The 530,334-nt window shown below is 35.2% G+C and overlaps 8 protein-coding genes across 18 annotated transcripts in view; 4 read left to right on the forward strand and 4 right to left on the reverse strand.

Moving 5' to 3' along the window:
- The first annotated feature begins 8,212 nt into the window (after positions 1 to 8,212).
- Positions 8,213 to 182,262, forward strand: Oseg1 (intraflagellar transport protein Oseg1). The gene is made up of 26 exons (XM_081765339.1): positions 8,213 to 8,571; positions 18,887 to 18,996; positions 24,411 to 24,531; positions 26,463 to 26,673; positions 30,746 to 30,825; positions 33,288 to 33,363; positions 34,667 to 34,858; positions 36,725 to 36,813; positions 43,880 to 43,988; positions 46,048 to 46,191; positions 47,947 to 48,084; positions 56,434 to 56,598; positions 65,655 to 65,774; positions 66,758 to 66,876; positions 68,910 to 69,063; positions 71,081 to 71,242; positions 76,096 to 76,262; positions 77,105 to 77,379; positions 85,870 to 86,014; positions 104,257 to 104,350; positions 122,233 to 122,333; positions 124,927 to 125,035; positions 130,713 to 130,881; positions 157,490 to 157,695; positions 161,492 to 161,656; positions 181,953 to 182,262. Exons 1-26 carry the CDS (start codon positions 8,513 to 8,515, stop codon positions 182,067 to 182,069), a joined length of 3,597 nt encoding a protein of 1,198 aa, XP_081621465.1. The 5' UTR covers positions 8,213 to 8,512; the 3' UTR covers positions 182,070 to 182,262.
- Positions 182,263 to 184,575: 2,313 nt separating this feature from the next.
- On the reverse strand, positions 184,576 to 188,313 carry LOC145690448 (uncharacterized). Its single transcript, XM_081765345.1, has 2 exons — positions 185,581 to 188,313; positions 184,576 to 185,190 (listed from the first exon to the last, which is right to left on the reverse strand). The coding sequence occupies exon 1, from the start codon at positions 187,693 to 187,695 to the stop codon at positions 187,219 to 187,221; it is 477 nt and encodes a 158-aa protein (XP_081621471.1). The 5' UTR covers positions 187,696 to 188,313; the 3' UTR covers positions 184,576 to 185,190; positions 185,581 to 187,218.
- Positions 188,314 to 189,453: 1,140 nt separating this feature from the next.
- On the reverse strand, positions 189,454 to 283,978 carry LOC145690447 (DENN domain-containing protein 1B). Of its 5 annotated transcripts, XM_081765343.1 has the most exons (13): positions 283,564 to 283,858; positions 253,524 to 253,682; positions 247,099 to 247,236; positions 244,059 to 244,194; positions 240,693 to 240,746; positions 236,616 to 236,873; positions 230,025 to 230,126; positions 224,693 to 224,920; positions 210,676 to 210,852; positions 205,737 to 205,769; positions 199,353 to 199,633; positions 195,758 to 195,953; positions 189,454 to 191,587 (listed from the first exon to the last, which is right to left on the reverse strand). In XM_081765343.1, the coding sequence occupies exons 1-13, from the start codon at positions 283,578 to 283,580 to the stop codon at positions 190,904 to 190,906; spliced, it is 2,463 nt and encodes an 820-aa protein (XP_081621469.1). In that variant the 5' UTR covers positions 283,581 to 283,858; the 3' UTR covers positions 189,454 to 190,903. The 5 variants fall into 5 exon arrangements, with proteins under 5 accessions (XP_081621469.1, XP_081621470.1, XP_081621467.1 ...); XM_081765344.1 differs by lacking the exon at positions 205,737 to 205,769; XM_081765341.1 differs by lacking the exons at positions 189,454 to 191,587; positions 195,758 to 195,953; positions 199,353 to 199,633; ... (7 more) ...; positions 247,099 to 247,236; positions 253,524 to 253,682 and adding exons at positions 263,736 to 268,102; positions 269,270 to 269,510; positions 270,761 to 271,286 and having other exon boundaries at positions 283,564 to 283,978.
- Positions 283,979 to 312,010: 28,032 nt separating this feature from the next.
- pins (G-protein-signaling modulator pins) lies at positions 312,011 to 426,949 on the forward strand. Of its 3 annotated transcripts, none has more exons than XM_081765347.1 (14): positions 312,011 to 312,103; positions 324,874 to 324,975; positions 327,693 to 327,922; positions 330,681 to 330,816; positions 332,135 to 332,277; positions 343,175 to 343,298; positions 350,097 to 350,212; positions 350,929 to 351,095; positions 361,869 to 361,966; positions 364,269 to 364,454; positions 369,258 to 369,377; positions 396,005 to 396,245; positions 409,694 to 409,902; positions 416,374 to 426,949. In XM_081765347.1, the coding sequence occupies exons 2-14, from the start codon at positions 324,919 to 324,921 to the stop codon at positions 416,605 to 416,607; spliced, it is 2,061 nt and encodes a 686-aa protein (XP_081621473.1). In that variant the 5' UTR covers positions 312,011 to 312,103; positions 324,874 to 324,918; the 3' UTR covers positions 416,608 to 426,949. The 3 variants fall into 3 exon arrangements, with proteins under 3 accessions (XP_081621473.1, XP_081621472.1, XP_081621474.1); XM_081765346.1 differs by having other exon boundaries at positions 312,022 to 312,255; XM_081765348.1 differs by having other exon boundaries at positions 312,022 to 312,255; positions 364,269 to 364,415.
- A 6,602-nt stretch (positions 426,950 to 433,551) lies between these two features.
- On the reverse strand, positions 433,552 to 468,485 carry Surf1 (surfeit locus protein 1). Of its 3 annotated transcripts, none has more exons than XM_081765351.1 (8): positions 468,330 to 468,485; positions 464,941 to 465,096; positions 463,738 to 463,869; positions 458,026 to 458,147; positions 445,613 to 445,810; positions 443,247 to 443,420; positions 441,964 to 442,101; positions 433,552 to 433,777 (listed from the first exon to the last, which is right to left on the reverse strand). In XM_081765351.1, the coding sequence occupies exons 2-8, from the start codon at positions 465,022 to 465,024 to the stop codon at positions 433,708 to 433,710; spliced, it is 918 nt and encodes a 305-aa protein (XP_081621477.1). In that variant the 5' UTR covers positions 465,025 to 465,096; positions 468,330 to 468,485; the 3' UTR covers positions 433,552 to 433,707. The 3 variants fall into 3 exon arrangements, with proteins under 3 accessions (XP_081621477.1, XP_081621476.1, XP_081621478.1); XM_081765350.1 differs by lacking the exon at positions 468,330 to 468,485 and adding an exon at positions 468,042 to 468,270; XM_081765352.1 differs by lacking the exons at positions 433,552 to 433,777; positions 468,330 to 468,485 and adding exons at positions 433,785 to 440,153; positions 468,042 to 468,273.
- A 22,572-nt stretch (positions 468,486 to 491,057) lies between these two features.
- Coq4 (Coenzyme Q4) lies at positions 491,058 to 519,461 on the forward strand. 3 transcript variants are annotated; one of them, XM_081765355.1, is made up of 7 exons: positions 491,058 to 491,232; positions 494,410 to 494,607; positions 499,987 to 500,083; positions 501,395 to 501,497; positions 501,993 to 502,122; positions 512,830 to 512,923; positions 519,231 to 519,461. In XM_081765355.1, the coding sequence occupies exons 2-7, from the start codon at positions 494,433 to 494,435 to the stop codon at positions 519,415 to 519,417; spliced, it is 786 nt and encodes a 261-aa protein (XP_081621481.1). In that variant the 5' UTR covers positions 491,058 to 491,232; positions 494,410 to 494,432; the 3' UTR covers positions 519,418 to 519,461. The 3 variants fall into 3 exon arrangements, with proteins under 3 accessions (XP_081621481.1, XP_081621480.1, XP_081621482.1); XM_081765354.1 differs by lacking the exon at positions 491,058 to 491,232 and adding an exon at positions 491,243 to 491,424; XM_081765356.1 differs by lacking the exon at positions 491,058 to 491,232 and adding an exon at positions 491,460 to 491,507.
- Positions 502,129 to 512,823, forward strand: LOC145690452 (uncharacterized). Its single transcript, XM_081765353.1, has 2 exons — positions 502,129 to 505,898; positions 505,932 to 512,823. Exons 1-2 carry the CDS (start codon positions 505,482 to 505,484, stop codon positions 507,942 to 507,944), a joined length of 2,430 nt encoding a protein of 809 aa, XP_081621479.1. The 5' UTR covers positions 502,129 to 505,481; the 3' UTR covers positions 507,945 to 512,823.
- A 9,081-nt stretch (positions 519,462 to 528,542) lies between the features above and the next one.
- LOC145690454 (prefoldin subunit 6-like) overlaps positions 528,543 to 530,334 on the reverse strand; it is a 21,507-nt gene continuing 19,715 nt past the window's right edge. Inside the window, exon 4 of the mRNA XM_081765357.1 lies at positions 528,543 to 529,124. Within this exon, the coding sequence (XP_081621483.1) occupies positions 529,004 to 529,124 (121 nt within the window). The 3' untranslated portion in view covers positions 528,543 to 529,003. The remainder of the gene's footprint in view (positions 529,125 to 530,334) is intronic.

Below are 530,334 nucleotides of genomic sequence, written 5' to 3' on the forward strand. Positions count from 1 at the left end.
AACAATATTTGGGCCATGTATAGAACCTGGTCCCCCAAAATGGCCTCATACGCCTTAGCATTCATCATTCCATGCAGGGCTATGATGGGACCTGCAGAAAACCACGATATCACTGCCCATTACTGTAACAGAACCACCCCATGCTTTACAGTTGGGAGCAGACAGTCTGTATCATAGGCCTGTAATGATGTTCTCCATACGTAACACGACCGGTTGTTGGAAACAAGGTGAAGGTCGATTCATCGGACCACATTACGTGTTCCACTGCTCATGAGTCCACGCCTTGTGGACCTTGCACCACTGGATACGCCTCTTCGCATTTACTGCTGTGACCAGGGGTTTGGTGATATCGGCCCTGCCATGAATTTTCATTTTATGAAGTTCCCGACGCACTGTTTTCGATAAAACCGAGTTCTGTAGGCCGGAATTGAGTTCAGACGTAATTTTCATTGCAGTGGTCTTTGTTTAGCTGCTACAATCCGTTTTAATGCCCTCCGGTCCCTATCTGACAGGATTGTCTTTTGACCACTATTGTGCTTTGCAAATGTCGTTGGCCTATGAATTGTTTATGCCCTCGTGACATTAGACACAATGGGCCTTATGCAGAGTCGTTTTGAAGCGCGATTAGTGCCATACTAAAGAGTTCGACTAACATAAGTCTCCTGCAGTAGTCAGTGTTTTAGTATAATGCTAATCATACTTCGAAACGTCTGCATAAGGCGGAGTGTCTTTCGATTCCCCCACAATGTTTGCTACTGTGTTGCCACTGTAGCTCCAACCAGACGGGCACCAACGATCGTGCCTCTTTGGAAGTCTGCCAGGTTGCCCATTTTACCGCAACACTTTCATACCATGACATTCACAGTTGAACTGGTTACTGCTGAAGAAAAGAGGAAGGTCCACATGACACATTGAAAACAACAACAAAAATAGGATCGGCAACCGCAACACGCGTTGTACAGTGGAGGGCCAAACTTACATGTCCTGTATGAAGTGTTTTTAGATTTTTCTTCCACCCCTGTGTATATATATATACACCATATGCCCTAAAAGGGTTAACGGGCATATAACTTCGTTGCACATTCCTTTTCCCCGTTAGAACACGAAAGAATATTTAACTGCTGGATTCTGAAGAGAATGGAAAAATTCAAGAACCAAAGAAAGTCGATCATTCGAAAGGACAGAAAAAAATCGGAGGTTGCATTCTAGTTCCAACAAATTGTTTAGAGTAATTTCATGGGTTTAGGGGAGGGGCAGTTGGCTCCCCACTTTTTTGAAGTGACCCATTTAATGTATATAGTTTCATTTGGAAGTGTAAAATTTTTGTATGTATTACTGGTTAATAGAAAAAATAGTGCCATATAATATTTGCCGTTGCGTGAGTACGTATTGGTTATCTTCCTGTGGAGTTAAGAAAGCTACAGGAATTACGTTTTAATTGCCACGGAAAGTGGTCCAAAAATTAACCTATTGGAGCGCAATAATCCTGGCTTACTTATCATTTCTTCTTACAAGGGCTCGATATGTTTTGATGTGTTCCAAGAAACTAATTGAGAGAACATTTCGCAGAAAAGAAGTCTTTCACAAGTTTGCACAAAAATCGACATTTCCTAAAATTTCTTCTTTCTAATAGTAAGGAATATTGATTAAAAAGAGAGTAATAAGAAACAGCTTATACGTTTTCATTGTTTTGTAGTGTAATATACGAGTGAAGTGGTGTGTTTAGGGGTGTACAAGTGTATAGACAATTAAATTTAGTGAATTTGACAATTCTAGGTTCTAGGATTATTTTGTATAACTGGAGTGTGGAATAATTCTAAGTAGTGTTGTGTTTTGATGTTCCAAGAAAGTGAAAACTGCAGCTAATGGCAACGAACATGTTTCGGGAAGCTGCAAAAGAAACTTTAAATGTAGCATATGCTTGTAGTACTTCAATGGCATAACATATGCTTGTTTTTTGTTCATTAATCCCCAGTTTCAACATAACTTTTGGAAAACAAGCCTCATTATTCATTAGTAAGATTAATATTATCTTTTCTATTTATTTGTTTTGCACAGGACCCCGCTCAGAGCTTATGAAAATCTGGTTGCCGTTAAATTGCCTGGTATTGCAGTATGTTGTGTATTTAGATGCCCTGATAAAAAGTCTCAATGGGCATGAAGTCCTAAAGCCCACGTTTTTTGAGATATCCGTTGATTATTATTGTCACTTAAAGGCATACGCTTCCTCGTAAACTGAAAATAATAATTAGGTTGACATTTTATCTGAAGTATGGCGAGTCTCACTAGGGTATACTAGGGTTTTTGGGGTCGTTGATTACGAATCCGAGGTCGGTTAACCTCCATCACATCAAGTTCAAGGTCGTTTGAAGGTCAAGTAGATATGAGACGTTGCAAAACTGAACAAAATGTACGTAAATGATTTTTGACTTGCTGGATCCGACTATGTCATTTTCTTGACACGACAAGGTCATTTCAAGGCCATTGCAGGATCATTTCGAGGTCAAACTTGAAAAACTGTCGGAAAAATTCTGGGGAAAAATCATAGTCACGTTTTTAGGGTAGCTGATTCCGAGTCCGTTATCTGTGTTAATCGAATGTACCAATGATATTGTCCATTTATTTTTCCAATCAGTCATTTATTGCAGTGTCGTCTTCTCCAATAAAGAATTATTCTGCATCTCACTTCTCATCAGTCTTAAACTTCCACCTCCAGTATTTCAGTTTCATTTCCAACGTTGTTCACATTACGATTACTAGCATCTTGTATGTAGGCTATTCCAGTAGAGCTTCGACTAGGCAATTTGATTTGTTATTGATGTCAAGCCCATCCTAAAAGCCATAGGACACTGGCTATATGCGCATACCAACTTAATGTCCTAGAACCAGACTTAAAAGTGCAGTAATACCCTAATATTGGACCATCCACTTCCATGGCCGGTAATTTATCATCATTTACTGCACAGCGTATCCAAAGTTGATATCGAGAAGCGTTTCTAAACCTTCAAAAGATTTTGAAACGTAAGAATCCTAGCTCAAACTTATTTCTATCTAATTGAAAAATATCAGTACTTTTGTCGTCTAAATAAAGGTTTTTCCAGCTACCCTGAAACCGTATCTATGATTTTACAGATTTTTCTGGCGGTGTTTCAAATTTGACCTTGAAATGACCTTATCGTGTCAAAAAAATGACATAATGGAATGCAGAGGGTCAGAAAACATTTACGTACTTTTTGTACAGAGTTTTGCAACGTCCCTAATCTATTTGACCATCAAATGACCTTGAACCTAACGTGACGGAGGTTAACCGAGCTCGGATTCGTAATCAGCGATCCCAAAAACCCTAGTATACCCTAGTGAGACTCGCCCATACTTCAGATAAAATGTCAACCTAATTATTATTTTCAGTTTACGAGTAAGCGTATGACTTTAGGGGTTTTTAGGACTTCATGCCCATTGAGACTTTTAATCAGGGAACCAAAATACACAACATACTGCAATATCAGCCAGATTTCCATAAGCTCTGAGCGGGGTTCTTTGTTATTAAATAGTTTATCACACAATTTTCCAAACAGAATTTTAAGATGTTCATGAACAAGGAATCAAATCTCTTCTTACATCTTCGTTGTTTAAGAGTACAAAGGGCTAGTACCTACTTGCGATGCTCTTGTTAATTTACTTAATACAATATGAAATATGATATATGGTATTTTAACTGAAAAAGATACTATACTATTTGTTATACAACCTTTCGTCAAAGTGTTAGAAACAACCAGGGAAACTAACACTGTTATACAAATATTCATATCTTGTCCCCACCCCATTTTTAACGCCCAATTGCCGCCACTGAGTGTTTTCATCAACGTTCAACGAAAAAGTGCTTTTACTAAAAAGTTTAGTAGTGTTAAAGTAAAGCCGGTTATAGACGAACAAATATTCCATCATATATTGCATCAAATATTTCATCAAAGTGGAATTTGAACATGTATGATACCAAGTTGTATACAACTTTTGCGTTGGTTACAACATTTGATACAACTGCTCTAAATTAGAACTTGTTCTATTTCTATCCAACATTGTATCAAAGAAAACAAACGAAAATCGCTATGCGGTGGCACTAAAATCGAGTATGTGGACACGGAAAGCAGTTGACATTCGTTTGATGCATACTAGCAGTAATCTGTTTTGTATAACTATAAAACTAAAGAATATTAGGGCTAAGTACCACAGGCGACTTCCCAAAATTGGCGTAGATTGAGAATATTCCATGATTTTTTTTTAAAAAAAAGCAAATATTTTCTTGCACTTTTCTTGATTTAAATGATTTCTTAAGACGGTCTGGCATGTTATTACTTTGGCGCATGCTCAGATTATTGCGCACAGATTGACAATATGCCTGTATATGATGTGTCTGGAATGATCATGTGCTATCTTATTATATGTAGTTATTTCTTCACGAAATTAATTCGTAATGCCTTAAAAATTGTTTCTCAGGGTAGGAGTTGCATTCATGAGTGCAGATTCACTTTACTAGGACTTTCTTTACGGGTCTTCACTTCAGCGAAATTAAACTATCGTTAATTTTTAGTTTTTCTGTAATATCTTCAAAACTAATAAAAATGTTCGAAAAGCAGAAACGTAGTGAACTAGACAATACAATTCTGCATGTGATACTTTTACTACAATTCGCCCATCTGCTTTTCGTATGCCGCTATTTACAGAACAAGCAAAATCTGTTAAATCCATCTACAGTTGCAAATCGAACGCAGATAGATGAGTTGTGATAACGGTATAACACGTAAAATCGTATTGTTTAATTCACTACGTTTCTGCTTTTCGGATATTTTTATTTCTTTTGAGGATATTACAGAAAAACTCTAAAATTAGCGGTAGTTTAATTACGCAGTAGTGTAGACCTTTAAGGTATAAATACGCATCGAACGAATATCATTTAAAAAGAGACTGCAGGAAAAGCAACTTACGATAGGTAGCCACTAAAGGCGAGGATGATATTTAACCGATTCAGGGCAGGAGCACAGCATGGGACCCACAAGTTAGCACAGGGTTTTGTTCGCAAGAGGCAGAGGCATCAATGACTGAAGGAGAGAGCCAGAATGAGGATAGTGCGAAAAACACTTGGTGTTGCATAAAATTAAAATAGGTTAGAGTGCGTATTATTTTCGCATTTCTAAATATAAATTAGTAGTTTTCTACACTGAAAAATTCCTCCGGAATTTAATATCCTACAGAACTCTCTTTAATATGTACACTCTCATTTTAACTGTAAAACCTACCATTTGGTAACTCTTTAGTAATGGGGGGCCAACACTAACGAAGACAGAAAACAACGTGCCCTGCGAGACTCTAACCCGCCTTCACTCGCTAACGCTCGCTCCGCAATACTGTTTGAATTAAATGGTATTAACCTAATCTAACCGAATGTCAATAGAAAATCGCAAAAAAGTCAATTAAAAAACTGGCCCCCCCAAAGCTAAACAATAGCCTAACATTTTTATGACGGACTATTTATTCTTAATCAGTGCCCCAAAGTTACAAAAGTCACTCGAAAATTAACTGAATTAGACGAAATTTAAGCATCGGACCAATACATAGAATATAGATTGTATTTATTGAACAAGAAAGGAACCATGAAAATAATATTTATTTGGGAATAGCAATAAAGGAGGGAAATGAGTCAGAAGTAACTGTGAATAGTCATTCCATTCATTTCTACAAACTTATTCATTATAGTTACGCCAGCAGGTACCACCATAAAACTCACATATACGTTAATGTAACCTAACAAATGAATCAAGAAATATAAACAATTGAGCAATGATATTCACCTTTATATTTGATCGTTTATAATGGGTGCGAAAGTTTTACCCAATTTATTTGACCAAATTACCGTCAAAGAAAAGTTTGATACAATATTTGATGGAAAAGTTTGACGATGTATAATCGGCTTAACTGTTATAAAAATGTACAAGATTTTTTGGAACAAAATTATCATGTAAAATGTACCAATAAGCTATTATAACTATGTATAAAATTTATTGAGGCCGTGGAAGTTCGAGGAAAAGAACATTTGAAATGCTATCCTCAAATTTCTTATTTCAAAAGTTTTGAGATGAAATAACAGTAAAGAAAGAAGGAAATTTAAATAATTTTGTTAAACTATAAATGCAACCAAGAAAGTTGCCAAAAATAGTACCCATCAGCATCGACGCCTTTCTGCCAACATTCTGGAAGGCCATATAATCTATCGCGGTAAAACTTGGATTTGCCGTGAAGCGAAGAAGTTATCAAGTGCATTTTATATCTCTACTAGGGTTTTAAACTGGCGTCCTCTAAGGTGATTGTCTAAAGAATGGAACACGTGATAATCGGATGGTGCAATGTCCGGGGAGTATGCTGGATGCAACAATGTTTCCCATACAATTGTAGGATGGTGTCCCGGATCATCCTAGCTACATAATACTCAGCGTTGTCCTGTAACACCTTTGGATTCAGAAGTGCAGGCTCCAGAATTTTGAGTTTTTCTTGAACACGGCTCAACTGCTCAGAGTGCACAGTTGCATTGATGCTCTAACCAGCTGGTAGCAGTTCCCGATGCACGATACCGCGAACAGTCCACCAAATACACGGGAAGACCAGGTGCACTGCTGGTTACGGCTGTTTTGGGACCGGTGCATGGGAGCCTAACCAATGATGACGGCGCCGTGGAGCTTCATACAGGACCCACTTCTCATCACATGTCAACACCCTGTCCAGAAATGGCTCCTTCCTCAGACGAGACAGCCAAGACACATATGTGTCTGCTCGCGTTGCCTTCTGGCTCAGAGTCAAATCGTGTGGGGCCCATCAACCGAACTTGTAGTGTTTCCCAAGTTCATTGAGGTGCTGCCGAACCGATTCTCCACTCACACTGAATTGTAGCCCCAGTTAATTGTAACCCCTTAACTTGGCTGGACGACGGCAATTCTGTACCAGTTTTCTGGTGACCCTCCTACTGTTTCCACCGAACATTCGGAGTAACCTAACCCCAGTCCTCTAGTCTGCTATGGAATTTCACATATCCTATCTCCTGGCTTAGCCTGCTACGGGGCTCTGTCTGGGAACCCTAACCTCAGCCACTTAGACTGCTACGGGCCACTTAGACTGCTACGAAGCATTGGATCCTTAACTCCACTCTGCTTAGCCTGCTAGGGTTCTCTGTAGAGATCCTGTCTGCGACCTTACGGTCAAAGACTACCTATAACTAACTTTTCATACTAGAGAGATTACTTGTACAGGATTTTGTAAAAATACTTTTATGGTAAAAAAGAAAATTATAATAAAAACCGGTAGTGGGAGTCGATTCCGGATACTCTTTTTATTAACGCTCTACCTATACCTATATGGAACAAAGTTTTACAATATCATATTTACAATTTAACATTAAGTATCTTTCCAATACAATGCACCTAACATCATCAGATTGGAAAAAGGGTTCATTAGCCCGTATACTAGTAGTAGCAGCAGCATTTAAAATTTTGCTTCTATAGTGAGAAGATTTCCGATTTCGATAAAATTTTCAACTTCTTCATTATTATTATCATGCTGAATAAAATTTGTATAAATGTAGCCCGAACTCAGGGGAAATTGTAATAACCTGAAACTCTGACTCCCCTAATGGTAGCTTCTTCACGAATGTAATAGGCCCACCTCATGCAAGAAAACATCATTTGAGCAGTTAGAACGTGTAGTGAATTAATAGAACTTAATTAATATAAAGAGTATCAGGCCCGTATCCAAGGGGGTCTAGGGGGTCGGACCCTCTCCTAAAGTTTTCTGCCCCCCTAAAATTTTCACGGTAGGCTTACAAATGAACTATAATATGGTTGGATCGGGCCCCCCTACATTTTTGGGCTGGCTCCCGGCCTGAAGAGTATTGAAAGGAGATAATGAAACAAAACGTGGTCAAATGAAGTCTTTGAATGTACTGGCATTTGGTAACAAGCAGACTCAGGTTGCATTCAGTACCAGCTGAGGTAGCGCAACACGAAACTTACAAAAATCAACAGTAATCCTAATAATAGCAAACTAAAATGCAAATTTTTCGTTGCGATGACGCAAACCAGTAGGGAATGTGGTCAAAAATTTAATCACTGTGAAATAAGGTCTGGATAGAACTGTACATAGAACCATTTGGAATTTATAAAAGATTTTGGTGTATTCTAGGGCACAGAAATTTAAACAATTCGTTGTTTTCTGCTTGGTGGATTATCTGTGCTGCCATCTATTACCAAAAACCTTAAATAAATGAAAAAGTAGTAGCAGCCGCGGCGTAAGGGAATGTTTTTGATTTTCACACATGCCGTGGGAATTGTGTTACAGAACAGTACTTAGATTATAGTCATTTGTGAAAGAAGCTCTGTTACAAGTTATCAAATTAGTAAAAACTTTCTTCTGGCGTGGTAATCTGTGATCAAGAATGATTGTATAGTTGTGTTTATATTGTGTAACTACAATGAGAGCTGTACCGACATGGGTAGACAAAGTTCATGATCGTGATAAAATTGAACAATGGTATGTGTTGTATAAGGTACACATTAGTTGTAATTACTATAGCTTATGTCAGTTCTAATCCTCTAGTTCAACAATAATACTTTTTTTTTTTTGGTAATAGTTAAGAACAGCTACTTCTCATCTCCCGTGCACGAGGATACATCTTACTGTTGCACTACCTAAACACCCTAAGTACAAGGGCAAGAACTCAGTCTATTACCTACTTTTTAACATCCTAGATAGTCAATGAATAATTCCTGAAAGTATGGCGTTTCTCGTCCTTCCCTAAATGGGAAGTACGGCTCCTTAACTATAACCTTTTTTTTTTTTGCAAAATGCAAAGGTATATTAGCTAGTATTTATTCCTTGCACTTCATTTTAATTTCAATTTATTAAGGACTGAGTTAAGGCTTGTGCCTTACCGGTCTAATACGTAGTTACATTGTCAACAATAACAAATAAAAACATACAGATAAAATTACAAAAAAAAAAAAAAAAAGTGATAGTTCACTAAACCTTTTGTAGGCTAAGTAAGTCCAAGGTGTTAAATTAGATTAGCTTAGTTTAGGTTAGATGACGGTTTCATATTTCTGGACCTACGTATTTAGACGGAGAACATAGAAAGGGCTATGTTAAGATGAATGGGACCAAAGGTCGGTAAAAAATAATAATAAAAAAAAAAATACAAGATTTACAAGAGTAGAGGCGGAATGATGTATGTCTCTTAAGAATGGGAGCTCTTCCGTGGCTGAGTGATTAGCGTACGCGCCTTTGGCGTGGGAGGCCCGAGTTCGATTCTAGGCGGGAGTTCATGTTCGGATTCCACATTAATCACTAGGTGCACGTCTCATATAGCCTCGCTGCTGAAAGGGACGTTAAATTAAAAACTCATTTAAGAATGGAATCGAAGTTCATTTTGTAGAAATGAGTGCTGTAGAGACTGTACATACTTACCGGAAGTGCACAGAAGGGAATATGAATACTATTGTGTGAGTAGTTAATAGTATGGTGTTGACCTAATATTAACAGAAATGAGCGAAATCATGACTTTTTTTTTCGAAAAAAATAGATGGCCTCCTTCAACTAAAAATTGGTCCTGGCTTGCACAAACTACTTTAGAAGAGATTAATATGTTATTCACACTTCTGTTCATTACGCGCATAACCACCGTCGTTTTCCGTCTGCTCCCTACGAACACGCTAGAGCGCATGCCTACCATCTCATCCTGCGCTGAACCAGAAGATATATAGAAGTCTTGTCTGTAGTGATTATCTAGCACAAGTTGGTGTGTCTTTATCTCAGAAAGGGTAAAGTTTACAATGCCCGGTCCTATGGTGATCCTTACAACGACACTGGAAATTACACTCGATTAATTTTAATAAACTTGGTCCACTTAATTTTAAGCTAACCCCACGTCACCCTATGTACCTTTTTAAGGTGATCATTCTTATCAATCCGCAGCTGAAGCATGTATTGTAAAGATTATCCCTCTGGAGTAAACATTTTAATGGCATATAAAGTTCCAAGTAAATTCTCTATAGCTGTAACTGCATATGCAGGCAGGCGCGATAAAAATAAAGAGAGACGCATTGGAAAACAATCTATAAAAGAATTGTTTTGTTTAAATATGCTGATGGCTTGTTTTTTCGTGAAAAACGAAAAGAAAGGTACGAAATTCAAAAGTATAGGCCTTATTGTTTTGTACGTATCGTTTAAGCAAAAGACTCTTATCGAGATTATCGAAGCATTTTCAGAAAACTAAACGTATAGTATAAGATTTTAATGTCTTACGACCGACTAAAAGAGTTATTGAAAGGAATGTTGTTGAAGCATTTTCATTAAGCTTGAAATCCAAAAAGCGAATTCGGATAGAGAATGCAACACCATTATCTCGAGTTACATCAGCAAATATTATCAATAGAATTTTGAATCACATATCCTTATTGTTTTGAATTTATGGTAAATATATAAATTTAACAATCTACTATATTACCAATTTCTTGATTACGGTACATCGAAATTTCTGTAGGCTTAATCGAGAACAATTCAAGACGGCAAAGAAAAAAATTTACTTCGATAATCTTAGAAAGGCTTACGACTCGGTTAGGAGAGAAGCATTATACAACGTTCTTACAGAGCTTGGAATACCGAGAAAGCTAATTAAATTAATTAAGATATGTTTAAGTGAATCCCAAAGTAAAGTCCGGGTAGGAAAATTTTTGTCCACGAGCTTCCACGTCGAAAATGGCCTGAAACAAGGAGATGCGTTGTCGCCATTATTATTTAACTTTGTGCTGGAATACGCCATAAGTAAAATCAAAGATAGCAACCAGGGCCTAGAGTTGAACGGCATTCACCAGGTTATGGCATATGCTGATGATGTAAATTTAATAGGGGATGATAGGAGAACAGTAGAAATAAATGCAGAGATCTTATTAAACGCTTGCAGGGACATGAGTTTAGAAGTAAATGCAGAGAAAACTAAATACATGGAAGTGCGTCGGGACCGTAATACGGCAAATTGTGGAGGCGTTAAAATATTAAATAATACTTTTGATAAAGTGGATACTTTCTAATATTTAGGATCAATATTAACAGACGAAAATCATATTCACGAATAAATTAAATGTCGACTAAAAGCAGGGAATTCGTGTTACTATTCGGTTCAAAATCTCTTGTCGTCGCGAATTCTGTCGAGGAATTTGAAGCTTAAAATATATAAAACGATAATCATGCCTGTTGTTCTGTATGGTTGCGAAACATGGTCGCTTACTCTGAGGGAAGAACATAGACTGAAAGTATTTGAGAACAGGATCCTGAGAAGAATATTCGGACCCAAGAGGAACGAGAATGGGGAATGGCGGAAGCTTCATAACGAGGAACTACATAGTTTATACGGTTTACCCAACATTGTTAGGGTCGTCAAGTCTAGGAGGCTTAGGTGGGCAGGTCATGTAGCTAGAATGGAAGAAAGTAGAAACGCTTTCAAAGTCTTGACTGGTAGACCCATAGGAAAACGACCATTAGGAAGACCTAGGCGCAGATGGGAGGATAATATTAAGATGGATCTCGCAGAGATAGGAATACAAAGTAGAAACTGGATCCAATTAGCTAAGGATAGAAGTCAGTGGAGAGCTTTTGTGAACGCGGCACTGAACCTCCGGGTTCCATAGGCCATAGAGTTAGTTAGTTAGTTAGTTTAATCTTAAATACAACAAATGTTAAAATTCAGGACAAATTGAGAAACTCACTTTTTTTATTTTTGTTTTGTTTTGTTTTGTTAGAAAAATATATTGCCCCGAGCTACAGGGCGACATTTCTTTCGCGTGAATTTCGGTAAAATATGCTCTATCGCTGGAATGATTCAAGGTATTTTCTTATTCTCACTTTATTTAAAAGATTACTGATTGAAGTTATATCCTCCGTTTGGAAATATGCGTTCAAGTTTACGTGCTGTTGTCTTCTGATTTTTTTTCTGTATTTTTTGTTTTATTTATTTGTTGAAAGTTCTTCAAAATTGTTAATCCAAAAATTTTGATTTTGTGACTTTTGATCAATGTCATACTGTCCTTCTTTTTAGGATATGTAGTACCCTGAGAAGTACAACTGCTTTAAAATTCCAAGAATTTTTAGGATAGATGTTTCTGAGAGAGAGAAAACAAACTGCAAAAAACACAGTTTTGTTACGAAAGATAAAATATTTACATTGTTTATAAAATATTTAAACACAAAAGTGTAAGTTCTCCTTTTCAGGAAATGTAGATCAACAATAAAATAAAAGTTTTTTAGGATTAGTGTTTATTTTGTTTTATTTATTTATTTATTTAATTCTTTAAAATAAAATTCAGAAGCCTACAGCACGAAAACTTAGACACACATTTCATAACGGAAGATATCATTCGAATCAGTAAATTACTATAGTTCAACTAAAACAAAAAGCAACTAAGTATTTTAAACCGTTCCAGAGATAGGGCAGTTTAATATTTTGCCGAAAACCGCACCGAAGGCACCGGCTTTGAAAACCTATATCTTAAACCAGTTTTTTTTTTTTTTTTTTTTTTTTTTGTTTGGAGGGGGGACAAATAAAAAAGTTCTTCTTTTAACAAGTGAGACTACGAAGGTAACCCCCTGCCAGAATTCATATGGACTGCTCCTGTAGATAGGTTTGTGCGAATTTTGACAAAATATAGGATATGGGGGCATTACACGTCGATTGAATTCCATAGTGCATGTATGTGAGAAACTGAAGATACTTTGAAATGGTGATAAAATGTTCATAGTTTCCTACAAAAAATAACAAATTGAAGTAGGTGAGATTCTGTAGAGTACACTTGGTTACAAAAAAGGGAAATGTATACACAGTGCAATACATATACTAAGATACAACACATCATTAGTTTAAAATACGTTATTTTTTAGAAAGCAAATTGAAGATTTCCACTGAAGTTAAAGCTTTTAACCATATAAAAACCCTGTTACTGCATATTTAAACTACTGGTGGGCACAAAAACCGAAACCGGTTTTTTTTTTGGAAATTTTCAAAAACCGGTAATGTTTTCTCTAAAACCGGTTTGGTTTTCACTGAAACCGGTTATCGGTTTTCTTCAAACTCGGTTCGGTTTTCACCAGATCCGTTTTTTTCAAAACCGGTTCCGGTTTTTCCAAAATTTGTTCTATTTCTGATGAGAATAGTGTTTCGTTGTTCTTCGGGAACCGATTCTGTTTCCACAGAAATAGTTTATGTGTTTTCCAAAAGTTTCCACCGAAACCAGTATCGGTGAAAACCGAACCGGCTTCGGTTTTTCTAGAAACCGGTTTCTGGTTTTTATAAAAGCCTGTTTTCCCCATCCCTAATTTAAACCTCTATAGTTCTTGACAATCGGTACTTGATAAAGTATCTGTCATATCGGATATTATTCTTTTAGGAATATAGAAAAAAGTTAGTACAAGGGGAGGTAGGAATGATAAGAGATAAAAAAAATTGTAGCACTTACATTGATTTCCTGAGGAACTAGAAAAAAAACTTATGTGATTGTGCTAAATAATGAAACCTGCTTATGTATTGACACATTTTTTTCAGTTACTTTTTCATGCCAAAAAATATTATGAAAAATTTTGTTGAAGTTAGTGTCTCTTATTACCGCTAAGGGGTAATAACGGGATAGGGTTCTCACTGCTCATACAAATAGAATAGAAAATGAGTAAGGGTTTAAAAAAGCATGTTGAGACAATTCTGAATAATTTACTTTTTTCAGATCTGAAATATGTACATATGTTCCCGAAATATCAAGATTTAAAAAATGAAATTCAGTAGTTCGTTCTGAAAATTTATTTCCCTGAGTATTAAATAAAAAAACTATTGAAACAAAGTATAGCCCAGTTGAGTTTTATGGAATCTAGATATTCCATGGATAAAACTAACACTACCAAATAAAAAGGAATACTGACAAGAAATTTTGTGGAGAATGTCGAGAATAAACTTAAAAGTGCCTAAAATCCCAATGAAGAAAGAACACCTAATTTGAAAAATATTTTTAGCTAACTTAAATGGACTGAAACAGTTATTAAATTGTAATCATACAAGGAGGGAACATTGAAAAATATTGTAAATCTATTGACCAAATTTTGTGTGAAATGTAAAACTTCATTTTCGAAGAAACATGTAAGATTAATATTTAACCTTTTAGGTGTACAGTCGAACGAACATATGAATGTAGAAAAGCATTTGGGAATGTGATGCTAGCTTATGTAAACTTCAAGTTAACATTTAAAAAACTCATAAATGTAATTTAAACTTTAGTGTCACATAATTAAAGCAGGTAGGCCCTATTAATTATCTTAAGGTGGGCCACTTAAACAAACATAGGAAAAATGTATAGGCCAGAAAACACTGTTGGCATATAAGCAGAGTTTAACAAATATTAAGAATAGTCCTACAAACACATAGACCTACCAAAAGAACAACAGTCATATTTAATCTTTCTGTTTTAGTTTCAAAAGTCTCTTTTTCTCCTTGCTGTAAACATAACAATTTTTTTTGATCTGCCCTCTGGAAATCTGAAATGGCCCATTTCCCTCCAGTTTGATAGGTCCATAAAACACAAATCTGGATGGCACAGTTGAATGTCATCATAGGCAGATCAATTGAAACCACTTACTTACTTTTTCAAAAATTTAACCTTGTATAGTCCTTCAAAAGCAATAATCTGACAAAGCAATAAACATCCCAACATACAGTCAAGATCGTAGTACACAGCGTAATGGATTTCTAAGCAAGATTCTGCTCTGATTGGTTCAATTTTTTCTGGCAAACTTTCATCGAATGATGATAAAATTAGTTGATCCAAAGCATATTCCTTACTGTCATTATCTATGCACAGACTGACTGGATTGCCAAGTAGGAATTTTCTTTTTTACCTTCTGTATACAAAAAAATAGCAGGTTACACTCGTCACATGCGCTAAATAAACATAAATTTGAACTGAAACAATAAGAGACAGCTGTCCCATACCCCTTCAAAATTTCTAAAAGAAGTAATAAGAAACATGCCCTCACTTGACTTGAAATGCAATGTTTCAGCAATTTTGAAAATTTTATATCAATCTTCATAATCTTAGTCACAGAGTTTCATAGCAGTCGTTTCCACATTTCAAATTGACTTTTCAAATAAAAACTTCCGCTGTAAGCTCAAACTGAAGATATTTTTTCATAATGTGACAACAATATAAAAACTCATATTAGTTCATAAGTGGGGTAGGAAAGTAAAGGTATTGTTTTTATTTTATTTTATTTTATTTTATTTTATTATTTTTTTTTTTTTTAATAATTTTGATTTGATATTTAGGATACTTTTGGCCGTGTCTCTTATTACCCTGGTCTCCGCTATTTTATTTTTAGGAATATAGAAAAGTTAGTACTGTTTTATTTACTATTACTTCCCGTCTGGTTAAAGGAAATTGTGGTTAATTTTGACAAATTGTTTCAAAGGGTCATTTGAAGAGAACTTTATTGGGCTGGTATATTTTTGTGAAGCTGACTATATATTCCTTCAATCTCTCCAACGGCCAAAAAGCAGTGAAACCAATGTTTGTTAAAACCTGTTTAAATAAATGTTTTTTTTTCCCGAGTTTTTCCCATATTTTCTTGTTTCTTTGAAGCAGAAATGTTCAAATATGATTTATTTATGAAAGTAACACCATTGCCATAATTAACAACCATTTTCTGTTCACATATGATAAAGATCTCCAAATTTTCCATTCTGTTCTAGTGGTTGAATTCACTGCGTGTCTGGTGTTTAGTGTTTGTTTGTCGATGGCTGCTTACATCAAAGGCGCGCTAGCCATCAGATCGACGGGAAGGGCTATTTAACGTTTGTGTATGGTTTAAGGGTAAAAATATTTCAGAAACGATAAAAAACAGTAAAGCTGTTTCCTTTTGACAATGTAGTGAAACTTATGTTAGCCGCCATCGGTTTCATTAAAAACTGACAACTTCCGGGAAAAAAAGTGTTTTTCATTGTAAATCGTAACATATGTATATCTAACTTATTTTTACCTGCGTACCAGTTTGTATTTTGTAAATAATATATCAGAATTCCCTCGTGGATATTTGGTGAGCGTTCGCAACTTAGGCACGGGAGACCCAGGCTTGATTTCCAGTAGGGGCTTGTGTGGTTCTGGTTCCACATCCGAACCAACCAACCAAATAACACAATATAAAAATTATTTTTGCAATATAAAAGCATTACATGTAATAAATATCTGGGTTTGCCATTTGCACTCTATGATTTGAGTGTTGTAATTTCAACACACTAATTACGTACAAAGCTCTATAGCACAATTTTTTTATTCTTCTCTTCCTTACACCTATGACAGTTGTAGATAAGTTTGTCTGTTCCAGCAAAAGCCAGAACTTCAGGTGTACTATTGACTCTTAGTTCTAGATTCACAAACAAATTCATCCTACTACAGGGTTTTGACCACCAGGGAGTGGGATTGAGCTGTGTTTGTGTATGTTTTCCTTACACTTTGTAGCATAAACCCGATCGCCATTTAATATAAATTTCCAGGTTGAAACCTGTAAATACCTAACGAAAGCAAATCGAATAAGTTCATCTTTTGTAATGATGTTCATTTTCTTTTGGGGGGGGGGTGGGGGGGTGTTAACATTTTTGACTCGTACTAACACGAACATATACCAACCATCACGAAGGTCTACCCTTAGACTAAGAATGTTCAAAATCGGTCGAGCAATTTTTGCATGATTACAGTTGAATCTAAATTTTAAGCCGCTTCATTCACTTGCTGCTTTTATTTCTCACGTTGAAATAACACGTAATGTATATTATATAATTTGAAATTTGCTACACATTTTTTTTTTCTGCCTCCCAGTCAGAATCAATAGAATAAATTTTCCAAGGTTGAAGACTAAACCGTGGGGGAAAATGACCCAAATTAGTCAGGCAGTTATGCTGGTTCTAAGTTCGAATTTCGAGCTGCTTCCACAGCGTATTCCCTATTGTTCACCATGCCAAAAGTACAGTATGCCACAATAAATATGCACCATAAAGAAATATTTCCAGGTATAGCATATGCCAAGAGTGATCCAAATCGATAATTTCTACGTACATTCTAGGCAGTTTTGGTCTCGAAATTTTGTTAATGTCTTTTTCTTTATAGATTTTTTTATTGTAAAATTGCTTATTTTTAATTCATACATTGATCTGTTCTTTATCGGAATTTTTTTTTCTTTCTTTTTTACTTTCATTCATTTGTTTATTCAGTACGTTCAGAATTTCCCGATTAGTCGTAAAATAGTCATAATATTTAATAATTGTTCTATGCAGTATATCATGTTAAACTGTTAATTCGCCCAATAGAACCCTAAAATTTAGTTTTTAAGAAACGCAGTATGATATATCTTGGTTGTGCTAATAATATACTAAAAACTCAAAAACCCAGTTTGAGTTTTCAAGTGGGTTTTATCAGTTCGGTTTAACCCCGGAAAAAAAAATCTCCTTTCTTTAGCTGCTTGAACAAACTGTGCAAGAAACTTTTGAAGATCACTCTCAGTTCCTTTTTGTTTGTTTGTTTTGTTTCTTTCAATTCCGCGAGAAAATATAAGAGATGTAACTGTCAATCTAGCTCTGATCACATAATCTTCGTCGCATGTGAGATCTCTCGCCACAAATGAGCCAAAATACATTTTTGTTTATTATTATAGAGGCACATTTTATATTTATCTGAACTCACCTCGCATCCAGTATCTTCTTGTTTTTTTATGTGATTTTATGTGATCGTTATTAGCGATATTTGGGCTTTCTTTAAATCCCTGAACTCGAGAAAATTTGCTACTGACCGGACAAAATTAATTTAACATCTTGAAATGGTATGTTGTCCTGTAGAAGTTATATATTGCATGAAAAAAAATTGCATGAAAAGATGAGGCTTTGGATGCAAGATAGATTCATATTTTTTATGTTCTTGTCCATTTCTTGAGCCACTTATTCACTACAACAGAGCTTAAAGTATAGGGATTGGCAAGCATTTTGAATCAGCTTTGAACGTGTTGTTACAACTAGATACTAAACAAACCAAGAGTTACGAAAAAAATATATAAATTGCTGTGTATTCAGAGTTGTAGCAAGTTGTCCTGATTAAACAGTTGTAATTATTAAGAACACTATTAGTTTGTGTTTGTGTTTATCTGAACTATTCACTAAGTTTACATCCGTCTATCGGGCCAAACTGTTGGATACGGGTTTATCGGATGATTGACCGATATTCGTATATGCTATCGGGTGATTGCATATGAATTGAAACGCAATAGCGATCTAACGGGCGGGTAAGCTGAAGATATTCGAAAACAGTAAAATGTGGAGAAGTTTCGGAACCACAAAAGATTAACAAACTGGTGAATGGAAAAAGTTGCATGGAATTCCACAGTACTTATATTCATCATCACCGAATATTACTTGAGTTGGTAGATCGCTATGATTAAAATGGGTGAGATACATTTCTCTGGAAAATTTCCAGCGGGAGAGCCAAAAGGTAAGAGATCTCTGGATAGGTGCGAGGGAAGATAGTATATAAAAAAAGACCTTCAGGAAGTACGATTTCCAATCATGAATTTGATGGTTTTGCACGGGATAGACTCATTGGCGTTCTGTTGTATCTGTGGCGATGAGTTTTGGGGTTTGAAGAAAGTTTATTTAAATAATCATAATTTAAGTATAGCACATTGATGACAAGATTAATTTTATTATTTGTATTATGAAAGTAAATTTAAATTTGTGCTTGGCCTATTTTAATAACAATTAGTCTTTTGTTCATTACAGCATTTATGACCTATGCTTTAAACCAGATGGCACTCAACTTGTGGTAGCTGCAGGGCAAAGAGTGTTGGTATATGACACAAGCGATGGATCGCTTATACAGCCTTTGAAAGGTAAATGTAATCGAGGAATTATAGTGAGATAGATTTTCTCTGTTTACCAGTTTTAATCGAGACGTACAAGTCAGTTAATTACGTTTTCAGTTAATAATCACAAATTATATTGTGTTAATCTTAAAATAAAATTTAAGTACAGATGATCATTTGCCTTTTTAAAGCTTTCTCTACACAGGATATATATCGGTCACGAAAGTCACGCAGGTCATGAAAAAGTCACGAAATTAAGCTTTTTTTTCTTTCTTTCTTTACAAATATAAGTACACACTGGAAAATTTTGTTCTATAAAACGTTAAAATTCACCACTGACAATGTCTATGGTCGGTTTTAGATGCTACTAAATCGCAAGCAAAGCACGCTTCTATTGCATGCATGGAAATTCGGGCTAATTTGCACCCAAATTCGCTCTTGAGAATGTTACGAAATTTTATTGTTTGGTTAAAAAAAAACACGAAATTTCATTTTAGAATTTTAGTAGACATCCAGCTATAGTTTCATACTAGGGATTGTAAATCAACTTGGGCACTGTATTTGTAATAGCAGAGAAATTACCAGATTTGAAGAAAAATCATGTAACACTTGAAATTTTGTGTACATTATTTATTTATTTATTTAGTTTTATTATGTTATATTATGACATGTTGAATTAAATCGCTGGTGACTATTGATACATGTAAAGTAATTATTTAGACTGGGGACAACACATTTAAGAACACCCACTAAGAATATATGGATCTCGGCCAAAATTGGGACACAAAAACAAGGGTATGATAGGTAGAAATAATTTCAACTTGACTCCCATGGGACAGCTCGAATATATTATCAAGTTGTTCAGAAACGTCTGCAGTACTTAATAAAATAACATTTACCAATAATCCATATGAAACAACAATCTAGGAAATGATATCTGAAAGGTGTTTGGATAATCATCTGAATTACTGACATTGACCCAAGGATTATAATCCGATACAATTACTGTAGGCTTCTGGCGCTCATAAAATCCCAATATGGAACTTCAAGTGATTTTGGGCTTCGCTAAAGTACGTTATTGCAGGTTTAACCAGAACTTTGAACTTTAAAAAAAGAAAAAAAAAAAAAAAAGGAATTCATTCCATTTTTTAATTATCAAAAGCATAAAGTTCAAAGTATCTACACAGTTGATACAAATATAATTTCCTCTAATATGCCTGAGCATTGAATTTCGATGTAAATTTGTGCTCTCATCTAACAGAATTTCATCAGCTAAATTTTTACATCGGATGAAAATAGTTTTCTTACGAAGCAATTAGTAAATCCAGCGACCTGTTAAATGAGAATTTAACGCAATGCTAATAGTACCAATAATAATAGATTTGCGAACGTTAGATTCAAACGAACTAGTTGAACGACACTTTCTGCGAAAAGAGTTTCTTTTTTATATAATCCTGTAAATTGATACATACGTAATTGTTATTAATATTTGAAAAATGAAAAAATGAAATGAAATCTTTGAGTTTTACGTCCCACGGTTATGCCGGTTAGGCTAAAGGAGACGGTGATTATGAGAAATGAATGAAATGGTGGAATGAAGAAAGTGGGAGGAAACGGGAGAACCCCGAGAAAAACCACGCACACGGTGTTTGTCCACCACAAAGTTCACTTGGCGGGGGCTGGGATCGAACCCGGACCCCAAGCACCAGAGGTGAACGCTCTACCACTGAGCCACCGCGGCCCCCTTATTAATATTTATTAATAGGAAAGGAATTATACAGAAAGCGGAAAAAAATACTTACATAATGAAAATATTTATTAAATGTTGTAAAACTAACTATTATCGACAAGAATAATTGATTTTTAATTTTTGTTTTACCTCGTTTTAACTGTTGTTACCTTATCATGATCGTAGAATTCGACTAGTATTCTGCCATTAGCCTTTCTCTTTCTTTCTTTCTTTCTCTCTCTCTCTCTCTCTCATTCACTGTCTCTCTCTCCCACACATAAATCTTATTTCTGGATTAAAAGATATTCGTATCGAACGTAAAATTTCATTTTCAGTACTCACAAATAATTTTCAGTTCTTTCTTGAGAAGTATAGGATTCCATTACTTATCTAGTAGTATCACAAATTTCATGCACATTCTAAAGACTAACCTTGTCATAACTTACTTTTCTTATATGATTGATGTATGTAATTATAAATTTAGTTCTTCAAAACATCTACCGTTGACCTTAATGCAGGCCACTACCTCATCAGTCGTATTATGTACGGTTGCCACAGGAAAGGTTGCTCCTGCCTATGTCAATGTATGCTTAAGTCTGGCAATACTGCTGTACATGGTACTTTAACCCATGTTCTTAGGTGAAGACCGATCTACTGGAGATACGAAGTCAAATTCGTGCAGAAGGAATCATACTTAAATACATTGCCTTATATCCTTGTGCAGAATTTTGTTGGAAGATGTTCTTTTGCCCTTTGAACAAATTGTCAAATTACTGCTTGACTTCAAAATCCAAATCGGCTCTCTGGTAGACCTCGGCAGTAACTTTTTTTTTTCTTTCTTCACAGAAATAAAATTCATTGTTCTCGTTAGAGGATACCTCTCTCAAACCGTGGAAGAGACAGATTGATTGCTCCTTAGAATCATTAGTGGTTTTTCTGGAGTTTGTAACATAAATCCCTGTCGTTTTTCTTAGTTGAAGGACTCTTTAATGGTCTCATCAGTGAAAAGAATCTTTGTGTATCGATCGTACTCGTGATACTGAAACAGAGGCTTTACTTTCATCTTTACCTCGTGCGCAAGCTGTTAGGTAGGAAAACGATCTGTGGTCTGTCGCTAAACTCACCTCTAAGCAGGGTGGATTGATTTAAATCAGTCTGATTTAAATCAAGATTTAAATCACTTGATTTTTTAAATAAAAATCGCTGATTTAAATCAAATTCCGAAATAAAATAATTTAAAGTGAAAATAAGTAAAATCCCGTTTCTGGTGTATTATTTCGGTTACGGAAGTTAATAATTATAATACAATGAGACTCAAATGTACAGTATGTACAGCATAGTATAAAAACAAGTGTCATGCACAGGATGATTAGGGAAAATCCCGTTTTGAACGGGTAACGGAGCAATACTGCTTTCTTTTCTCCGTAACAATGAGTTTGGGTTTTTAAATCGTTAACTATTCCAACGGGACAATCACCATCGACATTTGAGACGAAAATTCTTTCGCGTACGCGTCTGCTTGTTTATTCCCAGATAATAGGGCGTATATAGAGGGGTCCTATCCCGTCTCCGATTTTTTTTAAAGATTTATAACTTTAGGTGAAATTAATGTATTTCTTGCCTCAAGCTAGTTCTAATTTTTTTAAAATATGCCCCTACCAAATATCAGTAACTTTTGTGAAAAAAAGTGACATTTTGATAAATGTTGCTATACTTTTTCCTTAATGCTTAACCTTTTAAATTATATTTCCTATTTTTATCCTATTAAAAATCGAATCTTCATTATTCGATTAAAAAAGTACCAATGAACATTTTTACTTCGTTTTCTTTTCCAAGACTGAAGGCACTGTAGAATATGTTACATATGCTTTCACGCCTTTCTGCGTCGAGACATAGTGTGTGATGACATCATAAATTTTAAAAAAAAAAATATTTTTTTAATGCCTATTATTATTTTTCGGCAGGCTTACATTTTGCATTCAAAAGACTGAAATTTTGCACACTCGTTCAGTGCACCACTTAGTATTTTTCAGATGTTTTTAGATCTCTGCGTGAAAACAGGGAGGTCCAAAGAAAAAATGTAAAAAAAAAAAAAAAAAAAAAACAAAAAAAAAAAAAAAAACGCGATTCAGATGGAGACATATGAATGGTACCATTTGAAACGCTGTTCTATTCAGAAGAGAATGACGTACAAACCATGATCCTAGGATAAATAAGAATGTTTCAGGGAACTGTTGCCTGAGATCCTGTTTTATAAGGGAATCTGTGGATGTGGAGGATATTTTTCGCGGGCTTACTTTTGCACTTAGCAGATTGAAATTTTGCACATTTATTCAATGCACCTTTTAGTACTTTTTAGTGTTTCAGATCTCTACCTTAAAACAGGGGGTTGGTCCAGAGGGTTAAAAAGTAAAAAAGGATATTTTTTTAACAGAAAATCTCTTTTTTCTTGATTTTTCCGCCCCAGATACATGATGGAGATATTTGAATGATACGATTGAAAATCTTCTTTATTCTGAAGAAAATAATATACAAAACACGACCCTAGGATAAATAGAGATGTCTGAGAAAATTTCTATATTACATGCGTGTTATCTGGGGCATTGTGGGGATGTTCTTAGCTCATTGTTAAATATTTTCCCCGTCCTTACTATTCAAGATAGCTTGAAATTTTATACACACATTTAGTACACCCCTTAGTGTTTCCCAGTTGATTTTGAGGAATGTGCGTTAACACAAGGGAGTTCAGAGGGGATCAAAATTTGAGAAAAAAAAGTCAGAAAAAAAAACATTTTCTCTCAAAATTTCCCGCTTCAGGGGCATGATAGGGAAATCTGAATGTTACCGTTTCAAAAGCTGTTCTATTCTGAAGAGAATGAGGTATGAACCATGATCCTAGGATAAATAGGGATGATGTAGCATCTTGACTGAAAGTCTATAATTTTCCTTTTAAAAAAAGCCATAATTTAAAAGGGTTAAAAAAACAATGATTGGGATTAACAGAGGTTAACAATTGGCGATTAATTCAAAATTCAATCCTAATACTTTCACTTAAATGGCATAATTAGCATTTAATACTAATTCCTAATGCTTTTTCTTGAGTTCGCGACTTGTAATTTACGAGGAGAAAGATTTGATTTAAATCAAAAAAATCGATTTAAATCAAAAAAATCAACAAAAATGATTTTTTTAAAAAAAATCATGATTTTTTTCCACCCTGCCTCTAAGTCATTCTGAGCACGCAAGGTATCACTACCGTTTAAATGTTCAACACATGAATCTTCGGTGATGCTTCTTGACAGGATTTCTCCGAATTCGAGTTTCCTTGTTCCTTACCGGGTAATACACTCTTACTATGCATGCCTGACCTTTACTTCGACGGGGTTATCGTCAGTTCTACTTTCACTGAACTTTTTGGTTGTTGATAAATAATCATTCATGAAAAAATTGACAACTTAATTACATTTCTAAATTTCATAATTGTTTTAATTATATTGAAACAATGTACAAGTAGTTAGTTGCACTTAAATATTTGCTACGTATAATTGGACATAATGTATTCTATAGAAAGTTAATGTGTTCATAGCAGTTCTAGTGACACCACAAATGAGATAAATAGATCAAACAGAAACTTTCTGCAGCAAATATACATCGAAATAGCAATGTTGCCTTTTCTCATTTACTTGTGTATAATTATTTAATTGGCTTTCAGGTCATAAAGAGACAGTGTATTGTGTTTGTTATGCAAAAGATGGAAAAAGATTTGCATCTGGCAGTGCTGACAAGAGTGTAATCATATGGACCTCTAAGCTGGAAGGAATCTTGAAATATTCGTGAGTATTGCATATTTGTTGTAGTTGAATTTAGAAAGTGAAATTTATGATAGAAAAGCGTTGTTGCTATATCAATGAATATTAGTAAGGTCACGCAATAACAATAGCATTGCAAGTTGCAATGTGATTTAATCATAAGTGAAACAGAAAGACAAATAAGACTTACTATAGGATCGTCACTATAGTTGAAGTTTCTGCGAATAGCTTTAGTTTCTCAGCAATATGCAGAAATAATATGTCCAAAAGAAGATTGAACTGTTACCCGCCTTAGTTATTGTGGATTCAGTATTATAATCCTGACCCTATTATGAATGAAATATTAGAATCTTAAATTCACAAATAGAATTTTAAGACTTCTATTTATTTATTTTATACAGTAATAATTACGGACACTGCAAAACATTTTTTATTTTTTATTTACTTATTATTTCTTATTTCCTTTCATTTTTTAAATTTTATTTTTATTTTATTTAATTTATTTGTTTATTTATTTTTGAAGTGAAGGTTTTATTAAATCAACTCAGTACGTTTTTGATTAAAGAAAGTCAGATACATACGTAAAAGTACCACTCGTTAAAGAGTTTTTTTTCCTTCCTTGTTTCTGTCTTTTAACTATAGTATTCATTATATTTTAAGTTCTATAAATTCGTGTAAGTTAAGTTTTGTTTGTATGTAATTTATTTTCATGCTACGTATTTCGTACATATTTTAACGATGTATATGATAGAGACATTCCATATAAGGCGTTCCGGATGGTAAGGACGAATTGTAGTAATACCAAACTGCTGTATGGCATCAAGTTTTCGTGCCTGCTGTATGGCATCAAGTAAACTATATGTATAGTTTATGAAAGTAATTTGTCGTTCCCTTAGAAAGTGTAATTTCAAAATAAATTAAGATTCTTTAGACCTTTCAGAGTGCAATCTCGTTAAATAAAATTCAGCGAATTGGGAAAAGTAAAACACTTCTGACCACCAACAAATTTGGTTAAATATTGTTTTACAGTTTATTCTAGATACCTACAGAATGCACTCTGTATAATTATTTTCATATACAATTATGTATTTTAGATTATCCCGGATCTTTTCCAAATAGAATTCTGTTTATCTCAGGAAGCAAAGTTTGAATGGATTTTTATTGGAGAAACTGAAACATTTTAGAAACAAATATTTGAAATGGCAAGTTTTAAAATTATAAAATATTTATATATTTATCCTATGCTTCGGTTTCTTGTAATTGTTTTCACTCCGTACAGCAGATGACGTCCAAATTTTCATTGGTGGAGCGGAATACTCCACATATTTTGACTCACCAGGCAACCATACATTATCATTAAATGATCTTTTGTTGTTAAATAGCTCATGTGGCATTAACGTGATCTGCTGGATGAAGAATGATACTATTCCGAAAAAATGAAGGCACATGCATATGCTCTGTTCTCTTTTTAGTTCTTCATTCGATTGTTCAGGTTCTTACTTTTATTACGTTGTTAGTATATTTCAAATTTAATGCATTTGGTACACTTACATACATAAGACGCAACATTAAACATGGATTTTTTCTTTTTACAAGAGGAAATGAATAAATAAATATTTTCATTATACATTAGAGTTCTCCTTTTCTCTTAGGGCCTAATGTTTACGTTAAATGTAGAAGTGAATACTAACGAACTTAGTAAGGCCTTTGAGTACCATTAAGCGTACACAAAATATCTGATATTGTGTGTTAAACGTTGTTGTTCAGAAAGAAATGATTCGCGATAAATAAAAAAAATAATTTAAAAGCTTGTAGCAGATATATGTTCCTCAGTGCACAGTCTGAGACGACCTTTCCATAATATTTTTCTTTCGTTCATGTAAGGGTAACTAGAAATCAATCAAGTAGTATTTTTATAACTTATATGCGTTTAACTTGGCTTTTCCTTACTCTAGACATAATGATGCAATTCAATGTTTGGCATATAATCCGGTCTCACATCAGTTGGCTAGTTGTGCAATCAGTGATTTTGGATTGTGGTCTCCGGAGCAGAAGTCTGTCCAAAAGCACAAATCAAGCTCTCGTATTAATGCATGTGCTTGGACGAATGATGGACAATTCCTAGCTCTTGGACTAGCAAACGGATGGGTTTCCATTCGAAATAAGGTATGATTTCTACATTTATATACTAGGGTAGCACTTGTATTCAAATCTATTTGCTTGATGATTGAGTAGTATAGAATAGTCTGACCAGTTTACAGGTATATTATGAATCCTGATCTCCCGTTTTTCAGTCGGGAGTCCTATCAATTGAGCTCCCAGAAAGAATATTTTTAGCGTGTAGCATATACATTATCTAAATTTCGTAGTTGGGATTAATTGATATAGCTGTGAAAACACGAAAAGGCAAGAGAGTGACTGATAGTTAAATTGGTAAAATAATCATAATAATAAATAAATAACATCTGCATGATAAATTGCAGTGAAAAAGCTAAGTATTTCAATAGTGGATATTTAAAAAAAAAAAAAAAAAGTTCAATGAAATTTCAAATTTAAGAATTTAAAGATAATTGCAGTTCTGTGTGGAACAAGAGAACAGTTAAAGTTACATGACAGTGTGTAAAATTTAACAGTTTCGTAATCAGTGCTCACTCTGGATCAGAGAATTCACCATCTACTTCAACTGAAACTTTCCTACTCCCAACACGATTTTGAATTCTAAAAGGTCGTGTCTGACAAGTAAATATTAGAGGTAATCAAGCAACCTCCTCAGAGGATGCAGATGAAGAGTGAGAATGATATTATATAAATTACTAAATGAACTAATATGATGCAAATCTATTAATGAAATACTGAATTAATATTGAACACCACTTAAGTGCCTGTATTATTAATTTATTCGTAGATGTTTCGATGACTGCTTGTTATCACCATCAGTACTTTTCGCGATAATTAAGGAATTGATTCGTTGACTGCCATAATGTTAAATTGCGGGCATGGTGACTCAGTGGTAGAGCGCTTACCTGTGGTGCGTGAGGTCCCTGGTTCACTGCCCGGCCAAGTAAGGATCACATCGTGTCCGTGGGTTTTCTCGTAGTACTCTCGTTTCGTACCACATTCTCATTCCACCAATTCTTCTATCATCTGTCTCCCTTAGCTTAAAGGGCGTAATAGTGGGACGTTAAATTAAAAGATATAATGCTGAATATTCAGTCCTTAGGATCAATTTCGTTATCATCAAAACATAGCTAAAATTTTTACTCCAGTAAGTCACTTGAAGGATTGATGGAATTCCGTGTCACACAATTACTTTCTCTTTGTTATGTCTTTGGTTAAATAATTCGTGGATGGGGAACTCGGCTATTGTAACTCTGCTATCATAATATGGATGCTGGTGTGTAGTTCAAGGTTAGTATTCCATTAACTAGACTGTTACTAACTATTGGTTTGTTATTATTATTGTGTGTACTTTTATAACTGTATACTATCTTGCAAACTTATTTTAGTGTCACAAAGCTTTCAATTTAAAATACTGATAAACAGCATTTAATTTCAGTTTGTTCGTATATATATATATATATATATATATATATATAAAAACTGTGATGTACCAGATATTAATAAATAGACAGAAGATAAGATATTTCGAGTAATATTTATATTCTATTATTTTTTAAAGACAGATTTTAAAATAAAGCATAACTATTAAAAAATAAGACGTAATATGGGTTGCTCTAATGATTAAGTTATTATAGTTGCTTATCGTTGCATGAGGTAACGTAAGTTACTTGGTAAAATTTAAGACAAAACATGTAAGTGCCAGTTCCTAACTTTTCGTAACTGACACCGGCTGTGTGGGAGATAATGCGGAGTCCAATATTAGGCTTGTTATGCATAAATAATTGCACAATTGTCAAGATATTTGCTGATTTGTAATCACGAGGGAGCAGTTTACTACAGCAAGAGTTCAGTGAAGTTATCGTTGTGTAGTTTCTTGATAAATAGTCAAAGGTAAAAAAAAAAAAAAAAAAAAAAAAAAAAAATCTCTTTCCCCAGAGATGGCTCTAGCGACACATGTCAATATTTATATAATCATACCTTCAGCTGTAGTCTAGCAGTTGTTTTCGACGCAGTTTCTAAAAGTATTACATCTTAACACTAGTAGCTATGGAAGGATATAGTTTCAGGAAGAATCATTTACTAAATTAGTTCTAATTATACGATTATCTAGGTTTTTACTGATTTGTTATGAGAATGAATCAAAGTGTACTACGATAACAATTTGATGTAGTTATGTGATCTAGTTCATAGAAAATTGGACAAAGTTAGAGCAAAACTAAACTGAATTAAATTCGCAGGAGGGCTCTGACGACGCACCTGCGATCGATTGGAACATTGTGACCCTGTAAACAATAGCTAAGAGACCTTTTTTCTTTTCCAGCCTCCGTTAAGCCACCAGAGGAAAACCATGTGAGATGACGAAACGAGGATAAGACAAAGCTGTCCATTGAACATCGCTTGTTCTTCACATCGATAGGCAGACTCCGCCGTTCAATTATTGTGGGTGGAGTAGCGGGCTTAAAACAACATATTGAGTACAATCAAAGTGCCTACCTAGTATGAACTACGTGATGTAATGTTATTTCTTCAGACGGAAGTGCGTAATACAGCTACAATTCATGGTCAAATGAGTAAGGATACTGCAGGAACTTTACAAGTGCTAGCTATGTGCACGAGTGCTGCAGAGAGTGCAATGAAGGATTTACCGACGTGCACGAGGAGAGTAATCAAGAGTGGAAAACTTCGGCGGGAATCGATCATCATGTGGTTCGTAAAAGACGTAGGTTCTGATTTGTGAAGTGTCTGATCTGAAAATTTCAGCGGACTTAGGAGCCACATCACGAAGTTCACACTTGGCAGCCGTTTCAATTGCACTCAATATGTTTTCAAGCTCGCTGTCTCTCGATGATAAATGGCAGAATCTGTCGATCGGTGTAGTACACCTGCAAAGTCCAATGCATAGCTTTGTCGTATCTCCTTTCGTCATCTCATGTGGTTGTCTTCAGGTGACTTAACGGCAGGAGATTAAAAAAAAAAAAAAGTCATACTATTATACTGCAGTTTCTCTAAGGTCACAAAATAGAACTCATCTTGCACTCGCTGCTATGCATTTTGTTTAAGAATTCATGTGAAGGCTGGGTGCATGGACACGACCACTCCGTCCGTAAATCTCAAGGCAATATGGTAAATAAATTTGTTTGTTGAATTTTAGTCCTGTAACAAAAGAAAAGACACGAAGGATTGCAAAAGGCACTAATATATGTTTTATTACGTGATTCTGGAATTATGTCCATTTACTTCTAAGAATTTGAGATGATCTTAAGGAGATGAATTTTCTTTCTTCCTTTTTAACACTGTTACTCTAATGTTTTCTATGCACATAAACCTCTTGTTCTCTCTGTCTAATTTCAATACTCTTTTTCAGGCTACTTTCAGTGAATACTTTTTCAGTTTAGATCTTTATTTTTATGTTCAAGATAGAAGAAATGCGTTCAATACTCTTCAAATGATATCTTTTGTACTGTAAACGCAGATTAGGGAAACTGACTCTATCACTATGTGAACACATGCATTCATTGAAACTACGGTGTATTCAGTAAATAAATATCGTACTTGATTTATTCCTTCCGTTCTAGAGTACGTGTGAACTTTATTCTTGTGTTCTGTCAGTATTCCAGAATATTTTCTTTTCGAAGAAGACCTTTGTGTTCAATGTATAAAAGGAGCCTTTAGGAGAAAGAGTACGTAAAGATGGAATCTTGGCACCGATAACAAAACTTCATATTCAAAAGTTGAAAGAACAGCCCATCAGATGCAAACAAAATTTATTTCCTTTATTTTGAATGAAATCATATGTACAGAATAACCAAAGATATAGTATAAAGTGCAAGAACTTGAAATTTTACAATGAGTGCAGAGAAATATAAATACAGTGTCTGCTTTGTTTCATACAATGAAATCTGTTTTAATTTGAATTGTGCCGTGATATCTCTTGTTTTTATTGTTACACAGCTTTATGAATAATGCAGCGTATTACGAAAGCACACATTGTTCGCGGATCGGTATTGTTATTTTAAATGCGTATTTAAACACAGCTTTGCTGTAACAAGCTTTCAGTAAACACACCTTTTCTGTAACTAGTTTCATAAACTCAATTTATTACATTTTCTGTTCTTAGGCTGGAGAGGAGAAGGGACGGATAGAGAGGCCAGGCGGAAGCCAGTCTCCAATATGGGCTCTCTCATGGAATCCTTCCAAGTAAGTTTTTTTTTTTTTTTTTGTGTGTGTGTGTGTGTGTGTTTATGCTCAATATAATTATTATTATGTAGAAGAAAATTCCTATATTTTTAATTAAGTTGTATTGCAAGGTAATTGTTCTTAAATTCCTGTATGCCATTTCAATAATAGGTAATTTGCTGAAAAATTTACAAGTTAACTTCCTAGATTTTTTTGTAATTTTGTGTAGAGTTTAAACTACGAAGTCTTACCAGTTTGAAGGGAATAGTAAATTATGAAATATCTATTTTGAAAATTATTGTCTTCATTTACACAAATTGTTTTTTAATCAGCAACTAGTTGAATTGTTAAATACTTATTGTTTACATTTCACTTTACATATCTTCTCTCCTCTTATTTATTTTTAATTACTGGCGTGTATAATGCTTGATTTTTAATTTCATCTCATTAGGCATTGTCTGTGAGATAAAGATTTAAAAAAAAAGTCCTGCGTAAATATAGCTTTACTCGGCTGGTGTCACCGACTAGTGAATAATACTTTAGTGTGTAAATGGTAATACTATTTATCACTCTTCACTTCTAAAGATAAGAATCATACCCGAGTTATTTGTTTAATATCCATTTGCTTAGATTTGTTGAATAGTTTCACGACAATTTTGTGAATACATTTATTTAATAAAGCAACCCTTTTTTTAAGGGGAAATGTACGTCCTGTTTATTTTATTTATATTTGTGTGTGATCTTTACTAATTAATTGAGCTGAGCGAAGCGAAGCTCTTATACTCGGGTTAGCCGTTTGGTTGTCCGCGAACTCCTCCTAGACCGTTTGGCCGATCTCAACCAAACTTAGCACGCTGATAGAGTATGTCGTGCTGAGTGACAACATAGGTCGAAATCAAAAATCCGATGTACCATCGAGGAATAATTACCGAAAAACGCTTACTCCTAGACCGTTTGGCCGATCTCAACCAAACTTAGCACACTGATAGAGTATGTCGTGCTGAGTGACAACATAGGTCGAAATCAAAAATCCGATGTACCATCGAGGAATAATCACCGAAAAACGCTTACTCCTAGACCGTTTGGCCGATCTCAACCAAACTTAGCACGCTGATAGAGTATGTTGTGCTGAGTGACAACATAGGTCGAAATCAAAGATCCGATGTACCATCGAGGAATAATCACCGAAAAACGCTTCCTGATTACGTAGTTTAAGCTCGCTCAGCTCATTTCATTGCAATCGGGTATATCCATTGCATTCCTAGTATAAGGGAAAATTATATGCCCTCTTTCCTCTTGCCGATACACCCAGCATCCGAACAAAAACATGGAGACCGAGAATTGATCTCGATTCTGAGAATCGAATCCGGAGCAACACATACCAAAATGCTTATATGTTAGGACACACAACGGTAAAAAAACGCTCATTTGTGTTGCGTATGTAGCTGGCCATGTAAATTTGTCATGGACATCGTGCCTTTTGGTTTGCTCAGGATTCTCCGTTCCGTCCTATTCTCTTCATTACACTATTACTTACTTGCCTTTATCATTTGTCTGATTTATCTAGCTGAGTATAATAAGGATCGTTAAGCTACGTTTCTAATTAATTAAAGAACGTAAAAAACATTTACTTATGGTCGCTATAGAATATATATATATATATATATATATATATATATATATATATATATATATATATATATTAAATAATTGAATGAAATATTGTTTCCTCAGTATCTGTTTAAAATTGAAAAGGTGTTAAATCATTTTTATATTCTCAGATGTCTTCATCAGTAACGAATCGCCTAGTTACAAAAGACACCTTGAAAAAGCCTTTTTAGTGAGAGAATGTACTAGAATTGTTCAAAGAACCTGAATCAATAGGAAATAATAAGTATACACAAAATTCCAGAAAACTTAATGCTCCCTTTTTACACTTAAGCACATTCTTCTATTTCTTTGAAGATCAATCCGCACATGAATCACTCAATTTGAGAGTTGTGACAGCTTATTTTGCGTAATAGTGTTTTATATGAGATATTGTGAAAGGATGTAGTTGACTTTTCACAAAAAATGTCAGACTGAGTTTTAATCACTAGAATTTATGAATCACATTTCACCACAGTTCCTTTTCTTCTTGAGTAGAATATGTATAAGAATATACTAATGCTAAGCTGATGATCCTTTCCTACTAACTTTAAAACTGTTGTGGTTGAAACAGTATCAGAATTTTACTCCAGTGACAAAAATAGATGTTTGAATGAGCCATGAGAATAGCTCGTAACATCGACTGTTTTGCTTTCCCAGCTTTCAGTTTAAAACGGAACTGAGGTAAGAATATTTTACGCAAACATAAGTAACTTATATCCACGTTCCCTTTCCTCCGAGAAGATAGAGGTGAATGTTAAAAATATAACTAGGTTTTCTTTCTTTTTCTCTTTCCGTGATTCAACATTTACTTATAAAATTATATCTCGTTTCAGGGAGGAAGTTCATGATATTTTATGTGTCGCAGATTGGGGACAGTCGCTTTCATTTTATACAGCAGCTGGAAAAATGGTAAGCATTATAATAGTTTCAGAGTTGCTTACTTGAATAAACAGACAATAAATTAATAAATAAAACAAAAGATCGAAAAATGCCCTCTGTTAATTACGAATAGCATTATGTATAACATTTTTAACACTAGAGTTCCGTGATAGATATTTCACAGGATTATATAATAGATATCGTATTTAGTAGTTTCAGCACTCGTGTAAGTTTAAAAAAAAATGGTGAAATATGTGTACAACTTGGTCTCACAAAAAATAAATTAATTAATTAAAAAAAAAAAAACTTAAGAAACCTGATTAGTTCGGTTTTAGCGTGAAATTTAATCAATAAAGTTAGAAATTTTAACCACATATGGAAAGGATTGTAAAATATAAGTGAGAAATTTGAACCATGTGAAAAGGATTGTAAAATATAAGTCTGAAGTTTTAAAGTAGAATAATGAAATAGTATCATTGTAACACATAAGTTCATACTACTGCTATCTTGTGGCTAAATGTTTAGCGTTCAAGTTTTTGATGCAGGACACTCAAATTCAATTTCCGGTGGTTCCATGCATTGAAACGACCCTGTATGTACAGTTTGATGGTTTTTTTTTCCTGTGACGTTAATAAAATTAGGCACAGTGAGAATAGGCTAAACGTACTCTCTTCGTCTGTATCTTGAAACTTCATCTGATCTTTCTTGTCTGATGTACTCTCATGTCCAAAATGGTTGTCGCATATCTATAACTGTCTTCTTGTAAGAATATAATTTGATAATATTTTTGCAGGATACTTTAAATACTGATACTATGTGTATAATCGGGAAATGTATACCTGTGGTAAATTTCATAGAAAAAGAATTATAATACGAAAATTAGAATGAGTAAAACAAAATGTTGCTAAATGGATAAGAAAGTTTTATTTTCGTTTTATTGTCTTATTTATTGTTTTTTTAACTTGAAATTTACCACATACATGTCTTTACCGATTATACACATACTAACATAGTAAGAAATATCGGGCGAATTCGTTATCAAATTATATTTTCACAACAACATATTTATAAACATGCGACAATAATCTTGAATATGAGTGTACATATACATGTTTGTGTATGTTTCCCTAGTTCCACCAGCTATTTCACGGAATCTAATTTCTTCAGTTATTTTGTGGTGACTAAGGTACGCTGCCCAGTACAGTTGAAACTTACGAAACTTTAAGATCTCATTATTTCATAAATACATAGTGAGTTTTAGTATACTTAAGTACTACTTAAAAATAGATTCAGTACGATGTAATTTATATTTATTAGTGTGTATTCCTTGTAGGTTGGTAAAGAGAGAAATCTAGGATTTGATCCACTATGTGTTAACTACTTCAGCAAAGGAGAATATTTGCTGGTTGGTGGTTCCAATCGAGCGTGTCTCTTAATGACAAGAGACGGAATCAAACTAGGAGTTGTTGGAGAGCAGCAATCGTGGGTTTGGTGCTGTGCTGCGAGGCCAGATTCTAGCTTTGTTGTAAGTGATAACTATAATTTTGTAGTAAATTTAGTCTTCAATGAACAGTTATCTTGAAGAAACAATTCATAACATAGTTAACATATTATTTTTCTTCTTTTCTCAGAAATTCTGAAGAATCCTTAGTAAGAGAATCAAACCAAATTTATGAAAGTCATCATTATGTTAATTGCCTGAACATAGAATTGTATTGAAATATTAATAGAACTAAACGTCTGAATCATCCACAAAGAAAGTTTAAGGGGGAATATTTGGGCCCTAAAGAAAATATCCTACACAGGACGATTCCGATGTTATAAGGATAAATTTCGTTAGGCTAATTTTGGAGTTTTCATTATATTGAGCTTGCAAGATATTAACGAAAGATATCAGGTCGTGCAAATTTTGTGGGAAACCACATGTCTGTTAAGTTATTTAAATATATATATATATATTATAATAATATGTGTGTGTGTTGTTTTGTTAACGAAAATTCCTTACACTACAAAACCAGGATTTAATATTAACCCACTTTAAAAAAAAAGCGCTACGAAGAAGAAAATAATTCTAAAAAGCGCGAAAAAATAGAAAGTATTTTTTTTAATAGTGCTAAGAAAAGTTCCTTTTATCAGTAAAAACATTTTTGAAGACTGCCAAACCGAACAAATTAATGCATAATAAAATTACCATTGAAACTATATTTTTACAGACATTAAGTTGTTTGGCTTTGCACAGACTTCAAATGTTTTTACTGACAATAGTGGCTTTTTAGAAATTTTTAAAATTGTTTTGGTGTTTAGTTCTCTATTTTTTTTTTTTTTTTTAATCGGTTGAAATCACTAATTCAACGCCACGTGCGAAGAAAAAGCAGAACCCTTTTCAAATCAACAGATTGTAAATTTTACGATAGTATGGTATCGAAACAATAATTCCCATTCAATTCATCTTTATCCAGAAAGAGACGAACGAACGAATGATTTAGAATACCAAATACGGAATTCTACAATAGTTACAAGTCACCAAATATGATATAGACAATACAAGAAGCCGTCTAAGGTGGGCATGACAGGTTGCGAGCATGGGGAATAGGAGTTGTTGGTTAATATTAAATCCATGATTGGTTAATATTAATTATGCACTGGGTGCATAGATTCGTAGTCGGGAAACCTGAGGGAACCAGCGTATTGGAAGGACAATTTAAACTAGATTTTAGAGGAGCGAATAATAATTCAAACTGGATTGGCAGGACAGGGGTAGCACCAGTGTGTAAGTTATGTTTCTTATCTATAATGAGAAAGTGAACGCTACAGTTCTCACCGAGGGGTAGTACGGATTTGGAGAAGAATGGATAAAGATTAACTTTTTGAACGGAAAATCAATCAGGAAGTTTAAGTGAAGTAGGGAGTAAAAGAACAGTTTTAAATGTAATTAAATTGGTTGGGGTGTTAGTTGTGAACATGAGGAACGTGTTAGAAGTTACAGAGGGAGGAGACAAGATTCTATAGCTGATTAACAATATTAAAACAGAAAATTACTATGTGAATGTGAAGTCATAGAATACGATAAGTTGAAAGTTATAGTGAATGGAAGCTTCTCAGTTTGCGGGAAGTGATCTGCTAGTAGTGCCAAAATATCTGTGGTGATGATGAGTACTTAACGTTCATGTTATTGAGGACCAATAGACAGTTTTTATTACTGATCTGTAATGCCAGTTATATAGTGCAATGAAGGATTTGGGAAGATTCTAGGTTGATTACTTTGTTTTTCATAAGTCTGAAAGGTTTTTCTATATAGTAGCCACACAGTTTGCTCCAAATATGACTTAATGTTTTTTTTTTCTTTTCTTGTAATAAATTCATACTTCTCATTTCTTTTATTTTATAACAGGCCGTTGGATGTCAGGATGGAACTATTGCTTATTATCAGCTGATTTTCAGTACAGTACATGGTCTGTATAGGGAAAGATACGCATTTAGGTAAAGTTAAATTTTATTTTCAACCAAACTGAAGCAATTGCTGCAATCTGTAAATCGAATGTACCCATTAAGTAGTATCTGACCATGTAGTCAGGACATAACGTTTCAAACTAGGATCATTTTTAGACTGGTGTATATACTAACCAGCATGAGTACCCTCACTTCCAAAATTGCCTACATCATCAAAACAAGCCTTTTCTATTTTGAGGCTGGATATTTGAGTAATTTTTTACTTTTAAGTTTAACGTCTCACGATTATGCCCTTTAGTTTAAGGGGAAGGATCATTAATGAAAGTGAATTATTAAGAAATTAAATTTTGTATGTTCTATCAGGAATCGAACCTGAGATCATACATACCGCAGGCACACGCGCTAGCCACTAGACCAGCGGGCAGGGATATATTTTAAGTAACATTTATCAATATTGGATATCTCGATAGACAATTAAAACTAAGTATATTATTTGACTAACACTTGAATTGTGTTGATTGTGCTTTCTTCTAAATTATTCAACTGTATATTTCCACTTATTCTAAGTTTTTAAAGATCATTATTATTATGAGTAAAGCTTGGAATTAATGGCTAAATAAAAGCTCGAAAATGGCTGACAAAATTGCAAAATAAACACCCAAAAATGGCAAAATAAAATAAACAAGCATTCACAAACTTTGGGGAAAAAATAGATACTAAAATATGTAAAAGCTATAATAGGCTATAAATCGTTTACTAATCGAATAAAATGTTTCATTTTGCACTTTGTACTTACCACTTAAAATTCTGGAAACTTGTGCAACCCGTGAAGGGACGACATCGAACAATTCATTCGCCATTCTTCAGTAGTAACAATGAAACAATAACTTGAAAACACTCACACATTTTGTTCACACGCGGTTACATTAACACAAACATTCAAAGCACAAGAAATACTAAGTTGAAGTCATTTTACACTACACTAGCAGTTTATTTTCACTTGCGAAAGATTTTTCATATTTTTGTTCTCTGAAATTATTAACATCTTTTAAGATTTTCAAAATAAAGACTTTGTCTTCTGTCAGAAAGAATTCGCTTTACATGTGAAAATGATCTTTCCACATCTACAGATGTCACTAGAGCATACTTGAAACATGTAATTTGAGAACCTTCCATAACACTAGCGATGTCCTTCAATTTTCCCAAATCTGGATTAGCAGTTACAACACGATCACACTTACACCGAATGTACTTGCCTTTGTCACCAGGTACAACAATCAGATCGTTGAGAGTATCATTGAAGATTTTCAGAGAACTAGCGAGAGACCCTTTTTCTTCTTCTTCTTTTCTTTCTTCAAGCTTGACAATAGCATCTGGTAACTTTGCAAAATGTGTTACAATAAAGACTAAGTCCTTTTTCAAGGAATTCTTCTTAAGCAAACTTTGAGCAACCTTAATTGAAGATGCATCATCCTCATCAAAAGTGTCAATGATTCTTTTGATGGGTTCAAAGTTGTTAGCATAATAGAGAACAGCTGTAATCCATGTGCCCCATCTCGTCAAGACAGGCTGTGGTGAAAGCGGAAGTTCAGGGGCTAATTTGCGAAACGCACTTGTTCGCGAGGGAGCTCTCAGAAATACCTTTTTCACATTTGACACAAGAAGGTCAACGTCAGGAAAATGAGGACGAACTTCCTCTGCAATTCTATGTAGCGCGTGTGCCAGACAGGTGACATGCAGCATACGTGGGAATAGAACCGTAAGGGCTTTTGCTGCACTTTTCATGTATGCAGCTCCGTCTGTGACAAAAAGAAGGACCTTATCGTATTTTACACATTCTGGCCACAGAATACTCAGTGATTTTGTAAAAACCTGTGCAATTGCCTGCCATTTAATTTTTCCAGAACTTCTGATGCAATAAAAATGTTTGTTTGCCTTCTTCCACTCCCAAAGTTCCAATTACAACGTTGGCAATGGAACGTCCTAGAATATCGCAAGTGTCATCAACTGAAATCCATATATTTTTGTCAGTAACACTTTACGGATATTGTCAATAGTTCTGCTGTACGCGCTATCAACGTAAGTCTGTCTGAAAGATGATTCACTTGGAACTTTTTGTTTTGTGTATTTCGCGAGAAAGTTTCTAAAGGAAACATTTTCTAACTTCCATAAAGGAATGTCCGCGTTAATTAGAGCTTCACACATATCATTCGCAAAACTGTTAGTACGCGAAGCAGGATTCGTGACTGTTCGAAGATGATTTTGAACCTTCTCACCAGCTGATTTGCGTGTCCTTGCAGTGCTTATATGGTGTGTTACAAAATAACGCTTTTCAGCGGAAACCACAGTTTCACATAACTTACAAAACAGTACAGAACCGTCTGTTGAAAACACAGTACCCCCGAACTCACTCACAAATTTTTCCAACTTCTGTTACCTAGAAATACTGAAGCGCACATAAATACCAGTTCAGTATCATGCACGCCTAAGATTCACAATAACTGCCCACCTGGCTATTTCTTGAAAGTAAGCATCGTTTGTCATTCCAAGAACCGAACACTGCTTCAAAATTCCAAGAACTTAATACGCACTAGCATCCCCGCCCCTCCACTTGTCACATTCCAATGGGAATAGACCAGTTATTATCAGACACCGAGATCGCTTGGCCAGATAAGAGCGACTCAGATCTGTGGTATGCTGTCATTCATGAGTAAATAAAGAGTAGTGGAAGAGAAAACCTGTGACAATGTCAACAAATTGCTTCTAAATTGTGAAATCGCACTTTTCCTGAACATATCATGAAAATTGCAATAATGGCACTTACTGGCATTTTGCCATTAATTCCGGGCTTTAATTATGATATTATGATTTCACACTACTTGATATTATGATTTCTTGTACTTGCTCTTTCTTCCACTAATTTTGATTGATAATCTTTATTATTATTATTATTATTATTATTATTATTATTATTATTATTATTATTATTATTATTATTATTATTATTATTATTTGTGCAGCGTATGTGAGAAAACAGTTGAAAGATTTATCAAGATGCCAGAGCTGGTAGTTACTCGACCTTGTTTAACAAATGTTAGATATTTTATCAAGTTTTGAATGAAACATTTGAATACGCTTAGGAATATTATCCATCATATTACTTACAATTCTGATTCCTGAGTAATCCTTGCACTTTCAGACTTCCATCTCATCTGTGAAGCTTTGTTCACGGATGATAAAAGTAGGAAAAATAATATTATCAAGAAAATTTGAAGAAATGCACTCACCGGAGAACAGTGAAAATAAATTTTCACCAATTTATTCCTGCGATTTAGTTGTCAAGATACGAAAAGTACTTGAATGTTGTATACAACATTTTTGCTTTTGAGGACAATGTATTTCATCAAGTGAAGAAATTAGCCTTATCTCCGTTTTAGGCGGATAACACAGTTCTTCGTGTTTTTGAAAGTAAAATTTTTAACGCACAAGAATTAGGTGCTGCGCCTTACTATAGATATGTAGATGACGTATTGTTTCTATATGAAGAAAATTCACAATTAGTTTTTAATCAGTAAATTAAATTAGATTCATCCTAGCTTAAACTTACCGTGAAAGTGAAACGGACTTACTGTTTAGACCATAATATTGAGAGACACAGTATCAAATTTGTCATTGCTTTTCATCATGAGCACTCTGTGAGTTCACAGTATGTTCGGTTATTTATTTATTTATTGAAGTTGAACGTGCTTTTTCAGCACCGAGGCTATATGAAACGTGGAGCTACGATTTGAATGAAGTCTGAACCAGCGAAATGCGTTCATATTTCATTTCTCACATCAGGAGTCGAATCTGGGTTCGCGTGCACCAAAAGCGCGCAGGCGATAGCCAGTAGGCTTATTACACTCATTATAGACCCGTACGTTCATCAGATAACAAAACAAATAAGTTGAATACCTGCAAAATATAAGGTTTGCGTTAGAATCAAATTTAAAGAATTTGGTTATTTGTTGAGGATTGGTAGTTTAAATAGTTATACTCGTTTTATTCAACTGGTAAATCAGGATGAAAGGAATTTAAGATTCAAGAGACTTGGAACCGAGGCCGTTCTTATGTAGTAGGTTGAAATGACGTGTGTTCCGCAGATTAACAGCTACATTGAATAGGATTTTGTTTGTTTGTTTACAATACAGTTTTCGAGTAGAATTAAAACCCCATAAAAATTTACTATTACACGAATTCCGATTTTACAAAATCAAGAGTCTATGAGACGAAATATAGTTGCCTTGGAAGGCTTTATAGGTATAACTAAAAAAGAAATTAATAGTGTGTGTCAACGAACATCTAAACATGGTGAGCAGAACATCCCGTTTTAGGTCGTTTGAAACTTTTAAAAGAAACAGTGCAATGTTGTACTCGCAGAAACTGTATTTGGAGCCAAAAATGGAACCCAAATTCTGTTTTGGAAAAAGCTGTTTATTATTTAAAGAGTTACCAAAATTTATCATAGATGACTGTTAGTGAAATAATAACTAGAAAACTGTTTAAAATATTCCATTGAGTACTGGCACAACAACGCTAATAAGATCAACGTAAGTTGACAACTTTCTCAGCAACAAATCAACCTTAACATATCATAGTGAACCGCACCATCACTTAACTAGTAATCGCAGCAATGGATTTGAAAAGGCGTATCTTCACTGCTTTTTCCGGTGAATCCTTCTCTTTATATATATATTTCTCTTATTCCTATTTTTATCCTCCGCGAAAGCTCCAAGGAAGAGCTGAATACCTGAAAGGATTGTACAGGAATCAAAATTTTAGGAAGGTGAGATGATGGTGAGCTAGTTTCTTAAATTTATTATTTGGAAGAAAATGTAACTTTTTCTTCATTTTGAGAATTCTTGATTCTACGTCTCATGTACACTAAATGAATAAAATGTATTGCAGGTGTAATAATCTAACAACGTGGATCCAATTAAAATTGAGTCTAATGATTTCGTCCCAAGACTACATATGATTCTGCTTTAGGAGCCAGTAGATCTCTGACATTAAGAGAAGAAATTATCACATTGAATTACTTGTGTTGTAAAAATATATTTAGCTTAAATTCCGGCTCAGTGGTCTTAAAAGCTTTTAGAAAGTCGACAGAATGGAAACTAGCAAGAAATATTAAATTTCCACTGAAGATATGCAACTAGCAAGAGCTTGAACTCAGGTATCCGGCTTACCATTTTGGTCTTCAACCATTACATTTTGTAGTTCTTTCCCAGACTAGGTACATACACTCATAAATTTGAAGTGGAGTTCAGCCGTTTTAAATCATTGAATTGAAGACGTCGGTGCAAGAAGGGGACAACTCCAATTTAGGAATTGATTCACAATTGACAATTAATAATAATAATAATAATAAAACTGTTAAAACGCAATTTATTTTCATTTAGTTTCCAAACATTTTGTAAAGAAATGTCATATAGGGATAAAACTTTTTTTTTTTCAAAAAGTTTGAAGGCTAAAGTAGAGTAAATAGGTTTCTAAAAATATTTTTTTCGATTCTGAACCGAATGTAAAATTGGAGCTGTCCCCTACTTACACCGAATTCTTCAATTGTAACATAACTTACTTATGTTAGCTCTCCCCGCTGGCCTGCGTGAGTCTTTGCTACCCGGCTTTGATTTCTGAAGGAGGAACCTTGGAATTTGAACACATTATAGTGGTTCGAATTCCATTTTAAATTGTAAAATCACGTCACATAACCTCAATACTGAAAAAGAACTAAACTCCAACCAATCAATCAACTTAATTATGTTGTGTTTGGATAATCCATTGATTATGTTTATTAATGAAAATCTATGACAGTAAGGCGGAAACCCTAGATTCATCCAGGTATAGTTGCATATTTTCAGTGTTCAAATTTAATTGAGTCTTATAGCATTCGTTGATTCTTTTAGTTTCTATATACATATAAGAAAGATATAGCTTATAGACTTGTTCATAAATAAGAGAGAAAAGCATTTCTTCCCTAGAAATAGTAAAGATATAATATCAAGAAGAGAGCAATAACTGGTAGGTTATGAATCGATTTTGTTTTCAAATGGTATCTAAATAGTGCAGTGATTAGTCAAAAATCAAAATTCAAAGTAAGTGTGATAGTATCTTTGTAACTCAAAAGTACTTTTGAGAACATTATTACTAATCATTTTCAAAATATTGGTGATGTAATATTAGTAACGCTCATATGAAGTGTTACTTTGAAGATATATTTATATATAAAACTAGGCACCCGTGGGTATGATTGTTCATAGCCGCTTCAGAAAGTTTCTTTGGGAGTATGAGTAAATTTCATTATTTCATTTCATTGTAAAAGATTTTCTGTTTTACATCTCGTGTGATTCAGCATAAATAATTTTTTATATTGTCAAAGTTATCTATCTTGCTGCTTGAATGGTAGCGTGGAAAAGGATAAAGGATAGTGACAAGTGGCATAGAGGGTGCGTACGAAAAGTTCCACTTACAGGATATTGATTGGCGCATTTTCTTGAATAATTTCACTTTCAACTCAGCCAAAATCCTTTTGTACGTCATACCATATGTTAACCATACATTGTAATAAATCTAATGAATGTCTTGCAATATTCTTTAGGACACATTTTCTTCTTATAATTCTCTGAGAAATTCCCCAGGCTGGTTGTTGTAGAATATAGAGAACGTCATTGAGTTATATAATTCATGAGCTATAGGCTATAAGTTGTAAGAGGGTCTTTATCAATCATTTACACCAGTAATGTGATTCGTACGATATTTTCTCATGCGAAATATCCTAATGATTAGCCACAACCACCGACTTTTGATACCGCTTAAGTATGACGTATGAAAACTAACTAACAACCAGCACGATGTCAAAGATTCTTCAGATGTGTATGTTTCATTTTTCGACAAAAGTCGATACAAGGATAGTTGTGGGTAATAATCATACTAATTGAAATTTTAGGCATTAACATTTATACAAGTATTGTTCTTTCTCAATGCAGTTGAAAACTACAGAACACAGCTTGAGTTTATTAAAGCTTATTTTTAATTTAAACATCCTATTTTTCAGAGAAAATATGACAGACGTTATAATTCAACATTTGTTGACTGATCAGAAAGTTCGTATTAAATGCAGAGACCTTGTAAAGAAGATAGCAATTTATAAACACAGATTAGCTGTAAGTATATGTCATACACGTTATTGATCTAACACAGTAATATTAATTATACATGTACGAGTACATTTACATGGTATTTCATCATCACGAAATTCGTAACAGGGTCCTAACGCAGCTTCTAGTGCACAGAAATCTCTGAAACAAACAATGCTAATACCAAATCATGTGCCGAATCACGTGCTGACGCTTTTGAAATAAGAAGCGTCTCGGAAATACCTCTACGAGGGGAAGCTTCAAAATTTTAAATTAAAACAGGGGTTGGCTTTACCCCTGTTGAAACAGACGCTAAATTTTGAGAGGAAACAGTGTCATCTCTCACATCGTGTGACAGCAACACGAGCTTATTAATAGGTCAATGCGAGGGTTTCCGCGCGTAGCAACTCAAAAGGAATAATAAATAATTGTTCGAAACTAAAGTGAAGTACAAAAGCGCATATGCGGAAACAAACAGTGCAATGTTCGAAACCAGTGGCGTCTAGGAAATATTTCTATTGGAGAGCAGCCAGCTTGAAAATGTTAAATAGAAGATCGCAAGACAAGATTGCTCTCCTTGTTTTTCTCTCATTGAGACCAAGCAGTTGCTGGGATGGTAGCTGCGAAAATTATGCCCTAAACGCTTGCGTCCCTCATCCCTAACTTCGTTATTTAAAAGTTCTCTGCTTCATCCACAAACGCGACGTTCTGTGCATTTCTTCTCCATTTCATAACATCCTGTCAACGTTTAGCAGCCGACGCTATCTCCGAATTCACTTTTGTCATGCATTTATTCAAGTTCTATTTGCCATGTTTCTCGACGTCAACAAGAGGTGCTGATGCACACCACAGTAACTGTTTTTTTCCTTTGGGCCAATTATCTCTCATCCTTTTTCCTAAAACCCAGCTGCTACAGCAGCTATACGGTACCAACTCATATAAACTAGTGCCGTGAACGTGTTTCAAGATTTAGTGCTTCTTTCAAGGCAAGCAAACTCGACCCCTGTTTCTGTTGGATATTTTGAAGTTGGCCGCTCTCCAATAGAGGTATTCCCGAGACTGTTTTCGAACTTGCGCCGTTTGTTACCACATATGTACTTTTGTATTTCGCTTTAGTTTTAAACAATTATTTACTATTCCTTTTGAGTTTCAGTGTGCGGAAACGCTCGCATTGACCTGTTCATGAGCTCGTGTAGCTGCCAAACGGTGACAGAGATGGCAAACTGTTTCCTCTCAAAGTTGTTCAAAATTTAGAGATTGTTTCAATGGGAGCAAAATCAACTCCCTGTTTTTGTTTAAAATTTTGAAGTTGCCCCCCTATAGAGATACTCGCGAAACGCCCTTATTTCAGAAGGATTACCACATGATTTAGCGCACACACTTTGGTATTGACATTTTTTATTTCAAAGATATTTTTGTGTACTAGGACATAAAAAAAATACATAAAGCCGTAGCGTTCACATCATTACTTGCCTAAGTCTACGGAGTGATGCTCGTTCGTTCCTTACTTATTCCCACATTTTTCAGCTTCCGAAAATTATAATTTCTCAGTGCCGAAAATATTTTATACCAGGTGATAAAGAGTATTACATAGGAGTTTTCTATATTGTCGAGTCTTGAAACATAGATTATTTATATATTTTGTTCTATCTATATAGAAAAGATTTTCTGTAGGTTCATAATGATGGATGTTTGTCAAGAATTAAGCCCGGACTCATTAAGGTACTCATCATTTAACTATTATTCGTAGTTGTATTATTTTCTTATTTTTAAATTAAATATTAGATATGTCTTTAAACAAATAGGACATTTTCTTTGGGTTAGTTTATAAGGACGAATAATAATTATTGTAGAGAGTTCTATTTTTGAATCTCAAATTTCAAGCAGAAGAAGGAAATAGGATATATATATATATATATATATATATATATATATATATATATATATATATATATATATATATATATAGTTAAATACATTGTTGCTCTATTCCATTTGTCGATTTATTTGTGTTCTAATTTAGATTTTTTTTTTAAATATATACATTATGCACGACAATTGACATGTTGAATATTTCTTGTTTCAGGTACAGTTACCAGAACGTGTAGTTATCTACGAATTGTACTCGGGTGATACTTCAGGGATGCATTACAGAGTAAAAGAGAAAATAAACCAAAAATTGGAATGTAATTTGTTGGTTGTATGTACAAATCATCTTGTGTTATGCCAGGTAAGTAAAGTTCTTTTTCTCTCTGTTTATCAATCTAGACTTTAAAATTCCAGAGTTAGATGTTGGATTTGATGATAAGATTTTTCAATTTTACACACACACACACACACACATATATATATATATATATATATATATATATATATATATATATATATATATATATATATATATATGTTAAAGTTCTGAGTTAGTGTACGATGTTGCCACATAGTAAAATTTTGATTCTCTATAGCGGCTCAAAGGAGCCCATGGAGGGTATGCCACCATATAGAATTTTCGCTTTATTTTGACCTGAAGAATAGCACTCTGTTGTTCGTGGGCGCCATTTTTAGAACACCCGATATATATATATATATATATATATATATATATATATATATATTATATTATATTATATGTGTATGAATGTGTGCGTATGAAATAATTGTAAACGTAGTGTCTTTGTATCCTTTTTCCGTGTGAAACATAAGTTTTATGTCATATATTCAGTACTCACTTACATTTACATTTGGAAATTTTGGAAGGAAACGAATGGCCAATAAAAATTGTTTAAATAAATGTCTTTCTAGAAAGTAATGCTTCTTGGGTGGAAACTTGAATTGAAGTTTAAAACGTGGTAAGCAGTGTTGCTAGGTTACGTGACCTGTTTGATCCACAATATTAATTTTATTGATATGAGGTTTTTTTTGTTGATCACCTTTTAAATAATAATATTAATATTATTATTATTATTATTAATAATAATAATAATAATAATAATAATAATAATAATAATACTGTAACTGTTATTAAAAAACATTTTCGCGATGCAGTGAACATTCCATCCTACATCTCTTTCAGATCGTTCTAAATACAGTTCTAAAAGTCCTGCAAAAAAGTAAAAAGCTGTAACTTTGTAACCATTTATTGTATTCGTACAAAATTTTTAGTGGACCTGTAAGAAAGTCTGAAATTTCATTTCCAAGCATTTTTTCAACGCCAAACCTCCAGCTGAGCACCATTTACGTCCAAACATTGCTGAAGTCTTTTCGGGAATCCAAGAATGGCATTTTATCCGTAATACTTCCAGTCACATCACGTATCTTCTTCCGGAGGTCCTGAACATCTTTCGGTTTTTGCTTGTAAACTTCTGTATCATTTTCTTACGAACGATATTGTGTAGCGTTGTCATTGGCACTAGCAGCTCCAAGGATCTGCGTTTCAACGGTTTCTTTGGACTTCGCAACACACTTTCCTGCACGGGAATCACATCAACACTGATTGTTGGCCTTCCTCTACGAGGCAAGTCCAAGACACTTCCGGTAGCTAGGAACTTATCGTACCATCTCTTGATACTTGAACCTGCAGGTGGTTGTTTCTGATATTTTTGTCGGAATTTTCTTCTCACCAAAACACTAGATTTTAACTCACAAAACCACGCCATACACTACGCTTTCTCTTGAGTAGACTCCATCTTTGTCACGTGATTTGCTGTTATGACGTCAACGTTTAAATCCGCTCATTGTTGCCAACAAAAATTTTAACATTTCCACTAAACATTACAAACAAAATTCAAAATTGTAAGTAGTACTTTCAAAGTTACAGCTTTTTACTTTTTTTTTTTGCAGGACTTTGGAAGACTCTGTAGATGTTTAAAATGAAACATCATATAAAACATATCAAACTTTTTTACATTAATTAATAAGTTCAGTTCTAAATAATCAGCTTCGAAGTTTATATATTATATTTGACTTTGTCGTTTTCATGTTCCAGGAGAAGAGATTGCAATGCTTGTCTTTTCAAGGTGTTAAAGAAAGAGAGTGGGTGATGGAGTCACTTATTCGTTACATAAAAGTTGTTGGTGGACCTGCAGGACGAGAGGGATTGTTATTAGGTCTCAAGAATGGTCAAGTAAGTTAAATAATAATTTCGAAAAAATTATTTAAATATATATATAAAAGAATATTTACTATTGTAATTTCTCGAAGTCATTACTTTCGCGAGAACGGTAAGTCTAAATACTATAAAAGACTTCTGGAAGTAAATTGAAACTAGAAACTTACCGAAAATACAATTGAAGTTCATTTTTTTATTTCATGTTGAATAAGTATGGTTTAGCTATTCAAATTTAACGTCTTTGTATCATATTAAACGTATATTCTATATTCATTTTAAACGATGTTCACAAGTAAATAAATTTTTAGCTTGTTGGCTTGTTAAAGGTATAATAGTAATTTCATATATATAAATCATGTATTTTTTGAACCGATGTCAGCTATAAAATAAAGCTCTTATTTGCGGTTATTTATCATTATTATCTCCTCAGCTATGTTTCATCACTTTTAGGTTATACTTCAATTGGGCGAATTACTTCAGAGCACACTGTTAAAGTTTTATTAAATATTGTCACTTTAAAATTTCCGGCACACATATTTGTAATAACAATTGTAATAACAAAAAAGTATTGTATTTATCGAACATATCATCAAATGCACCCTTGTTAAACAGACCATATGCGTGAAAGTGATCAGTTGTGTAAATACACAAATAAGTAATGTTTCTGGGAAGAAGATTGTTATTATTATTTACTGAATATGATTATTTTCTAGTTTTAATAGTTGCAATTCAAGGAAACACTGCAATCAATAACAGCTTCCTTCGTGAAAGAAAAGGAGTAGGATTAAGCCCATTATTAAAATAGTACATTTATCTTTTTCATCACATTGCACAAATCAATTCGAGTAAAGAAGTTCTGAAACTGTTTAACTTCCCTTATCATCAAAATTAGATACAGTGACTACATATAATGACACGTAGTGTCAGTCTTCATAGCTAGGAGTTAGGAGGAAGAGATTCCCATAAATAGAATAGGGATCCGCAACCGCATTCACACCTGCATTTCTGTTGCATACGCAAGTAATAAGAACTTACTTGTTCTCTAACAATTATTATTTTGAAAATAGCGTCTGCATGACTGTAAATACCTTCATTGCGGTTTTCTGAATTCGGTATGATATCAATAACATTCAAGCTTAATATTAAATAGAACCCCTCCGATTGTAGGTCAACTATGCTAAGTAAAATGCAATAAAACTCATGTCAAGAACTACGAAATAAACAAAAAAAGAAAAGAAATACGTATATACCTCATTTTGTTTTGAGCAGTATCGCATCGTAGTGTGCTATACAAAAGCATGTAATTGCGATGCAAATGAAAAAAATCTAGTGCAAAATGCGATGCATCTATCATCGTTAATTTATTACCGGAATTAGCTTCTTCTTCTTTTTCTTTTTTCTACGAAAAGAAAATAGCATAATATAATTTTTCCTTCATGATAGAAGAGTCCTGTTTTGATCTCATATAGTTAAGATAAATCTCCATTCCAAAACTCGACTTTTTCTTTTAGGTGCCTCTTTGGTTCTCAGTAATACATACCAATCTGATATGGGCTAAACACCATATTACTGGAGAGCTGGCCTAGAACTGATAACAAAGAGTCTATGTGCACTTCGACATTTTATACCACATCGAAAAAAAAAATGCCTTAATGGGCTCTCGTAATGCAAGACGTCGCCTCAATTTTCGGAAATTAGATAATTGGCTAAAACACGGTACTCCCTTTTCTGTATTACTATTATTTCTGTCTGGAGTAAACAATAGTGACACATATGCTAGTTATTTCATAGCACTGACCCAAAAATATTCTGCTACGTTCTCTTGATTTTCATTGAAATGGCAAAAGAAGTGTTCGATGTACAATTTAAAAAATGGAAAAACAAACTGGATCCGGGCATTATTTGGCTATAATTTAAGTTAGGGATTAACAGTTGGTACGGAAATAAGTTTTTGTGCTTTTGTAATAAAAGTATAGGTTGGGAGGTTCACTTCGTGGGTTGCATAATTCCAATTTTTTGCTTCTTGACGGCATTGCTCTATGTGAACACATTCGGAACCAGATAACATTTTGGGCAATCTCTAGAAAGTTAGTACTGTAATTTATTTTGCTCTATTTTGTTTTTCATTATTAGGGGCAGGAGTTTTTCGCAATTTGAAATTAAATATTTTGCATTTGAAATTAAAAACTTCGTATTTTGTCGCATTTTGAGATATAAAATTTCTCATTTTGTCGCTAAGTAAATTGTTTTACAAACTCTAATATAAATTATACAAATTCTAATGTAAGCCCAATTTAAGTAATAAACAATAAATCAATAATGTTACTTAGGATAATGAAGTTATTCTTTATGCAGTTACTAACAACAAATTACTTCTTTCTTCTTTTACAAGTCCAAAAACTTAAAATACACTAGCACAATATCATCACGATTGCCATCACAAAACAGCATACATTGTATTAGCTATATACCGAAAACATATATAAATGTAAAAATACATATATACAATACATTAGTGCAGTACCTTCTAGTATATCTCGTTTGCAAATTATTATTCTGATGAAAAGTGCAGCATGTTGCATGTTTCAACATTTTCTTATTTCATTTGTAGCTTTCTATCATTGATTACCAAGCTCTAGTTGCTAACACTCTCGCTTTCGGTGCGAGTGGTCCCGGGTTTGATTCCCGGTGGGAGCAGTCGGTCGAAAAAGTGTAAAAAGCATTTTCAGGCCAGCCATCCTGAATGAGGCTTTCTGGGTTTTCCTCATTCACACCAGGCAAATGCCGGGGTGGTATGGGCAACCAGGGCAAGAGTGAACACTTTTTGTAAATCAAAGAATTGCGGTAGAATGGTGACAGAGAAAAACGCAATATGTTCTCTATGTGAAAGCCTGTTATCTCTAATAACATATACAGTTTAATTGCGGTAAATCAAGCAGAGGGTATAGAGGAATAACATAGTTTTGACAAAGGAAAGATTTTGTACTCTTGCCCCATATGGTGGGGTAAGAGTAAACAACGGTTGGGGCAACGGTGTACAGTCGAATCAAAACTTAGAAACGTAGACATAAACACCAAAAAGTCCATTAAATCATATATATATATATATATATATATATATATATATATATATACTGGTTACATGGAACTAAGGAAGTTATAAAATACCAAACAGATTAGTGTCAAATGGAATTGCCAACAAATGTTACAGTATTGTATATCATACATGTCATAATTTCAAAATATAAAAATAGGAGAAATCAGTTCAACATTCATCACGAAGCACAAAAATGTTACTTGCGGTGCACACAGCGGTCACACACGAACACAGACTTCCTTTGATTAAGATTGGAACATTATTCGTGAGACCACTCGCATGTGATACAGGAAATCCTCATTTTACCGTTTGGTGTATCTGAAAACAATTCCCCATTGAATTGGCTGGGCGTACCCATGAGTGTGGATGACTTTGATGCGAATTTTTAGCTTCTTTTCTGTTCCCGTGCGACATGACATATGCTCAACAACTCGGGCTGCGAAATTCTAAACGATAATGCAAACGTTTTGTTAGTAGTCTATAGCCGCCAACTTCTGTCTTACCTCTGCAAATGTTTTTCACTCAATGTTACATGTTGGCTCCTACATTTTCTTTACCTAACTTTAAAACAAGCGGCAAGTGTGGACGTTCACACTTGCCCCGTACACTCTTGCCCCGCTTCAGGTATCTTCCAATAATTGCCTGCCATCTCCCGCCAGAGCACTTTTCCCTTTTGCGTACCACTGATAAGAAATACGAACTTATACAGCTTTTCCAGGAAATATTTCCAGTCCTGCACCTTCAGCTGAAACTATATTATAAACTGTGACACTTACTTACGAATCTCTTACCTGTTTCCTTTTGCAACAAACATTCTACTCTGCTGCTCTTCACACTGCACACACACGGCTCCCCTTCTTTTCCGTTCTGACATGTAACATGCCGAACTAATTTTCAACATGCGTTTGTTTATCAACGTTGCCACTTCTTCAATAGCATTTTCACTCTTGCCCTGGTTACCCTTACCTAACATATAGGTCCCAGGCCGCTTCCTTCCTCCCCTTTCCCCGGATAGTGTGATCGTCGAGGAACGTCATTCCTCATACGTGACGGGCTAACATGGCCATAGATGTCGAAAGCCCAGAGATCTAAATTCTAAATCCTAATCCTCGTTCTTCGCACGGGAAAAATATGTTCATCGAAATAATTTTAACCTATTTATTTCTTGGGATGCAGCACAATGAAGAAAGAAAGAAAAAAAAAACGTAATGTCATACCTGTACACCCTCACCCCTTCCCTACTTGGTCGTAAATGGCATCAAAAGTGTCACAATGCACCTCAGTAACCTTGAAAAATATTGATTGCACGCAAATATCAGTCGTTTTCTATAATTTTTGTAAGTCTCCATCTCTCACTTCCATAGCGTTGGAGATGAATTTGAACTTAAATGGTTTTGGGAGTATTATTATTCATCTGAGTAACCCTGAAATTATGGATTGGACACTAATATCGATCGTTTTCGATTATTTTTATTTGTCAGCCCCTCCCCGCCATCTGTTACACCCCCATGCCTAAGAGAGATGAATGTGGATTTGAACGGCTTCGAGATTGCCATTAGTCATCTCAGCGACCTCGAAAACTGGATTGAACAAAATACTGGTCGTTTTCGATTACTTTTGCATGTCACCCAATTGCCCCAACACCTTACTTCTCACTTCAAGCCATAAAGCCATAAAAACCTAATGTAGGTTGTGCTTGAAAAATCATCAAATTCTATGTAGCAGCCTAGAAAAGTTTGCCGCCAAACATCGTTACATTGAGTTTTATTTATATGGAAAATGCATCGCTTAAAACGGAAATTTTCAACAACGTTAGGCCATGTGTCCTCTTATTTTTAATGATGAATTTATATACAGGGTTTCATCTTTCTAACTTGATCGGATCATGAGATACTGTATTTTTGACACACTTTCTTAAACCCCATCTACCCCTTTAGGATAAACTAATGTGATAAAAACCTATAAAAAAACATGTGAGACCATGGTTAACTCATGCTCGAAAAATCATCAAAATAGGTCCAGCGGTCTAGAAGTTAGCCTTCAGACATTTCACATTTCATTTTAGGAGGAAATAACCGATTTTATGTTACACAAATTCTGTTATAGGTGCAAATTCAATAGAAAAGAAAGGGGAAAAACGTAGAAATGGATTAAGAATCGAACCTGGGTCTCAAGCTTTCTAAGACGATGCATTATCCACTATACTACCCAATCCGTTCTCTGGACAACCATATTCTATCATCTGCCGGCGATCTGATTCCGATTCTCATCCAGTTATACTTTTTTTTTACTACTATCTATATCGTTAATGTTATCGTATGTGTCAAATAAAATACAGATGCTTCTTAAATTCATAATTTTAAAGCATGAGCGTCTTTGTTCAGAACGCAATGATAATTAAAGATAAAGGTCCTTGAGAAAGAAGAAGAAACTATCTTAAATGAAATTGCTAAGCACATAAGTAAAACACTTCCTTCTTTGCTTGCTCAGCTTCAGCCAATTATTTTGTGCCCTTGTTCACCAGGTTATGTCATGTACATGAAGATTAGATCACTTTGTAAACACATTTTCGACTTCCAGTACAAGATTTCTGATACTGAAATAAGACCTCCTCCTAAACTGGTTGTTCATGTAGAAAAAATGGCGATTCCTTTATAAAAGAACTGCATTTTCAATAATTCTTCCGTATATATTAACAACCTCAGAGTCCTGTAACAATGTGAGAGTCTTCCTTATTCTCTGCTTCTTCTCGTGTTGTAACTTAGACACTTTACTTAAAAGATCAGTGCAAAAATTAAGTTATAATTAGTGATTTAAGAAATTATTGAGTATGTAACCATTGTAATAAACTAAAACTTAAATTTGATGACATTTAGTGTTTAAACTCGTTATGTGTTTAAACCCGTGAACTGCATAAAACATTGTTTCGTCAGATCACTTCATTATGTTGTATTTGTAATAGGGCTGTAAAAGCAAAGGAAATTCCAACAAATTACAATGTTGCTCTGGAGGTTATTTGTCCCGGAAGGGTAATCATAATAGGTAAAAGAAGTAATAGTTAGTAGTGCTTCCAAGAATAAATACGCACGCGCGCGCGAGAGAGAGAACTGTTTCTCCGTAGAAAACTAAGTTTCTCCGCCTCGTAAGATCTGCTATGTGCTTATGCTGGAAATGCCATATTTTTTAGTACGCATTGCGCAACCAAATGTTTCAAACAAACTTTTACGGAATTCTTTTTAGCGGATTGTTAGCTGTTGCCGCCAAGTAATATCGCTTAGTTCACATTATGCTAATAAAGTCAGTAATACCTATAATAAACATCAGCTTGCTCTGTACTAACAATACGTCATATTTCATGTTACGAGTCAAAAATTATCTACACTTTTGTCATAACTTTTCTTACATTGCGCACTTTGTCTTCTGTCCTCGCATATTTTATTGTTATACTGTTCTGGTAATGCTGTGAAAGTGAGATCTTAATTCCTCCATTTTTCTTCCTTCTGTTGCAAATATATCATGACTGCTCCATTAGATGTTTGCGCCAAAGAGGAACAACGAGCAGTGATCCGATTCCTCTGGTCGGAAGGTGTCAAAGGGTCAAACATTCATTGCAGACTATCATCGCAATATGGGAGAAGTGCACTGTCACGTAAAACTGTGTTTTTGTGGCTCAAGAAGTTTAAAAGTGGCGAACAAGTGTAACGCATGAAGATGCAGCGTTACGGCCATCAACCTCCACTACAGATGACAACATCCAACAAGTTTGAAAGATAGTTCTGGCTCATAGGTGAATTACTATCGATGAGGTAGCATTTGCTTTGAACATTAGTCATGGCTCGGCCCATCAAATCATCCACGATGAGCTCGGTTTTCATAAAGTCTATGCACGGTGGGTACAAAGAAAGCTTACTGCAGAACACAAGGTCACTCGTGTTAGGGTCTGTCAACGCTTACTCACTCGCTTCAACAATAAAGGCGATGTATTTTTAAGCAGAATAGTCACCGGCGATGAAACATGGGTTCATCACTATGAGCCAGAATCAAAGCGCCAGAGTATGCAGTGGAAACACCCTGGATCTCCGACGTAGAAAATATTCAAGACTGAGCCATCCGCAGGAAAGGTTATTTTAACTGTGTTTTGGGACACACAGGGGCTCATAATGGCAGAGTTCATAGAAAAGGGAAAGACGATCAACAGTGCGAGTTATAGTGAAATGTTCGAAAAGATCCTGAAGCCGGCAGTTCGCAACAAACACCGAGGTTTGTTCTCGAAGAAAGTTTTGTTCTTGCATGACAATGCACGGCCAAACACGGCTCATCACACTATTGAAACCATCAACAAGATGAAATTTGAGTTATTGGAACACCCTCCCTACATCCCAGACCTAGCTCCATCTGGGTTTCACTTGTTTGGGCCACTCAAGGATGCTTTGCGTGGTCGCCGATTTGCCTCAAATTTAGACGTGCAAAATGCGATGCAAAAGTGGCTTCACGATCAACCCAGAAACTTTTATTTGGAAGGAATACGTAAGCTCGTTGACCGTTGAGCCAAGTGCATTAATAAGGAGGGAGATTACGTAGAAAAATGACGTGCATAGTATAACCCTAGCTTCATGTAAATAAACTGTAAAGTGAAAAGTGTAGATAATTTTTGACTTGCCCTCGTATTATACATTGGCTGACAATTGGTTTCCCTACAGCAGAAGTTCAGTAAAGTTCAGTTCTAATTATCTATTCCGGAATATAACACTATTTTGTATAAAAATGTCGTTCCTGGTTTTAATGAACAAATACATAAATAAATAATATAATTAGAAACATTTATATAGATATGTATGTATAATGCAATTGATATACTGCATTTCCCTTCAAAAATGAGGAAAGAGGTGCACATTATAAGAGAACACCCCCTACTTAATCTGTAAGTGTAAAGGACAAACAATTTTCATGCTGTTCATTCTTAAGATTGTTAATTCTCTGAGACCACCAAATTTAACATATTGTGCATTACACAAATTAACGTCAGTGAATACATTAATCTTACTTCGCACCGTCTACTATTATTTCTTTACACCTTCTTCAACATGGAATAAGGAATTTTGTTTTTAATAGTGTTTTTTTATTTGGTAATTTAAGCTTCTTCAAATGATAACAATTTTATGTTCGTGATTTATTTTAAGAATATATCCATACATTTTAAGAGATCTATTATGTTACTAGTAATTTCTTTACGTTTGTCTCGCTTTTTTTAATGTAAAATTTTCTAGGTTCTGAAGATCTACCTGGATAATCCATTCCCAGTTAATTTACTTAAAGTTCCTGCAGCCATTCGTTGTTTGGATTTAAGTGCTTCACGACGAAAACTAGCAATTGTTGATGAGCATAGTCAGTGCCTTGTATACGATGTACAGACAAAGGAACTGCTTTTTCAGGTATTTCATAGTGTAGATATGGAAGATAATGTTTCTATAAAGTAACTATGTGCGTATTTTAGTTACCTTTACTTTTAACAGCTATTTCAGTTGATGTGTATCTATCATGACCAAGTGCTAAGTTAGATATCAGTATGCATAACTCATTTTCGTATTCATTTATCTATATACAAAGATATTGACTATTGGTCTGTTCTTATAAGGAATAATTTATCAGTGAATAACACGGAATCAGCACCCAGTTAAAATGTTGTGAAGAGTAAATATTTTCTGTATGTTAATATTGCTACCAAGAAACAATACAATTTCTACTCAACACAGAGGTTCATAAGATAAATTCGAAAAACAACAGCACAAAATAAATTTTACCAACACTCAACTGAATTAGCATTCATTCATAATTGCAGCTCATATTATCATTATTGTTCAGTTCCATCTTCTTACTGTATCCTATTTCAAGTTCAACTACAAAACAGTGTAACACATCTTCCTTGCATACTACATTATAAGTGACGATATAGCAACCTTTTAACTACAGACTCAATGAAGGCTTTTAGAGGCCGCGGTGGCTCAGTGGTAGAGCGTTCACCTCGGGTGCTTGAAGTCCCGGGTTCGATCCCAGCCCCCGCCAAGTGAACTTTGTGGTGGACAAACACCGTGTGCGTGGGTTTTCTCGGGGTTCTCCCGTTTCCTCCCACTTTATTCATTCCACTATTTCATTCATTACTCACCATCACCGTCTCCTTTAGCCTAATCGGCATAACCGTGGGACGTAAAACTCAAAGATTTCATTTCATTTTTTTTCAATGAAGGCTTGCTCTATTCATACAAAACACTTTTTATTCAGATCTACTTCCTTCAGAATATACATTCTGTTAGAAAGATACTAGTTAACGACGATGGTGTTTTGACAAAAAGAACAAAGTTTGAAAGCTCGTGGATACATTTGTGTTTTCTATTAAGACTGTTAGTTATTTAAATGTTATTAATATATCCGAAATTGAGAATGGTAGCGTAAACTCTGGAGAGGTTATGAGCTTCATAATCATAGTCACCAATAACAGAAAAAGCGCGTTATTCAGTCAAGGAAAGAGGCAATGGAAATCGGTACGAATGATGCTCAAACCATTTTCGTTTAAACCTAAAAGAGGGCTATTGTTAAATTGTATATTATTGAATTTTATTACATTTGCTAAGATTTTAAGTTTTCTTATACCTTCTCCAAGTACAATTTCAACAACAAGTGTGGTTCCAAAACACATATACACAAAAAAGTGCCTTAAATTATTTACTTTGCAATGGTTTAAAGTTGCAATTATTATTTATTAATATATTAAGTCCCACAATGCTTGTATAAGAACACACAATAACTTAACGTTTCTGTCTATAATAATAATAATAATAATAATAATAATAATAATAATAATAATAATAATAATAACAAAAAATCAGAAATCAAAAATAGAAAATTTAATTTTAGGTATTTGAGAGGATACCTGAATTGTATTTCCTCGTAATATTGATTCGTGGCTTGGAGGATGCGTTCCTTTCAGCACCGAAACTTTATCAGACGGAATTCAAACCACTGTAATGCGTTCAAATTTAAATGCGCTCTCACCTTAATCAAACCCAGGATCACATGAACAAAAGGCAATGCGTGCTATCACAATAACGGGAGTACCTCCCTCTTAGTATGATAAAGTGAAAATTTCTCTGGGAGGTCTGTGTATTTGTAAAATATAACATTGTGTCAAAAGTGTCCCAAATTACCGCTTATATATGAAATGAGATAAATATAACAAATAAATATAACAACCTTGTTTTAGAGCAGGTATTCATAGGTTTTAGCGAATTCCTTAGCGTACAGTGTAAACTGCAGTGAACTCGTTTTGCAAGCAAGCTATGGCCTACTGAACCCGGAGGTTCAATGCTGCATTCACAGAAGCTCTTATTGACTTCTACCCGTAGCCAACTGGATCACTCAATCTTATATTCCTACTTCTGCGAGTTCCATCTTGACATCGTCCGCCCGTCTGCGTCTGTCTTCCTAATTGTCTTTTTCTGATTCGGTTTCCACTTAAAATTTTAAAAGCGTTTCTACTTTTATCCATTCTGGCTACATGACCTTTCCACTTAATGACCCTGACAGTGTTAGATAAACGGTATAAATTGTGCAATTCCTCGTTATGAACGTTCCGCCATTCCCCAATCTCGTTCCCCTTAAGTCCGAATATTTGCCTCACGATTTTATTCTCGTTCTTTCAGTCTGCGTTCTTTTTTCAAAGTAAGTGACCATGTTTCGCAAGCATAGAGAACAGGCATAATTATTGTTTTTTTATATTTTAACCTCTTCGCTCCCCAGGTCCACATATGTAGACCTGAGTTCTGAAACGTTATGCTCCTACACATTGGTAATTCTTGGGTATCTGTGCGCGGAAATCTCATTACTGGGTTCTCTAGTTGAAAAATTTGTCACATTCTGGCACATTTGTTGATTGTTTTTCCACGTATTTTGTTTTGTTTCTATGAATGCTGAGTCAAGATGGCTTCGGTGGAGAGGTCGGAAAATAGCCAAATATTTTTTCTATTATTTTCAATATTTTGAACTTTTTTTTTTTTAAAGATATATGCATAATACTTCTAGAAGTAGTAGCAATTTTATATTTTTTGATCTGCGTAGTAGTATTTCGGCTACACGTGTGTTTAGTGTAGGTCCACAAATGTGGACCTCAGGTCTACAATACAAATTCTTAGGGAAGTATCACCCATTTCGTGATATACAATAAAAATGCTAATGAAAGGTATAAGGTTATACAAAACAAACCAAAAGCATATACGACATATTTTATCATCGCATATATGTACAGATGTTTTCCATTTGGGCGATGATATGGCTGGGCATAGGGGGTATTGGACCCCGAACTTCAAATGTCAATAGGTATTTTTTTTATTATACACGTAACATTTAATTATTTAAATTTTCCAAATTTATGTCTCTGGTGTCCGCATTATTGAATGTTTACATTACTGGTTAAGTCAAGTTCAGTATTCAAAGTTGGAGGATTAAAAGGACGGGGGAAAGGGGGGCAAGACCAGAAAGTATTTCCCTAATTTTCAAAAAAATGGACGCCAGGTACTAAATTATTATTTTGATTCTATGTACACTTAAATAAGTGTTAATCCATTTTGCCTGATTCATATCTAATACTTGTGTGAACTTCAAGTTAGGATAGGAAGGAAAGGTACCTACAAATTGATCATTGGGGTCATATTGTGCTATATTTCAGTTTAGAATTTTTGTATTATATCGTCGCTTAAACATGTTGCATTAGACTAAATCATGGAATTTCTATCTTAATTGATCACTTCGATTTCTGAGTTGTGTGTAATTTCCAACAATGGCAGATTTATTTATTATTTTTGGAAGGGTCTTTGCGTAGAAATACTTCCTTTTTCTCAGAAATTCCGGAATTTTTGAAACGGAGTGCTTGGGGTTTATCATGATAGTCATGACTATATTAAGTTTTTTTTTTTTTTTTTTTATTTATTTATTTTATTTAAGAAATACCGTAAATTTGAGGACTTCAGCCCGAACACCCCTTGCCTCGTAAATCCGCTACTGGTGGTCAGTTTTGCAATAACAATGATTAGTATTTCTTCCTAGTTATACAGGGTGGCTCAAAAGTAGGTATACACCCCTGCATTGATAAAGTATAACATTCTAGCTTATAGATGCATTTGCTTCGGCTGTTCCGAACTTAAGATATAAGTAAACAGACATTAAGAACAACTAATAAAGAAACTAATTCTACCTGATGGATAACAATAGGAAATGATATAAGAAGCAATGATTTGATCAGTACGGGACTTTGTACCTACTTTTGGGCCACCCTGTATGAATAAATTCTATTGTTTCTTATTTCAGTTGTGAAGCTGTTCGATGATCGTGAAATAAAGAACCTTCTGAAAGTATAAACAGTGACCTAATCGGTTTTACGTCAAATGCAAAAGAGTTTTCCAGTACTAAAGATAATCTTCATGTATGTACAGTAGTCACTTTAAATCAACAGTATATGATCTGGGCCCCAAGTAATAGGTAATCATAGTTTTAGAACCCCCGATGTACTTTTATTTTACTGAAATAACAGTTATTTCAGTAAAAGTACATTGTGTATTTATCGTGTTAAATGGAAACATAATAAATTAAACATATAATATCACATAAGCAGGTTTTAATACTATTTAAGAACCAAGGTCCCCGTATGTGGACCATCACCCAATGACGTCATCAAACGCAAAAATTTATATTCTTGTTATGTTCACCACCTCATAGACCTTCAAAAAAGTGCAATGAAAAATTCTTGTTGTGCTTTCCAAAAGACCGAAGAGGTTAAGCTCCAAATTCTTCAACAGAATTCGTGAAGACAAAATAGTTCAGACTGAATGTTAACACGAATTCTTTGCTTTCAGTCGATATATAATTTCTTCGTGTATATAGTTTTGGTTTATTACTATTGATCCTAAATATTAGAAAGTATCCACTTTGTCGAAAGTATTTTTTGGTATTTTAATGTATCCATAATTTGCAGTGACGGTCACTGTGAGTTTCCATGTATTTAACCAGTGAATACATGAAGGCACCAACGTGCGACGTGAAGGTACCGGTCGACCACGACAGATCACAACAAAGGAAGACGTCTGTGCCTGCCATCCGGACACAAATAATGGGTTCTCTACTACATCCCTTACCGTGTCCCAACATTTAGAAATAGCTAGATTGCGGATGCATCGTCCCCTGCGTAGGTTGCCATTAACATTAGTGCGAAACCACAGTGCGTGAAATGGTGTCGCATTCTGGTAGCATTGAATCCTCACGAATCGCAACGGATCATATTCAATGATGAGTCTCGATTCTGCATTACGATAAATGACCATGGTGTTCATATGTGGTGTCACCGGGAGAAAGGTCACATCTAGCCAATATCGTGGAACAGCGATCTGACGTTTGTTCCTGCCATTATGGTATGGGAAACCATCGCGTATAACTTCCGGTCATCTCTCGTAGTGATTCACGGAACCTAGATGGCACAGCTATACGTGGGCGAGATTCTGTGAGAACATAGTACAATTTCTCAACAAGACAACGCTCGGTCACACGCAGGATGTTTGTTTGTGAACTGTCTACATAATATTGATGTTCTTCCCTGACCGACAAGGCTACCAAATGAACACGTTTGGAACCAACTCGGGCGCGAATTTCGCGAACTGCCAAACTGCAAGATCTCGAGGCGCAGTTATAGCTGCCATGGACTGACTGCCTCAGGCAGCCGTATGACGACTTTGCGACTGACTTCCAAGCCACATCAGCGCATGTATCCGTGCCCAAGTGAGTGCTACAGCTTCCAGATACGCACGTACAACCAAATTCGTTGGCAGATTGATCTGATATTGTAATCATTACAATAAAGTTGTATGGCCTTGCATCCCGCATTTCATTCTTTGCATTCTCTCTGGGTGCTTTGTTTGGTATGTAAGCACCCAGAAAAAATAGAGAATAAAATGAAACTTCGTAGGGCTTCAAGGTAATGCAATATATATATATATATATATATATATACAGGGTGGCCCATTTTAATCTTTCCACGGAAATATCTCAAAAACGGTTGAACATAAATGAACTAAACAAAAACTCAAATAGAAAATACCATGGGACAAATCGAATGGTGATGGGGGCGCAGTGGCTCAGTGGTAGAGCGTTCACCTCCGGTGCTTGGGGTCCCTGGTTCGATCCCAGCACGCGCCGTGTGGACTTTGTGGTGGACAAACACCGTGTTCGTGGGTTTTCTAGGGATTCTCCCGTTTCCTCCCACTTTCTTCATTCCACCATTTCACTCACCTCTAAAATCACCGTCTCCTTTAGCCTAACCGGCATAACCGTGGGACGTAAAACTTAGGTTTCATTTCATTTTCATTTCGAATGGTGATGTCGCGGTGCCCCCATTCGAATATCGAACGAGGTGTCACTCGCCCCATGTTTCCATTTAAAATTTTAAAAGTTTGGCCCCGGGCCCCTTTGAAAGGCGGCCCTGGGGGCACCGTGACAACATCATTCGATTTGTCCCATGGCTTTCCTATTTCGGTTTTTGTTTGGTTCATTTATATTCAACCGTTTTCATATTAGTGCTACTGAACGTTTATCTGATACAGGCAACATATCTTGGCGGCCATTTTGAATACGGTGACCGATATGAAAAATCTTTTGCCACATCACTTTTTAGTTTATAAATATCTATCGAACGAGGTGTTATCGCCCCATGTTTCCATTTAAAATTTTGAAGTTGGGCCCCGGGCTTCCTTGAAGAGCGGCCCTAGGGGGCACCGCAACATTACCATTCGATTTGTCCCATGGTATTTCCTATTTGAGTTTTTGTTCAGTTCATTTATATTCAACCGTTTTCGAGATATTTCCGTGGAAAGATTAAAATGGCCCACCCTGTATAACTGTCCTTTATACCGTCATACTTCTGTTAGGGCATGGACATTTAGAAAATATAATATTGCACCATCAACCCTTAAGAGTAATGTGATTTTTGTTTCATTCCCATAAAAAATCCAGCCTGCAACACACTTTTTCTTTCCCATCTATCTTCCTGAACTCCACTCGTTACGGATTTTTAAAGACTTCTTATATTACATGTTCCAAATATAGTGTCCATTTTACTTTGCTGAAATCGTAAAAAAATATTAGCCATAGTCGGAGAACAAGTAGTTTTTTTAAAAAATTATTATTTTTATTTTTATTATTATTATTATTATTATTATTATTATTATTATTATTATTATTTAGAGAATGAGGTTAACCTAACGCCAAACATCCAGCCTGAGGACCAGCCCGTGTTGTCTGCCTGAGACTCTTATTCAATGTAGTCGCAGCTAACCTCTATATCTAAGCATAATGATTCACAACATGAGGATACACTATGCGATGCTGAAGGGGACCCACATTACTAAGATATATATGTACAGGATTAGTTTTTTGCTTGAGACTGCAACATATCTGGGAAGGAATAAGCATCGGACGAAAAAATGTCCGAAATAAAAAAGTTAATATTTTGGAGAGGGGAATTCACCCGTGATAAAATTAGCCCCCCTCGCCTTTCTCCTGCGAGTGGGGTGAAGAGCGACTTCGAAAACTGGAATGGGACCCGCATTGTTAAATTGCAGATTCGGATTCTACGGGAAAAATAAGTTGTATGTGTGAAGGTTTTCTGACAAGGACGAGTCGTATGTCAGAAAAAAGTGGCAGATATTTTTCTTAAGAAACAGGAAACTTATTGTGATTGGTATACAAGTACATATCTTGGCTATTTTTCGACGTAGTTACCATGAACCTCCAGATTTTTCTGGTACCGTGACACAAGCTTCCGTATATCCTCTGTGAAAAAATCTGCCGCCTGAGTGTAGCCAGCCCAGAAGTGATGTCTTGAGCACTTCATGTCTTTAAAATACTTCGATGCAAGCAGCTTTTTCAAATGAGGAAAAAGAAACTACTGGGGGCATTGTCATGGGTCGGAAGCATTCTGAAGCGTAACATTCCTTTCCGCCGATTTTGGAATTGCACGCCGCAGATTATTCAGTATTTGGTAATATACTTTTGTTGTAATTGTTCGTCCTGGTTCCAAGAATTACACAAGAATCACACTCTTTTGGTCCCAAAACGGGTGTCATGATTGGTGGTGTTTGCTTGACTGTGGTGTTTTGTGGACTGGTGGTGTTTGCTTGAATTCGTTCACATTAAGAGAACCAAACTTCCGCCATTGCATTGTTGCTACTTCTATTCACCAGTGGCGTACAATATCCAGGTTTCATCCCCCGCCACTATATCAGAAAAGAGGTCATCTTCATTCTCCTCCCAGTGGACCAGAAAACCACATGCAGCTCTTTGCTCTTTTTGAGCATCTGTCAGCATTTCTGGCACCCTACTCTGACACAAACCCAGTTTCTCAGACGAGTTTACTTATTGTGAACCTGCGATTCGATCACACGTTCTCGTTAACGCGTTCCACCAGATTGTCGTCTGAACACTAGGTCTTCCATCATGGACATTTGAACTCCCTTCCCGAAACTCTGCACTATTGCCTGACCTTCCCATCTCTCATTACTGTTGGCAGTGACACACAATTTCTGATTTGTGTCAACTGTATTATGTCCTTTGGCGTTCAGAAATCGTATGACAGATTTCACTTCACATTTGGCGGGATTTTGTATTACGGAAGTCATTTCACCTTACAGCTACTCACACATACGCAACTCCACTCGGACAATTCTTTCTTTGTTGCAGGCACAAAATACTACCATCTTCCTTAGCCTCAGTGCATAATGCATTTTTCTCAATATATGAGTATAATAATCATTTTGTGTAATTGAAATCACTGTTTCATTACAGTCAAACAGTGGCACTGTATAGTCAGTAAAATGTAAATTCTAAGCAATAATCAAATCCGTGCCGTCGGAAATTAATTGTTTAAGGTTTGCTTTCGTGATCAGTGTCCATGTTGCAAATGTTGAGAGTATATTGCGTATGCAGGTTATGATTAGAATTCCAGTAAGATGCACATCCTATCAAAGGAGCCCTCGAAATTGCAAAGTTTTTAAGAATCGCTGTTTCATGTCAGCCGGTTGTTTTCATATTTGTCCATAATCAATTATGTTCTTATTCTCTCACGTACCTGTTACCAACTCGTTAAATCCGTCTCTGTCACGTTAAATTTACACTCAAAGTATAGATTAGTTGTATTTATAATTCATTTTAAATAGACTTGAAAATCTATTCAAGGTCTTGTCAAGCTCTAATTCCTTCTTTCACACATGTGACTAGTTTACTATTGATGGAATATTCCTATCCTGACCCAACTCTGTCCTGTAAGATATAAGTCAAGATGAGTAATTTTGCTTCGCGGTTCTCTAGCTCGTATTTTGTCTGCAAATTTGGTATATGTAGAACTCAGTTGTAAGTTTTCAATGTTAAATGCTTAATTAAGATTGTTGCTTTACAGGAACCAAATGCAAATAGTGTAGCTTGGAATTCAAATTGTGAAGATATGTTGTGTTTCTCCGGAAATAACCTTCTGAGCATTAAAGCTGGAAATTTTCCTGCACATCAGCAAAAATTAATGGTAATAATCGCTTTGTTTATTAATAAGAATTTACTGCTAATTATTGTGATTCATTTGCAACAGCTTTCATTTAATCTAAGTAGTGATCATATAGTAGAGGGGAAAAGTAAAGTATAATGGTTTTTGTACTTTTGCACTCTAAAAGCATATCTTGCCGTTCGAATGCAACATGATCAATGAAGAAAAGCAACAATTTAGAATGTAACTAAAAAGAATGATGCATCATATCTAAGTGTTCAGGTTTTCTCTTTAGAGATCACATAAAGCTTTTTTCTTCCTTTTTTCTATTATTTTATTCAGCATTTAGAGAATTTATTTTTTTTTTTTTTAATTATTTGTAAAACTTTGCATCTTGTTGGTAACTCGAGCAGTTTCATATGTAGACATATGACAAAAATTTGAAATAACTAAAGAACTAAAACGGCGTATCACCCAGTGTAATATACAACTATTGGATATAACTCTCAGGAGAAAGATAAGTGGTTTCTTCAGCTTGGACCAAGTAGGTTAACTTTGGTTCACTATACTATAGAACTCAGTAAATGGTTATGTTACACATTTTGGAAAGAAATGTTCATTGGTTAGTGGTATATTAATTTTTACTCTAGTTTTCGAAGTATGCATATTTCTTGACAATACATACGTACCGTAAGTCTTATTTCAAAAATTAGAGTTCTATTAGTTAAATACAAAACACGTCCTTGAACTAAATCTTATCAATTTCTAAAAATATTTCACATTCAAAACCAATCGGATATGTCTCGATTATATACCCGATATTATGCTTAGTTGTATATGCCTAATCTTCATATTTTTGTTTTTAAAAAATATTTATTTTGTCATGCAGTCGATATAAAAACAAGATTAATAAATATCGTTTTGCTTGAAAAGTAAGCTAATAAAAAATAGTTTCTGTTAAAAAATAAAATGAATTTTTTGTGTGTTTAGTTTCTAATATAAAATTATTGTTTTTGTTTTTAAAGGGTTTTGTCGTAGGATTATGTGGATCGAAAATATTTTGCCTTCACATTTCAAGTATGTCGACAATAGAAGTACCTTTATCTGCACCAATGTATCAGTACCTGGATAAAAAAATGTTCAAGTAAGTAGTTGTTGAAATCCATTGTTTAATTTATCAGTAGATATTTTTCGAATAAATTCGACGTTCTATGTTGTTTTTTGAACGATCTATAAGATTTTAGAGAAGCAAAAATGAGTACCTTTGAATTTATTTATGTAAAATTAAGTTAAATAATTATATATGTAAGATATATATATATACTGGATATATGATTATAGAATGGCAAATTCGTTGTTTTTCCTGTAATATTTGTGCCTTGCAGGATTTAAAGAATGCATTCACGCCGAGAGGTGATTTGGTAGAGAAGATGATGGGTGTGCAAAACCGCCTTCGCCGCGATTGCCGATGTGATATGTTTCTTATAAAACTGTGGAGCCGCTACTGCTTAGAACTATCCTATGAAACCGTCGTAACACACAATCTGACCTTACTCAATAAAATAATAATAATAATAATAATAATAATCCTTCGGGTCCCCAATCCACCGGCATTGGAGGCCCTAACATTACACATTACACATTACACAACTACGATTAGGCACACATAATCTGGTTCATGAAAAATTTACAAAGATTTCAGTAATTCTTTCTGTAGTAAATAATTTAAGATCCTTTACGTTAATTTTCAAGTTCCTTGGAATGTGCAAGAATATTTAGAAGAAACAGTAAAATGTTAGCTGGATTTAAACTGTGCCCTTGTACCAAGTACTTTCAGCTAGTGAGAAGTCTTTAAAAGCGTAGGCGCATCGCGTTCAAGCAATTTTCTTCTGTTGTATCGAGATGTGCCGTATGTAGCTTGTTTAGATTATGGAAATGTAATTTTTCTTCCTTACGTTTCAGAAATGAAGTAATTTATAAATTTGACAATGGTATTGCTTTTAGCCAGCATTTTCATACAATTTAGTGTAAAATGTTTATTGATCCTCATTATTAAGATATTACGTAAACCATGTCCTCTTAATTTGATAGGGTGGGCAGTTTCTCAGTATCGTTAGGACTCTAAGCTGTTTTTTGTTAATCAAAATGTTAGAACTTAATCGTTTTGTCTTGAAGAAAAATCTAGGGGTTCCGAAATATACTTAAAAAAAAAGAAAAGAAAGCAAAAAGCAAAAGAAACACCATATTAGAAGCACATATTTACGGGAAATACTCAGAAAAGCCTTTTCCTAATTTTCGAAACAACCACATCTTTCCATAGTAAGTCCTTGCTGTTTGCATAGTTCAGAACTAAAGTGTTTTATTATTATTTTCTTTCTTTCGTTTGTTATACATTCAAATGCTAAAGATAACAGCTGGAAATGTATTCTTGATAAATTGGTGTAAATATATTCCAGTGTAATGTGCCATTCATTAGTGAAAAACAGACATCGAGCCATTGTAGTCTTACCTATACGTATGTTATCTTACAGATGTACACTCATGTCCAAAATGATTGTCGCATATCTATAACTGTCTTCTTGTAAAAATATAATTTGAAAATGATTTTACAGGGTACTTTTAATACTGATCTATGTGTATAATCGGGAAATGTATATTTGTAGTAAATTTCATAGGAAAAGAATTATAAATACGAAAATTAGAATAAGTAAAATAAAATATTGCTAAATGGACAAGAAGTTTTTATTTTCGTTGTATTGTTCTTATTTACTGCTCTTTTGACATGAAATTTTCCACATACATGTGTTGGCCGATTATACACATACTAACATTATAAGAATTAGCGGGCGAATTAGTTATCAAATTATATTCCTACAAAAACATATTCATAGATATGCGACAATAATTTTGGACATGAGTGTACATTTGGCAATTGATCTGCAAAAAATTTGTTCACTGACCTTGATAAACACAGAATGTAAACAACATATATGATTTATTTATTTATTTATTTATTGGAAATGCAGGTTTTTGTATGAAACTATCAACTGCCAGATAAAGCTCAAATATAGTGAAATATATTAAGGTGAAATGAGAATAGGATTTGTTGTATAATTTAATGCACCAATTTTTAATTTAATTTGTATTAAGAATTATTCTTTGTTTCATATATCTCAGGGAAGCGTACACAGTTGCGTGTTTGGGAGTAACCGATGGTGATTGGGAATCATTAGCTCATACGGCATTGGAAGGCCTCGATTTTGAAGTAGCTCAGCAAGCATTTATTAGAATCAAAGATTTGCGATATTTGGAGCTAATCCAGGATTTTCAGGTAAAATATTTGTCTTGTTAGTATCGTTTAACGTTAAACATTAGGTTTGTGTCTCTTTTCTGGTCGTTTTGAGAACTAAACTTTATATTGTATTTTCAAAACAATTAACGTGATTTAAATTGTGCAGTGGCTAACTATAAAGTTCCCCTCCTATATATATAAGGAAATTTTGAATCAGGGAACCAGGATAAATATATATATATATATATATATATATATATATATATATATATATATATATATATATATATATATATATATATAACCGGCTATTTTTAATTCTCTTACAAAAGGCACTTTTCATTCAAAATTTCAAAATAATTTTACTATATATTAGGTAAACATTCTGAGTTGGGAAATATTGTTTCAGACGACTCTCTTTTAATAACGTTCGATGTATCAAGAAAGCATTAGAACTTCCTCGTGATATATGTAGTTAGCGTACGTACCTTCGGCGCAGGAGACCTAAATTTAACTCCTGGTGGGAACTCGTGTACTTCGGTTTCCACGTTAACTTGTAGATCCATGTCTAATATGATCTCGTGCTGAAAGGATCACTAAACTCTAGTCCTGCTACCAACCAACAAAGAAAGCATTGTGTAGTCATTGGAGGTGGTGAAAAAGTAACTATCAGTTCCCATTATGATTAAATACATAGAAATCCTATGAAAATGAAGTGAATTTCAGGCTGACCTTTCTCTCAGTCCATTTCCTTACAACACTTTATAGGCTGTGATTTAAAATAAAATAAAATAAAATAAAAAAGTGATGCAAAAGTTTGTAAAACAAGAAGCTTTTAGTTTTTCTAGTTCATGACACGAATTGATGTGAAAAGGAAAGAAAATCCTCTTTGAAAAACGTTAACATTGGGTTTGGTAGACGTGGTGCCATTAAGAAATGTCAATCAATAACGGATTTGGACATTCTGAATTTTCGCTGAAATTGCAAAGTGTCTAGAGAAATTTGTTCTTTAACTTCTGTAGAAGTCAGCTTTAAAACATAAATTGACAGAGCTCTTCCGTGTTTGGATCCTAATGTTTCTGCAGAATCTGACGTTAGGTTGAATCACATGAAGTTCTTTTTTCTTCCTAAACTAGTTGAAAAATTGATTAGATGCCAATAGGGCTGATAGAGTTGTGAGGAAGTTGAAACATTTTTGTTCGAATCCTCGAATCCACTTGTAAAACAATTATGAGTGAGTATTCTAGAACTCGTTAGCCTTTGGATTACTTTTGGCCAAAGAATTTGGACACTTCAGAGTACAATGATCTAAGGGATGTGTGGTCGTAATTTTCTCTCATGGAAATTCAAATCTAGAAAGAGAATTTTCAATCAATGTGGAACGTGTAGCAGATAATTTAAAGTACAAACTTTATTAAGATGCCCTTGAGAACTATCCAGAAGCAAATCCATGATTCATCATACACGAAATGCTCATACTCGTGTTGGAGAAGAAACAAAACAAATCAACGACAAGAGGAAGAGGAAATGAAATAAAACGTTGCTGAAGACAGTAAAATGAAGATAATTCTAAATGAGCTTGAAAGTAAAAAGACTAGAATAGTGGAAGATGTGTGCAAAATTGATGAGAAAGTAAAGTGTTTGAAGAAGTGAAATAAACTAGATAATGCTGTTGATTTTTTTCCTAAAGATATATCGTTCATATACCACAGCCAATTTTACGTATATTCACCCAGCCTTTTTCAGTGAATGTATCGCGGGACATTTTCCCATCTTATGTGATGAAACTTACATCACGTGACTAAAGTTGCAGTTTCATGTTTCAGGGAGGATGTTTAATTTCTTGCTTTGTGCAGGAATTATCACTAGGTAAGTCTTCTATAATTCCATAATAAAATTCGTTCTATTTGTTTTTATATTATTCAGTATTCTAGGTGATTAGGTAAAAATATATCATTTATTTATATCGTTGTTGTGTTTTCTTGGTTTTATTTTAAAAATAAAGAGACATAAGCACTTAACTAAATATTTTTGTTCATTTCTTTTCTTACTTAAGGAAAGGAAGCGAAGAGGGGAAAGTGATCCTAATTCTTTTGTTGCTGATATATTAGCATTCCAATGTAAGTTCAAGGAGGCAGCTCGTTTGTACCAAAAAGCAGCACAAGATCAAAAGGCTCTCAACATGTATACAGATCTCAGAATGTTTGATTTAGCCCAGGTATGCCCAATATTTGATACCTTTTAAGTGTTTCAATATATATACTTGCAATGTCAGTTAATAATAACATTAATGAAAAATGTTGGCTGTACTCCGTATTTAGTTGGGGATTTACTTGCGTCGTAGCAAAAACAATATTTAAATTTAAGTTTATAGTTAGCTAAGTAAGCAAATACAAGTAAAATGGGTAAACTTGTAAACACAGTTGTGACATACGATAACTACAATTGCATTTTTCCCTAGATAGAAATTTACAGAATTTTATTATGGTCAGTAAAATCTATTTAAATGTTTAAGTTAGGAAATAGTGGAAAACTAGAAAAGTAACTAAACCGGTAAATAAAATAGTAAAGAAAACCTGTGGATCTTATACTTCTATACATATAGTATTAGTAAATGTAATTTCGAGGCTAAGTAATATTTTCTTCTTTATCGCTGAAAACTTGTGTTCGATCATTGGTGGATCACATAGAGTCCGGATTTCAGGATAAGCTGTGGATTCACTTGCAATATACTGAAGTGCTGAAAAGCGACGTTAGCCTGCAGCCAAGTGAAAAATAAACTTTGCCAAATACTAAATATCATCCAGATGTATAATATTTACATTACTTACAATATTTTCAAAATCTGACTTTTCAGAGGAAATAACATGTTTGATTTCAACCGTAGAAATAATATTTCATTCATGTGCCATTACATTATCTGTGAGTAATCAATTCTGTAGTATGCTCCTTGTTTACAGGAAAGCAGGTTGATTTGATATATGCATTTAGTGACTGAAGTATAAATAAGAAATATAAATCAAAATGAGATATTTGTATTGAATAACTTCATCCAACAGTTATATAGGGAATGCAGATAATTACGAGACAAAATTACCTCGGAAATTTATTGACTTGCGTGCAGATGTACATAGTTGTTAACACTACAGTGAGCGTTTACACAGAGAGGAATCAAAAAGTATCGACTTAATAAGAGACGTAAATGACTAACCTGCAAGCGTCGCTAAGTGTGCCTATGTGTATAAGAGAGAGGAATAGGGTTCAAATTATGTGGCTCCGTCTAAATCATAAGGAAATATACTACCTATCATGCGTGTGGATTTCAAGTAGATGTGGATTGAAACGAAGGCTCGGAAGTTGTAACAACACTTTGAAAATAAAAATCGAGACTGCATGCAAAATTGTACCTTCACTTAACAACAACTTTTTGTTCTAATTTGCAAGTCAATCACTTCAGAGAAAATCTGTGTTCTGGCAGTATATATATAAACGCGTGTAGCTCTCAGAACACGAGCTAGAACACAGATACGATTACAGAAAGCCGGAAAGAAACGAAATAAATATATTTAGTGAGAAGTCATTAAATGGAATAGTGAAATAATAGAAGATAATGTTATTCATGTAGTGCCAATTTGAACTGTTTGACAAAAGCATGACAAATTCAAAGACTCTAGTAACCCAGATGACTCGTGTATTTATCTCTAATATGCTTCATATCAAATCGATATCCAAAGGAAATGCACTTCCCTTCAAGCTACAATAAAAAAATAAATATATAAAAGAGAAATGTGAGTTCAGCGGCTATTAGTGTTTCTTTCTTCAAATGAGAAAAGCATTGTTTTAAAAGCTCCATGAGAAATGTGTTTCTATATGCTTAATATTTTATTTTAAGAATTATATAAATTTGATTGAAAAAACTCTTTATCACTTGACATTTTTACGGTCTTTTGTTAGACCAATTAGTATTTGAAAAATACAGGTTAGTGTAGTTATATTCAACAATAGTTCGTAAAGTTTTCACAAAATCCCATAAGAAGACCTTTCTATTTTGTTAGCTTTTATTAGGTTTCTGCTCTTTAACATACTGAACCGTTCCTAGTTAATAGTGACAAGATAGTCAGACAATAAAAACATTAAAAATAGGCACTAAAATCTAACTCGAAACAACGAAACTAGACATCTAATTACGTACAAAAAACTGAAATTAAGCCAATAAAATAATATAGAAATATACTTGATTGTTGTTTGTAGAGAATCATTAATTGCGATTCCTCCACATGGTAGCGAAGTATTTTTCAAGTTATCAGTTGATAATTATGCCGTTGATCGTATAACATCTCTTTAAAATCTTAGCCCTTAAGTACTCGCACGGAGTGTACAAAGACCCCCAAACAGGTAAATTCTGTGTTGCTAGCCAGAAGTCCTGATGAAAGAATATAAGAAAATGTCTCAAAACAAGCACAAAAATCTAATTGCAGCAAATACTTTTAAAAACATGTCTAGAGTTATGCTTCATTGTCTTAATTATAAAAAATAGCTTTTATTGTAAAAAAAATATCAACTTGGGGGTGTATTGGACCCCCGCGCGAGTATTACTGTCACAAAAAAGGGCTCGAGTACTTTCGGGTTAAACAATCTTCCTACTATATCATGGATGTGATGGGTATATTTAAAACACCGAAGAACATTGATTGGTACACTTTACCTTTGTGCAGTTGTCCAGGTCCTTATTAGCCGCAATAATTCTTGTGACATTCTTTCCATATATCAGATGGGACTTGGCCTTGATCTGAACAAAATTTCGAAGCGTCAGAAATGTTTATTGAACAAGAGATCTATGTTCTTATCCCAATGTAGTTCAGATTTTTAAGAAATCCAAAATTGGCAATATTAGGCATTTAACGAATAATTTAAGTAATACAGAGCGAAATAGATAGAAGAAGTTTGGCTGAAACCGAACCATAACCCAACAAAAGTGATCTTAGAACGTTCATTTTTATTATCTCAAACATTAGCAAATAGGCATTTTACTTAACATCTGGTCTTTAGTGACCATCTAAACTCAGAACTTTAAGAGTCAGTTCTTACCATCTATAGTGTTTATATCAACAACGTATAACGAGTACATTTTATAATTAAACAGTCTCTGCACAATGTTAATTGCTAAGTTCTACTGTTGAATAATAACAATACGAAAGTTTATACAGACCACTTAAGCTTAATGGCAGAGTACTCACCTCGAGCGTATGAGGTCTCTGGTTCGATCCTCGCTCCCGCCAAGTGGACCTTGTGGTAGACAAACAACATATATATGAATTGTCTTGGGGCTATCCCGTGTCCTTCTATTTGGTCTAGGAATTAATTCGTGCGGTTGGTACGCACACATTGAAGCTGTAGTACAAACACAAAATACATAAATACCTTAAGAAAAATATTGTCCATCGCTAGCCACCACTTTCGCCCATCTGTCAGGCAATGTACGGATTCCGTGGCGAAAGAAGTCCTCATCCTTGGAAGCGATCCAGTCAGAGACCCATGTTTCGATATCTTCTGAAGAAGTAAACCGCTGTCCAATCAAATCGTTGTTCATGCAATCGAACAAGTAGTAGTCCGAAGGAGCAACGTCTGGTGAATACGGCGGGTGGGGTAAAACTTCCCATCCGACATTTTCTAAATAGGTTTTGACCGGTTTTGCGACATGTGGGCGAGCGTTATCACGTTGAACAATAAGTTTATCAAGTCTGTTCTCCCATTCTGGTCGTGTTCTGGCCAGAGCTTGCTTCAAACGCATTAATTGTCGTCGATAACATTCTCCATTCATAGTTTCACCCGGTTGCAGCAGCTCATAGTACACCACACCTTTCATATCCCACCATATGCACAGCATAACCTTTGCACAGTGAATATCTCGTTTTGGTTGTGATGGACCTGGTTCACCTGGTTTCACCCAGGCCTTTTTTCGTTTAGGGTTCTCGTAATGGATCCACTTCTCATCACCCGTAATAATTCGATGCAGAAACCCCTTTCTGCTCTGTCGTTGAAGCAGCAATTCGCAAATGGTTTTTCGTCTTTCAATGTCTCTGTCTTTCAATTCATGTGGAACCCAATGTGACATCTTTTGAATCATTCCCATGGCTTTCAAGCGTTTGGAGACTGTTGTTTGATCAACGCCTAATGCTGCTGCAAGTTGTTCCTGCGTTTGACACGAATCCCACTCGAGCAATGCTGTCAATTCTTCGTCTTGAAATTTTTTTGGCTGTCCAGCTCGCTCTTGGTCTGCCAAGCCGAAATCACCACTTCTAAACCGTGCAAACCACTTCTGACACGTTCGCTCAGCTAGAGCATGGTCACCATACACTTCCACCAAAATACGATGACTTTCAGTCGCACTTTTCTGCATGTTAAAGTAATGCAGCAGGACACCCCGCAAAAACACTTTATCAGGCACAAATTGCGCCATGTTCACTTAACTACAAACTGGTGTTGTTGACGCTTTAATCCACTGCCCTATACTACGAACGATACGCGATGACAGGGGTTTGCAACACATGTGTGGATACACGGAACTGTGGGACGCTCCGTTCGTTGCGCCATCTCTTGTCCACCCGCACGAATTAATTCCTGGACCAAATATTTTCGTCATTCCACTACTATCGTTGATGTCATTACAGTCTCCCGTAGTCTTGGTGCACAATCGTGAGACTTTAATCTGAATATATATACACATATACAAATTAGTGAGAGTTTATGTAAACTAGGAAGAGGAAGGTAGAATACTGGGAACAGCATATTAAAATGCAGATTTTATAACTATGAAAATTATTTTAAGCAGTTATGCAGTTAGAATTTTATCGTTGATTATGTCAAAAAGTGAACGTATTCGCATATTATAATAGATACATTTCAAACAGCTTCTTTTGATATTCAGTCTTACATTGTCAGTGCTTTTCAGATGCTAAATAAATCTTAATTACGCCATTCTTTGTGCAATAAATTAGGGAATAATTTCGATGTTTTAACATCATTACTAGCATAAACTGCCATTTAGATCATTTTCTTTCTAATTACCAGGAATTTCTAGGTTCTGGAGACAGCACTGACAGGAAGATGTTGATTCGTAAGAAAGCCGATTGGGCTTGCAATATTAATGAACCTCGTGCTGCAGCAGATATGTATTTATCAGCTGGGGAGCCGCTACGGGCTATTGAAATAATCGGTGAACATGGATGGATAGACATGTAAGCTGTTCGATTTCTTCTTCCATTGTTTTGAAAACACACTGTCTTATTAATAATAAAAAGTAGTTGCGTACGAGCTCTTTTTCATTCTTTACTCCCTAAGCTTCTGTCTATTGTCCTACTTTCTGCTATGTGTATGATACTAATGAATTTTTTTTTTTTTTTAAATTACAATACCAGTTATAATTGTTGTGGTTTGCCCTAGTAGTTATGTGTTCAGTGTTATTTTGTGTTTTGGAATACGTAAGAACTTCGTCAATTGGGACTGTGCAACAAAGAATTTGAGCAGAATTCCAGAAAACACCGCCTGTTTACAATAATATCAAAAAATTGTATGCGAAAGGGATAAAGAGTGCTGTGCATATCCAGGGCGGAGCGAATAAACTGTGAATCGTAGAAGAGAAGCTTACCTGCTTAGTGCCCGCAAGTCTAAAATTTGACCTTTGGTATTTTAGTGTTACCGATTCTCAGTAAGAGGCTAAATTGTAAATTTTGTAGGCTTCATGTGTATCAGAGTATTAGCGAAGGACAATGTTCTTGCATATTACAAAACACAGAATGATTGCTAATGTTTTCTGAATGCCATATTTACTGTAAGATTTTCAGTCTCGAAAGCGTAAGAGTAATTCTAATGGGTTGCATAGTTTATTTGTTGTGTTTTTTTAAAAAGTTGCTCGTATTTTTGAACACAATTATATGTAAATCTATGTTTTTTAATGCAAACATGTGATTTCTTTTCTTTCTTTCCTTTCAATACAATTTTCTCAACTTAGAAACTTTGTCTGTAGTATTAATTTTTTCTTGTTTTACCCAAAAATGATGATGAAAGTGTTATATTGTAGGCTAGTAGATGTCGGACGTCGCCTTGACAAAGCTGAAAGTGAAAGTATTAACCTCGTTGCCCAACACCTGCGAAGACTTAATCAATTGGGTTACGCTGCAGAGATGTTCCGGAAGCTTGGTGATGAACAAAGTGTGGTGCAACTTCATGTTGAAGCTCATGACTGGAAAGAAGCGTTTGTTTTAGCTGAAAAGCACCCGGAGTTTCGTGATCTGGTGTATGTACCTTACGCACAGTGGCTAGCAGAGAGTGATAAATTTGTTGAGGCTCAGAAAGGTAAGCATGGAAATAAGTTAAACAGCTTATTGCTTTGTGTGTGTTCCCTCATAGTAATTTTACTTCTTAGATCTTTTAAAGAAGTTACTGCTTTTGAACAAAGTGCAACTCCCACCATATCCATTTTAACAACCAGAAATATATGATTGTAGCACCATATAAGATAAATAATCCACGTTTCAACTGATAAAGGAGAACTACAACCTGTTCTTAAATAATGAGCTTATTTAAGTGTTAACTCGGTTAGAAAATCAAGCAGTCAAAATTGCGAAGGATAGATAAAGGGTAGGATTCTCGTTAAGTCATACAAAAGGTCCCCTTAATACTTCAGATTTTTATAAGCTCTTTTAATTTAATACTGAAGAGAAAACAGAAACTCGTCCTGGCTATGTGGTTAGCGCAGCGCGCGACAGATCCAGGGTCGGTTCCTACTGGGAGCTCATGTGGTTCAAAACCCGTATTAAGTTGTAAGTCAACGTCTCATATAGCCTTGATGCTGAGAGGAAGGTCCAATCCAACCAATGAAAGGAAAATAGCCTAATTCATGGTAATAAATTAGAAATTTTTCTCATACAGAGCAATGTGGCAATAAAATAAAGAATATACTGGACAAACCTAAATCTACATTTACAAAATTCTTAGTAGCGGTGGCTGGTACTATATGTTGCATGGTTGTGCAACCGGATATTTTTTAATTCTAAAGATATCTTTAAGTATTAAAGTAGTGTATCAGTAAAAATAAACCTTTTCTCTTGAGCGCAAAACAGTACTGATGCATTTCTAAAAAATTCAATTAAAAAAAACTGAAAGAAAGAGAGAGATTTACCTTTCCAGTTGCATCAACCGTTGCAACTGGAAGCAGTAACATTGAGCATATGGCAGCGAGCTCCTATCTCTAAACATGGGGAAGTGGATTTATTCTTGCATCGATGCTATCTTCCCGCATAGTTCTCTTCCAGTTGCGCCTCACTCTGCAACTGGTATATAGTCAGCTTCTGTAATAGTTACGAATTCCTCCGCTTGGCAGCGCTTGACTCAATTGATAGGATGACTAAGAAACAGACGCTTGGAAGAAAGTAGTTAATCACAAAACACAAACTCGCAAAGAACAAATATGCGTCTATTGGTAGCAAGGGCGGATCCAGGCTAAATGTTTGGTTTGGGGGAGGAGGGAGCGGTCGTTCGAAGTCAATAAGTTTTATTTTACATCCATAGTACAAAAGTGAAAATTCTTGCGATAGGTTTTATTTTTAAAATAAAAAGTATCCTGTTCTGGGGGAGCCGATCGAGTCACGAAGAAGAAAATGTCTTACCACTGGTGTAATTCCTTGCTCTGTATCTTTCGTGCACATGATCCCGTGTTCGATTTCCGGCGGAGATCATAAAAAGTTAATCTCAAATCATTCACTTTCAATACTCATCTGTCTTCTTTAGTCTAAATTGCTGGAATGGTAAATAATAATAATAATAATAATAATAATAATAATAATAATAATAATAATAATAATAATAATAATAATAATAATAATAATAATAATAATAATTATTATTATTATTATTATTATTATTATTATTATTATTATTATTATTATTATTATTATTATTATTATTATTATTATTAATTTTCGGAGGAAAAAATCTTAGATTTCATGCTTCTTTATAGTAGAACAGCAGACAAAAATAAGTGGTTACTGAAAATGGACTTTTTGTCCCTTATATTCATACAAAGAAATGCTAACAAAATGCATATTGCCGGAGGAGAGAGGTGTTTCTGTACCCTAATGAAAACAAAGCGGAAAATATTTGCTGTAAGGATGCTTTTTATTCAAAAAAAAACTTGGCGAGCAGCATTTCAGATTTCACTGAAGTCAGAAAAATTTGAAGCTCGAAAAAAACGAAGAAAGACCTAACATTTTAAAATAATGCCTACTTAATTAAATAATTTTGTTTAACTGCGTGCATGAATATATGCAGTTTTCGTGCTTTTTTCTTCTCTTTGGGTTAACGATATCATTCATGGCTTAGACCTACAGCATATATTCGATTTATCTCTTGTTCAATAACATGAGTGTAGAAGTTTTTATATAAATAGTGTATAAACGTACATTGATAGTGGTTTGAAAAAAAAGGCAATAGCGTATATATTAAATCAATATTAGAGAATACACTTTAATCAATAAATATACAAATAGAGCTTAAAAGGACTTTCTTCTTCATATTTCCTGATGTTTTTTTTTGGGGGGGGGGGGGATAAGACTCAAGAATGCTGGGGAGGGGACTATTTGCGCGTACTTACATACCTTTGATATTGCAACATTGCAACCGGTGCTTCTAGAGACCATGAACCGCTACTGATTCTTAGTAAACGGAACTAAACGGAAAAGCTGATGTGTTAGATTAATTGCATAATTCGAAATAAATACAATGTTAGTTCTTGTACATAAATATACTAGTCCAACAACAAGTTTAAAATTTAAACATTAAAAAAACATTCATGTTTCCGAAGATATCAATATTTTTAAATGATTTTAGAGAAGTCTTGGAATAAAATATGGGAACAGTCAGTATACAAAGAACAAATATGAAACCAACATAATTTAAAATTGAGTGTCTGTTTTTAATTAAGCATACACGTCTGCATATGTCGAATTTCATTGCAATAAGTGAAGTATTGCAAATTAGCTGAAATATGCTAACTCAATATATACATTTTTAATTTTTTTTTCTCAACAATTTAAATTGTTTATTATTTTTTACATACTAATAAAATCAATAATTATTTAAAAATTTAAAATTACAGAAACAAATAGAAATTTGAATGTAACGTTTTTACAATAATTAATTTTCCGACATTCTTAGATGAAAACCTCGGCTGAATATATGATTGTTTACAAATATTTAAAATAATAATATTGATTCAAACGGAGGTCGATGCATTTGACCTACTGTGCTCTCTGCTGAGAAAGGGAAAACCAGAATTAGTTTTCTTCTGGTTAACATAGCTCTGTATAATGCATTGACCGGCGCTTTAACTCCCAGAAGACTCGGGGCTCAAATGCATTCTAGATCCCTCCAACTTTATTTCCAAATTTCAGTGCTCCTAGTGTACTAAGCGCCGTCAAAAATTATAAAAGAAAAATCTCTTCTAATTCTTTACCAGTGGGTAACGTGCCCATAATAGCGGCCACGTTCCCTCGCTGAACGGCAATGCTTATGCGCTGAACCAGAAAACACCTAGCTTGAGTGTCTCCCGATTTAATGGATATACGCTTGCCAATTTCGTTAATAAATTTTGCGCCCTCTTGATCCCAGGATCCACTAGATTCAATTGCTATTGCAATAAACCAATACTTACCTAGGAGATTAACGTATTTATTTCTTTTTTCTTTTGCTTTTCGTGCAGCGATAAGTCCTGCTTTGGTCGATGAAAATTGCAGATTGGAGGGCGCATAAGTGTCTGAGCAAGTGAAATCCCAAATCAACGACTTTCCTTGCTTCCAGGGCACTAAAGTCATACCATCCGGCCTTTTTCCGTCTGAACGGCTGCACCCAGTTGGTTCTCTCACTGCTGGCACCCCTGCGGATGTTAAGGCTCTCAAAATGATGTCATTCACATTCGAATGGCGTGAATGTCTGCCGGCACTGCTTTTGCATGACAGACCGTGTAAACCTCTTTTATCTACGAGAGCGTTGCATCTTGGGCAGTGGTGGTGTTCGCATATATTTGCTCCTAGTCGAAGGGCGACGGACACACGGAAGCTTTCGTTGTCTAGGTGTAGGCCAAGAGAAGGTGAAGGTAGCGCTTGAAGCCATGCTCCGTTTTCAGGGGACATGACAGCAAGTAATCTGGCCTTATCTTCGATGTTATTAGAAGTCTGCAATAATGAATCCAAACGGTAATTCACGATAGGCTCGTCCCAGACCTACTGAATATTTGCTGACCCAACTAAATTTGACCATCTGGCTATGCAGTCCTGCACATCCGGGTTAGTGACTTCATCTTCTCTCTGAAGGAGGGTTCCAATCAGTTGTCTTGAACTATAGAAAGAGGCCAGAAAAGACGGTATAGCCAGATCCGTGGCGCGACGTATTCCAAGACCTCCATTTCTGACTGGTAGTGATGCTTGTAGCATTGCTTCATCACTGAGGGTACAATTAAGAATATTCTCCAATCCTGTTTTAAGAGCATAGTCAAATTTCTCAAGTAGATTATCGTCCCTCCAGGAGGGGGAACAACGTAGGAAATACAACAATCTTGGGATCGAGAAAGATGCTCTGAGGAGATAAAATGCTGAATGTGCAGAAAGTTTGGAAAGGCGTGAAAGTAGATGATCTAAAGATGAAATCTTTTCCAGTAATATCTTGCTCCTTGTGTCTGGTGTAAGAGCCGCTCCTAGCAGTTCGGCGTTAGAAGATGTTAATAATTTAATTCCAGGTGCCGCCTCGTTGAATCTGTCATATAGATTTTGAGTTTCAGCATTTGTTACTCCTAGAAAGCCAATTTCGCATTTCGAGTAATTGAGAGACAATCCGATCGATGTTGCTTGTGTGCGTATATGATCTAAAGTATGTAATACTGACTCAGTGTTTCCGGCTATAGTGCCATCATCTAAATACCAAATGTTGAGCTCAGTATTAATATCTCTAATTATAGGGTGAAGAGTTAATGCGAATAGAGCAGGATCTAGTGGATCTCCCTGTTGAACTCCACGTTGTGAAAGGATAATATTATCTCCTATAAAAAGGTAGCTAGGTTGTGAGTAGCTCTGGTATATATATGGAAAGAAAGAAGGGAAGTGGCTTTTAACTGAAGATAGCATTGAATCTCGGTTAATTTCATTGAAAGCGTTTTTGAAATCTATTTTAAGTAGAGCTTTAGGTTGAGGATGTTGAGAGGAATAATACATTCGTGTAGCATGGACTGCAGTTTCAGCTCCGTAGGGCACGCAGACTCCTAGCTGGTGTGGGGATAATATATCAATTAATGATTCTCGCATTCTGGAGCATATAATTTTAGCTGTGAGTCGCCTCCACACATTTCTCACTGCTACTGGTCGAATGCCACCACTTTTCTTCTTTAGCGCGAAGAGTGAAGCGCCGAAAAAAATCGGATTTATTACGGCTGGTAATTTTCCTAAAATTACCAGATTTAATAATTCGCAGATTGAGTTGATTAAGCGCTCTTTCGTCTCGGAATCTTGAATCATAATAAGATCTTTTAGAATCGCTGGACGGAGATTATCCATTCCACCTGCTGAACCCCGGGAACGATTTAAGAGCTTTGGTGAATTCTAATGCTGATACTTTAGTAAGAGTAAAGGATGTCTCGGGAGGTTCAGGAAAGTTCAATGAATGAGAGTGAGCAGGATGTTTTTCTCTAAGGGACTCCAGCACTGATTTATCCGGAGTAGTTAAAATATCTTCGGAAGATAATAATCTCACTGCTCCTCGTACGTCTCCCTCTGCCAATTTCTGTTCGATGGTCTTGATATTAAATGAGTTGGATGTTGGCGATTGACGAGGTTTGTATGTATGCATAAAGGGTGCTGATAGAGCATCCCTATGCAATTCTGACCAAGTCCTGACTCTGTGCTTTACCCACGATGTGAGATTGGTGACTTTTTCGGAATGTGGTGGAATATAGAGTATTGCATATGGGTATAGGAAAAGCTCTGTCCAAGACTCAAGATTGTTAGTTCTCATTACCTTTTGTATTATGTCTTGAAGAGATTCTGCTACGGCCAGTCTAGCTCCTCGAGGGACTCGGCGAAGAACTGGAATGTTGGCTTTGAGATGAGCGAGTACACCACCAAAGTGAGATATAGAGTCTTCAGAATTGAAATCTATGCCATCAAGAACTATTTTACTGGATGATAGTGTGTTATTAGAAAGTTTATGATGGCATCTGCCTTTGTGAATCGCTAAACCTCTCTGGCTGAAAAAATGTCTGTTGCAGTGAGAGCATGATATACTATTTGGAACATCTGAACTATCGCCTGTATTTGTACTTTGGATTAGCGTGAAAGCTTTGTGCTGTGTAGCGTTGGTAGAGTCAAAATTTGTAATATTGGTCAGATTTTCATTATATAATGCTGCATCGCATAGCCTCATTAGTGGGTTGTCACTTTTGTCAAACTTGTCCATATTATTTTGGCTAGTAATGTTCGTTTACTTAAATGGAATTCATTGTTGAAATCTTTGCTGAATGGATATATTTCGAAATTGAGTTAAAGGATAAAGAACTCGTAGTCTGTTTATGCAATTTGGCAGATTTCAAGGTTCCATTTTAAATTTCTTCAATGAATTGGTGACCATTCAACTTGTATCTATTTGGATTTGAAAAATAACTGGAAAGTTTCCGTTGAACTAGCACTCATTGTTGGAAGATCTCGAAATTATAAACAACACCAACCGTTATTTCTGTTTTTTACTTGTAGTACTGTTACCACTGCACTGATTTCAGAACGGTTTTCACTAAAACTGTCTTCAAAACACAATTAACACCCTTGCATCAAATCCGCTCTCTAAGATGAACCACTCTACCAAGAAAGACCTCTCTCACAGGAGAAAACATTTTCATGCATCTATATTAGACAACAAATTATCTTGTAATACAAAATGGTAACACATGACTTTAATTACAGCTACAAAATGTAACATTGGTCTAGTACAGTGAGCTTCTACAGGTTATAAAAGAGAACGTAAAGGTCTAAGAGAAGTACCTGACTTGATGGCTTAAGAAGGCCGAAGGTTCATCGCCGTAGCAATAAAAGCCTATCCAATTCAATATATTGAGCTGAGGTGAGTTTGACTTTAACGTCCGTTTCAGCAGCGAAACTATATGAGACGGGACCTACTGATTAACGTGGAATCCGAATCAGATGAGCTCCCTCCGGGAATCGAACCCGGGTCTCCCATGCAAAGGCACGTTCAATATATTCAGTATTATGCCAATCCAATATTATATATATATAATATAGATAGATTGATAAATAGATAATTACTCACCTCTTAAAGACCCTACTTTGTATTATTCTCCTCTATGCCTATTGAAAGGCCTCTTTACAAGATCTCTAGTGGCTAAATATTAAAATTTCCATTTTTGGTTTCCAGGAGACCGAGATTCGATTTCGGCTGGCAATCAGTTGAGTTCTACGTCCCACTGTTAAGCTCTATATCGAAGTCTAGATACTGGGAAGGAGTGTTTGAACTCAAAACAAGGAAATGAATTATTATCTTCGGAGCTAGAATTGTATATACTTTCTTGCAGTTTTTTTTTTTTTTTTTTTTTTTTTTTTTTTTTTTTTTTTTTTTTTTAATGCGAAAAACGTGTATTGCCCAGCCATCGCAGACTTATTTTATGTCTGCGTCGTGTAATTTCTCTTTTTATTCCTTGTTTTTGCCTAGTTGAAACGTTGTACAGCAGCACCAGATGTGCTAACACTAACCATTCAGCCCCAGCAGCGCTCGATTCCTGGTAAGGATACGGGGCTTTCGATATTGATATAATATCGTGAGGCAATTAGGAAGCTATTTGTATTACATGGTATTGAACTCCAGTCTAGAAACCCACAATCAATAAGTTGAACAAGAGGTTGAACGTGTATATGTCTGACTATAGTTCACGGGCTCCATCACTAGGATGTTTCCATGTGGTTGATATATATCTGTTTAAATAATAGTTAACAAACACTGTTTTTATAATAATTATGAACTACCTGTTTAATTTTTTTAAAAAGATAATCAGTCTAGATTTAAAGAATGCTTTCATGTTAATATGTACAATTATTTTATAATGCGTTAGTATGTTTGCTACATCGTTTCTTGTTTCTTGCTTGTTTCCTATCCATTTTTATCGTCCTTATTCTCTGAGAGCCAGATAACAATTCCAGGCGCACATGAGTGCATGTCCTATAAATTAATTTGTTCATATCGAATTTGTTAGTAGATGTTATTATTTCTATCTTGTTCCATGCGCCTTCAAAGTACTCATAGATTCATTTAATATAAACGCGGTATTTGATGTAAACGTTCTGTGCATTGATTTAATTCCGTTGCTTCTACAACTTTCTTAAAACAGTTGCAATGTTCATGCATACTCAAAAAACTATAATGAATATGGTGTAGTACATAAGGATATATTACAAGATATAATATATTTTGTAACTTTACAAAAGACAGACATTTTTCAAGTAAATGAATATTGCATCTGTTTGATCCATGACCATATCATCAAATTAGGATTTTTGTTCGTGTATTCACTGTCAGTGTTTCTTTCAGAAACTATGTTCCGGGGGGCTACTACTGGTACTATTCTGTTTATTATTATATTATAGACGTATTATTTTGGTCTCCTCTGGGGGGGGGGGGGGCAGTGCCCTCCTAAAAACATGTCTGGAAGAAACACTGTTCAGTGCACATTAAAAGTTGTAATTAGAAATATTAATATATGGAAGATAAATAACTGTTTAATAATTGCTTTTGTTTTAGCATTCCACAAAGCTGGGAGACCAGAAGAGGCCTTCCATGTGCTTCATCAATTGACTTTAAATGCTGTCAATGAATCAAGATTTCAGGACGCTGGCTACTACTACTGGGTATTAGCAATGCAATGTCTAGATATAGCAAATCAACAGTAAGTAATCTATATATTAAAATGCTGCGTTTATAAGTTTGTCCCCAATGCTTTCGAAAATGAGATCTCGTAAACTACACGTGCTAGAAACGTACCATTTTCGCTGGTCGATTCCAAATTTTGTGTAGATTGTCCAGTTCTCATTCAAATTTTCAAAAACCGTGTTGTTATTGTTCTATTCAACATTTTAGGAACCGTTTTGAGCCCATAAGATTAACATTGTTGCAGGCCGAAACTACGGTGTTAGGCAACCACTAGAGAAGTTACATATGGCGGGTTGACGGACATTGCAGGCGCTTTGATTAAATCTGAATGGCAAAACCTGCCGCATGCTGGCAACTTCAAATGAGGCGTACTCGGATGGACATGGATTTATTAAAAAAAAGTCCACTTGATATCGTGTTACTTCTACAAATTTGCTACAAACTCACTCCAACATCTATATATAGCAGTTCACTTCCTTTGTGAGTCTCCTATCTTTTACTTGTGTGAGTAAGGAGACATGCACAGTGGGAAGGAGATTCATGGTCATAACAGAATGATGCGCTGAATAGACAGCGCAGGTTCAGCTAGTACTTGATTAAAATATTAACTCTGAAATTTCTAAGGTGGTGTTTTGTAATTTGTGTTTCATTATATTGTTTAGTGTTTATTCTTTTCATTTATTCATATACTAATATACACTGCCTAAACTTAAGATTAACTTCATTTCGAGGGGGACATGATGGTAGAGCGTTTACCTCTCGTGCATGGGGCCCCTATCTCGATTCTCGGCCAAATAGGTTTGTGGTGGACAAATCGTGTTCGTGGGTTTTCTCGGGGTACTCCCGTTTCCTCCTACTTTCTCATTCCATCATCATTCACTTGCCTTAATCATCCTCTCTCTTAACCTAAAGGGCTAAATTGTGGGACGTTAAACTGAAAGATTTCATTTCATTTCATTTTCACTTCATTTCGAATGTTAAGTTTCGTGACTGTGCTATTGTGTAATTAAGAATTGATTTCAATTCCAAATAAATACGCAGTAACTCTTAATTCTCTCAGTCTTCTCTCCTTTTATCGATTTGTGATGTATTCCTAAATATATAAAGGTAACCAAGAAAATTTGTCGCTTTTTTGTGGAGGTCTGTGTCAGTTGGTCTTCACACTGAGAGTTGAATGCGAATGGAGATAAGGCGAAGGTCAGTTGTTGGTGTGGGCATATCCAACATACTACCTGGTTGCGGCAATTTAGTTACACCGTGAACTTGCGTAAGGACAGAGTGAACATGGGATCTCCACAGAGAGCCATAAGGGCGTGTATGCTGTACGAGCTCAAACTGCTTCAGCGGGGCGGAAGGTATGCCAGGCCTTTGGTGAGGGTGTCGTGACTACGCGGACAGTGCAACGTTGGTTTAACAAGTTTAAGGATAGTGACGAAACACTCGAACACGCACCACAAAAGATCAACATATGTACAAAATGAACATCTTCAGGCAGCAATTGAGGCGAACAGTGGCCAGACATGTGAGGAACTGGAACTACAATTTAGTGTGAGTGGAGAAACCATTCGGCACCATCTACATCAACTTGGAAATCACAACAAATTAAGTCGATGGATCCCACATGATTTGACTCCAGGCCAGAAAATAACGCAAGCAGACACCTGTGTTTCTTTGCTGTCTCGTCTGGGAAAGGAGCCAAGGACAGGGTGTTGACATGTGATGAGAAGTGGGTCCTGTACGAAGCTCTACGGCGCCGTCATCATTATTTAGCATTTCATGAACCGGTTCTGAAAAAGTCAAAACCAGCACTGCATCAGAAGGACATCCTCCTGTGTGTTTGGAGGACTGCTCCCGGCATCGTGCATCTGGGACTGCTACCAGCTGGTCAGAGCATGAATGCAACTGTGTACTTTCAGCAGTTGAGTCGTGTTCAAGAAAAACTCAAAACTGTGGGGCGAGCACTTCTGAATCGCAAATTAGTCCTCCTGTTACAGGAAGCGCTGAGCCCTACGTGGCTAGGGTTACCCGGGACACCATTCTATCCCTTGGATGGGAAACACTATTGCATCCGCCATACTCCTCGGACACTGCACAATCCGATTATCACTTGTTTCATTCCTTGGAAAATCACCTTAGAGGACTCCAGTTCAAATCCCTAGTAGAGGTTCAAAATTCACTTGATACCTTCTTTGCTTCACGGCCCACCAAGTTCTACAGCGATGGAATCCATGGCCTTCCAGAACGTTGGCAGAAGATCGTCGATACAGCTGGTTGATCTTCCTGGTGCGTCTTAGGTGACATATCGATGTTCGAAGTTGGTGGGTGAAAAAGCGACAGAACTTTCATGGTTACCTTTGGTGTCTCGGGGAGGAATTTTTGGTAAATTTTGAAAACTCTCAAAACGCTCAAATAACTCTTTAATACTATATATTCGTTGATTGTAAGAATTTTGATTTCCATGAAAGTTATTTTTTTTTTTTCCTTGTCAACATTTCTGCTTGAGTGAGAACTTGTATGTTTTTTCTTATTCTTTAGAATGCGAAAAATGATCCTTCCTGGTTTCTTAAATTGCTTCGTAGTGCTGAACCAAATTTCTCTCCTATATCAACCTTTGTTAATTTTGGAAGGAAGAAAATACTTTCTTGACAACCTGAAGACCACTCAGATTTTTCTTGCAATGAGTCATGGTAGTCGACGGTATCATTAGGAGATTAAGCTCCAGTCTCGATAACTATCGATTCTTGAGCACGTTTTTCCTTTACATCTTAAAATCAACCACTCATGAATATAATCCAACTATCAGACTGAGTTAATAAGTCAGTCTTCTTCAAGCACTTCAAGCACTTAACTTTCCATCCACTAACTGGCTAAGTTGTACCATTCCAGAGATTAGGGCTGCACCACATCATAGCTCTTCAAACTAACGAGCTGGACACTTCTAAACGCCTTTCAAGCACCTTTATTTTACTGTCGTCACAAATTGTTCCTTGTAGTCATTCTTCACTCTTCTGGAGTTTTAGATGTTGGATTTTTATTGCCACGTTGTCTTCAGAGGTATCATACGATGTTGTTCTTATTCCATAACTTTCAAACAAGTAATATTTCTTCTATTTAGCACAGGTCTGTTCTATATTTTGCTCGTATCTTTCACGAGTAAAGATCTTTAAAATATCTCTGGACATCTGTTCTCCTGCAAAGTAAAGAACAAGATATTATTTTTCATCCAAAGCAAAGTAGAAAGGTTGGTGCAGGCAGATGTTGGTTGAAAGCCCAACAACCTCGTCAAGGTCTCTATCTCTGTGAGGGCCTACTTTTGACTGGAGAGGAACGTAAGATCATATGTACCATACGATCTTACGCCGGAGAACCAGATTCTAGCAAATTCCTTGATATTTCACTTAGCAAACCCTTTGGAATTTCTTTAATGCCAAAGGTTTTGCTGCGATACTTTATCAAGTAACTTGCTAGTGGATGATGATGAGATGAAGGGTGGGGAAATTCTAACAAATTCTTTGGTATTTCACGACGCAAACCCTTTGGTATTCTTTCAGTCGCAAAGATTTTGCTGCGATACTTTACCAAAGAATTTGTTACCAGAAAAAAAGGACAGAGAATAATGAAGTAGTAGGATGCTAATGAGTGTGTGTGTGTAGAGGATTGTTGAAGATGAGAAAATAAGGAAATTTGAAAGAAAGTGTTAGTGTAAGCAATGAGGGAATATGAAAATAATATGCTGCTATGGTAATAAAGGAACATTATTGCATTTTTTATTTTATTTTTTGCTCTTAAATCGACAGTTTTTTAATTATTGTTTCATCAATATTGTTGTTAATTTATTCAACGTTTAGAGTAATAAAAATTTGTTGGTTCTTCTCGCGTGTTTTCACGTAAAAATGCACATTCTTACGAGGCTTCTGATTGATCTCTTTCAGTGCTACTAGTATTTCTGAGATAAATTTTGCAACAACGAAACAAAATTTTCCCTTTTCAAGTTAAATCTCACGTAGGTTGTAAATGATGGTATTTCTGCATTTATGACAACTAGTTTACGCGTATTTATAAAGAAATGCATTTCTATTGTATTTGTACAATGACATATTCACTAAAACACTATATCAGGTAGTCTAAAATGTATTGGGCCTTTTGCACACGAAATGGCACCTGTGTAGAAAATCTCAGAGTATATTAGTCGCAGCAGGTCAAATCCAGGCTTGCCAACCGTATGATAATTTATCGAGATATACGGTCATTTAAGCCTTAATGATATATACGATAATGCCCTTACGATAATAGGTGAATATACGATAATTTTAGAACGCACACGTTTTTGCAGTCTTTGAATGAGCAAATAAATTGCAGTTGTGCAATAAATAATAATAAAAAAACACACTAAGGTTTTTAACAGTCATTTCCCATCAAATAAATCGACAACGATTTGCAAATTGGCAAATTACAACGCTGCATCAATTCTTTAAATTCAACTATGTTTAGGGAAGGATGGAAATATTGTGGTACTTCAAAGTGTTAATAAGGATCAAAAAAAGAAAAAAAAAATAGGACAGTGAAGCCCATTTGGAGTTAGAAACTGAAGATTACTAAATAAGTTTATTATATATTATTAGTAATGTTATACTTGTTTCTACAATTATCATGTGCACAACGAATATACGATTTTTTTGTAATATACAATAATTTTAGAAACGAAAATTGATAATTTTGTTCTCTGAGATTGGCAACTCTGGCCAGACGTAGTCATTTGCCAGCTGCTAGTCTATATATTAAAATGTTAGGTTTATATGTTTCTCTCCAATTCGACAATGAGATCTCGAAAAGCACACGTGCTAGAAACGTGCTGTTTTAGCTGGTCGATTCCAAATTTTGTGTAGATTGTCTAGGTCTAATTCAAATTTTCAAAAACCGTGTCGTTATTGTTCTATTCAACATTTTAGGAGCCGTTTTGAGCCCATAAGATTAACATTGCAGGCCGAAACTACGGTTTTTAGGCAACCAGCAGAGTTACGTATGGCGGGTTGACGGACATTGCAGGTGCTTTGCTTAAATCTGAATGGCAAAACCTATTGCATGCTGGCAACTTCAAAGGCTTCAAGAGACGCAGTGAGGCGTATCGGACGGATATGGATTTATTTTTAAAAAATATTTCTACTTGATATCGTGTTAGTTCTACAAATTTGCTACAAACTCACTCCAACATCTATACATAGCAATCCACTTCCTTTGTAAGTCTCCTATCCTTTACTTTTTAAGTAAGAAGACATACACAGTGGGAAGGAGATTCATGGTCATAATAGAATGATGCGTTGAGTAGACAGCGCAGGTTTAGTTAGTGTGTATATCAGGGACGGCACTAAGGGTGGGCGGGGGTGGCCGACCGCCCACCCAATGAACGGCCTTGCCCACCCATCCGCCCACCCCAACAGAAGTAGAATAATGAAGGTGACATCCTGTACTTCAAAAGCAATCGGTATTACTATTGATTGTAATGTAATAGGTTCTAGGACCCTGTTTAACTCTGCAATGAACAGTGATTTTATTTACAAACATAATTCCAGATACAGCTGAACGACAATTTGCACTGGAATAAGCAGTCTTCACTATAAAAGTGAAAATTTCCTCTCATTTGAGAAAATTGAACCACTTGCACGTCATTATGGATGTGATGTCGATAGTGTAGAGTAGTGATGAGCGCAAGAGTCTTGGTCTTGCAGTTTTTACAAGAGTCTTGCATGCAAGACCAAGGCCAAGACCAGGAATCCCAATGCAAGACCAAGACCAAAACCAATACTATACCTGCAAGACCAAGACCAAGATCAAGACTCTTGTTCAAGTCTTGCACAAGTACCAGTACTACTTTACTTTTTTTATAGAATGTAAAAAAGAAGGGGGAAATCATTACATCTTCCACTTGAATTTCTTGGCTTCAGTAAAAATGCCGCTGGAGTGAATGTGCTCCCAGTAGTTGATGCAAGCCGGGATACGGACAAAATCTCGCGGCCGAAACATCGCCGGCCAAAACCTCGCGGGACAATATCTCGCCGGGCCAAAACCTCGCGGCAAAAACCTCGCGGGACAAAATCTCGCCGGGCCAAAACCTCGCCACCCAAAACATCGCGTGGCCAAAACCTCGCCGCGAATGAAACTTTTCTTTAAAATGTATCCAATGAGTTTCTTAATATGCAATTCCACATTACAAATAATAATAATAATAATAATAAGATACAAAACATCGTGTGCGTGGGCTTTCTCGGGTTATTCCCGTTTCCTCCCACTTTCTTTATTCGATCATTTCCTTCATCCTGGTCATCTACGTCTCCTTTAACCTACAGGACATAATCAAGGGACGTCGTAAAAACTCATATATTATTTCATACTTTCATAAATATTATTAGATTTTTGTTAAAATTTTAAGTTTTTGGATGTTCCAAAGTTCACGAAACTAACCCCGTTAGTTGTCATTACTTTCCTTATGCAGACTTTCTTTCCCTATAACCAGTTTAAAAACATCCTGTCGCCCTACCTTCACATTGAAATCCTCTAATACAGAAATAAAATTTCCATATGGTATCGCGGAACTTGGTCAAATACCCGTGATACTTCTTCTGAAACAGCGTCTTTTATACCGTCATCCTTATCATCTGTTGGAACATTTACATTTTGGTCAGGCGAGATTTTGGGTATGGCGATATTTTGGGGCGCGAGGTTTTGGCGAGGCGAGGTTTCGACCTGGCGAGATTTTGGGCCACGAGGTTTTGGGAGGCGAGGTTTTGGTCAGGCGAGGTTTTGGCCCCGCGACGTTTTGGGCGGCGAGGTTTTGGCCAGGCGGGGTTTTGTCCCGCGAGGTTCTGGCCGCGAGGTTTTGTACCCAAACCACAGTCTCCTTCGCTCTCTCCCTCTCTTTTCTTCCACCATACCTTCTAGCACGTCCCTCATAATATAGTTCCTCCTCATCCAATATCCCAACCAGTTCCTCTTCCTCCTCTAAACAATATCTAAAATTCTTCTTTCTTCCCCTACTGCTAATATTTCTAACACCTCATTCGCTTTCCGTTCAACCCAGCTAATTCTCTCCTTTTTTCTACATGCCCACGTTTCGAAAGCCTGCAATTTTTTAATCGCTTTTGCGTAATGCCAATGTTTCTGCCCCATAGAGTACATATTGGAATCAGTAAAACAAAATCTCTATATTTAAATGGAAGTTTGCTTAATACAAAGATTAGCTAATCGTGGCTGAAAAGAAAAACTCTGACACCTTTAGAGTGCAAAAATAATTTTGCAATTCATGGTATTTCAATAATCTGTGGCGTCTTGATTTTCTTTCATGCTCTCTAGTTTGGGAACCAGTGGAGTATTAGATCTGTTAAAAAATAAAAAGATTACGAAACGTTGTAATTTATCTTATAAGTAGTGAAGCATGGGGACCCATTGAAAAAAATAAAGGTTATCGCCTATGTTGTACACTATCATCATACTTACACGAAGGTAAACTATATTATATTTAGAAATATACATTGTATTTTTGTTACTATTGGCGTATTGTAGAATTTATCCAGAGTAAAATTTACCTATGAAAAGCATAAGATTTGTAAGACTTGTAAGACTTGCAGCAAGACCAAGACCAAGACCAAGGGTTCTAGCGCAAGACCAAGACTAAGACTGGATATGCAAGACCAAGACCAAGATCACCCCGATCTTGGTCTTGGTCTTGCATTTGCTCATCACTAGTGTAGAGGTGGAAATGAAACTTCTTCCGAAAGTTTTGAAACGTTATGAGGAGGAAAAGCAATGCAAAATTACCTCCGTTTCTCAGTTTACTGAAGTGATGGATCGTTTCAAAATTGCTTTTCATGAAATTCACAAATTAGCCGTAATTGCTGTCACCATTCCTGTATCTAATTCACCATGTGAACGTTCTTTCTCGTGTCTTAGAAGGGTTAAAACATATCTAAGAAATCGAATGGCAAACTGTCGCCTAAGCGATCTTTGTTTCCTTTCAGTACAAAGAAAGCTTGTAATGAATATTGCTGTAGAGAATGTGGTAAAATTATTCGATGTTGGACATAACAATCAACGCTATGTACTCCATTAAAGTGCAGGTATAAAAGTTTATTTTAAGCTTGTTCGTACCAGCCCTTCATAGTTTAAAATACATTGTTGTTTCTGTGGATCATGATGAAGTTTTGTTAATTGCTATTTACTTCTTTATCCAATTTATAATTGTTTTATTATTTTTCAACTTGAGTTTCAATTTCAAAGATTTCTGTGTAAGGTATGATTAAACAATTATGCTGTCGAATTTCCCTATTCTTTTAGTAACATAGATCTTTGCTGTTGCATATAGAGATCACGTCAAAAAAATCTAATGTGCACAAATTAAGGATATAGAGAGAAAATATAAATGATTTATACTTTTTTGTCTCTTGCTTTTTTGTAATAAATGCTTCAAAGATAAACATGTTTGCAATAGCCTATTTTATTCTTGTTTTACTTTACTTACTTATTGTGTATTTTATGATATTAACGAAAGGTCCTATTATCTATTAGTCTGTGTTGTTTGAACCTTCTTTTATTTCTATGCATTCATGTGCATTCTTGGAGGGAGAAAAAGTAAAGCTATTTAGAACTTCATCGACCACACAGTACACACCGTTATTATTGTTTTAAAAAACTGGAAGTAGAGGTATTGTGTCTGCCACGCGGAAATCGGTAGGTCGAGAGTATAGCCACGAACTCCCGCAGCCCATCCTAAGTCCTGCATTTCTTCAGACCCACCAGGCGAACAACAGAATTGTACCTTCAAGACAACTGTTTTCCACATCCTTGTCCCTCCCCTATTTCGGTCTGAGTCTTACGAAGGAACCTATCCAAGTGTAACTCTGACTTCGAGTCGAGACTATGGCCGTTGGATACCTTGTCCCAAAACAACATAACACGAAAAGGGATACATCCTCGATCGCAACCGTTGCGAAGATATAAGCGTGAAAAGTTAGAAATTGAGCTTCACACTATACATTACAAAGTCATATTCCGGGGCAGATTTTTCGGAAACCATCGAGTAAGGAAACTCAGCGAATACATATCAAATTAGTGTGAGGAGCACAACATCTTTTGAATGAAAAATGTGTGTTCCCGGGGCACTCGCAGGGTCCCAGGTGGGGTCCAACTCAAAATTTGCAAATGGAACCGGGGGTCAAGTAGCATATTGTATGAAAGCTATTGTTAAATAAAAGAAGATAGAACAAATCTGAACTATCTACGATAACCCTGTGCAAACGGGCAAGTGGTCAAAATGTCAGTACAACCTACATCAGAAAATCTATGGCCACGCTTCTAAATCCGTTAAGTTGCGACAATATCAAAACAGAAAAACATGTTTGAAAGTGCAAGGTATTGAAGTAAAGCAAATTGCTGCAGTCTCTCACAGAGTCGCACAACGGACCTTATCCAATTATAAATGTGACTTCGAATGACCAATGGATCATAGAATAACCATGACCATTGGATTTCGTGTCCTAGAAGAGAAAGGATACATTGTCAATCGCAATCGTAGTGGAGGGTGAGAAGGTCAAAAGGCAACGGTATATGCTTCGCGCATCGGGACCCCAAATTCACAGATTGCACTGTGAAATTTCTATCGGGGGATTTGCTGAACGAGAAACATGATGGTAAAGACGAAAAGGAGTAACCTTGAAACTGTGAGGCAACTTGGAGAGGAATGGGGTTGGAGAAAGCTGGAATAATGGTGCAGAAATAAAATATATCGGAGGGTGCTTTTAAGAGAGAGACTCTGCAGCAATTTGCTTTACTTCAATACCTTGCACTTTCAAACATGTTTTTCTGTTTTGTTATTATCGCAACTTAACGGATTTAGAAGCGTGGCCATAGATTTTCTGATGTAGGTTGTATTGACATTTTGACCAGTTGCCCGTTTGCACAGGGTTATCGTATAGAGTTGAGATTTGTTCTAACTTCTTTTATTTCACAATAGCTTTCATACAATATACTACTTGACCCCCCGGTTCCATTTGCAAATTTTGAGATGAGCCCCGCCTGGGACCCTGCGAGTGCCCCGGGTACACAAATTTTTTTACTTAAAAGGTGCTTTTCTCCCCACGCTAATTTGATATGTATTCGCTGAGTTTCCGTACTCGACCGTTTCCAAAAAATTTGCCCCGGAATATGACTTTGTAATGTATAGTATGGAGCTCAATTTCTAACTTTTCACGCTTATATCTCCGCAACGGTTGCGATCGAGGATGTATCCCTTTTCGTGTTATATTCTTTTGGGACAAGGTATCCAACGGCCATAGTTTCGACTCGAAGTCAGAGTTATACTTGAATAGGTTCCCTCGTTAGTTAACTAAAGAGTTTAAAGATTGAAAATTATTGTCCAAAAAATGTATACATTGCCCAGTTCTTATTTTCATTGTCCGCCCACCCGGCAACTAGGTCCGTCTCTTTCCGCCCACCCCATTAAACGTTTCTGGCGCCGTCCCTGGTGTATATTAAAATGCTAGGTTTATATGTTTGTTCCCTATCTTTTCAACAGTAAGATCTCGGAAACCGCAAGTGCTAGAAACGTGTGCCGTTTTCACTGGTCGATTCCAAATTTTGTGTAGGTTGTCCAGTTTTTAATTGAATATTAAAAAAAAAAAAAAAAAAAACATGGCCGTTATTACATTTTCAGGGGTACATTGGAAGCGTTGCGGAAAAGTAAAGCATCATATCCTACGAGTTATACATTTCAACACCACATCGTTGTATATAGGAGTTGTATATCTCTCAGGTGTTAGTTCCATGGCCAAATGATAAGGAAAAACGAAGGATAACCAATTTTCCAGTCTAATAAGGGACATCACCCAAGTGCCCAGCTCCGATTTCAATGATTTTTTTTTCTGATAAAGGGCATGTATGTATTATTTGTGATGATAGAAATTTTTGCTATGGTGCATGTTTTCTATTTCTTTATAATTTTGAAGAGTGGTTATTAGGGATTACTGCAGAAGTCCCTTACTACTGTTTGTAAACGGAGTGTTAATGATAAAAGTGAAGAACAACCATGTGGATACATATAAGGCCCAGTGGGAAGTCGAATGGTAGTTATAACCATGACGACAGCCATTATGAATTTTTTGTTAAATGGGAATAGTTGAATATGATATATAATTTCGGACTAGATTTTAATCAGGAAAACAATGATGAAGTTGGTTTTAAGATGCGCATACTTGGGAAAAAGTTACAGGCATATTAATTGTTTATACTTACTATGTGCGTAAATCCCTTACCTCCGCTTCTAGCCCGCGTATTAATGATAATAAGTGGATAAAAGCTTCGGTAATCCATATTAGGGCTTGAGGGAAGTGGTATGGTAAGGATAACCTTGACGGCAGCCACCTTCAAATCCACCATTTTGAATGAAAGTGAAGTTTTACAATTGCGATTGTTGTCGAAGGTTCATATTTGTAAGATTTATAACCAGTTTTGATCAGGAACTCGATCAAGTTACACCTCTTTATAAACAAGTTGCCTGTTTTCATATTATGGTTATGGTGCAAACAGCGTGTTGGGAACAGTCATATTATGCCTCTTTGATATTTTCTGTCATTGCTGCTGTTCCTTTAAAGTTGTATTTATTAAAAATATTTTATTATTTATTATTTGCACATTTGTCCTGATAATTTTGTGTTCATTTAACAACAATTTGTTATAATTTCATTTATATTTCTTTACATCGCATAGGTCCGTAGGGTTCTCATGTATTCTGGTTTGAAATAAATAGTTACATTGCAAGTCTTCAAAATTCAGAAAGATTGCTGGATGATTATCCCAGCACTATTCATGAACTGACAAATCGTAACTCTTAAAAAATGTATTAAATTTAGAAAACATGAGCCATGGCAACAATTACAAAGTGCCATTTGGAATCTTAAAACACGTGGTTAAAATTAGGAGTGTTGCCAGTTTGAAAGATCGAATAATGGACGTTTGGTGCACATTAGAAGCAGTCCTAAATTCATACTGGTTAACTGTAGAGCAACAATAAACATACCGTTGGCTTGTTGGGAAAATTTACTATTAAAATGAGGTGTTACATGCTATGGTTTTCAATTTTCAAAACTTCACTTTCATTCAAAATGGCGGATTTCAAGATGGCTGCTGTCAAGGTCATACCTACCATACGACTTCCCCCTAGGTCTTATATGTATCCACACTTTTTTTCTTCACTTTTTTTCATTAACACACCGTTTACAAACGGTAGTAAGAGACTTTTGCAGTAATCGCTAATAACAACTCTTAGCAATTATATAACAACTCTTAGCAATTATATATATATATTATATATATATATATGTAAAGAAAACATGCACCATGGCAAAATTTCTGTCATCACAAATAACGCATACATGCCCTCTGTCAGAAAAAAAATTTCATTGAAATCGGAGCCGGACACATGGGTGATGTCCCTTGTAAGATGAATCCTTATTGTTTGGAGTGTTTTGCTCAATGAACACCATATATCACTGACATTATAATTAATTGTGTATGTAATGTTTTTGCTTGTTCAGAAATATTCACAAAAGCCTCGGACAAAGACTGATAACTTGGCACGACCTCAGCAAAAGAAAATGGACATGAGATTTGGAACATGGAATATTAGGAGTCTTTATAGGGCAGGCGCGTTAAAATCCGTAACGAGGGAGTTAGAGAAATACAGGATGTACGTAGTAGGAGTTCAGGAAGTTAGGTGGGAAGGAAATGGATCTGAGAATTTCGGAAATTTTACGTTCTTTTACGGGGAAGGAAATAAAAATCACCAGTTAGGAACAGGGTTCTTCGTTCATAAACGTATATTACCAGCAATTAAACGGGTTGAATTTGTTACTGACAGACTTTCTTTTATTACTCTTAAGGGACGGTGGTGTGATACTATTGTTTTAAATGTACATGCCCCAACAGAAGATAAGGATGACGATATAAAAGACAGTTTTTACGAAGAAGTGGAACGGATATTTGACCAACTCCCGCGATACCATATGAAAATTCTATTAGGGGATTTCAATGCGAAGGTAGGACGAGAGGATATTTTCAAACCGATTATAGGGAACGAAAGTCTGCATAAGGAAAGTAATGACAACGGTGTTAGACTCGTGAACTTTGCAACATCCAAAAACCTAATCGTGAAGAGTACAAAATTCCCACATCGCGACGTTCATAAATACACTTGGACATCACCAGACGGGAAAACACATAATCAAATTGATCACGTTTTAGTAGATAGAAGAAGGCAATCTAGCATAATTGATGTCCGGTCGGTTAGAGGGGCTGATTGCGACACTGACCACTACCTGGTAGCAGCGATAATACGAGAGAGGTTATCGTTGAATAAAGGTAATATTCATTGTCCGAAAACGGAGAGATTCAATTTAAAGAAATTAGAAGAGAACCAGGTAAGAGAGGAATACCAGATTTGAAGTTTCGAATAGATTTTCGGCTTTAGAAGATTCGGAGTGCACTAGTGTTGAGGATACCTGAATTGAAATTAGAGATAGCATTAAAATTTCAGCAAAAGAAAAATTGGGGCACGCGGAAATACGTAGGAACAAACCATGGTTCGATCAGGAATGCATAAAACTAGCAGAGAAGAGAAAACAGGCAAATTTACGCTGGCTACAAAATCCGAATGAAATGACTACACAAAATTTCGCAGATATGAGGCGGGAAACTTCCAAAACTTTTAGAACAAAGAAACGCGATTTTCTGAAAGCTAAAATTAAGAAACTTTAAGATAATAGTAAAAATAAAAACATACGGGACATGTATAAGGGAATCAACGAATTTAAGAAAGGCTATCAACCTCGTGCTTATATATTAAAGAAATCTGACGGTACAGTTCTCACTGACACGGATAGCATCTTAAATAGATGGAAAGATTTCTTTGACGATTTGCTTAACACGCAACCAAAAACTAGTGTTCGTGGAGAAAAGGAGATACACACCGCAGAACCGTGTATTCCAGAACCCAACCGAATAGAAGTAGAAACCGCTATAAAGAATTTAAAGAAACACAAATCTCCGGGTGTAGATGAAATTCCGGCTGAGTTAATTTTAGCCGGAGGCGAAAAATTGTGGAACAAGATACACAAACTCATTCTCCTTATCTGGAACAAGGAAGAATTGCCACAAGAGTGGAAAGAATCAATCATTGTTCCAATCCACAAGAAAGGCGACAAAACTGACTGTAATAATTATCGAGGCATTTCTCTTCTGTCAACATCCTATAAAATCCTTTCAAATATTCTGTTAGCAAGACTGACCCCATACGCAGATGAAATTATTGGAGATTATCAGTGCGGATTTAGACGAAATCGATCAACTATCGACCAAATATTTACCATTCGCCAAATACTCGAAAAAAAGTGGGAATACAATACCCCGGTACATCAACTATTTATTGATTTTAGAAAGGCGTACGACTCGGTTAGGAGAGAAACATTATACAACGTTCTTGCAGAACTTGGAATACCGAGAAAGCTAATTAGATTAATTAAGATATGTTTAAATGAATCCCAAAGTAAAGTCCGGGTAGGAAAATTTTTGTCCACGAGCTTTCACGTCGAAAATGGCCTGAAACAAGGAGATGCGTTGTCGCCATTATTATTTAACTTCGTTTTGGAATACGCTATAAAGAAAATCAAAGATAGCAACCAGGGCTTACAGTTGAACGGTATTCACCAGGTTATGGCATATGCTGATGATGTAAATTTAATAGGAGATGATAGGAGAACAATAGAAAGAAATGCAGAGATCTTATTAAACGCTTGCAGGGACATGGGTTTAGAAGTAAATGCAGAGAAAACTAAATACATGGAAGTGCGTCGGGACCGGAATACAGCAAATTATGAATGCGTTAAAATACTAAATAATACTTTTGATAAAGTGGATACTTTCAAATATCTAGGATCAACATTAACAGAGGAAAATCATATTCACGGAGAAATTAAATGTCGACTAAAAGCAGGGAATTCGTGTTACTATTCGGTTCAAAATCTCTTGTCGTCGCGAATTCTGTCGAGGAATTTGAAACTTAAAATATACAAAATGATAATCATGCCTATTGTTCTCTATGGCTGCGAAACATGGTCACTTACTCTGAGGGAAGAACATAGACTGAAAGTATTTGAGAACAAGATCCTGAGACGAATATTCGGACCCAAGAGGAACGGGAATGGGGAATGGCGGAAACTTCATAACAAGGAACTACATAATTTATATGGTTTACCCAACATTGTTAGGGTCGTGAAGTCTAGGAGGCTTAGATGGGCGGGTCATGTAGCTAGAATGGAAGAAAGTAGAGACGCTTTCAAAGTCTTGACTGAAAGATCAATCGGAAAACGACCATTAGGAAGACCTAGGTGCAGATGGGAGGACAATATTAAGATGGATCTCGCAGAGATTGGAATACAGAGTAGAAACTGGATGCAGTTAGCTAAGGATAGAAGTCAGTGGAGAGCTTTTGTGAACGCGGCATTGAACCTCCGGGTTCCATAGGCCATAGAGTTAGTTAGTTAGTTAATGTTTTTGCTTATTACATACTGCATGCAAGAAGAAAGAAAACACTGATCATACATGAATTAGAAACTCCAACCGGAAGTAGGCTCAGTCTTGCAAATGGTGTAAGATATTGAAAAAATAATCAAGAAAATTTCCCCTTTATGGTACCCCTTACCGATTTTTATGAAGACGTCCTTCACTTGTGTCTGTAAAGTGACATATTCAGATGTGAGGAATAGCAAGGAAATTAATGCTCATATGTGAATGATGCGCTGTGTAGAGAGCGCAGGTTCAGCTAGTTTTATGAATATTCAGATGATCACACAGTATACGAGATGTTCAACAACTATTGTCCCTGATGTAGACGGGAATTTATTTGCCCATAAAGCCATTCGTTACAGAAATGCACTTCGTCCATCAGTGTTCTAGAACTGTTATACCTTAAAAAAAATAATAAATAAATAAATAAATAAAAAACTGTTGGTCAGCAAGCCGTTGTTCCACAGTATGTGTAACAGCCACATCTTTTTCAGACATCTCTGAAATATGCTATTTAAACTTAGGAGGAAAAAATGGAAATCACTGGGAGCGGGATCTGGGGAGTAGGCAGGATGTACAAGTAATTGAATCCTTGCAGCCTTAATTGCTGCCATTGTGTGGTAACTTCTGTGGACGAGGGAATTATCCTGATACAAGAGGACTCGATAGCGTGCCCTGTTCAAGATAATCAATGAAGAGATCAATGAAAACACTGTATCCATAACTTTACGAGCAGATTATATTAAGTTTTGAATTTACAGGAAGGGGGAGATCCGTGGTACCGCCAGTACTTATCTTCAGGTGGTGTACCATGTCTCATCTACGGTTATGTATCTAGCAATAAAGTGCTAAGAACTCCGTTTGAATACGGATGCACGCACTCTTTCGCGCGTTTGATGTACAGTTAACGTTCTTGGGACCCATCTGGCAGTTTTTTCAACCCTAAATTTTCATGCAAAATTCTTTCTATTGAACCGGTGGATATACCCGTGGTCTCACCTACTTTGCGTATTGTTATTCTTCTGTTATTCATTATAGATAATGCTCAGCATTCATGTTCTCTTGCGTGCAGACTGTTGTTGAAGGACCAGCACCATTTGCATGTTCACACATGAATGTGCTGAGTAGGAAAAGAGAAAACTATTTATTGGAGTAGGTAACATCTTTCAGTAATAATCTTGACTTATTTGAACCTTTGATGTGAATTTAAAATCAAGGATGTTCAAAAATTATATTAGAACAAATAATTGTACTGAAGTTCAGTTATTGAGAATGTCTATGAGCTAAAAAGCTTCTTGCTGATTAATAAATATTTTTGGTAAAATCATGTCATATATATAGTACGCGTTGTGATACTTGCCTTGTAATTGAGGATCTATAGTACGGAAGATATAACGTCGTTTGCTTCCCGTGAAAAGTTGTAGTGACGTTTATTGGGAGTTGCTAGCTTGGCTACTTGTGGCTCGCTGAGCACGGTGATTGACCAGTGGTGATTGGCTATCCTCTTACCATACACCCAGTGACGAGCAGGTACAAGCGCGGGAAGCCAACGACGTTATATCTTGTGGACTTTAGGATTCGCTGTTCAGTGGTAGCTATTCTGACTCTGAATTGCTGTGGTTCTTAATTTTTCTCTCTCTGTCCAAATCATAATTAATATAGTAATTCCAATGTCATCTGTATAAAGAAACGATAACAGTCCGGTATCTGCTTAGGTTGATTATTATGTGTAAAAGTATGCTCATGACCCTATATAAATCAGATTTGTATATTACAGTTACCCAATATCTGTTGGTAATTAAGAGACTAACTGTACTAAAACAAATGGGTAGACTATTAGGCCTTCCCTCTCACTGTCTCCTTGTAAAGACGGATTACCTCACAAGAACTCATTTGTTGTTTCCAATTTGCCTTGAACTCTCATGTGTTGAATCTCTCACTTTCCATATTAGTAACTGATTTTGAGTCACGGAATAGTTATTAATCTCTCTCCAAAAATACGAAACAATATATTCAAAATCAAATAGCTCTCCAAGCCTCTTTAATCTCTATAACTTAACACTGTTCATCTATAACCTATTGAAATATAATGGTGTTCTCAATATCTATGAAGCTTTTTTATGTATTTCCAACGATCAAGATTTACTACTGCAACTTCGCCTTTGCTTTTACATCCTAACAGTTGAGTAATTCTAATTGCTCTTGTAAATAATCTGAAGTATAATTGCTTATGGATCGTAAGGAACATATACTTGCATCATATTCTAATTTAGTGCCAAGCACCATGTTCCTCTAATTAGCATAAATTCTTGATTAACTAAATATTTCGAATAGATTAGCGTCTATTCTTCCTCAGTAGTGTGCAAGCTTATTCCATCTTATGAAGAAAGTTGATATTCATATGATGAAATAAGCTTGCGTTGAACTCAGGTCTCACGAGGGAACTCATTAACATTAAGCTTAAAGCTAATACGGCTAATCACTGTAAGTAAAGGTGTTGCAACAGTAATAATTTGAATCAGAGCTGAAATTATTTTCGAGTTTCAATTTTCTTTTGTTTTGTAAAATGCCATTTAAATAATCACGTTTTTACTCTTAATGTATGATTAAAAAAATAGAACATTATGAGTATTATTTTTTTAATTATTTCAGCCCAGAACAAAAAGAAGAAATGGTTACAAGATTCCGTGAACATCAGAAGTACGCTTCTATTTATTATGCATATCATACAATTCAGAGATATACGGTAAGTGGCGTTCTGCAGGTCATGTACATAACAAATTACCTGTTTGGAACCAGGTGCGAAAGAATACACAGTACAACAGAAATAATAGGTAACTAGACGTGTAGATAATTGAATGAACACAATTATTCTCATTTTTTAAATATTCAGAGCATTTATTACATTGTGCATAATTTCCTTTTAAATTTAGTGAGTTGTCAAAGTGCATAAATACCATTGCCAGGTTCAGTTAAGTGGATTCTAATCATTCGTTTTCCGAGCCCTCCGAGTATTGTGATTGCATCTTCTATCATAAGTTTATATTTTCAATTAAATATCCTATTCCCATAGTGTTTAAACCAATTACACAACAAATTCGTAGTTATTCTAGTCTATTTATGTAGAAGATTGTTCCGGATGCGAACAGGTTTTGACACAGTATTACTCTAACAAATGCCGTGTCTCCATCAGCACTGTAGTTTGATTGGAGTACTAACATTATGAAAGTGCTTTTCTTATACGGGACTGCTCTGAAGAATGGACATAAATATATTCTTCCACTTCTCTTTGCAAATTTTCTACAGACAACGAATAATTTGGAAACAGCGGTATTTGAGACGTCATTTTAAGAATCTGAAGACACAAAAAGTCCATCGACCTGGCGTCAGGGCTCTTCACTGGAATGCGAAACAATACCTGTTTCCTGCTATCCGATTGATGTAGAGAGAACTTCGAGCAACGTGGCCTTATCTATGTAAATTCGCGCAGTTGGGGTGCCATGCCGGTACAAACTTAAATATCTGTGCTGAAAATGAAGGTAAAGATGATTGATTGAAAGTATATGGCAGTCACCTGTACATTTTCTTTAACTTTAAGGATCACAAACTTCCCAGCATACCCAAATGCCACAACAATCATAAATTCCTTTGGAAAATTTGGCCTGCAGTAACGCACAAAGTTACTCATCTCTTTCATCGGAAGGTGATAGGTATTGGTTCGTATGTAACTACTGTAGGATAGGTATAGGTATATATGTTCCTCATATAGCGTGACCACATACTTTCACTTGTCACCTGACACACAGATTCCTCATATAGCGTGACTACGTACTTTCACTTGTCACCTGACACACAGATTCTCCTATCATCTCCCTTCGTGGGGCTGTTTTCTTGGAAGGGCATCCGATGTATACATTTAACACTTAATTCGTATACACTGCAGTCCTCTTGCGGATTCATATTGTAGACTTATGCTACATCACGGGCTTTTGTTGGACGTGTTAAACCCCTGTCTTCACTCAGTCGAATAGATGTAACTTTTTTTCAGACCAGTCATCTTGAGTGAGGTTCTTCCTGGGTTTTCTTAATTCGCACTAGGCAAATGCCGGAATGGTACCTGACATGTAGGTCTTATACCACTTCCTTTCTTTCCCACTCCTTTATTCCTCCCTTCTCCTTCCCTGGATAATGTACTCGCCAAGGGATGTCATTCCTCATATGTGACGAACTTAAGGCGATTAATGCTCGTAGTGCCCAAAAATGTGTATAAGTAAATAAATAAAAACCACTGTCTTGAAGCTGTTTCACAGTCTCGTCATAGATAAACTTCACTGAAAAAAAAACATGATGATGTTCAGTTTTGGCAGAATTGCACTAATACACGAATTTTATTCCAGATCCTGATAAAGAAAGCGATTAACTAATGAGCAGGTAGTAGCCCATTAAACTTGTTCGCATGTGTTACCCGGTACAACCTTTTACAATATATAGTCTAAAAAAATAATCCTGTAAAGGTAATATTGATTATGTTCAGATGCAATTGCTGGATCAGAATACTGTGAAAGTTAGTTGGTTGGTTTGGAGTTAAGTATCGTCTACCGAAGGTATATGATACATGAACTTACAGCTTTACGTGGCATCCAAACTTCTGACCCTCCACAGGGAATCAAATCTAAGTCTACGACCCGGAGGTTCGTACGCTAATCAGTTGGTTACGAGCGAGTTCAGAATACTATAAAAGTAAACAAAACTTTGTGAAGATTCCCGGTAGGGACATACTATCGAAAAAGTGTAACAGCTTTTTCAGACCAGCCACCTCGAGTGAGGTTTTTCCTCATTCACACCAGGCAAATGTCAGGATGGTACCTAACATGCAGGTCCCAGGTCGCTTCCTTCCTTCCCCCTTACCCAGATAGTGTGTTTGTTGAGGGACGCCATCCCTCATACGTGATGAGCTTAAGGCCATAGATGCCGGTAATGCTCAGAAATATATATATATATATATATATATATATATATATATATATATATATATATATATATAAGTAGAGAGGGAATGGGGATTCTGCAGACAAATTTATTATTAGCTCATTTTAACAATATGTCACCCTATCATCTCTAATAACTTCTAATCTACCCCCTAATAATTTCTAGCGCACTCCCTATCCCAAATAACTTCTATCACATCTCAAATAATTTCTATCTTACTCATAATAACTTCTAATGCATTCTATCACTAAATCTAGTTATAAAAATCATTAAATCTAGTTACAAAAAAATCACTAAATCTAGTTACAAAAAAAATCACTAAATCTAGTTACAAAAATCTGGTTATAACCGGTTTTGATTTCAAAAATCACTAAATTTGGTTACAAAAATCTGGTTATAACCGGTTTTGACTTCAAAAATCACTAAATCTGGTTAAAAATCACTAAATCTAGTTACAAAAACAAAAAAATCACTAAATCTAGTTACAAAATCTGGTTATAACCGGTTTTGACTTTAAAAATCACTAAATCTGGTTACAAAAAATCATTAAATCTAGTTATAAAAACAAAAAATCACTAAATCTAACAACATTTAACAAGAATTAACAATTGCATTTTAAACTCTGATATATACTCTTTTAAATGCCGTTTGAATTATCAAAATCGGATAAAAAATAACGAATTTTGGCATTTTGCCGCCTGTATTTATACAACCCAACACAGAAGGTTTGTGCACACACACACACATTTACAATTCAGTTTGCTTGAGAGAAGCATGATCATATATGTACATGAGATTTATAGTCTCTTTCTTTTTCCTTCTCCTAACACCAACAGAACTTTTTAGCTAGCACTCGTGAGATGCATATATATCGTTTCCTTCTCTCTTTCTTCTGAGTATGTAATAATAACAACACCAAAACTGTCCATCCTGGCTGTCTGTCCTAGCTGTCACGGCTTGTTGTCTGTCCCGCTTTTTTCGATTCAAGATCATCACTTGGAAGAAAATCCTTGATGCAAAATCTGTCCGCAAATCTCTAGCTTTTATAATTCTGAAACATGCCGCATGCAACATCATCTATTGAGTAAGTGAGTAACTGCTTGAATATGGTCACCTAACCGACAAATTTAGTTAAAACATCAATGTTCAAAAAAGAAAAAATCAGTGTCTCCAACTCAATATTTTTTTCGGAACGTTCCAGGATTTTAATTTTTCAAGATATCGCTTTAAAACATATAGGGATGAATTCACCCCATTACTAATAAATATGATAATTGTTAAAAATGAGTTGGCAACACTGACAGTTTTACCCCCAAATAACGTTATTATTTAATACCTCGGTCCCTAATTAACCGATTTCAAAAATTCAAACGGTAAATGAATACTAATAACATAACCAATTTTTTTAAATGCATAAATGGTTGCATAACCCACAGGATATGTTTCCCTTTTTCAATATCTCTACAAAATTTCAACAAATCGAAAAAATAAAAATACTACCATAATTCAAATAAAATTTTAAGACTTTTTTAAAGAATAACATTTTCCCGAAAACTCAAAAATAAACCCGTAAAAAATCCCGAAATTTTGAACTTGTTATAATTTCGTCAAATATTAATTGATTTTCAAAATTCAAACGGTAAATGGTTTCTATTTTCTTATAATTTTTTCTAACGCGTTACTGGTTGTCTATGTCTAAGGATAAAATTATAAAAAATCAAAAATCTTCACTATGTAAGAATGTATTAAAGAAATGTAAACAGGACATAAATACTAGACTACAAAACAATTATTTTCATGCATTACTGGTTGCCTATGTCTAAGGATAAAATACAAAAAAAAACTTTTATAACTTAAAAAAATAAATTTTACCTAAACTAAACTATACATAAAAGTTAATTAAATATGACTTAAAACTAAACTACACTACACATAAAAGTTAATTAAATTTTACCTAAACTAAACTATACATAAAAGTTAATTAAATATGACCTAAAACTAAACTACACCACACATAAAAGTTAATTAAATTTTACCTAAACTAAACTATACATAAAAGTTAATTAAAAATGACCTAAAACTAAACTACACATTAATACATTTTAACTATATCTTATAATGCCCCCAAGCTAATGTACTTATACCACCCTCTAGTATATATCTTTTGTCATCATTCGAATCTAATGCTAACTTATTTACAGCTATAGTATATACAGCATGCTTACAACTTCGAATTAGGTTTATATTTTTGTATGTTTTCACATCATTGAATAGGGTTTGCTTATAATGATCAAATTGTAACTCTTTTGCTACTACACATTTTGTTATTCCTTTTGCTTTTTTCTTCTCTTTATTTTCAACTTTAAAGGCATACATCTTTGATCTTAACCCAATAAATTCTGTCATTATTTTACCATTGTTTTCATCCTTCATCTTTCCTAATATTTTTTTTTTGTTTACTAATGGTATTCCATATTGATTATCCTTTCCATATTCACTTGTATCAAATAAATCAACCATTTCTTTTAAGTCTTTGTAGAAGTCATCTGTCTCAATTTCATATATAAAACTATCAGTATCCATATAACATAACCCTATATCAATATCATATTTAGGTTTCATAATGTTGTAATGGAAGTCATACATTAATAGTTTTGACAAATCTAGCACACTCATACCAACATATATAGGTTTGTTGAAGGTCAGTTTTTCTTTTTTCATATGTATCGCACACAAATCTTCAGTAAATATTGTTCTGTAATCAAAGTTCGGTTTCGCTATTAACTTTTCCACCCTCATTCGATCACATTCTAAGGTAATAGATGGCCTCTTTCTAATGTTTTCCATTGTTTTACCAAATACACTATTGTTCATTAACTTGTAAAAATCTTTCTCGAAATCATTCTTAGCTTTTGTTCTCATATTTGTATTTAGATCAATATATTCCTTTAACCAGTTTGATTGCTTGAACTCTAATACTCTATGAATTTTCTTCAATATCATCCCAAGTGACATATACAATTTTAAGTTTCTGTAGTGAATAACATATCTTTCTTTATTGTAAAGCGTTGTTAATAATTTTGAATGTTTCGATCCTGGTGGACACATATTTTCTGGAGCTAATGGTAGATCTGTAGGTTTATCATGTAAGTATTCTGGATATTCTAAATCAACTTCTAATATGTAGCCAGTTTCTGAATCATCTGGAATATTCATTATGTTCATGTAAGGTTGAACCCATTTAAAGTCTTTGTAAGGCATGTATTGACTCATAGCCCATCCATATAAATTATTTGCATCTAGATAAGCTAAACACTTTGAAGGTTCGTCTTTGTTATAATTTTTCATATACTTATTATTTGTTTTTACATATCTCTTACTACATTGTGAAATTCCACCTCTTATACCTTTTTCTATCATTAATATTTTGTCATAGTCAGTTAACATTTCTAGTTTAATCTTAGTCATCTTTAACATTGAATCCCACGATAAACCAGGAGCAGTGAAATACCAAGCAGGATCTAAACCATATGCTTTTAAACACACATCTCTAAAACTTTCAAATACATCAGCTAATATTAATACATCTGTCTTGTTATAAAGTTCTGTATATTCACCTAGATTTTTAATATTGAATGACTTCCAAACATTTTTCGCATGCTCATAATCTTCATCACTGATGTGGGTTTTAGTAAGTTTATTAAAGAACATTTCTTTTGAAGGTAGTTTTGTTTCTTCTAATCTTTCAATTGAGTCAATATAATCATATGGGTACACACCTTTTTTAATTACTAAATCTAACAAATCATTAAGGAAGTACTTTGACGTTTCTCTATATTGTTCTTGTGTAAGGTTATTTGCTAGTTCTGCTAAACTCCTTGGCATAAACCTAAATGAATCTAGAAATCGTAAATTAATTCCATTCTTTTTATCAACCTTCACATATTTTGAGTGTTATATATTTTTCCTCATTATTTGCAATTAGTTTTATTTCATTCTTATCATAAGCAAGTTCTTTAACAAACAGGTGAGTATCATAACCATTTAAGTTGTGAATAAATACTGGAATAAAATTAGGATTTCGATAGCTTAAGTTACAATAACTGTGAGCTGCACCTCTAAACTTCCCAGTTAAATGATCATGATCTCTTACTTTTGCTTTATTTTTATTTATATCCTTTAAACATTTTCCTAATTCATGTTTCCATTCTTCTAACTTTTCAATCATGCTATCATTATCTTTAGCGAATTGTATTTTCTTATTTAACATATTTATTTGTTTTTCAATTGCTGGTGGTAAATCATTCAAGTTTCTCTCACATATATGACAACTATTGGAATTATTATATATCTCGTTCTCATCTTTAGTTAGGTTATTCATTTCAACTTTTTTGTTATATATTTTCTTTATTTCTATTGCTTTTTGTTTTAACTTCTCCACAAACACCTTTGCAGCATTTAAACCAATATAACTAACAGGACTTTTATACACACCATTTGAGTATTTAATATAATAACAGAAACTCATTGGTAAATGCTTTTGATACTTCACAGTTTTAGAACAATTATGCTCTACTTCCATTTTAGATAACATACATTCAAAATCGGCATATATCGCAAATGGTACTCTAAATGATCTATTATAATTTTGGAACTGTATTTGATTGTCATATGGTTTTGGAAGTTCTATTCTAACGGATTCATGCTCCTTACAATATAGCTCATGTTGTTGTAATTGCATCTCATTTCTAAAATGTCTTACCAAACATCTATCACAAAAGTACAATTTCTCCTTATGTTTTGTTACTTGACTTCTTATTAATCTCGATAAATCCTTTATCCAACAAAAATGACTATTATTTTCATCTTTTACATATAATAAATTGACGTGTTTGTCCTGCTTATTTTTTGTGATTTGAAGTGGGTATATATTATATTCATCATCATAACTATATACGTTAATGGATATGTTACTTCTCTTTTCAAACTTTACTATATCTTTTAATTGTACAGGAAATTCAATACCATTACAATATTTATCTTGTAACTCATTCACAATTTCTGTATAGTGTGAAGGTCGTTGATATTGAGAACATCTATCAATAGGTTTTAAATAACTTGCAATTGAATATAAGAAACATTTATTATCTTGATTTTTAATATTGATTACTGCTTTCTTATCTTTAATTGGTTTAGGAAGGTCAATATAGGAAGAAGCTCGTAATGGTACATATTTATTTAGTCTGATTTCTAAATGTTTAATTTGATGTAATGTCCATCCTGATCCTCTACCTTGAAATTCCTCCATCTCTCTACATAGTTTTTGTTTAGCATGGGTTATATATTCATCTAAGTTAGTTGATTGTAATATTCTTTCATTCATAGTTTTAAAATTGCGTTCTTGTACTTCTTTATCTTTAATATAATCACAAATGAATACAAGGTTGACTTTTAATGGGTGGTGCTTTAATTCTTCCTTGATTTTGTTAATAACTACTTTCCCACTTATATTTAAAAACTTCACCGGATCTTTATATCCTCCTATGTTTTCAATTGTGATAGTTTGTAATCGTTTCTGTATTGCTGTTTCCTTTGTTTCTACTTTAATTGGTATTCGTTGTGGTTTCGATTCTTCAAAAACATCTTGTTTAAATGGAAATATGTTTCTAATTTGTGATCTGTTTTGTTCATCTTCATATTTTTTAATACGGTCAATAAGTTCAGCCTTTCTTAATTTAGAATAACCTTTTATTCCTTTCCTTTTACAATGGTTTTTTAATTCATCAACTTTCATTGTGTATATAACTTTCAATTCATCTGGTTCATTTTGATATTGTTCGATTTTTTTGATTAATTCACTCTTATTTAAAGAACTATAGTTACGGATTTTCTTGACTTTACATATTAGTTTTAGTTTTGTAATCGACATCTCCTTCATCTCACCAGTAAAATTAACATTATTTATATTCATCTTATTTGAAAAAGTACTGTATCGTTTTTTAATATTTACCAAATTTTTTAGTTCATTTTCATAATATTTTTTCATGTTATATATACCAACATTAGCATACTTATTTTTCCTAACACAACTGCTAATACTTGTACACTCCTGCCATTGTCTACATATATTAGTGTGTTGTGTTAGTATAGGGCTTTTATGGGATCACCCCATCAAAGTCATTATTAATATGATAAAAACTGAATCATTTTCATAAACTCACTCATCATCATATTTATCATTCACCTTCTTATCCTATTTACCTTTAATGAAATAACTATAAAAGATAACATTTATAATATTATATTACTTTTATTTATTTAATTACTATGCAAATTATTAAACCCTAACCATTTAATAAACCCTAATTATTTAACAAACACTTTATTACTTTTATGAAATAACATTTATAATATTATATTACTTTTATTTATTTAATTACTATGCAAATTATTAAACCCTAACCATTTAATAAACACTTTATTACCTTTTATGAAAATATTCATAAAAAGTTAAACACATTAAATTTACACTACAACATTTTCCTTATCAAACTATTATGTGAATTATTAAACCATAAAATATAACATTTATAATATTATATTACTTTTATTCTATTTAATTATTATGTGAATTATTAAACCATAAAATATAACATTTATAATATTACATTACTCTTATCTATCCAACTATTATGTGAATCATCAAACCCTAACCATTTAACAAACACTTTATTACCTTTCTTTCTCAATATTTTTTCAACCAAATACTCATCCTTATATTTAGTTTTTAATAATTCTGGTTCATAAAATCTTCCTCTAACTTCTTCATTGTTTATATCTTTAATTTTATATGTTGGTGGATTAGATGGTATAACCTCATTAATAACAAATACTTCTGCTGACCAATTTGGTGTATAACCTTTTTCAAACAAACCTTTAATTTTACTTATACGAACATAATCACCAATCTTATACTTTAACTTAACAGGTTCATATTCCTTCTTATACACTTTTTTCAATATCACATGCTCATTATTCTTATTCACTTCTACAGGTTTCACACCAATTATTCTATGTATTTTGTTATTATATTCATCAACCAAACCTTGCAATATTTTTAACCACTTATAATTACCTTGAACAATAAATTTCTTCCACATATTTTGTTTAAGTGTTCTATTAAATCTTTCAGCAACAGAAGCTTTTTTACCACTATATGTTGAGTAATGATTGATATTGTTTTTTCCCATCAAATCTTCAAATTCTTTATTGTAAAACTCTTTCCCTTGATCAGTTTGTAAGTTACTAGGTTTTCTTACTTTTAACACTGATTCAAATGCTTCTGTAACATTCTTACCACTCTTATCTTTAACAGGAACAGCAAATGCATATTTTGAAAACACATCTATAATGGTTAGCAAATACTTATAACCTTTATTTAATTTTGAAACACCTTTTAACACACCACTATCCATTTCTACAAGATCAGCTTGCCATAAATCATCTATACCTTTAACAATAACACTTAACCTAGGATAATTTTTTCTAGATGGTTTATGAATTTCTTCTATAATGTCTTCTCTAATACCTTCGCCTTCATATAGTCAATCGGGCTTTTTAATGAATTGGGATTTATTAGTACCACATACAACACATATACCTTTCTTAACATATCTTCCATTCTTTGTCTGTCCTACTCTAATGTTATCTATTTTTGTATCTGTTGATTTCTTACACTTAACACAATACATCATTATTTATTAAAAGAAAATAATTAAGGTTCTCTTTCTATATACATAACTTCCAATAATTTTCCTTCTTCCATAGCTGAATTTTTTTGTGCTTGAAACATAATTTTATCACCCTTTTTAATGTTTAAAGGAAGATTTACCACTAAAGTATTGTTCAAAAATATATCTAAAAAGTATCTATCCAAACTTAATTCCATATGCATTATTTTTCCATTGTAGAGAAACTCATAATCATTAGATAAATTAAATATTCTGAAGATTGGATTTGGAACATTTCTAGTTCTCAATCGACATAATAAATTTATAGTTTCTTTTTGCATAATTAGATTAAAAGTTTCCTTCATCATTTGAAAATCTTGTTTTGTTGTAAGTGTATTTAATTGGGATGATATTTCTGACTTATATTGATTAAATTCTGAAACAGGAACTTTTGCTTTAAATAGAATAGTAACATTATTATTGGTCTTTTTAAATTCTTCCATATATTCACCTTTTAAAACCTCAATATCATCTTTCTTTATATGTGTGTCTTGTAATGATTTTAATACATCTTCAAATTTGTTTCTGTCACTTTCTAATTGGTTGTTAATATCGCTTTTCACTGACTCGAGCTGGTTTAACGTAATAGCATCTTGTTGATCAATACCATTAGTTATATTAACTAATCTTTTTTGTGTAAAACCAATCCATGATCTATAATTTGTTGTGAAAATTTTATTTAGTTCAGATTTAAAATTTGTACGACTCATTAAATTTTGATGTGTGTAATAATTTTCTCCTTTATATTTTTCAAATTCTTCATTCTTAACAACATTATCTAAATTCCTTAACTGTTTCAGCTGCTCTTCACTAATATCACTTACCTTACTTTTAACATTACCAAAAATATCCATATTTATTATATAATAATTTGAGTTATTTAACAGCAAGTAAAACAGTTATACGAGCTCCACCAAAATCAATCAAATCACCATTCTCATCTTTAATTGAAACTTTCAAATTATTAAATTTATTGTGATGTATTGGGAAAAATATCTTTTCATTAGGTTCATATATAATTGGTTCTCTAAACTCTGCATTTGTTCTAAATGTTGCAATTAAGTCTGTTTCGTTGTGTGTTGTATCATTGTGTTTTAAAATCATACCTTCTGCTAAATCACAGTGAACATTTATAGTATCAAACGGATGAAATCTTGGTGGCTTATCTCCAACATGTTCTATATTTTCAGTCAAGTTCTTTTCACTAAAACCTAATACAGTATTAATGGTATCTAAGGTTATATCACATTGCTGGCTAAATATTTTAACTCTATTTTTCCTTCTATCCTCAGTAAATTGAATATTTTTAAAAGGATCGTTGGTATATGGAAGGTTTGATTTAATATATTCTTCTAATTCTTGTAAACTATATTGACCAGGCTGAATTATGAGTTGTTTTGTAAATTTTAAGTTACTATTACAAAATGTTAATTTGTTGTTCTTTTCTGTAATGTTTGGAGTTAAGTATGTTGTGTAAAATCCTGCAACAGCTACTTCTAAATCGTTTTCAAATGGGTAATGCAATGACATGTTTAATACAGATGAATAACCATTTAAATTAAATACTTTCATTTATTATATAATAAATAACTAATATGGATAATTGGGATATTAAAGTAAGGTTAACAGAAGAAACGGCGAAGAGAAAGAGGAATGGTGAGTTGTTACCTGATGATATAAGATGTTTAATAGTTGGGCCTAGTGGTTGTGGTAAAACGACGTTAATGATTGATAATTTTTTGTTGGCACCTAAATGGTTAAAATATGCAAATGTTTATATCTATTCTAAAAGTCTAAATCAATCTAAATACCAACACTTAATACAACTTTTTCGAGATATAGAACGTAATATTAAAGATACAGTAGCAATAATAAAAGGAAACAATGAAGAGATTATTCCATTAGATGAACGTGAGGACTATTCTGTGGTAGTATTTGATGATTTCATATTAGAAGAACAAAATCACGTTAGAGAATATTTTACTCGAGGTCGTCATAAGGGTTTGAACTGTTTCTATCTTGGACAAACATATTCTAAAGTACCAAAACAATTAATTAGGGACAACTTAAACTTTATTTGTATATTTAGACAGGACAATGTAAATTTAAAACATATATATGATGAATTTGTTGCATCTGATATGTCGTTTGAAAAATTACAATTATTATGTAGCAAGTGTTGGAGTGAAGAACATGGTTTCTTAACAATAGAGATGACTAGAAAGATGAATAATGGTAAATATAGAAATAAAATTAAAGAATTTCTAAAAGTGTAAACTAAACGTATATGAATGCAGGTGAACGTATATGTTATGTTATGTTATGTTATGTTTTTATTTTTTCTTTATATAATAAATGGATGTTAATAAAGCTAAGAAGTATATTAAGTTAAAAGAAGAACTTATTAAAAGATTTAAGGAAATTAAACAAAGTAATCGAAATAAGTATGAGAAATTTAAAGAACAAGATGAGCCTGTTATTGATGCAATTAAAGATTTAGGGCAAGATATATCAAAAGTAGCAGAAGAAAATAAAAATCTAATTCAAGAGTTAGTTCCAGTTGTGTATAAAAGTGCGAGAGTGGATTCAAGCTTATTAGAAACACCACCTATGTATGATAGTCCTATAAATGAAAGTGATACGCCTATAACAGAAGAAATAAAACACATGAAAAAACAAATTAAATATAAAGTAGAAGGAATAGAATCTTTAGCAACAACTCATTTTGGTAAGATTGCCTCAAGATATTATGCAACTAGAGATGATAAAAGTTTTGGAATACAACCATATGATGAAGATGGGAAAATTATACATATGATAGGAAATGCAGAAGTAAAAATTCATGGTGATGATTTAGTTATTAATAATCGACATTATACAGGAACAGAAGGTTTATGGGAATTATTGACAAAACATAATCCAACAAATTATAATGATGATGATCTAGAAAAATATAAACAAATAGTAATTGATTCTAGTGTTGCATTTCATAATAATGATCCAATTACAAGAAAACAAAAATCTAGTAAAGGTAAAAAATATAAAGAAATTATCAAACCTATTTGGGATGAATATATAAAACCAACAACACCTTCAAAAAAGACACCAAAATCTGGAGAAGGAATAAAGGTATATAACGAATTATCAAAAGAATACATATGGATGGATGATGTGAGAAAACTGATTGATCGCTTGATTGTTATTGATGGGGAAGAAAAATCTGGAAATGATAACTTTTATAATGAGAAAGTAGGTATTATGGATATGATTAATTCTAAACTCATACAATTTATACCTAATGATCCAAAAGGTATAGGTTATTTGATAAAGATATTGAATACACTACCACCAAAATTTTGGAATAGTGAAAAGTATGGAAAAGGATTAGTAAATGATTTGATTAATAAACTTCCATTTGAGTTGCATATTCCAGGATTTCAATATTGTGGTCCGGGTACAAAACTTCAAGAAAGATTAGAAAGAGGTGATAAAGGTATTAACCCATTAGATGAGGCTTGTAAAGAACATGATATATACTATAGGGATAATAAAGATACAGAATCAGGACATATTGCAGATAAGGAATTAGAAAATAAAGCTTGGGAAAGAGTTTTTGCTAAAGATGCTAATTTAATAACTGAAAAACTACCTGCTCTTGGAACTGCTTTAGTGATGAATACAAAAGTAAGATTTGGTTTAGGTTTAGGTTTATATGTACTTTTTAGATTTAGGTTTATATGTACTTTTTATGGAAATTTTTCATAAAAAGCTTTTAATTATATAATAAATATGCAGTTAAAAGGTTTTACATTTACGATTCCTAATCAGGAACTTAAACAATTAAATATAGATCACATTTTAACTAACAAACAACTCAAACAAAAGGAAGCAAAACTAAGTAAAGGACAATGTATGTCTCTATCTCTTTCTATACCACAACTTAAGAAAATAAACAAAGAAATGAAGGCAAATGATAATAAAGTTCATTATGGTGGTTTTATATTTACTATTCCAACAATTTTAGCTTTAATAGGTGCTCTAGGTTCTGTTGCTGGAGGTGCGGCTGCTATTGCTAAGACTGTAGATGATGCAAAAAAGAATAAAATGGAATTAGAGGAACAAAAGTGACATAACTTAGCAATGGAAGAAAAACAAGGTGGTAAGCTTTCAAAAAACGTAAACTCCAAAACAGTAAAGAAAAAGAAGAAATTAAACCTTTAAGTAATTTAGACCTAATACAACTTGTTAAAAAACTTAAGATAAGAAACTTTAGAGGTGTATTTATGAGTGATGAATTGCCTAAACAACCAAGGAAGAATGAGTGTGGTATTGTTAATTTTGATACGTCTAAAAATATAGGAACGCATTGGATTTGTTATTGGAAAAAAGGAAATAAAAAGTATGTGTTTGATTCATTTGGAGGTAATCCGCCAAAAACACTCGTAAAATATCTTGGTCATAATATAGAGTACAATAGCAGCCGTATACAACATTTTAACGAGGTAATTTGTGGACATTTATGCATTACAGTGTTAAAAATGTTTACAGATGGGTATAGTTTTTCAGAAATTATTAGTCAGGTGAATAGGAATAAGGATATTTGGAGAAGTTATATTTAAGTTTTTATGGGTTTATTTTATGGACTTAATTCATAAAACGATTACAAATATTTTTTTTATAATAAATATGGATAAGATAGAATCATATGAATTACAATCCTTTAAACCTAATCAAAAAACAATCGAGAATTTAAATAAGCCAAACAGGTCTATTGAATTTGATATTGACGTGGGTGATGGCTTCATACATCCTTATTATGCTGATATTTATGTAACTTTTGAAATTAGAGGTAGAGACGCTGATGGAGAATATACTACTGGTCAAAATATTAGACTTATTAATAATTTCTTCCCACATTTGTTTTCTCAAATTCAAGTTAGTAAGCATGGACAGATATTAGATATTATAGATTATCCTGGTTTAACTTCAACAGCTGTAAATACATGTACGATTTCAAAACCAGAGGCAAATCACTATGATGAATGTGGATGGGAAGGAATTACATGGGCAAGAACAGATGAAGAAATAGTGTTTTTGCTAAGACTTTTACCAGGATTTTGTTCAGATTTTAAAGATATTATGTGGAAAGGAGGTTTGAAATATACATTTAAAAGAAGTGGTTCTGATGATAACGCATTTGCTATTTGGAAAACAAAAAAGCAGGATGGAACATATGAGAATGATCAACCACATCCAGGTAAAATTAAGATTACAAATATGGAGTTAAGAATGCCTATTGTTAATTATGAACCTAACTATGCCACCTTGTTAAGATCTAATATGTTAAAAGAAGGTAAGATTCCTATTTCATTCAACACATATCAATGTTTACAGAAATCAGTTAGTGGCAAATATTTAGAATTCGATTTAACCACACAATTTAACTCAAGTGAATTTGATATGCCTAATTTCGTGATTGCCTTTTTCCAGACAAATAGGAATGATAATCAAGAAAGAGATTCAAGCTATTTTGATCATTGTAAAGTTCAGAATATCCATTTTCGTAATTCTACAAATGAATCTTTCCCATTAGAATCTTTAAACTTAGATTTTGCAAAACATAAGTATTTGAAAGTTTATGAAATGTATACGGTATATAAGCGAGCTACAATTGGAAATACTGAGATGTTTTATTATCCTAAAGAGTTTTTAGAAAATAGGCCGATGTTCGTAATTAACACAAGCAAGCATAAATCAGTAACTGTAAGTGATAGAACTAATTTGAAACTGACTGTTAATTTTGAAAGCGATGTATCAGATAAAACAATTTGCTATGTTGTTATGATTGGTAAGAAAAATTTAGAGTATGATGTTGAGAAAGAAAAAATAATTGAGAAGATATAAATCAATTATATGTTTATTAGATTTGTTTAGTTTGTAAGTGCTTTTATGATGTTATCATAAAAACTTATTTAATAAAATGACTATTCCAGATAACATTCCACGTGAGAATTTAATTGTGTTAATTGAAGATACTATATTAAATCTTGAGAAGTTATTAATGAAAAACAAAAGGAAGTTCAAGAGAATAAAATGTGTTTATACTACTCTTATTACGTTATCAATTCTGTTATCAGCTTCTACAGGGTTCATCAATGTATTTATTCCTGTTACAGTGTATTCAATTATTACAACTGCATTTGCTTCGGCTTCTGCTGTTATCACTGGTCTATCAACACGGTTTAATATAGCTTCAAAGAAAGAATATTATAAAAATATGGTGAATCGAATTGGGTTGTTTAAAGATGAGCTTAATGTAATTAAGCTCATGATTGGTGAATTAACAGATGAAAATGTAAGAGATATTGTTAACAGAATCAATGACATACTTAATGAAATTCGAGACTATTAGAAACTGATTTTTAAAAAGTTTAATATAATAAATACGATGGCGAGTCATATTGAACTTTTAAATAAACTTGGAAGTCTTGAACAAAAACAGGTTATTGGATTAAGAGAATTAGAATTAAATACAGAATATAAGATTGTGAAAATGGAAAAGATTAAAACTAAGTTTGGAAAGAGTATTTTAGTTGAATGTGAAGAGTTTAAGGTATTTCTTCCACCTAGATTTACAAAACACTTAACAGATAAAATGATTGATGAGATCGTTAAAGATGGAATAAAAATCAAATACACTGGTTTAAAAGATAATTATCCAACTGTTGAGTTCTGTATGTGAATCCAAAGAATAATAAAAATGATCAAAAATATGTCGTCAGAAGTAAAAAATGGAGTGAATAGAATGGATCCTCAAAAGAAATTTATACTTACTAATAATTTCAATGTAATTGTGAAAAATGTGCAGACCGAAGTTCAAGTAGTTTTTGATATTAACGGCTGTCTATTCAGCTTGAATTATGATCAGTGGACAGAGTTTAAGAAGTCATTGTTTTCTATTGAGAATGAAGTTAGCAGAAGATTTCACTATCAATATCCTAATTTGTAACTATCAATATACTAATTTGTAACTATTATGTAATTATGTAGAATTTAGTTAACTTTTATGGTAAAATCATAAAAGTGTTTTAGTAATTTTGTTTTTACTAAATTTAGTGATTTTTGTAACTAGATTTAGTGATTTTTAACCAGATTTAGTGATTTTTTGAAGTCAAAACCGGTTATAACCAGATTTTTGTAACCAAATTTAGTGATTTTTGAAATCAAAACCGGTTATAACCAGATTTTTGTAACTAGATTTAGTGATTTTTTGTTTTTGTAACTAGATTTTAGTGATTTTTTTGTAACCAGATTTAATGATTTTTATAACTAGATTTAGTGATAGAATGCATTAGAAGTTATTATGAGTAAGATAGAAATTATTTGAGATGTGATAAAAGCTATTTGGGATAGGGAGTGCGCTAGAAATTATTAGGGGGTAGATTAGAAGTTATTAGAGATGATAGGGTGACATATAGTTAAAATGAGCTAATAATAAATTTGTCTGCAGAATCCCCATTCCCTCTCTACTTATATATATATATAAAAAAACTAAATAGAGACTGGAAATGAAGTGTTTTGCTTATAAATGTCAAAAGTTTATGCCGTATGTGGATGTCTAGCGTGAAATATTGCACAGGTTTTATAACTTTTCAATGTATAATGTTTCCTTTTTATAGAATATGATGCATATTTATGAAGCTACTGATCTTTGAAGTTTTTTGAAAAGATGAAGAAACTAGAGCATTTTTATTTTTTTATTATTTTCCAAAGATTAGTGGTCAAGACGAACAACTCTTCATTGCTTCCTATAAATTAGAAGTTATTTATTATCGCATTTTTCTTGCAGGATGAGCCATTTACCTCGTACATGCCTGAAGCTTTATTCAATATCGCCCGATTTTTATTACATGAGATAAAAGAAGTGCAACCCAAAGGAGTGTCGAAATTGTATCCTTGGTAATATTTTGCGTGTCTCAACAGGAATAAGAAAGTATTTATTTAAATTTGGTGTTCAACTAAGGTTGTATAAAGTAATATAAGGAAGTTTCTGGAATGGCGTTTGTAGAACCCGTATAGCTGAAGTAGGCACATAATTGTGTTGATTACTATTGAAGTACTTTCTTTTCGGAACATGTACACATTTTCACCAACATATCGTGACACAAAAATGTTCTTAGATACACTTTGTTACGTGGTTCAGTGTTCTATGTCTTCTCTAAAGATTACTAAACTAGACCTGGAAAGCCTAGTTTTATCTTTGGTACCATCTAACATTCTAGGATACAAATGTAGATAAGAATAATGTTTATATATATATATATATATATATATATTAAAAATTTCCAATTATCTGGCAAACATGTACAGACCTATATTGGTGTTTTGCCGAAACTACACAGCAGAACAAAACTGAACTTCGTGTAGGCACTCAGTAATCATCTACCTTTATACTTCAAAACGGACGCAGAATGAACCGGCAAGGGATTCGGAATTTTGTGACAGACATTGGTTTAAAAAATTACATAAAAATTGGAGTTTCTCAAAGAAAATATATGTCATTGAGGGGGAAAAAAATGGAAGAAAACGTTGAGTGGCCATTCCTACAAGTTACAGATAATTGAAGATTGAGTTAAGAAATTCACTGTAGGAGAATAAACACTGGAGAGGGTCGCGGAGATATTCACAACGTTGACAGCATAGGGCTGAAAAAATTGACCAAAGAGAGGAAAAATTTCATCAATTAAGAGTTTGGAGTGCAAGTGAATGTAAACTCCAAAGAGTACAATTTATAGACACTGAAGAAATGATTGGGGATGAGGCAAGTGCTTTCCAAACCGATCCTTCATGAACTTACAGGAGAGGAAATGCAACTCCTAAAAGAGGTATAACGTAACTATCTCCATTATCACAATCATCCTCGACTGTTATCCTACAGAAGTTGGCTCTTGAGAGTTGAGTGAGTCTGTACATTTAACTAAACAAGCCAATGCCAAATTTTAGTGTGCTATAAGTGAAATATCGCCTGCAATTATGCGTGAGAACATTCGCTCGAATAAAGGTATGTTGATCATGATCATGAGCATCGACGATATCGCATTCTAAGAATTTTGTGATGAAAGCTAAACTGGAGTGCAAAGGTGTATCTGCCGTTTGTTGAACGAAATATCTGTAACTGTGAAATATCGGTAACTTACCAAAGTTAATTGTTACCCATGACAATGTGAGGTTTCATATAGCGCGCATTGTTTAGTAGTGGATGAGCATGATAGTATGATGTCGAGACGTGGATTTAGCCCCTTCACCTGATTTCTAACCGTGAGACTCCGATTGCTCTGATTTTCTGAAACATCAGTTAAGTGCAAGAGGTACGCTAACGTTGTGCTAGAAGCTACTATCAACGCACCTGTGAAGACGGGGTTATCATTGGCCTCTTTTAGCATCTTCCTCAGCAGTTGCAGCATGTTAGCGACAGGGACTTTAGACATACAAACATTTCAAATTCCTAGATTCCCTGTTTATTATATAGGGTGTTCATTTATTATGTAGCCAAAATCCTCTGCTGAAATCCTCACACCTAAACAATAAAAAAAAAGTCCATGTAAACATAGGGCGAAAAACGCGTTGTTTCAAAGTTACGAGATGCTGAAATCGAGAAAATTGTAACTTTAGGGTTGCCTAGCTCGAAAACTATGAGAGATATCAAAGGCGGTTAAAGAAATATTAAAAGAACTAGTACACTGTCTATCTAAATACCTATGTTTCAGAGTTGTATTGTACCGGCGCACATGATTTTAGAGAGAGAGAGAGAGGTGGAAGAGCGGAACCTATACCGCAGCTCCCTCTATAAAATCCGTTGCGCCGATGCCTCCCAACTCTGAAACATGGTTATTTAGATAGACAGTGTACTAGTTCTTCTAATATTTCTTTAACCGCCTTTGATATCTCTCATAGTTTTCGAGCTAGGCAGCCTCAAAGTTACAATTTTCTTGATTTCAGCATCTCGTAACTTTGAAACAACGCGTTTTTCTCTCTATGGTCATATGGACTTCTTTTATTGTTTAGATGGGAGGATTTTACCAGTGGAGTTTGGCCACATAATAAATAAACACTTTGTATATTAAATATAGCGCTGACGCATGTTTGACTCGTACAACCTAATATTTACAGTATTTGTAACTTCATTAAAGCGTGCCTTGTACTATTTTAAATTAAAATAAAATTGTGATTTGATATATTCACTTGCATTCAGAATTATAGTCACAGTCAGGAAAATATTTGTAACGATCATTCTCAAGTTTGCAACAAAGTGCTTGCTTCGACAGTTATGGAAATAATAAGAAAATCAAAATTGTTTCTTGATATAAAGAATTATATTAATTGTGTAAGTTGGAAAGTGTAAACACGAATTTCGGAATTTTGTTTAAGTCATTATTTAAAAATTGTCGAAATTACGTTACACAAGTAATTTTACGTCAATAATAGATATGCCGAACATATCAGCTTCCGAGTATTGTAGATATAACTCCTTAATTTTACTTAGTTCCATCCTTTATGCCTTGGCGAAACAAGCACGGAACCTTGGAGCATACAAGTTGGCTCGGCAAGTTTTGGACAGGATACAGAATTTGAAAATCCCGCCACGTTTTCAGGTAAGTTAGTTTCAAAATAAACTTGAATTTAAAGTTTGAAATGTTAGCATATTATGTTATACAAACTGTTACGTTTCTCTTCCTTACTTCTTTAAAAGTAGTTTGTAAGCAATGTTTTTTTTTCGACATTAAAAAACGTTATTTCACTAGTAATTTTTGTATTTATGGAATTAATTTTTCAATTTAAATTGATTTGAAGACTAGAACAACAACATATTATATGCATTTAAAAGGTAATATTACTATCAACAGCGTGCAGTACTTGCTAACGTCTTCCACTTGTTCAGATTTTGACGCTCCTGCACAGAATCCGATGCCAAAAGTACAAGGGCTGAATAAGAAATAATGACAACATTGTTATAATTCGTACGTGTTTTATGCACAGAAGAAAACCTGTTACGTTCCTTCAATGAAATCACCTCCATCTCTGTCACCCTCTGTCGCATATGTGAAAAGCCTTACCTCAATCTTCGTCATTGTCCCGCAAGGATCACCATGTGGTACAGATAATGGCTTCTCTTGTGTCGTAATGCTTCCCCCGAAGTGATTCTTTCACTTTGCAAAAGATCGCCACGAAATCCCTGAAAACTGTACACTGTGGCCTCGTCCCACTTCAGTTGTGATCTACATGCTGCTCGTCTTTCCGAAATATATTGTTATAGTGCTTCTACTTTCCTCCAATATTTATGACACTGCTGTGTTTGACTGTATAGTACACATTCGTTACTATTCGCCATACTTCATCGACAAATTACCTCATCAGCTACGGAATTTTCATAGTCTCACACAGCCCTCTAACAGTCTTGCCACTACTTTTTACCCAACCTGTGTAGTACGTGGTTTTCAGGAACAGAAAATCCTGGACTTGCTATTTTTTCTAAAGTACACGTTGCCCACAGTTGTAGTAACCTTCAGCGAAAGTGAAATGGGTTTTCTCAGATGAACCTTACTGTAACTTCATCTAGGTCACTTCTGGTTGTATGGGCAAATTATACATTGATGTTTATGAGAATCGTAGGACCGTCTGTGCCACAGCAATATATAGACTCACAGCAGCTACGATACCGTCATTCTGAGGTCAAAAAAATGTGACGCATGGTTTTCACAGGCCTCTTCTGAAACCAACTTAACATCATTCAGGGAGTTCCGCAAAAACCGAAACGAATGATAGTCTGACGGTTCCAGGTCCGAGTTATACTTGGGTGCATTACAACCTCTCAGACAAGTTCCCTTAATATCTGACAGGTCGTTAAAGATTTATGCGGTCTCATGTTGTCAATGTCGTTTTTGTTGATCAGTTCTGACCGTTTCTTTTGACTTGCTAGATGTACTCACACTAATTTTAGACAGTACAGGTCCTAGTCTATTGTTTTGCTCCGGCAGCAGCAGCTGGTGATCACGATGCCCTTCCAATCTCATAAAATGCACAGCTTCTTGGGCGTCAGTATGGGCCTTGTCACAGACTGTGGAGCGTCTGCTCGCTTTGACCACGATCTAAAAAAGATTGCGTGCTATCCACTTTTCATCACTTATGTTCAACCGCTTCAGAAATAGCTCGAATTCGTTACGTTTTAATAGAAATACTCTCGAGTAATTTTTGAGTGTGAACATGAGGCGCTCAAATGTCGAGCTTATTTCTGTAGCCAGCTTTCTCCAATGCTTTAACATTATTTGTTTAGGTAATTTGCGATGTTATGCTTGATTGCATGCCGGTCGTGTTCGATTTTTCTAGAATATCAACTTGTGGTTGGTCACCCACTTTGAAAAGCATCTTGGACGTCGAAATTTCCAGAATGAAAGGGACTGAACCATCTTTTAACTGTTGCTTTTGATAACGTATCTTGCCTATAAATAGCACAAATTTCTTCACGGGTCTGTGCGGCATTTGCACCTTTATAGAAATAAAATTGTAAAACATAGCACAGGTTTGCGAAAAGTTCACTCATCCTCAGAGCGCAATACCTTATGTCTGATATTATAAGAATTCCAGCATGTTTTGGACATCTACTAGCTTGCACTGTCAGCTGCCAAATTACGTTAGGCCTAACACGCTGCGACTCATTTGTCCTGAGATTTGGGATACTAACGCATCTCATGAGCAAAAGGCTCAATGCTTTTTAGACTACTTGATATTCAACTTGTTATAATTAAATAATCACTTGCGAGGTTACCATTTTTGAAACATTTTTTTAGTTCTTCCATCTATATGCACAGCAGCTTGTCGGGTAGACGATGCATTAATCATATTCAGTACTGTTTTTTCAGTAACGTAACATTAATATAACAACGTTACGATAAGCATTTTGTTTTCTTCTTCTTAATGCCTAGTGCACAATCTAAGCATCGTTCACAGACTAGATTACATATAGAACTAGATTATATGTTATTCGGTTGACTACTTATATTGTATAACCTATCTCCGGCGCTTAGATAGTCGAGAATAGATTGGTTAACATCCTTCTTGATTGGTTGATTGAATTGCAATATAGCATACTTTTGAGCACTGAGGCTTTTAAGATCAAACACGGAACTCCATGTGCCAAAGATGCGCACGCTAGCCAGTAAATCAGCACGAGTGCCTTAAATCATTCTGTCTATCATATCGCTTCGTTGCTCAAGATAATTTATTCACTCCTACCCTTCACCTAGATTATCCAAGCCTCTTTCTAACCAAGGATCCACACACTACAATCGTGACCCTTTAGAAAGGAGAGTTATAAGTCTTGTTATATTTCCACAATCCGAACAGCAGCGCATTTATACACCATAATTGACCGTAAGTATAGGATCAAACTGGTCCAAGAGGTAGTGTGGCAAGCGAACTATTTAATACGGAGACCACCACTTCGTCAGTATTTTAGTCAGTGTTTAACGGTAGTGATGTTGAGTGTTCAACTTCTTATATATAAACTGTCATTGTGAGTTCGAAACCGGGAATAACGCCTCGACAGCAATCCAAAACATTTGTTATACGAAAGGGGAAAGTGCAGTAAACAGGAACACGGCAACTCGTTGGTTCCAGAAATTTCGTGCCGTTTGTAAAAATGTCGGAAGATCAGCCAAGGTCCGTCCACCCCAGGAGATCATATGACACGCCATTGAGAAAAATCCATTCATTAGCGTACGACGATTGTCAAACCAACTCACCATGTCCCATTCCACTGTAGTTCGTAGTTCGTCACCTTTACGAACTCGGGACAACCATCAGGAGCTGTCACATTGTGCCACATAAGTTAACCCCAGCTCAGGCCCAGAAGAGAGTAGATGTGTGCCAAATTTATCATTTTGGTCCAGTTTCATCAAGCCGTTTCCGAGAAATAAAAAGTTCACTGTCTCACACATAACGCAAATGCCACACACTAATCACTGATGTTATAGTCTATGGGCCAATATAGGTAAGGTGAGTATAATTTGGGGGTACCAGATTTCCTTCAAACCACAATTGTATTAGTACCTGAGGACCACGAAAAACTATGATGGCCGTCTCGGAACAGTAGCTTTTCAAGATGACGTCGAATCAAAGATGGTGCCTGAGTCGATTTATAAAACTGGCAATATCTCGGCTCCTAATTATCGAATTTTAACGCTCTTTCTTTTAAACGATAGCTCATTATATTTGCAACAAGTATCGTTCTCATCATTTTGCCGTATCTTGAACAATATATGAGGAAAATAATAAAAAAAAAATGAATTTCGAAGCGCTGTTAAGTTTTATTTAATCTATATTAATCGTGACAACAGAAGATTTTATGAAAAAATACTTTGGTCAAGATACGGCTAAGACAAGAGAAAAGAGACATTTGTTAGCTTTCGTTTGATGTATTTGTGAACATTCTATCAATAATACAGCAGGAAATATCAAGATTTGAATGTTCAAAGATGTGCGCGGCAGCACTGCAATTCAATGTAAACAATGAATATTGAGGCGGAATGTTTCCATAAACTCACCGAGTTAATGACATTATAATCCAGAAATTATCAGACTCATGTTTACCTGTGAGACCTGTATTTAATGATGATAAGAAGAAGAGATAGATGGTAATTCATGATTCATCTTTACCAGAATATATTGCAAGTAAAAAGATCGAGCCTCCTAACATTACAACAGCGAATTCCTGTTTGCTTTAGCCTGTTTTCGGAATCTAAGCGGAAAAATTTACTTTGGGTTCTAAGTCGGCATTGCAACTCTGGAAATTAAATAGTTAGCTCTTGGACAAGATTTAATATACTAGTCAGGAACAATATTAAGCAAATACAATAGCTTATTTGCCTTCCATAAGTCACTCAGCAACTGGTAAATCAACAGTTTATGAAATATTGACTGAATGCAACCGAATAAAGTCAAGGCTAAATTTAGAAAATGTTTAGATTAGGCCATTTTTCAAAAGCAACAGAAATTAAGTACATACATCTCTATGAATTTGACAGTATTTTCATAATGATGGGATCTTCCACATAGTGTGTAACCTACTTTCTAATATTGAGAATTTATTTGGTAAGCTGGACTTTTAAACACTTAGCAGTAGAATTAGAAAGAATTGCAATTTGCTTTATTTATCAAGTTTTAGACGGAAAGCAATACAACCGTGCTGTAAGGCTCCATGAATGCGTCTACGAAGCCTTAATGAGAATCATTTGGAATGAGTTCTAGATCATATTGAAGTCAGCTTCCTTTTACAGTTACAGAATTAAAATAGTTATTTTCATTTGCCGAAAACATATCTCAAAACAGTTTTGAAACGTTGCACGGAGACGACAAAATCAAAGAAATTTTTATTCTTTTCGGTGTATGAATCATTTGTGGCATGGGAATGGAGTACTTTGGTCTTTCTGGAAGTTTTACATAGATTTAGTGAGTTCTGTGGGCTTGATTCGAGCTCATAGGGGTAATTGGTTATTCTACCTTTCGTGTTTATAAGAAATGATCCCATGGTGTTTTCTTTAGATATAATGAATTATGCCAGGTATTTATCAATTCAACTGGCTGAATTATCCCAATTGAATATATATATATAAAGACTATTTCGAATCTCCGTCAATACTTTTGTCTACACAGGAGAGTGAAGATCAAGCAAATCATTATTCTGAAAGAAAACTCAGCTTTCTTCATTTTTCATTCTGGAATGTTCAGTCTTATATATATATGAAGAAAGCTGAGTTTTCTTTCAGAATAATGATTTGCTTGATCTTCACTTTCCTGTGTAGACAAAAGTATTGACGGAGATTCGAAATAGTCTTATTAGTTACGCAGCTTAAAAGATACACATTAGTATCAATTGGATTTCAGTTACACTTAACTCTTTGCACTTAAGTGTTTACTGTGAGCTGACACTGTGCTTTTCCATCCGATGCTTATCATATCTGACTTGTTTTTATTCTCATAGTTCTTTGTTGTCACAATAACTGACAAGAGTGGCTACACTTGTTAGCACTTGGAATATTTTGTAGTCAAAGTTTCCAAAAATAATGGTATGAAAAGGGAGTGCAATGCGATAAAATAAAAGCATGTGTTTGCCTTTATCGTCACTTGATTTTATAACTACTTGACATACATGCAATTTATTTCATAGCCTATAACAGTGACAGACACTTTATTTGTGCTAAAAATGCTTGATAAAATTAGAAACATGACTGAAATTTTTATTTTGTTATTTCTTACGACTGAAAATAATTTCAGGAGAATGTTGATTTGGCTGCTCTTGTGGTTCGTGCTAAACCCTACCACGACAGTGAAGAGTTACAACCTATGTGTTATCGCTGTTCGACATATAATCCTCTTTTTAATAACATGGGTAATTGTTGTATTAACTGTCGCCAGCCTTTTGTTCATTCATTCATTTCTTTTGGTAAGTAGTTAGTTGAAAATGTGTTCATAATTTACGATACAATACATTAATCATTAACATAAAATTATTTATAGTGTGTAATATTTGATTATTATGTTTCCTGATTCATAGTGAGTTTGTCCTTTGTCACTAATGCTAAATTTAATTAATCTGATGATTAGTGAGATTACACGTTGTGCTTCCCCATCATGTAGCGAATCGTCTTCGTCGGGAAGGGGGTGGGGCTTCATTTATCATGCATATATCATTCTTCACTCATTCTTCTTGCTTGCCCTCTCAACCGCGGGTACCGCCACCGTACTCGCGGGTGGTAGTTGAAAGACTTAATACGGTATACGTAGACCGTAATAATGGACGGTAGACATCTTCCTCTGACAGAGGTGGTGCACCATTTAGTTCTAGGAATTGTATAAGTCCAGTGTTTTGTATATGATGATATAAAATCTTTTAAAAAATGTATAAAAATATAAAACGTTAAAAAATTCGCACCCTTTATTTGTTACTTGTTTTGAAAATGAAATGAAATGAAATTTTTGAGTTTTACGTCCCACGGTTATGCCGGTTAGGCTAAAGGAGACGGTGATGATAAGAGATGAATGAAATGGTGGAATGAAGAAAGTGGGAGGAAACGGGAGAACCCCGAGAAAACCCACGCACACAGTGTTGTCCACCACAAAGTACTTGTTTTGAGTTTTTAAGTGTTGTGCTTGGTTAATTCATGTTTTTATTGTTTTTGTGTCGTTATTATTTCGGGGCCATGTGTTTTGTGAACAAACATAGTGGTTTGGTGCACCTTTCCTTATTTTCTTGATACTTGGTTCTACGCTAATCTGCTAGTGAGGGTGTGCCCAAGGGATTGCTAGGGAAGTAGCGTAACTTCTCACTGTAAGCGCCCCGGTGTTAAGTTGCGGCGTTCACAAACTGATTTTATTTATAAATTTTTATTATCAATTACATTTATGGGAAAAGAGTCATTAAGTACGTATCTGGACTCACCTTCTCGTTGGAAATCCAAACCAAGCGAGAATAAGATAAATTACACCCTGTTTCAAAAAGAATATACGTATTACGAATAATTATTTTGTCCAAACTATCGATCGCTGCGCTCCGGCTCGGCTATTGGAGAAACGAATACATAGTGTAGTTTATATTAATAGCCGCTAGATGTTAGTTGTCGTCTTTTTAGCTTGGTAACCGTCATATGTTTAAAATGGCTACTCCGCAGCAGAAATCATTTTGTGTTCTCGAGTTTGCGAAGAGCAATTCCGTGATTACAGTGCAAGGACGTTTCAGGTAGAGGTACCAAATAGATCCTCCGAATGGGTGGAACATTCGCAGATGGCATCGACAGTTTGTAGATACCGGATGTGTATGTAAAGGAAAGAGTCCTGGCCGCCCTCGTGTTCCTGAAGAAAATGTTTCACGAATTCAAACTGCTTTCCAACGTAGTCCTTCAAAATCAACTCGTCGTGCCAGTCGGGAGTTACAAGTGCCGACAACAACAATTTGGTGTGTTTTGAGACGTCGGTTGGTTATGAAGCCGTACAAGTTACAGCTGTTACAACCTCTGTGTCCTGATGACAAACGCAAATGTATGGCATTTAGTAACGAGATTCTAGATGCTATTGACAATGATAACACTTTTGCATAACGCATCGTGTTTAGTGATGAAGCGACTTTCCGTGTTAGTGGTCAGGTAAACAAACAAAATGTTCGAATTTGGGACCTACAGAACCCACATGCAGTCATTGAACATGTACGAGATTCGCCCAAAGTCAATGTGTTTTGTGCGATATCCCGATATCTGTTTACGGCCCACTCTTCTTTAATGGAAACTCAGTTAACAGTCAGCAGTATCTCGCTATGCTACAAAACTGGTTGTTTCCGAGGCTGCACGAAGATAACTTCATTTATCAACAAGATGGGGCACCCCTCACTGGAATCGCCAAGTGCGTGAATATTTGAATGAAACTCTGCTGAACCGTTGGATTGGTCGTCAAGGAGCTGGCGACTTAACATGTCTCAGCTGGCCTCCACGGTCATCGGATTTGACACCCTCTGACTTCTTCCTGTGGGGTTTCGTTAAAGACAACGTTTATGTACCACCACTCCCACAGAACCTGGAAGAGTTGAAGAACCGGATCCGTACTGCCATAACATCAGTGACGCGGGACATGCTTGCTTGAGTATGGGAGGAATTTGAGTATCGATGTAATATTGTTCGTGTCGCTGATGGAGGACATATTGAACATCTGTAATTTGAACTTTAAACTGTAATTTGAACCTGAATATATGTGTAAAATTTCATATTCGTATGTCTTAAAGTTTAGTAAATATATGCATTCGAAATACATATATTCTTTTTGAAACAGGGTGTACTTCTCAAGTAGAGAATGTGGAAATATCAAGGATGACGGTTCTTATAGTCCGTTATCTTGTAATAGAAGACAAAGGTGTTGCCAATGCAGAAGCTTCCCGTCGAAGTAATATTAAAGGCTTGCCCCTTTCGTTATTAATAAAGTTATTACCTATAACGCCAGAGAGAGATTAAAGACAATAAAAAACTAGGGCATGTCACTTTGTTAGTAGAAACGGTAGATGATAATCAAACTGCGAGGTACTTAAATTGGATAACATTGGACTACTTCTCCTATCAATATAACCTCATCGCCTACTGAATGTCAATCAGAAATTTGATTTCATTTTGGAATCTCTTGAATGTCACTGAAGAGGAGATTAAGCTTGAACTGGCAGACAAACATGTCGTATAAGTAGCTTGAATTAAAGGTAAGATATCAAGTTAACTGCTTCCAACTCAGTCACTGATTCTCATTATCAGTTTGCTTACATTCCCGGAATTCGTGAAAGCTGGACATTATCGACTGAAAGTACGACCTTACATTCGTAGTCCTATTGTTTTAAATGTCAGCATTTCGGGCAAACGAACACGTCTTGTAATGCGGTGACTGCGACCAACCTTCTTTTGTCAACTATGAGGGCGATTATTCTGCTTGGGCTAGGAATTGCCCAACTTTTCAAAGAGAAATGCGTATCTGAGAGCTTATGGTTGTTGAAGAGATTTCTGCAACCAATACAAAACATCTAAAAGAGAGCATTTCAATCTCACTTCCTGTTTTGTTTGCCTCTGCTGCAGCTATTGTTCGGAAATCTGACTACTCAAACATCCACGTAAACTGAGCTCTTTTCAGCTAATAACACTGAATAGAGATCGAAAGCTCCAGCCATCGCGTTATCTCCTGCAACATCCAAAACGTGTTCGTAAGGTCTAAACCCAATGCCATCGCTTCGTCACTCACCATGTAGCTGGCGTGAAGTTAAGTCATCATATTCGGCGTCGTCGTAATAACCCTATCCTCTTACCGAGGAAACCAAAATCCTCAACATTTCACTGAAATCGGATATGGTGGAGGACGAACTGATGAATGATAATTGGCTCACAAACAAAAGTTCGTCTTAAATGTTTCTCTTTCCAACTATAGCGCTTCTACAGTGGAATCTTAACGGCTTCGGTGGTCATCTTGAGGAATTGAAACAACTGATATCTGACCATTCACTGGCTGTTATTTACTTTCAGGAAACTCATTCAAAGCGTACTCAGTGATCTGTTTTATCTTGTTACACGATTTACAAGTGTGATACACTTAGTGATGGTCGCATTTACTGTACTCTGTGACTTTCATTCTCAGTCTATTAACTTAAACTCCCGGGTGCAAGTAGTTGCGATGGATGCGTTCTTTCCTCGCCCGATTACCATCTGTTAACTGTGTATTCCTCGTATAGAAGCCTTTTTGGTAGCCGATTTGATTCAATTTTACAAATCAATTTGAGCCGCCGCCTGTGTTGATTGTCGGAGATCTGAATTCATACAATTGCTTATGAGGCTTTATTCAAACTGACACTCGTGGCCGTCTGTAAAAAAGTGGGATAGTTGTTCTTAATGATGGTAATCTTACTCACTTTTCTACTGAATCCGGTACCTGCTCATGCATTGACCTATCCCTGTATAGTGTTTCCTTAGCGGGTTCCTTCACGTGGAGTACATCGTGTTCTCTGTTCTCTGTGGCAGTAATCACAGAAGGTCTTCCTATTATTAATTCATATACCATCTTCGACGCTTCAACATCAAGTGTGCTGATTGGTCAACATTTCGCGAGCTCAGTGAGTTTCACCTTCGTAAAGGCAGTCGTATGTACAGCTGTAGACCTATTTGAGCAGACTGTGATCGACGCCGCTCCGCACGATTCATACCAGAATGCAGAGGCGATGGCCCATAACGACTAGTTCCTTAGTGATCTGGGAATATCCGTGAGGCTATGCTGACTCGTCGACGTGCTTTAGCCACTTTTAGTCGACATCCAACTGACGAGGATCTTCAATAATTTCTCGTTCTTCTTACCCGTCCTAGATACCTGATAAAATCTGCGAAGCGCCGAAGTTGGAGGGGTTACATAACATCTCTCAGTAGTCGAACTCCTGTGACTACTGTTTGGTGTCGATTTCACTGCATAAACGGCCACTGTTTTCTCTTTAATGTGTCCGCTGTGCCAGTAAACCGGGTTCTGGAGGCTAACTCCATAGAGAGAGCCAACATATCGGGCTGACATTTTTCTTTTATCTCTGAATCCGCACACTATTAAGTCGAGTTTAATCGATTTTGCACCTGCACAAAGAAGAATCTTTAACCATACTGAAGATAGTAATTTGTTATCCATCACGGCTTACAAATTCAACACTGCTCCTGGAATTGATCGTACATCTTACATATGTTGCGCAACATCTCTATAGATTCACAGCTTCCATTGTTGCAGATGTATAATCGCATCTGGTTGGAGAATACGTTGCCACCTGGGTGACGTGAGACTCTGGTGCTTCCAATTTTGAAACCAGAAAAAGCCGCAACAACATTCACGAGCTACAGACCCATTGTTCTTACGAGTTGTGTCTGTGAGCTTCTTGAGCGCATGGTAAATAAGCATCTCGTTTGGTATTTAGAATCAAATTCTCTGTTGTGCAAATTTCAGTGTAGCCTTCGATCCACTACAATCAATCTTACCTCGGAAGTCAGATTCAAAAGGTCTTCTTCCATCGTCAGCACCTCATTGCTATATTTTTTGATTTGGAACAGGCTTATGACACAACTTAGAGCTACGGAATTTTGAAACATCTATATGACTAGGGTATTCGTGATCACATGACACCATTTATAAACAACTCCCTGGATGAACATTACTTCAAGGTGCGTGTGGTCACTAGTCTCTCAGAGCGATTTCAACAGTGTTCTCCAAGGCAACTCAATGTTCTCAATGTCACATTGTTTGCTGTCTCCATCAACAGTGTTCTACCTTAGATCCAATCTCCTGTGTCTTGGCGTGCTCTATGTTAACGATGTAGTTATTTGTTGTCGTTCCAGATATCTTCGTGATATTACACGACAGCTTCAAGTTACTTTAAACCGTCTTGTTCCCTGGTCGAATGAGACAAGATTTCGGATTTCTGGCCGAAAAACTCAGTGTTTGCACTTCTGCCGCCAGCGAACTTGCTTTGTTAATCCAAATTTGTATCTCAATGGCACTCGTCTCATTTTTTGACACGGTTTGATGCGTCTGATTGTAGCCTTGATGTGGGCACCATACATCTGAAATCTTTAAGTACTCTTGTCTCCGAGCTATGAACTTGCTTCGAGTGCTGTCCCACCGCACTTGGGATGCTTATCGTATAGTTTATTGCGATTGTATTTTAGTCTAATTCAATCCAAGTTAAACCGTGGTTGTATTGCTTATTCATTTGCATGTTCCTTTCCGCTTGAACAATTTGACACTTTCAGTACATGGGGATTTATTTGGCCAGCTACAAATACTTTCCATACTAGTCCTGTTAGTCTTTATGCAGAAACAAATTAACTACTGTTAGGCTATCGTCGTAAGAGACTTCTCAAAAATTGTGAAGCCCGTGTGCGTTGTATTTCTGACTACTCATGCATCTTTCCGTTGTGTGGTGGCCAAATATACGACCAGTATGTAGAATGTCCTCGACTACACGCATATGGTAGTTCGAACTTACGAGAGTCTCATCGAAATTGGGTGGCCGTGTCTTTGTTTGCAACGTGTTAGTGCTGTGCCGCAATGCCAGTAGACTTCACCAAACTTGATCTTCGATTGTCATCACATACCAAACGGCACACATGTTTTCATCAATTCCAGCAAGAGTTTGGAACGTTGCAGAACTCCGATTTTAATGCGTTTTATATGAGCAGTTTGAAAAGTGAGAATTCTGTTGGCTGTGCCTTCGTCGTAGACGAGGACAACTCAGAATTTAGCCTACCGCCTGTGTTTAGTATTTACTGCTGAACTAACAGCAATTAAGCTTCTCTCAACCATGTTCTTCAACTTTCACTATGTCTTGTGCTTATTTGACCTGATGCACAAAGCGCTATTATAAGCCTACAGATTGTCTTTGGTAAACATTCCCTATTGCAAGATAATCTTCAACAACAGGGCTGTGTTGTTTTTAGCTGAGTGCAGGATCATGTCGGCATCCGGAAAAACAAGCGTACCGACATAGCAACCAAAGACATCACTTCGGCAGATATTGCACTTGAACACTTAGTAGCTATTTCTCCAAAGGATGCACTATCACTGGTAAGCAGAGTGGAACCAGGGCAAGAAATTATACATTCAGTTAAACCTGTTTTGGGCAATTGGCAGACAGCGTTGCGCACTAGTCGCCGAGATAAAGTGATCCTGACACGCTTGCGTATTGGATATTCACATTCTATGGATTCCTATTTAGTGTGACGCTACCGTTCGTATTGCGAAGACTGTATCGTCTCACTGAGTATTCGACATATTCTTGTGGATACTCAGACCTCAGAGAACGCTTAGGAATGCCTAAAAATCGTAGTCAGATGAAAGATTCTGAAATATAATGTAGTTTTTAGTGACCGCAATCTGATTTTGTTTGTGAAATTGAGATAGCTAACGCGCTCTGAGATTTCTTTATTAAATTTTTCTTATTATTTATTAATATTGCTTCATTTTGAATTATTTTCTTGTTATATATTTTGTATTGTGTTCTTCCAGTATTTTTACGACCTTTGTTATAATTTTTATAGTTTTTTTTTTTCCGTTCTAGTATCTAGTACCTTTATTTGAGCTTTACTTAAAAAAAAAATTAATGTGCAGCTTTGTAGCCCATTTGCCTTATCGTAAAGGCAACAAATAGCCTTGCTGCTGAAGCCCCACTTAGTCATAATATTTCATTCATTCACTTTGGCTCGATTTTACAAGTTTTGCTTTGAGAGTCACTTAGGCCAGGTAGATAAGATCATAGAATATATACTCAAGATTGATTCAATTATTGCTTGAAATAAACTTGGGTTTTTTAAAATATAATTACTGATGGATGCTCTAGAGTACATGTTTAGTACAAAACTGAATTTCTCTTGCATCCACTGCTATTGCGTTTCGTTCAATAATTAATAATCTTCTATATTTCATCCCGCGCTGGGGCCTTGTACACCATCACTCCCTCCGTAAAGTAAAAGGCACTAAGTGGACTTTTTCTTTCTTTTGCAACAAAAGGAAAAAACATCCAAGTATTCTACAAAAACATTGATATACATTATAACACTAGAAGGTAGAAATTGTGTCCAATCACTTAAAAAAAAAAATCTCAATAGTATGATTTGTTCGTGTTACGTAACAATTAACTTCTCACTAAACACTTTGTCACTAAAGGTTCTTTCAATATTGGCTGTTATAATTATTATAATATTTCATCTATTTCTGTTATAGAAACAGTCACTGTGCGAACTGTGGATATTGAATGTGTGTTCAGGTCATTATTGACAATAGTGCAATCGGTTTTTGAAAAAAAAAAACGAAAACGTTTTTTGAAAAAAGTGAAATTTCATAAAACCGAAATGTCGGTTTTAAAAACCGCATTTGCGGTTTCGGTTTTGAAATCCGCTTTTGCGGTTTCGCTTTTGAAAACCACTTTTGTGGTTTCGGTTTTGAAAAGAGCTTTTGCGGTTTCGGTTTTCAAAACAGCTTTTGCGGTTTCGGCTTCGAAAACCGCATTTGCGGTTTCGGTCTTGAAAACCGCGTTTGCGGTTTTCGGTTTTCTCAAAAACCGAAAATCTCAAAAATTCGACAGCACTAATATCAAGTAACGACGAGAAAACAGCAAAGAATCTTTCCCCACTTCGACTCACACTTGCCAGATGGAGGGAAATTTCGGTTGGCTTAGGGAATAAATGCTAAAAATTTGCAGAGGGGAAAGAAGGTATTTTTTCTTAAAATGTCTTAAAGTGTAGGGAAATTCTTGTTGAGTATACTTTTACAATTGGCAGAATAAAAAAAAAAAGTTGCAATTTCTCACAAAGAGGCACGGCTATCTATTGGGAAGTAAAAAGATATAGAATAAAACATGATCGGTGATTCCTTCACGTATAAACTATTGCAGGGTCTGGGACTTGCAATAAGAAACCAGTCAACACATGCAAAACCACAACATTCACATTTATCGGAGTGGCAACAAATCAACAATAAAATTATATATTGCGATCTAGATTTTCTTTCTTTCTTTTTTTTTAAAAAAAAGAAATGGAGGTGGTGCTTTTTTGTTAACAAAAGAAAGAGTGGCAGTGCTATTTTTAAAAACAAGGGGAAAGAGTAAGAATAATATAAAAGATCTCAGTCTAAGTGGATGAGATTTCAAATTGAATTTCATGAGTTGCATGTGTAATAAGCAAAAAGGACTCCAACTGATTTTTATATATTTTGTAAACTAGACCACGAGGAACACGAATCTGAAGGAATTTTGACATTCCGAATTTCGGAACTGGAGATATTAAAACTTAAAGTGTAATATAGACGCTATGTATCTATATGAAAAAAACAATATTCTCTATACGAAACATATTATGTCCTGTGAGATATATAAAGGTAACCAAGAAAGTTCTGTCGCTTTTTGTGGAGGTCTGTTTTTAATTGGCCCTCACACCATGAGTTGAATGAGAATGGAGATAAGGCGAAAGTCAGTTGTTGGTGTGGGTATACATTCTACCTGGTTGTAGCAGTTCAGTTACAACGTGAACTTGTGTAAGGACGGAGTGAATATGGAACCTCCACAGAGCGTCATAAGGGCGTGTATGCTGTACGAGTTCAAATATGGGCGGAAGATATCTCAGACCTTTCGTGAGGGTGTCGTGATTACGCAGACAGTGCAAGGGTGGTTTAGCAAGTTTAAGGACGGTCACGAAACACTCACGAAAGACGCACCACGTGCCGGAAGACCAACACATGTACAAAATGAAGATCTTCAGGTAGGAATTGAGGTGAACAGTGGAAAGACATGTGAGGAACTGGGGCTAACATTCAATGTGAGTGGAGAAACCATTCGGCAGCACCTCCATCAACTTGGGAAGCACTACAAGTTGTGTCTATGGGTTCCATATGATTTGTCTCCGGGCCAGAAAGCTATGCGAGCAGACACCTGTGTTTTTTTGCTGTCTCGTCTGAGGAAGGAGCCATTTCTGGACAGGATGTTGACATGTGATAAGAAGTGGGTCCTGTACGAAGCTCCACGGCGTCGTCATCATTGGTTAAAATCCCATGAGCCGGATCCAAAACAGCTGAAACCAGCAATGTAGCAGAAAGTCCTCCTGTGTGTTTGGTGGACTGCTCGCGATATCGTGCATCGGGAACTGCTACCGGCTGGTCAGAGCAGAACATCAATGCAACTGTCTACTGTCAGCAGTTGAGCCGTGTTCAAGAAAAACTCAAAACCCTGGAGTCAGCACTTGTCAATCGCTAAGGGGTTCTCCCGTTACAGAACAACGCTATGCCCTACATGACTAGAATGACCCGGGACACCATCCTACGCCTTAGATGGGAAACACTATTACATCCACCATACTCCCCGGACATTGCACCGTCCGATTATCACTTGTTCCATTCCTTGGACACTCACCTTAGAGGACTCCAGTTCAACTCTGTAGTAGAGTTGCAAAATGCACTTGATAACTTCTTCCGCGAAGGAATCCATGCCCATCCCGAACGTTGGCAGAAGGTCGTTGATACTGATGGGTACTATTTTCGATCTTCCAGGTACGTCTTAGGTGATATATCGATACTCTAAGTTGATGGTTCAAAAAGCGACAGAACTTTCTTCGTTACTTTTATGCATACTACCTAGGTATATAAAACTACTGTATCAGTTCTAGTATCTCGAGTTCGGGAAGTCGGAATGTCAAAATTCCTTCAGATTATTGCTCATTTTCGTCTAGTTTACAAAATATATAAAAATCAAATGGGGTCCTTTTTGCTTCCCTGGTCACTCGAATATCTCGATTCCCGAAATTCGGAATGTCAAAATTCCTTCAGATTCGTGTTCCTCGTGGTCTAGTTTACAAAATATATAAAAATCAGTTGGGGTCCAGTTTGCTTCCGTGGTCACTTTATGTTCGAATGTCTCGAGTTCCGAAATTCGGAATGTCAAAATTCCTTCAGATTCGTGTTCCTTGTAGTCTAATTTACAAAATATATGAAAATCAGGTGGGGTCCAGTTTGCTTCCCTGCAGCCGAAAAGTACATTGGAAGTGTCATCAAAGAAATAACTATTAAAAAAAAAAATGATAACAAGGGACATCACCCAATTGTGTGGCTCCGATTTCAATGAAATTTTTCTAGCTGATAGAGGACATATATGTATTATTTGTGATGACAGAATTTTTGCCATGGTGCATGTTTTCTATTTTTTTAAAATAATTTTTAAGAGTTGTGATGTGGTTATTAGAGATTACTGCAGAAGTCCCTTACTAACCTTTGTAACCGTAGCGTTAATGAAAGAACAACCATGTAGATACATATAAGGCCTAGGGAGAAGTTGTAGGTATGACCTTGACGGCAGCCATCTTGAAATCCGCCATTTTGAATTAAGATCAAGTTTTTTAAATGGGAATAGAGTAATATGATACACAATTTCAGGCTAGAATTTAATCAGAAAGACAATGGTGAAGCTAGTTTTTAGATACACTTATTTGGGGAAAAGTTACAGGCATTAAATTGTTCACTTACTACGTGCGAAAGTCCCTTACTTCCGCTTCTAACCCGCGTATTAATGGTAATAAGTGGATAAAAGCTTCGGTAATACATATTATGCCTAGAGGAAAGTGATACGGTAAGGGTATCCTTGATGGCAGCCATCTTGAAATCCGCCATTTTGAATTAAAGTGAAGTTTGAAAAATGAAAACCATAGAATGTGACACCTCATTTTAATAGCAAATTTTCCCAAAAAGCCAATGGTATGCTTATTTTTGTTCTATAATTAACCTGTGTGAATTTAGGACTGTTTCTAATGTGTACCAAACGTCCATTATTCGATCTTTCAAATTGGCAACACTCCTAATTTTCACCACATGTTTTAACATTCCAACTTGCACTTTGCAGTTCTTGCCATGGCTTGTGTTTTCTCAATTTATTACATTTTTTAAGAGTTGCGATTTGTCACTTTATGAATAGTGTTGGGATAAGCATCCAGAAATCTTTCTAAATTTTGAAGACTTGCCATGTAATTATTTGTTTCCTATACCTGCCCTTCAAAAACTCGTTTACTGACATGAATCATCGCCCAACGAAACAACTCGAACTTTGCATCCAGGTAATACCGAAGACGTAGCTTGTGATGAGACGAAAAATCAAATGAAAATTCACTTCAAAAAGGAAAACCGAAATATGATTGTTGTGTAAATCAAGGGTCTTTTGTTTCGTTTTATATTTATTACTTTATTGTATTGGTAATTTTTAGCTAGTCAGACAAAAAAGTCATTCGTTTTCTAGCGATTGTTGTCTATGATTCATAATTGTAAAATTTATAATCAGCATTGATCGGGCACTCAATTAAGTTACACCTCTTTATAAACAAGTTACCTGTTTTAATATTATGTTCATGGTACAAACAATGTTGTGGGAACAGTCATATAATGCCTCTTTGATATTTTCTAGCATTGCTGCTGTTTCTTAAATGTTGAATTTATTAAAAATATTTTATTGTTCGCCATTTGTGCAACATGTAGGCTGCATTTCCTGATAATTTTGTGTTCGTATAACACCAATTTGTTATAATTTCGTTTGTATTTCTTTACGTCACATAGATCCATAGGTTCTTCATGTATTCTCGTGTAAAGTAAATAATTACATTGCAAGTCTTCAAAATTCAGAAAGATTGCTGGATGCTTATCCCAACACTATTCACGAACTGACAAATCGCAATTCTTAATAAAATGTAATAAATTTAGAAAACATGAACCATGGCAACAATTGCAGAGTGCCAGTTGGAATCTTAAAGCATGCGGTGAAAATTAGGAGTGTTGCCAGTTTGAAAGATCGAATAACGGACGTTTGGTGCACATTAGAAGCAGTCCTAAATTCACACTGGTTAATTATAGAACAAAAATAAGCATATCATAGGGTTTTTGGGAAAATTTGCTATTAAAATGAGATCTCACATTCTATGGTTTTCATTTTCAAACTTCACTTTAATTCAAAATGGAGGATTTCAAGATGGCTGCCATCAAGGATACCCTTACCGTATCACTTCTCTCTAGGCATAATATGTATTACCGAAGCTTTTATCCACTTACTATCATTAATAAGCGGGTTAGAAGCGGAGGTAAGGGACTTTCGCACGTAGTAAGTGAACAATTAAATGCCTGTAACTTTTCCCCAAATAAGTGTATCTCAAAACTAGCTTCACCATTGTCTTCTTGATTAAATTCTAGCCCTAAATTATGTATCATATTATCCTATTCCCATTTAAAAATTGACCTTAATTCAAAATGGCGGATTTCAAGATGGCTGCCGTCAAGGCCATACCTACCATACAACTTTCCCCTAGGCCTTATATGTATCTACACGGTTGTTCTTTCATTAATGCTACGTTTACAAAGGTTAGTAAGGGACTTCTGCAGTAATCTCTAATAACCACATCACAACTCTTAAAAATTATTTTAAAAAAATAGAAAACATGCACCATGGCAAAAATTCTGTCATCACAAATAATACATATATATTCTCTATCAGCTAGAAAAATTTCATTGAAATCGGAGCCGACAATTGGGTGATGTCCCTTGTAAGGATACCAGATCAGTATTTGTAACACACAAGTTCACATCAGTAGTTACGGTTTAGAATCCCTCACTTTTCTGATTTTAAAATATGGCAACCCTAATTTAGCTGTGACTTGTACAACCATCGAACTATCCCTTTCGCACAGTGCTGCACATATTACCATAATAATCTTGGAGAAAATAAAAAAAAGTTAAAACACACATATAAATCAATACAGTTGCCTCGGTTGATAGATGCTTTCGCAATTGTTAAAAGGCGTAATTAAAAACAGCAAACATTGTTTCTGGTTTGAAAAGGACAAACATGGTTTTGCTTATAAAACCGCAAACACGGTTTTGGTCGGCTTTCGCTTTCGAAAAGAGCTTTTGGGGTTTCAGTTTGAAAATCCGCTTTTGCGGTTTCGGTGTCGAAAACCGCTTTTACGGTTTCCGTTTTGAAAATCGCATTTATTGTTTCGGTTTTGAAAACCGGTTTTCTCGGAAAAAAACCGAAAACCGCAAGTGTCACAAAAATTCGACAGCACTAATTGACAACATATAGTGTTAAAAGACTTCATCCAAACTTCATACACTAAACACTGACTGTTAATATGTACAAACTGTAGAATAAAATTATGTCTTTTGTTCTAAAATTAGTCTTCTATTTGGTTATTAATTGTACAGTCTCACCTGTGATCTAAAGGATCAGGGTCCATAAGGGGGTTTTTTGGCTCTGAAAATCTCTAAAAAAATGAAATGAGTACTACAACAATTCTAATTACCAGCGTTAAATATAGAACATACTTACGTAACAACGTAATAAATATTTGTTGCACGCTATCCTTGTTTATGTTTATTTTAGAGTCCCAAACATAAGTGGTTAGAGGATTTTTGCGAAAAATCGCTGATTATTCATTAATCTCGTGCTTGTTAAACTATGAGCGCAACGTTGATACACTTTCTTACTTAAGTAACAAAGTGTATCACGATTGCGCTCATAGTTTAAAAGAAAAAAAAATCAGTAGGTAGATGGTGCATTGACGTCATGTAGCAGAAAGTTGTCTGTGTAGACCAAACGAAACCGGATTTGATCGCACGGAGTTTGCATTTGTGAGAAAAAGAAGGTCCATGCAGTGATTATAGAACATATTACACTGTAATAAAGGGGGCCGCGGTGCCTCAGTGGTAGAGCGTTCACCTCTGGTGCATGGGGTCGCGGGTTCAAACCCTGCTCCTGTCAAGTGTACTTGGTGGTGGACAAACACCGTGTGCGTGGGTTTTCTCGGGGTTCTCCCGTTTCCTCCCACTTTCTTCATTCCACCATTTCATTCATTCCTCATAATCACCGTCTCCTTTAGCCTAACCGGCATAACCGTGGGACGTAAAAATAAAAAATTTCATTTCATTTTCATTCATACTGTAGTAACGTAGTAACGTCGTGCGAAGTTGTAGAGATGTATCTGTGGTGCAAAATATTGAGGAGTCAAAAGAGACTTATTCGAAGAATGTTACATTTCTCACAAAGCAAGAAACAACATAGCACAAATGAATCGAATGAGTCACGACTAGTTGCATGTATTAGGTGGGTAAACGAAGCTATCTACGGTTTAACCAAATGATGGAAAGCTCAAGGACATGTAATTCCGAACACACAGATACCCATGAGTGGGGAGTTTGTTCGAATTATGTGTGCTGTGAGCAATACTTTTCGACCTTCTCGTATCTCAAGTGATACAGAAAACGAGATCATCGCCGAACACATGCTAACCGTGATGAACCAACCTAATCATTTACAAATATTAGTAGAATTCGAAAACTGAAGAAAGAAAGAAAGAAAAAAAAAAACTACTTGGCACAAAATGTTCGCTGACACTTCAATGGACTTTCCAAGATTGACCATTCAGGATTTACGCGATACGACGTGACGCTTGGGTTGTATCAAATTAAGCAAGCCAAGTCTTATACAGAAAAGCATTTGAGTGAATTGGGTTTTATGAACTATTTGTTCACCAAGAGCGCGATGATATTGTTCGTGTCCAACTACAATCACGTTACACATCTTCCAAGATATACAACGCATGGATTCAATACTACAATGGTGTTTCACCGCTAATTCGTGGCTGGTATTACGAATGCAAGGTTGATGCACGGGTGGTGGGGTGTTGTGCACGTATAGCCGTTGTATTGTGGTATTTGGGTTATCAAAGTTATTTACAAGCATCAGGTCTTTCTTTACTTCATGCGCGTCCTATATCATGAATGCTGACGTTTCTCATTGATCTGAAAGTACAGAAAGCTGTGACGACGGTTCGAACTAATTAGTGCGTAAGTTTCCACATAGTTTATTTGATTATTGTACAAGCCAAGCAATGGTTTTGTTGCACTAAGAATATTTTGGTGTATTCAGCTAGGTTATTATAAATTTGTAGCTTAATTTGTGTATGTTTTTTTATACTAACGATCCTACTTTATAAATACATAACTCATAATATTTTACTCCTTAGAGACAAATCCTCCCCCCCCCCCCGCACTTAAGGACCCTCATCTTTTCTGCTGTCCAAATTGAGTGTGAATTTTTGGTCCGAATAGAGAAAGATTCAAACACATTCCTTTCCGTGTTATTGGAGCCCGAATGTAGTACGATAATTTGATCAATGTTGTATGCTGATGTAAATGCCTTGATTGAACTGACACGGAAGGTTCATTTCCTCTTGCGTACCTAATTTGTTCTTTCACCCTTTTTTGTCATTCCTTTATAGAATTCAGTGCAGAAATAAGCCGCGGACTAAATTAGAGGTAACAACAATTTTTCCTTGTAGTACTTTGTGTTATCAGATAGGGAATTTTCAAAACTTGTTCCTGATTTCACTGAAAATTTGATTCTAAAAGAATTGCCAACTTTTTATTTTATTTTATTTATTTATTTATTTATTTTTTTTTTATCCGAAACTCCTGGATAAAGGGGTAACGAAACCCACTTGTTCAATTTTGCCTTATTGACTTGTCTGATGTAATATTTCCAAGCCAATTTGTCTTAGTTTTTAAGTATTTAGGTATCGAATTCATTCTTCTTTTGTAGAAAGTATATTTTCGAATATGATTCTGGGGATCTTTTCTTCCGTAGTGCATCTAAATACCCTAAGTATAATAAATAAATAAATCTTACACATCTGTACCAGAAAAGAAATAGCCTTCGAAATATATGTTCATAAAAATTCAGTACATTCTCATCTCATGTAAGGTAATATTTGGAATAACTGTTGGAGGGCATTCAGACACATAGAAGAAAAGGATCTCCGGAATCACATTCAAAAATTATACTTTCTAGGAAAGAAGAACGGACATGATTACTACAACCTTAAAAAATGGAAAAAATTTACTTGGGAATATTAGCTGTCAATAAAGTTAAAATGGCCAAGTGGATTTCGTTACCCCTTTACCTGGGAGTTTCAGCTAGAATAAGAAAAGTTGGCAACTATTTTAAAATTAAATTTTAAATGAAATCAAGAATACGTTTTGAAATTTCCCTATGTGGATACAAAACTTATTACAGAGAAAAATTATCATCTGGAGTTTATTCCGCGTCATGTCTACATAGGAATGACAAAAAGAATATCTCGACGAAGATGAAAGGCACATTAGGGACGCTAGAGGAGAGGAACCTTCGAAGTCAGACCTATCTAAGCATTTACGTAAATCAGCACCTAATATTGATCGAGTTGGTGCTACACTCGTGCCCCAATAACACAGAAAGGAATATGTTTGAATCTTTCTTTATTAGGGCCAAAAATCCGGAGTTAATTTAGACAACGAGAGTTTAGATCACAGGTAGGACTGTGTAATTAATAACCAAAGAAAAAATTAATGTTAGAACAAACGACATAATTTTATTCTTCAATTTGTACATATTCAAAGGTAGCGTCTTCTTAATTCGAACTTGTAGAAAGTCTTGACTATCTTCTGTCAAGAATGACTGTTTCTGTAACGGAAATACATGAAATATTACTTCTGTTAATCACAAATAAGATTTTGCACTTAAGGATGGTCTAAAGCCACAAAAAGTTTGTTTCTGTGATAAGAGATGGCGTTACTATCGCCCTATCTTTTCAATGTTAATTAATATTCACAAAAATGTCTAATAACTTTTACAAATACTGAACTATGTTCTTCACTGTCAGTCTGTTTGAAGATAATGACTATACGCAGCAATTGTTCCGTGCAGATTTTCGAATTGTTGACTCGTTCATTGTTGAGTTCAACTAATTGTTGCAGAGAAATTCAATGCCTCTCCCCTTACCATTTGTTCTAGGACTCTGGAATTTTGGTATTTAGTACAGCATGATGTAGTCTATAGGTTCCAAGGTGACAATTTTTCGACATTTTGTTCTTTCCATTGTTGCAAGCTTTTAATTGTTGCAGAGAAATCCTTTATTTCTCCCGTTATCATTTGTTCTACGACACTGAAATTCTGGCATTTAGTATAGCGTGATGTAATGTATGAATCACAAGTTGACATTTTTTTTAAATTTTGTTCTTTCCATTGTTGTAAACTTTTAATTGTTGGAGAGTAATCCAATGCTTCTCGAGTTACTGCTTGTTCTAGGACTTTGAAATTCTGGCATTTAGCAAAGAATGTAGTAATGTATGAATATGAAGGCGAAAATTTTATTATGTATTTTCGTTCCCATTGTTGTAACCTTTTAATTGTTGTGGAGAAATCTGATCCCTTTCCCGTTATTGTTTGCACAAGGACAATGAAATTCTGTCACTGAGTACACAATGAAGTAATATATGAACCTCAAGGCGAAAATTTTACAGCATTTTGTTCTTTCCATTGTTGTAAGCTTTTGATTGTTGAAGGAATCCAATGCTTTTCCCGTTATCGTTTATTCTAAGATTCTAAAATTTCGGCATTTGTTATATCGTAATGTAGTGTATGATTCATAAGGTAATCATTTTTCGATATTTTGTTCTTTCCATTGTTGTAAGCTTTTAATTGTTGTAGAGGAATTAGATACCTCTCGCGTCATCGGTTGTTCTAAGTCTCTGAAATTCTGTCATTTAGTACAGGACCAAGTGTTCTATGAGTTTTTAAATGGAAATTTTACTACAATTTATTCTTTTCATTGTTGTAAGTTTGTAAACCAACCATTGTTGTGAACCAACTTAATTTATGCAAAATGTTTTGTTTATTCTGGCTATTATAATAATGGACATATTCAGTTTAACCGAACCCACAGTTTTCCCCCGCTTTCTTTCACATCTGTTTTCTTTCCAAGTGTCCAATTTCGTTTCTCCCTCCAATTCGTTTCACTGTCCTTGAGGGGAGGGATAACATCCTTCTGAAGACACTGGACACGACCGTCTTGTGAGTTTCTCTCTAAACACCAAACACACACACACACACACACACACACACACACACACACACACACACACACACACACACACACACACACACACACACACACACACACACACACACACACACACACACACACACACACACACACACACACACACACACACACACACACACACACACACACACACACACACACACACACACACACACACACACACACACACACACACACACACACACACACACACACACACACACACACACACACACACACACACACACACACACACTGTAACTAACTATACAATCACACACATCTTTCTGTTACACATTATATGCGGAAACAAATACCAACCACTCAAAGGTTTCTCAGGAACATTTATGAACAATTTAGAATAATTATGTAACTCTGAAACTGCGATTAGAAAACTTTAGTTTCAAATTTGATAAATACAATCAATACGGTTTTCAAGCGAGCAAATGCAGCTACATGCTATGACAACTCGCCGCGTGTTATTGAGGGGAAACAATATTGTTTCAATGTCTTATTACTGCATCCATAAAACTCATGTAAATGGACTGGATTAGATTGGATAAACCGCTCACCGCTGACAGCAAAAAAACCTTAGAGTTATTTTGTCTTTACACCACTATACTGATCTTATGAAATTATGTAAAAATATTTAACTAAATAAATACATAAAACTAAACCAAGGATTGTTTACACTTGCTTGTTATCTTTAATTAAAAAAGTTATTAATTATATTTCTGAAATTTCCTCAAACACGATTATTTGTATTCAAAAGCCTCATCAGTTAATTTATTAATCTTCCCAAGATTACTCGCAATTAACAATGAATGAAATGCATTTATTTCTCGAAGTGCACTTAGCCTCATCAACTTTTTTTTTTTTTTTTTTTAATCGGCTCTTTTTATCGTAGTCCCTTTGTGCGCTGTATGTGCTCGTTTGAGGACACATGACAAATTTGTGCATTTACTATCAAAAGACAAACTAAAATAAATGTTTTACTCTTCTCCCCTTTTGAATTTCCAAGCCCTTTCTTTGTTCGAGTATTGTTCGTATAAGAATCTGTACACTTTCCCAGCTATATAGACGCTTAGAGACTGAGATCATAAAATTTTAATAAGATAAGTAATCACCTCCAATTTCAATCAATCTTTGTCGCTTGGAGGACGATACGATGGGTCACTGGTAGAGCGCTCACCTCTAGTGTCAGGCATCCCTGGTTTGATCCCGCCAACGCAAATTTGTGGTGGAAAACACTGTAGCCGCATTTTTCTCGGGGCTTTTCCATTTCCAAAAGCATTCTCATTCCGCCAATTCTATCATGATCATTTACTTCCATTACAGTCACCATGTTTTCTTCTCTTATCGTTACTGGAAAGTAAAAATTATCCAGAAAGCAACCAAACGTTGAATTAAAGCATTACTGAGAAATCGGACTGTTCGATTATGCATATAGCAGTGATGGAATGGGACATGGGCCACTTGGGTCTCGACTTTTGTCTGAGTCGTCCGGGTTCGCTTCTCAGACTCGGTCTGATTCGGTGACTGAACGAACCCGGAGACCCAATCATGTCCGGAAACTCGGATACACCTGGTGACTGAGAATCAACCGAAATAGCTCTGCAGAATTACTGCAAAAATTTTATTTATACTTCATTAATGATGTTCACCGCCTGGGCTAGAACATTCATTTGCCCGATTCTTGATATGTCATTTCTTAATCAATATACCATGTTTTGAATATTTCAAATATAATTTCATGTTTATTCGTCTTTAAGCATGTGGTTTTTGATTATAGCCTATACAAAAAAAAAAAAAAAAAAAAAAAAAAAAAAATTAACAAAAACTGATTAACCTCAGCGGTATTTTTTATGTTCTAAACAAGAAGCTTTACAGGTCGATTAATCATTAACGATCTCTCATAAGAGAAACATGTGACTTTTCTTTGCGATTTACAATGTTGGTACCCTTATAAGCATTGTAGTTATCTTTCAGTGCAACGCTTGACACAAGGAAGCAAACAAGCGAAAAATAAAATTATATTTAGTGAAAAGGCGATAAGAGAGGAGAGAATCAGATTTGTTAGAACTGCATCAGTAGCCTCACACACACTTCTCATGTATATGACAACGTTCCATCTCTGGGTTCTATCGAATCATCGGGTCACTCCGGATGATTGGTTGTGGTTTCTCAGTCATGGGTCTTTCTGGGTCTGATTGCAGTGTGTCTTCCGAGTCATGTTACACGAAATTCGTGACCTATTCCATCAGTGGTAGACTATCTATATGGCAACATCAAACATGTTATAAGAAAAACGAAAAACAGAAATATGGAAAGATATTGAAATATCAAAAAAAAAAAAAAAAAAAAATCGAAAACATTGAATATTGAAAATATGAAATACCGAAAACATCGATTCGTAAATATTTCGGTATTGATGTTTAGATATTCGAAAATATCTTATGGATGGATCAATATATCGAAATATCGCACAGCCCTAGTTAGGATGCAGATAAGCATGTAGCTACACGTCTCATACAGACTCGTTCTCACATTTCCCAAACTAACTACAGTGAAACCTGTCAACTTGGCCACCTGCTTATCTTGGCCTAGTTCGTCTTGAACCTGCATTTTCTCATAAGATATTCGTTACTTACTACTCTATAAGTTGGCCACCTGTCTATCTTGGAAGTTGGCCACACTGAACCAATGTTTACCCTATGATGATAATGATAAATTTACCTGCGTATCTTGGCCACGAAAAATACACTTTTGTTATTTTTCTTAACTCTTTCGAATTCCAGAGCTCCCTCGTGGTTAAGCGGTTAGCGTACGCGCCTTTGGCGTGGGAGACCCGGGTTCGATTCCCGGCGGGAGCTCATGTGGTTCGGATTCCACGTTCGGTCCACGTCTCATAGCCTCGCTGCTGAAAGGGACGCTAAACTAAAATCAACTCAACTCTTTCGAATTCCCATATGAGAGGCAGATGTTCTGTATTTGTTGGGTAATGGAATACACTGTGAGGATCGATCTTTCATGTTGATCTATGCACTAGCCCAGAATCTCAAACTTTCCGATAACGCGGACCCCCTTGCAATGCTAATTTGAAATTTCACATGCTATTAAAAATATACTAATTAGAATTATTACTGACAAGAAAAAGATCAAGAAAAATAATGCAATAAGTAATTTATTCTAAAGATACAAGATTGTTTCCTAGTGAAGGAAATTTCAATTGAAAATACAGTAACTTTCAAGACTAAAAATCATTTTTAAAAAAAAGGGAATTCACTTGATAAACAACGTTCTCAAATCTTTGGGGTCACTAATGTGAGAAATGAAATTCTTTGTTTTTTTTTTTTTTTTTTTTTTTCGTAATTGCATTGAAATGTGAAATCAGTGATAAATTTTCCGATTCATAAAAACATACTCCACTTATTCCTACATCGTTGTTTAGCCGTGATGTGAGATGGAAATTTTTCTTCTATATTTTTCCGGAAAATTTTCCGTTCTTAACAAATGTCAGTGATCAAGTAACAATTCCTCAGTATTTATTGAATTCATGTATAGAAATGTTAAAAAGCGAAAGATTGTTTAAAGAATCTGATAATTTTTATGGCTCAGACAATTTTCAGTACTATGTAGGAACAAGTGAAAATTTTTCATGAATCGAAATATTTTTTGTCTTGTATGGAAAAATTGAAGAACTTTTTATGAGTCAGAAAATTTTCATAATTTTGAAGCAAAAAGTAAAATAACTTTTTGTGAATCGGAAGGTTTTATTGTTCTGTAGAAACAAGTGAAAAAACTTTTCATAATCGGGACAATTTTGGATATTATGTAAGTGATGTTTGGTGGAAAATTTTCCACTATATCGCTTTTAGAACGCAGCACTAATAGTGCAGCTTTTCATGTTTCTTTTATTATTTTATTGGAAGAACATCTACACAAATCAGCTTCCTTATTAGTTATATTTCACTTTCTGTTCTGAATGAATATATGAATAAATAAATGTTTATTTCCAGAAAATGGTCAGTATTTGCTTTCATGAGTTACTTATACTCGAATTTCGGTAGTCAAAAATTTACAATAGGCACTTTATATTATTTCTACTTATTTCTAAATGTTGCAGTATGTAGATCTATAACAGTAGTAAAGCTATGAGAATACCGTCTTATGGGTATTAAACTGACGAAATCTAATATTGTAAGATCAAAGGTGGATTTGGAGGGAAGAACGCATTGAAGTTTTTGAAACATTCTTGAAATGAAAAATCGTTAGATTTTCACTTTATGAAACTTTTTAAGACAATATTTATTACTAATAAATTTTACGGCTAAACAACGAAGTAGGAATAAGTGCAGTATATTTTTATGAATCGGAAAATATTTATGACTTTTAATAAATTGGAATTTTAAATAATAAAATGGGATATATGTACTCTACGAACTCGATGTATGTTCTCTGCACTTCGCACACACACACACACACACACACACTCACACATATACACACACACACACACACAAAGAGAGAGAGAGAGAGAGAGAGAGAGGAGTTGAATTGAGTTGATTTTGAGTTTAACGTCCCTTTCAGCAGGGAGACTATATAAGACGAGACCAACTGACTAACGTAGAATACGAACTACATGAGCTCCCGCTGGGAATCGAAGCCAGATCTTCCATGCCAAAGCCGTGTATGCTAAACGAATTAGCTCGCAGAGGAAGAGAGAGAGAGAGAGAGAGAAACAGTGTGTAAAATTTTACTTCCAACTTGAAATATTAGCAAATTTTCCGGTTCCCAAAAGCTAATTTTAAAATTATAATTTGTTGCTGACTACCTTTCCTCTACAGAAATTCAATTTTGTAGCTCTATGTGCAGTTAAATATAGTGGAAAGTTTTCCACCTAACATCACTATACATAATATCCAAAATTGTCTGGGTTAAGAAAAGTTTTTTCCACTTGTTTCTACATCGTGATGAAAATTTTCCGATCTATGAAAATTCCTTTCACTTGTTTCTACAGAGCAATAAAACTTTCCGATTGACAAAAAGTTGTTTTACTTTTTGCTTCAAAATGATGAAAATTTTCCGACATAAAAAGTTCTTCAATTTTTCAATATAAGACAGAAAATATTTCGATTCATGAAAAATTGTTTCACTTGTTCCTACATAGTACTGAAAATTGTCTGAGCCATGAAAATTTTCAAATTCTTTAAAGGATCTTTCACTTTTCAACGTTTCTATACATGAATTCAACCAATTTTATGATTGCTGAGGAATTGTTACTTGGTACTGATTTTTTTTCAAACGGCAAATTTTCCGGAAAAATATAGCAGAAAATTTTCCACCTCACATCACTATGTGGAATGATTTTTGTCACCACCAATCTTAGGTCCGATTCCACATTAAAACGATTTCGCTTTAAAGTTTTAATACTGCAAATAAGTTAAAAGGTCTGCTTGCGTAAGTAAGTGTTAGGGAAAGGCATCAAAGGTTGCAATGCCTTTTCAGACAACTCTTCATACTGACAGCACACACACAAACCAATTTGAGTCAAAAGTTACTCGCAGTGGCGGACGTAGGAACATATTTTGGGAGAGGTTTCTCGTAGTTTTTTTTTAATACCTGAATTGGGGGAGGATTGATGTTTATAAGCATAGAAATGACTAACATTTACTTTGCGAGCTTTCTGCCACTTGAAGATGAAATCCATGAAATTCCGAGGCATCGTACAGTTAATGTACAACTGCTCTTGAAAAAGTGCCCTAACAAAGAAGAAATTTATCTCACTTGAAGTAGTCCTATATAACCGTTGACCAGCCTCAATGCAGAAATTTAGTAAAGTAGGAAAACATTTAAACTTACACACGTAGGTATAATTTCTAATTGCTTTCTTTTTAGTAACTGTTTTAGTAACTGAAAAAAATACTTCTTGCCTAACAGGTGTGAGTTCCATTTTATTACAACACATTTCAATTTTTAGGCGTCGCGGACCCCCTGGCTAGATCCCATGACCCCCAGGGATCCATGGACCCCACTTTGAGAACTACTGCACTAGCCAATCACGCAACACTCAAGCCCCGCTCGTGGTTCGAAATTAATAGTTGGTTCCGTCCTTTATAATTTCTAAGTTGCATTGTTGCATAAGAACGAAAAACACAAAACTTCAAACCCAAACCGATTTTTAAAATTAAATAAGGACATGCTGCATTTAATACTGGAATGTTACGTACAAAATATGAACAAAATCATAATAAACGTTTTCGGAAAACTATTAATACGTCAGAAGAAAACTCACCCCAAAGTGTATACTACTCCTTTCCATGGAAAATAACGTAATATTGTGGGGAAGCTAATAAAATATTTATTTACGAAGTGATTTGCTATAATTTATATATTGATATTTCGTAAATAAGATGCCACTCTAAAATGGACTAACAATTTAGCCACTTCTTTCATTAATTCCAAATATTTGATAATAATTATTGTATCTTCGTAAATACAACACTACTCTCTCTTGCTAATCTTGTCGTTAAAATTATTTTCCATTTCTCTCTCTTTTTCTTATATTGTCTTCATCGCTAAATAGCGTTATGACTCCACACCGATAGTACATGAAGGTTTAAAGGAGTAACGCATTTCAAAACTCCTATGCTGGATAAAGAATTCAAATTTTTGTACTTTACCCGTTAATATATTGTACAGATCAATGGTATACGATATGAACTTGTGTGCCTGAACTCCTCTTTATAACGTTGTGTGTACGCCACTGGGGGTTCTTGTGTTCAATTTGAGTTGTCGTTTATGACATCTTTGATTAAATCTGTGCTGAGCAAATGCATTTCATTGCAAGTCCAGTATCACGTGAAAAAAGACAAGCAATATACTGCAAATGCCGAAAAAAAAAGTGTTCTCAGCAATCGGCATTTTCGCTATTCAGCGTTCTTTACCAGAAATGGAACGATTAGCTTCAAACTCCTCTTCCGTACAAGCTGCAGTTTACTAGACAGTGGTCAGTGGTGTCAGGTTACTTAGAGGGATGGAAGTATCGAAAAAGAAAATTCCTACGAAGGTCGCAGACAAACGACATCCCACACCCTCTGCCCCATCCTTCGCGAGGGAAAAAAATAAAGAAGGGGAGGTAAACTTCTAACTAATCTTCCAAATTGGGTTCGACAACACTGCCATCTATTTTTGTAAGTTTCGTAAAAACTGAAAGCTATGCCCCCTGCGAACGTAAAATTGTACTTCTTTCTGACGACACTATTTCATCCCTTTAGACTAACCTTAATAAGAACCGACAACATTGAAAAAAATCTTCATTGACAAAGTTACATGCAATGCAAAATGTTTAGTGAGAAGTTAATTGTTATAACGAAACTTTTTTATTTTTTTGTTTGTTTTGTTTTGTTTTAAGTGATTGGCCATAATTACAACCTTGAAGTATTATAATATATATTTGTATTTTCTAGAACACTTGGATGTTTTTCTTTTGTTATAGGACAAAAGCAGAGAATGTCTAGTTAGTGCATTCCACTTCGGATGGAGTGATCGTGTACAAGGCCCCAGCGCGGGATAAAATATAGATTATCAATTAGTAAATGAACCACAATAGCAGAGGATGCAAAATGAGTTCAGTTTTGTATGATTTTTTTTATTCTTTTGTTTCAATGTAACTTTCATTTAGCCGTAAAAAATAATGTGTCAGAAATTATCCATACGTGGTGAAAGAATTCTTATATTGTAATTCCATGGTCACAATTTACTCAAAACTTCGAAGGACCAATGCTACAGATGTTACAAATAGCGTGATGAAAATTAAATGTGACTTTTGAAGAAAATATAAAGCAACGTCTACAGTCAGCAAGGCTGTTCACACCTAACTGTAAGAACAGTGATGCCTAGAGTGTTTAAAAGTCCTTGAGTGCTATATTCAAATTTTACTTTGAGAGCTCCGTATTTTCTTTAAATTTATTTGGAAAATGTAACTTAGAAGCATTATTGACAGTTGTGAAATAGAATGGGAGTAACATAGTCTTACAGATAGATATGTAAACGTGTATATTATTTTGTCGTTTCAAGAGGTGCTGCCGTTGGTGGAATTCCAGCTGGAGGAAGGCATAACGGATGAAGAAGCAGTGAAACTGATTGAGTCTCCGGCAACAATGGATACAGAGAAAGAAGATAGCTGGAAGGAGACTTCTGCTGAAGGGTTCCAAGTCATGAAATTCGAAGAACCATCTGTTGCTACAGCAGACCCTTTCACGGCTAGACTTATGACATTTGAAGTGAGTGAATGATTCTGAAATTAATGCTGTTTGTTTTCTCAATAACTAAATAATGAGTAGTTATAATACTTACCAGAATATACTTCGGCATCCGAATGCACTCATTGTTGTAATTCATTTAATACATATTCGTTTGCTAACCTTGTAAAAAGTCTTATTATATGTAACTCAGGTATGTATAGAGTCATCGGTTTCGGTAAGAAAAAAAATATTATGTATTCTCTATGAAAAAGAAAAAAAAACTGAAGTCAAATTCAGTCGTTCCTTTTGAAGGTACTGGATTGAAAAAAAAAAAAAAAAAAACGTGGAGGGAGGATGGCACGTAAAGTGGAATGGCCGGCCAATTTATGATTTTTTTTCTGGAACAGAAATTTATTCTGGCCACAACATTTCAAAATTAATTATTGCTTTACCTTTCAAATGCCTATCGCAAATTGTCCGACCTAAATTTAGGGGTAAAAGTTAGACATCTGCCATATGGCTAAATAGTATGAACGGACGAAGATAGAGGTCTGTGGTGTGGCTTCAACCCCGTTCTTGTTTTTTTTTTTTAAAGTATTTTATTTAATAATATCGTAATACATTTATAAAAGGATATTATGTACCTCCCTAAAGATCAAAATTATTAATTTGAAATTAGCGTCACTTTCACAAGAACAAAATTAGTCAAGTTCTATGACTTTACGTTTGTGAACAAGAAACAATTGCTTCGCAGGTCCTTGCGAGTATTTAAATTCCCTAATCTGCGACTGAAGTTCCCCAGATCCGTCATCATTGAAGCATGTATCTTAGCAAATGATCTTCGTACGTATGAAAAGGACTTGATAGGCTGTAGGAGTTAGTTGCTCAGCGATCTTTCCAATGTAGATACGTTCCTAACGCTTTATGTTTGTGCTTACATTTAACGAGTCCATAACAGTTTTCGAGTGCTTTACACCTCGTTTGACTACCGGTTTGGATTTTCCTAGGTCTACCATGCTCTTTGATGTTAGTGAATTTTGTTCATGATGTTGAACATGGTATATTATGCTTTTCAACGATCTTTCGCACATTTGTATTCTCATTTGAGATCTCTCAAATCGCACAAATCATCCTTTCTTCATTATAGTATAGGTAGCTGCATCCGAAAATCACTTTAGCATAGTTCCTAAGCACGGCACCTCTCGAGATTTCACTCGAGCGCGTAATTTTTGCGAACTAACTGTAATATATTTAAGTGCAAGTCAAACTTTTTTATACATCAGACATACCGAGCAGTATGTAATTGATACCAGTTTGAAATTGTCCTGATTAAAGACACAAAAGCTACAATACTTTCCATTGCAATCTAGAGACAAAAAAAAAAAAAAAAAAGTTACTTTTTTCGGATGGAGTTTTTTGTAATAAAAAACGACTTTTTTTCAAGTATACTTTTGTTTCCCTGTGATAAATTGTGCAATTAAAAAAGTCTGTGTACAACATTTAATAGTTGTGAGTTGTGTGTTTAGTTTGGGGCTGGCTATCTTGATTGTTTTAATACCATCATTACACTGCTTGCCAGCAAGTTTGGGTTATGCAACCTACCATACTAACAGATCTCATATTGGTTGCTTATATTGTCAAATGTTCGGAAGTTTCACATTTTATCATGTTTAACTCGCCGAGTTTGATTCCCGGTGGGGGCACTCGGTTGAAAAAGTGTAACAGTTTTTTCAGGCCAGCCACCCTGAATGAAGTTTTCCTGGGTTTCCCTCATTCCCACCAGGCAAATGCCGGGGTGGTTAACTTATAGGTCCCAGACCGTTTCTTCCTTTCCTAATCCTTCCTTCCCTTTCCCAATCCTTCCTTCCCTTTCCCCGGATAGTGTGATCGCCGAGAGACGTCATCCCTCAAAACGTGACGGGCTAAACAGCCTTAGATGCCGAAAGCCCAGAACTCTAAATCCTAATCCTAATGTTTAACTTGCAGTCTAAATTCTAACTGGCAGACAAAGAGAGAAAATCTACCATAAACCACGAAATAAATACAAAACTACTCTTGTTTTGGTATACAATTTCGCTTACAGCTCTTTTTTTGTTCGGAAAACATTTTATTCTGAGGTACAGATATTCTGCTAGAACCTAATGAATTTACGAAATTAATGCTATAAACGGGTATTGTGGGTATGATGATTTTGTGGGTGTAATACAATAGTAAAACTTTATTAATCACATAATTCCTTTTTTCTGTACTGTTGTATCAAAATTTTTGAAATAAGAAATTTGGATTTTTTTTTTTTACCTTCAATTTTTATCTGCCTTAAGAATGCACATAGTTATAATAAAGTATTACTTTATTGATAAATTTAAAGTGATACCAATAATTATTTCGAAATTTATTACATTTTTCAAAACAGTTATGGCTAACACTATTAAACATTTTACTAAAACATATTTTTGTACTTAAATATTACTCTAATAGATCTACAAAGTACAAACAGTTCGTTGAAACTAAAAAAACCATTACATCCACCGATTTTCCCTATTCTTTCTATCGAGAGAACTATTTTCATTGGTTCTTGGTTTTTTTCATGATTTTTCTTCCAGAATACAGTAATTAAATATCTTTTTCGTCTTATAATGGGAAAAGAAAGTTGGAGCGCACTGTTATTTCATCACTAAAACTGAAGCATTTAAAATGTTAAAAATTTCCCAGGCAGAAAAGCCGTGGAAAAACTTTTTTTTTTTTTTTTTTGTTTTGTTTTGCTTTTTTCTGAGCCCTTGCGTCTCTGTAGGTAAGACAGTATTTCTAACGACACAAACAATACACAGAATAATTGTTTGTAGCAATATTTTAAGTTGACAATGAATACTTTGGTACTTGTTCTGTTCTTTGAATATATGTAAATTAGCATGTGGAGCTCCTGATTTATGTCATTGCCACCAAAACAAAATATTACGAAGTCGGCCAAAATCACTCCATTCTACGGTACTGTACTTCTGTTAGATACTATACTACAGCCGTGTTAAAATTTTTTGTATATATATATTTTTTTTATTTTAAAACCTTGACTTGTTTAATTCAAAATCTTAGATTGGTTGTTTTTTCTAGTTTTATTTCTTCTGTGAATTTTACGTGGCAAAGATTAAGAAGTAATTCAAACTGAATAAATGTTTTCCCGTGGTTACGTTTTCGGTGAAAGTAACTCTGATTCAATATCCGGTACAAGTGATGTAGTTTTGATCTTACTGAAGCAGTAGGTCTGCGTCTCTTAGTCTCAGTACTGAAAAGAGACAAGCTCTGAGCAAACAATCGAATTAAATAATTATACGAGATCGTAGGTTCATCGTTTTGTTTTTATTTTCATTTCAAATTATGTATATACATACATGAGATTCACATGGTATACGGAGTGCACTTATTCTTTGATACTGGTCACAGTGTGTCAGTTAAAACATTTCAGGTATTAGAGATGTCTTTAATAGCTACACAGTACGGACATGTGCCAAGATAGCTGAATTGTAATGATGTACTTACACAATGGATTGAGATAAATATATGGTGATGGTGGTGTTCTAATTCAAAGCCTTGAATTAGAATTCTGTTGTTAAAGTACCATTTTAAACGCTTTGGAACCAGTGACATACCTTAGCGTTTATTAATGGAAATTAAGCATTGAAGAAGGGATATAATGTAATTATAAAGTTTAAAGAAAGCTATTCCCTATATTTCGGAGTACTTGCGAGCTTTTGAGTGTTTATAGCTATTAAGGTGTAATTTTCCTCAACTATTGTACGTTAATCAGTCTTAGTAGAAACTTGTATTTATCTTATTGCAGCAAGAAGGTGAAGATTTTGAACCAGTGATCGTAAACCGAGCGACGCTACAATCAATGGAACCAGCAGATGTGATAATCTGTCGGTGGCCGCCACCCTTACGATGTCAATTTTATCGTAATCTTTTGCCTGATATGCCTGTTACATTATGCAGGTCCTGCAATAAGGTTAGTATAAGTTGTTTCTTAGCTACTTATCTTCAATAATTTTTTAACGAGAAGTTCAAATAAAGGCTTGTGTTAAGTACAGAAATAGATAGAAAAAGATCTCAGAAGACAAAACAAAATGGTTTCTCGCAATTTACGTTGATGGCGAACTTGTCCTTATGTGGTGTTGCTTCTATTGTGTCGATTTTAGTACTTAATTTTAAACCTGTGTAATATACTAAAAATGTATTCGTTGATTTGTTTTAGAAAGAACTGAAACGAAGCAATATTTTGTAGTTGTATACGTGGTAACTTCTTTCTACTGTTTGTACGTAAACTAGTTCAAATAAGAAAAAAAAAATTCTGTTTGCGTTCTCAGTAGAAACAATTGGTTGGAAAGTAATTTCATGACCAATAGCATCTTCAAAGAAGGGAGATGAAGAAGAAAATATTCCAGATAGTGCATGTTCAGCTGGATGGTGTATGGTCAGCGCATTGACTTCGAACTCGATTATTTCTGGCTATTTTGATTGGTAAATGCAGAAAAATTTGAGCCCGAGGCGGGAAACATGTTCTAAACCACACATAGTAAAGATGAATTAGGTTATGTGGCTTTCTTACGAGTTTGACTTAATCTTCTCTTGAGGAAATATGAAAATGATTAGATTCGTACTGAGGAAATACGAAAATGACATAGACTTAGAAATTGAGTATATAAATTTAGAATTTCTAAACAGCATCTGGCAGGAAAGGGAGACTTGGAACAGGATATATAGTTTAAACATACTTAATGCTATAGAATTCAAGTCTGGTTACACGTGGTCAGCAACAAACACAGAAATTAATAATTTCAGCAAATAATTTCTTTCTTCTTTTTGAGTAAACAGCTTAATGTTTTTTTTTTTTTTAATAAAAGATGAGTGAAAATGTTTTTTTTTTTTTAAAAAAAAAAAAAAGGAAAGTGCTTTATTGTTAATGAAAAATATTTAGTTCGAAAAAGGTTGTCGTAGTGAAACAGTGCAACATCATCTATGGCCGCCAGTGACTGAAAAAGCTCTTGTTGTGTTTCCATAATTTATTTTGCAAGGGTAGCAAACAAAATTGTCTCCTTTCGAAAAAAAAAGTCATAGTTTAATGTACCCTTCTAATATAGAGAGCTATATATTAAGTAGAACGGTAAAACAACACAACTGACATTCAACATGTCTTTGTTATACGCGCTAAGCATGAAATATAGTAAAACAAACTTGCGTCACTACATCCCTATATAACTAGTACCTACAGTGGGTTTTCGATATACTTTTGTTCGAAATTTATTGTGCGATCGGGTAATCAGTAAATCTCAAAAAGAAGACATCAACAGTCAGTACTTACTGCAAAAGTGCAGTATATCGAAAACCCGATCACACAATAAATTTAGAACAAAAGTATATCGAAAGCATAACATGTCAGTTTCCAGTAACCCCCAAAAAAGTTTAAAAGCATCTCACCGGGTTTAAAAGTTATTTTGTTGATCCACTAAATAAGCCAGGTATTTATCGTGCTTAGTGTGAATGTGAATCTTCATATAGCTCAAACCAAGCGCAGTATTAATACTTGAATGAAAGAAAACATTAATGTAAAATAAAAATAAAATAAAATAAATAAATAAATAAATAAATAAAATAAAGAGTCACAAGAAGAGGGTATGTCGGGATTGTCACTTCACCTAATGGAACAAACACAATATAAAACAGCTTAATGTAATAGGTTTAAAAAAAAAACTAAAGAATCAGTCTCTATTCATAAATATAAACCAACTTTAAATTTGGATTTTAGCAATATTGATAAAATCTAGCTACCTACATTTGATATATATTTTGGTTCTGGGAACAGTGACGTAGCACAGACATCACGCTTCTTTCAAACTCAGCTTTCTTTCTTCCAGTATACTCTGCTCGTTGTTTTTAGTAACCAGTTTTTTTACGTTATGTTCATTTGGTAGTATGTATTCCTGTTCTCATACGGATTTTTTTTTTTTTTTATCCCTGCGTTTTTAACCTTGTTACCTTACCATACCTGGCTGGAGTGACTTTGGCCAACTGATCACTGCCTGGTAGCAGCAGCGATAATAAGAGAGAGATATCGTTGAATAAAGGAAATATTCGATATTTGAAAAAGGAGAGATTTAATTTAAAGAAATTAGGGGAGAGTCAGATGAGAGGGGAATACTAGATTGAAGTGTTGAGTAGATTCTCGGTTTAAGAAGGTTCGGAGTGCACTAGTGTTCAGGATACTTCGATTGAAATTAGAGATAGCATTCAAATTTCAGAAGAAAAAAAAAAATAGAGCACGCAGAAATAATAAACAATGGTTTGACAAGGAATGAACTAAACTAGCAGAGAGGAGAAAACAGGCAAAATTGCGTTACTACAAACTCCGAACGAAATAACTACATAAAATTTCGTTCATCAGGCGGGAAACGTCCAAAACTTGTAGAATAAAGAAACACGATTTTTTGAAATCTAAAATTAATGAGCTTGAAGATAATAGTAAAAATATAAACATTCGGGACGCGTATAGGAGCATCAACGAATTTAAGAAAGGCTATCAACCTTGTACTTATAATTAAAGAAAGCCAACGGAACGATTCTCATTGTTACAGATAGCATCTTAAATGGATGGAAATATTTGTTTGACGATTTACTTAACACGCAACCAATGACACAGCAGAATCGTATATTCCAGAGCTTAACCGAACAGAAGTAGAAATATCTATAAAGAAAATAAAGAAACAAGATCTCCGGGTGTAGACGAAATTCCAGCTGTATTAATTTTAGCCGGAGGGGGAAAATTATGGAACAAGATACACAAACACATTCTCCTTATCTGGAACAAGGAGAAATTGCCACAATTGTTCCAATTCACAAGAAAGGCGACAAAACTGATTGTAATAATTATCAAGGCATTTCTCTTCAATCAATACCCTTTCGCGCCAAGTGAACTTTGTGTTGAACAAACACCGTGTGCGTAGGTTTTCTCGGGGTTCTCCCGTTTCCTTCCACTTTCTTCATTCTACCATTTCATTTATTTCTCATCATCACCGTCTCCGTTAGCCTAGCTGGCATAACCTTGGGACGTAAAACTTAAAAGATTTCATTTCAGTCAATATCCTATAAAATCATCTCAAATATTCTCTTAGCAAGATTGACCAAATTATCAGATGAAATTATTAGAGATTATCAATGTGGATTTACGCGAAATTGATCAACTATCAACGAGGTATCTACCATTCGACAAATGCTCTAAACGAAATAGGAATACAATAGCCCGGTACATCAACTATTTATTGATTTTAGAAAGGCTCTGTGAGTAGGGAAACATTGTACAACATTCTTACAGAATTTTGAATACCGAAAATGTTAGTTAAATTGATTAAGATGTGTTTAAATGAAATGCAAAGTAAAGTTGGAGTAGGAAAATTCTTGTCTACGAGTTTTCACGTCGAGAATGGTCTGAAAGAAGGAGATCCGTTGTTGTCATTATTATTCAACTTTGTTTCGGAGTACGCTATAAAAGGAAATCAAAGATAGCAACCAGGCCTAGAGTTGAATGGCATTGACCAGGTTATGGCGTATGCTGATGATGTACATATAATTCGTCGTATGAGAACCAGAGGAACGCAACTCCATTTTTATAGGTTTACAGGAGAGAGGGGAAAAAAGTTGTTGTTTTCAAACAAGTGTTGTTTTAATAAGATGTTAAACACATTATTGCATAGCAGACAAGCCAATGACAAGGTCAACTTCAATAACACTCAAATAACACCAAGTGGGAATTTCAGAATTATGTTCATAATCCAAGCAAACAAAAATCCCTTTCTTGGAGTTACGTTCCTTTGGTTCTCATACTACGAATTATGGGATAGGAAAACAGTAGAAAGAAATGCAGAGGTTTATTAAATGCTTGCAGGGACATGGGTTTAGAAGTAAACGCAGAGAAAACTAAATAAATGGAAATTCGTCGGAATCGTAATACTGCAAATTATGAACGCGTTAAAATATCAAATAATGTTATCATCAAAGTGGATACTTTCAGATATCTAGGACCAATATAAGCAGACCAAAACCATATTATGAAGAAATTTAACGTTGACTAAAAGCAGGAAATTCGTGCTGTTATTCAGTTCAAAATCTTTGGTCGTGACGAATTCTGTCGAGGAATTTGAAGCATGAAATATATAAAACGATAATCATGCCTGTTGTTCTGTATGGTTGCAAAACATGGTCGCATCGTCTGAGGAAAGAACGTAGACTGAAAGTATTAATAAAAGGAAGAAACAATCGACTTAAACTTAATTTTACACAGTGTGATCTGAGTAGAGAGCACCGACTGCAGGAATGAGAGGGTATTTGGTTATTTGAGGAAGCGGACTGGGTGGCGTAGTGGTTAATGCATCGGCATGGTATGCTGGAGATCCTGGGTTCGAGTCCCGGTCCAGCCAAATCACTTTTTCACTTTTGTAAGTTATTGTAGACTGAAAGTATTTGAGAATAAGAATCTAGACGAACATGCGGACGCAAGAGGAATGAGAATGGCGGAAACTTCATAACGAGGAACTACACTACTCATATCGTTTACCGAACTTCTTATAAGACAATGGAGAGCTTCTGTCCCTAGCATTGAACCTCCGAGTTCCGTAGGCCATAGAGTTAAACGGCGTGACAAACATCTTGGCATTTGAAGGCGGCGCTCCAAGTTCCCTTTAAATGCTGCTAGCAAATGAGAAGCCAGCGGTATTGCCACGTTTGTTTTGTACACATCCACGTCTATCCCCTGCCACCTGGTCGCGCTGTAGTTCGTCTGGTTACCAAATAGCCACACCTCTTAGCACTCGGCAACGTTGCGTCAGAGCTTGCGTTTTATTCGTTTAGCTGAAATGCCAAGATGTTTGTCTCAGGCTTTAGTTTCTATTAGAGCCTATATTCATAGATACAATATTAGAATGCCATTAACCTCCCATCGTCTTCTTTAAATAAGGTAAATAGATCATTATCTGGTTACAAGAGCTGCTACAATGATGCTTTCTCTTTATCAGGAGCAGCGGCGTGCCTTCAAGGAGACTAGGCTAGTCCCCTGGCATTTTAATTAAAGTATTTTGTGATAAAAATATACCAAAGAAAACGAAAATATTGTTTGTATTTCTCTATTTTCGTAAAATACTGTTTCAATTGTTCTGACACAACTTTAGTCAGCGCCCGTGTGCTGGGTGCGACAGCGAAGTGGACATCGGAAACGCTCGAGTTGTAATCGGCTTTTCTCGGGGAAAGGAACAGGGTCCAGCTAGCTAGTCCGCATATCATGTTGTCTAAGCTCGGGCGTTCTGTCGTAAGCGAATTTAATGCTCGTTTGCTTTTTACAGTTAATAGTTTTAACGCAATTAAATTTACAGTATTAATCTTGACACTTTAAGAGATCTAGTGAAGTGTGAACTTTTTAGATTATCAATATATTTTGAAAATGACTCGAAGAATAAAGTATGGAAGGGGACTCGTCTGAGAAACCGAGTCCCTTGCAGTAAAACGAGGGCGCAAGCAGTAATATTACTTCAAGTGGTACAGGGGACAGTAGGGGTGGGGATCGGCCGTTTCAGTGTTGTATTCTGGACCAATTATTCATGGTATCATTCGGATTCCTTAGTTTTCAAGAAAAGCATAAAATAATAATCAGTGGTAGAACAACTCCAAGCATTTCCGTTCAGACAAAAATGAAAGATTATATACATAAGATCAAAACGGATTATTTCGCTTCTTCAAAATAGTTAACTGCATGCAAGTCAAGAAAAAACTGTATTGATTGCCTTGTATTCTGTTCCACATAGAAAAGGGCGTGTGGAATAATAATGGTTTTTATGGCATGAACAATTTTCACAATCTCAAGTTGCACCACGAAAAGTGTTATTCACACCTGTCTATAATAAATAAATTGAAAAACTTTCGGGAGAACCAGAATTGATTTTCAATTGAGCGAGCAATGCAGAAGTTGATTCAAACCGAGAACTAATGAACCGATCGATTGATTTATGCCTCTTGTTTTATGGCTAAAGAAGAGCTAATATTTAGAGGTTATAACGAACAGGAAGACTCTGTCAATTAGAGAAACTATATTGAAGTAATTCAGTTACTTTCTAAGTATAACACTAAATGGACTTGCAGAGGCACCCGAAGAAAAATTTCTAGGGAGGGGCCCATTTCCATGGTTGCTATGTTGCGTCTTGTATTTCTGGTATTTAATACATGTGGTTTACTATATTACGTATACATTTTCGAGAGCCAGAGGAGGGCCCGAGCCCCACCCTGCCCTCTTCGGGCGCCCATGTTGACTTGTCATCTTCACAGCACAGGAGTGTTTAAAGGAACATCAAACAGGATCCAGAATTATATTATTAAATGTGTTAGTGACGTAATTCTGGATAAAATTAAGTCAGAAATAAACAATACATTTTTTACAGCAATAATGTTGGACATAACTACGGACATTGCAAAGATCTCTCAACTTTCAATCGGTACGTGAAAGACGGTAATATTCATGAAAGATTTATTTGTTTTGCAGATGTTACTAGTGATTGCACTGCGACTGCTCTAAGTGAGCATGTTTTCCAAGTTCTCTGTCAGTTTAATTGTAAGCAAAACCTTGTAGCACTAGGCTATGATGGAGCTGCCACGTTTTCTGGACATTTGAACGGTTTACAATCTTTTGTAAAAAGGTGTTCGAGTGCACTCACCATACACTGCTATGCTCACAGACTCAGTCTCGTTCCACAGTCTGTTAATCACATCAAGGAATGTAAAATATTTTTAGAACAATAAGTGGCATTCCAAATTTCTTTTCATATTCATCGAAACGCTGTAACGCGCTTGCTGAATCAGAAGTAACTAAGCGATTTCCAACGGTTGCCAATGGGTCATTCCATAGTAACAGACGGGACATTCATAGATATTTCAAGTACAATGAAGTTTAATTTTCTAGTTGTCCTTAATAATTATAAATGTAATATACACAACAGGGAAAACGTAAGTAAAATAGGCTTTCTGTAGCTTAATTTCAGAATATTGTCAGAGATATGAACTGAGTTGTTAATATTTTTATGGAGCGTAACGGACGGGACACATATTGGACGTGGTTCGCAACTGTCAAATAGGTAGTGTAAATTTCTGCGAATTGTTAAGAAGTTTGCAAATATTAAGTATAGTACGAGGCGTCTTGATCTTTCAACTACTGCTACACAACATATTGTGTCAATTTGGTTTGTTGGACATGAGTTCTGCTTGATTGATTAACCATAGTATAGCGAACGGACGGGACAATTTGTCCTATGTTTCAAAAGCCATATTTTATACATACTACGTTATAATTTCTAATACACATTTTACAATATGTGTGATATGAACATAGTTTTACAGATGTAACGTTATTTGTAACTAATAGGATTGTCTATTACACAACAACTTTGGCAACATAAAGACCATAGACGTATTCTGTAGAAAAAAAAAATCAGTTTTCATCGTCAGAGTACACATCAGAAAAAGACAGTTTCTGTTCTACTGCTTCTTTTGTATTAAACATACTCAAATCCAAATCAGAACTACTGCTGCTACTACTACTATCGTCCTCGTCTAATACTGTATATGCATGTAGCTCTGATAAAGCTGTTCGTCCAGCTACAACCTGAAATGGATTGATGCCCCTAAAGAAATGTTTGGTTTGAATGTGTGGTATAGCCTTAACAGTTTTCCACCTGTTTTGTAGGACGGATTTCTGCATGTCTATTGTTCGAGTGTCAACAAAATAGAGTTTTATCCCTTTACAATAAGAAGAAGCAACATGAAAAAACTCTTTGGCTGTGGTGACCATCACCGTTCTTTCTTTAACCCTCTGCCAGACCGTTCTTTTTAAAGTCCCACCAACACCATCTACAGCTCCTTTACCGTGGGATGTTGCAAAGAAATTCCATTCTCCCTGTACTCCGAAATCGTTTTCCATGTAACACATGTTTGCAATGTTAAACTTGTTTTTAAACTGCGCGGCTCAGCCATCAGAAAATATAGACACTTCAGAAACATTGAAATTTGATTGAAGATCGTCAATAATTATCTTGAGAAAACACCACACACTAACCTTATCATGAAACACATGATCACTCACAATAGCGTAAGAGATGGTATGATTTTTAACCCATGCAACACATGTGTAAATTGTAACTTGTTCATGATTCCAATGTGCACTTTGTATTTCATCTTGGGTTAGAGTAGTATAATTCTCTGCGAAGTCCACTTGTAACACTGCTTCACATTCTTCCACGCTTCTTTTTTTATATTCAAAATGTTGTTCTTGTGTCTTTTTCACAAAATAATGAGTCTTGAAATTTGTCAGTTGACCCTGAAGTTCATTTATAGCATCAACTACGGACCCCTCGACAAATACTTGCTTTAGGCGGCCATCTATATCCTCCCATTGCTTCCATTTTATCCTGTCACCTAAGTTAAAGTCATCGGGTTCGGGCAATAAGGAAATGATTTCCTTACAGCTTTCGCATAATCCTGTCATGCACTTTTCGGATCCCACATTGCAGCATATTTCTTGCATAAGGTCACTGCTGGTGGAGGGAAAGCAAGGTATCTTCTTCGCCAAAGGTAACACAAACTTCGGTCGTAGTTCATAAAATTTGCTGAGTTTAATCTTAATCAGGGTTTTCAATTTTAAACAGACGGTAAGCTTCTTTAACTGTCATCATCATGTGACGTTTCTGTAACTTCATTCTACCACCATCACTGCACTTAACACTTTTAAAGTCCTTTTTCCCAGGGGACTGACGGCTTACATCATCTCTGCAGTAAAATGCTTCAACCGTACGTACATCTTCAGTAGACATTCTTTTCCGAGATGGTTTTATTGTTTTGGTCAACGAATTCACGGATGAATCGCAATTTCGATGAGTATCCGAAAGCAGTTTCTTGAATACAGCTCTTTTCTTTCGTGGGCTTTGTGGCAGAGCCTTCCTAATTCTTTGGATTGCCTTTCCAAGAGATTGTGGACACGAGAAGGAGCCTAGGTCACTTAACACACTAATATGTTCTTTCTCTAAACTTTCCTTTTGTCTTGCTCTGTATTTCTGTTTTCTTACCCTTTCCATAGACCTCTTTGCATTCAATAGTCTCTTATTTCCTGCCATTCTCGCCTTCTCCTTAGCACGGGCTTCTCTCTTTCTCTGAGCTTCCTTCCTTAGATGCGTTTGCCATTCTTGACTGTTTGTCTTCAGCTTCTCCCTGTATTTTCTCATTCTTAATCTAGCCTTCTCAGCTTCTTTCTTTCTATTCATTTTTACCTTGAAAAGAATAGCAGCAAGTTGTAGTATCATCTTCCATGAACTCCTTTAATACACATCATTAAATGTAAAGCAAATGAATTATAAATAAAGAAAACAACAAATTAAATTACATTTATTATCTCTCCACCTCTCTCTCTCTCTCTCTGGAAACTGTGAATGAATAAAGACATTTTTTTTTTTAGTTTTACGTACAACGGTTATGCCCGCAAGGCTAAAGGAGATAGTGATGATTAGAAATGAATGAAATTCCAGAATGAACAGTGAGGAAACGGGAGAACCCCGAGGAAACCCACGCACACGGTGTTCATCCACCACAAAGTTCACTTGGCGGGGGCTGGGATCGAACCCAAAACTCCAAGCACCAGAGGTGAACGCTCTACCACTGAGCTACCGCGGCCCCCTGAATAAAGAATAGGGTCCCTAAAGCACATTTGAAAAAGAAACATGACATATACTTTTCAAGATAGCCAGTAGAGGGGCCATTACATGGTTGAACTATTTCAATCCGCGTGATTTACTAACCTTACTAATGCATAATAAAAGAGCGTTTATTAAAACGCAGTTCAGAAATGTAGTCGTTGGTTTAATTCTATTTATCTCTCTCTTTCTCTGTCTTTATCGCTCTCTATATATTCATAACAGTTCCAGTACAAACCACATAATTACAGTACGAACTGAAGTATTGTAAGCACAACTATACTTTTATATTCATCAGATTAGTAAACATTAAATGAAATGCTGATATTCTTTTCTTTCTTTTCAAGCACTTATAATATAATTTACATTAATGTAAACCAAGAATAACCTTGACCCTACGTCTGTACGAAAGGAAACAATGAGAATGCACTCACAGTCTGAAATCCGTAACGGACGGGACATTTTTTTAGTAGAACAATACGTGAACTTCAATAGCACATGATCACACAACAGTTAGTAATTTATAACTTACTACCTTACAACAATATTAGTCAGGACCTCCACTGTACAGCGCACATTCTCTTCGAACCTGGTCCGCTGTGAGAAAAGTCACTGCACGCTACTGATCAGGAGTATACTAAATGAACATAATGATTTTATATCAGCACGACAAAACACAACCAGGATCAATAAAGACATCAGGGGTGATGATACATACATACATTCATACATATGCGTATATACAGTGTATCTATATCTATCTATGGATTGGGTACAAAACCTCGCCTGGCCAAAATCTCGCCGGGCCGAAACCTCGCCTGGCCAAAACCTCGCGGGACAAAATCTCGCCTGGCCAAAACCTCGCCGCCCAAAACGTCGCGAGGCCAAAATCTCGCCGGGCCAAAACCCATTAATACCAATTAATACTGTAAATTTAATTGCGTTAAAACTATTAACTGTAAAAAGCAAACGAGCATTAAATTCGCTTACGACAGAACGCCCGAGCTTAGACAACATGATATGCTGACTAGCTAGCTGGACCCTGTTCCTTTCCCCGAGAAAAGCCGATTACAACTCGAGCGTTTCCGATGTCCACTTCGCTGTCGCACCCAGCACACGGGCGCTGACTAAAGTTGTGTCAGAACACCCATTTTTTATTCCATATTCTAATTCTCCGTTAAAAATAAAAAAAAAAAAATAGGTAATTTTTGTATTGAACATTTTATTCGTTGCGTGATAGATGGCGCTGTAATCGACAAAAATCAAAATGGCTCACAAACATTTGAAAAATGAGGTATTTAAAACTGTTTTTTTAAAATATCTGGAAAACTACAAATCGGATTTTGAAAAAGTTGTAATAAAAGTTGTTCGTCTCGAAAAGGGACATCCATTGATACCACACTCGACCCCCTGCCCCCACCACCTTGAGGCGGGATGGAGGCAACTTTGAAATCTTAAATAGGAACCCCGATTTTTAATTCCATATTCTGATTTTCCGTGAAAATATACGTAACTTTTGTATTGAACATTTTTTTCGTTGCGTGATAGATGGCGCTGTAATCGACAAAAATCAAAATGGCTTACAAACATTTGAAAAATAAGGCATTTAAAACTTTTTTTTTTTAATATCTGGAAAACTACAAATCGGATTTTGAAAAAGTTGTAATAAAAGTTTTTCGCCTCGAAGGGGGACATCCGATGATACCATCTTTTATCATTATTTTGTTCTTTACATACACTTATAATTTAAATTTAAGTGAAATTGTAAAACAAGGTTGAATTTTACTGTTTGAATAAACAAATTGTAAGGTGTGTGTATATTTAATACCACATTTTCCAAAGAAAAATATAACTATCAAAAGTAAATTTTTAAATTTTCGTTTGCCTTTTTTTTTTTTAAGTCAAAATGCTTTAAAATGCAATGTACGAATACTCTTTAAAAAGAAATTTCCGGATGAGAGCCCCGCACTCCACGTCTGTGAAGTTGTCCCGCCCACCTAACGAATTTTTCTTTTTTTTATCTACATCGTTAGTTTCTTGTTAGTTTACGTTAGTTTTGCTAAAATTATCGTTAGTTTTGCAAAAATAACGATTTTATTCGAGAAATAAATGGGCAGGCCAACTTCACGGTTCCCCGCCCACAAACGAATTTCAAAAGTTTTTCATATCACATCGTTAGTTTACGTTATTTTTGCTAAAACTATCGTTAGTTTCGCAAAAATAACGATTTTATTCAAGAAATAAAGTTTCCCGCCAACTGTGAATTAGCCCGCCCATATTGAATTCTCATAAAATTCCAACTCATATCGTTAGTTTACGTTAGTTTTGCTAAAACTATCGTTAGTTTCGCAAAAATAATGATTTTATTCAAGAAATAAAGTTTCCCGCCAACTGCGAATTATCCCGCCCATATTGAATTCTCATAAAATTCCAACTCACATCGTTAGTTTACGTTAGTTTTGCTAAAACTATCGTTAGTTTCGCAAAAATAATGATTTTATTCAAGAAATAAAGTTTCCCGCCAACTGCGAATTATCCCGCCCATATTGAATTCTCATAAAATTCCAACTCACATCGTTAGTGTACGTTAGTTTTACTAAAACTATCGTTAGTTTTGCAAAAATAACGGTTTTATTCGAGAAATAAATGGGCAGGCCAACTTCACGGTTCCCCGCCCACAAACGAATTTCAAAAGTTTTTCATATCACATCGTTAGTTCACGTTAGTTTTGCTAAAACTATCGTTACTTTCGCAAAAATAACGATTTCATTCGAGAAATAAAGTTTCCCGCAAACTGTGAATTAGCCCGCCCATATTGAATTCTCATAAAATTCCAACTCACATCGTTAGTTTATCGTTAGTGTACGTTAGTTTTCCTAAAACTATCGTTAGTTTTGCAAAAATAACGATATTATTCGAGAAATAAATGGGCAGGCCAACTTCACGGTTCCCCGCCCACAAACGAATTTCAAAAGTTTTTCATATCACATCGTTAGTTTATCGTTAGTTTTGCTAAAACTATCGTTAGTTTCGCAAAAATAACGATTTCATTCGAGAAATAAAGTTTCCCGCCAACTATGAATTAGCCCGCCCATATTGAATTCTCATAAAATTCCAACTCATATCGTTAGTTTACGTTAGTTTTGCTAAAACTATCGTTAGTTTTGCAAAAATAACGGTTTTATTCGAGAAATAAATGGGCAGGCCAACTTCACGTTTCCCCGCCCACAAACGAATTTCAAAAGTTTTTCATATCACATCGTTAGTTTATCGTTAGTTTTGCTAAAACTATCGTTAGTTTCGCAAAAATAACGATTTCATTCGAGAAATAAAGTTTCCCGCCAACTATGAATTAGCCCGCCCATATTGAATTCTCATAAAATTCCAACTCACATCGTTAGTGTACGTTAGTTTTACTAAAACTATCGTTAGTTTTGCAAAAATAACGGTTTTATTCGAGAAATAAATGGGCAGGCCAACTTCACGTTTCCCCGCCCACAAACGAATTTCAAAAGTTTTTCATATCACATCGTTAGTTTACGTTAGTTTTGCTAAAACTATCCTTAGTTTCGCAAAAATAACGATTTCATTCGAGAAATAAAGTTTCCCGCCAACTGTGAATTAGCCCGCCCATATTGAATTCTCATAAAATTCCAACTCACATCGTTAGTGTACGTTAGTTTTGCTAAAACTATCGTTAGTTTCGCAAAAATAACGATTTTATTCAAGAAACAAAGTTTCCCGCCAACTGTGAATTAGCCCGCCAATATTGAATTCTCATAAAATTCCAACTCATATCGTTAGTTTACGTTAGTTTTGCTAAAACTATCGTTAGTTTTGCAAAAATAACGATATTATTCGAGAAATAAATGGGCAGGCCAACTTCACGGTTCCCCGCCCACAAACGAATTTCAAAAGTTTTTCATATCACATCGTTAGTTTTGCTAAAACTATCGTTAGTTTCGCAAAAATAACGATTTCATTCGAGAAATAAAGTTTCCCGCCAACTGTGAATTAGCCCGCCCATATTGAATTCTCATAAAATTCCAACTCATATCGTTAGTTTTGCTAAAACTATCGTTAGTTTCGCAAAAATAATGATTTTATTCAAGAAATAAAGTTTCCCGCCAACTGCGAATTATCCCGCCCATATTGAATTCTCATAAAATTCCAACTCACATCGTTAGTGTACGTTAGTTTTGCAAAAATAACGGTTTTATTCGAGAAATAAATGGGCAGGCCAACTTCACGGTTCCCCGCCCACAAACGAATTTCAAAAGTTTTTCATATCACATCGTTAGTTTACGTTAGTTTTGCTAAAACTATCGTTAGTTTCGCAAAAATAACGATTTCATTCGAGAAAGTTTCCCGCCAACTGTGAATTAGCCCGCCCATATTGAATTCTCATAAAATTCCAACTCACATCGTTAGTTTATCGTTAGTGTACGTTAGTTTTGCTAAAACTATCGTTAGTTTCGCAAAAATAACGATTTTATTCAAGAAATAAAGTTTCCCGCCAACTGTGAATTAGCCCGCCCATATTGAATTCTCATAAAATTCCAACTCACATCGTTAGTTTTACTAAAACTATCGTTAGTTTTGCAAAAATAACGATTTTATTCGAGAAATAAATGGGCAGGCCAACTTCACGGTTCCCCACCCGCAAATGAATTTCAAAACTTTTTTCTATCACATCGTTAGTTTATCGTTAGTTTTGCTGGGCACATACTGGACATTCTCATTTACTATACCTGAAGGAACATGATAGACGTATGCCTGCTATGTAATTGTTTACATTTGGCGGGAACTTTTATTTCTCGAATAAAATCGTTATTTTTGCAAAACAAACGTTAATTTTAGCAAAACTAACGATAAACTAACGATGTGAGTTGGAATTTTATGAGAATTCAATATGAGCGGGCTAATTCACAGTTGGCGGGAAACTTTATTTCTCGAATAAAATCATTATTTTTGCGAAACTAACGATAGTTTTAGCAAAACTAACGTAAACTAACGATGTGATATGAAAAACTTTTGAAATTCGTTTGTGGGCGGGGAACCGTGAAGTTGGCCTGCCCATTTATTTCTCGAATAAAACCGTTATTTTTGCAAAACTAACGATAGTTTTAGTAAAACTAACGTACACTAACGATAAACTAACGATGTGAGTTGGAATTTTATGAGAATTCAATATGGGCGGGCTAATTCACAGTTGGCGGGAAACTTTATTTCTCGAATAAAATCGTTATTTTTGCGAAATTAACGATAGTTTTAGCAAAACTAACGTAAATTAACGATAAACTAACGATGTGATATGAAAAACTTTTGAAATTCGTTTGTGGGCGGGGAACCGTGAAGTTGGCCTGTCCATTTATTTCTCGAATAAAATCGTTATTTTTGCAAAACTAACGATAATTTTAGCAAAACTAACGTAAACTAACGATGTAGATAAGAAAAAGAAAAATTCATTAGGTGGGCGGGACAACTTCACAGACGTCCGCACTCCCCGCTTTCCTGGGATATTCCATACACCCTAGTCCCTCCGGTAGTATGTCCCCCCAAAGTTTATCTACCGTACTGCTGACGCCAATGCATCCAGCGATTATATTATGAAAATATCTTTTTAATTCTTTTCGCTGTTCGGAGCATATTATGTCATCAAGTCTTGTTCTAAAATATTACCCTTTTTTTCGCTGTAGTTACAAATTATCGGCACTCCTTAACTTCGTCACATAATGTTACTGATATCTTCATTGATCCATAATAAGAATTTTTCTGTAACTAATGAACAACTATTTTCATCATTATTGATCACAGACTGTAACTACATAGCAACGCCCAACTTCATCATACGATACGGACTATTGCCCTGTTGCCCATATTCTTTTCTTTCAGTTAACATCCCATTAAAAGTGAAATCCACAATCGAACTCCACACAATAGAATTACATCAAGAAACTAATCCTTGAAACTACAAGTTATTCTCACCAATACAAACAACGACATAACCCTGAATGACATGTGAACGTACTTTGTGAGTACGTCATTTAACATTGTCTTTCTTGGCGCTAATAGATGGCGCTCTAATAGACAACAATCAAAATGAGTAAACACCGCTGACAAATGATAAGAAAATGTTCGAAATTGTGACTATTTTTTGCGATATATTTTGCATTATTCAAATTACCGCCTACGAAGCAAGAACTGCTATCACGCGTAGCAGTCCGTGGTCAGATTTCCTGTAGGTGTTACACTTGTAATTAGGGATGGGCACGAGCAAGTTTTCTTTGAAACTCGACTCGAAAAACTTCTTCCAACTCTACTCGAATTCGGGTTGAGTTTCGAGTCGAGTCGAGCCAATTCGAGCTAAATCATGTGTGTAGTTCCAAATACTCTTTTCAAATATCCTACGTAGATAATATAATTATCAATGATATTACTAGTAATATACTACCACTACTACAACGTATTATTATTATACGAAAGATAGGCGGTTTGTACTAAAAACTGGTTTGTAGTCTGAATACTAAAAACTAGTTGACTGTCTATCTGCGTAGTTGACAAGTCTTTAGGAGGCAAGGACATCGGTCATGAGATTCTGGGTTTGAGTTCCGGAGGAGCAAGCCAAAAATTGATAAAAGTTATAGGGCGTCGGTCAAACATGTTCAAAACTGCTCGGTCCGGGTTTAGGGTTGTCATCGGCTCGAGCGGCTCAGCTCACGTTTGTTCAGTAAACAATGAAGATGTGTGAGAGGCAAAGAGAACCCCAAAACAAGCACCCGAATGGTAGGACGCAAGAGGCTCAACTAAAACGAACACGTCGATGATGAGACTCAAGGGGACTTACCTGAAACAAGCACCTCCTTAGTGAGAGGTAAGGGGACTCCCATTGAATCAGCAAACCAAAGGCAACAAACTAATAGATACTACGTCCACGTAGTCCAACTGAAGTAAATTTCCCCTACATCGGTAACAGAAATTACACCAAAAATTTGGGCAAAGTAATGAATTATGTTCTGGAGAATCAAGTGTTTTGCTTACAGTTTCTCATTACAGATTTTAGAATAACCACCTTTCAGAATAACTGAGATAGCGTTCCGGTAGTCAATTATGGTGTCATTTGATAGCATTTGCAAAGATATCAAAACTATCTACTTTAATTTTCTTAATCCGATGCGTATTTCTTGGATATTTTTCAACTGTTCGTAACAAATTTTTGTCGATTACAGCGCCACCTATCACGAAAAAAAAATGTTCAATACAAAAGTTACGTATTTGTTCCCAGAGAATCCAAACCTTTATTAAAAAGTGGAGGTTCTCGTTTAATATTTCAAAGTTGACCTCCTCCCGCCCCCGGGGGTTGGGCAGGGGTCGAGTGTGATATTGTTGAATGTTCCTCTTCGAGATGAGCAACTTTTGTTAGAAGTTTTTTTTAAATCCGATTTTTAGTTTTCCAGATATTTTTAAAAAGTTTTAAATGCCTCATTTTTCAAATGTTTCTAAGCCATTTTGATTTTTGACGATTACAACGCCATCTATCACGCAACAAAAAAATTCTCAGTATAAAACTTACGTATTTTTTCACGTAGAATCAGAATATGCAATAAAAAATAGGGATTCCTATTTAACATTTCAAAGTTGACCCCCTCCCGCCCAACCGGGTGAGGGCAGGGGGTCGAGTGTGATCATTGGATGTCCCCCTTCGAGACGAACAACTTTTATTACAACTTCTTCAAAATCCGATTTGTAGTTTTCCAGATATTAAAAAAAAAAAGTTTTAAATGCCTCATTTTTCAAATGTTTGTGAGCCATTTTGATTTTTGTCGATTACAGTGCCATCTGTCACGCAATGAAAAAATGTTCAATACAAAAGTTACGTATTTTTTCACGGGGAATCAGAATATGGAATAAAAAATGGGGGTTCCTATTTAACATTTCAAATTTGCCCCCCTGCCGCCCCAGGGGGGTGGGGGCAGTGGGTCGAGTGTGGTATCAATGGATGTCCCCCTTCCCCCTTTTATTACAACTTTTTCAAAATCCGATTTGTAGTTTTCCAGATATTAAAAAAAAACAGTTTTAAATGCCTCACCCGGTATATATATACATGTCTCTCCCTTATTTTGGGTAATTTCGTGTTGCGATACGCACCCCCCTCAAATGTATTCTATGTATCCATAAACACGCATTGGTGAAATAACAGCTCTCTACGAGAACGTTAACCCGTGTCGACTTAACGACAACGCCATGAAATTACGTTTCCACCTTGTAATATAATTTAGAATTTCCAACTGTGATAGCGGAGAAACTAAACGAGACAGAGAAACGAAACTTCGCGCGAAGCAACTACAGAAAGGGCAACATCTGCTCGTGTATTGACAAACAGCACCGGATGAACAGTGTTGCCAACCCAAGAGAAAGTTGTGTTTTTGTAAAGGGAATGACCTAAATTGAATATCATCATTAGAAGCAACAATAAAAATAAAGAGAAAAGAGATGGTGAACGCAGATCAGTGTTGCAAATTTCTCGAGAAATAACGTGTAATCTGTATTGGCACGCACAGGGAGTGAGTTACTAACTTTTGTACACCTTAAATCAGATATTGACAAAAACTGTTTGCGTTGACTCTAAGTCTAGAAGGATCCGCTGAACAATGTTGCCATCAACAGAAGAGAAAAATTGAGTTTGGAAAACATACAATAACTCTGAAAAGTTCACTAATGCTGTATGCTTTAAAACCTATAATGCAGAACCGTGAGGAGTAGAACCGTGGTTATGTGAGATCGATAACTGGCCGAGATATACGATATGTTGTAAAAGCTGACAGGTAAGGTTTGTGAAAGGTGACAACGCTGCACAGCGGGTTGAAATCCCAACAACCTGGTCAAGGTATGAAAACAGCGTTCAATTTGCATGGGTTTATGTACTCGTGGACTTTTGAGGACGCGATAACCACGATGACATCAAGAGTAAAAAAGCCGCTGCTTTGCAGCGTTCCCATCTTTTACAAACCTTAGTTCTTTGCTTTAATAAGATACCGAATATATCTGTCAGTACATGAGTTATCAATCTCACATAACTACGGTTCTACTCCTTATGCTCTACCGTCTTGCATTATAGGTTTTCAAGCATAAAGCATTAGTGAGTTATTGTATGTTTTCCAAACTCAATTTTTCTCTTCTCTTGATGGCAACACTGTTCAGCGGATCCTTCTAGACTTAAGAGTCAACGCAAACAATTCTTGTCAATATCTGATTTAAGGTGTACAAAACGTTAGTACCTCACACTCTGTGTGCGCCAATACATATTACACGTTATTTATCGAGAAGTTTGAACACTGATCTGCGTTTACCATCTCTTTTGTCTTTATTTTTATTGTTGCTTCCAATGATGATATTCAATTTAGGTCATTCCATTTACAAAAGCACAACTTTCTTTTGGGTTGGCAACACTGTTCATCCGGTGCTGTTTGTTAATACGTGAGCAGATGTCGCCCTTTCTCTAGTTGCTTCGCGTGAAGTTTCGTTTCTCTGTCTCGTTTGGTTTCTCTGTTATCACGGTTGGAAATTCTGAATTATATTACAAGGTGGAAACGTAATTTCATGACTGTCGTTAAGTCGGCACGGGTTAACGTTCTCGTAGAGATCTGCTATTTCACCAATGAATGTTTATGGTCACATAGAATACATTTGGGGGGGGGGGCGTATCGCAGCACGAAATTACCCAAAATAAGGGACACCCTAATTTATATATATATATATATATATATATATATATATATATATATATATATATATATATATATATATATATATATATATATATATATACCTAGGTATGTAAAAGCTTATTTATATAAAAACTGTCTAAAAGTATTGAGCCCTTCTCATACGTCTTGTCTCCTTTTAACACTTTCTGATCTATTCTGTCTAGCACTAGAAAAAGTTAAAAGGACGGAAAACGTAAACCCAATTTTCTATGGACAGGTATCATAATATACAACTGATGTGCAAACATTGAGAGAAATATGTAATAATAATAATAATAAACATTTTATGTTCCGTACAGGTTGATGTAAAAGGTGGATGAAACAATTTGATTGGCTCTGGGAAGAGTGTGTGAGACCTCCTTTCACTTTCTGTTTATATTTAAGTTATAACTCTTCCATAACGTGTCTGAAAATAGCGCTTTTCTGTATTGCAACAATTTTTACTATGTAGTTTTGAGGTCTTCATTTTTCACACTTACTTCCAAAATTTTCAAAAATAACCTCATCCTTCGTGATCAGAGTTGATTATTTTCAAACGAAATGTTCAGGAAACTCACATATAGAGAAAATAGTAAAGGCTGTTGTGTTAAAATTGATTTGCCGATTGGATGAAATACTTATTAGTGGAATGTTCGTTAAAGAAACTCAGCAACTTTTGTTTCTGTTCTGTTCTTTACAACCAGTTTTTTTCTAACGTTGTTTATGTACTGTATCACTTACAACATTGACTTTTTTTTCTTTTATATTGTTTTTATTTTATTTTCAGGTATTCCATGTGGATGATTTTGAACTGCAGGTTTTGCAGAAGGGTCACTGTCCCTTTTGTCGAACACCTGCTGGAGGAAACACAGTGGAGACTGGAGATGATCTCCAAGAAACATAGTTTCTTTGCAACGAACACTTTACTTCATGTAGCTTTAATATTTATTAGTGTTATAATCTCACAAATCCCGTCCAAAGATGATTTTTTTGCCGTCCAGAAGTACTGAGTTGACCATGACTAGTTGAGAAGACATATTTATTTTACAGTGAAAATTAGTCATTAAAAAAAAAAAAAAAAAAAAAAAAAACGAAAACCTATCAATTGTAAATATATTTTTATGACATTTTGTACGAAATTATTTATTTTTTTGTGCTGTAGAAATATTTGTATTTTTAAAACCTTTTTTATACTAATTTGTTTATTTCCCCTTAATTTATTTTTGTAACAAGACAAAGATTGTAATGTTTCACAATCTCATTACAAGTTCAACACAGATTATAATGATGATATCTTTCTCATTCCATATTTCGTTTTCTCACCCTCTGTTACTCTGTATACATACATTTTGAGTTTTCTGTCTTTTGTGTATTGTCATTAACTTTTATGTAACTTTTCAGTGTTCATTTGTTATTTTAGTTTCAATCTGAGTATGTGTTGTTAGCTGAATACATTATTAAGTAAATGTTTTCCCCATTTTTGTTTCCTCTATGATGAAAATAGTTATATTTTAATAATCTTTCCGTTGTAGAAAAAAAAAAAAAAAGTAGAATGGCTGAGTGAGTAGTTCAGTCCAGGGTAAGTACACCAATGACCACGCTTACAAAAAGCATGCATATTAGCTGCTTGGCCACGAGGAGTATAGTTGAATATGTTGTGTGCGTAGTTTAAATATGTCATTGTTTGAAGTGAATGTAACGTAATTGACTGTTATACACTCCAACTCTACATATAAAACAAAAATACAGAACACCACATTTATTATTCATTGTTGCAAACTAAGGACACTATAGTCACAAACATAAATTTTGAAGGTTTCTGCAAAAGTAATAATGCAAGTAAGACGGACGGGGCAATGCACATCCAAAATACCTTAGTATCCAATGCTATGAACGTATGATTTATTTAGAAGAAATAGGAACAAAGTTACAAGAGATTGGAAATTTGACTTTTTTTCACAAGGTTTTATTTCAACGAGCTATTTAGACATGTACAAGCTTTCTTCAGGAAAGTTTTGAATAGGGGAAAAATCAAAATGAGATGGGGGACTGCACTATGAGGTGGCACTATTTGGTACTGCAAAAAAAAATTTAAAAAAAAAATCTATACAACTGTGGTATCGAAGTTACCTTCGGTCTGGAAGGGAACGGTTGGTCCCTCCGGGGAGCTTTCTCCACAGAAGTGTACCTGAAAGAAACAGCAATCAGGAATCGCGGTATCTCAGTGGGAGCGCTTACCTCTGGTGTGTGGGATTCCTGGTTCGATCCTAGCTCGCGCCAAGTGAGTTTTGTGGTGGATGAACACCGTGTGCGTGGGTTTTCTCAGGGTTACCCCGTTTCCTCTCGCTTTCTTTATTCTAGCCTTGCTGCATAATCGTGGGGCGTTAAAACTAGAAATTTCATTTCATTTTTAATATATCAACCGGCCTGGACATATGATGAAGATTTGTAAAGTTTGCAATAATCTGTGAGTACTTGTAATTACAATTACCCAGAACTATTGCTGTGACGTTATGGAAACTAGAGAGAGCAACAATCATTTTTAAAGTTTTCCATAAATATTCACATTTAGTAGTACATCAACCTATATCAGTTTTCCTATCTTCGAAACTGTTTGCGATATTATCTTGCTATAAACGACATTGTGATTTTTTTCGTATATAACAGCATCTACGTATTAATGGTGATATTTATCCGAACCTTTTAAAGGAAGTCTAATTTTCACTCGTTCATAACTTTGTTTCTATTACTAAAAATATATTATATCATGATCATAGTGTTCGATACTTTGATGTTTTTGACGCTAGTGTCCTTAAATAATAAATGTATTGAAAGTTTTTGTTTAACATGTAGACTTAACCCTTTACTGTTCACTATGACTTACAGTTGACCAAAAAATCTCAAACTTGTACAGGATGATATATAGGCGCTCTATATCATCTCTACTGATTTTGAAAATTTTCGCGCCAAAACTCTTTGAGTTATGAATTGTTACCATATGGTTACATTGTCCAATATGCCTGTATTCATAGTTGTAACCATATGGTAACATTGGCCAATATGGTGTGCTTGTTATGTAAAAACCATTTCTACTAGAGCAGTACGATAGTAAATTGATATAAGAGTCCAGTTGCAAAATACTGAATATATTTTAAACCGTGTTCAATTACAAACAATACTTTTGTGTTACAGCTCCTAAATAGTCATGTTATCAAATATCTGGGGCATATAATTACAACTTACAGCCACTTGTCAAGAAATGATGGTGACTTTTTTGCGTGAAAGTTAGTATAAAAATGACAGTGTATTTATTTTGACTAAATAAATTACAAATAATTGTTGTGGTATTGGATGTTTTCTTGCACTGTAATGTAGTGCTTATGGACATATTTCTTTACCATATAATAACATTTTTAGAGCAGTATAGTTAGTTTCTACGAATGGAATACCAGAAAGCAGTTTTTGTTTTTATTTCAGTAAAAGACAACCTTGCATCACATTTCATGCACGTAATTCGACTAGTACCATATTTCTAAACCGGCACCTTCTTTTAGACGTATGGATAGGCCAGTGGGGTATATTATCTGTTGTAGTATCATCACTCGGGCGAAGTTTTCAGTGGTTGACCTGTCTTTCCTTGCGGTTCTATTGTCGATTCTACAGAGGACCATCCTCTCTTTGGTTTCCCACACGTAGCAAGTGCGTAGGTAATATCAGAACGATATACCTTCAACCGTATATGTAATTCTCTAACCATTTTACGGTCTCTCCTGCATATCAGTCAGCTGTTTACTACAGCCAAGTCTAGGATGTAGCCGAAGATTTTGAGGTACCAATGTTTGGCTTCATTGTACGATAAATTATAGTTAGCATATTTGATTTATCCACTGCCCCTATATGTTTGTTTTATCGTTTGATAATGGCTAGGCACTAAACATGCATTTTTTCTTTGAAACTTCAGAGTCAGCATCAGAATCGGTTATGTCATCCGGTAGAGATGTAAGACCTTTTGGAATGCTATTATTCTGAAAAAAGAAACAAAGGTAAAATTATTCTAAATCAGATATTTTTCGATGTTTTTTTATGAAGTAAAACCTTCAAACATGAAATAGATTTTGATGAATATCTGGATTCAAAGAACGTGATTTAAAATTGTATTATGTTACATAGAATTTACTGAAAATACCAGTAGCAAGTTAAAGATATTATGCCAAAGGACGAGAATAGTGAAAATGTAGGAAACAAAAAGGGAAGGGTTTTTATCCACTTTCTTTCTACTAGTAGTTTTGAAATGTATATTCAATATCAAGCATATAATATGCTAAAATTTAGCAGCAACACAAAGAAAATTTGCAACAGCAGAATACTTCTACGAGATGCATAAACATATATAGGTGCTAAATGATTCAACATACCTCACTGTCAGGTACATAATCTTGATCTTGAGGAACTTAGGTCTTCATCGGATTCGGACGAATCAATGTCAGGCAACTGCGATGAATCGGATATGACAGCTGTTGCTCCTTAAGACTTTTTCGTAAAACACATTGACCGAGATACCATCCCCATCCATTTTGAGCGACGACGAACTGAACTCTGATATGAACAAACTAAAAAATATAATAAGTCAGTAAGCTATAAATTTATTTCTCATAGATCAGCGTTCAGGATAGATCTGGGTAAAAGAAAAAGGGGTACACAAATTGTACCTAAAACACATTTACATTTAACGATATCCTATATAAAAGTATTATTAAAAATGGTGTAATACCAACAAAACATTTACTGACAACGCCCCTGATTACAGTTCACTAGATTTACGAAAGCCGAAAATGAAAATGGACACGCCTTAATGAAACAAATTGATGAACCAAACTGTAATATGGAAAATTTCACAGAGTAAAGACACATAAAGCATTTCTTTCATGTATGAATATAAACAATTCAGTAAATACACTTGTACATAAAATCGCGAAGAATAAAGTTCAATAAATAATATAATTTTATTCCCTTATTGAACAATGTAACCATATGGTTACACGAGGTTTAACAACCCTAAACGTACTCATAAATTGATATAAATGATAAAATTAAATTTAAAATCTTTCAATTAGGCTTTATAAACAACTAGAAGTCAACAAAACAAAATTACTGTTACTTACCTAACAACCAGGAATATTTCCTCTTCACCCTCTGTGAATTCTGGCTTCTACTAACAAACACAACACATCTTTCCCACATAAAGTTACCCGAACCCACTTCAAGGTGTCAGAACGAGTCAGCGTACGAAGCGGAAAGGTGCAGCCATATGGTAACAATGACCAACAACGGAATATTGAATTAGCGTTCACGTTAGACAAGTTCGATTATATTGTAACCATATGGTAACAAAAAACAGTAAAGGGTTAATATGCAGTAATATGACATCATCATAGGTATTATTTGGCTTTATTAGCAGGTCACTTGCCGCAGCTGAGAAGCTTCCATTCTTCACAGTCCTCCGCTAACCTCTTCGTCTTCACGTATGATCTTGCTGCTTTTATATTGTCCATTAATCGTAGCCTCCTTCGCCCCTCCCTCTTTCCTGCCACCATACCCTATTGCACGTGCCTTATGACGTAATATCCTAACCAATTTCATTTCTCTTCTTCTCAATAATATCTAGAAGTGTTCTTTTTCCCCACCATTTCTTTCCATTCTTCTCCACACCTACGTTTCGAAAGCTTTCAGTCGTTTTTCATCACTTTTGCGTAATGTCCATATTTCCACTTCATATAGTATAACACTCCACACGAAACATTTTGAGTCTTTTTCTCAACTCTTTATTCAAGGTCCCACAGAACAGACCTTTATTCCTCCTAAAGGCTTCTTTCACCATTCTTATCTTTGATTTTATTCCACGTTCGCACTTCATGTCATTATTAAGAATACTACCCAGGTATCGAAAACTTAAATCATTTGTTCTATTTTCTCCCCTCCCACTTTTATATTGGACACATCTGGTATGATCTCTTCGTTCCAATCATCTAATATTTTCTAATAGTTTTGTCTTTCTATTCTTTCATTTTCATCCCATATTCTTCAAAGCCCTTCCTCAAGTTTTCTAACATCCCATTGATTTTCTCTTCAGATTCTGCTACAAGCGCCATATCATCTGCAAATTTTATACATCTAATCATTCTACCTCCTATCGAAATGCCGTCATCATCATGTAGGCTCTTTTTCACTCTCTCTTCTAGATAGATATTAAATAATTTGGCGAGAGACAGCATCCCTGTTGAACTCTTCTTCCAGTTGCACTCTCCTCTGTCACATAACTCTTCAGCATATTCTTTCCACCTTTCTATGACTTCACTGCTCTCGCTGATTACCTTCCCATTCGTAGTTTCTACTGCCATCGTAATATCCCCTTGTTTCCTCCGAGGTTCCATAGATTTCACCTCCTCGTACATTTCCTCATATTTCTCAACTCTTTTTAATTCTTCTACCCATGTCCTCGAATTTTCTTTTGTGATATGACATAGTGCCATGAAAACATTGGTACCGGGTTTGTAACATTGTTAACCAGGTGGTACTAGAGTATGTGAAACAATTTCAACATTCTTAGGGAGGAAGAGGCAGTGAGAGGAGTAACACACAAAAATAATCGAAAACAGTCGATATTAATGTCCAATCCATAGTTTCCTGTGTTGAATAGTTCCGATGTTTAAGTTCAGCCCCCATTAGTGCCCCTAGAGAGGTGTGGGAAATAAGGAACATTTTAAAATTAATCAAAAGTGGCATATATTAGTATTGAATTTATATTTTTCGGGGTCCCTGAGATGAATAGTTTATATTCAGCCCCCATCGGCATGGGAGTGAGACGAAAGAAAAAAAAAATGACCGAGATTAGTGTCGAATCCATGGTTTTCGGGATCGCTAAGCTGTTAGATGACAATCCCTAAGCTCAAGTTTAGGCGAGAACAGGCATGTCAGATGGGAATTTATAGGGGAACGCAGGCGTTGCTCGTGTATACAATTATTAGACTTCCAAATAATAATATGCATAAATGTTATAGAAAGGCTTTGTGTGTCCTTTCGTCTGTCCACAGGTATCAAAGCAAAAACAGTAAGAGAGATCGAGATCTGTTCTTTTGCAATCGATTCAGTGTCCCAAGAATAGACTCCCAATTAACAAATACTGAGATGCAGTTCTTTTACAATCGAGTAATTGAGCCAAGAATAGGTTCTATCTTCTCCATTAACACTATTCAAACTGGATGTGGCTCAAATTAATAATTTCCCGTTTCAATACTTATCGCCATAGAACAAATATTGTAACAGATAGCCACAAGCAATTTCAATGGATTGAGGGTCTCAAGACAGCACAGAATCACTAGCCAACAACACTACCAAAAACAGTTGAAATTTACTATTACTTCCGGTTTTAATACTGATTTTCACAGAGCAAAAATGTGATATCGAAATGCAGTTTATTGCAATCGATCCATTGTCGCAATAATAGATTCGATCTTCTCTATTGTAGCTCTATTCAAACCGGAAGTGGTTCTAATAAGCCATTTTCGGTTTCAACGTTTTTCGCCATACAGCGAAAACGGTAACAGATAGCCAAAAACAGTTCTTTTACAAACAATTCAGCGTCTCAAGGCGACATAATATGGCTATCGACAGCACTCTACCAAAAGAGGAAATGGTTGATAGCAATGAAGCTTAACTGCTACTCCCTGAATACAGCACCATTTACTAAGAGTCGTGAAAGCATTTAAGAAAAAAAATGATACTGTTTATCGTAGGTTTATTTGGAATGAAAATGTGATGGTTTCCTGTTGAAGAAACCTTAGTAAATCTACATTGATAAAAGACCCAAACAAATCCTGAAACCATATGTTGAGATTCTCATGTCCCAGATGCAATTTTTTTTTTTCCTTCAATAATCAGTTATTACAGAACCATCTACCGAAAACGAGTTTGGAATAAAATTTACGTATCTAAAAACTAGGTTCCCATTTAATATTTCAAAATTTCCAGTACCTCACAATGGAGCTAACTTTAGTCCAGGCGAATTACATCCTTCAAGATATTATTCATTGATTGATTTCGAATATTTTTGGGTCCGATGCTTATTTCTCCACATATTTTGTAGTTTCAAGTTAAAAACAATTCATTATTAGTGTAAATATAGCGATATATATCCTTGAATTAACAGTATGCTTCTTTTTCCTTCAACTTTGATCTGTTGTCACCTTCTTACAGGAACTCCTGTCATATTCCTTAAAAAAAAGTACAAGTAAACAAAGAAATGCAGTTTTATTACAAGTTTTCAACATTGAATACGTCATCCATACAGATCATCAACTCACTGTTGACCAGAAGTGATCATTTAAGGCCTTAACAGCATTATCTTGAATTTTTTACATTCGTTTCTCAGCCTACATCACAGAATGGTGATCAAATAAATAAGTATATCTGTTCAGTACTCTTCTAATTTCCATATCTCAATAATAAAATGTAATGTAATATATCTAGCGAGACAACAAATAAATATATTTAATACATTACCCCGAAAATTTGATGACCTGCTTCTATTACAAAATATACATATAATTAAAGCTCTCAACTGGAAGAAATTCTATCCATTTCTACAACGCTTTACCGAGATCCTTCCATCACTAATATATACAGTTCATTTTTACCTTGAATAATTTACCATGGACAAAATTAAGATAAAAAGAATGCTTGTAACTATTCTTCATAAACCTTATGAAAGTCTTCTGCCTAATTATAGTAACTGAGGGTAACATTAAAATATATAATATTTATATAAACTATAGTTGACATTATTGTATAACTACATTTCTTAATAAAAGTCAAACTGGTGATCTAAAATAGTCTTAATAAATTATAATAGTTTATGATATCTACATACGTAATAATACTTTATAAAATATTTGTTTGATATTCAACAATGAAATTAACAGCAAATAAATCTTAACAACAATAACCCCCCCCCCTCCCACTAACCAGGTTCGTTTTCTAAGACTGAAATCCTGCTTTCGTTTTTATTCTACACTAGCTCATCCAATATAAATTATTTAAAATAACTCATTCATCGAGCGGATTTATAGTATGAAGTAACTGAATTACGTTAATTATGTTCTTCTTTCCAAGTCTTTTGTTGCAGATCACATCTTCCAATCAAAGAGTACAGAATTAGTATCAATGAAAGAAAAATCAACCAACAAGATTCCATTCATGACATTCCCCCAAATATATACATAATTCAAGTCTTAACAGCACGTGCAAAATATAACTTTTACACTGCATATCAGAAATATGAAAACTTACGTAACTTTACACAACAAAGTTACATACAGGCAAAAAGTTACAGCAACACACTTCATAATAAAGTATTCTTTTTACACCCTTCTTTGCAAATCTAAAACACTTCAAACTTGGTAGAAATACAGAATATGAAGATTCGCTTTACAATTCATATTTGTCAAGATTACAGCTTTTGTAAATGGAAGTACAAATGCCAAGAATATTCTGCAGAAAATATGTAATAGTATATAGAAAAGAAAAGTAGAAGAAATATCACACATATACTGACTAATTTAGTTAACAGGACTTGTCATTAAAAATCCGATTTCTCCCTGTGGTTTAATCTCTTCGCATATCATAGGAATTAGGCAATGAGTAGTGAATTAATTTGATTTAATATACTCCTATTTTGTGAACTTATTCGAATTTTGTCCATCTACTTTGAGGCTTTTGCTTGGCTGGCACGGTTAGTTTGGACAGTTTCACCAGATCTTCAAACGGATCCACAGGTGTTGAGCTTTGAGATTGTGCACTTCCTAACTGGCCTATACTTAACGACGACACACTGGGTGACGCTTCACTCGGCGAAGACGTATTGTCCAGTGATGATCCACCATTTTGTAAACTCATATTTTGAAAATCAATACCATATTCTTTCAAAAGATCCATATCTTGACTATCACACTCTGTGTGTTTGGTAACTGATGTGGTCGGTATTGAGCAAGTTGCAAATAAACTCGCTTCACTCGTTGAGGTAGGTTGGTTGGATCCAAAACTAGGGAAAGATGCACTTGCAGTATGTGAGGGTAAATTCAATGATAAGTCACTGTGATGACGAGCTTCTGCCCCTACCTCCCTTTCGCCTAACTTGAGTGGTACATGACACGAATACAGAGGATTTGACAAACCGTGGCTATTTTTCGGCTGAGTGGTCTGCTGGCGCGCAAAGAAGGTAGACGCTGGTTCATACTGTTCAAACGGATTAACACGGGACGCGGAGGAAGAAGTATGTTCAAACACTGAGCTTTTCGATAACAAAGGATCAAAATCTTCCTCACTCGGAGTGGAATCCAACCGTATTAAATCTCTCACTTCTGGTTCCTACAAAGAAAAACACACCATTGCATTACACGTACTTGATAGTTGGCATATAATTAACGTTTCAGTTATATACTTAACAATAAATAAAAGGTTCGAAGTGAACTGTTAACTCCAACCAGTTTCCGTGCTAACAAAGATTAAGTTATCCATATATATTTCATGAAATTTTTTTAAATCGTTATAAACTAAAATCAGACAAATTCTTCTACAGCAGTTTTCTCCAGAATTTTGAATTCTTTCCCCTTGAACCTGAAACTTGGAAAGGGAGACGAAAGCAAACACTTGCGATTATTAATCATGCACGTGAAACATTGTATTTTCAAATAATATATTGCTTACTAGTCACTAAGAGATTTTACGTACCAGCTAAAACTATATCGGGTTCGTGGACTTGCAAACGTAAGAAGGACACGGATGTATGCAACATTAGAGTTAAAATTCAAGTTGAAAAAGCACCGTAATCTGATAGTAATTAACTCTATTTCAGCGGAATCCTCAGTATATAATGTGGGAAATCTATATAAAGACGACCAACATACAAAACAAAATAAAATAACACAGTGTGTCCAGTAGTCACCAAGAAAAAAAATGCCCCGCACAAATTCTTCAGCCAATAACTTCGTAACTGAAGACAGTCTGTCTGTAAGTTTATGTGAAGAATGAAGGAATTATTATTATCCTTTCTTTGTTCATACCACATCCTCTACAGGTGCAAATTCAATTAAACTAGAAGTGCAGTTCAGCCGACCATCGTACGTGAGAACCCAATTTAATCGCGTGCTTTCTGTCTTTAAATCTTACTTTCCTACAGTTGTTTAAGTTTTCTTTCCTGTTTTGCTAAATACTATTATAATATTATACACTCCACGGTCTTGTTTCATTTGCTATTGTTTTACAAAGTGACAGTTCATAAATTTTCCGGCTCTACCATAATTTTGGCACTATGCGTGAACATATGATCAAGCTATTGTTTTACAAAGTGACAGTTCATAAATTTTCCGGCTCTACCATAATTTTGGCACTATGCATGGCATTTGTTTTTACTTTTAATATGAATTGTACAGAAAATCCGTGATCTGATTCTGTTCCTTTTTTAGACTAAAGGGACTCTTTCATTCACTAATTTATCTATGCCCACGCTAAACTACTATAGCTAGAAACACCAAATTTGGACAGGAATACTCCTTTTATCACAGGAACAAGGGATGAGAAAGGATTTTTTGAAACACGATTCTAAGGGGAGAGGCGAGTAATAGGGGATTCAAATTATTTGCCAAGAATGGAGTATCTTACTACTCTGAAGTTAGGCAGATAAAGCTCGACATGTAAATTCCTCATAGAAAATGATGAACTCATGTTTCAGCATCTTTCGAAATGCTTTTCATAAGGAATAATTCTAACTTGTGAAACGAATTATAATTCTATATGCGAAAAACTTAAAACTAAACTTACAAACAATGGAAACGTCGGAGCAGCTACTACAGCCTCGTGGGAATGCATAAGCATTAATGTTTGCATTCAGTTTCGAACTTAGCACAAGACTGGTGGTATATAACAACTATTTGCACATGTTACTATTCGCTAGGGGTGACAAAAACGAAGACCTATTTTTGCTAGGAATACAATATAAGAAAGAAGCTAAAATGAGTCATTTATGAAGATTCTGTTTGTTTTCTCATTTTTTGGAAAAGGTACGATTAGACGGATTTAGCCAGTTCCAACGAATGTGGGCGAAGGCAGTTATTTTCACTGAATACTACTACTTCAACTAACAATAATAATCAAATATATCAACATAATAGATTTGTGTCAAAATAATACGTCACCTATTTTCATCTGTTTACTCCCCTCCCCTCTCTCTCTATCTAAAAATGAATCAATAACAAGTCATCTAGTTGCTGACACTGCAAGATCGGGACGGCAAATGAGAAGAGGCTGAGAAATGTTATAATTCAGATGTCCTTGGCTCGATCTAAGCGCTGTCGAGTATGCAGTGAAATGAGCAAGGATTGTCCACAGGAACGAGGCATTCTCCGAATATTGGGAATTCAGGTTGGTAATTAGGAGTAACATTCCAGACGCCATTTATTTCACTGACGATTACTGTTTAAATGATCATGAACAAGGAATAGAAATTATTAGGCGACTTCATGCTCTTGTGGAAGGAGGGAGCTAGTCGTGTGAGAGGAAGACATTTCCTGGTTAAGAAGCCTTAATTCTGCGAAGTACAGACATGCTATTCTCTCCGAATGAACAAACAAACAATCGTGAGCGTTTATGGAATTTAAATATGATTAGCAGAGAAACGAATGCAAATACAGCAGAATGGATGATGCAAGAAAGTGCTGCGCGCCAATAATTTGGTCTCTTTCAAACACACAGTGGAATCTCATTTTGCATCATTCCCACCTGCCCGGTTCAACACAAGATTTCATCTATTTCGCCTGACGTACTACAGGCGATCGCCTAATACACCACTAACAAAGACCAAGCGCTGCACACCGTCAAATGCTGGTAATACTGCCTAATGCGGCGACAAAGTATTGTTTGTGTTTCTTGACCTTCTTGCTGACTCACTTTCTCACGTTTCACAACTGACTGATATAACCAGAGCTGAATTCCTTACTGTTAACATTACTGTCCCCTGGTGCTCATCTGTGATGTTTCCCATCTTTAAAACTCTAGTCGTTAACCACCCTCCATCAAAACGCTATATATACCAAATTGCAGTTGAATCGGACTTTTTTTTTTTTTGTCAGCGAGAGTACATCGAATAATATGACGTATTTCGAATGAATAGCAACAAGATCCCAGCGCATTGAAAATCTGACTTTTCCAAAAGTCTCTCTTTCGAAAAATGTTTCAATAAGTACCATACGCAATTCCATAGATGGTTTCCAATGGATTGCATAAAACGGTACGTGACTGATATGAACGTTTGTCACTCTTTGAATTTCACACCAATTAAGGGAAATTAATGGAAGGTAATCACGCCTTAGAATAAAATCCACTAGAAGTAACTCAAGCGGTATGACACTGCTCACTATATTATATTGTCTGAGTCAAAAAAAATTGCTTGTAACTTCCTTATTCTGAATAATACATTAAATATGCAGTAACTCTCCGAGTTACATAATACGTAATCTCGAAAATTACAACTACCAGAGCGTAAGAACACGTCTGCGTCATTTTCGTCCACTGCAGTATGCAACTATATGCGTTACATATATTTTTTGTATAAAAGAATTCACTTATATAAAAATTATACATAACGTGTACGTTTTTCATACTTTTCTTGTTTATAACCGAGTAGCTATTGCTATATATTTTTTTCATTTGGCAAATAATACTGTTTACGTATATAATAATGTAATTTTTACGAAGCTACAACTAAGCAATTTATAAATCTGACACTTAAAATTCAAGTTATGTAAAGGTTTGCAGAATGTATTACTTACGTAAGGCTGGGGTTACTGTATTGTACAGTCCGCAGAAAAAAAAAAACTGCAACATGAGGATGTAAGTTTATTGTGAAACTACGCCTAACAGCGCAGAGAATCAACATAACGTCTAAGTGGCAGGAATCACGCCAGGAGAAACCTAGACATCCTCCCCTGCACACTTATTTTGGAGCAAAAGACTTCGTCATTTTACAATAAACTTACATGCTCATGTTGCAGGTTTTTTGCTACGGACTGTACACTGTGTTTTATGTTAATTTTTTTGAAGTATCTTCTCAAGAAAGACTAAAAGAACTTAGATGATGTGAAAATGCTTTCATGTGCTTGATTCATCTACTCTATAATTTGAGTTGATTTTAGTGTAGCGTCCCTTTCAGCAGGCTATATGAGATGTGGCCTACTGATTAATGTGGAACCCGAACCACATGAGCTCCCACCGGGAATCAAACCCGGGTATCCCATGCCAAAGGTGCGTACGCTAACCGCTTAACCACGAGGAATTCAAGTATATAATTTGTCGTATGGTTAGTGCTTTGCGTCCAACTACTACTGTAACATGAATAATTTTTCTGTGTGTTCTAGAGTGAATTCGTATGACCATTATTTTAGTGCTAAAATATGGATTTACTTGACAATGTATATCTCAACCTAAACACACCAATTTATATCTGAAAAAAACATGAAGATTATGATTTAAATGTATACTCACAGGTGTATCAGTCGGTGTATTTGGTTTGTCATCATCCAGAGCAGAGCACCTTCTAAATAGCATATCCTGTAAATCACTCATTAGATTAATATTAATCGGAGATATCTGAGGACTTGGACTTTCATAATCGTCACGGTTCAACTTCTCTGGAGATCCTGGCTCCGACGACGGACTTAGTGCATTGTACTGTTTCGATCTGGAAGTTTAAACACCCGTTTTTTTAAAATATATTATTAATAACTACTTATATACTTAAAAAATAAATAAGATTGATTATAGAGTTTAGCGTCCTTTCAGCAGCAAGGCTATTATACCAGACGTGGACTTACAGCCTAATATAAAATCCGAATCACATGAATTCCCACCGGGAATCGAACCCAGGCCTCCCGTGCCAAAGACATTTACGTTAACTGGATAGTCATACATTTCTTAATATTGCTTGCTTCCCTAGAAATCGTAACATTGGAGATATAACTAAACCGAGTTTGGCAAGCACTGTCTTATGCAGGATAAGGAATACTGACCTTGTATTTGAGAAATGAAAGCACTAACCCATTTTCTTACAACATCTAATTTTTACTATAGATGAAGTTATAATGAATTCACGAGTGAAAATAAGCAACTGGACAGCAATGAAATCAAATGTGCGGCTTGTCATCCCGGCGCGTTAATCATTACGCTACCCCAATCTCCGAACGCCAGCACGCTTTTTATTCTTAGGATGGTCCCTCACGTCAGATACTACAACTAACCTCTTATGCTTGCACAAACCCAGTGACTACTTTAACACGAACACTTGCCAACTGAACTAACTATATATGTACTTCAGAAATGTACATAATAATTGATACTTTTTAATATCTAACTTTTACAGTGAAACTGCAATAAACTTCAGAGAAAATATATAGTCCGTGTGATTACAAAACATGAACATGTATGGCTAGTCCGAAGAGGACTCGGAACCATAGTAAACACATTGGCACAGTAAAAATTAAATCTGGGTTCGATTCTCACCGTTGTCGTAATTTTTTCCTCATAAAAAACTCTCATTATCTTCAAATAAAATATATTGACGAAAGAAATTACATATACTAGTAATCCAAAGGAGGCAAATGAGAATAGGGAACTGTTTAACCAGTGTGAAAGAAAGTAAAGAACTTCGTCAAGTAAAACTTTTTTTCCTGTGACGCATGTACACACAAATTCTCTTAAATGAGCCTTCTTAAAACAACCTTTCTATCAAACAAATAATTAAGGGCATATATATCAATTATAAGTTAATATTTTTTTAGAGTAATTGATATATGTCCTTAATAGATGCACATAAATAAGATGCACATTATAAGTTAATAGATGCACATAAATATTTGCTTACTCCAGAAAAGTATAATGCAAAATAAGAAAATGTATCTGATCAGCTTAAAGCTAACAAAAATTTTATATTAAATTACCTTATTATTATTATTATTATTATTATTATTATTAAAACATTATTTAAGGCGAATCACGAAGCTATAGTAATAGAAACATTATTTTACGACCATTACAAGCACAAATGAAAAACGAACTGAATCTCAGAAATTGTTTGGAGGAAGTTAAAAAAAAAAAAAAAGTACCTAACTAAAACTTCCTTACGATTAAATATATTTATTACGGTGCATTTAATCTTATTAGTATAAAATGATGTCGAAGTAATACAGAGGTCTGATTGTTGGAGTGATGTGTTCGAACCCCAATCTTCTGCTTGCACAGCAGATTGTTCTAATTAAGATATCAGTAACAAAATCAGTTTACTGTGTTCTTTAAAGGTTTTATTACCTTAAGCACCGACTACTTTGCTCGAGAACACTTTAGCACATAAGATGTTTGTTGCCAATTAAAACCATATAGTGCCGCCTGAAAGCAAACTTTATCTTCAGAAGTGAGCCTCCTACCACGCTGTCAACAATATATCGTGAAATCGAACGGCTGAGTAGAAAGCCAGTACCAAATATACACTCCCCTGTGCCCTCATCATACCAAGAATACAACATTGCTAGGAAACAGATTCGAGGTAATCTAGGTTCCCTCAACTGTGCACGTTGCCTGTATCATTTTTGCATACCCTTATGTTCCATTCGAACAGCCTGCTGAACAGGAAACATGTGTTTCACTTAAAATAAATGTTGCTGCATCGATAGTTTTACATGACTTTGCTCATAGCGCCAGTTCCAGAGAGAACTCGAACGCTGTCTGAATGAATATATATATATATATATGGAACAAAACCCTCCCTTTTACTGACACTCTCAGATACGGACGCGGACAGTCCTTTTTTTCTTTTACTTATGATATTGGAACAAGTTTGGATTAGAGCTTTCCCGGCTTCCTTTTCAACTTTCTCTAAAAGAATATTCTTTGTGATTGGGATTGGGTCAATAAACATATACACTCCTATATGCCTTTTCATACAAACGCACACATGTTTCTTCCGCAACCGTACTCAGGATTCTCAAAGGACACTTACTACTGAGTTTCATTACCCTTGTAGAGGAAAAGTATGCCTTTTTCGCTAAACAAAAAAGTTTAGCCAATTAGTTTGTTCCTAACGCATCTTTTGAGAAGGTTTTGAGAATTTGAAATAAATGAGAAAGGCTTACAGGGTGAAGACATGTACTAAAGAAACTTAACATACACGCATTATCTTTTGCAGTACCGGTATACGAATATATTAACACATCCCACAGCAATAATATTTAACAGAAATGAATTTCTCTTTCATCCCTCCCAGTAATTCAAATACGTACTGAATAGAGTATTTCCATATTGAATTTTAGTATTTATTGTAAATCACAACACACAATTACAGTTGTCAGAAATTAAATTTCTGTAACCTCTCTGTAACGGACACCTATGAATAACGGACAAAAATTATGTCCTATTGGTGTCCGTTATTCAGAGGTTTCACTGTTATATATATATATATATATATATATATATATATATATATATATAGTTTGAATGTACCATTTATATACATAAAGGGGGAAAAGATCTTACAATTTGAATGTACCTTATATATACAAGGTACATTCAAACTGTAAGATCTTTTCCCCCTTTCTTTGACGTTGAAACAGGCAGAGACGTGAGACAAGACTTGGCTATTCATTAGGTTTGGTGGTGCAGATAAGAAAACCAACCCACTCCCAGAACGCTTGTAGTGATGTCTTACAATAGAAGCGTTTAAATACTAAAGAGAGTAACGTCTGAAGAATATGTTGTTATTATTTGTATTTTCCTTTAATGTGGAAAGACACATATCGAAATTTATCGTCAATTGAGTGATATATACGGTGATGGTATCATAGATGTAAAGCATGTGTGTTTGTAGGTGGAATGATGGCACCTTCCACATTCCGATTTGTATATTAGCATCCTATCCAAAAGAATCTAGTACTCTTTCTGTGTAAGCTTCTATTAATTCATTATTAGTTTGTTTTCGATAGAAAAACTATCTACAGAGAAAACACTAAGTTCGTACAAGGTCTATAATACCAAAATCAAGCTTGCAAGCAGTTATCACTAAGATCTCTTTGAAGACTTTTTCCGCACTCACCTGTTCTCAACATTGCTTTTTCTTTGCTTCAGAGGATCCTTACGATACGACATGGATGCGACCAATCCAGCTTTCGTTCCAGCAATCGTTCGCGGTCGCCTTTTCTGGGTCGGGGAAGTAGGCGCCGATTTTGGAATGTCTTCGTCTTTTGAATTTTCAAGACCCTCAATCACTTCCTGAGTATCCAGTCCATCACGCGTCTGTAAGTCCCGAAATTTCGATCGAAATCCTTTATAGGCAATTCTGCTACGCTCCTTCACTTCTTTACCCCGTTCCTTCACCTACAGGGAATCAACTACATTTTACATTTTTTACTACGAACAATATTTAACACAGAAAAACTGAACATTGCAATACAGAAAGCTTTCTAATTAAAATTAAAGGCGAGAAGTCGGAACACTTACCTGATAAAGAAATACAATATTATTCGTCAATAGTTGCTACCAAATACAAACGGCCAAAAAACAGAATTGCATTAAATACTACTCAACTTACATACACACAACATACCAGTATAAAACAAAAGGTGCATGAAGCACATTAGCATTCCTAATTACAATGCTAGAATAATTTTCTACAATTATTTTCCATCAATGAAATTTAAAAAAGAACAGAAAACAAATTAGGAAAATTCGAGCATAAAAATAAATGTAGATTATGTATATAAACTACGGATTTATCTGATAAGTTCATTAATTTTCCTTTTCCTTATGCATTTGAAGTAACACGAAAAATATTTTATCTAGTGTTATATTTTTTGTAGGTCTATTCTTTTTCTACTTCTATACAATATCTATGAAATTTGATTTACAATTAGTCTTTTACGCATACAACAGTAAACAAAAATGAGCATTTATGCTTTTGTTTCTCAATCGAGTTTTGAAAGCTGCCTTAAGCATTTCTAAAGGGCAAAGATGGAGGGAGATATGAGAAAACTGTAGATAAATAGTTTTAAACTTCAAATAGGAAACATTCAACCTATTTCTCTCATTCAAACTCTCTTTCTGACTGACAGCTGGAAGAAGATCAATTGAATAGTTCAGCCACGAGCATCCGTGTCATTCCATTGCGGAATCTGCCAAATTACAACAAAAGTGATGGTCTCATAATACTGTTGTCTGTTACCTCCAGTCTATGGGTGAGTTTGAAAAACTTGATGCATTGCTGTCACACACTGTGAATGAAACAGACGAGGTCCAACACTCAACAAGTATTACAATTTGCCTGTTTCAGAAGGCAACTCGTGGACACAGATTGTTTTACCGCATCATCATCGACAATGAAAATCGTTATTATGCCAATATTGAGCAGAGAAAACAATGGCTGAATCCCGATAAACAAAATCTAAGGCACAATAGTATGCACGCAAAATGATAATCTGTATTGGTGAAATTTGGAAGGTGACATCCACTACGAAATGATGAAAACAACACTACAATTAATGAAGCACTACGCTCACCAAATGCACGAGCTCAACGAAACAATAAGCTGAAAGACCGACCCCTGGTGCTTCTTAAACACGACATACTTCATCTGGACAAAACTGCTGCTACCGCACCCACCATGCTCCCCTGATCTAATAACTTCAGCTTCTTACACATCCTGGTCGATACCCAACACAATCTGGAGGTGTTTCGATCAACAATTACGTACAGCTGAAAACGAGTTCAATGAATTTTTCACTGATTCCTACTGTCAATGCATTGGTATGCCAGTAAAGTTGTAAACAATGAAGAAGACAGATTACTGATTGATTTGTTAGAAATTTTAAAAAAACGTACACTGCTTGACAATGGCTAGAGAACATAGACATACGGCCCACGACTTCTGTTCACATGGTTCCATATCCGTGTACTGTTATAAATGTACCAGTAGATTCCACTAGTGAGCCTTGTCCCTATCAGTGAGTGGTCGCTTTTACAATCGGAATAGTTGTACTTGTATCGTGGTGGTAGTAGAAAGTGTATGACACTTAGTACATAAACCAGGTGCAAAAGAGAAATTGATCTACAAAGTGCCTGGTAGCGCTTCTGGCATTCATTGTTTCTGAGAAAATCGATCATCTGAGTTGTTTCTGAGAAAATCGATCGAAAAAAACTCACCCCCAAGAATAAACTTGTGGAGTTTTCAGGACAAACTAATTGTGCGATATTGTCAAGTTATTAATAAAATACTCACTTATAAAATATGAACAAAATCGACTAAGTCGTTTGCAGAAAATTGTCCGGGAAAACTCACCTCCAAGAATAGACTATCCTTCTGGATTTTTCCTAGAAACATTATTTATGCTATATTTTAAAGTTGGTAATGAAACATTGATTAACGAAATATGAACAAAATCGTTAAAGTCGATTTGAGACAATCGTAAATATGGTCTTCCATACCTTGAACAGCGTGGCCTCTAGGAGTGAACATCTTTACTTCAGGATGAACAGAAAGACGGACATGCAATGCACATGTCCGTTTTCCGGCATGTAGGGGCCATGGTACGTGTAAATCCTCTGAAATCTCCAATTCGATTTCTTTCACGATCAACATGTTTCTGTCTCTCTTATTGTCGCTCATGGTACACCCTAAAGTAGGATCTGCTACTGAAGAACGGTATTCTACTAGATCCTGAAAGAATGTATTCGTTTCTCGTGTTGTGTACTGGCTTCTGACTTTGTTTACATGAAAGACAACGCGCACCTACACAGAACTGACGAAGTTACAGAGACACTGAAAAAAGTGTAGACGTCATATATACTAATTGTCCAGAATATTCCCTAGACCTTATTCTCATCGAATATGATGGTATGCTCTCGGAAGACGAGTTATTCAGAAAAAGCTACAATCCTAACCTGCAGGTTGTTAAAACTGCCATTAAAAAAGAATGGGACAACGAACCCCAGGCTCTTCTGAACACACTCATAGACAGCATGACAAACTGATAAGCAGGATTCTGTGCCTTACTGTTGTAATCAGAACTCTCTGAACTCATGACAATTTGCATTTCATATCTTGTCCAAATTGCGTTTTTTTAAAAAATAATAATAATAATAATAATAATAATAATAATAATAATAATAATAATAATAATAATAATAATAATAATAATAATAATAATAATAATAATAAATAAATAAATAAATAAATAAAATGAAAATCGCGTTTTGTTTCTTTGCATGGCGAGGAATCCCAGCAATCTTTTGATAATAAAGCTGAGTAATTAACAAAAGTTGTTTGTCAATGTAAGTTTTTTCCCTAGTAATTGTCCTTAACGAAGTTTTATAACATTAAAATGATACAACGTTACGAAGTATGTGCGTTACGTTTCAATGAAACTAAAAGCTGTTTTATCTCTAACCATATTGATATTTTTTGAAAATATCTTACCCTGTTTTTCTACAAGTTGTACAAGAAAAATAGTGCGAAAGCACTATTTATTCAATATGAACTATATTAATTTCATTGAGATATAGAAATGTCTTTGGGTACTATTTAGCACAACAGTAGAAACGTTTATTTCAAGGAATCGTAGAGTAATTAAACTAATTACACTACTATGTGAAATGTCATCCATGTCAAAATACTGTAATAGCGATTACCATATATGACTTGGAACTTGTAGCTGCAAAAAAAAGCAGTACCTTAAAAGTATCTTCGAATAAAACGTTCCACGTTAAAAAATATAGCAGAAATAAGCTTCATGAATTTAACTGTATTTAATAAAGAAGCTACACACATAAAACACAATGTACACGAAAGTACCACAGAAACTAAAATAATCTCCACCGCGCAGCAGATATGAAACCACGTATAATAAGTGTATTTCTTTTCAGTTAACTTGCAGTATCTATTAAATATGTGAACAGAATTCCCATTTATTTAGTAAGCGCCAATTCCCTGATTTTTCCAGGATATACTGAGTATATCAAAGTCCGGGGCCATATGCCAACTCCGTTATGAGTAAAAATACTTAAAAATGGAAAGAGAGGAAAGTTGTTGGGAACATGTGATTTTCAATCCAAAATGGTATAATTCGTCCAATCACACCAGTCGTTTTGGCTCCACACTGGTAAGAGGGCATACGTTAAATGAAAAAAACAATATTTCTGATTCAGCAGGTCGTTCGAACGGAACATACGGGTACGGGGAACTGGCATATTGTTATGTGAGGAAAACCTACATCATCTCAAATCCGTTTTCAACACTGTTGTATTGCTCGCATGGTAAAGATACAACGGAACAGCCTGCTGAATTAGCATTATTGGTTTTTCATTTAGCATATAGCTCCTCACAAGTGTGGAGCCCAAATGGCTGGTGCGACTGAAAAAACTCCACCACATTAGACTGAAAATCCATCTATTTCCAACACTTTAATCTCTCTCTTTCAATTTTGTTGTCTCTGTACTCATAATGGAGTTGGCCTATGGCCCCGGACTTTTGCTACACCCGATATATAAAGTAAAAAAGTAACTTTATCTTTCCTGACCAGAGGGTTTCTCGTCCACTATGTATGCAGATGTCTATAGCGGTTTGTGTGTAGGTAAATCGAGAAGTTTTGCCTGGCAAACTAATTTATTTTGTAAAATATCTCTGGGTGAGGAAAAAACAGGTTCTGAGAAGTACAAATCTGTACTTAAAATTCACTGGTTTCCACGTTTTTCAGCTTTTCATGAAATTCCCTGACTTTTCCAGAAATTTGAACGAGTACGCTGATTTTTTTGACTTTTCCAGGTCGGCGGGAAAACCTGGTGAAACTTTTTATCTTTTCCATTCATGCTGGCATGGATTCACTAAATAATATAAATACTAAAATCAGAATTCAGCAATCTAGTACTTCAAACGCATGAAAAGAAATTATCAATGTCTTACTATGATACTGATGTCACTGAGTGATTATTAATCATACGATGAGCAGTCAAATTACGCAACAACAAACGAAATTAAAAAGACAATGATGTGTAAAAATTTCATAGTTCCCTTTCAATACTAATCGGTGATGAAGCTCAAATTTTGATATTTTCCGCTTGAACACTTTGAAAACTATTAAAAAGAAAGAATTCTGAATAGATCTGACTTTAATCTGGTTTCAATAAAATTGTTAACACAGGTCTTATTGTTTTTGTTTGAATTCATAATGCGAAGTCTATTTGTTTCCATATTTTGCAACATATAAACCGTAGCTTACTTTATATAACACTATGTCCATGAAAATAAATCAAGTAAAACTAGAAAATAAATAAATAAATAAATATTAAATAAAAGTGTCAGCAGTGAAGTCGAACCACAATTTATCTCACACGAAGCACGGGTAGCACCATCTACAAACACAAACATGCACAAAAATATAATACCTCCATAAATCTACTATGTATTAAAATTATATAAACTATTTTTAACACAGAAGCATGATAGAAAATAAAGCAGTCCCTTAAGATACCTTTACGAACGACTTACATAAATAAAAGCAAAACGTTTAAAGATTAGAAAGGTTCAGTTACATAAAGGATTAATCTAGTTCCTTAGCATAGGGAGTTGTTACAAATGGTCTGCTACAAAACTTGCTAGTACATTAATAAACATAATATGCATTAGTCCTCACACCAACAAATACCACAACGAAGTAACACTCAAGTCTTTTACCTCCATACACCTAGTTTCCAAGTTCCGCAAACACTTTGGCAATGAACAAACGTAATATTTTATTGTGTTACAATGTAGTATAGAACTAAAACTGAATTCTCTGGTACGAAGTTCCGAAAGACTTAAGCCAACCAGCCAATTGTTTTAAATTAAAGGATACTGCCGAGTCCACACATCGCTGTTGCTAATTTTTCATTTTTTTTTCCTTCTTTCTTCGTTCAAGTAGTTCCCAATTGTCCTCTTGATTCTCCATTAACGCTCCATTGCCAATATTATCTTGTTTTTTGCAATGGCCACCAATACAAGTACTGGCCAGACCCAGAGTTTGAGGTCGCAGTGTGGTACAGTAAAATAAATAATATAATTACGAACTTTTATTTCGATACTAAGCAAGTGTAGCTGATATTTTCATTATTATTAAAGCTTTGTGTGATCTTTCAATATCGGTTTATCCGCGATAGAACTCTAATACGGACAAACCAACCTAATTTTGGACAGAAAACGTACGAAATCAAGCTATGTTCTTGAACAATACTAAACTAATCAGTCACTGAAATACCTCATTATATAAGAGAAATACATACGTGTTCAGCGAAGTTCTCAGATTTCAATTTTGCTACTAACATAGGTTAACCCAATATCTAATCGAACCTTCCTATTATTTCTCTAAAAATGTTTTGAGTTCTACATACATAAACTGTCGAAAAAACATACACATCGAAGAAACTAGCTTCTAATAATTAGAAAATTACTTACGGATTTCACAGCTGATTTCATAGCTGGATTGGCCTGGAAATATAAACACCAAACTAGGTAGAAATCATAGAATATATCAAACTACGAACTTCACTTTGTCAATAAAATTATTTAAATTTTATTTAAAAAACATTTCGATCAATCTACATTCACAAATAAAGATTTTCTTTAAAATAATAATAATTTTTACTTTTATAGCAATGGACATACGGAAACCAAAAGTTCGAGCTAAACACATAAAACAAACTAAACCAAGCTAATTTCATTTGGACAAAGTATGATATTTCACATGTAAAACATTCCACAATTCTACAAACTATTCCTTCTATGGCACACAAACTTCACAAAGAATATTAGAGATTTACCTTTCTACAGATGGTTATATCCTGTTGCCCTTGGGGATTGGACAAATCACATAAATACCTGTTCGAGAAGGACGGAAATAAAGTATTTTAAGGCAAACCTGAAAATAATCTACGCACGAAGTGGCTTACTGAATTGACTGAGAATCTTCGGAATTGAGTAAAGTCTGAATACGGCCAACAAAGGAGGTGAAATTATTCCTGTCTTTTGAAATATACATAATATAAAATATTCAACCAAAATATACATAAATCATACGAGCATGCCATTCATACTTATAGTAGTAATCTCGTAAACTTAATTTACGACATAATAGGTTCAAGAAGCACAAACCCAGCCACCCACTTTCAACTAATATAATTTTTTCCGTGAGTAATTCTGAAATGGATGGATCGATCTGAATCAAGTTTCTGCATATTGAAGATAAATAATTCGAGTAAAAGATACAATGTACGAGTCACTGCACTAAACCTTCTCGTTTCCATTTCACAAATTAAATTATGTCATTACATGTATTACTAAATCATTGATTTACAATTTTTACAAAATATCCAAAAAGTAAATTATCCTGTGGATTTTTTTCTGAAAAAATAACGCCATGTTGTAGGGTTATTAATGAAACATTTATTTAGGGACTATGAACAAAATCACCTGAGTTGTTTTTGAGAAAATCGCCCGAAAATACCTTACCCCTAGAGTTAAGTACTACCACTTCTAGATTTTACTCAGGAAAACGACTTATACCATATAATATTCTATGGTCGTTAATGAAATACTGATTTACGAAATAAAACAATCCCTGGAGCTGTTTTTAACAAAGATTTTCACCCTCCAGTAAACTACCCTTAATTTCTTGCAGGTAAGAAATAAATTCGAAGAAACAAAAGGGACAGAGAATCTTATACAAACTTTTTATACGTTTAAAATCTGGTTCTGGTACATGGAATGGTATGGCCTCTAAATGAGTATACATACATTAGGAAAGAAATGCATCTGACAAAATTACTTTTTCGGCACGCAGGCTATGGCACGTGTAAATCCATTTTTTTCCCCACGACTTCCATACTTTCTCATGTCATATTGACGTTCGAAAGTAAAAAATAACATAAGAGATGTGCTTTTTAAATTATTATTTTAATAGCAGACATATTCCTAGAATTTAATCAGCAATTTTTATCAGTTTCTCAAAATCTTTTTACAGACGCAGACCAAGTTACTTTATGCTTGTGTTTTGTGACAGTGTGAAAGTAGTTCCCGTTTGGTACCATATTGGCGTCCAGATCGAATATTTCTTTTTAAAAAATCTTCTTTTCCTACTTCATCCTCTCATCTCCGATAAATTATAGATTCATCAAATAATAATAATAAAAACTTGTGATGTTGAAAGAGGAAGAGAGTGTTTACTTGAATTAGGCCGACGTAAGTCATCCCTAGTTTTAATTGTCCGTAAGTTCCAACATAAAATCTATACATTATCAAAGAAAGAGAAATAACACGAGGGGCATACTGAAAGTAGTGAGCAACATATTTTCACAACCGTAATCTTTAGTTATAAGTGAAACGAAGTATATCATCTCAATCTACAGACCTTTCTTTCTTTCTTTCCAGACGTTGACGCTGTTTATTGCTAGAACGTGACCACATACAGGATTTCCAAAATGGCGAGCATAGATGTTTCATTTCGACGGCGTCTATGATTGAATTCCTTGTTAAAGAGGGCCAATCTCCTTCTGAAATTCACCACAGACTGCAGCGTGCCTATGGAGATGTGTGCATGGGTGCCGGAAGTGGGTGAAACGTTTTAAGGATGGAAACACGAGTATCGAAGATGAGCCTCGCAGCGGGCGCCCTCGAACTGCCTCCACGGAATGCAACAAGGTAAGGGTTGATGAACTGATTACAGGAGATAGGCGTATCACTGAATGAAATCGCTGCAAAACTTGGTGTTGAACATAGTGCGGTGCAAGAAATGATTCACAGCTTAGGTTACCGGAAGGTTTGTGCCCGCTGGATCCCATATTTATCAACGGAACACCACAAACCTCAGAGACTAACCATCGCCCACACCCTTCTTCAGAGATTTCGACATGAAGGTGATGACTTTTTGACGAGTGTTGTGACTGAAGATGAAAGTTGGTTCCATCATTATAAACCTGAAACAAAACGACAGAGTATGGAATGGCACCACTTGAATTCGCCACCGAAGAAGAAAGCAAAGACACTACAATCGGTAGGGAAAGTTATGGGGAGCGTCTTTTGAAATACAAAGGGTTGCATTCTGGTTGACACCTGAGCCTGGACAAACCATAAACTCTGCCCGCTACATCCAGACACTTTTGAAGCTCTGTCGTGCCTTGCGTGATAAACGTCCTAGAAAGATCATCCTTCAACAGGATAATGCGCGTTCACATACTGCACGTGCCACTATGAAGCAGATCAGATTTGGGTGGGAAACATTTCCATGTCCTCCCTACAGCTCCGACATGGCACCCTCCGACTACCATCTTTTCAGTTTTGTGAAGGAACAGATGCGAGGCCATCGCTACGAGACACTGGAGGATATTTAACAAGCAGTGCGTCAGTGTCTACGGGCAGCTGGAACGGAATTCTATCGCAAGTATATTTTCCAACTTGTAGAACGATGGGGAAAAACGTGTGCAAAAAAACGGAGAATATGTGGAAAAGTGAAAGAAAGGTCTGTAAATTGAGATGATATATTTGGTTTCACTTACAAATAAAGATTACGGTTGTGAAAAAAATGTTGCTCACGACTTTCAGTATGCCCCTCGAACTATACTGTACTTTTAATCAACTACACTATACAACTTGCGAGTATAAAATACCTGTGCAATGTAAATATATACTATAGTACAGTAAATTCGACTCTTTTTGTTTGTTTGTTTAAAATCAGAGTTTATACGAAGTTACACTTAAAGAAAGCGAAAGGACAAATAATTTAATTGAAGGGTGAAGTCGTGGATTTTCCTATATCGTCAATGGAAGTCAACGTTCCTTCTGGAAGACTCTGAGCAACATTAGAAACAATGAAGTTGTATCCAGAACAATTATTCTGCAGCATCTATTAGGAACTTTTCCTACAAGATATCAGAAAAGGGAACATAGAATACTAGGTCAAAAGTTACTGTTTGTGTTGAAGAATCAGAGATGGTAAAAGAGGTGTCCAGAGGTTTTGCGAGCTATTGGTCATAATATCAGGTTTTAATTTCCGAAGTTGCAAATCGTGTAATTCAAATTATATTCTGTATTCCAATTTGTGTATTTTAAATTCCGTATCATATACTACTCCGGCAAAGTTATGCTGCTATAGTGTGTTTTAAATTGTTTACTGTAAAGAGTGTATTATGAATTGAAGTTGCAAATTCTGTAATTCAAAATATATATTGCATCGCAATTTGGGCATGGGAAATCTATGTCTTTAAAATTCCGCATTATGTATTACTTCAACAAAGCTATTCTGCAATTGTGTGCTTTAAATTATGTTTATTGTAAACAGTGTATTATGAACTGAGTACTATCTATTAAATAATAATAATAAAAATAAATAATTCCTCGCACAGTAGTTTGACATGCTGTTGTGTGTATAATGTACGGAACTATTACGGCACGTTTTCCAAATGTTCAGGTGTTTAGAATTATTTACAGAAGTCGTCGGAGTGATTCATTCAGCTTCTACAGAGAGAGATTTTCCATCTCGAGGGATTTTTTTTGGGGGGGGGGTTCTTCAGACCCTCTGTAGCGCCCACTGGTTATTTAGTGTAATTAGCAGTAGTCATTATTTATTTCATTATCTTAGTTATTATTTTTTAATACAATTTTATTATTTATGGTGAACTTATGTCCGGTTAGCTTTTGTCCGCTTTTACATTAATATAGGTGAGTTTATGGCCGGTGAGGCTTTTGTCGATGAGCTTATGTCTGCGATCCATTTTCTGTTACAAATTTCATTTCGTAAGATTCATATAATAAATGTTTTCCAAACTTTGGTACAGATATATTTTGAACAGTGACACTTAGATATACTGAAAAAGCATAGTGACCAGTGTAATGTTAATTGACAATCTGTGTATTCAACTAAAGACTGTTATACAAATCATCTAGTTTTAATTATAGTCATGTATGAGGATTAAATTATCGAAGGAAAGCTAGTTTCAGTATTAAACGATAATCTATTATAATCTATTAACACATACTTGAGGTAGGGGCTTATACTAGTAAAGTGTTTCAATTTAACAAAAAGATTACACTCGATATCTTCTAAGAGCAGCTATTTTAGATAAACTGCACCTCAACAGGTATATTTGCTCCTACACTGTACAGAAGCACCAACCGCAACCACTAGTACTATACAAAAACTTTGCAAGAAAGAAATGCTACTTTCTTTTGATTTTTAGAAGTTACTACAAAGCAAATACAAGCAGCCTGCGTTAATCTTTAATGCAACGCCTTATTCAAAGCAATTAAAGGGCAAATACATCTGAAGCTTATTTACATAAATACAAATATACATACTGACACCCAAGTTTAAAAGCCCACCTTACACTACAGACTTTCTTACCTTACTCTTAACATTTTTGAAGAATGCACTGCCTTCTTTCTTCATAGTTGATGCCCATTCCTTATACTGTTGTTTCAGTTTTGAACTTGATTTGTCGGAATAGTTGCAAGCTTCCAACTCAAACTCATCCGAAAATCCCAATCCTGAGTTCAACATTTCTAATCTTTCTTCAATAAACTGTGAACATTGAAAATAACATCATGTACTGAAAAGCAGCACAATAGTAATTCTGTTCTTAATGAGCTTTACATTTATACATGATGCATATAGGTAGAGCATTCTTCCCTTACGCGAAGTGTTCCTCGTTCGATCCTAGCTCATGTGGCTCTTGTTCGTCCATATTTTCTACTGTTTCTCAAATGTTGTGACCTCGATGTCTTGTGATGTCCGTTTTAATAGGCCAAAGGCACACTATCTAGCGGGTGATGAATGGCGTTATGTCATAATCCTAGATGAAGTATGGGTCTATTTGATGAGGCCTAAGCAAATATGTGCAATTTATTACCGTTCTATCGATAGAAAGGGAACACGTACAGTGGATTCATACATGCAAGAGGGTTTCTATACCAAGGGGAAGCTTCTTATACACAAAGTGACATCTAATGTGAAGGTAAATGCTGTTTACTATCTACAACACGTCTTAGATCCCATACTCTTGTTTTGCATGACAGTGAGAGCACCACAGTTGACATCCACGAAGACAAGGTTAGCAGTCACACCATCAAAACAAAGGTGACCTACATAGCTCGTGTAGAATAGTAACAGCTATCAAGGTTAACCCATTTAGACACATCCCTGATAACTCACTAGATTCATCAACTATGGACTTTTGTGCCTTTGGCTTATTCAAACGAAACATCACAAAATTTCGAGCCACAACACTTAGGAGACTTTAGAAAGTTTGCAAGGATGAGTGGCTAAACTGGATCAGTCTGTGCTGAACAGAAGCCTTCTTCAATAGAAACTCCAATGTCTCGCAATCGTAACCCTAAGTTCATTTCCAGAGCCATCATATTGAACATAATCGATGAAAAAAGCGTTTTACAGCCTAAGACAGGCGGGTGCGATTCACTACCATAAGGATTAAATGACCTTCTGTATATTCCTACATTGAAATTGACCTTTATCAATACATTTCAATATATATATGAAGATATAATTCTAGTCTACATTGATCACGTCACGACGACTTCGTTTTCGAACACCGAAGAAAAATCGAAAAGTAATGCACACTATTTTGGTTGTCAAAAGTTATGCATATTAACAAAACAAACATTATATATATATATATAAAATCAAATTAAATGTCATTTTGTCATTCATTACAACCGAGATATATGTCCCTGTGTAGCACTACTTTCAATATGCGCGAAGTTGCTGAATGGTTTCAAGCCCAATCCAGAAAATAGGTAGGTAGGTAGACAAAGCCAAATTATATATTATTTTATAATATGCCTTTGCTTATTATCATTGATCATGTTCATATTTCATCATCATCATCATTAAGTGTGTGTATGTTTCATGTTTCTGAAAGTCCTTTGTGTTTTGGCAGGTACTTGAAATTAAATAAGGTGTGTTGAGAGTGGGAAATTTGGAATATAAACACTGTAATAAAATATTTTCATCTGAAAGGAATGTCACCGTCTGAAATCCACCAAAATATACTGAAAACATTACGTCATACTGCCCCTTCACATGTGACAGCCAACCACTTAGCTCGTGTTGGAAATAAGTTGATGTTAGGAATATCATCAACTGCCACTATGAAGGGAAATGGTTGACTTTGTCACAGATATGATCATGCAAAATTGTATTTTGTCTACACGTCAAAGAGCAGACTGAATATCTCACAGGACCGAACAGTTTATATTATCACGAAGTGCTGGATTTTTAAGAATTTTTGGTCAATTGAACCGATGTCTTCTGATCTTTGAGCAGAAATGCAAATGGCATGCAATATTATTGAACGATTTGAACTGAGGTGCGCTAATAAGGGCCATTTTCTTATTCGATTCGTTACTGTGGATGAGCTGGATACATTACTATTGGTCTGAAACAGAACAGCAATAAAAATTAAAGATGTATCAGTCTATCTAGTAAGAAGGTCAAAGTAAGCCCTCACTTGAAAACGTAGTGGCTTGTTCATTTCTAATTCTCGAGATCTGAAGTTGAATGAAAACCTTAAGAGGGGTCATGCTTATTACGGACTATCACTCTAAACTTCTTAGAGAAAAATCCGAAGAAGAAAAAAAATGGATCCAAATGTCCACAAAGACAATGTTCCTGCTCACAACACAACGATTGCCAATGATATCAACCCAGGATTACGGATTCCAATTGAAGAGCTCAATTCCAAAAGAGCCTAAATCAAAAAAGTAAGTTTTTCAGGAGACGATTTTTTTGTGTTTCTATCATTCAATTTCTGTGAAAGGAAAGTAATCTACTAACTAACTAACCCACTCACTCTATGGCCCATGGAACCCGAAGGTTCAATGCCGCGTTCACAAAAGCTCTCCACTGACTTCTATCCTTTGCTAACTGCAACCAGTTTCTACTTTGTATTCCAATCTCTGCGAGATCCATCTTAATATTGTCCTCCCATCTGCGCCTAGGTCTTCCTAATGGTTGTTTTCCGATTGGTCTTCCAGTCAAGACTTTGAAAGCGTTTCTACTTTCTTCCATCCTAGCTACATAACCCGCCCACCTAAGCCTCCTAGACTTGACGACCCTAACAATGTTGGGTAAACCATATAAATTATGTAGTTCCTCGTTATGAAGTTTCCGCCATTCCCCATTCTCGTTCCTCTTGGGTCCGAATATTCGTCTCAGGATCTTGTTCTCAAATACTTTCAATCTATGTTCTTCCCCCAGAGTAAGTGACCATGTTTCGCAACCATACAGAACAACAGGCATGATTATCGTTTTGTATATTTTAAGCTTCAAATTCCTCGACAGAATTCGCGACAACAAGAGATTTTGAACCGAATAGTAACACGAATTCCCTGCTTTTAGTCGACATTTCTCCGTGAATATGATTTTCTTCTGTTAATATTGATCCTAGATATTTGAAACTATCCACTTTATCAAAAGTATTATTTAACATTTTAACGCATCCATAATTTGCTGTATTCCGGTCCCGACGCACTTCCATGTATTTAGTTTTCTCTGCATTTACTTCTAAACCCATGTCCGTGCAAACGTTTAATAAGATCTCTGCATTTCTTTATATTGTTCTCCTATCATTCTTTCTACATAAAGGAAAATTGTAATTACCTACTTTTCGTAAGATAACGGTGAAATTATCATCTATAGCAAAAGTTTTATAAGTGTTTGTAGGTATGAGTCAGAAAATAACTTCAGAGAATACTGTTGACTAAGAACATTTTGGAAAACACCACTGTTTTCTTTTGCCTACAATTAATTTGATTTATGGAGTTTTGGCATAAAACCTAGTTCAATATACGGAGATACTAAAATGGAACTTAATAAAACCAATATTTTAAAATTGACAAAAATTGACTTAGGCTCTTTTGGAATTCACCCCTTCAATTCGTTCCTCACTCACCCTATTCATTAGATCTAGTCCCTTCGAACTTACTCCCCTTTCCTGATTTAAATAAAGCTCTAGCTGGCTGCGACTGTTGCCAGTTTTCTGAAAGTATATGAATGCCGTGCGAACGACGAATTAAACTTGTTCAGCCGAACAGAACCGTTAACAGGGGACCAAAGACATGAAAGTCTGATGGAACCAAGTTCAGGAGCACTACTCACTTAGACTGAGCAGTTCTGGTACGAGTGTGTTGAGCAATATGCGGCAAGCACACATTCCCGTAAAGAATTCTTAACATTTAAAATCAGAGTTCCCTCAAAAAAGTGAAGATCGATTTCCCTGACATAAATTCTTGAATATAAGTGGAAAGATATGGGGTAAGTTCTATCATCCACTTTTTTTAACCGCCTCCTCCATCCCCATGCCCGTCCAATACACTCCTTTAATTACCATTTACATATTTGTCATGTTCAATATGAGTAATTATTATTTACACAAAATGTATCAGGTAAGTATATAATAACAAATGTATGATACAGTACCAGATACCTTGACATTGCAAATTAGATTTTTTTGCTTGAAAAAAACAATAAAAAGCAATATAACATGCAGTCAAGAATATATTGCTAACTCTCCCTAAGACCTATTCTATCAATCCTAAAATGAAATGAAATAAAAACTTGTAAGTTCTACGTTCCACGGTTATGCCGTCTAGGCTAAAGGAGACGGTGATAAAAAATGAACGCAATGGTGAAATTAAGAAAGTGCGATGAAACGGGAGAACCCCGAGAAAACCCACGCACACGGTGTTTGTCCACCAGAAAGTTCAGCTGGCGCGAGCTGAAATCGAACCAAGGACCCCATGAACCAAAGGTGAACACACTCAGTCCTAATGTTGCCAACTCTCAGACATGTTAATCCTCACATTTCCATACTCTATTAAGAACTCTGCTGAGATAATTGCTTTAGCTGTCTTTGCAAAAAAACAAAGTTTGGACTGATTCTATTATTTTTAAACAGAATGTTGTTTTGCTTTCAGTTCTTGAATTTCGATGGGTATTTTGACAAAGGTGACATGTCCGTGCTTTGATTTTTGCAGGACACAAAATTCAAGGCATCTCATAAATCAGAGGTTGATGCAAAACTTTGTTTTTGTTAATGGAATATTTGCTGGAGGTTCTTTTGTTTTATGTAATGTGCTAGAAATGCAAAAACACTTCGGACATTATCTATATCAGTCAAAATCTGATTTTCGAAGAAAAATGGACATATCACCTTTGTCCAGATACCCATCGTTGTTCTACGAGAGCGCCTTGTTCTTGTTTGTAACATAATTCCATTTATCTCTTCTTTGCTTCCAATTTCTTAACTTCAGCACTTATTGTGCTGCCAAAATGTCTTCAGCCGTGGCAAAAATGCGAAATAAAGCTCACACTCTCGCGTTGAGCCAATAAGGGTTCAGCTGTTGCCAAGCGAGAGAAAGCGAGTGGAATTCCTTCAGCCGATAGCAGCATTTGCAACAGAAGACTAGGGATCAAGTCAATGTGGTAAATGTATAATTTTATTTTTTCACCTTTGATTTTATTTTCCTCTGCACTTTTGATTCATTTCTGTTTAAGGTATTCAACATAGAGCTGAACGAACTGAGAGAAGCATTCTTCGATTAACAAGAATAGATTGTACACCTCCATAGTACATAATTGCATCTGTCCCCGCCTCTGTGCTGCCAGAGAATCTTCAATTTGGTTTTCTACAATAAGTGTCTTATTGACTAAGAACCCGCCCTCCACTGAGACATTGCCGTGGGATGAAATTAAACATTTTCACAACACTCCATAAATCAGAATTCTTGTCTCTTGGACATAACCTTTGCAAACAAGTCATCTAGCCTGATGCTGCCCATCTTCTCTTCGTATTCTCTAAAGTGGAGACCCCTGAACTTCATTACAAAAAGACAAATTGACACTTTGCTTTCTCAGCTACAGAATCAGATATTCTGTTATGTTCATGCAGTCTGTAGGATGCGTTTCATCCTAGTCTGAGCAAGTTCTGGGTTGTTCTTTTGTAGTCTGGGGTCTAAAGCTGACGGAGCACGTACTAGTTGTACTTCAGAGAGCTCCCTTCTACAATTATCATCTTCATGCCCAGCAAAAAGTTTCAATAGTCAAGTCTGAAAGCTAGTTTACTTTTATCTGCTGCTTTAAGTTCTTTTAGCAGTTTTTCTGTCTTAAAACCGATGTTTACGAAGATGACAAGCCATACTTCGATCTCTGGTTTTACATGATTAATTACCCTCTCTCTCTTTTTATATATATATATATATATATATATATATAGTGCAACTGATGGAGAGGAAACAATGTTAGATTGAAAAAAAAAATGTTACACTTGCAAATTTACGTTCCCTGACTTTCCATGACATTTCACGCAAAATGTATGATTTCCCTAACATGTTTTCATTTCGCCGACATTCCCTATTTTTCCAGAATGCAGGAACCCTGGAAATGAAACAAAACCTTTAATTTAGCATCTCACGATTATCTACAGTAGACAGACAATTAATAATATTTAAATGTCTATTGTAACATACACTACGAAGAGCATGGCGCAACTTTCCTAGTCTACTAGCTAGTGGTTGTAGTCACAGTGGTCCCAGATGGACGTATTATCCAATAATACTTTGTAAGTCTCGAAACAGCCAATAGGATTGTGTGAGTGGCTGAATTTCTTAAGAGGACAAGGGATCGTAATGTTTCCATACCATACAGAACAGCTTTCTTTAGAAAGTAAAAAGCTCTCCCCGCTGATCTAGTGGCTGGTGTGTGTGCTTTTGGTGCACGTGATTCTGGGTTCGATTCCCAGCGAGAGGAAACAAAGATTATTTTCATAAAAATTCATTTTCTTAATCATCCGTCTCCTTTAACCTAAAGGGCATAACGTGGGATGTTAAAGTAAAAAATTACATTTAATTTCATTTAGGAAGTAAAGAAGCACAACAAAACTCATCGTCCATTACTACATGCTTTCCAGATAACCATGTTCCTTGTCAGTGTCGCACCAAATAGATCAAGGTAACATTCTTTGTTTTTTCTCGTCTTCGGCACCCATGGCGCATTACGATTCAAAATTCTAATTTGTCATCCACAATATCGCATGCTGTACCGTACAAAATGTCCGGATGACTATGAGAATATTCACAGTTGGATCCGTCGATCATTTCGAATTGCTTGTCAAATACATCTGACAGCGGTTGTGTTATAGTAGACACAGATCGACCAGAAAAGAAAATGAAATGAAATCTTTGAGTTTTACGTCCCACGGTTATGCCGGTTAGGCTAAAGGAGACGGTGATGATGAGTAATGAATGAAATTGTGGAATGAAGAAAATGGGAGGAAACGGGAGAACCCCGAGGAAACCCACGTACACGGTGTTTGTCCACCACAAAGTTCACTTGGCGGGGGCTGGGATCGAACCCGGGACCCCAAGCAACAGAGGTGAACGCTCTACCACTGAGCCACCGCGGCCCCTCGACCAGAAAAGAAATGAACCGATACGGTTCACTCGGCCTTCTTCAAAGAACTTATACCATTAGGCGGTGGTGTTGTGGTCCATGCATTCGTGAATTTCACTATAAAAATTTGAGCACATCTCGTTGCTCTTCGAGATTGGTATTGACAGAAATCAACTGTATTTTTAATTAATTAATTAAGTAATTAATTAATTAATAATAATAATGGAATTATTATTATTATTATTATTATTATTATTATTATTATTATTATTATTATTATTATTATTATTATAGAGCTTGTAACAGCTGTAACTTGTACGGCTTCATAACCAATTGACATCTCAAAACACGCCAAATTGCGTTTTTTATGTTTATATATATTTTTTTTTAACACAACACCCTATTGAATTAATTTCCCCAATTCGCTTGTTCCTTAAAAAATCGTTTAGGAGTGGTATATTAAAAAAATGAATTCCATGGAGTTCCTGGAACAAAATATATTATTTATTAGGGTGTTGCGCGCTTCCTCGCGGATTTTGACGCGGGAGACCCGGGTTCTGTTTGGATTTCACGTTGAGCTGTAGGTACACGTCTCGCATAGTCTCCGTGCTGAACGAGACGGTAAACTCCAATTTAATCCATGAACCAACCATTAGAGTGTTGAGTTAAGGTGTATGTTTTTAATTTTATTGTGTGTTAATAAGTTATCTTCGTTCTTCCTTATAATAAGTGATTTCGTTACCACACTTAAGCAGACGTATATGTTTACATGGTAACTCCGCCATTGTCGGTCCCACGCCCGGATAAAAAAGGAGGGTTAGGCATTAATTCCCTATAAAATTATAATGAGCTATCAGGGCAATATGGTGAAACAATACTAAACAATACAACAAGAATCATAAGGTTTGCGTCGAAAACAACCTAACAACATCAAATACAAAATTTAAACACACGAATATTCATCTATATACAAGAGAAGGGCCATCAAAGGAAGAGAAGTCTATAATAGATTACATATTAGTACTTATGGAAAGAAATCAAGGATGTAAGACTCATGAGAGGACCAGAAATACGGAGTGATCATTATCTTTTAGCAATAGAATTAACAGTTACTAGAGAAGATTCAATAAAACCAACCAGTGGGAAGTTACTGAGAAACTAAAGATTAAGAAATTGTCAGAAGACCCTAGAAGAGCACACACACAAGAAACAGAAGTGTTCGAAAGGTTACTACAAAAGGAAGAAACAGAGGATGTAGAAGAACTTTGGAAGCAGTTTAAAATAACAGTCATAAAGAAGGCAGAGCACGAATGCAGGAAATTGAAATTGCGGGATCACAAATTAAAAGAACAGCATGGTGGAATGTAGAAATCCAAGAGGAAGTTAAAGAGAAGAAGAGGAGATGGAAAAACTATCAACGAAAACGGAGAAAGACTATGAAAGATACAAAGAACAGAGAAAAAAGTTAAAGGATCTAGTAATAAAAAGTAAAAAGGAAGTTTGGGAAGACCGGGAAAGGTTACAGGTGAATTATCAAGGAAATGTAAAGCTATTCTATGGTGCACTAAATCTATGAAAAAAGTACAAAAAGAACCAATAATTAAAATAATACATGATAAAGAGGGGAAAGTATTGGTTAAGGAGGAGGAGATAATAAAAAGATGGGGAGAATACTTTGAAGAAACATTGAAAAAGAAAGAGGACCCAATACAGTAAGGAAATATAAGAATCGAAAATATAAAGCAACGATTAAGGAAAAATGCGCACAGAGGAAACGCGAAACAGACACAAGATGACGACAGATAGAAAACAGAAGAAACGGATACTGACATCCAACAAGAAGAATAGAGACAGCAATAACGAAAATGAAAGCCGGAAGAGCATCAGGACATGACGGAATTGCTCCAGAAATGATAAAGCATCTAGGAACGTTTGGAAGAAAAATTCTGCTAAAAAGGAAATAACAAAGACTGAAATAACTACAGAGGGACTTTGCTCGTGAGTACAGTAGCTAAAATCTTTGCAAGGGTTCTTGATGAAAAACTAAGGAAGGAAATTGAACCGCATTTAGAAGATTCTCAAAGTGGATTTAGACCAAACGGAAGCACCCAAGATCAAATCTTTACGCTGAGACAAATCATAGGAAAAGGAATAAATCAAAATAAAGAAATCCGTCTTTGCTTCATAGATCTAACGAAAACATTTGACACTGTCAGAAGAGAAGAAATATGAAAAAGCCTCTAAAACAGGAAAGTAAATAGTAAGTTAGCAAATGTGATTCAGAGTTATTATAGACAAAAAGGAACTACGTGAGGACTTGTAATAATAAAACATCCAAAGAATTTTGCACTACAACAGGAGTCAGACAAGGTATAACTGGTATAATATGCGTCCCAAAATAATGAATAAATACAAAAGAAAACTAACCACTAGTCACCTATGCATTGAGTATATCGGATGCATGTATTGCTACAATCTAGCATCTTGATAAATTAGTTTCAAAGCAGTAGCACATACTAAGCATCTCCGGCTATTACACCTAGCCATGAAAGAAAATACCCTTGCACTATAACTACTTCTCGATGATGATTCATGGACTATATACATATGAAATGAAACTACAAATGAAAAAAAAAAAAATCTAACTGACTATGGGCATCACAAGGGAACGCATTTTTAGCAAACTACCTATCACAACCTACAGTTGGGAGACAAAATGTTTATATTCTTGATTAGCACCATCCTTTAATCTTTAATGAAGAAGCATAGACGTGCCTTCAATTTTAGAACCATCAGGTTTATCAAGGGATGATGGGAAAAGACCAGATGGCATCACGTTAATTCCCTGGGAAAATGGGCAATGTCTAGTATGGGATGTCACTTGTGTTGATACTTTTGCAGCTTCTCATATCGTATCAACATCTAAGGAAGCTGGGAGTGCGGCAGAAACAGCGTGCAGACGAAAACATTTAAAATATAAATGCTTAAAAGAAGACCATTTTTTCATTCCCTTTGCTGTTGAAACAATGGGTGTTTTCAGCAAAGAGGCAAAGAATCTAGTGAAACAAATAGGTTCACAGTTGGTTGCGAAAACAGGAGATCCGCGGAGCAAACAATTTTTAATACAGAGACTCAGTTTAGCAATTCAGCGTGGAAACGCAGCTTGTATTTTTAAATCATTCCCCTCTGCTCCTATTATGGAAGAAGTTTTTTATCTTAAATAGTTAATCCGTTCCACGCTAGCCACATCTACCATCAAGTACTGCTATATGAAGGTTCAATTATATCACATTGCACAGCACAGTGTTGCCTGGAATTTCGTATATTATGTAACGCATTGATTCTTTGTACATCATTTTGTATATTTCGGTTAACTTTTTATCTATGACAGGTTGAGGATTTTTCTTTTAATGTTTTGCATGTCTAATTTATTTTATGTTCTTTGGTTTGTCATTTAATTTACATTTTTATATTATGTATGTCCGTTTATAAATTTCCTTTTTGTTAAATTCTAAATGTAAAATAATTCGGTTAAGTTGACTATATAGTCCATATACTGTGTACTCGTGCAGGTTAATTATGATACATACATAACATTATTAAACATTCATGAAAGTTGATTCTCATTCCGACCAGAATAATAATTATGAGTTGGTCTTATTATAGGAAAGGCAGCAAACTGAAGCTGAATTACCATTAAACGAATACATGAGGCTAGGATTTCTTTAGACGTTTATATAATAAGAACTGTTTCCCAATGTGACGGTAATAAACGACATTGAATTCTGACTAGTAAGAATACTGATAGCGGAAAAAAATTTTGTTCGAAGCTGACATTATATTAAGTCCAAACATTATAAACTGTAACAATGGATTTCATTCTTTAGAAAGGAATAGTAAAGTGGAGACATTTATAGGAGATGGACAAGATGCGTGACGCAACACTAATTTAGCTAGACATATTAATATGAGACATTTGCATATTTAAGCTGAGATTATCGTCACAGTTAATGCCCATACACTATGTCATCAGGGTAACGTTAGGATTGTAGCTCAATCGAGGCCATCTTGGCCTGACAACTTCAACCCCTGATAAATAAAAATTTAGAAATTCTTGGGATTACCTGGACTGCAGAAAGTTTAAAAACAGGTGTAAGATTCCGGACATTGCGAGGTTCCAACTCTGGAAGTCATCACTTCAGTTTTGGACACCCTCCTGTCTGGACTTTTACCACTGCTCAGTCTTCGTCCCCATCAACATGGCTGACTAGAAGATACAATGTTTCCTCGGTGGCATCCGAAAAAGGTTAAACGAAATTTTTATGGAGACGACCTCGAACACCAAATACAACCAAGGTTCAGCCTAAATATCAATTTAGCCATAAGTTTATTTCCTAATGTAGTGATTTTTCTGCTTTAATTTTTCAAATTACAGGAGGCTCCAGCCACCGCTGTTAACTATATCGTTTCCTTCCTTCTTCTATATGACATAACTACTCGTACACGGTAACTATGTATAGTAATAATTTTAAAACACCTACAAATTATTCACTATTGTAACCATGCATATCCTAATATTATTATTAAAATTACATCCTATACTTTTTTTTTAAACTAAATTTTAAGTTCCAAATTACGTTTAGAATAATTACATTTCACTCGCTTATTTGGGTCTGGTAACAACAGACATAATTTGTTTTAAACAAAAGAGTAGCGTATTACTTGTTATCAATACGAAGAAGATGCACACTCATAGCATTAATCGCAACCGCAAATTCTTGTAAGCATTGGAATATTACAAAACTTCACAGTGTACGTGATTGAATCTACAAATTTAGTATTTACATCTTATGTCAGTCATATTTGCAAATTTGCACTATTTTGATGTTTCAGATCTAGTATAACTTGCCAATATCAATATTATCGCGGTAATCTTATACTAAAGTTTACGAAAGTGACATCACGCATATTGGTTGATTTACTTTCACACGAACACTATTAAATCAAAAATTGCCTACGGCTTAGGTTAAGAATAGCAACACAAAAACATATATAATGAATCCAAGGAAAAATTAATGGAAAATTAACCTAACAACCAATATCACTGTTATGAACTTATTAACGGCATCGACGCTGCACTAATGAACTATACGGGGGGCCAATAACACAGACAACAAATAAAACAAAATATCAATGTATCGTTATCAGTAAACCGGTACGTTACAAAAGAATGCCGCAAGAAGAATAAATGGTACGAAGTAGGTTTTTGGAAAATTAAACCAATAAAAATCGCAGAATTTGCATTTGCAGGCGATATTGTTCTAATAACCAAATCAGAAGAAAATTTGAACTATAACTTAAAGCTGTGGGAAGAACAGTTGCAAAAGAGAAATTTAAAAATAAACAAAAGCAAAACAAAATTGATGATAATTTTTAAAGACAAAAAGCACCATATCAAAATCAGGAATGAAACAATAGAACTAGTAAATAATTTCAAATACCTAAGAACCTGGATAAATAAAGAAGGAGAAATAGATACAGAATTTCTAATAAAGTAGTAGCTGCAGGAAGATGTTTTAATGGGTTAAAGACATAGCTCCTGCACAAAAAGGAAATAACAAAAAGAACAAAAATAAAAGTATTCAAAACGATATATAAGCCAATAGTAAGATATTTTTGTGAATCTTGGACCTTAAGTACAAACCAAATCTTGGACCTTAAGTACAAACCAACAAAAGAAACTACAAGCAACGGAAATGAGGTTTTTGCAAAAAAATAAGAGGGCAAAACCAGAAGAGACAAGATAAGAAATGTCAAAATAAGAGAAATGCTGAAAGTAGCTGCATAGGAAGATGAAATACAGAAGATAAGGTTGAGGTGGTTTGGTCATTTAACAAGAATGGATGAAAAGAGAATACTAAAATAAGTATATCAGGCGAAAGTTATACGAAAGAAACCAAAAGAAACACCGAAGAAAACATGGCTGCAAGGTATTCAAGAAATCGCAATGAACAAAAAAGTTTCATGGAAGATCAGGGTTCATACAAAAATATTGAACTCAATTTCCCTGAATTTTCCAGGTTTTCCAGATATTAATTTTGCAATTTCCAGGTATAGTGGAAGACACTAACAGTAAGAGAACACATAAATTTTAAGAATAATATATCTATATACTTAAGAATGGCCACCCTTCTCCCCAATGAACGATTGCAATTAAATACTGAATCACAAGAAAATAAATAAAATTTAAAATATCCTAAACTTTGTTCTATACTTGAACATATTCAAAATATACAAAAATATTGAACTCAATTTATCTGATATTTCCAGGTTTTTTACTAGATATGATCGATTTCCCTGAATTATCCAGGATTTTTTCTTCCAAAATCAATTTCCCTGAGATTTCCAGGTGTTTCAGGTTTTCCAGGTAGTGTATGAACCCTGAGGATGGTGCATACAACAGCATGAAACAGAGATGATTGCAAAGCTCTCTGGAAACCCCTCTACACCGGAAGATAGTAGAGGACGGCTTAAGTAAGTACGTAAATTAGTAATGTTTACATGATTCAACGTAAAATGTGACTAGGCCCCTTCACAAAATCGAATAAAATCATAGTACTACTGATGAAGAATATTTGAGGAAATATTCCTCCCAGTGGGAGCTCACGTAGTTCGGATTTCAAGTTAAGTAGTAGATCCACGTCTCATACAACCTCGGTACTGAACAGGACGCTAAACTTTCAACCAATCAAGAAAATATATATATTTAATACATATCATTCATTTGGTCGTTACAGGAACATGCAGGTGAGTGATGTTCCTCACGTTCTGTTAGTAAGGATTATCGTTATTTTTTCCGCAGAAAGTTCTCTCTCTACGAAAACAAGATTCTTTCATTTCAAATAGACGAAGACACAAAGAAATACGTAAAATGGAAACAGATCAGATATGTTACCTGCTGAAATATTTGTAACTGTAACATCTTCCTCAAGAACGGCTGCATCGCGGACGATCGTGATTCAATAAATGCTTCTCGATCGAACGAGATTTTTTCTCCTTGTCTGAAGCGAAGGGCATCTCGATAGCCTCCAATCAACTGAACTAAAGCTCTTAAGAAAGCTCTGGACACCCCGTCTCCAAGCAAAGCAGAACGGTTGCGTAGTTGGCGACGTAATGAGTTCACCTGAAATAAATAAATAAATAAAAGTCATTTTTCCTTTACAACCATAGACAATAATTAACTATATATATATATATATATATATATATATATATATATATATATATATATATATATATATATATACTTTCTACATCGGTCCGGAATGAAGATAAGCTTCTATGAGTAGTTATTATTAAAAGTAATGGGAGATACATAATTGTAAAAATGGTAAGCTGAAAATTTATGAAGAATTAATGAAATAATAAAAATGATCTAAATTCACACCAATTTTAATGCAGTACAGTAAAAGGTTACAAACTTGTGTGTGTATGTTATAACATGTGTGAACATTTTGATTGCAAAGAGAAAAATTTTCCCAAAATAAATACTCTAAAAATATACTGCGAATATCAATAGTAAAATGAAAGAGTAGATAAAACAAGTTTCTATATTCCTAAGGAAATTATCCAATATTTCGGATATTTTATCGAGTATCCATTACTAAGGACTGTAAAAGCTTAGAAATATTCAGCACAGGATCTTCACATACTTAAAGCTTCGGCTTCTGTGTAAATCTTCAATTTTTAAAACCGTGGCGTAATGTGTTTTAATAGCCCTCTGTATTTGAGGGCTACCCTATGTGTGCATTCCCCTCCACTCCGCCTTTTTAAGTTAGTGTAAGTGCACTCAGCATCAACAAATTTGTACCTATTATATTGCTTTATTTGTTTTCTGTAGGTAACTAAGAGTAATTAAACATTCATTTCATAATGTTCCTTTTAACCTATTTCAAGTGCTTTCAGAGGCACTTCGTCAGAGTTTAGGCTCACGAGTTTCTTCTATGCAGGTTTCCACATAGTTTCTTGTAACATCATAAGTATGTGTATATACATTTTTTCCATGTAGTACAAATTATGTTAGTCAGCTAACAACTAATCAAAATTTTTTTTTTTTTCTTTCTTTACGGAATCTTATCCTATAATCCTCTACGTTGCATATATTTCCAACTAACAGACGTTTACATATCTGTACAGACAATGCTGTCAAATTAAACACTATTGTGGATTTATGTTTAAATTCAGCAAAATCTGTAATTTTTGTATGGCTTGGAAAATGTATTTTAATAAAGTACTTGCAGTCTTAAATTTTGTTTTCTTAGTATCGTAGTTGCTAATGATCGTATCCCAGTCCTTCTCCGAGTTTTCTTTTTCAGTGTTCAATAACGGGATTTATCTTAAGCTTTAAATACGTTTCTTTCAATATTAGTAATGATCCTATGTAAATTTTCTACCTTTTCAACTGTATGTTTTGTAGTTTGAAGATGTTCTGACAACCCTGAGACATCTTCTTTATTCTCAGAAGACTCTCTAATATGTTTCTTTGATCTATTTCCAATGTTTCTTTTGGTCATTCCTATATGAGAAGCGCCAGAAGAGCAAAAGATCTTATTAATATATATATATACCCATAGGCGTGCCCACCAAAAATTTTCTGGGGGACAGTACCCTTTACTCAACATTGTGGGCCAAATTTAAAGAAAGGCTGATGTCATTGCACCCCCCGCCCTTAATTTTTAAAATGTCACGTAACATGAATTAAAGTGCCGCAATTTAGGATAGATAAATCCTATCAATGGTGATGACAGGTTCTATTCCAGCGACAGAAAAAAATCCTATTTATGGTACTGTTGACAATATTTATTATAATTAATGGGATTTCCAGGGCGATGATATTAATTTGTAGGTTTCATGACAGTACAATGAACTTATGATCAGTGACTAAGCATACTATTCAAGTTCATGTTTTCATTTATGATTTGTGTTGTTTCCCATTTTGACACTGAAATTCGGTCTTTAAGTGTCCTGTTATAAAGCTCCAACCTCTGATAATATCTCTAGCCATATGAGCCCAAGAAACGTAGATCCTTCTTCAAACAGCCGCAAAAGCCCAGCTGCTGATCCTGAAGATGTGTTGACAATTCCGTCAGTCTTCATCTTTTCCAACGTACAGAGAATGTCTTCATAATGTTAAACAACTCCCGTTATTAGACTAAGTCTACAAATTAACCTAGTGGGATACAAGGATTTAATGTTTACAATGTTCAAGACGGGACCACCAGCATTAGCCTCGATTAGAGCAGAAAATCGTGACCTCACTGAAAGTGACTGCGAAAACAGTACTCATAGTTCGTGCACCCACTGCAAAAAGTTTCTCACTACTTCTGACACACTATAGGCATCCTTAATCACAAGATTAATACTTTGAGCTTCACAATGTACGTACAAGACAAGAAGTTGCTGTTTACATATAATAGATGGAACAATAATTCCAGAGCCATCACTCGTATTTCCAGAGCCATCATAAACTTGTCCACTGAGTTGAGCAATAGAAAGCTGGAGTTTCACCATCTCATTGAAGCTATAAACTCACCAGTAGTTTTTTGATATACTGTAGAACACAAGAAAACTTTCACGAGAACAGAGATCATCAACTCACCTGGCACAAATACTTAATTGTTCTTCGTCATTCACATCACGGGAACCATCAGACACGATAGAGTACAAAGGAGGGTTTTGAGCTTGGCCGATGGTTTCGAAATTTCGTTCTGGATTTTAACATCCATGAAATTACATCTCTTCATGTTTCCCTTTATCCGGCTCTTCAATTGTGGACGGGAGTCATGTCCTCTAAATGCGAGTCCTTGTCTTGCAAGATAACGTATACTTGAGATTACATTTTTTCCAGGAATTTCCTGGCTTTCGGTTGTTCATCTAAAATTTGTGTTTAGTTGGCTTTCTATTGGATTTTTTCTCTGCGTGTAGCGCAGTACAGCCAGTTTATGGCATTCTGAAATTTCGCGTATACGGATTTCTCTTTAGCCTTCTTCCATTTGCAAAATCATACAGTATAGAAAGCGTCTTTCATTGTTTTAGTAAGAACTTTTTTTTTTTTTAAATTGTTTTCCAAGAGGTCCATACAGTAAAAACAGCAAATACCGTTAATTTTGTTTGAATCGACGTGCAGCCATGGAAGGAATCAAGTTGGCACAAATTTCAATGTTTGACCTTTCAGAGACTTGTGGAAAATTTGTAGGTAACACTAAAGTCTAATTGGGCTTTGAAAGGTTCGAAGGGTGAGGAAAATCTGAACCACTTGCTAGACGTGGAGATTGAGAGGTTTCTTCTATAGACACTGATGGTGATGGTCACCGATACAAGATTTGGATTTCCATTGTCAGTTTCAGGTTGTAATCCATCAGCTGAGCTATCATTTGAATTAATTTTTCTCTTCTTCAACAACGGCACTGCTTTGGCCCATGTGCTGTCTTCTTTTCTTTTTCTTATGACAAATTGACCCATTTCAAACAATAAAACAACACTAAACAAACATGAAAAACTTCATATTAACGTTATATTCACAATAACACACATAAACACAACTGTCTAAATAACGCTACTGTTGGAGAAAACACGCTGCAAAACATGTCTTTTCAAAAACAATGGCGCACTTGCGCACAGCCCAGTTGACAAAGTTCAACAATACATTAGACAGAACACACAAAGAGACAGACTTTATCCGCACACGAAGAAAAAGGTCTTTTTAGGCACGTTTTGAGTTATATTTCCGAAGCTAAACAGTGTTGTAAGTCTTCCGTCGATTGTCCAGGTAGGCACAATAATGGTGGTATTTTTACACGATGCCGATACAGCAAGAATCGGTATATTAAATAAATAAATAAATAAATAAATAAATAAACATTCCACATTTTTCTTTTTTTCTTTGTAATGCTATAAGTGTAGAGGGAAAGGAATCTATTTAGATAGTGAGAAAGCGACGTTTTTTTTTCTTGCTCTACCGCTTTCTTGGAAGACTAACAATAAAATCTCAAGGCAGAAATATTTGAAACTGAGCATGAAACTTTTGATAAGTATTACGTCAAATTCGAAATATTTTTGTCTTGGAACCAGTCGTAAATCTTTCACAAAGTGGTAGCTGTTCAAAATGAAAAGACACATTAAGAATTGCGTACTTTCAATTAGAATGTACTATTTTCATAAAGATACTAGCTCACACACACAATTAATTATAATGTCAGTGATAGGCTATATGGTGTTCATTGGGCCAAACACTCCAAACAATAAAGATTCATCTTACACTGGCGAAATAGTTATGCTTCGTTTTTCATTATCATTTGACCATGAAACAAATGCCGGAGAGACATACTAACCTCGTATACAAATGTGCGGTGTTGCGATGTATAACTCGTTGAGATATGATGCTTTACTTTTACATTTTCAATACTTCCGCGTACTCCTAAAAAATGTAATAAAGAAATAACGTCCATTTAAAAAACATTCAATTATAACTCAACAATCTTCACAAAATTTGCAATCGATCAGGGAAAACGGCATCTTTCCAGAGCTTGTAATTTCCGAGATATGATTGTTAAAAGAATTTGCCACAAACATATAAACTTTTCTTGACTACAAACATATAAACGTAGCATTTTAATATATAGATATTTCAAAATTTTCTTTTTGCCGCAAATGAATATGTGCACGCTTTATGGTAGTTTTCGATGTAGCTAATACAGTGTCGCTATTTTCTGTACTTCATTTATATACCTTGGTGATTGCTACAGAATTTTCTTCAATGAAACTTTAATTCCTTTCAATTCTAGAAATTATTAATTGACAATCGACGTTCCCATTCCAGTATTTCATCATTTCTGCCGAGATATTTGGGGAAGAATTCCTGCTATATAATTTTTTTGGGGGGACAATCCCCTCCTAGAAAATTTCTGGGGGACGCGTCCCCCCTCATCACCCGGCTGGCACGCCCATGATATAACCCTTAAGCTGTGTTTATCCACGAAATAATTTACGTCAATAAAGTATCCAAAATAATGGAAACATTTTCATTTGCTTAGGAATACAAAAAAAAAAAAAAAAAGTTAGTACTAATTTTATTTGATAATATGTATTCCATTCGCTCTATTTGAAATATTCACTTGAGCCAATGATTTTAAATTATGTACAAATCTATACAACCTGAACTCAAATTTTGCTTTACTCTGTGAAGCTGAACTACATATATGTACACATACGACTAATGGATTACTTACCACTTCCGGAGGTAAACTATCAAGGTCACTGAATGGAGTTTCCACTTTGTTTGTATCAGCATCAAGAATTACTACTTCACCCAAATCAGATCTCTTTACACGCTAAAAGAAAACAGACAACATAAATTCATCACACAAAATGTAATAACATACTTTGCAATAAGTACAAATCATATTTCAATGTGACTTGTTGGATTCTTTAATAGCAGTGTGGTCAGCAAGAATGATCGTCGGACCAATCTCGATCAAGGGAGAAGAAAGGATGGGAGTAAGTTGAAATTAAATTGTAGTCTGTCTCATAGTTTCAGTAATTCCAAACAAAGGGAAAACATTGCTTGTAGGATATTCATCAGCCCCAAATTTGATTTTTCACAATTTTTAAAAACCAATCTTCATTTTTCTGTTTAATATTTAAAACTACTATTTAGTGAAATGGTACTACTCTCAAACTGTATTTCCTGTCAAAAACAAATAATATACACTACCATATACAAGGAGTGAAAAAGTGAATGATTGGACCGGGACTCGAATCTGGTATCTCCGGCATACCACGACGATGCGTTAACCACTAACACCATCCAGTCAACTTCCCAGAACAGCCAAACACCCTCTCAGTCCTGTAGTCGGTGCTCTCCACTTAGACCATATTGCTTGCACCACAGCCTAGTTGCTATGCTTAGAAAATCCAGGAAGTTTATAGCTGAAGAATAGATAAACAATGCTGTAAGTTCTAGAAAAACATACTCATCTCATGTCTTAACGGACTTAAAGAAAGGAATTGCAGTCCAATGATGTTCTCCGTTAAGTTCCGGCACAAATTCGAAGTTTATTATACACTCTGTCCCACAAAGGGGTTTACACTATTTGAAAAGATAATGAAAATAGAAAAGGTATTATAGATAACCTGATCATGATACACACACTCACGACTAGTGAGTGTGTGTGTAGCTATTCGTTTTGCTTTTGTTTCTTTCCCATTTATTTATTTTGTTTTTCTTTTATTTTCAGTTTAGTTGCCGGTATCGGCAAGTAATAAACAAGATGATTGGGAGCTTTATCTTTAAGCAACAAAAGTGGATTTTACAGTGTTTCTGGAAATGTGAGATCATGCAGTCTGAGGACGATCCGGATAAGTGCCTCCAATTTTGTGAATGGATTTACGGTAATGAACAGCTGACTGATTTCCCTATTTGATCTGATGAGGTGACTTCCATGGAACCATCAATCGTCACAATTGTGTGAACTTGGCAAAAGATAATCCCCATATTATGGAAGAACGAGCTGTTAATCTTCCTGGGTTATCAATATAGTGTGGTATGTCTGTCAGAAGAATTGTCGGGCCATTGTTTTCTAAGAGAACAATGACAGGTGAAGAAATCTATCTAGAACATGTTGCAGGAAAAGAATGTGTCAGCTGTTCATCAACTGTACCCTGATCAAGATATGTTCTTTTCAAGACGGCGCACCGCCACATTACCATCGAGACGTGTGGCAATTTCTGGATGAAACATTTGTTGAGAAATGGATACGAGGACGAGGAAGTGTCGAGTAACCACCCGGATCTCCCGATCTTAAGCCATTAGACTTTTCTACGGGGAAATCTAAAGAACTCTGTCTACGCAATAAAACCACGTATGCAGGATGTCATGAGAGAAGCGATTGAGATCGCCTGTGAATTAATTCCAATGGAAACCATATCACATGTTTGTCAGTTTGTACCACAGCGTTGCCGATGATGTATTGCTGCCAATTGAAGATATTTTGAACTTATTCCACATTAGAATATCAGCAGTAATGTTTCGAACATCTTTTTGACTTAAAAAATGTTCTGTTTATTTTGGTTCGAGTTACTAAAGTTCAAACAGCGTAAACTCTATTGAGGGATACCCTGTAGATGCTGTAACCATTACAGACGTAAAGATGCGCTGTAACATGTAACACAACATAGCAGATACGCATTTAGAAGGGCACTGACATTAGTAAGGATATTTTCAAAATTTGATACATTGAACACATGAAAAAACGTGTATGTGATTAGTTAGCAATACACCATTGTCCGCCTGTATCTACGACGGAAAACAAATGAATTAGTTAGAAACATAGATACTCCACGGTCGTTGTCACGCATGAGACATAATGTGTGTTTTAACTGAGAAATTACTAAAAGCAGACATGTGTTCCTATTACTTTTTTCATTTCTTTTGATCTATTCTATTAACGTGCAGGATATGAATCTTTTCTCAGAATAACCTGCGTAAGTAAACGCTGTTGAGAAAAAAATATGTCTTTATTTCAAATTCCCGCATTGTCTTGTATATAGTTTTTATTTATTTATTTTTTTTCAATTTTTCATTTGATTTATTTTGCTTCATTTATACACGATATATACAGGGTGTCCATAAAGTCTTTTGCCACCACTAAAACTCGGAAATGGTGAAATGTATGTCAAAACGAGAAAAGACGTATTTCATCATCAAAAGTACCACGTATTGAGGGAAACAAAGTTGCCCCAGGGTCCCTCGGAGGGTCCTAGACGGGGTCCAATTCAAAATTTTTAAATAGCAAGGAGGGTCAAGTAGTATGTCGTTTGAAAGCTATTTACAAAAGAAAGACGATGGAATAAGTTTCGATGCTCTATAGTAAGCCTGTACAAAATGACGGCAGGTCAAAATCTTAATACAGTTTGCATTGAAGTCTTTGGCCACCCCTAGAAATCTGAAATGGCTCAACAGATATTAAAACTGAAAAACATGTATTTCATCATTTCAAAAGTACCACCTATTGAGGAAAACAAAGTTGCCCCAGGGTGCCTTATAGGGTCCCAGACGGGGATTAACGCAAAAGTTGTAAATGGCCGTTTGAAAGCAACTGTTAAAAGAAGGAAGATGGAACAAGTCTTGTGAGTATACTAACCCTTTGTGGAATGGCGAGGGACTGAAAATGTTAACACAGCCTTGTAAAGCAAATTGTAGTAATACTAATAATAGTACTAATACTTGTAATAGGAATATTAGTAATAACGTCAGAAGTAGTAGTAGGCACACTTCTACCTGAAATAGTACTGTCTCAATTAGTAATCCAGACATTGCGTCCAGTTAATTAAGCATTTCAATAAATGTGACTGTTTACATATCTCTCAATTCACCCAATCCCTATTCTTTCGGACACGGTTGGCATAGCCGTTCCGAACTTGTATCTTCATTCTTTTACCGATAACTTTCAAACAATATGGTACTTGACCCATTTCCTATTCGCAAATTTTAAGTTGGACCCCACTTGGGAACCTGTAATGATTCTGGGACAAATATTTTTACATCGAAAAGCTGTACTTTACAAATAAGGAAACACTCCTTTTAGCGTTTTGACATCTTTTGTTTTACCATTTCGGATCATTGGAAATGACATGGACTTTTTGATGAAGGCTGTGTTAACATTTTAATTCCTCCGCCATTGCAAGCAGGGTTGTTATTAAAACATAAGACCTGTTCCGTCTTCCTTCTTTTAACAATAGCTTTCAAACGATACTTGGCCCCCCTTGCCATTTGAAAATTTTGAGTTAGAACCCGTCTGGGACTCTCGGGGGGACCCTGGGACAACTTTGTTTCCCTCAATACATGGCACTTTTGAAATGATGAAATATTTCTTTTTCAGTTTTCACATCTGTAGTCATTTCAGATTTCTAGGGGTGGCCAAAGACTTTTCAATGCAAACTGTATTAACATTTTGACCTGCCGCCATTTTGTACAGGTTTACCATAGAACATCGAAACTTATTCCATCGTCTTTCTTTTGTAAATAGCTTTCAAACAATAGGTGGATATACAAGTTTACCCCCCTTGCTATTTGAAATTTTGAGTTGAGTTGAATTTCAGTTTAGCGTCCCTTTCAGCAGCGAGGCTATGTGAGACGTGGACCTACTGATTAACGTGGAATCCGAACCACATGAGATCCCGCCGGGAATCGAACCCGGGTCTCCCTTGAAATTTTGAGTTGGACCCATTCTGGGACCCTCCGAGGGACCCTGGGGCAACTTTGTTTCCCTCAATACGTGGTATTTTTGAAATGATGAAATACGTGTTTTTTCGTTTTGACATATATTTCACAGTTTCCGAGTTTTAGGGGTGGCAAAGGACTTTATGGACACCCTATATATATATATATATATATATATATATATATATATATATATATATATATATATATGTTTTAACTTTACTGTGTTTTGTATCTGTATCCGTATGTTTGTATTTCCTATGCATTTTTTTACGTGTTTTGTAACTTTATTATATCATATATAGGGTGTACCACACATTTTGACTACTTTTCATGTATGAATTAGCTTCCTTCTAAAATAATCCGAAAGTTTACTTTTTGAAGAGGGCTGTGGGAATGACAAAGAAACTTGTATTGCAGTAACACATGCAATATTTAAGATGATGAATAATAACTATTTCTTTTTTAAATTTTCTTTGATGTTATCAAAAGACGAGATATCACATATAGGCTAATTGATTTTAATATTTTTCATCAAGTATTTATCAGTGTTTGAATTATTTACATGATAATCACCAACTTTGTCCATTGGTCTGCATACAATCGTGATGGCACAAACGGGTGCTGTAATTACGTGTCACCTATAATGAAGAATAAAACTTCTTACCTATCTACTGCGCAAATTTAATTTATCGTTGGAAATAACTTCTCCTAAAGATTCTCCATGATAATTTGTTAAATCTTGCAGCTTATCTTTCTTTCTTGAACTATGAAGTGTCCTTTATTTATACATAACCTAAAGAAAACTAGTATCTTATAAACTGTAAACATTTGAAAAGAAATGTTTTCAACTCACTACAAATATGAGAAAACAGTTTCCACCAATTTACTTCACTTACCAATTTATATTTAGTCAACGATAAATTAAATTTATGCAGCACATAGTTAAGAAATTTTAATGTTCTTCTGCTTTAAGACTGAAGAGGGAGAATCTTTGTGTGTTTTAAATTATTTGAAGTACATCATTTAACAGTTAATCATTGTAATAAATGCAATTTTTAGCAGTACGGTAAGAAGTGTTTTCTAATCTATCAGAGTTGACATATATCATACTGTTTACGTAACCGCATATATGACTAAAAATAATAAATCAGAACCAATTAAATGAAAAATGTACTCACCATTCCATATTATGTTAATATAATATCTCAAGCATTAACGGAACCCTTTCTCTAGTATAATAAGGGTCAAAGGTAGGTAAATAAAAAAAGGTGACGAAAATAAGGTATCAGTTGTCTCGTACTGCGTTTGCTTAACCTCTATCTATCTTATGGTCTGCATACTGCTCCAAATTCCCATTCATCGTTGCTAATCTACAGAACTTTCCTTTGAGATCTAGATTTATCTAACTGACAATAATCTAATTTAATTTTGGATTTTCCGTTTTTTAAAAAAGACTCTCGTAACTTTTTCTCTATATAATTATTAGAGTTGTGTGTTCCCACTATATAACGTATTATTATTATTATTATTATATCTATTTTCTTATTTAATTTTATTTCTACTTATCTCTTTTTAGTGCTGTGAGAACTTTGATCTCGGATATTCCTTTTTAATGTTCTGGGCATGTTCTCTTAATCTTCTGGATGTGATCTTTCTCTTCTTAGTCCACACATGCACTTCATTACAAAAAATAATTTAGCATACGCCATTATTCTGGATGTTATCCACAAAATTATACTTTTACACTCCGAATATAGATAATTTGGGTTCATGTTCCCAAAACCACAACTGCTACGAAATATGCTACCACTCCTTTCCAAACGCAAAATAATATTTCAACGTCTGTATGTTGCTCTCGTCTCGGAACAATTTTACGTAATACCAATTTCTCACTATTATGATGATTAAAAAAAAAAAAAAAAAAAAAAAAAAAAATTACTGGTATACGATCCTACTATTCGAACTCAGCAACTAATGTTTTGAACATTCGTCGTTCGACTATTTTCTATTTCCTTGTGTGAAATGGATCTAATGGTTTTCTATACTGAGTATATTACTCCCAGAATTGTATGCTTTACTTTTTTCTAAACAGTGGAACAAAAACACCCATAGCCAGAAGGTACAACCTCACCACTTCAGTAAATTACCCAAATTATATTACAAATATGGCGTGTATCCCTTTTTTAAGCTTTATATCCCCCTCCGCTAATGTTTGCCGATGGCTACGAGTGTAATAAGTAGAGAGAAAAAAGAATAAGAGATGGGAAAATTTACAATTCGAAGACTACTTATAATTTAATGAGAAGTGGCAAAATCAGAATTTTCAATATTTAACACTAATAACATGCATGGTGTTCCATTCCAATCTTCTTAATTTCAACTAATTACTGTGAGCGAAATGTGATGAACTGCAAAATAACTGTAACACCAAATGAAAGGGCAGATCTTCAAATCTTGTTTTCATGACCAGAAGCGTATATTAATCTGAAAAACTAGGATGTCACTTTCATTACGTACCTACACGCACTCCACATACAACTATTTTTCAGTTAAGCACACTAGTATCAAACAAATTATAAACTAGATGATCGCCTACCTTCATTATTGGCTCAGGTACACCAATAAGATAAGGCATAGGTGCAAGTAAATAATCTATTAATGCCATTGGAAGCACCGGAATAAATATATGCTGCCAATTCATTGGATAAATAATGGCATTAGCAGCTTGAACACACGCACTCAAACGATATAGCTTTTTTGATGTAACAATAATACGTCTTTCGTACAGCATTGAAGCAAACATAACCATCATGTTATGGCCATCCACAGCATTATAATATTCAGTAAGATTTCTCTGGAAGTAAATAAGAAAAAAATGCTATTATTAATAAACGTTATCAGTGTGCTAAGTTTCAAATCTGAAAACCGTAAAGCTTAAAAGAACAGTTATTCTACTGCTTTCTTGTGGTTCAATCCAGAGGTCGATTTTCTGAACTTACTTTAAGAGATTATTTAAAAATATGAATTGATATATGTTTATATTAATTTGTAAATATACTTTTTTTATTTACTGCGTCTAATATTTAACGAACTGTTTCTGTGTTCCTCATCAGATCCGGCCAACTAACGTAGAACTCACCTCACTTCTTAGGATTCTATCTTGCCCTGTTCCATAAACACGGTAACAATTATGAAAAAAAAAAAAAAAAAAAAAAAGTCAATATGATAAACTACAGCCCAAATTATATGTAATTATATATTTTTCCCCTTGCATGTAGTTGAAAAAAAATTCAAATCTTTACGAATCACGTGAACAAGATCATTATACCTAGGTTTTATTTTACATAATTTACTCGGTATTATATATTTTCAGGTAATTTTACATATTTTAGCAGTTTCTTGTAATTCCTGACCATTCTCTACTTGTGGATGTTATAAGGAATACAAAACTTGCAGACATGTTACTGGATTTTCCAAGAAATTTGCCCTGTCCTGCACTGCATTCCAAACTTTAGGAGGGAGGAGGAGCAGAAGGTCAAACCTAAGTTTAGATATCTGTCATTGAAGATTTCACTGCAGTTCATTCCGTCACTCTTTCAAAGAAAGTCATAGAGAAGAAACTGGCATAGTTTCATCCATCCGTGCTGTCTGACACAAAAGTAACCGTACTATGGAAAAATCTCTTCATACGAACAGACGTTGTCTTGTGGACGTGTTTATCGTGGATTGAGGTTTTGTGTATTGATATTTCGTCATGGCACCGGTTGCATCATCGCTAGCATCTAAGTTAAAATCGTGAGTTACTGTAGATGATGCTTTTACAACCGATGGTAAGGTGGTGGTTTGCACAGTATGTGACAAAACGTTAGTTGCTCCATGAAACTGCAATCGAAACAACATATACAAACTGCGCTTCACACGAGAAAGAAACGGGAATCTTCTCATAAACAAGTTCTTTTGACGCAGATGCGACAGGGATCGTCTTCATCGGAGAATGAGTTTTTCGCTGACATGTGTGGTGCAATCGTAGCTGCAAACATTTCTTGGAGAAAGCTTCAAGTACCACAATACCGGGATTTCTTGAAGTATTGCGAGCGAAATATCCCGGACAAATCTACACTGCGAAAAAACTACCTCGATGTTTGCTACAACATAAATGTCGAAGCAATTCGCGCTCGGATCGGTGATTCGTATATATGGGTGGCTGCGGACGAAACCACCGACAGTTTGGGACGCTTTGTAGCGAATTTAATAGTTGGCAAGCTAGATTCCAACTCACCCTCCACATACTACTTGATATGTTGCAAGAAGCTTGAATGTGTCAATCATTCTTCCGTGGCAAGGTTCGTAAATGATGGCCTGAAAGTGTTGTGGTCTCGTGGTGCTGAAGAGGAGAAAGTTCTGATTTTCTACACCGACTCTGCAGCGTACATGTTAAAGGCAGGTAACGCACTCAAAGTTTTCTACCCCAACTTAGTTCACTTCACTTGTGCTGCACATGCACTTTAACGTGTTGCAGAGGAAGTAAGAAGCAACTTTCCTGACGTGAATAAATTTATTTCCAGTGGGAAAAAGTGTTTTTGAAAGCTCCCCTAAGAGTCCACTGTTTCAAGGAACGTCTGCCAAATGTACCTCTCCCTCCCGAGCCGGTGTTAAGAAGATGGGGTACTTGGCTAGAAGCAGTGGCATTTTACAACGAACATTTTGAAGGCGTCAAATCCGTTGTAGAATCTTTCCCCGCCGACAGTACAGTTTCCGTGTGAGAAGCGCAAGCTGCGTTTTCTGATCCCAATGTCTTCTTTGCTTGGGTACACTACAAGCAATTTTAGTTGGCTTGCATAGAGCATCAAGAAATTGGAAACTTCTAGGTCCTTGCTTCAGGAATTCCTGAGTGTCCTGGAGGATGCGATAAAGAAGTTAGATGTTGTTGGAGGAGAAGCTGGTGTGAATGTTGCCACTAAGTTCCAGAGGGTGCTAGAAAGAAACCCTGAGTTCGTCAATTTCTCAGTGTGTATAAAATCTTGAGTGGGGAAGTTACAGAAGATCTGCATGATATTTCCCCCGAGAAAATTCACTTCATGAAATACGCCCGTGACATCATGTAACGTAGAAAGGTCATTTTCTTCCTATAAAAATGGAATGTCAGACAAGCGTCTTTCCATGTCTTTTGAAAACGTAGCAAAATATATCGTGGTGCATTGTTTTTCTAAATAAGTGCCCTCAGATAATGTTTGGGTTGTATTTGAATATTAGAAAAATTGACAATTCTTAAACTGTCATACAACACGTGATTGTTTAGAAATAAACAACGAACTGCTTTAACTGAGTACAGTGTATATATTAGTGCTGTTTCTAAATCCATGCAAGAATAGTTTTGGTAAGTACATTGTAGCAATTTTCTATTATATTTGATATGCCCTCTACTAATATCCCTATATATATATACAAGTTGAACTGCGTTTTGTTTCATGTTAAATGAATGACCTAATTATTGGAAAGCTTAGCAAATTCATTTTCAAATTTGCTTAATTAAATTAAATATCACACATGCAGTATATGTGTACAATATGAAGTATTCAAATCGCATAAAAACAAAATTATACAGCAAAAGATATATTTTAGCAATATTTTGATATCACATGTTTGAATGATGTTACATATTTCACTACACATAATTAGCTTTTTTGCCTTACGTATTTATGTACATATTTGGCAAAATGATATTACATATAATCCGGGCTCTAATGACTTCTTTGCACTGTTTTTCTTATTTATGTAAATATATATGCACAAGATTTTTATGAAGACTTGTCATTTTGTGTTAAGTATGATTCTTGCTTACTTATAACAGATTCTTTATGACGATGCTGTTATAACTCTGAATCTACGATTAAACGTTAATCGTATATTAAACTTCGATATTTACACACTTCTTTAACCTACGCAGTAAATAAAAGAGTATACTTTAAGAGATATATGGTAGGGCTCTTCTTTTGTTACTCTACTAGTCATTGCACCGAAGTTCTACAGAAGTATGTACTAAATGCAGGGCTCCCAGACGTCCCAGTTTAGTCGGGTCAGTTACAGATTTACATCACCCCATCCCCAATTGATCAAAACTTTTTCAAAACGTAAATTAACATCATTCGTACTGTTTAAAACTCACCATTTTTATTAGTCATCGATACTCAACTAACACGAATAATCTACTCTCTGTGACTCATATTTGGTGCCTGTTGGCCTAGTATTTCAGCAAATTCTGATATTTCAGCAAAGAGCAAGTGCAAAACTATGACTAATCTGTAAATTTTCACAGCGTGTTCCGGTTTTTCATGTAAATTTTCATAGGAAGTCACGTATTTTAGTCTGAAAATCTGCGAGCCCTAACTAAGTGTAAAGTCAGTACCGAACTCACGGCATAATATTTAATAATATTGTATACATTACGGAAAGGCTTTTCTTCACATTTATTTGATTTTACAAAGTATTCATTATTATGCCTACAATTTTGTTTCTCCACTCTTATTTTCACTGATCGGATATTCACTTCATATATTCCCGCATAAATTCAGTCACTATAAAATATTTCACCATTCTATTACAACCAAACTCACTAACTTATGAAAATATTAGCTTACAGCTATTGAACAGACTAAAAATTTTATATACTTACATTTTCTGGAATTTTAGGTAATGAATATTGGTTTGGACATTGACATACAAATGCCTGCAAAACATAAAACAAAATTCTTAATTTGAAATTTGCAAAAGCATCAGTAATATTTCAGCCTTCATTTAAGTACTATTCAACTTAAATGCTAAACAGACTCTATTTCTTAATCCATGCTTGAGATTTAATATAGCAAACTAACCAAATACTTCAGAAGAAAAAAAAAAGTATTTGTGTTAACACTGGTGGCCTAATTCACTTATAACCGTTGTTTCTGCTGGAATAGTATGTTCAAAATATCATTTATGGACCATGGTACTTGTAGTTTTGAAGATTGGTGGCATATGGGTTTTCACTAAATCCTATGTAACTATTTCATTGCGCAGGCCTAGGTGTCTGTTTCTTTGGTCTTTTCCCAATTCGATCTGTCTCAGTCGCAAAAAAAGGTAATTGCATATGATGACACATGGTATGGTAAAAAGTAACCACGTGGCAATATGGTTTGGCGCTGGAGCGGGAGACCTGAATTCAACTGCCGGTGGAAGAGTATGTGATTCATATTCCACGCTAAGTTGTAGGTTCATATCTCATTTAGCCTCGTTGTCGAAAGGAACGTTAAAATCCAAACGAACATATTGCAGTATCTTCTGCTTCTAAAGCATTTATCTACTAAAAGACTGACATATTCCAGGGATTTTCTAAGTCTATTTGTCTTTTTCTTCCAAACAAACTAAAAACAGTTTGAGTTGAGATGGTTTTGAGTTTAACATACCTTTCAGCAGTAAGGCTATATGAGGTGGGGCCTACTGATTAACGCGGAATCCGAACCACATGCGCTCCCGCCAGGAAATAAATCTAAAAATAGTTTATACAATGAAATGTGCTTTACTATATTCCGAATAAATATTACTTCTCAAAGCAAATTCAAAAAAATTAGTACATATGTATTGACTAAAATGCACACTGTCAAGATATTTCATACAAGAAAATGTTAAAGTAGAACGTCTTCATATCTGAGGGTCAGTTGAAAAAAAAAATGTGGCACTAAGTAACTGAAATAAGTAAGTAAACAATAAAACAATCTAAATTCAGAACTCACAGAATACACTACCTTGATGCTGCAGACACGAAAAAACAACGTACAATAAAAATGAAATGAAATCTCTAGTGTTACGCCCCATAGACTAAAGGAGACGGACGATTAAGGAAAGAGAATAATTATGGAAGAACTGGTGAAATGAAAAAGTAGAAGCAAATGGAGAAAAAAAGCACACGATGTTGTCCACAAACTCTTATAACCTGGGATCAAATCAGGGACCCCTCGAACTACAGGTCTTTCACGATAGTAGAAAACTGAATTACAATCATAGCTGAACGGTACACCAATAGGCAATGAATCGTAACCCAGCTTATAGAAGAGATTTGTGTTAAGGTAACTATTTCTCATAATACTTAGTTTTAAGGACAGTTCATATTTCATCTTTCCAATGCGCAACTCGTACAACTATCAGAGCCATAATAATCTAGGACCAGCAAGTACACACTAGATTGTCAGTTATCCATAAAAAATAGATCATTTGTATCAAAGACGCTTATGATGGACATATTCTTCCATTTAGGTGCCCTCAATTATAAGAAGCATTAGGAAAGAATTGAACAGGGAATGAAAATCCTGGAAACCAAAGCAGTCTCACTGATTTACAAAGATAATTACAAATCAGTCTGTTTTATCATAAAGCACGATTTATGTTAAAAAAACACACACACAAAAGCAGCAAGAAATCGATAACAAAAATCGTTCGGCGAAACAACATAAAGTGTAACATAGAAACATATTCTGGAATAATTTATGGATAGATATACATTGTACAAGCGCTCAACTGATAACAACAGATTATATATGAAGACCATCATCACTACATCACATAACCCATGACTATATACCGTATTTTACGGACTATAAGACCCACCTTAATTTTTAACCAATTTAAAAGAAAAAAATACCGTAACATTTTTACCATTTTTATTAGCAAGTGTTAGCAAGTAGTGAATCCCCGAAACTCATGTTCGTCACGTCGGTGCACTGATGCTGCCAGTTGAATCCAATGTTGCCAGATAGAGACAGGCTTCCCGCGGCATCGAATATATGGCCATTTTTAAGACGCGGGAATTTTAAATCAAACACTGGACATTAGGGGCTCACAGTCACTCGTTTTCATGTTCGTAACCGATGGTTACAGCCCGTCGATTCCCGTGAGACAGTAAGTACAGCTATTTCCAGACTCCATACGCGCCCCTCATATCTCTAAGTTATGCGGCTGTGATATTGCAAAATCTGGATCTTTCCTGCTAAAACTTCCGAGATGCATTGCTAATGGGCCCTTGTGATTTTAGCTTGATGAAAAGAACACTTAATCAAAGACGCTCCGTCATTAAGTAAGGAGCATTGGAAACAAATCAAAAGGGTGCTGTTTGCCTTAAACTTTTTATAATAGTAGTTACACTGCAGTTAGTAGAGGGAAGTCTGCTATGAACAGGCAAAGAACTAAACTTGGTGTATCACCTCAAAAGAATCATCTTTCCATATTCCTATTTTAGTATAGCTATCTCCCTTATGGTGCAGATCTGAAAACATGTAAAATTAATGATCTTACTGAAGCAAATTTAAGGATGATTTTTATGGCTAGAAGAATAACAAATTTAACAGCATATTACATAGAAAGAATTGTTTATTATTATCATTATTATTATTATTATTATTATTATTATTATTATTATTATTATTATTATTATTATTATTATTATTATTATTATTATTATTATTTACACAGTAAGACTAATTACTAAATACTTTGAGAGGTTCTTAGAGAGGGTAATCATGGATCTATTAAAACGGTTTATGGCGTTTCATCCGTATTTTATTCATTTTTATATCCATTTCATTGACATTCTGAAAAATATCAAACATGGTTTTTGTTCATTATTTTTCAACATCATTTACAATCAAATATTTCACAGTTCTAGTTGTACCTTCTTTTCTAATTGATTTTCATTTAAAATATTATTGCAAATATTTTTAATATTTCTCAGAAATATCTTGCAATGACAATTAGAAACGGACATCGGAATGAAACCCACGATTGAAAAAGAAAAAAAAGGGAGTTTCTAATTTATTTTCTGTGGATTCAAATTTATTCTAGGAGTAAAAAAAAGACATTAAAAATGATAATTACTTCTTTTGTGACAAAACAAGCTTTCTACTTCCGTCATTTATTATGTTAATCCTTTATTAACATACAACTGCTCAAAATTTTTACTAAGATTTTATTATTAAAATTAATAGTTGAAAATTCAGCAAATAGTAATTACCTGTTGTCCATTATTGAATGACACCTGTAACGTGGCTCCAGGGTCAGGAATACTGCTATGGTACACAGCGTCCAGGAACTTCCACAGTTCGTCTGATAATGGCCCATTGCTTATATCAGCTATATGGTTTAACAATCTTCAAAAACCGGAAACGAAATAATAACTGACAATATCCCATAAAAATTTTATTTACACGTACATCTTTCTATAATTACCTTAAGTTAATTTAATGATTTTTTTCTTCTTTTAATAACCAAACTTTTAAGTTTTGTTTTAAACTTGTTACAAATGAGTGTAAGACAACCAAAATTTGAATGTACAGTATCGCTCAAGTTTCGAACCATCGGATTTGAGTAAGCATCCATTATGGATCTATTATTTTGGCACAAGAACTATGCCGCTGTATGTCAGAAGTACTAAGCTCTAAAGTATAAAATTTGGCGACAGTTCGATCGGGTTCTGAGAGGTACTGCAAATTATATAATACCATAATTCTTAATTATACACACAAAAAGACGATATGCAATAGTTATTCCATATTATAAACAAAATGAGTGAAAAATGAGGTAACGTATTAGTTTTGTTTGAGACCTAGACATAAAGGGTGAAAGCAGTAACAGAAATTCGAAAGGCAAACACGTTTTATCTATTTTCTAGTTCTTTATAATTTGTTGACATGTTAACGTTTTAAGGACCTAAAATGTCATACTTTGAAACGTGTTTACGATAGTTTTGTATGCCCAATTTTTGGTCGTTAGAATAGACACGATAAGTATTACATATACGCTCCCACTGAGCGACAATTGATCACAGAAGGCCGTATATAGGTTGTCGTAAACACTTTTAAAAAGGCGTTTCAAGTACTTTTAGCGTTTTAAACGTTAACATATCAACAAGTTATAAAGAACTACAAAATTCGTAAAGTTTGTTTTCCTCATGAATTTATGTCAATATCTATATCTTCCAAGCAAAATTAATATACTACCTCACCTTCCACACTTTTGTTTATAATCCTTTGTTCTTTTTCTTTTCTTTTTTTAGCAAAAGAAAAAGAAAAAGAAATGAAAAAACAACTAAATAATTTGTATCACGTTTCTCTGTCTCTCTTACACACACACACACACACAGAGCGAGCGAGCGAGCGAGCGAGCGAGCGAGAGAGAGAGAGAGAGAGAGAGAGAGAGAGAGAGAGAGAGAGAGAGAGAGAGAGAGAGAGAGAGAGAGAGAGAGAGAGAGAGAGAGAGAGAGAGAGAGAGAGAGAGAGAGAGAGAGAGAGAGAGAGAGAGAGAGAGAGAGAGAGAGAGAGAGAGAGAGAGAGAGAGAGAGAGAGAGAGAGAGAGAGGAGAGAGAGAGAGAGAGAGAGAGAGAGAGAGAGAGAGAGAGAGAGAGAGAGAGAGAGAACATAGAAGTAGTAATTTCTTTCTTTCTTTCTTCATGAGCTCTGTAGAAGCAAGTGAAAGGAATTTTCATGAATCGGAAAATTTTATGTTTCATTACTACTTACCAATGTCTGTGATTTTTTTTTTAAGAGAGAGAGAGGAAGAAAGAAAGACAAAGAGGGGAAAAAGAATGCTTCTTCCTTCCCGATTTCTCTTTCTTTCCATTTGATAACAAATAAATTTAAAAATCAACACAAACTCGATGATTGATTTGTTTTTAGTCTGTTTCTCTGTTTTTTTTTTTTTTTTTTACAGAACTTTCTCTCTCTCTCTCTCTCTCTGCCTCAAGATACAATTTTATGAAAAAACAAAATCTATCGTATCAAAATATTTTTTTTCAATTTTTTTAAAAAAAACTTTAACCATTATTATTAATTCTTCTTTACGAAATTACTGTCTTTTTTTGTATGCATTTAGTTTTTTTTTGTGTGACAAAAGGATGAGATATGCAGATTCTTCTTCATTCCACTATTTCCTTCATTTCGCGGGGAAAAAAAAAAGCATGGTGAAATGAAGAAAGTGACGACAAAGTTCTCGTGCCAAAATAATAAATCCACAGTAGATGCTTAGTTATATCAAAACTTAAATCTATCAATCAAATTTTGGGACGGGAGCCAGATTCTAATTTATATACATATTTTTTTATAACACAATTTTTATTTTAAAAGTTACAACTAATGCTTCTGTAATTCATTTTGATTAAAGCAACGTCACTTTTGCCAGATAATGAATAGTTTGTTTTTAACTGACTTTGATTATCGTCTCCATTAAACCTTAATCAATCAATAGCTGATTTTGATGTGCTACAGTAATGTTGACAAAATGAGATAAAAACATGTAAAGGTAAGAGAAAAAAGAAGCCAAGAAAGAAGGTAAGCAAAGAATGTGAATAATAATAACAATAAAAGGAAGCAGTTGACACAAGAAACTTATAATAGTAATTTCCAACGGAATGTTCTGAGAGTGATGGCGGAGACAAATGAGCAACGATGCTGACGTCCCCATTATACCTACAATCAATCATCACAAATGGATGCTCTATGGCGTCACAGTTTGCATCTAGGCTTTTCAGTGAAGGACAAAGGAGTCAGCAGATAGTCTGATGTTCATAGAACAGCAGTAATAGGTAAACAAGGACACTGACAGCATGATCGATGGTTTTACAGGCACACTGTTCCATGACTGAATTTCCCCTCCTTTCCTAATTTGGTTCTCTCTGATTTTCTCAAATTGTAGAATTGGAAACGACTAACTTCAAAGAAAGTTAGTCAGAGCTTAGGGTATTATTATATCTCCTTTTAAAATATACTGATACTGTAAATACACAATAAATCTCTCTCGATCATTCACCGAAATAAATTTCATTACCCGAAGTACACTAATTGAGCCTTGAAAAATAAACTCTTATCTAATCATTACACTTCTTATAAATTTACCCACTCACATGGTAAGTTATTATTTTAAATATATAAAAGAACAGTTGTGACACTTTTGTTAGAGATAAACTCAGACTGCTGAATTGATTGCTATACCCATGTTTTCCCGATAATAATCAAAACTGCTGAGTTCACAATCAAAATTACAATTTCATATTTACTTACTTGTAAAATGTTTCATGCCATGGAAGATAGCTTAAGACTACAAGCGCAGTAGAAGCTTTGGGGTCATGACGACAGAATCCAAATGTCCATTTGGAATCAATGCTTGTCAGTACGAAGGAGAAATGCTGAACCACAATGCTAAAGAAGAGATACAAAGAGGGAAGATACATAAAATATCATACTGAAACTCATCTAAAAATATCTTTCCGAATTATAAATTACGAGTAATATTTTTGTGCTTTTCTGTAAGTATTTTAATGGGGGTTATTTTAAGACAGCGGTTCCCAACAAGTGTGTCGTCAAATTTTACAGTTTAGTTAAAACAATTTTGAGACAAATTATGCCAGTCAACGTCTCCAGTGGTGGCAACAACGCTTTGTGCTACACTACTTACAGTCTTACGCTATAATTTATATTGTAATTAATAAAAAAAAATGAAACAAGTGTGTCGTTGATGTTCAATGAAGTGTATCGTCAATCAAGAAAGATTGGGAATCACTGTTTTAGGACAGGGTAAGATATACTGAGAAACAGGTTTTATATATATATTTGAATATAACAGAACTTCACGAAATGTTGTATCTTACATATTATATAACTATCTTTCTTCAAGTAAGTGTTCGACGTCTCACAACATGTCGAGCAAGACACTATAAGAATCTATTATACTTTATAAGTTTACGGAAGTTCTAATGATTTCTTGTTCCCCGCGTTTGTTTAACATTTTATACTTTAATTTTATAAGAAAACTGACAACCCTTGCATGCTCTGTCATTTTCATCGAGTTGACATGCTCTGAATTTGCGAAATGTAATGCATTTCATTCTCAAGAAAGAAAGAAAAAAAAAAAGCAAAACAAAAGGACGGACGGAAGATTATATATGAGAACCAAATACAAATGCACAGTTTTGTACAAAAACCTCGTGAATCTCCTCTTTTTAAAACACCATATTATTAAGATCATATTTTAAATACGGTATTTTAATACTTTAGCTTGAAAGATAGATCTCAACTGCTCCTTCAAAAAATTCAGGTTCCGTTTATGAATAACGCACAGTTTTTTAGACAGGTGAGAAGTGACAATAGTTTTATCCAATCCGCCCATATTTTGTATTCTAACATTAAAAAATGACAACCAATCAATAACTGACTCTACTTCTGAATTCGAGTATTTAATACTAATTTTAGGATCCTTTAGGTATTTAGGACACCTGATACCAAGGTTTCATTAAATGTAAGAAGTTCAATGATAATATATGATCTAGGACTTGCAGATTGTTTAACACCCCTCCCCTTCAATGATTTACCGCATTCAAAAAGTACCTTCTGTATTAGTTAAAATTCTTTTAAATATTTCGTTATGAGACCACAGGAACCTATAAATTAGCCTCTATAAAACTCTCCTTAATCTTCAATTCCAATTCGATTTCCCAGTTGTCTCATACTTTTTCGCTCTTCGAATTTTCATCCCTGTACGAGTAGCCTGTTCATTATTTATTGATAATGGGAACCAATCTACTTTTCCTTCCTTGATTTTCTACTTTCGACATTTTTTTTTTTCTATTTCATTATTTTATTGATTGTTCATAAGTTCTTTTTCTTTAAATAAACAGACTCAACCTGCTCAATTTTACTTTACTAAAGAGTTATAGACCTCTCTAAAGAAACTTCCATACGCTCGCAAAATTGAACGAAATAAAATTTCTACGATCCCACGGTTATGTCATTTAGACTAAAGGAGACACATGATTAATGAACGAGAATCCCGAGAAAACTCATGCAAACGATGCTGCCAATCACAAACCACATAGCCCTGGGATCGAACCAGAGATCCCTTGCATCAGATCTGAGCGCTCTACAACTGAGCAATCGTGCTCCTCTATATATTCGCCTTAGTCCGACTTGGTGAAGCGTGTGTCGATTTGACATGTTTTGACATTGGATACACCAAGTGCATCCATTCATTTGCACTATTGCTTCCTCCTCTTGTTACAGCGATGGGTTTCTTTTTGGTTTACTCACTACCTGCTTCGCTTCCTTAAACAATATGGCATTTACAAAATCTGAATTCCATGATTCTTTGGTGTTAGATTCACCCTCCGTTAGCAAGGTTTTCTCTGCATTCATTAACTCTCTTGTTAAAACGTTGCTACTTTTTCGCTCTGAGAAGTAGTAGAAATATTTCGTCGTACCTGTTCAAGATCTTCATGTGGTGTTAAAGAACATCCATATACAATCAAGTTGACGTTACCAAGATTTAAGAAATCACGAGTAGCTGCCGGAGAATCACGAATGTATTCTTCTGGAGGAATATCTGATATTCTTTTATCCGATCTTCTCTGTTTCAGATTTTACTTCATTATTTTTTGGTTCCAAATTTTGATTGTGGTGCAACTGGAATAATTCCATGTCCTACATAAGAGCCATTATATGTCAGTTTTTTTTCGGTGTTACGTCCCATGTTTGTGCCGTGTTGGCTCAAGAAGACGGTGATGGTGAAAATGAATGAAATGGTAGGATAAAGAAATTGGTAGGAAAGGCAAAACTCTGCGAAAACCCACGCACAAAGTGATTGTCCACTTGGAACGAGCCCATTCCATGTCAAATCAACATAAGGTTTCAGATCGACTCTTACAAAATAAAATGAAACATTTCAGTTGAATGTCGCACGAGTATGCTTTTTTGTGCTAAGGGAAACGGATGATTAAGACAAGTGAGTAATGATGGAAGAATTGGTGGAATAAGAAAGTGGAAGGAAACGGGAGTATCCGGAGAAAATCCACGGACACGATGTTGTCTACCACAAACTTACTTGGCTGGGGATGGAACCAGAAACCCTACGCACCAGAGGTAAGCCCTTTACCACTGAGTCTTGACTCTTACAGAAGGGAATGAAATTTTATATTCTGACCGCTATCATCAGTGTATGGGACAAACGGAAAGCTCAAGCTGATTTGTGAGACCTCAGAAGTTCTCAAAATTTATCAAAAATTGCGTGACATTTGTTCCATTGGCACTTGCGGTTGACTAAAGGAGCTAGGACGTTGGTTGTCTTTTTAAAGCCTATTAAAAGAGCTTTCAGATGATCTATATGCAAGCTTTCAATATATTTTATAATTGTTCTTGATTTTCTGTTTCATTACCAAATCCCTTTTATCCTTACCTACCCGCTTCCTTTCTTTGTTTTACATCTTTAGTTTAAACGTTTGTTCACGAGAACGAAATGTGTTAATATTTCGAAAATTAGGAATACGCGAGCTTGATGGAGATGGGAGAGCATCCAAGCTATAAGCTGCTCGTGATCAGACTCTTCAGTATCACTAAACGTAATCACAAATGCTGATCTTACACAAAAACAGTGTATATATCATCCTACACTCGGACTGAAGTTGTTAAAGAAAAAAATGTGGATTACTTAACCTCATATTTAATTTTATTTTCAAATTAATTTCAAGATATTTCCCTTGACTCACTGTTTAACATTATCGACTTTAGTATGAGAACTCAGCTTCGATACCGAGTAGAAGCACATTTAATTCTGGACATTGCATTAAAAACTGAATGTTAGTTCTCATTTATGGTAAAATACAAAACATTATTTTCCCTAAGAATTGAAAAACCTTATAATATGACCAAATGCATAGTAATGCTTTAAAGGAGAGCTCAATCAATAAAATACAATCAATACGACTTAACATGAGCTTTCTTGACATAATATTCAGTAACTATGCCTTTATATTTACAGTGACTACTACATTTCTCTGTAATCTCACATGCAATTCTCAGCACACGTCAGCTCATCAATTACCCACCCCATACACATTTAAAGCTCTTTGCTACCTCCCGATTCGTTTCCTAAATTCCTGTTAATGGTAACAATAATTATCATTATGATAAACATGGAAAATGTTTCCTTTATGGAAACTAGTTTCCAGCTGTAGTGGACGTTCTTCGCTTATTAATACAAGAAATTTAATGAAAAATATTTGAAACATCCCAGCCACATTGGATTCGGCTCTTTGCCATCCCTTCGGAGTAGAATTTCCGAATTCATGCAAGTGAAATTTTTGTATCCTGTTCATGAATAAACCAGTATATATATTGTAAACCAGTAAACCAGTATTTTTCATTTGCTGGAAGGAAGGACGTTGCATATGTAAGTATAATAAATAAAACAAACAGTTGTGTTCAAATATGCACAGTTCATTGTGATCCATAGTATTCAAAAATAAACAAAAACTCTTTAAAATATGTTTTGCCTTTAACTTTAGACGAAACTGGAAATATTATCAAAATGCATCTCTCTTCTCTCAGTTTTACACGTTGCATAGTAATTATAGCCTATATACACACACCTTCTACAAAAAATGGAAGTTCCAACTTTCTTGGAACTTAAAGAAAACAATATATATATATATATATATATATATATATATATATATATATATATATATATATATATATATATATATTCGTGACTATGTCTAACGAATTAAAACGAACATTAAAGTTCGTGCAAAGATGTATTATATTAGCATTATATGGATCAGAAGCTCGATATAGTAAATTTTGTGCCTATACATGCAGTGATTCGAAAAAAGCATCCCTCTATTTCCCTGCATTCACAAAATTGAATTCAACCCATCTTCCTCAAATCTTTGGGACAGGATTTAGAAGAACGTATTAACCAATCAAATCACGACGAAAAGTCCAATGCTTCTGTCAATAATATTAGACAAAAGCTCCAACCTAATGTCAACATTATCAATTCTTTCAAAACCGAATAATCTTTTAATTTTTAAAACATATTACTGCATTATCTTCATTATTTAACGCTCTAAGTTAAGTTTCGTGCAATGTCAGCGTGACAATGGGTAGCTTCTAGCAAGCCTAAAATCCTAATGAAGACAATGGAAAATTTTACTGAAATCGGTTAAATAGTTTCTGAATCAACGAAGGGAAAACAAACAAAAACCTCACCGTTAGTCGTATACAATAGTGCAGTTAAAATGCTAAAACTTAATAGCTCTTTTCAGAGTTCCTTTGAATTGCGTAAGTTTCGGGTCTCGGTGATTATGACATAATCTAAACTGCCTCTATAGATTAATAAACAACCATAACCTTGTATCCAACGATGGTTATTTCTTCTTACATAACTTCGGCTTTCTCTGGAACCTCCATGAGTAACGTTACCTCCTGTTGTTTTCCTTTCCTTTACATATTCATCCTCGAAGAAGACTTGAAATATCTTAAGAATACAGGATCCTTCTAAAATCCTCTAAATTTTATAATGTCACATGTAGATCCTTACACATCTTCACTTATAGACAGACACTTGTCCTTGAAAATTAATTTTTTAAATTCCACTGATAGTGTATATAAAACTATTTACAAATTCATGCCACTGGCGACTTTAGGGCACTATTTACAAATGTTTGAAGAAATACGTTTTTCCATCCCGACGACGCATAGTGAGCCCTATTTACAAAATAAAAACATTTTTTCACCTTCTTACACTCAGTTTGTCGAACAAGATATTAAATAATCATTTTCCCTGTGTAGTTGGTACATTAAACCGTTAATTTTGAAAATTGAAATTTTAACTTTAAGTTTTAAAATTCTCTTGTGTTAAACCACTTAATGCCAACCACTCTGCTTATTTCAGTAGCCTATGCTACGAGAAAAGCCGTCTATGTAAGAAATAAACGAAACAGAAGGTAACGTTACTCAGGAAGGCCTTAAGAGAGCCGAAATTAAATTAGAAGAAAAAATCATTGTTGGATACAAGGTTAATATCTGTTATTTAATTACAGATATGTATCCCATAGCGTCCATTAACAAGTATGCGTCTATAGATACTTGTATAACGAAATTTGGAACTATTTATTATAGCTTTCTTTCATATAGTAGTTTGAAGATTCTCAATGGATTACTTTCTAAATTTCTGATATTCTTGATTTTTTAAGTTATTCACAAATATTGGAAAAAGCGGTAGAGAGGAAACTGAAAAGTCTTAAATTGGGAACGAACATCAAATTTGGATAAACATTTCGGTTACGAACAGAGAATAATTTTGTTAATACATGAACGAAAACTGTACTCAAATCTTTCGTTCCAAAATTTTAAAAAATAATGTGTATCAGGGGTGCGTACATCATTGGATAAATTACGATTTTATATAAATTTTGTTAACACGTATCAGTAATTTGTATATAATTACCAATTTATCGTTAAATATTCCAAATTAATTGATATTTAATACATTTAATGCTAATTAGACAAAAACGGTGTGTCAACTATAAACGCTACAATACACAAGATGTAGATCAATCAAACAATGAAACAAAAATAGATAAATGAATAATTAAAATAACACAACTTTATAAAAAGTTTTATTTAGATATAACACATTAAAAGTGACTTACTTCTGAAATTCACAGGGATATGCGAACTTTGCCACAGAATTCAAGACTTCCTTATCCTTATAACTCTCCGGAAACTTCTGTATAATCCATGCTTCTTGAGTAGACTGTTGGGGACCCACGACTTCACAAAAACATTCAAACAAATGCTTTACATTCTCCCTAAACAAACAAATAATGCACATATTACATGCAAAGATACTACAACTATTTTTAAATAAAAGAAGTAATAGAATATAACAGATTAACTGGAAGCATTTTCTAAAGTATTTCAGTATACTACCGTTCCGTCTAGTTTAGACAATTTTAGTACGACAATTACACTTTTTAAGAAATTTGAAAATATTAGTCTTAGTATATTAGTATGCCACACATGCGTATTAATCTAACAACTCTTTATAATAAAAAATAATCTGACAGCTTTTTACAATAAAACGAATTCGTCTTTGTTACAGTAAACCACACTCGATTCCTCGTGGAATTATACATAGTTAATTCCACGTTAAATTGCATATGCTAATAAGAGACGTTAAGCCTCAAACATAAGAATACAGTAGATCGCTTCCTCCATAATTTACAGAGAAACTGTACACGAACAGACCATTCAGTAGCAAGTTATTGCAAAATGCAATAAAGATCATTGCTATAGCATATTGTTACATGTTATTGCACTAAAACAGACCACTCATTTCCCGCATTACTACACAACCTCTAGATAAGGTTTTGTCAGCGTTATTGTAAAAAGGTCACAAAAGCTACATGGTTAATTATCATATTCTCCACGACTTAATGGATAGATTAAGCATGACGTATTTCCGCTAGTATTTACAGCACCACATGTTTCAGATGGGTTGGAAAGACATGAAATAGTTATAAAACTTACAATGGCTATGTTTTGCATTGACTTGTACCTATTGTAGTGAAAGAGAGAACTGCAATTTTTGTTTAAATTTCCGAAATCAGAGACCTTTAAAAGCAAGTGGATCAAAAATAAGGAAACTAAATAAAATAAAGTGAAACATCCACCGGCCTATGGTTTCCTAATAGACTTTCACTTTTGACACTTTGTACTTCAGAGCAGAAGTGACAAAATCAGCTGACTCATCCACTACCAAAACCCTGACTCGTCCTGATTTTGTTATTTATTTTAAAGACTTATCGACTATAAAATCATAGCTATATCTTATTCACAGAAATATATATATATATATATATATATATATATATATATATATATTCATTTAAATCACAGGTGATTTTATGCTGTCTTATTTTATAAAGGCAACAGAGATATATTGTCCAACACATCGCAATTAGTTTGAATTCTTCACTTTTATGATAGAGTTGGCCATATCTTTTTATTAGTGATTATTTAATGTCATTAACAGATATTAGCATATACACATTCTGAAACTGTCTTCGGCAATTTAGTATGGAACGACAGGCAAAAATTTCGTTGTCATATAGTGCTACACTGCAAATGTGTCAGGCGTATATGGAATATTTTTCATTATCTTAGGTTAACACTTAAATTCATTCTCTTCATATGAGTGACCTTTAAATACACCATCGATCAGCTTATTTTCTTCTACGTCGAACGAATAATTGATGTCTGGTTTCATGATCCCCTAGTGCATTAAGCACATCCCATCACGGTAAACTCTTTCTCCATGATGATGATATATTACAAAACAATTGCGTTTGTGCAGTATGGTTCGAGGAACACAATGCAGATTTCCAACATCCTTCACATCTCCCGAACTCAACGATCTCAATTCCATTGGGACAATACGAAGCGGCATATCCTGCTTCTCAAGTTCCCTACCTTCACCTTGGAACTGAAGTCCGCATTATACGCAGCCTAGTTAATCATATCAACGGACGACAACAAACATTACATTCCTTCCACGTTGAATCATTGGGTACTTAAGATGACACGAGACACTATAAAGAGGGTCATTAACGAGCAACGTGAAAAATAAACATGAGCTATAAACAATGTGTCTTTGTTCATAAATATTAATTCCGACACACAAGTACAATAAAGGCAGCCTCTTTCTGGACAAAGTATTCATCCGTAGCAAAGTCATATATCAGCGTGTCTACTAAAATTCCAAAATGAAATTACGTGACTTTTTCGTGACCTTTTCTTTACCAAATCATAAAATTTTCTAACATTTTCAAGAGCGAATTTGGGTGCGAATTAGGCCGAATTTTCATCCATGCGATACAAACGTATTTTGCTTGCAATTTGGTAGCATCTAAAGCCGATCATAGACATTTTTGGTGATGAATTTTAACGTTTTATAGAACAAAATTTTTCAATCTGTACTTACATTTGCACAGTTAAAAAAAATCGTGTCCCAAAAGCTAAATTTCGTGACTTTTTCGTGACTTTCATGACCGTTTTCTGATTTCGTGACATTGGTGACTTTCGTGACCGATAGACACCCTGCATATGAAAACCGGTAGTGTTTATCATCAGAACGTCATGGGTTGACCTAGTGCCAGTGCACGGAATGTTGTGAAGATTCAACATATGTTCCAAAGGAACCCTAGAGAATTAACTTACGACTGCTGCTAAGAAACTGAATCACAGTTCATGTGGTGAAACACAAGTGAATACACTGCGTGCTTACAAGAAGTTTCTGCATGCTCTTGAACCTACAAACCACAGCGAGTAGCCTTTGTTCGAGAGGTATTACAGCGTATAGACCAAAGACTTCCTACGACGTGCGCGTTTTCGTGATGTGGCAACACTTCATGGCTCTGGTTTGTTAAACTAATAACGCATAAATACGGGTATCAAAGGTTCCACATGTTACACGTTGAAATTGAAAAAGACATCCAACGGTCAACGTCTGCTACGGTCTGACGCAAAATCGCATCAATAGCCCGTTCTAATTCTGTGAGTCCATGGTTAGCTGTCCTGTAACAATTACTTTTGTCAATTTTATGATATCACAATTGTGTGACTCTGAACACGATATCCTTTTCAAGTAGAACCGTGCTTCTTCGCTCTGGATCACGAAGTCCGTGAATTTCATGATGCTACGTTCTCCCGCCGTTGGATTGGACGGGGTGGTTCCATTCGTGGTTACCTCTTTCACCTGCTTAACACTTTTTGTTTCTGAGTTTAAGGAGACTTTGATTATGATAATGAGTGAAATGTTGGAATGCAGAAAATTGAAAAAACGGGAGGACCCCGAGAAAACCCACGCATTTGATTGTCCACTACAAAGCTCACATGGCGTAAGCTGGGCTCGAACCGGAACGCCCTTAACACTCTTGCATTTCTTCCGAGGAACTACGAGATAGATAGTGCACTGTACTTCAAACATCGAATACGCAATGAGCTCGGCATAATTACAGGTGACAGGTTTCAACGTATATGGAAGGAAACTGGATTGAATATGCTCCGTAGAACCGTTCATAAGGAGATGCATGACTGAGGTAACGAAATCAAAACAAACCATGACATTTAAAATTTAATAGGATATCTTCGTATCCTTTTAAAGTAATTTTCATGTTGGAGACCAATATACAGTTTCTATTTTTACAGAAAAAATGAAATGAAATCTTTAAGTCTTACGTCCCACAGTTATGCCGGTTAGGCTAAAGGTGATGATGAGAAATGAATGAAATGGTGGAATGAAAAAGTGGGAGGAAACGGGAGAACCCGAGAAAACCCAGAAGCACGGTTGGTCCACCACAAAGTCCACACGGCGCGAGCTGGGATCGAACCAGGGACCCCAAGCACCGGAGGTGATCGCTCTACACGCTCTACCCCCTCTATTTTTACAGAATAAGCAGACTCAGGTTGTGTAAGAAATTTTAAGAACAAAACTATTATACTCAGAGATAACGGGAATTATTATTATTACAAAAGTATTACGTTTCTAAACGCCACGTCTAATCTCATGAACTATTAAATGCAAGACATTATACACTCAACTATGTAGTGTTCCATTTCAATGTCTAGTTGCTTATAATTTCGCTTACTTTTCATGTACCGCTAATCTCATCACAGCAATTAGAAATGAGGGTTTGGAAATTATAGGTAATAGAGAAGGTAACACACAAGAAAAGAAAATTATACTCCCATCTTGAACTTCAATTTCTTCGTTGCAATTCTGAGGTGAATGTTTCTTTGTAATGTGATTCCTATCTTAATCGCTTTTCTGTATTCCATTTATATAAGTGATGTGTGACCGTTAACTGTTGTAACTGTCAAATTGTGAAATAAAATGAAATGTTTGAGTTTCACGTCCCATGAATATGCTGATTAGGCTAAAGGAGACGGTAATGATGAGTAATGAATGAAATGGTGGAATGAAGAAAGTGGGAGAAAACGGGAGAACCCCGAGAAAACCCACGCACACGGTGTTTGTCCACCACAAGGTTCACTTGGTGGGGGTTGGGATCGAACCCGGGACCCCAAGCACCAGAGGTGAACGCTCTACCACTGAGCCACCGCGGCCCTAGGCTAAAGGAGACGGTGATGATGAGTAATGAATGAAATGGTGGAATGAAGAAAGTGGGAGGAAACGGGAGAACCCCGAGAAAACCCCCACACACGGTGTTTGTCCACCACAAAGTTCACTTGGCGGGGGCTGGGATCGAATCCGGGACCCCAAGCACTAGAAGTGAACGCTCTACCACTGAGCCACCGCGGTCCCCTGTGAAATTGTGGAACTATAAGTTAACTGACAAAAGAGAGAAGACGTGCTACCTTGTTGCCACATCGTAAGTATTCCGCAGAAGCGTTTTCTATACCTACATTACAGTCAGAGTATGAGTTCGAAGGGTAGTTATAGCGGACGGTTCAGCTAAATATCATAATTTGACACGGTAGCATATCCTCCTATAAATGTCAATTCATTTCTTATTTTACTCCGAGTATCGTTTAATCAACGGCTACTGTATACAACAGACTATTTTTGCTGTGTGAGAAATGGAAGGGAATGTAGTACCGTATGGTACTAATCAACAGTATTTTTTTCTTTCTTCCTTCCTTTCAAGTAACACAACTGAAACTTGGACACACATCTCCAAACGGAAGATACCGCTTGAAGCAGTAAATGTTTATCTTTGAAATAACACAAAACACAACAAAATATCTTGAACCGTTCCGGAGAAAGCATTTCATTCAATATTTTGATGAAAATCGCATGTCAGAAATGGCGTCCGAAGAACTATCTCTGGTAGTCTGTATTACGGGCCAGGAATTTGTTTTGAACAACAACAACAACAACAACAACAACAAAAATAAATAAACAAATAAAAAGTATCTTAGTTCGCTCTGAATTTTAACATCCGTGAAACAACAGAGTTAAGATTTTTCCTTTGCTTGCCTGAATTGATCTAGACTATGCCTGAGATATTGCCATTATATAGATTTCTTAAAAATTCATGTACCAACATAAATCTTCTGGCAACTTCCAGAAAACAAAACGAAAATCTAAGGCATTAAGGAGCCGGTATTTCTACCAACGGTCACTAAAATCAACATACGCATTCCTCGTTGTCTAGCTACTAGAGGACACGTGCTCCCGGCTGGAAAAGCCTTCAAAAATGTGAATACATTACGGTCGTTCGGATCTCATTTATATAGCCTCGGTAACTCCAATCCACCCAACTAAAATCAACAGGATGAGAAAATTGGTTACTTTATTTAAAAATATCTTCTTATTTATAAATAACTGCAAACAAACTACACATTTCAATTAACTCCCCTTCCTAGTACAATGGCAATTGAGCATATCATTGGTATGCGAGGTCAAATCCTAGGCTCGATTCTCGGTGGGAGTGGTTCATACCCTACTTTTTAATAGTACTTTATAGCGATGCTGCTGGCCAACGACGGAAGTTCAAATCAATCAATATTACTTCATTAACTTCTTCCTTTAGTTGCAATTTTTAATCAAATCTGGTGTTTCAATATTAAAAATATTGGGATTACCAAAGAGAATAGTAAAATATTACATTTTTTAATTCTTTAACAATTAATGCTTTCAACAATGATAATGCCTCCCGATTATGTTGTTTAGGCTGAAGAAAACGAACAATTAATCAAAGCGGCTAAGACTGATAGTTAAATACATTGAGAAGGAACTGTTTTCTGAAAGACTAATAGAACGTGGAGCAGAAGGAAGGGAAAACTACAACTGAATAGGATTAAAACGGAAGAAGGGTGCATTAAAACATATTTTCTACGTCAAGACAAAATAGAGAGAACTGAAATGCATAGAAAAGTCAATATTTCAGTAACAATGCATGTCTGATGTTGCTGATAGCAATCGATAATAAGCAAGGTGTTCAGTGAACTGTCATAGCACAGTTCTACTTACATTTTTGACTGGAAAATTAAAAATTGCTGGGCCCAGTATCAAATATTCAATCTACCAAATAAACTGTAAACGTATCTGATCTGACTTTTTAGTACATCGGTGGAGTGTGTACGAAATTAGGAAAAAATTTTACAAAAAAACCTGTTAATTAAAAGGAAGGAGGAGTAGTGATAAAGTAACTTACTTATGTAGGCGAAGAAGTAACATATGAACAGCTATAAAAATTGTTTTCATTATTCTGCAATTCTAGGATCACCCAGAAAAAGATGGTGCGTGTACTACGTAATTCTTTTCTTTCATGCGCATAGTCATCTTCGCTAACGTGCCTGCTCCCTATGGACACGACACCGAGCGGATACTCCAGTTTCGCCTTATCATGAACATGAACAGATGCAATATTAGCTTGCAGTAATCAGTTAACACAGATCTGTCTGTGTTTTTCTCAGGAGTAGCCGCCTTAATGACACATAAATTTCCATGGATATTATAAATCTGTAAACGGACGATGGGCAGGTCCCAAGCAAATTAGGAGAGTGCAAAAATTGTAACATTTGAACAAATGTTTCTGGTGGCGGCCCTCAAGTTCACTGTTCGAAATAGAGTACCAGCCGGGTCATTCCACGCGAAATCATCACAGCTCCCAACCCGACCATCTCTGATTTACATAAAAGTCGGTGAAAATTGAAAATACATGACGTTATACACACACGTAAAATTTTACCCCTCACTGATGTACGATGTCCATACAGCAGTGTTGCCAACTTGAGAAAAATGCAAAATTTGACCTCGAGTGCTCTGCAAAAATAAATCATAACTTCGCTTCTAATTGAGATAGAAACTTCATATTGGTCTTATTTTGAAGCTAAAGGGGCATAGTATCTATTAAAAATAGTTAGTTCAAAATATTGTATTTTTGTTTTCAAGGTCAAAAGGCGTAACCTTTGACCATGAATATCTCAGAAAATGTATCTTGATTTTCATTGTAGAAAAAAATATAATTAACAGTAAAATACCATCTCTTTTTGGTATAAATTTCATTTTGGGAAGGCTATGGAAACAGGAGTAAAAAAATCCTGAAAACATAATACTGCAGATTAAATTGAGTTGAGTTGATTTTAGTTTAGCGTCCCTTTCAGCAGCGAGGCTATATGAAACGTGGACCTACTGATTAACGTGGAATCCTAACCACATGAGCTCCCGCCGGGAATCGAACTGCAGATTAAATTGAATACCTTAACATTTATGTATGGAACATACCTAATAGAAGGATGTAACGTAATGCGGTATACAACACGCAATGAAACTTGTCAGCAAAATACAAGTTAGTGCTCCCTCCTCTGTAGTGCTTCTTCTGAACTTTGAGTGTCCACAGCAGTTAATGTGTAAGTTCGCCCAGTTGCAGTACGTGGATCAACCTTAATGAGAACTTGTTCACTTGGAATGTTCAATATGTCTGGATGGGGAGGATACACATATGATGGTGATGGCCCTTTGGGATGTAGGAAATTGATCAAAACTTCTTGTGATGTTACATCTACATTCATGACACAACCTAACCACCAGGTATCATTATGGATACAAGTCACAAAACGTTTAATTTCCTCCAACGGCAATTTTCATGTGGGCTATTTGTTTACTGCACAGTACTGATTGTGTCTGTTGAAGACCTCTTTATTACCAATTCATTCCTTGTTCCTGGGATGAAAGCATGAAATGCGTGAGTTCCAGGCATTGGTCTTGCTTCTTCATGTCGACTGTGAAGCATCCGCCCATTTTCTAGGATTTCATTTTGGCACACATATACAAAGTTCATATTCTTGATATTGTCTTTTGTCCACTCAAAAAGTTGTCGTTTAGTTATAATTTGATCAGTATAGATACGTTGCAAACTTGCCCTAGCGGCTAGTCTCTTGACAGTTCCACCTAGTCCGTCACATGAATTCTTGCCATCCGATGTGGCAAAGAAGTGCCACTCCGCTGGAATCCCGAAGTCAAATTTGTGGTGTACCAGGTTTGAAAAGTTTTTTTTTTTTCTGCACACTCATCTGAGAAATATTATATCTTAGTTACATGTTGAATTGTTTTAGAAATTGAATGAGATGCTTTTGAAACGTATGTACAGCTATTGTAGCGTGTTGCAAACAATCTGAAATAATTACTAAATTTGTACATCCCAATTTCCCTGCAGGCATTTTTCTGTAGTAAATGGCAAATGGATGTATTGTTGCTTGGGCATTGTTCCAGTGGAAACCCTGCACCTCCCAGACAGAAAATACAGGTGGTTTACAGGCGCCTGTGAAACATGCATAAACAGGCATATTTTTACAGGCGCCTGTACATGCGCCTGAAAATGGAACACTTTTAAACGCATGAGACAGGTATGTATTTTTTTCACGATCATTGCATGTTCATTTCACGGAAACAGGTAGTTTTCATGTTGATAAAGTTGCAACCTTGCAACGTGAAAACTGCGTGTAAAACACATGTAGAGAGTGGAAAGACATGTACGTAACCGGCATGTTCCATGTAGTTGACATATACGTTACTTCATGAGGATCTGACGACAGCTGCTTTTCATTTGATAAAAATGTAATTGACATGTTAAATACACGTGAAATACAGGTGTTAGCAAATTAGTGGGCGTGTTAGCGAATTATACATGTAAAGTACATCGCATTAAGTGTACATGAAATTTGCGTGTAACAGGTGTTGGACACGCATAAGACATGTACGTTCCATGTATATACGGCAGAAGAGACATGTAGGTAACATGTACATGGGAGCCACATGTAACATGCATGTTAAACGTTGATCACATGTGCATGTAACATACATGAGACCTGCGTGTTACAGGCGAATTACTTCTACCTGTGACATATGTGGGAAAGGTATGTTACAGGTGGATTACATGTACCTATAACATACGTGTTACAGGTGTATTACATGTACCTGTAACATACGTGTTACAGGTGTATTACATGTACCTGTAACATACGTGTTACAGGTGTATTGCATGTACCTGTAACATACGTGTTACAGGTGGATTACATGTACCTGTAACATACGTGTTACAGGTGGATTACATGTACCTGTAACATACGTGTTACAGGTGGATTACATTTACCAGTTACATACATTGGACATGTCTGCTGCAGGTGGATTGCATGCACCTCTAACATACATGAGACATGCATGTAATAGGTGGACTACATGTCCCTTTCACACACGTCGAACATTTATGCAATGAGCATTGAACGTCCATTGCACGCATATGGCATCATGCATGTTACGTGTGTATTACACATGCACGTAATCAAGTTGTAGCATGAATTTTGCTTGCTTTGCAATGGAGATGCAGTGCTCATGTCATATATATGTCCAACGTATGTAACAGGTGCGTGTAATCCACCTGTAACACACATGTCCAACGTATGTTACACGCACATTGCACGTACTAATAACGTTGACTTCAGATGAATCCACTTTGCACGTTCCACTGATATTTGCTCTCTCTTCCAAAAGAATTGCATAAGCCACATGCAGTGGACATTAAAGAGCATTATCGCAAAACAAACTTCTATGTACCGTACATGGGCATATTCGACTTCTAAACAGAAGGCCAACACAGAACGTGCAAGGGTGTATTCATCTGAAAGTAACATGTAGTTCAATAGTTCACCTTATTTAATATATATATATATATATATATATATATATATATATATATATATATATATATATGTGTGTGTGTGTGTGTGTCTTGTCGCACAAACGCATTGTCAAGCAACTAAGTCAACTTATAACGAACCTATTACATTTCTTTCCCTACAAATTTAAATATTTATCAATTTATAAACAGCTAACAAATAAGCAATTTAAAGGAATTGTCGTTTACCATATTTATTCTTTACAGGTTTGCTCACTATGATAATACTAACTTACTGTTATAAAGAAGAAATGAGATTTTTTATTTTATATTTTTTATTCTTTTGTACAAAAAATACAAAATAATAAAATTACATATTTATGTACTTGTTACAATAATTTTTTGACCCATCTAGTAATTCCAATAAACAGTGCTTTTCCGATTGCTTACTCTCGTGGAAGTGATTCTGCACGTGAAAAATAAAGAACAGATGTCCTACAATACATAGTTTCTGACGGAGCGATTAGAAACGACGAGGCGCTATACAGAAAGAAATTTTCAAAATAATTTTAGCTGCTATCACCCTTACCTATCTTGAACGAAGTAGATTGCAAGTTTGGTCGAGAGATAAGTTTTTAAAATATATAATCACACCTCGAAATTACACCAATCTGAAAAGCCCTGTTTACGTCCCTTTAACTATTGTCTATATACTAATACAAAAAAAAAAAAAAAAAAAAAAAAAAAAAAAAAAAAAAAGCATTATAGTCAATAATGTACGGTCAAACTAACCGCAATCATTACAATTTTAAAAAATAAGTGATAGCAAGCAGAACAAAATTCCGTGCCTGTTATAAACAATATTTTAAGTACTCATTTACCATTCATTCAAATAAAGAAAACTTTACTAGATTACATCAGCACACATACATGAAAATATGAATGAGGAAGCTTATTTCCTAAATTGAAAACGTTATTCCAAAGAAATTGTGAAAAACAGTTATGATGAGATCTTCCTAAAGTTTGGAATTGAGCCCCTGAGATCAGAACAGGAAACAAACCTGTTAACATTGTTTAACTGCATAGTAAAAATACCATGAGAGTAGAAGCAGTTACATGTTGATGAGAAAAGTTAAATACAACACTTAATTCTTGCCTAAATATGATTAACATTGAATAGTAGGTACAGTCACGAACATAAAAAAATGGAAGTTTGAGCCATAAGAAATAATGGCTCCAACTTCCATTTATTTATGTCCGTGACTGTACAAAAGTAGAAGTAATTTCACAACTAAACAAGAGTTAATGCAGGTGGAAGTTCATTTCAAGTTTGTTTTTGCCTTCAGTACCCACTCTAAATTATTTAGGCACAGATCTACCATGTGTGGTCAGAGAGTTTCTTTTAATTGGAATTTTATGACAAAATTTGACTTTTCGCTACTCGCTGCTGTTGTAATTATAAACCTGCTAATATGAAAGTTTTGAGAAAAAACTTTTCTCTTCTATAGTTAAGCATATAAGTTTCTTATGTAGCAGCTCATTTGTTAATATTACAAAATCTTCAATAACAGTACTGTTATCAGATTGGAATACATGTGTAATTGGTTGACCAGACCACTGTTCTCTAAACGCAGTATAAACTTGTTTTTTCTTAACAGAAAAAAATATATGTTCTTTGGAACAAGATTCACAATTAGCGATATAGATATCGGAAATCTGACACGCGTAAGGCACCCCATCAGAAATAAGAAGAAAGTAACTGTCATCATGCTTCCTATTAATGCAATGATTAGATGTGCAAAATATTACTTTTCCCGTTTTTTTATTGCCGATTCGAGAACATTTATGTATGTTAACTACTTCCTGTTTCTGAAAGCAATGTTTTGTGATAGGAATACCTTGGGCTTTGCGAATAATAGTTTCAGATTCACAATCAATACGTTCAACCTTTGAAAATGTAACAGATTTAGAACTTAATGCAAGTTCAGCGGACGAATCATCATTAAAAATTATATTTTCTACAGCAAATCCAGATACAATTTGGGCAGCTATTTCCTGTGTACCGTGCATGTGATGTTTTAAGGTTCCATTTAAAGATTCAAACGGGTAACAAGAGAATGACTGCAAAGGTCCTGCATTTCTGACGCAATCTGTAAGATGAAGCAGGTCGTGGATGTTCGATGACATATACTTTTCTCCATATAAATATTGCATTTGGAATACAAACGAATGAAAGCATTTCTCCATCGACTCCATATTTCTCACATTGACTGACCTTAAAAAACCTGCCATAGGTGTAACAATCTGCAGAATGTGATTGAAATATATATCGTTGATAAATATATCAGAAAAAATTGGAAAGTATAGTAAAAAGAGGTACTCAAATTCTATAGCTTTCCAATTTTTACGTTCTTTCATGGACCGTGGAGTATGTGAAATACTAGATGGAGTTTTAATTTGTGCTAAGCGATCATTCAGTACATGAATCTTCCGTCCTAAGTACCAGACCTCATCCTTATTTTTCGAATCTAACCAAAGCATTGTAAGGCACCTAAAAACACCTAAGCATATGCAGTGCATATAATCTATCATAGTGCTGTCAATGAGTTGATAGGAATTAAGATTAGAAAAAATAGACTTCCCTTTGGCACCAAATACCTTTTCCTTAGCATATTGCAGATGTTCATCATCAAGCCTTGGTGGACCTTTCGGCTCATTCTTATTATAAGGATAAATACGTAGCCCCTGGTGTAAGTATTTTCCAGGTTGTAAACACTTACTACATCCATATTTCCCGTTGAACTGTACAAGCTGCTGTACAGCACACTTTGCTGGTTTATCAAATGTGCCAAGTATGGCATGAAGACTAACTTTTTTTATTACATTTTCACCAATTAAGAATTGTTTTCCCAATTGAATTCCCGCTTCAAACTTTTTTAATTTTGCAACAACACAAGCATAAAATATACTGTGTAACAACTCGTTTTTTTTCATACAATGTTCCGATAAACCATTGAAACTAAACAAACCTAGCAAAATAATATTTTCTGGTCTCCATCTAGTGGGTTCATTAACTTCTAAAATAGAAAAATAGAATGGCCAAAACGAAACACTGGAACTTTTAAAGCAACTAACACCATCTACATTAATAATTCCTGTCAATGACAGAATACCATTCTGGTCTAAAAACGGATGATGTTCTCTAAATTTGCTATATATTTTACCATCTCTAACACTTTCCAAAATGTTTTCATGTGTTGACTGCGAAGTTGAAAGTTTAGCCAGAAAGCCAGGTCGGGAAAACATATTTTCAAGTTGTTTTAAAATATCTAAGGTAAAAAATACATGAGCTATTTTACACGAGTGTTTAGTGCATGCACAATGAAGAGACGCCGATGGTGAATCATACATAAATGCACACTGACAGCAGAAGTAGTGTTTCTGAACCTGCAGTAATCCTGAATTATTAAAAATTTTGAAAAGCCTATACTTTGAATTTGGAACTTGTTTTGCATTGATAGAATGTAATAATTGAAGAAGATCTGAAACAGCAACTTTGGTAAGCTTATGTTTCTTCACAAACTTCATTACCTTTAAAACACTGTTATCTTCTACTCTTTCCTCTCCAATCGACTCAGAGTGCACGCTCACTTGCGTACATACTGACGGTTCACCACATATTGATACAGTCTCGACTGAAACTTCAGAAGAACACACTGAATGAGAAGAATGCGTTTCATTCGTCGTGTTACCCAGGTCAACAGCAAATGATGAAAGATAATCGTCTCTACAGTCCCTTTCAGGGAGGCTTTCCGTACTTGATTGTTCACTGACGTTGTGAGAGGAAAGTGTGTTATGTTCCATATCGAATTTATCAGTATTACTACAAGTGACATTCATTTCACAAGTACCATTTCTGCTCTCATAGTAACTATTATTCGTATTTTGTGTTCCCTTTGTCAAAAAACCAGTACTATTTTGGTGCTCACCAAAAATATCTTCCCGCTTACTCCATCTATGTAGAGTTGTTCGTGGTATTTTTAGAACAGATATATTTGGAATATCAGATGAAATATATTGCTTGTACTGCCGTTTCATGTCAGCAACAGTGAAAGGCTAGAATTACAACACTTTTAAAAAAAACCTTCTTTGTTACTACGTTGCCTCCACTACAAAAGGAAACACGTTAATGCTTTTTACATAAAAGATAAAACTTAGTCAGAAGCGAAGATCCCCATTGCTAATTAAGCTTAAAACTATAACGCCAAAACTCTAAATAACAAGGCAAATAAAGTAAAAACCAGTATTATTACAATAGTTAAATAAATGTTTAACACACAGTGCTTTAATAATAATAAAAATTCTACACACATTTGTGGAAGACTCAAAAGATAGCTCCAATATTTATAAAAACAAGTACTTAATCTTGCACGTTTCAGTAAGATATTCAATCTCCTTTGTATCCTACTCCAATAAATTCCCTTCTGCTCTCTTCTTCATCGATTTACGAGCCTGCACGCACTTATCAGTCATTGCAGCATGTATAGTAGACGGTTTGCATTGCGGGAATTTCATGAGGACATAATCTGTTGAAAATAATACACTGCGTTAATTTGGAACAGCATGCTTTTATAATGCGCACGTTCATTTTATTATTAATCATCGTTATCATCAAACTATAGTGGTTATTAATTTACTTTGAATATTCAATTGAATGAATTGAATAGAACATCCTACCTAACAACATCCTATAAACAAAACCTTGTTATGTTGATCAACATATATCCGGAACAGGGTTGTTCCGAGTTCAAGTTTTTGCATTCGCGAAGAAATAGAAATTGTGAAGGTAAGTAAGGCATGGAATAACTTATTTCCATCTATTTTCTTTTGATTGCGTCCTTACCTCTCTTCTAGTTTCTATACTGCGCAAGTGCGAAAATCTTAAGATAGAACAGCCCAGTTCCGAATATATGTTAATTAGCGTTATATACAAGATGATGTTCTTTTACACATGTAGAACGTTCTTCTAATTTAATTTCGACTAGTAGATAGTATTTACTGAAACGTAACCTAACAGCAGCAACAAAAAAAAAAAAAAAAAAAAAAGGAATTAACCTACGAAGGTGGAGAGTGGGAAGTCCATTATTAACCTAGAGAGTAGTGTGCCTTCCGCGAAACTGAGATGGAGCAAGGAGTGCGGAAGCCGCGAGTAGAATGAACCTAGTATATTAATTTTTTAATTCGTTATCCCGCTTAGCTCCGCCTCCCTCGCTCGTAACTCAATTCCACTACAGTAAGGCACACAGCTTTTTCGTAGTAAATAATGGATTTCCAACTTTTACCTTTGTATCTCTCTTTACTCTTTCAGTTTTACGTCCCACGTAAATGCCGAGTAGGCTAAATGAGACAGTGATGAGAATGAATGAAATGATCGAATGAAGAAAGTGGGAGGACCCGAGAAAACCCACTCACACGGTGTTTGTCCACCATAAAGCCCACTTAGGCTCCCAGGATCGAACCAGAGACCACACGCACCAGAGCTGAACGCTCTACCACTGAGCCACCGCGGTCCCATACCTTTGTATCGTTATCGGTTGAAATTACATAATTTTGTATTAATACGTAATTGTTTGGTACGTAAATATTAACACGTTTTACATTACTATTTCCATGTAAGCGAAATGCTGTTTTCACATACAAAAATAAGAAGCAATTTTCTACATGTGTAGGAAACATGTAAGATATATACATACCCTTTATTGCTGCAATTACGTCGGGAGACAACTGTTTTTTTATTTGTCCATGACCAGTAATGGAGCTGGAACTCATCTCATTATCAGTAAAAAAAACTGACATTAAATTCCTTGTTAATTTCGTGCCCGATTGACCTGCACTAGCAAGGCATCGTACCAAACGTGTCTTCTTTATTACAACATTTGGATATTCTGCGCTCAGAACAACATCGGCAGTTCCTCTGCACGATAAGTCAGTATCCTGCTAACAGAGAACATACAAATTAAATCAATTCCAACCTTTGAAAGAAAAATGCAAATAGCACACTTTCATACAAGTACGAAACAAAGGTACATTTCGGGGTGAGTAGAAAATCTTTAAAATTTTATGGGCCGCTGTAATATGTAACCACTATCGCTACACACTATTTCAGAAAAAATATTCATGTTTGTATGTACTCTTATCATTTTCAATATCATTAAATTTGTTATCCCCTCATAGGGTAGAGTAACATACAGAAAGAGGCTATTACCGTGTATCTTACATATCAAATATAAAATCAATACTGAAAAGCAGACCGAAAAAAAGAAAGAAAAAATGTTACGAACAGGATTGACAATTTTAGTCACAATTTCCAAAACAAAATGCATACTTCATTTGTAAATTTTCTTTCATTTTGACATTCAATAGAATGAACAACTTAAGATACTTAGAGTAAATTTCCTGAAGGGCTGTACTAACATTGAAAAGATCGAACATGGTCGAAGAACCGATTTATATTAAAATACCTTCTTTCACCGTAAAATATTAATGAACATTGACAAAAGAAAACTGGGCAGGGGATAAAACAGCCTTCTGCTTAACGTGCCATAGCGTCAACCTGTACGCCACCAACTCCCGTTTTCGAGACCGCGTCAAAACTTTCAGCTGTCAAAGTTAATGTAGGCTGGGTAGCATAGTTGTTAAAGCTACGGCACGGTAAGCCGAAGAGGGTTTCATTCCCAGTCCATTTTTTGCTCTTCGACGGGGAAAAAAAGAAACTATTTTAAGGGAAAAAAATGCAATTAAAATAATATATGAACTCTCACTTTCTATTCGATAAGTTTGTAGTTAGGAAAAATGTTGCAGCTACTTCCTTTACTTTTTTTTTTTTTTTTTTTTTTTTAACAATTTTAAATACACTAAAAATTATAATTCCAGATGCGCATAAGTATTAAATTTATGAATTACAGTAACAATAGTCGCCAAATTTCTTGTGCATCCAATTATATTATCTATGGTTTTAACGCCAATCTTCAATCGTCCACAGTTCCATCACGGTCACCATTCCACAAAAATAATAACTTATCTTTGTAGAATGGCGAGCCTAATGAACCTCTGGAATTACAGTACAAGAAAAAAAGCGTTTGAAAAACATACATGATATAATTACAAGCACAAGGAATTTGGAGAGAGTAGCTACTGTACTTAATAAATTTACAATAATCCTGTTTCGTAAATACTATACTTACCCTGGTTTTCGTACTAACGGAAGACAATTCACTTTCGGAAGGTTCGTCATCAACTTCTGCATCTAATAGTTGGAAAAGAAATTGTTTCACACAACGTGGAACTTTAAGTTTTCGGCTGTTCTCGCGGTCCCTAGAAGCACATTCTTTCTTCAAAGCATCCACCATGCATCGCTCTTCTTTTAACTTACAGCTCAATTCTGTGACTTTTCTCTGCAACTGATCACAATTGTTACATCGTTTGAAACTTGTAGTTTGTTACTGACTTCAAGGCTATCACTGCAGCTATTAGCATTTCTTTGTTCAATACTGTGGTTAGAATATGTCTTTTCTGTTAATACATGTTCATAGTTTCTCTCGAATATATTTTCCAAATTATCTATTTGCACCGAAGATTGATCCTCTTCGCTCGGAACATCAGTCTCATCGGATGATTCAGTTCCTTTTATTCGTTTACTAGGAACAGCAACATCTTTCTCACCATTCTGAATACAATTGTCAATCTCACTTTCACAATCAGATTTGGTGCCTGTTAAGAAAACATAATAAATATGCTTACTGATTAATCTATATTTACAAAGACAAAACCTGCTTAATATTAGTATGATAGAATTCCCGTATAAGGTTCTTGCACTTTACGATAAAAAGAGAAATATTAATAACATTAAGTATTAATCAATTATATACTTATAAGTAGTTACAAATATATTTTAATGATTTAAGCATCAAATCAGAGATTTCGTGCAAATATCTCAGTGTCCACAACCGGTGCATTCACGTTATTTAACGTTGGTTGAACTCCCTGTATCAATTTATGCTGCATTAAGCAGAAAGGATCTAATGTAACCCAAATCTCACTGAAGCCTTGCTGTGCAAATCTAGAACTTGCACATATCAAGCAAATGCATTTGCAAGTAACATCTTATTGAATCCTTTATTAAACTATAGGTGCGACTAGAAGGTGGCAGCCGGTGGAAGTGCATATCTGAGAGTGGGAGCGAGTGAAGCGAGACGATGCACAGAAATCCGTAATTCTGGAAGGAAAACGTCTTGGCAATCTGTACCTTTTGTTCAAAATGAACTGCGCGTTCGCCAAAGCTCACTTACAGGGTATATAAATAAAGTAGCTGAACGTACCCGCTTCGCTGCGTCAGACCAACAATTGAGCCCCTTCCACTCTAATAATCGGAAATTTTATACACCCTCAGACACGTGTCTGCATACTTTCCTGTTTATTACACGCAAGGAGAAACGTGGGTACTTTTCTGAGTAATTTCACCGGGTTATCACAAGAGTGGGGTAGTAGTTATAGTTCATTCCTTTGTTTATCTTGCTATTTTATATGATTGTTGAAGTTTTCAACTTTCTCAGCATCAGGGATTCGGAGATATGGTCATTTAATTAAAATAATTCCCGTCCTCTTCCCGTCGAATTTCTAAAAACCCTTAAATACGTGTCTAATTAGTTTAAATGAGAAGTCCTGATTTCATGTTTCTAATCTTCAAATGTTCCGACATATCGACATCATCTTATAATAATTCTAAACTGCGTGGGAGAAACAAAGTAAAAAAAAAAAAAAAAAAACACCTTTTTTCAGGAGGCGATTATTCAACTCACGTTGTTTAGAATTGACTTATATCAAGTTAACCGGAGGTGGAGCATGACACATAGATCTCAAATTTTGACTTATCTCATTTTGACCCATTTATGACTTATATTGTTTCTCCCCCGCAGTCTAGAATTGCAAACCCATCCTTTTTTCCTCTCCTCCCCTCCCCGGGTGAATTTCCAAAAACCCTGAAATATTTGTCTAATTATTTTAAATGAAAAGTCCAAATACAAAACTTCCTAAGCTTAAGGGATTCGGAGATATGGCAATCCTATTAAAATATTTCCAACCCCTTTCCCCCCAAGCCGTCTAATTTCCACAAATCCTTCCTTAGTGGTACCCTAAGTCTCAAATTCTTTATACTGTCCAAATTTCAAATTTCTAACTTAAGCGATTTGGCCTGTGCGAGGATCGGTCAGTCACTCAGTACTTTGAATTTTATTGATAGAAGATATATGTACAAAAAGGAAATAGAAATGGTTATCAGCCTTCGTCCATTTCACATCTACGTTCCATGGATCCGAAACCCGTACTACAATTATGATAAAGGTGGAAAAAACCGAGCCCTGTGGGGCCACTAACACGTCCTACTACTACTATGTTGCCTCGTAACGCAAGTAAATCACTTTTTTTATCAGTCAAGTGACTCAAAATTACTACCGAACAAGACTGGGGGAGATACTAAAAGTTAGCCTCATCATGTTCACCATAATGGTTGAGTAAATTATTGTAAAGTCAAAATGTGCAAGGTGACTGAATAATTTTAAGTACATATTTCGCACCAAATCATGTGGACCTAGGAAAATAAACTACCCCCTCACAAGCTGTCTGTGATATAGACTTGCGTTAATCAAACTAGCAGCAAAATCTCCTACCTTACCGGTAAAATACCGGCCAGTTGGCAAGGCCTAAAATAGGACAGAACCCTAAGGGTGCAGTTGGTGCTGAAAGAAATTAATATATCATGAATGTAGTAATGCGGCCATGAACTAGGATAGTACGTGAATTATGCACCACTGGCAGAGTTCTAGAACACTGGTCACACATTGAATGTAATATAGAAAGAAATCAGCGTGCCCTGCAGGGCTTCTAACCCGCCTTCACTCGCTATCGCTTGCCCGGCAGTACTGTGTGAGTTAAGTATTGAGCTGTGGTACAGAAAGGATCCAAACTAGCTACTAATATATATCTGGGGACCAGCGTTCTAGGACCTTCCCTGCACCACGTAATGTATTTACTCTCTTACGATACACTTTATGACGCAAACAGCATTTAGTGCTAAAAATAATAATAATAATAATTTCTTGAAAGTAAGAATGTAGGCCTAAAATAGGACAGTATGAACAATATGTACAAATGTAATAACGAAATAATTGCATATTCACAATAGTACACGTAACATAGGCCTACATGATGGTCGAAGCCTAGTCGTAATTACGTTATTTTAAAAAAACAGTAACATAATTTACATTGATTTTAGAACTTTATTTTTGAGACCAACAAAAATAAACTTCTCAATCTCTACAACAAAAGGTTATTATAAAGATACAACAGCAAGAAACACAAGAGCTACTCACCGAAATGACAAACTGTCCCATTGAATTTCTTCTGTTTCCACCGGAAACATCCCTCTTCTCCCAACTTCAGTTTCGTTTTTCCGACATTCTGCTTTACATTCAAAACGGAATAAGAACCGTTTTTCCATTTAACAATACAATAATCTTCATTCATGATTACACTCTCTTCATCATACACTTCAAACCGCCAGTAATGATATTGCGCCAAAAACACGTACTTCCCGTCACATGATCGCTGCAACCAATCACTGAATTGTTTCCTTGTAGTTTAAATGAAAATTAAAATTCACGACAATGCTATTCAACTAGGGATATATACGTACCATTTTCTATTAAATTGTTATTAAATAAAAATAAATATTTTACACCTAATACACTCTGGAATAAATAATCGCACACTCTGTAGGAGCTTCAGGCACAATAGCCCCCCCCCCCCCTTTAATTTTCAACTAATTATTTTCTTTTCCATATATGTTCAACGTCTGGGACATTATAACAATCTGGTTAATTTTTTTTTGGTGGTTGCAGCAAGAATGTTTGCTAGCAGTATCTTACCCTGGTATTTTCAACTTACCAGCAAAATTGTTTCCTTCTGCTGCAAACACCTGTACATTGTCTGTACACTGCATGTAGGTGAGTTCAACCTCGCATGTGCACGGTGATAATACAGGCAATGTATTCCATTCTACTCCCATATACTATACATGCATAGGCGTGCACAGGTTCTCTCGTTTCCTCCCACTTTCTTCATTCCACCATTTCACTCATTTCTCATTATCACTGTCTCCTTTAGCCTAGCCGGCATAACCGTGGGAAATAAACTTTCATTTTTTAAGATGGGGGAGAAGAGGGGGCAGCTGAACCTAATGTTGTGTTTGACATGGTCGGCCTATATCTTACAACACTACATTTTAACCAATTTCTTTATTGAAAGAATAGTATATGGAGTCTTACGAGGGTTTTTAGTCCATCACTGGTATGCGTATGGGAGGCATGGAAACAATATGCTCCCTCCAACATTTTGACGATATACTATTTTAGAATATTGAATTTTACGGAAGTTACATATTGTACGAAAAGTAATACAATGTTTACGTTCTTCAAAATTATAAGGATGATTTCATAGGGTGGCACGAGGGGAATTTGCCCCAGAGTAACTCTCTAATTTGGCTCAACTGGCTTACCAATATCCTTGCAGTACTATTTTAACCCCCTTTCCGGGGGTATGGTGGCGAGCGCTCACCTCTCGTTCTAGATGTCCCTGGTTCGATCCCAGGCTATATGAGTTCCTGGTGGACGACATCGTGTCCGTGAGTTTTCTCGGGGTTCTCCCCTTTACTCCCACCTAATCATTCCACCAGTTCTTTCGTCATCGTTCACTTGCTATTTCATCCATATCATTTGGCACTTCGCTTTCTAAACGTGGGACGTTAAACTAAAGATTTAATTTCATTTTAGTGAGTTGAAATCTCCCCGGAGAAAATTGTCTGAGATCATCACTGATTAGGATAATTTTTGTAATGTTAGTCCGTACGTACGTTATTCCGCACGATAACTCTTGAACGAAAGCGAATTTTTGAATTCTGTTTTTTCTATCGACATATACATTAATTATCTCAAACAAATTCGTTAATGGAGGTGATTCACAAACTGGAAATAGTAGAAATTAACCATTTCTGGTTTTAACATTGATCACTGTACAGCTGAAACTATAACAGATAGCGGTAAGCAAATTTTTGCAATCGATTACGCGACTGAGAAATTCCTCTTAACTCTTGAGATTTTGGGGGGGGGTTAGGGACAGAGTTTTACATGAGAAATGTCACCATCAAAGTTTAATTATTTAGTAATGATGCTTTTAAGAACGATAACTATAAAATAAAACTTCAAGGAGCTGTGACAAAATATTTCTTCATAATTTATTGCATGTACTGTTCTTAAAATGTATAATATAAAAGCAAATATGCAGATAGATAGCTAAACGTCTACATTTATTATGAAGGCAAAAAGTTCTCAAATTAAATAAAATTTAAACAAGTGGAATATTTGGGGGAGAAAAGGCAAATTTGGGGGGATTGCGTCCAAGCATTTGGGGGGGGGGGATCGGCACCTCTGCTCACAACAATATATTTTTCTTAATTATCTGCACCACATAGGAAAGACGTAGAAGTTGAGCAAGTTGGTGCCTCACTCATTGCAGGAAGCCAACAAGCAAAAATTACTAACAGTTTGTTTATCGTTTCACGGCAGCGCAATGTACCCCAGGAACATACGCATGGGGTGGGTCCGGGGTCCGGATTCCCGGGCTTTTTTGTAAATTTAGCCTAATTTTAGGGGCAATTTTATAATTTTTAATATAATTTAGCCTGAAATTGTGTTTGGATCCCCCCGAAAAGCTTTGGACCCCTCCCGAAATAAATTCCTGCGTACGTTCCTGATGTACCCAATTCCCATCGAGTTTACCAGTAACGAAAAGTGGGTAATGCGTGATACTGTCCTTCAAATAACAATACAGAAATAAAATGTGTAAAATTCAAATCCGATTACTACAATGTAGGCTGCATACTTCAAGGAGTAATACTTCTATTTGATCCATCTAATCTAAGGGTCTGCACACGCCTTTGTATATATGTGTCAGCACCTTGCATATGTGCATTTCAAAGAGCTCCTTCGTGGCTAAGCGGTTAGCGTACGCGCCAATGGCGTGGGAGATCCGGGTTCGATTCCCGGCGAGAGCTCATGTGGTTCGGATTCCACGTTAATCAGTAGGTCCACGTCTCATGTAGCCTCGCTGCTGAACGGGACGTTAAACTTAAAATCAACTCAATGTGCATGTCAAAGTGGAGACTTAATGTCTGGATATTGCATGTTTCCTACGCCTATAACGTGAATGTTTCACTCTAATCAACCTTGTCCATCGCATTTACCTGTTTAAGCTATTTACTCACTACACGTATTTTTTAAATCCATTTATTGGCAGTCATGATCATTGCATGTTCCCATTCATCTGTACATTGTCTTTACACTGCATGTAGGTGAGTTCAACTTTGCATCTTACAGGCAATGTGTCCAATTCTATTCCAATGTACTATACATGTGTCAGAACCTTGCATATGTGCATGGCAAACTGGAGACTTTGTGTCTGAATATTACATGTTTCCTACACCTGTAACATTAATGATTCACTCCAATCAACCTTATTCATTGCATGCACCTGTTTAACCCATTTATTGGCAATCATGATCATTGCATTTTCCGTTTACCTGCACATTGCCTGTACATTGCATATAGATCGGTTCACACTTCGCATGTACACGGAGATAATACAGGTAATGTATTCAGTTGTAATCCCATGTATTATACATGTGTCAGGACTTTGCATAGCGAATGTCGAATTGGAGACTTGTGCCTGAATATTGCATGTCTCCTATGCCTATAACGTGAATGTTTAGCTCCAATCCACCTTGTTCACCACACGCATCTGTTTAATCCATTTATTGGCAATCATGATCATTGCATGTTCCCGTTCACCTGTACATTGCCTGTACACTGCACGTAGGGGAGTTACACACTTCGCATGTACACGAAAATAATAAATGCAAAATAACATATCTTACATCATGCGTTTTCCATGCTATACGCTAATACACGGTATTTACATGTACTGCAAATGTCACACATGTATATTACATGTTGATAAACAGGCACCTTCCTTGTACTTTTCATTCTTACTGTATTGCGAATGTTACCAACAATCCATTCAAGGTACTTTACATGCACATATTCCCTTTATTTACTTGCATGTGAGTGACTACGTGTACATCGCATGTTCTTATTTTAATGTACAGGCTCTGTACAACGCGTGTTTTCGTGCAACATTTCCAACAGAAGTTCAATTCTTTTTTGACATGCATATCACCTGAAGACAATGTGCCTGTAATATTTTTTTTACATGTGTTTTCGCCGAAACAGGCGCCTGTATAATGCCTGTCAAAATCTGACAGGCTTTTACAGGCAGTTCCATGTACAAAACATTGCATGTTTCCTCAAAAATTTTCATAATAGTCGTCTTGTAGTAGGAACGAATGATTTTCAGCAAAATCACACAACCCAATAATTTCACTAACCTGTATGTTATCTTTTAGGCTTTTCAAGTATGATGATTTCTGTGCAGTAATGAGTGTGTGTGTTTGTAATTGTATTAACTTAGAAATAAATAAATCTATGAATTCGTCCGTGGTCTTGACAAATGTCTCAAGTGTGAATATTTGTGATGTGATCCACTGCTTGCAGGTAACAGTTTCAATGGCATTGTCTTCTAGTACGTTTTCCAATATTGTCTTTACATTATTGGATCCAACACAGTCACTACATTCCTGGAACCAACACTGTACTTTGGTTGGATTGCACATCATATTTGACAAATAGTGGTGGTAAGTGGATAAATTAATATCATGGTCTTCCATTAGCTTGTCTAATTTACACCCCTCCATTAATAATTTAACATTTTGATGTAAAGCAAACACACATACAGTGTGTGTACCACTTGCTCCCATAAGAACACAATGTTTAGGAAGCAGAGAGGCAAATTTGGAAAAAACAATCTTCACACCAGGATACGACTGTTTGAAATGAACATACACTTCTGCAAGATTGTTTAACATTAGTCTTTTTTGTATGTGTTCTTTTGTGCCACCCATTCTAAGACTCACAAAGTCTTTCTTACCTGGCATAATTCTGCTGACATCATCATTGCAGTAGAAGTTCTTCACAGTGTCAGCAACATCTGGATCCACGCTCCTCCCTGTTTTGGGATTTGGTGTAGACAAAATCCCATGTTCTTTTACTAATTGCTTAGCTTTACGTATCATGTAGTTACTTGCACTAGGAAATTCATGTTCTATTTTTCTGATACTCCACTCTTTCGGAAGGCTGGTCAAAATTGTCACTTTCTCACTCTTATCACTGGTATTTTCGAACTTTTCTTTTAGTTGTTGCAGCATGGCATCACAACCGTTGTTAACAGGCACGGGATCTTCAGCTGGTATGTAAAATATCTTCTCTTTTACAACTTTCGCAATTTTCGTAGCCTTTTTTTTTTTTTTTTTTTGTTGTTGTTGTTGTTGTTGTTGTTGTTGTTGTTGGCAGTATGACTCTTCCTTCATTCTCTTCTTCTTGATGGGTGCTGCACCGACACTACTCAAACTTTCATTTAATGACCGCATAGCAGATTCAGTCCTGTATGTGTCCACATCGATATCACTTTCTTCATCAACTGATGTGTTCGGTTCTTCCTCATCAGTTCTTTTAATTTTCTTCCTACAGTTGTCACAAATCATTTGTTCACTAATCACATGCGGTAGTTTTTCTATTATTCATGGTAGCACCTTCCGTAATAGCTTTCTACTGCTCTTGTGCACTTTCAAATCAAATGGGTTGCAGCACTGTGTCTGTATGTACTACTTCTCCGTTTTCATGCACTTTTTCGAACTATCACTCCTTACGGAAGCACTAGTCTTTTAATCAGTTTTGCCCTCCACAGAAGACTGAGCAGGACTGAGCTTGCAGTGCACCTAGAGAATGATAGTGTGAACTTGTATTATGCATGGTTGGCGCAATTATAGTTTAATATGGTGTCATTTCACATGCCAAAACATAACAAAAAAATGCTACACTCATACTTTCTATTTGTTTTTACTTCTGTCTCCATAGCCTTCCCAAAATGAAATTTATACCAAAAAGAGATGGTATTTTACTGTTAATTATATTTTTTTCTACAATGAAAATCAAGATACATTTTCTGAGATATTCAAGGTCAAAGGTTACACCTTTTGACCTTGAAAACAAAAATACAATATTTTGAACTGTAACTATTTTTAATAGATACTATGCCCCTTTAGCTTCAAAATAAGACCAATATGAAGTTTCTATCTCAATTAGAAGCGAAGTTATGATTTATTTTTGCAGAGCACTCGAGGTCAAATTTTGCATTTTTCTCAAGTTGGCAACAAGGCCCGGGTTCGATTCCCGGCGGGAGCTCATGTGGTTCGGATTCCACGTTAATCAGTAGGTCCACGTCTCATATAGCCTCGCTGCTGAACAGGACGTAAAACTCAACTCAACAACAACTCAAGTTGGCAACACTGCTGTAATGGAAAAGAAAAAGTAACAAAAATCCCCGGCACTCTATTTGCAGACGATGTGGCGCTGATGAGTACTAATATTGAAGATATTAAGGAAATGTTAGAAACAGTAGTTAGGAAAGGAGAAGAAATTGGTCTAAAAATAAATGAAGAAAAAAGCAAGTTCATGGTTTTTAGTGGAGACATAGAGGATAAAAATATACAAGCAGGAAACATAGTAATAAGCAGGACTGAAAAAATAGAATTTTTAGGAATCATACTTGAAGAAGGAGAACAATACTTAGTTGAACATGAGAAAAAACTGAAAAATAAACTACAAAAATATACAGCAATTATAAAAAATAAAGCAATGTGGTCATACAATAGATATGAGGTGTCAAGAATACTATGGAAACAAGTAGCAGTACCGGCGCTAACATATGCAAATGAAGTAATAACTTTAACGGAAAAAACCAGGAGTATTTTACAACAAGCACAAAATCAAATAGGAAGGTTTGCCCTAGGAGCAAATAAATTAAGTGCAAATGTAACAATAACAGGAGAGATGGGATGGAGTGATTTTGAAAAAAGAGAAGGTGTGAGTAAAGTAAAATATCTTGGAAGACTAAAATTTATGGAAGAAACAAGATTAGTAAAAGTGGTGCATGAGGCCACTAAACATATGAGAAAAGGGGAGAACACGAAATGGTTTAGGAGAGTTAGGAAATTAGAAAGAAAGTATGATCAAACTACCCGCTGGCATAGAGAAGAAAATTATAAAAATTGGGAAAAAATCACAGAAAAAACATTTAAAGAGAAAGCGCAGGAAAAGTGGTATGAAGAAGTTGTTAAGAAGAGCAGTTTGAAAGGAATATAAACACATAAAAAGAGTTATGAGAAAATAAATTATATGAACAATGATTTACGAAGCATTTTACTTTTCAAAGCCAGGTCAGGGAGCCTTGAAACAGGGATAAGATTGAAAACATTTAAATAAGTGAACGAAAAATGTCAATTATGTTTTAAAGAAGATGAAACATTAGAACACTTATTGTTAAAATGTGAAGAAACCCAAAAAATCAGGGAAAAATGGAAATGGATCGATGAAATGAAAGAGGAAGGACATTTGGTTAAATTAGCTTGGAGGCTAGGCTTTAATGTAAATGGAAGGGAACTAAGTGAGAAAGAAATAGAAAAAACCAAAGAACTTCTTGAATTTTGGTGGAAAAAGAAAATGGAAAACGTTAAATGAAAAAAAAAAAAGAGCAGTAATTACTTTTATTATCTTTTCTTTTTTTCAGGATCCAAACTTCCGAAGAGAAGGAAGGAAAACACCTTGAACCTGAACCTGAACCTGTACATCAGTAAGGGGTAAAATTTTACGTGTGTTTATAACTTCATGTATTTTCACTTCTCACCGACTTTCATGTCAATCGGAGATGGTCGGGTTGAAAAGTACACTTTTTGTGATGATTTGGCATGGGCCAACAAAATAAAAGCACAAAAGGCATGAGGATATTATTTCCAAAAAAATCACTGTTAAATGTATAACTGTGTTCCCGTATGCATATTCTGTACGACTTAAATATTTTGCAGTAACCATTTACAATTTTCAAGTGTCCTTTGAAATACTCCAAAAATTATTCATTAACTGTTCTCAATCATCTTTTGGGTAAAAGTAGTGTTTAACTTATTCATTTATCAAACCGAACAATTAGTGGAAAATCCTTCCAACCAGTTCTGCTACTGAAATATATAACATGATTACTCCACTTACTGCTTTACGCTACAATTTAGGATAAGACCCAGCACATATATATGTAATAATTGAAGGCTAAAGCTCTGAAAAAGATTATCCACTTCACGGGTAGTTCGTTCAAAGATTCGTATATATGCTTAATTACGTACTATCCAAGTTTACAAAATCATATATGAAATTTATGTACTTTTCTTATCAGGAAATCGACTCCTAATTTCTTATAACTTGCTTCCTATTGGAAGAGTTACATTCCAGAGCAGATTCAGTTTAGAAGGGCTTAACCATTATGGATACAAATCCAGCGAGCGGACATAGACAGACACGAAAAAAAAAAAAAAAAAAAAAAAAAAATTACAAACCAACCTGTTATACGAGGCCACTAAAGGCAAGAAGTGTATCTAATCGAGTCATCGCAGGGTGAAGCTCGTGGTCTCGCGCAGGAATGCGTCTGTAGGGAGCAGGCATCAGTGAATGCGTGTATGTGCGTAAGTATATTTTCAGTAACGTACACATACGCAATCTAACATGCAAGGAAAGTGTTTTTTATAAAATATACGTTGTTTTGCACTACCCTCGTTTACGTGTACACTCCGTCGCTAACGCGCCTGGCCTTTACGGACGCTTCCTCTTGCTAATGCTTGGGTTCCTGCTACGCTCCTGCACTGATTAGGTTACTTATCAATTTTACATTTTAGTGACCAACTAAAACGAGTTGGTTAGCGTCTTTTACACACTAGTTCTTATCGAGAATATACACTGAAGCCCTCCTGAAGTGAATTTGCAAAGAGAAATGCAAGCTCATACCCCAAAAATAATTGTTTAAAATACATAATGTCGATTTACTGAAAAAGAAGTATGTGTGCAATTAATTTATGCATGGGTCCGTACAATAGTTCTGCACCAGATACTGCATAAAATTGCATTCGTTAGAGCACTTGTAATGGTTTTACGCTGTTTCACACTAGTAACTCTAGACTTGTATACATAAAATAATTTCCTCTGTTTGCAGATATACTCCTCCAGTTGAAATTTGTTATGCAATGGTCTTGTATACGCATTCAAGTATTTTAATCCTCGTATGGTTCTCGTAATGGTTTGACATTAGTAATATTAAACATAGGCCTAAAATACTGGTTTTCTCCATTGTGCAGAAGTGCTCTGATAGTGGTAATTAACACCCTTGACAATCTCTTTCACATGCACTCACATTTTAACCGTAAAATTACCATCTTTATAACGAGGTATTCTGCACCAATTCCGAACCAAATTAAATCATTGGGAACCCTTGGGTGTCTTAATGATCCCTTGGCTATGAATGTGTTGCTGTACAGCTTTTGTTTACTTTTTTTAAGTATGTCTGGTCCTACATGAAGTGTTGTCATTCCCTCTTACAACTGAACACAAAAACCTTATATTTTCTACGGAAGTCACATTCTTGTAACTGACACTACAAATCTTGCGAAATTTGAAGAATGGCCTTGTTCAAAGACCTAATTATCTCCGAGTTGTCAATCACTCTTTATTTCTTATTTTACTTTCTATTAACCGTATGAATTACCTTTAACATATGATAAAAAATTAAGTCCGTGCATGTAGCCCTTAATAAATAAAATATATATATACACAATTTTCTCTATCGATACATCACCGTCTTACCCTAAAGATTTACAACAAAAACATGTTGCAAAATATCTTAAAAACAGGTGCTTCTGTTTCATAATATTACTCACAATACGTACCTTATCCTGGATCCCATATTTGTAAAATTGGAGTTTCCTTGTAGGAGTCATAGTAGCTGCTCTATCGTACGCAGCTCAGCATACAGTTTTACTTCTGGCATATTGTCAACTTAAGAGATAGGTGTATTTTTCATATATCACCCACACTGGCCATACCATCCGTCAACGAACCACGAGCTTGTGTTGCCATCCCTCATAATAAAATATTCTCTAGAACAATGTTTCTCAAGTTATTAGATTGTACCTCTGTTCAAACTCTGCTAGATTGGTCTTCTGGCTATGACGACTATGAAAGCGACAGATCTTCCATGTTAGACTATCAGAGCTAAAGTAATTGGCAGTTTAAAAATTAATTAAAAGATATAACTTCGATGTATTTTTTTAAAATTTACATGAAAACTCGAAGATCAAAAAGATATTCGAACACTGTTTTTGGTTGCTTTTTTAAACCTAAATTCTACGGTTATCAATAATAATAATATGTAGAGGGCACTAGAAAATTTTGAGGGAAATTTTCACTGTACGGTACCACTACATCTAATATGTAAAACTGAAACTGATATTGAGGGTGATCGAATCACAGGAAAACAGCTAATCTGTTTGAAATGAATTCTGGAACACAGTTATTATCTACCACGAACTGTTTCTTTATCATGTTAATTTGATTAAAATCCGTATCCTAAAGGGGGTTGGGAGCTATAATTTATGCGAAATAATTAGTATCTCAAAATCCAGTCAGATTAGGAACGTGGAATTCGATACATAAACTCTTCATTTACAATAAACGATGACCTGTCCCAGCAGTTTTGAAAATTCCCGTTTTAAGGGGGAAAGCGGGTATTTTATATATTTTTGCCACACTTAAAAAGAGACGTTGTCTATTGTTTGTGATCATCTTACGAGAAAACGGCTGAACAACTTGAAATTAATTTAGGTACCTACCTCAAGCTAAAATTTTATCATGTCACTTTTATTTGAGGGTGTATTCTAAGGGTTATGTGGGGGGAATTTTTAGCGGAAAATAAAGTAACTCGTGAGGTTCTCAACCTAGGAACATAAAACTTGGTTTATAGATTCCTCATTAAAAATAAACGAACTCGTGTTCCAGTGTTTTTAATATTTCCCGTTTTAAGGGGAAAGATAATTTTCTGCATTTTTTCGCCACATTGAAACTCACGTTACCCATTTCTAATCGTGTCTGGGAAAATGCCTAATTCATTTTAAATTAATTTTGTAACATAGAAAATTAGTATTTCAAGCTGAATTTATATTATATCACCTTGGTTAAAGGCGTATCTACGTGGCTAGGGGAAGTTAAAAATATCTCAAAAGGTGATTATCTTAGAATTTTTATTAGTACAACCTCTTTGAAATGTGTATCCTAAAGGGGAAAGGGGTATAAACCCAAGGCAATTGCTTTTATTATTGCATTATATTTAGAGCTAGCTGATAATAGGAAGCAATTCGTTTCGCTCATCTGTTGATTCTACTGGTCGAATTTGCGCTTGAACTTAGGTCTGTAATTCGAGCGCTTGAAACAATGACCGCCATGTTTATACGTCACCTGTCGGTTCAGGGGAAAATGTGTACGCCGCCCGGTAGAGAAACGATTTGGAAAAAGATACGATTCATGTTTTTCAAGTATGTACTATGTTACTAATAATATAATAAACCCCTTTAATACGAATCACAAGGGAACGGAAAATAAAGAGTTCGTGTGTAAAAGATTCGTGTTAACCGAACGACCCAAATTCTTTTCTGGAATACAGGCAGGGCCGGATTTCCCAATAGGCCCGGTAGGCCCGGGCCTATGGGCGCAAGTTCCAGGGGGCGCACGGCCGAGAGAAAAAATTTAAAAAACATCTAGAAATAAAAATAAATCGCCATAACTTAACATATTTTTTAAATTGATTAAAAAAATCAGGCTAATTAAGCATTCTGATTTTGAAGTTCATTGGAACAAATAATTGTTGGTAAAGTTCACCAATCTTTTGTTAATACATTATTGTTAGCATTTTGTTTTAACGGTATTTTGTTAAGCCCAGAACCAAGTAAATTCCTCAAAAAACTTGCAATGATAAAATTGCATCGTGGAGTGGTGTTTAAGCAATTTACATATAGGCCTGATATAATTTTTTAATAAAGATTTTGAATAAATGTTTAATAAAGTAACTTTAACCAGACTAGGGGCGGAAAAAATTATTGGGCCCAGGGGCGCCAAAATGCTAAATCCGGCCATGAATACAGGTTTTTCGTGCATATGCACTATACTATATTAGTACACAGACCACACATACAGTATATTATGCATGTCGCCATAGAAAACAATACAGTACCTGTATTTTCTTGGAAGATTAAAAAGGAGGTATATGTTACTACATAGCTGCATCGATCTTTATACCATCGGTTTCCAACAATACAGTCCAACAATCCACTTGCGAAAAATACATTACAAAAAAGCTGTAACTGTACTGTAAATTGAAAATGTGTTCGCAGATCATTTTCTGATGAAAAGTTCCTGTATCAAACGGAAACTAAAATGCCTGGTAACTTCACTGCCAAGTGTACTCATGGCTTCCGCAAAACTCGCGGTCATTTGGGATGTTGAAGCAAAACAGTCCAAAGTATACAACCACTCACAAAAGTATCCCCCCCCCCTAAGTGCTCTAATTCCATTACTTGGGGTCCACATCATTTGCAGTTGTGAGAACGCCTAGACATATGCAACCCAACTTACACATAACTTTTCTTGGCACTGACAGCAGTTGGTAGCACTGAATCAAGTCTTTAGGCAATTAAAATTGTGAGTATATGACGCACGAAACATTTCTCCATTCTGAGGTAAATCTCTCTGATTCAGAGCGTGTTGTCTAACGAACATCATATGTTAAACTTAATATTGCTGTGTAAGTAATGTATTATTTTACGGTATACTGTATATTGAAAGAAATAAAAACACTGACCACACAGGAATCAGAAAATGCTTAAAAGTAGACAAAAATATCAAATCTAGAACAACTGCTGAATATGAGTTTGTAAATCACTGTGTCCATTGACAGACCTCCAATTCTCCTTATTCCAACATCTTTTTCTTTCTGGGGAAGAGAAGATCTTGTTTGTCACACTGAGTATGCATTGAAATTGAAACTGAAACAGGAACACTTGAAAAAGTTTCAGCCTGGCCGGGATTCGAACCCGCGTCTACCGAATAAAAGTTCAATGCGCTAACCACTCACCTACAACAGTGGTGCCCCCCTTATGTCCATGACGTACCCCCCAATTGTCAATTCGTAGGTGTTCTTCAATGAAAAAAATCTTTTCGAATAATTTTTACACCACCTCAAACATATTGATATAGATTTTTAACCCCCAAATATTTCAATGACGCAGCTTGCGTCATAGCCCCCTTTGTGGACACACCTGCCTACCACTCCATTTATCCCACCATCCAAACTAATACCTAGTTAAAATCGTTTCATGGAAAAATATAAACAAGATACTCAAATATAAAAAATGAACAAATATAAACAAAATATAAATAAAAATATAAACAAGGAAACATAAGCAACTTGTGTGATTGTCTTAATGACTTACTCGAGATTTTCTTGTTTAACTCAGAAACAAGTTACATAGACGTTCCTCAATGAAGAAAACATCACGAAACGTTCTTCAAGTTGAGTCTACGTCATCGGCAGAGCTGTAACTTGTGGTGGAAAGGAGGGCAACTGCCCCCAGAGAAGCTCCCCGCCGTTCGAGGGGGCCCATTTTGAGACAAAATTTTCTTACTCCATATACGATACGAACATGAAATTAGAAACCAAGCATCAAATAGGTTCGCTACATTACATAAACAAAACAACACACAAAAAGTAAATAGAATAAAAATGAGTCGTGAACCCATTTCAGTGAAAAATGTCTACTATTATCGGCTCTAGAAATAATATTTATTCGTATGGCTTTAATATTTATCAATATTGTCTCCGTAATAATATTGTCATATATGGAATGGGCCCAAGGAATAACTAACGGAACTGGGAACTTGCAGTGCGGGAGAGCCTACAGACTCCGGGGGGCTATAAAGATTAAGAGAAAGTTGGAAAGAGGGGGCCCAAGAGTTGGAAAAACAACTTTTTCTAGGGGGCCCAAATAAGCTTATTAATGCTTGGCCCCTCCCAGAAAAAATCTAAGTTACGGCGCTGATCATCGGTTGCAGGGATGGTCCCGATTTACATTACATTTCGCCTATACCATAACTTTTAATTTCCAAACAAGACAAGACGACAGTAGTTATTTTCACATTTTTTGAATTGTATCAACATGTGTAGAAACAAACAGTTCTATGTTTATGTTCTTATATTCATACTACTAGTTTATTTTCTTATATTCATATGAGGAATTTGTAGCAAATTGAGCCGGTGGCACTAGCCGAGTTATCTCGTTCGTTCGGCTTCTGATCATGAGGCGCAATCCACTAGGGGTTCGAATTCCTCTGAATAGCAAGATCGAAATTTTAACTGTCCTCAGTATTTCTATGTTCGTGTTCAAAGGGACAAAATTAGAGGAATATACATTGGATGTACCAGGACTAGGGTTGCCAGACCTCCCGGTTTTCCGGGACAGACCCGGCTTTCAATGAAAGAATTAACTGTCCCGAAAAATGTTTTCGAGACGCCTTCTAGTCCCGGTTTTCCTTCTTCAGATTGAAAAAAATCAACCTGCAAGAACCAGTATGTCTCACCTAAAAACGGAACGTTTTCGGAAGATTTGTGTAGCCAATTAATTTTACTAAAACAAAGAGACAAAGAAGTTTGAAAACCACATCCATTCTTTCGTCCTTTGGGTTCTTTAGCTTTCCGGGAAAAAAGGATTTTAAAAATATTCAAGAGGGTCATATAATTTCTTGAATATCGCTTTCAATAAAAAAGAATGTATTTTTCCCGGTGACGGGTTCAACTACTAGTTATTTTATATTTCAATCATTCTACTATTTCATTATTGGAACTTTAATCAGCAATGGCGATACTGTTCTCAGTTTAAATGCTGCATGTTAATTGCATTTAAACTGTTTATTTCATCCTGTCTACGCCCTCTGAGACACAATTTTACAATCAAGCGTCTTATCCAATCCGGTACATATATTCTACATATCTTTGCAAATGAAGTAAAGTGAATTGAATTTCTTTATCGGCATAGAGTGGAGTCAGATTTTAAGTAAATTTCAGGTTAAAATTCCGTAACAACTTACTCTAGCACAAAGAGCGGCAGTTAAACACAGAAAGGTGTATGTCTTGTTTAATTTTGATTCTGGACTGATTCTGTCAAACCTTTGGAGAGCCTGCATAAGTCTTTGAAAAGATTTACTGTTTTCTTTATTGTTCTGAATTTTGCGTAAATGTATTTTTTCTTTATAGATGCTAAATTTGTTTTTCTTTTAGGATAGTGTTTCTGAGTTAAGTGATGACGAAACAAAGAAAAAGTATCTCTTGAATCATAAATGGGGGTGTGTGTCGCAATTGGCGCAATATTTAGCACTTGTAAAACACAACAAATCGGAATTCGGAATGAGGGACGAAAGGCAGCTCTTCTTTTCATACATCTCTTGGGGGGGCATCATTTCTACAGAATAAACTGTTAACTGTGTGTAGAATGAACTGGAAAATTGTGAGCAGTACCCTGGAAAAGACATGTATACTACGCGACAAAACATCGCCAACTTTTTCCTCGAAGGTCAAGATCTAAGGGTTCACTTGTCCCTACCATAAATCCTTCTTTGTAACTAGAATCCGGCGTTGCCGCTCGAACTCACATTGAACTTTTTTCAGCTGTCAGTATGGCTAACCCCACTACGGTTATCATAGTAGCATTGTACTGCGGTTCCTCCGTCTGGCATCCGTAGCTTTTACTAGGCTTTGCAATCAGCCCACGTCATATGAAATACAATAAAGCTATTTTATTCTGCTTGTTTAGCTTAAAATACAAATTACTTTGATGTAAACTATGTCGGCAAGCATGTAAATATTACCGAATAGAGCAAAACTTCTCTACTCCCGATCTAAGCCTTTGCATTATGTTTCCTCCATAAGTGACGTAAAGGCAATGATCTAAATAGAAGAGGGGGTATGCATGATATACTTCTTTAGATCTCCCACTTCGAGCACTGCGTAAAGAAATAGCAACACAGTTTAAAAGCCGATATCTTCCTATCTCGAATATTTTCAGTGTGTGGCCGATGGTTGTTGTTGAGTTGAGTTGAGTTTGAGTTTTTTGTCCCGTTCAGCAGCGAGGCTATATGAGACGTGGACCTACTGATTAACGTGAAATCCGAACCACATGAGCTCCCGCCGGGAATCGAACCCGGGTCTCCCACGCCAAAGCCGCGTACGCTAGCCGCTTAGGCACGGAGGAGCTCCCGATGGTTGTTGCAATGCGCCATTGGTTAGGCACAATCCGTCATGAACCGTAGCTCCAGGGAGTCAGTTTAGCACTTCCTTATATTTCCTTGCAAATTTCCTCACTATTTCAATATGCATTTATTATTTTACTACTAACGCCCTAGCTACACTGGAATATCACTACCCGTGAGATCAGCGAAGTTAAGCAGTGCCGGGTCTGGTCAGAGGAAAGATAAGTGTGACCATTCGTAGTCACCAGATTGTGTTGGCGTTGCAGAGTTCACCCAGCGTCGTGAGGGCAATTCAGGGGAATAGAAGCAAACCCTGTTAAATCCATTTTTTCAATTTTGTTAGGGAACGAAGACAAAGTGATGCCCTTATGTTTCAGAATTATTGATTTTTTTTAGTGGTAGATTTGACTCATCTGTGACCATTAAAAAAAAATCAACAATTCTGAAACATACGGGCGTCATTTTTTCTTCGTTTCCTGACAAAAATGAAAAATTGATTTAGCAGATTTTGCTTCTATACCCCTGAATTTGGAAGCCACTTGAAAGAAAAAAGTAGCGAACTGCAGTCTATGAAGCCAGCATTAAAGGCGAGGATAGCCGATGTGCTGACAATACATCATCCCACAGTCATCAGTGCCATAAGTCCAGGCCCCCTAAGGGCTGTTGCGCAAGGAATTTGGTTATTATTATTGCTAATAATAATATTAGCAGTAGGCTTAATAAAGATTCTGAGTGTTTGTTTGCTCTGCTCATAAGAACATTATTTATCACTTTATGATATAGTTAGGCAGGTGAACAATTGATCAGTTTCATTCTAATGTGATGCATCACGTGTATAAAAACTGGACAAACTGCGAAGTAGGATAGTACACACAGGAAATTAGTAATGATAGCTTTATTATTCAGATCCCGCATACATTAATAAATATGAGGAACTTTATACTTAATAGAATGCTTTTTACGCCATTTCTTTTTTTAAAAAAAATAAGTTTAAATTGTCATTATAGTATTATTCACGGGCCTGTCAAATAATAATAATAATAATAATAATAATAATAATAATAATAATAATAATAATAATAATAATAATAATAATGATAAGTTAACCCAGAATACGTCACTGGTATAGTTATTAGTTAAACTAATTAAACTAATATCAACGTAATTGTGAAAGTTTTGTTTTCATGGATATATATATATACAGTGGCGGATCCAGGATATGATCAAGGGAGGGGCTAAACCATAATTTGCCGTTTTATCCAGTGCAAAGCAGAATTGAAGCCCATTTTATCCAGTGTCAACCTGAGCGTCAAGGAGGGCTATAGCCCCTTATCTCCCCCTTGGATCCGCATATATATATATATATATATATAGATAGATAGATAGATAGATAGATAGATAGATAGATAATGATTAGATGTAACTTCAGTATAATCAAGTATTCCAGTTAGAAACAAAATACAGTACTTTTAACTTGATGTTTTAAAGAATGGAGTTGGGAATATGCACACAATAATATAATTTTCCCGCTTCTTCAAAGACTACACAGATGCACAAATGTCAATTTAGGTATGTCGTCTCGTGGGAATATTAGAGAACCCCTGAGGCGTGTCCCTACTTTGGCATGAAGGGCATAAACAAGAAATAATAATAATAATAATAATAATAATAATAATAATAATAATAATAATAATAATAATAATAATAATAATAATAATAATAATAATAATAATCCTATTTATAAAAGACTAACATTAGTGCATTACGCTAACTCCTAATAGTAAATCACGTTCATGCTCATTGCAATAATATAATGCAATAATTTAGATTTGAGCATTTATATTTATGTGTCCGCAAATTCGTTGGTCGGCAAATTAAAAAAAGAAAAAAAAAAGAAAAAGTGAATGCAAACAATTAGAGCTCTTAAGTATGATTTTAACCTATAATTAGTGCTTGAACTTTTCGGGTAAACAGTACCCGCACGATACCCCTTGTGTTTGGTTTACTCGATCCTTAGACCTGATAAACCCGTTTGGCCTGTTTGGACCGTTTGACCCGATAGACTCGTTATGAGTTCGTGCATGATAGTTAGAACAATTTATGTTACGATAATAAAGTGAAACAACACATCATTTACAATCTTGACAGAATAAGTTTGTTTTAATAAAAACGGGGTTATCAGGCCAACCCCATTCAAGTACGGTTCAATCGAGCAAACCCAATTCATACGGGTCCCGCGTTCCATTCCCGGTGGGGGACCTCGGTCGATAAAGTGTAAAACGCTTTTTCAGGCCAGCCACCCTGAATGAGGTTTTCCTGGGTTTTCCTCATTCACACCAGGCAAATGCCGGAGTGGTACCTAACTTACAGGTCCCAGGCCGCTTCCTTCCTTCCCTCATCCTTCTTCCTTTCCTTTCCCCGGATTGTGTGCTCGCCGAGGGACGTCATCCCTCAAACGTGAAGGGCTAAATGGCCTTAGATGCTGAAAGCCCAGAAATCTAAATCCTAATCCTAATCCGATTCATACGGATAAAAATACAATATCGGTCCAACGGGCGGTACAGAATCGATTCTATTTTCCGAACATTACCGAAAATGCACAGTAGCCCGAAACGGCTCGGGCGTAAAAACTATATTATTATTATTATTATTATTATTATTATTATTATTATTATTATTATTATTATTATTATTATTATTATTATTATTATTATTATTATTATTATTATTATTATAGGAGAGCAAATTACTTGTTGAATGACCAGTACGTATTTTATCCCTATTTTAAATGGTTATTCTGGTTTTATGTATCTGCTTATTGGTTTGCAACACTCAGAGAAAGAATAGTTCGAGACTTCATTGTTTGCCCTGGCGACAGGGATAGCGGCTAAGCTTTTGTAATACCGGCAACATCTAACTGGTTGACAAAAAGCACGTGGCCGCTAACAACCATATGACAGTTTTACTGCTGATAAGAAAAGTTGGTTTAGCTTTGAATCTCACCATAATTAATTGATTTTGACCAAATGAGTAGGAACCCTGACCTTATATATTGCCTAAGGTTGGTGTCCCGGTTTTTCGTTCACTACATCTGGCAACCCTTAGCAGGACACATCCTATATGATTCTTTCCCTTCAGTTATCATATATTCTAAAATGTTATCTGTATTTTTTCAGCTGAAGTAACTTTCTTTTAAAATGCTGAAAACTCAATAAAACGTAGAAAAGTGATAATAAAAGTCCAGATTAGCTTTAACTACTTTCACACATATCCATATGAGAAGTTCTAGGTATTCCTATTTATTATATTTTAATACATTTGAAATACATGTAGCATATTACAGTAAGACCATTCATTTTAATTACGAAAAGTAACTGTGATACTATTTGATTTTAAAAATGTCGTTCTTGAGTGGTAGTATATAGAGTCTTTTATTTTGAGTATTGTATAAATATTTATTTTAATTCTGAAATACTGATCAAGATTTTTTTTATAGCAAAAATCAAAATGTGAAATATATAGATAAGAGTCTTACATCTTTTATTGGGTTTTCAGCATTTTTTAAAAATGTTATTTCTGTAAAGTGAAGAATTTCAGATAACACTTTAGATTCATAACCGTTGAAGAAAAAATAATCATGATTTTATTAATCTGCGCCTATGATTCTGTCGCTTGAATTTAGTCGTTTTATTTAAATTTTCCTTGGGATTTGTCCTTTTGAATTTTGTCCTGCATTCGTAATAATCAGTTTGGTAATTCTAACAGAGGCTGTAAGAATTGTAGCTATTTCTTCAAGTTTCATCATAAATTTTACACGTTATCCTTGTTGCTCTTCTCGGAAAAATGACCAGGATACAGTTCTTTATCAGCAGTGTTATTCACATCTACTTTGGTTAAGATGAATGTGATTTAAAAAATACCTGCGGGCAAATGGAAAATTGATTTACTCAGTTGCAAGAAAGCCATTTGACGTTGTAACTGAAACAAACATAAAATAAACTTAATTCGGTATAATATCAAATTATTTTATATCAAGATTTTATTCACTTTTTCAGTAGTTCATCTCTAACATGCCAAGTGTCGCAATACGTAAAATGTGTCACAGTTCACATCTTCAAGATATGTTTGGCCGTATATTAAATAAACAATGCAAGAGGATGCATAAGGCAACTCTTAAGAAAGAATGTTAGTGTTCTGAACCACAACTCCTTTTTCGCCATCACCTTATCAGCTGATTTGTCTTATATAGATAATTTTATGCTATATGCAATAGTACCATACTTCTATTTTCATATTTATATTGTCAATGTAAATAGCAGCAATACAAAATATCAATATCAATATTGAAATATTTGTATGATTTTTGTACTGTAGTTTCTATCAAATCAAAGGGTCAGATATTCGGAGATAAGGGCCATCGTTCAAGCAGCAGTGAAGACCCTAATGGCTATTGAAATTGACGATATTTTATATACATGTGTAAAATCGCACATTATCGGCATATGTACACAAGAAATTTTTATGAGAAGTATTTTGATATGATTGCAGAAAAAGACAGGGATTTTATAAATGATGTAGTGTCAATTTTTCAGAATTACGACTGAAGCAAAGTATATGCGAAGTTACTGTGTTTGTGTAAATAGTATTGGTATTAGTGAACAGACAAGAATTTTATAGCCATGTAAAAAGCGTATGTGAACTGGAAGAAGTGAATGTGTAAACAGTTTGCATATTAGTGAAGGGATAAGAATTCTATAAAGACATGATTAAATCGTATGCGAAGTAGATAACTTGACAGTAAATAGTTTTTGTTTTAAAAATGTATTCACATATTACTCTACATGGCGACGGTGATTATACTTATTTATCATGTACTGAAGAGCTTATCATTGCTTATTTCTTCTTGATATTGGAACGTTTGCTGTACAGTATTTTTTGAATGAAAGAACTCTTGTTGATTTGTTTGATGTGTTTGAAGAGGAACAAAGTGAAATCTGAAGTATAAGCTTTATACATAAAACGCGTGAAAGTTTAAAGAACACGAAATTTGTTGGACAAATTGTTCCGTTTTTCTGCACCGTAAACATGTTATTTCACCATGTGTTAATGAATACTTAACTTACATACATTTCAAATAATGAATTTATCATTCGTGAATTTTGCTTCGCTGCATACGATGATACAGTAAATTTGCATTGCTTAATAAAATCACCAGTAGAATATAATTTACTTACGTAAGGTTATCAAAAACAAGTTGAATCCTTAAGATTAAACTTACACGGACTAAGTTTGAATGATACATGCGGTTGTACTGTATCACACATACATAACCGAGTATATCAACTTTGTAAACAAGTTGCAACGTTTCACTTCAAAGTTGCAGAAAACTCACTTTGGATTAAAAAGATTTTTGTATTAGATAATGTTGTTGATTTGGAAACGAAAGCATATACACCATTAAACACATTGCATGCAAGCGTGTTCAGTGATTATTGTACTTTTCATGGAGAAAATATAAAAGATGAGAGAAAACCAGGATGTGCATTTCCTAATGAACAATGATTATGTTTTAGTTCAAGTTTCATTGTTCAATAACATTAACTAATACATTTTGAATATTGTAATTTTAACTTTTCTTAATGAATAATAATGATTTTTGTAAGTGAAGCATAAAAATTAAAAATCTCTTTTTCTCATACATAAAGATATAACAAAATAAACTTTTTATTGCAGTTAAATGTGTTTTCTTTTTAAAAATTCTTGACATTCAAATACATATTAATCAACTTTAGAAAAAATCTATTAATAAGTAAAAAGCTGGAAAGTAACACATGTTTCATAATTATTTTCTTTTGCATTTACATATACTACTTGCTGATTAGTTTTGTTTCACATGTATGCATTATTTTAATTTTTCATTATATTTATTTACATTTTAAGAAATTATTGAAACATGAACAAGAATAATAAACTTAAATGCAAAACATTCTTCGAAAGAAGAGCGGAATGTATAACTAAGTACCATATTATAGAATGTGACACTGTTTAGAACATGAGATAGAAGATTGTTCGCTAGAGCGCGGCACTTGCGCAGAAAAGAAATCCTGTTTCGATACTTGGTGTCAGTTGATGAGAATATTTTCTTGTTAGAAAACTTCTTTGTGCATTAGTAAAGTATAAATGTTCGTGTGAGAAAAAAGTGTTGACATTAATTAATTAAATTAGCTTTAAATGTATACCAAAGTTTTACTTTGCAATGCGTCATTCTATAATTTCAAAAATGAAAATAATCACATGTGTATTTTCAAAAGCAAAGATATCTTAGACTTGGAAACTTTAAGTATTTTATCAGAAGAAGAAACATGCAAGAAAAGTATGACAATATATTTGGAATCACATAATACTCATAGTAAGAAGTAACATATTCTTTTGTAATATAATTTTAATAAAGTTTATGGTAGCATTATATTTCATTTGTTAATGTACAATTGTGATTTACCAAGACAAATAATCTTACATAAAAATTTTGCACACGGAATATATATGAACACAAGTAAGTAGTTCTGTCTTTTTTGTAGAATCTTTATACATATGTGGAAACAGATATTGTATTGCATATAAATATTGGTTGAAACTTTATACGTACTCGCATTCGTTAAAAGTTTGTACGCATGCGCAGTTGTTTGTATATCCGTAGGAACTTTCCGTAAGTAGAACAGTATTCTTGAAGATGTATAGTACACGACTATTTGCTTCTCAGTATATTTCAAGTGAAAGAGAGATTAAGCTTGAAAATACAAAGAAAGTAATTTTACAACAATCATGTGATTCAGATAAAGTGAAAATGTTTTATCCTAGGCAGGACATAGTTGAATCGTTTAAAAGACATTATAGATATGATGATGAAATTCGTTTTGAAAAAATGTATCCGAATACACACAATTGAAATTCGTGAAATAGTCAAAGTGAACTGTAACTGTAATCGTTTTAAGATATGTGAGTTGTGCGTAAAAGAACTTTTTGAGAATTATAAACTGGATGAAGCAATACTGTGTAATCCATGTTCCTTACAAATACCAGATACAGAAGTTCATGTATGAAGATTAGCATATGATAATAGATGAAATGTACTGTGTGGAAACTTCTAATTGATAAGAATACCTGCGACATATTGTTTGAAGTTTATTTAAACAAACATTCTTTGAATAAGACTTTAAAAAGAATGAAACTCTTTTTAAAAGATTATCCTACGAAGGCGTTTCGTTCTCCAATACTTATATTTCCGATTTGGCTTAAGTACTTTAAAGAAAGATAAAAAATGTGTATGCATAACAATCAGTGCATGTATGATGGTGCGTCATTTCATATAAATGAACAGTGTGTTTTGGATTGTATTTCAAGATATACACCAACATATCCTTTTATATGTATTGCATGTTTTAAAAATCAGTACTTTAACTGCACATGAATGGGTTTTGTTAGCACATGAAATGTTGTGTTATAATTTCTTTTGACACGAACATTTGATGAACATATCACGATACTGAAATCGACTAATGGACATTTACGTGTACAGTGGGCCACATAAATTCTTGATGTACAAAGTTCGTGAGTTAGACAACCCAACTAATGCCTGCACTAAGATTAATTACGCCTGGCAGAGTACCTAGAACAGCAGCATGAAGTTGCCCCTAACTCTTAAAAGAACAAATCGTAAGGTATGTTTTTGTGCAGGAGTGAGGAGAAACGCTGGCTGACGAAATGACAAAAGGGAGTCTTTGGATACTTGTACTCACAGTAAACAGCACAATACCAGAAAAATATACGGACACCAGAGGCGCTGATGAGTAGATAAAAGTCAAGGGACTTAAATAATCTTATAATTAACTCAAATGAGATATTATAAACAAGTTAATTTACTTGAAATGACTATACATATATGCGTATCAAATAATATACGGATAGATTATGCGGTATATGTAATACGATATTTTTAAGTAAATACAAAGCCTTGCGCGGTTTTGAAACTATGAACAATAGTCCTAGCTGTAAATCAATTAAAATATGGATCGATCATTGGGGGAAAGAGCCCAGCCTCCAATGAACATTTTGGGGTCTAACAGGACCTGAGCTCCTTGGTTCTGGCTCCACTGATTGATACGTAATACTACTTCGAAAGAAGAACTTGTCCGATTTCATTATTCGTTAAATGACTTGAAAATGCTAAATAGTGGTACGCAGTAATTTATTTGTAAATATTAAAAATGCAAAATTTGATAACTCTCAAAGGAGTTGGAGAACTTATCCGTACTAAGCATATTTCTCCTTTGGTTGCAAATATAACTGAAGATTCCTGATTTGTATATTTGTCAAAATTTACACATTGAGACACAAGGAGAAAAGAGAAGAATATAGTGTCAATGAACAATTTAAAAATCCACGAAATTAACGGATAATATCAAATATAGAACCATTAGCAGAATTAACTCTGTAATTCGTTTTCTCCACTCATTTTTCTTCCGTTATTTTCAGGACTGCATCATCACTGAATTTCCCCACTGGAGATTATGTTCGTTTAGCAGTATCCAACCAGAATCGAACCCAGGCTAGAAAATCGGCAAACCAAAACGCCAACCATTCACCTAAACTGTTACTTACTCTGGCTCGCCTAAATAAAGAGTATTTTCTGTTCGCTTAAAGCAGTAGCTTGTTTAAAGTCAAATTGAAAACACAGGAATATGTAATTGAGCACTTTCAGGACATTATATCATTGTATTTACTAAAATATAAACAATACAGATTTTTAAAAAACAAAATACAAAACTCCTTTATTTTGAATAGACTACAGGGCATATATTATCCCATTAATTGACAAAACGTGAACGAGTTGTGTTAAAAATTTCAAATTTGTGTGATTTGCATATTTTAGGTACAAAATCCAAAATTTAGAATGAAAATGAATTTATTGTTTACAATAAATGAAATATGATACGTTGCCCATAAGCAACCATTCCAATTTGAGGTATCTTTTATTCCGTGTTTTACTTTGTGTATAATTTTTTATGGCTATGATCTTATACACTAACAAGCAATTATTATGTTCCAAATTAGAAACGAATTAACCTTTAGAGGAAGAGGTGTTACTCTGTTATCATATGAATATTCTGTTAAGGCATCCGCTTTTACAGCCCTTACCAATGAAAGGATAATTTTAGAGAACGCTTCAGCGGAATACTCATGATGTAAGTACAGGGTAACCACGTCTTGCTCTAAATCAATTAGTTTCTTATTTTGAACAGATAATAGATTCTGATTAAGTTCTTCTACAAAAATATATTTGGAATATACAAATTATATACATAACATAAATGCATGACCAAAAGTAACAAGGTGATTGAAGACATCGAAATGAGTAAAATTGTCCCTATAAACATTGGTCTGATTCCGCTTCCTTTCCGAGATACAGGGTGTTCACATGTCGAGTCCCTACATTGGTTAACTATGTGCAAGTAAACGGAAATGTTCAATATTACATGAATATCACAATCACGTGGAATTATGCCTGCGCAAATACTTTTATACTAACAGGGAATAAAAATAATCAATATTTGAGCTTATTGGGTTGACAATGTTGCCAACCTGGTACAAAGTGTTATGATTTCAAATAGCAGTAGACTTCCACATTTTAGCCCATGATTGCTGACATCAAAACATTTGTAAATATAGGGCACTGTCTTCCAAAGTTTATGTGTGTCATAAATGAGTGCTGCGTCAAGCTCATCATCATCACCACCCGGCGGGAGTTCATGTGGTTCGGTTTTTACGCTAATCAATACGTCCACGTCTTATATAGTCTTGGTATTGAAACGGACGTTAAACTCCAAATCAACTCAACTCATTAAGAACAGTTTTGAGTTAAATATCAACTTGAAACCATACTTCCAAATTGAAAATTATTCATGCTCCTGGTGTATATATTGACAACATATATCGTGTCGTACCTAGCTCGCTGGGATGTAGTATGCTGTTGACACGATATATGCTGCTTCTGTCTATTATCCAGAATAGACAGGAATCTCTATAACCAACATGTGAAGGGTAATGAATTAATTAAGAGTTAAGCAGTTAATCTTTAAGTAGACATTTATTGTCTTTAAAGCTATAAAGCTAGGTGTACTGTGTTTGTGATGTTTAGTTAAGTTAGATTGTTAGATCACATTAGACAAACTGTTGGCGATTCATTCAGCAGAGAGTAATCAGAGATGTACTACCACATACCTTTAACGTTTACTGGAGTCGAACTCCTGGACTCGGAGTTCGTAGTCGGTGACGAACCACAGTGGACGAGTTTCCACTGTAACTTGGTGTTGATCTTCTACAGACATATTTTCCAAAAGCTAATCCTAACAACAGGTCATCCGGAACTGATCTCCAAGGACGGATCTCAGAAATTGATCCCCTACAATAGATCCTCCGCAACTGATCCCGATTCAGTTCGACATAACCTTTTTATGTCATTTTGCTTCATGATGATCTCGTGGTTTCTTCCTTACCAAATTTCGTGGTTGATACATCTCTGTGCTGAAACCGTAGTTTCTGCACTTTCTCTCAGTGACCAAATCTCCAGACAGTTTACGTCTGCGATTTTCACAATTTTACTCAACTTTTAGAATGTGTTGTTGTGAACATAAATTATACAAAGGTTTACATTTTCGTCTTGCTTCAATGTTTGTTTATAATGTTATGACACGTGCAGACTCGTGTCTGGATCGTTACTTAATTAAAAACAAACAACCATAAGCACTATGTAATATTATGTGATAATACGACTGTCTGCAAGATTACTAATTTCTGACTGCAAGCCAATTCATAAACAACAATTTAATTTTCATCTTTAGCCAAATTAACAAAATAAATAAATTTTAATATAGAATTTTATCTCTGGATTTGGCGTACCTTGACAATATATATATATATATATATATATATATATATATATATATATATATATATATATATATATATATATATATATATATATAGAGAGAGAGAGAGAGAGAGAGAGAGAGAGGGAGAGATTGTGAGGAGCAGAATAAATATGGTTGTATTTTTCATAGGGTCACGGTGGCTTAGTGGTAGAGCGTTCTCTTCTGGTGCATGGGGTTCTTGGTTCGATCCCAGCTAGCACAAATTGATATTTGTTGTGGCGAAACACCGTGTGTGCGTGCGTTTTATCAGGTTTCCCCTGTTTCCTCCCACTTTCTTCGTTCCAGAATTTTCATTCATTCCTCATAATCACCATCTCCTTTACCTAGCTGACATATCCATGGGACGTCTAACTTAAACATTTAATTTAATTTCATTGAAAAAATAGTATAATTCATAATCTGCATCTTTATAAATACACTTGAACAATCATATAAATGCATAATGCTTAAAATTGAAATAAGTCGCAATTTCAGTAATCTGCAATATATTAGTTTCTCATTTATTTACATCAAATGTTTAGTTATTTTATACTTTATAGCAAGAAACAAAAAGAAATCTTTAGTTTTACGTCCCACTGATATGCCGGTTAGTCTCAAAGAGACGGTGATGATAAGTGAATGAATTAGTAGAATCAAGAAAGTGTGAGGAAACGGGAGAACCCGAGAAATCCCATGAGCTTTGTTTTTGTCCACAACAAAGTCCATATTAGCTGCTATATAAGACACAATTATCTATACCTTTGGTGTGGGAGACACTGATTTGATTCTGGCGTGAGCATATGTGGTTCGGATTCCATGTTAATCAGTAGATCCCGTGTCACATAGCCTCGCTGCTCAAAAGTGCGTTAAACTCAAATTCAACTCAACTAAACAATTATCTATACATTGAATTTAATTAGGAAATCGGTATTGTTATCATAAGAGCTAGTTTATGAAAATGAAATTTATAATAATGGTTCTATATAAAATAGAGTTTGCGTAATGTTGTAATGCCCAACTAGGATTGCAATAGTAACCAGTTCAAACTGTCAATCCCATCATTCTAATTATTTCACTTCAAAGTTCATGATGCAAAGTTGTGCCCGAAATGCATTGATACACCAGCAAAAGCAAGCAAATAGTCGCTGCGCAGATGGTGAAGTTATGAACTACTAATTAAGTTATGGACTCCGTGTACGAATCTCGCTGCGGTCATAATTGTTCATAGTCGGGGTTCAATTGCTACGTAGCATATTTTCACTTTGCTGAAGCATTTAAATCTCTATTATTTCTAGTAGCTTCTATTACCATCACTATGTGCAGTTGGTTGTTCCAACAGCTCATTATTTGTCTTGGTTAATCATAATTGTACATTAACAAATGAAATATAATACTACCATAAACTTTATTGAAATTATATTACAAAAGAATATGTTACTTCTTAATATGAGTATTATGTGATTCCAAATACATTTTCATACTTTTCTTGCATGTTTCTTCTTCTGATAAAATACTTAAAGTTTCCGAGTCTAAGATATCTTTGCTTTTGAAAATACACATGTGATTAGTTTAATTTTTGAAATTATAGAATGACGCATCGCAAAGTAAAACTTTGGTATACATTTAAAGCTAATTTAATTAATTAATGTCAACACTTTTTTCTCACACGAACATTTATACTTTACTAATGCACAAAGAAGTTTTCTAACAAGAAAATATTCTCATCAACTGACATCAAGTATCGAAACAGGGTTTCTTTTCTGCGCAAGTGCCGCGCTCTAGCGAACAATCTTCTATCAAATGTTCTAAACAGTGTCGCATTCTATAATATGGTACGTAGTTATACATTCCGCTCTTCTTTCGAAGAATGTTTTGCATTTAAGTTTATTATTCTTGTTCATGTTTCAATAATTTTTTAAAATGTAAATAAATATAATGAAAAATTAAAATAATGCATACATGTGAAACAAAACTAATCAGCAAGTAGTATATTTAATGCAAAAAAAAATAATTATGAAACATGTTACTTTCCAGCTTTTTACTTATTAATTGATTTTTCTAAAGTTGATTAATATGTATTTAAATGTCAAGAATTTTTAAAAAGAAAACACATTTAACTGCAATAAAAAGTTTATTTTGTTATATTTTTATGTATGAGAAAAAGAGATTTTTAATTTTTATGCTTCACTTACAAAAATCATTATTAATCATTAAGAAAAGTTAAAATTACAATATTCAAAATGTATTAGTTAATGTTATTGAACAATGAAACTTGAACTAAAACATAATCATTGTTCATTAGGAAATGCACATCCTGGTTTTCTTTCATCTTTTATATTTTCTCCATGAAAAGTACAATAATCATTGAACACGCTTGCATACAATGTGTTTAATGGCGTATATGCTTTCGTTTCCAAATCAACAACATTATCTAATACAAAAATCTTTTTAATCCAAAGTGAGTTTTCTGCAACTTTGAAGTGAAACGTTGCAACTTGTTTACAAAGTTGATATACTCGGTTATGTATGTGTGATACACTACAACCGCATGTATCATTCAAACTTAGTCCGTGTAAGTTTAATCTTAAGGATTCAACTTGCTTTTGATAACCTTACGTAAGTAAATTGTATTCTACTACTGATTTTATTAAACAATGCAAATTTACTGTATCATCGTATGCAGTTAATTATTTCAAAACAGTCCGGGTAATGCGGCCTGTTGTTGGACTTTTGCTTTTTTCCCGGTGAATCCATGGACTCGGTCTTGGACTTATTTCGCGGCGATGGCGAAGACAATAAAGTAGCTTCCTCGTCGTCAAGCTCGGTTAAAACTAACTTCCTAACTGGAGCCAAAACGAAATATATACAACATTCTCCTCAGACCGAGTATTTAAACGTTTATGTCAAATAAAATGTCGTCCTTAGAACACCAGGTTCGTACAAGCCTCCTGTCCCGTTCAAGGACAACATTCCTTTCCTTATGCGTACGTGCCATAACTCAAGGTTATTCAATCCCTAAACAAACAACCATCTTCCTGTAAAGAAAATATTTTTTCTCATACGTGACTGTACTCAATGTCAACATTTCTGTTCTCGGAAATTTCACGTATACGTGCCAATACTCAAGGTTATTCAACCCTTAAACAATCATCCACTTTTCTATCAAAATTTTTTTCTTATGTATACATGACTACTCAAGGTAAACACATATCTCTTCTAAGAAAATCCATGTATACGTGTCTCTACTCATTGTAAAGATTCCATTTTATTCGCGTAAGCGCCCGTTACCGCGGGTGGCTTCCGTTCGCGCCCCAGCGCAACTCTGCCCGCGCTGCGTCGCTTTTCCACATCGGACGAACAAGTTTTTCCCGTCTTCGAATTTCCTACAGTGCTGTGTGTGAATTGATCGCGATCATACGGTAAGTCAATGAGCGTTCTTTTATAAATATCAAAGGAAAAATAATTATTTTATTTTCCCTTTCATTACATATTAAAAATCGTTAGCCATCCAACAGAGAGAAATGTGTTTATTTACAATAACCAATTGAAGGGCTGACCGAGAGAAGAAGTTAAAGCACAGTCGGGTGTAACAGCCAACCAGAAGACATGTGTGCTTGTAATAAAAAAAAAGAAGAAGAAGAAGAAGGCGAAGGCTTGTAGCACCCAGCCAAACACAACTGCAACAAAAGTTCGTAAACAAGTGTTAAATGCCGGGACGAAATGTTGGTAAAAAACAATGAAACAGTGAAGAGCAAAGCAATATGAAAAATGTGTACATGTGTATGTGGCTAGAAACAGTAGCATCCTATGGTTCAACTAAAATCGAACCCTGCTTGCTGGAATTACTTCTGAATCTGGCCATGTTCTACATACGATAGAACTATTTTTCTTTTCGGACTACTGCTTTCAACAAAAAAGAACATTACCATTTTCTTGTTGTATTACATTCTATTTCATTCACACAAGTTTGAAGAAATATGTTACTACTACCTGGTTCCAAGTCATACCTTTATGCCGTGTGATGCTGATGCGGTTTTCGAGAAAAAATCAGGAAAATAAGTCATTGTACATGCCTGAACGATTTTGTGGTAGAATCTTGTTGAAAGAGCCAGAGTGCAGGATTGATTTCATGTAATACGCATGTCATCTGGTATGAAAGATGTACAATCCATTTCCAAAGTGTTATTCAAAGACACAGTGGATGAAACTGGCAGCAAGGTGAAAATGGAAACTGACAGAAACGTGATTGCTATCAAAGTATCGGCTACTGAACCTGGGTTTATCTTGGTTAAGTGCACCTACTCATCAGTTGAGGTATGGAATGAACTTTATGTGTCCCAGAAACATCCAGGCACAGGGAGAAAATGTATTGTGTCCGTTACGGATGATCTATGGCCTCTGTTGAACAGCTTGGATGGATGGAAGATCCACTTTCCTGATGGTAGGAAGATCAACAATCTGCGTATATTGATGTGATAAAAATGATGCCATTTATTCCACCCGTGTACCACCCATTCTACTGAAATCTGAAATCAGACCATAACTCGGACCATTTGGTGAATTGAGGTTAGGTTAGGTAACAAATCTAATCTAACTTATTGTATTTAGTTTGTATTATATCAACTTCCAGATATCATCACTGCAAAATATTCCCGTTACATTAGTAATATTCGTTTATTACTCTTTATACAACACATTTTATATCGTGTTACAGGTTAGAAGTTGCTCAGATGTCTGTAGAGTGGTATGCAGAAATAAAAGAACCCCCTTCACAGGGGAAAATTTGCAATTATTTGTTCTAAACTCTACCCATCGATTTCTCGGAATTTAGTTTTTGTGGCTTGGCTCCCTCTCTCGGTCTGCAATTCAATTTTTTTAAAGCATTCTTCCTTTTGTATACAATTCACGTAACGCTTGTCAACAAGTCGTATATCTACTTTTTACCAAGTTCCTCTTTTATTTCCTATACATTATTTTTTTTAAAACCATCCACGATAAACAAAGAGGGTTCCGGATATTTTATCTAAAAATGGCGGGCAATAAAACGCACATTCTTTTGTCTTTTGTACCTATATGCAAGTATTCTTTAAAAGCATTAAAGTCAAACACTTGTTTTGTTGTCTTTCCTTGACGTTAGCGCTCGTACGTTCTGTACAGAAACTATAGCTTAGTTCAAAATAGATGGAGTTGGAAATACTTGAAGATATGCCAGCGTATATCTAAAGGCCAACATACACTAGCGTATTTTCAGCGCGCATTTTCGGTCCGTAAAATGATGTAAATTTCGGTCCGTAAGTTGGCCCGTACACCTAGCGTAAAAATAGGCGCGTAAAAGAAGAAGAAAAAGAAGCGGTCATTTTTCGCTCTTTCTCTTGTCTGTTGTTTGAGCACACGGTCGTTTTCCAGTTTGCTCATGTTGTTTGAAGAGGGCGCATATATCTTCTAAGTGCAGGTCCTACAAACATTATGCTATTAACGAAACGAATAAAAGAAGGAACAACAGAATAGATTTGGATAGGAAGTGATATTCAAATGTAGGAGTACTTTTTGTTTCTTTTTCGTAGTATCGGAATATGAAATTCCCATAGAATGTTTTAAGAAAGTTAAATCAGATTAAAAAAAAGAAAAAGAAAGAAAGAAATACAAAACCTAATGCATGATTTTGCGAAAGCAGTATTTAATTTAATAAATTTTCTCAATAAATTTGTTAGACTTCTCGAACAAATAAATAAATCTACTCTCTTGGCGTAACAGGGCCTACCATCCAGCTTGTACCACTTATGTCTTTAGGGCAGGGTGCGAATCCCGGGCCGGAAATTCCTTGTATTTGGTTTTAATCCCTTTCAAAAGCAACAAATTGAAACATTGATCGCTCACAAAGCAATCAACTATCTCCTGTAAGGAACTATTTTATTCCCCTTCAAATATACACAACCTAATTTGCGCACTGCTTTTAGGTAATATATGCTCAGCATATCTGCTGCTCTTGTAGAATCTAGTCCTCAATGATTGAAAGGGTCAAGTAAAAGAAGGAAAGTCAACCGTCTCCAAGTACAAACAAATCAAGTTTTAATTTGGAAGTGTGACTTGACAAGCTATTTAAAAGTTACAAAGAATATCTAGAATAATTAAAATTTAATATTTAGAAAACGAATTAACACTTGATCTGAGGTACAACATAACCAAATGAAAACAATATCAATTGTATTGTTGTACTTTACTAATATGATAGGTGGCAACTAATTCACTCTCCTGTTTTCTTTCACGATCTTTGAAGCATACCATTTGTTCTAACAGTGACGATATTAATGCACCATGCTACATTACATTGGATAGTACATTTGCTCATAATAATAAGTTGCTTGGAAGTTAAAATATCTTTTAAAGATAAAAAATACTTTACCTTAAATACAACTAATTATTAAATATAAAAGTGCTTGTGCTATCTCTTATCCGTTTAGCAGCTGAGAATAAAATTCTTTATATTTAGAATAGTTCTCATCAGAGTCGTAACTAAGTTGGGGGGCCAGCGGGGCGGTTGCCCGGGCGCTGATAGCAAGAGGGTGCCGAAGGAGCAAGAAGAAAGGAAAGTATTGGAAATGAAAATAGATTTGTTAAAAATTTTCTTGCTCGCTACGCCCGCAATCCAAACGTTTCAATAAGTCAGAACAAGTTTTTACTTATTACCTTTTTTAAAGCTATTATTTTTAAATGACGATGTGACATACATGGTGCCAAGTAATGACTTACAGTGTAAACAAGAGCGTTTTCAAAATCCGAACGGTCACAGTCTTGAATACGTACGAATTACGCATTTTGATGATGATGAGTTTGGTTAGTTAATCACGTTTTTCTACGCAATCGTTTTAATCACGACGGTGAAAATAAAGGTATGAAAAATGAAAGGAGTGAAGAGACACACAAGTTGGTGTTCGCGCTCGAATATTAAAAATGAAGCTAAACAAGAGGAATAATAACGTTCTTGAATTTGAAACAGTTGTAGAATAGGGGCTTAATGGGTCAGAATTTTACCCCACGAATTTCGTCTTTTTTAAAGATTGATCGCTACCAGTGTTTATTATTATTATTATTATTATTATTATTATTATTATTATTATTATTATTATTATTATTATTATTATTATTATTATTATTATTATTATTATTATTATTTCATTGACATATGAAATGCTTCCAATTTAAAGGAATTTATTGGGATCATTTCTGTATTAACTACTTGTATCGCCAGGATTCTTTTTTGTGCTTACGTATCTAGTTGCATGATTTTTTATTTATCTACATATCTACAAAATACACACACACATTATATATATATATATATATATATATATATATATATATATATATATATATATATATATATATATATATATATATATATATATATATATATATATATATGTGTGTGTGTGTGTGTGTGTGTGTGAGTGTGTGTGAGTGTGTGTGTGTGTCCGTGTATTTTATTATGTTTATTAAGAAAAGTAACCTTAAATTCAAAATTTTCAGTCATTAAGAAATTAATTTAGTACTATAATTTTGAACATACACTATGTGATCAAAAATATCCGGATACCCGGATGAAAATGACTTACATGTTCGTAGCGCCTTTCAATATACAAGGTGTTCCAAAAGCACCGGGCCATGTTACGTTACGCAGAGCACGGGACGTTAAACTCAAAATCAACTCAATTTCCCACAAAAAACAAGGGCCATGAATATTTGGCATAGAATTTTTCGCTTCCTTTTAACACACCACGTCGCTGCAATCGGACCATTAATGCTGGAGAAAATGCTACGAAACAGCACAGGTTCTATCGACAAGAAATGCTATAGGCAGTGGCAGATTTCAGGGAAGGTCTTCCGGGCTTAAGCCCTCATCACAATTTTATTTACTATTTTAAAGTAAATGAAATATCTTTGCAGAATTTTCTCATATCTAGGAATAAAGTTAGTAAAGCCCCCCGAAACAAAATCGTAAATACGCTACTGGCTATAGGATATGCCATGGCATGGGAAATGCTGTAAAATTTGCTACTTTACACGGTAGGATATCAATGATACGGTTTTTGCTACGATAAATGCTTCCGTCTAAAACTAGCCTTACAAACTGATGAGCAGTCGATTCAAGCTTTCTCATGATGAGAGAAGATGCAAGATAAAGCATCAATGTATATGTTCTTAAAATAATGTGGTTTCTCGGGCTTACTGATCACCCAAGGACGGTGTTTATCACTGTCGTCTGCATTATATACGAGGACAACAGTCCAATATACTACATCCTCCACCATGACACCTGTGACATTTTATTTCGAGGGTACGACTTGGAAAATGATTATTTAAAAAAGTCCCGTTTCGTCCATATTGTACACATCACATGATACATACTTTTCTCTCATTTAGCCAAATTCACGCAACCAGTTATTTGCTCCTTCTTCAACTTTATTTGTTTCACGACATATCACTAAAGATGAAATTGTGTGTCTCTTTTGGAACCGGTAAAGCCAACCAGCGGAACAATTGAAATCTAGAATGTCTAAACATTCTGCAATCTCGTTTGCTTTTGGTTGAATTATAGGTCCACTTAAAGGTACATTGGAAGCGTGTATATGATTGAACCATTTTAGAAGTAAAGTTTCGGCATCTTCGTACTTGGTAAAGCACTGTGAAGTTGCTTAATTTGTTTCCAGAATCCAATGCAGCAGCATCATCAGCAGCAAGAACTTTTTCACGATCTTTAAATATTGTAGATAAGGTAGATTTGGGAAGTTCATACTTCACGGCAATTACACTTTTCTTCAACACACCACGTTCCACTTCCTCTAGGATTTTTAGTTTTGTTTGTAGATCTATGCTTTTCTGCCTCTTCTTGGGCAGATCTCCTCTCGTACTTGCTGACTTTTAAACAGTAGAAAAGCATGTCTGAGCACAGAGCTGCATTTGTTAGTTGTTATTGTATTCGCTCGAGAAATGTTCGAATTACCGCACCCTAAATCAGGTAAAATACGTAAATATTATTCATACACGAAAAGTCAAATGATGGAAACAGCGAGCATAAACCACGTCCTGGAACTCCAATTCTTGGAATCTTCACACATAAAATACAGGCCAAGTCATAAAATGGCAACTCCGGTGATAACGGAAAGGATAGGCCTGGTTTTAAGGAGTACTTCTGTTGTTCATGATGCTCTTTCGGTTGCCTAACAATTTGTCTTCCTCAAGTTCATACAGCTTTCTTTAGCTCCAAACCTCGGTGACCACATCGCAATGTAATATTATTCTTATAGCCTTAAGATAAAAATAGTTGTAGCAATGGTCTGAGGCGACTAATTACTATTAGGTATATGCACATTAAATAGAAGAAACAATGTAAAGATGTATTAGGATACGAATTAAAAAAAAAAACAAAAAAACATTCAGAGCTTTTTGGTGCAGAATGTGCTTATTTGCAGCGTATAATAGCATGAAGAAGTTCTACAATATAGCATATATGTTGCTTCAAGTGAGTAATTTAAAAGGAGTGTTTTAATCTTGGAGATAAGTTTTCCTACTTTTTTCATATTCCATATATTTACTAAGAACTACAGCATGATTCACTTTTACTTTAATAAATACGTACGCTAAAGTTTATTGCAGTAGTATAATTTTTATTTTTCTTAAAAAAAAAGAGCCTATTTATTTTAATATATCCCTTGGATATTTATTTGTAACTTACAGTTGTTTCAAACGGTAAAAACTGTTCTCTTTATTTAATCAAACCTTTTTCTAATTTACTCACTTAATTAATAAGGGTATTTTAAAAGTCCCTACATTTTCCTTCCCAGGTTAACAAACAAAGACAATTTTGTGATATTTGGAGTCAAAGAAATTGTGGTCAAACAAAAACTCAAAAGATTGGAAAACAAAATTAATAGCACCGTTCTCCTAAATCGCTGAACTACTTAACGTTGGAAAACTAATTAAGTGTAATTCGAAATCAGTTATGAAATCTTTTTTTACGTGGTGGCATGTTTCACTTAACTGTCAAGATATCATCGTCAGTTTATTTCATTTATTAAGTATTCCGGTTGACAGTACAGTACAAATGAAAATTTTAAACTTTATAATCCACCTCAAACAGTTAAGAATAGTTTTATGCTAATTAGAAATTTGTTCTGAAATATTTTGAGTGATGGTGATTTTTACTTGAATATCGAAGCAGCGTCGTCACTATTTATCTTAGTATTTATTCCAGTTGAAAGCACATACGAAACCCTGAACGCCACAATCTAGCGTAAGTGATTAACAATTGATAGAGCCAGGGATAAAAGTGGATCTGAAAAGGTAGGGGGACGCATGACGTCAAGCCGTCCCCCGTGCCTATCTTTGCCCATTGTAATTTGTTTAGAAAGTATGGGGATGTCACAGATATTTTCTGTAAGTGAGGGACGCCGTCCTCCGTGTTCCCCATCATTTTGACCTCTGATAGAGCCTAATTTGAATTCAGTTTGTAAATATTTTGTTTCGTGGTGATTTTTACTATAGTCAAACCATTCATTATTACCATTATTACTGATTCCGAACTTAGGAGAAACGAAAACTTTAACTTCATAATCCTTCGGATATATTTTAAGTATGTCGATTTTCACTTGAATCAAAGTAAGAACATCATCTAATTTTTGATTACCATTTTGATTATTGGTAAAAAGGAAATATGAAAAAATCTACATAGGAGAATTCAGCAAGAATGTAAAGCAACAGATTAAACGTATTTTGAAGTTAGTTTGAAAATATTTTCATTGGTTGCAATTTTCACTTGACATCGCCAGTTTATTTCGTTTATTATATATTTTGGTTGATAACACAGGCGAAAATTTGAACGGCACAATCCACGGACGACAAACGATTGAGACTATTTTCAATAATACCTGTTAGAGTGGCTATTTTTAAAAAACAATCTTCATGTAAGCGCGCTACCTTACGTAATGTGTATTCCTTTTAATTACTTATTGGGACAAAAATGGCTCCTCAGTTTCATCTATAATATTTAGGTGTCAGTTTCTTCTACAGTTTGGTATTCATGCAAGAAGAAAAAGAAAAAGAGTATTTCGAAAAGTCCCGTGTTGACAGCGCCCAATTGATGATTAGTTTTAATTGGAAAGTGAAATGAAAAGTGGGTGAAGTTACAAACGAGATGTTTTGTTGATGTTATATGTAAGAGGAATACCAACTACTAGTTGATAATTACCCATGCATTTAAACCTGATGGTTGATGCAATAGTGAATAAGACTTTAGTTGAAACGGAAGCTGAAAATTTCAAAACGGTATGCTTTTGCATTTCCCGTTGGGAAAGTTAGCAAATCAGTCAAGTTGATCTATGTGGTGAGATGCTTTATGAGGTAGTTGCATTCAAAATAGGGCTTGATATTTAAACAATCGATTGCATTTACGAGGTGGAATGATTAAAATGTTTAAAATTTGGATGTAGCATTAAATTAAACAAAGGTTCTTTACATTATTACGTAGTGAAGATGAGCTGGGTGTATTAATGACCCTGTCAAAGATTATTAATGCGTAAACAAAATAGATGATTCAGATAAAGAATAGAGTTGCCAACTTTTTTTTTTTAATGCAGGTGTAATGTATATTTCACAAATTAACACCAATGCATAAGTATGATTGATGCAGTCGATATACCATTAATGAAGCTAATAAGGTAAAAATAATTACATTTTATGATTATTAAATTTATTGTTATTCACTGCTACGACTATAGGTTAATTGGATTGGAATTTGGCATTACTTTCAGTACCAAGGGTATCCCGAGACGTGGATCTACAGGTTAAGATGTGTACAGGTTTACGTTTGGCGCATCACTAAAAAGGATTATAACATTTTAACTAACTATCTTCTTGTCCTATAAAATATTTTCACTGGGTGACATTTAAAATATCTCACTTGGCATAGATAAAATTCAAGGGAACAACCATAATTAATTGTTGAAAAATCGCAGTTCTGTTACGATTTCGTATAAATACGGCTTCCGGATATGTACCATAAAGACTATGGTAAAACACAAATCAGCACTAATACTGTCTAACAGTCAGGACAGTATGAAATCGGTGGATCGCGCGGTAGCGCAGGGCGCGTTCAGAGGGAGCAGGCGCACCAGCAATGGTGAGTATGCGCGCAAGCGAGGGTAGGGGAAAGAAGTGGGCTTTGGCAATGACACGAGTTTCATAGCAATTGTCATAATACCATACTAATGATACTCCACTTGTAAAATACACCGTACAGAAATACGCCGCCGATGGAAAATAACATCTAATAGAGCCATCTTTTATAAATGTTTAGCAGACTGAGTCCAAAAGTAGTTAAAAAATGCAAAATTTACGGGAGAAATGAAAGATGCAAGTACTTAGACCTAACATAACCTAACATAGTATTAATAGAAATAAGCGAAATTCTATTATTTTTTCAAAATTATGCTATACCCCTAGACTAATTTAATCTAACGAAGTAACCTAACCTAACCAGAACTTACCAAACTAACCTAATGTGAACAGAAACTACCGAAATTGTAACATATTTTAGAAAAAATAGCTGGACCCCTTCTGCTAAACATTGTCCCCATCTTTCATATGCACTCACTTATTTTATTCGTCGTAAAGCACTTGTAATGATTTTACACTAGTATCCCGACTCTTGTAAACTTAAAATACAGCAGTATTACTTTGCATTTAATTCTGTTGCCTGCAGAAATTTGTTCGTTATAGCCATGCAGGGTGTCTTATGAGTCACGAAAGTCAAGAAACAACTTTTGGGTCACGATTTTTTTTATCTGTACATATATTTGTTCTATAAAATGTCAAAGTTCACTACCAAAAATGTCTATGGTCGGCTTTAGACGCTACCACACCGCAAGCAAAGCACGCCTCTAACGCGTGCATGAAAATTTGGCCTAATTCACACCCAAATTCGCTCTGAAGAATATTACGAAATTTTATGGTTTGGTAAAGAAAAGGTCACGAGAAAGTCATGAAATTTCATTTTGGAATTTTAGTAGACACCCTGACATGTCTTTTCATGCAAAGTATTGAATTCTACCTGTAAATCTTCCAAAATATGATGCATCAAAACTACACCTGCACCTTAAGATGGAATCAGAACCGCCGTAATGTGTTCAGATTTTTAATGCTCTCCCATCAGGAATCAAACCCAGTGCACTTGAGGCGCACGTACTAGCCATTAGTCGAGCGGAGAGACCACGTTTTATAAGTATTATGTGATTTACACGGCAGGGTTCTAGGACACTGGTCCATATCCAATGAGTTGTAGTGAAGAAAGTAATGAACCTAGTTTCTAATCTACCTTCATTCGCTATCACTTGCTCAGCATTGAGTATGTGAATGGGTATTTAGCTTTGTCAATGAAGGGAACCAATATGGCTACTAACCCACCTGCACCTATATTAGCGGACCAGCATTCTAGAAATCTCAGGCCATGTGAGTTGGTGATGGACAAAATCATATCCGGATTCTTTCGCTTTTTCACATATTTAATTTTTCCTGTTTTTACATATAGTCTTTAACTTTCATTAATCAACCATTTGTTTAACCTATCTGTGGGACATAAATTTAGAAATTTATTATATATATATATTTTTTTTTTCAAATTTAAATTACTATCGAATATCTCTGCATTAACTAGGTGTTGACTGGTTACCATAGAAACGTATTTTATGTAACTTTACATTCCTTTGTTCCATCAACACATTTTCGCAACAATACTCTTGCAGACATCCCCATTAAGCGCAAAATAACACCTGTGAAACATATTAATGTGTCAGTTTCGCCATTTTGCCAGTTACCCACTTTGGCTTCATCAGGCACTAAAGCATTCAGTGTCTATTGAAGTCGAAATTCACATTAAAATAATAACTAAAGATAGTATCAAAACAGAAATTCATTTGTATACCATGGGGGTCTATCGGTCACCAAATCAGAAAACGTCAAGAAATTTAGCTTTTGCTTTTGGGTCACTTTTTTTTTTTTTTTTCTGTGCAAATGTAAGTACAGACTGGAAAATTTTATTCTATAAAATGTCAAAATTCCAGGGTTGGCAAAAGCCATGTTTTTATTTATTTTTGGAAACCAAAAAAACAGTTTTTTTTTGTTTAAACCAGTTTTTTTTGTTTGTTTGTTGTTTAAATAATTTACTCTATATATTTATATTACGTTTGTTTTGCCTTGGTGTTATTATGTGATAATGGGGTTATGCTGGAAGGGGTTATACATAAGCTTAACCCCTTGCACTGAAATGAGTCTAGCTCGTTATGGCCTCCCGGTGCTAGATAGCACAATGACGAGCTACATTCGTTATAAAATTTAAACTATTGTAGCATCACGTAAGGTTACTATATTGATGTTTTGAAAGTTATATAATGATAAACCATCTATAATACTCTTTTATAACTTCAATTATCAGCATTCAGAAAATAAATCTTAGTGGAAGGGGTTAAAGCGGAATCAAAACCTCCTCTTGGCTTACATCCGAGAGAAATTGTTCTCCATTTGGACTTGGCACAGCAGAATGGAATTTCCACCCACTTCACTCCAACACCAATAATATATATACTTATTTGGAAATCGGCACTGTCCAGTATCATTATAAAGTTACGTGATGCGGTCAATAAATTTCTTAAATCGGGAAACTTCCGCCTTAGCCACCGGGAAAATCCTGTTATTACAAGGGTCGTTCAAGGTTGACAGGGATTTTCGTGCGTAAATAATCGATAAATGGGCGGATCATGATGAAACTTGCGGGTGAAGTAATGCATTCCTTCTCGAGTAACTAGCGCCCGGCGCAGTTGCAGCGAACATAGCAGAAAGCAGTGTGTCTGTGGAGCAGCGGTGTGTAATCAAATTTCTTGTGAAGGAAAAAATTAAGCCAGCTGAGATTTTCAGAAGATTGAAAGCACAGTATGGTAAAAACGATGTCACGGACAAGAGTGTACGAATGGTGTGAATAGTTTCGCGAAGGACGAGAGCTGGTGACAAATGAAGCGCATGGACACATACGCGCGACTGCAGTCACACCAATGAATATCGCATGTGTTGAGCAAATGATTCTTGAGAACCGGCAAGTAACAGTGCGGGATATTGCTGCCGAGGTGAGTGTCAGTGTCGGGAGTGTTGAGACAATCATTCACGACCACTTACGCTTTCGCGAAATCTGTGCAAGGTGGCTTCCCCGCCAGCTGACATTTGATCAGAAGTGGACACTCATGACGGTCTGTGAACGGCTTCAGAATCTGTTCCGAGCCGAAGGTAATGAATTGTTGTAATCCATCATCACGTGTGATGAAACATGGTTGCACAGTTCAACCCGAGACCAAAAGAAGCAGCATGGAGTGGCGGCATAAAGGTTCCCCGCCGTCCAAGAAAAGCAAAACGCAGCCATCCGCTGGAAAGACCATGGCAAGTGTCTTCTGGGACATGAAGGGTGTTATCTATGTGGCTTTTCTGGACAAAGGGAGCACAATTAATGCTCAGTATTACTCCACATTGTTGAAAGGTGCTGTACGAAAATCCATTCGTAAGAAAAGACCTGGGATATTGTCTGGAAATGTAATTCTTCTCCATGGCAATGCCCGCCCTCACACGGCCAATGTGACAACAACAGCTGGCCAAAATGCGCTGGGAAGTTGTACCCCATCCCCTACAGTCCAGATTTAGCCCCAGTGATTATCATTTGTTTGCACCCCTTAAAGACCATCTGGGAGGGAAGAAATTCACAACAGATATAACACTGCCGAACGATGTCTTCCAGTGGCTACGACAGGAACCAAGTTCTTTCTACGCCAAAGGAATCAGGGAGCTGCCACAACGATGGCAACGGTGCCTCGACGCGCACGGAGAATACTTTGAAAAGTTGACGTAGTTTGGTGCTTCTTGTGCTATCTGTTTCTTCTGAAGAAATGAAAGTCCCGTTCAACCTTGTATTTTAAGTGCAGTGCAATAACGGGAAAATCCTGTTATTACTTTCCATGTAAAATTTCGGTTAAAAAAAATTATCGAGAAGCGTTTTTTTTTCATCGATTCAGCGTCTCCCAAGAATAGAGCCTATGTCCTTTGTTAAACTTCTTCAAATCGGAAGTGGTAGATATCAGTCATTTCCGGTTTCAACGTTGATCCTATAGAACAAGAACAGTAATAGATAACGACAAGCGCTTTCGTTAATAGATAGTGGTAAGCGATTCAGCATCTGAAGAGAACATACCATCACCACCCGCAACGCACTGCCAAAACCGTAAGTAGTTGAAATTACTGGTATTTCCGGTTTCAATACTTACTTCCATAGAACGAAGATCTTTCGAAGGGATTTCGAAAAGCGGGTTTTTTGTCACATCCAGTATCCCAACAGTGAGTTTTGTCTCGACTTTTACCTGTCTGTTTAAACAGAAAGTGGTAAACATCTGCAACTTTTTGGTTACAAAACTGATCGATAATAAAATGGAAATATATAGCTATAAGGATAAGGATTCAGTATGGCAAAAGTATGTTTTACCTGTAATTTTACTCCTTTATTGCGACAGAGAGTGATAGACATAAATTGGAACTGGTTTCAGTGTTAAGCTAGAAAGAAGTCCAAGGGCGTTAGATCAGGCAAGCGTGGTATCCAGAATCGTGGTGAGCCTCGTCCAATCCAGCGTCCTGGGAACGTCTCTTTGAGGTAATCATGTCGAATGTGTGCAAAGTGTGATGGGGCGCCGTCTTATTCAAATGCCACGGAATTAAAATGTTGGCAAATAATTGGGGCTGCATAATTGCTGAAGCATGTCCAGGTACTATGTTGTTGTTGTGATTGTTGCTTTAGGAAAAAAAAGTAAATATGCTGTTGGATAATGCCTAACAACACGCTTACCTTAGAAGTATTAGTTCCAATTCCACGACTCTTCAGCCTATACGCTGGTGTTGTGGCGATTGACGGGCTACAGGTGTGAAAGGTAGCCTCATCACTGAACAGGACATGTAACAAATTTTCAGTGTTGACTATCTCAATTAAGTCGTGAGACATGGCCTTGCGTACCGCATAGTCCTCAGGTTCAAGATGATGGGAGCACCGAGATGTGATCAGCCTTTTTCTTCAGTACGCAAGGTTTGTCATACAGTGGACTTTAGGATGCCGTGTTCCCAATCGAGACGATATGTCGATGCCTGTGGACTCAGCACGATCGCCCATCGTATGGTCTACACAGCTTTCTGCGGCGTCGATAGTCGCCAGAACGTTTCTAGTCACAAACACTCGCCAGTTCGCTGTAACTTGTTGACTAAACCTCTAACGGCGTTCGCGTTGGGGCTTCTGTATGATAACGTTGGCGATACCGTTTTTGACCTCAGCAAAGGGCAGTCCATGGAGTCTCCATCTTATGACGTCTATTCGTTGTTGTGGAAAGTTACAACTACAAGAAAGACACGTATGAATACAGTAGAATTTATAGCAGATTTGGAGCTCGCCCAGATACTGCAATTAGTGCATTCTGAGGAAAGGCCTGTCACGTTATTAGTGTGCTAGTTTACGAGACACCGATACTATCTGCGGGAGGACTTGACGAACGAAGTGCTAAAGAACCATATCTCACACATTCGATAGATGACCGTGCAGGCTAAGAAGAAGAATTGCACTTTCCGGGGTACATGTTGCCCTATTGAAACACGGCATCTGGAGTTGTCTGAAGGGAGAGCATGACCGCCTGGTGCTCATCACACCAGCAGTGTTCACGCACCCATTATAACATAAGGCGTTTGTGCTTCAAGGTCAATGGAAGGTATACGTGCCGCTAGTCAAATGATCAGCAGACCCCGCTGAATTATTTATACAGACAAGTCTATACTCGTTGCTGTGCTTCCTCGTCGAGCAAATACTGTGAATTATGCTATACGATCTGTCATGAGCATGGGATAAGATACTTGTCATGCCCTCGTGTAGTCATACTGCCGAGTCCAATGCCCGATCGTTGCTGATACAGTTATTTTCTGTGCATTTGCGTGCCCTACGCGCACCAGAGTCGGCGACCATGCGACCTTATTTCAAGGCAGTCGCCTCTGTTTATATCCCGCGTTTTGATAGCACTAGTAACGCCTGTCCGTACGTTTTCTGGTAGTTTATCCATGATCCACTATCTTAGTGGTGTGTAACTACTTTCTGGAATTAGTGAATCGAAGTGAGGGAAATCCTGTTGGGACCCATGTAAGTATCATTCCGCTGAAAGTTCAACAGCCCGCCCTACTTTGCTGTTCAAATCCTGTGAGTTTGGACGATTCCTGTTTTTTGTTTTGCAATTGTCCAATTGCAGTGTATATTGAGCCGTTCAGATACCAAACCGATTAACTCCATCAAACGAGATTTTTCAGTAGAGAGCATTTTAGTAACTTACAGGCTTGCCAGCGACCTGGAAAACCTGGAAATGTGAGGGAAATTGATTTATGTCAGGGAAATCCTGGAAAACCTGGAAATGTCAGATAATTTTGTATACTGAGGGCATTAATTAAAAAAAAAAATATTGAAAATGCCCATTAAAACACAAAATATTGCGAAATCTGTCATGTCTTATTCTAAGTAAAATTTGTACTAACCACAGTGTCAGCGAAGGAAAGATGTATAATGTTCTTGAGTACGTAACTCCATAACAAGAATATAGTTGTAGCTGCCAAAGCTGAAAAGTAAAACATCAGTTTTCCAAATTATGTGTTTCAGTAATAAAAGAGAAGAAGGAATTCGAATCATTTAATGTAGGTAGGTTAAATGTCTTTTATTACTACAATCTACTTGATAATTGTGAATTCGTTGATTTTTGGGACATAATTACAATGTTACTTGTCCTTTACCATAGAAATACTTCCGTTGAGAAGGATTTCTAAGTTAATAATGACATGCTGGTGGAAAGTATGCATGAAGAATCTTTGATGGGTGAGTTTACGAGTTGTTCATGATGCAATAAAATGTGCTGGAGGGCCCCTTGGTATTTATATAGACAAAAATGCTTCAGTACGTACGTGGGCCATATGCACGTTATGAAGAAGCCATGCAAAGGAAAAGGACAAAGAACACTGCAAACGAATCAAAGAAAAAAGAAAATAAGCACATAGCCGATCAGATCACCATTTTAGAAAAAAAAAGAAAAAAAAAAAAGCAAAACTTTCATTAGAGACTTCAGTTGAATGCAAAAATTTGGAATATAAAATTGAGACCTTGAAAGAGACCTCTAAGGAAGAGAACTGTGGAAACTAAGGAAACATGTAGTAGTAATTTGTTTAGTGTAAAGTTCCGTAACGGAAATTATTTATGTAGACTGCAATCAGAAGTACGGTACTGTAATTTTATTATAGTGAGAGAGAGATATCGGATGTTTAAATCTTGTTAATTGTGTTTGCGAAAAGAAAAAAGTGACTGGAAGATAGTGGGTGGATGTTGTGAAGAGGTTTCCATTCATTCATTCTTTGGAGGAAGGAATTATGTCTGGAAAATAATAGATCTTGCCTGGAAAACCTGGAATTGTCAGGGAAAATTGGTTCGAAAAATCCCTGGCAACCCTGAATTTATATACAGTGTATTTAAATGAGAGTGATCAAAATGTTTACGCTTTCTAGTGGCAAATTGTTAAACTATGGAGTTAATGGATTTTGCCCTTTTATTACATCAAAAATGTGTAGAACTAAAAAACAACAATAATGGAGTTAACCGGTTTGACTTCTGAACGCCTCAATGTTGTTAAAACAAAGGAGTCCTGTTACATATAAATCGAAATAAAGATAAGGAGTACGGTACTTACGTGACACAGTCAACTTAAGAGAATTTTATCTCGTCGTCAGGACATAATATAAACTGAATGAAAAATTAAAAAAAGAAAAAAAGGTTGATAGTTTGCAGTCTTCCTAGTGCTTTTCTTGTTCTTTTTATTTCCAATCACATGCACCCTTTCCGTGATTCCTTTGTAGTAGGATTTTTATATAACAAAGGAACGTGAATTACTTACGAAATAATAATAGTAATAGTAATGAAACCAAGCCATATATATATATATAGTGTGTGTGCATTGTAAGCCCTTTCGCTATCAGACTCATCAAATATAGAAGATAGAAAAATTATATAAGTAGATATAAAGCTTCCAAGTGAAGCCATGTTGAAATGAAGGGTCACATGAAAGTGTTACTAGGATCAAAGTACATGGACTTTAGAGGAGGATCATAAAATAAATGGGGCAGGTTTATTACTGAAAGTGCAGGAGAGCGATGGACGAGTAGATGAACTGAAAACATTTGTATAACATAGAAGGAAAAAACTTTGAATATATATATATATAATGAAAAGCCTATCTATACTATTATATAAAAGAGTAGAAGTGCGACTCATTTCTTCCCGGGCCATATTGCTACTGGTGGATACTTGAAATTTGGACAGATAGCTCATTTTGTCACAAAAGTAGGAACTAAGAAAGGATTGTTTGAAACACGTATTCTAGGAAGGGTTTTAATTTTATTATTATTATTATTATTATTATTATTATTATTATTATTATTATTATTATTATTATTATTATTATTATTATTATTATTATTATTATTATTATTATTATTAAGTATTGCATATCTTACAAATCCGTGAAGTTAAGAAAGATAAAAGTCGATATATAGACTCTACATTAAAAGCAAGGAAACACGTCTTTCAACATTTTCAAAAATTCCGTACCAAAAGAGGCTGGAAAGAGGAGACATTTCTATAATACTTTTCTTTTAAATCCAGAAGGTACGTAATGTGAATTGGATATGTGAAATTTAAAATGGGCTCAATACTAGTTTCAGTTTTCTAAAATTCTGATTGTAGAAGGGGGAAGGGGAAGGTATAATGTCCAACTTTTACTATTTTTATTCAGAAAGTGATGAATGTGAAGATTTCGCCTGAGTTCGATTTGTTTGTCAAATTCGGAATATAGATTCTCAATTAGAAATAAGGGAATACGTATTTCAGCGTTTCCAAAAATTCCACTCGTAAGAGGGGAGGGAACATTTCTATGATATGCACATTTCCCTTTCTTTATTCAGAAAATGCCCAGGGTGAGAGTTGGGTAAAGTTGTGGGTAAGAAATTCGGAATATAGACTCTTAATTCAAAATAACCGACACGTATTTTAGCATTACCGAAATTTCTGCTCTCGAGGGGGGGGGACCATTACTATTAAGAATTTCTCTTTATTTAAAAGATACGGGATCTAAGGATTCCTTAAGTTGTGAAATTCGGTAAGCAATCTCTTCATGAAAATAACGGAACATATTTCATTGTTTTAAAAATTCCGCCTGCTGGGTGAGGGGTCGGGGACCATTTCTACAGTATTCATATTTTCTGTTTTATATTACACTTTATTCTTCTCGTGCGAAGAAAGAACGCCGTTGCTAATAACACAATGCTACAAATTGCAAGGTCACACAAACTTTTTTCGAAGATGTGGGCCTTCTTTATGTATTTCGACCTCTTGCATTCGAAAGTGATACTCAAAATATCGTATCACCCACAGGTTTGACACAAATCGCTTACATTTGCAATTGATGACAATGCGATATAATATATACGAAAACACCACGTGAAGCTCAGAAGCGGCGCATCGCTTTCAACTGTTCACCAGTTGTGGCCATAGCGAGACACAGCGAACTGTCACATTGGAAATGGCGCTTCCTATTCGTCACTGTTGTTTGAGGAAGGAAGTACGTGTTAGTGTACAATGTCTATCCGAGGCTGTGTAAACTCTCCTAACAATTTTTGTTATATTTGTGGTGAACTTGCTATGAAAAAGACGAAAAAAAAAAAAAAATATATATTGATTTCGTCAAAAAGGTCAGGGGCGCGGTGGCTCAGTGGTAGAGCGTTCACCTCTGGTGCTTGGGGTCCCGGATTCGATCCCAGCCCTCGCCAAGTGAACTTTGCGGTGGACAAACACCGTGCTCGTGGGTTTTCTCGGGGTTCTCCCGTTTCCTCCCACTTTCTTCATTTCACTCATCTCTCATCATCACCGTCTCCTTTAGCCTCACCGGCATAACCGTGGGACGTAAAACTTAAAGATTTCACTTCATTTTTTTCGTCAAAAAGGTCTATAAGCTTACTGGTTTCAACAAGAAAAACAAAAAGACTATTGAGTATCCGAACAACATTCGCTCAGCGATTCGTCCTTTCCACATGGCCCGGATATACCTATACTACAGCCTTCGCAGACATTAGATACAGACGATAGTGATGGTATAGATACCGTGCAGGAGACAGGAGACGGATGATACTGAGTTTGAAGTAGGCTTAGATGAGTGCTCTATTTTGTCACTCAGTCAGATCTAAATGAACTAATCCGTGATCTGGGACTGACAAAGAACAAAGCAGAGCTCTTAGGGTCAAGACTGCATGAAAGACATTTGTTAGTACCCGGTACGTCCGTTACATTTTACAGACAAAGGAACTTGATATTCACACAATATTTTGTTCAAAGAGACTTGCTAGTGTACTGCAGTGATGTACAAGGTTTGATGAGTCAGTTGAACATTCTGTACGTGCCAGGTGACTGGAAACCGTTTATTGACTCATCTAAAAGAAGTTTGAAGGCAGTTCTGCTGCACAATGGTAATGTGTGTGCCTCAATACCTGTCGGCAATTCTGTGCACCTGAAGGAAACATATGACAACATGAAAGTGCTTCTTACTGCCATACATTATGAAGATCACAATTGGATGGTATGTGGTGATTTGAAAGTGTTCGGTATGCTTCTAGGACAACAATAAGGATATACTAAGTTCCCTTGTTTCATCTGTGAATAGGACAGTCGGGCTCGTGACAAGCATTGGGAGCAAAAACAGTGGTCCCGAAGGTTGGAATTGGTTCAAGGGGAAAAGAGACGTAGTACTCTTGCCACTTCTGCACATCAAATTAGACATAATGAAGCAGTTTGTCAAGGCATTACCTAAGTGTGAAGTGACGTTTCAAATATCTATGTAACAGTTTCCCCAATCTGTCAGATGCTAAGTTGAAAGAAGGTGTGTTTACTGATCCCAATATTCGCAACCTAATGTTGGATGAAGGTTTCCTTCGTTTAATGAATGCCATGGAGCGAGAAGCCTGGACTACCTTTAAGTGTGTGGTTTAAAATATTCTGGGAAACAATCGTAGCCCAGACTATATTGATATAGTTGAGAACGAAATTCAAAATGCTGGGATGCTCAGTGAATTTGAAGTTACATTTTTTTGCATTTACATCTTGACATTTTCCCTCCAAATCTGGGTGCTGTAAGTAAAAAACAGGGCTAGTAGATTCCATCAGGATATCAAGGACATGGAACGACGGTGCCAGGGCACTTGAGATGTTCGGATGATGGGCGATTACGTCTAGTATATGATATGTGAGCACCCGGAAATGCTGCATAAGAGTAAAAGCTAGGACCACGTCATAACCAGTAAGAAAGCACGAAATGACTGAGCTTAATGCATGTTTTGTACCACATTCTCTGTATGTATTTGTTCACTGTGTGCATATTTCAATATATTTTATTGTTTTAAACGTATACTCCAGCAAGATTCGTGTTCCATATATATATATAAAATCAATATGAGTTATCAGTATTGCAAAGTATATGATTTGTGCCAAAACAGTAAGTAATAGAATGTTCTGGATGTCATTTTCGAATTCAGAAGGTCGAAATACGTAAAGAACCTACTTCTACGAAAAGTTTTTTCACTGTAGCGCTGTGAATTAAAATAAATATGTGGAATTAGTGAATATATGGGAAATAGAGTGAATGTAATTTCGGGATCGCTAGATATAAATGATAAATAATCATATTATACAGTTAATTAGTATTCAGCGTCGTACTGTGTGTACATTTATAATTTTATTATTGCCTTTTTCAGTTACCCGTTATGAATATGTAACCTTACTGAAAGTAGCTGTGCTACATGCTAATAAGCAAGATGTCAACAGGGAGCACTGAAAAAATATCTCGGGAATCACAGGTGAGACTTAAATAAATTTTGGATATATACAGTAAGGCAGTGTAAAACCTTGGAAGTAGAAAAAAGTTTTTCTTACTTATTTAAGCTTCGGCTTGCTTTCTGTGTGATCATATTAAGTATTTTTACCATGTGGCTGATAGAAGATCGTGCAGTAAACCTGGGAACACAACAAAGTGAATCAATAAGTAATGAACAAATCGTACACCACTTAATTTTTATTGACTTTGTATCAGTTGCAACACAAACTTTCGGTTGCATAAAATTAAAATAATTATTAATGAGAATTTGCATAGTAACGTAAAGCTTTGTCAAGCTACACCCAAATGCATGCAGAAATATAAATATCTAAAAAATCTTTAATATATGTAGTTTTGTAAGAGTATATTAATCTTGCATATATTTTAGCAGCTTTATTAGATGTAACTTTCTTTTCATTCTTTTCTATAGCAATGAAGCAGTGCAATCTGATTTTAAACTAGAAACATCATTTAGTGTTTATGTGTCTCGCTAAGTAAGTTTTAGAATTCTTCCACCAGGGGAGTAAACATCTCCTCCCACACCTCTCTGTCTTCTACTGCAGAAGGGCTTATAAGCAGCCACACGAGTCGTGATCGATAGAAGGTCCTAGCCACATTCTCAGGAGAGGTCTGCTGAACTTACCAGTTCTCTAGGCCTAAATTAAATTGTCAAGGTACTTAAATCATAGTCCTGGAATCTTTCCGTAATGTAGGCCATGAATAATTGAAACTCGTATATATATATATATATATATATATATTTATATTTATGTGAGGGACAGTTTGAATGATAGCCGGTGTTCAAGTGAGCACACAACCTTTGAAGAATAGATAGTTCAAATGAGAATTGGAAGCAGAATGATGGTTTCACAATACGAATTTTATTAAATGTTGGTTACATTCTAAGTGATGGACGAAGATCCAAGTACGGATTCAGCCATTCTATAGGAACAATACAGTGAGTGAGTGTTCACTGACTGCAGAATGCAGATCAAACGAAAGGACAATAGTCTCCTGCATGAGTTGAAAGTTAAAACAAGCATAATTATGTTTGAATATCATTGATATAGCAAACAACAATGAGTACTTAACGGACTTTTTCCCAAGTGTGCATTTTGACTTTTCTCGCCTTCTGCTGATAGCGGCATTCTTCACCAGAGCTGCTGTGGGTGATAAGACAGTGAGTCACAATTAGAGGAAAGAAAGGAGCTTGAGAGCCTTAACTGGACTAGCCATTCATTCTGCTTTATTTTACTTCACAACGACGAATTTCAAGTTGAATATGTGAGCAAAACAACACCTACAGTATGACGTCATTCCTTAATATTTTGACACCCTTCTGCTCAAAAACACAAAACGCGCTTCGTTGTGTGTTATGGTATGCTAAAGGAGTAGCTATTCCCAAAATTAAAAAAAAAAAAAAAAAAAAAAAAAAAAAAAAAATCCAGGGCCATTGGAGATATTGTACAGGGAAATATGCCAAATTGGCATAATTTCCCAAATTTACGATATTTTTTCAGGCCTTTGGGGGCAGCTGTAGGTTTGCAAATTTTGAGTATAAACCTATGACCCCAGACTACATGCACACACAAATTCAGACCTCTACGTCAGTTGCTTCCTCTTCTCAAACGTGTCTTCAATGTCCAAAAATGTTGCTACTGTAGGCCCTTATTTCACCCCTTTTAAGTGGTTTTAGCAAAAATGTTAAGAGGGCAAAGTTTTAGCTCTGCACAAGTTGGACACGCCCAGCAATTTTCTGTTTGTTAGGACAAATACATGCTGAGATATTCAAAACAACGTAAACGCCTGAAATCGAGAAAACGCAAAATGGCGGCAGTAGCTTCGTCGCTACGAGATGTTTTAAAAAATAGATTTTTTTGAAAAGGTCGAGCGGCAATTTTACTACATTTTTTTCTCGATCATTTGACATAGATTGACCCCAATTTAAACCACTTGCGGTTTGAATAGGAAGATTAACGAACGAGATGGAACCTACTTTTCGGATGCTGAATCGATTTCAAATATCCGCTTCTTGATATCTTGTAGTTTTTTCTTGGATATCTGTCGACAGACGGACGAACAAAACCGTTCTTTAAGACTTCCAACCTTTTGCATAGTACAGTTTCGAAGTCTAAATAGGTGGAAAAATTTCCGTAATTTTTAGCAAATGTGAATGGTGTCCTTCGAAAATCCTATTCATTCTAAAGATAATGAAGTATGAACCATGAATCTAAGATAATTAGGGTAGGAGTACAAGCGTCCTAAGTGGAAGTCCATAGTTTCCTTAAAATCACCTTAATTTACAAAGGTTAAGATTTTCCGATCGTCTTAATTTGTTCCAAATCCAAATCAGCGTATGAAACTGCATCATAGCAAGGACACTCTTGTTTTTATTTTATTTTATTTATTTATTTATTTATTTATTTTTGATGTAATGAAGGTTTGAATTACAAAACTAAATATTGAATGATACTGTTAATCTGAATAGATCGGAGAATTTAAGAAACAGGAGTTAACGTTGAGTCCTTCGGGTTTTACTATTTATGTGTGGACTTTTAAGTTATTGTTTTTCTGTGCAATCAAGATTGAATAGAATTTAGATAAATCATAATGTGCAATTTTAGTTATATTCATGATTTTCACACTGTTTTTAATTTTATTTCTCATGTAAATGCATCTTAATTTATGAACTTGTTTCAGAATACAATGGACGGGAGTACGTGCCTGGAACTTGCCTTGGAGGGTGAAAGGTTATGCAAAGCAGGGGACTGCAGAGCAGGAGTCGCCTTCTTCGAGGCAGCCATCCAAGCTGGCACAGATGATTTACGAACACTGAGTGCTATTTACAGTCAATTAGGAAATGCTTATTTTTATCTTGGAGACTACATCAAGGCTATGCAGTATCATAAACATGATCTTACTCTGGCTAGGCAAGTGTTTCAAATATTTTGTGGTTTTTAATAGTAATGCAAGTATATATATGTTCAATCGTAGTTAGTGTTGAATAAAACAAAACTGAAGTATGTCTTGAGTTAAAACTTGTAAGATGTGCAGATGAGAAAATTGTGTTTGAGTTTGTGTGGTGAATCCAGCACTACCAAAACGTGCTAAATTTTGTCGATATCTTAAGTCGGGAATAGAAATGTTAAAGTTTTGAAATTGTTCAGAATACTACGCAATATATATATATATAGGTTTTATCAAGTTAATTAAAAGCAAAAGTTTTTGCTTTTTGCCTAGAGTGAGATCACCTAATTATTTTCGCACGCGAGAAACTAGTTGTCATAATGTATTTTTAGTACAATAGCATAGCTAGCAAGGACATGCAAACTACTGGGTTTTATACTATTAATACATTAATATTTTACTAATTAGTAACACAATGACTTGACTTGCTGTAAACCTCAAGTTCAGTTCTTACTAAATCCTCACGACATCCAAGAGAGCTGGATTTACAGTACTTTGCAACCGGTTGGACATTATCACAATACGTTACAAGCGTTGTTTTATTTTGTTTAATACTTTTATTATCGTTACTATTATTTTACATGCTTCTTGGAACCTATGGTATTCATCTCCCTTTATTACCCAGAGTATGGAGTTCGATTTCATCCATATCTAGCTATGCTGTAAATTCGTCATCTAAGCCATGTTCAGTTTACTTGAACTCTCAACTTTTAAGTACCTTGTTCTGACTTCAGTAGAATGTTTTACTGAAGCAGATATGGTCATGTTCGCTCAGAAATTGCTCGAATTTATCTCTTAGACCAGGGCAGAAAATTTCCGGTCGCTATTGGCGACCAGAAATTTAGAGCTGGCGACCAGTATTCAGTACTCACAAGGCTGCGCAATTTCTTTTCGCACGAAAATAGTTGTGACTGAGTGAGAAAATAATTGTCACTGATATGAATTGTCCAATTCAAAATTGATTATCCTAAATCTAATTGTTTAGCTTTGAAATGTTATGCCCTGATGTAATCTTTTACTTTGTCAAACCAAAGGCCCGGGGGGGGGGGGTTTCCCTCTTATAATTTATACGTGAGAGATACTGGCGACCATCATTTTTGGATTGGCGAGTGCGTCTGACTTTGAAATTTTGCGCTCTGTCTTAAACTAAAGGTAAGCAATTTCTTATGTCTTTCGAGTGATTTGTTTTATACCCCATAGCACTGAATTTTCAGTACAGGCCGTGTTTGATCTCAGAATCGTGATGCTGTCGTTGAGAAAGCCTACGTGCGCTTTTACAGAGGCAATAGTAATGCTGATTTATATGACGAAATTAAATACCGCACACATATATTTATAATTAATGATGGAAAATATATATTGGACCGAACACACTAGAAATAGACGCGTGGCACACTACCTTACTAAAATACAGATATAGATATATATAGCTTTTGGCCCTAGACCCCCGTGTTTGCTCGGCCTACGGCCTCGCATCTCTTATGTATCAGCCTTTATATCAAAAGTGAGTTTCGTGCATTTGCTCTTAATATTTCATAAAATTAGTCAGCTGGGAAATTTGTCCAGAGACCCCCGCGTTTGCTCTGCCTACAGCCTCGCCCCTCTTAAACTCACAATTCTACCCAATATCAACTTTTCTTTCCTATTTCAATTATCTAAAAGATAACATTTTTTATCTCAAGAAAACTCTCACTTAAGTAACATGGGAATTTCTTCATCCCCACTTTAGATCCCTTAAAAACAAAATATTCACTTTTGGCAGTTTTCCTGTCGGTTAGTCCCAGAAGGCCACAATAATGCCAAATTTCGTCATTCTAATTCTGCTAGAAGTGCCTAAACATTTTAGGGTGTAGATGACGTCCCATATAAATAACATGGGAAAGATTTTGTAATTGCCCATAAAATCCCAGTAAAGTTGGAAATTTTTACCTTTGGTGATATATCTAGGTAACAGTAACATAAACAAGTAAGCATAGTGAATTTCAAGTTTTTATTCCAATTCCAAGTACCTAAAACATGAAATTATAGGTTCAAAAAAGACCCATTTAAATAACATGGAGACTTTTTTCATCGCCCTTTAGACCCCTTAAAAATTAAAAATATTCACTTTTGGCATTTTGCTGTAGGCTAGTCTCGAAAAGCTACAATCATGCCAAATTTAATCATTGTAGCCCTATAGGAAGTGCCCAATAATTTTGAGGTGTAAAAAGTGTCCCAAATAAATAACATGGGGAAGATTTTTCAGTTCCTCATAAAACCGCTTTAAGGTTGGAAATTCTTTTTCTAGTTATTTTCCTAGGTAATGCTAACGAAAGCGTACAAGCATACCTAATTACAAGTTTTTGTTCCAATTCCAAGTACCTAAAACATGAGATAAAAGCAAAATAAATCCCATTTAAATAACATGGGAAATTTCTTCATCTCCCCTTTAAACCCTTTAAAAATTATTCACTTTTGGTAATTTTCCTGTGGGTTAGTCCAGAAAAGGTAGAATCATGCCAAATTTCAACTTTCCACGTCAACCGGAAGTACCCGTTCATTTTATGTCAGTTCATACATATATAATATTACTATTATTCAATACATGTCTATCAGTTTTACACATATTTATAATAGCCATACATTGTAATTGGTTTGGTACTTGACGAATAAATACCAAAATTATGCTTTTATTATTGTTTGTGTGAATCATTACATAGTATATATTTTCTTCTTTTTCAGGACCATGGGTGATAAATTGGGTGAAGCCAAAGCAAGTGGAAATCTTGGGAATACGTTGAAAGTCATGGGAAAATTTGACGAAGCTATGATTTGCTGTAAACGTCATCTGGAAATATCTCGTGACCTTAATGACAAGGTTAAATAATTTATTCTTAGGTTAAAAAAGTGATAGGTAGTGTTGTTTAGATAACAGAAAAAAACGAAAATTTAGCATAGTAATACCTTATACGCTCGCGTAATGTCCGCACTTTTTTTTCCCACTAAAATCGCGGTGTCAAAATGCAGGTGCGGACATTACGTGGGTCGTTCAAAAAATGCGCAATTTACAGTCACATTTTTTTCGAAGTAAATTTAATTTTGAACTTCCTACATAATATCAGTAAATAATGAAATGAAAACCAAATGAGGACCACTAATTGAAACAAATTTATGGCATTTAAAATCAGTAAACAGATTATTTAAATCTTACCTTTATTTTCTCCTCGAAGATAAATTATTTTAAATTTATATTATATTTTATACAAAATAAAAAATCCACAATTATTTTGTATAATTTATTCTAAATTTTTAAATAGAGTGTCTGGTGCCAGAAGTACGAAAATTGATACCGTATTAGAAATACCGTAGGACGTAACTTAGATTTTCAAGCTGTGATTTTTAGGGTGCGGTCATTACGCGGGTCATTTTTTTTTCCAAAAAAATATCTCTGAACTTGGGATGCGGACATTACGCGAGCGTATACGGTATTTCCTCTTTTAATTCACGGTAAACTACATTTTATAAAATTTAATGTCATCGTATCAAACAAAAGAGCAGTTAAAATAAATAAATAAATATTAAGTTCGCGATTCAACAAAAGTTCATATATTCTCAGTAAGTAAAATTTAATCTCAATTAGACTTAGTGGCTTTCCAATAGTTGTAGTCACGTAATAATCGTTTAGAGTTGATCTCACCTGAACTGAAATTCCATTCGACAACTTCTCACGAGAATGTGTTTTATGGTGCTTTACTAACTCATGAACTCCTATAAGTCTTCAATATTCAGGTGATATTCACGTCACTCAGATACATTAAGTAAATAGGTTTGAATTGATTTCTGTATGCACCCATTTCATTACCCAATACAGTGCGCTATATACAACGGATCAAATAAAATTATTAATCTGGAAATAGCGTTTTAACTCTGAAATTGTGGCAATAGTTTGTGAGGTGTACTTTCTTCCTATTCTCAACGATGTGATTAATAATAATTAAAATCACGTAAATTTAATAAATATGTGGGTTTTTGCCTTTCTTTCGTTACTTTATTTATCTAGGAGTGAATTCTTAAGTTTTTGGCCCGATACAGTAATCGCGTAATAATTGAATATAAAATAAGAAGCTTAATGTAAAATGTTGTTATTGTTAACTTGTGGAAATTTAGTTAGTAGAAGCATTTTATGTATATTGTAGGTTGGCGAAGGACGAGCTCTCTATAACCTTGGAAATGTGTATCATGCCAAAGGAAAACACATAGGTCGCTTGGGACAACAAGATCCAGGCGAGTTCCCCGAAGAAGTCAGATCCTGCCTTGAACAGGCTGTGTTTTACTACGAGTAAGTAAGGCCTTAATAAGACTTTTTGGTGATATTTTCGTTTTATATTTAAAAGCAGTTTTCCGATATGGATAACAGAGACAAAGCAAACAATGAAGTAGGGTAGAATTAGATATACAATATCATTGACTTATTAAAGTGGATTATGCGACTTATTTAAGAACCAGTTCAACTTCAAAAATCTACATGATCATTTTAACCGACTTCCGTTCGCTTATTAGATTACTTTACGTGAGCGTTTCTCATGAAAAGTATCCATTAGAAATATCTCAACGTGTATTTTTCTTCTTTTCTATCTGTCTTTTAACTGGATTTACTTACTAGCTGGAACTGTTTCTTCTGCAGTCCTTTCGTACAGAACAAGTATGTTTCTAGTTTGTGTAGATCTGATGGTTAGTAGTAAAGCGTTTACATGGGGTCCCAGAATCGATTCCAGCCAAGTAAGTTTGTGGTGAATATCATGATGTACATATGTTTTCTCGTGGTACTCCCGTTCCCTCCCACATTCTCATTTCCCTGATTCTTCTATCAGCGTTCATTTGCCTTATGGTTACTTCCATTTCAACTCAGGCAAAGAAAAAAAAAAATAAATAAAATAAAATTGTACCATCACCATCTCAGATATTGTTGAAACTTCTTTTTATAGCAAATAGACATGTTTTTAAGAGACCCATATTTTTTTGTTTTCTCGAAAAAAAAAAAATCCCGCCAAGTAATGGGCCATCAAAGACGGAAAGTACAATTCATGAATTGTAAAAGACATGGAAAATAGTCAACTTCTGAGTCCCACCATTTTTTTTATTATTATTATTATTATTTCGCAGAAGACTGGTTAGCATAAAGCTTACTAAATTACTCTTCTTACCTTGGACTTTTTTTGATAGGTGAAATATAGTTTAACATATGTATGACCTGTCGTACTACAGTAGTAGTAGTAGTAGTAGTAGTTTTTGTCAGTTTTCTTATATTTGAAATTTTATACACCACCACAAATATCACTTCACTTTTCTAACGATACACTGAGGAAATACGAATGTTCAAATATTGTTTTTCCGGCACTTTTCATGTTTTCTATAGAGCAAAAAGTGGTTACTTCACTCTCTGTAATGGCACTGAACAACAAAATATTTGGCAAGATTTTCTGTTGTGAACTTTTTCCTGTCGTCTGACAAAATTCTCTTGAATGCAGAAAAAACTGCGTTCCACATCACACGATGTAAGAGGCGCATATTTCATACTGGCTAATTCCTCGGGATTTCATAGCAAATTTTCTTGGACATTGTCTCCACGAAGAATTTGGCCCACTAGTTGTATCTGTGTGAAATCAGGACTGCGTTTCAAAACCGCCTCCAACTTGTCCGCAATTTTTGTTCCAACTTCCCCAGGTACTTTTTTCTCTTTCACTTCTTGAAGAATTTGAAGAGCTTCTGTTAGTGGAAGAGACTTCTTCTCCAATTCAGTGATGGCTTGAGGCAGATGAGAAAAGTTGGCTTTAATGTAACTTAGTTGTTGTACAGCAAACTGTGACTTCAGTGCTTTTTTTGCAGACGTGATTAAAGCGGCTTCAATCTCGTCGAGCGAATCGATGACCTGAACAATGCTTTCAAAATTATCTGCATAGTACACAAAATTATCTACATTATATGCTGCTGAAAGTCACGTTCTCCAAAGGGACACAACAGGCTGTGGTGGCAGTGGTGTGTTTGAAAGCATATCCTTGAAGGTAGCCACTCTGTTAGGAACTTACAAGAAAACCTTCTTTACAGATGAAATTATGTCGTTGGCGATTGGGTGTAATTCTCGAATGATTTCTGCTACACGATGGAGTCCGTGTGCTAAACAGGTGACGTGCAACATGCGAGGATTGAAAGCCTTCAAGCATTCACCCATATACAACATATACGCTGCACTGTCTGTAACCAACAATCTCAGTCTATCTTTTTCTTCATTTGGGCAAAGCAATTGTAAAGCTTCCTTAACAGCGATGGCCAACGTCGAATGGTTTGTTTTGGGCAATTCCTTACATAGAATAACATGAGGGAGTCCCGGCTCTTCACATTCAAGTTTTCCCACGATTACACTTGCAATGTATCTGCCGCAGTTATCCGTTGTTTCATCCACACTTAGCCATATGAGGTTGTCGAATTTCTTCAATTGTCTTTTCATACAGCAAGGGCAAATAATTTTTTCGAAGAGTTGAGTGATCGGGAACTTTCTGCATGCAAAAATCTTCCAGAAACTTTTTAAAAATTGGATTTTGAAGCGATGAAAAAGGAATGTTGACTGAAGTGAGGGCTTTACAAAGTTCTAATTTAAAATTAGGTTCGTCTTCTCCGGACTTGAAACCGAGGAACAGTTGCTTGTTTCTCTGTTCTCTCTTCTCTCTCCTTTCTACATTTGCTTTATGAGTGGCTGATTTCTGATGATGTTGCACGTGAGATCGCTTGTCCGCAGGCACCTGAAAGACATTAAATAGGTACTCTGCTGTTGTATAAAAATAAAAAGTGAAGAAACATCTTAAATATTGCTATCAGAAAAACGTATTACAGGTGAAAAATTAAGAAAAAGGGACAAATATGTTTCGATGGACATTTTACATATCTTGTATTATGGGTTCTCATTTCTTTTAAAGACTTTCGTTTAAAAAAATACTTCATTTTAAGTGGCGAAGTTAAGGCTCTGCAGCCTTCTCCGAGTACTTAACCACGTGCATACATTATGTATTTTTTTAAAAAAAAGCACCAATATATAGAAAATATTAACAATTACAATAAGAAAAGTACTGAACCACATAAAAAGAGAATATACTACTTAAAATAAAAAAATGGTTAAACACTTCAAAAACAAAAATTGAAAATAATATACAATAGAGGAAACAAAATAACATGGAGAAAACCTAAATTGCATATTGCCTATAGCGGTAAAAGAAGTATGAATATATAAGCTGTACAAATTAGCATAGGTTACCTATTGGTTGTGTGTTCATATGTGGGTTATTAATAGTCTGGTAAAACGAAGATGCCTCATGTGCTACCAGTATCCTTATCTTTACTTAAGAGAAGGGAATTTACAGATTTTTTAAATTTGGCAACTGTGGAAACATTGTGTGTTAATTGAGGTAAACTGTTCCAGACGCGTGTAGTACTTACTGTGAAGGATTTTGAGTATGAATCAGAATTGTGACTGGGTATGGAGAGCAAGAAATTATCTTGTGATCTTGTGCTTCTAGTATGAAAGTCAGATAAATATAAAAATCTACGGGCTAGATACGATGGTTCTGACGTAGTCAGTATTTTGTACAATAGGGTAAGATTATGTAAATTTCTTCTTCCAGCTACCGTCAGCCATGACAGTTTTTTATAAAAAGATGTGAGATGTTCCCTGTAAGTTATATTGAAAATAAATCTAATGCAGGCATTTTGGACTCTTTGCAAGCGCTTTGATTGATTTTCTGTTAGATCAGAATAGACTGAGTCGCAATAGTCAAGATGTGGGAACACCAGTACCTTGACAAGTTTGATCTTCAAAGATATTGGTAAGAAACCGAGGAACAGTTGCTTGTTTCTCTGTCCTCTCATTTTCATCTTCCTTTTCATACAGACCTTATTTCTCTTTCTGTCTGTTGAAACAATCCCATGAGAGGACAAGAATACGAGGAAAACTGTACAAAAACATAAATAATCTACAGTGATACGTGAAATTATGATAAAAAAAGAGACGAGTTTTTAAACTTTTTAGTGAGGGGGTGGGGGAAGGATACAAATGATTCGTTGAACATGTTTTAAATGTCTCCTTTATGGATGATTTTTGTTTCGGCATGATCTTTCCTTTTCAGTTCCAATCTTCAATGTTAAGAGAACTCGTACAAATTTGATATGATCCAAATGCAATCCCAATAAACACACTTCCTTCTCCTTTCTTACAAGGTTAGAACACTGACACAATGTCCATTGCTGACAGGGAGAAGAGGTCAACGCCATCAGCTTGAACTTTCTATCGAATGACCGCGCACCTGTTGTTGCTAAAAGATAAACTTGCTGCCCCGCTTATTCACAATCGCAGCCGCAAATTACAAAGAAACATGCTGTGTGAAGGAAATATTGCATTGTTGAAAACTGGTTGACTACGTGTTTGAAAGTATTTTTCAAGTTAAAAATAACTATAAAGAATCATTTAGGACGTTATAGGTTCTAAAAGCTAATTTAGGATTTTTTAGGTCCTAACCCCCCAATTAGGACATTTTAGGTCCTATAAAACTAATATAGTTCTACTTACAGCAACTTGGATGTAAAGAAAACACGAATTTTTTGCATTCACTGTACAGGAATAAAATAGGTTCGAACCTAAGAATCCGGAACCTAGTCATAATCATGTGATTGGATAATTGCAGGTTATTCGAATCTGATAATTTACTGCCTTTACAAGTTATCATTTTAGAGAGAGAGAGAGAGAAAAAAAAGAACAGTCTTACGTTACCACAAGTGGACAATTCTTAAAAAGTGTACAAACACATTATATTTCAGACGGTAAAAATTTGGTGCAAAATACAATTGACTCGTTTTGTTCACATTAAACGAGTACTTGCATTTCTTTATCTTGCAGATAAGAAACACATAGGTCGCACAGAATTGTAGCAAGGCACTACCTGTGGCCATTCCAGATTGTCAACTGGTTGACGAGTGAAAGTGTCTATAGCTTGAGGATGAATCTTGCTCCCCCCCCCCCCCCAAAAAAAAAAGAAAAGAAACTTTGAAGAAAAGACACAGATGTCTTGTAGAATCTTAAACAGTATTCTGAGGGTGAACAAGGTTTTGAAGTTTCATAATAACATGCCTCAATTCCTTTCAGTTTCAAAGAAAATGATTTACCTTGGGTCAAATGCTCATAAACATTCCAATAGTTTTAGGAAGCACAGCGACTGGCACAGGAAAGGAGTGCTACGCTTAGGGAAGAGGAAATGAAGTTAAAAGAAAGCAGAAGAGAGGTTGGAAAATGCTAGCAGTGCTAAGAACATAGAAGTGATAGAAAGGAAGTACAATGACATAAAAAAAATTGCAAATTCTCAGCTCGTTGAAGCCACAGATAGATTTCGAAAGACTCCTGGAAAGGGAGACTTGAAGAAGGCACATATTGCTCAAGGAATATTGGAAGGTGTCATGTTTTTGAAAGAAAACGAACGCAAAGTGTGTAAGGATATTCAGGCTCTTCAAAAAAGTGTTGCATCAAGATGTTCTCAGCGCATCGCTCTTTAATACACAATCAAAGAAAAAGTGAAATTCGCTCAAGTGAAAATGCTTTGTCTGTTTTTTTTATTTATTTTTTTTATTTTTCTGAGGTGTGTGTCTGATTACAGATTATATAAATATATATGAAAAAAGCCCATCCCCATCCAAGGCCAAAAGTAAATGACTGTGCAATTTAGTTGTTACTCAGGTTTATTTACAGATGTGTTCAAAAATTGAAAACACCTTTAATTATTTGTCAAAAGTTATAAGATATGCAAAATTATTTCTTTTATTTCTAGTTTTAGTTGGCATCTTAGTAGGGGTAAATAACTTGAAAAAAATTATATATATATATAATATATCCTTTTCTAATATCTAGATGACAACGAGATAATGAGTTAATTTGTGAAGCAGTATCTTATCAGAGACTGGTTAGTCTACAAAATCTCCTTTCTTATTTATGATTTAGCCTACAAAGTACCTTTTTTTCAATGTCATTAGGCGCTGTAATCTCTGCAAATCTAACACACTTTCTGTAGATTTGAACTTTCCATACAATTTGCTAATTTTCCCCCATAGAATAAGACTTAAATATAATACTGTTTCCGCACGAGCTTGACACTTCCAGAACTTTAGAAAAGAGCATCAGCCAATTTAGGAGTTATTACGCGGTTCCCAATGAGAAATTTGGTATTTATGAAATAAAATGAAATTGCCATGAGAGTTACATATGCAAAATCAAAAGAAATCGTAAGGTGTATATTAAGGAACATCTAAGCGTTCATAATCGGGAAGCCCGGTGTTAGGTATATCGAAACGTTTAAAGAACTCAACATAAGGTAGAAGATTCAAAAATGTTATTCGGGGACCAAAAATGAAGTAAAGAGACTCGTATTTTAAAATTAGTTTTATTCATTTAAAGAAACCAAAATCAAATTAAGACAAGGGATGGTTAAGTGATGAATGGGAAGTAGTAATTACAAAATTCCTACAGCATTGGCATAACAACAAAGCTACCAAAATGAGTTGGCAACCTTTCACTAAAGAACGAAAAGACTGCACAAATCAGTTCCGCCATATTGCAACTCGCACTACATTTGACACCTCGTCGTTGTTTTTGACAAAGTGTGTTCCAGCATCGCTCTTCCCGTACTTAAGTCCGTTCCTTTATTCCTCACTTTTTTAAAAATAAATTTTCTTCTTCCTGTTTTACCGTCCATGGTCAAGACTAGTTTTGTAAAGGCCTGGGAAAAACCCCGGAAATTTTGGGTAAAAAAACAGTTTTTTTTACCTTTTTTTCCGAGCTTGAAAAAACTGAAAAATTGGAAAAAAAATGGAATTTTCGAATATTTTATTACATTATGCTTTTAAAATGAAAACTGTTTTATATTTACTAGTTTACAGTTAATTGCGTATTATGTTTGCACCACTCCTTTAAAGTTAGCACCGTAACACAATGGAGTTATGGTTACAAAAGATACTAAAATATAATCCTAATTAGATTAATTAATATAGACGCATTATGACAGGGAAGTGTTAAAATAAGAGGGCCAGAACCATTTAGTTAATACCAGTATGTTAAAATCAAATACATGTTTTATGGGAATACGTATCTTCCTTGTGCTGTGTAAAATTTCCGGAAATGTTGAACCCATTAAAAAAATCTTTTGTTTGGAAATATTGGCAAAACCAGGAAAATATAATTTAAAAACTATTTTTTCGCCTGATGCTAATCTTATTTGCTGTAACGTGTCTGCAGCATATTTACAACATATTTCGTTAGCAGGAAATATACTTAAAGCAACAGCTTTTAATTTTACTTTTAAGTTTTCTGATCTCTGATAAAAATTCTTCTTTATTATTTGTCTATTTTCTGGAACAACTCAAAAAGAGTGAGGATCTTATTTACATATGCACACATACACCGCACAAGTGCGCAAATTTGAGCAGCGAGAAATATATTAAAGAATTTAGCATGTGAAATTTCAGTTCGTATTATTAAAGACTAGCAGAATTCTTCGCACGGGGAGAATAGTTTCATTTTGGGTATAAAGGACACCAAAACTGTTACCAAGGAACTTAAACTATGAATTCGACACTAATATCAGTCATTTTCAATTACTTTTACTTATCTTCTTTAAGAGTATTAATGGGAGCTGAATTTAAATTTAAACGGCATCGGAAGTGCCACTGTTCATCTCAGGACCATAAAAATCATGGATTTGACACTAATATCGGTCATTTTCGATCATTTTCGTATATCTCCCCTCGGTCCCGCCGCCAAATTACGAACATGACTTTGATTTAAACGGTATCGGAAGTGTTACTGCTCATTTCAGTGACTCCAAAAACTATGGATTTGACACGAATGTCTGCCATTTCCAATCATTTTTATATATCTCTTCCTACCCAAGTTGCGAGCCTGAATTTGGATTTAAACGGCATCGGAAATATTACTGTTCATCACAGCAACCCCAAAAACTATGGTTTCAAGACTAATATTGGTCATGTTTTGATCATTTGTATATCTCCCCCTACCCCAGGTCACGGCGTTGAATTTGGATTTAAACGGCATCGGAAATATTACTGTTCATCACAGCAACCCCAAAAACTACGGTTTCAAGACTAATATTGGTCATGTTTTGATCATTTGTATGTATCCCCTCTCCCCCTACCCCAGGTCACGGCGTTGAATTTGGATTTAAACTGCATCGGAAATGTCACTGTTCATCTCGGTGGCCCTGAAAACTATGGATTCACACTAATATCGATCATTTTTATATATTTTCCCCCCTTCCAATTTGCGGGAACAAATTTGGATTTCAACGGCATTGAAAGGGTCACTGTTCACCTCAGCGACCCTGAAAACTATGGATTCGACACTGATGTCGGCTATTTTCAATAATTTATATGTATATATATATATATATCCCCTTCCCTTCCCCCAAGTTGCAGTGCTGAATTTGAATTTAAGCTTCATCGGAAATGTCACTGTTCATCTCAGCAACCCTGAAAACTATGGGTTCGACACTGAGATCGGTACTTTTCAATATATATATCCGCACTTCTTCCTCCAAGTTGCACCTTCAAAGTGAAATGGTAAAATGCATCCCCGGCCCGAACCTCATCTATGTTGAAAATTTTTATCGAGATCAGTCTTGTGGTTCAAGAGTTGTTAAGTTACAAATATAGTCACTTTCATTTTTATATATATAGATAAATTGTCGCACTAGAAAACATATATTTGTTTACGTACAAAATTTTGTACATAAAGTTTATATTAAAGTGTGTATTCGAATATTAAATAATAGTAATTGTGTCTTAGTGCATGAGTATTAGTGAAATTTGCCTACTGCTCTTTCCTTTTAAGAAATAATTTGGTTAAAATTAACAAAATTTCACCAGATCAAAGAGCACATTAAGAACTCAATTTCATTCAAGAGCCCTATTTGTTGCAACAGAAACGCTTCATGGTGGTAAATGTGTATGCAATTGTAAAAGTTCTGTAATTAATGCACAACCAGGAGTAAACGTGTAAAAGCACATAAAGGAATGAGTGCATACTATTAATTTTCAAGAATAATTATAACAGTTTTATTTCCGAATGCTTCTTTTTAAATATTCATAATATCGAAGTTTCTCAACTTACATTTTTCATGCGTTCGAAAGAGAAAAACGATTCCATTACTAGTAACACTAACCTAATAATTTTTTTTTTTTTTTTGTTATTTTCCCAATTTTTCCTGAAAGAAACCGGAAAAAAGTTTTTTTTTACCAGCAGGTTCAAAATTTCTGAAAATTTTACAACACTAGTTAAGACTTCAGAGGAGAGTCGAAAACTCAGAAGTGCAAGGAATATTCAATTATTGCACAAATTGTAAGTAGAAATTCCTGAGCTTGGCTTTAAATTATCTGAAATATATATTTTTAGTTTGTCATTTCCTGGCATGTTTTACTTTTTTTAAAGCTGGATTTATTGTTCCTTCGCTCTCGTGCAGTTTAATCGACCCACTTGTTGTATTAAGTTTTAACTTTTTAACTTCCACCACTGAGCGTGATCTGGTGTAGTGTGTTACAATTTTCGTGTATCCCAGAACTTCACTTGGACGCTTCACAGTTACTCGAATTTTCTGTTTTTCGTTGTCAGTGGTGTACCCAGCAAGTTGTTCCAGGAATGAAATGACTTTCAGGGAAATATCTTTTTAGTACTTAAAAAAAACTTTCAGAGTATAATTCATTAATAACTCACCATACATGTATACATATTCTTGTTATTTTCAGTGTGCTATCTTATTGAAACGTTGGTCTTAACAGTGCGTGAAGTAAGAGTCACAGATTCCAGGAAGTATACCAATAAAATATTCATATGCAATCAAAAATTGTTGATGAAACTTCATTTATTTGACTTCGCGTTTATGTAGGTATAAATGGTTCAAAAGAAAGGAAAATGAAGACAATGAAGAGAAGATTAAACTCAAACACGGTTATGTATATCCAGTTAAGCAAATAAGAGAAATAGTGGATGATTAATTTGAGTTTTTTTTTTTGATTATTTTAACGTGTTGATATGATTTAATTGAAAAAAAAATCTTCGTTATAAACGTTCTTTATTTGCTATACATATTAAACAAGTTTAATAAACATATAACAGACACACCCTGTTTGGGTAGAGAGGATTTTATAGGAAAGCCAGGCCCTCATTTTTCTCTCCCCGTGGTTAGACCTCCCTATCTAATAAAGCGTTTATGGAAACTTTCAAGCGGGAGACCGGTTTGATTACGACGGCAGGTACAAGTCTCATATAGCCTCGCTGCTGGAAGGAACACTAAACTCAAAATCGAATCGAATCGAAACTTTGTTAATATGTGTTATTGTTTTCATTATTCTTTTGGTAATTAATTTTCTTTCCTTTTTTTTTTTTTTTTTTTTTTTTTTTTTTTTTTGCGTACTTCCCTCCTCATTTGTTTCAGTTTGCCGAAAGTTTCACTATTCATGAGTATTTCCTTAAGTCATGAGTACAGGTTAAGGAAAACGGTTTCTTTTGGAAGAATACTTTACGATGAGTATTTGATAAAACATAATAAATTGAACGGTTAGTTTTTTGGGTGATATTTCCTCTTTCTTAATCTTTTCCTCCTCTTTCCACTGAATGAGTCAATGTTGTCAGTGTATGTATATTATCCTGTAATTAATGTTATTCTTAACTATTGATCACTTGTTCATCTGAAGTAAGATTCGTTGGTGTTTAAATATTTAGAGATTTGATATTGCATTAAAAGCATTATGTTCTTCAGGACAACAACTGATGAATAATTGGAACAAAATTGATCGTACGATGAAAAACATACACCGGCAATAGTGACTGTTTTGGTGCAAAAACAGAAAAAAGATTGTGAAGAGGAAATGCTGCTGCTTTCAGAATTATCCCTTCCAAACATTAGGTATATCCACTCACCCATTCGAAAACGGTCTGTGAAAAGAAACGGTTTTCCCAATCGTGATACATTGAACAAAGACTCGTGAGTGTTGAGAGCTTCTCAGTGAATAGAAAACAACTCGACGCCTAGTGTAGATTGTGTTCTCCGCTTTCAGTTTTTAATACATTACATAAATTCAATTTCTATATATAAATATATATAATGTATACTGTATTTTTATTTATTTATTTACAGAGAGAACTTGAAATTAATGCGTGAGTTGAATGACACAGCAGCCCAAGGTAGAGCGTGTGGCAATTTGGGAAATACCCATTATCTTCTGGGAAACTTCAGTCAATCCATAAGTTACCACGAAGAGGTATGTTAACTCCTGTCTCATAGTTCTACTCATTTTAATGTAAATACATAAGTCTGATAAGAAATAAGAACGGACGTCACAAGGATATAAATAAAAACACATTGAGTGGGAAATGATGCATGGTGCTGCGTATTGAATTGATTGTTGCAAGTATCGAAGAAATTAAGATTGTATTATATAAAACATAATTCTACTTTTAGTATATAGATGTAAAGTTGAACTCTTTCAGAAATTGATACAGGCTTCTCGAAAAGAAAGTCTCGAGGAAAGTATTCAGGAGTGGAAAGAGACAAACAAAATGGATGAATGGAGGAAAGCACATAACAGAACGGGACAATACGGTCTTAGTGGCGAGTAAAGCGCGAATAACTTGATGGACATGTACGATTGACGAGGTTCGTTTGCTGGTAAGAAAAAGTCATATGAGGTGTATAGACTGTTGATCAGAAAGCTTCTAGGTAAAGGCATTTGGGAATTTCAGAGGGTAGGAGGTTAAGTTGGTTGACCAGTATTTTTACTGTTCTATGAGCTCTGCCCGTTGGCTAACTTACCTCTTTAGAGCATGTGATCAGGAGTTAGATTGCCGACGGGAGAGCATTGAACGCATTACAGTGGTCTAGATTCCACATTAAACTGTAGGTGTACATCTCATGTATCGCCGTTACTGAAAAGGGACGCTAAATTTCAACGAATATGGAAGAAAGAAAAGAAAAAGAAAGATAGAAAGAAAAAGAAAAAAAGAAGAAACTGTAAGTGAAGTATTAACAATCGTGACTGGGTTGGCACAGTCGAATCCAACGGTTGGCTTCTGTTCTAAAGCCCTACCGATTTAAGAAAGATTATTTGACACGATCCTTATACGAGGGTCATCCAGAAAGTAAAGATCGTTTAGTTGTGTAAAATGAAGAACCAATATTTATTGGAAAAAACAATTCTGTTACATACCTGAAGCTTCCCCCACTTCTCTACATAATCACCATCTTCATTTAAACATTTGTCGTATCTGTTGACGAGCTTCAGAATTCCCATGTTATACTCTTCTGCTGCCAGTTCATTAAGCCAGGTGGTCACTGCATTCAAACAAAAGATCGCTCGCGCGTTTCGCACATCTCACTCTTTCTCTTTTCAGGGTCAACTGGCTTTCGTAACAGCTGTGCTCATAACGCTGTGAGTGGAAGTTGCAAGAATTCGTCATACAGTTCGGGTGGTCAAAGTGAGTTGAGTGGTTGAAAATCCTACCGACTGTGACGTAAGGATTGTTATTCGATTTCTAAACGCTCAAAAGGTGAAACTGGTAGAAATTTACCGGTAAATGAAAGCAGTATATGGTGATAATGTAACGAACGAAAGAATATGAGAAAATGGTGTGAAATGTCAACACAATGGACCAACAAATGTAGACGATGAAACTCGACCTGGATGCCCATCACTCATAGAAGACCTGAAGACTGCAGTAAAGAACAGAATCTTGCAAGACAGGCCCGTAACTCTTCTCGTTCCTTGCTTGGCAAAATTGTGTCGAGACATCTTAGCTACAACAAAATTTGTACACGATGGGTTCCGCAGCAACTGAGTGACCAATGCAGAACTTACATTGTTGACACTGCAGCATTGACATTGTTGACACTATATCATACAGATGGAGACGCCTTTCTTGATCGAATTGTGACTGGTGATAAGACCTGGGTGTCTCCCATCACCCTATCATTTGAGTGGCGTTATCCCTCGTCAACCAAGAAACCGAGAAAATTCAAACGAACTTTCCCAACACGAAAGGTCATGGCAACCGTCTTTCGGGATCGTAAAGGTTTCTTTTGGTGAATTTCATATCAGAAGGCACTACCATCAATGCAAATCGTTATTGTGTGATAGAAGAAAACAACGGCGAGCGATCCAAAATGAGTCGAAGAATGCTTTATGGAGGAATTGTGCTTCTTCACGATGTTGCCCGCACTGCCATTGCTGCTGCAACTCAAGAATTGGTGGATTAATTCGGATAGGAAATTTTTGATCATCCACTCTATAGTCCGAACCTTGCTCCTAGCGATTTACACCTTTTACCTAAGCTGAAGGAGTTTCTGGACAGTAAACGTTGTAGAAGTGCTGAAGATTTGGTGAATGCAGTGATTACTAGCTTAATGAACTTGTGGAATGGGAATTCTAAGTATAACATGGGAATTCTGATGGTCGTGAACAAATAGGTCAAATGTTTAAATGAAGGGAGTGATTATGTAGAGAATTGAGGGAAGCTTCAGATATGTAACAGATTTTTTTTTTCAATAAATATTGTGTTTTTCATTTTGTATAAGTAAACGATCTTCTCTTATTTCATTTGTAACACACGTGCCTTTCCCGTAGTTGAAACTTAAATAAAATTGAGCTTGGTACTATCAGTTTCCTATAAGGAAAAAAGGATAGTACTGTGAGAATTTTCATTTTGAATTAAATAATAATATTAATTTAAAAAGGCTTGATTTTTTTATAACTTGATTGAGTGGATTCGACACCTACAAGTGCGTTCTTTGATCGATTTGAAAAGTCTGGATTTCTTACGGAAAAATAAATAATAATTTTGAACAATCTCAAAATGAATTTACAATTTGAAATGTCACTTTTTTCACGACTTATTCTCATATGAATTGTTTCTAAATTGAGCTTAGTGCTGCCTGTGACGTGGTACTATTATCCAGCTTTCGTGGAGCCGTGGCAGTCTAGTTGAGAAGGGATTGTTCTGGAGAGATTGTTTTGCATGATGGTCTGCAGCCGCTAAGTACAGCGAATTGCCGGTAAGAATGTCCGATGGTCAAAGAAATTAGACTAGCGATCAAAAGATCGTTTGTTGCGGGTTTAAATCTCGTTCAGGGGATTATATCTTCATCATTCATTTCAATGTTATCATTCACTTCTTATCTTTCCTTCAAGGGCAAAATCATGGAACGTAAAACCAAGAAATAAATAGGTAACGACACGGATTCAAGTCCGACAGATCAGTATTGATCTCAAATGAAGATGGATACTTTTATGTTAAATGTGTTGTGCTATATTAAAATCTTTGTGTTTGAACCTAGTAAACGAAGTTGATTTCAGACATTTTAGTGACATACTCAGAAATTCTAATTACCAGTATCATTTTAATTACAGGTTTATACAATTCGTAAATACTGCTTACACTTCCGAACTGTCGACTTGCTCCTGGAGCCTTGGTTACGGAGAACAAAAACAGTAGAAGGAAGAATAAAAATATCAGGAATATAAAAAGAAACGGACTCGCCAGAGTAGAACAGTGCTGGTGATATTTTGTCAAAACCAAAGATCAAGAAACGCGAGTTGCGTAGTCAAAAATTATGGGTAATGATGCAGCTGGTAAAGCTCTTAAAATTCCGGATCCTAGATTATTCTTAATTTAGGATATACCGAAAATTTACAAAGCCATTGTTCCTGTCAGACCCATTATTTCAGGACAACGCCATCCCACGTGCAAATTAGCTAAATGGTTAGTCGACTATTTCAAATATTTGAATATTCCCCTTACACACTGTGTGAAGAATAGTTATGAAGTGAAACAACAAATTTGTAATTTAGTTAATGTTAACCAAATTATATTGATGTCAATAGATATAGTCGACATGTACTTATCCATCCCTTTCCTTTGCAGTTGGTGTTTGAATCTGTAACAGCCATTTTGTGCAATAAGAATTTTACTTCGTTTGAGGTGAAAGAAATTGTCAGGCTTCTTTCTTAGTACAAAATATTTTATCTTTTAAAGATTATTTTTATCATCAGGTCGGAGGTTTAGGCATGGGGAATCAATTCTCATCTTTATTAGTCAATTTGGTACTCAACACGTTTGGAAGTAAAATACTGAAAGTACATGTATTGGATACGGTACGCTATTGCAGATACATGGGCGACGTACTTTTCTTGTACAAAGATAACACACAGCTTGATTTTTTTATTGAAAAAATGGAATAATATACAGAGTAATTTGAAATACACAGTAGAAAATGAAAATAAAAGCAAATTTACATATTTAGATCTCAGTACAAGGAGAGACAACAATGAGTTTGTTACTAGTGTGCATCGTAAGCCCATAGTCATCACTCAATATATTTACTCATTCTACAGTAACCAATGCAAATATTCGGAAGAATTTCTTTTTACATGCCATTCTAATCACCTCTTTAGAATCTGATTTACAGGTAGAAATTGATCATTTGTTGAATATTAACAGTATGAATGGGTATCAGTTCCATTATTAATAAATTGATATAACCGCTTAGAGGAAATCTTTGTTCCGATAAACCTAAAACCAAAATCATTGACTCGAAGTGGATGGGACTACCTATATTTCCCAAATTGACAACAGCACACAGTTTCTGTACCGTTTTAGAAAAGATCACCCAATTTAAGAGCTATCCAATGATAAATCAGGTATGTAGGAAATGAGATGCAGTTGCCATTGAGAGTTAATTAGGCGTGACGAAAAGAAATATCAAGATCCTTGTGAAGGAACACATTTGGGATGCCAAATCGAAAAATCCGGTCTCGGGTATGTCAAAATATTTGAAAGATATGCAGCGAAGGGTAGAAGATTCAAAAATTCTGTTACAGGCTAAAAATGAAGCACAAAAACTCGTTTTTGATAATTTATTTAGTCATTTAAGAAAAAATGTAGATAGGGTATGGTATGTGATGGAGACGTAATAATTACAAAATTTGTACAGTATAACCATAAAGTAGAGCATAAGTTGGCAGCCTTCCATAATGAACAAAAAGAATGCGCAAATTAACCCTGCCACATTGCAATCCTCGTTTCCATCGTTTGACGTGTGAATTTTGATTTTGATAGTGTCACTAGCACTGTTCCAGCCTGGTGAATCCGTTCCTTTTATTTTCCCGATTTTTATTTTTCCTTCTGTATTTTTCCTTTTTTTCTTTTTTGGGCAAGGTAGTAGGAAAGAGTCAAAAGTTGCGAAGTGTAAGTGGTATTAAATCATCCTGTAAGTAAAATGATAATTAGAATTCCTAAGTGTGTCATCAGAATGTAGCTAGAATGGAAGAAAGTAGAAACGCTTTCAAAGTCTTGACAGGAAGACCAATCGGAAAACGACCATTAGGAAGACCTAGGCGCAGATGGGAGGACAATATTAAGATGGATCTCGCAGAGATTGGAATACAAAGTAGAAACTGGATGCAGTTAGCTAAGAATAGAAGTCAGTGGAGAGCTTTTGTGAACGCGGCATTGAACCTCCGGGTTTCATAGGCCATAGAGTTAGTTAGTTAGTTAGTCATCAGAATACCCGACGTTAGTAACTAACTGAATATAAAGAACACTTATCAGATATAACACTGATCAATATTTTTCTTTAAATGCCTTCGATATTTCGGACAGACATATCGATTAACCTTCTTCGGAATGGTTTTCAAGCTTAAATTGTTCGACGTTTGGCTAATCCTGTACTAGGATGCAGTACAGTATTTCAGTGGTAATAAATTAGTTATAAGAATCGATGTATTCCAATAAACACCTAACGTAAACACAAGGTGTCTGTCGGTCACGAAAGTCATGCAAAAGTCACGAAATCAGAAAACACTCATGAAAGTCAAGAAAAAAATTACGAAATTTAGCTTGTGGGTCACGATTTTTTTATTCGTATAAATATAAGTACAGACTGGAAAATTTTGTTCTATAAAACGTCAAGATTCATCACCAAAACTGTCTGTGGTCGGCTTTAGACGCTACAAAATCGCAAGGAAAGCATTCTTCTATCGCATGCATGAAAGTTCGACCCAATTCGCACCCAAAATTTGCTCTTGAGAATGTGACTAAATTGTATGGTTTGGTACAGAAAAGGTCACGAAATTTCATTTTGGAATTTTAGTAGACACCATGAAACAATATACTTAGATAGAAAGTGCCTTGTATACAACATTGCTATTTCCTGTTTACTTATAAATAACTTAAAAAGTACATTTTTAAGTCAATATAAATTAATTCTCTTTATTTACAGATTAACTTTACCAAACATGAATATTACTGGTTTTTTTTTTTTTTTTTTTTTTTTAATTTACTTCTTCGTCCACACTACATGAGTAGAATGAAGGAGATTTTATATTTATTAATAACTCCTTAATATTAATAATAATAATCCAGTTTCTCCAAATAATAGCCAATGTCATGAAATTGATGCCAAAAGTATGACACTACATTTGCCTTTGGTTCTCCTGAGAAACTTTTAAAAGACGCGAGCATCGACTTCAATTCTTCTACATTGACAAAGGTATATAAGATTATGAATGTACAAGGTCATATGTGAATACGTAGCCTCCAGAGCTGCTACACTGACAATGATATAAGTTTAGTAATGCACCAAGCCATATGTGAATACAAAGAAGTTTGGAATGACATTTATATATTCAAATCAGGATACAGTACATCAGAGATAGAAAAATATTCAAATAAATCTATTTTGGAATTGTCGAGATTGTTGTTAGGTAACCAGGATATAATATAAAAGGTGTACATCTCACAATTAAAAAACACAAAAAAGGGGTTTCTTAATCGTTTCACATCCTCACAAAGAAATGTTGGTTGGAATTGAATAATGAATATCTTGATACTGTCTGGATGTCGTAAGTAGGTTTGCTCAGGATTTTAACTTAGGGCAGTTTTAGAAATTAATATAACAATCAACCATTTTAATTTGAAGTTTTCATTACATATTAGTAAAAACGTCCGCTTCAGGATTCCTGTAGTCCAGTACTTAAATTAAAACGATGGAATATTTCCTTTTTCAGAGATTGAAAATCGCGCGTGAGTTTGGGGATAAGGCTGCAGAAAGACGGGCGCACAGTAATCTTGGAAACGCTCATATATTCTTGGGTGAATTTGAGACTGCTGCTGATCATTACAAGTAAGTATTATTTTTTCTTTTCTCTTCTTCTGTAACAAGAAAACGGATTCTCCTTCTTTCCTTATTAAGAAGAAATATTCTAAGAGATGTATGAATCAAGGATAGCAAAATAATTATAAAGTTCAGTAGAAGCAGCAAAATCGTGTAATTTTTTAATTTTATTTATTTTAAAATTTTATGTTACATTTTGGTAAGAGTTTTTAAAAAGAAAGCAAAGAATGCAAATAGTAGTAACAAGAAGAGAAAAATTATCGTGAGGTTTTTAATATTTAAGATGAACTACAAATTTATTATAAAAATTGAAACCCGGTAGCTAACCGTTTTGGGGACTCGGTGAACTGGATTATGTTAAAAGTTCAGTATAAACTTGACGTATTTTTTGCAGTATATGGGGGGCCGCGGTGGCTCAGTGGTGAAGCATTTACCTGTTATTTAGCCACCTAAGATTGTCCATAATTTCCTGAATTATACAAGGAACTGTTGAAATGATATTTTCGGTAGGTCCCTCGTTCCATTTCTTGGTGTTATTAGCGTTTAAAAGGTTGAGAAAAAGTATAACTTTCTATTCCTTATTAAAGTGAACCGAATTGTATAAACAGACTTGATTGATTGAGTGAGTGAGATGATGATGATGAATGATTATTATTATTTTCTCTAAAACTTAATAAAACTTAGATTTTCATTGTATGTTTCTTTCTTTTTCTTTCTTCCAATAGGCGGACACTTGTATTAGCTCAAGAATTGGGCGATAGAGCAGTGGAAGCTCAAGCCTGCTACAGTTTAGGAAACACATACACATTGCTTCGAGATTATCCAACCGCTGTTGATTATCATCTTCGGCACTTAAGGATAGCTCAGGAGCTCTTGGATAAAATTGGAGAAGGTGGGTTCTAGTCAGAATTACTGCAAAACATGCTTTTAAAAAAGTTGGGATTTTTTAAAACTGGTTTTAAACTAGAGCGTAAAGATCATTTAAACACTTAAAATGTTGTTTCAAGCCCAGTCTTTTAAATTTCTGAATTTTACTTTTTTGTTAAGGATATAAATTGACACATATTGACATTTTCAGTCTTCCTTAGACTAACGGGCGTAATTGTGGGACGTGAACTGATATTTCATTTCATTTCATTTTGACGTACCGTTTTAGCTACAAGGACTGTGAGGTAAGTTCAAGAATCTAATACTATATCTGTGGTACTAATTTGCGGACAGAAGTGAGCTTTGTTGTATTTCTTCTATTTGTATTTGGAGTATCACACATGAAGTGTTTTGCGTTGTAGATAATAGAGATTGCTGGTGTTGTAGGCCATAAGTCTACGTGTTTACAACAAGTCAATTAATAGAACAAACTGACTATAATCCAATGAACTTATACAGTTCCCAATAACTGGTGCTGTATACAGTTGAACTTATCACTCTGTTGGAGTACCCTCGTTACTGCTAGCTGTCTTTCGTTCAGACTCCCTGTTCTGCTAATCTCAGGCAGATTTTCGGCCCTTTTTTTTCTTCAAACTTATCTTATTCGTTGCATTATAAGTTGAATAATTATTCAGAATATCAAACTTTTTTGGACTACTCAACTTTTCTGGCGAATTAAGTGTCTAATAATATTCTGGAAGAAGTACAAATGCTCTCGAGAGGTATTGATTGCAGTTACTGACTTGTGTTTTATTGCTTGTGCTATACTCGTATTTATTTCGCCTTACTTTTGTTCCTTTTTGTGTATATATTAAAAAACTAAAAATAAAAAAAGCAGTTAACCACAGTGTAAAGGAAAGGGTCTATCCCCTACCATGTGGTTCTTGCTCACCACTCTCCAGTGTCAACTCTTAAAAGTAATTTATGTGACATTTTTTGTTAACCATCAAATTCTCCCCTCCCGCTGGTTAAGGCTGGTTAATGCTTCTTGGCTGCTCTTTTTTGGATTTTAACTAATAAAAAAAATATAAAAAAAACTAATAAATAAATGTAAACTAAAATTTAAACTAATGCTCTTGGAATTTCCGGTTTAAAATAAAACATTATTTCTTGTCGTGGTACCTTTTCGATAGTTCTTTCCAAAATAATACTATTTAAATTGCAATAAATTTAACTTCAAAATATGTTGCTTAATGCACTGTCAAACCTCGTCTTGCCCAACTCTATAAGGCAGACGAAGTGTGAGAAACCCTGGCAAAAATATAAATCCATAAAAAACAGTTTTGCTAGGGGAACAGTGGATACTTCAGAAAGGGAGTTCTCAAGTATTTATTAAAAAAAAAAAAAAAAAAAAAAAAAGTAACGAAAGTGATTTTCAGGTTTTAGGTTGTTGGCTAAAGTTAGTAGTAAAAAAGCTAAGTGTTGTGCTGGTCGCTACACTCAGACTAAATAATATATCTTATTAAAATTTCTAACTATTTATTCTTCGTGTTAAAATTAATTACAATAACTTGATATTCAAATACTTGTTTAGTAAAAAGTTATGTAGTTGTGAATAAGGTGCTTTCATTTCAATTCAGGCAGAGCATGTACCATCACAATCTCAGATATTGTTGAAACTTTTTTATAGCAACTAGACATGTCTTTAAGAGACCCATATTTTTTTGTTTTGTCGAAAAAAATTTTCCCGCCAAGTAATGGGCCATCAAAGACGGGGAGTACAATTTATGAATTGTAGAAGACATGGAAAATGGTCAACTTCGGAGCCTCACCATTCGGCTATGGAGACAGGTAGAGTTATGATTCTTGTTGTGGTATGTACATAGGGATATAAATAAATTATATTTTATTGTAGTTTGGTTTGCGCATGCGTATCTTTTTGTACATAAATTAACAAATGAACGTCAATTTATCTGAAAAGTCGAAGTTTGCGAATTTTTTTCGAGCACTTCCGGTTCGAATTTTAAAATTCTGTTTTCATGGTTGGTAAGACCTGATTACCCGCTTTCCGAAAAAAAATTTGTATCGCTTCTGTGTGCAACCGTTTTGTCGCAAAAAATTCGAGAAATTGTAAAATTTTCAAAAATCGCCATTTTTGGGCGCCATTTTCTCGAAAACACCATCTTTTAAAATTCTGAAATTTTGTCAGATGGTTCAACTTTACATGAATAAAACACACACCAAGTACCATTCTCGACCAATGCTTCATGAATTAACTGCAGCCTTTTAAAGTTAGCTAAGTTTCGTTAACTTTGATGTCATAGTTAGCAACACTGGGAACAATAAAAGTGCAATGATTTGATGATGTTTGTGGTTCACATTCATTAAATGAAGAATAAAAAGTTTTCTTGACTGTTTTTTATTATTATTTTGATCAAGAAGGCTCTCTGAAATAGTAAAATGATCCTCCCCCTACTCCTCCGTTTTCTTAAACCAATATAATCTGAGGTGGAAATTACGATTACGAAACACACAAATTTTAAGTTTACTTGAAATGGCCATCCAATAAATTCTGATGATCTACAAAAAGCCTGAACTATTAGCTCAGTGATGATTTGGATTGCTCCAGACAAAGTCTCATTTAAGTGCGATGTCATTACAGTGATCGAAAAAGGACAAAAAAGTTAAAAAAAAAAAAAAAAAAAATCGAAACTTTTTCGTACGCGTTCCAAAGAAATTTACTGACTTTTTAAACAGAACAATCCCAACATAAGAATGGATCACTCGGAATTTTACAGTATTTGACTAAAGTGGGTCAGTCCGCAACCTGCGAGGGAAGTGTGTATGTGTGTGTGTGTGTATTGTGCAAATTTTAAGTTAGCTGCTACTGCGTTGCTACAAATCAAAGGTGCAGCCTGTATTGAAGCTGTTATGAGTAACCTATTTCCTTTAGTAGTATGATCCGTAGAAAATGACTACTGTCTTCTTCAAGAATGTGGTGAATGTCCTGGAGTGGAAGGAATAAATGTGGAGTCTTTAATTATTGATCCTGATGAAAATGAAAGTGTTACGTATGCCATATGGGAAAACAATCTCGTTGAAAAAAACTGTGCCACTTTCTGTTTTCGTATCGTACATTGCTGGTTTAACTGTAAGAATTGTAATTCATGACTACATCAAGAAAATCCAAAGAAAATTAATTGCTACCGAAAAGCACCGTATAAAATTTCAAGATACAAATTCTATTTTACTTCATGTGGACTTCGCTGAAAACTGGACTGTTATTCTGCAAAGTGAAATTCAGAATTATCACCGGAATATGAAACAACTGACAGTTTTGTTGTAATAAAGGACGATAAAACACACGATTCGGCTCATGTACTCATAGCCATAGTTAAGATTCTAAAAATTCTCGAAGAAAAGCGAAAATATGTTTTATAGAAAAAGGTTTGAATACGAGAAAATAAGTGTCTACAATTACCCAAACCGTGTCAGTGATTTCTGATAGTGCGGCATTCCACTTTAAAAATCGCTTTCAAATGCTCGAGATGCAGACAGTCCGATAAAGCAGTGGTTTTGCAGTGAAACCGGCCATGCAAGGGTTTCTGCGACGTTATTGAGGGGGGGGGGGGGAAGGTGTCAAGAATGTGGCAACGCGGCATAACCTTAGACAAATACAGATATACAGTATCGAAACCGCAGAAGAAAAAAACGAAATGAAATTTTTACGTTTTACGTCCCATGCTTATGCCGGTTAGGTTAAAGGAGACGGTGATTACGAGAAATGAATGAAATGGTGGAATGCAGAAAGTGGGAGGAAACGGGATAACCCAGAGAAAACCCTTGAGCACAGTGTTTGTACACCACAAAGCCCACACGGCGCGATCTGAGATCGAGCCAGGGACCCCAAGCACCAGAAGCGAACGCTCTTCCACTGAGCCACTGCGCCCCTACTAAAATCGCAAGTACAAACTCCGGGTATTACTCTCGTTTTGTTGCCTGGAACTGAGTCCGACGACTTCCGGAAGAAAAAAAGGGAAAGTATGCGACCGGTAACTGGTATTCAACGAAGTCATCTTTGGCTTTCGGGAAATGGCGAAGTTTTTATGGCAGTAACGGATCACCATTAACTAACTTCATGCTTCCCCCAAAAAGGAACTTTTGTTACATACATATTTGTATGATAACCAGTGGTGCGTAGCAGAATTATTATGAATAAATCATGAATTACGTGAAGTTGAAGTGCTGTGTATGCTTCCACCAGCATTTATGACTATCGGCAATGTGTTACGCAGGGGCGGATCCAGGACGGACTTCTGGAAGGGGGGGGGGGTAATACTGCTACTTAGAGCCACTTTTAAGAGCTCCAAACTCTGAGTTTGGTTTTATTTATATATAAAATGAAAAAAAGTTTCTTTCCCCTAGATCCACTCCTGAACGAATTGTGAGTGAGCCAACACCTATTGGAGCACATGCACAGTTACATGCTATTAGCAAAGAAGATACCAACCAAGCAAATGATTGGTCCATGTAAAAAATAAAATAATAAAAAAAATCAGTGAAATTGTTTCCGAAGACCATTTTAAGAAGTGAACTTGAAATTTGTGCGTTTCGTAATCGTAATTTCCACCTCAGATTATTTTGGTTTAAGAAAACGGAGGAGTAGGGGGAGGATCATTTTACTATTTTAGAGAGCCTTCTTGATCAAAATAATAATAATAATAATAATAAAAAAAAAACAGTCAAGAAAACTTTTTATTCTTCATTTAATGAATGTGAACCAGAAACATCATCAAATCATTGCACTTTTATTGTTCCCAGTGTTGCTAACTGTGACATCAAAGCTAACGAAACTTCGCTAACTATAAAAGGCTGCAGTTAATTCATGAAGCATTGGTCGAGAATAGTACTTGGTGTGTTTTTTAATCATGTAAAGTTGAACCATCTGACAAAATTTCAGAATTTTAAAAGATGGTGTTTTCGAGAAAATGGCGCCCAAAAATGGCGATTTTTGAAAATTTTATAATTTCTCGAATTTTTTGCGACAAAACGGTTGCACACAGAAGCGATACAAATTTTTTTTTTCGGAAAGCGGGTAACCAGGTTTTACCAACCGTGAAAACAGAATTTTAAAATTCGAACCGGAAGTGCTCGAAAAAAATTCGCAAACTTCGACTTTTCAGATAAATTGACGTTCATTTGTTAATTTATGTACAAAAAGATACGCATGCGCAAACCAAACTATAATAAAATATAGTTTATTTATATCCCTATGTACATACCACAACAAGAATCATAACTCTACCTGTCTCCATAGCCGAATGGTGGGGCTCCGAAGTTGACCATTTTCCATGTTTTCTACAATTCATAAATTGTACTCCTCGTCTTTGATGGCCCGTTACTTGGCGGGAATTTTTTTTTCGACAAAACAAAAAAATATGGGTCTCTTAAAAACATGTCTAGTTGCTATAAAAAAAAGTTTCAACAATATCTGAGATGGTGATGGTACAATTTTATATTTTTTTTGCCTGAGTTGAAATGGAAGGCACCAAGTGAAAAATAATATACATATATATTTTGTTCAACCAATAACTGACAATATAAATTAAATGACAATAAATACTAAACGGAAAGTGTGAAATAAATACATAGATACTGTTGTCATAACTGTGCCATTATATAGAGCAAAATCACCAAGTAAGTGTGTTGGTGACATAATAAATATTCTGCATTAAAGTAAGTATATATCATTTTTTAGTTTTTTTTAAAAATTACTTTTAATAAAAATTAATCAAAGAAAATTAATAAGAGTAACAGTAAAAACAGTAAAAAATAGTAATGAAAGTCAACTAAACTTTTGTTTTTTAAAAAAATAATAATCCATTTCTGCATCAAAAAAAAAAAAAAAAAAAAAAAAACATCGTTCTATCGTGAAAAAGGAAAAAAACGTGTGAAGGATTAGTAGAAAATTTAACTTGGGAACACTTCAAAAATAAATAAATAAATAAATAAATAAAATAAAATTTAAAATTAAAACTAAGTGCGCAGAAACTTTAATATTTTTTATTAATAAATCTTCAATTGCTGCAATAAAAAATTATATTAAAAGCGCTATATAAATAAAGTAGTAAAATATGTCAAATATAATTCTGTATTAAATAAAAATATATATATCTCATAAAAGGATTTCATCTATTGTACTTAAATTCTTCTAGCCACTAAATAAGTAGCTCATTTATGTAATAATGTCTCTTTTTCAGATTAAGCAACATAATGTCTAACCGATGTTTCAAGTAATCTCCTAAAAAATTTGTCTGGTGGAAAATTGTCCTAAATACTAAAATGGTAAATAATACAAAGTCATAAATCGATGTATCCGGGAGGAGTCACTAACTGGAAATGTGACTTAAAATTTAAACCCACATATATAGGAATGTTAACAGCTGTACAAATTATATAACATTACTACCTTTTTGGCAAAAGTTATTATTAAATATCGTTTGTTAATTAAAATTATCTAAATTGTTTTAATATTTTAAATCAGTGTGTCTATCGGTCACGAAAGTCACGAATGTCGCAAAAAAAAGTCACGAAATCAGAAAACGGTCATGAAAGTCACGAAAAAGTCACGAAATTTAGCTTTTGGGTTACGATTTTTTTTTTAACTGTACAAATGTAAGTACAGATTGAAAAATTTCGTTCTATAAAACGTCAAAAGCCACCACCAAAAATGTCAATGATCGGCTTTAGACGCTACCAAATCGCAAGCAAAGTACGTTTCTATTGCATGGATGAAAATTCGGCCTAATTCGCACCCAAATTTGCTCTTGAAAATGTTAAAAAATTTATGATTTGGTGAAGAAAAGATCACAAAAATGTCCTGAAATTTCATTTTGAAATTTAGTAGACACCCTGTACATGTAATTAAAAACAGGTGTCAATATTCCATTGCTCTTGCAGATTATGATATTTTTTTGCTTCTCATATTAGTACATATTTTCAAATATAGCCAAATTGTTTTAGTTACTTGATATTCATATGAAAGTTGTATTGGATTGTCCTTTTTGTGTCAAAGGCTAAAGCACATGTTCCGGATTTGATCTCGAATGACGATCGGTTAAAAACCAGAGTAGTAATTCAAAGTAAGAGGTTGTCTAATTAGTCTTAATGCTGAAAAGTGACGTTGAACTCAGTTAACAGAAAACGTGAAGTAATTAGTAAACAATCTGTAGTGAACGTGTAGTATTTTTTTTTTTTATTTATTTATTTATTTTTTTTAATGCTGCATTCCGTTCGTTTTTTGAGTAATTCACTATTGCTTTGGAATAATTCAAGTTTCTGTTTCGCACTCAATATTGTTCCATCCCAATGATTTCCAAACTGTTAATGCAATTCGTTTGATAATATCAAATGCTAACATCAAATGCATGTTATGTATTTTTATCTTTTTTTTTTTTTTGTCAGGTTCTAATTGATAAACACCTTAGTCATTTTTATTGATAATACATATAAAAGGAAACTGGGAACATAAATAAGAAACTAGATCATGCTGTGTCTAAGAAAGTGATGAGTTCACCGTCGGCTTCTAGAATTTAATAAAGTTGTTACAAGTGTGTAACTCAGTTAAACTGATTTAATAGTGTGAAGATGTTTACTTTTTGTGCACGTCAATGCGAGTACAGGCAATGTTCGGCATTATTAAAAAGAAGGAAAATTAGTTCTTGTTTTGTCCGATATTGTCTTTAAGTTTCATGATATTTACTATTAACCATTTTATAATAATATTGTATTTATTTCCGAAATCTTGAAGTATCAGCTCCTTCAGGAAAACTGTAGACTCTTGTACATAGAAATACTAAATCCAACGTAAAATAAGAATATTTTAGTTTGAAAATAATATGAATAATGTCCAAGGTATGATTTTTTAGCAGCTATCCTTTGGATTACTTTTTGTCTTCTCTAGGTCTTGAATTGAAGAAATTTATGCTTCAGTCAGTATATAATTCATCATTCCTGTTGAAATTGCTAACAAGCATTTTCACTTGAAGCCTTGTTTTTTTTCTCTCCCTAATTTGCTTATGAATATACATGCTCTTATTTTCAAACTGCATTATATGTTCTTTCACAATCGTGTGTTGTGCTACACTTGTTTATCAGTACAAATTAAAATGGGGACAGTATGACAGTTGCAACCCCAGGTGTATATATAAAATACTGTAATTTGTAAATCCCTGGTTCGATCCCAGCTTGCGCCGTGTGGACTTTGTGGTGGACAAACACCGTGCTCGTAGGTTTTCTCGGGGTTCTCCCGTTTCCTCCCACTATCTTCATTCCACCATTTCATTCATTTCTCATAATCACCGTCTCCTTTAGCCTAACCGGCATAACCGTGGGACGTAAAACTAAAGATTTCATTTCATTTTTTTGTAATTTGTAAATGTGGGAAGTTCTATATGTGGTAGGGAAGGGGGACACTGTCGTGTAGTGGTTAGAGCGTTGTTTTTATATCCACGTGGTCCCGGGTTCGATTCCCGGTCGGCGTTTCCCCAATTTTTGGCGTCCACCCAGCGTCATGAGGCAAATTGGGAAGTAACGTGAATAGAAGACGTGACGGCCACTAGGTCTAGATAGCTCCCGATACGCCGGGTGACGCGATCGCCACTAGGCTGGACGTAGTTCCACCAATCTCTAACAGATGGCGTGGAGCGGCTCTGGCTCACAAATCGGGCTGTTACGCCAAGTGGTTTGATTTGGTTCTATATATGGGCAGACAGGAAAGAGCGTTGGAGAAAGACTCATATAAACAGTGAGAGCGTAATGATATACTGATAGGTCAGCAACAGTAGAACACGCGTTTCTGGAAGAACATATTATACATAAAATATTATTTGAGAAAAATGTAAAGTATTTTAAGAAATTTGATAGAAGGCGTTATGGAAGAAAAAATGGGGAACGGAAGAAAATATTAAAATTGAGGACACTGTGGAAACAGGTAATCCCTACATCAAGACGAAAAAGTTGAGAATTGCAATCGATGTACCGCCCAAGCTTCTTAATTTTGCAGTAAGTGATCTGCCGATGATAGCAAAATACTTAGAATCCTTAGATATGAGGTAGTTTGGTGGCGTATGGAAAACTAGATTTCATTAACATTTTGTAAACGATCCATGAGACTAGACTAGAGTTCTGGTAAATCTCGCAGTAGAGATAATGCTGCAAGCAAAAGCAATTCTAAAGGGACGTCGTTCGGAACTTTGGATAATATCCATAACTTCCTGTATCGTATCTTCCACTTCAACAAACAAAGGCAAACAAATGATACGTTATTTTGCGATCATTCTTTGAGTTCTTTGTCTATTATATAAATAAACAGTATTATCACTGTATTGCGTAATTAGAAGTAACGTAAGTAAAATGCTAATAGTCACTGAAAGAAACAAACCACATCACTAGCAAGAATTTTCGAAGAACATCGTCTTAATCTTCAGCCTAGGCACACTTCGAAAGGATTTAAATCATATGAAGAAAATGGAGCTCTTAACTTCCATTATACTACCATCAAAAGACAACCAATAAGTTTGTTACTTCAGTATATCGTAAACCTTCTGCTGGTACAAGTATATTCATTTTAAGTCATCCCATTCATGGCTTCAGAAACTGAATATTTGGACAAACTTCTTTAGGAGAGCTCTTCCACTTTCTGATCTTCCTGGTGACCTCAACCTAGAAATTCTATATTTAATTAGAATTGAACAACAAAATGGTTTTCAAAAATCTTTATCACTGAAGTGGTACAAACAGGTACAAAGGGAGATCGACGGCACCCACCATCGGCCAACAACAAATGCGTAAGAGGACAAATGGATTGGCGTTCCCCATGTCCCACGTATTTCGCCAAAAATTAAAAAAGTATTGCATAAATATAACATCAAGGTCTCTGAAGTTCCTCCTAAATCTATAGAAAAGAATATATATTACAAAAAAAAATAAATAATAAATAAAATTAAAAAATAAAATAAAATAAAATAAATAAAAAAATTAAAAAAATACGAGTAAATCATTTTTTTACTGATCCCCAACAAAGTAGTGGCGTCAATCGAGTTAAATGTGAATGTGACCAAATGTATGTAGACCAAACAAAAAGGAATATTTGTACCAGAATCGCTGAGCACATTCGTACATCCAAATCTAGTAGCTTACAACAGTTATGTAGATAGGCATCACATCTCACAACATTGCTAATTCAGGTTTGATCGAAAAAGCAAACACAGCAACTGAACGGAAAATTAAAGAAGCTGATTACATTCATAAGGAGAAACCGGCACTCAATTCAGATAAAGGTGACATAAATGTCATTTGGAGCAGTGTTTTTACTACTCATTTCCACCGTCTGGAAAGTAATGAAAAAAGAAAGACAGTAAACAACAGTAAACAGTGAGAAATGAATTACTATTAACATATGTCTATTTCTAGTAACAAGAAGATTTTTTCTTCGTATACTTTAAAAATTCTTTTTAAGCAATTTTACCTATCCATAATTTCTTTCATATGGTTTAAATCCTTTTCGAAATGTGCCTAAGCTGAAGATGAAAACAATGTTCATCGAAAGTACTTCCTAGTGATGTGGTTTGTTTCTTGCGGTGACTATTAGCATTTTACTTACGTTATTTCTAAATACAAACATTATTTCATTTTGTAGGATTAATAATCTCCAATGCTAATTGTGGAAAACAATAATAATAACATTTTCTTGTGGATTGCAATAATTTCACTACTTAGTCTTTATTTCTTTTTACAGGTCGTGCCTGTTGGAGTTTGGGCAACGCCCATTCAGCCATGGGAAACCACGAAAAAGCTCTCTATTTTGCAAATAGACACTTGGAAATTTCAAAAGAAGTAAGTTGTCAGTAAATTACCTGAACAATATTTTCTTCTGTGGTGTACTATGCAAAACTTTGCTTTTTTGATATATAGAGAATGGTACATATATATTTCGAATGTATAGTAGAACAAATCTACTGTTAATGTCTATCTGATTATGTACACAAAGCCATCCTTTAGTTAAAAATAGTGGCCGATTCTCGTTATATCATCTTCTGCCGATCTGTACAAACACATCGTTGCATTCCGTTATTATAGGATTATTTCAGCGTTAACATCTGCAGGGCTCATATTGAACTTGAAAGTCAAGGAAATTAAAATAAACCAGGGAAATAGTTCAAAATATACCGAGTCATGGAAATTATTGTATTTCACAGCAGAGTTCGAAAAGAAAAGCTGCACACACAATGTTTGGTAGTCAACTGCGATTACCACTGCAGATTGCTCCTAGTTGCGCTGCTACATTTGAATTATCTGAATTTGCGCAGAATGCAGAGCCATCCTTTATATCATCTTTAATGAGTCGAAAAATTGTTAAAGACAAAAGATTAGTATCACAGATTTATTCTGGAATGAAATGTGGTAAACTATTTTCACTGATTATAACGCCAGCTATCACAAATCGAAAAAGTTTTTAATAAAATTTACTTATTTTTTTCCTCGGAGAATCCGAATTTTCAATAATAATAATAATAGTAATAATAAAAACTTCTACTTAAATATGCCGCCATTTGGAGGTCTGAAAAGAAGTTGGAACGTACATAAACATTCTTCACGTAAAGAAAGTAGAAAATTTAAAAGAAAAATCGAACTAATTCATTTAGATTGGGTTGGAATAAGTGACAGAAATAAGAAATGGAAACTGGAATATTCTATAAATCTACATTATTGCATGAAAATCATTCTGGGAAAGCGATTGAAGTAGAAGGTAGTAAGAGTGGAATTTATAGGTAATAGCGTAATGATGGTGAAACTTAAAAAAAAAAATTGCTGTCCCACTTTTTGTCCTTATTAAAAAAAAAAAAAAAACTTTGTTTGCATAATTTTCTGGTTATTATAAATTACTACTGCTTAAGCTAACCAGTGTTTTTGAGATTGGGTCCGTTCTTGCCCAGTTCTCCATGCGAGCCTGCTTCATCATAATTCATTTGGACACACATTCTGTGGCAATGGAAAACGTATTGTAAATACGGATTATTTCTCTACCCAGTATCAAGTGTGGAGTGGAGTTTCTTCGTAGGATTCAAGAGTGTACAGTTTCCGCATATGATAGAGTTAAGAAGTAAAAACGTGCATTTTGAACTATTGATGGAATCATTTTGAGTCCGTTAAAAATTTGTAAAAGAGTTCCGGTGCCTTTTTTATATGAGCTTTGCTATAATTCAAAATCTTGCATAGAAGTTTCCCTCGGGTTGTTCCCGTATGTTCAAGCTATGTAATTCCATGTCTCCTTCGTTAGATCCAAGTTTCCTCAAGGCCGCGGTGCATCAGTGGTAGAGCGTTCACGTCTGGTGCATGGGGTCCCTAGTTCGATCCCAACTCATGCCAAGTGAACTTTGTGGTAGAACATCGTGTGCGAGGGTTTCCTCGGTGTTCTCTCGTTTCCTTCCACTTCATTTTACCATTTCATTCATTTCTCTTCGTCATGAGTCCCCTTAGTCTAACCGGCATAACCATGGGACGTAAAACTCAAAGATTTCATTTCATTTCCAAGATTCCTTTAGTTCGGTTGAACTTCACACGTATATGTGCGGCTCGGGGGAAGGTAATGGTAAGTGCCACCTTCATCGAAATTGAATGGTTAGGTAGAGGGGGTTGGAATAGGATCACAGAACGGTATTAGGTAGTTGAAATTCGGAAATGTACTCCAGACGACAGAAGAAGCTTGCTTGTATGCAGCAACAGTGCATTGCAGTAGAATATTGAATTCTCTTTCCCAATGCATTTAAAAGTTTAATAAAATATCGGTTACCGTTATCTTCTTCCGAGCCGCTCACATGTGTTCATTTTGAATGCATTGTTCATATACTACTGATCAGGCAATGAGATAAAATAACTTTCGTAATCTATAGGGGGAGAACACTTGATTCTTGTCATTTTTTTTTTCAAGAGTGAAATGCCAAATTTAAAAATAGTCGAAAATATTAATAGAATTATACGTTTATATTGAGTGTTATATACAAAATTTTATGTACATATTTTTAAAATCTCATAAATTTCAGGACAGAGAAATTTGTAAATTTTGTTGCAACTTGAATAGGATGGGACTGTATTTAATTATTTTTTGACTTGATTATGGATGTTGCCTTTTTTGTAGATTGGTGATCAGATGGGTCAGGCGACAGCTCAAATGAACATAGTCGATCTGCGGAAGGTGTTGGGTCTTCCGATGAGTGGCAGCACGTCGCCCGACGGAGAAGCAGTGACTCTCAAGAATTCATCCCCAACTGAACGGAGGAATAGGGTGAGGAGAAAAAGCATGGAACAGCTGGATTTGTTTAAGGTGTGGTGTTTACATTTCTTTGTTTTTGGTGGCTGCTGGGAGACATCTTACTTGAAACGAAAACTGAGCAGTATGTTACACTACCCAGTCCTGATGTTCAGAATTAACTTTCACGACTGATACCGGTGATATTTATTACATTGGCTGTGGAACTGCTTCATTTTAAGTTATTCGATAAATGCATGTTCAAAATGGTGGCTTTAAGATTCATTGTCTGATTTGTAATATATGTATATACAATAGAATTAATTACAGTAGTGCATCAATGTAAAAAGCTCAAGGAAGCATTCCAAAATGAAATTACTAAAGAAAATGTGTTTTTGCTTCATGGCCTTATCTTTAAATCATACATTAGCTTAAAGTATGTGTAGCGCCTGTTTTAATTGTGCTTTCGTTTTTTAATAACCTATATAAAATTCATTTGAAAGCTTTAAACGTACAGCACATGATGTACAGAAATACATTATTATTATTATTTTGTGGACGGGTGTGTTTATATAGTTTGCTTGTACACAAATTAAGCATGTATATATAATGGTGTGTGTGTGTGCATATGCGGGAAGACCGTGCTTGTATATGCTGTAACTTGCAATAATAAAATTATGGAACATATATACTTCTTTATATATATATATATATATATATATATATATATATTTCAAAAATAATTTTAACATGTTAAGACTATTATTTCCATTATCATAAGCAACTTCAATAACTAGTTTACCAAAATTAAGATAGACAAGGTAGGAGAAGTTTTGTTCCGTGTAGACAAGATTAAAAAAAAAAAAAGTTTTGTTAATAAATAACTTCCTTTTTTATTGAATGAATTCCAGTTTTATCGATGATGCTTCAATGCCAATGTTACACCAGCCACATTACACATTCGCTTATATCGTTCTTATCGATCTTATATTTGAAATTTAAATAGACTCTCTCAGATTAATTGCTTTTTTAAATAATAATATCATCTTCTGAGCATATGTTAATTACATGTGTGTGCTTTCTTTTCTGTTTTCTTAGTCATGCTTGTATCGGTAATAAATTTTCTATTTTCAGTCTCTTTCGTGGGGTGAGCATTTAGTTGTGGGAGAGAAATAGAATGAAAAGAACTGAAAATAACATGATAAATGACAAATTTTCCGTCACATTGTCCTGGTTTCTCATACAAAGACATCTAGATTTCGTTCCTGTCCATAGTTCTCTGTTTGGGACATGTAAACCAGAAAATTATCCATAGTAAACCAGGGTTCATATATCAATGTAACATTTATAGTTGTTAGAATTACTTAATAAGCAACTCACATAACAGAATCCCTCCGAATTCCAACCAAATGGAGCATTTATATGAAATCCTTGTTATTATTTTGTCTTCCCTGTTCGGTAGTTGTACAAACTAACTTCTTTCTGTTCAGAGTTTCGTAAGACAAATTCACTTCTACAAGGGTAAGTCATGAATCTTGCAATATTTCCACAACTCAAACAGTAGGCGCGTGTATACGCCGTGATCGACCGTAAGTATACAGTCAAACTGGCCCAAGCAAACTATTTAACACGAAAGCCGCCATTCCGTCAGTATCCGCAATATTGTTAGTGGCTATGTTGTTAGGGAATAAATCTGTACTTTAGAATGCACTTGACCACTTAAAACGTTAACATGATCACAGGCAAGAATTTGTTCTTTGACAGTAATAATAGGACGAACGGATGTAACCGCCGCCATGTTCAGTGGTGGCAAGTACGTGTTTCGGAGCGTACATCTCTTCGGGCATTCACCATACATACCTAGGATGTCGTTAGAAAGAGAACAAAATGATTCATCGGATCATATTACTCTCTTCCAGTTATCATCTTTTTATGTTCTGTACTCGACAGCATGTTCTTCACGTATCACGTTGACGGCAGTGACCATGGATTTCGAAATCGTAGCCTGACCCAACCGCGGATTTGTAAGGAACGCAACTCTCATCAGACTGTGATAGTGAAATCAGGTCGTTTCAGATGTGATTGAATTCTGTAGTCAGTTGTGGCACATTAACTTTTCGGTTCTTTGTTATGACAGTCCACTTTAATGATCGACACTTTGTCTCACCCAGGATATGGACAGTGTTGCTCCCAATATACCTAGCACATTGGCAGTTTAGGATGCACTTGATCCAACTAACCGCACACCCACAATTTGTCCTCTTTGAGAATCGGAAATATTTTGTGTCACTGAGCCCTGGCCTATGGCACAAATTCGTAGTACATGCATTGCATAATACTATCTCCAACACAGCACTAACGCAAGACAGCAGCAGTGGACGAATTTTCAGTCTTACTAATGCTCAAAGTTCATGGGCTGAAATATGTCTGTTCCCTTTATTTCTTATATATTGTGTATTCAGTACTATATATTCAGTGCCTAGTCACAAATTTGTATAGTTGGAAATAGCTTCTTGGATGTGATTTTGTAAGTGGAATTACAGGTGGTTTCTTTTTATTACCTTTAATAATAGCTGTGTATGTTATGTGGATATAAGATGTGCATTTAAAAAAAAAAAAAATATTAATTCAAAATGCACGTCATAGAGCATTTGTAAATAATAGGTTATGTTTTGTAACTTACAAAGGTTGTTCAGTCTACATTTGGCCAATTTCGACTTACCTGAAAATTTAGAAGAATCCATGGCGCCAGGTCCGTAAGTGTTCGAGGTGTTTCCCTTGATTCCTAACAATAGCTGGACAGCGTAATTTCCAGTGTAATAGGCTTCTCTAAAGAACTGGGAGGGGAATCTTGTCCCATTCCCTTTGCACTGCTTTCCAAAGTCCTTCCACAGTTGTCACATGCCGTTTTCCCAAAGCCCGCTTCAGCAATCCAAATCCACACTAGTCCATAGGACTAGCATCTGGAGATTTAACAGGTACCTCATTGAAAGGTATCACCTGCCACTTGCCTTCTCCATTTCCCTGTAGAATGCGAGGGACGATCGTGAGGTATGTGATGAGGCCTTTTCCATGTGAATGCGCACCAGATTGGCGTCATTTCCGTACATTGTTGGAATCTCATGCTCGTAGATCGGCCGCATGATCTGCTCCTGAAAATACTGCGAATTTATTTTGCAGTTCTTCGCCACCCTACGAATCTTCAGTTTACCTAGGTAACAGTAGCCAGTAACGATCATGAACCCTTTTGGGAAGGATTCTTTACAGACACGGACCCACCTTCTGAAGTTCTTGGCGCCTTTCTCTGGGTACATGATGGCTCTCGGTTTGCCGCAGTCGGAAAGGTAAATCCATGCTTCATCGAGCGTTACGACGTACATCCACCTTTGTTTTGCCAGATGCCGTTCGTACAGCTTTCGGGCATTACACTTTCGTTCCTTTTGGTGGGCATCCATGAAAAGATGGCCGCGAGCTTTCATGACCTTTTCCAGCTTGAGTTGATGGTGTAACGTCCGGCTCACAGTCCCCAAAGACACGTCAAGACGATTAGCCATACATCTTTGTGTTGGCGGATTTTCTTGCATTGCCATTTTGCGAAGTTTCCTCTGCATGGTGGAGGTGGCCTTGGTTCATTCCCGCTTCCTAGGCAACTTCGTTGGTGATCCAAATGGTGGAGCTTCGTTGTCCTTGTACTTTTTAATAACATTTTTTTATTCCACTTAAACTGATGTTGCAACTATTCTTCTTGCACTGTTTTCTAATGACAGAAACACTAAAGTGGGTGTCATAAAGAGCCGCAACATAACCTTCACAAAACTGGTTTAGTTTGGGCGGCATTTTGATCACAGAGCGGAAACCCACACTCTTGGAAACAAATTTAACACAACACTCAAAACAATGGTCCTGTTTTGTGCGTTATTGTCATCCGCGAGGAAAACAACTCCGTTCGCAAGAAGCCACTACATAACACTGCAGGACGCCACGAACCAGACGGGTGAGTTCATTCTGCCCGGGAGGGGTAAGGAACGAAATCGGCCAAATGTAGGCTGAACAACCTCTGTAGTAATTCTGAGTTGGGTTTAGAAATAGGCTGTATTCTTACAAATTGGTGCTTTCTGTTCTTTTTAGTGTGAAACCGAAGGTTAACAGCAGTCTTATTTTATTTCATTTAGTGTTCGGCTGGTTCTCGAAGGTTTATTTCCATGTTTGGTTTTGTATCATAAAGTTTAAATTTGTAGACTGTTGATTGTGTAAAATACGAACTCTCGTACTACGCGTATTGTCAGTCATAATCTTCCCCGGTGCTTAAGGGCCCTGACTATCATATCTTTGCATTTCCTTTCTTTGTCATGCGGAGTGTGAGGAGAGCATGGTAGCTCAACTTTTCTGGTGCAGAGCTCATGAACCTATCTGTGGTTATCAAATTTTCTCTCACGTTCTTAATCCTATAATTTTTTTAATTATCAATTACTTGTTTTTATGACGCTTGTGCTTTACTCTACAGGGCGTAACAACGGGACAGTACACTAAAAATTTCATTTAATTTCTATATGGATGAAAACATTAGGTAAAATATTCAACTTGAATAGTCAATTACCATGATTTGTTGTGTATTAAACGCACTACTCTCCTTCTCTTTTTATCTGGTTAGGACTTTTTACTTGCCTCTTAATATTCAGTCTTAATAGTTCCAAGTTCTGTGAATTTGATATGGTTGTGCTGTGTTAAAAATACTGTTTCACTTCTTTAATGAGCATAAGAGAGAGAGAGAGAGAGAGAGTGGGAGAGTTGCAGACATGAAATATTTTAACGTGAGTGTGGCCAGTGATGCTCTGTTTTCCTTTCTTTGTTCACTATTTTTTAAATATTTTCTTGTAGCTTACACCCGATGGAAAACAGAAGAATTCTGCAAGTGCCACTTCAAGCAGTACTCAGACACTATCTGGAACTGACAGCCCTTCCGTAGGAGGAGCAGGCGACAGTAATCGACACGAAAAGGTAAGTAAAACTATCATTTTTTTTTCAGCTCGCTTAGGTTTATGTACTGTGAATATAGAAGTTCCGAAACCATTCTTTGAATATGCGTAATGAAGAGAATTGCGATAATATTTTATTGTTAAGTATTGAAATATAATTTATAGCAATGTAACAATTAAAATGTATCTCAATAATTGTTCAGCAGTTCCTCAGTTAAGTATAGCTCTGAAGATAAATACAATCAGTGCTTTTGAAACGTCAGCCTAATTACATACAGATAGAAAATCAAAAGTCTTATTTTATTGAATTACAATCATCTCAGTGAAAATTATGTGGAATATAGAAAGAATAAAACGTCTTCATGTATGTTTCTACTCACCTGTTTGTGAGCATTTATCCACTTTCAAATTGATTTCTGATCTGTATAGAGTAAACTTCCGTGACCGTACTTCATAACTTTGTACTCATAATAAAGATGCTTGTAATAAAATGCGAAACTCTTATTTTGGGGAGCGTAACATTCTCATACAGAGCTGTTATGAGGTTGAATTGTATATTTTTATCATGCCTACCACCAAAGATATCTACCTGTGAAATGTGCTTTTTTTTTTCTTTCTTTCTTTCTTCGTTTTTTTGAATTTTCACATCATCCTGCAAAACAAGGACACGCGTCAAAGGGCTGAAACTTAATGCATAAGTACATGTACATTAGAAGTCTTAATGCAAGAAAGCTCAGCTTCCTGACCTTATTGCAAAAATCATCTGCTAAAGTCGGGATTTCTTTCGTGAATGACGTACTTTTTCAAATCTCAATTTCATCTTTACATGTTTCTTGGATAACAGTGGCTAATACACAGTTTTATACCGTACAGTTTGCTGACATTAGGATTTTTATTCCACATCGATCAGATAATTAGGACTTGAGAAACTTCAGGTTGGGTAACCCCTTCCAACATCACAAAGCAGGATTGGCAAAAACCATGGTTTCTATTGAAAAAAACAAAAAGCCAGTTTTTTTTTTTTTTTGGCTTACACCCGTTTTTTGGTTTAAACTAGTTTTTTTTTTAATAATTTGCTCTATGTATTTATATTACATATGAACAGAAATAAGTTTGTTTCGCCGTGGTGTTATTATGCAACTACGGGATTATGCTGGAAGGGGTCACATAAGCTTAAAGCGGAATTCAAACCTCTTCTCGGCTTACATCCGAGAGAAATGGTTCTCCATTTGGACTCGAAACCGGGATAAATTGGCCACAAATGCAATGAGTCTGTCGACTCACTCACGAAGGACTCCTGATAAAAGTACGTTGTACTGATCTTTACATACTTGTTAATATAATTGTCAAGAATCATTTCAGAAGGATAAAAAGGTAAACAGTTGCACAATTGAAACCATTATACAGAATTATGTATACATCGGAAAACTCCCGCCTTAGACTTTGGAAAAATCCTGTTATTATTTTAAATGTAAAGCAATAACAAAAATCCCGTTATTGCTTGGCATGTAAAATTTTATGGTCAAGTATCATAATCAGTGCGCCAAAACTGAGGTATTAAATTACAAATTTAATATGTAGATATCATTCAATTAAATTAAAACTGAAAGTCCAGTCCAAACTAATGTTGGAAGCTACATAGGCAGTCGATAAATTTTGCCAATTTCTATCAATATATTTAAGCAACCTTGTCTTCTTTATAAAACAACGGGCATTTAGGCATACAATTTGGTTTCGTTTCATATGTGTTTAGGCTTTACATCTTTATGTAAAGCCGAAGTAAGAAGAAGACTCGCTTAAAGTGACATCCGAATCGCTACTTGGTTTACACTTGAAAGAAAGATACATGGGACGCCTTAATTAAAAGGTGAAAAGAAGATAAAACTAATGGTGATGGTTTGATATGTGGAAACGTCACCATTAAGTTCATACGATTTCAAGAATTTTTCTTTTCTTTTTTTAAACTTTTTTTTTTTTTAAATCAGCTGGTTTAAACCAGCCAACCCTGTCACCAAGTGACGAATCTTCGAAAACAAATATGGCTGCCACTCGAAACCTAGTCACTACAATTAAACTAATGATTGTTTTGAACTAACAACATAATAAGGTACCTACACAAAAAATATTACATTTTTTAAAAATTGTCGAGCAACATGATTGTACCACTTGACAGATTTACCGTAGATTGAAAATTTCACGATCATGCCCTTATTGATTCTTATCATTTTATTGAAGACTTGATCAAACACAAAATACTAGGTTCGGCAACCATTCTCCTCCCCATACGAGGTATAGTTCCATGGGACGCCCAACTAATTGCTACAGAAAGGTAGTTTTTTCTTTCTTTCTTTCTTTTCAAAGTAAAGAAGACAGAATGGGGACGTTGTCCGAGAGCTACGAGATCTTTTACGTATACTAAATTGTATTAAAAATAGAAACATCGTTATAACAAGTGTCTACAGTTGGAAGGGGCTAGTTTCGAAAGAAATTAGGAGCCAAAGTTAAAGGTATTCTATTTTAGTTTTTGTCGTCAAGATCGGATACGTTTTGAACACAGCTGAATATTAAAAATTTAAAAGAAGAAAAAAAAAATACATATCAGGCTTTCCAATGCTCCTATATTTCCTATTTTTCTTATATATTTGTGTCTCTTCCTGTAAACTCATATTTCCTATATTTTAACGAAGCCACCTATATTTTGTGGCATTGCTACTTCTACTTGTGAAAATAACAAGGAAATAAGTTGTGGGTTGGAGGGCCTTTTGTCTCCACAGTCGAGTGGCTATATTTCGTTCTTTCGTGCTTGTTGTCTAAAGATGATTACACCAAATATACAGTTAGCGAGCTTTGTCCAGTCAGTATTGGTTTTAGAGAGCCACTTCTTTCTGCGTCATGTTCGAAGCCAGTGGTTAACTTTGTCTTCTGTGGGCAAACGCATTGCAGAACAACTTCCAGGGCTGCGTAAGTACTTTCTGGAGAGTCTGCCAGCACAAGATAAAGCATGTCATGAAAATAATTGTTACAGAAGAATTAAACAATTTCTGAAAGACAAATTGTTTGAAGCCAAAAACTGTATTTCATCATTTCTACATCAGTTATTTTTTGATAAATTTTTGTTTTTCTTTCAACGCAAAGACCCACTAATTCATTTACGGCTCAGAGCTAGTCAGAATGCTGCTATTGAGGTTTGTGAAGCCAGTTGTGTTGAGGAGAAGGAGGGTACTGATTTATCTGCAAGTGATTTCAAGAACTATCTGCGGCAGCTTGAAGTTGGAGTGAAAGCGCAACTGTAATAGCTAACTGCTCAGAGCTACAAAAGAGGGAATTCGGGGAGGATGTGAGGCGATTCTACATTTGTGTAATTTCAAAACTGCGTAAGAAATTACCAATATCGAAACCATTGTTGAAGTACCTGCAGTGTCTATATCCACTATTCAGAAAGGAGATTACTTGCACGGAATTTGGCAAAACAAATGAAGCATGTATTTGCAAATCATAAGAACATCAATGTCTTCATGGACGAGTGTAAACTCTATTCTGTGGAGTCACTTATCGAAGATTCTTGGTTTATGGAAAATCCTGAGTGTGGTGATGTCAGATACTTGTCCGAGGATCAATACTGGGCAAGAATATGTGATATAAGAAATTCATGTGGAACAATTAAATATCGATTGATGTCTAAAGTGGTCAAAGCTTACCTGTCAGTATTTCATAATAGTGCTGATGTGGAACGTGGTTTCTCAGAGAACAGACACATTTTAGGAAGCGATCGATCCCATCTTGTATAAAGACTCTGAGGACTGTAAAGGACAGCATTAGAATGTATGGAGGAAAAGTTGAAAACATACCTGCTAGAAAGCAGTTAATAGATGCTATGCAGAACACCTGGAGAAAGTATAAAGATTACTGAGAAGAGTACAGATCCGAAGAGGCTGCAGTGGCAAAGATTTCCAGAGAAGAAAGTGCGTTAAGAAATGCGAAGCAAGAAGCTATATCAAAGGAAGTTTCAGAATGAATCGTCTCTGAAGAAATTAAATGAAATGGACGAAACAGTACAGAAGGAAATTGAAGTAGCTACTAGACTGATAGATGCTCAGATAAGATTATCTTCTGCACTGTCAAAAAAGGACACGGCTGACGTTAGTGTTGCCCAGGGAATGATCCAGACCGCATCCTTGAAGATGAATGAACTACAGAAAATTCAAGACGAGCGGAACAAAGAGAATCGGAAGATGGCAAATAAACATATTCAGGCACTGAAGAAAATGAAAGTGTAACTGATACTTTTACTGTTGGATATATTTTCTTAGATGCACTAAGTTCTGTGTGCAATTGTGTGTTTAGATACTTAACAAACCAACTCTTTGTATCATGTGTTTTGCGATTTTTTTTTTATGAATTGTGTATTGATTTTTACAACTTACATATATTATTAAAAAAGATTAACATAGAAATGATAGGATCTTGCCAGTGATGAAATTATTTGCATCTTGGAGACGTATACTTAACACTTATTTTCTGATGCAAATCCTTTGTACACTTTCCTTATTGTCGTTTCTTAGTACTGGTGAACTAACGAAAGAAAACACTAAGAAACTCGTATAAAATTTTGCAATGACATAATTACCCATTTAGTTATATTTAGACTGAAATTTACTTTCATGTAACAATTGGTGTAATATCCATGTGATTTTTTTTCCCTACCTATTGGATAATTGAAATGTTCCTTTTTCACAGCTTCACGAAACCTCCTATATTTTTTCGTCGTGATTTCCTATATTTTTTTCCATTAGCATTGGAAAGCCTGACATATGTATAAATGAAAATGTAAAAAAAAAAAAAAAAATATTACATTGAATGTTCCCAGTATTAAAAAGGTCAATAGTAAATACTTGATATTTCCTCTTATGACGCCACATACCCGCATACACCTGTAGTCATAGTGTGTAGATACTGTTTTATCTATACCAGCTATTCCGTTTCACCCTTTGTGCCTACCGTTTTTTTTTTTTTTTTTTTTTTTTTTTTTTTTTTTTTTTTCACCAGATGAAACTTTAGGCGTTTATTAATGACATTCGTAAACTTGGGGGAAAAGGAAGCGCTTTACTTTCAAAGAACTTTCCTGGACAGTCACCAATATATGCATTAAACTATATTTCATATTAAAAAAAAAAAAAGGGGGGGTGATGTCTGGCTTTATCCAGTACATAAAAGATTTTATAGAAAGAGTTTAATTTCACCCTGAAATGAAATTAAAATGCAAAATCTTTAGGTGATTCTGAATCAAATAAAAGGCTTACTTAAACATTTCTATTTATGTATAAAATGAGCGTGTGTATTTATTTAAATACAATTTTTACGTCATTGGAACATCACACTAAGTGCTAAGTAGTTTTTACTTCCCTTTTTTCCTCTTTTTGTATTCGACAATAGCAAAGATTCGCAAAAGAGTCTGGACATTAAACAATATAATGAGAAATTATGGAAACTAAAAATAGTTGACCACGTCAATAATTGCCTCTTTCGATTTTCTGTACCAGCGATCCAAATCGATATTCACATTAATTGTATGAGGCTAGTGCTGAAATAAATGTATATGATATTTCACAAAGGACAAGGATTCGTATTGGAACTTGGCCTACATTCCTTTTTAAGTTTTAAAATTCTGCCTAATCTTTCCGAGTTTCAACCTAAGCTCTTTAACAGGGTACATTTTATGTGTTTAATAGTAAATAGATTAAATGTTAAATGTATAGAAACGGAAGAAAAAGAAAAACTAAAACAAAATTACTTGAATGTGAAAAGTAATCTTCAAGAAATTGGCGAGGTATATTTTATTTAATATATTTGGTAACTTTATTTAATAATCGTCATGATCTATTTTTCGAAGATTCTTTTACGCTATATTTTCTTTCTTTGGATAAGTTTTTATTCCATTTTCATGTATTTATTTTATTTTTATTTATTTATTTATTTATTTATTTATTTTGCCATTAAACTTAATTCCATCATACAACACCTTGTGAAAGAACTTAGGTAAAGAGTTGAAAATATAAATGAAATTTAAAAATTGGCAAGTAATTTTCAATAATGCTGGAATATGTAATAAGTGTTTCGTCTGTATTTTATTAGACTTTCAAAACCATGATCATTGAAACTTCAGGGTTTAACCCTTAACAGTTCACTACCTTTGAAAATTATCAAAAAATTATGATATTTGCAGTATGTCGTCTATTTGGTTTGTATATCATTTGAAAGTAGTTTTCTAAATTTTCCCGCCAATAGTTTTCGAGAACTGAGTTGTGTCCAAATGGTTACTTTGCACAGTTTTCCGTAAAGTGATTTTTGAGTACTTGTAGCCATATAGTAATAAAGAAGTCTCTTAAGAAAGGAGAAATAAATGAAACATGGTAAGATTTGTTTACTTTATAGGATTTAATATCTAAATCTGGAATATTAATTTATAAGAAAATGTAGGGTACATAGAAAAAAATAATAATTATTATATTTCGCAGAAAATACAGATGGAATAAATACGATATTCAAATATATGCGTAGTTTTATAGAATATTCTTCTTTTTTATTTAATTTTTTATATTTTTAAATTTGAATATATCAACGTAGTGTAACAGTGACTTAGGAGCCTAGAAAAGATATCAATTACCAAGTGACAAAATCATTCCTTATCGTGATACATATACTTACAGATGGAACTGCGTAAAGGAATTCTTTAGTGAGCTTGTTACTTCCGACTTACAAAAACGACATCTTCCCTTAGATGTGTGGGCTGGCCAGTGAGCAACAAACTCTTTCCTTGTATTATCACATGGTCGACATATTTTCACTTGAGGTCGCCCAAGCTTTCTAAAGTTGATCTCTCTTGGTTAGGCTTTCTGCATGATACTAGTGCAGATGCAGTATCAGCCCGAAACACTTTAAGATGTCTGGATGATTTCCCAAGTACGTTACACTCTCTTTTGTAAGGTAACCAGCTGTTTACAACAACTAAATCTAGCATGTACCCAAAAATTCTAAGACACCATCGTTTTGATTTCATTGGTGTACGGCAGAGTTCTACGAACATCTTTTACTTGTCTACACTTCTCATGTGTTTGCCTCAGAAGATAAGAAAAAAATATTATCTTCTGCCTCCTAAACGATTTTGTCTCATTGTTGGAAGAGTTGAGATTTTCATTACATCCTTCAAATATTGCATTAATTTCACACTTGTAAAAAGTTATCAATGTACACGACTAAAAACTCAGATTCCTCTATCTTGAATGAGGACGGTGATTTCCCATAATTTTTCAGCAAGACGGAGCTCCACCTCACTATGCCTTATGTTTACGCCAATGGCTCGATAGACCATTTCCGAGACATTGGAATGGGCGACGGAGACGGATAGAGTGGCCCAGATTTTACGCCACTAGAGCTCTTCCTCTGCTATCATCTGAGGAACCTTACTTATCAAGAACCCATCCATTATATCCACCATCTGACGCAGAGAATTTTGCAATGTTGTGAAACCGTTGACATGCTGTTGCGAATCCATGCGGATTGGCAGAGGTGCTTTGCGGTTTGTCTTGCTCAAAAAGGATAGCACATAGAGCAAATAATGCTATAATGCCAAATTTTCACACTTTGTGACAAAATAACTTCTGAACCAATAACGGTAGGTGAAGTAGTCTGTATCACTGTTTCCGTGAAATTGAAGTCGTATCAAATGATACCCCACCTATCCCCTTCCATTTAAAAAATCCAAAGTTGGATCCAAGATTACGGCTTCCAAGATGGGCGCCAGGGCAACCATGTCAAATAATACGGTCCATTACCCACCCGAAAGACATATACCATGAACCAAATGTGAATGCCAAGATGTTCCTGTGCTACAGGAGTCTCAACTGACTGATGCCTCACTCTGTACTATATCTCAGGTATATAATCTGGATCTGAATCACTGAAAGTAAGATCAGGTTCTGAATCCGAGGTTCCGAAATCCGATAGATGAGAAGAGAAAGAGATCACTACTGTTGACCTTATGCTTAGTTTCCTTCCATAAGATATATCAACGGAGATAAGTTCTTCATCCATTTTTGACGAAACACAGTCACCTGCAAAAATGTAAATAGCCTATCACAATATTTCTATTTTTGCATCTGACATGAGATTTCACAGTAAAACTTATTTATACACACATATAGATTTACATATATATATATATTCCATACTGAGCCTCTTTATGAAATTTAAAATTTGACTAATAAACAGAGTACTATGTTTCTTTTTCACGTTAGATTTTCTATAAAAATATCAAATGATACATCAATATAAGCTAGTCCAATATATTGTATTTTTTCCTGTACAAAGTATATGTTTGATCCGTTACCGGACAATGTAACCAAATGGTTACGTAGTATATTTTTATCGTAAATAGTAATCAATTTTTGACATTATGCCGTTTTCATACTTGCACATTGTTGGGCAATGACTTACAAACAAGAACATATCGAGAAAAACAAAAACATAAACTGCTTACCTTCAGTATTTAATATTTTCTGTCTGCTTCCAGCACTGCTTGCAAAACAACAACATATAAACACACTATTTTCCGCATAAAATTCACCAGAGTTGTCACAAGGGGGCAATAGCTGCTCTCCTATCGCAGAAAGAATGTACACAAATAACTACAACGAACAATACGGAAATATAACACTCTTCAACCCAATAGGAAAAATCAAAAAATGTGTAACCAAATGGTTACGAAAACTCGTTAAGAGTTAAAGTCAAATAAAACCAGGATGAAACACTAAAAGAACGTCTTATTTTATGCTGAAATAGGTAATATCTTTAATTATAGATAAAAAAAAAAAAAAAAAAAAAAAAAGAATGAAAGAAAAAAAGATGAACTTACGTATTACATACCGTAAGGTTAAAAATAGGGTTTTAATTATAGTTTTAATTTTTCTGTATACATATATACACACAGATGATTATTGGAAACACCTGAAGATGTAACTTCACTGTTCAGTACAGTGTGAGACCAGCGTTAGTCTGCAGGACAGCTCTGATTCTTCATAGAATGGAAGCGTATAAGTCATGAATGGTTTCCGAAGGAATATTGTACTGTTCCTCTTGCAGTATAACATTCAGTTTTCCCAGTGCGCATGGAGGAGGATATCTGCTCCAGAGTGTCAGCTCTACAAGTAACCAGAAGTCTTCAATAATGTTGAAGTCTAAGCATTGGTTGGCAGAGAAGGTGTTGCAGTTCATCTCGATATTCATAAAACCACTTCTCAGCATCTTCATCGGTGCAAAGTGGTTCATTGTTATTGACTGGAATTGATCGCATGCACTGGGTCCATGGAATATCAGGAAATTACGGCCTCACAGAGCCGCTTGTGTGTTTCAGGGAAGAGAGGAGGCAGTTTGAATCATAGGCTTCTTTAGACATCCGCCATACATAGTACGGTCTGTTGTTGGAAGTAACGTGAAAGGACATATTAAGCATTTCCGGTCATTGGCGGGCCACTTTGTATTTTCTCGCATCATTTTCTTTAAGCTAAAGTGTTGTTGATCAACTGTTTGAAAATTGCAACAGAATCGCAGACATATACCTGGTTATGCAACTTTAGTCGATCTATGGTGTCGCAGTAGGTTGTTCCACGTGCTTATTGAGTTCCGATGTTGCTTTTGCTCCATTCGCTCTACGGTCCTTGGAAACGATCTTAAAATTTCTGCGATTCTTATCACTGAGGCTTTTTTTCGGCTCACTCTTACTTATCACCGATGTTGTTTTGCTATAAGTTGTGTAGCTGTCACCATCTTGGATACTATTCCTCGCAACACACCTAACAGACTGACCACCTTAAATGCATTTGCACGGTTCTTCAAAGAGGTGTCCCATTTTGCATCACTGCTGTTTTCCCGGTTTATCACTGGCTCCGTCGTAAGCTGCCTTAGGTACTATGGAGGATCATCTAACGCTGTACACCATCTCACATCTTATGTGTTGCAAACTGCAGGTGTTTTCATTGTTTTAATAACCATCTGTATTAGTAAGTTTGTTAAATTTTAATATAAGATATTCTTCTGGATGAGGCTTAAAATAAATAAAAAAACTAACAATTTTTCGCTCAGCCCCGTTATTCTTTGTTAAGTAAAGTTAAGTATATTAAAAGTAATGATCATACAAAAAGTATCCTTCGTCACGAGACATTAAAGGACAGAACTTGTACTTCGTAATAAAGCTTAGTGAGGTTAAGTGAAAAAGTGTGAAGTTTCCGTGTTTCAATACATATCCGGGTAGGGTTTTTTTTTTTTTTAATTCATTTTATATTATTGTTGTTAACGTATATGGTATCTACAGGAGAGATTTTATTAACCATTAATACTTTAAAAAAAATGTCTAATAAAGTATTTTTCTATATGTATGACGAAATATTGAGAATTTTTTTTTTACTGATTTACATATTCTATAGTTGAAATTCGAAGACATCATTGGGTACCTCATGATGTGTTAAAAGGGACATAATGGTATCAGGTATAGTGTTAATTTAGTTTTAAAGCACCCAAAGTTATTTTCTTTATAATAACCACTGTGTGCAGAATTTACTTGCCTATATTACATGTGAGGTGAGCACTATAATTTTGAACTCGAAGAAAGATTCAGAGCTTCTCCTTACTAGGCTAATTCATTCCTCAAGTTTCTATTAAGTAATGACGCATACGTACTCGTTTTGAAAGCTTTTTTCATGCTTGTTACCCAAATAATAATCACATTTTCGTTTTTATTCACCGCATGTAATTACACCTATAAAAGTAGATACTTACCTCATTCATTAAAGAGATTCGGTAAGTTGTTTCAAGGGCTAGAGGACCGCTAGAGTAGTCAGGTAATAATTCTCTAACCACATGAATAAATTTTTAAAAGGTCTAATAATAGTGTGAGACATTAAAACCGGATTATCCTCTTTCAACTAGATATTTGGCCGTCATTGAACACTTTCTGTAATAACCGGATTCTTAATAGAGAGCATGAAGTGTAAAAATTAAAAAATCAAAAGTACTTACATAATTGTTTACTGTCTGTTGAACATAGTAAATAGTGAGATTTAATTTTTAGGGGGAAGGTGAGCTCGATGTTTCAGTGGTAGATCTCTCACATCTGGGCTAGGGGCCCCTGGTTCAATTTCAGGCCATATAAGTTTGTGGTGGACAACATCATGATCGTAAGTTTTCTCGGTGTTCTCCCGTTCCCTACCGCATTCTCATCCTACCAATTCTTTCGTGATCATTCATTGTCATAAATCATCGTCTCCTTTAGCCTACAGGTTATAAGAGTGGAAAGTATAAAGAAAGGTTTTTAAGCTTTAAACGGCTCAGCGACGAATGTAGAAAAACTACCATCCCAAGAATACAGATTCATACTGCATGGAAATCTATCCCGGCCTCCATTCCTTGTTCTCAACCACTCCTCGAAAGTTAGCTACCGTTCCCGACATGTTGCTAAACCACTAGTTCATGGGGACTCTTCTCACAAAAAATAATTCCACAGGTCGAATGGATGCCTTGTCAGCCCTGAGTTCAAACCCTTCCATCATCATTCATCCCACCGACAAAAATTCCTCCATAGTAGTCGTAGACTAATGTAGAACACTACATCTAAATTTCTCAGATCGTGTATACATTGGTGTGTTACAGTAGTTTTGCAGTATTGGCATCATACTGCAATTTTGTGGCATGCGTATTATGTCCGAAGGTGTTCGCTAGCACGAGATAGATAGTAATAGTTCGTGGCGTGAAAAGTTGTGCAGTGGTGCTTACCGTGTCTGATTTGACAGCGGCAAGTATGATATGTAACAAAATGTCAGGAATTTTCACTTTACGAATTCGAACCGGACCATAAGCCACGAACCAATTCGAAACATTAACTGCTTATTCATACACAGTCACTGAGTGACACAGCTCGGTGACGCAACTGCTTGTGAAATATTGCTTTAAATTGTAGTATTCGTACGAGGCAACTGCAGTTGCCGTCACCGACCGTTCTCGCACAACTGTCTCGAACAACTCTCAGTGTCCGTCACTCGAGGAAAAGCATTGCTTTAAATGGCAGCTTTCACACGGGGACACTGCAGTGACCGTCACCCCACAAGGTTGCCAGTATATGTTGATACCAATGTATGTTTAAAAAAAATGCTGATCAGACGAAACATGCACACAAGGCCTTTCCGTCCTGCACTAGTCCCGGGTTTTTCACTCCTCCCCGATGGGGGAAATTTTTAACACAATAGAAAATAATAATGAAAAAACTTATTTTATGCATAACTTTATTTCGTTTTTTCTATGAATTTTAATGAATTTTCATTTTACATATGCTGTGAAGAAAGACTTGAATTGTACAAATTCATGATTTCTTTTTTTGTTGTTTTAAATAAAGTTACAGAGAATGATAAGTCTGAGGTTTACAATATGCGTTGGTGCAATAATGAAAGAAATTCAATTTGAATTTTCGGCCGTAATAGTTTGAATATTCAAACACTAAAAATTTCATTAAAATAAATAAAATAATCGGATTGTTGAAATTTATCTAGATTGATATTGTGACAAGGTGTTAAAAAGAGAACATGCACAGGAGGGATGCGGTACATACTCACCCGTCTCTTCGTAATGTTAAAGTTCCATTTAGCTTCGACGACCAATGATTAAAACCAATAGACTTGCTAAATCAATTATTATTTGAAGTGTGTTTAATTTGACTTCTATAATAATAATAATAATAATAATAATAATAATAATAATAATAATAATAATAATAATAATACTTTTGCTCTTTTCTTCGTCTTGCTTATATCTTCGTCTATTATGTTTTGTTCTTTGGGTATTAGTCATTTATATTAATCACTAGCAGCGTTCACCCCGCTTCGCTGCGGTCACCCCGGAACGCAATAAACTTTGTTACTTAGATAATTTTTACTTTTTCGCTTTCAAGTGATATGATAAAAACCATAGAAGATTGCACTAATGTTAACATTATATCGCCCGTCATTTATGTTAACCCGCCCCGCTTCGCTGCGGTCACCCCAACCCGCCCCGCTTCGCTGCGGTCATCCCGGAACGCAATAAACTTTGTTACTTAGATAATTTTTACTTTTTCGCTTTCAAGTGATTTATAGCGCCTGTCATGTATGTTAACCCGCCGAGTCACAGGGTCATGCGGGTTGCATATAAATACGTTTATTTTTATACCTATGATGAACTAATAACAAAGGATTTGTACGTATGGACACCTGAATGGTCAATTATCTCAAGACACTGGTAATTGAAAATTAAAGTGATATGATAAAAACCATCTAGGGTCCAAATCCTAACAACCCCCCAAAAATGAAAGAAATTGGTTCACCCGTATTAGCGTGATGAGCGGATAAAGGATTTTTTCTACGTATGGACACCTGATTGGTCAATTATCTCAAGACACTGGTAATTGAAAATTAAAGTGATATGATAAAAACCATCTAGGGTCCAAATCCTAACAACCCCCCAAAAATGAAAGAAATCGGTTCAGCCGTATTAGCGTGATGAGCGGACAAAGGATTTTGTGCGTTCTCTTTTATATATATAGATAAGATTTTCAGCTACCCCTAATGCCAAATGAATCATTTCTGGGTCTACGTTTATTACTATTATTATTATTATCACGTAGTGGGACTTATAATATTGTACTGTTAGTCTCACGATAATGGACAAATGCCAAACTTCTATATTCTGTTTTTGCAATAGATATGTGGAGCGATTATGGTATTTCGTCCGAGTTCGTCGTTCTTACCTTAAAGTTACAGCTAGCTTCTCTTCTCGCGTAATACTTAGTCTCATCACTGTGCCAATCCCTATAATATCTGTCCGTATTAACTCCAGAAGTTCAGCAAATTAAGGTTTCGACATACGGAAGTACTTGAACTTCATTTTGTCTGCACACAGATCACGATACAAAGTATGATACAGGTCAGTTTGCAATCTCGTTTATAGCATAGGATGCACATAACATTCTTTTTTACCCTCTACGTTTCTCCTTTTTAAGAAGCAAATGAAGACGAAGCGCTTGCTTACTATTAACAGTCATTTCTCAAACTGGAATAACTTTGACGGTAGAAATGATTCTACGAACCATATGAACTGGAGAGTTGCCGAATGGACACTGCAATCTCGAGCCATGAATAGCTATGTGTGTGTTTCTGTGTGTTCCATGTATTTCTACTTGTCCTGGCAACACCATACATAATTTGGGCAATAAAAGGGGGGAAAAACAGAAAAGGACAAGAGGCCCCGGTATCTGCTGCCGGTTGCCTGGTTTGTATTTCTTTTTACAAGCAGTGACACAACTAAGTCACGTCTCTCGGTGACCACGTGAGAAGGCAGCATTAGGGGTAGTTGATTCCAGCACTACATTAGAAGGTTCAAAACATTTCGGGTTGAAAGAACCTCACCCATTCAGCTAAGATTAGGTAGGCCAAAAACTGTGAATTCCGAGGTTATGCAAATCCTACCATGGAGGCAAATCTGACGACAACTTACACCGGAAGTTATAAGGCAAGCTCGTGTCGCAGAGTCTGATATGGTTAGTCATCTTCACGACCTCGACAGAAAGACCAGGAACTGCCGAATTTTCTCCTAAAAATTGACTTCACAGAGGGAGTGGATATTTGCAAGAAACACGTGGAAAACCTCCGGGAACTGAATTTCTTAAAGATACTAGTAACATGCGACGAAAAATTATTTTCCAAAATTCTATTGTGCATAAGTAGTAGTTAAACAAGCTCATGGTGCCGGATCCTTTCGCCAAACATGAGCGTTTCGAACACAAGGCAATGCTTTATATCTTGTGTGATTTATGAGAGGACAATTCACTAAGAGTTCGTCCCAGATGGTCTAACGATCAATGCCAACCTGCACTCGAAGCAGTTGGAGCAGATATATGTCAATATGTGTCAGAAATAGCTCGCATGGGTACACAGAAAAGAGAGCCCTTCAGCAGCAAGACAACGCAAAACCTAATAGCTCTCAACAATCTAGGATTATAGTTCGGACCTCACACCACCACTGTTCTTGATTGTTACAGTGCAAAATGGCCAATTTACCGTATCTGAATTACACAAATAAATATGGTAACAGACCTGAAATAGAGATGAATATTTTGTTGTTGTTACGCAAAATATCAGAAAAATGGCTAATTGGTATGAAAGAGTGATGATCCAGATTTTATGTTTTTACTGAAGTTTTCAAGAAAGAATACTTTTGACTTTCTTTTTCTCAAAGATGCGTTCAGAAGTAAAATAACCACTGCATAATACTTGCACATGGAAGAGCGCGATCGATCTTACAAATAAGCTATACTACTACAAATATTACTATAATTTGGCATCAAAATTCCTAATTTTTGAGTTATTAGTAGGCGTGTATCAAGTGTAATCGTTCTCTCTGCAAGTGCAACATTCCCTCATTGTGTGATAGCGCGGTTACCCAGTTCCAGTTCATATGTGTCAAATTCTTTCTACCACTGAGTCATTGTGTCTCGAAAAGAGAAGTGTCCTAGATTTATATTAGAATACAGTTTGTATCTAAAATTTTATCAGTTACTCTTTATGAGCGTTTCTTAGAACAACTTTTGGAGAAGTTCGGAAAAATTTTAAGTTTTGTGTGCAGTGGTACGTTCGAAGAAGTACGCAAAATATTGAAGTTTCGGAGAAAAATGTAAAAGAAACAAAACTTCTGCTGCTTCGTGAAATTTTCTCTTAATATACTGGAAGTACTTTGTCATGATAATTGACTTGAGTAATCAGAAAAAGAAAGAAAGCGTTGCATGTAGCTTTTTTTTTTTTTTTTTTTTTTTTTGTTGTTGTTGTATCTGATGCCCAGAACAAACTGTCTTGATTTCACTATGTGCTTTACCACAAAACCATCATATACTATATTAGATTTTATTTATTTATTAGATACATTTAATAATATAAAAATATTCGAAATAATATCACTTTCAACTTGTTTATATTTTTTTCTTTATTCGCTTTTGCAATAATCTTCCAAATATGGAAATTGACATCATTATTCACTTTTCATTCTTGGCTTACAGATTAATATACCTGAATATTAATAATACTCAGATGATATGTATAATATTTGTTTTGGTATTGCTGTTTTTGCATGTAAAATTTTGTATCCATCATATAAGCACTAATTTGTTTGGGTTGTAAAATTTGAGTTGAAAATAAGCATGGTTTGAAATCTACCATTACTGCGAAAACTGATATACATTTAGTTTTATTGGTCGATGGAAACTAGTTTGAAGTGTAGTAGAATATCAGTGATGAATATTGAATTTGGTATTGCACGAGCATTTGCAAGGATGTTGCATAATTTGTGTCGTTATTTAGGCTACTTGTTACAAGGTACTTACAAAATCCATTTTTATTGAAAGGATTTCCTTTCCTCAGACACTATATTTGTATCTAAGGTATTAGCTAAAATTATTTATTTTAGCGAGAAAATAGGTAGCAGTAACTTTTGACTGTGGTATTTCAAAGTCCAGTTGTAAACAACCAGAAATGGTTCACAAATTACCGATCATCCACTCTCTTAAATTATATCTCTTCTGTTTTTAATATTTGAATATTGTTAGGAATTGGGGTAAGATTTTGCTTCTTACATTTCTTTAATCTCGTCTGTGATTCGAATAAATTGATTCGATTCCCGGCGGGAGCTCATGTGGTTCGGATTCCACGTTAATCAGTAGGTCCACGTCTCATATAGCCTCGCTGCTGAACGGGACGATAAACCCAAAATCAACTCAACTCAACTCAACTCGAATAAATTGATGAAAAGAGATGAATATTTCAGAAAATGTAACTTGTGTTAATAACTTAACAATGTTAATTTTAGATCCTTTTATAATTTTCGCGGAAACAGTGTACTTTGTAAGTTTATACATAAAGACGTGATATAACTGAGACTAACCTTTCCGACTCGCACAACGTGCAGACACGAACGAACGATGAAAAGTGTGTAGTACAAGCTACTACTAATAAGATGATAACTTGGAGTTTTACTCTCCGGTTCAGTTATAGATTTAGAGTTCGCTGTTTGAAAAGCCTTAGGCGAGTGTTTGTAGATTACTTGATTAATGCGCGTGGAAAGTAGATAACGTTCTTAGCATATCATCCCAACAGTCATTTATTGTTTTTGTCATTATGATCTATAAAAAATAAAATCAAAGTCCTCTAGATTACAGCGCGAATACTGTTGTTTGCTGCAGCACAACATACATTCATATCTGTGATCTCAATTGATAGAAAAGTACATTGTATGTACCTTTACTGGCCTTCCGCAGTACCTTTGTGGGAACCTGGAATTTTCGAGCCATTTCGAGGTTAGCGAATTTTGCACATAGATAACATTATGTGCGTAGGTGATAATATGTATTCTCTGCCCCAAAGGAAATTTTATATCTGAATACGTTAGATGAGTTCCTCTCAATTTCCTTGGTGAATGTAAAAATGTTTACACAGGAATAATCAAAACGAATATTCGACCAGGGAATAGACTTCAGAAAATTCAAACAAGCAAATTCAAAGAACAATATTTCAAGTGAGTTCTCAGGGAAGCCTTAAAAACATTACCACTATATTACATTAAAGTACAAACACGATTACAATAAAAGCGAATATGTATGCATTACAAGTTTCATTATGTAAGGACGGAGTGCTATATACAGGGTGTCTACTGATACTGGAAATACTGGAATTTAATTTTGATACTGGAAATATACTGGAATTTTGACCCACATACTGGAAAAATCATGAAACGAAATTTGTCAACAATGCATTTTTGTAATTGTTTTAACAGTCTTAGAAACAATTTTTGTATTCATTCAGATTGTATTTTTTTTCCAAGGCAAGAGTTGTATACATTTTGTAATTAAAAACCAACTAACTCTATGGCCTATGGAACCCGGAGGTTCAATGCCGCGTTCACAAAAGCTCTCCATTGACTTCTATCATTAGCCAACTGAATCCAGTTTCCACTTTGTATTCCTATTTCTGCGAGATTTATATTAATATTGTCCTCCCATCTGCGCCTAGGTCTTCCTAATGGTCATTTTCCGATTGGTCTTGCAGTCAAGACTTTGGAAGCGTTTCTACTTTCTTCCGTCCTAGCTACATGACCTCCTAGACTTGATGACCTTAACAGTGTTTGGTAAACCGTATAAATTATGTAGTTCCTCGTTATGAAGTTTCTGCCATTCCCCATTCCCGTTCCTCTTGGGTCAGAATATTCGTCTTAGGATCTTCTTCTCAAATACTTTCAGTTTATGTTCTTCTCTCCGAGTAAGTGACCATGTATCGCAACCATACAGAACAACAGGCATGATTATCGTTTTATATATTTTAAGTTTCAAATTCCTTAACAGAATTCGCGATGAGAAGAGATTTTGAATTGAATAATAACACGAATTCCCTGCTTTTAGTCGACATTTTATTTCCTCGTGAATTTGGTTTTCGTCTGTTAATATTGATCCTAGATATTTGAAACTATCCACTTTATCAAAAGTACTACTTAATATTTTAAAGCATCCATAATTTGCCGTATTACGATCCCGACGCACTTCCATGTATTCAGTTTTGTCAGGTTTTACTTCTAAACCCATCCCCCTACAAGCGTTTAATAAGGCCTCTGCATTTCTTTCTATTGTTCTCCTAGCATCACCTACTCGTATTAAATTTACATCATCACCATACGCCATAACCTGGTGAACACCAACTCTAGGCCCTAGTTGCTATCTTTGATTTTCCTTATAGCGTATTCCAGGACAAAGTTGAATAATAATGGCGACAACGTATCTCCTCGTTTCAGGCCATTTTCGACGTGAAAGCTCGTGGAGAAAAACTTTCCCACCCGGACTTTACTTTAGGATTCATTTAAACATACTTTAATTAATCTAATTAGCTTTTCCGGTATTCTAAATTCTGAAAAAAAAAAAAAAAAAAAAAAAACCGTTGTAAAATGTTTCTTTTCTAACCGAGTCCTAAGCCTTTCTAAAATCAATAAATAGTTGATGTACCGGGGTATTGTATTCCCACTTCTTTTCGAGTATTTATCGAATGGTAAGTATTTGGTTGATAGTTGATCGATTTCGTCTAATTTGATCGATTTGTGTACTTTGTTCCACAATTTTTCGCCTCCAGCTAAAATTAACTCAGCCGGAATTTCGTTTACACCCGGAGATTTGTGTTTCTTTAATTTCTTTATAACTATTTCTACTTCTATTCTGCTTCTATTCTGTTGGGTTCTGGAATATACGGTTCGGTATCTATCTCCCATTCTCCACGCACATTAGTTTTTGGCTGCGTGTTAATCAAATCGTCAAAGAAATCTTTCCATCTATTTAAGATGCCATCTGTATCAGTGAGAACTGTTCCATCAGCTTTCTTTAATATATAAGCACGAGGTTGATAGTCTTTCTTAAATTCTTTGATCCCCTTATACATGTCCCGAATGTTTTTATTTTTACAATTATCTTTTAAGTACCTTAATTTTACCTTTCAAAACATTGCGTTTCTTTGTTCTAAAAGTTTTGGAAATTTCCCGCCTTATGTCTACGAAATTTTGTGTAGTTATTTCATTCGGATTTTGTAACCAATATAATTTTGTTTGTTTCTTCTTCTCTGCTAGTTTAATGCATTCCTGGTCGAACCATGGTTTGTCCCTACGTGTCCCATTTTATAAAATTTATTTATTTATTTTTGTTTTATTTTTTATTTTATTTTATTTTTTGATGAAATTTTAATGTTGTCTCTAATTTCAATCCAAGTGTCCTCAACACTAGTGTACTCCAAATCTTCTAAAGCCGAGAATCTATTCAAAACTTCAATCTGGTATTCCCCTCTTTCCTGGCTCTCTTCTAATTTCTTTAAATTAAATCTCTCCGTTTTCGGACATTGAATATTTCCTTTATTCAACGATGATCTCTCTCTCTTATTATCGCTGCTACCAGGTAGTGATCAGTGTCACAATCAGTCCCTCTAAACGACCGGATATCAATTATGCAAGATTGTCTTCTTCTATCTACTAGAACGTGATCAATTTGATTATGTGTTATCCCGTCTGGTGAGGCCCAAATGTATTTACGAACATCACGATCTGGGAATTTTGTATTCTTCACGATAAGGTTTTTGGATGTTACAAAGTTCACGAGTCTAACACCGTTGTCATTACTTTCCTTATGCATACTTTCGTGTACCTTCGCATTGAAATCCCCTAATAGAATTTTCATATGGTATCGCGGGAGTAGGGCAGGCGCGTTAAAATCTGTAACGAGTGAGTTAGAGAAATACAGGATGGACTTAGTAGGAGTTCAGGAAGTTAGGTGGGAAGGAAATGGATCTGAGAATTCCGGAAATTTTACGTTCTTTTACGGGGAAGGAAATAAAAATCACCAGTTAGGAACAGGGTTTTTCGTTCACAAACGAATATTACCAGCAATTAAACGGGTTGAATTTGTTACTGACAGACTTTCTTTTATTACTCTTAAGGGACGGTGGTGTGATATTATTGTTTTAAATGTACATGCTCCAACTGAAGATAAGGGTGACGATATAAAAGATAGTTTTTACGAAGAAGTGGAACGGATATTTGACCAACTCCCGCGATACCATATGAAAATTCTATTAGGGGATTTCAATGCGAAGGTAGGACGAGAGGATATTTTCAAACCGATTATAGGGAACGAAAGTTTGCATAAGGAAAGTAATGACAACGGTGTTAGACTCGTGAACTTTGCAACATCCAAAAACCTAATCGTGAAGAGTACAAAATTCCCACATCGCGACGTTCATAAATACACTTGGACATCACCAGACGGAAAAACACATAATCAGATTGATCACGTTTTAGTAGATAGAAGAAGACAATCTAGCATAATTGACGTCCGGTCGTTTAGAGGGGCTGATTGTGACACTGATCACTACCTGGTAGCAGCGATAATACGGGAGAGATTATCGTTGAATAAAGGTAATACTCAATGTCCGAAAACGGAGAGATTTAATTTAAAGAAATTAGAAGAGAGCCTGGTAAGAGAGGAATACCAGATTGAAGTTTCGAATAGATTCTCGGTTTTAGAAGACTCGGAGTGCACTAGTGTTGAGGATACTTGGATTGAAATTAGAGATAGCATTAAAAGTTCAGCAATAGAAAAATTGGGACACGCGGAAATACGTAGGAACAAACCATGGTTCGACCAAGAATGCATTCAACTAGCAGAGAAGAGAAAACAGGCAAAATTACGGTGGCTACAAAATCCGAATGAAAGAACTACACAAAATTTCGCAGATATCAGGCGGGAAACTTCCAAAACTTTTAGAACAAAGAAACGGGATTTTTTGAAAGCTAAAATTAAGGAACTTGAAGATAATAGTAAAAATAAAAATATTCGGGACATGTATAAGGGGATCAGCGAATTTAAGAAAGGCTATCAACCTCGTGCTTATATATTAAAGAAATCTGACGGAACAGTTCTCACTGATACGGATAGCCTCTTAAATAGATGGAAAGATTTCTTTGACGATTTACTGAACACGCAGACAAAAACTAATGTGCGTGGAGAAAAGGAGATACACACCGCAGAACCGTATATTCCAGAACCCAATCGAATAGAAGTGGAAGCCGCTATAAAGAAATTAAAGAAACACAAATCTCCGGGTGTAGATGAAATTCCGGCTGAGTTAATTTTAGCTGGAGGCGAAAAATTGTGGAACAAGATACACAAACTCATTCTCCTTATCTGGAACAAGGAAGAATTGCCACAAGAGTGGAAAGAGTCAATATCATTGTTCCAATTCACAAGAAAGGCGACAAAACTGACTGTAATAATTATCGAGGCATTTCTCTTCTGTCAACATCCTATAAAATCCTTTCAAATATTCTATTAGCAAGATTGACCTCATACGCAGATGAAATTATTGGAGATTATCAGTGCGGATTTAGACGAAATCGATCAACTATCGACCAAATATTTACCATTCGCCAAATACTCGAAAAGAAGTGGGAATACAATACCCCGGTACATCAACTATTTATTGATTTTAGAAAGGCTTACGACTCGGTTAGGAGAGAAACATTATACAACGTTCTTACAGAGCTTGGAATATCGAGAAAGCTAATTAGATTAACTAAGATATGTTTAAGTGAATCCCAAAGTAAAGTCCGGGTAGGAAAATTTTTGTCCACGAGCTTCCACGTCGAAAATGGTCTGAAACAAGGAGATGCGTTGTCGCCATTATTATTTAACTTTGTGCTGGAATACGCCATAAGGAAAATCAAAGATAGCAACCAGGGCCTAGAGTTGAACGGCATTCACCAGGTTATGACATATGCTGATGATGTAAATTTAATAGGGGATGATAGGAAAACAGTAGAAATCAATGCAAAGTCCGGGTAGGAAAATTTTTGTCCACGAGCTTCCACGTCGAAAATGGCCTGAAACAAGGAGATGCGTTGTCGCCATTATTATTTAACTTTGTGCTGGAATACGCCATAAGGAAAATCAAAGATAGCAACCAGGGCCTAGAGTTGAACGGCATTCACCAGGTTATGGCATATGCTGATGATGTAAATTTAATAGGGGATGATAGGAAAACAGTAGAAATAAATGCAGAGATCTTATTAAACGCTTGCAGGGATATGGGTTTAGAAGTAAATGCAGAGAAAACTAAATACATGGAAGTGCGTCGGGACCGTAATACGGCAAATTGTGGAGGCGTTAAAATATTAAATAATACTTTTGATAAAGTGGATACTTTCAAATATTTAGGATCAATATTAACAGACGAAGATCATATTCACGAAGAAATTAAATGTCGACTAAAAGCAGGGAATTCGTGTTACTATTCGGTTCAAAATCTCTTGTCGTCGCGAATTCTGTCGAGGAATTTGAAGCTTAAAATATATAAAACGATAATCATGCCTGTTGTTCTGTATGGTTGCGAAACATGGTCGCTTACTCTGAGGGAAGAACATAGACTGAAAGTATTTGAGAACAGGATCCTGAGAAGAATATTCGGACCCAAGAGGAACGAGAATGGGGAATGGCGGAAGCTTCATAACGAGGAGCTACATAGTTTATACGGTTTACCCAACATTGTTAGGGTTGTCAAGTCTAGGAGGCTTAGGTGGGCAGGTCATGTAGCTAGAATGGAAGAAAGTAGAAACGCTTTCAAAGTCTTGACTGGTAGACCCATAGGAAAACGACCATTGGGAAGACCTAGGCGCAGATGGGAGGATAATATTAAGATGGATCTCGCAGAAATAGGAATACAAAGTAGAAACTGGATCCAATTAGCTAAGGATAGAAGTCAGTGGAGAGCTTTTGTGAACGCGGCACTGAACCTCCGGGTTCCATAGGCCATAGAGTTAGTTAGTTAGTTTTTTATCGCGGGAGTTGGTCAAATATCCGTTCCATTTCTTCGTAAAAACTGTCTTTTATATCGTCATCTTTATCTTCAGTTGGGGCATGTACATTTCAAACAATAATATCACACCACCGACCCTTAAGAGTAATAAAAGAAAGTCTGTCAGTAACAAATTCAACCCGTTTAATTGCTGATATTACTCATTTGTGAACGAAAAATCCTGTTCCTAATTGGTGATTTTTATTTCTTTCCCGTAAAAGAACGCCGAAATTAACTGTTCCATTTCCTTGCCACATAACTTCCTGAATTAGTACTAGGTCCATCCTCTATTTCTCTAACTTACTCGTTACAGATTTTAACGCACCTCCCCTATAAAGACTTATAATATTCCATGTTCCAAATCTCATGTCCATTTTCTTTTGCTGAGGTCGTGCCAAATTATCAGTCCTTGTCCGATGCTTCTGTGAATGTTTCTGAACAAGTGCCTTTTTTACGGGATGAAGTTGTTAGCCTTAACCAGACGCCCAAGCTGGAGGACCACTCCTTGTCGTCTGTCCGCGACTGCTTATTCAGTATATTCGCAGCTAACCTCTATATCTAGAGGCCTTCTCCTCGATCCGCAACCTCAGGATGCGCCATGCCGTGGTGACAAGAATACATTTTGTAATTAGATATTTAAAGCAATGGGTGGAGTGGAGGGCTGTGAGGGGATTTGGGAGGCCCTTTAAAAAATGTTAAAAAAATCATTTGTATTTCAAAAAATCAAAGCTAAGTAAATTTATTAAAAATAAAAATATTCTTTTGGTGGTAAAACAATTACAAACCTGAAATCATCAAGTGTGTGATTATTCCTAAGTAACTTTAAAAAAATCATTGTATTAGGTACTGGAATTGCTGATAGTTATACTGAATATACTGGAAATATACTGGAATTTTGAAAATGAAACTCAGTAGACACCCTGTATATAGCATGAAAAAAGATTGGGTATTCCTCTGATAACGTTTCACGAGTTATATTCCTCAATTTCTCGACGAATATAAAGTGTATTACATATAGGCTGAAGACGGTCCGAGATAATGTTAGTAAAATAAATAGCATTTCTTGAAGGTGTTTCGGTTCTTCATAATAGTTTGTATATATTGCGATAAATCCTCGAAACAAAACAAAAGATTCTCCATTTAAAAGGGGGTGAATATGTGTACATCTCTGAAATTTCGAGAGAGAAATTTACCGAATATATTCAGAGATAGAATTTACTTTGGAGCAGAGAGGTGGTTATTAAATTCTCTTTAACCTTCTCGATTGTTTTCTTACCTCAACAAGAGTTGAAATTCCATCTCTAGAAACTTGATTTATTCTCCCTGAAGATTCTTACTCTTTAACACTAGGTTTTTTAATATATATACAAGGTGCGTCCAGAAAGTAAGTTTCCCACGCGTCCCATAGCTAGGAAACGGTATGTTGTGCGAAGCGACAAGTGTACGTGAGAGAGTAAGGTCCTAGCATGGCACATGCACTAGCGGAACTTCCCTAGTGCTCTCAGTAGCGTCGTGGCAGTGGTTGAAGATGGACGTTCCTATTCCAGCTCCCACCGCGTGTGAAGTGCGAGCAGTGATAAAGTTTTTGAATGCACAGGGATATAGCACCAATCGAAATCCATCGTTAGCTGTGCCAGGTCCATGGGCCTAACGACATGAGCAAGCAGTTCCTGCAGATTTTCCGCTCCTTATTGCACACCACTGTCACGGAGTGCCTGTTGATCAAGAAGTTTTGTGTTGAAGCAACTGATCCTAGAGCACAAAGCAAGGCGCACAGGGTCAGCATTGACATTTTTGCAACGATACAGCTGACGATGGATTTCAATCGGTGCTATGCCCTGTGCATTCAAAAACTTTATCACTGCTCGCACTTCACACGCGGCGGGAGCTGGAATAGGAACGCCAATCTTCGATCACTGTCACGACGCTACTGAGAGAATTAGGGAAGTTCTGCTGGCGCATGCGCCATCTTAGGACCTTACTCTCTCACGTACACGCAGTCGCTTCGCGCAACATAAGGTTTTCTAGCTATGGGATGCGTGGGAAACTTACTTTCTGGATGCGCCTCATATATATATGAAGAATCCATAATTACTCAGTTCTTCTGTACATGGTATTCCTAATCCTGATTCTCAACTTGTTCCTCTATTCCAGCTCGTAATTACCAGTTTGTCATATCCTTTTGTGAAATATAGAAGAAGGGAACTGATCTCCTTATTCCTGTCTAACTGGCTTAGTGTCCTCATTTAATTACGTTTAGGGTAAATACCTAGTATCTATCTTCGGGTAGAACACTTAAACTAAAGCAAAACAACTTAGTGTGGAAGGCCAGCAAAGGAAGTTACACAATTTGTTTCCTCTGTATTCGTTAATAACTATGACACGTGTAGAGTAAAAGACCCTGCAGTCATCAACTTGGAACAAATGTGTGTATTGTGTTCAAAAACTGACCTATAGCTTTTTGAATGATTTTACCTTTTTAATATTCCACGATTACTCTCTAGGCAGAGAGAGAGACGATGACTAAATGAAGTATGAATGTATTGTAATTGGTGAATTATGACAAATAGAGGAAAACCTAAGTATTCGTGTATAACTCACGATATTTGTTTCCCATATGTGGCTTGGCATTGATCCTGCACACTGGAGGCTAAATGTTACTATTGAACCGCCATTATCTTTTGTCAGCAGTATTACTGTTGAATTAACCATGCTGCATCTTAGTTATAGTAACTACAAAAATTACGGTATCTGAAAGTAATTGCCAAATCGAAGAAAACTAACATTTTTTTTTAACACAAGAAGTGTGTGGTTGTTCTTGATAATGGAAGAATACCAAGATATTCCAGTAATTTCGAAGGTTTTGTATTATTACATTGTGCAGTTTTCATATATTGTCTGTGTTAGTATGTTTATACTAGATTGTATCAGAGTTCTGTGAAGTTGAAAAGATTTCTGTTAGAACTTTACTGGAAAGAATTCTGTTGGGAAATTGTCATTGCGTTCTTTGTGCATAGAATCTCTTCACATTGAAAAATTAGAGTAAAATTAATTATATCACACACACATGCGCTCAATCTACTGGTTGTTCGGGACGAAAGCGATGAAGGGAATCATTTCTAGGCTGATACTAAGCACAAGTTTTCCTTTCCAGATTGCAAGCTCAGGCCATCTAGATGATGAAGAATCCTTCTTTGAGCTGCTGTCAAGGTTCCAGTCCAAGCGGATGGATGACCAACGCTGTTCACTTAATATCCTGGAGAATAAGGAAAATAGTCACAATATTGTTCCCAATGCTAGCAACAACTTCGCTAACACTAACAGCAACCCAGGTGGTGAAAAGTTAAACGCAGTAATGAATAATGCCAGTATGAAGACAGCAGTTTTAAACACTGGTAAGATATATACAAATACTGGTTTTAGTAACTAAATCTCCTGAGTACATAATGAATACTATATATATAATATGTGTGAGAGAGAGAATTAGTTTTTTTTTTTTTTTTTTTTTTATATATAGGTATTGTGCAGTCATACACAATAGGGCTTGCATGTTTGTGCGTTAGCTCGTTGTTTCCCACTTTAAAGTACAAGAAAGAAAGAAAGAAAAAACTTCTGAATAAGCGTCCGGAAATGCGTAGGACATGGAAAATATGGGAAAATAAGGTTTCAAGCAGCTTAGCTCAAAACCATGGAACCAAAATGTCATACAGGAATTAATATGAGGACTATTAGATATCCATGTTTCAGAATCGTGCAGTAGCTGTGTAGTGATTACGTATTATAAAAGGTAGTAGTGCAACGGGAAAAGGAGTTAAAAGTGAACTGACTCTTAAGTGCAGTCAGTACTTACATTTGGGGTGTTGATTGGAATTTAACGTCACTTTTCATCACCGAGGCTATATGAAATGGGACTTACTGTTCAAAGTAGGATCCGAACCGCTTCTTGGATTTGCATCTGAGGCAGTGACTCGCACTGGTGATCGAAACTTCGACCACGTGCATTAACCATTCTGCATCTAAAGATACAACAGTATTAGGAAAGTTAGTATTGTGGGCAGTGATGAAAATTTTCCGGAAAATTTTGAAACGGAAAATTTTTCCGGTTCATAAAAACATACTCCACTTATTCCTATTTAATACATCATTGTTTAGCCGTGATGTGAGGTGGAAAATTTTCTTCTATATTTTTCCGGAAAATTTTCCGTTCTTAATAAATAGTGATCAAGTAACAATTCCTCAGTATTCATAAAATTGATTGAATTCATGTATAGAAATGTTAAAAAGTGAAAGATCATTTAAAGAATCTGAAAATTTTCATGGCTCACATAATTTTCAGTACTATGTAGGAACAAGTGGAACAATTTTTCATGAATCGAAAAATTGTCTGTCCTCTACAGTGATGAAAATTTTCCGGGAAATTTTGAAACGGAAAATTTTCCGATTCATAAAAACATAATCCACTTATTCCTACAGCGTTGTTTAGCCGTGATGTGAGGTGGAAAATTTTCTTCTATATTTTTCCGGAAAATTTTCCGTTTTCAACAAATAGTGATCAAGTAACATTTCCTCAGTATTCATAAAATTGATTGAAATCATGTATAGAAATGTTAAAAAGTGAAAGATCGTTTAAAGAATCTAAAAATTTTCATGGTTCAGGCAATTTTCAGTGCTATGTAGGAACAAGTGAAAATTTTTCATGAATCGAAATATTTTCTGTTTTGTATGGAAAAATTGAAGAACTTTTTATGAGTCGGAAAATTTTCATCATTTTGAAGCAAAAAGTAAAACAACTTTTTGTGAATCGGAAAGTTTTATTACTTTGTAGAAACAGGTGAAAGGAATTTTCATGAATCGGAAAATTTTCATCACGATGTAGAAACAAGTATATAACTTTTCATAATCCGGACAGTTTTGGATATTATGTATAGTGATATTTGGTGGAAAATTTTCCACTATATTTTACTGCACATTCAGCTATAAAATTCAATTTCTGTAGAGGAAAGTTAGACAGCAACAAATTATCATTTTCCAATTAGCTTTCGGAAACCAGAAAATTTTCTAATATTTCAAGTTGGAAAGTAAAAATATACACTGTTCCCCTCCCCCCTCTCTCTCTCCGTCTGTCTCTGTGTTGTGTGTGTGCGCGTGCGCGTGCAGGGAACATACATCGAGTTCGTAGAGAACAAATATCCCATTCCAATATTTAAAATGTAACAAGAAACCTTTGTGAATTTATCAATTTCAGAAACAGAAAATTCCACTATTTCTTCACATGTAGGCCTGCCTATGTAATGAAATAACTACATAAAAGTTCCTTATGAAGATTATCTTTGTAACAGAAAATAAGAAAAAATGATTTTATTGTGTTTAACACTCGTAAATCATAATTCCAATATTGGAATTTTGTATAATCAATATCTTAGAGCAAATATTTGTATTGTGAAACTACCATTATTATGTATAAAAATGTATTAGATATAATGACGATTCGATAGAACAAGTACACACACACACATATATATATATATATATCGGAAAGTCTTATTGCTCTGTAGAAAGAAGTGAAAGGAATTTTCACAGATCGGAAAATTTTCATCACGATGTAGAAACAAGTGGAAAAAACTTTTCATAAGCCGGACAATTTTGGATATTATGTATAGTGATGTTAGGTGGAAAATTTTCCACTATATTTAAGTGCACATAGAGCTACAAAATTGAATTTCTGTAGAGGAAAGTTAGTCAGTAACAAATTATAATGAAATCAATCAATCTTAAAGAGTAGAAAGTAGCATAAATGTTGTAGTTTGTCCAGTTGACATTTCCTTTTGTTTCAGCTACAAAATATATAAAATGTGTGTAGAATTAGAATACACTGTAACATGTTAGAGTATTTAATTTGTACACCAATATCTATAAATTAGAAAATAAATTCTACGCACCTAGCGTCTGTTCCTTTTTTTTAAAATCCTAATAATTTCAATGTCTATTTCAGCAATCTGGCATCTTCTCCATACCTTGAGTGTTTAAATTTAGTCTTCAGAGCGACACTCAAGGATTAAGTCCTCAGAAGAAGATACCGGATTCCTGAAATAGGCATTAAAATTATTAGGATTTAAATGAAAAGGAACATACATTAGGTGTCGAGAAACCTGGGGAGGTTCTGGAGTAAATCAAAGGAACGAGAAGATAATATAAAGTAGGATCTTAAGGAGATAGGTTATAACTAGAGTCCGGATTTTTATATAATATCAACCCCCTAAATATGTACATAAATATGTAACAAAAATCGCTTTAAAATGTAGGAAATATGTAATATTATATAAGAATATGTAATATTACATATGTTACATATTTATGAAAACGTAATATTAACACGCGTATGAGTATGCAATATTTAAACGAATTATGAAAATAAAAAGGAAAATATACTACACTTTAATGCAAGTCCCCCAGTGAACTGAAATACTTGAACAGCTGAGACAGCCATACGTCACTGACGTGACTGATTGCAGGATAAGAAAAATCAGACGCGAATGAAGGAAGCTGTGAATCGGCTAGGGAGAAACAGGAAAGCCCCAAGAAAAGCAATGGATACGTCGTCATTTGTACGTCAGAAATCTCATGTGGTGTGGTGTGGTCCCGTTTCAAATCCAGAACCTTTTACACTAAATATGCATCCGTCACCACGGCCCAATCTTGAAATGAATTATACGCAATATACAAATTTAAATACTAAAAGCAACTTAAGACGAAATGTACTGTTTTATAAAGGGTGCGGCAGAAATAGTTAGACGATGTAAAATGAACATAGAAAACGTAACCCGATAGATAACGTGCTCATTGTTGTTTTGTTTTGTAAAGTGGTTCAAAGCATTGTGTATGCATGTAGGTTTGTTCGGCTGTTCGGTGCGCATGCGCAGTATTGGAAGAATGGCGTAAGCCTTCCGTCAGCAGCCATAGAGCGTTGGTCGGACGAACATCGCGCTTTCACAATGGAGTGTTTCTTCAAGAACAAAGACTGCAATAATTACGCAGCGTAAGTTTCGGAGTCAGTTTAACATTGGCAGAAATGGACAAGTACCGACACGACAAACTATTCTTAATTGGGTGAAAAAGTTCCGAGCGTCGGCTTCTGGAAGATCAAAGAAATCCCCAGGTCGTCGGTGTTCAGTAAGAACACCAGGCAACATAGAGAGGGTTCGAGAAGCATTAATTAGAAGTCCAAGGCGTTCAGCTCGTCGGCATGCTGTCACTTGGCATGTCAGATAGGAGTGTGCGGCGAATATTACACCAGGACCTACACTTCCACCCATTCAAAGTTCAGATGATTTACAAGTTGCTCCCTGAGGATTTTAATGCTCGCGTACAATTCTGCAATACGCTGTTGCAAATGATTAATGGAAACCCACTACAGAGTAGTGTTGTAAATAGAAAAAAAACGGTTCGTATTTTTTCAGAAATTTACGTTTTTTTTAGAAAAAAAACATTGCCTCTCGTTTTTTTTTCTAAATTTCGTTTTTTTTTTCAAATAGTCATTTGTAATGCATCTTACGTCAATTTAAGTATGAAATATTTTTATGTAGGTGTAATTACCGTAAAATGCAACATAAATTATACGCTAGATACTGATACGCTACAAATATTTTACAATTTACATGAATATCATACCTATTAACAATTCGGGTTTCAGCAGTTTTCATCACTGTCAACTAAGAAATAAAAGTTGAAATGAAATTTTGTTTTTTCGTGAAAGCAGGCCTTTAATAAGTACAAAAATAATGTCACGAACAGTATCCAATAACTTGTCTAAAGGTAAAAACTAATACTAATTTGCCTAATAGTATTTTTCTAAATGTCATATATAAATAATTTGTCGACTAGATATATATGATATGCAGAGCCGACTCTACCATATATGCAACACGTGCATTTGCGTGGAGCGGCAAGCTTGGATGGTCCGGCAAAATCTGTCATAAGTATATTGTAATATCCTATGTGATGTGGTAAACAAGCAATTCCACATCAATGTTTACAAACACCTCCACATAGTTAGGCAAGAGGATCTCCCACCAGAGGGACCTATAATCACATGCAGACGACGGCTTCTGGCCCCTCCCACGGAGCAGAAGACGACATCGGAGCAGCAGCGCCACCGCCACCCAAAGGACCCTATAAATTGGATGGACGAAGGCAACTCGATACCAGTTTTCTGAAGACCCTCCTTTAGTCTGCTACGGGACTCTTGGAGTAACCTAACCCCAGGCCTCTAGTCTGCTATGGGACTACGCCTATCCCATCTCCTGGCTTAGCCTGCTACGGGGCTCTGTCTGGGAATCCTAACCTCAGCCGCGTAGCCTGCTACGGGGCTCTGTTGGAGATCCTGTCTGCGACCTTACGGTCAAAGACCACCTATAACTCACCTTGATTCTAGAGAGATCAATTTGTATAGTGTTTTGTGAAAATACTTTTATAGAGGAAACTTTTTATAATAAAAACTGGTAGTGGAGAGTCGATTCCGGACGCTCTTTTTATTAACTCCTCTACCCAAAGATCCTATATGAGACAAAGTTTTACAATATTATTTAAATTAAATATTTCTTGTTGGAAACAGACTTCATGAGGATGGTAGTTAAATTTACTAAGCTAACCTTCTATTTAAATACTACATTCATAAATTAAGTTTAGGTTGCATTAGTTTAAGGCTACATGGACAATGCTAAAGCAAATGGCCGAATAAATCCGAGCACAAATTGCTTGATTGTTTCAAATGCAAGAATTCAATTCTCGAATAGTAGTGAATATCTGTTCCATGTAGTACGCTATCACAGTTTTGATATGAAACTAGTCTTGTTTTTGTCAGAAACAAGTTCCTTATCATTGAAGATAGAAACAAGTTTTTTTTTAAAATGGTAGAAGATATAGAAGAAAAATCAAGAAATAAAGATAAAAGGACTAGTTGCACTGGAATTGCAAACTTATACATTGAGATTGAAGCTAAATAGTGAATTCTATAAAAAGGATTACTTACCATCTTTCCTCTGCAGGTGTGTTTGCTTTATCTTTCACTAACATAATAGATTAATATTTAAAAAAAAATAAACAGCCACGACGGGATTGCATTTTTAGTAAGTATTTAAGCCTTTCTGAGTGCGACTGCACTTACCCTAACCTTTGTTGTTCATGCTGGAGTAGCATACTTAAAATCATGACTTTTAAGATTTGTTCTTTCTGGGGGAAAGGGGGAGGCGGCAAATTATGGCATTGCACGAGGCGACAAATTGACTAGGACCGGCCCTGATGATATGTATATAAAAGACATGAATATAGGATGACTCAATTTGAAGTAATGCAGGGTGTTTCAAAATTAATATTAGGGTTTTGAAACTTTGTAGTATCTATTACAATTAACTTACAATTATAAATATTATATCAAATGAAAGAGCAACTCAAACAGTTTTGTACTCACGCATGTACATGCGTTGTTTCTTCTGTCTGTCGTTAGAAAGAGCAAGTAGCAAAGATGGAGACTAGAGAGCAGAAAGCTTTTTGTGTTTTAATAAAGACTGAATCTGTAGTTACAGTGCAACCGTTTGTGTGAAGAATATTAAGGAGACGCTTGCAACTACGTCCTTATCGTTTGCAGTTGCTACAGGTCTAAAGTCTACAGACTACGGTTTACGTGCCAATTTTGCAAGTGAAATATTGCTGCATAACAATGAAGATTTTCTGGATCGTGTCGTCTTCAGTGATAAATCGACCTTTCACCTAAGAGCTAATGTGAACACACATAATGTTTGCGAGCTCCCTCGTGGCTAAGCGGTTAGCGTACGCGCCTTCGGCGTGGGAGACCCGGGTTCGATTCCCGGCGGGAGCTTATGTGGTTCGGATTCCACGTTAATCAGTAGGTCAACGTCTCATATAGCCTCGCTGCTGAACGGGACGCTAAACTAAAATCAACTCAACTCATAATGTTTGCATCTGGCCGTCAGCAAATCCTCAGGAGATAGTACAGTTGAAACGAGACTCCCTTAAATTGAATGTGTTTTGTGTCATATGGCAGAAACTTTATGGGCCTTTCTCGCCTATCGACTAGATGTGTGGCGTGTGACGAATGAATCTCACATCGAACACTTGTAGCAAAGACTGTTTGAGGTGCTCTTTTACTTGATGCATTGCTTATAATTGTACATAAAATGTAATAAGTACTACGAAGACTTAAAGCCCCAAAATTTATTTTGAAACACCCTGCATTTCTCACCAACAGTGTTGGAACTAAGATCTAAAAAGGAGAGAAAATTTTCCTTAAAGTTATTATTTACAACGATATTATTATTAGTCGAGACTATAACTACAAAACAACATGAGTTAGTAGTCAAAAAATGTAATCAAATGTATGCTCGGTGGCCCAGGTGGCCAAAGTGGCACACACGGGTGTGTCACTTGTTTAATCCGCTCCTGTGTGGACACTAATTAAGATATCGGGATATTATTCTTGCAAAATATGGCTGGACTATAGTTTATCATATTAATTTCTTTTCCTTCTGGTATCGAATTTCCTTTTCAAATTTCACCCCAGTCAAAAATTCGAGAATTTTCTAATTTCGAATTTCCTTTACTTCTTTTTTCCCTGTAGCTTCCTTAGTTGTAGAAAGACATCCTTAAGACTTGCCAGGGAGATACCTCGGATGGATACCTAACTGTTGACATCAATTGGACGGGCCTGCGCGCAGTGTTGCCAATTAGGGAAATTTAAATTATCCTATATTTGGACAAAAAATTAGAAATTTTTGTTTATAAATCGGTATTTATACGTCCGAGTGCAAGTCAACTTACGCCAATCGAAAATTTGTCCTTACTTAACAAACGCAAGTACAGATCGTTACAATGGGGCAATTAGGTGGCGTACGTAAAATTCGTATTTAGGTTCTAACCCTTGATTTTTCTAGTTTTTGCCTACTTTTCTGTTTACCGTAGAAAAGTAGGCGTACGTAAAATTCGTATTTAGGTTCTAACCCTTGATTTTTCTAGTTTTTGCCTACTTTTCTGTTTACCGTAATATATTTTTGGTAATTAGAAACTTTATTCCTCAAATATCGCCATCATACTTGTAGGATATATTAGTGGTGAACCAATGTTTAATTTAAGATAATTTGCGTCTGTCTGGTAGCAGTGTTGCCAGCTACAGAAAATTTTAATTCCAGATTTTAGGGGGAAATTTTGGAAAAAATATATGTTTTGTCTCTATTATTTACCTCTTGTTGGCTATATCGGAACAAACGTACCAGTATCTGGAAGTCTCGTCTTTGCTCTACACAACGCACTATAGAAAGTTTCAATAGGATAATTAGGGAAGTACAGTTGAGGTTTACAGTAGACCTTGTTCTCTAATTGGAAAGATAACTGATTTTTTTAAAGGTAGAATGAGATATTTTTTATTGACATGCTTACTTTATTAGATATCGTCACAATACTTGTTGGATATATTAGAGGAATACCAAAGCTTATTTTAAGATAGTTTGTGTGTGTCTGATGGTAGTGTTGCCAGCTACAGAAAATTTTAATTCCAGATTTTAGGGGCAAATTTTGGAAAAAATTCCCTTTTTATTTCTATTATTTCCTTCTTGTTGGCTACATTCGAACAAACGTACAAGTGTATAATAGCCTCATCCTTAGCCTACACAGCGCACCACAAAAAGCTTCACTAGAATAATTAGGGGAAGTACAGTTGAGGTTTATAATAAACCATTTTCTGGAAATGGTAAGAAAATGGTGAATTTCTGAGGTAGAATGAGATTTTTTTTATTTTCATGCTTACTTTGTTATATATCGCCATGATACTTGTAGGATATATTCTTGGAGTACTACGGTTTATTTCCAGATAGTTTTCCTCTGTCTGATGGCAACGTTTCCAGCCAAAACAATTAATTCCCACTATTAGGTGAAAAATTCGAAAAAATGCCCTTTTCCCCTCTATTATTACCCTCTTACTGGCTACATTGAAACAAACGTATCACTACCTGAAAGCTTCCTCTTTTCCCTACAGAACGCACCATAAAAAGTTTCAATAGGATAATTAGAGAAGCTGTAGCCTCGGCATATTTGATTTTTGCTTCTGAGGCCTAAAAAGTGTCAAAATTTCATGTGTATGACAGAATTTTTTACCCCTCTTTGAATGGAAGCCAGCAACTTCAGGATTTCACTGTACCTTGTCAACACACCAAAGATTTGTTTAGGTGACCTGAACTCATATAGCAGCAGTGGTGCTAGATACAAAAAATTTTGAAATTCGGTTAGGGAATCTTTTGTAAATTTTCACCCCTACATTTCCCTCAATAATTTCCCACCCGTTGGCAACAATGCAATGCAACGTACACCAAAAAATACCCACTTCTATTTTCTAAAAAACAAGACCTTAACCATATCAATCAAATGAATAGTTTTTGAGCAATAAGTCACTAACTGAAAATGTAGGAAAACGCCAAAAATGACCTGGGGCCGAAAGGAATAATCACATAATTTGCTCGTATAGGTACAAAGAAACAAATGATTTGTAAGTTACGAGGGCTTCGACTCAAGTTCTGTTGATTATTTCAATAATCTGCCACATAAATCAATAAATAATAGTTGCCAGAAAAAAACAGACTTTTGAAAAAAAACATGAAAAAGAACGATGTTTTTTATTGAAAAAAAAAACTTCACAGAAAAAAAACCGTTTTTTTACAACACTACTACGGAGGTTAATAATGTCTGACGAGGCTCATTTTCACATTGATGGATGTGTAAATAAGCAGAATTTCCGTTACTGGGCACCCAGAAATCCAAGTTTGTTGCATGAATTGCCCCTTCATAACCCTAAAATAACATGGTGTGGTGTTTATTTTGATGGGACTATTGGACCATACTTTTTCAACGACGAGGATGGTAACACTATAACTGTCACGTGTGCTTGATATGTGGACATGCTCGAAAACTTTTTACTCCCAGAACTGCGACGACGTCGCCGTAGACAAATTTGGTTTCAACAAGACAGGGCTACTTCACACATAGCAATAGCATCGATCAACATTCTTGGGAGGATATTTCCAGGACGGGTTGTCTCTCATCGCGGCAATGTTCCTTGGCCTGCAAGCTCGGCCGACCTATCGACATGTGACTTCTTCCTATGGGGTTACTTGAAGCAACAATGTATGCAACAAAACCTGCAACATTACAGGATTTGCGTGAATCCATTCAACATGCAATCCACCAAACCCCGCTGGACATGGTTCAACGAGCTGTGAATGCTGTGAGGCGACGTGCAGAGATCTGTTTGAATAACCATGGTGCACACCTCACTGACATAATTTTCAAGACGTAGTTACCATATGTAATGCTTTTGTATGTACATTCTGGACATGTAAAACTTTTGTTCATAAAAGGTCATTAAAATATTTAATTTGCAAAAAAACATCGTCTAACTATTTCTGCCGTACCCTATATATATATATTTATTTCATGCAGGGAAAAGCAGTCCTATATCATTTAAACAATACCAGCTGAACTAAGATTGAAGAATATTTCCACTAATGAACATTTTAAATTTGAAATAAAGTACTTACAAAAGATGTGCCTGCAGTTCAACTGTGTGTTGTTGCACAATGGATTACAAGGTACATTTCCAAATGATCAGAAGTAAAATTTTGTCGGTGATGAAATAAAATATTCTTGTATGCAGAGAGAATGATCTCTCCACATCACATGAGGTAACAGGAGCGTCTTTCAATAGGGGGATGTAGTTGGGGGAAATACCTTCAGGGGGGGGGGATTCTTGTTTTACCACTGAGAATCTCACACACTGGCAATAGGCTGTCGTAACCCGGGTTTCTTTCCAGCACTGCATTTAGTTTCTTTCGAACTTTTTCTCCTACATCTCCCCACACACCTTGCAGCAGTCTCGTTGCATCCCCTATGATTTCCATGGACTCCGGAAGAAGCCACCCAACAGTCTCTAGCTTTTTAATGCTTGTAGGTAGCCAACCAAAATTGCTGTTTATGTATGCGATAGCACACGCTACTTTTGAGTCATTAAACAGTTTCTGAGTAATGCCAACTGACACAGTAGACTCCCATGGAAATGAATGAACAACAGACTTATTTTTTTGAAAATGTTCATTGTAGAAATGTACTGCCTGTATCCAAGTGCCCCATCGCGTTAGCACAGGCTCCGGAGGAAGTGGCACGTCTGGTAGTTGATCTCTGTAAACTTGAACACGTTGTGGCGCCTTAACAAACATTTTTTTCGTGAAAGAAACTAGTTGATTTACTTCGCAAAAGTTGTCTCTCACCTCTTCAGCAACATGCTGAAGAGCATGGGCATACAGGTGAAATGAATTAAGTGAGGGTAAAAAACTGTAAGTGCTGTAGCCGCTTTTAACATGTACACTGCACTGTCTGTATAGAGAACAAGGACTTTTTCTTCCTGAACTTCTCCGACCACAACACTTTAAGACCATCGTTTACAAAGCGAGCAATCGTGGAATGATTCGTGCGTTCCAGCAATTTACTCGCAATAAGATAGGATTTAGATGGAGCATCTTCACTTAACTTTCCAATCACTAAATTTGATACATAACGTCCCAAAACGTCTGTTGTTTCGTCCACAGAAATCCAAATATATAAACTACCTATTTCTGCCCTAATGGTATCTATAGCTTCCCTATAACAAACTTCGAGATAACACTTTCGAAGAGTGGATTCGTCAGGAATTCGACGCCCGCAGTACTTCTGAAAAGCACGGTATTTTGGCACTTGAACTTTGTTCCAAGGAATGTTTGCTACTATCATTGCTTGGCACAAGTCTTTGAAAAACTCACTCACTGAAGTATCTTGATGCATTTGTGTCAAGAGTACTTTTTTTTTTTTTTTTTGTTTTGTTTTTCAGTTTGCAAATTTTTATTTCTTGCATGGAGTACACTTCGTACATGTTGTTGTAACTGAGATTTCATTGAACATCCAATTTTTTTTATCACACACTTGACACAACACCACTTTACCGTCCGTAGTAAACGCATCATCGATAGTTACCCAGGACCGCAATTTCGCGGATAAAGTTGAGGCAACCAGAGCCATTTCTAACTTCGATTGTCAATACAGAAGATGTGCTGACCAAAGCATATATTAACTAATAAATAATAGCGTTACAGTTTCGGCAAATTAACTTTGCCTTCCTAGCGTTAATTTGCCGAAACTGTAACGCTATTATTTATTAGTTAATATATGCTTTGGTCAGAATTTGTCTGTTATTTTATAAAAGAAGTTCCAAAGCTAGAATGAGTGGCATTCAGAACATGTGCGTTTTGCAACTGCAATACTAGAGTATATCATCCTGTCATTCAGTTGAACAAGCGAAGTTCTTTGAAAGCTTAGGTTACCTGCTATGATATTGCCATTGTCGCCAGCTTCTTGGAACGAACTCTTGCAGTAAATTCCTGGAAGCACACTAGCATACAGTTTTAACTTCAATTGCAGGATTTCTTTCATCTTTTTTCCCGTCCGACTTCCGATAACAATCAAATAGACTTCATTTTAGGAATTTCCTGGCCAGTCGCCTGTCAGGCACGTGATCTGTCTTCCTCTAGAGTTGAGAATAAAGGGTGCTGCTAATGTATCCCGGAGGGAGGATTTTTACTTGTTTCTTCTTATATTTCTTTTGTTATCGGCGAAAATTCTGCATAATATGGTTTGACAAATAAAAAAAGAGAGATATTTCTCTTTCGGTAAAGAAACGAAAAGATAGACATGACAAAATTGAATTTAGATGCAAGCCTTGCACAGTTGGAGAGTTTATTTTATTTTTTTAAATTAAAATTTCAATAAACACAAAATTTTAAGACAGTTTTATGTAAAAAAAATGTAGAAACCATAGAAATATGTAATATTTGTCAAAATATGTAAAAATATGTAATATGAAACTTTAGTTGAAGCACCCTACAGGTGTGAATCACAAACATTTAAGGATTTGACGAACCTACACATGAAGGAGAAAATATGTAATTACATACAAATCCGGACATTAGTTATAAAAGTTCACACTAAATTGGCTCGACACACGATAGGATCCAATGGACAGACAGATCCTGTTTTTGCAGCTTTGGACCTTTGAATTTCTTATGCCATTGACTTAGAGATTCTGTATGTGTATGTATATGCTTGTTATGTTCGGTTTCTTCGCTTCCATAGGCAGAATGTCACAAATTTTAAGTACAGTGATTGGATCTTTCTCACAGGTGTTTTGTTTTAAGCATTAAAAGAAAGGAAAGTAGATAATACGATCTTTAGCCATCTTTCTGTTATTTTTTGGTTCTCTATGGCATATCTATGTGTAAAACTAATATTGTTTATAAAATTCGCTTAATAACCTTTGGTGTAGGCTTTGATTTTTAGTTTCTGATTTTATATATAATACAGAGTTACCAAACCAGTTTGGTGCAGGTTGTATCTATCTTTCGATTAACTGTAAGATTCAGTAATTAAACCTGTGTTACCTAATATGTTGTTTCCTGTCCAGCATATTATTTTTCAGATTATGTCAGAGTATGTCTACCTTAACTAAGTACGTAACGATTAGTAATGTTAATAAATTTGTTACTCTTGAAATTCTGCCATATATATTTAACTGTGACAGCGCAGCAAAGAGAGAAGAAATATTATTCTAAAGATGGTGGAGATACGTCTCATCCGTTGATAGGTATACAGTAATAGTTTTGTAGATTTTTGTATAATTCTAAGTAATCATATGTTCCTAATTTTGTTGCAAAATACGTTACGTGTATATTTTATGTTCGTGAAATTTATTATGTTTTAGGAGAAGCTACAAGTCTTCAGGATGATCTGTTGGATCTGATAGCAGGAATGCAAAGCAAACGAATGGACGAGCAACGTGTTGCCCTTCCTCATCTTCCTGGACTCCATCCTCCGGCTCGCTCACAGATGCTTCAGCGTTTGTCAGCAGCAGGAATTAAAGACACCGCTATGCCAGATGATACGTTCTTTGAAATGTTGATGCGATGCCAGGTTTGTATGTTAACTAACGGATTCCGGTTTCGATATATAATGACTTAGCAACAGTACTCTTTAAGAATTATGAATCTTACCAAATACAATTTTTCTCTTCTTTTCCGACAGTGTGAAAAATTTCATTTTCGAAGATCACTGAATATCTCTTTAAAATCCCTTAATAAGGCGTATTTCAAGCGGCTTAAGTTTAATGCATGTTTGGTCTTGGTATTTTACTAATAGTTAAAATATGGAAAAGTTATTTGGACTATAAGTAAGTTGATACTTTGATAGTTCAGCAATGATAATATACATCTGAGATTTCATAAACTTGTACGTACTCTCGAAAGAAGTGTAATTTTAAAATCTGTGACATAACTGTGCGTCATTACTCCTTCATCACCTAGTGAGCGGAGGGAATTTGTCGGGTTTTGTGATAAGACTGTAGTAATCATTACAGCAGGCTAATAGAAACATTTGAAGTTATAAATTCGACTTCAATATTAACTTTTATTTTAACAGGAAAGTGAATCAAATTAAATATACAATATATATATATATATATATATATATATATATATATATATATATATATATATATATATATATATATATATATATAACAATAGAAAATTATGTTAATAATAAAATATAAATAACTACGAAACAGAATATGAATAGAACATTCAACAGGAATCAACATGCAATATGCTTCCGACGTCTTCGTGACTCCGAAGAATTAATCTTACAGTACCTTCTTCGATTCTATATAATTTATACATTTTGGAAGAAAATTGTGAAGATTCAAATTTAGTAAAATTAAATTTATCCAAAGAGATTTGAAGTCAGAAAACTTCATACCAGAATCATACCACCGGTCCATGAGTCCATGTTCTAACTGCGTCAAAAAAAAAAAAAAAAGATATTAAATTTACTTACTGATACGACGGTTAAGGAAAGAAAGAAAAAAAAAATGACAGAAAAGAATATAATTTAGATTATTAGTACACGGAAACGTGCTTTAATTGCCCAATGGTTTACAGTCCTCGATTTCTTCACGCTATTTCAAATCATTATAATACAAAGCATCAATTTTAACACAAGCCACAAATGTACATATTACACTGTTCCATACCTCCAGACTAGTGAAGTGCTGGAGGAATTTTTTGTAACAAGTAAGGTTTTTCATAGATGGCACACTGTACTGAGCAAATCGCTTCGGAGACGATACAGCGCTCCAAGCGAAGAAAATCATAACTATTTGTAGGTTAGAATCCACTATTAGATCTTATAAATTCTTTTTATTTCCTCAAGTTTGAAATTGAAACAACCACATCTCAAAAGACACAGAGATGAAGTATTGACGCCCTCCCTAGGTGCACGTGGTCCTGGGTTCAATTTTTGGTGAGAGAAATTAAAATTTGTAGGCATTACAATGGTTCGTATTGCACCTTAAATTGTTGATCAATGTCTCATATCGCTTTGGAGTTGAAAATGGACGCTAAACTACGAAAAACAACAACTACTACGAAAAACATTACAACTTTAAAGTATTGACTGTTTTTAAAGTTAATAATTTGAAGTTTACTGAACATAAGTATGCCGTTGTACAGAAACCATGATGGAACTTTGTAATATCACTTTTAAATTTTTGTTTTATAAAAGTCTCTTTATGTTCGCGATATTTTTGATCTGGTGGTATTGTAGAATATGTCAAACGAATTCCCTTTCTTGCTATTTACATTATATGTAATTTTAACATTTTTTGTCAATTAGTTTAGAAGTTTAAGGGTGGACTTTAAGTGGTCCACCCTTCTGTACTTTACTGTATGCATTCCATCAAGTATCACGTGACTGAATTTTAATGTGGTGTGTCGAAATGGTCACATCATTACTATTACTATCTCGTATATATTTTTCCCTCTTCTGACTTCGTTCAGTCTTTATTCGATGAATTATTTAACGAAAGAGTTGATTTACATCCTTTTGTTTTGTGTAAAATGTTTTATTGTTTTCTGGGAAGTATTGAGTTGATTCATTAGTTTGTACAGTTTAAAATCAACTAATAAATGTCTTGTTTGAGGATTGAACTAATCAGGTAATGAATCACTGATCACAATATGTTCCAACATTCAGCGAGTTGTTGGATGCTTTTATGAAAAAAAAAAAAAAAAAAAAAAAAAAAAAAAAAAAAAAAAAATCTGTGTTATGGATACGTAGAAGTCATCAATTTTATCATTTGCACCTTCCGTCGTTTTTGAAGAATGTGCCACGTAGTGCATTCGACAAAGACCGGAAAGGATGGTAACCTGTAGGAGCTACATTTGGGGAGTTCGCAGGATGAGGTAAAAGTCCCATTGAAGCTGCTGAATGACAACGTTGTGGAGTGCAGGGAAGGAAAAGAGAAATCTCCGTATAGAAATCATATGCAAATCTCTCTTACTACCCCTTTATCTTCAGGAATGTTGTATCATACTAATTTAATGAAAATTTTAAGATTATGCCAAATAAATTAATAGGAATTAATTAAATTTAGATAAAAGTCGGTAGAGCCAAAATTTAAAAAAAAAAAAAAAAATGTTTATATGATTTCTATAACTTCCATTCCTGTAAGTGTGAGTTCCTTATTTAAAGTCCTGTAGCTCCTTTCGGACTTTCTTTGATAAGTGAACTTACGCATGAATTATCTGCCACCTTAGTATATCAAAGAATAGGTGTGTGATTATTTTACAAGTTTCGGACATCTGATATTGAACGGAATCCAGCAAGCCTGCAATAAACAAACAAATTATTCTGGTACTTACCATACCGGCCGAAATTCTGTTATGGAAGGTGATAACTTCATGTTGTTTAGTATAAACACCTTTATTTTCCACACTTTAACACAATACTTAATCACTTAATACTAATGCACTCAATTAATATATCGATATACTATATGCATACAATTGAACAGAAAGAATTATTTTATGATTTTTTTTATCACTAGTTCACAGTTAGTATTTTATATATTTATATCCACTGCACAGTTCATCTTCTTTGATTCTCCAGTAGATATATCCGTTACTCCACAGTGTTTAATCCCGATTTCAGTGTCTCTTCCTTCTCTCTAGTAATCTTGTTCTGAGAACGGTTTCAGTAGCATTCAGGCGTATATTAAGTCCTTGGTGCCTGGTTATAACTTTAATGCTACTACATTCACTTTTTGAAGGTTTGCTTTAATTGCACGTCTTTCAATAAATTATTATTATTATTTTAGTTGCTTGTTGCTGCATACAAAGGATGCTTCATTTTGTTGATAGTATTGCCAATTTGGATCTCAAAATCCGTATGGTATAAGTTAAAATTGTCCTGAACATTGAAACAGTTTATACAACTTATTTTGAACACTAATGATGCAACTTATCGTACTTAATTAAACTCAACTTGGTTATAGATATATTTACTTGTCTTCAATTGCAACTAACTATGGTGAACTTATTGTGTTCATGCTGAAAACAACTATTGTCACACGAGCCGCAACTGCACAGACTTGATCTAACCACCAACTGCTTTGTTCTCCAGATTTTCGGTTTTGTTAAAGGGGTCTGATGCACAAGAGTCGTGTCTCGCATCAAGGCTACTGGCTTTTAAATAGAGATAACCTTTTCTATTGTATATCTACCTGCTAACGGAAGTTTGGGAGGAAGTAATTCTATTTTTATTTACATTTACTTCATACTCAAATAGTTCACTTATTATAGTTTGTTACCACATTTCGAATCAAGCACTAGAATCTGCATACTTTGGCCTTTCATTAGATACCAAATATGTTAGAATCCCATTCTGATATAACCTTCAAAATTTACATAGGCCTGTTAATATGTTTTTCACCACGGGTCATTTTCTTTTCCTATACTTGTCTAGTCATTGGTACCCTCTAGCGGAAAAAATTCTAAACGTCGCTGACAACCATAGCATTTCGGAGTTTTCTGCTTCCGGGTGACAATTTTACAAATTATTAATTATAGAATGAAATTTAAACATACATCTACTGTACTTACAAGTATATACATATCTTTGCTACAATATACTTATTCGGTATGTCATCCCCTATTAACATTATTTAAATCAATTTCTTAGGGTAATGATCACCAGTCCGTCTGAATCCAGCAGATAGCCAAAACTCCACCCACTCCAATACCAGATAGTACTTTTTTTTCTCGCGGCTGAAAGTAAGTTTTGTGGTACAATATACGGAAGGACAGAAAAGGTAAACAAACAATAAGGGTACGCGTAGCTTTCCAAGACATAATTGACTCTTATACACAATAATTTTTACTATTTTAATTGTGATTATTATTTGATATGACTCTCTGCTTCATCTGGTAAACCTGGAACGAATTTTTGTTTTGATAGATTCGCTACGCCAGCTAGAATTCTTGTGAAATCGATAGCTATCCCTTGATTTTAACACGTCTTTGTCCTTCGGTTTTGATATCTATGTGTTAAATTTTGACAATGGACAAACATCCGTCTTTCTGTCTCCTTTTAGGTAGTTACAACTCAAGTTTTTTTTTAGTTTGTCAGTTTTATATAGTATCCTTATGGTTGCTTAAGAGAAATAAAACAGTAATTTTTAGTTTCAACTCACAATATAGTTGGCAAGGCTGACCAAGCATAGGTGACTGACCTTTTGAGCGTAGTTGTTTCATACAAGCATGAAAAAAAAAAATCTCACTAGAATCTATCTTTCCATATATGAAATTCAATATCTGTCATCACATTATCGATATAAAACTTGAATATTGTGAATCCTTATGAAATGAAATTAATATGATCCTAAATTAATATAAAATAATATTTAAAAATAAAAAAATCCATTATGATATGCAAATTAATGAAAAAGTATAAATATCATATAATATAAAATTATTAATACAAATAATAAAGACTGCATGTCACACAGTTCTCATGTGTGCCACATGTAGTCTACTGGTGTTAATGTGGATGATGATGCCATATCGTTTTTCCGGTCTTTTTCTTGAAGTGCTGCATGAACACGTTGGAGTTGGTCACAGTAATGGTATAATTACGGGTAGGAGTTCACTGTAGATAATCTCTTACATGTCCTATCGATACACAACATTACCTTCTTGATGAGCAACACCACGAGCCATACACTGGGACGTGATGTTATCTTCCTGATTGGACTGACCCATTCCTTCCTCTACTTAAACTTCATGTACGGGTATCATTCTCACTTCCGGTAACAATATGTGAGACAAATAGCTAATGTTGACGACAGGATTCACGACACCAAATAAGCAAAGAAGTATGTATGACAGCACACTGGTTCTTGTTTCTACTGAGGAAATGAGACACCCACAAACGCAGTTTTTGAACCTTTCTCATACGTTGAAAGTGACGTACAACAGTTCCCTGTTCACTGCCCATCTCCCATCTCCGGTGCTTTGACGTGGATCACAGTGGATTCAGTCGTTCAGATGGTCTTCATCGAAATGGGATGGGCGACCAGAACGTGAGGCATCGCTCAGTTTAAAATTTCCACTTCGGAATCTGTCAAACATTTTCCAGGTGGTCGTTTCAGTGGTAGCGTCCTCTTCATACAGTACACAGATTTGTGTGAATACATCTGCTTCAGTAGTACCTTTGTTGAAATCGTACAGAAGAACGTCGGAGATGACACTTCTTTTTCAATTGACACTCTGTTCTAGAGACCCTGAAAAACAAAAATGAGTTAGCCCAGCAAAACCAGAGATAGGACTAAACGTTACCAACAATACATCTGCGATTCGGTATGCCACAGTACTGTCATTATAACTGACGTCTGGCAAAATAATATCCAGAAAATGAACGGCATAAATTAATGAACCCAGTAATGTGTTTACCTTACTTGCTGTACGATTCCTTTATTCCATCTTACACATTGAGAGAGATACGAAGCAAAGAAAAAGAATAAAAAAGGGAAGAGTATATAATAAAATAATAATCTTTAACGTCATTGTCTGTTAACAGGTGAAGTAACGATGATTTTTAAACACAAACTTGCACTGCCACCAAATTCCAACACTAACTGTTAAATGTACACTTCAAACTACTTTTGCTTTTTGTTTTTTAACGAGTCATTGTGTTTTTTAAATATAATTTAATATTAACGAAAGTAAAGATATGAAACCAAACCTCTAATCTCAGAAATTTCTTAATGCCCTTTGTTCTTAAAATTCTATGTGATAGTTACCTACATCGACTTTTTAACTCCCCCCCACACTAAATGCACAGTTGTGTTTGTTAAACGTCATGCTTTTCGGCAAATGGGCATTCTCACATGCCTATACTCGGGGGTTCTGTGCTGTAAGCTACCTAACAGTATTCCATCTTTCAGTATTTTTTTCCCCACTTCTGATTGAATATATTATGTCCTGTAGATGTGAAGGTATCGTACGTATCGTTGACAAATGTTAATGCTTCTTTTCTTTTTGTACGTAGGGTACACGTTTGGAAGACCAACGTAGTTCCTTGCCGCCAAATGGTGAACCTCAAATGGCTGAAATGACTGTTCCAAACAGAGGCCCAACCGTACCTGACGAAGATTTCTTTTCTCTAATTCTACGACTTCAGTCCGGACGAATGGAGGACCAGAGAGCCACAGTTCCCCTGAATTTTCAATCAGACAAAAGAAATAGCAGCACTAAAAATGCTAAAAAAGATAAAAAAAAGTGATTGCATTCAAAAGATAGTAGATTATGTTATATATATTCGCTGTTAAGATTTCTTCCATGAAAATACAATTGCAACTATATTGAAATTGAAAATAATAGGGACAGTGTTAAAAGATTGTGAATGTTTATAAGCCAAAAATGAGAAAAGATCTTGTATTTTAAATGGGATTTGAAGGGGAATTAGCCTACATAGAAGAATTTTCAACATGCAATACATTATGCATTCAGTTGTTCGTGGATGCGAGAAGGAAAATTTACTATAAATCTAGCCCACAAGTATAATCTTCATCGTGCGTATTCTTTGCCCACACCCAGTTTTAAACATTGACATTTAATATATGTACATAAAATTATACAGTAAATAGGCATGTGCCAAAATTTCTACTAAGTCTATTAACAGTTTCTCCCAGGCTTTTCGTTATGGATTTTATTGTATAATGGTGATAAATCTTCGAAAACGAATAATTCGAAAATATTTAAAAATAATTATATAATGTAAATAACATCATGCGTCGGTGTACATGATGTGAGTTTGCTGAATAAAGCAAATCGCTAGATAAGTGTTCTAGTATGTCTGATTTATAAATGTGATATTTGACATATCTATAAGCCGTAAATTGTCAAAAATTTTGCCTTGGAAAAAAAAAAATAAATGGAATATTGTTGATTCAGAAAAGATAAGTTGATTATATGATAAGATGGCGTAGATATATATATATATTATATAGAGTTTATTCTATTTGTTACAAGATATGCTTTTAGTCCATGCATTATAAATAATAAAGAAAAAACTGGTCAATAGCAAAGCTAGTCAGCGTAAAATTGCCGTTTTAGCATGATACTGTATATATTTGTGTATAATAAACATTGACATTTTAATCGTACAATTTGGACAGGAACTTGGCCTAATCTGTATATTATATATAGAAAACTAATACAAAACCTCAATTTTCTTAATTCCTCAAGACTCCCCTATTCTCTTTCCGAAGGCGCTAGATGTGTGAGGCAAATATTTTCTATTGTGATACTTGCTTATCGTGTTGACAATTTTGATAAAACTGTTTTTAATGCTTTAATGAGCTTTCAGTGGGTAATGTTAGGTTCGCATGTCTTTGCTCTAACGGTTTTGTATCAAAACCTTAGAATATAAAGAGAAAATTCGTATATTTTTTCGTATCCTATTTATTTACCTAAACATTTTCTCTGTTTCTTTTTAAGAGTATGTCTTTCTGTATAGTTAAGAACAGAATACGTACTTTATAAAATAGTGCGTTGCAATAAAAATCTGAGTGAGTTAATTTTGTTGCAAGATTCCCAAGATAATTATTGATTCCAACAAACTTCGCAGATTTTATCCGTCTTCTGTTTTATTCTCTTGTAGAGGTTTTTGTGTCATTAATCGCAGTTTAATTTGAATGTGTTAAAGTACATTTTAATCGACGTGAAAAGTTGAATTGTTTTTAGTGGTTTTTTGACAGTGCGTTTAATGTCGTCCTTCCATGTTTCACAGTCCAAATAAGTAATGAGAACGTAAGAGTTGAAAAATGTTATTGTTATGTCGTACCTTCAGTAGTGTTCAGGGGAATATTACGAATATGAAAAGTTAATATCTTAAAAGTGTTGTTAAAATTCAAAATTGAAATTGCTTTTATCAAAGCTCTTACAGTTGGAAAACTTGAAAGCCCGTTCTCGCATATTCGTAGATTATGGTTTCTGCACTCCCCAGCTTCATCATGCACCCTGCTTATGTAACTGAAGTCCTCGTGCTATTAAGTTGGATAAAATACGTTTGCCGTTGTATGGTCTTCAAATTTGCTTTTAGAATAACTGATCTCTGATGTTCATTCCATGTTAACGCATGCAAAAAATTTACGATATGTCCACGTTCTCGCGTTTGTACGCAGATTTCGTACTCTTTATTTTAGTGTGTATCATCTGTAATCTAAATATTCTCTGTCTCTTTTTTCTGAATTAAAGACCCGGGTTCGATTCCCGACGGGAGTTAATGTGGTTCGGATTCCACGTTAATAAGTAGGTCCACGTCTCATGTAGCCTCGCTGCTGTACGGGACGTTAAACCCAAAATCAACTCAACTCTTTTCTGAATTAAATTATTAGTTTATTATTTTTTGTAATATCAGTATCATACGCGTTAACTAAGGATGGTTACTGTCCAAGTAAAACATTCCCTTTTTATTTTTTTCCAAATAATTGTAAAACAAAATTAAAATCTAGGAAGCATAACATCTTTCTACAGAGATAGGTCCACGTTTATGGAAACGATTTTGGAGCTCCCACCTTAGGGTGTAAATCCATCTTTCCACCGACAGTTGTATTCTATATATGTATCCTGGGTGTAGGCAATAGCCCGACACAGGAGTTTCCATTGGAGGAGGCTTTTATTGAGAGACATCTGATTTAGTTTCAATTTTACTCATCCTTTCAAACTTTTCACAACCATTGCACTGCGCGCGGACGATGGCGGGAAACAGCTCACTTCAATAACCCAAAAGCACAGAAGTCTATCGGTGTAGCATAGGGGACTTGATAGGGATATCGAAGTATGAAATAGGAAGGACACCAGTGTCACGCGCTTGGTGGCCCATGTACACCACAGTTGTACGAGTCGTATGGCTGGACGCTTTGTTTTGAGACCTCAGCACCATACAACGAAGGAACATCTCGCCGATATAATGGCTCCGAAACATGCTGCTGATAGTATGCTGCATTAATTTTCGCATTACACGGAATTTGATGTAGTGAAGTTCCCTTTATGGCAAAACCTGGCAGCCACCATGAAGCCCAAGAAAAAACTTTCGCGACAAGTGCGAACCTTGTTTACCCGGTGCATGGCATCCTTTGGATGATAGTACATGATTCGGACGCACGTTGAAGTTGACAAATAGATCCAGACCTCATTACCACCATTTCCACTGGGTTACCATATTAAGGTTACCACATTTCCGCTTGTCACCTGTAAAATACCGGTCACAAAGCCGTCTGCATTGTACCCTGCATTCACGGATATGTTTGGCTGTGAGTGTATGAACACGTGGCTTAAACTTCACTTCAAGCCATAGATCTTGGGCGATTATCCTCTGTACAGTTCTTTTCGACCTCCCCACTGTTTTAGCAATGGCTCTTTGTGTCAGGGGATTCTCCTGTGTGACCATCTGCACCACTTGTCGAACCACATCTATTGTCCGTTTCGGACAGGGATGTTGTTTTCTTGCTGCTGTGCGGATACCTACATCTTCTGGGAGTACATGTTTATTGTAGTTGATTACATTGGCAATCCCCTTCTTAGAAATGGTGAAACCTTTCGCGAAACACTGCTTCACAATTTTACTGCAGCTGTATCCTATATGGGAAAGTGCTGAGACGTAGCCCTTCCAGAGTGGGGTGACTTTTGGAGGCATTTTATGCTCTACGCACTTCCCTGTGTGCTAGCGTGTTTCCCACACACCTGCCTTCTGAGTGCTCTGCTTTGCTTTCTCTCCGTGCGATTACAGCACCTCTAGCAGACGTTCCACTTCGTTTCCATAAAAGTGGACCTGCCTCTGTACAAAATACTTCCTGCAGTACTCTCAAAAGTTTCTGAGATGTTTGTTCATAGCTGAGAAGAAGTCATGCACATATTATGACGTGTTATGTGACGTGCTCATAACGTATTTTTCAGCTGTAAACATATTCAGACTTCTTAGTTCCTGTTCTCTAACAATGTGCAGATTTTAATATTTTGCTTTTCTTTCGTATTTACTTTGAAAGTAAAAAACCGTAATTACTTGGATATACACTTTTTTGTATAGTCATATTTAAACAGTTGCAATCACTGCGGATATTTTAAGATCGTTCTACGCTGATCCGCAAGTAGGAGGAAGCAATAGACTCAAACTTAAAGTAACTTGAGATAGAGTCTTTAAAATGAAATGTTGATCGCGACTGCTTAAAACATGATGAAAGATTTTTTTTTTTTTTTTAAAGTTAAACATTGATGCTTTCTTTAAATTATTTGCTTTCCAAAAAAAAAAAAAAAAATCCATAAGTGACTCCATTAAGAGTTTTAGGTGACTTGGATTAGTCTATAAAATAATTGATGCATAGAAGGAAGTCTTGTAACAAGAATTTTGAAAATCCTTTTTTAATCATAATAGATTCTTAGTGCTAGAGAGGTCTGATTTCAAACTTCTGATGCTGTTTTTGAACAGGGGTCCCATTGATCTGACGCATCTGGAAAGGTCAGGGAATTCAATTTACTCATAAAATGTCCTGGAAAAGTATTTTAAATACGTATTTTTACTTCTCAGAACTGATTTCTCTTTCTGCTTTTGTTATTTGATAGGGGATATTTTTTTAAAATAACTAGTTTGTTTTGCAAAATTTTGCAACATACACACAGATTATACACACATATATATATGCATAGTAGATGAGGAATAACCCTGGTTGGGAAAAATTTAGTCGCTTTTTTACATATATATTTGTAAATCGTAACCTGGAAGAGTCAGGGAATCCATGCTCGCCAAATTAGTGGGAACTCTGTTGATTCTTGAGAAAAACATGCAAAGAAAAGTAAAAGAACGGACGAAGATAGACTTCTAACGTTTTGAGTATATGTTTATTTGATTTGATAGAGCATAAGCGGCAACTTGCATTTAATTTGTAAATCTTTCGCTGTATAGTCTGATAATTTACCTGAGTTATAGCTACTTAGCTATATTAATTATTGTATGCTTTGCCGTACTTTAGGATTAGTTTAAAGGTAAATAATTTAATAGAATTTCATCAATGAGGATTGTAAAAAGAGTAAAGGTATTAATATTAATTCTCTTATAGTAGGTTAATCATTTCATGCACATAGCACCACCTAGTTTTAAAATGTATGCATTTATACACAAATGTATACAGTATTATTATTTCCTTTACACAAGCTTCAATGAGCAGTTTATTTTCCTTTTAATTTGTGCACGACATAGTTTTTAAGAAAAATATGTAATTATTTTAATATCAAATTGTAAAATAAGTAATTTGAGAGAATTGCTTTTTAATGTATTGATTCCTATCAATTATAGACGAATGAAGTAGCGCTTTATATTTTTGATTTTCATTGTGTATACTTTTGTAGCGTATTTTAAGTATTTGAATTAGTAAGCTTTAATTTTCTCTGCACAGTTTCCATTTTTTTCTTTTCTGATTACTATAAATTAAGTATAACTTTCTTGTTACCTGTCATTCCTTGATGCACGTAGTGGATTCTTTAGAGTTACATCCAGTATATTCGTGTGTCATTTGGTAATGTTAGTTGTACCCACCTTATACAATAAAAAACATTTATTACGAACATTAATACTGTATTATAATGAAAGATTTTTTAAAAAAAATAATGGAAGCATCATGTGCTTCCTATAATAATTCTAATATAAATAATTATATTGTACGATGAGCAGTTATAAAACAATCTTTGAATTATTATTTTATTCGAAGACTATAAGAAAATCTGGTCCCGATGTTAGGAGTTTAACAATGTTAAATTGAACACTGCTGAAGGGTTGTTAAGATTGTGTAGTTAGTGTTCAAGCTATATAATAGGCCATTTTAATGGACTATATATAGAACTCATCTAAAGTGCTATTTTAATGCACGAATTGACCCTTTAACAACTGCCAAATATTTTTTATCTAATATAAAAAGAATAAAGAGATTGTTATGGCAGACGTGATCATGTGTTCGACTTATATTGAAGTTTAATACCCATTAAGTGAATTTCTTGTGAAGCATCAATAGTTTTCGAGGAAAAAATCTCCAATGTTATTTGTATATTCAGGCGAATTAGGAATTGGACTTGTTAACTACTCACACGAAAGAAATCTAGGACAGAAATACAATATGTATATATCAGAAATTCGCAAATATAGTACTATATATATAAACGCAAGCAAGCTACATAACAGAATGAGTACTTAGAAAAGAATTGCTTAAAGCGGATTTTTATTTTCTTTTAAATCAATAAGTAGTGAGTATTTGATGCAGTTTGAAACCACTTAATTTTCCTGTTTTTAATTTTAATGTTCATTTTATTTAACGAAAAGCGGTGATGATTTCTAGCTATGGTATTTGTTGAATAGCCATCATTTAAAAAATGAAATCTTTAAGTTTTACGTCCTACGGTTTTGCCTTGTAGGCTATAGGAGACGGTGATGATGAGAAATGAAGAAAGTGGAAGGAAACGGGAGAACTCCGAGAAAAACCTACGCACACGATGTTTATCCAACAAAGTTCATTTAGCGCGAGCTAAGATCGAATCAAAGACTTCATGCACCAGAGATGAACTCTACCACTGAGCCACCGCGGCCCTCTAGCTCATCATTTAGTTCGAATTTGTTAGTTTGGTATCTACTGAGTACTCCATTATTTCTTTGAGTACGGAAGCTGTATAAGATATGGACCTGTAGTCAGTTAACGAGGGATCTGAACCATTTTAGGTCCTACCGAGAGTAGAATGCTGACAATGAGATTATTCTCATTCAGGTTTGCGCTTTGTTAGAAGCTTTTGGGTTTCCTGGAACAAATTCACTTTCTTCTTTTCTTTTGTCTATTATAATAGGACAGCGTTTTTGACTTTTTTTTTTAAGGTATGGATTCACATTTCATACTGTTGGAAATTTCAGTTCGCATATAGTCACACATTTTACAAATTGAAGTTTCGTATGTTGTTTTGCGTAAAACGCATCTTAAATATGGATATTTATATACGTACAAGCCGTCAATTTTGTTTATAGGTCTAGAATAAATTACATGAACGTAATCACATACCGGTTGTTCTGAAGAACCAGTTGTGCTGTAGACTACAGAAGTTAGTGTTTTTGAAGTTCGAGAATTTCAAAATCTTGCCCTTGACCGATTTCAGGCCCAATCAATATTAATAATAATTAAGTCTCAAAGGAAACTGGTGAAAATACGATAATTTTTGGGAAGGTTGTCGTTAAATACTTTTCAAGATTGAGTGAACACTCCTCTTTGTTTTTGACTAATTGCAGGCTCAAGGAATAGAGATAATTTTGTCTGTAAGAAAATGTATCGTGTTTCATGAAAATCAAGTAAGCTTTACAAAATTTTTAGTAACGCATAATTTTAATATAGGGTAAATTTAACGTACAACCTCATTCTTGATTGACTTTGACCCAAATGATAGGGATGATTGGAAATCCTTGAATATATATATATATAATATACGGTATAGCATGAAAATCAGATCATAGCATATAGAAAAATTTTACGAAACTTATCGTGGAACACATACCCAAATGCATGTGGAGTTGAGAGGTTCGTATGCTTGCTTCAATGATAGTATTCTAGAATAATTTGCTACCTTTAGAGATATGTGATCTAGTCGGATAGTTTCTGAAACTTAAATTATTCATAGGATTCATGTTAATATACACGAAGAAAAATTGTTCGGAGATATTTCCGTCTTAAATCTCATTTGGTTTTAAAGCACAACTCACCCCTTCGCCAGTAGCAAAATTTTGCTGATAAACGAATTTCGTACGAAGTTTTTCTTTGTGATAATTCTGAAAATTAAATATAAAGAAATCTTATTTTTTTTATTAGTTTATAAGAAGTTCTACTCTTCCGAAAATTACTGACATTCATTTCTTTTGAACCACCGCTATCCTTTTAAGAATTCTCTACAAGTAATTGATACACTTAGGTTAATCAACAATTCTTGTGATTCGAAAACTGTCTTCTGGCAGTTTTTGTTTCTGCAATTAGCAATTGATTGTCAAGACTTCTATTTTCTCATGCCTTTCTGTTATTGTAGAAACAACAACTATCAAAAGACAATTTTCAATTCACAAGAATTATACGACTAATCTGTACTTTACCAATTATTTATGGAAAATTGTTAACAAGGTAGCGGCGTTCAGGAGAAAACGTCGGCAATTTTCCTTCATGAAATGGAAGAGCGAGAAACCTTATAACCTAACAAAAGATATACAGGGCGTTCATTTATTATGTAGCCAAAATCCACTGGTGAAATCCTCACACCTAAACAATAAAAAGGTTCATATGAACATAAGGCGAGAAATGCATTGTTTCAAAATTACGAGATGCCAAAATCGAGAAAATTGTAACTTTGAGGCTGCCAAGCTCGAAAACTGTGAGAGATGTTTCTGAGTTGGGACGTACGGGCGCAACGCATTTTGTAGAGGAAGCTGCAGTATAGGTTCCGCTCTTCCTCCCCTCTCTCTAAAATCATATGCGCCAGTACAACTCAACTCGAAAGCATGGTTATTTAAATAGACAGCGTATTATTTCCTCTAATATTTCTTTAATCACCGTTGATATCTTTCACAGTTTTCGAGCTAGGCAGCCTCAAAGTTACAATTTTCTCAATTTTGTCATCTCGTAACTTTGAAACAACGCGTTTTTCGCCTTATGTTCATGTCAACTTTTTTTATTGTTTAGGTATGAGGATTTCATCAGTGGATTTTGGCTACATAATAAATGAACGCCCTGTATATTTATATTTACATTTATTTCTCCGAAAATCATAATGAAAAATTTCTTCAATATAAAATTCATTTAGCAGCAAGACTTTACTAGTCCCACTGACGAATGGGTGAATTGTGCTTTGAAACAGTAAGTGAAAAACAAGCTTTAATGGATGTTTGAAGTAAGTTTCTTTTTAAAAAAATCTATTTAAATATTCTTTTCTCCTTTTACTGTTCGATTGTGAAATTCATTTTCCCTTAATTCGATACAGTGATACATTTCGTGAAAATTTTAGGCTTCAAATGTTAAAATATGAAAGCATAGACACCTTTAAATAAAAATTACATTCAGTTGTGTAGCTACTTTACAGGCTAATTCGGTGTTGACTTGACTTTGTATGGTTAAATGGTCGTTTAATCCTTTATATCAGTATGGCGCTTCTCAGTAAGAAATATTCAAAATCTAGCAACATTCACTTTAAAACAGATGTACATTGAAATTCAAATCACTACTTCATTTCTTGACCTCTCACACAATGTGAAATGTTCATTTGAACATTTCAAATGAACAGCTGATGACTATAATGAAAAAATATCGTAGTTTTATCCATTAGTTCCACTTAGTGTTTTAAAAAACTCCAGATTATGTACAAGTTTTAAATTTAATGTTGTATTAAACTTCAATATGAAACCAAGATGAATTTCCGCCATATATGTTTGTGAAATGCATGTATGTATAAAACATCGAAAAACGTAGTTTTGAACTTTATTTATGATGAATAAGTAATTATATAGAGAAAAGACAAATTATTCATCTGTATCCGAGAAAATGTATATTTAAAGCGTAGTTTCAGCTTTGTTATATTAATTCCGCATTTAGGAGGAAAAATAAGTACTGCCGGTTTAAGTTCAGAAATATTATAATGAACTGAAAGTATCTAACATGTATTTTGCTTTATTATGATTAATTCAATAATTTCCTTTGAAAGAGTATGATAAAATTATGTAATAAAAATAAGTCTTCCTTATAGGCTGACATTAATGTTGACTTTCATAAAATAGTTTGTTTTGTAAGTTTCCTTTTCTGTTTCTGAAGTAAAACTAAGATAGAAAGTGAAGTAATTAATATAATGGCGTATTTTTGTCGTCGTATTTAATTTAGTATCTTTCTTTAACGTTTTAATTAATGTGATTTGTATAACTTTTAATATTTAAGAAATATATTAACAACAAAATATGACTATCAGTGAACTCCACTTATTGTTGAAAGTTAACAAATGTTAGCCTAATTCGTGGGCTTTAATTTAGTCTGAATGAATTTCTAGCATAACTGAATAATGTTTAAATAATAATGCAGACGTGATAAAGACACATACCGTACTATCTGCTGAAAGTACCTTTTAATAATCATATAAGCGATAAAGCTTCAATTCTTCGTTGAATACATAAACTTGTTTCAGGATCATGTATTTTAAACGTTAAGGTACGCAAATAAGTGAAGTATGTGTTCATTATCTGAAGTTTTCTGTAATCATTTATACTAAAATATATTACAAGATCTTATATGTAAATGGCTTTCCAGACGAAATTATAATTTTTAATTTTTTGTCTCAGGAATCGTGTTTTAAGTAGATGATTTTTAAAAAAGAAAATGATCTTGCTTTAGTAGTGTTTTTATGTACAAGTATGCGTTAGTTGTATACCAACAGTCTTGGTATGTTAAGTACAACTGTGAGTTCAAATAATTAGAAGATTTGTGATGATGCAAATGTCTTTAATTTTTATAATCAATGTGTAACATGCCACTACGTACTGCTGCAAAAATAAAAAATAAAAAGGTGCGAAAACACTCATTTCTTTATTCCTTACCACTTTCTCCCTCTAAATATAAGGCATCATCATGTGAAGTAAAATTTACATAGTCAAAGCGATTTCCACTGAGTTTTCCAAAGACATAGGTTGTTTAAAAGGGAAATATACACAAGAAACAACATACAGAAAGAATAATCGCAAACTCCAAATTGCAAATGAATAACCAGATGAATAACGAGTTATTGTGTGTGTGTGTCTGTGTGTGAAAAATGAAATCTGTACATTTTAACATAACTTTGGATACTCTTATTTGAGAGTAACAGTGTAACAGATCAGGGATCGGTACGCGTGCTCCACATATTTCTCACCTGGGAAAGCATGAGATTGATTGTAGTCATTTTAAACGCTAGCCCACAGTGCTGTCAGTGCTATCAACCACCTGTTGGTAGTCGCTCATTTTTCAGTTGCAGATGATTGGAAATAAGGACTAGAATGAAGCGTGTGTTGTGTACTTGAGTTTTGCGTCTATCTTTGCTGAAGTCAAACGACCACGCAAGCAACATCTCAAATACAGTACGGTATTGAAACACATTAACTAACCAAAGTGAATTAAATCATCAATCTATGGAAAGATAAATACTTTGCACTGTTAAGTATGGTGGTGTTTCATGTCTCTTGAACGATGCGTTCATCGTACCGGTATACAATATTGAAAGACGCCTCGGGCAACTGTTCCTCTAGATGATGGATTCTGATACTTTCATAGAAGCTATGGAATGGAAGGCAGTGTTGTTATTCGTCGGACCACGCAACGTTATGCCATTGCTCGGCGGTCCAGTGACGATGGGCATGCCATTTCAGTCATAATGTATAATGTCGTGCGATTAACATTGGTACATATGTGGGACATCGGCTGCGGATGCCTGTAACGGTGTCCGGTGAACTGTGTGTTCACACTCGTGCTTTATTCACTGTTGAGTCTACTGTTAATTGTGCTATAGTCTGCGCCCTGTCTTGTTCTATGAACTTCGACAGTTTACGACGTCCGACATTTGTAATGAAGTGTGGTCGTCGTACGCCTTTTCGTTTGGTGCTGGTTTCACCGTCCTTTTCCCACCTTTGGAAGACACTAACCACAGTAAGTCGTGAACATCCGACAAGTCGCACTATTCCAGAGATGCTTGTTTCCAGCTGTACGGCCATGACAAATTGACCCCTATCAAGTCTCATAAATCGCCAGCCTTCCCCGTTCTACGCAGTAGCACCGCTCTGACTGATCGAGTGAGATCCTTGTCACCATCTGGCGGGCCGTTCTGTCGTGCCCCATGACTTACTTCACCTAAATGACTTTAACAAGTAGCGGTGAATCACAATGTTTTGGTTGTTCTGTGTTCCTCATTGGAAACATCAAGAAAAAAATATTTGCAGGAACAACAGTGAATTCGATACACATGTCTTTCTTTTTATCATTGTTGCCTATTCGTCCCTTTTTAGTAGATACCAATGATATTCGCACTGTACTACCCTGTGATCTATCCAGTGGTAGTCGACTAAAATTGTTAACAATGCTTTAAAAATATACGTGACTGCTACGTTACAGGGAAGGAAATCTCAAACCATCCCAAATACCGGTTAAATCACATTTTATCTATCAAATACGAGATAATGAGTAATATAACCAAAAATATTTGTCACTCTTATTCCGAAGAGTCTGACAAGGAAACATTTTATATTGATACTAGCATTTCTCAATCAAACAATGTGCAGTCGATAGAGAAATGAAGAAAAGTGAGAAGTCCAAAGTTGTACGGGCCGACACCCAGAAACACAGGAGATACAGAGGAAAAAAATAATCTAGAATCATGTGAAGATAGCAATGCGAAAGATGCACTGATACAGAAAGAACTTTAAAATGATTACAGTAATCAAAATGACATTTACACAACAGTGTAGTAATCAAACATTGTACCCACAGACATGCTCAATAACATCATATGTAATGCAGTGTAACCAACTGAGTACAAAGTGAAATTTTGTTAAATGACACGGAATACAAATTGTAACTAGAAAATCTAATTAGGAGTAAAACCATACCTGTGAAGTTCTGATGTATAGTGTTGCCAATGTTTGGGGACAGGCCTATTTGAATTATTATATGAATCTTGGATGTAGAAGAGTACATACAGTACACGATTGGAACTAGTTAAAACCAAAATATGAGACCAAACAAGAATATAATCACTGAATTACGAAAATAAGGGATGAAGCACAGTGTTGAACCAGTTTTGCCCAAGTGGAAACTCACAATAGTGTCAAACACAACACACAAAAGCGAAATGATGCATGCCCTTTGATTGACAGTTGACTAGCAGGCTCACGTTTCTGCTGCACATAATATTGTAGAACCTCACAAATGGTTGTACACAGAAGCGATACAATTTTTTTTTCTTCGGAAAGCGGGTAACTAGCTCTTAACAACCGTGAATACAGAATTTTAAAATTCGAACCGGAAGGGCTCGAAAAAATCGCAAACTTCGACTTTTCAGATAAACTGACGTTCATTTATTAATTTATGTAGAAAAAGATACGCATGCGCAAACCAAACTATAAAGAAATATAGTTTATTTATATCCCTATGTACATTCCACAACAAGAATTATAGCTCTACTTGTCTCCATAGCTGAATGGTGGGACTCCGAAGTTGACCATTTTCCATGTCTTCTACAATTCATAAATTGTACTCCCCGTCTTATGTGGCTCATTACTTGGCGGGAAAATTTTTTTCGACAAAACAAAAAAATATGGGTCTCTTAAAAACATGTCTAGTTGCTATAAAAAAAAGTTTCAACAATATCTGAGATGGTGATGGTACATGCTCTGCCTGAATTGAAATGGAAGGCACCGTACATCACAACTTCACAGACATGGTTCTACTCCTAATTAGATTTTCTAGATGTTATAATTTTGTGTTCCGTGCCATTTAACAAAACTTCAATTTGTGCTCAGTTGACAACACTGCATGACATGTGATGTTATTGAGCGTCTGTGGGTACAATGTTTGCGTACTATACTTACTGTTGTTTAAATGTCATTTTGATTACTTTAATCATTTTGAAGTTCTTTATGTGTTAGTGTATCTTTTGCTTTACTATTTTCACATGATCCTGGATCTTTTTTCCTCTGTATCTCCTGTGTTTTGGGGTGTCGGCCCGTAAAACTTTGGATTTCTCATTTTCCTTCACTCCTCTATCGACTGCGCGTTGTTTGACTGAGCAATGCTACTATCAATATAAGATGTTTCCTTGTGAGAGGGAACGTTGACCGTGATTTCAAAGCAAATTAAGATCTACTTTGGGAAAAAGGTCTGTTGTGCAACGCAAGTCGGCAAATTACTGTTGTAAAATCGCTATGACATTTTTGATGTAAATCGCAGAATACTCTCAAAATATTCACTTCACGTAGTTTTCAAGAAAAAAATAAACGATTAATTTGTTACTCCTTACAATTTCTTTTAACGATCAATTAAAAAAATACTCCAGGAAACTTTAATTGATTAAATTAAAAATTAACAAAATTTTTAACGGATTAATTTAATCGTTACTTTTTTATGGATTAACTAGCATATATTACCCGCTTCGCTGGGTTGAAATGAAAATTTAAGTGTACAACTCCGTATCTCACTGTTTAGTACCCGTTCGCTTTTAGTGGCATCGATTTAAACAGCCCCGGAAGATCATTGATCATCTCGGCGGCCCCGAAAAAAACACGGATTCGACACTAATATTGGTAATTTTCGATCATATATATATTAGGTATATATTTCCCCCTTCCCCATGTTGCGGGCCATGGCATCGGAAGTGTCACCGTTCATCTCAGCGACCCCCAAAAATTTTGTATTCAGCACTAATATATGTTATTTTCGATCATTTTTAAATATCTCTTCCTTACGCAAGTTGCGGGATTGAATTTGAATTTAAACGGGATCGAAATTATCAATGTTCACCTAAGCGACCCAGAAAACTATACATTCGATACTGATAGTGGCCATTTTCGATCATTTTTATATATCCCTTTCTCCCCTTCTCCCAAGTGGCGGAGCTGATTTTGGATTTAAACCGGATCGGAAATGTCACTGTTCATCTGAATGATCCCGAAAACTATGGATTAGACACTAATATTGGTCATTTTTGATTATTATTATATAGCTCCTCCTCCGTGCTGCGGCACACGGCATCACAATTGTCACTGTTAATCTCAGTTACTCTTAACACTATCGATTCGACAGTAATATTAGTCATTTTCGATCATTTTTAAATGTTTATCCCTCTCCCCTCCCCAACTATCAGGGTTGAACTTATATTGAAACAGCATCAGAAGTGTCACTGTTTGTCTCATCGACCCCGAAAACTATGAATTCAACACTAATATCGGTCATTTTTTATCATTTTTAAATTTCTCTCCCCCTCCCCTACGTTGCATCGTCAAAGTGAATAGCCTAAAGTAATCCGTGCCCCTAAACTCATGTGTGTTGAAAATTTGATTGAGATCGGTCGGGAGGTTCAAGAGTGATAAAGTCACAAAGGAAGTCATTTTATTTTTTTTAACATTTATCTCCCCCCTCCCCCTCGTTCTCATGTATGTTGAAAATTTGATCAAGATTGGTTGAGTGGTTCAAAAGTTATTAGCTTTTGTTAGTTTTTATTTATAGTCCCCCTTCCCTAGGATCTACCGTTAAAGTGAAATTACAAAAATGTTTCCAGATCCGAATCTCATGTATCTTGAAAATTTGATTTAAATCGGTCGGATAGTTCAAGAGTTAAGTTACAAAAATAGTTACTTTCAGTCTTATATAAATTGATTTTTATAATCTCCCCCTCCTTCTCCTCCGCTACGTTACTCCGTCAAATTTAAATCATAAAAACGATCCCAGGGCTGAACCTCATTTATGTTGAAAATTTGATCAAGATCGGTCGAGTGGTTCAGGAGTTATTAAGTTTTATTTATTTTTAATACCCCCTCTCTCTCCCCTCAGTTCTACCATTAAAGTGAATAGCCTAAACCCAGCCCAGCCTCGAACCTCATCCATGTTACAAATTTGATCGAGATCGGTCAGGCGCTTCAGGAGATTTCGAGTCACAAACATAGTAATTTTCAATTTTATATATATAGATTACAAGCCTGTATATTTGTATGTGAATGTTTATATATATATATATATATATATATATATATATATATATATATATATAAAATTAATTATCAGAAGTTCTCACATATTTTATATGTAGAACCTTTCTTGGAAATTGAAAACTGCATCGAAATATAACCAACGGTTCTCGATATAATCGCGAATATCCTTATACATATACATACATACACGTCAAACTGAGAACATTTTTTTGAAAGCGGTTAAAAATACATGTATTTCATACAGCAAACATATATATACACGAGCTCGGCGTAACGTTCCTTACATATATATATATACGAGTCATGTCCGGAAAGTAAGTATCGTTTAAAAAAGAACGCTAAAACAGTTTTGTTCAAGCCAAATTTATTTTTTTACATGAAAGAGCACACCTTAAACCATTTTTCGACATAGTTACCACCCATGTTCAAACACTTGTCAAAGCGGGTGACCAACTTTTCCAAACTTCCCTCAACGAAACATCCCGCCATTGTCCGACAAGTACGCACCGTTTCGTTTGAAAGCCACCGCAGCGCTAGCGTCACTGGTTTATTGCCTCTTCACTGAAGCCAGTACGGTTCAGTTGTCGCGAGTATACTGTGTCCTGTGATTGTTTACAATGTGTAAAACAATTGTTGAACCCGCCGGTTGTGAGATTCGTTGTTATCCGGTTTTCAAATGCAAGGAACGTTACGCCGAACGAAATTCATAATCAAATTGTAGAGGAAATACAATGAGTGATGGAATGGTGCGAAAGTGGGTGAGGCAGTTCAATGAAATTCGTAAGCGCTTTGAAAATGACGACGCAAAATACGTTGTGGAGTTATGGTTATATTCACTGGCAAGATGTTTCTTTGAGCAAAGTTTGGACCAGTTGGTCACCCGCTATGACAAGTGTTTGAACATAGGTGGAAATTATGTCGAAAAATAGTTTAAAACGAGCCCTTTCATGTAAAAATAAATTTGGCTTGAACAAACCCGTTTTAGTATTTTTTTTCTAACTGTACTTACTTTCAAGACACGCCTCATACATATCACAAAGAGTTATGGCAAAGTATGTTAGGTCAGATAGTGTGAAGTCCAAGAAACTTTGTGCAAAGCAGAGTGAGTTTAAAAACAAGCAGAAGGTACATACTGTTTATATTTGTGTTAACAGTTTACAGTGATGGAGAACTTGATATTGTATGGTAAATGATCTATGTTCTTAGAAAACTCGAATGTCATATTAATTTGAATTATTAAATACGGTAATGAATTGTTGTAAAATAATAATTTCATCAATGAGGTTTCTTCACTTCAAAAGAAATCAAGACTCTTGTCTAAATTGGGCAAATATATTTACTTTCTGATTACTGTACATCCCTTATTGAATTTGAGAAATCGAAGGGACAATTTGCATTAAATCTAAAAGGCATAGTAATATTACTGTATTTTAAAATGATAGAAAACAATTATTACAAAGCAAAATCATACAATATTTTTTTATTTCTTTCTGATTTACAATTATGAAAGAAAATTCTATACATGACTTTTATATATATATTTACAAGATTTATTTACATTAATTTGCTATGATCTTCATTATATACCTGCGTATAAAAATATCTTCACAGTAACGGTCTCTTCAAAATGTACCTCCAGTACCATAACCATCCTGTTATGCCACATAAAGAATACCTATGAAAAAGAAAAAATACATATATATCAGTATACTAACTTAGCTGAGAAAGCGAAGCTCTTATGGTTCACTTTTGTGTTCTTTGTCCTAAAGTTCCTCCTAAGCTTTTTAAGCCATTATCACCAAATTGAATATATATATAGGGTGTTTCACAACAACACCGACAACGTTTGGGAGATGATTCCTGATACCAAGCTAAGACAAAAAGTATAGACCAACCTGAGTGCACAAATGCTACCTTTCGGAGTTATAGGCTGCTGAAAATATGAAATTTAAAGATTTATAGCTCCAAAACTATGGGACCTGCCGTAGTCGGTCAAGACTTCACTTAGGAACTAGTATGTGCTCTATCCAAATATCCAAGTGTAAGAATCTTGTGGTACTTCTGCAACAATTTTTATAGAGGCAGTTGGTAAGTACTTCAAATTATATGCCCGCAGCCAAACTCCATCTATAAAAATTGTTGCGTGTGTACCTTAGGATTTTCAAATATGGATTTTTGGATAGCACACATATTAGTTCCTAAGTGAAGTCTTAACCCGGCAGTTTTGTAGCTACGGACATTTAAAGTTCATTTTTTCATGTTTTCGGCAGCCTATAACTCCGAAACGAAGCATTTGTACACCCAGGTTGGTCTATCTATCTATCTATCTATATTTATATATATTTATATCTATATCTATATCTATCTATCTATCTATCTATATCTATATCTATCTATCTATCTATCTATCTATATATATATATATATATAAATAAGCATTAATTTTAATCTTTGACGTACCAATATTTTGTCACAAAAACTCTATTTATGCCAACATTTTCGCGTTGGCTATTAAATGAATTATGAATTTCGTGTTTGTTATCAACGTCAGTACCCTGGGAAACTCCAGTGCCGTTTTTGCATTAATATTTTATTTCGAACTAGCCTTCGGTTAGCTGTGAACTTGCCCCCAGATCCCCGCATTTGCTCGGCCTGCAGCTTCCACTTCTCATATTTCTAATCTTAAGGGATTTCATATGGCCTTCTCATTATAATAATTACAACCCCCGCCTTTTTTTCTTTCTTCTACGGAAAAAAAACAAACAAAAAAACAAAAAATGAAACACGTCTTTACATTGTCTCTACTCTTAAGGGATTTCGAGATATGGCCATGTTATTATAACAATTACAACCCCATCCCTTTTTCTTCCCTTCTAAGAGAAACAAAAAAGATTACAACAAACAGATGTCTAATTATTTTAAATTAAAACTCTAAATAGAAATTTTCATGCCTCTAACCTAATGGATTTTGAGACATGGCCATCTTATTTTAATAACTGCAACCCCGACTCGTTTTTTCTTCCAGTCTCTTTCCTTCTCTTGTAGAGAAAATAAATTTTAAAATACAAACAAACAAACAAACAAACAAAAACAAACAAACAAAAAAAAGCTGAAACACGTTTAATGAAAAATCTAACTACCGAATTTCATATCTCTAACCTGAAGAGATTCCGAGATCTGTAGATCTTATTATAATAATTGTAATTCTCACCCTTTTTTCCCTATCATCTCCTTTTCTTCCCTTCTAGATCAAGATGTATCTAATTATTTTAAATGAGAAGTCCATATATCAAATTTCATGCTTCTAACATTCAGAGACTCCGAGATATGGATATTTTGAGATAATAATTGTCATTCTCTCTTCTCCCCCACCTAAAAATACCTAATTAATACTAATTTGTCATATTGGCTGCATTGGAGTTTAGCGTTCCATTCGGCACCGAGGCTACATGAGACATGAAACTACAGTTTAAGGTCAGATTCAAATTACCGTAATGCGTTCACATTTTTCAAGGCTCTCACCGGGAATCGAACCCAGAAGCCGGTACAAAAATTTTAAAAAAATTAAAAGAATGCACACGCGCTAGCCACTAGAATAGCGGAGACAGTTAATGTCTTATACCGAACCTAATTCATTTACATTGAGCCGAATTTGAATATGCACTTACTTAGAAAATGCCGTATTTCCACCACCAGTTGTGTTCAGTCTGCAGGCTGCCTCTACTATTATCCCACATCGGAGTGTTTAATTTATAAAAAGTTTATCTTAGGTATGAGAGTTATTTTTACTCTTGATAACAGTTTATTATTATTTTGGTAGTATGTGTGAAAAAAAAAGAATATTAATATATGAATTTATTACAAAGAGTTTTATAACAATATTATACTCGTATGCATGCAGATTTGTTACAATTAACAACTAAAATATTAATTTATTAAGTCTGTGAGCTCAAAGGAAAGTCTGCGTATTTCAAACAATATTAAATTAACAAGTAATTACAAATAAGCTTTAAGGGGATCTTATACCTTTTGCCACTGGCTTCTCAGTCCCCATAAGATAACATGTAAATTTACTTCATGAATATCTAACGAAATACGGTACGTAACAACTTAAAGAAATATAGATGTATACAGAAAAGCAATAGAAAGTAGATGGTTGTTTCAAATTCACGCTTAATGACGTAGATCAAAAGTAGTGAACTTTGTTTAGGTACTATTGTAAGGGACTATATATTGAAGGTTGTGTGTTCCAATTTGATCTTCGCAAACAGATGTCCTGCTGACAGGCAGGGATTTCCCTCCCCCCTCTTAAGTTCATTTCCAATGGGTGTGGTAGAACGCCGCGGGTGTCACCCTCACCCATTTCTTTCCTTCGCTTCTGCAGAGCGGATAAAAGATTTTCTGTAAATGTCACAAAGGAAGAATATTTGCTTCCAAGACAATTTGAAATATTTGCTTCTTGCGACTCCTTCTTGTATGATGTATACTATGAACGCAAAGATCAGGTAGAGAACGTCAATTTCTTCATTACTAACAACTCTAGTTAGATAATTATTATTAGCCAAACACTGCCACAACAGTAGTAGATAGGAAGGGGAAGTATATACTTTGGAGAGCAGGGTCAACAATTTGATACAGATCGTGGCTGAAATTTAGCTTTCCTTTGCAACACTAAGTTTGTATGAGATGTTTGCAAGGATACAAACTACAAAATTCCCTCTAGTAACTTGGATTTGAAATTCGTGGCGGGTAGTTACTTCTACTTTCTGGCAACATTAGCTACATAAATAATTTTCTGGCAGTATTAAAAATAATCAACTTTATTTCAAGATTCATTCATCAGAAACGATGGATTGAAACCCATGTACCAACTTTCCCGTGAATAAGCATACGTAAGTAACATTCTAAAAAATACAACTGCCCTTAACGTTCGTCTGTCTAGTGGCTGGGTCGCGCACCTTTGAATCACGGATCTCGGGTTCGATACTCGGTGGAAGAGTCTTGAAATTTCAACACATCACTAAGGATTCGGATTCCACTGAAGGCTTACGTCTCTTATAACTTCGATGCACAAAGGGCCGCTAGACTCTAAACCCACTAAATCAACCAAACTAATAAAGAACGGATGTAGTAATGTCACAATAATTTAAACTACGTAAGCGATTTTTTAAAAGTTTTCAGATTATGGTAATAAATATAAGTGGAACTAGGGCCTCGAACATTTCTAGTTCTTGTTACTCGAAAATAAGCAGTATAATATATACATATGGTGTCAGGAAATAATATCGGGAAGTGAATCCTCGGAAGAAAGAAAGAAAAAAAAAAAAGCCTATAGACCAACCTTGGTGCACAATTGCTTTATTTCAGAGATATTGTCCACAGAAAATTGGTCGTAACGGTACAAGAAAGCAATAACTCGAGCAATAGTTTGGAGTTTTCCGAAAACGCCTTAAAATTTTGTTGTATTTGAGTGCAGCATATTATGATTTAGTTAAAGAAATTTGAGCGAGAATCTTTTAGTACGGTGATCTGTAACTTCCCTTTTATGTTCTCGTATAAGGATTAATTTCCCTAAGTTTTTTGATGTTTCTGAACACCCTGTCAAGATACATAGTGAGACCTCGGGTCACGAACTTCATACCTACTCCACTGTGTGAGAACCAAAATTATTTTTCTATTGAAGTTCAAATAAATACATATAATTAGAATTTGTATGTGTGTATTAAACGAACAGTTGATTTAATTCAATAAAATAATATAAATGGTTCAGAACCAGAGTGAACTCATAACTTCTTATATTTATATGCAAATTAAATTAGGTTGCTAATTTCTGACTCTGTGAATTAACTTGGAGAAATGAAGTATATCTTCTGTAATTACTTTGTACTGATATCACTTGTGAAGGTTCTTTTTTTTAACCTTATAAAGTGACTCTTAAAATATTCACAAGTTCAGTACATGCAAGATCAGTTCAATATATCTTTATCAAGTGTTCTCCGTGGATAAGTCTGTAGAATTGTCAATTTTGTAATCAGGGGTCCCAGGTTTGAATCCAGCTAGAGGCCAACTTCTCTCGGATTCAAAGCGAGTAGTGGTTTGTAACTCACTTTAAACTATGGGTTCCGTCCTTCATAACCCCACTGTTACCTAAGAACGGGCTAAAAAAACTTATTTCTATCCATATGTAATCTAAATAAAGTAAGTGTTGTAGCCATGCCCCCCCCCCCCTTTTTTTTTTTTTAATGAATAACTGCAATTTGAGGGTGCTCATTTTACTGAGCTCGGTCTCAATCTCAAGAAGTGACCGCAAACCGGTCGAGATCAAAGGTCAACTAGCTCTTTTCGCTCAGAATCAAGACTTTCATTACAAAAATATGTAAGCGCTTACGAATTTTATTGGAGATTATGTAACCTATTGGTTGTCACAAAATAGCATGATGGAAGGTTTTATACTCCCCGCTTTGTCCTGACTTAGACTCTAATCCAATCTATCTTATTCTCTTATCTATTTCTTAACTGTAGCTGTGTGAACCAAGTAACCTCTCAGATTTCTTATCCCTTGTTACAAATCTAAATAGGTTGAACTTCATGCAAATAACCTTATATATTAGTTTCCCTAACTCAATCCCTTGTTCAGACGCGCTACTCGCTTTGGCTTATTCAATCTTGAACAGTGCTGAATGGGGAGACTAATAAATAATTTGTGCTCTAGCTGTAAATCATTTGTAAAACTAGTTTACGTATGACCTCGAGTTTGGCTTATTTTATCGTTTAAAAATTAGAGGCCACGATTATCCACAAAATAAAGAAAATGATTCAAAAACAAGTAGCAGTGCCACGTGTACATCAATATTTATTAAAACCAGAAATTATAGTTGATTTGAACCATTTTCGGTTTTAGTAGAGTTAATAATAGAGATTAAATAGCCTATGTTCTTACGAAGCAGAAAACCGGATTTCATTACATATTACTGTTTTCGATATATGGTGATCAAAGATCAAACCAGAAATGTTTTATTTAAACCACTTTCGGTTTGTGTAGGTGGTTTTAATAACAAATTCAATTCCTAACTCTTGACTATATTTTGACCAAAGTTGGTAATGATCCATCATGCAGTTCTTTAGTTTTTTCTTTCTTTTTTTCACACACATGCACATATGGGTATCTTAAATAAATAAAGGAGTAGGTAAACCAAATTCTAGTCATTTTAAAAACCAAACAAGGAAAACTTCATTTTTGCCACCCCTGCATACAGTTAATCTGTTCTAACCACAGAAACATCGCACTGTCTGTTTTCTATGATAAATAATATAAAATGAAATTAAACCTATCCTTCCAGAAAACAAAAGATAGGTAAATAAGAAACATTTAGACTTTTCTTGGTTGTATAGTTGTGAGTGGCAAAGGTAAATGCTACTGCTTCGAAGAAGAATCCGTCCATTTCAAACAACAAAAGACGAAAAAAAGCAATCGGAAACATATTCGATACTGAGGTTTCAAGGATTATTATCTTTGTTCTAACAAGTACTTTGTTGACAAGTGACACCAGCTTCCACCGAAAAGGCAAATTCAGATAGTTGCCGTCATAAAGTTGTAGGAACTCAGTAGGGGAGCGGGAAGGATTACTGCTGAAGGCGTAAGTGATTATGAAAATGGAGGTGGTAGACATGAGTTTCGATTCTCAAATTGCCATAATGCATCCCTCCCCAGCATGTGTTCTTCAAAGAATGTCACCCGTAGTAATTTATGAAGTATGAAAGTAGACTTTTGATCTTTTACCTGCAGTAGTAATTACCTCATTACGGAAGTAATTATTGCAATTAATCTGTCATTAGTTTAAAATAGAGATAACCATCTACTTTGTATTGTTCTTTTGCATTCGTATAGAAAATTGTAAATTTCTAAGTGCAGTATTTTGTAAGATATTTATCAATTAAATTTTACCTTATGGAGATTCTGAAGCCTCTGATGATGGGTAGACATCTCCTTAAGAGCTGTTATCTAAAAGGCCTTGCAGGAGACTCCCATGATGAAATTACTTTTTTAGAGACTAATATTTAAAGAAAGGTTAAAACTCACATATTAGATTTGGTGGTCTCTCTCTAATCTCGGTGCAGCATATACTAAAGACAATCATCGTCGGAGCCTCAAAAGAGTCCAGATCCAAGATTTAAGATATTTAAGATTCAAGATTAAAGATAACCTAATGTTCCGATTTTTCAAGCTTATATACTAGTCTGAGAGAAAAAATGTAAAAAAACCTGTACGTAATGAGTCCTTGTGGCTTATTTTTGTATTGGGTTTTTTCTAAAAAGTTATTTGTCTTCTAACGTTTTAGCTATATTTTTTTTCTGTACTACACTAATAAAATGTACACTTATATGCAAAAAGTTTCGTTTTAATATTTTAACAATTAAATTAAATAACCATAACAGGAGTTTCCATTGCAGGAGACTACGTTGCAGCTGAACCATGGATACTGCATCCCACTTTTCTTCATAGGCTGTCTACAGGCCGGAGACGGTGCAGACTCGATGATAGAATACGCGCCACTTGAAGAATCCGAAAGCATAATGATCCACTCTTGACAGGGATGTCAGAGAAAAGAGTTGCAGAAATTCCAGTTTCCTGTTCCATACACCGATAGAATCCCAGCAATGTTTTCGTTGTGTGACTAGATGGTCTTGGTGATGTTCAGTCTAGTTTACATCTTGTCCCTACAGTGCTAGTACATTTCAATCAGGAGATGAGTCTGATATTTCGCAGCATTGATTTTGACGTGTCGTTCCACTTTTCGGGGACGCAGTTTATCCCTGTTCGAGAAACCGGCTACAATCATGAACCCTTTTGGAAAATTCTGTGCATCGGCAGAAGAATGTGATTCTGCCCTTGGCGTCAATAGGTCTGTATGTAAGAACACGAACTTTATCACAGTTTGTCAGATAAATCCACGCCTTCCAATGATGACGTTCATACAGTTTTCGCTCAGCCTCTGAAGCGTGCACACTACTGTTGCGAAGACAGTAAGACATGAATGCCTGTGAATGGTGCAATTTATTGTCGCCTGCGATGAGCGGCATTTGTAAATTGAATTTTCACGGCATTTGAATGTGATTTTTTTTTTTTTTTCAAATTTCGGCAAACTTTAGAGCATATGCGAGACCGGAAAATGTAAACCGATTTTATTTCTTTTTTAACTTCCTTTTAGTTTCCCCAATTCGTAAATTTTCAGAAGTATTACGACTTGAAATAAACAATTTTCAAGTTTTTCGGCCTACTCTAGTGTGTATGTATATTTCGTATGTTGCATACTTATAACATAAATAAAGAATTGAAATTTAATTGTTCTTAATAGTGCTACCTACATCTCAACTACTGCTACTACGAATATATTAAAATTTAAAGGGTAGGGTCAGTATCTTGCTCTAAAAATAAAAAAGGATTCGCATTTACATTTCCATTGTGAAGAAATTGGGAATCTGTTATAATTTTAGAGCACGTTTCAAAATATTTAAGAAATAGAGACATGTGAAAAAAATAATAACCCTTCCGCTAAGAAAGAAAGACCGAGCAATTTCTGAAATATTGCAGACGTTTATGCACATTACTTTTCTTCAGGGAACATGAAAGTTGAGTGGGAAAAATGTAGGTAAGTGTACTTTACTTTTTTAAAGTAACTACAGTGTCCTTTATTAGGATGAATGGAGGTTAATTCATGCAGTTTCACAAATACAGGCAGTGCTTTTATCTAATTACACTTCATGAATGCTTCAGAAAAAAAAAAAAAATCTTTACAACTCGATAAAAATTCTACTACTATCAGCTATGTACTAAACAATTTTTAACCGAGTAGAACTTACCAAGTAAATATATATGACAAATGTTCGTTTCTTAATGTTATTTTCGTCTGTCCACCGATAGGTCCACCGGGAACTGAGTCACATGCATCTAGTAATACTGGTTCGCTTCCGACAATTTCTGCCATTGCTGGTAGATCCCTGAAATATATTATTTGTCAAATTAACGTATACAAAAAGAAATATACAAAAGGAACCCTTATTAGTTTCAGAAAAATAAAATAAAAAAAGGGGCAAATAGTCTTAGTGACGAAGCACCTAAAAAGATAGCCAAACAGTCTATTATTAAGTGCTCGCCCATTATCCATAGACTTTACGAAAGCCCATTATCAGAGAGAGAGAGAGAGAGAGAGAGAGAGAGAGAGAGAGAGAGAGAAAGAATATAACACCGTGCAACAATTCGGCAAACGTAAAATAAGAAAATAGTCTGCAAATAGGATTAAATTTGTCTGCCTCTTTTAGAATTTGTAAGGTCTGAAGCAACGAGAATGTCTTATTCCGAACGGTTTTAAATTTCGCTTTATAATTCGTGACTGAAAAAAAGCCGACAGGATCAACAGAGGACTACTACTGAATGGATTCAATCAACTAATTATATACACGGATGACGTACACTTGATACCACAAATTCAATCATTGATTATCTGCATAAACGAGATATAAAAATGAAATATTACAAGTAGGAAATCAAAATCGGGAAGACATTAAACAGACACTTAAGTCTCCAAGTCGAAAACAATTTATCTTGTAATTTATTCTGTTATAAGAAAATCTGAAAATTCATATGTTTAAAAGCGGATACCAAATATTCTATAATACGTGACTTAAACAATGTCAGTTCTACATAATAGATTTCACAAATATTACGGATTACTTTCAATGCTCTATAATTCTTCTTCCAAAGTGAGGTACGATGGCTCAGTGATAGATTGCTCAATTCTTGTGCTAGATGTTCCTGGTTCGATCATAAATAATGTGAGTTTGTGGTGGACAATATGAGTTCTTAGTTTCTCAAAGTACATAAATATCAAACAACCACACTGACAATACATTTAACAAATGAGACAAGCGAACCTACCATGAGAGGATATAGTGAAATTTAATAGTAATACATTTGTGTTAAATAAAATCTAGCTTTTGACAATCAATTAGCCAATATATGCCTCATTTCTCATAGAACGTGGAGATTTTTCTATAATTTTTTTTACAGCAAAATTGAAGTCTAATCATTAAGTGTACATAATATAAGCATGAAGAATGAAAAATTTTGCATTCTTTTTCCTTACCTATAATACCAGCTATTGAATTCTGGCTTATTGCGAGGCATAAAAGGAGGTCGAGTTTCATTCAACCGAACATAACCCACCAATTGTACTTCTTCTTCAATTTGTCCTTGTCTTCTGGTCTCGGGGTTCTTCTTCTTCATTGGCACCCAGCCACGATTTACCAAAATAGTCATACTTTAAAGGAAATAAGTAAAAGTCGTTATTTTCAATTTTAAATTATATCTAATTAAATTAATTTATAACATATTATTAGTTTGATAACATTTCTTTAAGAAAAATATACATATTTCAAGAAATTTACAAAGAAAAGCCATTTTAATTCTGTTTCTTGATTATTTGTTTCCTCATATCAGTAATATTACTTAGGTTACAAATATTATGATGGTAAATGGAGATAAAGAATATTCTTTAACCTTGACATTTATGCCTTAAACCTATCTGAGGAAACATAACTGTGATTCGCGTCTGTATGTACTATCATCATAAAGTATCACATATGAAAAAAACTATACTTGTATCAGGCTTACACGTTAGGCCTACCAACATTATATGCTTTTATACACAAACTAAACTTTACTACAACGACTGCACTCAGATTATATTAACATACAAGCTCATAATTTAAATATATATATATTAAAATGCTAGAAAAGTTTATATGCTTCTGGTCAATTCTTTCGACATTGAGATCTCGAAAACCACATGTGCCGTTTTCGCTGGTCGATTTCAAATTTTGTGTAAATTTGCCAGTTCTCATTCAACTTTTCACAACAATAACAACAAAAAGTATTTTTCTATTTCACGTTTTAGGTGTCGTTTTAACCCTATTAGTTTAATATTGCCACTAGAATATTGATACTCTTGTGAAATACAACCATTAGAAGAGCTTCGTATAGCGGATTGATGAACATTTCGGGCGCTTTGCTTTAATCTGAATGACAAAACCAATTACAAGCTTGCAACTTCGAAGGCTTGTGAACCCACAATGAGGCATACTCGGATTTGGAATTATAAGAAAAAAAAATATTTGCATTTGGTATCATTTATCACTTATTCAAGTTTGCACAAACACCATCAACATTCTCTGTATTAAAATACTACATTTATATGTTTGTCTATAGCAATTCACTCCCTTTGAGAGTCTTCCTGTCCTTTATTTGTGTCCGTAAAGGGACTTGCACAGATAGTGTGAGAAATGGGAAAGAGATTTACGTTCATATTAGAACTATGCGCTGTGTGAATAGCACAGGTTCAGCTAGTATTATAATGCACACTCATGTCCAAAATGATTGTCGCATATCTATAACTGTCTTCTTATAAGAATATACTTTGATAATGATTTTGCAGGGTACTTTTAATATTGATACTATGTGTATAATCGGGAAATGTATATTTGTGGTAAATTTCATAGGAAAAGAATTATAAATACGAAAATTAGAATGAGTAAAATAAAATGTTGCTAAATGGACAAGAAAGTTTTATTTTCGTTTCATTGTTCTTATTTACTGCTCTTTTGACATGAAATTTGCCACATACATGTCTTTGCTGATTATACACATACTAACATTATAAGAAATACCGGGTGAATTCGTTATCAAATTATATTCCTACAACAACATATTTATAGACATGCGACAATAATTCTGGACATGAGTGTACCTTTACAATAATTTTAATTCACCTTCCAAAACGTTTCTTATAAACTTTAACTATACAAATTATTTTTTCACAAATTTCTTCCTCTAATTATAGTAACATCAGTTATTGACACGTATATACGCCTTTCCAGTCAACCTACATCATTATCTTCCAACAGTAAGCAACCTATTGACTGTACTACTACATTTATACAATAACTTACTAATGTACGTTTTACTAATAATATTTATTTCGACTACATATTAATATGGTAGTTTCGTAAGAATTACTATTGTTTTTTTATTTCTGACTAACGACTAACTAGACAAGTAAAAATTCCCTTCTTTCCACGAATAAAAGTCTATAAATAAAATCAGTCCTATTTTCGATACCAGTTTCGAATATTAAAAAATAAATAAAATAAAATAATTCATTCCAACATTCTGACAGTCCCCATTGCTCAAGTCTAACGTAACTCCTAAAGTGTATTTACTGCCCTACATTTTATATAGGCGAAATCCAAACCTATCTCTCTCGCTACACGATTCAATAAACATCGCTACTTCTATGCATCGATTTCCCGCATCCAATAAACAGACCGTCACAAGTCTACCTTCAAACGAATTTCTTGTGCCAGTACCTTAAAAGCTTTTCTAAATTTTTTCAAAAAGAGATGCAACACTATATTCTATATCCATTATGTCAGAAAACATTTTCATGCAACTTACTTTCTATCACTAACATGAAATGGAGTTATAACTTGAACTCCTGCTTGTCCAGCGAGTTCTTTTGAAATGGTCCCTCCCTTTGAAGCAGCTTCTCCACCCACGATGCGTGTACGGGGACCTAAATACAACTCTTTGCTATGGTCAAACGTTCCTTTAACAACGACCTTCCGGTACTCTAAATTGTCCAGTTCCTGCAGACTTCACTTAGCAAAAGTAAATACAAAATAAAAAAGGAAAATAAACATACAAAATTATATTATACAGAAAATAATATGTATAAGTTTATTATCATTGGTAACGGAATTAGTTTTATTTATTATCTTTCACACAATACAAACATTCTACTGCTAGTGTAATCAAATATATGTTTCACTCAGATGAATGTAATCAAAAGTTCATTTAATTTTATTAATCTTATTTCGCTCGAAATACAACCAATATATAACGTACATAATCCGAGTTTGTTAAACCTAGCCAAAGTAACAAATAATATATAGGTGGGTCGTTTAAAGAGAAACTTTTTCTATGTTCCCAAAAATTTAATTCTTAAGGTATCGACAAAAATCAAGTTGCACCAAGTAGCACGGCCCTTTTTTGCTTTTCAACAATCTCCAAGGTGGTACAAGCATTTGCCCATCGTTGCACGAGTTTTTGAAACTCATCTGCAAAAAAGTCACGATCCAAAGAATGGAGAACACTTTTCACAACTGTCTGAACCTCCAAATTATTCTAAAACGCTGACCCTGCAGCTCAGACTTCAGTTGAGAAAACAAGTGAAAATCAGTCGGGGTCAAGACACGGCTGTAGAGGGTGTGTAGTAACCTTTCTCATTTCATTTTTCGAAGTTTAGCCTGTGTTAGTGCTGCCGAATGGGGACGAGCATTATCATGCAGAACAATGACACCAGCAGAAAAAAGTCCAAGACGTTTGTGGCGAATTGATTTTTTTTCTTTTTTTCACTTTCTCCAGTGTTTGGCAATAACGTGCAGCATTGACTATTTCCCTTTTCTTCAAACAAAAAACCTCTACGAGCACTACCAATCCCTTGGAATCTCAAAAGACAGTCACAACCACCTTACCTGCAGATGTTTGAACTTTGAACTTTTTCCTCACAGGGGACGTGGGATGTTCCGCTTGAATTCTGAAGTGTAGTAATGAACGAAGCTCCCATCCTGAGTCATAATACGACAGAGAAAGTTGTTCCCTTCATTGTGCTACCGGGTCAGAGAATCCAGGCAACAGGCCATACGTGTGTTGGGATGTCGTTCAGTGAGTTGTTGTGGGACCCAACGTGATGACATTTTTGCGTATCCCAGTGTTTCGTGGGTGATTTTGTGTGCAGTCCCAAAAGAAATGTTCAAATCAGCGGCTGCTTCAAGATCGATTCTGCGGTTGGACATCATCAGTGTATTCACTTTGTCAACCGTCACTGGCTAGAGATGGGCCGATCTTCATCGAATGTGCTTGTTCGTCCTTCAGAAAACAATCTGCACCACCTTCGCACCATTTGTACTGACATTATATTCTCCACAAATAACCATCACCTTGTTGTGGCTGTCAATAGGAAAAATGTCATTTGCCTACTCATATCGGATCACAAAATGAATCTCTTCTTTGCTCCACATCGCTACACATTTTGTTCCCCGTGACTCGCTACTCCTTTGGTCAGGTCACATTTCTCACTGCATGAGTCATGCTAATCACGTGCTGTGAATGCACAGTAGCCTGCACAAATATTGCATTGTGTGGAAACGTAGAGGAAAGATGAAAGAACACATTGCTACTTTTACGTCAATTATAGGATTCGACTTTTTTCTTGAACGACAAATATATATATATATATTAGGGTGAAGCGAAAAATTTTTTTTTCGAAATGCGAATTTGGATAGGGGGCAAAAGTTGCATCATATCATAATACCTTAGCATAGAAAATATCAGCTCTCTGAAATAATTTTTAGCCGGGGCGCAAGGGGCCTTAAGTTTGCGATTTTGTAAATCAATTTCCATTTACTATGTAACTATTTGGCAGATCTTTGCTGGAAGCAGGCTGTAAGTTTTAGTGTAGATAGGGTGCAAAAGATGCATCCTGTATCAGTAGATAACAACAATAACTTTTAATTCACTAAATTTATTTTTAGGCGGGGCGTAATGGCCCTGAAATTTGGGAATAATTAGACGAAAAGTGATCAACTATAAGCAATTTGCTAGTTTGCCATAAAGAAGTTTCTTTTGCTATTTAGTAACAGTCTTTTTCTGGTATAGTGAACTTGTTGCCAGTACTAAGTCACTAGTATAATAGTTTGGTGGGTGGAGATAAGAGGGTACAGGACGAAATCAGGGCGCGCGCTCGTGCAGGTGCTAAAGTCTTGTGCAACTGTTTGGCAGCTTGACAATTGTTATTAGTGTGTTGTACGAGTTCTCGGGACACGTGTCTGGTTGGCGGCCGTGTTGCTACGTTAGTGATTTGATTAGTTTTGCGCTTTTGTAGTTACTGATAAGTTTATTATCTACCACTGTATTACAGCCTAACATCTGGTGTTTTTGTTTTGTGCTATAAAGAAGAAAGATGGCAAAATCAACCAGGTAGAATATGTCAAGAGCATAAGAGATGTTTCGTAGTGCCAAAGGTCGCGACTGGAGAACGTTTCCAACTTAGGAAGACGTTATGTCATGTTATGTATTTACGCGTCAGCAGCTGAAGGGGGCAGAAATAAAGAACCAGCATCGAATTTGGTTTCCACGAAGGTAGCAGAAAAGGTGGAAGACATTTGGAAACGTTTTCAATTCCTGTTGTTTCGTTCGGCTGTGTATCAATAGTGATCAACAGTTACCACAGGAAACTGAAAATATTTTTAAAATTGGCAGTAAAAGAGAGCATGAAAGAAGAAATAAATTACAAGAATTGAAGAAGCAGGGAAATAAACCATTTGATATAGCAGCTTGTGAGTGTTTAGATTTCACGGTGTGTCGTTACACAGGACACTCAAAATGCCTGAATCAAAGAGGGTGTTTTATCAGACCAAAGGATAAGTAGAAAAATGGTAATCGGTGGTATTGATGTTACTTGGACAAAGAAAAGAGAAGAAAGGAAAGCCAAAAAGCAACTAGCGGTCAAACTTTCAACCAAAACAGTACCAGTTACATTATTGAATCTTTCGACTCCTCGTCATCTTTGGAAACAAAAAACGAAGGCAATAAAGAGCACGCTAAAGCTGGAGGAGATCCTGATTTTAGTTGGAAGTATCCTTTAAAGACATGAAAGCAATCACAGATTAGATGCATAGAAATGAGAAAATTCCTCCCAACATTAGCAAAAGTGAAGGAGAAAACCGGTGTGACTGGAAGAAAAATTGCAGCTATTGCTACTTAAGTTTTGAAAGATTTTAATATTGTGAGTCCAGAGCAGATGCAAAACATAATTGATAGAAGTAAAATACAAAGAGAGATTGCGAAAAATCGTAAAAGTGTAAGAACTGAAGTGACTGTTAATAAAGAGAAACCTTGTACCATCTATTTTGATGGGAAGAAAGACCAAACACTCAAAATGTCCGGCTCCGGAAGTCATAGAGATATGAAGAGGAAAGATCATTATTGTGTCCTTGAAGAATCGGGTAATAAATTTCTCAGCCATGCTTCTTTGACCATTTCAGCATTAGCAAAGAATACTGCTAGTTCCATCTTTCGGGAATTACAAGAAAATAATGTGGACCTATGAGATATGATAGCTATCGGCTGCAATGGTACTAATACTAATGTTGGGTCACAAGGATGATGATTAGAGTGCTCGGAAACCATTTAGAGATGCCCTTGCAGTGATGCATACGTTTATTGCATATCATTGAACTACTACATCATCATTTACTGAAAGAAATCGATGATGTGACTACTGGTGCTTTGTCTGGTCCTATTGGTAGATCATTGATGAATTGTGAGACGAATCCAGTGTGCAGCTTCGGAAAGATTTCTTCAGAACTCCCTACATACCTAAGCGTGCGTTATCTCAGTTATGATCAAAGATATGTGTATGAAATATGTCAATCTGTCGTAAGAGGAGGCTGTGATAAAAACCTAGCAGATGAGAAACCTAGGAAACTTGCGCATACTCGCTGGTTAACAATGGCTTGTAGACTTTCGCGTCTATATACAGGGTGTCCGAGAAGTCCTTCCCTGATTACAGAAATTGATAACTCAGGCTAGAAATAAGATAGAAATATGAAACTGGTGTTGAATTGTTCACAAACTATAAAAGTTTTTGTCTGTGTTAGGTTTGTTCTGTTTTACCAAGTCTCAATTTTGTTTGTTTTAGGTTTGTAGTACGTAAGTAAGAAGCCCAAGAAGCCATGCCAACCAATCAGGAGAAGGCACAGTGTGTCCTGTGGTACCATGAGACACGATCACCAACCACGGTGCAGAGACAGTTCCAGACAACATTTGGGAGGACTCCACCTGATGTCAAGAGCATTAAAGCCTGGTATGAGAAGTTCAAGAACACGGGTCGGTTGCTGACCTTCCGAGGACTGGTCGACCAAGAACCTCAGCAGACACGGTGGAGGCTGTGCGGCAGTCTTTTCTGAGAAGTCCTAAGAAATCGGTGCGCAGGGCCTCACGTGAATTACAGATGCCAAAAAGCTCTATCCAGGACATTTTACACAAACGTTTATTGTTTCGTGCTTACAAAGTGCAACTCGTTCAGGCCTTATTGCCTGACGACGGTACACGTCGATATGACTTTGCGGTCGAAATGCTATCACGTATTGAGGACGATAATGGTTATCTCAGACGAATTGCCTTTTCCGACGAAGCGACATTCTTTGTCAGTGGAGTAGTGAATCGCCATAATGTACGCATTTGGGGTTCAGAACCCCCCAGGGAGGTCAGGGAGTTCACCAGAGGCAGTCCAAAGGTGAATGTTTGGTGCGCGTTATTGCACGATCGAATTATCGGGCCATTCTTCTTCGCTGAGGATATCATCACATCTGCAGTGTACCTGGATATGTTGCAGCTGTATGCTGTTCCTCAGCTGCTTCAGTATCGCCCCGATGTCGTTTTTCAGCAAGACGGTGCACCACCTCATTGGCGTTTGGACGTCCGTGCCTATCTCGATAGTACATTTCCTGGGCGATGGATTGGTCGTGATGGACCAACAGCTTGGCCTCCACGCTCTCCTGACATAACCCCATTAGACTTCTTTTTATGGGGTTATGTCAGGGATGAGGTCTACCGAACACGTGTACCAGTTCTTGAAACCCTGCAGCAACGAATAACCACAGTCGTTGCATCGATCCCTCCAGTGATGTTGGCTAATGTGTGGATGGAAATTGAATATCGCCTAGATGTGCTACGTGCTACCAAGGGTGCTCACTGGATGTTGAAGTGTACTGATGTGACCAAAACTTTTATAGTTTGTAAACAATTCAACACCAGTTTCATATTTCTATCGTATTTCTAGCCTGAGTTATCAATTTCTGTAATCAGGGAAGGACTTCTCGGACACCCTGTATATCAATGCCAAATTATTCAGAGGAGCTCTAAACTCTCGTCAAGTTCGTAGTAAAAGTATATGTACCAGTGTGATTCAGCATAAAACTGAGACCTCTTGCCAAATACGGAGCTAAACATTTGTTCTTGATCATAAGATTTTCGAGATGTTTGCAAGAACCATACAAGACTTTTGTCAATAAAGTAATTTCCAGAAATGCATTCTATGCGAATTCTGAAAATATTCTTATTGCCATCATTGGTGACTAACCTACAGGTCAGCTACGCGAATCCTTGCTACCGGTAAAATCATCCAATCCAGAAAACAATGTAAACGTGAAACTCGTTCCTTCCAACTGCCAGTGTTAAACTTCGAGGCTAGTAATTACACAGAAATTATAAACTAAAATGGATGTAACAACAGAACCGCCAATACTGACTCATATCACAGATGACAAATTGCGAGAATTTGTTATTGAGAAAGTACAAGTTATACGCAAGCAGTGGAAAGATTGGTGAAAATACTTAGTGAAGGTTCTTCGTCAGTATGTGAGCTAGGAGAGATTTCTTTATTCGTTCCAATTTTGACTTAAGAAAATGCATGACTACTTTTCAGATAAAGTCGCAGTATTTTGCTGGAAGACGTGGATGAAATTTATGAAACATTCAATCTAATACTGGTGGGTAAGTGGGATGGAACTCGACGGTAGCCACCTCCTTGTGCTGAGTTCTGGGTTGATGTAGCCTGTAACAGAATATGAACTTCGATAGCTTTAGAAATCCACCTGGACACGACAACAAATCATGATACCTTCAAATTACCGTCTCCTTCAAGCGAAGAGCTGCCTAACAGTTATACAAATGAACAATAAAGTGTATTTATTTACAAAACCTATCAAATTTAAGGCCCATTGCACTCCTGCTAAAGAATTTTTTAGTGAATTGAAATTTCCGGTGGTAAAGTGCTACAATATGATGCAACTTTTGCCCTATATCCGAATTCGAATTTTAAAAAATAAAAATTTGGGCTCTTTTCACTCATTTATAAAATCTATCAAACTTAAGGCCCATTGCGCCCCGGCTAAAAATTATTTTAGAGAATTGAAATTTTGTATGGTAAAGTACTACGATATGATGCAACTTTTACCCCCTATCCAAAATCGAATTTCGAAAAAAAAAATTTTTTTTTGGCCTCTTTTCACTCCACCCTAGTATATATATTGGGTTGGCAACTAAGTTCCCGCCGTTTTTTTTTAAATTGGAAAAATCTGTATGACATTAAATACTTTTAGCACGAAGTGTTACATCATTCGAAAGAGAATATATTGTTCTACCTAAATATATGTTTCGTTGTTACTAGAAGATACATCTTCTTCTTATTCACAGATCATTAACATGGAATGTCAAGTTGAGAAGAATGAGCATTTTTGACACCTCCTTCTTTTTGCCTTTAATCAAGGTTCTAAAGCCGCAGAAGCTGCTCGCAACATTTGTGCTGTGTATGGAGTGGGTGCTATAGCTGGAAGAACCGCCCGTGATTGGTATGCAAAGTTCAAAAAGGAAATTTTGACCTCAAAGATGCACCTCATTCTGGTTGTCCAGTTGAGTTCGATGAAGAGCTATTGAACCATCTTTTGCATGAAAATCCGCGTCAAACAACAAGGGAACTGGCAGAGACAATGGATTGCTCCCACACTACTGTAGAGAAGCATCTTCACTCGATGGGCAAAGTTGAGAAGTGTGGAGCATGAGTGCCTCACACTTTAAGTGTCACCAACAAAAATCAACGAGCCACAATCTCCGATGGTTTGCTTGCTCGTCACCGTGCAACCCATGGACACAAGGAACGATTTCTTCACCGAATCGTTACTGGCGATAAAAAATGGTGCCTCTACATGAATGTGAAGCAGCGTAAGGAATGGCTTAGCCCCGGTAAACAAGCGACCCCAAGCACGAAACAGGACGTTCATCTGCGTAAAATGATGTTGTGCGTATGGTGGGACTGGGAAGGGATTCTCCACTTTGAATTGCTTGAAAGGAACCAAACGATAAACGCGGCACTCTATGTGCAACAAATGGAACTACTCAACACGGCTATTCAAGAGAAAAGACCTAATCGGCAGTATGGTGTTCTTTTGCTGTACGACAACGCCCACCCTCATATCGCCAATATGACTAAGCAAGCCATTCAAACTAATGGTTGGGAAGTGCAGCCACACCCACCATACCCTCCCGATTTGGCACCAATGGATTTTCACCTCTTTCGATCTCTTTCAAATGCTATGCGGGAAGTTTCTTTCAATACTGGTGCAGACATGAGAGATTAGTTGGATGACTTTATCGAGTCTCAAACAGGTGATCTCTACCAACGAGGTATTGAAAAACTGGTTGAACGTTGGGAAAACGTTGTAAACAACGTTGATTAACTTCTTGTATATGTTTATTGAAAAATAACCTTTTAACAAACATTATTAAAAACGGCGGGAACTTAGTTGCCAACCCAATACAAGGGTCACTTAACTCGAAGTGGCAACATAGTTGTGAAATAGAATGTAGTGAATCACTCACCTCAAGAAGCTTACAGTCCTTCGATGTAGTCTCCGCCAGCCTGTCGAACCCTTCGCCACTTCTGGTAACCGTTGAATACCTGTCAAACCCCACTTTGTGAGAGGGGTGTTGACAGTGCGCCCTAAGGCACGAACAATGCTGGGAATGTCTCTGAAACGTTTGCCCCAGAGAGGTTCTTTCATTTTAGGGAAAAGATCAAAAACGTAGAGGCTCATCCGGGAAGTATGATGGATGCTCGAGTACCTCCCAAACCCATCGTCGTAACAGTCTGTACTTGATTGACTGTATGGCATCTGGCATTGTCGTGTAGGAGAATTGGTCTAGACTCCAGGAGGTGGGGACGTTTGCGCCGCAACGCTGGTCGCAAATGGTGTCTGAGGTATGAAGCATAGTATACAGCATTGACAGTAACGCCCGGTGGAACCTGATGTGACAGGATAATGCCTTCGTGGTCGTATGACATTATCATCACCTTCACGTTTGCTGGCTCTTGCCTAAGCTTTTTCGGTCGTGGGGATTCTGGTGGCATCATTTACTCGACTGAAGTTTCAATTCAAGCTCGTAGGATCTTCCCCACGTTTCATGACTTGCAATAATACGGTACAAAAAGTCATCACTTTCCTCACTGTAACGCTGAAGGTGTAGGCGCGCACATTCCCACCTATGCCAGTTTTGAACCTCGGTCAGAGCACGAGGTATCCATCTGGCTGCAATTTTCCGCATGCCAAGATCTTGTGTTAGCATGCGGAACACTGATCCGGAAGAAATAGTCAGCTGCTGCACCAATTCACTACAAGTCCAGTGCTGATCACTGTCAAGCAATGTCCGTAGTCTTGCAAGATGAATTTCGTCCGTAGTCGTTCGCATATACCCTCCACCATGCATTTTGTCTGTTGATTGTCGTCCCGCCTGAAATGCTGCAACCCATCTCGCTCACTGTCCGATACGGTAGAGCAGCTTCACCACACATATCCACGAAACATACTACGTTCGTCATTTGTTTCCTGCCCACACGACACTCCAATCGTAGCAGTGTTGCCAGTTCGAGTTAAATGACCCTCGCATATATATATATATATATATATGCTTTTAAGAATTTTCACATATACTCCTCTAGTATCTATCAGTTTGCTTTTACGAAAAGATCTGTCAATGGACAGTACAGAATTGGCTTTCTTCTTCTTCTTCTTCTTCTTCTTTTTTTTTTTTTTTTTTTTTAAGTCAGGGCACCTTAGAATAACTTATCAAAACTACGTACTAAAGATATTAAATTTATGTCGGTAAATAGTAAGAAATACACATATTACGGAAACTTACGAATAAATGTGATATAATGCGAAAACCTAATGAACTTAAAAAATCGAACAAAATTATCGTATGGTGTACCACCGTGCACCGAGAAAAATATATTTATTTTCATGTCTTGCGATTATGCTGTTTAGTCTAACGAAGATGGATGTTAAATTCAAGTAAATGGAGATAACAGAATTGAAAAAAAAAAAAAAAAAAAAAAAAAAAAAAAAAAAAAAACTCCGATTAAGTCCATGAGCATATAAACAATACTAACCTGAATGGGGTCCTGTGATAATCAATTTTTCTTCACATAGTCAAAATATTTCAAGCAAAATTATCGACTGCCTTCATTCATTGGGCAGTCGATAATTTCAAGCTTCAATTATTGGTTAATCACATACTAGGTTATTGTACTCCAGTGATCATTACTTATAAGAATCTATATGTCTCAATAATCAAACAAATATCGGAAAATCTATAGGAAGTACTTTCTATACAATATTTCTAGTTCCAATTAAATGTTAATATGTGATTTTATTATTTAACACAATTTAAAATTAAAAGCCATCCCGAAGAAATTTTGCCTGAAATATCGACAAACATTCGAGAAAAAAAAGAAAGAAAGAAAAAGAAAAAAAAAGAAAAGAAAAGAGAAATGATAATCACAGGAACAGATCCAAGTTAGAATTGTGTTATAATTGATATGTGCTCTTTACGTTCAATCACTAATCCATGAACACTACGTTGTCCAAATGAAATGTCTGCTTTACATTGAGCCACAATACACGCTATGTAATTATAACGAACAATTTGGAACTGTATTTAGATATAAGGTCAATACAACTTTAACTTTTCTCAACAAAAAGTTGAAAAAGCCTGTAAAGGTATACTGATACCACTAGTTTCAGGATTTCAGAGAGCTGTATGTTCAGTGAAGTAATTCCACACAGACATGAGCGAAATAGAACCCAGCGTATAAAGACTATTAGAAACTCTAGAATGAAAATATGTATAGCTTTTCTAAACATCTATAGGCACATAAAAATACACGGCTACTATAAATGATTCGTTTTTAAAAGGCTATATTTTCAAAAGTATTACACGTACAAACATACGAGATATATGAAAATAATATCACTCATCAAAGTTTTCTGCACCATCTACATGTGTCCCTTTGGTTACGTAACACACGTCCAGACAGGAGTCAACCTCGTCCCACACATTTTTAGCGCCGTCCTGTCAATCGTCTGCAGCACAGCATCGATGTGTCCCTGAGCTCGACTAATGACTGTGGTAGTGGAGTACGTAAATAAGGTTCTTAATGTACTCTTCCCTCAAAAAAAAGTCACAGGGCATTAAATCAGGTGATCTAGGGGGCCAAGGGAACACAGCTAGGTCATTCTCACCAACACGCGCAATGCAACGACGGAGAAATTCATTGTTTAGGTATTCACGAATCAGGATGTTCCAATGAAGAGGTGCAGCGTTTTGTTCGAAAACAAAATTCCTAAAATCAGCAGGCAGTTGCGGAAACAACCACAACTGTAACATATCCAGGTAACTTGTACCGGTCACAGTTTTCTGAAAAAACGGCCCATACACCTTTGTTTGTAAGATTGCACACAAAACATTCGCCTTTGGTGAATCTTTCAAGAGTCCAATTGCACGTAGATTTTCAGTGCCCTAGAATCGCACATTATGACGATTTGCGTTCCCGAATAAGTAAAAAGTTGCTTCATCACTGAATATCAACTGGCAACGAAATCATCATCCTCCAATACTTTCTCCATTCTGACGCAAAATTCAAGTCGACGGACATAATTCTCTGGCTTTAATTGTTGCAGGAGCTGCATACGGTACGGTTTGAAATGTAACCGGCGACGCGAAATCTTCCACACAGTCTGTCGTGGTATTCCAAGTTCGCGGCTTGATCGGACTGTTGATTTTCGTGGACTACGCATGAAACTAGCCCTCACTCTCTCCACTGTTTCATCTGACACTTTTGGTCGATCGGTGCTTTTCCCTTTACACAAGCAACCAGTGTCTTTGAATTGCCGATACCAACACAAAATGTTTTGATCACATAGCGGTTCTTTTCAGTATATTCACGAATAGGTATTCAGAAGCGGCTCTCTTCTGAAAGCGTGTTCCACTGCTTAACAGACGAAAATCTCGCATATTTCAACACACACAAACTCTTCTGTTGCTTTATATCCATTTCGGACAGGTAAACTCGTGCTGCCATCTGGAATACCCAATACAAACTTGATGAGTTTGCGATAGCTTTCACATATCTCTCATGATCATGCGTATACTTTTGTAAAATGTAGCCTTTTGAAAACGAATGAATCATTTATAGTAGGCCTGTATAATATCGCTCTGACTAGGGTTCTCATTTTTCTGATAACAAATCAGAGAAAATGATATATTAAAAAAAAAAAAAAAAAAAAAAACTATAGAAAGTAAGAAATATCATGGGTACATAGGTGAGAGCACTGGACGACGAACAGGTGATCATTTTGACAATTACATTTTAGGAAAGTTAGGCATGAGATCGAGATGACTCGCAACTATAAGGATAAGTTAAATTTCCTTTCACTGTCTGCTACCTTAACCTAAACTTTATACGTCAGACAAACCATCACAACAAGCGATCGAAATACAAGAAGTAGTACTGCAGCAATTCTTTAATAATAATATATATATATAAACAGAAAGAAATGTTTTATTGCTACTGTTTCCGGCATTCCTTTTTTTTCCATTGATTTTTTCTTTATCATACTCAGTATTTTGTCATTACCACTCTTTTACACTGACTGGACAGCACTCTCTTGTGGTGTGAAGGATGTTTGATTCGACTTCTGAGCATATGAGTTTGTTGTGGACAACATCATGCCCTTGGGTTCTTCCGTTTCCTTTAACTTCATTACATCTTTTTCATTATCATACTCATCTGCATTTATCATTCGCCTTTTGCAGACAAAAGGGCACAACCGACGAACGTTAATTTAATGACTTAAACTTTTCATTTTGTATACAATGAAACCAACAGTAATTAACGAAGAGACACTCACTCTTCTGGAAATGGAACTGGAGGTTGACTTGTTCTTGCTTCGAGATCTGCTATTAAATTCAGTTTCCACCTCCGCCGATATACCTGCCACGTTCCGAGACAGAACGCAGAAACAGGCAAAAGCTGAAATCATTAAGCAACAACTTCATTTTAACACATAAAACTTTTATTAATCACTTTTCAATAATTTATGCTAAAAATACAGGAGAAATAACTAACACTGCATCACCTTTATTGAATAAAATTCCAAATTTTAAATCTTTACAGTAGTTTATTATAAAATATAGTCAAACTGCTTACCATCGGTCATAGATGGTTCCAAAATAAAACGTACTTATATGAAGTTTAGCAAATACACTAAATGTAGTGAATAGAAACAGCTTTCAGGCCCCAAGCGATTATTTGACAGCGTATAAGAACAAAAGAAGAACGGGAAAATATAATATTTTAGTTGAGGAAGAGGTCCGGTTGTGTATCACTTCGAGTCAATTCGAAGAAAAAGCTGACAGTAACAGTATTTGTTTCCTTTTCTTCTCTCCTCTACACTCTGCCAACTAGCGCTTCGTGACTTGAAATTTAAATGTTTTTATTTATAACCTTCAGTATGTTTGTGTTCTGAACTCTCATGTAAGAAACTCAAATATGAACAGTTTTACCTTGTATCACGAAATGTTATACTTCCATCAAACAGTTTCAGTGTGCGCTGATACAGCTTGTCTACTAAAATTCCAAAATGAAATTTCGTGACCTTTTCTTTACCAAACCATAAAATTTCGTAACATTCGAAACTAATAAGAGTACCTATATTCTTTAGCACTTATCTTTATCTTATCTCTACTTTCAAAGGCTGTTCCCTGGAGCATTCACTCTATATAGTATGTTTTGTTCGGTAATTAACCAACAAAAAACACTCACAAATTCACTAATCTTAAAATTACGCATTTAAATACACATGATGTACATATAATGACAAATCCTTAGCAGTCCTTTAAAAAGACACACTGATTGTAAACAGTTATACTGATGGATTCTATCTCTCTTAAGTTGGCTAATATTGTTTTACATTTTTTCGATCTCCTTCTGAAGTATTTCAACTTCTTCGATCTGTTGTAATAATCTCCTTTTCTTCTCCGTCAATTCTTTAAAGTATTCTGCTTCTATCTTGATTTTCTTTTGTCCTTCGTGTTCCTCATCTCGTTTTTACTTCAAAGTTTCCATTCGTTTCAACGATGCATTTCTCACAGCCATAGATCATAGACTGTTCATACACTGATCATAGACTGTTACCGATACCTTATATAAACCTCCAATGAATAGCACGGCATAATATACGGAACCTTGGAAAATTAAAGAATGTTCAGAGAGGTTCTCCACTAAAGACTCTTTGTTAACAGAACATCCTCTTTTTGCAGCACTATTTCTATGGAATATTATAAGTATGCGTTTGAAAATTCTACAAGTTTTTCATTATGATGCACAAATTTTTATAAGAAATACATATAACCTGTCTTTCTTCCAATTAAACTAGCTACATACTTCTTAAATATGTCGTTTTTCACACGGTGATATATAACTTTTCTCAATTTTGTCTGCTTCGTTATAAGCTACATGGCTTTTCGATGTCAGTTCTTGTAAAGTACTAGTAATACGAGATTCTCTCGAAGAACTTTTTGTCATCACATACGGGGAAAGGCATGTTAATCCTCTCAGCATAACCTCGTGCAATGGTGATTTTTGATTAACCAATGATGTAAACAAACAAACGAGAACATTTCTGCAATTTTTTCTAAAAAAATAAAATAAAAAGAATCCAAGTTCTTGTATTCCTTTGCGTGCTGCTGTGACACCAAAGCCAATATCCAGAAAATTCTGTCTGTCACATCCACAGCTATCAGTTGCTTGGCTCTTTTAATAGAAGAAATTACACTTCTTCAAGAAGTGTTTACCAATACTGTGGACCACAGAATACAGTTCGTCAAACATGAATGGTAAAAAACGTTTGTCCGATTGAAAATCTGTCAGATAGTGTTCTAGTTCTAATGCTACTAATTACAGGAATAAAAGTTTCACTTGTAGCAGATCGTCGCTAACTTCTGTAGAATGTGCAAATTTTGTATGCCCGGAGGTTTTGAAGACACTTGATTGTCATATTTCTTCAAGAAAGGCAACATCTCGATCGCTTTCGATCCACATAATAGAACACATTTTTGACGGGAATACAGAAGAACCTGTGATACTCACAAAATCTGTACGCCTAGAGGGAAAATCTCTGAAGAAGTAGCTATTCACTTCTATTAGTTAACTTTCCGGGGCAGCTGAATAAACTGATCAGATGCCAGCTGAAGGAAAATCTCAAGAGCGAATTTGGGTGCAAATTAGGCCGAATTTTCATGAAATGCGATGGAAGCGTGCTTTGACTACACTTTGGTAGCGATTAAAGCCGACCACAGACATTTTTGACGGTGAATTTTAACATTTTATAGAACAAAATTTTCCAGTCTTCTATTTGAGAGAAAAAAAAAAATCGTGACCCAAAAGCTAAATTTCTTGACTTTCATGACCATTTTCTGATTTCGTGATCGATAGACACCCTGTGATACCTTGATCGGTGCTTTCTAGGAGTGGCTAAACTGAAAATATATGTAAAGTTTCCTGCCTTCCTGAAAAAAAAAATAAATAAATAAAAAATAATAAATAAATAAATAAATAAATAAACGATCACACTCTTCAAAACTTTAACGTACTCGGTTTCTTGGAGACAGTACGATGCACAGTTTGTAGGCTCATCATTGATTTTAATTGGTTGTCCATCCTATGAGAAACTACTTCGTGATACAAGAAAGGCTTTATATTTGAGTTTCTCATCATGTACCCCTACAGCATCTATAAGCAATTATCATATAAATATACTTCATTTTGATTTTGCTTGTTCACATGAATGTTCTAATCACGTAATAGAGATACACAGGGGAAGCTGAATATTGTTGGAGCACCGCTGCTTGTCAATGCACACAGATAAATGAGTTGATTTCTTCAATATATAATGCAGACCAGTGGATATATTTCAGGGGATAGATAAATGCTTGTACAGGATTGTTCGGCTTAAGTAACCTCTTGTCAAATGGATAAGACTGGGCATACTCTGTCTCTCGAGTGTACCACAGTTAACGAAGGATATATGAGCCTCCGGTTCAGCGCCTTGTTATCTCGCCTAGGCTCTTCACACTTTTCCTGCCTTTCGCTAGGGATACACGACTGCGGCTTCATTCGCATTAGTTTTTTCTCTCTTTCTCAAAAGTGTTTTAAATTTCGTCGAGAGAATTAGTGGGATGGACGGTGGGCATTCAACAGTCAGGTGAAGATAAAGACCTTGATACTATCATGGCAGTAGCTCTAAGTATGCTTCAATTTACTTCAATTCATGGAAAAGCTATGCTTCAATTTACTTCACGTAGAATGGAATTTTTTGGTCATCACCTTGACCACCATTAGGCGTTGGCTATGATGAGGATTTCCCTCAACCAGCATAATCCAGAAGGAAGTAGCAAAGGCATATGCGTGGATCAAAAGTATGCGTAGAGCAAAAAGTACGGTGAACAACAAACCGTAACTAAGAAGGTGTGTGTGGATGACCCAGGTCTGATCACAACGTGATGTCAATGTTGCCAAATCTCTCATAGACATCAATCAGAGTTCAAACTCAATATTAATATAAATAATTCTTTTCTTCGTTCGTTTCACATTCGTATACATGAATAATTGTCCATGTTTTTTCTTAAATATTTTTCTTCGCATTAATTGGAAAGGCACGTGACTTTGTGATTGCATTACAGAGCCTCCCCTGCAGGAGAACTTTCATGTTAACACGTGACTACTTCAATTCTTTAGTTTTATGTCGTGTGTAGGAATCATACACTAATCAGTATTTAGTTCAATCTGTGAACAGTTTCAAACACGTGTACCTACTATAATATTGGAGAGATTACACACATACAGGCATATATATATATATATATATATACGAAAGCCATTGCAAAAGTCATGGCAACTATTTTTTTCCTCGAAAATGGTAACGAATAAAAAAATTCTAAAATATGCAAATGGAAGGTTAGCTCAAATGTAAACATTACATGTAGGGAGATGGGTGAACATACACACTACCATAAAGATATAGCACGAGAAAAGAAACGAAAAAACTTTTGTCGTTTCAAACGTATTTTACTGTCAACTGCAACAGTACACAATAGTACAGGGCAGGAACACGTACCTGCGACATCTTAAGAGTCCTTGCCATCTTGTGAATTCTTGGGGAGACTCCTAATGCCATGGAATGCACGTAGCTTGTAATGTACTATTGTATACAGTTGCAATTGACAAAAACACTTTTGGAACGACAAATTTTTTTCGTCTTTTTTTTTTTTCTCGTGCTATATCTTTAAGGTGGTGTGTGTGTTCATCCATTTGCCTACATGTAATGTTTACACATGAACTAACCTTCCATTTGCATATTTCGGAATTTTTTCATTCTTTACCATTTTCGAGAAAAAAATAGATGCCATGACTTTTGCAATGACCCTCGTACATATACAAGGTGTATCAAAATTCCGGAGACATAGGCCAACTCCATTATGAGTAAACGTAAACCCTGAATGGAAAGAAAAGTTGTTAGAAATACGCAGTTTTTAATCTAAAGTGGCAGAATCGCACCAGCAGTTTGGGTTCCACACTGGTAAGGCGTCCTACGTTACATAAAAAGCAACGTTTCCAAGTCAACTGGCTACTCGAGCGGAACGTGCACATTGTTACGTAAGAGAACTTAGGACACTTCGAATCCGTTTCGCAACAATGTTGTTTTGTTGGAATGGGGATGGTTCAAGGAAACTGCCTGCAAAACTGACTGACAATGCTGCTTTTTCATTTAAAATACGACGCCTTACCATTGTGGAGTCCGAACGGTTGAGATTGGAAAAAATGCACTATTTTAGATTGAAAACTACATATTTACTACAAGAATGTCCTACGGCCACGGACTTTTGATACACCCGGTATGTAGATAGATAGATAGATATTTTTTTCACTAACACAATTCTTACACTATGCAATTAAACTTGCTTTCTAAGTAAATTATACTAGAATCTATGTAATAATAAAGTAACCTAAAAGTTTTTTTTTTTTTTTTTTTTTTTTTTTTTTTAACCTAGTCGTTTCTATAATTATTAATTACTTGTAAGCTAGGGAAAGAAATAGCAAAAACCACGTCGAAAGTAGTGGGTGACTCAAAAGTGTTCATGCCCAAAGGAACCCACATTCTCTCAGCGTGCACTAATACAAGATATCGTGCAACGTGTTTTCTCTTGGTATTGATGTACGATGGCACAAGCCCATTAGCAAAGGAAGCTTCCGTTACAGTCCATTTTGGTTTATATTAAAACAGATCATAATCCGATTACATTTAATGACATCTGAAATATGGAAATATATCCTTACTGTTAAATAAAACCAAGAAATAAAGGGAATGTATTTTTGATTTTCTCATGTCATGTTTTTTGTCATGAATTTCCTAGTTATTCTGTACTTTTGAAATAAGCTTAACTTCCTACAGACAAGCGTTTTCCGAAATAAAATTTAAAGCCCACAATAAAGATATTTATGTCACTAAATATTATGTTCTTACTGCCGCAAGTATTGTATCGATGAAGCTTTTCTAACTTACCAGTAGGAATCCAGGCACTGGATCGAAGCTTTTACGTTCGTTTTGTTGAATTTTCTTTGAGGTAAGAGCGTGAACATTATGCGATGAGTTCCTTGTTTGAGATGCTATCAGAACTTTTTCCAAACCTTTAAACTTGAAAGAACACAATTTTATTAATATTACATGCACACACAAAGTGATAACTACGATTACAAACATATGCCGAATTTTGAACTTTATTACTGAAGGGTAACCAAGCCCGCAACCAGCCACAGAAGTTTGGGGGAGGGGGGAAGGGCATGAATAAGTTATGGAAGTTGTCATTAAAATTCTCTAACAAATATCTAAATTGTGTTTCTTTGTATTAATGATGGCATTTTGTATTGAAGTCTGGGAGGGCCACGAAGACTTTAAGGGGGACCAGGCCCACTAGCCCCCCTCTACTTGCGGGCCTGAGTGTAACTACAAATATTGTTCATACTTACCTGTTTATAAACAACACTTACGATGGACTACGTTTAGCTAAATGTCATACAAAATATTTCAAAGTCTAATTTCCTACAATTCCTTATTGTTCTCTTCTAAAGTGGGATGGCGACTTAAAATTAATGTGAACAGAAAGATTGGTCCTGTATAGGTTATATCCTCATAAGCCTTCCTACTGGTATTACCTTCATGTAACTATAACAAGAGGTGGATGTATTTAGAAAATATCAAAAAGCATAGAACAAATAAAATAACTATTACTTGTTTGACTCGATAGTAAACCACGCAGCAACACTTTTAGGAGTAAATCATACGACCGCGTGTTCCCTGCGTTGGGTTCCTTCACATAACTAAAGTTTGTCAAGATAAAGTTTTTTGTTGCAACCAAGTTTAATGGTTATGGTAAGCCTCTTTTAGTAACGAGCATGCTTCAAACAAATTAAAAAAAAAAAATCAATATCCCCATCCATCATATCTGCTTTATTCCCTATTTCCCAACTCAACCATCGGTTCAGTTCATTTGTCGTGTTAATACATATCGAGAAATGTATTAATTTACGTTTCTACGCTCCCAAAATAGTGATAGATAAATCAAAAGAGAAATGTCAAACATACTCATTTTAGTATGTATAGTCACCAGCAAAAATAAGAGAATAGCTAACAAAAAAGATGATTAAATTACAGAAGATATCTATTATGGTATTATTTTGATAACATCACATTCTTTTGATAACTCACCCTTGGCAGCAGAAAAGTCTTTTCTAAAATACATGTCGCTTTCTTTGCTTCACCACTTCTAATACATCTACACAAAGTATTCATGGTTTTGTCACTATATCATTTGATTCTTTGTGAGTAACACGTTTCTCTTTCCAACTGCAGAGAACAGAGATCCTGAAAAATATAGAACGTTAACAATAGTACACAATCCAATGCAGTAAAGGAGGAAAGTACACGAACACATGTGGCGAATCGACACAGGCTTCCCCAAAACTTTTTTTTTTTTTTTTTAATTTTTAGTTATTTGTGAAGGAAAATAACAATGTAAAAGTATCAATTATAACCACACGTAGAAACAATAAAACTTGAAAACTTATATTTTAAAAAGAAGAATGAAAATTAGGACATAAAGCAGAATATGCTTCCGAGTAAAAATTTCAATGTCGAATTATCAGTAGATGCCCTAGGAGGGTACATAGTTATCCAAAACTGATACCCTCTGATTATCATTTGTCCCTAAACCTGAAGAAACACCTCAAGGGACACCTTTTTAATACCATTCCTGAAGTTCAACATGCAACAGAGACCTAATTTTAGACACAACCAAGAAGTTTTTCTATTCCTTGCAAATAAAACTCCTCTGGTACCAGTCCATCAGCCTCAAGGGAATATATGTTGAATAACTATGTAATTTCATCCCTCTATATCTAGTCTTTTACGCAAAGCCAGGAACTTTTCAGCACCACATCGCGCTATGCAAATGTTATGAACAGCTAGCTTGTAGTGACCACCAACCACAGGCTGGTGTGTATTTCTTGCATTTGACTTCCTTTACGTCCATATCCAGCCTTGCTAATGAGATTTCTCGTTACAAACGCACCGCCGAAGAAGTCTTCTCGCTTTGCTCCCCTTCGAAACGCAACTGATACAAAGTTAGCTTGTTACGACAAATTAGAGCAGATTAATAAATGTTTTTCCAACACGTAATTGTTTAAAGTTACGCAAATTTACACATATATAAACCTGCTGGAATATGTGTTGGGTATGCATGCACATTATGAATCTACACATGGTTGGTTGACAGGCGCAAAGGAAATGGCAGAATAGATGGTAGTGAAACATTAAGAGAGAAAGACAGTGCCAAAATAGAATCTGAGATCATATATATTTTAAAGTTTACGGAAAAAATATGGAATGTTATTTTAAAAGAACATTGTATAAGTAATCAATATATCTAGGGATCTTACTTCTGCTATGCGTAATAATGTAGAAATACACAACTAAAGAGGAAGATTTTATGCACTTATCAGTCCAAAACAAAGCCACTACGAAGTGAATGATGAGCAATCACAGTGTCCGAAAGGTAAGGAATCTCTCGAAAGTAGCGAAATACCTTGCGCACAGTTACAAGGAAAGTCATGTCTTTTCCTACTTCCTTTTGTTTACGCGCATTGTGTACTTCAAATGTAGAAAGCTAGCACAAGCATCAATCAAAATGTGTGACGAGGAACGCCTTCGACCCCTTCAGCACATCGGGCAAACAACAAGCAAAGACTACGCGTGCTCCGCTTTAACCTACCCTTTACCTACTGTGAATTTGCGCATAATAAACAGTTTTAAGTACCTTTAAACTTACGCACAATCTTAATCTACGTATTAGACAAACTCCTTTACTAGCTCTAGAATTCCACTTTAAGGATATGGTTGTCTCAGTTCAAATAATTATCAATTAAAAACCCCAAAAAGGAGCGAAATATTTTTTAAGTTGTGCATTCGAGTTTTTGTTATTGTAGGTAAGCACCAAGTCTTTGATCTTATCAAAGTTAATACAAGCAAGTTCGAAGTACACCAGTCTTTAAAAATATCTGAGGTATGTTTAATATAGACTGAACTGAGTCTTTTTGTCATGAGTTAACACAGATATTGAGATCACCAGCAAATAAATAACTATTGTATGGGAAATCATTAATATAAATAATAAAAAGACTCGGACAAATGATAGATCCCTTTAGTTACTCCGTTCTAACAGGGAACAGGTTAGACTCTTTCCCTTCATAAACAACTCTAAAAACATATTTATAAGCAGCAAATTTCTCCAAGCGACGGAATTAAATACAAATGTATTTAGGTTACAAGTGTGGGATTACTCGTGTAAAATCATTGCAAGTGCTTTACGGCTGATAAAATAAGTGAGTGCATATGGAAGATAACTGTAATAGATACTATCTTCCACCAACGGTGTATTTCTGCACACAAGCTGCATTTTATGTTTACACATGAAGCACTACTACTACGAAAGGAGGACAACTGCTATAGAAACTAGAATGGTTCGTATTATTGCCAAAACCCACTTTTATTCACTAAATCTGCTTAATCGCTCACCCACCATCTATGACACGCTTGCTCTCCACCTTCGCCCTGCCCTGGATCGGGTAAATAGCATTGGTGGTTGTTACTGGCCACCTAGCATAGGTTGGTTTTTTGCACTATATTTCTTGTGCCATACATTTGGACGAAGTATTCTAATTTTTTAACAATTATTTCTAGTGGCTTCCTTGAATTTTATCTATACTAAATAAAGTAATGTCATGTCGCCCCGCGCAGATCTTCTGAAAAATAATAAGGAAATCAATGAAAACATTCATATTCTTGGCAACATTCTAGAACACACGCCCCCCTTCTTATTGAGCTGTAATAACGACAGGAAACAATGTGCCCTGCGAGCTCTAACCCGCTCTCACTTTCAACGATTATATCGAATGATGTTGAAACACTTGACCTGCACGTTTAAAATTAATTCAAGTACGGTTTCAGATTCTGTGCAGTGTTACTATACGAATCAGTAGTAGTAGGAACGCGTTAGAAACCCCGCAGTGGTTCGTTGCGTTTTGTCCTCATTATAAAATGAGCAAATTAAAGACTTCCCCAAACTTTTCCGTACATTTTACAGTCCGTGGATCCGTATAGTAAAACTTCACCTGATTCTATTCATGCGACAAAGAAATGGCGCCCCTATATTTTACCTAAGCAACATTGGATATCGACATACGGAAACCAAAGGTGTAGAGAAATATTTGACTTCACATTCTAAATCGATACGCGGTTTGATAACTCCTTACCAAATCCAGAGACACACACAAAGTTTTACACTTGTCTACACAGTATTAGAACAAATTGTAAATTAAAATGTTTTCCCTGCCGCCACACAGTGTCTATCACATCACCGGCTTCATAATCATAACAGATGGCAACATTGATACTTTGGAAAATAAAATACTGCAAGAATATTCTTTTTCTGTTTTTAAGCTTCTTTTCTCTCAATTATTTCCCTTTGTTTCCACTTCTCACGTTACCATATGTACCTTAATTTTTATTCTGTACTTTTTTCGATATTTTATTAAACTTACTATTATGAACACTTTTATTATTATTTTACGATCCCGCAGTTTTTTTTAAGTTGGCGATGAGAATGTTCTTATAATGCGTTTGAGGCGTAGTGTTGCCAATTTCAGCGAAGCTTGAAGCTTGAAGAGGTAGCGTAGCGACAAGCCGCCTATGTAGAGTCGTTTTGGCAAATGATTAGTGCCATACTAAAAGCCTGACTACTGCAGGAAACATGTGTTAATCAAACTCTTTAGCATGTCACTAATCACACGTCAAAACGACTTTGCCTAAGACCCAAAATATTTAGTTAAACCACTAACGACTTTTTCAGTGACTTGTGAAGTGTCTTCGTGATAAGGCTGGGGGACTTTGCTTTTTTCTTTCAAAATTTTGATAATACTTAATAAACCAGTGGCGTAGGGAAGGGGGGCCCAGAGGGGCCGCCCCCCAAAGACATCCGACAATATAAATTGGTACTTTGATGTTTGTAATTTTTTATATATTTTTATGTTTATATATTTTTTGTTTGTAATTTTTCTATGTGTAACAGCACTTCCCCCCCCCAACACACATCCTGCCTACGCTACTGTATTAAACGATTGTCAAGAGGTTGGTATAAAACGAACACGAATCATTATGAGAGTTTTCACGGCACAATTAGGGAATGACTTCGACCCCTGAATAAACAATGCGTATCAAATTCGAGCATTCGTGGCTAATCAGTAATTAGAAGTTACAACACAATCTCTTGGCAAGGGTAGTGGTGCGTATTGTCAATTGACACTTGGCAGTTCAGGGCAGGTCAAGTAGAAAATTATTTGCGGGCACTAACTGCACGTTCGTTTTTCGAAGAGATAAATGAAGAGAAGTGATGGGCAAACTTTTCTGCAAGACAACCAAATAAAGAAATTTAAAAAAATAGGGGGCTCAAAATAATTTATGGTAATAAGAATGGTACAGTTCGCGGCATAGAAATTGATACACAAATTCTAAGTTCAAACTAATAAACTTTTGGCCCGGTTTCTTATGCATCCAGAAATACATGTCTCAATCGATTTTTCCTTCTAGTATCCAATCCAACTCCTCCCTCTCCTTTTCCTCACCTTGTCTGAAGCAGTGTGCGTGAAGTAGTACACTCTTACAATTCAGCCAGGGACGTCATTTAGGGAGGGCAGGAGGGGGCAATTGCCCCCCCAAGAGTTTGAAAAATAAATATACTTTAATCGATTGTCTACTAATATACTAGTACAAAACGTGAAAGTCTTATGTCGGTGGTACTCTTGCCCCCCTCAAGCGAAGTCTGAAATGACGCCCCTGAATTCAGCTCAAAAAGAAACATGAATCAAGTTTACAACGTTATAGCTTTAAAACAGTCTTCTCCATTCATTTGTTCTGAAATATTTTTAAGAGCTTAACTTTAAAAAAGTCACACAATGTTCCCAGAGCTTCATAAAGACCGTTAGATTCATTCTTTCCCTTCTTTAAAGACTCCAAGCTAGTAAGACGCTTTCCAAGAAATCTATGGAAAATAACAATAACGGAAGCAGGTTTTGTGCTTCCTAAAGTCTGTAATACATACACAGAGCAAGACAGGAGGGTGTAATCCCCCTCCCTTGAGCTTCATATTGCTTGATTAGATGTATAGTAATACACTAATAAAAAAAGTGAAAATCTTATGTCGGCGGAGAATCTCCCCCCGCCCCGAATAAAATCCAAAAGACGCTGTTTTAGCAAAAAAAAAAAAAGAACTATAGAATTACGATAGCACATTCCTAGAAAGCTTACATTTTGCTTCAAGAGTCGAAGGTTTGATCTCAAGCCATATTAGTATCTGAGCGACATTGCGAGAGAAAGGGGGACAAGAGAGAGAGATTCAAGTATGGAGACAGAGAAGGACGATTTACATATACGTATTTAGAATTGGAGGAAAATCATCGGACAGCATTCGTATTATGACGAAAATTGTGATTTTGTGAAACAGAACAAGGGAAGGTTTCGAACTGCGAGGATCACATTAGGCAGTTGTCGAATTAAGATGGAGAACTCTCTTTAGAGCATCAGATGATTACGAAGGCAGAGAAAGATCTTGAGAACTGAGGAATTAAGAATTAAAAAAACTGAAGCTTCCGAGACCGGTTTCGTACCACGAACTTTGTAATTATCGAACCATGACTTTATCCATTCTGCTACGGAGAACTCTATGTACTCGTTAACATGCGTTTCCTTTAAATACGTTGAAAGCTAACTTAATGGGATATTCCAAAAGTTGACTCGGTGGATGCGCCTTCAGATAGGACGTAAACCTCTTGTAACTTAGTTACAATGTATCGTGGCGGATATAAATCATTGATCAGGTAATGGTGATTGCTTTGAAACAAATGCATAGTATGAGAATTAAATCAGTCATATCTGCAGTTTCGTGTGGAGAAGAAACAAACTTGTGAAGCAAAGGTTTAAGAACAACTCACGCTATTAATATAAACTTTGCTGAAGATTATTCACTTATATCATTATAAAAGCAATACGAAACATGTTCTGAAACGATGAAATACAACTTTCCAAGCGGAGGCAAAGAAACCTACAGTAAAGAGACTAAACACGAATTATTTACCGCGTAGTGATCGTGGTTCAGTGGTCAAAGCGCTGGATTAGTAATCTGGAAGTTCGTGTTTCGAATCCACGCCGATCATTTCTTTTTTATTTTAGGATTTTTGATGGCGATTGATCGTCGATGACACACGTTTTATTATATTCAGATATTTGAATACTCGGATGTTTCAAAACTTGAACTATCAAATCTTCATGAATAATAATAATAATAATAATAATAATAATAATAATAATAATAATAATAATAATAATAATAATAATAATAATAATAATAATAAACTAATAATACTTATTATTAACTCGTAGAAGATTAAAAGCTAGGAGCTAATTATCGCTCAAGTCATACCATTACAAGCAGAAACGTGACATTTGGAAAGAATATTTTTGTTTTGTTTAATGTTGCCCACGAGAAGAGGAATTTTGAATCTCGTTTCTAAAACAAAAAAATGAGAATTAACATTTTACATTCGAGACGGGACAAGGCTAACTCAACGTCTAGCTTTGGAGATGAGAATCGAGACGAGACGAAAAGTAACGTAAACATTTCTTGTCTTGTCTCGATTCTAGAAATAGTGTATGTCCATTCTTAAAGTAGCCATTGCTCTGTAGACTGAATCTTATATGTTTTTTGTTACTTTGTATTTCAGAACTCATTCAATTATGGTCTGTGTAGGTATGTTTGTAGCAAAGCTCTTATAATTACCTCTGCATATTCTAAAAATTAGATTACTATATGATTACTGTTGAGTGATATTCAGTTATTTTTATAACAGTTATTTTGCTTAAAACATACAGTAGAATATTTTCTACATGAAACTTTAGTAAAAAGTTTTTGTTTAAAATGTGGGAGTTGCAGAGGTGTGTCTTGAAGGTACGGAACCACTTCTCCGAAATCCCTACGTTTAAGTAAGTTTTACTAAATTTTAGGGCAACTTTAAAGCTTTTAATACCATTATTATTATTATTATTATTATTATTATTATTATTATTATTATTATTATTATTATTATTATTATTATTATTATTACTCTATATTTGAGACCTCAATATTACGTCCTATTCCAATGCAAAGAAGCATACTCAAGAGAAATGTTTTAAATCCTCTATAAGGATGAATTGCCTTATAAAAGATACTTGGAAAAGAAAAGAGGGGAAAAGAAGGTGTCAGCTACAGGACAATATGAAAAACTAACTTTCAGGTGCCTTAGCAGAAACTAAGTAGGATTTGTCTTCATCACGATACATAGTAACACCCTTTCTTTCGGTAAAAGACATTGGATTATGTATGGTTATTTTGATATTTTAACAAAATATACAATCAAATACATAAAAAGAATAGTTCTTATTTGCTAATTTTTGTTCAACGAATATATGGAACATGTTGAAAATGGCTAACCAAAATATTATTATTATTTCTAGTAAAAGTGGAAGAACTTAATAACAATTCCACAATGACATTTCAGACAAATTTATGACTCATACTAGGCCTGAAGGATGACCCGTTTGTATTCATGAATTGTTTGCGAAACACGCGAAGTTTCAGACAGTAGGAATCAAGATCGTAGACTGTGACGTCGTGTTGTTAGTTTTCCCCTGTGGAGAAAGTCTTTTCAACTCGAACTTGTAAGAACGAAAGACATTGACTATTTTTCATGTTGTTATACTTCAGAAATATCTACATTCTAAATTATAAAATTATTCCGAATATTCTTGAGATGGACTGGAACCGTGGACCCCTAACTCACGAAACGAATGCTCAAGCCACTACCCTAAGACCGCTTTTTTAAGTAAGAGTTAAGAAACACTTGTCTATGTAACAAATTGCTAACATTTACGATTCCAATATTTTATTAACGATGAAACACTGATTTCAGTCAGGATAAAACACTATAGTCCAGAGAATTCAAGTTTAAATTTTTAAAAAAAAAGACCGAAATTATCTCCGTAACTTATCTCTATTATATTCGGTTATTCTCGTTTTACATGTATTTCCAGTAACCTTGAAAGACAAGGACATGAACACAGATATATCGAGGATATGTAATGTTTCAAAGGATCTCGCACCGGGAATCCAAACTAAGATCCTGCCAGGGGCGGATCCAGGGGTCCGTTCGCCCTCCTCAGAAGAGGTAACTTTCTTATTTTATATATAAATAAACCCATCCATAAAAAGTTTGGAGCTCTTAAAATTAGCAGTATTACTACAGACCGCCACCCCAGAAGTCCGTTATGGATCCGCCCCTGGACCCCGCCTAGTGAACTATCTGATGGGTGGGGTGCCTGGTTCGTTCCCAAGGCAAGTAAGCTTCAGACGGACATATCGTGCTCGTGGGTTTTCTTGTGACACTTGTTACAGTTTAATTTTACCGTAAACTATAACAATATAGTTTTATATGTTCGTATAGACATAAAAACGTAGATATTACGATAAGATTTAACACTGAGAAACTTACGGGTTATTTTCGGGAGGAAGTATTGTGGTCTGCTTATTCTTAATCTGCGCCAGCTGGTAAACACTACTGCCGTTGACAATATTTACGATTTGGTATTACACTACCCGTATTTAGGCTTGTTTCTCAGGCTACAAAATTCTATTTATTGCAAGTAAATTGAAAAATTAAATGAAATATTTGAGTCTTACGTCCCACAGTTATGCAGATTAGGCTAAAGGAGACGGTGATGATGAGTAATGAATGAAATGGTGGAATGAAGAAAGTGGGAGGAAACGGAAGAACCCCGAGGAAACCCACGCTCACGGTGTTTGTCCACCACAAAGTTCACTTGGCGGGGGCTGGGATCGACCCCGGGACCCCAAGCACCAGAGGTGAACGTGCAAGTAAATTGAGTTCAAAGGACAGTTATGACGTTGATTAGACATGCAGAGCAGAAACACGTTATTAATATACATGTTAGAGAACCGAGTAAATATTTATATTGGTGGAGTAGGCCCATCTGCGTTGTACGAGTAATTAATTTCTATAGTATGTTTTCTCTATAAAATTAATAAAATTTAATTTCACTTAGATCAGGTAAAAACTTATGAATTATTTTATATGATTGTTGAGGTTAAGTGATGGTTTTAATAGTGATAGCAATGGTTAAGAGTCAATTAATATTTCTTGTTTACATACTTGCCAGATGGCAAAAACAGGAAGTTTGGTAATTCAAATTAAGTATAAAATTTATAATGGATGTATATAATAGCAATCAAATTGGGTTGCTAAATTTAAATTAGAAATTTAGGAATGAAATAATACTAAATTTAATAATAAAGTGCATATATATGTTGAAGTATATATTAATAGTAATAGTTGTCCTAGACGGCGCTATGATATCCGGCGCAGTGGAAATGAAGCAAAAGGTAAAGTAAGTTCGTTTATGTAGGGCAGAACCCAGAAATTAGAAAATATCACTAGAAAAAGTCAATTCGACCACGAACCTTAAGAAAATTTAAATCAGGACAATCTTAAGATCTTTTGGATATCTGGGTACTTGCCAATTAAGTGTTTGAAACCTAAAAATTCGAATATTAACTTTCATGGGAATCCGTAATCATTGAGTAGCCAGTAGCCATCTTGCCATGAATTTGTCACTTTGAGTAAAAAAAAACTTTTCGTAGTAATGGTAACTTTGCAGAAGAAAGCTAAATCCCTGATCATGAGTAACTAAATTCGTTCAGTTTGCACATAATCCTGGGTAAGCCTATGAGGAGAACATTAACTTTATCGCTGGCAGGTCTATGAACATTCATAAGTGTCCTTTGAACATAGTCATCCATTTTATCATTCTCAAATATGGAATACGTTATTGAATATCAAATGTAGCCAATGAGAAAACTTGTGAAGCAACTCATTGCATTAGCTATATGCGATAATGGAGTAGGGCTCTGAATGCTGCTAATCATAATAATAATTAACTGTTGATAGGGGTAGTAATTGTCTCGTATGCTACTTAAGTTCAGTCTAGGTAATGATTTTCATATTTCTTTCGGTTTAGGTTAAGTTAGATTAGGTTAGTTAGGTTAGGTTTTTTTTAATTAGTAATAGAGTAAGAGGGGACAAAAATCCGCAGTTTGGTGTTTGAGTTGCGTTGGAGCGGAAAGATATAACGGCAAAATAACGAATTTCGCACAGAAGTGAACATTCATCTATATTTTGAAGGTGCTAGAAACCCTATTAATTTATTGCTTAATAAGATACACCAATTTAAGAAAGGATGGGAAAATTCGGACTTTTGCCCCAGTATAGGGGCAAAAGTTCTATCGCAATAGGGCAAAACTCCGCTGAAATACACGAAGTTGGAAATCGACATACAGGCATTTTTATTGAATTATTTTGCTTTCTACAAGAATATTAAGATACACAAAGAGCTTACGAAGCATGAAATGATTCTTCGTATTAACAAAAAAGTTAGATTAACCAAAAAGATAAGTTTATCTCACTTGAGAAAAACTCAATAAACATACGAAGTATGAAGTTATTGTTCGTATTGATAAAGTTAAACAGAAAAATTATCCCACTTATTTACGAATAGCACAAGAACACACAAAGCATGGATTTTCCCCCTCGTATTGAAAAGTTACACTAAAAGAAGAAATTAGGCTAGCCCAGTTATTTATTTGAAAAAACACAAAAACATACGAAGCGTGAAGTTTTGTTCGTGTCAAGAAGAAAAAATAAGTTTTCCTTTCTTAAGAAAAGCTCATAAGAAAAAAAACCCATAAAACTTTTCATCAACAAAGTTAGAGTAAAAGAAAAAATTATCCCACTTATTAAGAAAAACACATAAACTTATGAAGTGAAATAATTACAAAACCAGGATTGGGCCTCGATATATTTGCCTTTACACAATGGACATACATATTCCACTACTTTTGAACTTTCAGCGTTTGGAAACAATTTCTTCCGTGAGGCTGACTTCTTAGGATCCTTCTTCTCTTTTTCTTCTCGAATAGTAGTAGCTCTTTTTGTAGTGTTTCTAATAGCAAAGGACAAATCTCTCTCAGCACCGATGAGCCAAATGACTAAGAGCACTTTTCACACCTCAACAGATGGACTCAGCAATACAAACGGGTATGTGTTTGCAGTACTGACTATTAATCCTTGGCTCTGTTTACACCGCTGAAATGTGACTAGTGCCCTTGGTGCCATTAGTGCTCTAATCAGTGGATTGTCCAAATTTAAAGATCAAACTCCGTACATGTCTACATAGCTTTAGTTAAGCTAAAGAAAGCCTACGTAGCAAATGAATTTAAATAGATCTACTGTGAGAAACTGGAATTTAAATTTAAGAATAACATTATTTACAAATTTGAGAACTGGGCAAAAGTCCCCGTTCGGATTCTTGCCCCACAAAGAAATCGGGCTTTTGCCCCATTCGCACTTGTTTTAATTACAATGAAATGCTGACGTAATAACTGATACCGAGAAAAGGGAAGATAGTGTTTATTGTTACTCAAGAAGTGTTTTCATATGAAACAGCAATAAAATAAGTCGTGACTTTTCCCACGGACTGTAGTACTATTTCCCATGAAAATATTACTTCAAAGTAAGACAAAATGTAATTTACCTCATTGTATTAACAAATTTCACCGCGCACTTTTACTAACATTGACAGTACACCGCCACCGTTTAATCTTTCTGCAGTACAAGCAGTGTTGCACAACTCCAACAAACAGTACCCCAAAATCCCATAAAGGGCTTTTGCCCCCGGACACTTTATATATAATTGATTTAAATGTTTTGTAATAAATGCATGTGGTAAGGTGTAACGACAATTTTAAGTTGAATATTGAAATATTATGATATGTTTAAATATGTGAACCACATGCCAAATGAGCGCGATCTAATGAAGAAATGTATGAATTGGTATTACCGTGAGCATTTGTGAAAAAAATAATGCTGATATGATCTATATGTTTATGATAATTAAATATTTGAATTGAATGATACCTCGACTGACCAAAACGATCAATGTTGTAGTTTTGCAACTACTTAAATGATTAGAAGTGTATTTAACAGCGACAATTTATTGTAATATTTTATATACAGTGAGATACAGCCAGTGGCGTATTTAGGGGGGTGACTTCCGGGCTTAAGCCCCCCCGAAATCTTACTTACTATAGTAAAGTATATGAAATATCTTGCAGAATTTTCACATTTTCAGGAAAAGCCCCCCGAAAGTTAGCAAACCCCCTCCGGAAACAAAATCTTAAATACGCCACTGGATACAGCAATTACAACAGTATGTTGTATTCTTTATTGTATTGTATATTTGTATTTCTTAATTGTATACTTGTATTTTCTTCGAGCAATGGTTGGTTTACATATGAGTACAAGGCAGTTTTATTTTGTAGAGGAAGGAAAAGAAGAAAATAATATACGATTAATATATATATTTTTAATATAAAATAATTGAAGGTAGATACGTAACTAAGAACGACGAATTGAAGGTTGTCATAGTAATAAACAAACAAGATATAATGTAATGTAATGCTATTGTGTTGTATGTAAGTTAATGTTTTACGAAGCTTCAAAAGATAATAAAAGGTTTAACAAAGTAATTTAAAAGTCGGTCAATTTTATTACCTAACCAACCAGTAAGTTTGTTACATTTAAGTAGTGCCGAAACGTCGGGAAACTGTGATTTAGATTAGAAGAATAGTAAATCTTTATCACCATTGACCGAGACGTAAATGTCACTTTACTTCGTAGTGAAACAAAATATACAGGAGCAAAAAGATGAATGTCCCGAGAAATGATTCTATTGAGAATATAGATACGGAAGATGGAACGAATACTTCTGAGAATGTGATTAATAGAATACCACAAGAAACAACTCAACAGCACGTTACCTTGGAAGTAATCCTTCAACAGATGAAACAAATTCAACAACAAATGCAACAATAAATGCAACAACAAAATTAGCACATGTATCAACGCTTGGACCAAATGCAACAACAAATGCAACAACGACCTGATGAACAGTTGAAACAAATGCAACAACGAGGTGATGAACAGTTGAAACAAATGCAACAAATGCAACAACGAGGTGATGAACAGTTGAAACAAATGCAACAACAAGGTGATGAACGATGGGAATAAATGCAACAACAAAGTAATCACATGAACCAACAATTGGTCCAAATGCAACAACAAGGTGATTAACGATGGGAACAAATGCAACAACAAAGTAATCACATGAACCAACGATTGGACCAGATGCAACAGCGAATTGAGGAACTGTGGGAACAAATGCAAATACAAAATAAAGGCGGTTTTAAGCAATTATCTAAGCAAATTGACGGTAAACTAGAAGCTATGAATTAGCTATTTAGTGCGAAAATGGAGTTGAATGAAAGGAAGGTAGAACAATTGTCACGTAAGTTCACGGTAGTACAGAACTCAGTAGAAGTTATGGAAACAGGTGTTAACGAACATTCTACTCAAATCAGAGAGTTACAGGAGGAAGTTAATACAATAAAGGAAAAATGCATCCCAACTCTCATGGAACATAACATTCAATCCAAGAAAGGTATTACTTCTTCTAATAGAGAACAGTTACCATTCCCGGTAAGGACGGCAGAGGAAAATACCAACTCGTAAGGATATAGTGAAGCCAGTTCCTACGGGGAGGAGATGTTCCGTACTTCACGACATCAAAAGGTGGTACGTATGGGATGTCAAAATCGGAAAGGTACGAGTAAAGGTAAGCTTTTGCGGGTCAGTGAGATTCGTCCTTTTACAAAATTTAGTGGAATGTCCGAAGATATTTCTGCGAGTGTATTTTTGGAAAAATTTGAGGACAAGTGCAATTTGATGGGGATTGAGAAAACGCAATTTTTAAGAATCTTACCGCATGTACTATTGCCAGCATGCTTAACACGGTTTAAAGCTATCCGCCATAATTTGTATAAAACTCTGATTTTAAGAATATGTTATTAGCTAACTATGAGAACGACTTCATGCTAGCCAACAGAGATGCGTTAATCCGGTCGAGACACTTCAATCCCAAGGTCCACAAGAAAATTGCTGATTTTGTAGTATCCACGTATAATGAATTGAAATCTATTAACCCATTCCATCCAGAGTCTCGAATTATCGCATCCATTCGTATATTGCTGCCATTCAGATTACAGCAAATATTGATGTCGGTGCAATGCATTACTTTTAATCGTTTACTCATGATTGTGCAGAATTTCGAAAGCCAGTAATTAATGCAAAGCAATAATAGAGGACCTAACAGAGGACAGAGTAATTATATTCGTAATCTTATCAATCAGGCTTCCATTCATAAATTGAATATACAGTCTGAAAATATTTCAAATTCTAGGTGGAATAGTAAACCTGTCTTTAATAGTGGAGTAAATGAGCTGAATCCTACCAACCAACGAACCGAACCTAATTTTACCGGTAATGCAACATAATCTAATCACAACAGAAATAATATGGTTTTTCACAATCACTGCGTAGATGGCAGGAATTATAGTAGTAGAAATCACAATATGATAACATCACATGGAGGACAAGAATGTACACAAGATTGTGCTACGCAATGTAACTTAACTCAATCCTATGGTAACATAACGTAACCTAATGTTGTGGCGTCCGAAAGAATATAATCGATTGATTTTTTTCTTTAAAATACCGTTATGATATTTTTTTATTCGTACCTTATTTGAATTCTATAAAGTTAATGTAAATGATATATAACAGATGGCATGTTGTTTCAAAAGGAGAAAACTAAGAGTTGTGGAGATATATAACGCATAATGTTATATTTTAATTCATGTTAATGTATGTCCTGTTTTCGATATTGTCAATGTTTCGTCCCCGTTTTGTATTTCTATTGTATATATTTGTGCTATGATTATTTCTTGTTTAAAGCATTACATAAAGATGGTTCTTACTTCACCAAAATGACAACAAATTGAGAGCCCAAAAAAATAAATGGTATATTGTTTTAGGTATCAAACGAAAGTATAACTGAAATAACTTATAAAATATATCTGTAAACTTTCTCTTTTGATTTTGCTCGAATAAATTTGATTTGATAATTAACATCGTTAAGGCTTAAAAACGGATCTAAATAATTTACAAACTGGAATTCTGACGTGCCCTATCGTCGATAAAAATGTAAGAATATAATTAATTGTGTAATTGAAAATAAATATATTATTATTTATACAAAATAAATATAATGAATAATAATGATACGAAATATAATTTATATATATACAAAGGACGACTAAAATGTGTAAAAGTTAACGGTCCAGAGTATTCTTTCTTTTAAGTAGTAAACTAATAAAAGAAAAGTCCATTGAGCGCCATATACAACGGTATGTTGTATTCTTGTATTGTATACTTGCATTTCTTTATTGTATACTTGTATTTTCTTCGAGCAATAGTTGGTTTACAAATGATTACAAGGCAGTTTTATTTTGTAGAGGAAGGAAAAGAAGAAAATAATATACGATTAATATATATATATATATATATTTAATATAAAATAATTGAAGGTAGATACGTAACTAAGAACGACGAATTGAAGGATGTTATAGTAATAAACAGAAAAGATATAATTTAATGTAATATCATGGACTCGCTGTTGTGCTGTATGTAAATTAATGTTTTACGGAACTTCAAAACATAATAAAAGGTTTAACAAAGTAATTTACAAGTCAGTCAATTTTATTATCTAACGAACTAGTAAGTTTGTTACATAATAAACTATCCATAGAGAGTCAGCATCAGAGGATAATGATAATTGTTTGTTGTCCAAATTATGATATTCTTGTCTTGTCTTCACTTTTAATAGTGCTGGAAAAATAAGAAGGGCACCAGGAAATGACCAATTTGTGCCATAAATGCTACAAGGAATATGGTAGTAAGTTAAATAATTTCTTCAGTAGAAATTGTACTAATCGACCTTCTTGAATATGTCAACTCACTTATGTTATTTTTTAAATTTTTTTTATATCGAGATTCCGGTTTTTTAAGAAATTGTATCATAGCCTTAATTGGTATTCGTTGATTTGAAGCTAAAATATATTTATATGAAAACGGAGCACAACCTAAATGATTATAAAGTTGAAATAGAAATTGATTTCTAAACGATTCAAATAGATCACATTCGAATAGTATGTGATTCATAGTTCCAATGCCTCTGTCACACCAGCAATGATAAGTTGTTTTTTTTTAATTTGGTACAATTTAACAGGAGTTAAAGCCGTTCCTAAAAGTAGTCGATAATACAAAATTATTTCTTGCCGAGTCCATGATTTTATATGTTTCTTGAGTTGATCTTGTGATGATGACGATATAGACCAGTAAAATTTTCCTGGTAGGGTTTTTTCAACATCATAACATTTCCCTAATTCTTTATCGTGAAATTCTTTGACTTTGCGAAAAAGGTTACATGGCGCAATTTTGATATTTGTAGGATTTCCTGTTGAACATGATTGTTTTGCCAGATTGTCGATTATATTGCTATTTTCTTCGATATTTACATGTGCCTTTATAAATGCAAAATAGATCTGATAATTATTCTTAGACATATTTATGTATAGATGTTTTATATTTAAGAGTATCCATGTCATTGATTTATCCCAATAGGTATGTTGTAACTTCATGAGCACACTCAGCGAATCAGAACATACCACAGATTTTTTGATTTTGTGTTTTTTTATGTATAATAAGGCTTGTCTAATAGCGAATGCTTCTCCTTCAAAAATAGAAACTTCTTTCGGTAGTTTGTATTGGAGGGAGATTTTATTCTTCGGGATGTAAACTGCTGCTCCGACATTTCTATCATTATACTTCGAAGCATCTGTATAAATGAAAATTGTTTCATCATCAAAACGTTGTTTGAAATCTTTCCATATATTTTGATAAATTTTTTCCTTTAAATCCTCATTAGATATTGGTAAGTAATGAGGATTTATTACTGTTATTTGTGCCATATTTGTATTATAACTCCAAACAAAGCATGGTAATGATGGTACTTTATATATCATTGAAGCGAATTTTTTGAAATTGAGGTACGCTTGTACGATCCAAGGGAAATTCCTGATATATGGTGTATTCCTTTGTTGAAGAAGTAATTCTATTTGTTGAAGCTGCTTTGGGATTATAGAGGAATTCTTGCCAAAGATTTTTATTAAAAACATTGAGGCTGATTTAGAGAAAAGAACTGGGAACGATATAATTTCCGCTTCTTTTAACATGGCTTGTCTAGGACAAAATGCTGGCTGTGAAAAAATTATTTTAATGATATTATATATAGCTTTTTCTAATTCCTGATAGTATGTACCATATCTATTATACAATAGATTGCCGTAAGCAATTTTAGATATGTAGCCATGTTGTAAAATTTTCAATAAGGTGAAAGGATTAATTCCCCACTTTTTCGCTGACAAACACTTGAGTAAATTTTGGTATTTGAATTGTTCTTGTATTAAATATTGAAATTGAGCCTTCCAGTTTAATTTCTGGTCCATTCTAATTCCTAGATAAGAAATATATTGTTCACAATATAGTTTGTTATTTTTAAATGTTAAATGATAATTTCTAATTTTTTTTCCTGGAGAATATAATAAACTTAGTTTTCTTCCAATTTAATTCCAATCCCTTCTTGTTCATCCAGATATTGATTTCTTGTAGTTGATTTTCCACCTGAGGAATAGCTCTTTCAATATTTTTAGTAAATGAAGTTAATAAAATATCATCAGCGTAACTAGTAATGTTATTATTCTGCCATTTTTTATTGATTAAATCCAATATATAGATATTAAATAAAAGTGGACTTAATTTGCTACCTTGTAGAAGGCCTATGATATTCCTCTGGAAATTAACGACACTATTTTGAATAATATTTTTTCTTCTTCCTTTCTTCCACTGTTGGTGTCTGAGTTTTAGTTGGCTGATAACAAAAGGAACAAATGTTTTACTAAAATTCAAAAATCACTTTTTCATTACTATAGAGAAAAAATATATCTAAAAGTAAAATAGTAGTTCATGGGATGACTGGACACAGGCCTAAAGATTTATTAGACTGCTCATCGGAATGCCATTACCACAAGTTCTTAGATGTACAAGTAAACAATTTAATTTTCTTTAAAATGGATAACCGTTGCGCATAACACTAATAGTAATAAATTATAGAATATTTGTTTGGAATGTAAAAAAATCTGTAGGATTGATGAGCCTAGTTATTTGGTTTCTGGAAAGAATAGTGAAATGTTATAAAGTGGCTACAACAGCCTCGATCCGTCCATTTTAATGGAAACGAGAATAAACATTGAATTTGTAAAAAAATGAAAATCAACACCCCATACTTTCTCATTCCACCATTTCGTCCATCATAATTCACTTGTCTCAATCATAGTCTTCCTCAACCTAACAGGCATAATAGTTGGACATTAAACGTAAAGATTTCATTTTCAAGCTGTTAACCCAAACTAATCCGAATCCAAAAAAAGTGTCGATAAGTAAACAAGGAAATAATTAGACCATGATAACTTAATTGAAATTCATCGTAATTTTACCAATGACAAACACTTGACCATTTTATATCGTAAAGATCAGATCCATCGTTATTGCGAGAGCGGTGCTTGAGTGATTGACGATAGAAATTCGACCTCCGATTAGTTAGAATTTCACAACGTGATTGTATTACAACTCTTTAGTCGGTAAAGAGGCCGTGGATCTTGTCAGAGTTGATGACGATGTGTTTTGGTGGGTCAGTGGTTCATGGTAGATGGTGGGTCGGAGTGGGTCATAGTGGGTGGTGGGAAATAGTAGGTCACGGCGTGTCATGGGTCGGACTGGGTCACGGTGCGTGGTCGGTCGAGGGTCACGGTAAGTGTTGGGTCAGTATGTTGTCTGTCAAGGTTTAATTGCCTCGCGCCATCTCTAGGTTAACTGGTTTGGGTTCGGTTTAAACTTGAAACAGAATATCTGTTTATTACAGAAAACGAAGCGTAATTTGGTTCACTTTTGTTTGAAAATAGACACTATACGGCCACTTTTCCGAATATCCGTATATATATTTTGGAAAAGTCCCAAACGATATGTGATCTTTTCGTTTTAGGTTAAGGTATTATGAGTCTGTTGTTTCCCTCTTGAATGGAATTACGACTCACCATGTTATATATATATATATAGTGAAAACACGTTAATGAGCAATGGAAAATACAAGTGTTTTCTAGGTTCGGGTTGGTTTGGGGTTACAGCCTGAAAATGACATCTTTACGTTTTATGTCCAACGATTATGCGTGTTAGGTTGAGGAAGGCTGATTAAACAAGTGAATTATAATATACAAATTGGTGGAATGAGAAAGTATGAATGTCCCGAGAAAACCCACGAGCTCGATGTGTCCGTTTGAAGCTTACTTGCCTTGGGAACGAACCGGGCACTACACCCATCAGATAGTACACTAGGCGGAGTCTTAGTTACGATTCCCAGTGGGAGGGCCTTTGAAATATTACATGTCCTCGATGTATCTGTGTTCGTGTACTTGTCTTTCAAGGTTACTGGAAATACCTGTAAAACGAGAATAACCGAATATAATAGAGATAAGTTACGGAGATAATTTCGGTCTTTTTTAAAATTTAAACTTGAATTCTCCGGACTATAGTATTTTATCCTGACCGAAATCAGTGTTTCATCGTTAATAGAATATTGGAATCGTAAACGTTTGCAATTTGTTACATTGACGAGTGTTTCTTGACTCTTACTTAAAAGAGCGGTCTTAGGGTAGTGGCTTGAGCATTCGTTTTGTGAGTTAGGGGTTCCCGGTTCCAGTCCATCTCAAGAATATTCAGAACAATTTCATAATTTAGAATGTAGATATTTCTGAAGTATAATAACATGAAAAATAGTCAATGTCTCTCGTTCTTACAAGTTCGAGTTGAAAAGACTCTCCACAGAGGAAAACTAACCACATGACGTCACAGTCTACAATCTCGATTCCTACTATCTGAAAACTTCGCGTGTTTCGCAAACAATTCATGAACACAAAAGGGTCATCCTTCAGGCCTAGTATGAGTCATACATTTGTCTGAAATGTCATTGTGGAATTGTTATTAAGTTCTTCCACTTTTACTAGAAATAATAATAATATTTTCGTTCGCTATTTTCAACACGTTCCATATATTCGTTGAACAAAAATTAGTAAATAGGAACTATTCTTTTTATATATTTTGTTAAAATATCAAACTAACGCATACATAATTCAATGTCTTTTACCGAAAGAAAGGGTGTTACTATGTATCGTGATGAAGACAAATCCTATTAATACTTAGTTTCTGCTAAGGCATCCGAAGGTTCGATTTTCATTTTATCCAGTAGCTGACACCTTCTTTTCCCCTCTTTTCTTTTCAAATATACAGTAATAATAATAATAATAATAATAATAATAATAATAATAATAATAATAATAATAATAATAATAATAATAATAATAATAATAATATAGAAGACAAATTCTGTATGAGTACACGTATTAAAATCTGTAAAATCGCCCCTGGCCTTAGGCAGAAGTTACAAAATAGTCGGGATTGGAGAGAAATGGCAGGACCATCAGGACATACCCTCTGCATACGTCCCTGCAACTAGCTAAATGTTAAAGCGCAAAGTTTCGAGGCAAATTTCATGTAGAAAGTAGGGATACAGAACTCACAAGATCCGTAAGAAAATTTGTTTTTAGTAATGTTTATGCCGGCTATGCTACAAAACCGTCGATGATGAGAATGAAAGAAATATTGTAATAAAGAAAGTGGCAGGAAGCGGAACACGGAGAAAAGGTACACAGAGTGTGTTTGTTAAGCACAATGCCCACTGGGCGGGAGCTCTGTGGAAGAGGGTGAATCATTAAATTAAGAACACTTCAGTAATAATAATAATAATAATAATAATAATAATAATAATAATAATAATAATAATAATAATAATAATAATAATAATAATAATAATAATAATAATAATAATAATATAGAAGACAAATTCTGTATGAGTACACGTATTAAAATCTGTAAAATCGCCCCTGGCCTTAGGCAGAAGTTACAAAATAGTCGGGATTGGAGAGAAATGGCAGGACCATCAGGACATACCCTCTGCATACGTCCCTGCAACTAGCTAAATGTTAAAGCGCAAAGTTTCGAGGCAAATTTCATGTAGAAAGTAGGGATACAGAACTCACAAGATCCGTAAGAAAATTTGTTTTTAGTAATGTTTATGCCGGCTATGCTACAAAACCGTCGATGATGAGAATGAAAGAAATATTGTAATAAAGAAAGTGGCAGGAAGCGGAACACGGAGAAAAGGTACACAGAGTGTGTTTGTTAAGCACAATGCCCACTGGGCGGGAGCTCTGTGGAAGAGGGTGAATCATTAAATTAAGAACACTTCAGTAATAATAATAATAATAATAATAATAATAATAATAATAATAATAATAATAATAATAATAATAATAATAATAATAATAATAATAATAATAATGGTATTATAAGTTTTAAAGTTGCCCTAAAATTTGGTACAACTTACTTAAGCGTAGGAATTTCGGAGAAGGGGTTCCGTACCTTTAAGACACACCTCTGCAACTCCCACATTTTAAACAAAAACTTTTTACTAAAGTTTCATGTAGAAAGTATTCTACTGTATGTTTTAAGGAAAATAACTGTAATAAAAATAACTGAATATCACTCAACAGTAAGGCATTTAATAAATTAATTTTTAGGATATGCAGAGGCAATTATAAAAGCTTTGCTACAAACACACCTACACAGACCATAATTGAATAAACTCTGAAATACAAAGTAACAAAAAAACATATAAGATTCAGTCTACAGAGCAATTGTTACTTTAAGAATGGACATACAGTATTTCGAGAATCGAGACAGGACAAGAAATGTTTACGATACTTTTCGTCTCGTCTCGATTCTCATCTCGAAAGCGAGACGTTAATTTGAGTTAGCCTTGTCCCGTCTCGAATGTAAAATGTTAATTCTCATTTTTTGTTTTAGAAACGAGATGCAAAATTCCTCTTCTTGTGGGTAACATTAAACAAAACAAAAATGTTCTTTCCAAATGTCACGTTTCTGCTTGTAATGGTATGACCTGAGCGATAATTAGCTCCTAGCTTTTAATCTTCTACGAGATAATTATTATTATTATTAGTTTATTATTATTACTAGCAGCGTTCACCCCGCTTCGCTGCGGTCACCCCGGAACGCAATAAACGTTGTTACTTAGATAATTTTTACTTTTTCGCTTTCAAGTGATATGATAAAAACCATAGAAGATTGCATTAAATGTTAACATTATATCGCCTGTCATTTATGTTAACCCGCCCCGCTTCGCTGCGGTCACCCCGGAACGCAATAAACATTGTTACTTAGATAATTTTTACTTTTTCGCTTTCAAGTGATTGCAGTAAATGTTAACATTATAGCGCCTGTCATTTATGTTAACCCGCCGAGTGACACGGTCATGCGAGTTGCATATAAATACGTTTATTTTTACCTATGATGATCTAACAAAGGATTTGTACGTTATGGACACTTGAATGGTCAATTATCTCAAGACACTGGTAATTAAAAATTAAAGTGATATGATAAAAACCATCTAGGGTCCAAATCCTAATAACCCCCCAAAAATAAAAGAAATTGGTTCAGCCGTATTAGCGTGATGAGGGAACAAAGGATTTGTACGTTCTCTTTTATATATATAGACTAGCAGCGTTCACCCCGCTTCGCTGCGGTCACCCCGGAACGCAATAAACGTTGTTACTTAGATAATTTTTACTTTTTCGCTTTCAAGTGATATGATAAAAACCATAGAAGATTGCATTAAATGTTAACATTATATCGCCTGTCATTTATGTTAACCCGCCCCGCTTCGCTGCGGTCACCCCGGAACGCAATAAACTTTGTTACTTAGATAATTTTTACTTTTTCGCTTTCAAGTGATTGCAGTAAATGTTAACATTATAGCGCCTGTCATTTATGTTAACCCGCCGAGTGACACGGTCATGCGGGTTGCATATAAATACGTTTATTTTTACCTATGATGATCTAACAAAGGATTTGTACGTTATGGACACTTGAATGGTCAATTATCTCAAGACACTGGTAATTAAAAATTAAAGTGATATGATAAAAACCATCTAGGGTCCAAATCCTAATAACCCCCCAAAAATAAAAGAAATTGGTTCAGCCGTATTAGCGTGATGAGGGAACAAAGGATTTGTACGTTCTCTTTTATATATATAGATTACTATTATTATTCATGAAGATTTGATAGTTCAAGTATTGAAACATCCGAGTATTGAAATATCTGAATATAATAAAACGTGTGTCATTGTCGATCAATCTCCATCAAAAATCCTAAAGTAAGAAAGAAATGCTCGACGTGGATTCGAAACACGAACTTCCAGATTACTAATCCAGCACTTTGACCACTGAACCACGATCGCTACGCGGTAAATGATTCGTGTTTAGTCTCTTTACTGTAGGTTTCTTTGCCTCTGCTTGGAAAATTGTATTTCATCGTTTCAGAACATGTTTCGTATTGCTTTTATAATGATATAATTGAATAATCTTCAGCAAAGTTTATATTAATAGCGTGCTTCACAAGTTTGTTTCTTCTCCACACGAAACCGCAGATATCACTGATTCAATTCTCATACTCTGCATTTCTTTCAAAGCAGTCGCCATTACCTGATCAATGATTTATATCCTCCGCGATACATTGTAACTAAGTTACAAGAGGATTACATCCTATCTGAACGGCGCATCCACCGAGTCAACTTTTGGAATATCCCATTAAGTTAGCTTTCAACATAGCTAAAGGAAACGTATGTAAACGAGTACATAGAGTTCTCCGTAGCAGAATGGTTAAAGTCATGGTTCGATAACTACAAGGTTCATGGTTCGAAACTTGTCTCGGAAGCTTCAGTTTCTTTTTTAAATTCTTAATTCCTCATTTCTCAAGATCTTTCTCTGCCTTCGTAATCATCTGATGCTCTTAAAAGAGTTCTCCACCTTAATTCGACAACTGCCTAATGTGATCCTCGCAGTTCGAAACCTTCCCTTTTTCTGTTTCACAAAATCACAATTTTCGTCATAATAGGAATGCTCTCCGATCATTTTTCCCCAATTCTAAATCTGTGTATATAAATCATCCCTCTTTGTCTCCATACTTGAATCTCTCTCTCTGTCTCTCTCTGCCTCTCTCTCAATGTCACCCAGGAACTAATATGGCTCAAAATCAAACCTTCGACTCTTGAAACAAAATGTAAGGTCTCTAGCAATGTGCTTTCGTAATTCTAGTTTTTCTTGCTAAAGGCAGTGTGGCTTATGGAAAGTTCTTTTGACGTCTGATTAACGCCATACTAAGGCTTAACTAGTAAATGGGTATCAAAATTCTACTCAGAGACTCTCATTAGGGCGTACTATTTGTTGAAGCTAATCATATGTGACTAATTAATCTAGAACAGAGGTTAATCATTTACCCGCGGTTTAGCGTGAGGCACAACAGCCGTATTTCGTATTTCATGTATTTTCATTTTTACAGACTACCCATGCGCTCATCTAATTTTCCATAGTTGCCACATTTACTTTTCTCAACTGATGCATGGGTTTATATTAGTTAATCATACCCAAATAAACGTTTTAGTTGTATTCAAATTAGATTTTGAATAGCAAAAAGTGTTCATTATTTAGTAAGGACCTAGTATGACACTAACTAGTCTTTGTCTAACCACCCATTAAGGAATTCTCTCTGAAAAACGCCCAGTGTCTTTTAGATTTTATTCGGGGGGGATTTTCCCCCTATATGATTTTCACTTTTTTATTAGTGTATTACTATACATCTGATCAAACAATACGTATTTATGAAGCTCAAGGGAGGGGGACTTACACCCTCCTGTCCGGCCCAAATGCCCCCCTGGAACACTTGTTTGCAATTAGGGGGTATATAAAAAGAAATGAAATGAACCATTGAATAACACTCATTTCTGTCAGTAGATACTTTAGAGCTATGTGCATGCATTACAGACTTTAGGAAGCACAAAACCTTATTGACAATTTCCATAGATTTCTTAGGGAGCATCTTACTAGCTTGCAGTCTTTAAAGAAGGGAAAGAATGAATCTAACGGTCTTTATGAAGCTCTGGGAACATTGTGTGACTTTTTTTAAAAAAATAAATTAAGCTCTTAAAAACATTTCAGAATAAACGAATTGAAAAGACTGTTTTAAAGCTATAACGTTGTAAACTTGATTCCTGTATCTTTTTCAGTTGAATAGAAGGAGTGTACTACGTCACAAACAATGCTTTAGACAAGGAGAGGCAAATGAGGGGGAGGAGTTGGATTGAATACTAGAAGCAACTAATCCATTGAGACATGTATTTGTGGATGCATAAGAAAGCGGGGAAAGAGTGTTATTAATTTGGACTTGGAATTTGTGTAACAATTTCTATGCCACGAACTGTACATTAGACCTAATTCTTGTAATATTACGCTCTATTAAGGATTAAAGTTCCTCAATCAGGTTCGAATTAAGATGCAGGTACCCTTTGAAGTAAAGTTAGAGTCTATCTGTTCATCTGTTTCTAATACAACTTTCGACCCTGCACTTCATTCGTCAGATTAGGTATGATTTTGCCAGCCAGACAGGTCCTTTCAAGGGCGGACATCTGGCCTGCAGTCTGTAGTTTGCTCGTCACTGACTCACGGTATTTCGAATGAAATGTTTTACTATATCTAAGTAGTGCATACTGCTGTGTCATTAATAAATTACAGTTACATGGGGTGTGATATGTGTGTTTATTCTCCGTTGTAGAAGTGTCGTGTTTTTTAATTAAGCATAATTAACTCAAGAATGATAAGTATGGAGGAGAAGACAGTGTTTGTGAATAGATAAGTATTTTACTTTGACTTTGGTTTTATTGATTATGTTTTATTTATTCGATTTTGAGTTTAGCGACCCTCCAGCAGCGAGAGTATATAAGACATGATTACAGATTAACGTGGGACTTGAACCTCATGAGCTCCCATCGGGAATCGAATCTGGGTCTCTGACGCAAAGGCGCGTACGCTAACTACTTAGCCACATGAGAACTCTGCTTATGTTTACGTACGTTATACATGTTTAGTCTACTACATGGTGTTTCGAAAAAAAAAAGAAAGAAAACAAAAAGAAATGTTATTTTCTGTCTTAAATCCGACAAATATCTAATTTAGCGACTTCTTGATAACTTTCGCGGTTAAATTTATGGACATTTTGCCAATAACAGTTGGCAGCAGTGTTGAGGTGAGTTTTTTAGAAGAAGAAGAACAACAACAAAAAGTATAATAAAGTTTTTTACATTTAATACGGTACAGATTTGTACAGCTAAAAACAAAACTTTGGTCCATTCAGAGTTTGAATTCTTTTTAAGTGGAACTCTGTGCGATCAACAAATGATTCTAGTCTGTTCTAAATGTGTTAGAATCTTTACGCAACGTAAGTTAGGGAATTGCGTTTAACACACATGTAGTAGTTGTTGGTCTTGGAAACAGCTGATTTTTAACAGGAACTATTCCATGGTTGTAACAGATCAGGACTCTATAGCAAATTTTCTTCATTTTAAATAATAATAAAAGAAAACAAAAGTGGCGATTTACAATAGGGGCACCATTAGAAGATAACGTGCAGTTTTATTGTACAAGTCTATAGTATAAGTAGTAGTAGTAGTTGTTGTAGGAGGAGGAGGAACGGGTTAGAAGCCCAGGAGGGGTTCATTGGGTTCTGTTCTCGACATAAAATGGGCAAATTAAAGACCCCCAAAATTATTCCTACATTTTACAATCTATGGATCCGTGTAGTAAAACTGCACAGTAAAAATTATTTGCTATTTCATTTTGTGACGATATAATTATATTCGTACTACTTTACTTTTGGCGCATCTCTAGAAAGATTTTTTTTTTTTTTTAATTACAATTCTTTCACATCATCTCATTGTCGTGTAAAAGGTTACTTGACGTGGATAAAATTCAAGGGAGGCACCAGAAATAGCAGTTCAAAATTTATAATTCTCTTATAATTTGCGTATAATACGGCTTCGAAATGTATGGTATAAAACTATAGTGGAAAACCAACCTCTGCTAGATGGCTGTTAAAACACGAATTCTGTTTAACAATCAGGGAAGGTGCGTCCGAAGAAAGCAGGCGCGTCAGTGACTGAGTATACGCGTATGCGTGGGTAGTAAAAACAGAGAGTTTCAATAGCACTTTTCTTGGTTTTATATTAGTAATGCTCCACTTGTAAACATAAAATACAGGTTCTGTACACTGTGCACAAATATAGCACTGGTAAAAATAGCATCTAATGGATTTATCGGCAAGGTTCTAGAACACAGGTCCTTTTTCTCATTTAGCTGTAATAAAGACAGAAAACAACGTGCCCTGAGGGTTTCTAACCCGCCTTCACTCGCTAGCGCTCGCTCGGCAGTACTATGTGAAGTAAATATTAAACTTCGATACAGAAAGGAACTAATCTAGCTACTAACCTATGTAGAGGAACCTGTGTTTAGAACCTTCCCAGATTGATTTTTTATATGCACTCATTTATTTTATCCGTCGTAAAGCACTTGTAATGATTTTACACTAGTAACCCTACACTTGTAAACCTAAATATAGCTGTATTATTTTGCATTTAATTCAGTTGCCTGCAGAATTTTTTTTTCCTTGCAAACATCTCTTTTCATGCAAAGTATTGACTTTTACCTGTAAATATTCGAAAATGCGGTGCGTCAAAACCAAACCACCACCTTTTGTATAGTTTAATTTATTTCTGGAGAAACTGACTTAAGAAATTCGCAAGTACTAGATATTTGAAAGATGCAATGATTGGTGAAAGCTGTTACAATCTTTCCCTCTTTGAACAAGGAGTTCCGTCAAAAATTTTTCAGAATCCATTTATGTTATCAAATGTGCATTTTGTAAAGATCTTGGCAATGTAACACATTTTTGACGTTTTTTCTGTCTCCAAAACTGTTATATCCTTTCTTCATCACAAAATTGGAAAAACTGATAGAAATTTTATTCAGCTATTTGTTAAATAAAATTTTGATTGATTGGAGCTTAACAAAATTGAGATGGGGCTTGCTGTTTAAAGTTGGATCCAAATCATTACACGAATTTACATTTTCCAGGATGACGCGCGTTAGCCATTCGGCATGAGGAGGCTCCAGTGATAATTGAATTCAGTAACATGCATACGGAGATCACTCATATTAGGCACTTGGCCATCAAAGGGACATTTTAAACAAAGTTCACGTACGTTAACTTCATCAAGGTTGTCTATCACAGATTAATGTTCAATGTAACAAAAGTATTGAGCAAAGAATGCAAACAACGAAGGAAGAGAGAAAAATGAAGCTTTTGTTTTTCATTAGTTACAAAGAATTTCTGCATTATGCGATAAAGAAACCGCTTGAGTGGTATTCTCTGAAGAATAAACTCAAAATTCCCTGGAGTCAAAATATACAATCTCATTTTTTTTTTTTTAAATAAGATTTTCGAGCTGGAGGGCCAAAATTAGCAAGAAAGAGAGAGACAAAAGAAAAAAAAAAAAAACAGAAGAAGTTAGTTGATATTCCTGTTTCGATGTTCAGTTACTCAAGAAAATATCGTAGGGGACATGTACAAACCGTAAAATTAAGTGAAAGTGACATAAATGAAAAAAGAAAGTAAACTATTTGTAACTAAGACAGAAAACAGCGTACCTTGCGGGGCTCTAACCCGCCTTCACTCGCTAACGCTCGCTTGGCAATACTGTGTGAATTGAATATTGGTAACCTAATTTATGGCATGCATCCATAAAACAACCAAATCTGAGAAGAATATCGAAAAAAAAAAAAGGTAGGTGAAAAAGCTGGGCCCCCATCGCGAAACAATATTAAAAAAAAAATCTTTCAACAGTTTGTAGATTTAGTTCGATAACGTGGGAAGAAAATCCAAATAATACATATTTCATTTTTCATATGAGGCAGTCAGTCGATACAAAGAGTTTGTACAATACGTATTTAAAAAACCCGTTGGTAGTCAGTACTATTGCTACAAGGAAAAGGGCAATGCTACTTTATCAAACCTGTTTTCACTTTTTTAAATGGAAATGGATATGTTGAATTTACAGTGCAGTGATGAAGTCAAAATGACTGATATCGCTTTCTTTGCAGGTTTTTCTTTTCTTTTCTTTTTTTTTTGGGGGGGGAGGGGGGATAGGGTGCACTTGCAGTTTATAACCTATGAAATACAACGTAAGTTCTTGATTAGTTTTATATATAGTGTTTTTTTATGAATTTTATATCTTATCATACACTTCCTTTACCGAACTTCTTGAAGTCTCGAATAATATATTTTATGATTGAAGAGGAACAAGTATTTATAAATATGATTTTTCATTTGTTTTCTGTAGTTTACTAAATATTTCTTTGTTTTTTGCAGGCAAAAAGTGGACTCGAAGTTGGATGGTATTTAAAATAGATCCTGCACATAGAAATTCTGTACACACGCAGAATGAGATCAAAGATAATATGCACGAGTATGACTTCTCTTCAGCACACATTCGGACGACATTCTTCCAAAAATTCCTACTTAGCACTGGATCAGCTACCATTTCTCTTTTCAATCCTGCAAGAGGAGGTTTGTTACATTCCGTAAGGTAAAGATTTATTGGGTACTTACTGCGGTAGGTACATAACACGTATCAAATAAAAGAAGCATTTGGAATGTGTAGAACTACAAAGTTTATACGAAAAAGTATATTTTTGGGTGGATATTTTGTAGTATGTTTTAATGGTTATTTTTATAATGACATGATGTATATATATATATTGAAGAAGTTGCTTAGTAATCTTTCGAAATCAAACACACATGACATAACTCCTGGTTCTTGTTGCAAAATGGGAAATATTCATTACTAATCAAAATCAGTATCTATGCTAAATGATTTTGAAAAGAGTGCCCAAAATTTTCAGTTCTTTTAAATATAATTTTAGCTGAAAACGAAATGCATGTCAGTGACTTACATTGAAAACACTGTGTACATTTATAATTTGGTTTGCATTCATTGAGAAATTTCATCACTAATGTATTGGAAGAATTACCTGAAAAACCAATTTGTAATTCAATGTGATAGATGACTCTCTAATTGTAAATTCAGAAGATAGTGCAGACAAACGTTAGTCATTCTACAAATAGTGTAGGTGATCCTTTCCTTTATTGAAATTATATATTTAGTGTTCCAATGTAAGAAAGTAAGCAACGGAGGTTTCCATAAGGAGAAAATGTATTTATTGTATACATAGTTCTTGCGTCAAATAGTTATGATGCTAGCTATTGGTATATATGATTTCTGAATATATTATATTAGTCTTTTTTGATTCTTTATAATCAGGTTAAATAATAAGTTTTATAGTGGCATGTTTATTAAATTGAATAGTGTAAGTCTGTAATGTTTTCTGTAAATATTTTTGTTAATAATATTCCAGAAATGGTATGTGAAATAGTGATTATGAGCGTGGATGAAGGCAATTGACTGACATACTTAGAAATGTATTATTTACTAGCTGGAATACCCTTTCTTCGCGCAAGAATAAGAGTAAAATGTTTGAATCCTCTTCTCTCTTAGAACATTCATTTTAATAAAAGTGGTAATGATAAAAATGTAGAAGGTACTCTATTTTAGGCATAAATATTGAGACACTCTACCCCAACAGAATATGCGTTTAATCAAGTTGATATGATTCAGAAACCTAGCTTGAAATGTGTACAGCTATCTTCCAAAAGTCACCCCTTCTTTCTCCCATACCGATGGCGGCTGAACTTAGACTTTGACGCTGTTAGTAATGTAATTATTAATCTCAACGACATCGAGAGCTATGGCTTCGATAGTAATATTAGTCGTTTTCTGTTATTTGTACATGCCAACCCCTTCCCAGGAACTGCATAATTTATACCTTTTACCATACATTTACTGTTAGAGCATTTCTGTTTCAAGTGTGCCCCTTCTAGCGCTACTATCGATGTGCGTTTTCCCGTACTTTCCTCGAAAGAGGAGGGACAAGTTGCTGCGGCCGACATCTTTCAGTTGTTGGATGCAGAAGCGTTGTCACAATGAAATATTTCACGGACTTCGCTGTGCTTTGCCTTGTTAGCCATTCTAAGTAGCCTACGTTCTCCACCCGTCATGACCAATCGACTGAATGACAAATTGGCAAGACAGCTGAGGTCATTCACTTCTTTTTCCTAAACGAAGGGAGTGTTTCCTCCGTCAGAGGTTGGGGCCAAAGTATGTTTTACATATTTGAAATAGAAAGGCTCTACCAGCAATTGTATTCACGTAATTTGTTGGAATCCCCGATTATCATGTGGAGCATTTTTGTACACTTTTTCATCATATGTGATCTTTGCATTTTTGGATAATACATGTTATGTTTCTTTACATACCGTCTGAAACCGCCGTCCTATACACAGATTTTTTTTTTTTTTTTTTTAAACCTAACCTGAATCAAAGTTATTTTTTCAATTTTCACACACTTTTAACTTGAAGAGGAATCCTTTCATTTATCATCCGTCACCATTAGCCTAGAAAATATAACTGTTATACGTTAAAGATTTGGTTTCATTTCAGTTCTTTTTCCGAGAGTTTATTCTGTACTGAGACAAAGTAGGTCAATCACACGTGTGTTTTTAGTTCTAAGTGTTCTTCTAACTTGAATGATGTATTATTGCGTTTATTGAAATCTTGTTGTTCATTTTCCTCAATCAACTTTTGATAAAATACTTGAAGGAATATTCCAGTTTCTTTGGAGTCATCCTTGCTGCCCTGACACTACAATGTTGTACATTAATGGAATCTACAACTAAAAGTAATTGACACTTTCTTTTATCCGACATTTTGTTCTCGAGTTACTGCTTTCATTTTCCAACAAATTTTCGGGTGGTCATAGCGCCGAAGGGAAGCATTTCTACACCTAGGTTGGATTATACTTATCGTTGTATCTCGATGTCAGGAATTACTTCCCGACGTTTGTTACATGAATTAAGTTACACCCTGTAGATATGCATCCAATAGCTTTCATAGGTAAAAAGTTTCTAATGATACAAGAAGAGTGAAAAAGTACAATTTCGTTTCCCTGTATAAGACCCTATTTGATTCCTGTCCTCTTTGTGTGTTATTGAATTTGAACCTATAGAAAAATTGGTGTGTTAAAAATAGTTGTTTCCTCCATTAGTTATTATAAACAGTTAAAGAAAAAAATAGTTTATTTGTTTTGCCCAAGTTCATCAGAATTAGTGAGAACGTCTTTCACCCCTCACATAGGATTAGTTTTAATATGCGCGACGAGTTGAAAATCTTCGGGAGAGAGACTTTTAGCCAGGTAAAGAATTAGGTGGGAAGTTGATATGAAAGTGGATTGTAGGAAGATGGTTAATAACAATTGGTAAGAGATATGATTAGCACAGGATAAGAGCTATTGGTGAGTTTCTATCTTTGTGACTATGAACTTTGCATTCTAAACTCATTGAGTTAATTTAGGATCATTTTTATTACTGTGGAAATAAATAAGAATATTGTAAACGTGCTACTTGACGTAATACAGCGTGGGCCATAAGTCGCTTGACACTAACAGTTAATCAGTTCTCAGTTGACTAGAGTAGTAGTAGTTCATTGACGTAAACAATATGTTATGGTTTGGTTCGTGAATAATACGTTTCAAGAAGTCAGTTTATAAAGATTTGTCAAACCTCGTTTCATTTGTAATCAAATGACAGTACAATCTGAATGAATGGGTTGCCAGGTGAGGTACCATTGGATGGCCAGCGCGTTTGCTAGTTCTCGCCAATGAACTTTTCTGTCTGTGTATTAATGGAGATTAATAAAAAAGTTTCTTCTGAAAAAAAAAAAAAAAAAAAAAAAGCAAATTTGAAAGAGGGTATTACTTTTGAATTTGATAAATCCAGCAACATTGATGTTGTGATATGTTGTTCTTTGTTTAAAATATATAATTTATGCATTAAAAATGATGCAGATCACTTTAACCCTTTGAGGATCTTATGGTAACTTTTGGACCATACGGGGTGTTTCATGGTACATTGCGTTATAACTCTCCTATTTGAGCTTTTTCGTCCGGTTTTTTTTTTGTTTTTCAAGTCCAGAGACATTGTAGAAGACATTACGTATGGTTTCACACCTTCCTGCGTCGAGACATAGGAGGTGATGACGTCATAAGTCTAAAATTTATATTTTCGTGTAATACTTTTTTTTTGGGGGGGGGTAGTAAAGTATTTTTTGCAGGCTTATTTTTGCACGTAGAAGATTGAAATTTCGCACAAACATGCAGTCTACCGAGTAGTATTTACCAGATTTTTTTTTCAGATTTCTGCGTTAAAACAGGGGGGGATCCAGAGGGTCAAAAAGTTGAAAAAAGGGATATTTTTACCCAAAAATCCCGTTTTTTCTCATTTTCCCGCCTCAGATACATGATGGAGACAAGTGAATGGTACCGCCTGAAAGGCAGTTCTATTCTGAAGAGAATGATGTGCGACACATGGCCCTAGGGTAATTAGGGAAGTGTCAGGGAATTTTTACCAAAATATACTTCTGTATAGGGGAATTTTGGACATTTTCGGTATTATTTTTTGCGGGCTTACTTTTGCACGTAGAAGATTGAAATTGTGCACAAAAATTCAGTCCACCGAGTAGTATCTACCAGATTTTTTTATCAGATTTCTGCGTTAAAACAGGGGGGTACAGAGGGGCTAAACCTTGAAAAAGGGAAATTTTTACCAAAAAACCCCTTTCACGGGATTTTCCCGCCTTAGATACATGATGGGGACAAGTGAATGGTATTGCCTGAAAGGCAGTTCTATTCTGAAGAGAATGATGGGCGAGACATGACCTTAGGGTAATTAGGAATGTCTCAGGGAATGTTTAAATATTTCCCTCTGTATACGGGAATATGGGACATTGTCGGTTTTTTTTTTTTTTTTTTTTTTTTTTTTTTTTTTTTTTTTGCGGGCTTACTTTTGCACCTGGAAAATTGAAATTTTGCATAAACATTCAGCCCACCGAGTAGTATTTACCAGATTTTTTTTCAGATCTCTGCGTTAAAACAGGGGGTCCAGGGGGGGCTAAAAGTTGAAAAAAGGATATTTAGACCCAAAAAAATCCCGTTTTTCCTCATTTTCCTGCCTTAGATACATGATGGAGACACGTGAGTTATACTGCCTGAAAGGCAGTTCTATTCTGAAGAGAATGATGGGCGAAACATGACCCTAGGTTAATTAGGGATGTCTCAGGAAATTTTTTACCTGAGATCATGGTGTTTTACGGTAATTTGGGGTATGGTGGGAATTCCTGATAAAATTTCTCTCGTCCTTGGTATTCAAGATAGAAACTTGAAATTTGGCACACACATTCAGTATACCAAGTACTATTTCTCAGAGTTTTTTTTTTTTTAGATGGCTACGTTCACAGGGGGGGGGGGCAAAGTTCGAGAAAAAAAATTTCCCTCCGAAATTTTCACTTTGACATTTTTTCCGCTTCTGGTGTATGGTATGAGCATGCAAGTGGTACCAGTTAAAAGCCAGCTCTATTCTGAAGAGAATGAGGTATGAATTATGATCCTAGCATAAATAGAGACGATGCAGTAGCTGCTTGACTGAAAGTCTAAAAAATAGCCCAAAAACACAAGATCCCAAAAGGGTTAAACACTTGATTCACGTAACCTAGTTGATGAGTAATTTATTTTAAATGTATTTTTGTCAAGTGACTGTACAGTTTTAGTAATATTGTGAAGAAACTTCAGTACTTTGTTAGCCGTCTCGTATCATGGCTGGTTCTTCACTTCATTACAGGTATTCGCATTATGTTTAATATTTCATTTTAAGGAATTAAGGATACACACTTTCTAGTTTTAACATTTTATTTACGCTATGTATCAGTGCTTTTTTTCTTTCTTTTTTAAATTTTTTTCTTAACCTAATGATGAATTAATCTCTCATTAATGATTGCAGACATGATAGCCACACTGGGTGAAACGACTGGCCACAGAGCGCTTCGAGTTATCAAGCAAAGAATGGAATCGGATAAGGAGGGTTCTGAGATACTTAAGTAAGTTAATTTTCATATTCTAACATACGTACGAATTGTAAACAATGAAAAGAAAGAGAATATTAAAAAGAAAAAAACAATATGTTGGCTGTAAGCCTGAGATCGTGTTCGATTCTATCCTCATCGCACATGGGTTTCATTCTATCTCTACTTATAGAGACGTATTTAAAACACCTGTTCTTGCATGAGAACAATAGGTTTACGGAAAAATTTGTGAAAGGTACATTAGAATCCCCTATTTTCCCGTTATGATGCCTAAGAAAATTCAGCTCGACCCAGGTGTTAATAAGTTTAAAGATACATTTCAGACGGTGCAGAAATTTTCCTTTGCGAAAAATTTAACCTCGCCCCTTCTTAAGATACGCATTTCAAACAAAGTGAAATGATAAAATCAGAGATTGACGCAAGTGCTGTGTTTAAAAATCATTTTAAACAGTTCAAAATGTTCTTTCTCTGGCCATTTTATGAACACAAAATGGGAAATTAAAATTTTTAGAAATTTCCTCCCCGCTTAGAAGCGGAGTTTTAGACAACGCCGAGGCACGTGACACATAGTTAATAAGAAATTTGTATACAGAGTTTTATCTCCTTAATTTAAGAGGGTCACATAATAATCTGTTTTTGGCGAACCTTCTCTCATTGGGTGCCCATTTTAATAAAAGTGACGTGACAAAACTTGTCCCAAGTGAAGCACTATGTTCAAGAATTTATTTCAAACGGTTGATCCGTTTCTCTAAAATTATACGCTATTTGCGTGGGCAATTTAATGTAGTTTAATTTTGTATTCGATATGTGTTTTGCTAAACCCCATAGTTTTTGAGATATTTAAGAAACTTGAAAAACCTACCTTTAAAACCCCCTTCACCGCCCGCCGACGTCCCATCCTCGAGGATTTTAATATGTTGTTTAGGGCATTTCCCCAACAAGAGTGGTATGGTAATGTAGTGAAAGGAAAATGAGAATAGGAAGAAGATAAGGACTTATTGTATTAAATGCAAGATATTAACTAGAACTACTATTACATGAATACGAAGAGATTAGCAGATTCTGTATTAGTCGAGCGCCCATCAGTTTGTGATAAGTGATCTGCTAATCATGATGGAATGCGTATTATATTATGTGTTTTTATAGATTTGTTTTTGAATTGTAATCAGCCTAAGTAGCTATCATGACTTTACATTCATTGATTATTGTCAGTTTAGTACAAAATTAATAGACAGATTTCGGCTTAGAAAGTTAGGTGCCTGTGTAAACATTTTGATGTGTTAAAACGTATAATATTATATACTAGGTATTATTTGTGTTTTTCAGGAAAAGGCCACGGATAAATTCTACAACAGTAGATCTTGAGTGGTTGGCAAAACTCCCAGAAGGCACATTAGGAAGGACGTACATAAACTTCCTCGAAAAACATGTGAGTATTTTTTGATTTGATCTCAGAGATTCTACAGATTGAAGGCGAATCCTCTGTCATAACATGACTACTTAGTTCTTCAGGGAGAAAGGCCCTTAATTCTAATTCTTGAGTCAACCATGTCGTATAAATTGATTTAGGCTTATCGGGATATCAAAGGTTAAATAAAAGACTAGTGCATTGACGAAATTTTCCCAAACGTAGTTAAATAAATAATGTTAATCATAAGTTCTGGAGCACATTGATCTCTTGAAATGTTATAAGAAATAGTGCGTTTGTTCTAAGTTATTGTTGAATTACAAAGTTTTGAATATTATCCTTGAGGTGGAAACCATTGCAACGGGAACATTCCTGGTGAATTTTGTCTCATCGTGCGGTGCAGCATATCAGCTGGAATGGCTACAGTTTCTTTGTTAATGCTTTCTTTCAGTTAATGTATGCAAGAAAATATATCAGGACAATTGTTATATTCTGGTGAAATATTTTTTATTGCAGAAAGTGAGTCCAGATTCGAGGCCCTTGGTCCGTTTTGTAGATGACCCTGACTTGGCATACGTCATGCAGCGGTATCGGGAAGTGCATGATTTGTTCCACACTGTTCTATATATGCCGACAAATATGTTAGGTATGAACTGATGCATTATTGTCTAGTAATGTATATACACTTGTACTTATTTTCCAGACTACAGCAATTACATAATTAGCATTACGTATAGCTATAAATCTCACAGTGAAAAGTATATTTGCTGACAACGAAAAAATTTTGGCTAAATATTCTACGTCGCAAGTCATGTTTATATTCTGTCAGATGTCTTTCAATAAACATTTCAGTATCACAAGGACTGAGTATTCTTGCAGTATTATAACATCAAGTTAACTGATTATGTATTTTGAAAATTAGTTTCATGTTTTTACTTTTTTTTTTCTGCAAATGGAGACTATATTGTTACCTTATACATCGTATAATGTAACATGGCCCGGAAGTTTTGGGCAACCAGTGTATATATGAATTTAATATTTATTAAAATTTTATTTTTAATATATAATTAATCAATGACTTGATTTGAAGTAGACCGCAAAAATTTGCGTTAACTTCCTTGAACTAATGATTTTAGTATATTTAGAGGGAAATATATGGTAATATATTTACATTGAATAATTATTCGTATATTTAGCTAAAATATAATATTATTTTGGGAAATAAGGTAATTTCTGGTCGTTTTTAATCCTTTCCAGTCAATTTTCTTTCATATTTTTGGCTTAGGGGATCTTCAAAAGAATTCAAAATTTTTATTTCAAAAATCTTCTTTAAAATTTCTCATTTGTAAAGTCAGCCATAGTAGCTTCTTGGAGCATCCCTTTGTTTAACCTAAATTATCTGTGATTGGATCTTCCGCAATCACAGGTGTGGTTGAGATTTTTCGGCTTCTTTGATCTTGATAGATACACCTATCGTCATATGATTACGTCACAATGATCTTCCAATTGGGAATCTTCTTCCTGTTGTCTTTGTTCTTTTAGTTGACGAAGCCGCCATGATCAGATGGGTAGTGCGTCTGATCTGCAGAAAATCGACAATTTAATTCAGTGTGGTTAGCTGCTAGTGGAGCTTTTCGAGTACGAACTCCTGAGGACTGCGGCGCAATTTAAATTAGTTTGACTTGCTCATTGTGTAAGGGTGAAGGAGAGCAAGCTGCTGGCGTCAGGTTCGCACGTTGTTGCAGAAACCCGAAGACATGGAGTCCCAGACTCAAATATTTTGAGTTATCCCAAAATACTTGCCAGGGGCAAGTAGGATAAAGTATTGGTAAAGTATGAACTGATGGATTATTGCAGCAAGTAAGTGAGAAAAAAATATAACGTTCCAAATTATTGTTGTTTTCCGGCCACACTAACCTACTAAATTTCTAACCTTTTTCGGATTGGAGAAAGTGTTATGTTATTGGCGTGGTGATGTCCACCGATATGTGCTAAACGCTGCGTAGTTTTCCCTAAGTTATACAATGTACAAAATCTGCGATGTGACATAAAACACTCGTTCAATGGAGGGGGGGTAAAAAAATTGTTCTTTTGGAGTTTCAGTGTGGATGTTTGTTACCAACAGTCCAAGAAATGTGTGTACTCTCGAGAACATACATTTCACCCCCAAAATTATATTTTGAATATGTAATCTCGTATATTCTTTTTTTTTTAATTTATTATTTTTCCGTACTGCTATATTACATAATTAAATCCATTCTCTGGTTTGTGCTCACCTTCACTGTAGTTTGAATACGATGAGACAAAATGTATACAAAGTTTCGACTCACATTGATAACAAGGGTGCTTGCATAGCTATTGGTAATGGGAGATGCTTGTCAACAACAACACGTTCGTTATGTATTTTAAATTCCTTTCACCGGAAACCAGAAATTCGAATTTTAAGCACATAGTTTAAGATTTTTTTTTTATTTTAACAATATACAAAAGTAGAGCTGAATGGTCGACGTCCCATACGTCCTCGGTAAGAAGCAGGGTGTGTGCTATATTATTAATCTGTTGAATAAAGTGATTTTTATATGTTTTAGTTTAAGTTAGTTAGATAGTTAGGCTAGGGACTAGGTTAAGTGTACTTTCTTTTCATGTAGATTTATTTAGTGTATGTATTGTCTCAAAGAAAATGTTTTGTTGTGGAATCAAAGTGGATGAGGTCTGAGCTCATACAAGGGAGGTCACCTTGTCGGTATAAATCCTCCGCGCTGACCCTACTTTCACAACGGTATCTAAAAGAGAAAATACTAAGAAAAGAAAGTATAGTATGTAGCACACAGCCGTAATAAGTGGTACCTGTGTAGTACAAGGCTCATGTGGTTATAGTAGTAAATGTCTTTATTTTCAAATTGTTTTTGACTAAACTAAACGTATGTAGAATTGTTCATGATATGTGAAGAGAGTATGTAATGCAATGATGGACTTACCCATTCAGCTATGTCAAGAATTTTCCTCAATTTCCAACCTTTGCGATTTTTTTTTTTTAAATGTATTCTCCTGTTATTTCTTATCATACAGAAAGTTAGTGTAATAAAGTGTGCGAGTCGAAACAAAATCTTTCATTGTCCAGTGCAAAGCTAATTATTTTAAAACGATGTAGTATATTAACTTCAATAGTATTGTTGGTACTCAGAAAGTGAAGTGTTTAAAGCAGTACGTAACGAAAGTAAATATAGCGTCTTGAAAACTCACAGAATCGATTTCACTTAGTGTGACCGGGGTTGGAATCACAGACCTGCCAGAAAATTTCACTTCGTTAATAAGATCAACTAAATTCACTTTGGCATTCAGTTTTTTTTCCGAAATTCCATCCCGTTGCGCGATTTAGATTTGATTCGAGAATTTTTTTTTTATCTGGGTTAGTAAACACAAACATTTAGATTTTCGAAGCATTCACCGTCAGTTTCACTCTTGGGTCAGTGTCTTGTTCTGTCGGGTTGTGGTTTGTAACCTTATCTCTTGATGGGATGCAGGCTATGACCTGCGGATCGGGATGCTGGACTGCGAGTGAGAATGAGGGAGGCTTAGAAATCTTCACATTTTGGGACGATTTGAGTTCTACTTTCCGGAGATGATTGGTGTAGTGGATGGGTCAGTGAGTGTTGACAGCTTGCCCGTCTGGGCCCGGTGGGTTCGCGTTCAGCAATCAGTGACACATTCACGCAATCATAGTCTTAAGGAAAGTGAACGTCATACAGAAACACAATATCAGTATCATCATCATTTTATTTTATTTATTTACATTTTATTTTATTTATTTATTTATTTATTTTTTGTAAAATTGGCGTTCCACAGCCAGGATCTGTTATTTCAATCTTTCGCGAGTGCTAAGTGAATCGTATTGAAAGAGCAGTGTAATGTAATGGGGACTGTTGTGACAAACGACTCCTTGAACGATGTGTAGTCACTCTTGAGTTTGTATATGTGTAACTTGGGGAAAACAATTTATATGAAATGGAGATGTCTGCTGGTAGCAGGTCAAGTACTGAATCCCGTAGCCCGGATGAATATGTGTGTTGTAGTGAGGAAATACAGGGCTTCAGTGTGTATTGTGACGGTTGTTCTGGATGGGTGCATGCACAGTGCTATGGTATAACCGACGAGCAGGTAGAAGAATTGAATAAGTGTAGTGAGCCCTGGTTTTGTAAAACGTGTGTGGCCAAACAGCTGACTGTGCAATCGCTTTCCAAGTCACAGGAAAGTGGAAGTGAACGGAACACCGCGACGCACGACACGGGAGAGAAACTCTTACACAACGGTGGAGAGAGTGTCGGAACTGCAGGTTCCCCTGCATCCGTGACAGACCTTGCGAAAATGTTAGAACGTTTTAGTCAAACTTTAACTTTAACTTTGGACCAAAAATTTGAAAAGGTTGACAGTATTATGGACCAAAAATTTGAAAAGGTTGACAGTATTATGAACCAAAGATTTGAAAAGGTAGATAATAATTTGTACGCGATGAATCAAAAATTTGATATGTTAAAGTCAGAAATGATGCAAATTGTAAACGAAAAAGTCGATAATGTAAACAAGGACGTATCGGACCTCCGTAACGAAGTTCGCGATTTATACACTTCGGTGGGGGAATTTCAGGATACGATAACAACGCGGGTGGACACCGTTGAGGAGAATCTCCGGTTGTCAGTAGAAAAGCAAAATCGCAGATGTGATCAGCTCGCTAAAGAACTATCGCATCTCGAGTCGAGCACCCGGAAATCGTATGACGTACTCGAGGCTAAGATCCAAACTTTGGTGAAGGATCAGGAGCAAAGTAAACCAGGTCGTGTCGGTCGCAAGCGGTCACGTGACTTTGTTGGTTGTGACGGGGTTGACTATGACGGAACAGACTCTGACACCCGAGTGGATGTACCAGTCTCTTCGGTTGGGGAGACTCGTACTGTCCCAACGGTGACAGTCTCTGTCTGTCAGCCGACCAGAGTTCACACTAAGAATGTCTGGCCGTTTGACTTAAATTCACATTCGTTGGTTACGAACAATTCCAGTCCCGCCTGTGGGGATATCGTGAGTGGTCAGGTTGCCTCTAGGGCTTTAAATCCTTTATTGACGTGGTCTCAGGCTTCGGTCTCGACTTCCAATGTATGTAGCTTAAGTCATGTAGTGTCCAGTACTGTTGCAGATAGGACTCCTTCGTTTGTTGGAATTCCGGAGGGAGTATGTAGTCACACAGTGGTATCGATGCCAAGCAACTTACCTTTTGGACCAAATTATACTTCTTATTCGAATTTTGGACAAAATCATAATAATGCAAAGAGCCCTGTGATTGGCTGCAACTCTCCCCTGAATCCCGGCAGATATGAGGGATGTTCTGGAAATAGGGCGTTAAATTTAAGGCTGTCGGAGCTAAATCACTTACCAAACTTCACTGGAGAATATGGTTTGGCCAGGTCTTTTCTAGAAAACTTAGAACAGGCGTTTAAGATAATCTCTGCGTCGGAATACGAACGCATGGTTTTGGTACCGTGTTGTTTGTCGGCTGGGGCCAAGACTTGGTACCAAACGGTCTGTAAAGACATCAACAGTTATGCTGACTTTGTGCGTCTATTTAAGGAGCACTACTTCTCGGCCAGGATGGAACGCCTGCAGAAGAAATTCATACAAGGAATGAAATTTGACCGGTCCAAGTATAACCGGCTAACTGACTTTGCCTGGAAGGTCATAGCCGAATACTATGCTGTGGCACAACATCCAGATGAGACAGAACTCATTGAAATAGTCCTAGATTGTCTGCCAGCTGGAGATGCAAAATTGTTGCGAGCCGTGGAGCCCAAGAATATTCAGCATCTGATTGTTAAGATAGCCGAAATAGAAGGTCATCCGGAACCTGTGGAACCTGTGACAGATAAGAAATTAAAGCGTCTGCACATTCGGCAGGCGAAGATAGGAAAAAAGACCGAAAAGAACAGAAAGGCGCAACAGACTAAAGACACTTCGTCGCAGACGGAGGAGGACGAAGTAAAGAAGAATGGTGATGCCAAGAAAAATGGAAATGGCAATCAATTCTTGGGGAACCGAGGTCGAAGAAGAAATTTTCAGGCCAGAAGACCCTGGTTCAACAACCGAAGGCAAAACTGGGGGAACGGAAACCAGAATGCTCCATATGTTTCCAATCCTAACTACCAATCGGGAGCGACGAACTTTGGATGTCAGCGAGGTGCATCCCAACAGTGCGCGCCGAATTCGAACCATATACCGGGAGCGCAAGCCTATCCAGGATACATGCCGAATTTGTCTCCTGGAGGAGGAGTGGCGACTCCCACATCCACTCCTTCCCCAGCGGTGAACATGGCTATGTCCACTGGTTGGCCTCCGCCGTATACGATGTTCATGCCGCCAATGACGCAGCCACCGGAAGTGAATAGGAATAGTTCAGAGAATGCATGTCCCTGCTCTCACTAAGGGAGATTGAGGACTGCGATATGGATTCCTTGAACGGAAACAAAACATAGTCGAGAAAGAAAAAAAAAAGAAAGAGAATCGTAGGTTAAATTTAGATTAAGGTAATTTTTGTTTGTTTTGTGTCCAATTTTCCTTTTTTTCGTATAGAGTAGTTATAAATTCTTTGTTAGGGTTAAGGTCTCTGAAAAATTTTCAAAACATTTCCTATATTGATTGCATTGCATTAGTGTATTTTATGAATAAAATGTTAGGTTAGAGAAAAAAAAAAGGAGCTTAACTTAGGACTTCTAAGTTAGATTTTTTTTTTCCGAAGCTCCCGGAGGATGTTACCTTATACATCGTATAATGTAACATGGCCCGGAAGTTTTGGGCAACCAGTGTATATATGAATTTAATATTTATTAAAATTTTATTTTTAATATATAATTAATCAATGACTTGATTTGAAGTAGACCGCAAAAATTTGCGTTAACTTCCTTGAACTAATGATTTTAGTATATTTAGAGGGAAATATATGGTAATATATTTACATTGAATAATTATTCGTATATTTAGCTAAAATATAATATTATTTTGGGAAATAAGGTAATTTCTGGTCGTTTTTAATCCTTTCCAGTCAATTTTCTTTCATATTTTTGGCTTAGGGGATCTTCAAAAGAATTCAAAATTTTTATTTCAAAAATCTTCTTTAAAATTTCTCATTTGTAAAGTCAGCCATAGTAGCTTCTTGGAGCATCCCTTTGTTTAACCTAAATTATCTGTGATTGGATCTTCCGCAATCACAGGTGTGGTTGAGATTTTTCGGCTTCTTTGATCTTGATAGATACACCTATCGTCATATGATTACGTCACAATGATCTTCCAATTGGGAATCTTCTTCCTGTTGTCTTTGTTCTTTTAGTTGACGAAGCCGCCATGATCAGATGGGTAGTGCGTCTGATCTGCAGAAAATCGACAATTTAATTCAGTGTGGTTAGCTGCTAGTGGAGCTTTTCGAGTACGAACTCCTGAGGACTGCGGCGCAATTTAAATTAGTTTGACTTGCTCATTGTGTAAGGGTGAAGGAGAGCAAGCTGCTGGCGTCAGGTTCGCACGTTGTTGCAGAAACCCGAAGACATGGAGTCCCAGACTCAAATATTTTGAGTTATCCCAAAATACTTGCCAGGGGCAAGTAGGATAAAGTATTGGTAAAGTATGAACTGATGGATTATTGCAGCAAGTAAGTGAGAAAAAAATATAACGTTCCAAATTATTGTTGTTTTCCGGCCACACTAACCTACTAAATTTCTAACCTTTTTCGGATTGGAGAAAGTGTTATGTTATTGGCGTGGTGATGTCCACCGATATGTGCTAAACGCTGCGTAGTTTTCCCTAAGTTATACAATGTACAAAATCTGCGATGTGACATAAAACACTCGTTCAATGGAGGGGGGGTAAAAAAATTGTTCTTTTGGAGTTTCAGTGTGGATGTTTGTTACCAACAGTCCAAGAAATGTGTGTACTCTCGAGAACATACATTTCACCCCCAAAATTATATTTTGAATATGTAATCTCGTATATTCTTTTTTTTTTAATTTATTATTTTTCCGTACTGCTATATTACATAATTAAATCCATTCTCTGGTTTGTGCTCACCTTCACTGTAGTTTGAATACGATGAGACAAAATGTATACAAAGTTTCGACTCACATTGATAACAAGGGTGCTTGCATAGCTATTGGTAATGGGAGATGCTTGTCAACAACAACACGTTCGTTATGTATTTTAAATTCCTTTCACCGGAAACCAGAAATTCGAATTTTAAGCACATAGTTTAAGATTTTTTTTTTATTTTAACAATATACAAAAGTAGAGCTGAATGGTCGACGTCCCATACGTCCTCGGTAAGAAGCAGGGTGTGTGCTATATTATTAATCTGTTGAATAAAGTGATTTTTATATGTTTTAGTTTAAGTTAGTTAGATAGTTAGGCTAGGGACTAGGTTAAGTGTACTTTCTTTTCATGTAGATTTATTTAGTGTATGTATTGTCTCAAAGAAAATGTTTTGTTGTGGAATCAAAGTGGATGAGGTCTGAGCTCATACAAGGGAGGTCACCTTGTCGGTATAAATCCTCCGCGCTGACCCTACTTTCACAACGGTATCTAAAAGAGAAAATACTAAGAAAAGAAAGTATAGTATGTAGCACACAGCCGTAATAAGTGGTACCTGTGTAGTACAAGGCTCATGTGGTTATAGTAGTAAATGTCTTTATTTTCAAATTGTTTTTGACTAAACTAAACGTATGTAGAATTGTTCATGATATGTGAAGAGAGTATGTAATGCAATGATGGACTTACCCATTCAGCTATGTCAAGAATTTTCCTCAATTTCCAACCTTTGCGATTTTTTTTTTTTAAAATGTATTCTCCTGTTATTTCTTATCATACAGAAAGTTAGTGTAATAAAGTGTGCGAGTCGAAACAAAATCTTTCATTGTCCAGTGCAAAGCTAATTATTTTAAAACGATGTAGTATAGTAACTTCAATAGTATTGTTGGTACTCAGAAAGTGAAGTGTTTAAAGCAGTACGTAACGAAAGTAAATATAGCGTCTTGAAAACTCACAGAATCGATTTCACTTAGTGTGACCGGGGTTGGAATCACAGACCTGCCAGAAAATTTCACTTCGTTAATAAGATCAACTAAATTCACTTTGGCATTCAGTTTTTTTTCCGAAATTCCATCCCGTTGCGCGATTTAGATTTGATTCGAGAATTTTTTTTTTATCTGGGTTAGTAAACACAAACATTTAGATTTTCGAAGCATTCACCGTCAGTTTCACTCTTGGGTCAGTGTCTTGTTCTGTCGGGTTGTGGTTTGTAACCTTATCTCTTGATGGGATGCAGGCTATGACCTGCGGATCGGGATGCTGGACTGCGAGTGAGAATGAGGGAGGCTTAGAAATCTTCACATTTTGGGACGATTTGAGTTCTACTTTCCGGAGATGATTGGTGTAGTGGATGGGTCAGTGAGTGTTGACAGCTTGCCCGTCTGGGCCCGGTGGGTTCGCGTTCAGCAATCAGTGACACATTCACGCAATCATAGTCTTAAGGAAAGTGAACGTCATACAGAAACACAATATCAGTATCATCATCATTATTTTATTTTATTTATTTACATTTTATTTTATTTATTTATTTATTTATTTTTTTTTTTTTGTAAAAATATTAAAGCTGAAATATGATGTATAAAATCAACACGTTTAGTATGATTAAGCTTTTTCTTACACGTTTCATGTATGCAATGTAATATCCGTGAAAATTTTTAAATTGTGTCATATTATTGTTTTCTATTAAACGAGTGAATATTAACTTTATACTACTTGCGGAAAAAGTACAAGTACTTAACAGAAACATTCATTTCAACAAAAAAAAGTTACAGTTTTTGTGTGTTTGCATCTTGTTCTCAACTAATATCAGTTTAATATAATATTATAAAATGAAAATGAAATGAAATCTTTAAGTTTTACGTCCCACGTTTATGCCGGTTAGGCTACAGGAGACGGTGATGATGAGAGATGAGTGAAATGGTGGAATAAAAAAAGTGGGAGGAAACGGGAGAACCCCGAGAAAACCCACGAGCACGGTGTTTGTCCACCACAAATTCCACACGGCTAATATAGTATATATATATATATATATATATATATATATATATATATATATATATACACTATGTATTGTTTATAATATTCGATAGGTGAAGATAGGGCTTTAATTACTATATCCATTTAAATTGCAAAGAAACTTGAATTATGCAAAGAAAGTGTTTTAAGTTAAGAAAAAGAAGCATTTGACTAAAATATAAAAACTTTGCTCTTGGATCTCGTATAGCATGTATGCAAAACTTTTTTTTTTCTAATCTATACAGTATTAGCTACTACAGTAACCCATTTTTAAAACCGTGTTAATAGGTAAATATCATTTAAGTCCACAAGACGGTGATTTTCCTCTGTTCCCAAGGAAATAAAATCTGCTATATCGTGTGCATTTGAAATATGTTTTCATGACAGAAATCCAATCCATTAAAATGAATATATATTTTTATATACGGTATTTTGTAAATAATATGTAACTTCGTCAAACAAATAAATATTTCACTCTCCATTCACTACCCCTTAATAGTGACCTTCAATATATGTGTCTCTTGTCGAAAATATTCCGAATTTTTGATAAGCTTATTCTAGTGAAATATAGGAGAAAAATAATCACTTTCACTACTCGATATTCAGTACGAAGAAAGAATATGAACTACTTCAGTATCTGAAGATTGCCATTAATAATTTAAGTAAGACATCAATTGAAGAAGAAGAACTAGTGTAAATTAGTATTAAAAATTCTGTGAAAATATAGGCATAAATCTATCAGTGTATTCCTAACTCTCAACAAGTAGAATATTTACGCTAAAATAGTTTCTTATCTTTTTCCCTGTAACTTGCTAACCTTTCAGCAGTAAAAAGCAACTAAGTACAATTTTTTAATCTGTTGGGCAGAGAAGTAATAATTTAATTATTTGAAGCCTTCCTGCTGTTCTTGAAGATACACGCAGATTTGAAAGTTTGTGTTGTGTATGTGTATGTTCTGGAGTGTGTTAATGTGTGGGAGTCATATATATGTATCTGTTCCCTTGTGCTGTTGCATAAAAGCTGTTCAATAAAGGATAAAATGTCTTGCACACGTACAATTTCAGAAAAATAATACAATGGAAATGACATAGAACACCGAAAAAAATGTAACGGCAGGGACGTTAATCCATACTTGATTTTGACAGATTGCAAGTGTTTTACAATACATAAGGAAGATGCTGAACATATTGTCACTTTTCTACCGGATTTGATTTATTTGCAGGAGAGGTGACAGTGAAGTGGGTGGAAGCAATTCAAACGAGATTGCCGATGTGTATTGGAGGTGCAGTATTTGGATCCATCAGGCTGGCACCAAAGTAAGGAAAATAGATCCAGTTCGCTAGGCGAAACTTCGTCTATATACGTGTAATGTAACTCATTATTATTTACTTACCCTTCCTATCTGAGAAGAAAAAAAGTCGCGAATAAATTTTCCGAGGAAATTTTTATATGACATCCGGGTCATCTGGGGTATTGTGGGAATGTTCTTAGCTCATTGTTAATATCGCCCTTACTACTCAAGATAGAAGTTTCAAATTTTGTACACACATTTAGTATATACCCTTAGTATTTTCCGGTTGATTTTGAGATCTTTGCGTTAACACAGGAGAGTCCAGAGAGAATCAAAATTATAAAAAAAAAAAAATCCCGACTTCTCTCAATATTTTCCGCTTCAGGGACATGATAGGGAAACTGTGACTGTTACCGTTTTAAAGGATGTTCTATTCTGAAGAGAATGAGGTATGAACCATAATCCTAGGATAAATAGGGATTATGCTTAACTGAAAGTCTATAATTTACCAAAAAATTCAAAATTCAACCCCAATACTTTCACTTAAATGACATAATTGGCATTTAATACTAATTTGTAATGCTTTTTCTTCAGTTCGTGACTTGTATTACACGAGGAGAAAGATTTGATTTAAATAAAAAAAAAATCAAAAGTGAAAAAAAAAAAATCCCCACTCTGTTTGTGATACTGTGGCGTCCTTAATTTACAGCCTCCATAACAAATATGCTATTGTAAGTTTTCATTTAATATGTAACTTTAATGTGATAACCTGACGTAGTACATTTGAAAAAAATGTAATTTTATGTTGGAATACTGTTAATCTGGTTGCAATACAATTTATATGAAACAATGTTCTCGTCGATATTTGCATGGTACGAAATTTCAGCGTTTTGTATCTGTTAGTTTAAAAGTTACACGGACGCATCAAGATAAATGTCCACCCTGTAGGGGAAATAAAACAACAATATTTGCATCTTGGAAGTTTAATACGATAATAATAATTAAAGAAAATGAGTATAGAGCTTAATGATACAAACAGGGGGAAAGAATAGTTTTTAAATTTTATATTTTCACAATGAATCCAACATTAAATTTGAATCAATGGAATCTCAGTAAACAGCATATTATATTTCTAGATTCTGTTTGTATCTTCAGATAGGCAATTTTCTTAACGTAAATCAGAGTAAGACATCCTAATTTCAGTGCAATCAGAGCAACAGCCAATAGTTTTTGAGGACTCAAACTAAGCCGGGAGGAAATAAACTAACCTCCATTTCCTAACGACCACCTCCTGAATGAAATCAAATTCCTATATATCCTCCAAAACAAACTATAATATTAAACCTGATAAATGGAAGGCAGTCTTATTTTCCGGTTCCAAATTTAACAGAAACTACCCAATCGCTTCTATTTAGAGCTCGTGACAAGGACCTCACCTATGACCTCTTCATTAAAATCCTGTTTTACTTAGCCAACTTTTGGTACCTTGAGAGCTTCTTTCAAGTATTTGTTTCTTACTCAAAAACACGAACTCATAAATTATATTTTCTGCTTAAAATCAATAAACCTTGCGACCCAAGAAGACATTTTGGTTCTAATAGCCATTTTGGTAGCCTCGTCGAAGGTATCTTTGCATTATTTGACTAGCTCCAATGCCCCATCATACCACAAAGACAGAAATCAACCACTCTTATCCATTATTCTCCCATCACAGAACCCCAACACGACCTTAGCCTTCATAGATGTCACTTCATTATATACTAATATTTGATTTACTCTTGGCCGTAGTGCACGTGAATAATTTATAAATTCACCTTCTGACCACGAAAGTCCTGCAAACAAATCCTGATTCAAACGTCTCAGTTTTTCTTAAGCATCAACAGCTTTATATGTAAAAATAACTACGTACTTCAAATCAAGGGTGTTATGATGATCTCTTGTATGGCTTTCTGTAGGGTGTCCGCACTGTAAAATTCTAAGTTTCCAAACAAGTGCCCAGTTAAATTCACATCTCCTTCAATCATATTGTCACCTTTTTTGTTGTGTACTTCAGATTTGATACTCGAAACTAACGTAGAAATCAAATCTATCAATGCATGCAATTCAAGAGTTCTCAGCTCTCAACATATCAAGCATTCCCCACTGCAGTACATTCTTTCTCAAGATCCTCTTGTCATTACTTTTTAGCCAAGTATATTCCTCAACCTTATCCGCAGACAGTTCTGTTATAAAATAAATAAATAAGTAAATAAAAGTCCTACTGTAATAGAATCCGCTATTCCGAATTTTCACTTTAAGTAACATCAGAGTCTTCATTCCCTATAGATTGTAAATCTTTCGTATTCCATACTCAGCCGAACTCAAACCAGAAAGGCTTTTCCGACTCGCTCCAAAATCACGTACTGATAGTTCTAACTTCACATCCTTGTTACAAGAACTGGCCCTATCCAACACCTTATAACTCCAACGCACAAATACTACAAACACGGATTCAAAACTTCACTTGTATTCGACTCCAGTCTGACTTTTGAGCAGCTTATCACAGAGCAAACAGGAACATTTCATAATTTTTGTACTTAACGGTTCTTCCAACCTCGTGTATATCCTTAAATTCAGCTGCTATCTAGCATTCTATGTGGGCGAAACTCGAACTCTTTTTCAATGTCAACAATTATCGGGTATCATTGCAGCTCAAATTCTCGTCCGTCTATTTTGGAACACACAACCATCATAACAGTACATTCCACTACACTTTCCGTTATAGTGTCGTCCCAATCCCTTCCAATATCCTTGCGTGTCTATCAGAAAGTGATGATCCGCGAACTGTCCCCATGGTTCTAATAATCTATAAGTTGCTTCCGTCTATTATCTGAAATAAACGGGAAATCTTAAACTATTATGGGGAACTCTTAATAATAACTCAGGTGTTTATTATTATTATTCATGTATTCAGATCTTTCAATCATCGTCAAGTGTAAAATGTGTGTGAATGTAAAGAGGATATGTAAAAAATGTGTTAGATCACAATCTTATTGATTCTGGCTATTTCCTCACTGATAACATTTGTCTTTCCTCTGGATGCACAGCCCGTCCTTCTCTGTACTGTAGCCTGGATGGAATCTTGTCCTCACAATCGCCGGACCTCGAACTCCGTACTACCATTGACCATTGGAATAACGACGGTTAACTACTTGTTAATTTCTTCGAAGACTGAGTAAATTAATCTGAGATTCCCGTGGACTTAGTCGGGTCTCATTGAAGTAGCAACTGCTCGATGACTTAGACCTGATCATACCTGTTTGTAGACCGATCACTGATGGTCAGTGATTCTCTCTTCCTACTCTGACTTCGACTTCCTTGATTCCCTCAAAAATCGCCTTTTTATTCTTCTTCCTTGGTTGGGGAAACTGCTACATCATCTGAAGACATCTTTTGGTGTTTACATGTCTCATTGCCGAAACTTGAGTTTCTGCAATGTCATCAAGTGATCGAAATCTCCAGACATCCACATCTGCAAATCTGACAGTTTTGACATATCCAAAATTGTGTGTTTCTGTTAACAAACATTTTGCAAAACATTTGACATTGCACTTTCTTAATTATTGTACTCGTTAGCATAACATTACTTAATTTTGCTAATGTCTGTTTTTATTGCTGTCACTTCAATATAAACAAACAATGCGTATGACATAATTTTGTAATGTCTTAATCTTTCCCAATGTTAATTCATATTGTAACCTAAATTTAATTTTGAAAACTTCATTCTTAATTCACTTATTTATCAATTTTAATCCCGTTCAATACGCATGTATTGACACTATAGCACCTCTTGAAGTTCGACTCGTTTCCCATACACTTATTTTAATTTTCAATATCGTTATATTTTTATTAATTCTGTTATTATTATTTTATATATTTTCCTTCGTTAACTATACGTTTTTCTCTTTGCACTCTTACCAACCAATCAGTTCCATTACCGATCACCTCCTTCCGATGGCAACACTATAAGTAGTTTCAAATGTGGATACTACACATTACTTTATTTCTTTCTTCTCAGCTCTTCCTTTCTTGTCCGAGAAGCGTTTAGCGAATGGGACAACACTTATTAGTAGTTTAGAACTCGAACGTAGCGTCCCTGGACGCTATACATTACTTTGTTCTCTTCTTATTTCCTCCAATCTTTTCCCTTCCTCATCTGATTAACCGTTTATCGAACATGGCAATACTGTCAGATAGTTTAGAATTCGAACGTGGCGTCTGACTGGACATTATATATTACTCCCTTGTGTACTTTTTTCTTTCTTCGTACCTCTTGCTTTCCTTATCTGATGAAACAGCGAATTTGTATACAGTCTTTCGTGTTGTGTAATATTTTTTTCCTATTTTTTATTAGCCGTAATGTTCATGGGCAGTTTGAATCTTCAAAGTTGTTTGTTTGCACATAAAACAAGTAGCCCTACAACAAATGAGGCGTTCATAACACAAGGAGTCAAGTTCAGTTACCAAAGTTGAGAGAAAAAGAATAAAGTTTGTACGATGCGCTTTAAGTATATGGGAAAGATAAAACTATTTTTACATCATTGAGAGCTATTTGCAATATCTGGACATGAAGCTTTTGAGCTCTGATAAGCGCTTCAAATGGAGATACTAAATATTGAAATATAGTCCAAAATGACCAGAAAAAGCGGACTTAATTCCCTTGTGTACTGAACGCGTCGAATGTATTACTTCCAGAACGGGTTTGGGAGAACATTTCAGAAGGAAAAGAAAACGAATTTTCTTTAAGAAGATAATTCTTGTGCATTCAAAGAATTTACACAACTAAATAAAGGACATTTTAAAAACTAACATTTCTGAAATCTTCTCACTTTATCAGTCAAGCATTATAAAGCAAACTGTAACTTCCGTAAAGAAAAGAAAGGTTTGTGCATTTAAAATAACATGATATAATTTCCAAATTTAACTTCCAAAACCAGAAACTTTAATGATACGAGGGTCATTTGAAAATAAAACCTCTTACTTTTTTGTGCCTTCCTGCTAATATTCTATTATGCTCATTCTTGCAGCAGCTGATAACAGTAGCGCAACAGTCAACCAAAATAGCATCTGACATACAGGTGCGTACGAAACAGGTGTGTAAATATTTCTAGCTGCTCAACATATTGCACCCATAGACATTCATTCATCAGCGCTCGCTAAAGGTCTACGGAGATGATACAGTGGGTATGAAATTGTAACTTGTTCAATAGGTTTCGACACATGTCGATAAGCTAAGTTTTGTGATCCTCGAGATTCACCCCCTCAAATCTTGCGATAACCCAGGTTATCCAACATCTTCCCCAAGTCATTACAGCGTATTCAGCTGACCATACAGTTCGTTGGCTGTGATCCGCCGATCAGCATGGATCAGTTGATAGAGGTACTGTTTATTGTAAGGAGTGACGTCCGGTCTGTAGCTTGTCGTATGCATTCTTTTCACCGCTTTTGAAATGCACTATTCGTCACCTCAGTAAATTCACTAATGATACAGTTCCTTTTTATTTTTAAGTAATGTCCCAACCAGTTTTTCTTCCTCTTTTCAATAATATCTAACATTGTTCTTTTCTCTCCACCATTTTTAACACCCACTCATTAGTTTTCCGCTTGACCCAGCTAACTCGATTCTTCCCTACACCCACATTTCGAAAGCTGCCAGTCGTTTTTAATCATTTTTGTGTAATATCTGTGTTTCTGCCCCATATAGTACAATACTCCACACGAAGCATTTTATGAGTTTTTTCCAACTCTATTCAAGATCCCACAAAATACACATTTCTTCCTCCTAAAGGCTTCTTACGCTTTTCTATCCTTGATTTTATTTTACGTTCGCACTTCATATCATAACTAATAATACTACCCAAGTATCGAAAATAGTCACCTGTTCTATTTTCTCCCCTCCTACTTCTATATTTGACACCGACTGCTGTGTTCCAGTCACCATGACTTTTGTCTTTCTAACATTTATCTTCATTCCACATTCTTCACAGCCTTTCCTCAAGTTTTCTAGCATCTTATTGATTTTCTATTCAGATTCTGCAACAAAAGCCATATCATCTGCAAACCGTATACACGTAATCATTCTATCTCCTACTGGGTCAGAACAAATAAGCATTGTAATATCTCATGTTGTACATTTTAGATTAAAATATTATATGGCACATACCAGGCCAGGTTGCTACTTATATAGTACTAGCAGTTCATTGTGTTAAACCCTGCTAAGGAAAACAAAGATTATTAATCTGATTATTAGTAGTATTGTATTTTGAAATAATTCTATTTTGCATTCATTTCAGACAACGCAGGGAGTATGTAAGCAGATACTTACCATGGGCAATCCAAACTGGATTGAATGCCAACTATTTAATGAGTATATATTTTGAACAGCGTTGGGAACAATCTATGACTGATTTCCATCGAGAATTTAATATAACACCACTCAAGAATGAAAAGTTAACTGATGGAGTTCAAAAAGTTTCATAGTTTGTACGAAATATTGTTTTGAATATAAAGAATTAAGTAGTCTATTCTTGTTCTGATTTGATAAATGTATTATTTATTAATATTATCTACTTGTGTTAAGAGACATGAACATGAATTTTGTAATTGTAGGTACTGTGCATTAAATAACAGTACAGAATACACAATACTTTAATTTATGTCATTATTTATATCGGATCTTAAAAAAAAGTGTGGCAAATGCCAGTGTGGGTACCCGAGAGTCTACATCCAGGGTGACGAAGATTCCACAAATCAAGAAAATGAATGACGATCCTACCGCTGCAGAAGCTCTACTATGCGATTCTTCGATATCGCTGTTATAAGAAATCGTTGTTTTCAGTATGTAATACATGTTTCAAGTAAATGGATCCATCATTATCATCGATGGCACATGAAGATTATGAACAGTGGCTTACAGAGATATGAGTTTCGTATGAGATACACAAAGCTGTTTGGGCATAGTTACTGAGGTCTATGAAATATGGAATTATGACATAGAGAAGTACGATCTAACAAAGGCCGCGGGCGGCCTGTTCACCAAGTACATAAACACTTAAGCCAACAATTGAATTCTTTAGGTGGCCCAGTACATATATCACGGAAGATGATGGAAAAAAATCCGTCAAACCACCGTGGAACATGAGCGGATAACATTTGGTCGCACCAAAATTGAAAATAATCCATGTCAACGTAGTGGTCAAAATTACGTTTAAATTCGATATGAAGCAAGAAATGAAAACCACAATTAGTTTTTCCCATTATTTTACTTCAGGGAGAATGTTTGCTTGAACATTGTTTTTCTACGTAGTTCCATCCAATTCAGTGCACTTACGCCATCGGATAGGAAGTGCTTCGATACCGCCTTAAAAAAAAAAAAAAAAAAAAAAAAATGTAGACATGTGTGCACCGCCGATTGGAGGTCATCGGCAAACTTGAACTTATGCCCTCAAGGTGCTCCTTTAATAATGGACTAAAGATATAGATATCCGATGGTGCCAAATCTTGGGAGTACGGTGGATGTGGGAGGCGCTTGAAACGTATGTCGTCGATGGTTTTACGAGCAAAATGAAGATATTGAACCAAAAGATCTGCACTCAGAAATCTCTTTCGCTTTGCTCGTATTGCTGTCTTCAAATGATTCTTGAGAAGGTCGGTGTAGGTGACACTAGTCACTGAAGTACGTGGGGAGATATAGTATTCCACAAAAGGACCATTCTTATCCCAGAATAAACTCAACATAACTTTCCTTGATACCTCAAGGAGCTCGGAACTTTCTTGACACGTTGAAGATACAACAGATGCGGCTGAGTGTCTCTAAAAGCGATTAAAAGGTCAGAAGCTGTAGAATTCTATACAAACGCCGAGATCAAATAGCTTGTACACACTTGGCCTTTCACAGCACTCCACAATCGTACATTTATGTCTCTTTCAATAACTGAATTAGTATACTTCGAAAGTATCGTGATAACCCATAAACTAAAGAGTATATTGTTTTGTCACGTTAAAGCTGTGTTTTCTCGGCAATCTCGTTCTCTGACAACATAAGCGATACTTTCACATCTTTAGCAGCTCTGTACATTGATGTATGTCATTACACTTGGAATAAATCATAATAATTCTTCTTATAAATGGTGTATTTTACTAAGGATCTCTGTAAACTACTTTGTTTCGTCTCTGAACTCGTACCCACTTGCATCGTTGAATCCACATTTGAGAACACATAATCACCGGGAACCTTGTAAGGTCTACGGATGAAATACAAATAGGATGACACTCCAGGTCAGAAGGTACTGGCTTGTTTTCTTGATTCACAAAAGAAAAATTGTTCCCAACGTTGAAATGGACGTGGTCATCTATGTATGCTTTTTGCCCTTCATGTGACTCGATACCGCTTGCCGTACTATTTTACTCAGCGAAAAGACGTTCCGGCAGATATTGCAGCGAACGAAATATTTGTCATCTGGTACTTCCCGAATCCATGATAAAGTATTATCTAACAACCACGAAGGATTGAACTTGTCTTGGAATACTTGGAAACTGACACATGCTAGTTATCTGACCAGGGACATTGGCTACACCGAACACCACAACTACAATACCTCTCCACTTTCGAACGTCTCTCTGCAACTTGAACTACTACGCTAACCTAGCAGAAAGCAGTTACTATACACACTGCCTCTCCGCTTCTCAACCGCCTTTCCAGTTACAATCATAAGGTCTGTACAGGAACATTATTTACACGGGTGAAAGAAGTCTCAATCATTGCGAATTCGTAGTTTCACAATTCCTGAAGGTGTCGTACGGTTACTGAGAAGAAAACTAATTGCATAACTTTTATACTTCACATTAAAGTATTAGTTTAACGTCCTACAAACTGGGTATGATGTAAGGACGAAAGGATTGTGAATAGAGGGAGAAACGGAAGACCCCCAAAAATCCTGCCCACTCTGAGTTTATCACAAAACCCATATTGCGTGTCCATAGTTTGAACGCAGTAGCCGAGAAGTGTACGCTCTATCGACTATGCCACCGAATTTGTGTTAAGTTAGTATCAACCTGGACAATACTTCAAACCCTCAATCTGAAATATGATCAATCGCTTGGATCAATTTCCTTCACTGAATGTAATACATGATAATAAAGTGTTAATAAGAAGAAATATATTTGCTTCCCTAGTTCCAAAACCTAAGAGTTTGATGAGAATCAAGCTAAAAAGGAACAAAGGAACATGGTAGAGATCTCATTTACAATCTTGTCCCTACAGTAAGGTGTTAAGACATCAACATTGAAACAAAAATTGCACATCATTAAACTTCGTTACTTCCATACTGTACTGGAAACATATTATTTTACGATAATCCGAATAGCAAACTACAATCGTCCCTTTTTCTTTATCCTTCGTTGCACTGTGAATTGCTACATAAAGAAATCCAGCAGCCTTTGTGCCCCTTTCTCAAAACCGCATTCGTTACAAAATATTTTGTATACATAATATCAGAAAAAAATCAAAACTTTGAACATTTTGTTATTGATATTGAAAAAGCATACAAACAATTGGCTCAAAGAAGAAGAAAAAAGGAGAGAGAGGAAGATTTGAACTAATGTATCATAAATATTGTCCGCAAGTTGCTGCATCGTTTTCATTACTATTATAACAATAATTTTAAAAAGAATCTACAATATTCTTTCCAAACTTATGAGATGAATCATCATAATTAAAATATTATATATGTATAATTATTGATGGAAAATGAGAGTAAATCTTTATATATATAAATGAATGTATGTTTAAACAGAACTCTAGAATGCCTGGAGCAATTTTAACTAATCTTGGTACACATATTACTTATAGTTTTGAAAAGAGTACTTTCAGAGTAATACCACCCTAGCACACTTAGGGGGAAATGGGAAGACTCATAAAAATGATCAACACCGCCAATATTAGTCGAAGTTTTCGGGGTCCATGAGCTCATTGATGACAGTTCAGATGCCCTTTAATTCCACGTTCAGCCCTCTAAGAAGGATAAGATTCACAGCACACTTAATGAGATTTGGACGGGTGATATATGCAAATGATCGAAATTGTCGAATCCGTAGTTTTCGGGGTCAAAATTCATCTCTCATTAGTACTCTTGAAGGGGGCGGGGGGGGGGGGAATGCTAACATGTAAAAATAATTGAAAACGACCGATGTTAAATGTCGAATCCTTAGTTTTTGAGGTTCCTAAGTTGATTGGTTTGGAGAGCTTTAAGTCCAAAGTCAAATCCCAGTGGAATAAGATTCCCTAGCAGGAAACATAAATAATGATCGAAAACGACCGATACTAGTACCGAATCCATAGTTCTAGGGTAGCTTAGGTGAATAGCAACACTCCCAATGCTTTAAATTCAAGCTCAGTCCCCATTAGTATTGGTGACATGAAAAAAAAAAAGTCAAAACGACCGATACTAGTATCGAATCCATACTTATTGATGTCACGGCCTATTACACAGAACCCTATCGGCATGGGAGTTGAGGGTGAGAAGAGGTGAAAAATTAAATTTCTCAAATGCTTAGATTAGTGTTGAAACCATAATTTGGGTTCGTCAAACTATTAGGGATTAGGATTAGCTACAATGACAATTTGTAGCTGGATTTGATATTTAGTGGGACAACGCCAAAAGCGTTGCTCACATATCTATATATATTTGGATGTATGTATATTCCAGCGTAACTACAGAATGTCCGGAGCAACTTTAACCAACCTTGGTAGACATGCGTCTTTCAATCTGAATAAAAATACTGTGGAATTAAGACACTCCAAGGGGTGAAGTTGGAAAGAGTGACATGTAAAAATACTGCAAAACGAATATGATTAGTGTTTAATTCAACATCGTTGAAGTCCAAGTTATCCCCATCGACAGAAGCTGATGGGAGATGAGAAATAAAATGTTAACAATGACTGAGATTTGCGTCGAATTCACAGTTTTCGGGGTTGGGAAAACGTTTGACCCGTTTGAAATGATTTTTGTAACATAGACAGTACCCACTTCAAGCTTTTATATATATATATATATATATATATAAATTTGATTGAAGGTGTTTATTTTGTGGGGATAGGGTGTTTCAATATTTGTCAAAAGTAGCGTTTTCTGTATTTTTCTCATTAGACTTTCACTGAAATAAATATTCTAAGGGGAGGAGTTTCAATATATTTCCCATAAATCTATTCTCCCCATGCAAAGAACGGGTACTGTACCTACTTTGTTATAAATGTATAACAATAAATAGGCATTGTAAGTACAAAGTACACTTTGATGGCTATAGGGTATCTCATAGTTAAAGATCAAGAGTTCGATGAAATTGATCCGGCTATCCGCTAAGCTCAGTGCATATACTAATGTGCAATTCTATCAGCTTTTTTCATATACACATAAGTACTTCCGAAATAAACGTCTTTGCGAATTAAAATACATTATAATGAAATCAAGCTCAAATACGGCTAACCGTTTTCCAAGATCCTATCATTTGTATGGCAACTTACTCTCACTTAATGCAAAACACGAAACTTCGATAAAATCCAAACTAGTGAAAACGAAAAAGAAAAGAATGTTGGAATTATGCGTCCAACTGAATTCCCTTTTGGATCGTTAATCCAACTACATTTTGTTGACGATAATGCGCGCAACTACAGAAGTTCGTTACATATCGTTAGTGGAAAACAGAGATAAGTTTCCAATTTAAAATAAAAATCACATCTGAAATTGTCTTAAAATTCTCATTTCGAATGCGTTTTGTAACATGCCTTGTTTGTTACAGACAAGTTAATAGGCTCTATGTGAATACTGGATTATATTACTCATCTTATTATTGTAATTTTATAATAGGGCAATTTAAAGTATTCTTATGTTTATTATTCTTTCGCAAACATTGCGTTGAAATGCAGATTTTGTTGTGTTTGGACGGTGGTTCTCTTAGTAAACTGCTCTTGAGTTTGTTTTGTCAAGGTGGTGGTTCTTCTTCTTTTGAGTCGCCCATAGTAGGAGAATATACAGGCCTAGGAGCATTACAGAATGAGGCCAGTTTATAACGTTGATTTATAGTTCAAATTAAGGTTGTAGTGTTCTTTCTTACTATATATTTTGTTCTTTAGTGTCTACATTTTATGTAAATTATTTCATTTAATAACGCTGTGATAAAGATTTCACCAAAATTTCCAACAGCGAGAATGAGAGAAGAGACGCGGTGAAACGACTGTCTTTATATATACTGTGTACTCTACCCCAAGCCGAACAAGATTGGTGTTGTGTGTTTTCTTCCTTTGTTTGTTTGGAAGAAATTTAATTTGTGATGGACTGAAAGTGATTTTGTCGTTCTATTTTATATAATAAGATTCTCCAAGGAGTAAAGCTACAGAAGGAAACATTATCCTTCCTAGGTTATGGATGGAAGGTGGATAAATTTAATATGTAAAGGGGAAGTTGGCTACGCACATGGTGATTCTCGTGTGAGCTGAGCAATGCCGTAAAAATAGTTATTTCTTCTTCTGGTAGCAGCATTCCAGGTAACGTGACTAACTTTAAGTCTATCTACAATGACTGTTCTGCATGGGAGCATCGAAGTAAAGCGAACTTAACCTTGTTTTATTGGAAATCTTTAATCGTAAAACTAAAGCCGCTAAAAATCAACGGATATATATTTAGTTCAGTTAAACTATTCTGGAACAAGATCATACTAAACGAAACTATTCTTTCTTCGTACGAGCTACAGTGTTTATCAGAGTTGAAATATAAATCTGCAGTTGTTTATTAGAGTTGAGATAACGAAATTAAAGCACTGGTGTTCTCTAGAAGTACAAATTAATATTTGTGTGTACTACAATGTATAGCTTACGAGTGTATCTTACACACGACACAATGTGCGAGTAAAGAGTTCCTATGGGGGAAACCTCCTCCTAAAGGGGCCCAGCCTGTGCGCGGCCCCGAATAGTCTTAGCCAGCCCTCTCATCATGTAATCCACACGTTGTGTTAATCTCTCTCTCTCTCTCTCTCTGCTGCGAAGTTCATTAAGTATTGGGTTAACCGTATTATAAGTGTCCGTAAATATTTTCTATTAAAGCTCCAGTTTAAGTGAAGTTTCGTATATTATATATTGACAGCGTTTACCAGTGCTTCTCACTATTTGTTATACGTTTAGATGTTTATAGTAGTAAGGTTGCCAAGTTACAGAGGCTGTTCTCAATAGTGTTTTCACGTTCCAAAGTTTGTGGACATTCCAAGCTATGTGGAGTCCAATCGCTATCTGTTAGTTAACTGTCTGTCTACATATATTTTCTCGTCCATCAATCCAAGGTTTAGCTAGTTAATACATAAATAGCTTGTCCAATCGGCATTTACGAAGTGTACTACATATCATATGGTTCATTGTTTACTAAATTCGGATTATTTATCTACCGTCTACTGTCCATACTGTCCGTCTACCTTGTCCGCCCGTAAGGGAACATTATTACTAAACGTCCGAGTCATTAGTTGCTGTGTCGGCCCAGGGAATGTTCGGCTGTACATATTATTATTTAAGCTGCTACGGCATATTGGATTATGTGAAGTGTGTGAGCAGGAGTTCTTACTTGCTGAAGTGTGATTGGGATTTCAGGTGTATCATATTGACTTCGTATAAATATTATGACATTATAATTGGTAGTAATGGGGCGTTTACACTTGGTCGATTTAGTCGCACGACTAAATCGACTCGCTGCATTTGCCACTAAATCGAAGCAACTAGGCCGAATCAGATCGATGGATGTGTTCAATTATTTCAACCACAGAAAATAGAACGTCTTTTAATTCAGTTGCCAGTCGATTAGTAGCTTTCGATCAACAAGCGATTAAGTTGAATTCCCGTTTACACGGTCGATTAAGTTGAAAGTGAGGTCAATTCAACTGAATCGAACGCAAATCGACTAAGTGTAAACGCCCCATAAAGTGCGCCCATGGTTGGAGCTGCCGAACGGGGATGTCTGTGAATATTACCTCCGTTCCTTCGTTGTTTGTTGACTTCGACACCTGAACTGAACCGGAAGCGGTAACACTTCTTTCAGCTGACGCTCGCGCAGGCGAGAATCACTCTGTTCCTGTTATTATGTCGTACCTATGACGAGTGATGTGAAATTCTTAAATGTTATTTAACGTTCTGTGACTGCAATATAATTGTTTCTCTTAAGTGGTGTGACGAAGTGTCAGGTAACGGTTTCTAACACTTACAGTACAATCTACTTCGATTATTGGCTTATTGACGATTCTGTTATAAAAGTTGAACAATAGAAATCTGATAATGGTTGATATTGTAAACAAATTGGATATGAGATTGACAGACAATTCTAAATGTATTCTCTTGAAAGTTTTTTTTTTTTTTTTTTTCTGATGTTATGAGACTATAATAAATATACAGGCACCTTACGCTAATTGTAATAGTGTGGTTAACTACCACGACAGTCAGAGTTGAAGTATTGTTAATAAATCATATCTGGAAATAATTTTTTTCTTCCAAAGCATTTAATATAACTAAGGTAAAATATTTATATATACATATATATATATATATAGTTAAGTAAGCTTTATTAAAGCAGTTGAATGGAGCTATTACTCTCTCCTCTGATCTGCATCCGCCGGAGGTAAGTTTCTGGTTCTTCATTTGTTTTTGTTTTTCCGTTGCGCGAAGATTCCCTTCTTGGTTCCTTTCGAGGTTGCTAGGACTTCGAATCAGGGATCAAGAAGGTGAGTTCAAGGGAGGCGGTCGTTACGTATTGGCGATAATCAGGCCTTCCCTTGAACTAGGCTTTAGATTGTAGTAGTAGTTACAGTTTAAAACCTCATTCTTAGCAAATCGAAATTCCCGGTCTCTTTGCCGAGTTCCCTGACTTCTCGGCTTTCCAGATTTGTAGCCACTCTGGTAACTCCTCCTTTGAGGAAAGCAATCGATATGTCATGAGAAACATATTAATCCAGACATTGGCTTTATTCATCTTAGAATGTGCATTTTTTCTTGCGTTTAATCGAATACTTTTTTTGTTGTAAATGGTTGAACAGAGTTATTATTTACTCTATGGAAAATACAAAAGAAGATCATTCTAACGCAAGACGAAATCCAGAGAAGTGAGATGAGTTGCGCGTGAATCTGCTAAGCAAGGTGTCAGGAAGCACTGACACAGTACAGCTAATAGCGCAGCAATAATAATAATAATAATAAAAAGTACCTGTACAAATTATTGATATACTACACCAGGTTCCGTTTGGTATCAAGTTTCAATGTGTAATAACTAGCAGTCATATTTTTATAAGATGAACTTAGCTAAAGTTTGAACTATACTAATATTTGAAGAATCATTGAGATACTCGATAAAGAGCTCTGTGCTTACTTATATCTACACCCAAACTCATACTACTTTGTTCTAATTTATCATCTAATATAGGGGAGAAAAAATTGAATTTCTCCAATCAAGTACTGCAATCGGATTCGATATAAAATTATTTTAATATATACTCAGAATTGTTACACTAATGTAGAGATATTAAAATCATTACGTATTGGAGACTGCTTAGGATTATGAGTTTCAAATAGAAGGAATGCATTAAATCTCAAAGAATTATTATTATTTGTTGAAAACTACAAAATTTATATTTTTTGAATACAACTGCGTGTATAAATATATACATTAATTTATTTACATTTTAGATTGATAAAAATAGGATAAAAACTAAAGAACAGTATCAATCGCAACAGACATTCTCGGGTAACTTAAAAAGCACAAAGTTAGTAGCATACCTTTCTTTATTGTTTGTCTTGATCACATAGACAAGCATTGCTGATCTTTTAGTATAAATAAGTACAGGCTGGTTCCTGAATAAAGGACAGCCATACTAAATTCACTGACTGAACGAAGATCCATAAAAGCGATTGCTTGAACACAATTTTCACTTTCCAAAGAATTCTGTTACAGTGAAAATGCGAAAATAATATAGCTTTCTTCGTCTTGTACGTGAACGTTACAATACGTATTTCGTCCGTACCAGTTCAGTTCAACACAGTTTATCATGCTTGCATTGCTGCCTTCACTTGAGCTTGTTGAAACTGATGCTGCAACTTAGCCAAAGCCTCCCGGTGAGTGTCTTGCTTCTTCTCCAAGTCTTTGATCAGATCATCGTGACGTTTCCTAGGGATATCAAAGCGAAACACTTTAAGTAATTAAGTTACGAATGTATCGAAATATCAATTAATAAGAAACAGTTCTTTCAGTAGTTACTTTAATTTTACTTTGTGATCACTATTTACCCATTTGTTGCAATCAACATTTGAACTTTTACCTTTTTAGTTTACACGAATTTCAAATAAACAAATCATTTCTATAGCCACTACCATTTACCTCTACGTCTTCACATTATTATTTTATTCATTTATTGGTTATTTACTTAATTTATAACTTGTACGCAAACTCTTAGCCTGAATCAATTTTCATAGATGCTAACGATTAAAAACTTCCTGCATATTTTTAAAAATTTTATTGCGGGCGAGAATAAACAACGCATTTCAGTTCAAGTAAAGATGTACTGAGATAGATTTATAATTCAAGCATCACAATTTTATTGGTTCTCCTCCTCTCATGAATTTTCATATAATTATACAACCAACTTTTCCTCGTAACTTCGTTATACAACAGTATATTGCCAATACTGCTGAAAACAACGTTGAAGTTAGCAGACCATAAACACCAGATACGTTACTTGTGATTTTAGTCCCTTTCTACACCAAATATATTTTCACGTGGCATGGTATGACATCATATAAGCAAGTGATAAGGTCACAATATAACATTTCGTTTCTTATCCCACTATAGACTGACTTACCTTACTTTCGTAAGTTCACACGGGAAAGAAAATTTTACGTTCAATTACAACAAATGTTCGAATGTGTGTGTGACATCAAACCCTAGCATATATATGTGTATAAGCTTCGTTTTATGTACATTTTTCTTACTCCTCTCTATAGCAGCTCACCAGAAATATAAAACGGCCCTTGTATTTGAACGCTTCTTTTTGAATTAGCTTTTCGTTGATAAGAGGTGAATCTGTACTAGAAAACATCATTACCCAAAGTGATTAACATTGCTGCGGTAGGTGCTAGCTACAATTTCCACGTATATTTGCTGAGGTCATTGCATAATGGTAAAAAAAAAAAAAAAGTCGAATAGAGCAACAAAGCAATATAGGGTAAACTATCCAATAGTCGACCGAATTTGATTACGAAAAACGTAAGTCGGTATTTTGTGTTCTTTCTTTAATTGAATATGTCCAAAAAATGTGTATAGTACTCTGTGCACTCTCTAGAACCACGGGATTATTTTAGTTTTCAAAAATGTTATTACA

Source organism: Thermobia domestica, chromosome 7 (assembly GCF_964235325.1).
Source record: "Thermobia domestica chromosome 7, izTheDome1.hap1.1, whole genome shotgun sequence".
Lineage (NCBI taxonomy): Eukaryota > Metazoa > Arthropoda > Insecta > Zygentoma > Lepismatidae > Thermobia > Thermobia domestica.

Bases quoted from the DNA above. Each gene is read 5' to 3' on its own strand.
- Oseg1 (XM_081765339.1), top strand. From the start codon at position 8,513: ATGAGAGCTGTACCGACATGGGTAGACAAAGTTCATGATCGTGATAAA. The intron at 65,775-66,757 runs GTAATAATCGCT...TTGTTTTTAAAG, and splicing joins CACATCAGCAAAAATTAATG to GGTTTTGTCGTAGGATTATG. The intron at 76,263-77,104 runs GTAAGCTGTTCG...GTTATATTGTAG, and splicing joins GAACATGGATGGATAGACAT to GCTAGTAGATGTCGGACGTC.
- LOC145690448 (XM_081765345.1), bottom strand. From the start codon at position 187,695: ATGGCACTATGTCATATCACAAAAGAAAATTCGAGGACATGGGTAGAA.
- LOC145690447 (XM_081765341.1), bottom strand. From the start codon at position 267,614: ATGAAACGGCAGTACAAGCAATATATTTCATCTGATATTCCAAATATA.
- pins (XM_081765347.1), top strand. From the start codon at position 324,919: ATGCTAATAAGCAAGATGTCAACAGGGAGCACTGAAAAAATATCTCGG. The intron at 324,976-327,692 runs GTGAGACTTAAA...AACTTGTTTCAG, and splicing joins AAATATCTCGGGAATCACAG to AATACAATGGACGGGAGTAC. The intron at 351,096-361,868 runs GTGGGTTCTAGT...TTCTTTTTACAG, and splicing joins CTTGGATAAAATTGGAGAAG to GTCGTGCCTGTTGGAGTTTG.
- Surf1 (XM_081765351.1), bottom strand. From the start codon at position 465,024: ATGAATACTTTGTGTAGATGTATTAGAAGTGGTGAAGCAAAGAAAGCG. The intron at 463,870-464,940 runs GTGAGTTATCAA...TGTTCTTTCAAG, and splicing joins AGACTTTTCTGCTGCCAAGG to TTTAAAGGTTTGGAAAAAGT. The intron at 443,421-445,612 runs GTAAGTTGCATG...TTTCCTTTAAAG, and splicing joins TTTCATGTTAGTGATAGAAA to TATGACTATTTTGGTAAATC.
- Coq4 (XM_081765354.1), top strand. From the start codon at position 491,382: ATGATTCTAGTCTGTTCTAAATGTGTTAGAATCTTTACGCAAC. The intron at 494,608-499,986 runs GTTTGTTACATT...TAATGATTGCAG, and splicing joins TTTCAATCCTGCAAGAGGAG to ACATGATAGCCACACTGGGT. The intron at 501,498-501,992 runs GTGAGTATTTTT...TTTTTATTGCAG, and splicing joins TAAACTTCCTCGAAAAACAT to AAAGTGAGTCCAGATTCGAG.
- LOC145690452 (XM_081765353.1), top strand. From the start codon at position 505,482: ATGGAGATGTCTGCTGGTAGCAGGTCAAGTACTGAATCCCGTAGCCCG. The intron at 505,899-505,931 runs GTTGACAGTATT...AAATTTGAAAAG, and splicing joins TGGACCAAAAATTTGAAAAG to GTTGACAGTATTATGAACCA.